Below are 576,716 nucleotides of genomic sequence, written 5' to 3' on the forward strand. Positions count from 1 at the left end.
GCCACCCGCTGCGGAGCGGCAGGCTGCGGTACTGCAGGCCTTCCTCCCTCTCTTAAGGGGGAGGTGCCTGCAACAGCGAGATTGCCGCTCGCTAGTGCCGGCAAATGAGCCCGGCACCACGGAGAAGTGCCGGGCTCCCGGAAAACAGCCGGCAATGGGGGGGCGGAGGAGGCCGGGGAAGGAGGTGCGGGCAGGCGGCCGCCGAAAAAGCGGCCGACCACACCTCCGCCTTAACTCGCCCCACTAACGCTACAGGACGGCCCCGTTTTCTGATCGCTGTTTGCGGCCGCTGCGGAAGAGGCGGCCGCAACTAAATATGGCGGTTGGGCCGGTAGCGGGGCACTGCGCACACCGATGACGTCATCGGTGGCGGCGCAGCGCTACTGGCTAACGCCGCCATTACCGCAGCGCTGAATATCGGCGAAAGCTCAGCAAGTGGCGCAAAAGCCCTCTTTGGGCGAAAACTGGGCGCAAAGCCTACTGAATTTCTAGCCCCTGGTCTCTACAGAGTATATCATTCTAATTTGTGCCTGAGTAATGTGTATACTAATGTTCTTGCTCATTTTTGCCTGTTTTATTTGCTCTCTATATGGTCACCCAAGGAGAATAGAATGAATTGTTCACTTTTTATGCAGGGATGGTCGATGGGTATACTGGCAATTTGTAAAGGGACATGAAGCTTTCCATTTAACTCTTTCAGTCACACACTCACATAGTCACATACTGAGCATGACAACATAGAAACATAGAAACTAAGAGCAGGAGTAGGCCATTTGGCCCTTCGAGCCTGCTCCGCCATTCAACGAGATCATGGCTGATCATCCAAACCCTAGCACCCGGTCCCTACACCGACAGCCATCCCACCCAAGCCCTATCCCCGTAACCCCGTAACCCCACGTATTTAATCCCCCCTAACACTAAGGGCCAATTTTTATCACGGCCAATCAACCTAACCCGCACATCTTTGGACTGTGGGAGGAAACTGGAGCACCCGGAGGAAACCCACGCAAACACAGGGAGAATGTGCAAACTCCACACAGACAGTCACCTGAGGCCGGATTTGAACCCGGGTCCCTGGCGCTGTGAGGCAACAGTGCTAACCACTATGCCACCGTGCTGCCTGATGATGCATTGCACTGCCACTGATCCACTAGTGCTTACCTTCGCAACTACATCTTAATCCTTGTCCCTCTCTCCTTTTTCCAGGTCAATCAGTCTACTCGGTCACTACAGTCAGACTGATGAGGATAACCCTGAAGACAATACATCCTCCTTCACTCTTACACTACCAAGCACCAGCGCAGAAATCAGCATGACTTTGTGTGACTTAGTGAGGTTGAGGTGACTGCGTTGAGGGATTCACAGTGTGCAGGAGCAAGGAAGGCTCAGGGAGGGCCAGCTCATGTCCTAGCTCTACTGAAGAGGACAGAAAGACAGACTTTAGGGGGCCAGTTTTTAAAATAATTTTTTTTTCCTGTGAACCAGCAATTGTGAAATGCATTAGATTGCCTGTCAGGGAGCTTCTAGAACATGTCAGATAACATAATGGTGTCCACTAACAGCATATGTGAGGTTCTCACACATGACGGCAGCACTCTGCAGTCAACCGTAGAGCGCGTGGTCACCTCAATATCCATGCAGCTGAGCCACCACTGACCTCCCACCCATGTTGCTGATAACCCCTATGGCACCCTGGAAGGAACATAGAAACATAGAAGATAGGAGCAGGAGTAGGCCATTCGGCCCCTCGAGCCTGCTCCACCATTCAATGAGATCATGGCTGATCATCCAATTTCAGTACCCTGTCCCTGCCTTCTCCCCATATCCCTTGATCCCTTTAGCCTTAAGAAATATATCCAACTCCTTCTTGAATATATTTAATGAATTGGCCTCCACTGCCTTCTGTGGTAGAGAATTCCACAGGTTCACCACTCTCTGGGTGAAGAAATTCCTCCTCATCTCTGTCCTAAATGGCTTACCCCTTATCATTAGACTGTGACCCCTGGTTCTGGACTCTCCAGCCATCGGGAACATCCTTCCTGCATCCAGTCTGTCTAGTCCTGTTAGAATTTTATAAGTTTCAATGCGATCCCCTCTCATTCTTCTAAACTCCAGCAAGTATAAGCCCAATCGACCCAATCTCTCCTCATACATAATTCCTGCCATCCCAGGTATCAGTCTGGTGAATCTTCGCTGCACTCCCTCCATGGCAAGAACATCCTTCCTCAGATAAGGCAACCAAAACTGCACACAATACTCAAGGTGTGGTCTCACCAAGGCCCTGTACAACTGCAGCAAGACATCCTTGCTCCTGTACTCGAATCCTCTCGCTATGAAGGCCAACATACCATTTGACTTCTTAACCGCCTGCTGCACCTGCATGCTTACCTTCAGCGACTGGTGCACAAGGACACCCAGGTCTCATTGCACTTCCCCTTCTCCCAATCTATTGCCGTTCAGATAATAATCTGCCTTCCTGTTTTTGCCAGCAAAGTGAATAACCTCGCATTTATCCACATTATACTGCATCTGCCATGCTTCTGCCCAATCACCCAACCTGTCCAAATCAAACTGGAGTTTCTCGGCATCCTCCTCACAGCACACATGCCCACCCAGCTTTGTGTCGTCTGCAAACTTGGAGATATTACATCTAGTTCCCTCATCTAGATCATTTATATATATTGTGAATAGCTGGGGTACTAGGACCGATCCCTGCGGTACCCCTCTAGTCACTGCCTGCCACTCGGAAAATGAGCTGTTTATTCCAACTCTTTGCTTCCTGTCTGCCAACCAGTTCTTTATCCAAGTCAGTACCTTGCCCCCAATCCCATGTGCCTTAACTTTACACGCTAATCTTTTATGCGGGACCTTATCAAAAGCCTTCTGAAAGTCCAAATACACCACATCCAGGAGCCAGAGGCAAAGCTCAGGGCTGCAGTGGCTTTGACTACAATAGACAATGCTGTGCTAGGTGCAGCGTTTGGTTGCAGGTTCTCTTGCAGGATGTGACACAACTCTGTCAAAGCTTCCCTAAAGAGTCAAAGCCTCAGGGAACTGCAGGTGTGTTGTTCTCAGACTATAAACTCTGTTGGGGGGGGTTAATGAGTCCTCTGAGCACATCTCCTTCTGTTTGCTCGCCCTCCAGCTGCAGCTTTGTTTGTTACTTCCTCCTGCTCCCCCTCCACCTTCTCCCAGAGTGGGATTCCTAGAAAGACCCCAAGAAAAAAACTGCAATTCCAGAAGCCCCTTAACAGTTCAGAACCTACAGCAAGCGCTTTCAAGTTCTTTAAGTTCAAAAACACAGAAGCTACCGCAAGAAAAATGTTTCCAAAAGCTCTATACAGCTTTACTTGACAGCATCCGAGGATCCCTTTAAAAAGCATTTAAAATGGCTGCCTCAGGACTTGTACTGCCTGTGGTTGGTGGGCGGGAGCAGGAAGTGGTGTTAGTCACAATGATGTCACTTGACCCCAATTTTAATTTATTCATTTGGCTTCTGCCTATTTCAGACAGGAGTTCTGGCCATCAGGATTAATGCCCAGAGAATCTGGCTAGCTGTAAAAGCAGCAGTAAATGGGCAGGACAAACAGCCATTTTATTCTCCACCTGCTACCGCCCCATGTCTGAGTGTAAACGGGGAAGTAAAGAGTCGAAAATCGTCCCCATTTTGTCAAACTCTAAAATATCAAATATTTTGCCACAGATACTATTAAAGCTTCCAAAACATGCAGTTGAAATGAAAATGTAGAGGTACTAATTGGTTTGCAGAATCCTGGCTCTTTGCCAGAGAAGCTTTCATTACATCTGCATCTTCAAAGTAGTACAGTTTTAGATTCGCTATACAAAGGCCATGAAAGGATAGGGAAGACAGAAAACAATTAACCAGGGTTCCTGCCTGGAACACGTTGCAGGAAGTGCCTAGATTGATGATATAAATGGCAATTGCAAGGCTCATTAGTGGAATCAGTTTAAACAGTCTCAATGTATGTCGAGGCGGGGGGGGGGGGGGGTGGGCGGATTAAACACGAACAACCTTCAGAAGACAAGTACTTTTTATACCACTCCTTGTGGGCCAGGAGAAAGATTTCCCCCCCGGCCCCTCAAGCAAATCTTTGGCCTTCCTTCTGCCAGTTGCGACCTCTCTCTAGCCTCTGCCGTGATGGCGACCCCCCTCCCCAGCCCCCAATCTGAATCCAACCCCACCATTGTGGTCGACCAAACACCCCACCACAAATGAAGCCTGCCCCATGATTGCATTTTTTTTAAAATTCATTGATGGGATGTGGGCGTCGCTGGCTGGCTAGGCCTGCATTTAGTGCCCATCCCTAATTGCCCTTGAGAAGATGGTGGTGAGCCGCCTTCTTGAACCGTTGCAGTCCATATGGTGTAGGTACACCCACAATGCTGTTAGGAAGGGAGTTCCAGGATTTTGGCCCAGCGACAGTGAAGGAACGGCGATACAGGTCCAAATCAGGATGGTGTGTGGCTTGGAGGGGAACTTGTAGATGGTGATGTTCCCATGCGTCTGCTGCCCTTGTCCTTCTAAGTGGTAGAGGTCGCGGGTTTGGAAGGTGCTGTTGAAGGAGCTTTGGTGAGTTGCTGCAGTGCATCTTGTAGATGGCACACACTGCAGCCACAGTGCGCCGGTGGTGGAGGGAGTGAATGTTGAAGATGGATGGAGTGCCAATCAAGCGGGCTGCTTTATCCTGAATGGTGTCGAGCTTCTTGAGTGTTGTTGGAGCTGCACTCATCAGGCAAGTGGAGAGTATTCCATCACACTGCTGACTTGTGCCTTGTAGATGGTGGAAAGGCTTTGGGGAGTCAGGAGGTGAGACACTCGCCGCAGAATTCCCAGCCTCTGGCCTGCTCTTGTAGCCACAGTATTTATATGGCTGGTCCAGTTCAGTTTCTGATCAATGGTAACCCCCAGGATGTTGATAGTGGGGGATTCAGCGATGGTAATGCCATTGAATGTCAAGGGGAGATGGTTAGAGTCTCGCTTGTTGGAGATGGTCATTGCCTGGCACTTGTGTGGTGCGAATGTTACTTGCCACTTGTCAGCCCAAGTCTGAATGTTGTCCAGGTCTTGCTGCATATGGACACGGACTGCGTCAGTATCTGACAAGTCTCGAATGGTGCCGAACAGTGTGCAATCATCAGCGAACATCCCCACTTCTGACCTTATGATGGAGGGAAGGTCATTGATGAAACAGCTGAAGATGGTTGGGCCTAGGACACTGCCCTGAGGAACTCCTGCAGTGATGTCATGTGATTGGGATGAATGACCTCCAACAACCACAGCCAACTTCCTTTGTGCTAGGTATGATTCCAACCAATGGAGAGTTTTCCCCTTGATTCCCATTGACTTCAGTTTTGCTAGGGCTCCTTGATGCCACACTCGATCAAATGCTGCCTTGATGTCAAGGGCAGTCACTCTCACCTCACCTCTTGAGTTCAGCTCTTTTGTCCATGTTTGGACCAAGGCTGTAATGAGGTCAGGAGCTGAGTGGCCCTGGTGGAACCCAAACTGGGCGTCAGTTAGCATGTTATTGCTGAGTAAGTGCCGCTTGATAGCACTGTCGACGACACCTTCCATCACTTTGCTGATGATTGAGAGTAGACTGATGGGACGATAATTGGCCGGGTCTGATTTGTCCTGCTTTTTGTAGACAGGACATACTTGGGCAATTTTCCACATTGCCGGGTAGATGCCAGTGTTGTAGCTGTACTGGAACAGCTTGGCTAGGGGCGCAGCTAGTTCTGGAGCACAAGTCTTCAGTGCTATTGCCGGAATGTTGTCAGGGCCCGTAGCCTTTGCAGTATCCAGTGTCTTCAGCCATTTCTTGACATCACGTGGAGTGAATTGAATGGGCTGAAGACTGGCATCTGTGATGCTGGGGACCTCAGGAGGAGGCCGAGATGGATCATCCACTCGGCACTTCTGGCTGAAGATAGTTGCAAATGCTTCAGCCTTGTCTTTTGCACTCACGTGCTGGGCTCCACCATCATTGAGGATAGGGATATTTTTGGAGCTTCCTCCTCCTGTTAACTGTTTAATTGTCCACCACCACTCACGACTGGATGTGGCAGGATTGCAGAGCTTTGATTTGATCCGATGGTTGTGAGTTCGCTTAGCTCTGTCTATTGCATGTTGCTTCCGTTGTTTGGCACGCAAGTAGTCCTGTGTTGTAGCCTCACCAGGTCGACACCTCATTTTTCGGTATGCCTGGTGCTGTTCTCCTGCACTCTTCGTTAAACCAGGGTTGATCTCCCGGCTTGATGGTAATGGTAGAGTGAGGGATATGCCGGGCCATGAGGTTACAGATTGTGGTTGAATACAATTCTGCTGCTGCTGATGGCCCACAGCGCCTCATGGATGCCCAGTTTTGAGTTGCCAGATCTGTTCGAAATCTGTCCCATTTAGCACGGTGGTAGTGCCACACAACACGGTGGAGGGTATCCTCAACATGAAGACGGGACTTCGTCTCCACAAGGACTGTGCGGTGGTCACTTCCACCAATGCTGTCATGGACAGATGCATCTGCAACAGGTAGATTGGTGAGGACGAGATCAAGTAGGTTTTTCCCTCTTGTTGGTTCCCTCACCACCTGTCGCAGACCCAGTCTGGCAGCTATGTCCTTTAGGACTCGGCCAGCTCGGTCAGTTGATGGGGGCGGTCCCCAAAGATCCCTGGCTGCAGCCTTCTGCCGTTGGTTTTCCCGCCTGGCAGCCTTTCAATTTGGATGGCTGCATGAGTGCAGCTCCAACAACATTCAAGAAGCTTGACACCATCCAGGACAAAGCAGCCCACTTGATCGGCACCCCATCCACCACCTTAAACATTCACTCCCTCCCTCCACCACTGGAGCAATGAGGCTGCAGTGTGTTCCATCTACAAGATGCACTGCAGCAACTCGCCAAGGCTTCTTTGACAGTACCTCCCAAGCATGTGACCTCTACAACCTTGAAGCAGGCGCATGGGAACACCAATACCTCTGAGGCACACACCATCTGACTTTGTCGCTGGGTCAAAATCCTGGAACTTCCTCCCTAACACTATGGGAGTACCTTCACCACACAGACTGCAGTGGTTCAAGAAGACGGCTCACCACCTTTGCAAAGGCAATTAGGGATGGGCAATAAATGCTGGCCTTACCAGCGACGCCTACATCCCATGAATGAATTTTAAAAAATGAATTCTTTATGTGACCTGGGAAAACTTGATGGGCATTATGACGAGAGCTTTATTTTCATCCATTCTATACCTACGTAGAAATACATAGAAGTTGCAACATGAAAACAGGCCCTTTCGGTCCACTTAGTCCATGTCGATGTTCACTCTCCATGCGAGCAAATAGTTCTAATCGTGTTTACCTACCCTGTTTCCATATCCCTTCAACCCCTTTTCCTTCATCCACATATCCAGTCTAATGTTAAATGTTGACATAGTTTTTGCCTCAACCATTAATTCTGGAAGTGAATTCTACATCCTCACAAGTCTGTGTAAAGAAATGTCTCCTGCCCTCTGCTCTAAATCTCTTAATTTTAATCTTGTAACTATATCCCCTCACCTATTGGAAACAGGCTGCTTCTATCTAACCTGTTCTATTCCTTCATGATTTTAATCATATTGCTCTATAATCTGTGTTTTTTCTAATCAACATAAACCCAATTTTTCAAGTCTTTCTTCATATATTTGTTCATAGCAGGCAGCATCCTCGTGAATCCATATTGTGTCCTCTCTAAAACCTCAAAAGCTTTCCTGTGTTTATGTTGACATTGGGTACAAGAAATGGGGAAATTGTACATTTGCTGAATAGAGATTTCTCAAGCTGCATGTCAAAGCAAAATACCCCACTGCTTGGAATGATAAAGAACATACGTTTGCAACAGTGCCAACTGCACAGCATCTGGGAAATGTGATTCTGAACTGATCCACACGCTATACAAAATTAATTATGATTGGCTTACACATTAGAACATCTAACTCAACTGATGTTACCTGGCATTAGCGTGATCTGTGGACAAAATAATACAGTAAACTGAAAAATCCTTGGTTTCTGCCCAGTTCAATGTTTTATTCAAGTATCAAGAGACTTAGATAACAAATTTTAAAAGCTCTGTTATTTTGAAGAAGTGAAGATTCACTGACAAATGAGCAAATCTGATTGATTAAAAAGGGACAGAATTGTTGGACATCAGGGTCGGTTCTTGTGCCCTTAAAAATTCCTACAGCTTTAGTAATTGTTCATAGTGAAGCAACATACAAAAGTATGTTAAACTGGAGTATTGCAAGAAGGAAAATATTGTGTATTATATTGTAAGAATAAACAGGAAGCATAATGCTGAACAATTATCTGAATACCAGGGAAGTCATTAAGAAATAGCTAACCATAAATAGTAACTGTGTGTGGGCTGAAAGGTCACTTTCCATTGTACTCAATTGTTTTCACCAGCTCAGTAATGGGGCGGATAGTGCTGATAACTACATGCAGTCCACCCAAGTTTCTGAAAAGTAGGCCATTGTGCCTGTATAGACATTATGAAAAGCACTATATGTCAGACAAGTGCTAGGGCATTAATAAATTCACTCCCTTTACATGCTGAGGATCATCCACTGCTGTTTCCTTCAGTGTAGACTGGTAAGAATTTTCAAAAATTGTTTGGGACATATTTTTGGAAATAATGATTTCTTATTTGTCTTCCCTCACTTAAGGAAATGCTAATGGATGATCCTGAGCCAGCTAAAACATGATGCACTCACAATCAGTATCGATTAAAAAAAAGATTTTTAAGACCTTTGACATAGTAGGAAGTTTCAACAGTAGAGACAATTGTGGAAACGCAATCTTCAGGAAAAGCAAGCTGTCTTTCCAAATGTTAGATCCGTGATTCTGAGAGTATGATGTTTTTCAATAACCACACGGATGCTGTAACTTAACAATCAACAGGTATTTACTGGAGTAGGGTAGTCTCAAGACTGGGGTACAGAGGCATGCTCAAGGCTTATATACAGGTGTGGTCACTGCCGGTACTACAGTATACAGGAGCTGTAAAAGTAGTTCTCTCTTAAAGGTACATACACTACAATTCCTCCCCTTTTAGATTAGCAGTACCCATAATATTCAAATAACAATTAACACTTTAACATGTACATTAAACAACAATAGTCCATTTATAGATTCAGTCTTTGGGGCGGCTTCCTGATCCTTTCGGGATAGCGCCTTTCCTGAGGTTCTTGTTCTTGGTGCGGAGGCGATTCTGGCCCCTTTTCATCGGTTAGTTCATCGGGTTCCACTGCTACTGGTTCAGAGGTAGATGCTACCGGTATGTCGGGTTCATCCCCAGGTACGCAAGACATGGGGTTGACTCGTTCCTGTGACGCTAAGATCTGATCAACGTGGCGTCTCACAATGTTCTCCCCGACATCCACTGTGTACATTAATGGCCCCTGCCTTGTGCATATCGTTCCGGGTTGCCATTTCTCTGTTCGGTAGTCACGGGCCAAGACTGGTTGTCCCAGGTTGAAGCTCCTTGTCGGCCTCTCATTGATGTGCTGGAATTGTTTATCCTCAACATTTCTTCGCACATTTGGTCTGAGCAAGTCCAGACGAGATCTCAACCTTCGGTTAAAGAACATCATGGCCGGGGTCTGGTTGGTAACTGCACGTGTCGCGTTCCGGTAGGCTAATAAGAAATTGTCCACCTTATGCTGTAGTGGAATTTTATCGTCGCACATGGCCTTTATCGCCTTCTTAAAGGTTTGTACGAACCTCTCAGCCAATCCATTTGTGGCTGGATGATACGGGGCGGATGTGTAATGCCTTACCCCATTCCTTCTCATAAATTTTCGAAACTCTTCGGACACAAACTGTGGTCCATTATCAGAGCAAATCTGCTCTGGCAAGCCGTTTCTGGCAAATATGGTCCGTAGGACTGCAATCGTTTTCTCTGTAGTGGTTGAGGACATTTTTTATCACCTCAGGCCACTTCGAATGAGCATCCACTGCTATTAAGAACATTGAGTCCATGAATGGACCAGCGAAATCAATATGCACCCGTTGCCATGGAGAGGAGGGCCACTCCCATGGGTGTAGAGGGGCATGTGATGGTGCATTTTGGACCTTCTGGCATCCTGAGCAGCTCTTGGTTAGGTCTTCGATTTGTTGATCGATTCCCGGCCACCACACATAAGCCCTAGCAAGGCTTTCCATTTTCACTCCCCCCAGATGACCTTCATGTAGCTCATTTAGCACTCTCTCCCTTAACTTGGGTGGAATCACCACTCTGGATCCACACATCACTGTCCCCTGGCATACTGACAGCTGTTCTCTTCTGGATGAGAATGCTGGCAACAGTGAGTCGCCATGTGTTGGCCATCCCCTCACCGTCAAATCATATACCCGAGACAGCGTCGGATCATTGCAGGTCTCCTTCTCTATATCCGCGTTCGTTACTGGCAATCGTTCAATTATTGACGAATAAAATATCTCAATAGGGTCCACTGCTGGTGCTTCCTCCACAGTAGGCAGTGGCAGGCGCGATAGCCCATCAGCATTTCCATGCTGTTTCGTGCCTTTATATTCTATTTCATATTGATTCGCCCCTAGAAACAGGGACCATCTTTGTAACCGTTGTGCAGTCATCACTGGAACGCCCTTCTTAGGATTAAAGATGGAGACAAGTGGTTGGTGGTCAGTCAGCAAGGTGAACTTCTGCCCATGCAGATAGTGGTTGAATTTTTTTACTCCCCATACTAGGCTGAGGGCCTCCCTGTCAATCTGGGCGTAGTTGCGCTCGGCTGAGGTTAGTGACCGAGACGCAAATGTTACTGGCCTCTCCAGCCCGTCTGGGAATTTGTGCGACAGCACCGCTCCAATACCATAGGGTGATGCATCACATGCCAAACGAATTGGTAGTGCTGGGTTGAAATGGGCCAACACCTCTTTTGATGTGATCAATTCTTTACACTTCTGGAAAGCTCGTCTACGTTCGTCATTCCACTTCCATGGTACCCCTGTTTGCAGTAGGGTGTTCAGTGGGTGTAATACCATGGACAAATTTGGTAAGAACTTATGGTAGTAGTTTACCAGCCCGAGGAACGACCTCAGTTGTGACACATTTTCCGGTGCTGGAGCCTTGGCTACTGCCTCAATCTTTTCAGGGGACTTATGTAACCCCACTTCATCGATGACATGGCCACAATACGAGATCTGCTTCTGGAAAAACTCGCACTTGTGGCGATTAGCTCGTAGCCCATATTCCTTTAGTCTGGTGAGCACCTTCTCCAAGTTGGCGAGGTAATCACTGTCATTTTCGCCCGTGACCAGGATGTCGTCCAAATAACACTGGGTCCCTGGAATCCCTTGCAGGACTTGATCCATCGCCCTTTGCCAAATAGCCGGACCCGATGCTACCCCGAACACCAGCCGATTGTATTGGTAGAGACCTTTATGAGTGTTAATCGTAAGGTATTGTTTCGTGGCTTCTTCTACCTCCATTTGCAAGTACACCTGGGCTAGATCAATTTTGGTAAAGCGTTTACCTCCAGATAGCGAGGCAAAAATATCCTCAATTCGTGGAAGCGGATATTGTACCGTGTGAAGGACTGGGTTCACTGTCACCTTAAAATCCCCACAGATGTGGACCTTCTTTGGTTCCCCAGGCGTATTACTCAACGACCTCTTCATTACAGGAACGATGGGTGTAGCCCACTCGCTCCAGTCTACTTTGGACAGTACTCCTGAACATTCCAACGCTTCCAGCTCTGCTTCAACAGCTGGTCTGATCGCATAAGGCACTGGTCTGGCCTTAAGAAACTTTGGGCTTGCATTTTCCTTTATTTTAATCGTTGCTGTTATGCCTTTTAATGTTCGAGTCCCTCCTGGAACACTTGTTTTGCGTCAGTTAGCATTGTTGACAGTCGTCCAGGTGTGACGTCGTCATCCTTTTTGGCCTCAACCTTCAGTGCCTGTATGGAATGCCAATCTAATTGTATCTTCCGGGTCCATTCACGTCCTAGCAGTGGTGGTCCTCCATCTGGCAATACATATATATCCATTTTAGGTATTTCCTGGCCTTTATATATCACTTTCACCCTTATTTTTCCTTTGGGGTAGACTTTTTGCCCCGTGTACGTCTTCAAGACAATCTCTGTAGCTTTCAAGGGTATATGTGAAAATAGCCGCTTGTAGTCCCTTTGGTTTATGACTGTTAGGGCTGATCCTGTGTCCAATTCCATTTTCACTTGGACTCCGTCTATCTTGAGTGTAACCCAGATAGTCTGGTGATCCTCCATTTTGGTTACCTTATGTAGTTTCAGACAACCCAGCTCCTTGCTTCCGGAGTCTGTGTCACTTTTCTGTTCGTCTGAACTACTGTCTATCACCTGGTGTACCTTTTTGTACTTCTCCTGTGGAGATTTCTTACTGTTGGTTTTCTTCCCAGACCTGCAGACTCTTGCTATGTGTCCTGCTTTTCCACACTGTCTGCACACTTGGTCCTTGAACCAACAATCCTTCTGGTCATGTGTTGTTCTGTCGCAGCGATAGCACTTCCCTGTTCCATAGGACATTTCATTGGTGCCATATTCTTGCGGTCTCCGTTGTATCTCTGCAGCGCCCCTTGCGGCTGCTTCGTGTGATACTGCCATACTGAAAGCTTTGTCCAGCGTAAGATCCTTTTCTGATAGAAGCCGTTTCTGGGTTCCTTCACTTTGCAGCCCACACACAAACTTGTCCCTTAACGTATCTGCTAGTCCCGCTCCAAACTGGCAGTGTTTCGATAGCTTGCGCAGTTCCGTTAGGTACTCAGCATTGCTTTCGTCTTTGTGTTGGTTCCTTTTATGAAACTTAAATCGTTCTGCTATCAGCAGCGGTGTGGGGTTTAAGTGGTCCTGTAGGATTTCTACTATGCTTTCGAAATTCTTGTTCACAGGCTTCTCTGGGGTTATTAGGTTTCACAGTAACCCATAAGTTTTTGCACCCATGGAATTTAACAAAACCAGTGCTTTCCTAGCATCTGGCACTTCATTCACCCTGCAGTACACCTCAATACGTTCCACATATGTCGCCCAATCTTCGACTTCACTGTCGAACGTAGAGATACTGCCACTCTTCTGCATCCCTGGGTGTGATTTAACTGTCAAAAATGGCGTCTCCCGCGCTTCCCCTTCTTCTCCGCTGGCACAAAATGGCGTCTCCCGCGCTTTCCTTCCTTCCTGCGCTCGCCCTTCTCCGCTGCAGCTTCTAAAAATGGCGTCTCCTGCGCTCTTCCTTCTTCTCCGCGGCTCAATGGCGTCTCCCGCTCTCTCCCTTCTTCTCCCCACGGACACTGTTCAGCCCTTCAGCCCTGGCTGTGCTCTACGCGTTCTTTTTTTTTGTGCGCCTTTCCCGTTTCCGCCGCTCGGTCCTGAACCCGGCTGCTGCTTTACCCTCTCTCTCTCCGTTTTGTTTTTCCTCGACGCCGCTCGGTTTTCAACCCCCGGCTGCGCCCTGTGTGCTTCACCCTCTGTCTTACCCCGTCGACGCTGCTCGGCTTTCTCTCCGCCGTCGGTCGGCTCCAGCCGCCGCTGTCCGGAAAGGGTCTGCGCTGTACCTGTCGTCAGTCTATTGCTGATTGTCGTGGCTGGGGAACCAAGCCCGGCTCTCCACAGCCTCCCCTGCGATGTTCACTCTCTGCCGGACGACTGGGCCGTTGCTCGTGGTCGACGCCCGTGCTTCTGGCCTCGACTTTCTTCCACCGCTCTCCGGAGCGAATCCTCGAAGGGAAATGCAGAGTTGCAGGTAGATTCGAATCGACACTCGTCGCCACTGTTAGATCCGTGATTCTGAGAGTATGATGTTTTTCAATAACCACACGGATACTGTAACTTAACAATCAACAGGTATTTACTGGAGTAGGGTAGTCTCAAGACTGGGGTACAGAGGCATGCTCAAGGCTTATATACAGGTGTGGTCACTGCCGGTACTACAGTATACAGGAGCTGTAAAAGTAGTTCTCTCTTAAAGGTACATACACTACACCAAAGAGTTAGCTAGTAGTTTGGTTAGCTCCATTTACAAATAAGGAAATAACTAAAAAAAGTTTTTCCACCCATTTTTTCTCTCACCAATTTTCTACTCTCCCTGCATCTTATAATCATAAGAGATTAGCATGTAAAGTTAAGGCACATGGGATTGGGGGCAAGGTACTGACTTGGATAGAGAACTGGTTGGCAGACAGAAAGCAAAGAGTTGGAATAAACGGGTCTTTTTCCGAGTGGCAGGCAGTGACTAGTGGGGTACCGCAGGGATCGGTCCTGGGACCCCAGCTATTCACAATGTATATTAATGATCTAGACAAGGGAACTAGATGTAATATCTCCAAATTTGCAGACGACACAAAGCTGGGTGGGCGTGTGTGCTGTGAGGAGGATGCCGAGAAACTACAGGATGATTTGGACAGGTTGGGTGATTGGGCAAAAGCATGGCAGATGCAATATAACGTGGATAAATGTGAGGTTATCCACTTTGGTGACAAAAACAGGAAGGCAGATTATTGTCTGAATGGCAATAGATTGGGAGAAGGAGAAGTGCAACGAGACCTGGGTGTCCTTGTGCACCAGTCGCTGAAGGTAAGCATGCAGGCGCAGCAGACGGTTAAGAAGGCAAATGGTATGTTGGCCTTCGTAGCGAGAGGGTTTGAGTACAGGAACAAGGATGTCTTGCTGCAGTTGTACAGGGCCTTGGTGAGACCACATCTTGAGTATTGTGTGCAGTTTTGGTCGCCTTATCTGAGGAAGGATGTTCTTGCCATGGAAGGAGTTCAGCGAAGATTCACCAGGCTGATACCTGGGATGGCAGGAATGACGTATGAGGAGAGATTGGGACGATTGGGCTTGTACTCGCTAGAGTTTAGAAGAATGAGAGGGGATCTCATTGAAACTTATAAAATTCTGACAGGACTGGACAGACTAGATGCAGGAAGGATGTTCCCGATGGTCGGTGAGTCCAGAACCAGGGGTCACAGTCTAAGGATAAGGGGTGGGCCATTTAGGACAGAAATGAGGAGGAATTTCTTCACCCAGAGAGTGGTGAACCTGTGGAATTCTCTAACACAGAAGACAGTAGAAGCCAATTCATTAAATATATTCAAGAAGGAGTTGGATATATTTCTTAAGGCTAAAGGGATCAAGGGGTATGGGGAGAAAGCAGGGACCGGGTACTGAATTTGGGTGATCAGCCATGATCGCATTGAATGGCAGAGCAGGCTCGAAGGGCCGAATGGCCTACTCCTGCTCCTACCTTCTATGTTTCTATGTTTTTAATCTTGCTCCAGATGCAATGGCAAAGAGGACCTAACAATGCCTACAGTATTCACATATGAGCTTTGAAAGTGAAAGTTGCTCAACTATTCAACTGTGTTGGCATCACAGCCAACCCCAACATTTACACATATGGGGCGAGAAAGTCATGTACTTACCGCCACTCCATAGTGCCATGGAATGGCGAAAACATGGCGGCCGCCGGTCTTTCGCCAGCTGGTGGCGGGTCCAATGGTGGCTGCCATTTTCCTCCTTCTCTTTGTGCTGCCGGTAACTGGCAGTGCCCTGGGGGGGGAAAATGGCGGTGTGGTGGTGTCAATCGGTGTGCAACGCCGACTTAACGTCACCACTCCAAACTTCGACCCTAGCGCTGAATTCAGCGACACTGGCAACTTTCGTAGCGAATACAAATTTCTAGGCCATGGACTTTCAGCTGGATAATGTTTGAGACCAGGAACCCTAAGCGATTATCTTCTCCCTAACTCAAGGCACTTACGCCAACTATAGCATTGCTGCCACTTCCCCCACCTGACACTAGCTAACTCAGTATTGACCAGGGATTGAACTTGGGACTTCTCTGCTCTATATGGCTCAGTGACTTGGTGAGCTATTACAGGAACTGAGCATGGAGTATTAAATGAGCCATGAGATAAGTTACATAGAGGCCGAGCTTCCTCCAGTTGGGGCTAAGAAGCCACCTTGGTACTTACTGACCCTGCAACATCTAAAAGTAAATTTATATTAAAGGTGGGAGACTGGAAAGTGACACTGAAATGGAGAATGATAACCTATTTGCACCATTCTCTCCTGTTTACATCTCATTCTGCTGTCACGTTCTGCTTTTCCTTTGGTGGTTAGTTTATCAATGGAATCTTACATGTTTTCACTGCTGCATAAATACAAACAGGGGCCTCTTACAGTTACTAGCACAACAGCCACTTCAGACTATCACATTTCTGGATTTTTTTTCACAGAGAAGATCTAGACACAAATTATTTTAAAATGCGTTTTGAGCTAAGGCTTGCTTTAAAGGAGTTAATTTCTCAGGACTGTCCTATCATGTGTTGTGAATCCAAAGTCAGGTGAAAGGTGGAATTAGCTCATTGAAGTTGTTTTTCTAAGAGGCCAAACAATGAGCAATTCGGTGGCTTGTTTCTGAAATAGATAAACACCTGGCACCTAATGTTGAGGAGGGCTTTGCAATAAAGCAGAATCTTAAATAACTAATAAGGTAGACTGACTTTCAGAAAAAGGGACTGCAAAGCCAATCAAGCAATGATGTGTGGTGAGAAGGTTAAAAAGGACAGGAGACTGCAAGGAGAAATATTTAGTTCTGGACCATGTGACAGAATGCAGAAAGATGACCCACTAAAGTGGGATGGCATGACATGCTCTTTATTCTGCATCAATAACAAAAATAAGCTGTACGAATTGAACTAAGTAACTCTAATGACATCTGTTACTCTGTATGCTTTACCTTACTTTAGAGTCAAACAGTTTATGAATTAAACAAAACCTTACCTCATCTTGTGTTCATTTGATCCAACTTTGAAGAGATCAAAGAAGTACATATGCAAAAGACATTGTGATTCAGTCCGGAACGCAAGAGAATTTCATTATTACACTCCCAGGTCCTGCCACTGTACAAGTAGGTATCGGGCAGTGTGGGTTAACTCCCATAAAAGTAAAGTATTCGGATCGGTTACGGGAGCAACTGATGCCACTGAACCCAAGAATGTATCTAAGAAAGACCTGAATTCAAAATAATTGGTGGCAGCTACCTGGGATACTGAGTTACACTGGTAACAAAGGCAGTTGAAATGGTTAAAATTTAAAGAATGGAACAGAAACAGTGATATCAAAAAATGTTCAAATCAAAAGTGGTAGAGCTTGAATTGGCGAGGTTGGTGGCTGATGAGAAAGTGAAGGAGAGATAGTTTCAGCTAACAGAATGTGAGCTTTAATTAGAGATTGAGTAAAGTAGACAGGAAGCGAGGGAATTACATAAAAGGGAGGCTAGCATGAGAAGAAACAGCATCAGAACAAATCTGCTGTACCAAGAAGGAGAAGGAGCACTGCCATGCTCTTGAACTGGCAAATAAACACGCATCAGCAGTTTGTCTGATAAATGGCATACCAGAAATTGGGGCCCAACTTTTTATCAAATCTTATTCCAAATTTTAAAGAGCGGTTAATATCAATAATTTTAACCAAACATTTGAATTGTTAACTGGTCACCACAAGTGCTATAAAAAATTGGTACAACCAAGTCACAAAGTCAGTAAGCAGAAAAGTGTTCAAAGCATTTTCTCATGCCAATCCTGCTGATAGTATGTACTGTGATGTAAAGCATGTTGTTTTCAGGGCTTTTGATTTAATACCTGAAGGCATACAGGCAGAAATTTAAGAAACTAAGAAAGATTCCAGAAAGTACTTATCGGGAAATGTATACAGCTCAAAGACATCACAGAACAAAGGCCTTTGCCATTTAATGTTAAAGGACAGATTTCTGGAAATAGTTCCAAATGATTTAAGAATCTAGTTACTTGAGGAAGGTAAAACTCATGGTAAAGTAGATGGGCACACTGATCATTTTATGCCATTGTGAGCACAGGTAAGCCATTGAATGGTTGCAAGACTAGATGCCTCATGCCATCCCATGGACAAGCTGCACAGCAAGCCAACTACTCAACCCACCCCAGGCAATGCCAGAGGGGGGCAGCCGACCAGAAGTCAGAGTGTTTTAAATGTGGTGAGATGGGCCACAAGGCAAACCAGGGGTGGTCTCTTAGAAATCCCACGATGCAAACTGGGAAGCTTATAGATAAGCAGTTCAGGGAAGAAATGAGCAGAGTGATTCAGCACAGTGCATTAGTCTAGAACAGGTAGCTGCAGAAGTCACTGACTAAGCTGCACAAGGTCTAGGGCTCCACACACCTGAAGTAAGTCAGAGGGCTGTGGCGATTTCAGATGGAGGCCTTGATGGGTCGGCTCCATGCACCACAGAATGGGGAAAGGGGTAGCAAAGAACATGCCACAATTCCAGGGTGTCAGAGTCCAGGGAAGCATACATAGTACAAACCAAGAAGGCGGCGGGGGGGGGGAACTGGAGGAAGTGCAGCTTGTCAATCACATCCAAGGCCTCAGAAAAGGCAGACAGAAAACTCACTGTCCACCTTGCAAACTGAATTTAAAAGGGCCATTATAAGCTGTTAAGAAAATGTAACTTTTTCAGGCCAAAGTATGTGTATTGATAACAAGCTCAGTAATATGTAGCATCTGTAACATATAGTATGCCTTCTAGTAACTTAAGACGTTACTGTGTTTGAAACAGAACTATTTACTTTACTCAAATCGCCTATTTGGAAAGTGAAACCTAATGAAACAGACCTAATTATGTGTATTGTCAAGTTTGTTTTCTGTGTACCATATGATCTGACTGTTCTGATTGTCATTTGCCTCTCTGTCTTAATAAACCGTATGAAGATTATTGAACTGTTGCTGATCTGAACTTGGTAATCAAAAGAGCAGGACTATGCCAAAGATACTGGCAGCATAGTTTCCCTAGATAGTCACCTGTTTATTGTCCAGTCCTTTTAAGATCTTTACGACAACACCTTAGCGACTGAAATTTCTGCTGCCAGTACTTTTTATGATTCAAGGAAAACTGCAACTCCAAGAAAAAAACCAAGCTATTTAAATAAGTGATCTGGATGAAGCGACAACTGTTGCAATGGGACAACAACATAACTATTAATTATAGGCTGGCAGTATACGAGTTATTCAAGTTCACAACATGATGCAGCATTATGTCAGGATGCTCTGTGTTGTTAGGTGACTGTAAAACCTATTGCTTCACAAAATAAATAGATCACAGATGAATATCTGTTCAACTGCTGCAAATGTTTGAAGTTGACATACTTTTCAAATGGATGTGGTAATCCAGCGGTCAGCTTGCAATAAAAAATAAATTAAAGACATAGCCAATTTCACTACTGATAACGAGATTAACGCAAAATAGTTCCTCTGTGTATACTAGCCCATTAATTTTTGCTATTGCAGAAACTGAAAAGTCACCCGGTACCTATAGTATTGGTTCCACAAAGAGCACATTCAACGAATGCTGACAGACAAGTTGGGGAGCTTCCATTCCCCCAAAGAGGGGAAGGAAAATAAGAGGGTAAGTTAACCCTTGTGTGGGCCTAAACATCATCTGGCTCTGAGCTTTAGAGCATTGATGGTGGAGACCTGGGAAGATTTCACTTACTCACCCTTTCAGTCACCAAGGAGTAGGTAACTTTTTTGGGAATGGAGATATTGTTAAAGTAGCTTTTTCTCTACATAAGTTCCTTGTGCCATGCATCCAACTTTAATGCTACACATCCCAGGTTTGATCACTTTTGCTCTGCAGCTACTACAGGTAGTAGGCAGTGCATGTGAACAAATGAGTCAACTCTACGCCCAATTTCTTTCCCTCACTAGACAGTTCTGGCTGAAATTGGGAACACACAATGTTGAAAAGCTCAAGAATGAGCCTACCACTCCACGTACAAAATATAAGCAGCCTAACATCCTACATGACAGAGCCAACTGCATGTTTTTCTCATTAATACTTCTAATGAACTGCTGTAACTATAGACAGCTGTCTGTCTATAAACAGAACTACTGTAATTACAGAAGATACAAATGGGTATGCATAAGTTATCTGATTAGACGTCTGGAGAGAAGGTGCATGATACTAAAAGAAAAATGAAGGGGAAAAAAAGAAAAAATGTTTGAATGTTCCTCCATTTTTTTGCTTCTGAAAGCACTGGCTTGCAGTTTTCCAGGTATTGGTCACCTTTCAGTGCTTCACCTGAGAGGACGTTCTCAAAATTAAAGCATAGACGGTGTTGGTAGGCTCCTCAGCTATAGAATGCATCACAGCTAAGCCCAATGCTGTCCTCACCTGACATTCACACACATGCACTGTAAAGCAGGAGTGACTGAATAGCAATCAGGATTAGGAACCGTGGCTGATTCCCCCTTCTCTCCCTAGCCGTAAGTGAAGCTAAATTGTAGCTCTCCATATAGCATGCCACTAAAATCAGCTAACTCACAATAGGACATCATAATTCCAATGTGCGACATGTTAACCTGTAGGCTTGTTTTCAGATTTTACTTCTAACAATGATTCATTATGGACAGTTTTTGTTAATAAATGTTTTTTTTATTATCATTATCCCCTCCCACTTATGGGATCCTCATACCATATGCCAACCCCTGTCAAGGGGGCAGACAGGTGATTGGCTCTTAGCCCTCTGTCTATGCCAATGTATGAATGGGCATAGGAGGTGTCCAGGAGTAGTTTTAAGGTGTATCTTCCTCTAACTTTCTTGCCCTATCAAGGGGAGAACTGCTAACCTCTGGCCAGTGTTTTTTTACAGTGACAATAGCTGAGATTTGGAACTCACTGTAGGGTATTGTGGGCATGAACCTGCATACGACCACTAAATGGTGCGACACAGTGGAACTCCAAAATGCTATGGCAACATGCCACTGATGTAGGCATATCATGCCACAACGGCAAGCTATTAAATTATTTGACATTTTGAAATTATTTAGTTACCAAAGCCCTGATGTAGAAAGGAAGTCTTGCTGCAACCATTTCCTTATCAATAAACTTTATTTACAGCATGCATTCATACTATATGTTATAAAAACAAGAGAAGAAAGGTTTCCAGCAATATCACTAACCATAGAAGTATTTTAAGAGGACTCTGTCTCCCATTGGATCAACGAGATGCTAGCCACTGTACTATTGAGTTTCAAGATTTTTTGCTATGTGCAAGTGGAAATTTGACACCAGGACAATTTGGCAAAAGATTACACCAAACTGTAATAATTATTATTTGCACTTTTTCAAAACTCACTAACTTTTTTGTTATCAAGTTCCCACTCCTTCCCACTCACAAGAACAAGTAATAGAACTCATTTATTACAGTCTTACAGCATAACCTGTAAGTCAGAATTGTGTGCATAGTGTGTATAGTGAGTCACAATTGAAAAATTAATTGAAAATGCCCAGTGGAAGAAAATAAATTATTAAAGCAACCAGACAAAAGGGTAAATTGGTTTTCCAAGGAAGACACACATCTGTCTGACTGACCTGCCAGTTTTAAGATGGAAAAATGTTGGGGTTAAAAAGGTTGTTCTGGATAATGGTTTTACTTACCATAATAATGGTCTATTTTAGCAAGGTCTGTACTTTCCACATCACAGTAACAAAATCTTTCTGTCTTGCTGAGGCAGCAAAGAATTTCCTATCCACACAGTTCTCAGTTAGATGCTAACATGTCCACGAGAGACAGGGATTTTATACCTGGCCAACAACTGTTGGTCAAATCACCATACCACCCACGTACATTAAATAAGGTGCTACATATTTGGTGGAAAGGACAAATAAGCTACCTGCATGCTATAACTGATTGACAATGCTCAGTGCTAAATCGCACTCTTTCATTCCTCGTGTATATTCCTGAATAGATATTGACACTCAGAGAAGGTGGGGTGACCAGTCATTATCTATCCTGATTCCCAGTTGTTCATTGTCATAGAGCATTATCAGAAAACATTTCTGAGAACGGAACTGGAACAGATGTTTATCTTATTTGTCTTTTGATATAAAATGTATCATTGCACCCAATATAACTTACTGTTACAAAACTAGTTTATACAAGATATTTATTAAAATAGTTATGCCTGTACTGTGTGCTGCAATGTGCTTCAATTCTGTCCTTTCATTTCTGGGATCTGGGTATAAGTCCAGCTCAGACTGCTGGGATGAAAGCATCCGACTGTCAGCCTTGCTTTAGTGGCCACACTCTCACCTTTAAGTCAGAAGGTTGTGGATTCTAGCTGATAACTTCAGAGCAGTACTCATGGTAAATTCATTTCAGAGGCCGGGATGGAGACAGCAGCGGGGCCAGGACCCGCCACCGACGTCGCCCTCCATGGACCCGCCGAGGTTCATAAAATCCAACCCTTTTATTACTGCTTTGTTAACCTGTCCTTGAAAGATTTGTGCATAAATACCCCCAGGTCTCTCTGTTCTTGCACCTTGTTTAAAATTGTACCATTTAGCTTGTATTGTCTTTCCTTATTCTTCCTACCTCACACTTTTCTGCGTCGAATTTCATCTGCCATGTGTCCACCCATTTCATGAGCCTGTCTATGTCCTTTTGAAGTCTATTATTATCTTCCCCACTGTTTTCTACACTTGCAAATTTTGTGCCTTCTGCAAATTTTGAATTGTGCCCTGTACCCCCAAGTCCAAGGATGTGGAAAATCTGAAATAAAAATAGAAAATGTTGGAAATACTCAGCAGATCAGGCAGCATCTGTGGAGAGAGAAACAGAGTTAACGTTTCAGGTCGATGACCGTTCATCAGAAGTGGAAGAAGTTAGAGATGTAACAGATTTTAAGCATGTGCAGAGCCAGGGCAAAAGTGGGTGGGTGGGAGCAAAGAACAAAGGGAAAGGTCTGTGATAGGGTGGAGGGCAGGAGTGATTACATGACAAAAGGAATGATGGTGCCAGGCAAAAGTGGGTGGTAATTGGACAAATGAAGAAACAAAAGATGGATCCAGAGGAGGTGTAATTGGTTACAGCAGAACCATTACCAGCAACCGCTGTCCAAGAAAGTGGGAGTGGTGGTTATGATCTAAAATTGAACTCAATGTTGAGTCCGAAAGGCTGTAAAATAGCTAATCATAAAATGAGGTGCTGTTTCTCAAGCTTGCGTTGAGCGAGCTTCATTGGGACAGTGTAGGAAGCTGAGAACAGAGAGGTCAGATTGGGACTGGGATGTTTCCAGCATTTTCTGTTTTTATATACACATTAAATGTGGGTCTATGAATCTGCTGTCAGATTAAAGTCTCCTGTTCCAGCAAAATAAACACAGGGAACAAGTCCCTCGCATTTGAACTACAGTATAGAGTAATTGGATCACTGTATTCACATTGTAGCCCAATAGCATGACAAAGACTACACCTAATGGAAATGTTAAAAATAGGACAACAATGCTCTTGAGACAGTAGATTTTAAAAAAAAGTTAAGTGTAATAGCTTCTAATTATTGTCATTTGTTCAGTGGCATCTTTGTATCTCTTTGTGCTATCTCTCCAAGTTCTTTAAAATTAAAATAAAGTGCCAAGGCCTCAACCTGGTCAAAGAAACAGAGACCAGATCAAAGCAAACTTGTCTAATTTCACTATATGTTAAGATGAAGATGAAGCCAGGCTCCTCTGTTTCACGGATGCTGCCTGGCCTGCTGAGTATTTCCAGCATTTTCTGTTGTTATTTCCCTCTGTTTCAAAATAGCCATCTATATTCTGTGAGCAGCATCTCTTACAAGATCAGCAGTCAGTACATGCACCCTCTCTCATGTCCAGAAGGCAGTTGAAGGTCCAAAAATGGTGCCCTGTATAGCTTGACAAACTCTAGCAACTACTGCAAAACAAACTGATATCCCACCTCATTTCCACAAGTGCTATGGTCCGTATGTGAAAGAGAACTGTGCGTACTCTTGTGAAAAAGATAACAATTATGGGTGACTCCTCATTTTTAATGTGTTTTGATATCTTGTATGTTTTAAAATAGCATCCAGCAAGGTCAGAGAACTGGAAATCATGTTGCAGACAGCAGTAGTTGTGCACTTTTTATATGTAGCAATTGGTAGCACATTTTCCGGGGGTTGGATGGCTCCAGTTTGGGGTTTGAAGCCTATTCAAAATAAATTGAGCTGTTCTGGGACTCAGGCAGCTCCTCCTGTTTGTGGCTCTCGAGAGAAAGAGACCCAAAATTGTAAGGCCTCCATGGGCAGCAAATTTTGAAATTTTATTTTGAAGTAAAAAATATTTTTGGAATTTCCCTCTACGGCTTGTGTGAGTCATACAGAACAGTTCCAGGTTCAATGTCTTGTGTGTGTTGACTTAGCTGAACTTAGCTGCGGCTACAGTAGGAATGCTGCAATTGCCCTTAGCAGTCCTAGACTATTGATGAGTACAATTCGGAGAGAGTTCCTGCTGCTGATTAGTCCTCAGTGATCTGTACTGGAAAATATCTATGTGTGGCTGTCAGGTTAGGACGGGATCCAGCTCGGTACTGCTGCCACCCCATGGTTGACAGCTGGCATTCAGTATCTGCGTTTACAGATGAAGGGTGGCCACTTGAAGTATTGGAGAGCTCCAAGTACTCAAGAAACTGGAGTTCAGTGGTGGAGAAGAATGGAGAAGGAGAAAATTAGAAAGGAAAAAATCCAATCATTTGTGTGATTGTTTTGGGGAGAGTATTTTGAACATTTCCCCAAGATTTTATTTCCCCTTTAGAAGTATATTTCACTTAATTAATCAAATGTTATACTGTTAATTAAGGAAATCTCTAATAAAACAATCTAAAAGCATATTACTAAACCTTACATACAATATGCTCATAATGAATGTAAAATAATAGTTCATGAATGTTACACAAAATTCATTTTTTTTTCCATTTCCCCAAGCAATCTATTATACCCATGCTGAAAGCACCATCTTGTGAGTAATGACAATAGGCAGACAGTTGTGTGAGATGAAAGTACAATGATGAGGTGTTATGATGTCTAAGGCCAGCCTTGATGACTAGTTGAATTGTGCTTTGCAGGACTGAAATGTATGTACCCACAGATGGCATTGTAACTGAAAGCCATATCTGGAAATGTTGGTTAGCGAATGACACGAATAGGGATCAAGCCTAACCCAGGTTGGTGAGGCGAACAGCAATGCTTTTTAAAAAATTCGTTTGTGGGATGTGGGCGTTGCTGGAAAGGCCAGCATTTATTGCCCATCCCTAATCGCCCTTGAGAAGGTGATGGTGAGCCGCCTTCTTGAAGTGCTGCAGTCCGTGTGGTGAAAGTACTCCCACAGTGCTGTTAGGGAGGGAGTTCCAGGATTTTGACCCAGCGACAATGAAGGATCGGCGATATACTTCTAAGTCAGGATGGTGTGTGACTAGGAGGGGAACTTGGAGGTGGTGGTGTTCCCATGCGCCTGCTGCCCTTGTCCTTCTAGGTGGAAGTGGCCACGGGTTTGGGAGGTGCTGCCAAAGAAGCCTTGGCGAGTTGCTGCAGTGCATCTTATAGATGGTACACACTGCAGCCACGGTACGTCGTTGGTGGAGGGAGTGAATGGTGAATGTGGTGGTTGGGGTGCCAATCAAGCGGGCTGCTTTGTCCTGGATGGTGTTGAGCTTCTTGAGTGTTGTTGGAGCTGCACTCATCCAGGCAAGTGGAGAGTATTCCATCACAAATCCTGACTTGTGCCTTGTAGATGGTGGAAAGGCTTTAGGGAGTCAGGAGGTGAGACACTCGCCGCAGAATACCCAGCCTCTGGCCTGCTCTTGTTGCCACAGTATTTGTGTGGCTGGTCCAGTTAAGTTTCTGGTCAATGGTGACCCCCAGGATGTTGATGGTGGGGGATTCGACGATGGTAACCCCATTGCTGCCCTTGCTGAGATCAGCTAAATCAGCACAGAACAGGAACTGAAGTGGAACCTTCCTGGAGTATAAGGCTAAGCTGCTCTCTGGATAAACTTACTGAGCCACTAGGAGAGTATTAGGCTAACTAAATGGAGATGAACATTGTCAATAATGACCAGTAGTCTGGAAAAATTATAATTTTGTAATGTCTGTGGGAAACAGCAGTTTGAAAATTATAGTGTGGCGGGATCAGCACGTGGGGGTGCCAGGGCGAGCAGCAAACTCACAGACTGGTACAGCCCGAGGCCCGCAAAGATTTTAGCTCCCGAGCCTCATTTCTATAACATAGAGTTCCACCTGAACCCATTTGGGGTTTGGGGGGGTAGCATTTGCGGTTGGGGAGGAGCTGGAAGAGACCTGAGGCAGTGGAGGCCCAAGGTTTCCTTGTGGGGCCCAGAAGACCAATCCTGCTCCTCCTGACCCAGAAGGAAACCTCAAAAAAAAAATTAAAATTTAAACTTACGTGGGCCTCGATCCAGCTCCCGGCAGGTTTAACTTGGCCAGGAAACCGCTACTGCTCCTCGTCCAGGCCTCAAGGTAATATTTGCAATTAGGCCCAATTACATCATCAGATCCCGATCTAAAAATTGCAGTCGACCAGATTCCCCCCTTGTTTCTCATCATTTATGTTAACCAAAATAGGGTTAAATTTCTCTTTAAACCTTACATTACCTTCAAGGAAATCTGCAGGCTCTGAAAAGCTTCAATTTAATATATAAAATACTCATTCAATCCTCCATTAATCTGATTACTAACCTACTTTCTGAATCAGATAGTAAACAAATATTTCACATTAAATGTTTTCCTGGTAGATCATTAGCAGATTTTGTCACCAGATAATTCTGTCATGCTGCTTGGTGATAAGACTGTAAATAGCAAACAATAAACCTTGTCTATTTTTACATTTAAATTTCAAAAATATAATTTATTCCTAATAAACAAAACAGGCATTTTCTTTGCATTAATGGCCACTGCACTCTGCTGGAAGACAAAATTAATTTAAAATATATGAGGAGTAATTTTGACTTTGTGTGATGGTGATAGTGAATTAGCTGCCCTTTTTATATCTCCCCCAATTTTTACTTCCGTTGAAGTCAGTGGAAATAAAAATCAGGTGAGATGTAAAACGGGCTGCCGATTTGCTATCACCCCTTTTACACTACTGCACCCTCATATTTACCTCGAGGGTGTTTCTTATTTTCCATATGTTCCAGCCAACAGTGAGCTTCTGAGAGTTTAAAAAAAAATTAAAACAACAATTCTCAATTCTTTAAAAGCTATTTATACAATAGAGCAGGGTACTCTTAATCCTCCCTGGGTTGGGTAGAATGATGGCAAAATAATGAGGCCATTGTGTGTGACCCTTTTAACATGCTTCCCAGGAAATCCAAACATGGGAACACCAGTTCTGAATAGGTGGTAACATGTAGGGCTGAATTTTTCCAACTTCGGCGGGTCCGGGGTGGGCGATGTCCGTGGCGTGTGGGAACCTTGCATCTGTCTCGATCCCAGCCTCCAACAAGATATTCCGATGATGGGCCTTGTTAAGCCCGCCCTGTGAGGTTCCTGGCCAATTAATAGGAAGCGGGTCTGATGACGTCATTTGGTGACGTGTCTTCTGCGGTTTTCTTAAAGGGACCATGTCCAAATTGATTTAGACAATTCTGCTGTCAGTGTTCTGCAGCAGTGAAGTGTCATAGAGTCATAACAGCTCAGAAGGAGGCCATTCGGTCCATCAAGTCCGTGCCGGCTCTCTGCAGAGCAATCCAGTCAGTCCCATTCCCCCGCTCTATCGCCGTAGCCCTACAAGTTTATTTCCCTCATGTGCCTATCCAGTCTCCCCTTGAAAACATTGAGTGTGTCCGTTTCCATCACTTCCGTCGGCAGCGAGTTCCAGGTCCTCACCACTCGCTGCATAAAAAAGTTGTATCTCTTGCCCAGAACCTTAAATCTGTGTCCTCTAGTCCTTGTACTATCAACTAGTGGGAACAGCCTTTCCCCGTCTAGCCTATCCAAACCCATCATAATCTTGTACACCTCTATCAAATCACCCCTCAACCTTCTTTGCTCTAATGAAAACAAATCCAGCTTCTCCAACCTGTCCTTGTAGCTAAGATCCTCCATCCCCGGAACCATTCTGGTAAATCTCCTCTGCACCCTCTCAAGGCCCTTCACATCCTTCCTGAAGTGTGGTGACCAGAATTTGACGCAATACTCCAGTTGTGGCCTAACCAGCGCTTTATAAAGATTCAGCATAACTTCTCTACTTTTGTACTCAATACCTCTATTTATGAAACCCAAGATCCCATATGCTTTGGTAACCATTCTCTCAATATGTCCTGCCACCTTTAGGGACCTATGCACATTAATTCCCAGGTCCCTCTGTCCCTGCACACTCTTTAAAACTGTGCCACTAAGTGTATTTTGCCTCTCGCTGCTCCTTCTGCCAAAATGCATTATCTCACACTTCTCTGTATTAAATTCCATCTGCCACTTGTCTGCCCATTCTGATAGCCTTTCTATGTCCTGTTGCAGTCGATTGGTATCATCCTCACTGTTTGCCAAACCCCCAAGTTTGGTGTCATCAGCAAATTTAGAAATTCTACTCTGTAGACGTAGTGTATTTAGACTTCCAAAAGGCATTTGACAAGGTGCCACTCAAAAGATTATTGCTTAAGATAAAAAATCACAGGATTGGGGGTAATATTCTGGCATGGATAGAGGATTGGCTATCTAACAGAAGGCAGAGAGTTGGGATAAATGGTTCATTCTCAGACTGGCAATCAGTAACTAGTGGTGTTCCGCAGGGGTCAGTGCTGGGTCCCCAACTCTTTACAATCTATATTAACGATTTGGAGGAGGGGACCGAGTGTAACATATCAAAGTTTGCAGATGATACTAAGATGGGAGGGAAAGTAGTGAGTGAGGAGGACATAAAAAACCTGCAAGGGGACATCGACAGGCTAAGTAAGTGGGCAGAGATTTGGCAGATGGAATACAATACTGGAAAGTGTGAGGTTATGCACTTTGGCAGGAAAAATCGTAGAGCAAGTTATTATCTTAATGGCAAGAAACTGGAAAGTACTGAAGTGCAAAGGGATCTGGGGGTCCTGGTGCACGAAACTCAAAAGGTTAGTATGCAGGTGCAGCAAGTGATTAAGAAGGCCAATGGAATGTTGGCTTTCATTGCTAGGGGGATAGAATATAAAAATAGGGAGGTATTGCTTCAGTTGTACAAGGTATTGGTGAGACCGCACCTGGAATACTGCATACAGTTTTGGTGTCCATACTTAAGAAAGGACATACTTGCTCTCGAGTCAGTACAAAGAAGATTCACTCGGTTAATCCCGGGGATGAGGGGATGGACATATGAGGAGAGGTTGAGTAGATTGGGACTCTACTCATTGGAGTTCAGAAGAATGAGAGGCGATCTTATTGAAACATATAAGATTGTGAAGGGGTTGGATCGGGTGGATGTGGGGAAGATGTTCCCGATGATGGGTGAAACTAGAACTAGGGGGCTGCTCTTTCAAAACTGAGATGAGGAGGAACTACTTCACTCAGAGGGTGGTAGGTCCATGGAATATGCTGCCCCAAAAAGCTGTAGAAGCTACATCATTACATAAATTTAAAACAGAAATAGACAGTTTCCTAGAAGTAAAGGGAATTAAGGGTTACGGGGAGCGGGCAGGAATTTGGACATGAGTCTAGGTTCGGATCGGTCATGGCCCTGTGGGTAGCGGAGCGGGCCCAGGGGCCATGTAGCCTGATCCTGCTCCTATTTCATGTGTCTAATTCTGTTAGATTCAGGAGATGGTTCTGTGATAGTGGATTGGCGGTTAGGATCAGATCAGCCATGATCTTATTGAATGGCAGAGCAGGCTCGAGGGGCCGATTGGCCTACTCCTGCTCCTATTTCTTATGTTCTTATGTATTCCAATATCCAGGTCATTTATATATATCAAAAAAAGCAGTGGCCCCAGCACTGACCCTTGGGGAACATCACTGTCTACCATCCTCCAGTCTGAAAAACAGCCATTTACCACAACTCCCTGTTTTCTGTCCTTAAGCCTTATTCCTTGTCCAATTCCTTATCCAAGCTGCCACTGACCTACCTATTCCATGAGCCTCAATTTTGTTAACCAGCCTTCTATGTGGTACTTTGTCAAACACCTTCCTAAAATCCATGTAGACAACATTCATTGCATTCCCTTCATCGGTCCTCCCTGTTACTTCATCAAAAAATTCAATTAGATTAGTCAAACATGATCTGCCTTTTACAAATCCGTGTTGGCTCTCCTTAATTAGCTTAAACCTCTCCAAGTGCCCGTTAATTTTTTCCTTGATTATTGTTTCTAAAACTTTACCCACCACTGATGTTAAACTGACTGGCTTGTAGATACTAGGATTGTCCTTACACCCTTTCTTGAACAATGGTGTCATATTTGCCACTTTCCAATCCTCAGGCACCTCCCCCGCATCTAGGAAAGATTGGAAAATTATGGCAAGCCCTTCCACTATCTCTTCCCCCAATTCCCTTAGCAATCTGGGATGCAAGTCATCTGGACCAGGCGACTTATCCACTCTAAGCATACCCAGCCTTTCTAGTAGATCCTGTCCATCAATTTTCACCTCTTCCATTGCTTCTACCTTTTCCACTGCTACTGATATTTTGTCAGCAGCCACCTCCTTAGTAAACACCGATATAAAGTACTCATTGAGTATTCTAACCTTGCCCTGCGCCTCTAAACATATAACACCTTCTTTGTCGCTAATAGGCCCCACCCCGTCTCCTACTACCCACTTACTGTTAACATGTAAGATTTTTGGGTTCCCTTTTATGTTAACCGCCATTCTACTCTCATATTCACTCTTTGCCAATCTTATTTTCACCTTCACTTCCCCTCTCAACTTATTGTATTTGGTCTGGTTCGCCCTTGAAGAATTCACCTGACTTGCATCATACACCCTCTTTTTTTGTTTCATCATCTTCTCTATCTCCCACGTCATTCAAGGAGCCCTTGCTTTGGTTCCCTTACCCTTCCCTCTTGTTGGAATGTACCTAGTTGTACTTACTGACAGTTTTTCCTGTCAGTCTTTGGTTCCGTTTTACCCTGGCTAGATCCTTTCTCATCCCATTGAAGTTAGCCCTATTCCAGTTTAGGAGTTTCACTCTAGATTGTTCCTTGCTCCTCTCCATTGCTAATCTAAATCTTATATGATGATGATCACTCGTACCCAAGTGTTCTCCCACAGACACTTGGTCGACCTGGCCCACCTCATTCCCCAGCACCAGATCCAGCAATGCCTCCTTCCTAGTTGGGCCAAGAACATACTGGTCAAGGAAATTCTCCTGAACACATTTCAGAAATTCCTCCACCTCCCTTCCCTTGACCCTAGCATTATCGCAATCAATATTTGGGTAATTAAAGTCCCCCAATATCACCACTCTATAGCTCTTGCATATCTCTGTGATTTCCCTGCAGATTTGCTCCTCTGCCTCCCTCTCACTATTTGGAGGCCTATAGAATACCCCTATTAGTGTGATCATTCCCTTTTTGCTCCTCAACACTAACCAAATTGATTCTGTCCTTGTCCCCTGAAGAACATCCTCCCTTTCCAACACTACAATGTCTTCCTTAATCAGCACTGCCACCCCACCTCCCTTTTTTCCTTCCCTATCTTTTCTGAACACCTTGTACCTTTGAATATTAAGTGCCCAGTCCTCACCGTTTTTAAGCCACGTTTCCGTTATTGCCACGACATCATATTGGCTAATTGTGCTTGTAGCTCACCAACCTTATTCACCACACTTTGTGCGTTTATGTACATGCATTCTAAACCCATTTTTGAATCTTTCATAGTCTTTCTTAGTCGGCCCTTATCTAATATGGTACTACTTCCGTCTCAAGTACTACTTTCTTCTCTAGAAATATCCAACACACTCCCTCTTTCATGCACCTTATTCCTCTTTTCTACCCCTATATGCTGGTCCCCATCCCCCTGCCAAGTTAGTTTAAACCCTCCCCAATAGCACTAGCAAAGCTCCCCACGAGAATATTGGTCCCAGCTCTGTTGAGGTGTAACCCGTCCGGCTTGTACAGGTCCTACCTTCCTCAGAAATGGTCCCAATGCCTCAGGAATCTAAAGCCCTCCCTCCTGCACCATCTCTCCAGCCACGCATTCATCTGTTCTATCCTCCTATTCCTGCACTCACTAGCACATGGCACTGGGAGTAATCTGGAGATTGATACCTTTGAGGTCCTGCTTTTTAATCTCTCTCCTAGCTCCCTAAACTCTGCCTGCAGGACCTCATCCCTCTTTCTGCCTATGTCGTTGGTACCGATATGGACAACGACCTCTGGCTGTTCACCCTCCCCCCTCAGAGTGTTCTGCAGCCACTCAGTGACATCCTTGACCCTGGCACCAGGGAGGCAACATACCATCCTGGAGTCACGTCTGCAGCCGCAGAAACACCTGTCTGCTCCACTAACTATAGAATCCCCTACCACTATTGGTCTTCCACTCTTTTCCCTCCCCCCGTGCAGCTGAGCCACCAGTGGTGCCTTGGACTTCTCTCTGGCTGCACTCCCCAGCGAAACCATCGCCCCCACAAGTACTCAGAAAAGAATGCTGGTTGGCGAGCGAGATGCACTCCGGGGACTCCTGCACTACCTGCCTGGCCCTCCTCTTCTGTCTGGCAGTCACCCATTCCCTCTCTGCCTGCATACTCTTAAGCTCCAGAAACGTGCTATCCACATAACTCTCAGTCTCGCGGATGCATCGCAGTGACTCCAGCTGCCACTCAAGCTCTGAAACACGGATCTCGAGCTGCCATAGCTGGTGACACTTCCTGCAGATGTGGTCGTCCAGGCTACGCGAAGCATCCAGGACATCCCACATGGCACAGGATATGCACTCCACGGGACTGAGCTGCCCTGCCATGCCTCTATTTAATAGACTAAGATCTAACTTAGCAGAAATAAATTTAAAACTTAAAAAAAAACACTCACCAGCTACTCACCAATTAGCTCCTTCCCTTGTGCCGATGTCACTTTTTCTACTCTGACGTCACTCCTTTGAATTCTGCCTCGGTTGAGTTGCTGCCTCTCTCGCTCTGCTCCAGCTCTGGCCTCGCCCAAGTCCGCTGCCTCCTCTTCCTCTCGCACTCTTTACAGTGCCACTGCTCCCGCTCCTCTCGCTGCTCCACTCGCGCTCTTTACAGTGCCACTGCTCCCGCTCCTCTCGCCGCTCCACTCGTGCTCTTTACAGCGCCACTGCTCCCGCTCCTCTAGCCGCTCCACTCGCGCTCTTTACTGCGCCACTGCTCCCGCTCCTCTCGCCGCTCCACTCGCGCTCTTTACAGCGCCACTGCTCCCGCTCCTCTCGCCGCTCCACTCGCGCTCTTTAAAGCGCCACTGCTCCCGCTCCTCTCGCCGCTCCACTCGCGCTCTTTACAGCGCCACTGCTCCCGCTCCTCTCGCCGCTCCACTCGCGCTCTTTACAGCGCCACTGCTCCCGCTCCTCTTGCCGCTCTACTCGTGCTCTTTACAGCGCCACTGCTCCCGCTCCTCTCGCCGCTCCACTCGCGCTCTTTACAGCGCCACTGCTCCCGCTCCTCTCGCCGCTCCACTCGCGCTCTTTAAAGCGCCACTGCTCCCGCTCCTCTCGCCGCTCCACTCGCGCTCTTTACAGCACCACTGCTCCCGCTCCTCTCGCCGCTCCACTCGCGCTCTTTACAGCGCCACTGCTCCCGCTCCTCTTGCCGCTCTACTCGTGCTCTTTACAGCGCCACTGCTCCCGCTCCTCTCGCCGCTCCACTCGCGCTCTTTAAAGCGCCACTGCTCCCGCTCCTCTCGCCGCTCCACTCGCGCTCCTTACAGCGCCACTGCTCCCGCTCCTCTCGCCGCTCCACTCGTGCTCTTTACAGCGCCACTGCTCCCGCTCCTCTCTCTGCTGCAAACACTGACAAACTCTGCACAGAGGTGCACGGCTGCACCCAGGCTCTCCCATGACTCCCTCCATATGCTTATGAAGGGCGTCACAGCACGCAGGGAGGTTCTCTTCCCTTCCAATGGGTGGAAGAGACTTCCCCAGAAGATCAACGCAGCCTGGTTGCACATTGCACAGGAGGACACAAGCAGGGATGTTGTCAGGAAGACTAGGCTGCAGTGGTGCAAACCTTTCCATGATCTCAGTAGATCACAAAACGTTACTGCCATGCCACACTCAACCTAATTCTGCTGTGCCACTCATCACATCCCCATCACTCTGCCTTCCCTACCCTACTCCTGCACATCTTTACTCACACCAACTTGCCTTGCACCTCCACCCATCCCTCTCTATCTACATTATCAGTTCCCCATCTCACTAGCCACCCCTCACACTCACCCTCATCCTAGTCCAATCATACCAACTAACAACACACAAGGGTAGGTGCTTGGATGGTTTAGCCAATGTTCATGTGAAGTTTCTGGTAATGTGCTGTCAAACATTGAAATCTTTATTTTCAAAACTTTGCGTTCTTGGACAGATTTGTGTACACCTTTGAAAGTGTCTTAGTGAGTTGCAGTGAATGGTGAGGCATAATGGGCTCGATTTTCATTGGGCCGTTGAGGCGGGATTGGAGGCGTGTGGGGGGTTAAAATCGCAAAATCGGGGGGCGCGAACCCATCCCGCCCCAACCCACCTCCATGCCAGTTTCAAAGGAGGCGGATACCCGACCTGTGCTGGGACCCGCCTCCCCGAGGCGGGAAGGGGATTAGTGCCAATTAACTGCCTGTTAACAGGTAGTTAACAGGCAGTTTTTAGACTAATCCCTATTTTTATCCCTGAAGTGTGGGATTCCCGATGGCTCCAAACCACGCCAAATTAGCGAGGCGGACCGTCGGGCTGAAGGGCTTGGAGGGTTCGAGATGTCAGGTGTTCAGGTGAGTGATGGGTGCATGAGTGCAGAGGTAAGTGTGTTTGGTGTGTGTAAAGTGTTTAAAGAAGTTTTACTTTTACTTTTACCTTTACAGCCTTCCTTCCTTCAGGTCTCGGGAGTCCCTCATCTCACCGGCACAGAAAGCAGAATGGCCGCGAGCTGTCAAAAGTTGCAGCATTCAGCTTTCTGTTCTGGAGAGATCTCTAAATCAGCCTGAGAGGAAGGAATTAACTTAGTGTACAGATTGTCAGTGTTTGACAGCTTCAAACAGCTGTCAAACGCTGATATTTCATCTGTCAAAAGCTCTTGACAGATGAAATGTCAATCTGTGACATCACCTGTTGCCGGGTGGCCCTTAATTGGCCTGCTGAGCCCGCTAGGCGGGCTCAACAAGGTCAATCTTGTGAAAATCGTGTGGGTTGGCCACAACTCGATGGAGGCGGGACTACAATCCCAAAAGTTGTAGCCCCGCCTCCTACACGCCTCCAGTATCAAAATCCAGCCCAACGTCTTCCCCCTCCCCCCTCCCCCCCACACAATGGTGATGAGTGTGAAAGGAATGGCTTGGACATTGTAGGGATGCATTACGGTGCTGGTGTAGGGCGGTGCCAACCTAATGCCTCATGTGGCAGCCAGGGTGTTCAGTGTTAAGTGAAGCTAATCTGGACATGGTGAGTCCATCGTTGGCGTCCCGGGCAGCAATGTGCGCTGGTGATAATGCCGTGTCCAATACAGCATCAGTTGATTGTGGAGAAGGTTGGTGTTGATGTTGGTGCTGCTGGTGTGCCCAGTGATGCTGGTGTTGGGGCTGATTGTGATGGGATTCTGAGGACCAAGGTGAGATGTTTTCAAGGGCACTGATGCCGATGGAATAGATGGCAGGTGAGGTTGAGATGACATTAATAATCTGTCAATGTTGAGATAGGTTGATCCAAGGAAGTGACAGTGGATAGAGAGATTACTCCAACCACTTCAAAAGTGCATAAAGCTCAAAAGTGGGTTATAAATACTGAAGGGTGAAGCTTCTGAGATTGGAAACTCTCCAGCTGTAAAATGGCAGGTTTTAAACCACTTTTGCAGCTGTCACCTATTGAAAGAAATGGAGAGTTGTTCAGAACCTAACATACTTACCTGGCGTGATCCCGAGCAACTGGAACCTCATGGAAAACTTGGCAAAATGTTATGGAACTGGGAAAATGGGGATTTAATTACTTTAAACACCCTCCTAACAAGCACAATCGAATGACCTGCCGCTTAGTGCCGTGTCTGCAAAGCGCAGGCAGAAACGGCACTTGGGAAACTGAAAAGGAGGTGGGTTCAGAGCGGGATATCGGCCCGCTGTCAATCCTTTTGATTTTGATAGCAGACCCGCCTCCAAACCCAACCTCTGAGCACTGGCAAAATTCAGCCTGTAGATACAGTTCCAACACACCACCCGCACATTCCTGCTTTAAGGTGAAGGAATGCAGTATAATCACTGTTGAAACATTGTGATAACGGAAAATACTTCACCCCAGTGTCTGCACTCCATCGGCCTGTGCAAACGAAAGGAGCTCTTGCAAAGAAAACTTTGTTTGGGGAAAAGTTGACATGTCATAATGACATATTTAATAGCCCAAATTAAATCATCATAGATTTAATGATTTAGTTCCCATATCTGGTATTTTAACAAAAACTATCATTTCAGACATATAAAACAGAACGTTTTGTTTGGTGGTAAAAGTTTGGTACATGTGACAAATCCATTAATTTGAAATGAAATGATGCATTTTACTGCTTAATAACTGTAATCTCCTGTAAAAATTTAACCCAATGTCTACAACAAAATAGGTACCATATTACTTTTGTGTTCTTTTGCAGTGTCAGCTGTGGCTCAGTGGGTAGCACTCTTGCCTCTGAGTCAGAAGGTTGTGGGTTCAAGTCCCACTCCAGAGACTTGAGCACATAAAGCTAGGCTGACGCTCCAGTGCAGTGCTGAGGGAGGTGCTGGTCTTTTGAATGAGACATTAAACCCCGTTGCCCTGTCTGTTCTCTCAGGTGGATGTAAAAGATCCCATGGCATTATTTCGAAGAAGAGCAAGGGAGTTATCCCTGGTGTCATGGCCAATATTTATCCCTCAATCAACAACAACTTGTATTTATATAGCGCCTTTAACGTAGTAAAACGTCCCAAGGCGCTGCACAGGAATATTTTAAGACAAAAAATTTGACACCGGCCCACATAAGGATAAATTAGGGCAGATGACCAAATGCTTGGTCAAAGAGGTAGGTTTTAAGGAGCGTCTTAAAGTTGGAAAGAGGTAGCGAGGTGACAGGTTTAGGCAGGGAATTCCAGCGCTTACATAACAATAACAGATTATCTGGTCATTATCACATTGCTCTTTGTGGGAGTTGCGCTATGCAAATTGGCTGCAGTGTTTCTTACAAAAGTACTTCATTGGCTGTAAAGCACTTTGGGATGTCTGGTGGTTGTGAAAGGCGTTACATAAATGCAAGTCTTTCTTTCTGAAAATTCCAAATGTCCTACCTCAGAAATTATATTGCGTGTGCTAAGCGTATTATGAACTTAATCCAGGAATATCCACAATGGTAATCTTCAAGTAAGTTAATTGAATCAAAAGAAAGACTAGCTTAATTTCGGAGTAAAGCTAAACAGAGATAAAATATTCTGATTTGGTGCTTGGTGAATAGTTTCAAAGTGCATATTTTCAGAACTTCGCACAATTATTTTGACAATGTGGGACCTGGATCAATCTCACAATGTGCACTGAGCAATGTAATTATGCCGTGGTTGGGATAAGTCATACGATATTGGAATGAAATTTCTGGATTTACTGTAAATGATTCTTGTACCACCAGTTTTGGAAATGATAAACCAGACATGATTTTGGGCTCCAATTCTCAATCAGAGATGTAACATAACAAACAGTGGTGAAGTGGGTTCGGCTTTTTACCCCTGGAATTTGGGTTCAAATCTAGCCTAGCCTGATAGGTGAAAGTCCCTTCCATCTGCTGCCAGTAAGGGAAAATGTCTATAGTCACACTCAATACAATCATAAACTGTCCCTAATATGGCACTACAGTAATTGCCAGTTTTTCTCAGTGAGGTCACAGGATGGCTAGTGTGGGAAATAGAAGTAATGTCACACTAATACAGTAGGGGGTTTTATTGAGGCTGGAGCTGAGCATACTCTGCATCCTGCAGTGCTATGCCTGATCTGCAAGGGCTTCACAATTCTTGCCTGACATGGGAAGAGTTCCATTCCCTTAGCAATCACATCCCTCACCTTGGTGAGTGAGAAATAAATGTAACAAATTCTTATTAAGACTAGTGAGTACAGAGTCTATGAAGTGTTGTAAGGAGAAACAACTGATTGGTATTCCAATGTTCTATGCCAACATCCCAATGTGATGTGGGGCGTGACTTTGAATCCACAATTCCTCATATGCTGGAGTCATCAATCTCAGCAATGCAACTGTAGTACTGTGCATTTTTATTCAGATCAATTTGTAAAAATTTCTCTCAACTTGAACTAAGTCTAATCTGTTGAAATAAAAGCAAATTTTACAGTTCAGTCTTGGTTTATTGAGCACTGCAGATGTCCAATAATTTTTTTGGACTATCTTGTCTTTGACATGTCAAAAACAGTAATATATCATTATTTTTTTTAAATTACCATTTCATAATACACAATTACTAAGTGTTAAATTCTATCAGTTTCCGTTTGAGTCACTTGGGTGGTTGCATCTGAAATTGTTCGCTTCATTTCTTTATTTCCCCAAATGTCTCACGATAATCCTTGCAACCACATCTCAAGCAAACAAAGACAATTAAATTGCAACTCTTGAGGAATGATAATGACTTCTCACAAATGTTTGGCTCTTCTTGTTACCATATACTATATGATGATGATAATTACTTCTACATAGCTGCCATGTGGAATTGTCATTCAGTGCAATAACCCACCTTATGGTGGAAAAACATGTTTAAAAATGTAAAGCAGGGTTTTATAGGTGTTGTTACATAGCAACTAAAAGAAATTGATTGCAAATTGGATTTGCTGTATTTTACAGCTCTGCCAGTATGGCTGTTGCTGCCTTAAGATTAAGTTTAAATGATGAAGGGACTAGGTAGCACAGTGGGTTAAGCAATGTGCCATTTAATTTCCAATAGCTGTGGTGCTTTATTCCTCATTGTCTTTCTTAATTTCTCTGCAGTATTTAGTACAAATGACTATGCCATCCTCCTCCAACATCTATCCTCCATTATTTAGTTTTATGGGACCCTTGCATAATTCCATTCATGCCCATCTGAATATAGCCAGCACATCACTAGCAATGGTTTCTCTGTACTTTCTTGCACTGTCAGCTGCAAAGTCCTCCAGAGATCTATCGCCCCTTCTCTTCCTCATCTGCATGCTGTCCCTTAGTAACAATATCTGTAGGCAGGAGATCAGCTTCCACATGTCAACTGAGGACACCTACCTATACCACCTCCCTTGACTAACATTCAGTCTTGGATGAGATGCAGTTTCCTCCAGCTCAGTATCAGGAATACCAAAGCCATCAGCTTCAGCCCATGCCACAAACTCCACTCCCTAGTCTGTATGGTTCAGCTAGTCACTAGATAAAGTTGTTGATGTTTCAGGGAGGTCCCTTATGATAATTTGCTTGCTAATATAGTTTTAATTGGACAACTTTTAAAGGGACTAAAACATCAGCTGTGACTGCCTATTTCTATATTTATCTGAATAGTGGATGTGTCCCTCCTCACTTGGTAAGTGTGTAAAGCACAATTTGCTATAGTTTACATAACAATCACGGTCCAAGACAATACTCCCACATTACCACATTATCAAATATAAAACAAACTGTGGTTCAGTAACAGAGCATCCATCTTTGATGAAAATGGTATCACCTGAGTGCAACAACCAGTATCTGGAAAACCCATTCATTGGTAATAAGGACATGCAAGGTCTGTAGTAGGTTTGATGGAGAAAGTGCTATAAACAGCAATCCTTATTTACAGTATAACATAGATAATGTTATAAATTAGAGCCTTGGTTAAAATGAGAATCAGCTGCACTGAAAGATCAAGTACCTGTCTTGAAAAACACCCAATGGGTCTGTTACGAATTACAGAACTTAATTACAGTACTCGCAGAACATATTGGAATTACTGTGACATAATTACCATGACAGAAAAGAATATAGGTTTAAAGTAATTCCTTCCTCCTCCTCATGCTCCTGAAGTCTGCTCATACTATGTATCATTACCTAACAGTGTAGAAAGGCCTCTGTTCACAAGGTTCTGTTATAACTTGTCTCTGGGGAATGAAAGACAATGGCAAGGGTACACCCATTCCTCTGCATTTTTTCCTTTAAATTGCTAGTATTTACTAAAATAAGTCACTCCAACAAAAATACAATTTAAATTCCTTCAGTATTTCAGATACAGAAGAGTTTCAAGAATTTAATTTAGTAACTGCTTTTTATTTCTGTACTGTTCACAACAACAACTTGTATTTATATAGCGCCTTTAACGTAGTAAAACGTCCCAAGGCGCTGCACAGGGGTATTTTAAGACAACAAATTTGACACCGATCCACATAAGGATAAATTAGGGCAGGTGACCAAAAGCTTGGTCAAAGAGGTAGGTTTTAAGGAGCGTCTTAAAATTTGAAAGAGAGGTGGAGAGGCGGAGAGGTTTAGGGACGGAATTCCAGAGCTTAGGGCCTAGGTAACAGAAGGCACGGCCACCAAAGGTTGAGCGATTATAATCAGGGATCCTCAAGAGGACAGAATTAGAGGAGTGGAGATATCTCGGGGGGGTTGTGGGGTTGAAGGAGATTACAGAGATAGGATGGAAAGATTTGAAAACAAGGATGAGAATTTTGAAATCGACATGCCAGATTGTTTATTATTGCTTTACCAAACAGTCCAACAACAATAACAACTTGCATTTATATCGAGCCTTTAACGTGGTAAAACATCCCAAAGCACTTCACAGGAGCGTTATCAATCAGAATTTGACACCGAGCTCCATGAGATTTAAGGACATTGACCAAAAGCTTGGTCAAAGTGGTAGGTTTTAAGGAATGTCTTAAAGGAGGATAGAGAGGTGGGGAGGTTTAGGGAGGGAATTCCAGAGCATAGAGCCTAGGCAGCTGAAGGCACGGCGCTAATGGTGCAGCGAAGAAAATCGGGGATTTTCTTCAGGGTACAGGATATCAAAACCATGGCAGCTGCAGCAAACCAGTCAGTGACCTTAAAATATGTCCACAAACTTTAAGGAAAATATAAGTATTTTGAGAAATGCCTGTGGTTTGTTTACAAAATTATTAATCTTTTTTCCTTAGTCATATGAATCATATAAATGACAGACAGAAGAAAAGCAGCTGATCCACTGAGTCTGTCCCATTCACCCTAGCTTAGCTAAACAACACAACCCCCAATACTACCCACCCACCATGCAGACACGTCATCTCCTGGGAGAGGCAAAACAAAAGATTTTAAAACGTAGGCTAATTTGCAGAACCAATAATCCTGGGAAATTCCTCTCCAACCCCCGAAGGCAATCAAAAACAAATGTTCTTTTTGTTCATTCTTGGGATGTGTGCGTCGCTGGGAAGGCCGGCATTTATTGCCCCCTAGTTGCCCTGAGAAGATGGTGTGCTGCCTTCTTGAACTGCATTGTAGTGATTTGTTACAACTGAGTGGCACATATAGGTCAGACCAGGTAAGGATGGCAGGTTTCCTTCCCCAAGGACATTCGTGAACCAGTTGGGATTTTACAACAATCTAATTACTTCAAAGTCACTTATTTACTCATACCAGCTTTTTATTTCCAGATTTTTTTTAACTGAATACAAATTCTCAAGCTGCCATGGTGGGATTATGAACTCATGTTCTCTGGATTACTAGTCAAGTAACATAGCCACTACACTACTGTTCCATGAGATAACAACGACCACGAGGTACATTACCCAACATCCCATCTACCTTTTGAGTGCAGCGCTATCAGCCTCCTCCAGGAACTGATCCAGCTCCCTTTTGAATTTTAGCAGCAAATCTGCATCCATCTGGAAACCTATTACAAAGGTAGTTCTATACTTGCATGCATGTCCCCTTGTTTTCCCCAACTTAACTAATTTAAATAATCTGTCCACATGTACACAGACTAGTCTCCTCATCAGATTGTAATCTTTTCTCCTCAAGGGTTCTGACACCAGCACAGATCTTCACGTCATCTGCAAACTTGCTGACAGTACCCCCAATTCCTTCATCCAGATCACTGACGTATCAGATCATACACAAAGAGTAATGGCTCCAACACCGATTCCTGCAGAACTCCACGAGTAACTGGTTTCTACACAGAGCCACTACTATTAATGGAAATTGTGATAATCAACTAAATCCTCTGGAGCTATTAAGAAAATTCCATCATCCTTACGATAAAGAACATGAGCAAGAACTAAAATAACAACAGAAAATGCTGGAAAAACTCAGCAGGCCAGGCAACATCCGTGGAGAGAGAAACAGAGTCAATGTTTCAGGTCGAAACCCTTTGACCCGAAACGTTAACTCTGTTTCTCGCTCCACGGATGTTGCCTGGTCTGCTAAGTTTTTCCAGCGTTTTCTGTTGTTATTTTGGATTTCCAGCATCCGCAGTATTTTGCTATCGTATGAGCAAGAACCACTCTTATTAAGAGAAAAAGGATAGCTAGGATCAAGGGATAGAGAGAAGGGATCAAAGATTGAAAAATAGGCATGATAATGGTCAACAATTCAGACACTGTATTTAAAACAATTTTATTTGTGGCAGCACACAATTTGTTCATGAGGTTCAGATGCTGGCAGCCAAATGGCCAATATCTAGCAAGTTGATTTCTGTTGTCCTGTTTGTACACATTGCACATTCCAGGTTTATTCTCTGATTTCTGTGAATGAGACTAAGCAGCAACAACAGAAACTTCTGCTTCTCAGAAAGCAAGACAATATTGGAAATCACTTTCTCTGACTTCTTTTTAGACTATCCATATTGTAATGTAGGTGAAGAACAGCAGAGGGCAGACAGGCAGGCAAGCTGCATTCCTGCTTCCACCACTGCTGCTCTGGAACCATCCTTTAGGGAGGTGTATGACAAATGCCCCTTGGTCACTCACTGTGAAAAGCACCTGACCTCTGTTTGGTGTATCCTCATGATAGCATGGCCACAGTAATTGTGGGGTTTATGCAGCATTTACAAAATATTCTTCAAACACATTCTTCAATATTCCGTTATTTTCATTGCTAATAATGGTGCTATGTGTCAGAAACTATTTACAAGGTAGTTTTGTGACAGTGCTTCTTTAACTCCTCCCATTACAGAAAGATCTTCAGAGTGTTGCTGATTTATGAAGAAAAGCCAAAACGTTATTTATCACAGTTGAACTTGATTCTTGGTTTTACATTTATTTTATTGATTGAGATAAAAGCTTATTGAGAAGTAGCTAGTAAATTACTCTCTTTACAAATGCCATAATAGCAGCAGGCAGAATCTGGCTCTCATTGCTAACAGCGAGAGAGATCCAAAACTGTCACACAACTCCAAATGGTAAAACTTTCTGATCTAGTCACTACCATTTTGTTAAGAGTGAAATAAAATCAGAATTTATTGAAAATTAGAAAATTATTTGAGTGGGTTTTGATAATTTAATTTACTAGTACATTCAAAGAAATACATTATAGGCAGCATGTTTAGATTATACTGTTTAATATTATGGCCAAATGGTTCATGTTCCTACTTGCTTAAGTGCGGAGTGAGAGTCGGCAGTAATCGCGGAGCAGAGCGGCGGCTGTATAAAAGGCTCCAGAGACCCAGGTAGGCCTCAGTGCGGAGCGAGAGTCAGCGGGAATCGCGGAGCAGAGCGGCGGCTGTATAAAAGGCTCCAGAGACCCAGGTAGGCCTCAGTGCGGAGCGAGAGTCGGTGGGAATCGCGGAGCAGAGCGGCGGCTGTATAAAAGGCTCCAGAGACCCAGGTAGGCCTCAGTGCGGAGCGAGAGTCGGCGGGAATCGCGGAGCAGAGCGGCGGCTGTATAAAAGGCTCCAGAGACCCAGGTAGGTGTACTAATCTCCGAACTCAGAGGGAGGGAGAAAAGTAAAAAGTAATTGAAGTTTTACATCACCAGAAAGCAGGTAAGTGATTGGTTGGTGAGTATTTCTCACTTTTTAAACTTTAACTCTGTGGTTTATAGTTTCTAAAGTCTCTGTGGTGTAGCGGGGACTGTTGGTAATCCAAGGCCCTTAAATATACCATTTAACTGCAGTGTAATTGGTGGGATAGATTTAATTTAATTTAATTTCAATTAATTAAAGGGTAAGTCATGGCAGGACAGCCCGGCCACGTGGTATGCTCCTCCTGCGATATGTGGGAACTCAGGGACACTTCCTGTGTCCCTGACAACTATGTGTGCAGGAAGTGTATCCAGCTGCAGCTACTGGCAGACCGCATTGCAGCGCTGGAGCTGCGATTGGATGCACACTGGACCATTCGCAATGCTGAGGACATTGGGAATAGCACATTTAATCAGTTGGTCACACCGCAGGTAAAGGTTGGACAGGCAGAAAGGGAAGGGGTGACCAACAGACAAAGTACTAGACGCAGGCAGGTAGTGCAGGGGTCCCCTGTGGCCATTCCCCTCTCAAACAGATATACCACTTTGGATACTGATGGGGGGGATGGCTTATCAGAGGAAGGCAGCAGCAGCCAACTTCCTGGCACCAGGGGTGGCTCTGCTGCACAGGACGGGAGGAAAAAGAGGGGGAGAGCGATAGTAATAGGGGATTCTATCACAAGTGGAATAGATAGGCGTTTCTGCAGCCGCAAATGAGACTCCAGGATGGTGTGTTGCCTCCCTGGTGCAAGGGTCAAGGATGTCTCAGAGCGGCTGCAGAACATCTTGGAAGGGAAGGGTGAACAGCCAGTTGTCGTGGTGCATATAGGTACCAACGATATAGGTAAAAAACGGGATGAGGTCCTAAAAGCTGAATATAGGGAGTTAGGAGGTAAATTATAAAATAGGACCTCAAAGGTAGTAATCTCAGGATTGCTACCAGTGCCACGTGCTAGTCAGAGTAGAAATAGAAGGATATTTCAGATGAATACGTGGCTAGAGGAATGGTGCGAGGGGGAGGGATTCAAATTCCTGGGACATTGGAACCCGTTCTGGGGGAGATGGGACCAGTTCAAACCGGATGGTTTGCACCTGGGCAGGGCCGGGACCGATGTCCTAGAGGGAGTGTTTGCTAGTGCTCTGGGGAAGGGTTTAAACTAAAATGGCAGGGGGTTGGGAACCTGAGCAGGGGGACAGAGGAAAGGGAAACAAGGATAAAAGCAAAAGATAGGAGGGAGAAAAACAAAAGTGGCAGTCAGAGAAATCAAGGGTTTAAATCAAGCATGGCCACAGTAAATAATAATTCTAATAGGTCTAAGAGCGTTAAAAAACAAGCCTGAAGGCTTTGTGTCTTAATGCGAGGAGCATTCGTAATAAGGTGGATGAATTAACTGCGCAAATAGAGGTAAACGAATATGATTTGATTGGGATTATGGAAACATGGCTCCAGGGTGGCCAAGGCTGGGAACTCAACATCCAGGGGTATTCAATATTCAGGAAAGATAGGCAAAAAGGAAAGGGAGGTGGGGTAGCATTGCTGGTTAAAGAAGGGATTAACACAATTGTAAGGAAGGATATTAGCTCTGATGATGTGGAATCTGTATGGGTAGAACTGAGAAATACCAAGGGGCAGAAAACGTTAGTGGGAGTGGTATATAGACCTCCAAACAGTAATGCTGGGGATGGCATTAAAAGGGAAATTAGAGAAGCGTGCAATAAGGGCATAGCAGTCATCATGGGTGACTTTAATCTACATATAGATTGGGCTAACCAAATAGTAACAATACTGTGGAGGAGGAATTCCTGGACTGTTTACGGGATGGTTTCCTGGACCAATATGTTGAGGAACCAACCAGAGATCAGGCCATCTTAGACTGGGTATTATGTAACGAGAAAGGATTAATTAGCAATCTTGTTGTACGAGGCCCCTTGGGTCGGAGCGATCATACTATGATCGAATTCTTCATTAAGATGGAGAATGAAGTTGTTGACTCAGAGACTAGGGTCCTAAATTTAAATAAAGGAAACTACGATGGTCTGAGGCGCGAGTTGGGTAGGATGGATTGGGGAATGTCACTCAAAGGGTTGATGGTGGATAGGCAATGGCAAACATTCAAAGACCGCATGGATGAACTACAGAATTTGTTCATCCCAGTTTGGTATAAAAATAAAACAAAAACGGTGACTCAACCGTGGCTAACAAGGGAAATTAGAGATAGCATAAGATCTAAGAAGAGGACATATAAATTGGCCAGAAAAAGCAGTAAACCTGAGGATTGGGAGCAGTTTAGGATTCAACAAAGGAGGACAAAGGGATTAATTAAGAAGGGGAAAATAGAATATGAGAGTAAGCTTGCAGGGAACATAAAAACTGACTGTAAAAGCTTTTATAGATATGTGAAGAGAAAAAGATTGGTGAAGTCAAGCGTAGGTCCATTGCAGTCAGAATCAGGGGAATTTATAATGGGGAACAAAGAAATGGCAGACCAATTGAATACATATTTTGGTTCTGTCTTCAGAAAGGAGGACACAATAACCTCCCAGAGACGTCGGGGAACATAGGGCCTGATGAAAGGGAGGAACTGAAAAAAATCAGTATTTGTAGGGAAATGGTGTTAGGGAAATTGATGGGACTGAAGGCCGATAAATCCCCAGGGCCTGATAATCTCCATCCTAGGATACTTAAGTAAGTGACCCTAGAAATAGTAGATGCATTGCTGATCATCTTCCAACATTCGATGGAATCTGGAACAGTACCCATGGATTGGAGGTTAGCTAATGTTACCCCACTATTCAAAAAAGGTGGTAGAGAGAAAACGGGGAATTACAGACCGGTAAGCCTGACATCGGTAGTGGGGAAAATGCTAGAGTCCATTATAAAAGATGTAATAGCAGAGCACTTGGAAAAAAGTGACTGGATCGGACAAAGTCAACATGGATTTACAAAAGGTAAATCGTGCTTGACTAATCTACTGGAATTTTTTGAGGATGTAACTAGTAAAATAGATAAGGGAGAACCAGTGGATGTGGTGTATTTGGACTTTCAGAAGGCTTTCGATAAGGTCCCGCATAAGAGACTAGCGTGTAAAGTTAAGGCGCATGGGATTGGGGGCAAGGTATTGACTTGGATAGAGAACTGGTTGGCAGACAGAAAGCAAAGAGTTGGAATAAACGGGTCTTTTTCCGAGTGGCAGGCAGTAACTAGTGGGGTACCGCAGGGATCGGTCCTTGGACCGCAGCTATTCACAATATATATTAATGATCTAGACAAGGGAACTAGATGTAATATCTCCAAATATGCAGACGACACAAAGCTGGGTGGGCGTGTGTGCTGTGAGGAGGATGCCGAGAAACTCCAGGATCACTTGGACAGGTTGGGTGATTGGGCAGAAGCATGGCAGATGCAATATAACGTGGATAAATGTGAGGTTATCCACTTTGGTGGCAAAAACAGGAAGGCAGATTATTATCTGAATGGCAATAGATTGGGAGAAGGGGAAGTGCAACGAGACCTGGGCATCCTTGTGCACCAGTCCTTGAAGGTAAGCATACAGGTGCAGCAGGCGGTTAAGAAGGCAAATGGTATGTTGGCCTTCGTAGCGAGAGGGTTTGAGTACAGGAACAAGGATGTCTTGCTGCAGTTGTACAGGGCCTTGGTGAGACCATATCTTGAGTATTGTGTGCAGTTTTGGTCGCCTTATCTGAGGAAGGATGTTCTTGCCCTGGAAGGAGTTCAGCGAAGATTCACCAGGCTGATACCTGGGAAGGCAGAAATGACGTATGAGGAGAGATTGGGTCGATTGGGCTTGTACTCACTGGAGTTTAGAAGAATGAGAGGGGATCTCATTGAAACTTATAAAATTCTGACAGGACTGGACAGTCTAGATGCAGGAAGGATGTTCCCGATGGTTGGGGAGTCCAGAACCAGGGGTCACAGTCTAAGGATAAGGGGTAGGCCATTTAGGACAGAAATGAGGAGGAATTTCTTCACCTGTGGAATTCACTACCACAGAAGGCAGTAGAGGCCAATTCATTAAATATATTCAAGAAGGAGTTGGATATATTTCTTAAGGCTAAAGGGATCAAGGGGTATGGGGAGAAAGCAGGGACCGGGTACTGAATTTGGATGATCAGCCATGATCGCATTGAATGGCGGAGCAGGCTCGAGGGGCCGAATGGCCTACTCCTGCTCCTATCTTCTATGTTAATCTAAAATTTACATGTGAAAAATGATCAATTAGACAAGACTTGGAGGGCTGTTAGCACCAGTGGCCCAGGTGAGAATTATCCTTTTTGGGAGAGGATGGGGTGGGGGATGTGGCGGGGGATGTGGTGGGCGTGGGCGTGGGCCGGAAATTGGCAAAAGATAATTCATGCAAAGTTAAAGTTAAAAAGTTAAAATTAAATGGAAACATAAAAGCTACATGACAATCCGTGGTGACAAATGAGAAATATCTTCACAATTTCTAGAACTTTTTGATTTACCTTTCCCACAACTTTTCAAAACAATTAAAAAAATGTGCCACATGTTTTTTTTTAAATGACAGCAATTGTATAATGCTGCTACTATCCCTTCTAATATGGAAATTGAACCGATTAAAGGATTTGGCTTGGGAGAGATCTGGAATTTGACAATCATGACTGACTTAATTAATCTTTGAGAATAGGTTATAAAAACATAATTTTGAAACAATGATAAAGTTCTAACCAGGAATAAAGAAGATTCAAGAATCCTGTCCTTGTCCTGCCTTATAAAAGTAAAGTAGACCTGTGCTGTAATATGTACCAGACTCAGAGACCTGCACTTGAATCATGGACACTCAAGATTGCCACAGATGCAGAATTGCTGATCTCAACTGGGTGTCAGACGCAGCACTGACTGAAGTTGAGCTGTGTAATTGATGCTTTATATTTCAGCACCTTTTGCTGATTTATAGCAAAGAGGCTTTGCCAGATGTTCTGGAGATGTAGTAGTTTCTCACTTGCCTTGTCAGCTGGAATCTAGGGTGAGCAGTCTTCACAGCTCTGAAGCAAAGAGAAAAAGGATAAAAGTATATATCTGGCAAAAAGAAGTAAAAATGTAATTTTAAAAACTTAAGTTAAAGAGGGAATCACAAAATCCAGCACAAAGATTTATGAATGATTTTAACATTAAAAAAAAAATATTATTAAATAGATTCTTGAGAGCGATCTGGATTGGAATTAATGGCTTTGTGGATTTATCCATTTTATTGCTGTCAAAAATTCTCTCTACCACCTATTTAAAAAAGGTGGTAGAGAGAAAATGGGGAATTATAGACCGGTAAGCCTGACGTCGGTAATGGGGAAAATGCTAGAGTCCATTATAAAAGATGTAATAGCAGAGCACTTGGAAAACAGTGACAGGATCGGACAAAGTCAACATGGATTTAGAAAAGGTAAATTGTGCTTGACTAATTACTGGAATTTTTGGAGGATGTAACTGGTAGAATAGATAAGGAAGAACCAGTGGATATGGTGTATTTGGACTTTCAGAAGGCTTTCGATAAGATCCCGCATAAGAGATTAGCGTGCAAAGTTAAAGCACATGGGATTGGGGGTAAGGTACTGACTTGGATAGAGAACTGGTTGGCAGACAGGAAGCAAAGAGTTGGAATAAACGGGTCTTTTTCCGAGTGGCAGGCAGTGACTAGTGGGGTACCGCAGGGATCGGTGCTAGGACCACAGTTATTCACAATATATATTAATGATCTAGACGAGGGAACTAGATGTAACATCTCCACGTTTGCAGACGACACAAAGCTGGGTGGGCGTGTGTGCTGTGAGGAGGATGCCGAGAAACTCCAGTATGATTTGGACAGGTTGGGTGATTGGGCAGATGCATGGCAGATGCAGTATAATGTGAATAAATGCGAGCTTATCCACTTTGGTGGCAAAAACAGAAAGGCAGATTATTATCTGAACGGCAATAGATTGGGAAAAGGGGAAGTGCAACGAGACCTGGGTGTCCTTGTGCACCAGTCGCTGAAGGTAAGCATGCAGATGCAGCAGGCGGTTAAGAAGGCAAATGGTATGTTGGCCTTCATAGCGAGAGGATTCGAGTACAGGAGCAAGGATGTCTTGCTGCAGTTGTACAGGGCCTTGGTGTGACCACACCTTGAGTATTGTGTGCAGTTTTGGTCACCTTATCTGAGGAAGGATGTTCTTGCCATGGTGGGAGTGCAGCGAAGATTCACCAGACTGATATCTGGGATGGCAGGAATGACGTATGAAGAGAGATTGGGTCGATTGGGCTTGTATTCGCTAGAGTTTAGAAGAATGAGAGGGGATCTCATTGAAACTTATAAAATTCTAACAGGACTAGACAGACTAGATGTAGGAAGGATGTTCCCGATGGAGGGGGAGTCCAGAACCAGGGGTCACAGTCTGATAAGGGGTAAGCCATTTAGGACTGAGATAAGGAGGAATTTCTTCACCCAGAGAGTGGTGAACCTGTGGAATTCTCTACCACAGAAGGCAGTTGAGGCCAATTCATTAAATATATTCAAGAAGGAGTTAGATATATTTCTTAAGGCTAAAGGGATGAAGGGATATGGGGAGAAAGCAGGGACAGGGTACTGAATTTGGATGATCAGCCATGATATTAAATGGCGGAACAGGTTCGAGGGGCCGAATGGCCTAATCTTGCTCCTATCTTCTATGTTTCTGTGTCAGGGAGCTGAATTAATATTAGTAAATACTGTGGACTTTGGTCATAATGAATGAATTGGGCTGATCTGTATTTTTAATCATTATAATTAACTGATCGCATCATGACTGATACAAGCTGCTAAGTCCTCTGATCTATTTCTATACTGCAATTAGCGTGGCAATGAGTGGAATTTGTTGTTGAATGTACGTTCAACAACACATGATCCGTGCAGCAGCACTTTAAACATTTAGGCCTAGAAATTCAGTTGGTAGCGCCAGTCGCTAGCGCCTTAAGAGGGTGATAAGTGGGGCGCGAAGCGGCTAGCGCCCTGGCGCGGCGCGATCTGCACCTCTTGTGAACTTGAGTGATGACTTAGCGGCGGCGCAAAACCGCAATGCCCGCTCAGCTGCGTGCGCAGATCCTGATGTCATTTCATGGTGCAACGCCCTTGGTGCGCCCCGAACCGGAACTTCAGTGGCGCCCCCCTTCTTTCCGCCTGGCGTTCCCAGCGACTGGTTGAGTGGAATGGTTCCCAGTCGATGTGGGGCTGGGGGGGCGCTATTTAAAGGGGGCTCTTCCTGCATTCTTTGGACCATTTTGGACCATTCATTCTGTGTGAGAGAGAAAGAGATTTGCAGAGAGACAAAGGGAGAGAGCTTTCTGCATTGACTCAGCGCTCGCACAGGTACTTCTGGCTTCAGCCCAGAGCTTTGCAGTTGGATTTATTTTTCAGTGCCATAGCCTTGAGTGGCCACATATAATGGGGGCTGCAATGGGTGGAAACGTTGGGTTTCTCCATTGCATTGAGAGGGCTCAGAGACACCAAGAGAGAGTGCCAATCATGGCCAGATGGAGAAGGGCCAACAGGCGTCGGCACAGGAGGCCTTACCCTCCCAGGGTATACCGCCAGCACTTCTCCTACCTCAACATGTCTGAGGAGCAGTGCATTCGGAGGTTTCGATTCAGAAGGGAGGTGGTCACTGAGATCTGCCACCTGCTTCAGAGAGATCTGCAGCCTCAGCTGAGGAGCAGGACGTCTCTGTCGGTGGCAGTGAAGGTGACAGTGGCTCTCAACTTCTATGCCACCGGCTCCTTCCAATCCGCTACTGGGGACATTGCCAATGTCTCCCAGTTCGCGGTGCATTGCTGCCTGCATCCGCCAGGTCACGAATGCCCTCTTCAAAAGGAGACGTCAGTACATTTCCTTCCCCATGACCCTGGACAAGCAGCAAGAGCGTGCAATGGGATTTGCAAGAATAGCGGGCTTCCCCATGGTCGAGGGCACCATTGACTGCACGCATGTGGCTTTGTGGGTGCCTCTAGAGAATGCCGAGGATTACCGCAACCGGAAGGGGTTCCATTCGTTGAACATGCAGTTGGTGTGTGACCACAGGCAGCTGATACTAGCTGTCAATGCCCGCTTTCCAGGCAGCAGCCACGACGCCTTCATCCTGCGCCAGACTTCTGTGGCAGACCATTTCGAAGCCCCAGCTCACCCAGGAGGCTGGCTTCTCGGGGACAAGGGCTATCCTTTGTGCACCTGGCTGATGACCCCGCTCCGTGCGCCCACCACCCCTGCTGAAGAGCGATATAATGACAGCCATCAAGCGACCAGGAACATCATTGAGCACACAATCGGCGTGCTAAAGCAACGGTTCCGCTGTCTGGACCATTCCAGGGGAGCCCTATAGTACTCGCCTGAGCGAGTCTCCCATTCCGTTGTAGTGTGCTGCATGCTGCACAACCTGGCTATCCTCAGGACTCAGCCACTGCCAGCAGACATTGGAGGACCACCAGAGGAGGAGACGGAGGAGCAGGAGGAGGAGGAGGAGCACCAAGATGGGAGGGAAGCAGAAAGTGCAAGGGCCGTCCGTCAGCGGCTTATTGCAAGTCGGTTCTAGGCCCCCTCTCAGGGAATGGCTTGTGCCATTGAAAGAACATGAATGGACCTGCTCCGCAAACCCTGAGCCAGTCAAGGCAACAAATAGTTCAAAGTGCAAACATGCACAATCCGAATAAAGACAATTATTTATTTAACAAACTCTGTGCCCTTCCCGCATGACAAACAAATACAGAGAAATCCCCCAAAAAACAGTCAGACACATAACTGGCTCTCACAACCTGGAGACAATGAACAAAAGAGTTAAACAAAAATGACCATGATCCTTGGCCATCACAAAAAAAAAACACAACATTTTGCCAGACCTCCTACTTTTTGGCCTGCGAGGGTGATCTGCCTCGCTTGCGGGATTGGCCCCTTCCCGTCCTGCAGCTTCTCCGCAATGGGACTCCAGTGGCTGCAGCAAGGCTGGGTGAAGGCTGCTGAGGGTCAGATGGTGAGTTGGCAGATGCCCTTGGGGGATGGCCTGGACCAGCTCTGGGCCTGGAGGGCCCGGCTGCTGACTGCTCCAACTCTGCTTGGGCGGCAGCAGTCTGTCCTACTGGTGGTGGCAGCTGCAGTGGAGGAGTGACAGTGTTGGCAACAGGAATGCTGCCAACCTGACAGAGCACAGGCACTCCCTGGTCAGACGAGGCACTGGCACTCGCACGGGGTAGCACTAAAGCATGCGCAGCAATCTGCTGAAGCACAGACTGCTGGCCTGCTGCGGCGCGGCAAGGGCCCCGGCGAATCCTGGCCGATCCAGCGAGGGTGGCAGCAGTTAGTGCTCGTGTGGCCCTGATCTGTGTCTGCATCAGACCAGCCAGTGACTGCATGGCACGACTAAGCACTTGGCTGGAAGCCGCGTGTGCTGCACCAAAGCCCTGCAGACTCCTTGTCTGTGCTGCACCAACGTCCTGCTGACTCCTTGCCTGTGCTGCCCTGAATTCCTGTACACTCCTTGCCAGTGACTCTATGGAGTCAGGCATCCTTGCCACTGCAGCCATGAGCTCAGTGTGCCTGCGCTCCGCCTGGGCGCCCATTTCACGAAGGAGCCGCACCTCCTCTGCGCTCACTGTAGCAGGACTGGAGGCCACACTCTCCCTCCTGGGAGAAGGCCGCCGAGCTTCCCTACCCCACCGCGTTGCTGCAGCCCGCTGGGCCCCGGAGCTTCACCCTCCTCAGACCCTTCCCCCCTGCTCCCCTCCAGGGAAAAAGTGTCCCCATCATGGCCATGGGCTGCCTCGGCTGAGGGTGGCACTGATGTTCCGGCTTCCTCTTCCTCCTCCTCGCCTTCCGATTCACTCACAGTGCCAGCTTGAGGGCCCGCCTCCTCACCTGGCGAATCAGCATCTGAAAGCAGGGAGGGACAAGAGTTACTTTAGTGTGAGGACAGGGTGGCAGCGAGGGAGGCATGAGTGCTGCAATGCACTGCATTGGTTCAATAGTGGCAAAGGATGCTGGTGTGAGGCACAAGTGGAAAGAGAGAGGTCAAAAAGGTGATGACCTTACCATTGCTGTCCAGAACGGGGTCGGCATCTCCAGTGGCGATGGGGCCAATCAGCCGGCCTGCCATAATCCGTTCCACTCGCTGCTCCAGATCGCTGAGGTCTTTAAGTTTAGGACGGCCTCCCCCGGTCCGTTGCTGCTGCCTTCTATTGTGGGCTAGCTTGCCCTGCAAGAGAAAGGACGGGCTCTTAGTACAGTGTCAAGCCCTGATCTTGGCTGCACTGCCTCCCATGGTCGAATAGCCCTGACAGTGTGTAAAGTGGTGAATGTGCATGTGATTTTCATGAGAGTCCCATAGGTGTTGGATGAGGGCTGGGCATTGGGGCTTTCAGGACCCTTTGGCCATAAAGTGAGGTGCACATGCAGGGATGAAGAGGATACTGGAAAGGGTACTCACCCTGACAACCCGAGTGAGGTCGTTGAACTTCTTCTTCCTGCATTGCGTTGGGGTCCTAGGGACCATGCTGCTGGAGGTCACTCTGTGTGCCACCTCCCTCCAAGCTTTTCTATATTCGTTGGGCAGCGGCCTCCTGCCACTGTCAAGAAAGAGGATAGGTCGCCTGCGCTCCACTGCGCCAACCAGAACCTTCAGAGCCCCCTCACTGAAGCGCTGCGCTCGCTCCCTGGCCTTCTCCATGGTCGTAGGCGTAACGATGTCGCAGCAGGTCTGTCCAGGCCTAGAATCAGGGCTCCAATCTGCAGGGCGTGGCTGCAAGCCAAATCGACCCTCCCCCTTTAAGAGGTGACCGGCGCCAGCATGTCTGCCTGAAATCGCTAACTGGCCGCACCTGCGCTGCGCCCGCCCTCGGTGGTAGAGCCTCGGCTCGCCGGCTTAGCACCTTAGGATAGTCGTGCACCGCCTGCTTTAGCGCAGCAACAACCTCTTGGGGCGATGCAACTCAATTTCGGTGAAGGTGGCGTTAAGTTGCGCCGGGCGCTAAATTTAGCGCACGCTCGACTGTAGCGCCCCAAACATGGCGATACTGAATTTCTAGGCCTTAGAGCCTAAACTTGAACAGGAGTATGTTTAAAATGCTAAGTGGCAGAGTGCTTGTTGAATATATCATCTGCTGGCGATTACACATTCAACAATGTGCATTCTGCTCACCGGACAGCACATTTTTTTTTAATGAACTTCCTCCACAGTAAGGTGGGTGAGGAAAGCCAGAACACTGGGACATAGGCAGGTGGGTGGGGAGAGTCAGATCATCGGGACTCAAGTGGGTGAATACTTGAGCTGCTGAGGAGTAGCAGAGCATGAGAATTCAAGTGACAGGCCCGGAGAGGCGGAGGTTTAGGACTCAGATGGGTGGGAATAGGCAGCGCATAAGGACTCAAGTGGACAAGGTAGAGCATCGGGACTTGGGGGCGAGGGGGAAAGTGAAGAGTGTATGCACTGAGACTTGAGGACTGGTAAAGAGTGGCAGAGCATCCAGGATTTAGGCTGTAAGCAACTCTGAGCTTCAGTTAGAAGATGTTAATCTTTGTGTTTACAACCATCGCCAGCAAGAAGTGGCAGGTTGACAATCCTACTCAGTCTCCTCATGAGGTCACCACCAATGTTCCTGTTAATTTTTTTTGGGTGCACGGCCCCTTTAAGGTGCTGTGTGGCCCATTCAAAATACCGCACATGCGCGGTTTTTCCTATTTAAAAGCCAGTGAGCCGGTTGCGTGGCTTAAAGGGAACGTTGGTCACCACCATCACAGATGTCAATCTTCAGCCAATTTGTTTCACTCCACATGATGTAAAGAATAGACTAGTGCACTGGACACATCAAAGGCTACGGGCCTCGATAGCATCCTGGCTGTAGTGCTGAAGACCTGTACTCCAGAATTAACTGTGCCCCCAGCCAAGCTGTTCCAGTACAGCTACAAGACTGGCATCTACCCGGCAATATGGAAAATTGCCCAGGTCTGTCCTGTCCACAAAACGCAGGAAAAATTTAACCCAGCCAATTAATGCCCTAATCAGCCTACTCGCAATTAACAACAAAGTGATAGAAGGAGTCATCAACCGTGCTATCAAGCAGCACTTAATTACCAATAAACTGCTCACTGATGCTCAGTTTTGGTTCCACTTGGAACACACAGCTCTAGACCTCATTACAGCCTTGATCCAAACATGGACACAAGAACTGGAATTCCAGAAGTGAGGCGAGAGTTACTGCCCTTGACATGAAGGCAGCTTTTGATGGAGTGTGGCACCAAGGTGTCCCACTAAAACTGAAGTTAATGGGGATCCAGGGGAAATCTCTCCATTGGCTGGCGTCATATCTGGCACAAAGGAAGATAGCTGTGGTTGTTGGAGGCTAATCATCTCAGCCCCAGGACATCATAGCAGCCTCCTAGGCCCAACTACCTCAGCTGTTTCATCCATGAACTTCCCTCCATAAGGTCAGAAGTGTGGCTGTTTGCTAAAGATTGCTTAGTCTTCAGCTCCATTCACAATTCCTTCAATAATGAAGCAGTGTACTATCTACAGGATGTACTGCAGCAACTTGCCAAGGCTTCTTTGGCAGCATCTCCCAAACCCGCAATCTCCACCACCTAGAAGGTCAAGGGCAGCAGGTGCTTAGGAACACTGTTACCATTAAATTCCCCTCCAAGTCACACACCATCCTGATTTGGACATATATCTTTCATCGTTGCTGGATAAAAAACATGGAAATCCCTACCTAACAGCATTGCAGGAGCATCTTTACCACATGGACAGTAGAGGTTCAAGAAGAAGGCCCACCACCACCTTTTCAGGGCAACTAGGGATGGGCAATATATGCTGGTCTTGCCAGTGACACCCACACCCTGAGAATGAATTTTAAAAATGCAAGCAGATTAACTGTGCTGTACCTTTCAGCATGATAAAAAAAATTGCAGTTTGTTGAAAGAATGACCAAAGAACTAAATTCCACTGATCATTACAAATGAAAGGAACCACACAGGCACATATGGGGTGTAGATCAATGCAACCAAATGATCGCTGTAAGCAGTTATCCCTAAAATTGAATTCCATGGTACTATCACTAACCCAGCTGTGTATAACCCCTGGAAACCTGCTAGTGAGTGACTTTAATTGAGCACAATCTTGATAGGCATCCATCATGCAAAAGATGCAAATTGCAAGAAATACAGCAGAGAACTTAGTTCCCCAACTTTCATATGGTCCACCGCTGGGCCTGGCCACCAGGAAATTACAAAGAAAAAATACTTGCATTTATATAGCACCTTTCACAACCTCAGGACCTCCCAAAGCGCTTTACTGCCAATGAAGAACTTTCGAAGTGTAGTCACTGTTGTAATGTAGGAAATGTTAAATCCGTGAATCTTGATGTATGGTGTCCTTCAATAAATAGACAGAGACTGCAGAGAAACAATCAACGGTGTTTACTGGATGAGGGTTACTGATTGGCGGTTAGGATCAGATCAGCCATGATCTTATTGAATGGCGGAGCAGGCTCGAGGGGCCGATTGGCCTACTGCTGCTCCTATTTCTTATGTTCTTATGTTCTTATGTAACAGTACAAATCCCTACTCAGGGTTTATATACAGGTGTGGTCACTGCCGGTACTACAGTATACAGGAGCTGTAAAAAGTAGTTCTCCCCTTAAAAGGTACATACACCACAATTCCTCCCCTTTTAGATTAACAGTACCATAACATTCATTTAACAATTAAATATCAACTAATTACAATTAACCCTTTTAACATGCAACATTAACTGAAAATAGTCTATTTTTAAATTCAGTCTTTGGGGAGCCTTCCTGATCCTTTCTGGATAGCGCCTTTCCTGAGTGTCTTGCTCTTGGTGCTGAGGCGATTCTGGCCCCCTGTCGTCGGTTGGTTAATCAGCTTCCGATGCTACTGTTTCTGGGGTACATGCTACCGGTATGTCGGGTTCATCACCAGGTACGTATGGGTGAGACATGGGGTTGACTCGTTCCTGTGACTCTAGGATCTGGTCAACATGGCGTCTCACAATGTTCTCCCCACCATCCACTGTGTACATTAGTGGCCCCTGCTGTGTGCATATCGTTCCTGGTTGCCATTTCTCTGTTCGGTAGTTGCGGGCCAAGACTGGTTGCCCTACATTGAAGCTCCTTGTCTCATTGATGTGCTGGAATTGCTTATTCTCAACATCTCTTCGTACATTTGGTCTGAGCAAATCCATACGAGATCTCAACCTTCGGTTAAAGAACATCATGGCCGGGGTCTGGTTGGTGACTGCATGTGTCGCATTTCTGTAGGCTAACAGAAAATTGTCCACCTTGTGCTGCAGTGGAATGTCGTCATCGCACATGGCCCTTACTGTTTTCTTAAAGGTTTGTACGAACCTCTCAGCCAATCCATTTGTGGCTGGATGATACGGGGCGGATGTGTAATGCTTTACCCCATTCCTCTTCATAAATCTTCGAAACTCCTCGGACACAAACTGTGGTCCGTTATCAGAGCAAATCTGCTCTGGCAAGCCGTTCCTGGCAAATATGGTCTGTAGGACTGCAATCGTTTTCTCCGTGGTGGTGGAGGACATTTTGATCACCTCAGGCCATTTCGAGTGCGCATCCACGGCTATTAAAAACATTGAGTCCATGAATGGACCAGCAAAATCAATATGCACCCGTTGCCGTGGAGATGAGGGCCACTCCCATGGGTGTAGAGGGGCATTTTGGACCTTCTGGCATTTTGGACCTTCTGGCATCCTGAGCAGCTCTTTGTCAGGTCCTCGATTTGCTGATCGATCCCCGGCCACCACACATAAGCCCTAGCAAGGCTTTTCATTTTCACCCCTCCCAGATGGCCTTCGTGAAGCTCATTGAGCACTCTCTCCCTTAACTTGGGTGGAATTACCACTCGGGATCCACACATCAAGGTCCCCTGGCATACTGACAGCTGTTCTCTTCTGGATGAGAATGCTGGCAACAGTGAGTCGCCATGTGTTGGCCATCCCTTCACCGTCAAGTCATATACCCGAGACAGTGTCGGGTCATTTCAGGTCTCCTTCTCTATATCAGCGTTAGTTACAGGCAAGCGTTCAATTATAGTCGAATGAAATATTTCGACAGGGTCCACTGCTGGTGCTTCCTCCGCATTAGGCAGTGGCAAGCGTGATAGCCCATCAGCGTTTCCATGCTGTTTCGTGCCCTTATACTCGATTTCATATTGGTTCGCCCCTAGAAAAAGGGACCATCTTTGTAGCCGTTGCGCAGTCATCACCGGAACGCCCTTCTTTGGATTAAAGATGGAGACAAGTGGTTGGTGGTCAGTCAGCAAGGTGAACTTCTGCCCGTGCAGATAGTGGTTGAACTTTTTCACTCCCCACACTAGGCTGAGGGCCTCCCTGTCAATCTGGGCGTAGTTATGCTCGGCTGAGGTTAGTGATCGTGACGCAAAGGCTATTGGCCTCTCTGAGCCGTCCGAGAATTTGTGCGACAGCACCGCTCCAATGCCATAGGGTGATGCATCACACGCCAACCTAATTGGTAGTGCTGGGTTGAAATGAGCCAACACCTCTTTTGATGTGATCAATTCTTTGCTTTTCTGGAAAGCTCGTTACATTCGTCATTCCACTTCCATGGTACCCCCGTTTGCAGTAGGGTGTTCAGTGGGTGTAGTACGGTAGACAAATTTGGCAAGAACTTATGGTAGTAGTTCACCAACCCGAGGAACGACCTCAGTTGTGACACATTTTCTGGTGCTGGAGCCTTGACTACTGCCTCAAACTTTTCAGGGGACTTATGTAACCCCTCTTCATCAATAACGTGGCCACAATACGAGATCTGCTTCTGGAAAAACTCGCATTTGTGGCAATTAGCTCGGAGCCCATATTCCTTCAATCTAGTGAGCACCTGCTCTAGGTTGGCGAGGTGATCACTGTCATTTTCGCCCGTGACCAGGATGTCATCCAAATAACACTGGGTCCCTGGAATCCCTTGCAGGACTTGATCCATTACCCTTTGCCAAATAGCCGGAGCTGATGCTACCCCGAACACCAGCCGGTTGTATTGGTAGAGACCTTTATGAGTGTTGATCGTGAGGTACTGTTTCGAGGCTTCTTCTACCTCCATTTGCAGGTACGCCTGGGCCAGATCAATCTTAGTGAAGCGTTTCCCTCCAGATAGTGAGGCGAAAATATCTTCAATCCGCAGAAGCGGATATTGTACCGTGTGAAGGACTGGGTTCACTGTCACCTTAAAGTCCCCACAGATGCGAACCTTCTTTGGTTCCCCAGGCGTATTACTCAATGACCTCTTCATTACAGGAACGATGGGTGTAGCCCACTCGCTCCAGTCCACTTTGGACAGTACTCCTGAACGTTCCAAACCTTCCAGCTCTGCTTCGACGGCTGAGCGGATCGCATAAGGCACCGGTCTGGCCTTAAAATACTTTGGGCTTGCATTTTCCTCTATTTTGATCATCGCTGTTATGCCTTTTAGTGTTCCGAGTTCCTCCTGGAACACTTCTTGTGCGTCAGTTAGCATTTTTGACAGTCGTCCAGGTGTGACGTCGTCATCCTTTTTGGCATCTACAGTCAGTGCTTGTATGGAATGCCAATCTAGCTGTATCTTCCGGATCCATTCATGTCATAGTAGTGGTGGTCCTCCCTCTGGCAATACATATAGGTCCATTTTTGGTGTTTCCTTGCCGTTATATATAACGTTCACCCTTATTTTTCCTTTGGGGTAGACTTTTTGCCCCGTGTACGTCTTCAAGACGATCTCTGTATCTCTCAAGGGTATATGTGAGAATAGCCGCTTGTAGTCCCTTCGGTTTATGACTGTTAGGGCTGATCCTGTGTCCAATTCCATTTTCACTTGGACTCCGGCTATCTTGAGCGTGACCCAGATAGTTTGGTGATCCTCCATTTTGATCACATTATGTAGTTTCAGACAACCCAGCTCCTTGCTTCCGGAGTCTGTATCCCTTTTCTGTTCGTCTGAACTACTCTCCGTCACCTTATGTACCTTCTTGTACTTCTCCTGTGGAGGTTTCTTGCTGCTGGTTTTCTTTTCCGACCTGCAGACTCTTGCTATGTGTCCTACTTTTCCACACTGTCTGCACACTTGGTCCTTGAACCAGCAATCCTTATGGTCGTGTGTTGTTCTGCCGCAGCGATAGCACTTCACTGTTCCGTATGCCATTTCATTTGTGCCATATTCTTGCGGTCTCCGTTGTATCTCAGCCGTGCCCTGTGCTGCTGCTTCATGTGATACTGCCATGCTGAAAGCCTTGTCCAGCGTAAGATCCTTTTCTGATAGAAGCCGTTTCTGGGTTCCTTCACTTTGAAGCCCACACATGAACTTGTCCTTTAAAGTATCTGCTAGTCCCGTTCCAAACTGGCAGCGTTTCGATAGCTTGCGCAGTTCCGTTAAATACTCAGCATTACTTTCATCTTTATGCTGGTTCCTTTTGTGAAACTTAAATCTTTCTGCTATCAGCAGCGGTGTGGGGTTTAAGTGGTCCCGTAGGATTGACACTATGTTTTCAAAATTCTTTTCCGCTGGTTTCTCTGGGGTTACTAGGTTTTGCAGTAAGCCATACGTTTTTGCACCCATTGAATTCAACAATACCAGCGCTTTCTTGTCATCTGGCACTTCATTCGCCTTGCAGTATACTTCAATGCGTTCGACATATGTCATCCAATCTTCGACTTCATTGTCGAACGCTGTGATACAGCCACGCTTCGGCATTTTTTTTTTCCATCGACGCCACTCGGTCTTCAACCCTGGCTGCGCCCTGTGCACTTTACCCTCTCTCTTACACCATCGACGCTGCTCGGCCTTCCCCTGTGCCGTCAGTCGGCTCCAGCCGCCGCCATTCAGGAAGGGTCTGCACCGTACCTGCTGCCAGCCCGTCTCGCTGGAGTCTCCGCCGGATGGTCGACGCCCGTGCCCCTGGAATCGGCCTTCTTCTGCAGAGTTGCAGGTAGGTTCGAATCGACTCGTCGCCAATGTTAAATCCGTGAATCTTGATGTATGGTGTCCTTCAATAAATAGACAGAGACTGCAGAGGAACAATCAACGGTGTTTACTGGATGAGGGTTACTCTAAAACTAACAGTACAAATCCCTACTCAGGGTTTATATACAGGTGTGGTCACTGCCGGTACTGCAGTATACAGGAGCTGTAAAAAGTAGTTCTCCCCTTAAAGGTACATACACTACAGGAAACGCATCTGCCAATTTGTGCACAGCAAGCTCCCACTGACAGCAATGTGGTAATGACCAGATAATCTGTTTTAGTGCTGTTGATTGAGGGATAAATATTGGCCAGGGCACCGGGGATAACTCTCCTGCTCTTCTTCAAAATAGTGCCATAGGATCTTTTACGTTCACCTGAGAGAGAAGATGGGGCCTCAGTTTAACATCTCATCGAAAGACAGCACCTCTGACAGTGCAGCACTCCCTTACTACTGCCCTGGACTGTCAGCCTAGATTTTTGTGCTCAAATCTCTGGAGTGGGACTTGAACACATAACCTTCTGACAGGGGAGTGTACCAACTGAGCCATGGCTGACACTATGAGGGGAGGCCTTCCTTACCCGTAGTAATTTCACAATCCCAGCTGTCCAAGATTCACTGAAAATCTGCAGTAGGGGGCCAAGAAATCTAGGCTGAGGTGTCCAAACTATAACTCATATGCAACCAGCTACAAAGTCTGAACAGCTCTGTTGTATTTGCACGTCTATTTCTTGTGTGCTGATAGCATTTCATAGCCTGGGGTTTGGAAGAAGTTGTTCTTAGTGGAGTTCCGTCATTGGTGATTAAATCGTAAATTAGACACCTAGGTCTGTTATTCAAATCAATAGCAGTATTGATTTGAATGTTATATGTGGCCCGCAAGGCTCCGTGACATGTGCCTTTGTGGCTTCAAAGACAAACTATTGGACAATCTTAGGTCTGTGCCAATGGCACATGAAGCAACAGGTTGCGGTAATTCACCCAATTTTCCCTCCCTATTGGGGATACTCGAGGCCTCCACTTGCCACTTTGACAGCTCAGTCAAGACTGGGGAAGTCTGTGAATGGAGATGTCTCTGGCATGTTCCCATGTCAAACTATTCTGCGCTGCAGTATGTTTGTATACCAAGTAATGTTTCACTAGTAGGCTACTTACACTACAACATTCATTTATACAGCAGATTTAAATGTACAAACCATCCCAAAGAGAACTACTCAACAAACTGAAAAAGTCAGCACTGGCTCATGATCAATTTGAATGAGATCTTAAACACCAAGCCCAATGTTTTAAAGCAGACATGCTGCCACGTAATCCTGTTCTCTCTACATCACGCCAGTGCATCTGTTTTACTTGGCACAAAGCCGGTTGGATTAATACAGTAAAAGGCTTCCAAACATAAAAGTTTATTTTTGTTGAAAAGAAACTAGTGATCTCTGGATAAGTCATTAACTTATACTTACAGATTGAGTTACTTCTCTTTTTAAGTGCCCAGTATGTGTTCAGTACAGCATCTACTGGCAATAAAGAAAGCTAAGTCTTCAGAACAGGTCAGAGTGCCCCAGATTTCTTTGGTATCACAAGTAGAAAATCACTTCTTACAAATTGGGAGGTTACATGTCTCAACAGTAATAAAACAGTTACTTCTTTGAACACATCTGCAGGAATATACAGATGAATCTTCACACTTTCATAATGTAGAATCGTTTTGCAATACTGTTGCTGTTAGCAAGTAAAGGGATATAGTTTAGGAGTCTCTGTTAATGGCACTAGCCAAGTGCAAGTCGGTTCAAAAAACTTCCAAAAATGAGTGGATTAACTTTTGAGTGAAATGTAAATTTATTTAATGTTAGTTAATTTTATTTGAAAAGGGAGTCTCAAATTGAACAAAATAAAATAGCTACAAATAGAAAAAGTTATTGCCACAATCTCATTGTTTTATATTGTTCGCTCAGTACGATATACCTACTAAATGGACAGCCACATCACCAGTGAGAGACTCACAAGGCAACACCTTTCCTGGTAACGACTTGACAGTTGACGCTTCACCTGACAGTCTGCCGAGAAGCCATTTGCACATGCGCAGAACAACGAACCGCCCCGCCCCGCCCCTGCGTGTCTGATTGGTTGACCTACGTCGGCCAGCGAAAGAAACCGGCCATTCTGAGTGGCTAGGCGGGCCGTCGATCAGAGAACAATCAACGGGGCCTCCCCCCTCTCAAAAAGGCCGTTAGGCTGAGGCGGTCTCACACTAGGATTGGTCGGCGAGGCTGTCAATCAAAGTGCGTGGGCGTCGAGAATGGGTCGGCGAAGCTGTCAGCCGAGCGCCGTGTAGTTGGGCAACGGGGACGTGGTTTCGCTAACGTCAAGGAGCTGAGAGAGTTTTTTTTTGTGTGTGTTTTATTTTTGTTTACGTTTCAGTTTGGCGAGGGGGAAAAAAAAGTAGTTTAGATCGTCAGCCATCATGGGCCTGAGGAAGAAAAGCAAAAATCCTGCCGTCTTCAGTCATGAGTTCGTGATCCAGAACCATGCGGATATCGTGTCTTGCGTCGCAATGGTGATCCTGCTGGGGCTGATGTTCGAGGTAAAGGCAGGCTGAAAGTGCACACGGGCAAAGGGCAGAGGCCCAGGCTCGAAATGGTAACCGCTCCCAACCACCACCACCGCCCCCCGCGGGAATAGAGGGGAGAATAGACAAGGGGGCAATGGTGACCTCAAATGGAATAGGCCAGGTGTACACACAACTAATCAGCGTTACTCCAAGGCGTGCAGCCTGCTTGTATATTAGGGGGAGGGGGGTTTACAGCGGGAATTGTACACATTCATCAGGTTAACGTCTTGTAAGTAACCTGCTGTTAGATGGTATCAATGCTGGCTGCTCTCATTAAACTTCCTGTTCGGATTTTGAAAATGAAAACTGGCGAGTTACAGGTGGTCAGTTTTATTGTAAATATTCTGAGTCGGACTCTTGCTGGCATTTCAACTTTTACACAATTCACTTTTTAATGCAATTCAGATTTTTTTCAAAAATGAGGTGTTCTGTGAGTGCTGAAGAATTTATAATCTTGTGCAGTTTTGCTTCTAAAAGAAAATGCTGTTATAGTGAAGAATCTTTGTTGCCTGTTGGTTGTCTTTGTAGTTATATTGCAATCTGATGGTTTGTTCATCGTTGTTGATAATAACAGCTTATGATTCCTCCAAGAAATACATGTTGCGAGTTCTTCTATGACAGAAGTCTGATATTAGTGAACAATGTTTTCCAGTACACATGACAACATATGTTGAATTAACCTAAGGGCTGATCTTTCCTTCATTTCCTTTGTGCTCTCTTCGGTTAGCTGGATACGACTTGCTTCGTGTTTTGTCGTGCCATGGTGAATTGTCTTTTGTCACTTTTTCTGTCACCAGTGTCATGCGTGTGTTAGTTGAGATGCCGCATTTTTTTAAAGATTGGCCTTTAGGCAATTCTTAGATCTTCTGAACTTTTTTTATTCATTCACGGGATGTGGACGTCACCGCCAAGGCCAGCATTTATTGCCCATCCCTAATTTGCTAAGCCATTTCAGAGGTAGTTAAGAGTCAACCTCATTGCTGTGGGTCTGGAGTCACATATAGGCCAGACCGGGTAAGGGCAGCAGATTTCCTTCCCTAAAGGACATTAGTGAACCAGATGGGTTTTTACGACAACCTGGTAGTTTCATGGTCACGATTACGGATAATATTTTATTCCAGATTTATTTAATTAATTGAATTTAAATTCCCCAGCTGCTGTGGTGGGATTTGAACTCCTGTCTCTGGATCATTAGCCCAGGCCTCTGGATTACTAGCCCAGTAACATGACCATCACAAGAGCATTTGCCAAGCTTCAGCTTACTGTAGAATACCTTCTTGGGAAGTCTAGCATCAGGCATTCGGACTGAGTGGCCAGCCCACCTTAGCTGTGCCTTTAGAAACATAGAAAAATAGGAGCAGGAGTATGCCATTCGACCCTTCGAGCCTGCTCCGCCATTCAATATGATCATGGCTGATCCTCTATCTCAATTTATTCCCTCTACGCCTGGCATATTTGCTCTTCTGAGGACCTCCGTGTCTCTTGTGTCACCATTGAATTTTCACTGTTTCTAAAGCAACCTAGATGGAAGTGATTTGAGTTTTCTGATGTTGCAACTGTAAGTGGTCCAGCTATTGCACACAAACAGTAAGGATGTTATAAATATTGCCTTGTAGACTTTAAGTTTTGTTGCCAGTTTAATGCCACATTTTATCCAATAACCTCTACATTAAAACCATTAAAATCTACAGCATTAATGGTCAACATTGGTTGATGTTTTTTATGGAATTTATCTAAAGCTTTGGACCTAATAATAAAAGTTTGTTTGTTAGAAACTGTATTATGATTTGAATAGACAGGATACCCTGGGTTACATCATAATTGGGGAATTCAGAATGCAGTGCAAATCCTAATTTACAAATTTACAGCTAGTTTCTCTTGAGAAGTCACTAACTTTTGCTTTTGCTAAATAATACTTATTTTTTGGGAGGTGGGGGAATAAGATGGGCAATGTGTATTAGGAATCGCTTATATGGTAAATATAAAAACCACAGACTTTGTAATTAAAAAAAAAAAAAAAAAAAATACATGAATGTGTTGGGTGCTTGCTCTTCTCACTTCTCATCTGCCATTTGTTTATGGGATTGCAACAGTCGAGAACACTAAGTGTCAACGTGGCTCAGTGGTAGACTCACCTCTGAATCAGAAGATTGTGATCCTGAAGCCCTTTTCAGAACTTTAACATATAACTAGGCTGATAATTCAGTGCAATAGTCAGGGGTGCTGCGTAGTCGGGTGCTGTACGTCTTTTGGATGAGATGTTAAACTGAGGTCTTGCGTGCATGATGAGGTGGATGTGAAAGAACGCGTGACACATTTTTTCTAAGAAGAGCAGGGCGTTTCCCCAATATTCTGGAATCATTCAACATCCGTCAGTCAACACTACCAAAACAAATTAGTTCATTTGATTGCTGTTTCTGGAACCTTGCTGTGTGCACATTAGTTGCTGCGTTTGCCTACCAAACAATAGTTGCTGCGTTTGCCTACCAAACAACAGTGATTACACATAAGAACGTAAGAAGTAGGAGTAGGCCATGTGGCCCTTCGAGCCTGCTCCGCCATTCAGTAAGGTCATGGCTGATCTTCTGCTTCAACTCCACCTTCCCGCACTATCCCCGTATCCTGCGCTATCACTTCAAAAGTAATTCACTAGTTGTAAAGTGCTTTGTGACACCCTGAGTTTGTGAAAGGTTTATGCAAGTTTCTTTTTCTTTAACTGGATAGAGGCTTTTTGAGTTCCAGACCTTTTGAGATACTGACTGTCAGGTGCTCATCTCTAATAAACACATCTTGGTTGTGTTTAGACCTGTAGTAATTTTAATTTCAATAGCAAGTGAAATAATGGAATCTATTCTAAGGGGCAGGATGAAGGAGGTACTTTCTATAGCAATGTAGCAGAGGAAGTTCCTAGCTCACAAACTTCTTTGAGGATGTTATAAGATAGAATATCTTCCATTCCAATGCTATTTGGACTATTGAAAATCTTTTGACAGATCCTATATGGAAACTTCCAATTAACTTGAAAGCTGTGGGAACCTGGAGCAGAGTATGGGACTGGATAAGAAGCTGGATTAAACCCAGTATGCCTGAGACTGTACAACTTACTGGGGGATACTTGTTGAGTGAAGTCCTGCTTGGACCCATGTTGTTCATAAATTGCCTGGATATTGCGATAATCAAATTTGTTTTTGACATAAAAGTAGGGAGAGTAGTAAAGTCAGCGATTTAACCAAAGGATTTAGATTGACTACACAATGGGGGAGACAAGTGGCATATGAAATTTAACACTGATATGTCAAGTATTGCATATACATTGACTAAAAAGACAGGACACAAGCAGTTGTATGCTGATTGGAAAAGTCAAATTCCATTTTTGTTATGTGGAAGTTGGTCCATTTTTTTAATTAGTTGAACTGGCTTATGCTTAAATTCTGTTTTATTATGTTAGATGTTCTTCAATTTTTACTGTTGTGTCCATTTTTCATGATAACTGCAAACTGGTGACCTTGGTTGTAAGTACGCAATGAGTAGAATTAGCATTGGGAGACTTACGGTATCATAGCAGACATGACCCTTCCAATATTTTTTAATTCATTCCCGGGACGTAGGCAAGGCTGGTATTTATTGCCCGGCCTTAGTTGCCCTTTGGAAAGTTTTGATGGGCCTCCTTTTTGAACAGCTGCAGTCTGTGTGGTGAAGGTGCTCTTGCAATGTTGTTAGACTTCGAGGGGAACCTGGAGGTGATGGTGTTCCCATGTACCAGCTGTATTTGCCCTAGGTGGTGGTGTTTGGTAGGTGCTGCTGAAGCTGCCGTGGCGGGTTGTTGCAGTGCACGTTGTAGGTAGTACACACTGCAGCCACACAATGCCAGTAGTGAAGGGGGTGGACATTTTAAGTTAGTGGATGACATGCCGAGCAAGCAACCACTTTGTCCTGGATGGTGTTGAGCTTCTTGAGTGTTGGTCAGCTTCAAGTGGAAAGTATTCCATCACGCCCCTGGTTTGTGCCTTGTAGATGGTGGAGAGGCTTTGGGGAATCAGGAAATGGGCTGTTCACCGCAGAATACCTAGCCTCTGACATACTGTAATAGCTACGGCATTTATGTGGCTGGTCCAGTTGAGTTTCTGGTCAATGGTGACCCCAGGATGTTGATTGCGGGGGGGGGGATGCATCGATGGTAGTACCACTGAATGTTAAGGGGAGATGGTTAGACTCTCTTGTTGGAGATGATAATTGCTTTGCACTTGTGTGGCATGCCTGGTGAATCAATTTATAAAAAGAACCCACAATAGAATGCTAGAATCCATATTTAGTGTGTTCAGTTTTGGTCACTGTACAAAAAGATATGCTGACAAGAAAAGAGATACACTGGTGATAAATATTGTAAGAGTATGAATTATGAAATTATATTAGAAGCTTAGGCTTTCAAGTCTAGAATGGAGGCACTAAGAGACCTCATTGAAGTATATTAAATCCATTGGCAGGATAGGCACACCAACGTCCGTGTTCTTGCTCAGGCCAACATCTCCAGCATCGAAGCTCTGACCACGCTCAATCAGCTCCGATAGATGGGTCACATTGTCCGCATGCCTGATACGAGACTCCCAAAACAAGCGCTCTACTCGGACGGAGCTCCAGCATGGCAAGAGAGCCCCAGGTGGGCAGAGGAAATGCTTCAAAGCCTCCTTGGAAAAAGTGTAACATCCCCACCGACACCTAGGAATCCCTGGCCCAAGACCGCACAAAGTGGAGGAGAAGCATCCGGGAAGGCGCCGAACACCTCAAGTCTATTCGCCTGGAACAAGCGGAAGCCAAGCGCAAGCAGTGCACGTCAACCCAAGCACCCCACCCACCCGCCCCTTCAACCACCGTCTGCCCACCTGTGACGGAGACTGTAGGTCCTGCATTGGACTCATCAGTCACCTGCGAACTCCTTTTTTAATGTGGAAGCATGTCATCCTCGGTTCCAAGGGACTGCCTGAGAAGGAGAAGGAGATATGAAATATTAAGTGAAGTGGGAACCTGGCAAATAAGTAGAAATGAGTGAAAAGTACATTTGAAATAACTGATTATATCAAGGCGACTTTCTTTACTCAATGCCAATAAAGCTGGTATCTTTTATTAAATTCAGGCTATTGTTCCCTCCCAAGTCTGTCAATAATTCTTCTCTCTCTGAGTTCACCCGTTTCACTTTCACACGTTATTTGCTAAGTTTCTTCCAGTTTACTCTATACTGTTTGATTCCTTTCATGTTTCTACTTCCTTCTGACCCATTTGCTATTTTTTTGTGCTTGTTGTTTCATGTGTGATTTGTCATTGACTTGTTTGCCACAGCATAAAACACTTTTTTTTTACAATTAAAAATACTTATTCATGTCACCAAAAAATAGAGCATTGCAAAACTAGAATAGTCTGGGGTGTTGCCATGGTTATCGAACTCCGGAACCTGCCCTGACATCAACCACTTTTTATTGGGTGTGTGTTTGGTGCTGCACATTAGGCCTATCTCACGAAGACCATATGGAATTCACTGTTACATTTGCAGTGTTCAAACTTTTATAATTAAAAAATTTATAACATGGAAAAGGAAAACATACTGATGCACATGGTTGCTGAACCATTGTGATGTAGTAACTGGAAATGCTGAGAATATTCTATCATCACTGACCCCAATATATATATACAGGGGGAAAAATTTGGTTGGTTAGCGCCTCTGGGGGGCGATTTTAGCACCGCTTGCAAAATTGACCAGTCATTTTGTGCTGGCGCTAAACACTACCGCCACAATCTCCTGCACCCGACCGGAAATTGAGTCGCGCCCCCTGCCTTAGCGCCTGCTGCTAGGAACGACAGGTAGAGAACGTTTTCAAGTCGGGAAGGGGCTGGGTGAGCGCTATTTAAAGGCGGGCGCTTCCTGCCTTTTCTTGTCGGCAAAACTTTTGGTACACGCGGGTTGAGAGGGAGAGAAACGTCTGCAAAGATTGAACGCTGTCTTAAGGAGTTTTGGCCCTCGGCACCACTTTTGAGGTTCCTAGGCCCAGGGAAAGAGCTCGGCGCTTATCGATTAGTGCTTCCAACACGATTTCTTTAAAGGTCTTTCCAGGCCGAGATTCAAGGCTGCAATGATCAGGGTGTGGCTGGCCAGCAAGATGGCCCCTCCCCTTTAAGAACTGTCTGGCGCCAGTTTGTCTGGCTTCCATGGTAACTGACATAGCCTGAGCTTTGGTTGCGTTCTGAGGTAGCGCCTCGCTCCCTGACGTTTGCGCCTTAAGAGAGGTGTGTAGCGCCTGATTTAGTGCTCAAATAACCTCCAGGGGCGATAGAGGCGAATTTTGCAGTCGGAGATGATACTTTGCGCCCGGCCGATATTAGCGCCGCAAAATGAACGATACCCAATTTTTCCCCCATAATGTATAAACATTTGGAAATGGTTGGGTTGGATATGTGAAGTTAGTGCTGGTATTTTTAGACATTTTGGAAATATTTATAGCAGATGTAGATACCAAAATCTACTTTTTGCATGTGGATATTGACTTGCAGATTTTGGTTAAAAACAGTAGCAGCTGAAGTAGAGACTGACATAATCACATTTATTCTAGTAATATAAGCATAATTAAGCTAACCTCTGATTATCCATTCTTTTTCTGATTAATCTACTTTACAGTTTTTAAACTATAAAATGGTTCCATGGATCAAATTTAAAACACCTATTTAGCTCTCTATATACTTAGGTAGCAATGATGTTTTTCAAATTAATTTCAAGGAGAGGCAATACCTGTTTCATGGAATTTTCAGTGTGCAATTTGCATACCAGTAACTCTAGATAAAAGACTTGTGAACCTGTTCTTTGTATAGAAAGATTTAGAATATTGCAAATTGAATCCACTTTTAAGAAGGGCGAAAAATGTAGGTTATAGCAGATTACCGTATTTATTCAACTATTTTGCATTTTCTTTTGAGCTTCTTGCGTAATTATAATGATAGGAGTATGAAATATCCTCCAGTGAACTCTTTATACTGTTGTCTTTAGTGACCATATAAAAAGCATATTAGAAGATGTAGGAGTTTTGTTGTGGAGGGAGAAGTCAGCCAAGGTTTCCATCCTGGATGACTATCAATGATACCTGCTGGATATTGTGTGTGTGGCTGTTGGGTGCGAACAGGTGCTCTATATGGTTAAATAGGCTGCTGGAGTTTATTGTTTGGACTCGCACATGAAAAGTGGCACTAGGGTGAGATGCTAGAGAGAGTTTGATGCTTGTAGAATTGTACCCCAGCAAGAATCAGAGGAGTTTGTTTTGGGCAGTAGTGTTCATATTGTGTAGTGGTTCTGCAGGCTTCATTTTTAGGCATTGCTCACAGTATAATTAATGTTACTGCAATTTCAACACTAGCCCGTATGTTTTAAAATTATTTTTGAACATTGAGGTGGGAACTTTGGTTCTCGAACTCACTTTTCACTTGTTAATGAATAGGCCATTATCCAGACTAGCGCAAAAGCACTGGGACATTTTTCCTTTTGAGACTTTGATATCATCTTCCCTGAACAAGAGGGCCTCATTCTGGGATTGTATCTTTTTTTCTCCAGTTGTTCAGAAAATCAGGAAAAGGTTGCTTTGTCACTGTGTGTTACTTTAGTGTTTCCATGCTGGGTTCACGTACAAATATTATGAACACATTTCTTGAGGTATTTCTCACACAATAGGGATTAAAGTATTGCAAGGTTGCCGTTTGCAATAAAGGATGCAATAACTGGGCACTTAGAAACTGAGAGTAAGATTGGGCAGAGTCAACATGGATTTATGAAAGGGAAATCCTGTTTGACAAACCTATTGGAGTTCTTTTGAGGATGTAACTAGTGGAGTAGACAAAGGGGAACCGGTAGATGTGGTATATCTGGATTTTCAGAAGGCCTTTGATAAGGCCCCACACAAGAGATTGGTGAACAAAATTAGGGCACCTGGAATTGGGGGTAATATACTAGCATGGATTGAGAATTGGTTAACAGACAGAAAACAAAGAGTAGGGATAAACGGGTCTTTTTCAGGATGGCAGGCTGTGACTAGTGGGGTACCGCAAGGATCGGTGCTTGGGCCCCAGCTATTCGCAATCTATATGAATGATTTGGATGAGGGGACTAAGTGTAACATTTCCAAATTTGCTGTTGATACAAAGCTAGGTGGCAGTGTCAGTTGCAAAGAGGATGTGAAGAGGCTTTAAGGGGATCTCGACAGGCTCAGTGAGTGGGTGAGAACATGGCAGCTGGAATATAATGTGGATAAATGTGAAGTTAGCCACTTTGGTAGAAAAAACAGAAAGGCAGAGTATTTCCTAAATAGTGCAAGATTGGGGAATGCAGATGCTCAAAGGGACCTGGGTGTCCTTGTACATGAGTCACTGAAAGTGAATGTGCAGGTGCAGCAAGCCATTAGGAAGGCAAATAGTATGCTGGCCTTCATTACAAGAGGATTTGAGTACAGGATTAAAGAAGTCTTATCCAATTATATATGGCCTTGGTGAGACCACACCTGGAGTACTGTGTACAATTTTGGTCTCCTTACCTAAGGAAGGATATACTTGCTATAGAGGGTGTGCAACAAAGGTTCACAAGATTGATTCCTGGGATGGTGGGACTGTCTTTGAGAAGAGATTGAGTAAACTAGGCCTGTATTCTCCTGAATTCAGAAGAATGAGAGGGGATCTCATTGAAGCATGCAAAATTATTACAGGGCTTGATAGGGTGGATGCTGGGAGAATGTTTCCCTTGGCTGGGGAGTCTAGAACCAGGGGCCACAGCCTCAAGATAAAGGGTAGGCCATTCAGGACTGAGATGAGAAGAAATTTCTTTACACAGAGGGTGGTGAATCTTTGGAATTCTCTACCCCAGAGGGCTGTGGAGGCTCAGTCATTGGGTATATGCAAAACAGAAGTCGATAGATTTCTGACTAGTAAAGGCATCAAGGGATATGGCGATAGGGCCGGGAGTGGAGTTGAGGCAGAAGATCAGCCATGATCTCATTGAATGGCGGAGCAGGCTCGAAGGGCCGAATGGCCTGCTCCTATTTCTTATGTTTTTTTATGCACATCGCCACTGAAAGAAGTTTGTGAGAAACCGTGAAGTAGATATTTTCAATTGGTTTGTGCAAAATAAGTGTTTTCTCTTAACCATTGTAGGTAGCTAAAATTTGTTGCCATCATATATTAGTTAATAAATAAATCTGTGCATATGATGGTTATAATTATATAAATAAACTGTCTTGAATAGAGTTACCTGAAAGACTTAAAAAAAAAAAAAAAAAAAAAAAAAAAATTGTTGATGTTTTATACAAAAAATTTCAGTTACTACTGGAGTATTCACGTCTGGCTTTTCATTGTTGTCATTCCTCAGCCACAGTCTGCCATTGCTTGGTCTTCCTGTCAATTATTTAAAAAAAAAAAAACCTCCTCACTTTGAAATCTGATTGTTTTATAGATTCATATGGGAGGCAGCCTTTGTGCATGCTGTTTCCACATGTGACTTACACAGACATACTGACTCGTGCAGGGAGCTGTAGGCAGCTATCTGACTAGAGCTGGAACTGAGAGACTGATAGCTCAAGGAAGCCTTATGAACTCAAGTCTCCAGACTCTCTGAGAATGACGAGCTACTGACAGAAAATGGTATTCAAGGCATTTGAAACACAGAAAATGGCATTGTACAAGTAAATTTAATCATTTTCCAGTAAAGTTTCTAATTCTTAATGTCTTTATGATAACCTTATTTCCAGTTGTAAGTGCTCAACCTACTGGAGAAACCAGGACGGCCGCCAAAAGGGTTTTCAAACTATATTTGGAGTATTTTGATTAGTTATTTTTCTTTTTACTGGTAGATTTGCAGACTGCCTCATCCTTGATTAGTTATTCTCGTATTTGCTCAGTCAGTCCCTATTAGAAGTATTGCCTCTCCCATTACTTGTGAATGGCTCAAATTTCCTATTTATTAAATGGCTACAAATCAGGTGCAAATGGCGACTCATACTTTGCCCATCAAGTGACAAAGCGCACATTAGGTGCAATGTTTTTACACTTTTAAGCGCCCAACGTTCACATTAGATGTTTCCAAGTTACATGCAAAGCCAGTTCCACATTCTGCCCCACCTACTGTATTAGCATAACATTTTAATATGTTCTATACCAGCCACCTATGTCGTGTCGCTGAGTGAGATTGCCAGTTTGTGCCGTACTGTGAGCAGTTTTGCTCAATAGCAGTTTTACCCATTTCCTTTATCTTTCACTGCAAGAGTTTTAATACAGGCATCCTGAGTTGGATTCTGACCCATGTGTCAGAGGTGAAAAGATAGTGGCCCAGAAATTCGGGTCGGGTTCCCGCGGGCGTAAGCCCCCGATCTGCACTTACCTTGTGCGCCGGCCGTTGAGCTGTGGGCCCGCGTGGAATTCCGATCCGGGGCCTGGTCCAGCTGCTGGCGCGCAGTGCTTGCATATCCCAGGGGCGCAGTTAGTTCGATGCGTCCCCTGGGATCATGTGGGCCATGGGGAGCCAATCGGACCAGGGAATGCTCCATTCATAAGTTTGACAGGAAGAGCTGTCAAAACTTATAAATACTATGGGCCCCAAAACATCACTAAATCTTCAAATAAATTTTTTTTTAAATCACATTTTTTAAATAAACTATAAATTACATAACTATTTTAAACAATTTAAATTTTTGAACAAAATAATTTTATTTTCTAACGGGGCTAAAAACAAACTTACCTTGCTTTAAAGTATTTAAAAATAATAAACCTGTGGAAAAAATGTTTTAATTTGAATTAATTCACCACTTCCCTTGTAAAAGGCAGGCCTTGCGACTGCTTTTTACATGTCTAACTTCTGGGAAAACCTGCAAAAAAAAACCCTAAGTTCGATGCGCACGCGCAGCCTCTCCTGCGCACGCGTTCGAACTCTGAACCCCTTCTTTCAGGGGAACGGAAGTGCCGGTTTCCCGCGCAGTGCATGCAGGAAACCGGCACTTCCATTGGGCCTACGGGTGAGTACCCCGTGTGTACTCACCCGTGGAGACCCGAATTTCTGGGCCAGTGTGTAAAACCGTGGCACTCAGCCAGTGATAAAAATATTGTTTGCTGATCTTCACAAGAACAACTGGAATGTTCATGAAAGTACTTTTAAATGTATCTGTTGAAATTTTGACTTCTGCATCGAAACTTATAGTCTTCCCAATTCTTTGAAACTGTGTCTACAATATGTAGCCAACTGTTCTGGGTGGAGTGAATAGATTGCAGCTGTTCACTTGTGCCTGTGTGCAGTATGATGCTTCCCTAGACAGTGTATAGGACAGTGACAGATGCAATAGAAGGCTGCCTATTGTGTCCTTCGCTCCAGCTGTCGAGAATGATGAGGTCATTTGGGTTTGAGGTCTGCTACAGTTACTGATTATTTTTTTTTAAATGTAGTGCTTCCAGTGATTTAATTGCATATAAGCACTTGATGTGGCATTGAGCTATACAGAGTTGAAGAGTACCTGGTTGAATCATAGGTCTTTCAGATGATCACTTTGGGCAGAAGGTGCTGTATTTGATTTCGTGTCTTCTGCTTGGGCAGAGGAAAAACCGTCTAGGGTTCCACTTCTGGTCACTATTCAGGAACCTTGTGCTGAAAATGTACATGGTTGTCCCACAGTTCTGTTGCATGCCGAAACTCCGACACATGAAAGTCGGATTAAGTAAGAAAATTGAAGTGGGGGAGTGAGGGTATAGTAGGCTTGCAATACAGCTCTTAATTGTGTGAAAATAAATTCTAATTTGCCATTTTTACATGACATTCCAGTTTGCACTTTGTTCCCAGAAAGAGTAATTTTATAGACTGGAAGTAGATGGACAGCAGAAATAACATAGCCATAGTCTTATCTTTGTTCTGCCTGAGTCATAGTCTTACCTTTGTTGAATTTTGTTTTGCAGTTTATGTCTGGAGCATTCTGTCCTTTTTGTTGATAAAACCAACCTTTTCAAAAAATAGTTTTGTTCTCTTGCTGTAGCTGATATTTTTGTATAAATTGCAAACATTCCATTTTCAATCATAGTTCTTTGTGTGCAAGAGTGCACTCCAGCTTTGCAGCAAAGAGCCTTTTTCTTTTGTTTTTTTATAATTTTTGAATATCTTTAAAGTTTAGACAGCTGTTTGTACAGGAGGGCTGCAGGAGCACTGTATTAGAACTCTGTCCTTTCACCTCGGTTGTTTGGATTAATATCCAGCCAAGTCCGTAAAGGTTAAGGTCTCCTATGTCACTGGGTTGTGAAGATCCTAAGAAAATTGAGCAGTCACTATTTAGCTTCTAGTGGGCCAGATCCACTGCATAAAACTTCCCATAAAATAGCCGTATAACAGTCTCATGCAAATGTATAAGGATTGCTGGTGAGAGATGGGGAAGTTCACACTGCTGCAGCCAGAGGCGCCCTTCTGAGGCTGTACTATGATCACAACGTAATTACAGATGAGAAAGACCATTCGGCGCACCTCAGTTTATCCATTCAGAATGGCCCTAAAGTCCCCCATTGCAGCACCTAAATGATTCCACTACTCTATCATGGAGTTCTATCTGTTACCACGGTTTTTGCATACAAAACCCTTCTTGATAGCAGTCCTTTTACTAGTTTGGACCTGTGACTTCTTTTCCTACTCTCTCTCTCTCTCTCTCTCTCAATTTAATTAAATTTTATAGATTTCTCTTTTTTCAATCCATTAACTATCTTGTACATCTCTTAAGATCACCTCTTCGATTCCTTGTCAAGGCTGAAAAGCCCAAGTTTCTCCAATCTTCCATCAAAACTCTCCATTCTATTGGCTTTGTTTATAGCTGCTGTGCTTTGGTTGGACAGTCCACTAAGATTCCTGTCTTTTTTTTAACTTCATCCACAGCTATTTCAACACCATTCACGGAGAGTACTTGTGTTGGCTATTTTTCCTTCCTATTACTCCCTCGATGAGAACCTCACGCACTAACTGCATAGGGGGTCTGCCATGATGCATTACTACCCTGATACCCTCCCATGAAAAAGGAATAAACTGCCCTTCTCCTATTCCATAATCTCTTTTTTTTTTAAATGAAAGCAATCGCTTCCGTGTTTGTGATAAACCACTTCACCTTTGCCCTTGTGCTTCATGCTGAGGAGGTCACTTGTTTCTCTTTGTTCCCAGGTAACAATTCTCTACATAACTGAAAAGGGTTCACGTGTAACTTGTAAGTAGACTAAAAGAACCTGGCAGTGAATTACAAGGTCGTGGTCTATATTTGGGATTCCAAAACCGGCCTGTGCAGCTTAAAAATGTTCAAAAGAGTCTTGTGATTCAATTGCAGTCTTGGCCTCACTCCTTGGTACCTGTAATGTATACTGTCAGAGGAACCGAATGCTGTAGGAGTCTCCACTAGTGTGAAATTATAGTTTTGATACTTTGTCACCAGAATGTTAGTTTATGAGGGTGCAATCAGAAAATAATATTTTTGATCTCAGAGATTATTAATGAATTCAAGTTCCATAAATAAATTGGATACAAGATACAGGCTGTATTCTAATCTCGGGCTCAGGTGATGGTTAGAAATCGCCCGAGTCTTGATTTGGTAGTTTGACATAGTCTGAATCTCCCTTTTTAAATTATAGTCTTGTGACTCTCTCCCAGGTACTGTATCCAATTTTCCTCAGCGCAGAGTACCAAATATTGTATGTGATAAAACCAAAAAATATGTTTTTTTTAGCTCTGTGATTTCACCAACACTTCTTTTTTTCCAAGTACGTCTTCAGTCACGCTTGAAATAACCGCAAAATGGAGTCAGTGTGTAACTGAATACGAGTGGCAGGATGCAGCAGCTGTCCTACTCAATTTTATGAATATATGACCACCATTTAAATGGAGGTGGAAAATCAGTGATATCTGGTCTAGTTCTTGTGTAGATATTGACATTTCCATACCCTTTTTTTGGCTCCACAATGTCCTGTCCCTGAGGATATCCAGTTCACTGCTTTTCTCTTCTGTTACCTTCCAGCCAGTAATATCTCCCTCCCCAATATGCGTTCCGAGGATGACTTCATGTATTTTAAAGTAAGACATTCCACAGATAAACAGTACTGTTAGTTTGGCTCTGTTGGTAGAACTCTAACCTTTATTTTAAAAGATTGTGGGTTCAAGCCGTGATGCATTGTGAGAGGTACTGTTCTTTGGAGGAGATGTTAAAGCAAGTCCATTTCTGCCGTGAAAGATCCCATGGCACAGTTAAGAGTGGGAGTTTTTCTGATGCTCTAGACAACATTCCACCTGAAAACCACCAGTGCTCTGTGTGAGCTCTTGTGTCACTTTTGCCTACATAACACTGTACTTCAATAGTTTATTGTATGTGAAGTAGTTTGAAACGCTGATGAGGGATTAGTTTTGGATTGCTCTATCAATTAGCTGGCACAGACCTGATGGGCCGAATAGCTGCCTCCTGTGCTGTTGATTTCTATGATTCGGCACTATGTAATGCAAATCTTTCTGCTCATGCAGTTGACCATACATGAAACTTGAGTTATCCAGCAAGTCTCAGTTGTGGAAATAATTATATTTAGTGGCAAGTCAACACCTGTCCTGTTTACTATACATTTCAAATCAAATGAAAACTACATTTCATATGTAGGAACGAACGTTGAGAGTCAAATGATGGTTACACAGGCATTGTAGTACGGGCCATTGCGGCCTGGAGTAGTTCATGTTCCATGTATGCATTGAGTGCGAGATGTTGCAGCCCCTTTTCCAATTTTTGAAGGGGCTGCTCCTCAATTTTTGGTTGCACTTCAGTCCCGTGCTCTTGATCCTTGGGCACCCGGTGCGGAGGGGAGCAGGCAGATTGGAGGACCTCCTTGTTGGACTGCTCCTGGGCTGGGCCAAAGTGGCCATTAACCAGTCCAGGCAGCGTGCAGTCAAGGGGATCGTTCAGCCCAACTACCTGCCTCTCTTCCGTGATTATGTTCGTGCCCGGGTGTCCCTGGAGATGGAGCACGCGGTGTCCGCCGGTGTGCTTGAGGCCTTCCGTAACCAGTGGGCACCGGAGGGACTGGCGTGCTTCATCACCCCTAGAAAGAAAATTTTGATTTGTTAAGTTTCATTTAAATTTGCTTTAATTTGCGGTTTATTGGTTTAGAGAAAACCCAAAGTAAACAACAAAAACCGCTTAATTTGGGGAAAATTCTGGTTACAAATATACCATTCTTTGTTCAGTAAGTGTACTACTGGGAAAAATAAAAACGAAAATGGCCTTCTAACCAGATTACAGATAGAATAACGAATCGCAAGGGAGCATTTTATATGGAGTACTGTCAAAGAACAGCTGACTCATTGGTCCAGTCACCTGTATCGTTTTCATAGACTTAAATGAATGTCTGTGTCTTGTTCTGCCACAGTACAGAAAGGTTTCTGAAAGATTCTAGATAAGGGGACATATAAGCATTGGTGATAATGCAAACAGCACTACAAATAATTTCAAGAGTAAACGGGATGAGCTATGAGGAAAGCTTTTTTAAAAAAAAAACTCAATCTCTTGTAGTCTGGACAGAAGATAGTTAAGTGAGAAATTTTGTTGAACTGTATAAAATATTAAGTATCCAGAATACTTTTTAAAATAAGGCAGGATACTAGCACCAGAGATTACAAGTGTAAAGTGGTAAAAGTAAATTTAATTCTGATATCATAGAATTTCAATGCAAAGGGTGATGAATGTCTGGAATAATCTGCCAGGCAAGGGATTGTAAAACACAAGTTATCAGCTGCTCCACTCTGAGGCCAATATTAGTTCTCCTTTTATTGTTTCTGGCTAAAATCAGAGAACTCCGCATAGATCAGGAATTGAAGCTGGGACCTTCTTGTCTGTACAGCTTAGTACTGCGCAGGGTGGTGACTTTTCCACTAAGCCACTAGAGACTCAACTGCACTTCTTGACAAGAGGGAAAATAATCTTTAACATGAAACTAAGTGGACCTCCATTGAGTATAAATTGGGATTAAGGCCTGAATGATTGAATTTGTTGCACTGAGCAATCCTGTATATGGGTCAGAATCTGATCAAGTTTCAGGTAATATGGCTTCCCAAGCTCATTGTGCTGACGAAGGAACAATGTCACATGACTGGTGTAGGCCTGAAGCTCTGTAATGGTAACTATTTGAGGTCGGAAGGAGGTACAAGTTAATTCAAGCAGAACTTTTTAGTGACAAGTGCTGCTGCAGCAATTTTTTTTAAATAAAGAAGCAAATTAATTTTAATCTTTTCTCAAGTTTTATATTTCTCGATCCTCACGATCTAAACCTCCACCTCAGCGCCTTTACGTAATTGTTATATGTGAGGGGGAACAAATTATTTATTTACCCACATGCAGTGAGTACGGAAAACATTATTCCAGGAACTGATCGAAAAACAATGACTTCACTGTCTTTTGGCAGATGTCTTACAAACTTCTTTCCAAATGCTTTTAGGGGATATGTCATCCCCACCCCCTCCTCCCGCAACAGCATTTTACAACTCTGAGTAATGCCATGTGAGACTTTCTAGTATATGTCAAAGTTCTGAGACCTGTTTGTTACACTTTGTCACATGTAAATTTCAATGTCATATTCTTAGAGCAAGAAAGCCACTCATTTCCTGGTTTCTTCTGACCTTAGGTTGGAACTGCAGATTTGTAAACAACTACTAATATATAGAGAAGTAGTTGACCTGCGACCTTCTGTGTCTGTGTGTGTCTCTCTGCACCTCACTGGACATCGCTATCCTTTTAGCTGGGGATGATGTGTGATGCAGGGTGACCCAAGAAAATGGGGGAAGAAAAGCCCTAAAAAGAGGAATTCTCCTCCCTTTTTGAGCATGGAACTGTCTCTGATAGCTTAATAAGGTTGTCTTGTGAGAAGTCGAGACATTAAAAACCAGGAAGTTAGCTCCTCACAGCCAGGATGATGCTCCGTGTTGCCCACCACCCTTGGGTTAGGGAGGGAAAAATGAGTCTGTCTTCCCACTGTACAATGAATTTACAGCATGGATATGCTCTATAGCCAATGTGCAATGCATATGTGTGTAGCGTGAGGAGAGGTTAGTTAGCTTGCTGACACTCCCTGCCAAGACTCTCACATGTGAGATACCAGAGTGCGCCTGTGCAATTTACCCCAGCATCAAGTAATGCCTTCAAGGGAGAAGCTGATGGGAGGAAAATCTGGTGGAAGAATTAAAAAAAAAAAAAAAAAGTATAAGTTTCAATAAATAGGCTGAGACAGAATACTTTAAAAGGCTACTCACAGACGTGGTGGTGTGCAAATATTCAACAAATGAAGGGATAATAGTGTGGTATAAGGAAATTTATTAAAAACCGGTATTGTTCTAATCTTTGGTCAGAGGCATGTTCCTCAATTATAGGCCTGTTGCCCTTTAAAGTAGAATAAATATTGAAGTCCATTTAACAGCATCTAATAAATAAATGCAAGTCAGTAAGAGTTTATAAAAAATGTGTAGTACCTTAGAATTTGCAGGAATAGATTTATTGAGGTGGCAGCCAGTTAATGTTTTTAAAAGTTTCCATGACCCTTCCCTCCTCAACAAAAAAAAAACATTGGCACATTGGAGTGCTCTGGTACCACTTGCATGGGTGGAAGAAATGGACTGTTTAGCCTGTCTCCGTGCACTCAAGGTCATCTGTTAAGCTCAACTCACTGCTCAGAGGAGCTGGGTTGTGCTGTTTAGCATTCTGGTCTTTGACCTGAGAAAATCCATTTCTGCATTCACAGGGCAAAAAAAAAAAAATGGCATTTATTAGCAAGGAACTGAATGCTTTGCTTTGAGAAGTGGCCTTTAAACTGGGGATTGAACTTGGAACTTCTCTGGTTTCTATTCCTCGGCAACTCACTGGACAAACTTTTTAAGTCATTAAGAAAGCACCATGTTCTTTAAAAAGGGAGCTGAGACGTCCTCTTTTTCAGGTCTCTTATGTAGATTCTATTAACACTGAAAATACCACAACTGTCTGTGTGGAGTTTGCACATTCTCCCCGTGTTTGCGTGGGTTTCCTCCGGGTGCCCCGGTTTCCTCCCACAGTCCAAAGATGTGCGGGTTAGGTTGATTGGCCATGATAAAAAAAAAAAAATTGGCCCTTAGTGTTAGGGGGGATTAAATATGCGGGGATAGGGCTTGGGTGGGATGGCTGTCGGTGTAGGGACCGGGTGCTAGGGTTTGGATGATCAGCCATGATCTCGTTGAATGGCGGAGCAGGCTCGAAGGGCCGAATGGCCTACTCCTGCTCCTATCTTCTATGTTTCTATGTAACTAATTACACAATTAACGCTTCACGCAAATAAAATGAAGCAGGAAAAATACTATTCAAACATTGAAAGTATTGTCACAAGCTTTCTCGCTGGCTTTGTAGGTAAATGTATTTCTCGTGCTGATTCATACAGATCAGGAAGATCCCATGTGCAGTCTCTGGTCTTTGCTGGATTCAACTGTTCATGTGGTAGGATGTTGCAGCGGGTCCAGTGCCCCTGAGCTAGAGAAGAAAAGATGATCAGAGTTCCCACGCCTCCTCACTATCCATTAATTTCTGCCGTGAAGTGTGCACGTGTGAACATGATCAGGTTTGACTGTGTTGTTTTCCCACTTCCCAGTCAAACAGTCTATCTGCATTTACACATGCAGAATAGGTATTTGCGTGATGTACTTGTGTCCATAGAACCTAGTTTGAGCTGGGTCCTTCAAGGGGAGGAGTGGAAAGTGAAAGTATTGCATTGTATGCCGGCAATTACCAAGAACAAGTAGAATGTTCACGTGTGATTATTTCCAGAGTATGAATCCGGAATTAGTTTTACAATAAGCTGATGGAAAGTATAGTTCAATTTACCACTGCGGCCATTAACTACCGCTGCTGGTAAGATGCCTATTTGTACGTGTGAATTTTCCATTGCCAGAAAGTTGCTTGAGGGATGTCGAATCCAATGGAAAAGAAATGCCACATGTAATAATGTTAATTTTAAAATGTCTTTAATCTACCTCTTCTCTCCACGCTTTGTAAACACACAGCTATAATGAGGAGAGGCTCTTCTGTGTGGGGATAAGCACTGCTTTTGTATACCCTGAATGGCAGTAATTGTAAATCGGATATAGCTGATAATTATAAGTACAGGAAACTTTCGATTTACCGGCACCTAAATAACCGGAAATCTCGGTTAACCGGCAAAATTCAGGAGTAGGTTTTACTTCATATTTATTTGCCGCCTTCCATCTGTGCTGTGCAAGGGTGTGGCTGCAGCTGTTGCTAAGCTACAGAGATGCTTGAAACTTGTGTTCGTTGTTCTACAGTTAACAGGGTTTGTTGCTTTATACGGAGCTGTCAGCTCTCCCTATCTTTTACTATAGCGTTCGGTTATCTGGAATTTTTGATGAACCGGCACCACGTTGGTCCCGTCAGTGCCGGATAAAAGAAAGTTTCCTGTATTTGATTTCGCTGGTGAAGCCATTGCAAAAGGGAGCAGGGTGACTTTGTAGGGTTGTAAATGTGATCTGACATAGAGGCGAGCTTGCAGCAACCACATTTGAAGGAGGGTTGTAACATTCCACTCGCAAATGTTTCCCAAAAATCTCGCTAAACTGGAAGTTATGGCCACAACTTTCAACCTCGGCAACAGTGTAAAACGTGTGGTGTTGGATTGGCTACCTGTTGTACACTCTGCTCGATTTCCAAACCAAGCGGGGTGTATAATGGGCGGCCGATCCAACCCCGCTCTTTTTACACCCCTGCCAAAGTTGAAAGTTACATTGAGTGTCAGATCCTTGCCCTTTGACTCTTAACTTTCTGTGTATTCCCAATTCTGATAATTACATAGTTTCTTTGCTTGCCTACTTTATTTGGTTCTTTTTTGTCAACGTTTGCCTTTGGTTAACTGCACTAATTACAAAGGTGTATTTTAATTTGTTTTTAGGAAAAATAGTTTTAATTTTAAAAAGTCCTTTTTGGCAATTGAAAGTAATGTTGGTACTTGCAATATTTGTATTTCAATACAGAATTTGCTTTCAGTAAACAGTTGTAAATTTCTGATTTTGTCTAAAGGAAAAAACTTGTGACCAACTATACAGTGTCATTTCTGACGAAAGGTCTTCAACCTGAAACGTTAACTCCGTTTCTCTCTCCATGGATGCTGCCTGGCCTGCTGAGTTTTTCCAGCGTTTTCTGTTGTTATTTCGGATTTCTAGCATCCGCAGTATTTTGCTATTGTATACAGTGTCATATTTGGGGCTGCAACAATTTGATTAGTTGTACTGTACCTACATTCATCTTAAGGATTCCAAACACTAATGCGAGGTAGACTTAATTTCTCATGATTGTGGGGAGTATTAAAGCATCCTCCAGACGATAGCAAAATACTGCAGATGTTGGAAATCCGAAATAACAACAGAAAATGCTCCCCATGCACTAAAATTACATTCAATTAATGTTTTCTTTGGAGGTACACTAGCACTGTAGATGTTATGTTTCCCCCCCCCCAAAGAGCCTTATTTTGTTGAGTTGGGCAGGAATTTACAGCTTTCTCAGGTAATGGTAGAAAACTGGAATTTCACTGGGCCCTGGTATGGTGCCTGGCACCTGAGGAGAGTAAGTAGTTTGTAGGAAGATGGGCGAAGGATGTGTCAATTCAGAGGGCAGCCGAGCTGCAGTTTTGTTTAATGGTTGGTAAATTTTGGTATCTGTGTCATAGAGGATGTTGAGTGACCGATGGGCATGCCAAAGTCTTGAAGAAGCAATGCCTAATCACTACATGACAAGCAGAGTTGATGTTCAAAGCACTTTTGATCACTTTAAAGTGGTAGTTTTTCAGTAGGTGGTAAAAAGGAAGTTTACGGATAATCTTGAGAGATTTTTCTGAAAGAATTATCACTTAGTGCTGTGATCCAGGAGCAAATCAGCAGAGCTACAATTATGAGAATATGTGATTCTAGTTAATCTGTAAAGGATTTTGAACTCTCGCAACATTCCGTTTTTGTCTTTGTCAAGAGGATTTTGGCCAGGTCTCCTGCTTTTATTTTCACTGCCATGACCTTACAACATACCAGAAGAATTAAAAGTCTAGATCTGTTTCTGCATGTTGAGGTAATACTGCAGATCTGATGTGAGTAACCTTTTGATGAAAGATAATCGATTATCTGTTTAGCTGGATCAACGAGAAAGTTGAAGTACAAACTGTGACCAAGGATGATTAACTATACAGGCCACTGTATCATGATGTCAGATTCCAACTGAACTAATCAGGTCGGTTTTAGATCCCCAGCAGTGCCAGTTAATCACCCTGAAGAATGGATAGAACCGGCCGTACAGAGATCGAATTGGCCTAATGGGAAGATTAAACTATCGCCCTTATGGAAAAAATCTATATATAATGGCCATAATTTGCTGTCGGAGTGAATCTAACAATATCTGCCATTAGTTAGACGTGCCCTTGCCTGTTTAATCTCGATGATACTTTGTGCCAGAAGTTGCTGGGAGTGTGAGCTGAAAAACACGCAGCAAGTAAAACTGGTTATCTGGGACCTGAGTGAACAGGACAAGCAACTGTGTATCTCCTTAACCAATCAGATTGAATGATTGTGAAATAAACAACCCAAGGACTGAGCTGGATGTGTAAATTAGAGTGGGTGAATTCAGTGCCGTACAGAAAGAGAAAGAAAGGAGAGAGAGGGGGTGGGGGTGGGGGGGAAAGAGACAGAAAGGAAAAGTAAACCATTAAAAAACATTTTTAATTTCACATTTTAAAAATATCCAACAATTATGACCTGAAGGAATGAGATTCCACACTTGTAATAGTTAATTTTCGGTGTCAGAGAGATGCATTGGCAGTAATTAACAATTAGCACATTGTGGAAAGAATCTCTAACCACCAATCCAGGCTTCATGAAATGTGTGCGGTCCTTCACTGGCTCCAAACCAGGCACCTTGCGTCACTTCAGACCCGCTCTAACTTTCTGTGACGCGTTTAGTTCGTATTTACCATGCAAGTACAGCAACTTCACAGTGCTCAATGCATTTCAATGGGGAGCCAGACAGCGAGATGCCGTTTTCGCAAAGCTAACTGAGTGGCACAACTCGTCCAGCAACTTTTGGATTTCTGCGTTTAATCAGGCATCTGCCCTCTTCTGTAGCTGCAGTTTAAATCGTGCTTTAGCCTCGCCATTATTTTGGAAGCAAATTATGGCCCAATATATGAAAATGTCTGCAGGCACTGCCTGTCAATTTTTTCCAATATAAATTCCTGTGTCAACATTTATAATAGAAACGGCTAAATTTGTTTCCTTGTAATTGTACTCCCCTGCCAGTGAAGATGCTGTATTATAAACGTGCACAGGAATTTATAATGGTAATATAAAAATAAGAACAAAGTATCACTTTAAAATGGGGACTGAATTACATCTGTGCACACTCTGGTCCAATTATCTCTCGCCTGGTTTCACCCAAAGACAATACGACCTTGAGTCCCCATGTATAACACCATGGGAGATAGACTAGTGTTCGAAGAAACTGTCTGGCCAGTTTTCTGCCCTCTCCTCTTATGGAGACGTTGACATCTTAATGGGGTATAGTTCCATGGATGCAGGGCGCACTTCCGTACTTTGCCCAGTTGACCATTATTTACGTGTTCATTTTAATTGCAAACTGTTGAACACAGGAGGCATCACAGCTGAGCTGGATTCGATCCTCACCTGACTGGCACATATGCAATTCCAACAAGAGTCGTTGGATGAAGTTCAGGAGTGTTTTCCTTTTCTTCCCCCTCCTCAAGCCAGGAGCTCTGATGATCATTCTACAACATTTGTATAACTTTGCATTTATAAAAACACATTCAATGTAGAAAAAATGTCCCAAGACGCTTCACCGAAGTGCTCTCATACAAAATCTGATGCCAAGCGAAAGAAGGAGATATTTGGAGAGGTGGCTATAAGCTTGGTCATAGGTAGATCTTGCAGTACGTTGAAAGGTGGAAAGATTTAGGAAAGGAATTAAAAAGTTTAGCGCCTAGATTTCTGAAGGCATTGCTGCCAATGGTTGGGCAAAAGGAGTGGGGGTGCACAAGAGCAATGAGTTAATGTCCTACTACTGCCTGGTTGAGGACAGTGAATTCAGCAGACTGTGGATGGAACCTAATAACTTTCTGGTCTGTATGTCTCAGCTATTCACAGGTTCAACTTGTTAAGTCATCAGAGCAGCATTCTAAGAAATCGTGTAAACATTTTAAGTTCCTCCCCGGACCCCCCCCCCCCTGCCCCAGCCAGCTTTTTTTTTTGAAGTATGAGAGTTAATATTTATCTCCCAGAAAATGGATTGGCCCCTGGGAACTTCAAATAAGTTTTTTAGACTTCTGTATAATATCAAAGTTTACAGATGACACACAATTTGGAAATGTAATAAACAATGAGGAGGATAGTAACAGACTTCAGGAGGACATACAGACTGGTGAAATGGGCACATGGTGAAGGATTGTTACTAGTCCTAGCCCCTGTAGGGCTACCCCGGATCAGGCGTATTCCCCAGATGTTCACCTTCAACTAAAGTTAGAGGTAGCTGAATCCTAAAGACGCTTAATTGGGTCGAAAGGTCCAGACTATCTCTTCCCTAAAGGAAAGGAATGACCTGAAGATGTTGCCGTCCTCCAGATAGCACTTTTATAAGTTTAACTAGACTGTAACCTTCCAGATATTATGAGGGTCCAGAAAATTCCTCCAGAATTCTGTAACTCCTCACCAAAGAGTGTACAAAGATTGAGTTTGTGAGTTTGATACAGAAGTACTATGTGAGACAATTCTTAAAAAAATATAGATTTATTAAAGAACTGACATGTAACTTACAGCTGGTGATTCAATCGCAACATTAACAGTTCCAAATACAAATAGCTTACAATTCTTATTATCAGAGATCCTTATTCTCAAATCTTAACTTTGTTACATTTTTACATTTCTTAGTCTTATCCCAGAATATCCACCAAAATCAAATAACTTTGATCCCTGAGACTCAACGTTAAAACTTAGAGCTGCCTCTGAAGCATGAGAATCGCTTTGCCCCTTTCAATGAATTCTATCTTCCCATTTGAAAGTTCTACATTTATACCCTTTCTGCAGTGGTATATCCTTTGAAGTTTTCTGCTGATGTAAGCTAATTATCTCGTCATTTTTCTGTTGACTTCTATTCTTAGTCAGTTCAGCTGTTCGCTTGCAGAATTATGTCTGCTCCTTTTAGGTGTTCAAAACTTATCATGGAACCACTGCTGTCACATTGTTTTTATTTGATGTCATATTTATCAAAGTCTCCTGTTTGTATCTTTTGCATTTAGAACACCTCAACTGGTTACACCACAGACTGTGTCTCCTAGGTGTTCCAAGCTCAACACAAAAACAATGTGATGGCTGTTGCCTCCTGTGTTTCATTTGATATTTTTACAAAGGCATTCTGTGCAATTCTTTTTACAACATGTAAATTAAAAACACCTCCACTAGGGTGATCTATGCAATTCTTATTACCTCAGTTGGTTGTACCATATAATCATGTCTCCTGTTTCATTTGATGTCAGGTGTTTCTTTTACTTGATGTCATTTTTACAAAGGTACATGATTCTTTAATGTTCTGTGTTTCTTTCCGAAGTGTTGGTTTAAGACAATTTAACTGGGTATAGTTATTGTGTTCTTTCCAAACTGCAGACTTCCTGGAACCTCCAACCTGCTGCTTCAATAGGGCTATTGTTTCAGTGTCAACAACTCATCTTATCTCAAAAGCCTGTATACTGTTTACATCTTTTGATTGTTAAGGCTTTTGGACTTCAGACCCAGTATTTCATGTTTCAATAAGTCAAAATTCTGTTCATAGGATGGTGTATTTTTCTGAATATGGCTATTCCTTCACAATGGCAGATTAAATTTAATGCAGAGAAATGTGAAGTGATATATTTTGGTAGAAACAATGAGAAGAGGCAATATAAACTAAATTATACAATTTTAAAGGGGGTGCAGAAACAGAGACCTGGGAGTCTATGTACACAAATCTTTGAAGGACAAGTTGAGAAGACTGTTTAAAAGCATATGGGACCCTTTGCTGTATAAATGGAGGCATAGAGTACAAAAACAAGGAGGTTTAAACCTTTCTAAAACACTGATTAGGCCTCAACTGGAGTATTGTGTTCAATTCTGGGCACCATACTTTAGGAAGGATGTTAAGGCCTTTCAGAGAGTGCAGAAGAGATTTAGAAACAGAAACATAGAAGATAGGAGCAGGAGTAGGCCGTTTGGCCCCTCGAGCCTGCTCCGCCATTCAATGCAATCATGGCTGATCATCCAAATTCAGTACCCGGTCCCTGCTTTCTCCCCATACCCCTTGATCCCTTTAGCCTTAAGAAATATATCCAACTCCTTCTTGAATATATTTAATGTATTGACCTCTACTGCCTTCTGTGGTGGAGAATTCCACAGGTTCACCACTCTCTGGGTGAAGAAATTCCTCCTCATCTCAGTCCTAAATGGCCTACTCCTTAGACTGTAACCCATGGTTCTGGACTCCCTGACCATCGAGAACATCCTTCCTGCATCTAGTCTGTCCAGTCCTGTCAGAATTTTATAAGTTTCAATGAGATCCCCTCTCATTCTTCTAAACTCCAGCGAGTACAAACCCAGTCGACCCAATCTCTCCTCATACGTCATTCCTGCCATCCCAGGTATCAGCCTGGTGAATCTTCGCTGAACTCCTTGTGGTAAACCACTGTTATACCTGTCTGTATGTGTATGTGTATTCCACTAGGTACAGGTCTGGACATGCCTTGGCTGACTCCTCCCACTATTCCAGGTATATAAGTGACTACCTCCCAGTCCCTTAGTATTCTGGACGGGTCGACCACTCGAGACTAGACCTTCATTCTTTAGTTAATAAAAGCCTGGTTGTTACTCGCTTAACCTCAGTCTTTTGAGTAATTGATGGCGCATCACTCCTTCCATGGCAAGAACATCCTTCCTCAGATAAGGCGACCAAAACTGCACACAATACTCAAGATGTGGTCTCACCAAGGCCCTGTAAAACTGCAGCAAGACATCCTTGTTCCTGTACTCAAACCCTCTCGCTACGAAGGCTAACATACCATTTGCCTTCTTAACCGCCTGCTGCACCTGCATGCTTACCATCAGCGACTGGTGCACAAGGACACCCAGGTCTCGTTGCACTTCCCCCTTCTCCCAATCTTTTGCCATTCAGATAATAATCTGCCTTCCTGTTTTTGCCACCAAAGTGGATAACCTCACATTTATCCACGTTATATTGCATCTGCCATGCTTTTGCCCAATCACCCAACCTGTCCAAATCATCATCCTGGAGTTTCTCGGCATCCTTCTCACAGCACACGCGCCCACCCAGCTTTGTGTCGTCTGCAAATTTGGAGATATTACATCTAGGAAGCCTACTGTCAACAAGGGCAGACGTCGACGACTAAGTCCAAAAGTCCAACACCGCCTTCAGTGTCAGTGCAGCCTTCGGTTGCCTGAGGAAGAAACTGTTTGAAGACCAGGACCTCAAACCCGGCACTAAGCTCATGGTCTACAGGGCAGTAGTGATGCCTGCCCTGCTGTATGCCTCAGAGACATGGACGATGTGCAGCAGGCACCTCAAAGCACTGGAGAGGTACCACCAACGCTGCCTCCGCAAGATCCTGCAAATGCATTGGCAGGATAGAGGCACCAACGTCAGTGTTCTTGCTCAGGCCAACATCCCTAGCATCGAAGCTCTGACCACGCTCAATCAGCTCCAATGGACGGGTCGTATTGTCTGCATGCCCGATACGAGACTCCCAAAACAAGCGCTCTACTTGGAGCTCCGGCACGGCAAGAGAGCCCCAGGTGGGCAGAGGAAACGCTTCAAGAACACCCTCAAAGCCTCCTTGGAAAAAGTGGAACATCCCCACCGACACCTGGGAATCCCTGCCCCAAGACCGCACAAAGTGGAGGAGAAGCATCCGGGAAGGTGCCGAACACCTCGAGTCTCTTCGCCAGGAGCAAGCGCAGGCAGCGCAAGGAACACGCGTCAACCCAAGCACCCCACCCAGCTGCCCCTTCAACCACCGTCTGCCCCACCTGTGACAGAGACTGTAGGTCCCGCATTGGACTCATCAGTCACCTGCAAGCTCATTTTTAATGTGGAAGCAAGTCATCCTCGGTTCTGAGGGACTGCCGAAGAAGAAGATTACATCTAGTTCCCTTGTCTAGATCATTAATATATATTGTGAATAGCTGGGGTCCAAGGACCGATCCCTGCGGTACCCCACTAGTCACTGCCTGCCACTCGGAAAAAGACCCGTTTATTCCAACTCTTTGCTTTTTATCTGCCAACCAGTTCTCTAACCAAGTCAATACCTTGCCCCCCATCCCATGTGCCTTAACTTTACACGCTAATCTCTTATGCGGGAACTTATCAAAAGCCTTCTGAAAGTCCAAATACACCACATCCACTGGTTCTCCCTTATCTATTTTACCAGTTACATCCTCAAAAAATTCCAGTAGATTAGTCAAGCACGATTTACCTTCTGTAAATCCATGTTGACTTTGTCCGATCCTGTCACTGTTTTCCAAGTGCTCTGCCATTACACCTTTTATAATGGGCTCTAGCATTTTCCCCACTACCGATGTTAGGCTTACCGGTCTATAATTCCCCGTTTTCTCTCTACCACCTTTTTTGAATAGTGGGGTAACATTAGCTACCCTCCAATCCAGGGGTACTGTTCCAGATTCCATCGAATGTTAGTAGATGCATTGCTGATCATCTTCCATTTCTAGGGCCACTTCCTTAAGTACCCTAGGATGTAGATTATCAGGCCCTGGGGATTTATCGTCCTTCAGTCCCATCAATTTCCCTAACACCATTTCCCTACAAATACTGATTTCTTTCAGTTCCTCCCTTTCATCAGACCCTATGTTCCCCGACATCTCTGGGAGGTTATTTGTGTCCTCCTTTGTGAAGACAGAACCAAAATATGTATTTAATTGGTCTGCCATTTCTTTGTTCCCCATTATAAATTCCCCTGATTCTGACTGCAAGGGACCTACGCTTGACTTCACCAATCTTTTTCTCGTCACATATCTATAAAAGCTTTTACAGTCAGTTTTTATGTTCTCTTCAAGCTTACTCTCGTATTCTATTTTCCTTTCTTAATTAATCCCTTTGTCCTCCTTTGTTGAATCCTAAACTGCTTCCAATTCTCCGGTTTACTGCTTTTTCTGGCCAATTTATATGTCCTCTCCTTAGATCTTATGCTATCTCTAATTTCCCTTGTTAGCTACGGTTGAGTCACCTTTTTTGTTTTATTTTTATGCCAAACTGGGATGAACAAATTCTGTAGTTCATCCATGCGGTCTTTGAATGTTTGCCATTGCCTATCCACCGTCCAGCCTTTGAGTGACATTCCCCAATCAATCCTACCCAACTCGCACCTCAGACCATCGTAGTTTCCTTTTTAAATTTAGGACCCTCGTCTGAGTCAACTACTTCATTCTCCATCTTAATGAAGAATTCGATCATATTATGATCGCTCCGACCCAAGGGGCCTCGTACAACAAGATTGCTAATTAATCCTTTCTCGTTACATAATACCCAGTCTAAGATGGCCTGATCTCTGGTTGGTTCCTCGACATATTGGTCCAGGAAACCATCCCGTAAACACTCCAGGAATTCCTCCTCCACAGTATTGTTACTAATTTGGTTAGCCCAATCTATATGTAGATTAAAGTCACCCATGATGACTGCTGTGCCCTTATTGCACGCTTCTCTAATTTCCCTTTTAATGCCATCCCCAACCTCCGCATTACTGTTTGGAGGTCTATATACCACTCCCACTAACGTTTTCTGCCCCTTGGTATTTCTCAGTTCTACCCATACAGATTCCACATCATCAGAGCTAATATCCTTCCTTACAATTGTGTTAATCCCTTCTTTAACCAGCAATGCTACCCCACCTCCCTTTCCTTTTTGCCTATCTTTCCTGAATATTGAATACCCCTGGATGTTGAGTTCCCAGCCTTGGCCACCCTGGAGCCATGTTTCCATAATCCCAATCAAATCATATTCGTTTACCTCTATTTGCACAGCTAATTCATCCACCTTATTACGAATGCTCCTCGCATTAAGACACAAAGCCTTCAGGTTTTTTTTTAACGCTCTTCGACCTTTTAGAATTATTATTTACTGTGGCCATGTTTGATTTAAACCGTTGATTTCTCTGACTGGAACTAGATGTAATATCTCCAAATTTACAGACGACACAAAGCTGGGTGGGCGTGTGTGCTGTGAGGAGGATGCCGAGAAACTCCAGGATGATTTGGACAGATTGGGCGATTGGGCAGAAGCATGGCAGATGCAATATAACGTGGATAAATGTGAGGTTATCCACTTTGGCAGCAAAAACAGAAGGCAATAGATTGGGAGAAGGGGAAGTGCAACGAGACCTGGGTGTCCTTGTGCACCAGTCGCTGAAGGTAAGCATGCAGGTGCAGCAGGCGGTTAAGAAGGCAAATGGTATGTTGGCCTTCGTAGCGAGAGGGTTTGAGTACAGGAACAAGGATGTCTTGCTGCAGTTGTACAGGGTCTTGGTGAGACCACACCTTGAGTATTGTGTGCAGTTTTGGTCGCCTTATCTGAGGAAGGATTTTCTTGCCATGTAAGAAGTTCAGCGAAGATTCACCAGGCTGATACCTGGGATGGCAGGAATGACGTATGAGGAGGGATTGGATCGATGGGCTTGTACTCGCTGGAATTTAGAAGAATGAGAGGGGATCTCATCGAAACTTATAAAATTCTAACAGGACTAGACAGACTAGGTGCTGGAAGGATGTTCCCGATTGGCGGGGAGTCCAGAACCAGGGGTCACAGTCTAAGGATAAGTGGTAAGCCATTTAGGACAGAGATGAGGAGGAATTTCTTCACCCAGAGAGTGGTGAACCTGTGGAATTCTCTACCACAGAAGGCAGTAGAGGCCAATACATTAAATATATTCAAGTAGGAGTTGGATATATTTCTCAAGGCTAAAAGGATCAAGGGGTATGGGGAGAAAGCAGGGACCGGGTACTGAATTTGGATGATCAGCCATGATTGCATTGAATGGCGGAGCAGGCTTGAGGGGCTGAATGGCCTACTCCTGCTCCTAGTTTCTATGACTGCCACTTTTGTTTTTCTCCCTATCTTTTGCTTTAATCGGGGATGATGGTTTTCAGTTAAGTGGAGAAGTTTAGAGCAGAGAAGAGGAGATTTGATAGAGGTGTTCAAAATCATGAATAGTTTTGGTAGATTAAATAAGGAGAAACTATTCCAGTGGCAGAAGGGTCAGTAACCAGAGGACACCGATTTAAGGTGATTGGCAAAAGAACCAGAGGCAAACAAGGAAACCCTTTTTTATGCAGTGAGTTATGAACTGGAATGTACTGCCTGAAAAGGTAGTGGAAGTTGATTCAATAGTAACTTCCAAAAGGGAACTGGATAAATACTTGAAAGGGGAGGAAAAATTATCGGGCTATGGTGAAAGAGCAAGGGAGTGGGACTAATTGGATAGCTCTACCTAAGAGCCGGCACAGGCACGATAGGCCAAATAGTCTCCTTCTGTGCTGCATCATTCTGTGATTCTATAAGTTCTTGTTACCTCAAGAATCAGTCTGTAAGTTGTTAAACCTGTTTTGAGCCTCCTTGCCTGATGTGGATCTATATTTCAGTGATTGCATGATCAAGTGGTGAATGCAGCAGCTTGGGATAAACTTCTGAAGTAAGACTTCAGGCACGTAATACACTTGGGATTAAAACTGCTACGTTTATTTTGCTACGTTTATTCTGCAATCGAGCACTGTTCATTGTGTGTTTTATTTGGTGTCAGTGGCAGGATAGGCACAGCATATTCATGTTTGCACTTTCATCACAAATTAAATCAGTAAAGATCACTGACGTTATAAAACTCACTACGCACTTGGTTTGAGCATAAAGCAAGGCTTTAATCAACTTGTTTCAGAACATGGAGGTCTAGTTATACTTCACTGGTTCCTTGTCTTACAAAATGTCCCTGACAAGCTGGGGCTGACGCCCGAGTATTTATACTCCTTGGACGGCGCCACCAGCTGGCTGTCCAGCGTTATTTCACAAGTAGTTTCTTGATGAATGATGAGATTTATAACATCCTTCCTGCCTACTTCCGATGACTTCCTCTTAGTGGATCAGGCGGACCACGAATAGCCGTAATCTTTGAGATTTTTATTTATGGATAGAAGGCACGTCTCCCCGGCCCGTGTCTTGGTCCCTGGGCCGCTTGATCCGTACCGGTGGATCGACGGGGCCCGTGTTGCTCTGATTGACCCGAGGGAGGCTGGGGAGATCGTGACTCCGGGTGCGGGTCCCCACAGGCGCAGAACTGGCTTCATCCTGTTGGATAGCCGGGGATTGACCAGCGTCCTGGCCTCGGGTGGCCATCCCACGGGGAGCGCTCTGCTCCCCGAGTGGAACTGGTGGGGCAGCTGGCAGATCTCTCGATTGCCCCAGGTAGGGCGTCATCTTTAGGGGAGCGCAGAGTGTCTGCATCATCCCCGTGGGTCCCTCTATCGGTTGGGTCTGTGGAACCGGCCGGACAGGGAGCCAGGTCCCGGAGAGAAACGGTGGACTCCCGGCCATCCAGGTACCGCACGTGCGCGTATGTGGGGTTGACGTCCGTGAGTTCTACCTCGTCAACGAGAGGATCGGTTTTAGATGATCGGACGAACCTTCGGAGCAGCACGGGGCCGGGAGCTGCCAACCATGACAGTAGAGACGTCCCATGGGTGGAGTGACGCTGGAAGCTGAAGAATCGCTCGTGAGGTGTGACATTGGTAGACGTAGAAAGGAGAGACCTGATGGAATGCAACACGTCAGGGAGCATAGTTTCCCACTGCTGGATTGGTAAGTTGCGTGACCTCAGCGCAAGTCGAACAGCGTTCCAAATAATGGCGTTGTATCTCTCAACCTGTCCGTTACCGATGGGATGGTATGGTGTCGTTTTACTTGTGGTGATTCCCCGTTGGGAGCGAGAACTTTTGAGTTCGCTTGACATGAAGGAGGGACCCCGCTCAGAGTGGATGAAATTGGCCGTACCGCAAAGGGAAAAGACTTGATCAAGGCATTTGATCACTGGAAGTAAGCATATTGGGACAGGGGAAAGCAAAGGGAAAGCGTGAATATTCGTCCACCATAGTCAGTAAGTAGGTGTTTCGCGTTGAGGAAGGCAATGGCCCTTTAAAGTCAATGCTGAGCCGCTGCATAGCATGTCTGAGCGAGCCATCCGATGGACGGAAGAATTGCGGTTTTAATTCCGCACAATTTCTACAGGAGGAGCACGTTCTTTTCACATTTTCCGTAGAAAATGGGAGATTTTTAAATCGCACAAAGTGCAACATATGGGTAACGCCAGGATGGCATAAGTCAGTATGAAGATCCGCCGGAGTCGAAGTTGACAGAAGAGCAGAATGCCTGTGTGAGGGTATCCGGGGCCACATTCTCTTTGCCGGGTCGATAATGTATGGTGTATCCAAAGGCGGCCAATTCCATCCTCCAGAGTTGTATTTTGTTATTCTTGATCATAGTGTGTTTCCGGTTATCCAGCATAAAGGCCACGGAGCGCTGATCGGTTATAAGTGTGAAATGGTGACTAGCGAGAAAATGATTCCATTTACGTACCGCTTCGATGTTGGCCGTAGCCTCCTTCTCTACAGGAGGATAATGGAGCTCGCTACCCTGCAAAGTTCTGGACAGAAATGCAACTGGTCGACCACCTTGATTCAAAGTAGCAGAGATCACCACATCCGATGCATCGCACTCAACCACGAAAGGAAGATTTTCATCGATGGAACGAAGCATGGCTTTTTCCAGTTGTCGCTTGAGGTTGAAAGCTGAAATAGCCGTTGCCTCTAATGGAAATGACTGCGTGAAGCAGGGGCTGGATCTTGTCGGAGAAGTGGGGTATCCACTTCGCATAATAGGCGAACATGCCGAGTGCCCGACGAAGAGAGACGAGATTCGTAGGGGGAGGGAGCTCCTGAAGCGGACAAAGTCGCTCTGGATCGGGTTTGATGACACCGTTGCCCACCCAGTAGCCAAGGATGTTGACTGATGGTATTGATTTCACAGATTTGGACTCACTTAAGGTTAAGTTGCGACGAAGGAGAACGTCAAAACATTTCTGGAGGTTGGCATCATGCTCCTTTCTGGTCATGACCAGCAATGGTGATATTATCCAGATATGGAAAAGTGTCCATTAAGTTCTCCTGTTTGACTAGGCTATCCATTGCCCGTTGAAAGACGGCCACCCCATTGGTGACCCCCAAATGGAAGGCGACAAAACTGGTAAAGCCGACCATTGGCCTCAAAGGCCGTATACTTCTTGTCAAAGTCCTTTAACGGCACTTGATGATATGCGCTCTTTAAATCAAAAGTTGAAAATACCTTGTAGTTGGCAAGGTTATTGACCATGTCATCGATGCGTGGTAGTGGGTAGGCATCCAGGTCAATATACTGGTTAATAGTTTGCGAGTAATAGATGCAAAGACGTTTTTTGTGTTGCTTCAGAGGATTTTTAACGACGACGACTTGAGCCCGCCAGGAAGATGAACATGGCTCAATGATGCCGTCAGCTAGAAGGCGAGAGATTTCTGTCTCGATAAAGGATCGATCATCTTGGCTGAAACGTCGTGATTTAGTGACTATGGGCTTACATCGGGGGGAAAGATTGGCAAACAAGGAGGGCTTGTCGAGCGAAGCCGCCGAAAGCGCACAAAACGGTACTTTGGAATTAGTAAGCTCCGGCTTTGACCCTGCAAACTTGAAAGTGAGTCTTTTGTGTTGTTTCTGGAAATCCTGTCCCAGGAGCACATCACTGCATAGGTTCTTGAGCACCCCGAGCCGGGTGGAGAAATAAGTGCGGCCATTGAGAATAAAGTCGACAAGACAAAAGCCGGCAGAATTGGTGGTCAGTGTCGTCAGAGCCATTGCAATTTCCCCGTCCGAGGGGTAAATACGCAGTTTTAACTTACGGACAGCCCGCTCACTAATGAAGCTGTCAGAGCTGCATGAGTCGATTAGTGCACTCAAAATGTGTCCATTTACCGAAACCTTCATGGCTGCATGGGACAGACTTTGGGGAAAAACAGCTGTGATGGGAGGAGGGGCAGTTTTACCCTTGACAGCTGTAACCTTAGTCGTGGTTCTTGGGGGAGGAGCAGTTTTATAGATTGCAGCTGTAACCTTAGTAGTGGCTCTTGGGGGAGGAGCAGTTTTATAGATAGTAGCTGCAAAACTAACAGGAGCTCTCGACCGGTATACCTTAGAAAAGTGACCTTTCTTACTAACAGCGGCTCTTGACTGGCATACCTTAGAAAAGTGACCTTTCTTGCTACAATGATTGCAGGTCACGTTACGAGCAGGACAAAATTTCCTATAATGGAACGCACCTCCACAGAAGAAACACTTCCTTCCAGATTGCCAAGATGCTGCTAGGGCAGGGTCGTCATTAGGGTAGGGTTGTCATCAGCCGGGTTGGAATCGCCATCCGTGAGGGCTTCTGCCCGAGACCTATCGAAAGAATCACTAAAAGTGATAGCAGCAGCCCGTGCACGTGGTGAAAGATAGGTGTCTGCATTCCTCTTTGCTAAGTCCAGAGAACATGCCTGGTCATAGGCAACCTGTAACTTGAGGGTTTTATTCTCCAACAGATGCTGACGTATGAAGGGAGACGCAATCCCATTAATAAAGGAATCACGAATTAACTCCTCCTGGTACTGCTCAGCTGTGACAGCTTTAAGATTACAATCCTTGCTGAGCCTGCAAAGTTTCTGAAGGAATTCGTCAAGTGATTCCCCGGGTTGTTGTCTAGTTGTGGCCAGTAGATGCCGAGCAAAAATTTCATTTGAGCACTTGACATATAGCTGCTGTAGTATTTAGATAGCGGCGTCATGGTCTACACAGTCTTCGATATAATCAAACACATGAGGGGATACATAATTAGCAAGCATTCGTAACTTGTTAGGAACATTCTCACCACACTCCTCGGAAGTTGCTAAAGGTATGATACCGGTGTTTCCATACCTTAGCGGCTGTAAGTGAATTCTGGTCCAGGTCGAGATGGGCGGGTCTGAGTAGTTTCTCCATGATGGATCGATTACTTGTCTGAGTTCCCTTCTACGGTTCAAGTCGTAGCTGGCTGTTCCCGAATCACCCAAAGCGTGGAGTCAATATCAAGTTGATTAAATTGACGTAATAAAACTCACTACACACTTGGTTTGAGCATAAAGCAAGGCTTTAATCAACTTGTTTCAGAACATGGAGGTCTAGTTGTACTTCACTAGTTCCTTGTCTTACAAAATGTCCCTGGAAAGCTGGGCCCACGCCTGAGTATTTATACTCCTTGGACGGCGCCACCAGCTGGATGTCCAGTGTTATTTCATGAGTAGTTTCTTGATGAATGATGAGATTTATAACAATCACCATGAGTACTTATTTCCCCCCTTTCCTATCAGAAAAGTTGTGAGAATTGACTCTTTGTAGCTATGATTTGGACATGACTATGTTGTTTTATGATGCATTATGTTGTGTTACTGAAAAAAATTTGGGAGAATACTAGCTGTTGCAGTTTAAGTGTTCCCTGATGGTAATTTATGCAGTACTCAAGTTCTTCTTCCAGTGTCTATCAGAAATTCCCTACTATATGTTCCTTAAAGCTTAGTGTAATCTACTTGTGAAGTTCTAGTGCAGTACCAAGGAGGATAGCTGGTGGATGTAAACAAATAAATACAGGAAATGCTGGAAAAATTAAGCAGTTCAGGCGGTATCTATGGAGAGAGAAACGGGTCACATTTCAGGTTGATAACCTTCCATCAGAACTGTATTTCTGCCACTGTGGCTTTTAAGTCTTGCACTAAGTTCCTTGTAATGACTACTGATTCTGTGCCTGCAAGGTCAACTTTCCATCCTTGGGCTCCTTCCTATTCCTCATCCATAAGTTACCCCCAGGTAATGGTTTCTATTAGCATGGGATCTGTTTTCATGTATGTGCCAATGGTACCCAGTTTTATACTCCCTTTTAATTTTTTTGTTGTACTGTCCAGTGGCCTGTCCAACGTCAAGTTTTGGATCAGCCAGCACCTGAAGCTCAACATTGGTATGACCAAAGCCATCCTGTTCAACCAATGCCAGAGACTCCATACCTTAGCCCTTGATCCCAACTCCATTCCTGGATGCCTGCTGATATTCAACCCAATGGCGCATAATCTTGGTGTCCTACTCCACCCTAAGCCATGCTTCAAAAGTCACATCACCAAGGATACCTACTTCCACCTCGGATATAACGCCCACCTCAAAAATTATGTTGTCCTTGTGTCTTCCCACTGCCATGGAAACTCATTCATGTCTTTGTCACCTCCCAGATCTAACTTCTCCAAGGACCTCCCAAACTCCACCTTCCATAAACTCCAACTCGCCCATAATTCTGCCGTCCACCTCCTGTCCCATGTGAACCTGTCTTGCCAACATCCATTGGCTCCCCATCCCTCATCAACTTCAAAATCTTCATCCTTATCTAGAAAGCTCTCCATGTTCTTGCTGCTCCTAATCTTTACAACATCTTCCAGTGCTCTCTCTTTTATATCCTCTGCTTTTCCAACACTAGTCTAACATGCATTGTCCTCATCTCCCTCCACTCTGCTGTTGTTAGCAGAGCCTTCAGCTGTCTTGTATCCACACTCTGGAAGTTTCTCCTTTACTCCTTCTTCCCCATTGCTACATCCTTCCCCACCTTCAAATGCCTCTGGAAAACATACCTCTTTCATTACATTTTGGACATCGCCCCAAATTTTCCTTCTATTCCTGCTCTGGCTTGATCCCCACCTGAGAAGCACTAGGGGACATTTTGCTAAGGGTATTGTTTGTTTAAATGTAAGTTGTAGTTGTTCCAAGTCTGTGTTTATTTTGGGGACCTCCTGAATGAAATCCCCATACAATTTATAACTATACATGGGAAGGGAAGGAAGTTGCGCTTTTGATACCTCCTGTCCCTGCTGGTTTCACATCCTTCTGAAATGTTCCATTTTGGACTTTTTAAACTTTTTTTGGTTTGACAATTCTTGCCACTTCCATAAGTGGACAACATCACTTATTATCAAATCTCTGCCTTTGCTTTCTAGCCACAGATAATTAGCTCTACAGTTAGAATCATGGAATGGAATGGTTACAGCATGGAAGAAGACCATTCGGCCCATCGAGCCCATGCCGGCTCTCTGCAAGAGCACTTCAGCTAGTACCACTCCCCTGCCCTTTCCCCGTAGCCCTACAAATATTTTTCCTTGAGGTACTTATCCAACTCCTTTTTGAAAGTCGTGATTGAGTCTGCCTCCACCACCCTTTCAGGCAGTGTATTCCAGATCCTAACCACTCGCTGCGTAAAAAGGTTTTTCCTCATATCGCCTTTGGTTCTTCTGCCAATCACCTTAAATCTGTGTCCTCTGGTTCTCAACCCTCCTGCCAATGGGAACAGTTTCTCTCTATCTACCCTGTCTAGACCCCTCATGATTTTGAACACCTCTATCAAATCTCCTCTCGATCTTCTCTGCTCTAAGGAGAACAACCCCAGCTTCTCCAGTGTATCCACGTAACTGAAGTCCTCATCCCTGGAATCATTCTCGTAAATCTTTTTGTACCATAAGACATAAGAACATAAGACGTAGGAGCAGGAGTCGGTCATATGGCCCCTCGAGTCTGCTCTGCCATTCAATAAGATCATGGCTAATCTGATCTTGGCCTCAACGCCACTTCCTTGCCCGCTCCCCATAACCCTTGACTCCCTTACCCTCTCTAAGGCCTTCACGTCCTTCCTAAAGTGCGGTGCCCAGAATTGGACACAATACTCCAATTGAGGCCGAATCAGTGTTTTGTACAGGTTCATCATAATTTCCATGCTTTTGTACTCTATACCTCTATTCACGAAGCCCAGGATCCCGTAAGCTTTTTTAACTGCTTTCTCAACCTGCCCTGCCACCTTCAAAGATTTGTGCACATATACCTCTAGGGCTCTCTGTTCATGCACCCCTTTTTGATCGTACCCTTTAGTTTATATTGCCTCGCTCCACTCTTTCTACCGAAATGTATCACTTCGCACTCTTCTGCATTAAATTTCATCTGCCATGTGTCTGCCCATTCCACCAGCCTGTCCATGTCATCTTGAAGCCTAGCACTAGCCCCCTCACTGTTTACTATACTTCCAAGTTTTGTCATTTGCAAATTTTGAAATTGTGCCCTGTACACCCACATCCAAGTCATTAATATATATAAAGAAAAGCAGTGGTCCTAGAACCGACCCCTGGGGAACACCACTGTATACTTTCCTCCAGTCCAAAAAATAGCCGTTCACCACTACTCTCTGTCTCCTGTCACTTGGCCATTTTCGTATCCGTGCTGCCACTGTTTATTTTATTCCATGGGCTTCAACTTTGCTGGCAAGCCTATTAAGTGACACTTTGTCGAACGCCTTTTAGAAATCCACGTACACCACATCAACCGCATTACTCTCATCAATCCTCTCTGTTACCTCATCAAAAAACTCTGATCAAGTTGGTTAAACATGATTTATCTTTAACAATTTCGTGCTGGCTTTCCTTAATTAATCCACACTTGTCCAAGTGACTGTTAATTTTGTCCCTGATTATTGTTTCTAAAAGCTTCCCCACTACCGAGGTTAAACTGGGTTTATCTTTACACCCTTTTTTGAACAATGGTGTAACATTTGCAATTATCCAGTCCTCTGGCACCACCCCCATATCTAAGGAGGATTGGAAGATTATGGCCAATACCTCCGCAATTTCTTCCTTCACTTCCCTCAGTGTCCTAGGATGCATCCCATCTGGTCCTGGTGACTTATCTACTTTAAGTACAGTCAGCCTTTCTTGTACTTACTCTTTATCAATTCTTATCCCATCCAGTATCTCCTCTACCTCCTTTTTATTATGTCTATGGCAGCATCTTCTTCCTTTGGTGAAAATGGATACAAAGTACTCATTTAGCGCCTCTGCCTCCAGGATTTTGACCCAGTGACTATGAAGGAACAGTGATATATTTCCAAGCCAGGATGGTGTGTGACTTGGAAGGGAACTTGCAGGTGATGGTATTCCCATGCACTTGCTGCCCTTGTCCTTCTAGGTGGTAGAGGTCGCAGGTTTGGGAGGTGCTACCGAAGAAGCCTTGGCGAGTTGCTGCAGTGCATCTTATAGATGGTACACACTGCAACCTCGGTGCGCTAGTGATGGAGGGAATGAATGTTGAAGGTGGTGGATGGGGTGCCAATCAAGTGGACTGCTTTGTCCTGGATGGGAGCTTGAGTGTTGCTGGAGCTGCACTCATCCAGGCAAGTGGAGAGTATTCTATCACTCCTGAATTGTGCCTTGTAGATGGTGGAAAGGCTTTGGGGAGTCGGGAGGTGAGACACTTGCCGCAGAATGCCCAGCCTCTGACCCGCTCTTGTTGCCACCGTATTTATGTGGCTGGTCCAATTAAGTTTCTGGTCAATGGTAACCCCTAAGATGTGGATGGTTCGGTGATGGTAATGCCGTTGAATGTCAAGGGCAGGTGGTTAGATTCTTGCTTGTTGGAGATAGTTATTGCCTGGCACTTGTGTGGCGTGAATGTTACTTGCCACTTATCAGCCCAAGCTTGAATGCTGTCCAGGTCTTGTTGCATGTAGGCATGAACTACTTCATTATCTGAGGAGTTGCGAATGGAACGGAACACTCTGCAATCATCAACTAACATCCCCACTTCTGACCTTGTGATGGAGGGAAGGTCAGCTGAAGATGGTTGTGCCTAGGACACTGCCCTGAGGAACTCCTGCAGCGATGTCCTGGGGCTGAGGTGATTGGGCTCCAACAACCACCTTCCTTTGTGCTAGGTTTGACTCCAGCCAGTGGAGAATTTTCCCCCTGATTTCCATTGACTTCAATTTTACTAGGGCTCCTTGATGCCACATTCGGTCAAATGCTGCCTTGATGTCGAGGGCAGTCACTCTCACCTCGCCTCTGGAATTCAGCTCTTTTGTCCATGTTTGGACCAAGGCTGTAAGGAGGTCTGGAGCCGAATTTGTATAGGATTCCTACTATGTTGCGAGTTATTTAGATGGCACGAAATATTGTAGGCTAAGCCAGCTTTGTATAGACTAAAACAACTAATCAAATTCATTGGAAATACTCAGCAGGCCAGGCAGCATCTGTGGAGAGAGAAACAGAGTTAACATTTCAGGTCTGGGACCCTTCATCCCTGGAGAAAGCTGGAGATGTAACGGATATTAAGCAGGTGCAGAGACGGGGGTGGGGGGGTGGTGGTTTAGGATCATCCTCCGCCATTTCCGCTACCTCCAACGTGATCCTACCACCAAACGCATCTTCTCCCCTCCCCTTTCAGCATTCCGAAGGGACCGCTCCCTCCGCGACACCCTGATCCACTCCTCAATCACCCCTAACAGCCCTGCACCTTCCTGTGCAAGCGCAGGAGATGCAACACATGCCCTTTTACCTCCTCCCTTCCCACTGTCCAGGGCCCCAAACACCCCTTCCAGGTGAAACCGATTTACTTGTACAGGAAACTTTCTGGTAGCCGGCACGGACGGGACCGATGTGCTGCTGGTTCATCAACAATTCCGGATAACCGAACGCTATAGTAAAAGATACGGAGCTCAGAGCTCCGTATAAAGCAACAAACCCTGTCAACAGCTTCAAAACAATCGGCAGAAGTTGCAAGTGTCTCTGTAGCTTAGCAACAGCTTCAGCTATACCCTTGCACAGCAACAAATCAATTAAAAAAAAAAAAAAAAAAAGTAAGTAAAAGTAAAAAAAGTTACCTGAACCGACTCCTGAATTTTGCCAGTGGATAGAGCGTGCCGGTTATTTAGGGGCCGGTTAATCGAAAGTTGCCTGTACTTCTTGCAATTTAACATACTGTATTCGCTGCTCACGATGCAGTCTCCTCTATATTGGGGAGACCAAACGCAGATTGGGCGACCGCTTTGTGGAACACCTCCGTTCAGTCCCTAAGGGTGACCCCGAGCTTCCGGTTGTCTGTCACTCTAATTCACTGCTTCACTCCCACTCTGATCTCTCTGTCCTCGGCCTATTAGATTGTTCCAATGAAGCGCAATGTAAGCTCGAGGAACAACACCTCATCTTTCGATTTGGCACTTTACAGCCTTCCGGACTCAACATCGAGTTCAACAATTTCAGATAATAACCCCTGCCCCCATTTTTCATGCTGTATGATTTTTGCCATTCCCATTTGCAACATTTTATCTTTCCTGCCTCTTACATAAGCACAGTATGTTCTTTCAATTCCTTCCTCCCCTCCTAACCCCCCCTGTCTCTGCACCTGCTTAATATCTGTTACATCTCCAGCTTTTTCCAGTTCTGATGAAGGGTCCCAGACCTGAAACGTTAACCCTGTTTCTCTCTCCACGGATGCTGCCTGGCCTGCTGAGTATTTCCAGCATCTGCAGTATTTTGCTATTGTAATCAAATTCATTGACCCATCAATTATTTTCCAGCAGCAAAGATATTAACAACAACAACAACTTGCATTTATATAGCGCCTTTAACGTAGCAAAATGTCCCAAGGCACTTAACAAGGGCGTTATCTATATTTTAAAAAAATTGACGCTGAGCTACAGAAGGAGATATCTGGACAGATGACCAAAAAGCACGAAATGTATATAACAACCATGAAGCAGTTCATTACCATCTTCAAATTTTAATTTTGCTCTCGTTAAAACAAACAGCCCAGGAAATAATTATTCCAGTAGAATTTTTTTTCTATATTTAATGCTGCCTATGGATTAGTTACTTTGTCTGAACAAGTTTTCAAAATTCAACATGGAACTGAAGAACATAGAAAGATTCACTTATTTTAAAGCCTTAATTCCTTTGAAGATAAGGCAGCCAATCAATTGTGGTTGAATAAAACTACGACTTTGACAGGTAACAACAGCATAGATTCTTTTATTATTTCTCTGTCCTAAAATAGGTCCGATGGAATGCTAATGAGAAGCTAATAACACTTTGTGTGGAATCTTGGCCTGTTTCAGCGTCTGCAGCCAAACAATTACGATACCTGCTGAGATTCCTGGTTTTAAAGTTCACAATCCCAATCACTCCTGAATCATAAGGTTCTGTATATGCAAAGTGGATAAAGTATCTCCTTGAGCAGTCATTTTAGATTTAAGAACATGCATGGAATTCATACATGCTTAAAAGTTGCAGCAACACATCTACCAGGCCAAATTTCTGTATTTATCACCAGTGGATCGAGCTGAGCTTCCTGAAGAATGGTAATTTTGTCACCTAGCTCTCGCCACACACTCCTTTTTTTTAAAAACAAAAAGGTCTTGACACATTGCAGCACCCGTTAAATCCAAGGTTCTGGCAAAGCTGCTGCTTCACAAACTTACGCAGCCTTACTTTCTAAAGCTATTGCCATGGAAGACTTTCCTTGATTACCCTGGTATTGGGAAAGCCCAAGTTAACCCACAAGGCTAGGGAGATCCTAATCTCTACTCTTAAATGTCTACCAAAGTTGGTCCTTTTGTAGATTCTCTTGTAGTCTGAAGGTCACACACATGCTATCCAGCTTCTGATCAGTTTTAAAAAGCTCCAGTGTATAAATGGAAGAGTAGTAATCTGAGTACTAATCCCTTTTGTTTTCTTTGGTGGGCTTTACTTTTGATAGGATAGAGGATCTTATTTAAAGCGCTGTGCTATTTTTGTCCTGTGGAGCTAAGACTCTTGGCTCCTGGTAACCATGCTGTGTATAGGTTGACATGAGCCTTGTGGTTCTGCTAATCATTAGTGCTGTAGTCGAATGATTCCAACTGGGCTAGCTTCATACAGAAATCGCCACAGGATATTGTAGGTCAGCTTTTGAAGGAACCTGCACATTTTCATCTGCATTAGTGTTTGTTTTGATCTGTTGTCTATAAAGGACATGCAGGTTGCCACAGCTGTGATGCACTCCGTCTTGGGCTCAAATTAGTTTCTTTACCATTGTGAATTACTAAAAAGAAGTACCTGTGGTTTGGGGTACAGTCAATAACAAAAATTGTACTTTTCTTTGACATAGAGTGGTTGTCTTAAGTTTTTGAAGTAAAGTATAGTTTAACTTTCTGGATCTGTATTTGGGATCTTTGTAGTGCATTTCTTTAGTGGGCAAATGTCTGATGTAAACTGTTATGTCTGTCCTATCCTGTGAGACCATTGCCTAATTTTTTTGATTGGTGCTCTTTTAACACTGCCATTAACCCATTTATTTCAAAATGAAAACCTAGGCTGCTGTGTCCTGTCCAAAGTACTGAGCAGGAATGCCAGTTTTTCAGAAGGAAATGATCCCTTCATTTCAAGATGACACAAATAGGAGCCTCTTACTGTTGCAGTCATTACTTTTTTGAATTTATTCAGGTGGATGGCTTGTTAAGTGCAACATATGGAATAAGCCTTGCAGCCCAGGAGGATCTAGCAGCTCAAAACTGGGCATCCATGAGGCGCTGTGGGCCATCAGCAGTAGCAGAATCGTATTCCACCACAATCTGTAACCTCATGGCCCGGCATATCCCTCACTCTACCATTACCATCAACATAGAAACTAGGAGCAGGAGTAGGCCCTTCGAGCCTGCTCCGCCATTCAACGAGATCATGGCTGATCATCCAAACCCTAGCACCCGGTCCCTACACCGATAGCCATCCCACCCAAGCCCTATCCCCGTAACCCCACATATTTAATCCCCCCCCCAACGCTAAGGGCCAATTTTTATCATGGCCAATCAACCTAACCCGCACATCTTTGGACTGTGGGAGGAAACCGGAGCACCCGGAGAAAACCCATGCAAACACGGGGAGAATGTGCAAACTCCGCACAGACAGTCACCTGAGGCCGGATTTGAGCCAGGGGACCAACCCTGGTTCAATGAGGAGTGTAGAAGAGCATACCAGGAGCAGCACCAGGCGTATCTAAAAATGAGGTGCCAACCTGGTGAAGCTACAACACAGGACTACATGTATGCTGAACAGCAGAAGCAGCATGCTATAGACAGAGCTAAGCAATCCCACAACCAACGGATCAGATCAAAGCTCTGCAGTCTTCCACAACCAGTCGTGAATGGTGGTGGATAATTGAACAACTAACTGGAGGGGGAGGCTCCGTGAACATCCCCATCCTCAGTGATAGCGGAGCCCAGCATGTGAGTATAAAAGACTGAAGTATTTGCAACCATCTTCAGCCAGAAGTGCCGAGTGGGTGATCCATCTCGGCCTCCTCCTGAGGTCCCCACCATCACAGAAGCCAGTCTGAGCCAATTCAATTCACTCCACGTGATACCAAGAAACGGCTGAGCGCACTGGATACAGCAAAATCTATCGGCCCCAACAACATCCCGGCTATAGTGCTGAAGACTTGTGCGCCAGAACTAGCCACGCCTCTAGCCAGCTGTTCCAGTACAGCTACAGCACTGGCATCTACCTGACAATGTGGAAAACTGCCCAGGTATGTCCTGTCCACAAAAGCAAGACAAATCCAACCTGGCCAATTACTGCCCCATCAGTCTAATCTCAAACATCAGCACAGTGATGAAAGGTGTCGTCAACAGTGCTATCAAGCGGCACTTACTCATCGATAACCTGCACACCAGTGCACAGTTTGGGTTCCGTAGGACCATTCGGCTCCAGACCTCCTTACAGCCTTGGTCCAAACATGGACAAAAGATCTGAATTCCAGAGGTGAGGTGAGAGTGACTGCCCCTGACATCAAGACAGTAATTGACCGAGTGTGGCATCAAGGAGCCCTAGTAAAATTGAAGTCAATGGGAATTAGGGGGAAAACGCTCCACTGGCTGGAGTCATACCTAGCACAAAGGAAGATGGTTGTGGTTGTTGGAGCCCAATCATCTCAGCCCCAGGATATCACTGCAGGAGTTTCTCGAGGCAGTGTCCTAGGCCCAACCATATTCAGCTGCTTCATCAATGACCTTCTCTCCATCATAAGGTCAGAATGGGGATGTTCGCTGATGATTGCACATTGTTGAGTTCCATTCGCAACTCCTTCGATAACAAAGCAGTCCGTGCCTGCATGCAGCAAGACCTGGACAACATTGAGGCTTGGGCTGATGAGTGGCACACAAGTGCCAGGCAATGACCATCTCCAACAAGAGAAAGTCTAAACACCTCCCCTTGATATTCAATGGCATTACCATCATCGAAGCCCCCACCAACAACATCCTGGGGGGCCACCATTGACCAGAATCTTAACTGGACCAGGCCCATAAATACTTTGGCTACAAAAGCAGGTCAGAGGCTGGGTATTCTGCAGCGAGTGACCCACCTCCTGACTTCCCAAAGCCTTTCCATTATATACAAGGCACAATTCAGGCGTGTGATGGAATACACTCCACTTGCCTGGGTGAGTGCAGCTCCAGTCACACTCAAGAAGCTCGACACCATCCAGGACAAAGCCCTCTTGATTGGCACCCAGTCCACCACATTCATTCCCTCCACCACCAGCGCACTGTCTGCAGTGTGTACCATCTACAAGGTGCACTGCAGCAACTCACCAAGGCTTCTTTGGCAGCACCTCCCAAACCCGCGACCTCTACCACCTAGAAGGACAAGGGCAGCAGCCGCATGGGAACACCACCACCTCCACGTTCCCCTCCAAGTCACACATCATCCTGACTTGGACATATATTGTCATTCCTTCATCATCGCTGGGCCAAAATCCTGGAACTCTTTCCCTAACAGCACTGTGGGAGTACCTTCACCTCACTGACTGCAGCGGTTCAAGAAGGCGGCTCACCACCACCTTCTCCAGGGCAACTAGGGATGGGCAATAAATGCTGGCCTTGCCAGCAGCGCCCACATCCCATGAACGAATATTAAAAAAGGGATGTCTGTTCTGTACTCAGTTAGTGAAACAATGCCTCATTTTTTTGACTGTTCTGATTTTCCACACTTAGCCACTGGAAGCCACATGGGGTCTCCATCCTATTACTGTAGTATCCAATAACTCAATATATTTATAAAATCATTGATTCCCTTGATAGCTTAGTGCAGGGATGTCCAACCTGCTGCCGATGGGCCACATGCAGTCTTCAACTCTGGAAATCCAGCTCTCAAAGCCCAGGCAACTTGGTACTATTTGTACGGTAGCAAAATACTGCAGATGCTGGAAATCCGAAATAACAAAGGGTTTCGACCTGAAACATTGACTCTAATTTCTCTCCACGGATGTTGCCTGGCCTGCTGAGTTTTTCCAGCATTTTCTGTTGTTATTTTGGTACAGGAAACTTTGGTTTATCCGGAGGTTAACTGTCCGGAATGCTCGAGCCACCGGCAAAATTCAGGAGTCGGTTCAGTAAGATTTTTTTCTTTTCGTTGCTTTTTTTTTCACCAGTCAGGCTCTGCAAGGTCTAGCTAAAGCTGTTGCTTAGCAACAGAGACGCTTGCAAGCTACGGCCGACTGTTTAGAAGCTGTGGGTTTGTTGCTAGATACGGAGCTCAAAAGCTTCCGTATGTTTTAACATTAGCGCTGGTTTGTCCGGCAGTTTTGATGGGACGGCAACAGCTCGGTCCCGTCGGTGCCGGATATCACACAGTTTCCTGTACTATTTGTGTTTGTATTTGTCCTGTTTGAGTTGTGTGGGCTTAAAAGTTTGGAAAGGGTTGTTCTTAGCACTGTTGTCTCATTGGTGGATAAAATCTAAATCATAGAAACATAGAATAGTACAGCACAGAAGGAGGCCATTCGGCCCATTGAGACTGCGCTGCCTCTTTCGAAAAGCAATCCAGTTAGTCCTACTCCCCTGCTCTTTCCCCATATCCCTGCAAGTTTTTCCTCCTTCAAGTATTTATGCAATTCCCTTTTGAAGGCTACTATTGAATCTGTATCCACCACCTTATCGGGCAGTGACTTCAAAATGCTAACCATTAGTTGAGTGAAAAAGTTTTCCTCATGTCGCCTCTGGTTCTTTTGCCAGTCACCTTAAATCTGTGTCCTCTCATTATCGACCCTTCAGCCATTGGAAACGGTTTTTCTTTATTTACTTTATCTAAATCCTTCATGATTTTAAACGCTTCTATCAAATCTCCCTGTAGCACCCGCTCTCCCCCCCCCCACTCCAAGGGTAACAAATCAGAACATGAAGATCTGTTCGTTTAAACAGTTTGAGATATTCATTGTACTCTTAATTTGAAGTTACAGTACTAGAGTTAATCTGAATTAAGATTATTTGAAAGAAAACCCTCCTGTGCCTTTTAAAAATTAAAGACTTGCATTTACATACAGGAAACTTTCGATTAACCGGCACCTAAATAATCGGAAATGTCGGTTAACTGGCAAAATTCAGGAGTAGGTTTTACTTCATATTTATTTGCCGCTTTCCATCTGTGCTGTGCAAGGGTGTGGCTGCAGCTGTTGCTAAGCTACAGAGACGCTTGAAACTTGTGTTCATTGTTCTACAGTTGTTGCTAAGCAACAGGGTTTGTTGCTTTATACGGAGCTGTCAGCTCTCCCTATCTTTTACTATAGCGCTCGGTTATCCAGAATTTTTGATGAACCGGCACCACGGCGGTCCCGTCCGTGTCGGATTTAAAATAAGTTTCCTGTAGCGCCTTTCTTGACCTCAGGCAGTCCCAAAATAATACAGCCAATGAAGTACTTTTGAATGTTGTAATGCAGGAAATTATTTAACTTGCTTAATTTGAATTCAGGATAATTCATTTTTTTTTTTTTTTCAAGCAAAAAAGACTTTGAATTAACCGCAGGATGTATACCAAATAAACATTGTGTAGTTTCTGAGGCTCCACGTATGAGGCAGCCAATGAAGATAAAAGCTCTGGTTTAGTGAATACATGCGTCATGTGGAAAGAGCCATTTAGGCCAAGGTAGTCTTGGTATGTGTGGAGTTGAGCAGGATGGCAGTGTCTGTGTTATAGTTGTCCTTTGTGACCCCAGGCTATGGAGTGGAAAATGGCTTGGGCTTCTCTCTGCTGATTACCATTCAGTGGACCCTGCTGGAGATGTGAACATGCGGATATCTGTTGATGAAAAGAATGGGACCAGATTTCCCCATTTGACCGGTTCAAAAAGGCTAATGGAACGTTGGCCTTTATCTCAAAGGGGCTGGAATACAATGGGGAGGAAGTTATGCTTCAGTTGTACAGAACCCCACCTGGAGCACTGCATTCAGTTCTGGGCACAGCACCTGGGGAAAGATGTATTGCTTTGGAGGGGGTACAGCGCAGATCCACCAGAATGATACTGGGGTTTAAAGGGTTAAATTATGAGGCCAGGTTGCATAAACTTGGCTTTTATTCCCTTGAGTTTAGATGGTTGAGGGGTGGTCTAATCGAGGTGTTTAAAATATAAAAGGATTTGATCGGGTAGATACAGAGAAACTATTTCCTCTGGTGGGGGAATCCAGAACAAGTGGTCATAATCTTACAATTGGAGCTAAGCAATTCGGGAGTGAAATCGAGAAGCACTTTTTCACAAAATGTTTAGTGGAAATATAGAACCCCTGCCCCCCCCCCCCCCCCCAAAAAAAAAGGGCTGTGGCCTGGGACTCAGTGAAGTAACTACTAACAATACTAACAATAACCAGCCCCAGGACAGTGACAGGGTAACACAAAGAATTCGACCCAACACAATCGTCGCTAAGCAAAAGGAAAAATATCTGACATATTGGGCAGAAACAACAAAAACCCAAAGCAAACTCAATTGCTACTTGGCCCTAAACAGACAATACAACATAGCTGATTACCTGACCATGGTAAAGGATAACAAACTGAGAAGAACCTTGACAAGGTACAGACTTAGCGAACATAGCCTAGCGATCGAAAAAGGCAGACACAGGCAGACCAGGCTGCCAAGAGAGGACAGGATATGCTCTCACTGCAGTCAGGGAGTGGTGGAGACAGAGATGCACTTCCTCACAGCTTGTGGAAAATATCAGGGCATCAGGGAGAATTTCTACCAAAAATTCTCACAAATATGCCCTGATTTCAGAAATCTGAATGACAACCAAAAACTCCCATTCCTACTGGGAGAGGAGAGAAGCTGTATAACACTGGCGGCGCACTATGTTACAGCTTGCCATGAACAGAGGGACAACCAGTAAACTAAGAAAAAAATATATATAGATAATGCGAATGTATGTTTATACACTCAGGGATATACCTGTTTATACACTGTATGAATAGAACTGCGTTTATGTGCTAAACCATAAATGTATTTTGATGCTTTGGCAACATAAGATGTGACTTATCATGCCAATAAAGCGATTTAAATTGTAAAAAAAAAAAATTGTAAAAATTGGATGCTGGGTCAGTTGAAATGTTCAACACGGAGATTGATTTTTTTTTTGTTAGGTAAGGGTGTCAAAGGATGTGGATCAAACGTGAGTAAATGGAGTAGAGGTGCAGGTCAGCCATAATCTGATTGAATGGCAGAACAGACTTCTGTTCCTGTGTTGTAACATGTCTCACCAGCTCTGATGGGCTCTGTGGATGAACACATTAATACTTGCCCATGAGATGAACCTCTCCCCATAGAACTGCACCCCATCTTGAGTTGCTGGCTTCAAGAGAGATGGCATAAGAAGGGAAAAGCTGACTGGGGAGGGAGCATGAAACCTTTGGGATTTTCCTGTCCCATAACCTTTTATTTCTAGATATATAAATATTTTTTCCACATGTCACATTTAATATGTGCTGATCATTCGGCCTTTACACCTGAAAATTGGAGCCAATGGTTCTTCTGTAAAGATGTTGTAAACTGCTCAAGCTCAAGTCCTTGCTATTTCAGTATCTTGCTTACTCAACCTTCCTTTTATCTCTTCAGCCCCATTGCTATGCTTTAAGTGCAACTTCTGGTACTTGCTGAAGTAAACAGCCAGGTTGCTGAAGTAAACATTTGACAGTTCAAAATCTGAATAGGAGAGAATGGATAGAGCCAGCAATATTTGAAGCTATACGCAGGACTCTCCCATTAATGTTCAATTGTTGCGAGAACCATGCATAGGTTTGATGCTCCATTAATGATGAAAGTGATGAAAGTATTAATATGTGTATCAAGTTAAGAGTCAGGGATGGGTGTGCAAACAGATTTGAATGTTTCTTCATTGAAGATACTTCACCTAATTATTGAAGTAATTTTGTGACGGTTGGATTTAATTATTTTAAAAATTAGCATGAGGTGGCTCAGTGTAGGATGTAGCTTCATACCTGCAATTCCCAAGTAGCAAATTCTGCAGCTAGCAGAAGATGAGAATTGGCTGGTGATGTGTGATGCATTCCAGCAAGCCAAAGTACAGTGCCACAGGTTCTCTCTGAGTATCTGGTGTAAAACACAAAAATGTAGAACCCTTTATCAGAACTGAAACTTTAGCCTGTCTTTTCTCTTTACGGTTGTTGACTGACTTGTAGTGTATTGTCAGCATTTTCTGTGTTTTTAATTTCAGATTTGCAACATTTGCAGTTGTATTTTATTTTTTATTTGTACGATAGGCTGTAAACTTTTTTCCTGCTGTTTCTCTGTACTAGTACTTTTCCAATGTACTAGTATGACCCCTCCCCCCACAATTCTCTCAGACTAGTTTAACACTGCTTTGGTAGATTTTTTTTTTCCCCAATGAACTATTTATAAAATGAATTCAAACCTTTATTGTAGTTCCCCATGTGACTTAATAGATAATTGGTTGTTACAAATTGAGAGTGTCCCATGTTTGATTCCCACTGTATCGTGAGTTAACCCGGACAGCAGTTGTGGTGTTACAATTTGCTACATTGGGAAAAGTCAGCCATGGTTCCTGCTTCTCATTGTTGGTCTGTGCTGGAAAGCGGATGTGTATTGGATCTCTGTTTAGGAAAGGATTGGGCTCAGCTGATGGCCTCCAAGCACTGTCTAGGCTCACCTATCGAGTACTGACACTTTTGTATCATCCGGCACTTTCAGAAAAGAAGGGGAGATTAAAAAAAAAGTAACTTTTATTTTCTGTTGCTTTCCCCTCCTTTTTTTCCCCCAGCACTTTTCTCCACTCCCCTTTTTAAAGGCTTTGGTTTCTTGCTGGGGGTCACCCTTCAGTACTTCACCTAAGTAATGACTATTGTCAGGCTATTCCACCACTACGGCATCACAACTGAGCCCAATGCTGTCTTCATCTAATATTTGAGTGTATACTTCCAGCAGATGACACTTGATAGAGCACGGAACCTGTAATGCAGTTCCCTTTCTTAACTCGGTGCCGAGACCAATTGTCCAACTGAAATCCGCTAATTCAGTAGAGATCTGGTATGAAAACTTGGACCATTATGGTCTGTATGGCTCCGCTATCTCAGTGACGTAACCTGCTGAGCCACTGGAGGAGCAATGTTCCCTTGAATTTTTTTTTTGGGTGCGCGGCCCCTTTAACGGGCTGCGCGGTCCATTCAAATTCCCACGCATGTGTGGTTTTTCCTAGTGTGAAGCTGGCAAGCAGCCTGCGCGGGAGCTCCAGACAGCTGCGCAGCTTAAAGGGAACATTGTGGAAGAGCTACCTTTTTTCTTTTTATTGTGTTAAGCATTTTATTAAAATGTCAAGCTGTACTCAACTATATAACAGCAAAAAACAAACAATTGCTCTAAATTGCACCTAATTCAACTTGTGACTTTAATTTAAGAGAACACTTTCATTATGCATTCAATTTCTTTATAATATCTGCAGACTGTTATTTCTCAATAACTAACTGGTTACATTTGCAGTAATAATGTTGAATTGTCAATCCTTTTGTGCAGCAGGCATTAAAAAAAAAATAGAATTCTCAGAATACCACAACGTGTAAAATTTTTGGGAATAGTTTGCATGAGAGTGATTCTCGGGTTCAAAGGAGATTCACCCTAGCTGTTTATGATGTCATCTGAACCATTTATAAGATTGCTTTTTAATCAACCCCACATTAAAACTCCAAACAATTTTTGAAGTAAAGTGTAACCTTGTTCCTGTACCAAATAATTTCCCCATCGTAGTGAACTGATTTCTGTTTAGTCTGCAGCAGCCTTTCATCCAAGGGCTGCTAACAGCTGAAATACTGTCAGCAAAACTATAAAGTTTTTTTGTCGTAAAAAAAAAAAAATTGCTCTTGTTAAATAGAGTAGATATTTTGTACATACTCCCTGTAGTGTGTCTACAGCAGGTTTTTAAGCTAGTGCTGTTAGCAAATCCCTTACCTGTGGGAGTTTGTGGCCAAGGAAGAAAGGAAGACAGATACTCTTGCCCCGAAACAAAGAAAAAATGCCGAACATTCAGAATCTGAATTTGACTTAAAAGATAAAAAGATTTAGTCAATTTGTGGAAGGAAACAATTTCTGGAGAAGCATATATTCAGTAAAAGCTGTTTGGGACATCCTTTAATGTGTTGTTTGTCTTTGGCTCAGTTGAACATTAGAAGAATTCGTTCTTGGGATGCAAGCGTCACAGGCAAGGCGGGCATTTATTGCCCATCCCTAGTTGCTTTTGAGAAGGTGTTAGTGGATCGCTGCCAATATCGCTCAACCTTTGGTGGCTGTGCCTTCTGTTGCCTAGGCCCTAAGCTCTGGAATTCCCTGCCTAAACCTCTCCGCCTCACTACATCTCGTTCCTCCTTTAAGACGCTCCTTAAAACCTACCTCTTTGATCAAGCTTTTGGTCATCTGCCCTAATTTCTCCTTATGTGGATCGGTGTCATTTTTTTGTCTTAAAATACTCCTGTGCAGCGCCTTGGGACGTTTTACTACATTAAAGGCGCTATATAAATACTGTACTAGTTGTTGTATTAGCCCATCCCTCACGTCACTGTAGCAATGGCTGCAGGAGCAGCGGCTTTTCTATGGCGCTAACGTGCTATATGTCCACACAAGTGATTAGAATATTAATCACATTGCAACCAGACAACCAACAAATATAAAGTGCTGTAGTTCTTTAGTTCACTTTAGTATTAAAAAGAATTGAACAAAAACGGGTATCTTTATTTCCAACTTCAATCACTTCCATTAATAAACATGGTCTTCTTGAACCAGCACACCCCCCATGTAACATGTCAGAAATGCAGCACTTCTTCACAAGTGCAGAAAAACACCCACACAATTTGCGTCACCGAATTAAAAACCAAAAGCAGGAAAAGCTATGATTTAACTGAAATAAACATTCACCTTTCTTCCTGGACAGGAGAACCAATCAGACTGACTTGGAAATATTTACTAATATGTTGACGTAGATATTAATTTACGAATTTTGCTTCTAATGTTTTTCTCTCAAACATTCTCCACAATATTAAACCCTGCTCTTATCACAAAGTATTGAATTATTTTAGGTATTTTGCAATTAAATAGCGGAAAACAAACTTCATTGCACTTTCAATTTTTAATCTCCTATTTCAAACATTTATACCAAATCGAAATTGTACAAAATCAGTTTAATCGAAGTATTTTCTGTGTTTTTCTCAATAAACAAATACTAGTTTCTTCTAAAGTAGCTTCCTGCAATTTTTATACATCATTACATAAGTCGTGTTTCTATTAACACTCCACTAAATGTTTGAGGAAATCTATATTTACATTATTCCTGGGACTTGTTAGGGCTATAGAACGACAGACAAAATAAAAAGGTTTGTGTTTTTCCCCTTTTTTTTTTGGTTCTCTTCCTAAACGTCTTGATGCTACTTTTTTTTAAATATGTAACTCCTACACATCCTTCCCCCTCCTCAACAGCATGGTTGCAGACTCTCACTCTCTCTCTCTCTCTCTCTCTCCCTCCCAGTCTCCCTCTCCCTCCCAGTCTCTCTCTCTCTCTCTCTCCCTCCCAGTCTCCCTCTCCCTCTCCCCCTCCCTCTCCCTCCCAGTATCTCTCTCTCTCTCTCTCTCTCTCTCTCTTTCTCTCCCCCAGTCTTTCTCTCTCCCCAGTGTGTCTCTTTTTCTCTCTCTCTCTCTCTCTCTTCCCCCCCCGCCCCCCCCCCCCCCCCCCGGTGTCTCTCTCTCTCTCTCTCTCTCTCCCCCCTCTGATTCCTTCTCTCTCCCCTTTTGATCCTCGATCACCGCTCTGAGGTCGCAAGACTCGCAAATGATTCTCTCTGGATTCCCGGGGCCACTGTGTATTGGATCCCTCCCCCGCTCCAGCTACTGTCCAGTTCTTTGCGCGGCATTTCAACTGAACTGCGTGGGAGCTTGGGGATGAGTGCGCGCGTGCTGTCATGCAGCTTAGAGGGAACAGTGGTCGCTGCCTTCTTGAACCACTACAATCCGTGAGGTGAAGGTGCTCCCACAATGCTGTCAGGTCGGGAGTTCCAGGATTTTAACCCAACAACGATGAAGGAACCATGATATATGTCCAAGTCGGGATGGTTTGTATCTCTCCATACCCACCCCATCTTGAGTTTATGATTTTAGATTGCATTGCATCGTCACTATACTTATTCTTAACCATTTTAAGATCAGTGGCTCCATCCAAACCCCTTTGTCATACGATACTCTTTCTCCCCCCCCCCCCCCCCCCCCCCCACCCCCCACCCCCCAAGCTTACTAGTTTAAAATCACACCCTATCTCACACTATCCTTGGTGCAGGATGTCGCTGCCAATTGGTTGCGATGGAGTCTATCTCTACTTCACAGCCACCACTTGTTTCAAAACTGGTTCCAATACTCCCAGATTTGAAATCCTGCCTCCTACTCCACTCTTCTAACCACATGTTCAGCTTTCCAATCTTCCTCTGCATGTCTGGCTTAGTGTCTAGCACATAGTATTCTTGAGAATGCTGACTTTGATCCTTGCTTTTTATCTTTCTTCCTAGCTCCTTGTATTTCCTGTGTAAGACTCCTTCCTGTCCTACCAATGTTGTTAGTTCTAACATTGACCATGACCACTGACTGCTCACCTAACACTCCCAAGTGTCTACCTACACATTCCTTAGTGTCATAGAATGAATGATACAGCACAGAAGGAGGCCATTTGGCCCGTTTGTGCCTGTGCCGGCTCTTTGAAAGAGTGACCTCTATCCTGGCACCAGAGAGGCAACATGCTCTGCACTGTAAGTCATGACACAGCTAACAGTCTCACCCCCTCTGATTATTGAGTCTTGCACTATTAAAACTTTCTCCCAAATAGTACCATGTTCCATGTGGTCACATAGTGTCTACCCGCTTTCTTTCCAGAGACTGATTCCCCTCCCGTTCTAGACTGAAGAGTTGGCTAGGCTGAGCTCTGGTAGGCTCCCACCATGACTGTCTACCTCCTGACCACACCTTCTAGCTCCCTTTCTTCTTCCTGTCATTTTCACCCAGGCCTTCCCTTCCACACTTTCCTATCCAGATGCATCCATGAAGCAAAAAGTATGTTCTACAAATTTCTTCCCAGCCAGTCTAATGTGTACTGTGTATTGCATCGAGATGCTCTCAAGTTTATCAATCTACTGCTCAACTATTCGTGCAAGTGTGTACATTATGCTTGAAAATGTATACATATTGCACTTACTGCAATTCATTGGTCTCGTCATGGTACAAGCCCTTTCTAAATAACTTGCACCTTTTTAGTTTAAAAATAATACTCTTAAATACCTGGAATTTACTGTCTCTCGGCCTTTGCCTTTTGCAAAAATAAATGCAAACAGGTTTTTTTTGAGTGGTACCAGTAAACTGAAAGCAATTTCAATATGTAATTTGAGCATTGGAGGTAAATATACAGCTTGTGTTCATTCCTCAATTCCTGATCAGGCTGGAACATTATGATACAATACAATACTAATAATGTAACAAAGAAGAAAATGGGAAAATTCTGCTGTAAACAAAGGAATGTGTTGTGGTGAAAAATAAATTCACATCTAAACCGTGTAAAAGTAAAAAGATGCAGTTTATTATCAGAGCTCTGGGAGAAGAGTCTCAGACCCCGCGGTCTGTGCGAGCACCTTCTCGTTCTCTCTTGGTTGGTACAGCTTTTTATTCTATTTTCATCCAATCACATTGTATTACAATAATCACCTGATCACATGGATTCTTTTCAGTATTAGTAAAGGTTAGTTACACCTTACTATGCCTTTGGTCACAGGTCAAATTCCCATGACCCCTATATTCTGCTGTGTCTACAATTTTTAGCTAAAGCAGCATATTCCTTATCGCTTAGCAAAACGCACATATTCTGTCTGGTCCCACAACTGTGTCTTATCTTGGTTTTTTGAAGCTTCTCGCACTGTTCTTTGTTTAGTTTTGCCTTTTTACGTAAGTCAATTTTTATTGTGATATTTCTTATCTCAACCTGGTTTCTTTTAGTCACTTTCACATGACCCCACTCCTTTGTTCTGATTTTAATTTTGCTGGCATCACTTAAGTAGTGGTCACCTCGGCTGTCTGAATTCTGAGAGGGTTCAATTTAACCCCTTCAATACAATAGCTAATTAATCCTCCCCTGCAATGATTCTGGCGGTTAGGCCCTCGTGACCCTTCTTGGTCTGCAATACTGGGCTGCAGGTCATAGGTTACAGTATCAACAACTCGTTTGTAACTGAGCCCATTCTTTCTGTTCTGTTTCTTATCTCTGCCACCTGGATTATGACGTCTGGTTCTACAGGCTGCCAGACCATATTTGCTAGGCTGAGGCTTCTTTAATAATCTACGCAAGCCATTTTGTTTCTTTATGTTACTACTTTAAGTTTAGCTGACAGCTTTATTAAATCTTTCTCACACTTCAGCATTAGCTGTGTGTAGCTTGGTGGCTGTGTCTTATCCTGTTCTTGTAAGGCTCCATTGTATAATGTCCTTGGGCTGGGCTGGTTTATTGCCACCTGGTTTCTTCTCGGCTCTTAGTGATCTTGCACATGACCCCTCTCTTTTTCCTTTGTCTGAAGTAATTTGTTTGCCCTTCATTTTAAACACTGAAAGGATTTGCTTTTAACCCTTTCAAATGTAAGATTTGAAAAAATCTCAACCACTAATCCTAAAACAGTACAGTAAAATCAAATGTGGAGAAACCGAATCAAATAACTTTGCAACTACAAGGGGAAATCTGCTAAATATAGAAAAATTCTTTATACTTTTCTTAAATCACTGTTCTTCACCAACACCCCTCCCGAGTCTGGAGCCTGTGTGTTGTAGACATTTGTACGGGATTACAGTTACTGCCACCTTCTTGCAGTTCATAACCATCTCCAGAGACAGCCATAACCAAATGTTCCTTGAATTTACCTCATTTTTGGTGTCCTAATTGTAGTGTATGTACCTTTTTAAGAGGAACTATGTTTTTGAAGCCCCTGTATACTGTAGTACCAGTAGTGACCACTCGGGTATATAAGCCTGTGTAGCGTCTTGTGTAGTTAGTTCACCTCCAGACTTTGTTCAGTAAACACTTGTTAAATCAACTCCTGCATTCCGTGTCTCCATTAACACATAGATCTAACAGTGGCGACGAGTTAGAAACGAACTTACCTGCAATTCGGCAGCACCTCAAGGGGATCAATTCCTCAGACGAAGGTCGAAGCCAGAAGCAAGAAAAAAAAACTGTGGTTTCACCAGCTAAACGGGCTGGTGGCAGGTAGTACACTGATCCTTCCTGGGCTGCGGCGGGCTAGAGCTCGATCGGGTGGCTCTGCAACGGGGCCGGGCAGCGAGTCGGGAAGCAGAAGCAAAGAGAGAGAGAGAGGGTGGAGCACTCGGTGCGGCCGGTACTGCAAAGCAGGTCGGCGTTCGGACCGAGCAGAGGGAGGGGAAAGTCCCAGAGGGTCCGCTCCACGACGGGAACGGTTCTCCAAGTAACGGAGAAACTATTGAAGCAATATATATATTTAAAAAAAAATAGAAATACCGCGAAAAGCTGCAGGTCGCAACGGGAACCGTGGAGAACAGCGTTGGCAGCAGCGGCGGGAAAGCGCGGGAGGCGCCATCTTAACTCGGCGGGGAAGAAAGAACAGCGCGGGAAGCGCCATTTTAGATTTTCAAGATGCCGAAGACTGGTAATATTACTGCTTTTGATAGTGATATAGAAGATTGGACCACATATGTGGAAAGAGTGGAGGTATATTGCAAGGTGAATGAAGTAGCGGATGATAAAAAAGGCATCGGTACTTCTAAATCTGATGGGCGCAAGGACATACGGGCTGTTACGAAACTTGTCCATCGGTTTGGCTGGAGTGATCAAGAATTTTAATGAGATTGTTGATACCTTACAGAAGCACTTAAACCCAACACCGCTGCTGATAGCGGAACGATTCAAATTCTTCAGGAGGAATCAGCACAAGAATGAAAGTAACGCTGATTACCTCACCGAATTACGAAAGCTGTCAAAGCACTGCCAATTCGGGGCAGGACTGGCAGATTCTCTACGAGACAAATTCGTCTGCGGTCTCCTAAGCGAAGGAACACAGAAAAACTACTTTGAGAAGATTTGACACTGGACAAGGCTTTCAGTGTGGCTGTATCATATGAAGCAGCAGCAAGAGGAGCTGCAGAGATACAGCAAAAGCCACAGGACTTCGGCACCCATGAAATGACACGGGGTTTCGAGAGATGTTATCGCTGCGGCAGATCCACCCATGACCAGAAGGACTGCTGGTTCAAGGACAAAGCATGCAGGCAATGCGGAAAGATGGGACACATTGCACGTGTATGCAGATCTGGAAAGAAATCCGCTGACAGTAAAAAGGTCAATAAGGAAAAGTACAGAAAGGTACAAATGATGACGGACAATAGCTCCGAAGACCAGAAGAGCGATAGTGACTCCGGAAACAAGAGACTAAGCTGTCTCAAATTACATAATGTAATTGCCAAAGAAGATTACCAGACCATTTGGGTTACCCTCACGATAGCGGGGTCCCCAGTCAAAATGGAGCTAGATACAGGATCAGCTCTGACCGTCATGAGTCGACGGAATTACGAGCGGCTATTTCCGCATATACCTTTGAAAGACGCATCCATTATCTTGAAGACATATACGGGGCAGAAAGTATACCCCAGAGGGAAAATAAGGGTGCCTGTTGTATACAACGGCAAGGAAATACAGAAGTTGTATTTATACGTTCTGCAAGATGGTGGTCCACCGCTGTTGGGACGTGAATGGATCAGAAAGATACGTTTAGACTGGCACTCTATTCAGGCACTGACGGTGACCAGTAAGAAAAAAAACGATGATGACGTCATACCTGGACGATTAAAAGAAATCTTGGCTAACGCCAAAGAAGTGTTTCAACAGGAACTAGGAACCCTGAAAGGCGCCACCGCCTCAATAAAAGTGGAAGATGCGGCAATTCCCAAGTTTTTTAAGGCAAGGCTGGTGCCATACGCAATTCGTCCAGCCGTCTAGGCAGAGCTGGAGAATTTGGAAAAAGCAGGCGTGTTATCCAAGGTAGGTTGGAGCGAGTGGGCAACACCCATCGTCCCGGTCATGAAGAAAACGTTGAATAATGATAAATCTGAAGAACAGAGAAAAGTTCGCATCTGTGGGGACTTCAAGGTGATTGTAAACCCGGTTCTTCACACGGTACGGTATCCATAGAAGATATTTTCGCCTCACTATCCGGAGGGAAATGTTTCACCAAAATTGACTTAGCACAGGCATATCTACAGATGGAGGTTGAGGAGGCCTCTAAAAAGTATCTCATGATAAACACACACAAAGGCCTGTACCAGTACAATCGACTGGTTTTCGGAGTGGCATCAGCTCCGGCTATCTGGCAAAGAGCTATGGAGCAAGTCCTGCAAGGGATTCCGGGGACTCAATGCTACCTAGACGACATCCTTGTAACAGGAGAAAACGACAACGAGCACCTTGCCAACTTGGAGCAGGTGCTCACTAGGCTGAGAGAACGGGGCCTACGAGCAAATCGCCCCAAGTGCGAATTTTTCCAGAAACAAATATCATGTTGTGACCATGTCATTAATGAAGAAGGGTTGCATAAGTCACCTGAAAAAATTGAAGCGGTCGTAAAGGCCCCAGCGCCTGAAAATGTCTCTCAATTAAGGTCGTTCCTGGGATTAGTAAATTACTATCATAAATTTTTACCAAACTTGTCGACGGTTCTGCACCCGCTTAACGCACTGCTACAAACGGGAGTAGTTTGGAAATGGAGCAAAGACTGTAAACGTGCCTTCCATAAATGCAAAGGCTTGATCACGTCCAGGGACGTGTTGGCTCATTACAACCCATCACTGCCAATCAGACTGGCGTGCGATGCATCCCCTTACGGCGTGGGAGCGGTATTATCGCATAGATTCCCTGATGGCTCGGAGCGGCCGATAGCTTTTGCGTCACGCTCATTGAACTCAGCTGAGCGTAACTATGCCCAGATCGACAGGGAGGCACTCAGCCTGGTGTGGGGGGTGAAGAAATTCAACCATTACCTACACAGACAAAAATTTACCTTGTTGACTGACCATCAACCCCTCGTCTCCATATTCAACCCTAAAAAGGACGTTCCCATTATGACAGTGCAAAGGCTACAGAGGTGGTCCCTTTTCCTAGGGGCACACCAATATGACATAGAATACAAAGGAACAAAACAGCATGGGAATGCTGACGGGTTATCGCACCTACCGTTGCCAACGGTGGAAGAGGCACCTACAGTGGACCCAGTGGAGATGTTCCACTCGACCATAGTGGAATGTCTACCGGTGACAAATTCTACCATTTGAAAAGGAAACGCGAAATGACCCGACTCTCTCACGAGTCTATGATTTAACGGTGAAGGGATGGCCAGCACCTGGTGAACCACTGTTGCCAGCATTCTCGCAAAGAGAACAGCTGTCAGTATGCCGAGGAACCTTGATGTGTGGATCCAGAGTGGTGATTCCACCCAAACTCCAGGATAAAGTGCTAAAGGAGCTTCACGAGGGGCATCTGGGTGGAGTGAAAATGAAGAACTTAGCCAGAGCGTTTGTGTGGTGGCCAGGTATCGATGGAGACATCGAAGAAATGACCAAGAGCTGTCTAGGATGCCAGAAGGTCCAAAACGCCCCACCACAAGCCCCTCTACATCCATGGGAGTGGCCCTCATCTCCATGGCAAAGGGTACATATCGACTTTGCTGGTCCATTTATGGACTCAATGTTCTTAATCGCGGTGGATGCACACTCCAAGTGGCCGGAGGTAATAAAGATGTCCTCCACCACCACGGAAAAAACCATCACAGTATTAAGGACCATATTTGCCAGGAATGGGCTGCCTGAACAGATCTGTTCTGATAATGGACCGCAATTTGTATCCGAAGAATTCAGGAAGTTCTTAAAAAAACAATGGGGTTAAGCACTACACGTCCGCCCCATACCATCCCGCCACCAATGGATTGGCTGAAAGGTTTGTCCAGACCTTCAAGAAGGTCATAAAGGCCATGGGTAATGAAGACATAAATCTGCAACATAAGGTAGATAACTTCTTGTTTGCGTACAGGAATGCAACACGTGGTTACAAACCAAACCCCCGCCATGATGTTTTTCAATAGAAGACTAAGATGCCGGCTGGATTTGGTCAAGCCAAACGTCAGAAGGGACGTAGAGAACCGGCAATTTCAAGGCATGAATGAAAGGCCAACTAGAACCTTCCAGATAGGTCAACAAGTTTTGGCCCGGGACTACCGTACCGAGAAATGGCAGCCTGGAACTATTTGCACACGACTAGGACCGCTGATGTATACCGTGGACATTGGAGAAAGCATAATAAGGCGCCATGCTGACCAGATCATAGAATCATCCGAAAAAGGACAACCTACACCACAACTCTATATACGCCTAGTGATGAAGCAGAGATACCCATAGTATCTCCCTCCGATCCGGTGATACTGGAACCAGATGAACCCGACACTGGCATTGAAGCCGAATCGACCTTGCCAAAAGAACCTACTACACCACCGAGGCGTTATCCGGACTGAGTCAGGAAGCCTCCAGAGAGACTGAATTTGTAATTGATTAACTTCAGCAAATGTGTATATTATTGTTCTTGTAAAAATGTTATTTAATGATTACTTAAAATGTTATGTACTATTTATCTAAAAGGGGAGGAATTGTAGTGTATGTACCTTTTTAAGAGGAACTATGTTTTTGAAGCCCCTGTATACTGTAGTACCAGTAGTGACCACTCGGGTATATAAGCCTGTGTAGCGTCTTGTGTTGTTAGTTCACCTCCAGACTTTGTTCAGTAAACACTTGTTAAATCAACTCCTGCATTCCGTGTCTCCATTAACACACGGATCTAACACTCTTTATTCTCTGCTCCTTTCCCCAACATTTTTTGACTTTGTTGCTCACTGAGTCATTTGTAGTGGCCCTTTCCAGTGCACACTTATGAAGAGGAAAATGTCGGCAAATATGATGTGGAGGACACCCACATGATGGAGCATAAATCTGTGTGGGGAAATTTCATTGTGCCTGCTGAAAAATAGAGCCAGCGATCGGTAACTTCAGTTTTAGCACCCCAAGAGGGAGGTGGAGCGCTAATTCAAGCGCGCCACTTCCTCCTTTTAGAGCGCTAACCCTGAATATCTGGGCGGTGTGTCCTACAGCACTACGCACTGGGCCACGTAGCGCTACTGTGTGGAAGGGCTCTTCCCCTCATTTAAAGGGAAGGGCCCAAGCCCACAACTCTGCGGGGCCCTACCTGGACCAGCGGGGTGCCGTGCCGGGCTGCCAGATCGCGGCACGGACCTGTGTTCAAAGAGTCAACGGGCCGCAACAAGTAAGTCGGCCGATTTATATTAGAGAAAAAAAAATTTTTTTTTTTTTAAATTCCCCACCTGCCACCTCCCCTTTACTTACCGCCCCGCGATCCTCCCGACGCTCCATTCCCGGCCCGGAATCGGTTGCGGTCATCGCCCAGTGCAGATTCAGGGGGCGCGGGCCAATTTTGCAGGCGGGGCGCTGCGCACAGTGATGGCGTCGTCATCACCAGAGCAGGGCACTACCAGTTACCGCTGAATTTAGTGGGAGTCGTTAGCGGCTTTGCGCCCCGGGCGCTAACGAGTTGCGCAGATGCACCGGATTTCTAGCCCTATAGATTTCTTTACTACAGTAAAAAAAAACATGTTTTGGGACACAAAATGGAAATTGACACAAGAAAAATATTTTGTTATACAGTCCTTAAGTTGCATTTCCAATTATATGTTTCTGTTTGATTCAAATGCATGTAAAATGGGTGGAGTCTAAACTTTTTTCTTTTGTCTGCAGGTCACAGCCAAGTTTGCCATCATGTTCATCACCGTACAGAACAATGTTACATACACCAATATAGGTAAGAGAAAGTTGTTGGATATTTATCCTGATTGGCTTAACGTGAGTGTGGAAAAACAAAATATGTCGGAGCTCTCTGAGGAGTCAGTAAATCTTAGAAACAAATCCACATGCATATTGAATTTTGCCTTCATAGTGTGCTGCATCTCAAAACTAGTCAAAGGCTCAAATATCCCAATAAAAGACCAAGTAATCAGCAGCAACTATAAAATTAATTATGTTGATTGGAAGGAATCCTCTAACCAATCAACGTGAAACTGCAACCATTAAGCACTAGAAAAGCAGCTAATCAAATCATTCAAAGATTTTCATTTTGAGCCCTCATCTTGATTTGTGAGCTTAACACAGTTCATGCTTGTACTCATTATGACATTATAATCATACATTAAAACGTCAAATAATTCACACTAAAATTATAAATCTTATTCATACAGTTGTCTCCACTGTGCTGCCATGCCTGCAACAATTATTTTCCCCAGAGGCAGATCTCTGTGTCGGGCTTGGGACTTGACCTTCAGTTGCTAGGCTGGAATGGTTAACTGCGGTTTTCCTTTATTTTCTAGGATTTTTGGATGATCAGCCATGATCTCATTAAATGGCGGAGCAGGCTCGAGGGGCCGAATGGCCTACTCCTGCTCCTATCTTCTATGTTTTAATTGAATACCTCTTGCCAGTTATTTTTGGTCCTTTTTTAGTTATTGATGTGACTTTGTGTGTTTTGGAATTGTTTCTCCTGAGAATCAGCCTGTGCTGATGCGCGGGTTAGGTTGATTGGCCATGATAAAAATTGACCCTTAGTGTTAGGGGGGGATTAAATACGTGGGGTTACGGGGATAGTGTTTGGGTGGGATGGCTGTCGGTGTAGGGATCGGGTGCTAGGGTTTGGATGATCAGCCATGATCTTGTTGAATGGCGGAGCAGGCTCGAAGGGCCGAATGGCCTACTCCTGCTCCTATCTTCTATGTTTCTTATGTGTATCCTTTGATCTCACTCTGGGTTGCCCCTCCCTCAAGGGGTATTTATGTGCAGTTTGCCCAACAAAAATTATTTTTACTGTGTGGTTTTGCAAAGTGTGGTGTAATTATTGAAAAGTTTGGAGCAAGTTTTGGGATTTCACAACTTATGTTTAACCGTTTAGGTTTTACTGAGCATTTTATTATATGACTCTCCCATGGCTATGCTCACAGTAAGAATGTACAGGACAGGAACACTATAACTATAACTATGTAAATAGAATGTAGATTTGTATTCCTTTTTAAAGCTAGAAGGTGTAATTGCTCTGTGTTCATGAAATGAATGTTGCATTCACTCCCAGGCCAGGTTGCAGCAGAGAACTGCGTTTATTTGATTGACTGACTGACTGACAGGTCAGTTAATAAGCTTGCGAAAGTTTGGAAACCACTGTTCTTTGAGGGTGTGAGCCAAAATAAACAGCACGTTTTGCATCTGTAAGAAAGAGAGCCAAGTGTAGGACTTGCAAAGTATAAATTACTCTAATTGTACATTTAAAAAAAAGTCAACTTTCTGACATTTGCACCTAGACTGTTCAATTCTTTTAAGCTGCTTTAACTTATTTCTATGTGGCCTGCTGCAGCTGTTGGGGAAGTGGAAATCAAAGCTGGCATGACCTGGGCTGGGAGTCGATCGTGGAAAGAATGACCTAATTAGATGTGGTAGAATAAATTGGTCCAAGTGTCACTGAGAAATGTTACAACAGAGAAATGTTACTTCTAGCATCGCTGTCATATACTTTCTGCAAGACTTTTAATATTTTCAACAAGATTTTCAAGATGGATGCTGCTAGGCTGGCAGTTCCATAAGGAGCTCTTTATTGCTACAGCTCTATCCATGGGAATCTGCTGCCATCCTTTGCCCTTTCTCTCCCAAATCTCCTCTCTTCCATTGTTCAAGTTCCCCAGGCTCCATTAGTTGGTGCATTTTAGCCCTAAGTAAAAGTTAACTACAAGTTAACCGCTATTTTAAACCGCCATTACCCATCCCCCACCTCTCTGCTTCTCTCACTGAGCTGCTGAATTCTCTTAAATTTTGTTTCTGAATTCCTGCACTTCTCTGGACATCAAGACAACGCTTCTGCACTGGATTACACTAAGACATCTGCTGTGTCTCTGATTTTGTTAATAAAAAATTTTGAAGTAGTCATTTGGTCATCATCCCCCACTGTTCTCCGCTGAACTGGGCGACTCGTTCAACTGGTTTTTCAGCTTTGTTGGCTGCTGGCTTGTGGTTTTACATTTCTCCGCCAGTTCTGATCTAGGGTGACCTCCAACTTCGCCATCATCTTTCTGCACCGCAACCGATTCTCATTTTCTACGGCAATAACCTCCATCCTCCAATTCTCTACCCTTCAAATAGCTTCTGTATTTCACTCGCCCGGTACACCTGTCTCCAAACTTGGACAACTGTTAGTTGATGCTCCATGCCGACTCCATCTTACCTACATCCACTTTTTCCCTCCATGAGACCTCTGACTTTAACTCTGGACTCCCTACTATTGTCTCCAACCTATCCCCTGTTACTATCAAGAAATATGTATCCCAAAAATTGGTACATAACCAGGCCTATGTAACTTGAGTTTTTCCCTCAGTCCATTCGCGTACGCATTTTCGCTGCCGCTCTGGACCCAAGCCGATCACTTCTATTTCCACTTTTTCCTCCCCTTTTTTCTTTTCTCTCTCTCTTCCTCCCTGACCCCCCTTTCCTGTTGTCATGCCTCCTTTCATCTCTCCTTTCTCGGGTACTCTGCCCTCCCAAATCCCTACCCCAACCCTTCATTCATTACTCTTCGACCTTCTTACTCTCCTGCTGCCATCCCAGGCTTGACTCCCTCTTGGATAAGCCTACAGCTTCTCTCTGTGCCTCTCTTGGTATCCTCCGAAGGGCCCATCGAGGTACTCGTTGCTGCATCCTCGCGAGCAAGGGCCCATCGAGGCACTTGTTGCTGCATCCTCGCGAGCAGCAACCCCAGATGTCCCATCCTACTCTCTCGTCGACCTTCCTGCCTAGTGCGCCTGCTGGGGGCTAATCTTGACTATTTCCTCCCTATCCAACTTTCCCCCCCCCCCCCCCCCCCCTCCCTCCCAGTGCTGACCCTGTGGACGCTGGCAGTGGATCAGCCATCACCGACCCTCTGCATCTCCCTCCAGACAAGGCCCTTGCCACCCATGAACTTATCGTGGATGACATCATGGCCCTGACGGAAATTTGGCTGAGGGGTGATGACACTTTACCCCTAAATGAAGCCACCCCACCTGACTATACCTTCCACCACTTGCCCCGCCCAGACCGCCATGGTGGCGGTGTGGCTCTCATCACCAAATCACACTTTGGTCTGTCCCTCTATTCCGGCACGTTCTCCTCTTTTGAACATCTCGCCTTGTTCCACCTCTCGCTTCTCATTTAAAATTCTCATTTTCTACCGCCCACCCAAGTACCATAAAAATGTTATCACTGAATTATCTTCACAGCTTTCCTCCCTCAGCCTCTGCACCGAGTGACTGCTCATCCTCTGATTTCAACCTCCATCTCAATTCATCATGCTCTTTCTCCTCTGAGTTCACTGCCCTCCTATCCTCCCTTAATGTAAGCTCCCAACCCATATTCACGGCCACTCCCTCGATCTCGCCATCTCTCGTGGCCTCGCTACCCCCATCGTGGCAATCGCAGATAAGGCCATCTCTCTCCACTTCCTTGTATCGCTCTCCGCCGCCGCCCCCCAACGCCCCAACTCTACTTCTTTGTGTCCGCTGCTGGAAAAAAAACTCTCCATACTCTCTCACAACTGCACTTGTGAAATTCCAACTATCGATCCTTTGGCCCTCCATTCACCGGGACATTTCTGCAGCTACCGATCTGCTAACCACACCCTCACCACCACCTTTGATGCCCTAGTCCCTATTGAAACCATTACTCTCTCCCTCACCCTGGTCATACTCCCTGGTACAGCTCTCCACTTCACTCCCTTAAGTCCAAGGGACACAGAGTTGAATGGATATGGCGGACAACTGGTTTAGCCATTCATCGCCAGATCTGGCTGGACCACATAAAGCATTATCGGGTCCTGCTCTCGTCTGCCAAAACTGCCCATTATTTCAGGATCATTCTGGAATGCAAAGATAAACCCCGGCTTCAATTCTCTACTGCTAACCGTCGTCTTAAACTCCTCCACCCTCGCCTCCAAAAACAAGTGTGAGGAGCTCATGGATTTCTTTGTCTCTAAGATTGAGAGCTGCCTCTGCCACTTCCTTTCCTTCCCCTAGCCCACCAGGTCATATTTCCTCCAAGGTTCCCCCCTGCCCTAGCCCTAAATTCACATCTTTCTCCAGTGTCTCTCCGATCTCCCCTCATGACCTCCTTGTCCAGGAGACTCACTTCCTGTTCCCGCAACCCTATTCCCACTAAACTGCTGAACACCCAACTTCCTTTTCTGGCTCCCATGTTAGCTGACATTGTTAACGATTCTTTCTCCTTAGGTACTGTCACCCTCTCCTTCAAATCTGCCGTCATCACCCCATCCTCAAAAAAAAAAAAAAAAAAAAAAGCCTTTGACCCCCTCCGTCCTTGCAAACTACCGCCCCTGTCCAACCCCCCTTTCCTCAAGTCCTTGAACGTGTTGTCGCCTCCCAAATCTGTGCCCATCTTTCCCAGAACTCCATGTTTGAATCCCTCCAATCAGGTTTCTGCCCCTGCCACAGTACCGAAACAGCACTCCTCAAAGTCACAAATGACATCCTTTGTGACTGTGACAAAGGTGAACTATCCCTCCTCATCCTTCTCGACCTGTCTGCCGCCTTTGACACCGTTGACCACTCCATCCTCCTCCAACGCCTTTCCACCGTCATCCAGCTGGGTGGGACTGCACTCGCCTGGTTCCATTCTTATCTATCCAGTTGTAGCCAGAGAATCACCTGCAATGGCTTCTTCCCCACTCCTGCATAGTTACCTCTGGGGTCCCCAAAAATCTATCCTTGGCCCCCTCCTATTTCTCATCTACATGTTGCCCCTCGGCGACATCATCCGAAAACACTGCGTCAGTTTCCACATGTACACTGACGCCCAGCTCTACCTCACCACCACTTCTCTCGACCCCTTCACGGTCTCTCAATTGTCAGACTTCTTGTCCAACATCTAGTAGTGGATTTACAGAAATTTTCTCCAATTAAACATTGGTAAGACCAAAGCCATTGTCTTCGGTCCCCAACTCAAACTTCGGTCCCTAGCCACCGACTCATCCCTCTCCCTAGCAACTGTCTGAGGCTGAACCACACTGTTCGCAACCTTGATCCCACATTTGACCCCGAGATGAGCTTCCTACCACATCCGCGCCACCACCAAGATCGCCTATTTACACCTCCGTAACATTGGCCGTCTCTGCCCCTGCCTCAGCTCATCTGCTGCTGAAACCTGCATGCCTTTGTTACCTCTAGACTTGACTATTCCAACACACTCCTCGGTGGCCTCCCACACTCTACCCTGCGTAAACTTGAGGTCATCCAAACTCGGCTGCCCGTGTCCTAACTCTCACCAAGTCCCGTTCACCCATCACCCCTGTGCTCGCTGACCTACATTGGCTCCCGGTTAAGCAGCGCCTTGATTTTAAAATGATCATCCTTTATTGTTAAATCCCTCCATGGCCTCGCCCCTCCCTATCTCTAATCTCCTTCACAACCGCCCCCCCCCCCCCCCCGAGATAATCTGCGCTCCTCTAACTCTGGCCTCTTGAGCATCCCCGATTCTTAATCGTTCTACCATTGGTGGCCGTGCCTTCAGCTGCTTAGGCGCTAAACTCAGGAATTCCCTTCCTGAACCTCTCCGTCTTTCTTTCTTTTAAGATGCTCCTTAAAACCTACCTCTTTGACCAAGCTTTTGGTCATCTGCCCTAATTTCTCCTGAAGTGGCTCGGTGTCAGATTTCTTTGTCTTCTAACACTCCGTGAAGCGCTGTTTGACATTTTACTACGTTAAGGGTGCTATGTAAATAAGTTGTTGTGTATATTAATAGCTTTATTAATCTATTCAATGTAGTTAGCATCTTGGCTGCATCTTATATTGGTTTATTTTAACACTTGTTAAGAATAAAGTTTCTTTTAACAATAAAAGTGTATGTAGATTTCACCATTTGTACCCTGGAAATTTTCCTATCATTATTACTAGTAAACCATCAAGATATTCCGAGACATTAGTCAGGGGCTACGATTTCGCCATCAGTGGCGGGAGAGGTCGTTGGCGGGTCCCGCTCCCGGCTCCAGCCGCTCTGTGAAAAGGATTTTCCACTGATTGGGCTTGTTAATTAAAAGGAAGCGGGTCTGATGACATCATTTGATGACATGTCATAAATCGTTTTCCTTAAAGGGACCATGGCCACTTTCATTTTGACAGTTGTGCTGTTAGTGTTCTGCAGCATTGAGGTGCTGCAAACACTGACAGGCACTGCACAAAGGTGCACGGCTGCACCCAGGCCCCCGCATGGCTCCCTCCATATGCTTATGGAGAGAGTCACAGCACGCAGGGAGGTTCTCTTCCCTTCCAAGGGCGGAAGAGACTTCCCCAGGACACCAACGCAGCCTGGTTGCACATTGCACAGGAGGGCACAAGCAGGGAATGTCATCATCAGGAGGACCAGGCTGCAGTGGCGCAAACCTTTCATTAATCTCAGTAGATCACGAAACGTTACTGCAAATCCACACCCAACCTCATCCTGCTGTGTCACTCATCACATCCCCATCACTCTGCCTCCCCTACCCTACTCCTGCACATCCTTACTCACACTGACTTACCTTGCACCTTCACCCATCCCACTCTATCTATATTATCACTTCCCCATCTCAGTAGCCACCCCTCACACTCGCCCTCATCCTATTGCCAATTGTACCAACTAATAACACACAAGGGTAGGCACTTGTGTGTATTATGCAATGTTCATGTAAATTTTCTGTTAATGTGTTGTCAAACATTGAAATCTATAATTTCAACACTTTACCTTATTGGACAGATCTGGGCTCACCTTTGGAAGTGTCTTAGTGAGTTCCAGTGAATGTTCAGACATAACTTCCCCCCAGCCCCCCAATTGTGATGAGTGTGAAAGGAATGGTTTGGACATTGTAGGGATGCTTTATGGTCTTGGTGTGGGGTGGTGTCAACCTGGCGCATCATGTGGCAGCCAGGGTGTACAGCGTCAAGTGAAGTAAATCTGGCCATGCTGAGGCCATCCTGGCCTCCCGGGCAGCAATGTTGTCAGGTACTGATGCCCTGTGTCCTGTGCAGCATCAGGTGATTGCGGAGAAGGATGTTGGTGTGCCTGGTGATGTTGGTGCTGGGGCTGATTGTGGAGGGATTCAGAGGACTACGGAGATTTTTTTCAAGGATACTGATATTGCTGGAATAGATGACAGCTGAAGTTGAAATAACAGAAGTGATCTGTCAGTGATGAGAGAGCTTGTTCCAAGGAGGTGACAGTGGTTAGAGCGTTTACTCCAAACATTTCCAAACTGCATACAGCTCAAAAGTGCCTTCCAAATCCTGAAGGCTCAAACTTCTGACATTGGAAAGTGAACAGGTGTGAAATGGTAGCTTTCATACCACTTTTGCAACTGTCACCTATTCACAGCAATGGGGAGACATAGAGAACCTGAACTACTTCCCTGACATGAACCTTGTTAAAGTGGTAAAATAGAAATAGGCTGGCAAAATAGCAGTTAACAAGCATTTAACTATCTTAAATGCCTCCCCCGCCGCTTGGTGTCGGGTCTGTTCTGAAATCGCAGACCTGACACTTTGGAATCTTACATGGAGGCGGGTTTGGAGCGGGCTCCCAACCCGCTGTCAATCATTTTGATTTTGACAGCGGACCTACCTCCAAACCCGCACTCTGAGAGCCGGCAAAATTCAGCCTAGGGAGTGGGTCAGTCAAGTGGGGAATGGAACAAGGGAGAGGGGAATTTGACTGGGGAATGCAAGGCCAGGGAGCGGAGCAGTTGGGTGGGAGCTGGAGTAGGTGAGAGCTGAAGTGGAATGGAACAAAACGCATAGCCCAAGTTGAAGCAGAAATGGAGCAAAGTTGGTGTCTTGTTACCTGGGAACTGAGTGTGGCAAAGGCTAGGCCCTTGTGCTGTGATTGGTGAGAGTAACAGAATCATTATGTATAATGTAAAGCATATTTTTACTATTACTGCTCATTATGTGTATGCCTTTGTGTACACTAAGTTGCATTGCTTTTCCTGTCGCTTATCTTCGAAAGAGTTTGAGGGTTCATACTTAAAGAAATTCCTAGCTACCCTCACATTATCGCTACTGGTCATAATAGTGTTTGGATTGCTCTAGCAAAGAGCCGACGTGGATATGATGGACTGAATGTCCTCTTTGTGTGTTGTAAGCTTCAATGATTGTATAGCGACCCTGAGGTACTGCTTCAATATGTAACCAAAACTTGTCGGAGAATGTCGCTGCCATGCAATTTTCTGACAGAGAAAAAGAATGATTTGTATATGGTGTGGTTTAATCGCTGTTTTTACATGTTATTTGTGTGAAGCAGTCGAAAAACTCCAGATGTCGAGGGGTAGGTCATTGATGGGAAATGTTGTTGGAGACATTGTAAATACAGAAAAAGCAACTCTGTGGTTCAGTTTTATGATATTTATTGTGAATGATCTAATTTTTAAAGATGTGTTATTAAAAATCTTATTTTTGGTACTACACCCTCGGGTTACTTACAAAAGAACATATGGTGGACAAAGACATTTAAAATAAAATATTTTGAGTGATTCCTTTGGTTTCCTTCTGGTCGGTTGCTTTGTTGCTGGTCATATTCTGACTGCTGATCCTTGGTTAGTAGTTAGCTTACCTGTTTGCCACTTGTTTTTTGGTAGGTTCTCTATCTGTTGAGTTTTAATTTGTTGCTATTTGGTTAAGATTTTATTAACAAATTAGGCATACTTGATGTGACTCCTCAGGTGAGATGCCCGAGAGGCTCAAGACTTATTAGATATAGATTATATTATTGGATACTTTGCTTTTTGCTTATGCTTGCAGTGGTTGTTAAAGATTATATATTTCATTTTTTTCTTAGTGTTTGGAATCAATTCTGCTCATTATCAGAAACTTTATTATTCCAAACTTTGAAACACAGTTTGAAATTTAAAGAAACATTTCTGATGATTTCCAGAATTGATGCTAAGAACATGGGTTCTCTGATTGTACAAGATGTTTTTGATGATCTATGTTGTTTGTTAACATAAAAGTGTATTCTCCGATGTGCCACAGTCCATGGTTTAATGATTAAATAATTGATTCGAAGATCAGGTTTTTTTGCCATAATTAATTGAGTCATTTTGTACATTTACCCATCAAGCTCACCCATGCTGCATTTCCATTTCCTAATTCAGCCATCCTTGTGGTTCTCTTAGTGAGAATGTTATTTAGTGCTTAATGGCCCAGAAATTCAAGTCGGGGGCTTGCCGCGCGTGTAAGCCCCCGATCTGCACTTACCCGACGCGCCGGCCGTTGAGCTTCAGGGACGCCTGGAATTGCTGTTTTAAAATGTTGACTCCCGGGCAGCGTCTGACGTCACGCCGCCCAGGAGTGCAGCCAGCGCGAAGCCTGTAGCGCGCTGTGCAACTGAGACACGCCCCTTGAGGTCTCAGTTTCACAGGACACGCCCCCAATGTTTCTGCCAAGCTGCTAAGCATTTTTACATGCAAAGCAGCAGTTTAAATAGGTTTTTGGAAGTTTTTTGAAGCTTTTGGTAACTTTTATAAACTTTTAAAAACGTTTACATTATTTTGAAGAATCTGAAGTAGTTTTAAACAGAATTAAAGCAATTTAAAGACTTTTAAAAGCCCTAAAAGAATTTTTTAAATTCCATTTATTTATTTAGCAATGTCGTCGTCATACGTGTCTTCACACTGTTCCCTTTGGGGAACTGTATGAAGTGGTGGAAGGATTTATGGCCATGATTAACGCTCATTCCGTGACCGTAACCATCTTTGAACCAGCCATTAGGGCGGTTAGTCCTATGGCGGGAGGGTTTTACGGGCTCCCACAAGCTATACAAGGAGGGGGGCACCCACACCCACGGACGCAAATATCCCACTGGATGTCAACCCAGAATTTAGAGCCGGAGCTCCGACTCCACTTGCCGGGACTGTCTGGAGCGGGGTTCGAAACCCTACCCTGATCTGGCCCAGCGGCGGGGATCCTACCGCTATGCCAAAGGCCCAATCCGATTAGCAACGTGAAATGGCTGGAATGAGCACAATTCACGGCATTAAAAGAACTCACAATTGAACTGATGATGACCTCAGCAATCTCCTCAAGGAGGTGGAGGCGCAGCGCCTGCTCATCATTGGTAATGAGAAGTCAAAGGCGCCGCAAAAAGGGCAGATGATAGCTTGGTCTTTCAAGTGGCAGCATAGGGCTCCAGTCACGGGGAGGGAAAAGGCGCAGGAAACGTATGGGTGTCACCTTTTGTGCGGAGTGGGCCTTTTGCGTAGCAGTAAGCATCCCCGCCGCTGGGCCAGAAGGAGTAGGGTTTCGAACCCCACTCCAGACAGTCCCGGCAAGTGGAGTCGGAGCTCCAACTATAAATTCTGGGTGGACATCCAGCGGGATACTTGCGTCCGTGGGTGTGGGTGGCCCCCCCCCCCCCCCCCCTCAGATGGGTTGTGGGAGCCCGTAAAACCCTCACGCCATAGGACTAACCACCCTAATGGCTGGTTCAAAGATGGTTACGATCACGGAATGAGCGTTAATCACGGCCATAAATCCTTCCACCACTTCATACAGTTCCCGAAAGGGAACAGTGTGAGGATACGTACGACGATGACCTCTTGCGCAATGCACCTCCTTGGACCCTCAGTCGCAGATGCGAGGGGGCAAATCGTGCAATTGTTAAATTTTTCATTTTATTGATATGTAAAATGTTGGCCCAGTAATTCCCTTCCAAATGCGCGAGTACGGTCGGGGTACTTGCGCGTCTGGCCGGAGGAAATGCCGGTTTTCAGCATGCACAGCGCATGCGGGGAAAACCGGCATTTCCTGTCCTCTGAACGAAGGGGTTCAGAGGCAGAACGCGTGCGCAGTAAAATTCGCCGCTTTCATTCATGCTTTCAGTGAGGTCAAGTCCTTACAACTTACACATGAAAAAAGCATGGGTACAGTTGCTCCAGAGGCTGCGGAGGAAGATATTTCTTATCGTGGAGCTTCTGAAAGTATGTATGTCTGTATATATTCCTTTGCGTGTTATGTATATATTCCTTTACTTATGTGTATGAATGTATTATTTAATTATGACTTTCAGAGAAAGTAACTTATTGGAAAATCATAATTAAAAACATACATTCATACACATAAGTAAAGGAATATAAAACATACATACATATACGTAAAGGAATATATGCGGACATACATACATAATTACTTATTACTGATGAAAAGTTTCTTTCTTAAAAGTGCTGGAAATGTTACATTACTCATTTTAGAACACTCATTTTCACATTGAATTCACACAGCCACAATTGCTCCTTCTACCTACCGTTCTGAAAACCCGTTTAAAAAAAAAAAAAAAAAAAAAAATTTAAAGTTTAAAACTTACTTAAAATTTCTTAAAATAACTTCCCTCCCTTTCCCAAACAAAAATATTGCCTTTCAGAAGCTCAACGATAAAATATATCTTCCTCCGCAGCCTTGGAACAACTTTACACATGCTTTTTTCCAAGTGTAACTTGTAAGGACTTACCCTCACTGAATCCATGAATGAAATCGACGAAGTTCACTGCGCAAGCGCTGCCTGTGCAGTCGCACGCGCTGTGCCTATGAACCCCTTCGTTCCGAGGACTGAAAATGCCGGCGTTCCCCGCATGCGCTGTGCATGCTGAACGCCGGCATTTCCAACGGCCAGATGCGTGAGTACCCAGACCGTACTCACGCATTTGGTCACGAATTTCTGGCCCAATATGCGCAGTTTAGTGACATGCACTTAAGTCCACTAAGGTCTATAAGTCTTAAAGTGGGGGAGGTGGGGTGGGGAGAAGGAGTGGGCTTTTATTTGATCATAATGTGCTAGTTTCTAACCCAAATCTCAATCTTGAACTACATTAACCAGGGCAGAGGTAGTTGGGTTGGGGTTTTCAATGCTTTATCTGGGAGAGGGTGGATAGTCTAGTCCTGGGTTATGGGCCTGATTCAGCTTGGAAGGAATCAACCGGATCTTGGATCAGTTCAGCATTGGGTGGGTATTTAAATCTAAATTTGTTCTGCTCTTAGAATGTGTCGGAGCTGACACTTGACAGCAGAAGACTCTCATAGAATGGATTTTTCTTCCTGACTATTTCATTTCTTCCTTCTCCATCTTCTCTTGAACATCTCATTGAATATTGTGTCAGCAACTTGTTGGCTGTAGTGATGTCAAGTATGTTGTTGCCTCTGCAGTACTCTGCTCTAAACAGGTGACCTTGATGTACAGTGAGGAAGACTTTTTTTAATTGTTTAAGTTAAACAAGTGTCGGCCTTGGCTCAGTGGTAGCACTCTCGCCAGAGTGTGCTAGTCAGAAGGTAGTGGGTTCAAGTCCCACTCTAGAAACTTGAGCACATAATCTAGTGCTGCACTGTCCGAGGTACCGTCTTTCAGATGAGACATTAACTTGGGGCCCGTCTGCCCTCTCGGGTGAATGTGAACGATCCCGTGGCACTATTTGAAGTAGAACTGGGGAGTTCTCCCTGATCAATATTTATTCCTCAACCAACATGGTCACATTGCTGTTTGTAGGATCTTGCTATGTGCAATTTGGCTGCTGCATTTCCTACAGTACAACAGTGACTACAATTAAAAAATACTTAATTGGCTGTAAAGCTTTGAGACTTCCTTAGGTTGTGAAAGGAGCTATATAAATGCAAGTTCTTTCTTTAGTTACAGCTTGCTACTAATGTAGCCATAACCACAGTCTCGGGTTCTCTTATTTAGGAGTCCTGTTATGAGCTTAATTAGATATTACTGCACTATACAACGTACTAATATATACTACAACTACAACTTGTATTTATATAGCGCCTTTACTGTAGCAAAACGTCCCAAGGCGCTGCACAGGAGTATTTTAACACACAAAATTTGACACCGAGCTACATAAGGATAAATTGGGGCAGGTGACCAAAAGCTTGGTCAAAGAGGTAGGTTTTAGGGAGCGTCTTAAAGGAGGAACGAGAGGTAGCGAGGCGGAGAGGTTTAGGCAGGGAATTCCAGAGCTTAGGGCCGAGGCAACAGAAGGCACGGCCACCAAAGGTTGAGCGATTATAATCAGGGATGCTCGAGGGCAGAATTAGAGGAGCGCAGATATCTCGGAGGGTGGGGGGTGAAGAAGATTACAGAGATAGGAAGGGGCGATTGCTTGCTAATAACAAATTCAATATAAATTTTGAAATGACGAGACTGTTCTCCCATCACACAGATTAGAGAATTGGGTATGGGGTGAGTGCATCTAATTCACAGTACTTCTGATTTTCTGGTCATTAAAATTGATCATGTCCTGAATCGACCTGAACTCCGTGCTCGACTCACTAACCTGTGCTCCTACCAAATGTGACTGTGCCAGGAGCAGGGTCCAGCAGTTTTGGATTTATAATGTCAGTTTATTGCAAAATGTATTTATATTTGCTTAACCTTTTATTTTCTTCTTTACAGATGAGGGAATCGATCCTATCAGCTTCTATGAGTATGGCTTTAAAGACTTGGCCACCATATTCTTTTATATGTTGATAGCTATCATTCTACATGCTGTGATACAAGAGTATATTCTGGATGTAAGTACAAAGCTCAGATACTGCCTCTCTACATATTTGATTATAGCTCCTAGGGATAATTTAATGCAGGTGACTTGGATAAATGTTGTCTGTGTGTTAGTCACACATACTGTATTTGTAAAGGAGGAAGTACTATAGAGCCTCAAAGGTCTAAGAATTGTATACATCTGTGTCTGTTCAGCCTTCTGATACAGTAGCTATTATTGTTTTCTTAATTTACAACAGTGAGTAATATGGCAACCATCAGTCTCAAAAGACGATGGTGTAAGCACCAAAGCAGTTCAGTTACTTTGCCATGCTGCAACATCATGAATGGCTGAAGAGTCCAATTATTGAACGACAGACATTTATCACAGAAGGTGCAGGTGTACATCACCGGGCCAGATAATGAAGCCTGCGCAGTATTAACTCTTGAAGCTTGATATGCTTTGCTCTTCTTGCTCTGCTCTCCTCTTACCTTTTTCTTAGCCACCTCTCTTCAGCTCTGGCTCCCCACACCTTTGTATCTTATGATATTGACGTTAAAAGTTTTCAAGTCCCTCTTGCAAACCTCTTTAAACCTGAGCCTATGTTGGCCCAGCGGCCTTGAAGTATCTGCAAGTCCTCCATGCAAAAGCTCCCTTGGACTATGCCTATCGTCCATCCAACATGGATGACCAAGCCACTGGAAGTGTCTATGTTTGAGAAGAGTTATTAGACATGGCAACTTAGCTTCCTCAAGTACTTTGGTGACATGCACTCTGTGTTCCTACTTGATATTTAGAATACGGTACAAGCAGAGGGTGTGGAAAGTCTTTTCTCCTACCTGCTGTAGGTGGTCCAGGTCTCGCTAGCATACAGCAGCATGCTCAGAATGCACATTTAATAGACACTTATTTTGCATATTCTTGCATGTTCTAGTCACCATATTATAAAAACGATGTAGAGGCACTAGAGAGGGTGCAGAGAAGATTTACAAGGATGATCCCAGAAATGCAAGGATATACCTATCGGGAAAGGATGAACAGGCTGGGTCTCTTTTCTCTTGAAAAGAGGATGAGGAGTGAACTAATAGAGGTCTTTAAAATTATGAAAGGTTTTGATAAGAGTAGATAGAGAGAGAATGTTTCCACTTGTGGGGAAGAGCAAAACTAGAGGCCATCAATATAAAAGTCACCAAGAAATCAAATAGAAAATTCATAAGAAACCTCTTTACCCAGAGAGTGGTGAGAATGTGAAACTCGCTACCACAGGGAGTGGTTGAAGCGAACAGTATAGATACATTTAAGGGGCGGTTAGATAAGCACATGAGGGAGAAGGGAATAGAGGGTTATGCTGATAGTTAGAAGAGGAAAGATGGGAGGAGGCTCGAGTGGAGCATAAACACCGGCATGGACTGGTTGGGCCGAATGGCCTGTTTCTATGTAATGTTCAATGTTAATTTCCTATTTTTCCCCCCACACATGCTTAGTCAATTGACCAAATATGGTTGTTGCCTTTGCGATGCGAGAGTTTAGCTCGTTGTCTAGAGTTGATCTTGGCTGGCAGAACTTGTGTACAACTTCTAGCATGTTAAATTCTGGTGCAGTCAACACACCCTGTGCCATAATCACTTGACTTATTTAGATTGGTGGTTAGTCCAAATTCATCACAAAAGGAAGTGAAAAGCTATTGCAGAGGGTCTTCTCCAATTGTTGGAGAGTGTTGGATGAACTCTGTCCTCTTCGGTCTGATTTTGATCCTTCCATTGTGGTGCGAAGGCTACAACCCAGTATGATGGTAATCAATCTGACAGTTTTGAAATATGTAGTGGTGTCAAACAGGGATGTGTTTTGACACCAACAGTCTTTAGTATGTTCTTTGCGCTGCTCTTTCTTTATGCTTTCTCACCTAATGCCGAAGGTTTATTGCTCCATACAAGATCAGATGGAAAAATTTTCAATATTGTACACTTAAGATGTAAAAGTAAAATCAAACATCTGTTGCTGAGAGAACTCCTTTTTGCTGACTGTGCAGCGCTCATTGCACACAGTGAAATTACAACAGTGATTACACTTCAAAAGTACGTCATTAGCTGAGAAGCATTTTACGATGTTCTGAGGCCATGATAGGCAATATGTAAATGCAGATTCTTTCTTTACTGAAATATCATTGACTTCTGGTTAACAAGTTTTGAAGTAGTGAAATAGAAAATTATATCAGGACATCCGAATTGTACACTGGAGCTATTTTCAGATCATGGCAGCTTTTATAATCTGACAGTTGAACTGACTGAACTGCAACTGGATTTTAAACGATCAAATCCAAGTTCTAGAGTACCTGTTGTGGATAGCATCAGAGGACAACTTAAAAAAATATAGATTATTATTGATTTAAAGAAGTTGCACACTTCTCAAGCCATGGTAGAATACAGAATAACAGATTATATCCTGCTTTGTATGTTATACAACACTTGCTTATCTATACATCAAGGATCTAATAGAGCTATACAGTTCTTCACATTTGACTGGGGTTAGCAGTCGGCAGGGTTAGGTTTTCTTGCGAGGAGGCTCAGTGTGAGAAAGAGAGGGGTCTCTGGTTTGCTACCTATGGGAGAGAGGGAAAGTCCATTCATTCAGATGTCGGCAGTGTGGGCAGTGGCACTGCAGCACCTGAGGAAAGGCACCTTTACAAATGTGGAGTTGGGAAGCTGGGGAGCCAGGTATCAGGAGAGGCATTCTGTTAAGTGAAGAAAAGTAATGCAAGTATTGTTGGCATGCAAACTGTCAATTCCGTCCAGAGAAATTGATGACCCTTTTATTGTGCTGGATTTAGGCACATGCAGATTGTCTGAAGAAACCTCATCTGCTACAACTGGACCTCACTATAGTTTGTTTGCTTTCTTCATTTTCCCTGCCTCCTTGCCATCTTTCTGTCTTCCCCCCACTCCCCAACCATCTCCCCCCCCCCCCCCCCCCCCCCCTGCCCAAGTGTGTTTTTTTTCTCCCTGAAACCAATACCTTTTTCATGATGGGATTTATTACCAGGAGAGCTAGCTGCCTCCTCAGGGAATGGTCTACTCTTGCATACATCCTAGTAAACAGTTTTTGAGCAGCATTGGTGAAGGCTTGAGAGCACAGTGGCCACCAACCTGTGCCTCATCCAGAGTTGGTGTATGATGCAGAGAGATCCAAGACGGGAGAGGGGCCAAAAATACTCAAAGGAAGTCTTCAGAATTACCTTCTGTTTTCTACTATCTAACTAATAATCTAATTTACAGCTTTATCATTGCTTATTGCCATGTTTCTGGAGCTTTAGGTGCCAGTCTTGGCTTAGTGGTAACACTCTTATCTCTGAGTCAGATGGTCATGGGTTCAGGCCCCACGCCAGAGACTTGAGCACATAATCCAGGCTGGCACGTCAGTGCAGTACTGAGAGGGTGCTGCACTGTTGGAAGTGTCGTCTTTTGGATGAGATGTTAAACCAAGGACCCATCTGCCCTCTCTAGTGGACGTAAAAGGTCCCACGGCACTAATCGAAGAAGAGCAAGGGAGTTCTCTTGATGTCCTGGCCAATATTTATTCCTCAGCTAACATCATTTAAAAAAAACAGATTATGTGGTCATTTATCTCATTGTTGTTTGTGGGACCTTGCTATGAATACTTCATTGGCTGTGAAGTGCTTTGGGAAGTCCTGAGGTAATGAAGTGTGTTGTATAAATGCAAATTTGTTCATTCTTGTAAAGTACCCAGCACATTTTCTTCAGCTACTAATACTGTTACATCCTCAAAGAATGCCACTAAATCTCTTAAGCATAACCTGCCCTTTATAAATCGATTTTATTTCTTTTTGTGCTGTTGCTCATGTTACATGCTCTTCAATTGCTTCATTTTATTATGGACTGTATTCTTCCTATTAATGTTGAACTAATAGGCCTATAATTCAGGACTATGGTCTGACTTTTTGGACACGGCACAACATTACTGTAATGTTCTGATACTGCTTGTATGTTCTGTGAGCTTTGGAAATTTTTCACGACTACACATTCTACTTCTACACTCATTTCATTTAATCCTAGGATGCACCTATTTAACGTTGAAGCAGTATAGTTGCATTGGTGACCCTTGTTTTTTTCAGAGGCATTCCCTAGGACCTTGGGTAAAACAATTGAATGGGAATATTCTTGCATCTGATATTCAGATTAACTGAAGGTTATATAAAAAAAGCGTTGCACAGTGCGTACCCAACACACTTGGAAAATGTCACATTCACAGTGTATGTCACACTTCCATCTGCTTGGCTCATATATAATTTTTTTTTAAATAGCAATTGAACAGCTAAGGAACATAATAAGCTAGTACAATAATTAAAAACTAGCAAACGACAATAAAAAAAAAAAAAATTGTAACCATGAAATGGGAAATATTGGCCCAAAATTTGCGATCCAAGGCTTCCCGCAGGCGGATGCCTCCGACCTGTAAAAAATCTACGCATTTACCTGGTGGTCTGGGAGGTACGGAGATTCGCGCTCCTGGGTCTCTCCGGGTACCCGCAGGTAGAGGCCCACGTATCCCAGGTGCGCAGGCGGTTCACAAGCGCCCATGAGATCAAGTGGGCCGGCCCAACCAATAAAAGAAGGGAATCCCCATTCATACTTATGGGGGTTCCGAACCCCTTTAAGTATGAATGGGGATCACTTTATAAAAAAATAAAAAAAAATACACGAACAAATGAAATAAATACAATTTTAAAAATTGCATATTTAAAATTAATTAAAATGCAATTTAATTAAATATTTTAAACAAAAATTTTCTTTTTTGGAAAACAAAATTATGTTTTAACGGGGCTAAAAATAAACTTATTGGACAGGGTTTTTAAAGTATAAATGAGTGATCAAATTTTATTTTTCTATTTTTTAAAGCTCTCTTATGCTGGTAAAAATAGGCCTTATGCCTGCTTTTACCAGGCGTAAGAATTTCAAGGGCTTTCGCTGGACAGAAGTTGGGCAAATAGCGCAACTCTCTGCCCGCGGAGGCCCTTTTCCCGGGGATGCGGATGATCTGTCAAGAGAATTCTTGACAGATTGCAAGTTCCGTGTTTTCACGCATGCGCTTCGCATGCCCTAACCCGGAACTTGCACGGCCCCTATGGGCGCGTATGCATCTGTGGTGGTCGCAAATTACAGCCCATTGAAAATGCTCTCAGCCACCACCTTATTCTATCATTAACCCCATAACTGAAAATAAGGTTTCCAATATCAAATACAGTTACCTAATTCACAAAAGTCATAACATTTACCCATATAGTCTTTTCTGCATTTGAAATCTACCTATTTCCCATGGAGATCTTTCAGGCACCTTAGTGCTGAGTTCAGTTGTAAGCTAACATGAAAGAAAAGAGTTAAGTAGGTAGCAGACTGAAATTCCCAGAATGTACAAGTGTCACTCTATGCACTACATGCAGATAAAGGCTGCCTCACTAATGAGTCTGATGGACACCACCACAAAGGAGGTTGGGTGTATAACATACCAAAATCTTATTTTATGATTGCCAGCATGACTGGTCATCCATAGAGTACGTCAGGACCTGATGATGTAAGCCCTAACCTTCCCTCATTCAGAGGGGAGAATAAAGGACTAATTATACCCAAGCCGATGTAAACCAGCATTAGATCAGGTGAATACTTTGATGGCTATGGAATGTTCCTGTGTAAAAGGAAGAAAACCGAGTAAAAAGGATCCAACTGAAGAAAAAGATGTAACTGTGTAATAGGGCCTGTAATATATATGTTATGTAGAACTGATGCTTCTGCTCTCCTCAGTCCCTGCTCTGGGACTTAGTTGGAGGAGCACCGTTGCCTGGTGCAGGATCCAGCCGTTGCAACTCCCAGTTACTAAATAATAGAAAAAACTAACACTGCTGCAGCACTGCTTCAACATGAATCTCAATTCCTACTCCAGGTCTCGCTTTGTCCAGCCACCCTGCTCCCTGCCCTCTTGTGGCATTCCGTGTCCAAATGCTTGGTTCCACTCATTGTGCTCTTGCTTAACTGCTGCACTGCCAGTCCATATTTGAGACTACCTATCAGAAAATCACTTTTTAAAAAAAAAAAGAAAAGTTAGAATCTTGAATGAAAGAATAATCTATTAGAAGTCTTGTGCACTTGATGCACTTTTGTTGTCATGCTATTTCCACCATGCCTGCCAATCATGCTAAAATAGATTTTCCATGCATACCTCTTATGTTTCTGGCAGATTCTTCAATTCACTCCCAGCATGGTCCTCCGAACTGCATCTCCCATGTCTGTACGTCAGAAGCACTTGCCCTGCTCAATAACTTAGCACATTGGCAGGTTTCTTTGCTACTATAATAAGAATTTTATTGCTTCTCTTTTTTTGTCTTGCTTTTTTTTATGTGCTACAATAAAAATATTAACTAAAAGTTCAGAAGTACATAACTGTATTTGATTTCACCGGAAAAAAATAATGAATTTTCCTGAACCTAATTTTAAAGCAATAATATCCGAGAGATTCATGTGCTGCAAGAACAATTTGAACTATAATGTGCAGCTCTGTATAAATGTATGTAATTCCAGTGCTGTCATTCCTAACGGCCATTTCAACATATAAATAAATAATGTGTTGGACCATGGCCATTAAAGGCCAACCTGGAATAAAAGTGAATTCTCCTGAACCCAACCTGTAAATAATTAATAATCCTGTAACATTGCTTTGCTCAAAAAAAGAAATTAAAATGTGCAGGACTCTACAGTTTGCTGATAATTCAGTCATTTTTGGTGCAAAAGGATTGAATTATCCCATTATTTAAATTCAGCACTGTGGTAATATAGGATAGTAGGAAATTAGCACAAAAATTAATTTGAATTAAACAATTTTAAATTAAGCGTAGACTATAAATATATATCATTCCAGCGCTGCTGTTCCCAGTGACCATTTCAATATATAAATAGTGTGCAAGATGCCAACATCTTAATTACATAGAAACATAGAAGATAGGAGCAGGAGTAGGCCAGTCGGCCCCTCGAGCCTGCTCCGCCATTCAATGCGATCATGGCTGATCCTCCAAATTCAGTACCCTGTCCCTGCTTTCTCCCCATATCCCTGGATCCCCTTAGCCTTAAGAAATATATCTAACTCCTTCTTGAATATATTTAATGAATTGACCTCAATTGTCTTCTGTGGTAGAGAATTCCACAGGTTCACTACTCTCTGGGTGAAGAAATTCCTCCTCATCTCAGTCCTAAATGGGTTACCCCTTATCCTTAGACTGTGACCCCTGGTTCTGGACTCCCCGACCATTGGGAACAGCCTTCCTGCGTCTAGTCCTGTTAGAATTTTGTAAGTTTCAATGAGATCCCCTCTCATCTAAACTCCAGCGAGTATAAACCCAATCTATGCCCAACCCCAACCTGTAAGTAAATAAGAATGATTTCTCCTGATCCATAAATAATTAATATATTTCCCCAACCTATAAGTAATTAATGAATTGTGTATCACAACAAAAATATCAAATACAAGGTGTATAGGTCTATAAATCTGTTTCATTCTCATGTTGGTGTTCCCGATGCCAATTATGGTGTATAGATAAACAGTGCATGGGATGCTGGCCTGCAAATAATTAATAAATCGTTCCCAACCCTGGCATGTCAGTAATCGATAAATAGTAAGCCTGATGCGCTGTGAGAAAAGTATTAAATGCCACCTGTAGGGCTCTGTAAATACATTTATTTCCAGTGCTGCTGCTCCAGCAGCCATCTCTATCTCTCATTCAGCCCCTTGTGTCTTTTCTGCCTCTTTGAAAGAGCTACCCAATTAGTCCCACTCCCCTGCTCTTTCCCCGTAGCCCTGCAAATTTTTCCTTATCCAGAATATATCCAATTTCCCTTTGAAAGACACTATTGAATCTGCTTCCACCGCCCTTTCAGGCAGTGCACTCCAGATCATAAGAGAAAAAATTTCCCCATCTCTCCCCTGGCTTTTTTGCTAATTATCTTAAATCTGTGTCCTCTTGTTACCGAGCCTCTTGCCAGTTGAAACAGTTTCTCCTTATCTACTCTATCAAAACCCCACACAAATAGTGTGCAGGAATGCTGTCATTGCCATCGTAGGCCCACTTATAAAACATTTACGATAGCTCTCCGGCCCAACCTTTAATTCATTAAATAATTATTTAATTAGGTCATATCTTCCGCGGACATGTGGTGAGATTTCACTTGTACGCTGAAGACACCCACTTGCCCCTCTCCCCAATCTCTCTCTACCGTTCCACTGCCTCTGTTGTCAGAGCTGCAATTTCCTCCAGTTAAACATTAGGAAAACTGAAGTCATTGTCTTTGACTTCGCCACAGACTCCATACCCTTGCCACCAATTCCATCTCCCTCCTTGGCCAGTGCCTCAGGCTGAATCAGACTATTCAATGTCAGCATATTATTTGCTCCCAAACTGAGCTACTGACTCCAAATCCTGTCCATCCCAAAGGCCGCATACTTCCCCCTCCGTAACATCACATGGCTCCACTTCTATCTCCACCCATCTGCTGCTGAAATCCACATCCATGCCATTGTCCCCTCCAGACTCAATTTATTCCAAAGCTTTCTTGGCCGGCCTGCCATTCTCCACCCTACATAAACTTCAGCTCATCCCAAAGTTTGTGTGTATTTTATCCTGCACCAGGTCCCACTCACTCATCACCCCCTGTTTTCATTGCCCTACAGTCACCCTCCCCCAATTCTCTGAGTCAAATTTAAAATCTTCATTCATGTATTTTAATCCCTCCATGGCCTTGCCCCACCCTATTTCTGTAACCTCTACAACTCTTCAATCCTCTGAATCCCCATCCCCTTTCAGTTCACCATTGACGATTGTATCTTCAGCTGCCTAGGACCCATGCTTCAGAAATCCCTCCCTTAACTCCTATGCCTCCACCTCCCTCTCCTCCTTAAAACTCCTCTTTCTCAACCCTCGTAATATCTCCTTCTTTGGCTCACCATCCTTTTTATGGTTATGCTTCTGTGAAGCGCGTTGGAACATTTTTCTATGTTACAGGCGCTATATAAACCCGTCGCTGTCATCTTCCTCCTCCCACCGTTCCCTGCTTCAGCATCATCTGAACTTTCTCCTTCACGTTCATATCTCATCCCACCAACTTCTCGTACTCACCATCAAACTTTGCAACTCCTAAATGCTCACTGCTCCCCTTCACTATGCCCAAACCCCCACTTTACCAGCAGCGTATTTCCACTGTCGACCTTTTCCCACTCGCTGCTTTGGCACCTGCTTTCCTCCTCCTTGCTCCATTAATGTTTTAAACCTCTTCACCACTGTCTCAATTAGATTACATTTCTTCTGAGAACTGAGAAACACCATTATTCGGTCTCGGTAATTGTAAACTTTGCTATTCTTCTCTATATAAAAACATTTCCCCATAGCTATATGATTACATACTTTAACCCTTGAAAACATGTTTACTTTTTGCATGGTAAACCACTTCCATGGAGTCAAACTAGCACAGATCTTCTGTAGGTTGCAGACTTGTGAGCCAAACACAGGCAGCCCAATATATGTTTGTACTTGGCACCCCAGCCATAGAATTGTCTGTCAAAAGGGCTATAAAGAAAAAATACACCTGGCCCTAATCCCTACCCCAGACTCCGCTGTCAATCAAAACACCGCTATCCCAAACTAATTCCTTGTTCCATGCCAGAAGGCTTGGAACTACCCATGAAGACATCAAAACGAACGACTTTAAACAGACTTATTTTGCTTGGCTACCATTCATAATCAGTTACATAGTATGCTCGGAAATTGATGGGATAACTTGGCCCATTTACACAATACATTAAACTCCATGATCGGTCAGGAATCTGCTAACGGATTACTAATTTACATGGTTCATACAGACAACTTTATTGAGCTTTAGCCATTGTATATCACATTTCTATGTGATATACAACCCCTCCGGTGCTGCCACTAATAACAAAGGATCCAAACAAAGGTGGACATTTCGGTTTTGCTGGAGTGTTTCCAAAATGGGGAAACCACAATTTTTGTTAGCCGCTCATGGACAGATATAGAAGGGAACTGTGAAGAAGACGGCTCTGTAAACTGGGCTCAATGCATAAACCTAAGTTACATCAGCTTTGATGCAGTAGCGTTATCTGGTCATGTCATCAGAAGTATAAGACTTGCAAATACTCAGAATGTATCTTTCTATTTTTAGCACCTGGGTGGGGTATCGCATTGGTTTGAACCTGCATCTTGACATTCAATGGGTAGCCAGGTTTACATTTTTTAACTTGGGGTTGCAGGATAAATCTCTTACATTTTTTCCTTATTATTTTGAACTCTTTCAGAAAATAAACAGACGGCTGCACTTGTCCAAAACGAAGCACAGTAAATTCAATGAATCTGGCCAGCTGGCATTCTTCTATTTGTTTTCCTTTATCTGGGGAGGAAGCATCCTGACTGGAGTAAGAATATATCTTTCAAATATTTCATTCGAGAATTTGTACCAAATCATTAAAAGTTCAAATTTACTGATGCTTTTCATTTTTTCTCCCCAGGAAAAATTTACAACAGATCCTACTCTCTTATGGGAAAGATATCCACACTCCCACATGTTGTAAGCACAGGTTTTGAATTTTTAAATGGAAAGAAAATATAGCTATCTTCCTTTTAAAATAAAAATTACTTGGTATTGTGTAATTCTGAAAGCCGAATAATCATGTAGAAGTAATCAGTAGGAATTCTAAGTACTTTTATTCCATGTTTAACTTTGAAGCTCTGTGTTCAGCCAATCCAGTAGAGTGAATATCCTAGGGTGACGTTGGTTTATGCTGGGGACCCCTTGTAGCATATCCACATGATAACATTGGTGTGACCAACTGTGGATTTGTCTATCTCCACTTTGTTTGCCAAAATGCAGCAAATACACCTTCCCTGATGGCCTAGTAGATGACTTGGTGCAACACTTAAGCCATTCTATTCAGATTTAGAGGATACCAGGTTTGATTTGTGGTTGGTTAGCTGATCTAAACTGGAGCATTGCCAGGTTACCCTATGTTGGGGAAAATCAGCCAGGGTTCCCACTCCTGGGTGTGAAATTCCTCTTAAACAGGTATTCACCCATTTCTCATTCTTTTCTGCCACTGACGGCCTGCTGATGAAATCACAAGGAAGTGTAGATTTGAAACGTGTACTATCTGAAAACACAAATTTGTCAGCATGTCCTGAATTAACGGATTAAAAATAAGCATTGGGGCTGAATTTGCGGTCGGAAGCTTCCGATGCCTCTGACCAGCAAAAAATCTATGAACTTACCTGATGGTCCCGGAGGTTTGGACACTTGCGCTCCTGGGCCTCTGTGTAGGCCTGCGTAGAGTATCCCAGGGGTGCAGGCGGTTCACAAGCGCCCCTGGGACCACGTGGGCTGGCACAACCAGTCAAAGATGGGGAAATCCCCATTCATACTTGACGGGATGACATTAAAATAGATTTAATATAACAAATATTTTTTTTTTTAATTACATATTTAAAATTAATTAAAATACAATATAATTAAACATTTAAAACAAAACCAAAATTGTGAAAAATAAATTGACATATATTTAATGTTCCAGGCATAAGAATTTCACGGGCATTCGCTGGGCAGAAGTTGGGCAAATAACGCAACTCTCCGCCCGTGGAGGCCCTTCTCCTGGGGATGCGGATCATCTGTCAAGAAGATTCTTGACAGATCGCAAGTTCCGGGTTTTAGCGCATGCGTTTCGCATGCCGAAACCCGGAACTTGCGCGGCCCCTACGGGTGCGTGCGCACCTCGTACGCACCTGTAGGGGTCGCAAGTTATGGCCCTGATGCGCCATCAATTACTCAAAAGACTGAGGTTAAGCGAGTAACAACCAGGCTTTTATTAACTAAAGAATGAAGGTCTAGTCTCGAGTGGTCGACCCGTCCAGAATACTAAGGGACTGGGAGGGAGTCACTTATATACCTGGAATAGTGGGAGGAGTCAGCCGAGGCATGTCCAGACCTGTACCTAGTGGAATACACATACACATACAGACAGGTATAACAGTGGTTTACCACATTCACCCCTTGTTTAAAAATGAGTCCGGCGGGGTGAAGTGTATTTAAAAGTTCGTGTATTGGCGTCTCTCCGGAGGTCTTGTCTGCCACTGTGATCGACGTGGCGACGGCAGGGGTGGTGGAGCTTCTGGCGTCGCGTCCAGTGTAGGCTGGGGCACTGGAGTGTAGTCCTCGTGGGTGACGGTCCAAGGCGAGCCGGCTGCTGGGGTTGGATATCGGGTCGGGGGGGGGGGGGGTGGTAATGGGTAGTGGGTTACAGCGGTCCCCGAGGGTGTCGTGGGGGGGGGTGGTAATGGGTAGTGGGTTACAGCGGTCCCCGAGGGTGCGAGGTCTCGTATGGAGACTGTGTCCTCCCGCCCGTCCGGGTACACAATGTAAGCGTACTGGGGGTTGGCGTGGAGGAGGTCGACCCTCTCGACCTGGGGGTCCGTTTTATTGGTCCTCACGTGTCTTCTCAGTAGTACCGGCCCTGGGGACGTCGGCCATGGCGGTAACGCTGTCCCCGATGTGGACTTCCTTGGGAAGACAAACATTTTCTCGTGAGGGGTGGCATTGGTGGCAGTGCAGAGCAGTGACCGAATCGAGTGGAGCGCATCGGGGAGCACCTCCTGCCAGCGGGAGGTCGGAAGGCCCCTAGACTTTAAGGCTAGTAGGGCGGCCTTCCAAACTGTTGCATTCTCTCTTTCCACCTGTCCGTTCCCCCGGGGGTTGTAACTGGTGGTCCTGCTTGTGGCTATACCCCTAGCGAGCAGGTACTGGCGGAGTTCATCGCTCATAAACGATGAGCCCCGGTCGCTATGGATATAGCTGGGGAAACCGAACAGGGTGAAGAGGCTGTTCAGACATTTAATGACCGTGGCACTGGTCATGTCCGGGCAGGGGATAGCGAACGGGAAACGGGAGTACTCGTCAATGATGTTGAGGAAGTACACATTGCGGTCGGAGGAGGGGAGAGGCCCTTTAAAATCGACCAGCATGCCTGGACCTGGACAGTCGGGAAGCGGACGCTTCCACCAAGTTTGCTCACTGGCTCATGTGCTTCGAGGCATTCCTGACTGCCTCCACTGCGGTCGTAACGGATGCGAACAAACTGTCTGTCCTGATCTCCAAGGTGAACCACCGAGTGTATTCAGTCATCCGGGACGCGACCTCGTACACAGCCGCCCTCTAGCTCCTCAAGACCCAGTACACGCGCCCTGTGAACGAAGTTTACGCCAGGCACCTCCTGGGGAGTCGCAAGCAACAACCTGGGGAATCGACTGAGGAATACCTCCAAGCACTGTCCGTGCTTGGCCGGGCCTGTGGGTGTAAGGCGGTAACGCCCACTAAGTACACGGAGGAACTGATCCAGGATGCCTTCGTAGCGGGCCACAGGTCCAACTACACCCGACAGCGACTGCTGGAGCAGAGTGACCTCACCCTCGACACAGCCTCCGAAATCGCACTAACGCTGGACGCAGCCTACCGGGGCATGGATGCCTACTCCTCTGCACCGTGGACGCCGCGGGGAACGACAACCTGGGACACGGTAGGACAGCCCCATAGCACCGTGCCACCCCAGCCACAGCCCAACAACGGCCCAACCACCGCAGCAGTGCCCCAAAGCCAGACAGCAGTATCCCAAGGCCAGAAATGCTACTTCTGTGGCCAGGCCAAACACCCCAGAGCGCGCTGCCCGGCGAAGAATGCGACCTGCTTGGGCTGCGGGAAAAAGGGACACTATGCTAGCGTCTGCAAGGCCAAAGCCACCCCGAACGCCAGCAGCGCCGCGTGTGGGCCGTGCGAGCCGCCATCTTGGGCCTCCCCAGCCATGTGCGAACCACCGCAGCAGCAGCCATCTTGGACGACTCCAGCCACATGGGAATCATGGGCGCCGCCATCTTGGACACCAGCCGGGACGCAGCAGGCCGCCAACCCCCCCCCCCCCCCATCTGATACCCGCAGCGACACACCGACCCCTACGCTGGCCTCTGTTACGCTGGACCAAACGAGACCACACCAACTAGCTCGGTCCAAAATGGACGTTAAGGTAAACGGCCATGCAATAAACTGCCTTTTTGACTCCGGGAGCACAGAGAGCTTCATCCACCCCGACACGGTGCGGCGTTGCTCTCTCCCAGTCCTGCCTGCGCACCAGCGGATTTCTATGGCTGCCGAGTCCCAGTCAGCGGACATTGGCGGCTACTGCGTGGTGACACTAGTAGTAGACGGGACTGTGTTCAATAATTTTAAACTCCTGGTCCTGCCCCAACTTTGCGCTGCCGTTCTACTGGGGTTGGATTTCCAGTGCCACCTCAAAAGCGTTACGATGGCGTACGGTGGCCCCCTCCCCCCACTCACAGTCCGCAGCCAGCAGCCTCCAAATTGCCCGCCGCGCACCAGATGCAACCTCTCCACACTGAGTCCCACCCCCCCCCACTGTTTGCTAACCTCACCCCCGACTGTAAGCCCATCGCCACAAAGAGCAGGCGATACAGTGCCGGGGACAGGGTTTTCTTCAAAACCGAAGTGGAGCGGCTCCTGAAGGAGGGGATTATTGAGGGCAGCTCCAGCCCCTGGCGAGCCCAGGTTGTGGTCGTTAAGACCGGCGAGAAACAACGCCTGGTCATCGACTACAGCCAAACAATAAACCGCTACACCCTGCTGGACGCCTACCCACTCCCCCGCATAGCTGACATGGTCAACCAGATCGCGCAGTACCGCGTCTTTTCGACCATTGACCTGAAATCAGCGTACCACCAGCTCCCCATCCGCCCCGAAGACCGCCAGTATACTGCTTTTGAGGCAAACGGCCGCCTCTATCACTTCCTTAGGGTTCCCTTTGGCGTTACCAACGGGGTCTCTGTCTTCCAAAGGGAGATGGACCGGATGGTCGATCAAAACGCGCTGCAGGCCACTTTCCCTTAACTAGACAATGTGACCATCTGTGGCCATGACTTGCAGGACCATGACGCAAACCTCGAGAAATTCCTCCGCACCGCCCAACTCCTGAACCTGACATATAACAAGGAGAAGTGCATATTCCGCACAGACCGCCTCGCCATCCTTGGCTGTGTTGTGGAACACGGGGTCATCGGTCCCGACCCGGACCGGATGCGTCCCCTTAGGGAACTCCCACTGCCTAAAAGCTCTGAAGAGGTGCCTAGGGTTTTTTTCCTATGCCCAGTGGGTCCCCTACTATGCAGACAAAGCCCGTCCGCTGATCAAATCCACCTCTTTTCCCCTGATGGCAGAGGCCCGCTCGGCCTTCCACCGTATCAAGGAGGACATTGCCAAAGCCACCATGCACACAGTGGACAAATCCATCCCCTTCCAGGTGGAAAGCGATGCGTCCGACTTCGCTCTGGCCGCCACCCTTAATCAGGCGGGGAGACCTGTGGCATTCTTCTCACGAACCCTCCAGGGCCCGGAGACCAGACACTCCGTGGTCGAGAAGGAGGCCCAGGCTATTGTGGAGGCTGTGCGTCATTGGAGGCACTACCTGGCCGGAAAACGATTTACCCTGCTCACTGACCAGCGTTCAGTTGCTTTTATGTTCAACAACAAGCAGAGGGGCAAAATCAAAAATGACAAGATCTTGAGGTGGAGAATCGAACTTTCCACCTACAATTACGAGATCTTGTACCGGCCTGGGAAGCTCAATGAACCCCCAGATGCCCTATCGCGTGGCACCTGCGCCAGCGCGCAGATCGATAGGCTGAGGGCCCTCCACAATGACCTCTGCCACCCGGGGGTCACCAGGTTCTTCCACTTCATCAAGGCCCGCAACCTGCCTTACTCCATTGAGGAGGTCAGGACCATGACCAAGAACTGCCAAGTCTGCGCTGAGTGCAAACCGCACTTTTATAGACCAGACAGAGCCCACCTGATAAAAGCCACTCGCCCTTTCGAACGCCTGAGCGTAAACTTCGTTCACAGGGCGCGTGTACTGGGTCTTGAGGAGCTGGAGGGCGGCTGTGTACGAGGTCGCGTCCCGGATGACTGAATACACTCGGTGGTTCACCTTGGAGATCAGGACAGACAGTTTGTTCGCATCCGTTACGACCGCAGTGGAGGCAGTCAGGAATGCCTCGAAGCACATGAGCCAGTGAGCAAACTTGGTGGAAGCGTCCGCTTCCCGACTGTCCAGGTCCAAGCATGCTGGTGTGAGGATCTTCTCCATTAAAAAATTTAGTTAATAAAATTGATGCGCCATCAATTACTCAAAAGACTGAGGTTAAGCGAGTAACAACCAGGCTTTTATTAACTAAAGAATGAAGGTCTAGTCTCGAGTGGTCGACCCGTCCAGAATACTAAGGGACTGGGAGGGAGTCACTTATATACCTGGAATAGTGGGAGGAGTCAGCCGAGGCATGTCCAGACCTGTACCTAGTGGAATACACATACACATACAGACAGGTATAACAGTGGTTTACCACAGGCCCATTGTCTTTTTTTTATTTGTTGAGTGGTCCTGGTTGTTTATCCGGTGATTCCTGCTCAAAAGCGCATGTGTGGACGTTAAGTGAAAACAGGATCTACCTCAGCAGTGATACTCTCCACAGCTAAATTGGCTGTTGATTCTCATGGTCTAGGTTCACAAATGTACGTCACTTGGGTGAGATACTGGAGGGCTGTGCATGCCCATGGAATTATACTCCAGCAAGAGCTAGCAACTTTAGGAGAGGAGGAGAAAAATAAGGAAAGGAATAAATACAGCTTTGGCAGAAGCTAATAAAAGCAAACAAGAAAATAGTGTGCATTTGCTGCATTTAATATCAGTATACGTATCTGCAATTCCCTGTCCTCAATCCCTACAGTAGAGTTCTTTAAAGAGCAACATACTTTAATGTTAAAATATTCACTTCTTTGTGTATTCCAGATCCTTTATTTTCTCCTTTTCAACAGACCACTTTTTTTTCAACAAGCCTTGGTTGAAGGGCTCATTCATCGATACTATAAAGCAGATGTTTCAATTAAGAAGAAATTAATCTTTTAAAAATGTTGCTTTAATATAATTATAGCTTAGCTTTACTTTGGTCAAGATTTTTTAAATTATTTTAATGGTGGAGTCAATTTGGTTTGCTGTTGTAGACTTCCTAGTAGTTTATTACTGATTGAGGCCTTTCCTCTTGGACAAGGGAAGTGGCTTGGTGTGGGGGCGGGGCGGGGGGGGGGGGGACCAAAAAGAGGAGTGGGGGGGAAAGATCTGGCGGGTGGAAGAAATAAAAAGAATGGACAGAACAAGGCGATTGAACTCGCAAAAAACTCAAAAAAAGCCATCAAACTCAATTAACAGCCCTGAATTTAGGTCTATGACAATTATAAAGTGTCATAACTTAAGTTGCAGGTATTCCCAACAATGTATCACTTGTATAGTGGAAGATTGTGGGGAAATTTCAGACTACTTGTTGATCTGTACGGGTATTCTCGCTAAATCCGATAAATTGTGTGTATAGTTGTCAGAATTACACTGAGGTACTTTTCGCTCTCTCCTCTCCTTCCTCTCCCTCAGTTCATGTTGGCACATGCACTAATTTTTTGCTCCTGTTGTTTGCCACGGAAATGTTTAGTTAAAAAAAATTGAAATTTAATGGTTGTCTAGAACTTCTACTTTTATAAATCCCCTTTTAATCCCTTTACTGAGCAGTGGGAAAATATGCTAATTAGTTGATCTGTCATGGCTTAGAAACATAGAAGGATAGGAGCAGGAATAGGCCATTCGGCCCCTCGAGCCTGCTCCGCCATTCAATGAGATCATAGCTGATCATCCAAATTCAGTACCCTGTCCCTGCCTTCTCCCCCATATCCCTTGATCCCTTTAGCCTTGAGAAATATATCCAACTCTTTCTTAATGAATTGGCCTCCACTGCCTTCTGTGGTAGAGAATTCCACAGGTTCACCACTCTCTGGGTGAAGAAATTCCTTCTCATCTCTGTCCTAAATGGCTTACCCCTTATCCTTAGACTGTGACCCCCCTGGTTTTGGACTCCCCGGCCATCGGGAACATCCTTCCTGCATCCAGTCTGTCCAGTCCTGTTAGAATTTTATAAGTTTCAATGAGATCCCCTCTCATTCTTCTAAACTCTAGCGAGTATAAGCCCAATCGACCCAACCTCTCCTCATACGTCATTCCTGCCATCCCAGGTATCAGTCTGGTGAATCTTCACTGCACTCCCTCCATGGCAAGAACATCCTTCCTCAGATAAGGCGACCAAAACTGCACACAATACTCAAGGTGTGGTCTCATCAAGGCCCTGTACAACTGTAGCAAGACATCCTTGTTCCTGTACTCGAACCCTCTTGCTACGAAGGCCAACATACCATTTGCCGCCTTAACCACCTGCTGCACTTGCATGCTTACCTTCAGCGACTGGTGCACAAGGACACCCAGGTCTCGTTGCAGTTCCCCTTCTCCCAATCTATTTGCACATGGTTACACTTACCTGCCTCTGATGTCTTTGTTGATTCTCTCTTTTCTCTCTCTCTCTCTCTCTCTCTCTCTCTCTCTCTCTTTTCTGCTATTGCTCTCCTTAACTCTTTTTGCATCTCCCTGTCTTCTTCCATTTCTCTTTTTTTTTCTTTTGAGCGAGTGTTGATGTGACAGGGAAAGCAGGTGCAGGCTGCATTTAGAGTGGGGGTTGCAGGGAACATGTGACCTTCAGAGGCATCCTTCCTATTCCCTCTCCCAGTTACTTGTGCTTCTCCACCCCTTCATTCCTATTCTCTTCACCATCCCATTACCCCTTCACCTTACCACTATCCATTTCCCTTCTTAGCAAACCATCACTACCCAACCTCTTCCTCTTTGATACAAAAGCAAAATACTGCAGATGCTGGAAATCTGGAATAAAAAAAGAAAATGCTGGAAATACTCAGCAGGTCAGGCAGCTTCTGTGGAGAGAGAAAGAGTTAACATTTCAGGTCGGTGACCCTTTGTCAGAACTGGGAAAAGCTGGAGATCAAACAGGTTTTTAAGCAAGGGCAGGGAAAAGGGGGAGGGGAGAGGAAAGAACAAAAGGGAAGGTCTGTGATAGGGCGGAAGGCAGGAGAGATTAAGAGACAAACGGATTGATGGTGCAAGGCAAAAGGAGATGGTATTGGGACAAGTTAAGAAACAAAAGATGGCCCTAGATGAAGTGTGAATGGCACTGGCAGAATGAAAGACAGCTGCCATGTGGGAGAGAGAGGAAAAAAATAAAAATAAATGAATAATAAAATAAATGGAAACAAAAAAATGGATAGGGGCAGAGGTATGGTCTGAAATTGTTGAACTCGCTGTTGAGTCCAGAAGGCTGTAAAGTGCCTAATCGAAAGATGAGGTGCTGTTCCTCGAGCTTACGTTGAGCTTCATTGGAACAGTGCAAGAGGCCGAGGATGGTAAGGTGTGAGTGGGAGTGAAGCGGAGAATTAAAATGACAGATGACCGGAAGCTTGGGGTCACCCTTACGGACTGAACAGAGGTGTTCCACAAAGCGGTCACCCAATCTGCGTTTGGTCTCCCCAATGTAGAGGAGACCACATCGTGAGCAGCGAGACAGTATACTAAATTGCAAGAAGTACAAGTAAATCACTGTTTCACCTGGAAGGAGTGTTTGGGGCCCTGGACAGTGGGAAGGGTGGAGGTAAAAGGGTATGTGTTGCATCTCCTGCGCTTGCACGGGAAGGTGCCGGGGGAAGGGGTGTTGGTGGTGATAGAGGGGACCAGGATGTTGCGGAAGGAGTGGTCCCTTCGGAATGTTGAAAGGGGAGGTGAGAGGAAGATGTGTTTGGTGGTGGGATCATGCTGGAGATGGCGGAGGATGATCCGTTGAATGTGGAGGCTGGTGGGGTGAAAGGTGAGGACAAGGGGAACCCTATCGTGGTTTCGGGAGGGAGGGGAAGAGGTGAGAGCAGAAGTGCAGGAAATAGAATGGACACGGTCAAGGGCCGTGTCAACCACAGTAGAGGGGAATCCTCGGTTGAGGAAAAAGGAAGACATGTCGGAAACGCTGGTATGGAAGGTGGAATTGTCAGAGCAGATGCAGCGGAGACGGAGAAACTGGGAGAATGGAATAGAGTCCTTACTGGAAGCGGGGTGGGAGGAAGTGTAGTCCAGGTAGCTGTGGGAGTCGGTGGGCTTGTAGTGACTGTTTGTCAATAGCCTATCCCCAGAGATGGATCAGAGAAGTCGAGGAAGGGAAGAATCGGAGATGTACCATGTGAAGGTGAGGGAAGGGTGGAAATTGGAAGGAAAGTGAATGAAATTGTCTAGTTCAGGGCGAGAGCAGGAAACGGCACTGATACAGTCATCAATGTACTGGAAAAAGAGGTGAGGGAGGGGACCCGAGTAGGTCTGGAACAAAATGTTCCACATATCCCACGAAAAGACAGGCATAGCTGGGACCCATGTGGGTTCCCATAGAAACATAGAAGATAGGAGCAGGAGTAGGCCATTCGGCCCTTCGAGCCTGCTCCGCCATTCAATGAGATCATGGCTGATCATCCAAATTCAGTACCCTGTCCCTGCCTTCTCCCCATTTCCCTTGATCCCTTTAGCCTTAAGAAATATATCCAACTCTTTCTTGAATATATTTAATGAATTGGCCTCCACCGCCCTCTGTGGCAGAGAATTCCACAGGTTCATCACTCCTCTGGGTGAAGAAATTCCTCCTCATTTCGGTCCTAAATGGCTTACCCCTTATCCTTAGACTATGACCCCTGGTTCTGGACTCCCCGGCCATCAGAAACATCCTTCCTGCATCTAGTCTGTCCAGGCCTGACAGAATTTTATAGGTTTCGATGAGATCCCCTCTCAACCTTCTAAACTCCAGTGAGTATAAGCCCAATCGACACAATCTCTCCTCATACATCATTCCTGCCATCCCAGGTATCAGCCTGGTGAATCTTCGCTGCACTCCTTCCATGGCAAGAACGTCCTTCCTCAGGTAAGGCGACCAAAACTGCACACACTACTCAAGGTGCGGTCTCACCAAGGCCCTGTACAACTGTAGCAAGACATCCTTGTTCCTGTACTCGAACCCTCTTGCTACGAAGGCCAACATACCATTTGCCTTCTTAACCGCCTGCTGCACCTGCATGCTTACCTTCAGCGACTGGTGTACAAGAACACCCAGGTCTCTTTGCACTTCCCCTTCTCCCAAACTGCTACCATTCAAATAATAATCTGCCTTCCTGTTTTTGCCACCAAAGTGGATAATTTCACATTTATCCACATTATAGTGCATTTGCCATGTTTCTGCCCAATCACCCAACCTGTCCAAATCGTACTGGAGTTTTACGACATCCTCCTCACAGCATACCCTCCCACCCAGCTTTGTCATCTGCAAATTTGGAGATATTACATCCGATTCCCTCGTCCAGATCATTAATATATATTGTGAACAGCTGGGGTCCTAGGACCAATCCCTGCGGTACCCCACTAGTCACTGCCTGCCACTCGGAAAACGACCTGTTTATTCCAACGCTTTGCTTTCTGTCCGCCAACCAGTTCTCTATCCAAGTCAATACCTTGCCCCCAATCCCATGTGCCTTAATTTTGCACGCTAATCTCTTATGTGGGACCTTATCGAAAGCCTTCTGAAAGTCCAAATACACTACATCCACTGGTTCTCCTTTACCTATTTTACCAGTTACATCCTCAAAAAATTCCAGTAGATTAGTCAAGCATGATTTACCTTTTGTAAATCCATGTTGACTTTGTCCGATCCTGTCACTGCTTTCCAAGTGCTCTGCTATTACATCTTTTATAATGGACTCTAGCATTTTCCCCACTACCGATGTCCGGCTTACCGGTCTATAATTCCCTGCATTATCTCTGCCACCTTTTTTGAATAGTGGGGTAACATTAGCTACCCTCCAATCCATGGGTACTGTTCCAGAGTCTATCGAGTTCTGGAAGATGACCAGCAATGCATCTACTATTTCTAGGGCCACTTCCTTAAGTACCCTGGGATGTAGATTATCAGGCCCTGGGGATTTATCGGCCTTCAGTCCCATCAATTTTCATAACACCATTTCCCTACAAATACTGATTTCTTTCAGTTCCACCCTTTCATCAGACCCTATGTTCCCCGGCATCTCTGGGAGGTTATTTGTGTCCTCCTTTGTGAAGACAGAACCAAAGTATGAATTTAGTTGGTCTGCCATTTCTTTGTTTCCCATTATAAATTCCCCTGATTCTGACTGCAAGGGACCTATGCTTGACTTCACCAATCTTTTTCTCTTCACATATCTATAAAAGCTTTAATATGTAAGAAGTGACTGGAGTCAAAGGAGAAGTTGTTCAATGTGAGAACAAGTTCAGCCAGGCAGAGGAGGGTGGTGGTGGAAGGGGACTGGATGGGCCTCTGTTCAAGGAAGAAGCAGAGTGCCCTCAGGCCACCCTGGTGGGGATGGAGGTGTAGAGGGATTGTATGTCCGTAGTGAAAAGGAGACGGTTGGGGCCAAGAAACTGTTAAAGTGATGGAGGGCGTCAGAAGAGTCGCGGGTGTAGGTGGGAAGAGACTGGACAAGAAGAAAAAATAATCAAAATAGGAAGAGAAGTTCCGTGGGGCAAGAACAAGCTGAAACGATGCGTCTACTGGGGCAGTCCTGTTTGTGGATCTTGGGAAGGAGGTAGAAGCGGGCTGTGCGGGGTTGGGGAATTATGAGGTTGGCGGCCGTGGAGGGAAGATCTCCAGAGGAGATGAGGTCAGTGACGGTCTTGGAAACGGTGGCTTGATGTTCAGTAGTGGGGTCATGGTCCAGGCGGAGGTAGGTGGAGGTGTCGGAGAGTTGGCGTTCAGTAGAGGTAGAGGCCGGTTCGCCAAACAACAACAGCACCACCCTTGTCATCAGGTTTAATGACAATGTTGGGGTTGGATCTGAGAGAATGGAATGCTGCAAGTTCAGAGGGAGGTAGGTTGGAGTGAGTGAGGGGAGCAGAGAAATTGAGACGGCTGATGTCACACCAACAATTTGCAATGAAAAGATCTAAAGAGGTTAAGAGGCCAGAGGGAGGGACCCAGGTAGAACGAGAATTCTGAAAACTGGAGACAGGGTCAGCTGTGCCTCTTCCTCTTTGAGCTGCCTGCTCAATCCCTATATCCACTCCACCACCTTGCTCCACTGCCACTCACCTGACCCTTCACCTTCCATCCACTCTTTCCTCCACCCACACTTGCTTTCTCTAAGGGTGGGTGACGAGAAGCCTCCAATCCCCCCCACCCTTCCTCTTCTAAAGGCATTGACTGTGGTCTGGTTCCATGGGCACTCAATTGTGTCACCCCAACTGCCACCTAACTGAGATCAGACAATTCAGTACAGAGAGGGTTAAAGATTTTGATAGAAAACATAAACCAGGACCAGTAATCCAACATAAGAATGACACACAAACCTCAATAAGAGAACAGTACTGCCAGACACTTATACTTTGCTTCCTGGTGTTAATGTTTAGGTGGTGTGGTGCAGCACGTCTGTGCTTTAGTACTTCCGTATCCCTGATTTCACTGTATGTTTAACTTAGAATCTCAGTTGTGTTTTTGGGGAGGTGCTAAGCACTTGGCCTTAGGATCAGAGCCAGATTATTTGGGGTCATTTACAGGGTGGCATTGGATCAAATCCTGCCTGCTCTTGACTGGAGTATGATGCATTGTGCAGTGAATCTTGAAGGGGAGAAAATATTTCAAAGCTTTTATTTAGTATATCTAAGGAATCACTCATATCCATTGAAGTGGTTTTGTTAAAGTACTGCAAGAACATGGTCCATTTTTGTTTTGCAGCAGTAATTGAGAATTTATTTTGAGTTTCTATTTCTGCAATAAGGTCTCTGTTGCTGATATAGCAGCAAGTTTAATTACAGCAGGAACCTATTGGTCTAATACTGTGTTTACAATATGCTCAGCTGGAAAGAGTAAGAAAGAAGGAACTTGAGCTTAAGAACATAACATAAGAACATAAGAATTAGGAGCAGGAGTAGGCCATACAGCCCTTCAAGCCTGCTCCTTCATTCAATAAGATCATAGCTGATCTTCGCCCTCGACTCCACTTTCCCGCCCGATCCCCATATCCCTTGATTCCCCTAGTGCCCAAAAATCTACATATCTCAGCCTTGAATATACTCAATAATTCAGCATCCGCAGCCCTTTGGGGCAGAGAATTTCAAAGATTCACAACCCTTTGAGTGAAGGAATCCCTCCTCACCTCAGTCTTAAATGGCCGACCCCTTATCTTGAGACTATGCCCCCTAGTTCTAGACTCTGCAGCCAGGGGAAACAACCTCTCAGCATCTACCCTGTCAATCCCCCTCAGAATCTTATGTTTTCAATTAGATCACCTCTCAGAGAGTATAGGCCCAATCTACTCAATCCCTCCTCATAGGACAATCCTCTCATCGCAGGGATCAATCTAGTGAACCTTCGTTGCACTGCCTCTAAGGCATGTATGTCCTTCCTCAGATAAGGAAACCAAAACTGTGCCTTATCACATTCTCAGGACATCCTAAAACTCTTCACAAATGAGGAATTACTTTTTGAAGTGCAGTTACTGTTATGTACTGTCCCGTGTGGAACTGAGCCATGCAAACCAGTTGTCGTATTCGATCCCCAGTCAAGAACGGAGTTAGCTGATCTTAGCCGGGAAGGCAGTAGTGGTGCCAACATTGCCATCAGCATCACTGGGCTAAGGAAGGAAATAAAGCACCCAACATTCCCACTTAAGAACACTAGCAAATCATTCCTGGTAGAAAGTATGCCCATATGCAACTTTGGTGAGGACAGGTTGCGGTTAACGGAGATAGTCCCAAATGACTGAATAATCGCTTGGGCTTACTTGGAGAGTAGCTACTTGGCTAAGATACTAGAGTGATACCAAAAACCTGTGGATGGTGGGACAATTGGAGCTTTCAAGACTGAGATAGATAGATTTTTGTTAGGTAAAGGGTATCGAGGGATGTTGTGCAAAGATAGATAAATGGAGTTGAGATGGAGATCAGCCCTGATCCAATTGAATGGTGGAGCAGGCTCAAGGGGCTGAATGATCTACTCCTGTTCCTATTACTGCAGGAATTGAGGCTTTCAAGGGAGGGTATAAGGAAGCAAATTTGGGATGGGGAACCATCTGCTTTTTTAAAAATTCATTTGCAGGATGCAGGCATCGCTGGCAAGGCCAGCATTTATTGCCCATCCCTAATAGCAGCCAGATTGTATATACTGTAAATGCTGTTTAAATAAATATATGGTTCCCGCAAAATAGCATTTTCATTTAAACTGCTTCTGACCTGTCATTCGTTTTGAGTCACAGTAACTGTTTTTGTGAAAAAGTAATCTTTGTCTCCAGATGTATTCATTTTATTGAATGTGCAATAAAACTCACCATTTCTAATTGTCTTACCTTGACAGTACTGCTGCCATTATCAACTAACCTTTTCAACCTGTTTAAAATACCTCAGTACATCCACTATTAATATAATGTAACTATGTTTTTATTGTAGGGTATAAGCCTCCTTTTTTTAATAAAAAGAATCTCCTCTTCCCCTTTTTTGCTCTTTTGCCACTCCCCCCCCCCCCCCCCCCCCCCCCCGGTTGAGAAAGATGCCACTTTGAAACAGCATCATTTCTGCTCTATTTTCACCCCCTACCTGTAGGAAAGAGCCTGAGTTTCCACTTGATTTCTGTCTGTGACTGCTCAAGTCCCATGATCAGGAACTCAGTCTGTGGAGGATCCTGGGCACAGAGTTCTTTGTTTTAAAATCTGATCTATGTTTTGCAAAAACTGAAACATGTTTATGTATAATTGTTGGTTATATAGCTGCTGTACTTTCAACAATATATTATTTGGTTCAGCTTTCAGGTGAAATTTTTCTACATTTGCCAGATCGCCTATTGGCTCCACGCGTTACCAGAACTGTATTTTCAGAAAGTTAGAAAGGTGATTATATACACATTTTTTGTTATTTACACCACCAAAAATCATCTTAACATTTAAAACCAAATGTATCAACAGAATTTGCATAATTGGAAACTAAATGTTCGAGTGGTTCAGTAAGCTTTAAGATCAAGCATCCTCTGGTCAGGCACTGCTTGGATGTCTGGTTCAAACCCTCTGAGGAACTGATACTCCCTTTAGTGTTCAAAAAGGATGTTGAATTGTATGCAAATTCTACTGAATCCACTGTCCACTTCCTTGTTGGTTTGTAAGTTCTTCCTCCCCACAAGTATATATATTTTTTTAAATGACTATCAATGGGGTGTGACTGCTTCTGAAGTCCTGTACCCATTTTGCTGCTCATGCAGAGCTCTTTACACTACTTGCTTCCTTGCCAAGACTACCTTCCTCATTCTGTGCACCAAGTGATTATTCATTCTTGGTAATTTCAACTTCCACCGTTTAATTTTACTTCCTGCCTCTCGCTCCCCTTGATTGCTCTGCCCTTTAACCTCACCCGTCACATCAACTCCTACACTCAAGTTCATGACCAGCCCTTAGACCTCAGCATCTCACATAGCCTCAGTCACTGATGTGAATATTTCTGACTACTTTTTCTCCTTTACCATCCATATCTCCCTGCCTGCTTCCAACTCCACTATTGTTAACCACCCTAAAAAAAATGTATTCTCCCTGAACCGTCAGTAATTTGCTCTCTAACTCTCCTAATCCCCTCCCCTGGCCTTCAACCATCAATGCTGTCGTTGATCTGCAAAGCAATCTCTCACTTCTGCCTTCAATGCCCTCATCCTGACCAACACACTTACCATCTCCCAACCCCATTGGTACACCTGCCAACTCACACCAGTAAGTCTGGGGGTTGCAGACTTCAGCGCATTTGGCGCACAGCTGGTCTTGCCTTCCACTGCCAAATCTGGCTGCACCATATCAAGCGTCGCCACAAATCCCCCTTCAGTGGTCAAACTCTCCTACTACGACAGGATTATACTGACGGTCTAAGAACAATTCGCAGCTTATCTCTATAACAACCTGCCTTCTCAAACCTGTTTCCCATGCCACTTCAAACTCACCAACTACAAGGAGCTTGTGGATTACTTCATCTCAAAGATTAAGAGGATTCATGCAGATGCCTCAGGTGCCACCTCCCACTTCCTCCCCACTCCAACTAATCATCTCTCAGCCCCTCGCTTATTTTAACCCCATCCCCCTTCCATTTCTTAGCTTCTTTCCCATCTTCTCCCTGCCCCCTCTAAGCTCACCTCTTCTATCAGATCCACTTGATCCCCTCCCCACCATATTACTGACTGCTGAACTAACTGATGGCCCCAATGCTTGCCAACATTGTTAATGGCTACCTCTAATCAGCTTGCTTTCAAAGCTGGTCATCATCCCCTCCTCAAAAAAGCTCACCCTTGGTCTATCTATTCTCCAACAATCCAGTTTTTAACCTCCCTGTCTTGCCCAAAGTCCTTGAACGAGCCATTGCTTTCCATTACTCATGTTTGAATATTTTTAATGCTGTTTCCACCCTGCCCATAGCATTTGAGACTAGGTAATCCATTACCTGAGCCAGGCAAGTTTGCAGTACTCCAAGGGCACTGTTAATAATTGACTATATAGCCTGGCTTAGTAATTGGAGCTAGAGGGGTAGACCTGTCTCTTGGGGCTGTGAATCTTCCCAGTTGCCTTCAAATAACCTTGCAGACCAATACTATTGTGGGTAGAGTGCTCCTAGCTGGACAAGCAGCTTACCAGAGCTTTGTGCTGAGAAGCTATGTGGATTTAGCTAGTTAGACTCTAGTAGTAACTCCTCTGCACAATTGGGGATCCCTAATCCTTTGCACCTAAACACTCAATTTGGGTAAGTGGGATGTGTCCCTGTGTTGAGAGTGCACTCCACGTCAAGCAAACTGAAGCTGCCTATTTTGATTTTTCAGTAGTTTGGTTTGGAGACTCTTAAGCATGATGGTTATTTTCCACATCTACCAAATGCCCAACTGGTCAAGAAAAACAATAGATACTGGATTCAAATGAATTTGCTTATAAATTTGCCCTTTTTTTGTACATAAGTAAGCTACAACCCACCAATACATGCTGTGAATGTATGGTAAATGAAACATGTCACATGTTTTTATTCATTGAACAGCAATATTCTGCTGACTGAGTGCACCCACTACGAAAAGGTGGAAGTAATGTTTTGTGAACTTTTTCTCTACTTCACTTCAGAGGAGTTGTCCATGACTTGATCTGAAGACCTTTGTGAATGCTTCTAGAATATGGAGGGCAATAAATAGATCTTAAATAATGACTGAAATTGTGGTTTAAAGTTCATCAGTTTTAAGGAAGAGTATATATATATATATATGGTTTTGAATGCAAGGAAATGATGTGTGTGCGCCCATTGTTGTATCATTTATTTTGCTGCTAAATTATGTTTATTTTTGCGTTCCTTTCTTGAAGTCCTCCCACGCCATTCCTCCAGTAAGAGAGCGAGCGGGCAGAGAGCTGAGCAATCTGCTCCCAAGCCTCTGATAATCCAGTTCTTCATCTTTACTACAAGATGTACAAGAGTGGTTGAAGTGATACTCCTGACTTCTCCCTCCCTGTAGAGAAGCACCTGGTTTCCTCTCCGCATCATCTTCAGACGACATGACTGGTATTGGGAACAAACCCTCTGGGGAGTTGTGGGGCAGATCTGCATCCCTGCTTCATGGCACACATGGTGTCTTTTGGACTTCTTAATTTCTGTTCCTCATGTGTTTCAAATTGTTAAATCTTACAGGAGGATATCGCTCGTCAGCTGTACTACATTTGCCTTTACATATTCCATATCACTGGTGCCTATATATTAAAGTAAGTTTTTAGCATGTGTCTGCTGCAATTATTTTTAAATTAGATCACATTTTGGCTTTATTTTTGTACAGTGGAACTTTGATTATCTCCCAAAAAGGATCTCTTCTCTCTTCCCTCACCCCATTGTATTATGGAAAATGGCAGGTCATCGAGATTCCCTTGAACAAGGAGCACATTTAATCCACTGTTCAGGGGCGCAAGAAGCCCCTTGTGTATGGCCCTCCTTGCATTCTGTATCTTTTCGGATATTTATTGAGTGAGTTATTCTCAAGCTCACAAGTTTTTTTTGAAAAGAAACAATGTAAGGAGAGCCAGCTGTTGATCAGTGCACTCCTCTTGCATCCCTTTCCTCTAGTGATCTCTCCTATCTGCTGCCACTGACCCTCTGCTCCCTTTTGCACATTGTTCTCCTTGCATTCTATTTCTTTTCAAATCTTTTGACTGCTAGAGAATATAACTAACTAAAAGATTTCAAAAGAAGTGGTACACCGTAAAAGTGGCTAGTCAGCCTATTCTGAACAGCTATTCTGTCTGATCCTCTCGTTGCTCCCTGCTACAGGGCCTGCTAATATTGACTTCTGAAAACTCTTGTGGATAATACGAGCATGAAGAATCGAAATTCCGTTGTACTATATTGGAGTGTACAGGAGTTAGATTATATTGCAACCTAAAGGGCGGATCTTCATATTTTAGCTTTCCCCTGGCCATAATGATGTTGCTTAGGTAACTCATTTTGTCCAACTTAGACTACTGAAATATTTTCTCCAATTTTTTTTGCTTCTCAGAGTCTGTTTGAAAATACAAGAAATTTGACTTGTTGCTCTGATGCAATCCATCCATTGGTTGTATATTACAGATCTTTTAATCGACTTGGATTAAGGAAATTAATTTTTTTCCCATTAACTTTTTCAAGCATTTTGTTCAGTTGCGAGAATACAGTACAAATCAAATCAAAATCAAATCAACTTTTATTGTCATTGTTAGTGCACAAGTGCAGTGCAACGAAATGTAGGCTTGCGGCTCCCGAGAGTGTACATTTAGATTAAGACATTTAAACATTCAACATACATTTGGCTTGTAATACATTAACATAAACATAACCATAATAAAGTGCATTGGCAGATGTGCAGGCTTTAGAGTTTATTTGTGGAGTTCAGTAGGATGACAACCCTGGGAAAGAAGCTGTTCCTAAATCTGGTCGTACGGGTGCGAATGCATCTGTAGCGTCTCCCAGATGGCCGGAGGGCGAACAGACTGTGGCTGGGGTGGGTAGGGTCTTTGATGATGGACCGTGACCTCCGTAGACAGCGTTTCTGGTATATGTGCTCTATGGTCGGTAGCCGGGTGCCGGTAATGCGTTGGGCAGTTTTGACTACCCGCTGCAGGGCTTTCCGGTCATAGTAGCTACAGCTGCCATACCATACTGTGATAACAGTTTGTCAGGATGCTCTCTATAGTGCAGCGGTAAAAGTTAGAGAGGATCAGGGGTGACAGGTTACATCCCTTCAGCCTCCTTCGGAAATATAGGCGCTGCTGGGCCTTCTTCACCAGAGAGGAGGTATTGAGGGACCAGGAGAGGTCTTCCGTGATGTGGACTCCGAGGAACTTAAAGCTGTCCACCCTTTCCACCACAGCCCCATTGATGTGGATGGGGGTGTGACTTCCGCCTTTGGACTTCCTGAAGTCCACAATGATTTCTTTGGTTTTCTTGATGTTAAGGGCCAGGTTGTTATCGGCGCACCACTTCACGAGATGCTGGACCTCCTCCCTGTAGGCTGACTCATCGTTGTTGGTGATCTGGCCGCCTACCGTGGTATCATCCGCAAACTTGATGATGGTGTTGGAACCATGAACAGCCACACAGTCGTGGGTGAAGAGGGAGTAGAGGAGGGGGCTCAGCACACATCCTTGTGGGGCCCCAGTGTTCAGGGTCGGGGGGGGGGGGGGGGGGAAGGTGTGGTTACCCATGTTTTTGCATGATATAATATCTTTTGCTTTGGATGTATTAAGTGCAATGCCAAATCAGCTAGCAGGGATGTAGTAAAGGAAGTTCTCTTAACTAGTTTCTGGGACGATGTGACCAAAATTTGACTTTATTTGGTCAGACGCAGTGAATTTGCTTAGGAGCCTCACATGGTAAGAAATTCTATTTTTGACGTTTTGCCATAGACCAAGTTAGGAACCGACAATCCACTCACCAGGAGTGCTTGTTGACAGACACATGAGCTTTTGTGTTTTTTATGTAATGTTCTTGATGATTTTGAGCAAATGAATAGTGAGGTTTTTTTCCCCAAATACTTTTAACTACTTTCTTTTTGTCATGCATATTCTCCCCCTCCCCCTTTTTTCTCGCTACATGCGTCCCATTATGAGCATTTGTGTTTGCAGTGGAGATGATAGGCACCCATTGACCTGTTCCTGGGTTCTGCTGATATCACTAGTAGGGAGAATTGAGGTGCAACTTAAGGTAGAACCCATGCTGATTTTCCTATCTATCCTATTGATTGAATAGCTAGTTGAGATTGACAACTCAAAGTCTCTAACCGTGAATTCAAGCCTAAAATGGGATTTAATGCTTGGATTTTCCTTGCATATTGCAGAACACTGATGTATAGCACTATGGAAGTCCCCCTGTGGAAATTCAGTTTTTTTGCACTTCGAAGTTCTGAAATTGATCTTCAGTAGTTACATTTGATTTAATTAATACTCGTGATTTGTGTATGCTGTAACCAATAAAACAATTCACAATGGCCTCAGTGCCCCTGGGTTACACAGGGAAAAATCAGCCAAGGTTCTTTCTCCTGTTTACTATCTAGTGACATCTGCTGGAAAGTGTCCATGTGTTGATGTCGGGTAAGGACAACATTAGGCTTGTATGTCCTCCACAGTTGAATAGTCTGCCAACACTTGTCCAAGCTTACACATGAAGGGTCGCCATTTTGGTAAGGTATCAGAGGGAGCCTGTGGACCCTTACTCAGCAGAATTCAATGCCCTCGGGAAAGTGGGGTGAAAATTGGTGGGGCGGAGAGCAATGACAGTATTGAACCCATTGACTTGGTGTTGCTTCACAGTATTCAGAGGAGCTACTTTATTGCTTCAGGAAAGTAGCCAGCAGTTAATGCACTGCCTTGACCCCCTCTTTCACTGTATTTCTTTAATACAGTAATGCCAAAGTTTACCATGTCCAATCTGAAAATAAATTGTGCCACATGTAATATGCTTGTGATAACTTCAAGTTTAAGTGGACTCATGATGCCTGTGATAGCTGGTTTAATGAAAAACACTATGTGGATGTGGCTGCTTCAAGGTGGGTATTCTCTTGAGAATAAAAGTAACAGTCCAGTATGACATTTAGAAGTGTACAGAATTCTTGTACCTTATTTAAGCTTGATTTTGTTCGTGATTTTGTTTTTCTTACAGCCTTCACAGACTGGGCTTGATTCTCTCAGTGCCGCATTACCTGGTAGAGCTCTTGTTTCATGCATCACGATTATTCTACTTCAGTGATGAAAACAAACAAAAGGGGTAAGAGTAATTTTGTGGACATTTTTTAGGAGTATGAATTGTCAAACTGTATTGGAGTACAACCAGGTGTTTTTCTTTTTTTCACCATTAAAATAATACGTATAGGGGCTCACTCCAGGACTCAGCAAATTTACCCAGTAAGTGGAAAAGCCAGTGGGACCCACCTTCAATCCAAGTTCGCTGATCTCAGCAAGGGCAACACTACTGGCATAATTAGCCACAGCACCCCTGGGTTGGGGAGTGGAATACTTGCTTGAGTTTTGTTCCTGTTTGCTGTCCAACAAACAATGCTGGATGTAAGTGCGGACTTCTGATGAGGACAAGATTAAGTTCAATTAATGTCACCAGTAATCAAAAATCCTGTCAAGCCTCCCCACATAAACAGTGGCTACTGTGAGTGAGACTGCCCTAACTTATTACATGTAGGTGGTGGGGAAAGTCTGTGCTTGGCACTAGAGAAGGAGTAATAAAACAGTTGGAGTAGAAGTATAAAGTGTCGTTGAAATAAATAGTGAGGAAATATTAACAGAGGAGACAAGGGGAAGAAAGAGGCTTTGAGGTACGAGGAGATAAAAACGCTGTAAAAGGGGCAAGAGATAAAGTTAAATGAGAAAACTGAGGAAAAGATTGAGCCACCCTGCCAAAAGTCAGGAATTGGAGTTGTGATCAAGTATTATGCAGCTGAATGCACAAAGCATTGAAAACAAAATTGGAGAATTATGGGATATTGTTGGTATAACAGATATGGCTTAGGTTTGGGCAGGACTAGGAACTTAATATTCCAGTTTATGCCATTTTCAGGAGAGATGGTGGAGGGAAAAGGGAGTTGGTTGACAGTCTTATTAAAGGATTTTATTACAGTGCTAGAATGCAAGGATCTTCTAAGGGATTGTGATATGCCAGGATCTACATGGATAGAATTACGGAATAGGAGAGGAAATGAGAGTTCTCGGTGTACATTACACGCCACTAAAATCAATGGAGATGATTTAGAGGGGAAGATTTGCAAACAGTTCAGAGAGATATCTAAAAACAGCAAGGCAATATGTTGGGTGATTTAAACTATCCCAAGTGAGACTGAAGTAAAGTATGTGGTCATGGTGGGAAATGCTTTTTAGAATGCATCTAAGACTGCTTCCTAGTATGTTGCTTGTCCAACAAGAAAATAAGCATTGCTTGATTTAGTTCTGGGAAATGAAGTTGGACAGGTAACTGATTTGAGTGGAAGAGAACAATTGCAAAATAGTAGCCATGACAGTTATGTTCAATGTGAAAACTGAAAAGGATAATGAAGAGTTAAAGATAAGCGTGCTGAACTGGAAAAAGGCATAGTTCACGGAGATAAGGAGCAAACTGGCTCAAATTAATTGGGCAGAAATGTTAGCAAACAAGTAGTGGGAGATCTTCAAATATGAGATGGGCTGAGTGCAGAATAGATACATTTCTACAAGGCAAAAAGGGAGTACATGACAGGATAGAATTATACGGACAGCAGCGGTTCAAGAAGGTGGCTCACTACCACCTTCTCAAGGGCAATTAGGGATGGGTAATAAATACAGCCTTGCCAGTGACGCCCACATCACGTGAATGAATAAAAAAAAGGATTTAAATTAAATTGAAACCTAAGAGGAAAGCACATGATAAAACTAGGACTAACAATACTTTTTAAAAAAAACATGATGGATGTAAAAAATCATGACGGATGTAGAAAGTGTAGTGGTGAGATAAAAATGGAGATTTAAAGGAAATACGAAAAAAGGCTAGCAGTTAATATAAAATGAAATAATATGGACTTTTCTAAACATATTGAAAGTCAAAGAATAGTTAGAGAGGGTGGAAATGCTCAGAGGTAATGGGGAAAATCTAATTGTGGAAGAAGAATGACAGATATTAAATATTTTGTCAGTTTTTACAAATAATAGTGGAAGTGAGAATGTAGGAGTACTAGAGGAGGATGTGGAACAATTGTTCAAGATAACTAATAAAAGGAATTGGTTCAGGAAAAATTGGCAGAACTCGAGGTGGATAAACCACTGGATCCTGATGGCATGAACCCTCTGCTGTTGAAGGAAGTTGGAGAGAAGATTGCAGAAGTCTCCTTAGATATACAAATTGTGCACTGGCAGATAGCCAATGTAACACCTCTGTTCAAGAAGAGAGAGAACGATAAGCTGGGTCACTATGGACCAGTTTGTCTAACATCACTAATGTCATAACCTGCCTTTTGATTTACAGATGTTGATGGGTCTGCTGTGTATTTCCAGCACTTTCTGTTTTAATTTTGGCTTAATTAGTTATGAGCTGGTTGACTGACGGGAAACAAAGGGTTAGGGTCAATGGGTATTATTCGGTTTGGAGAATTGTTGGATGCGGGGGTCAGTACTTGATCTACTTTTATTCCTGGTATATAATTTGGACTTGGACTATAGGGAACACTATCAGAATTTGTTGATCACACAAAAGTAGGGGGCTTAAAAACTGTGAGGAAGACTGTAGCTTCAGAAGCATAGGTTAGTGGAATAGACAGCCTCATGGCACATAAAATTTAATGTGGAGAGGTGTGAGGGAATACATTTTGGGGAGGAAAAACAAAGAATAGAAATATACACTAAATGAAGCATGTGGATGAACAGAGAGATCTAGGGGGTGCAAATATAAATTCCCTGAAAGTATGAGTGTAGTTGGATAAAGCCATAAAAAGCCAATAACATTTTGGATTTTATAATTAGAGGCATAAAGTACAAGAGCAAAGAGATAAATTTGTTCAAAACATTGGTTAGGTAACAGTACTTTGCAGTTTTGGATGCCCCATTATCGAAAGGACACAAAGCCAGAAAGAGCATACAGCATGGATTCACCAGGATGATACCAAGGATGAAGAACTATAGTTATGAGGAGAGACATGAGATACTGAAGCTATTACCACTGGAGCAGAGAAGACTAAAAGCAATTTTAATACATATTTTAAAAGTTATGATGGGTTTTAATAGGATTAATATGAAAAGACTATTTCCACTGGTTATGGGGAGTTGGTGAAAAGCTGTCATCAGTTTAAAATTGTCGCTAAGAGAGTTAGGAACAAAATTAGGAAAAAAGTTATTTACCATTGTTGGAACATGGGATGCTTTGCTACACAATACAGGAAACTTTTTTTTATCCGGGACCGACGTGGTGCCGGTTCATCAAAAATTCCGGATAACCGAAAGCTATAGTGAAAGATACGGAGAGCTGAGAGCGCCGTATAAAGCAACAAACCCTGTTGCAAAGCAACAAACCCTGTTGCTTAGCAACAGGTTCAGAACAATGGCCACAAGTTTCAAGCGTCTCTGTAGCTTAGCAACAGCTGCAGCCACACCCTTGCACAGCAACAGATCGAGGAAGGCAAGTACAATATGAAGTAAAACTTACCTGAACCTACTCCTGAATTTTGCCGGTTAACTGAGATTTCCAGTTATTTAGGTGCCGGTAAATCGAAAGTTTCCTGTAGTTGAGGCAAGATTACCGTATTAGTACGCTAATACATTGTGCCACTCGATTAGAATGCTACAAATAACTGGTGATCACTGGAACTGTAGAATTATTTAATATAACAATGTGTTGAATGAGTACTAGAAAAAGATGATATAAACATCTTCACCATTTTCATCAATAAGGTTTTACAACTGGTCTAAAAAGATGTGTGTTTTTTTTCTCCCTAGCTTCACTCTCTGGGCTCTACTTTTTGTAATGGCTCGCCTCCTCACACTGACTCTGTCTGTCCTCACTTTTGGCTTTGGCCTTGCGAGAGCAGAGAATCAAGACTTTTCAGTAGCAAATGGAAATTTCAACACATTGACTGTCAGGTGGGTCATTGAAGTGACGCTTGTAGTCTGACATTTGAAAAACAGTCCTACCTATTGTTGCCGGAGTGAGGATATGTTTGCAATGTTATTTTAACATTAAAGGTATGGGTTACTGTTATTTTGGTTCCCAGGTTATGAATTGCTGACATTTTAGTGTTGAGTATATGGCTTAGTTACATTTTTGGTAATTTTTTTCAAGAAGTATTTTTCTCCTCATTTCACTTTTGTTCATGCCCCAGTGTCTTGCATCACCCCTGGCCAAGGTGACTGCTGGACCTTCACCAGCACCACTTAGTAACTAACTGGTAACTGTTGTGCAAGGGCAGCCCAGGTGACCTTTCATTTAGAATTTCCTCCTTTTCTGTGGGGAAGTATCTGGTCTGACCTCAAGAGCTTTCCAAAATAACATCGCTGAGATTGGTAATGCAGCCTACTGGACATTGCACACATGGATTGCCATTGGCAATCTGCTAGCATATATCAATTGTGCAGAAAGGTTGCAAATTTAGCCTGAATGATGTTTTCTTGATTCCAAGAAATCCAATTTTCCCAACCTTCTGACCAGGGACATTTCATCCCTTGAACTCTCCTTTCCCCACCCCCACACTAGGAATTGCTTCTGGTCTCATATTCCCCTTTGCTAGAGTATACCCTGTTGTAGTAAGTGGCAGGTTATTGCACAGGTTGCCCGCCTCTTAAATGCAAATAAGTTCATTTTAAACTAAGTTTGTCACCACCCCATATCTTCATTTATCTAGTGCGAATAGGTTTAGCTTCCATAGCATCCTTCAATGATCTCAAGTCTTCTTTGAATCCTTTCCATTCCTGTACTATCTTTTTGTAAATATAGTAGTGGACACAGTACACTGTGTGATCTCATTAAAGTTTGATAGTGTCAGTATCAATTCCTTACGCTTCTAGTGTACGGATCTATGTTTAAACCACAACAGTTTGTGTCTTTACAGCTGTTGCCATGTCTTGTCAATACTTTTAGATCTTTGCAAGTTTAGCTTTTAACTTCAAAAATCCTGATTTCCCACACAGTTTGGTACCATCCATAAGCTTAAAACAACATATTGCCTAATGCATTCACCTAGATCGTATATAAAAATAAAGTAGAAGACCTTTCCCAGGAATAATATGCTGGTCATAATTACCCAATTAGAACTTCAACTGTTTGTTACACTTTGTTAACACCTTATTCACCAATTTTCTACATTTTTAAAATCCTTTGTTATGTCCCAAATCTGCTGAGGTATTTTTTCTTAATGTAGAGAAAACTAACTACTGTACCATATTACTACCATCCACCAAGATTTGAACATGTAAAGATTTGTTATTCATCTTTGATTCCGGCCTGAGCTTTATGTAACCTACTTGTTCTTGGTTTTTTTTATGCCTTGGCAGTAGATTTATCAAAATGGTTGGCATTTGATAGAACTGTTTTAGACCCCCATCTGAAACTTTTCCCAGGATTTCTTGTTTAAAAAATCTGGAGGAAATCATGCTGTTACACTTTTAACTGGTAGCTGTTGTGAGTGCAGCCTAAGTGACCTTCCACTAGAATGTTTCCTCCTTTTCCATGAGGAACAGAAGAAAACCCAGGGAGTAGTTAGAATGTGGAACTTGCTACCACATGAAGCAGTTGAGGCGAATAGCATATATGCATTTACGGGGAATGTAGATAAGTACATGAGGGAGAAAGGAATAGAAGGATTTGTTGATCGCGTTAGATGAAGTAGGGTGGGTGGAGGCTCGTGTGGAGCATAAATACCAGCATAGACCCCTTGGGCCAAATGGCCTGTTTCTGTACTGTTATTTCTATGAAGTATCTGGTCTCTGAAATCTTGGATAAATTCAAGACATTAATTTTTTTTTTTTTTAAGGTCATACAGTTAGAATTACACAAATATGCCCAGTCTAGCTAATTCATTATTGCTTTTGAAATAAAACTTTTGGTAATCCCATTTCTAAAAAGGATGAATCCTGGAGTTTATTTCTGTGTGTTAAAGCATAACTTGTCATGAATTGCCAAGTTGATTAAAAGCTTATTTTGTTTGTGCAGGACCACCTCATGAGTGAACATTATGTTGTGGGATAGGTAATGGAAAGAATTTCTTTGTATGTTAGTTTAGCTGGTCATGAATTATGAGTCAGAATAAAAGCTAATTCATTTCATGCAGCTACCCCTAACATGGGCCAAAATTAAATGTGTTTTTCTGGACTCTCCACGTAATCTACTAAAAGCAGCCCTCATAGCTTTTTTGCCAGGAATTATTATTTGAATCTCTCGGTTTACAAAGATTTGCATTTTCTCAATTCCATGGTCCAAGTTAGTACAGGAAACTTTTGTGATATCCGGCACCGACGGAACCGAGCTGTTGCCGTCCCATCAAAACTGTCGGACAAACCAGCGCTAATGTTAAAACATACGGAGCTTTTGAGCTCCGTATCTAGCAACAAACCCTGTTAGCTTCTAAACAGTCGGCCGTAGCTTGCAAGCGTCTCTGTAGCTAAGCAACAGCTTTAGCTAGACCTTGCAGAGCCTGACTGGTGAAAAAAAGCAACGAAAAGAAAAAAAACTTACTGAACCGACTCCTGAATTTTGCCGGTGGATCGAGCATTCCGGACAGTTAACCTCCAGATAAACCAAAGTTTTCTGTATTAACATTAAATCTGAAGAATTGCAAACCTCTTTTCCCCTACTTTGATGTTCTATTGTTTGAAGAGGGTGAGCAAAGGAGGAAGGAGCTTTTCCTCTTTCTTTAAAATGAAATTCATCCTTCAGACGGATCTTGAGGTTTCACTTTGCAGCAACTCTTTTTTCTCATGTATTAGTTAAAAGTCAATGCCTAGAGAGAGAGAGAAAGAAATGAGCAAGAATTGGGGGGGGTGGTTTACAGAATGCACTTTTTCTGCATAGTATTTTAAAACTCCTTGCAGTGGAAGTGGGATGATCACGCCAATGGTTTGCATAACAAAAGCCCATGTAAAACATTTCTGTGTGAATCATCAAATTTCCCTGACGTTATGGAGCTTCAGGGATTCTACAGACAAATGCAATCTGTTTTTAAAAACTTACAGCCCTGCTTATGAGGTCATCTAGTATCAGTTTGGCTCATTTGGAAGCTTCTCACATCTGAGTCACACAGTTGTGGACTCAAACCCCACTCCAGGAAATAGCCACATAATCTAGGCCGACACTCCATTGCAGTACCGAGGGAGTGCTGCACTGTTGGAGGTGTCATCAATGGAAATATTCAGAGAACAAGTTTTCCCAGTGTCCTGGCTAACATTCCTCATTCAACTAACTAGCCATTTGTCTCATTACTGTTTGTGGGATCTTGCTATGTGCACAAATAACTGCTGTTGTCTACATAATGGTAATAACGACATCTCAGAATAATTCATTGTATGCAAAGCATTTCTGGACTGATTCTGAGAAATGTAATGAGGTACCGTATAAATGCAAGTCATTTTTTAGTGAAACAGATGGTACAGAGCGCAGCAGTAATTTTGTCAGTACAGGAAACTTTGTGCTATCCGGCACCGACGGGACCGAGCTGTTGCCGTTCCCTCAAAACTGCCGGACATACCAGCGCTAATGTTGAAAGATACGGAAGCTTTTGAGCTCCGTATCTGTTAACAAACCCTGTGCTTCTAAACAGTCCAAGCGTCTGTAGCTTAGCAACAGCTTCAGCAGACCTTGCAGAGCTTGACTGTTGGAAAAAAAAGCAACGAGAAAAAAAAACTAACGAAAACGGCTCCTGATTTTTGCCGGTGGCTCGAGCATTCCGGACAGTTAGCCTCCGGATAACACAAAGTTTCCTGTACCACTTTCCCTGGGATGAGAAGGTTGTCCTAATGAGGAGAGATTGAATAGATTGGGCTTATACTCTCTGGAGTTTAGAAGAATGAGAGGTGATCTCATTGAAACATATAAGATTCTGAGGGGGATTGAAATGGTTGATGCTGAGAGATTGTTTCCCCTGGCTGGAGAGCCTAGAACTTGGGGGCATAGTCTTAAGATAAGGGGTCGGCCTTTTAAAACTGAGATGAGGAGGAAATTCTTCACTCAGGGTTGTGAATCTTTCAAATTCTCTACCCCAAAGGGCTGTGGATGCTGAGTCGGAGTATATTCAGGACTGATGGTGATCGATCTTTGGACTCTAGGGGAATCGAAGGATATGAGGATCAGGTGGGAAAGTGGAGTTGAGGTTGAAGATCAGCCATGATCTTATTGAATGGCGGAGCAGGCTCGAGGGGCTGTATGGCCCACTCCAGCTCTTAATTCTTATGTTCTTTTTTTGATGAAGGTTCGGGGGTGTTGATTTAAGCCTTGGTTTTTAATATGGGATCTATTCCCTGAAACAAATGTAAAATGAATGGCATTAGATCTGAGTTTTTTTTAAAGAAGAAAAAACTTTCATGGTTTTCCTCCTTCTCTTTAGATTTCACTGTCGCACACCATCCCCTAATCAAGACAGTGGGCAGTTGGCTGACTCCTAAGCCTCAGTAAATGCTGGTCTGTAACTGGCCACCAAGAGGGCTATGATGGCTGTCTGAATTTTACTTCTTCCCTGCAGAGAAACATTACATTGCATTTCTGTTCTCAATTGCCTTGGCAATTAGGAAGTCACTATGTGGGGAATTGTGACTGGCCTCCACTCCATCGCACAATACGTTTCACAACCAACGCAGCACACAGGGATTTCGTTTTAAATTAAAAGGTGCTCTGCTGAAATTGTATTTCCAGATGACTCCGTGCTGAAGCAGTACAAAGATACTTAATATAATTTGTGATATAACAAGCCTATGGCACTGCCGTCTAGATTACATTTGTTTTTGTGCAAGTTTTTAGTTTGAATAATCATGTAGTTCACTGACCTGTGGTTGCCTTTGTTTGAACAGGATCAGTTGCTTAGCAGCTATTTGTCTAACACAAGCATGGATGATGTGGAAGTTTATTAACTTCCAGCTGAAGAAGTGGAGGGAGCACACTCAGAATCAGATCCCCAGAAAGAAAATAGCTAATACCAAGAACAAACCTTCAAAAAAGGAATACAACAAGGGTTAGTATCAAAACCTGGAGATCTCATTACTTTTTCTCCTTTCCTGAATCCTCCATTTCATGATTTAATCTTCTAAACCAAAAACACACTCAACATTTTGTTAAATTTACAGGCATGATTCATTGAATGATAGCTTTTTTAAAAAAAAGTTAAATAAACTGACCCTGAAATTCGGTGAAGGTTATCCCAATCTCATGCTGTAACTTCAGTGGGAGATAGCGGTAACCTGAGGAAAAAAACAGCATAAATGGCTGTTTCTCTGAGGATCCTGTGGAAATTCAGGGCCCCTATATCTAAAATACTTTTATAAACCATATATTGTGTGCCAGATGTCGCTCACCAGGTTTTGTTACAGCTGTCCTTAGAGCTGCAGTACTTTTGGGGCCAAAAAATGATCTGAGGAACAACAACTTATTTCAAGAGCTAGTCTTTGGAGAACAAGCAAAAACTAAATGGAACACCAAAAGGTGGTCTATTGAGAAAGAACCAAGCAGGAGTAAGAAGGCTCCACTTTCTTGGATTAATCCCCCGAAGTGTCTGTAATGCTGCCCAGGTGTTTCAGCCACATTATGGGAAGGACTTTTATTTAAGCTAAAAAAAAAAGCACCTTAATGAGCCTTTTGCATTGTCTGTGTGCAAGCCCCTAGCATGCTATGTGCTGCCTGATCATGTGGACATGCACAGTATGCATCAGTAATGGAGTCAGTCTGAGGCCACAGTGTCCTATATATGCTCTGGTGCTTTGCATCACATTGCATTGATCTCTGAGTAACATGAACTTGTGTTCAGTTCCCAATAGTTTGACTTTGTTGCCTTAAAAGAATGTAGCTACACCTTTTCAGAATAATTTATTGTGTGTTAAATCTCCTATATCCTTATGAAACAGCATATCACCTGCTTTACCATGAGTAATACCATGGAAGATCTACAGTTTTACTTAAAATTGCCAAGCTTGTTAATTGATTTTAACAGACAGCTACTCCCTAACAAGTGTATGGTTTAAACCATTCTCTAATTATTTTATTTCCATTTGTTGCATTTTTGGGGGGAAAAGACACACCTGGTCACAAACATCTTCCAGTAATATTCATCCCTTCATTGTTCTAACTACTTGCCCTTTCACAACTGTTCAGCATAGCATTACAGATATAATGGCTTATGAAAAAGGTGCTATGCATATCTGACTTATATTCTTTATTCAGAAAGGTAATTAGAATGTGTCATGAAATCTGTGATATCTAAAGATTTATGCTAGTTAGAAAGTAGATATGCAAAAGAGAAACAATTAGTTGACTCTTCATGAAGCAACAACAACTTGTATTTATATAGCGTTTTTAATGCAGGAAAATGTCCCAAGGTGCATCACAGGAGTATTATAGGACACAAATTTTGACACCGAGTCACACAAGGAAAAATTAGGGCAGGGGCAGATCAAAGAGGTAGGCTTTAAAGAGCGTCTTAAAGGAGGAAAGAGAGGTAGCGAGGCGGACAGGTTTAGGGAGGGAATTCCAGAGCTTAGGGCCTAGACAACAGAAGGCATGGCCACCAATGGGTGGTTGGTGGAGGGGGTGAGAATTTTGAAATTGAGGCGTTGCCAATGTAGGTCAACGAGCACAGGGGTGATGGGTGAACGGGACTTGGTGCGAGTTAGGGGACGAGCAGCTGAGTTTTGGATGACCTCAAGTTTACGTATGATAGAATGTGGGAGGCCATGCAGGAGTGCGTTGGAATAGTGAAGTCTAGAGGTAATAAAGGCATAGATGAGGGTTTCAGCAGCGGATGAGCTGCGTCGGGGCGTAGACCGGCGATATTACGGAGGTGGAAATAGGTGGTCTTAGTTATGGCACGGATATGTGGTCGGAGCTCATTTCAGGGTTAAATATGACACCAAGGTTGCGAACAGTGTGGTTCAGCCTCAGACAGATGTTAAGAGGGATGGAGTCAATGGCTAGGGAATGGAGTTTGTGGCAGGAACCGAAAACAATGGCTTCAGTCTTCCCAATATTAAATTGGAGAAAATTTCTGCTGATCAGAACTGGATGTCGGACAAGCAGTCTGACAATTTAGAGACCGTGGAGGGGTCGAGATAAGTGTTGGTGAGGTAGAGCTGGTATCAGTTAGTGGGGGAAAAATTAATTTCAATCTGCACCAGTTGATTCCAGCTCTCTTTGCCTGTGTGTGATATTATTGTGGATTTATGATCCCTGATTAATCACCTCTAAATTCAGAGGGTTTTTATTACATGCTGTCTCTAAATTCACAGCCCTTCTGTAGTAATGTTCTGCTTCTAAATGCTATTCCTATACTAGATGGTATTTGTGCACGTCCCTAGTTGCATTTCTCTGATGAGAAACAAAGCTTTCATACCATTCCTGCAATTTAATACTTTACAGTTATCCTTATTCTGTTTTTTGGCAGCCTACATGAAGCAAAATGACCACCTCCAGGTTCTGAGGTTCATTCATGTAGGGGTGTAGCATGACTTCCAGTTTTTCCATGGAGGAAAGTGCCTCTAAGTACAGAGTCACATCAACTAAATGATCAAATAGAGGAGAAACTCTAATAAGCTCTTGGTCTCTAGGATAAGATTAGGGTGGCAGGTCTGTAGCCAATCCCTACTCTAAACAGAAGTATGGATCTAATCTCAAAAAATGTGGATTGATGGGAATTATCAGTAAGAGCCACACCCCTATTTTTGGTGTTTATTATTTGCACAAAGTTTTTGTCATCTTACTGTATTTTTTTAATGTTTTTGCAGCTAATGCATCTAATGGAACAGTGAAGACAGAAAGTGGAACATCACCACGTGCAAGGAAAACAAAAGCTTCATGAAGCTGGATTTTAAAAATTGAGAAATTTCTATGAGGGGGAAAAAAACTGTGATAATCACAAATCTATTCTATCCCGTCTCACCCCTAAACCACTCTACTTTCGTCACTATCTGCTGATCAGAGTTGAGCAAAGAAAATGATGGCTGACCCTGTTGAGAGGCTCCTCTTCTTGCAGCCTTATGAATGGCCGTGAGGTATGAAACACTGTCGTCTTACTGTCCCAAACAGATCAGCTATTGGAAAAGGCCTCGCGAGTGGTACATGCTCAGCTCTGATGGGGTGCATGCCTGCAGTTTATTTGCTCGTCAGTTTTGGATGGAGGCTGGAGGACACCTAAATGATGGGAAGGTGGCTGTGGTAATTGGGGTGAGATAGAAATCAGCCAATCAGATGCCTTTACCAAAGGCTGTTGTGGGCCACGTTACCAGTGCAACAGACATGAATTTTGGACTTTGTCCTAACAATGTATTCAGAATTAAATATGAAGATTGTCTTATTACCTGGAGACTGGGCCTATCACAGCTTCACTGATTTATTCTTGCATTGTCTCCCCTCCCCTCCCCCGCCCCCAAACAATGAGTCTGTTGTGCTGTTTACATTTAAAGAAGTACAAGAACACCCCAGACCCTAACTGACTGTGAACACAAGTTCAAGTATAAAATGTAACCGAGTTCTTTATACTACTGTATTTCCCATAGCACCAGAAAGAGAACTCAACCTCACCCTAGCTGGTTACTGTGTCGCAGTCTCCAGTGTTGCACTAAAGATGTGTTGACCTGAATTAATCAATATGTCCCTGCAGATACAATGGCACATCATTGAGTGCTGTCCACACCATAAATACAGGCTTTGGCTCCAATTTGTTTTTTATTAGGTTGGTTAAACATGTAATTAATCTCTCGCTGCAGAATTCCTCCAGCTTGTTCAAACCACAGGGTGAGGATTTTTTTTATTTATTTGATTTTTTTTTAAAGGATTGATAAATGCTGCCAATTATACCCCAAACTTTTAAGTGGGGTTTTGTTTTACTTTTGTGACTTTTCAAGAGAAACTGTGTGTATGTGTTTGGCCGCCATCCCTCTACCCCTCCCCCTCCCCCCCCCCCCCCCCCCAAAAAGTTCTTTATTCAAGTGTCCTTGATGTGAAATGTAAAAAATGACCAGCCAAAAACAACCATGTTACAATAATACTGTAACTCAGCAAAATGGTTCTTCAAGGGGGAGTTTTTTTTAAAGTTTATGTTAAGTGAGCAAATTGGTCTTTTCCTGTCTGTGTGTTTGTGTGTTCTCAATCATTTTAGTTGCTTCAAGCCTAAGCCAGCATAGTGCTTTGCCCATAGATGCATGATGGAGACTGTGCCTTAACTTTGACAAATGTTGTCTACTTCTGTAGTCTTAACATGAAAAGGCATCAAAGTTTAACCACTATGTCTAGTCCATTTCACTGTCTATTCTTTCATCTCAAACAAAAGCAAATCTTTAATTTCTGGTGTTTTTATAGCATTTTTAATGATTGTTTATTTTAATCAAAGAAAAATCGTTTTGCTGTTTTTAAGATGTGGGTTCTGGATCCAGCCTGCCCTAACTGACAATTGTCACCAATAATATTTTACATGACAGAGTTAAAAATTATTTTAAAACAGATTATCTTCTAAACACACTTATTGTGGAACCTGCTTTGCCCCACAATATTTCCTTATAAGAGGCAATTAAATGTTTTAACAGGCTGATTCTCTTTGGAAATTTTCTTTTGTTAGACTCCTTGTTCAGGGCAATCTCGTTTAGCAAATCCTTATTGTGGGTTATCTTTATGGAGCATCTTAACTAAGGTGGTTGGGTGATTGGCTGACAGCTCCTGTTCAAGTTATATGCATCTTCAAATATTACTTTATAACGATCCCCACTCTGTGACAAAGTTGTGTAATGGGAAGGTACCTCTTATTAATTTAGGCTTGGTTTCTACCATGCGCTCCAATAAACCTGGTCGAGCTAATGCCCAATGTTGAAGTTTCATGGTTTTGACAAAACCCCTGCTAAATGGAGCCTTGTACATGTACCCATTCGTCTTTCAGAATCCCTTGTACACAAAAATACTAAAATCATAGGCCTAGAAATTCGGTGGCGCCAGTCTCGCCAAGGCGCCGGAAGTACCGCCCTGGAAGGAGTCGCGAACGCACGCCAGAAATTCAGTTTCAGCGCCCCAGACGGAAGTGCAGCGCTACTCAAGGCGCCCCGCATCCCTCTTGGGGCGCTGCAACTGAAAATCGCAGCACAGCGTGCCGCAGCGCCACACGCTGTGGCACGGCGCGCTGCGGTACTGCAGGCCTTCCTCCCCTTAAAGGGGAGGGGCCTGCTGCAGTGCGATCGGCAATCGCGAGTGCCGGCAAACGAGCCTGGCACTGAGGAGAAGTGCCGGGCTCTTGGGAGACAGCCGGCACAACGCCGGGGGGGTGGGGGGGGGGGGGAGCTCAGGAGGTCGGGGACGGCAGCGTGGAGAGGTGCTGGCAGGCTGCCAGCAAAAAAAATGGCCGCTCCGTGCCTCTACCGCCGCAGGTAGGCCCCCCTGAACCGGTCGCAAATTGCGACCGGCGTTACAGCGGGGGGCGCTACCAAATTTGGCGATCAGGGCGCTGCGCACACCGATGACGTCATCGGTGGCGGCGCAGCGCTACCAGCTAACGCCGCCATTAGCGCCCCGCTAAATTTCGCGGGAGGCGTGGCCAGTGGCGCTAAACCCACTAAGTGCCCTCTTTGGGCGCTAACTGGTGGCGCAGCCCACCAAATTTCTGGGCCATAGTGTATTTGTGTGCATCAAATTTACTAAATGAGCATGTATGTATACATGCTCACTTGCCCAATTATCTGTGCCAAATCACCACGTGTACACATACTCACGTACTGAATCGCCTTATATACAAGCCTACAACTGATTCATTTGTACTGAATCACTGCATATACGCATCATATTTTATCAAAACATTGTGTGTACAGACATGTTGACCATGTGCCATATTACTGTGTATGTAAACAAAACACATACACATGCCAAGTAAACTTCTACACACACCCATCTACCTATATTGAATCACCAAGCACACAACCATCCATTTGTACAAAATTAACTGTACACACACTTGTATAATGAACCACTGAGTTGAATAAACTTACCTGTTTTGTCTTTCTATACAAATAGGAAGCTGCATTGTGCTTGTAAACTTCTATGAACAATTCCATGAATTGTTTCCTAAAACAGAGTTTGAGGTAAATCCCACTATTGCATACTGATTAACACAATGTGTTGGTGCCTAAATTGGAGCACAGTCCAAGTTTCTTTCATCCTTGCCCACTGCTGTGAATGTTGCATGTAGAATCAGCGTACAGGGAGGTAAAATACTGTTAGACTATCTCCTGCTCGTGTGTTTGGAGTTGAGGACATTTCACATTCTGACAGTGATACCACTGTTTCCAGCCTAATTTTAGTACCCCAGCTCTGTGACAATGGACAATGCATGCAGATTTTATTGCATTTTCTCTGTAGACTGGAAAAAAATGATTGCTTCTGTACTTAATCAGTACTTTAGGGATACAGGACATCCTGTGTGACTGACAGGATGGGCAGAGCTGACCAGAATATTGATCTTATCCATGAGGAAATACTGAAACTCCAAAGGGATATCTCAAAGAGCAGAGATTTCCCAGCCTATTTTCTTACAAGTATATATAAATAAATTTAATTGTCCTTTTTTTAAAAAAGGGGGGCACTGTGGGTAAACAGCAGCGTAAACTTTATTATGTTATGACATGAAACATAACCACTTAGCTGGTTATAGTTAAAATGAGGATAGTCCTGAATGTCAGAAGCCTTTCTAAACTCAGTCATGTAAATGTAGTTGATTTGTTTTTCTAATCCATTTTGTGAATCAATGTAACTGTAACAGTTTCTTGTTCCCAGTCCATTTGCTTTCGTGTTCAGATGAATATGTGGCCAGGGAAGTGGGAGCCTTTTTTTTTTCCTCTACTGGTACAAGAGAAGATAGTTCAAGGTGATTTTTATTTAACTTTACATTGTCATTTTGTTATATTCAGTTGTGGGTTGTAGAACACAGTACCGTGTCTTTCAGTTGCTAATCCAAACATACCTTCAAATGCCAAGCTCTCTGTGTAAGTGTATGTTTGGCGGCAGGGTCTTGTAAGTTGAACATACATTTTGAATCTGATGTTATAAAACCACTATTTCTGTAATCTGGAAAATAAACTTGTTGCCTCATCTGTAACATTTTAAATTGCTTGTGATCTTTGATAATTTGACATTTTAAATTCTAAAGGTGCTCTGTGTTCTTTGCAGAATGGGACGGTTCAGAGATTTGTTTTGGAGGAAGACTACTTTTTTTTTAAACAAACAAATATTGTCTACCACATATAGACATGTTCAATACCCCGCAAACAAATACCAGTTGTGTGTAGATATACTCAATCTACATGTAATTTGCAGTTAGATGTAGGTGCATCAATCCAACCTGTAGAAATGTTTCAAATTAGAGCAATACTGGAAACAATGCATTAATTCTACATCTTGACTATAAATAGCCAGCCAACCTCTGTGAATGTTACATTAATATGGCTGGACATTCCACCGCTCAAGAACCACAACAGTTAGATTGTGACCCATTACTGTCCGATTCTTTGCCACTGGAAGAAGATACTCTTTCACCAAGCTTTTGATCATCTTCATGTTGCTCAGTGTCAAATTTTGTTTGCTAATGCTCCTGTGAAGGACCTTGGGTTATTTTACTACATTATTAAAGGTGCTATATAAATGCAAGTTGTTGTTGATCCATTGCTGGAGAAGAAATACATTTGGTCGTGATTAGAGGTCGCCTGCAGTGAGAAACTGCCAGTTGCAGCTCTTGGATAATTATTGTAACATTCAGCCGAAAGAGCAACCGCTTCCAGGTCATCTCGGGACCAGACTTAGTAAATTGTGAGCAACCCATCAGTTGTAGAACCAAGAATCTTTCAGTTGAATGTCTGGCCTTGGTTCCTTGCACAGGACAGTGCAACCCTATTTCAGAGCTGATTACACGGATTATAATGTCAATATTTTCATCAGTGATTGTGCTGCAGTACTCTTGATATGGTCCAGATCATTAACGGTAGCCTGCTTCTGGCAACTCCATTTTTTAAATTCATTTATGGGATCAGGGCGTCGCTGGCAATGCCAGCATTTATTGCCCATCCCAGTTTTGATGGAGTTCATTTCATTCTGTGACTGATTTTATAATGTTGCAATCATTTCTGAACTCCCTGGATAATAAACAAACTTTCCTAGATGGCAGTCTATTGCTCTGGAAACCAGGTCCTCTTGTAGAGGCGTTGACTGTTACAGCAGTGGACTGGGATAATTCTGCATATCCAAGAAGCTACTGCTCATGATTAAAAGCAAATATCTAAGAGCCTTTGTCTAAGGTCCACCATTATACAGCGAGAAGCTGTAGATACTTAAAATCGTTGCCATCCAGTTCAAATTTCCTCTTTTATTGAAAGGATTTGAGGGCCCCTGCCTGTTGAAGCTCTCCAGTATCTTGCTTCCTCCTTCTTGCTATAAGTAAATTACTCTGCTTGCCCATTCCTCATATAAGCCTGAAGTGCAGACACTGCATTGCAGTCAATGGACAAACAAAAGGGGGGAATTAGGATTTCCATTCCTGATTTACTATCCAATGAGGATATAATCTGGGCTGACAATTCATTACAGCACCGAGGGAACTACTACACTGGGCGGTGCTGTCTAACCGAGGCTCTGTCTAACCGAGGCTCTGTCTGCCCTCACAGGTGGCTAGAAAAGATCCCATGGCACTACTTGAAGAAGAGGAGGGAATTCTCCCCAGTGTCCTGGCCAATATGTATCCCTCAACCAGCATCGCTGAAACATTATTTAGTCATTTTCTCATTGTTGTTTGTGGGACCTTGCTGTGTGCAAATTGGCTGTCGCATTTCCTACATTACAACAGTGACTACACTTCAAAAGTTCGTAAGTGTCTATGAAGCGTTTTGGGACGTGCTGTGGTTGTGAAAGGCGCAATATAAATACATGTTCTTTACAAGTCGCAGGCTGGTTAGCAGACAGAGTTGAAATTCTCAGAAAGCAAGCTGGGAGTTTCCTTACGGCAGTTCTTGCCTCACTGTAACATTGCTGCAATTCCATCAAAGTTGCAATGACTGGGAGGGACCAGCAAAGAAGAAATTCCAGGCCACCGCTTGAAATGGGAGGCAAGGAATGTCTGAGACGGGCTCTTTGTGCGCCCGGTATGCCGGTGGGAGTGGGAATTGCAAGTACAGACTGCATAGTTACGTGAATTGCGAATACAAAGTACTTTCCTCCCAGGTTATTAGCAGCAGCACCTGGGAGAGCAATCCTCAATTCCGGGAGGCTCCTGGAAATCTGGGAGGGTTGGCAACCCTAGGTCATATGGAGGTCATAGGCCCCTGACTTGCAGGCAGTAATGAGGCTCCTGCCTGATTCAGGTGGGTACCTGGGCTACCCCAGTGGCAGGCTGGATTGGAGGGGGTAACAAGGCGGTGAATGCAGCTCAGCTATTTTAGGACTGCTACAGGCCCGTTAAAATTGGCCCTCCCAGTTTTATTCTGTTGCTGGAGTCGCCAAGAACTGCAACAGGCCACTCAGATTTTACAGAACACCACCCAGTGGCCAGAATCAGGTGCTACATAAACTCATACCAGCAGATCTGCAGCATTGTTCACAAGGAGTCAAAAATTACACTTGCAGAAGTTGGGTGCAGAAGTGAGAAGTGATAATTTTGAAGGAAGTTTGTCAAAGAGAAATTTGAATAAATAGAAAAGAATAAATGAATTCAAAGAAAGTGGAATGCAGAAAAGTAAATTTAAAAAAATCCAAAACTGAAGGAAAGAAGAAAAAATATTGATGAGCCAAATGACTTCATAACTGTCATAACTTTGGCAGGAGATTGGTGGAAAATCCAGGGAAACAGCATAAGAGGAAGTTTTAGGCTGTAATCTACAATAATCATTTTGGGTCTCTGCAATCCTACAGCCTTGGCTCATGCCACATTATATCCCAACCTTTCAACAGATTAACTAGTGATCTGGAACAGAAACCGTGGTTGATTTCCACTCTCTGCTAGCCCAGGGTCACTGAGACGAGTTGCAGTGCCTTTTGCTGCTGCTTTGAATGATAGCAGAGATCAGAGGTCAACCATGGGACCTTTCTGGTCTGTGTATCACAACAGGTAGCAATCTCACACCATTCAGGCTATACACTAGATATAGTGTAACTCTAGTCCACTGCATAGCAATGTTACAAATTTTGAATCCTATTAGCATTAGGAGAGACGTGAAGCTACTGTGACATTCACAACATTGGGCTGGATCTTGCTGGAGTGGGACATTTTGCCATTTGTTAGACCTTTTTCTGTGCCCTTCAGCTCAAAAATGTTTCCCCCTGTAACTTGCTGGAAGTGCAAGCTGATAATGATGTGGCGAGGGCAACGGGGCGCCTGAGATCTCGGTGAACAGCGGGACCAGCAGTTTAGCTCCTTAATGAGATTTAAGAATTGAGAAAGAAACAGGAACGATGGAGCAGGAGGGTGAATTAGAGTCAATTCACATACAGAAAGAGAAATAAAGAGGGAAGGTAGGATTAAGAGAGAGCGAATAGAGACAGGAAAAGTAAAAAAAAAAAAACTTTAAACATTTTAAATTTGACATTTAAAAGATTTCTGACTACATGCAGGAATGAGACTGAACTATTTAAATTGTTCCTTTTTAGGGCCAGAGAGGTTGATTAGCATTGCATTAACAATTATCACTTTGTTAAAAGGGTACTTCCATTCTTAATTAACAGACTTAACTTTCTGTGCTGCTTACATAGAAACATAGAAGATAGGAGTAGGAGTAGGCCATTCGGCCCTTTGAGCCTGCTCCGCCATTCAATGAGATCATGGCTGATCATCCAAATTCAGTACCCTGTCCCTGCCTTCTCCCCATATCCCTTGATCCCTTTAGCCTTAAGAAATATATCCAACTCTTTCTTGAATATACTTAATGAACTGGCCTCCACCGCCCTCTGTGGCAGAGAATTCCACAGGTTCACCACTCTCTGGGTGAAGAAATTCCTCCTCATTTCAGTCCTAAATGGCTTACCCCTTATCCTTAGACTATGACCCCTGGTTCTGGACTCCCCGGCCATCAGAAACATCCTTCCTGCATCTAGTCTGTCCAGGCCTGACAGAATTTTATAGGTTTCGATGAGATTCCCTCTCAATCTTCTAAACTCCAGTGAGTATAAGCCCAATCGACACAATCCTCATACGTCATTCCTGCCATCCCAGGTATCAGCCTGGTGAATCTTTGCTGCACTCCTTCCATGGCAAGAACATCCTTCCTCGGGTAAGGCGACCAAAACTGCACACAATACTCAAGGTGCGGTCTCACCAAGGCCCTGTACAACTGCAGCAAGACATCCTTGTTCTTGTACTCGAACCCTCTTGCTACGAAGGCCTACATACCATTTGCCTTCTTAACCACCTGCTGCACCTGCATGCTTACCTTCAGCGACTGGTGCACAAGAACACCCAGGTCTCTGTGCACTTCCCCTTCTCCCAATCTATTGCAATTAATGTGCAAATCCAGCAAGTTTTTAAAAAATAATGGGGAGTCTGTAAGGGTGAGATGCCGTTTGTGCAAAGCAAATGGCGGAGCAGTGTAAATTGACCAGCAAGTTCTGGCGATTCTGGGGTATCTCTTTATTCCCTGAACTTGTTGACCCATTTGTACATTAACATCGCAGTTATTTTTCCAGCAAGATCTGGCCCATTTAAAATGATTCACCTATGGAGCACAGTTCACTGCCATGTATATTATACTGGTAGCCTTGCAGCCAGCAGAGAGATGGCATTTTTATCCCATCAGTTTGGGCTGGATTCATATTCCAGTGTCAGGGTAAGTCATCAAGGGAGCTTACAATCCCTCTTTAATTACAAGACTAAAAATGATTTGATAAAAAGCCCAGTTGCAAGAGTGGCCAGTACAGTGGGTTAAAACGTGTCCTTTTCTCTCTGGTACTTAAGTTTGAACCCAGCTTAGACTGATGGGATGAAAATTTCTTCTCTCTGCTGGTTGCGAAGGTGTAACCTCCGTAATATTGCCCGTCTCCCCCTGCGCCTCTGCCCATCTGCTACTGAAAGCCTTATCATGCTTTAGTACCTCCAGACTTGACTATTGCAATGATATCCTGGTTGGCCTCCCATCTTCATAGAAACATAGAAGATAGGAGCAGGAGCAGGCCATTCGGCCCCTCGAGCCTGTTCCGCCATTTAATGAGATCATGGCTGATCATCCAAATTCAGTACCCTGTCCCTGCTTTTACCCCATATCCCTTTAACCTCAAGAAATATATCTAACTCCTTCTTGAATATATTTAATGAATTGGCCTCAACTGTCTTCTGTGGTAGAGAATTCCACAGGTTCACCACTCTCTGGGTGAAGAAATTCTTCCTCATCTCAGTCATAAATGGCTTATCCTTAGACTGACCCCTGCTTCTGGACTGCCACGCCATCGGGAACATCCTGCATCTAGTCTGTCTAGTCCTGTTAGAATTTTATAAGTTTCAATGAGATCCCCTCTCATTCTTCTAAACTCCAGCGAGTATAAGTCTAATCGACCCAATCTCTCTTCATACGTCATTCCTGCCATCCCAGGTATCAGTCTGGTGAATCTTCGCTGCACTCCCTCCATGGCAAGAACATCCTTCCTCAGATAAGGTGACCAAAACTGCACACAATACTCAAGGTGTGATCTCACCAAGGCCCTGTACAACTGCAGCAAGACATCCTTGCTCCTGTAATCGAATCCCCTCGCTATGAAGGCTAACATACCATTTGCCTTCTTAACCGCCTGCTGCATCTGCATGCTTACCTTCAGCGACTGGTGCACAAGGACACCCAGGTCTCGTTGCACTTCCCCTTTTCCCAATCTATTGTCGTTCAGATAATAATCTGTCTTCCTGTTTTTGCCACCGAAGTGGATAACCTCACCTTTATCCACATTATACTGCGTTTGCCATGCATCTCCCCAATCACCCAACCTGTCCAAATCATACTGGAGTTTCTCTGCATTCTCCTCACAGCACACACGCCCACCCAGCTTTGTGTCGTCTTCCTCCCTCAATAAACTTAAGCACATCCAAAACTTTGCTGCCAGTATCCTAACTCGCAACATCCCATTCACCCATTACCTCTGCTCGATGACCTACATTGGCTCCCGGTCCCCGAACATCTTGATTTTAAAATTCTCACCCTCATATTCAAATCCCTTCATGGCCTCCCCCCTCCCTGTCTCTGTAACGTCCTCCAGTCCTACAATCCTCTGAGAACTCTGTGTTCCTCCAACTCTAAGCCCTAGAATTCCCTCCCTCTCTGCCTCCACCTATCTCTTCTTAAAACCTTCCTTTTTGACCAAGCTTTTGGTCATCTGTCCTAAAGTTGCCGCTTTTAGCTCAGTGTCAATTTTTGTCTGATTGATTACGCTCCTGTGAAGCACCTTGGGACGTTTGACTATGTTAAAGGCACTATATAAATGTAAGTTGTTGTTGTACTATACATTGCACGGACCTATGCGTCCTCTTTTGAGGTTGAATTTAAGGCCAATTGTCAGGGCAACCTGAAGTACAGAAATGTTATGGTCCTGATATTGTCAGCTTCGCCCTTCGCTTTAATGTGCAGCCAAATGTAACACCTTTCTATATGCACTTTTTAAAAAATACTGTGAATTAAGCATTCCTGGAATTTTCAGTCACCAGAGAAGAACAAAGTATAAAACCCAAATATATGTTAAACCGCGAAACATTCATCATAAATGTGAATGCTTAAAGTGGGCTGGTGCAATTCAGATTAATGTTCCGGCCCCCAATCTCTGTCTCCAATTGTTAAGTCGCTCTGGGTTTACAGGAGAGCGCGTTATTAATGGATGCTTAGCTAGCCCATACTGCTCAGCGACAAGGAAACTGCTCTATAATCGCGCTGTCTTTTTTTTAAAAGCAGTTTCACTTTCACTCGGCAGAACAATTAAGACCAGACTCCATTTGGAAAGGGGGTCTCTTTCAACCTACAGGACAACGAATGGACACTATTATCAAGACAAAGAAAATAGGAAACAAAAAGTATTCCATATGCTGAGTGGTAATACAACCCTCTCCCGCAATCTAAGTGAAGCCTCTCTTGGAGAGTCCTGAATCTCCTGCCAGGCCTGCAGTTCTTCTGCTGAAGCTCTCTCTTCGGCATGAATATATTTATATTACCTTTCTCCAATAAAGTTGCACTAATATTGCATTATTAGGGGAAAGTTGTTTCTTACTGGCAGTACATACGAATCCATATTTTTTTTGGAGGGGGCGGGTTAACTAGCTCCTAATTTATCAGTATAATAATAGGATTTTTAAATCTTAAGTATTTCTTTATTTTACTGCTGGAGGGAGACTGGCACCTGTGGAGACCCAGGTCTTACAGGAAATTCCACAGGTCTGGCAAAAAGCTGGAGGAAAAACTCCTGGGTGAAAGGTCCCGTAAGAAATCTGGGGGTATAAAGACCCACACACAGTGCAGCAGAGGGCGTGTGTGTGCGCTTTAAATCCAGGTCGATGACCGCCCCTCGCCCATTCTCCACCGCCAACCTGCGCACTGTATCAGGAATAAGCATTGGTCCGTGCGATTTTACACACACTTTTAAACGCACCACTGACACGCAAGTGCTCCCACCCCCACCTCCCCTCCCAGTTCCAGACACAGCCGCCCACATTCTTCCACAGACCAGTGCGCATTTTTCGAGGCACTGCACGTACGCCCGAGCATTTTTTTTAAATACAGGCTTTGAAATGCACTATGGGAGATTACCATAACATAAAATACTGGTATTAAATTAACCCTGTTAATGCCTGTACTAAATTGCAAAGAACAGAAATGCACATAACCCGATTAAGAGCAGGTGTAGGTTTATTACCCCATTCTTTAATTTCAGGGCCATTTTTTAAATTAACTGTGGAGGGTTAAGCATAGGACCTCAGATAATCTTCTGACATTCTTAAATCAAAAGTAGGGAGCACAAACAATACTTTATTGAATGCTGCTGCAGATCCGTGACAGAAAAGGACAGAGCATGTTGGAGCACACTTTAGAGTGAAATTCCAGTTGAATAATGTACTTACCAAATCATCTCTTGGAATTTAGACTTACCCTAATAAAATAATAATTATACATTGTTACTCAGTTCTGAACCACACCGTTTGCTTGGAATTAAAATAGTCCCAACCTTTTAGCACTTGAAAATCCATGCATGGCAAGTGGAAACATTCATGTGAAAAGGAGATTAAAGCTAAAAATATCCCTGTTCGCATTCCTGAACCACTATAGAAGAGGAAGGGGGCAATGGGCATGGTGTGGTCAGAGGAGCAATGGTGGTTCAGTATGGGGAGGAGGGAACTGAGAGAGATGTAGTAGATTCCTTAGGAAAATGGAGATGTCTGTCTCTATTCTAAATGCCCAAATTTAATGAGGCCTGTTTCTATAGAATTACACTTACATGCTACGTAGATATTTAGACATATTAAATAAATGGCTTTAAACTAGTCTATACAGAGTCCTATTTTTCCATCTCATATTTAGCCTGGCTATTATGGTCTTGATCTTTCATGCTGTATCTCTCTGTTTTGCTCTGTAATTCCATAGGACTGCCACTCATTGCACTCTCTTCAGCTTACAATTTCAATCATGGTGGTTCACAACCTTCTTGTCACATGTCAGAAGTGAACCATCTGACATTTGTATTATCAGATCACCAACACAGATGCATGCTGCAAATTTAATAATTCAATTTCTATTACTATGGTGACATCATAGGAACAGCTGGTGCTCCCATCAACAGAGTGATCTCTGTCTCGGTTAGAGAGGGTTTCTTTGATTTGAGATTACACTCAAATTTAGGTTGAAGCTTTCTGATATTACAATGGTGAATTTGAAAATTCTTTGGCAATGTTCCAGATAGTTTCTAAGAAGTTGTGAGATCTTGGGACTAATGTCTTCTTTGTATCAACTTGGGAATCAGCTTAATAGAGGTTCTGGTTTATATTTGTAGGATGCTTAATCAGTAGAGGTAGTATATAGGTGGGGAGGGGGAACAAGTAACACTAGACTCCATAAATCAGTGAGTAATAAGGGATGAGTGAATTATGAGGCTAGAATTTCATGTGCATTTCCTCCACACAGTTCCTAAGATGTGTATTTCATTAATATCACATATAGTTATTTCCCTGTAATGATGATTTTAATATTTATAGTTTAATTATTTTATGAGATCTGTGATTCATTGAAGAGAGCAAACAATACTGGGATGATTGTGATATCATGTTATACACAGTACTTCCTGCATTTAAATAGAACACTTCTGTTCAAAAATAGAATCTGAGTATTGCAGGATCAAAATAACAATTGTTAACCTGTCACTTAAATAAAAACACATCTTGAGAGTAATACATGCAAACAAACCAAGCTCAGTTTTGGGAGTAATCTTTTTAACTCTCTTCTCAGCTCCACAATGCCTACTTGAAGTGAAATTTATAAATAATGAATTCTTAATCCAGGTTTGTTGGAATCAGTCCTTTATTGTTGAGTCATTAAAAAGACAATGAATTTTTACACAAACTCAATCTTTATTTGATACAAATTCCTGCTACTCATCTAGGTTATTTCTGGCCCTCCAATTTAGTTCTCCTTATGCCATACACTATTCCATTATATAGCAAGGGCAGCAATCCTGTTTGAAGGTTCTGGTAATTATCTTTTGCAACTGGATGGACTCTCAAGGGTTGACCTGTATACATGATGGCACTACTGCTGTACTGAAAACCCTGTATACACAATGACCTGAATGCCACCTGTATACCTGCACTGAATGATTTGTAGAATTTATGCCACTGTCCAATATATATGAAGGCACTATGCTTATTCCCTGCACTAAATACTGCAGGTAACTGATGGCATTGTCCTGATTATACCATATTTCCAGTATATCCTGTTACTGCACTGTGTATCTGGTTCTATATACTGAATGCTCTCTCTCTATACCCAATTCCCTATACTGAATGCTCTATATACCATCCAGTGGCAATGTCCCGAATGCCACCTGTATACTTTATGTACTGTCACTGCATTGAATGCCTGGTATACCTGATATCATTGTCCCAATTCCCTGCCCACAATTTATTGTATATCCAATGCTTCGCACTGAATATACCTGACTCCTTTAAATAAATGCCGTCCATAAATGCAGGAGAAGGGAATAGAGATATGGGGGCAGAGTGGGAGGAGGATTGTGTGGATTATAAACACCAACATAGAGCTGTTGTAGATTCTATACTCAATTTTCACATTGAATGCAACTAGTTATCTACACTTAAAACTTCCATGTACCCTAATAATTGAATTCTGATGAAGGGTACACAACTAAAATGTCATAACCTGCCTTTTCTCTAATATAGATGCTGGCTGACCTGTTGCACATTTCAAGCATTTTCCTTTTTTATTACAGATTTGCAGTTTTATTTTGCCTTGCACAGGAATGCAACCTTGCAATTAACGCCATGCACATTATATTTTTCCCTCACTACAGTCACCCCACCTCCCTCCCTCCATCACCCAAGTACTGAATGCGAGATCCCCCTTACCCCTCCCTCCATGGGAGTGTCAGCCAGTGGCTCAGTTGGTAGCACCCTCGCCTCTGAGTCAGAAGGTTGTGGGTTCGAGTCCCACTCCAAAGACTCGAACACAAAAATCTAGGCTGACACTCCAGTGCAGTACTGAGGAAGTGCTGCATTGTAGTAGGTGCTGTCTTTCAGATGAGATGTTAAACCGAGGCCCCGTCTGCTCTCTCGGGGTAGGCCCTTGAGCCTGTTGCACCATTCAATTAGATCACAGCTGATCTATATCCTAACTCCATCTACCGCCTTGACTCCTTAACGCTTAGTAGCCTTGCCTAACAAAAATCTATCAATCTCAGTTTTGAAATTTTCAATTGACCCCCAATCTCAACAGCTTTTTGGGAGCGAGAGTTCTAGATTTCTACTATACCTTGTGTGAGGAAACGCTTCCTGACATCACTCCTTAACAACTTAGCTCTAATTTTATGGTATAAAATAAAAAACAGAAAATACTGGAAATACTCAGGTGGTCAGGCAGCATCTGTGGAGAAAGAAACAGAGTTAACGTTTCAGGTTGATGACCTTTCGTCAGAACTAATGTTATGGTTATGCTCCCTTGTTGTAGAGTCCCCTATTATGTAAAAGAACCCATGGCACTATTTCGAAGAAGAGCAGGGGGAGTTATCCGCAGTGACCTGGCCAATATTTATTAACTCAATCAACATCACTAAAAAAAAAATGTATCTGGTCATTATCACATTGCTGTTTGTGAGAGCTTACTGTGCGCAAATTGACTGTCACATTTCCTACATTACAACAGTGACTACACTTCAAAAAAAAAGTACTTAATTGGCTGTAAAGCGCTTTGGGACGTCCGGTGGTTGTTAACACAGGACCAGGAAGCCATTCAGCCCCTCGAGCCTGTTCCGCCATTCAATGAGATCAAGGCTGATCTGCGACCCAACTCCATCTAACCGCCTTTGGCCCATATCCCTTAATACCTTTGGTTAGCAGAAAGCTATCAATCTCCGATTTAAAATTAACCATTGATCTAGCATCAATTGCCGCTTGTGGTAGAGAGTTCCAAACTTCTACCACCCTTTGTGTGTAGAAGTGTTTCCTAATTTCACTCCTGGCTCTAATTTTTTTAGCCTAGGTCCCCCCCTAGTCCTAGAATCCCCAACCAGCGGAAATAGTTTCTCTCTATCTACCCCAATCTGGTCCCCCTTAATATCTTGAAAACTTTGATCAAATTTGTTGTACTCTTTTGGTGTGATCAATAAAGGAATAAACTGTAACTTAACAAGAATACATTAAATGAAACTTAACACATTAAATTAAAATGTGGTTGGCCGGGGTGACGATGCACTCCAGTCCCCTGCGGTGCCCACTGGAATGACGTATGAGGAGAGATTGGGTCGATTGGGCTTATACTCGCTGGAGTTTAGAAGAATGAGAGGGGATCTCATTGAAACTTATAAAATTCTAACAGGACTAGTCAGACTAGATGCAGGAAGGATGTTCCCGATAGTGTGGGAGTCCAGAACCAGGGGTCACAGTCTAAGGATAAGGGGTAAGCCATTTAGGACAGAGATGAGGAGGAATTTCTTCACCGAGATTCTTCACCAAGAGTGGTGAACCTGTAGAATTCTCTACCACAGAAGGCAGTTGAGGCCAATTCATTAAATATATTCAAGAAGGAGTTAGATATATTTCTTAAGGCTAAAGGGATCAAGGGATATGGAGAGAAGGCAGGAACAGGGTACTGAGTTTGGATGATCAGCCATGATCTCATTGAATGGTGGAGCAGGCTCGAGGGGCCGAATGGCCTACTCCTGCTCCTATCTTCTATGTTTCTAATGTTGTTTGGGTCACCTGCACACCTGATGCCCGCCAGCCGGACTACAACTCCCAGCAGGCCAGGCGGGGGCCCCGGGCGAGCATGCGCAGTGAGCACCCCTCCTCCCTCCCTGGGAGTGTTCGAGATTTAAATAAACAAGGAGCAACATGGCGGCGCTTTTACTCGGCTTATTTAGGCAAACGAAGGTCAGGATACTGGAATGTGCCTCCGAGTAACAGCCAGCGCGGTAAGTGGGTGTTGAAAGCGGGGATGGTTGGGTGAGCCGGAGAGAGGAGGGTTTTATTTATTTTAACCCCCCTCCCCGGCTCTCCACCTCTTTGTGGGGAAGCCTTTGCCCCTCCTTCTCCTCCTCCCTCTCCCTCTCGACGCGCCTTCAGCTCCGTCCCGCAGTGAAGTTAACGTGCGAGCGGCCCTCAAAAACTAACCTGTTCATGCCGGGCCTGCACTTTACACACGCCCAGGCCGTCGGGAGGTGTGCCGCCTCCCCGCACCCTGTGTCAGGCCGGCGCCTCCGCGCTTCCCTCTCTCTCTCTTCGTGAAATCTTGGTCCGGGACAACTTAATTACTGAGGCCGAACTTGGCAGCGCTGGTCCCGCCCCCCCTCGCCCATTGGTTCTCTCCTGCCTTCCCATTGGCCGCCGCCCCCGTCAATCAACCAACCTGTCGCCATAGCATTTTGTCCCTTGTCATTAGTTTGTGGGACAGAGAGATTGATTTCATTGTGCTGTCAATTTTAAATGGTATTATTTTATGTTGCATTTTAAAAAAAAAATAGTTGCGTCTTTTCATCCTCCCTCCCTTACCCAGCTCCTTGTGCATGCCTGTAATGTATAGTGAAATGTATGTGTGTGTGTATATATTTTTTTATGTATATGTGTGTGTGTGTGGGGGGGGGAGGGAGGACTTGCCCATTAAATGTTTAAAATTTAAAAACTTATTTCTGACAGTGAAAGGAAATGTGTGTGTGTATGGGGGGGGGGAGGATTTGCCCATTAAATGTTTCACCACGATTTAAAAACTTAGTTCTGAATATGCTTGGAGCTTTTGTTGTTTATGAATATGCTTTTTTCCAAATTAGTATATTCGGGCTTAGCTCTGAGAGGCTGTAACTAGAACAGCTTTATCCTAATGTCTTTACTTTTAGTAGCATGTTCACTGGCAGTTTTCACGTTTCTGTGCAGTCCAGTGCGCATTTAAAGTCTTAACGTTGGTATCATTTGTAGATGTATTTTTTTAAGGCTTTTGTCTGCATTTTTTCCTTTACCCTAGTTGTCATTAAATGACTCATGTTGGGTACGGTACCACGGGTACTGGTGGCTTATCGTCTTTATGTTCAAATGGTTATTTGCCAGGTCAGGACACTCACTCAGACAGTGAGTGTTAAGGAGGAAAGGGGTGGCGTTGGTCTGTGAGGGTAAAAGTGTCCACATCGGCCCCTCTGCTTTTTGAATAAGGTTGCTAGATATCAATTAGGAGTGAGAATCCTCTTTTTATTCACACTATCTTGACCCTGATGCTGCTGAAGCCAGTTCTGCCCTGGCTGAGAACACAGAATAGACCAGGAATTGAACCTGGGGTGCTCCTAATCAACACAGTACGGCCCATTTACCCATTGCTGAATCAGGGAAAGAGATGAGGTGCACACTTTTGAAAATATCCCCAGCAAATGGAGTAAATCATTGTGGAGCATAGGTTTTCAAACTGTGGATTTTAGTCCCCAAGTTGTCCGAGGGGCTCCCAGGGAATCTCCAAGGTCATCGCTGTCCATCGCTTCAGATTTCGGTATTTCTCTACTTGTTGATTTACTAGCGTGATATTTCTATTTTCTGTATGCTACTTTTTCCTTGGGGGTAGCTGACCCTGTCTAAGAGATTAGTACGAGAGTGTGTCAATATTTGTAAGTGGTCTCTCGCACAGAAAAGTTTGAAAATCACTTTTATAGGCAGAATATTTACAGCTATGCCAAGAGTATCCAAAATATTGTCTACAGTAATCATTAAGAATAAGTTTGCTCGAATGTTATATTCTGAACGTTTAGAATTTTACTACGTATGGAGCCCACGTAAAGCCGATGTAGTTATGTGCTTGCTGACAGAAAAAAAAACATTTTGCACTGTGATGCATATGTGCCTAAAACACATACATTACTTGCATGTTATTTTTGGAAGATTTGCTCAGAAGGTCGCGAGTATGATTTGTTGCAATATATGTTTTTTGTAATTTAAAAAAAAAACTAATTGGGTTGTGACGATTATTTATTGGATTCGGTTGTAATTTCTGGCGGCTGTCGTAGTAGCCGAATGGTTTTAATTTTAAATCGGTGATTATACCTGCACCTTGTGCATTAGAAGAGCACAGCGTTGTTTGTTGAGCAGGATAATTCAACGTGACAGTTCCTTGATGGCTTGCTTCTAATTGTGGCTGTGCAGGCAGCAGTCGGATAGGCTCCTGTGCTGTCGCCGAGTCTGGTGACAGCTTGCTGAGAGACTTCTGCTATTGGCTTGTTTGCTGATCGCACTCTTAAGCCGCTGTCATTGGTGTGTCTGTTGAGACCCTGTTGATGGACAGCTGCTAACGTACTGGTGGGTCTGACATCTACATCTTGTTTGGATGCCATTATTGGCAGGCCTGTTCGAAGAGCCTGGAGCTATTTTTCATAAAAATGCTGAGCTAACTGTTTGGTATTCTGGAGTGTGCAGTATTTCCGTGCACAATGTCTCTTTAAAACCCTCATCTGACATTAAGCCTCTTTTCTGGTTTGGCCAGTTTAAAAAAATAAGGTACTGAACTATTCTACACTTGGGGTCAAAAACCTATTTAGATGACGATAAATGTTCGTGATGGCGTTGATTTGAACCGAACACAATGTCTCTTGCTGTGTCCTTTATACCAAGAAGTGAGGGGACAAAATGGGAGGTAGGCAGGAACATTCCAATTTAGACATCAGATTAGACTTACTAGACTTGATGTGAATGCTTGTGAAATATGCGTGCCGAGGAGTGCCAAAATTTGGAATGCAATACTTACCTGTCCTTGATTGGAACAACTTGCCTTCCTTTCCACAGGACACTTGCTGTGGCATTTTTTTAAATACTTGCAGGAGGAAAAAATGATTTCGTTTCCATGTTTCAGGTGTCAGTAGTGCATCTATTAAAATGTCTGCACAAAACTATAAAACAGTTTTATTACAATTTTTGATAACCGCTTCCATGACTGGCACTGTAGATAGTCTGAGACGGAGTGTGCGTTTATTTTTAAATGGTGGCTGCTAAAACACTTTGCAGAAGGAGTTCTTCCTCTAGCCCGACTGTTTTTGTTTGGGAACGTCTGTACATTTTTGTGTGCAGGTTAAGGAGGCGGTGGTCAGTTTTTCCCCTATCCCCCCCCCCAGATGTTGTTAAAGACTCTGGGTCAAGCCACCGGCTGACTGCAACTTCGACACAATTCTTGCGTCAGTCTGGAACAGCCAAGGATGTTGTTATAGCAACAGCACCAGATGACCTCGCGTAGTGTTTAGTTTGACTGCAGTTACTATCAGAGGCAGTTAGAAGAGCTAGCTGGGCTACAGTATCTGCAGCCACGTGGGTGCTGGAAACATATTTTTGATAGGCTCTGACCTTTTTTTTTACAAATTTGTACAAGTGTGTTCTATTTATAAGATAGGATGATTCACATCGATGAATATTGACGTCTTGTGGGATGGGTTCTAGGCACAATTTTACAGTGCAAAACAAGAGACTTTTAAATAACAATACAGCATTGACGGGCATGTTTTTTTTCTAGAATATTTTGTGTTGCTCCATTATATCTGTATAAAAGTTTTTATTATGGCAACTAGGTCTGTCTGAGTTATTAAAACTTAATGTTTAGCATCTGACTGACGAATATTGCATTTATTTTTCATGTACAGTTGGCAGTGGCCATGCCAAAACATTTAATTTAACCCTTTAAGAAATGCAATAGTATTTCACCACCAAAATAGAAACAGATTTTAGTTTGGCAGAATATTGTGAAATAAGCAGTATTTAGTACATTTTAATATCATTGTAGCCATTTTAACATTAAAAAATTACAATTTTTGTGGCTATTAAAGCTAAATGAGCAGTTGGTGAACATTAATTCTGCACCTTTCTCATCTCAGCCCCCATTTTGTAAACTATTTTCTCCTGTTTCCTTCAATGGGTTGCTTCACACTTATGTACTGTTCTCTGGCATTTAAAAATAAGTGCGAGCCTGTGAAATGGTTGACTTAATATGTCCTCCATAACAGATTATGCACAAGTGTATCTGAATTTCTGCAGTGTGCTACAGCAGGTACAGTAAGAGGGATTTGTTTTACTGAACAATGAATCTGTCATATAATGTACATACATGAAAAATAATCTGTTTGCAGTATACGCTGTGTATGTGTGCTGCATTGTATTCGACATATTAGTTTTCCACGATTACTTGTAATGCTATTTATAACAATTTTGTAGCTTTGAAGAGAAGGAGCACAGTATACCTGCTCCCTGCACATGCACAAATCTGTTTACAAGTCGCTGCACAATTTGAACATTATGTAACGTATACACAGTAGGGTTTAAAAATGTACAACAGAAGTGTGTTTTGTTTCAGTGAAGCAGTGTTGTGTGACTTGTGGGGCTACTATGCTTTGTTGGTTATGTGAATATGATAAGATAGCATTAAGGATATTTGTCTTTTTAACCTAAAAATTAGTTGCTCAGTTTTCTGAAATGACCAGGTTTATTGCTTCCAAAATATCTAGAATCATAGAATTGTACAGTGCAGAATGAGGCCATTCGGCCCATTGTGCCTGTGCTGCTCTTTGAACGAGCCATCCAATTAGCCCCACTCCCCTGCTCTTCCCCATAGCCCTGCAAATGTTTCCTTTCAAGTGTATATCCAGTTCCCTTTTGAAAATTACTATTGAATCTGCTTTCACCACCCTTTCAGGCAGTGCACGCCAGATCTTAACATCTAGTTTGCAATCGTTTGCTTTGTCTGAGCTGCTTTTCCTCTTCTATCCAAATTGGCAGTTGCTGTTGAAGAGCTTTTAGTAGATGGGACAACTTACCATAAACTAAGGTCAATCTATATTTTTGGAGGGAAGGGCATAGTTTCTTAAATTTAGGATATTTTTATATCAAGTTTAAATTGAAGTCTCTGGTTCAGAATCCATGCAGTTTAACAGGTTCTATTTCAGTTAAACTGATTATGGTTTACTTCTGACTAAAGTTGTAGGCACCCAGGATATAGTCCTCACATCCTGTGTCCACGGACATTATGCATTTTCCCCCCTCCATTCACAGTTTCTTGGGAGAAGGGGTGGGGAGGTGCCCTTAGGTTGCAGTTAATGTTGCTTCATGGCTGACTGTTAAGTAGCAAGAACTTGGATCACTTGCCCACCTTATTTTTATTATTTTTCCCCAACCAAAATATACAATGCTAATTAATTTGGTAGATTTGTATGTATTATATATTGAACTTAAACTATTAAGATGCAAACTTATATAATGAGAGATTCATTTGAAATATGCAGACAACATTTTTGGAATAAAGATTTGAACATTCTTTTTACTATACAGCACATCTCACTCCACTGGTGCAGATAAAATACAATTTCAATTAGTTAATTTTTTATAGGTGGGCAGAACTTTTGTAAAAGATGAAGGCATCTAACGAGGCCGAGTGCTGCGCCGTACATGGGAATTGAATTTCACTTTGCAGTCAAAGATCCTGAAAACAGATCATGGAACCCGTTACCTAGTTTTAGATCAGGTAATGAGATGCACGCTGATGTTGGATATGTGTAGTTATTTTGTTAGTGTTTGAGCTTTGCATAGGGCCATTGTAGGTCTTGTTGAGCAAATATTTAATCTGCTTAGCTGTGTAAATAGGCTGACGGTGTAAAGAAAACTGCATGGAGAATTGCTGCTTCAGCGAAATTGGGGTTGAACATGTGGGATAGGGCTGATATGCATTAAAAAATCCAGGAGTTGTCCTCAGCTGCAAAAACTACTAAATGATTTAAGCTACCATTAGCCAAATGGCTAAAAGCAATTTATTTAATTTCTCTCTGTTGATTATCACTTCTTCCCCCCCCCCCCCCCCCCCCCCCCATGTAAGGTTGATAAACTTTGGTCTTTATTATTTAAATGAGTCTGAGGTCGTATTTGTCCAAGGAATAGGATTTTTCTAATTGGAGTAAAACAAGAGGGTTTTTAAGGCTGGATTGGGGTCCATTTTGGGAAGCTGCCAATTTATTATGATATTTTACTTTACAAAGAAAATTTGTGAAGGAGATAATTGGTTGGTAACAGACATTTGGAACTCACCAGCTCCGTATAACAGAGGGTCGATGTGTGGTAAAAGTCCCCAACACCATCCCATCATCAAACTACTACCCCCCTTCCCACCCCCAAAAAAAGAAATGTTACTGGATCATTGTAACATTTCAATTTCCCTTGAATGAGACGTTCTGACTGGTACTTACTTATGAACGCTTCTTTCTGTCCTGTGCACCTGAGATTGGGGTTGAGGCTTCAAAAACCTTTTGGGAAAGGGGGAAAGTTTTTTTAAATACAGCCCTAGTACAGTAATCTACTATTGTCAAAGCATCACTTTAACTTTCAAGTTTCTGTATAGAAGGTGCTTTGTGTAAGGTGCTTGATTAACCTAATGTGATGCCATTTTATTTTTATTGGGTATCTATTTTTCCCATAAAGTATTCAAATAACTCCATTATGCCTCAAGTTATTTTGGGTCAGAACAAGGCTGTATCTCAAAAACAAAAGACTGCATTAATTAATAGTATTGCTACTATAGCCCTTAAAACAGTTAATGGAGTGACCCAGGCAGTGGCCATTCAGTCTATTTTATGTCTTGGACTTCATCTTTAATTAGCATACGGTGAGCTTTGTATTCCTAGGCTCACACCATTCTGTGGTCCCATATGAAGGAGGAAGAGAAGCAAATATCCCATTAATACTGTGAAACTTAATTTCTGTATTCTAAATCTGCCCCATTTGTACTGCTGGGCAAATTTAGAGACTGGAAGGAAACACTGGAGCAACTGCCCCTACAACATTAGATCATCATGGGGTCATATAAATGGGATATGGACACTTCGAACTCTTAGTGTACAAGCAAGTGCATCGTGCGCTTACATCTACACAGGAGCACAACATCCTTTATTGTAATGGTTACAATAAGTTCTTGATCTTCAGATGTTGCTTACAAAAAACAAGATTTTGTTTCACATGTCTGTTAAGTTAATAGTCCAAATTTCATGAATTTAACAGACTGACGAGCAGAAAAGGTGCCATAACAATGGTCAATGCACTTCAAGAAAAATAATGATTTGTGGGAAGCACTTTACGATGTTTCAATATGATAAGGTGCTATATAAATGCAAGTGACATTATCAGAGAGAGGAAAAAACCCTGCTATTGATACATAATTGCAACCGTGTGTTAAATTCTAAACTATGAAACCCTACCAGGATACAGCACTTGGTTTATGACAATGCTCCTGACTTGTCCTAGAGAAGTACATTTACAACTATTGTCTACCCTAATGATACAATTAAGTTTCTGTTGGCTCGTACAATTTAATAATGGCTTGGAATCCATCTACAATTTGGAGTAAAGCGTTATGGATGGTGCCCAGTGTTGATGAACACTTGCAATCCAGAACTCCCAAATATTTTTGCGACAGACTGGAAGCGTTGTTTATAGGAATTCAACTGGTTGTAAGTGCCAACAATAAAATTGTGTATTTGGGGGGGGGGGGGGGGAAATGAGCAGATATAAAAATAATAAAGTGCTCTTTCACTGAAATATTTTGAGGAAAAAGAACAAAAAGTAATCTATTCTAGTTTTTAATGTTTATTCTGTGGTTTGTAATACTTCTTGAATATCACTAAGATTTTATAAAGCGACCTCACGAGATGAGAAGTCCCATACCTCCGATTTTAAAGACACTTTTTGAATGATCATCCATGTGTTTTTACTGAGTTCTGTTTGCCTGTATATCACTAACCAAGATCAATAGTGCAATACAGGATAGAACTAATATTCTGACATCCTGGTAAAGTGATGCTACCCCATATCTTTGATCATTTTGTCTCCTGCTTTACCCTATTGCATGAGTGGGGAAAATCATGTTTTGCTCACCTGTTTCTTGGGACTGTGAACTGTGCTGTACTCTTCTATTTGTTTCTTACATTACAACAGTGACTACACTTCAGGAGTACTTCATTGGCTGTAAAGTGTTTTGGGATGTCCTGAGGTTGTGAAAGGAGCTATGTAAATTCAAGTATTTCTTTTACATGTAATCATAGTTGTTCCTAACCCTCCAATTAATTTGTAGTAACAACAGAAAATGCTGGAAAAACTCAGCAGGTCAGGCAACATCCGTGGAGAGAAATTTGGGTTGACATTTTGGGTCAAACCCTTCTTCAAAACTGGAAAGAAAAGAAAATAGATCGAAGGCAGGGCTGCGATCGGACAAAAGAAGTGAAAGAGACAATAAAAGGTATACGAAGCTAGACGAGATGGTAATAGGCTGAGATTAGGTGAGAAGTGTACTGGCAGGGCAAGAGATAGCTGCCAGGTGTGAGAGAGAAACAAAGGGAAAGGAGTGGAAAAATACCAGAGTTGGAAAGGACTGTCCATTGGGAATATGTAAGAAATCACACAACACCAGGTTATAGTCCAACAGCTTTATTTGAAATCACAAGCTTTCGGAGCGCTGCTCCTTCGTCAGGTGAAGTGGAGAGATGCATAAAAACACAGCTTATATAGTCAGAGAATAATGTCAGATGTTTACAGGTAGTCTTTCTAACTGCCATTTATCACACCTCGGCAGAGAGATAATCACAGCAATCAAAGGTGTGAATGGTGTCCAAACAGGTCAGTCAGGAAAACATTACATCAAAGAACAATGAGGTGGGGTCACAAGGGGTCAAATGTTGCAGATGCTGGGGTCTGTATGAAAAACAAAAAAACAGACAAAAAACATTTTTTTTGCTGGAAATCACAGCAGGTCCGGCCGCATCTGTGTGGAGAACAAGTCAACGACGACTCGAGTCTGGATGACCCTACGTCGGGTGGGGTTACATGTAGCGTGACGTGAACCCAAGATCTTGGTTGAGGCCGTCCTCATGGGTGCGGAACTTGGCTATCAGTTTCTGCTCGACGATTTTGCGTTGTCGTGTGTCTCGAAGGCCGCCTTGGAGAATGCTTACCCGAAGATCGGAGGCTGAATGTCCTTGACTGCTGAAGTGTTCCCCGACTGGGAGGGAACACTCCTGCCTGGCGATTGTTGCGCGGTGTCCGTTCATCCGTTGTCGCAGTGTCTGCATGGTCTCGCCGATGTACCATGCTCCGGGGCATCCTTTCCTGCAACGTATGAGGTAGACAACGTTGGCCGAGTCACATGAGTATGTACCATGTACCTGGTGGGTGGTGTCCTCACGTGTGATGATGGTATCTGTGTTGATGATCTGGCATGTCTTGCAGAGGTTGCTGTGGCAGGGTTGTGTGGTGTCGTGGTCGCTGTTCTCCTGAAAGCTGGGTAATTTGCTGCGGACGTTGGTCTGTTTGAGGTTAGGCGGCTGTTTGAAGGCGAGTAGTGGAGGCGTGGGGATGGCCTTAGCGAGGTGTTCGTCGTCATCGATGACATGTTGAAGGCTGCGAAGAACATGGCGTAATTTCTCCGCTCCGGGGAAGTACTGGACGACGAAGGGTACTCTGTTGGTAGTGTCCCGTGTTTGTCTTCTGAGGAGGCCTATGCGATTTTTCGCTGTGGCCCGTCGGAACTGTCGATCGACGAGTCGAGCGTCATATCCCGTTCTTACGAGGGCATCTTTCAGCGTCTGTAGGTGTCCATCGCATTCCGAGGAACGCAATGGACACCTACAGACGCTGAAAGACGCCCTCAAAAGAACGGGATATGACGCTCGACTCGTCGATCGACAGTTCCGACGGGCCACAGCGAAAAATTGCATAGACCTCCTCAGAAGACAAACACAGGACACAACCAACAGAGTACCCTTCGTCGTCCAGTACTTCCCCGGAGCGGAGAAACTACGCCATGTTCTTCGCAGCCTTCAACATGTCATCGATGATGACGAACACCTCGCTAAGGCCATCCCCACGCCTCCACTACTCGCCTTCAAACAGCCGCCTAACCTCAAACAGACCATCGTCCGCAGCAAATTACCCAGCTTTCAGGAGAACAGCGACCACGACACCACACAACCCTGCCACAGCAACCTCTGCAAGACATGCCAGATCATCAACACAGATACCATCATCACACGTGAGGACACCACCCACCAGGTACATGGTACATACTCATGTGACTCGGCCAATGTTGTCTACCTCATACGTTGCAGGAAAGGATGCCCCGGAGCATGGTACATCGGCGAGACCATGCAGACACTGCGACAATGGATGAACGGACACCGCGCAACAATCGCCAGGCAGGTGTGTTCCCTCCCAGTCGGGGAACACTTCAGCAGTCAAGGACATTCAGCCTCCGATCTTCGGGTAAGCATTCTCCAAGGCGGCCTTCGAGACACACGACAACGCAAAATCGTCGAGCAGAAACTGATAGCCAAGTTCCGCACCCATGAGGACGGCCTCAACCAAGATCTTGGGTTCATGTCACGCTACATGTAGCCCCACCTGACGTAGGGTCATCCAGACTCGAGTCGTCGTCGGCTTGTTCTCTCCACACAGATGCGGCTGGACCTGCTGTGATTTCCAGCAAAAAAAATGTTTTTTGTTTTTCATACAGACCCCAGCATCTGCAACATTTGACCCCTTGTGACCCCACCTCATTGTTCTTTGATGTAATGTTTTCCTGACTGACCTGTTTGGACACCATTCACACCTTTGATTGCTGTGATTATCTCTCTGCCGAGGTGTGATAAATGGCAGTTAGAAAGACTACCTGTAAACATCTGACATTATTCTCTGACTATATAAGCTGTGTTTTTATGCATCTCTCCACTTCACCTGACGAAGGAGCAGCGCTCCGAAAGCTTGTGATTTCAAATAAAGCTGTTGGACTATAACCTGGTGTTGTGTGATTTCTTACATTTGTCCAACACCGGCATCTCCACACCATTGGGAATATGGTAGTGGTCATCTTGCCTGTAACTGCCCGCCCCCCACCATCTTCTCACATATTGAGTACTTAACAAATGCATCTTAAAATTGCTTCTTGAAAATTAAATTACATTTTTTAAATAGATTCAACTTCATTACAAGTTCTGCTATTCATTCATTTTTTTCTTGTCTTGTTGGAAACAGAAAGCAGACTTGAGTGGTAATAGCTGTCGGCTATGGCCCTCTGGTTGTTGTCCCAAATGGGATAGAGGCTTCAGGTCCTGGGGCAACATTTCCTTTTTTTTGCACTTGGGAACTGAGTGCTCCCCAGGTGCTTTGGAGCCAAAGTTTAACATCAGTGTGGAACTGTTTCAACTTCACAGTAACATTAAACTTGTGAATGGTAATTGGGTGTTGATGCCCCAGCTGATTTCCCAAAGTGGATCGAGACGACCTCCTCTAGGGATTGTAATTGTTCCTTGTTGTGGAGTCAGGCTGCATTTACATTATAACTGTACCAGCGATGCAACAGTTGTAGTGGAAAAGCACCATTAGACACTGGCTTTTGACTCTTAGACGGGGTTGAAATCTAGCCCAGATTGGTGGTGTGGAATCCTTTTCATTTGCTGGTTGTGAGGGCCCTGTGTTTGGTCAGTGTATTTTTTAAGCTGGTCTCTGGATGTATGTGATGCTGGCAAAGGCTACATTAATTGCCCATCTCCAGCTGCCCTGAGAAGATGGTGGTGGGCCGCCGCCTTGAATCGCTGCAGTCTTTAGAGTGATGGTTAAGTAGGGAATTCCAGGATATTGACCCAGCAATGATGGAGAGGCAATATTTATCCAAGTCAGGGTGATTGTGTGACTTGGAGGGGAGTTTGAAGGTGATGGTGTTTCTACCCTAATCTTTCTCAGTGATAGAGGTTGCAGGGGGGGTGGGGGAAGAGGTGCTATTGAAATAAGCTTGGTGAGTTGCTGCTGCGTATTCTGTAGGTTGCCTATGATGGAAGAAGTGGATATTGAGTCCAATAATAGACTGATCAAACGAACTGCTCTGTCGTGTTGCTGCGGTTACACTCATCCGGGCGAACAGTGAGTATGGCATCGTATCCTGACATGAGTCGAGTAGATGGAGGAGAGATTTTGAGGAGTCAGGGCGTGAGATGAAAATGTCACTCTAATGCATTAGTGAGTGCTCTTCTGAGGTTAGGGCTACGCCACTTTATTGGAACAGGAAAATTATGGAGGTGTGGCGGAACCACCAGAGGATTACGGACAATTGTATATAATTACTTTTACAGCAATGTAGTACAGCTGGGAGCTGCACCTTCAATGTATCTGTTAACTGTACTAGGGCTTCTTTCCTGTACTCCGCGTGATGACGTCATGCCGTCCGTCACGTGATCTCTCAACGGCGGGAAGAACGTGATGACGTCATGACGTCAGAGCTCGGAAACTTCTGGCAGTTGAGCTCGGAACCTTCTGGCAGTTGAGCTCGGAACCTGCTGGCAGTTGAGCTCGGAACCTGCTAGCAGTTGAGCTCGGAACCTTCTAGCAGTTTCCAGAGAGGCTTTCAAGCAGACCAGGCCTATTTGCATTGTATCCTACAGTTTCCTGTACAGCTTCGTTTGTTCATTAAATTTTATTGTTTTTGATTTTCTGAGTCGATCTCAATTCTTCGGCTAGGAACCCCAGTTCCTACAGAGGTATCTAACAGTGTTGTATCTGATTTGGGAGTACTGCACTTGATGCTGAAGTGCAGAGTGTTCCACTCCCTTGCACTAAAATCTGATAAGTGCAAAACAAAATGGGGAACAAAAAAGCGAGGGGGAAAAAGATTAATCCAACTTTTTACATGAGTTTCAGTTCAGAAAATATATGTGTTCATGTGGCAGTTTTTGTAGCTTTGCTAATATTTTTGTTGAATGGCTTCTTGCAGTCCTGAATGCTGTAGTCTCAATAAAGGGCATTAGCCAAAAAGTGATTTTAATATACAATGTTGCTAGATTCTGGGATGGTCCATACCATAACCATTGTGGACAAAATGCTTCTTAATTCTGAAACCATAATGACTATGAGTAGCTAAAGTACTGTAGAGATGTATTTTATTCTGGCCAGACTAGGACTATCCTGTTTGACTGCAGAGTTCAGTTCACTTTTAAAGACAATCTAAGGCAATTGAGCCTCTACCATTCTGGTCAACTAGCGTGATGACTCACGCCATGTAGTGGGAGTGAACAGTTCAGAGTATGTTATTAAAATAAACTTTTTGTGCAGGAGCCAATAATAAATTATGGTGCTCAACTCTTGCATACAGCAGTGAAGGCTTGTTTATAACGCACCCACCCCCCTTCATGTAACATTCCTGTGACTGAGTGTGGATGGGCTATATGTAGCGAGGTCTTTTACAATGCAGATCAAGAGCCTGCTGCTGTGGTGCACAAAAGCGATCACAGATGGACTTTCCCTTCAGCTTTTCCCTCTTCTTCTAGAAAACTAGTTTGCCTCCAATCAATGTGACTTTTTTTTCCCCATTCCCTACTGGACTAAAATTGAAAACTAATTTATACCCAACTGCTCGTGGTACAAGGTGTTAATAGACAACATGGTGTCACTGGCCCTGTACAAGTGAACCGCAACCGTAGCATGTTGACCATGTTTTGAACCAACTTTTGGCCCTCCATAGTAGGTGATCATCTACTGCGAGAAATGCGAATTGTTCATTTTTAGAGTTGACATTTGGAGGTTCCTGCAGACAGTTTTTGTTGTATTCTTTGCAGATTCCTTGCAACACTTTTAACTTGGGTTCATAGTAGAAAAGTAGCTTCAATAAGTAGACACAACTGAAAGCTCTGCCCTTTTTCATGCTATAAATGGCAAAGCATGCCACAGTACTAACAATTACGCTTTAATTATGATTTGATATTTATGCTTTAATTAATTACAGACTGATACCTGGGATGGCAGGAATGATGTATGAGGAGAGATTGGGTCGATTGGGCTTATACTCACTGGAGTTTAGAAGAATGAGAGGGGATCTCATTGAAACTTATAAAATTCTAACAGGACTAAATGCAGGAAGGATGTTCCTGATGGCAAGGGAGTCCAGAACCAGGGGTCACAGTCTAAAGATAAGGGGTAAGCCATTTAGGACAGAGATGAGGAGGAATTTCTTCACCCAGAGAGTGGTGAACCTGTGGAATTCTCTACCACAGAAGGCAGTTGAGGCCAATTCATTAAATATATTCAAGAAGGAGTTAGATATATTTCTTAAGGCTAAAGGGATCAGGGGATATGGGGAGAAAGCAGGGACAGGGTACTGAGTTTGGATGATCAGCCATGATCTCATTGAATGGCGGAGCAGGCTTGAGGGGCCGAATGGCCTACTGCTCCTATCTTCTATGTTTCTATGTAATTATGATTTGATACAACAGAGACCACATGGGATGTCCACCATACTCTCCTATCTACTCCAAAAAAAGGTAAATACCACACTTCACATTGGCCCGCATTTTGTGGTCAGTGGTGAAGGAACGTCGCTCGCTGATCACTACGCTTACAGCTGCTCACTGACTTTTTGTGGGCTTTTGAGCGGCAACTTGCGGTTACTCTGGATCCTTTTCAGTGTGGCGCCCATTACTGGGGATCTGTGGGGTGTGTGGACAGGGCAAGCAACAGCGTGTATCTTCAACCAATCAGAGTGAAGAATTCTCTGAGTTGGTTTGAAATTTGAATATTTAAATCAATGTAAAATCATGTATGAAAGCAAAATAAAGTGAGGGAAAGAAAGATGGGATTGAGAGAGATAAAGAAACAGTGGAAAAAAAATTCAAATAAAAAAAAAAATCCAACAATTATTAAAATTTGAAGTCATGAGACTCCACACCTGTAAAATTAAATCTTCAGGGCCAGAGAGATTGTTTGTCAATAATTAAGATTTATCATGCCGTTTAAAAATTTAGCACAAGCCCTCACCTTTTTCTGGCGTGTTTAGGGGGTAACTAGTGGGCAAGTACAGTAACTTCACGACCTTCATGTATGTGGAGTCTATCGGCCATCAGGTCCTGTCTATTCTAATCCCATTTTCCAGAACTTGGTCCATAGCCTTGTATGCTATGGCGTTTCAAGTGCTCATCTAAATGCTTCTTGAATGTTGTGAGGGTTCCTGCCTCTACCACCCTTTCAGGCAGTGAGTTCCAGATTCCAACCACCCTCTGGGTGAAAACGTTTTTCCTCAAATCCCCTCTAAACCTCCTGCCCCTTGCCTTGAAACTATGCCCCCTGGTTATTGACCCCTCTACTAAGGGGAAAAGTTCCTTTCTATCTACCCTATCTATGCCCCTCAACCTTCTCTGCTCTAAGGAAAACAACCCCAGCCTGTCCAGTCTCTCTTCATAGCTGAAGCGCTCCAGCCCAGGTAACATCCTAGTGAATCTCCTCTGCACCCTCTCCAATGCAATCACATCCTTCATATAGTGTGGCGACCAAACCTGCACACAGTATTCCAACTGTGGCCTAACTAGCGTTTTGTACAGCTCCATCATAACCTCCCTGCTCTTGCCTTCATTAGCCGAGGCATAGAACATAAGTATCCCATATGCCTTTTTAACCACCTTATCTACCTGTCCTGCTGCCTTCAGGGATCTATGTACATGCACACCAAGGTTCCTCTGTCCTTCCTAGGGTCCTACCATTCATTGTGTATTCCCTTGCCTTGTTAGTCCTCCCAAAATGCATTACCTCACACTTTTCAGGGTTAAATTCCATTTGCCACTGTTCTGCCCATCTGACCAACCCGTCTATATCGTCCTGTAGCCTGAAGCTTTCCTCCTCGCTATTTACCACTCTACCAATTTTCGTGTCATCTGTGAACTTGCTGATCATACCTCCTACATTCATATCTAAATCATTAATGTACACTACAAACAGCAAGGGACCCAGCACCGATCCCTGCGGTACACCACTGGACACGGGCTTCCAGTCACAAAAACAACCTTCGACCATCACCACCTGCCTCCTGCCGCTAAGCCAATTTTGGATCCAATGTGCCAAATTGCCCTGGATCCCATGGGCTCTTACCTTCTTGACCAGTCTCCCATGCGGGACTTTGTCAGAAGCCTTACTGAAGTCCATGTAGACTACATCAACTGCACTACCCTCATCCACACACCTAGTCACCCCCTCAAAATTCAATCAAATTGGTTAGACATGATCTCCCCCTGACGAAGCCATGCTGACTATCCTTGATTAATCCTTGCATCTCCAAGTGGAGACTAATTTTGTCCCTCAGAATTTTTTCCAATAATTTCCCTACCACTGATGTTAGGCTCACTGGCCTGTAATTCCCTGGTTTATCCCCAATACACTTTTTGAATAATGGTACTATGTTAGCTGTCCTCCAGTCCTCTGGCACCCCCCCCCCCGGTGGCCAGAGAGGTTCTGAAAATTTGTGTCCGAGCCCCTGCAATCTCCTCCCTTGCCTCTCACAGCAGCCTGGGATACATCTCGTCTGGGCCTGGGGATTTATCCACTTTTAAGCCCGCTAAAACCGCTAGTACCTCCTCCCTCTCGATACTAATTTGTTCAAGTATATCACAATCCCCCTGCCCTGACTTCTATGCCTACATTGTTGTACGAGGCCCCTTGTGTCGGAGCGATCATAATATGATCGAATTCGTCATTAAGATGGAGAATGAAGTAGTTGACTCAGAGACAAGGGTCCTCAATTTAAATAAAGGAAACTACGATGGTCTGAGGAGCGAGTTGGGTAGGATTGATTGGGGAATGGCACTCAAAAGGGTTGACGGTGGATAGGCAATGGCAAACATTCAAAGACCGAATGGATGAGCTACAGAAATTGTTCATCCCAGTTTGGCATAAAAATAAAACAAAAAAGGTGACTCAACCGTGGCTAACAAGGGAAATTAGGGATAGCATAAGATTCAAGGAGAAGACATATAAATTGGCCAGAAAAAGCAATAATCCTGAGGATTGGGAGCAGTTTAGGAGTCAACAAAGGAGGACAAAGGGATTAATTAAGAAAGGGAAAATAGAATATGAGAGTAAGCTTGCAGGGAACATAAAAGCTGACTGTAAAAGCTTTTATAGATATGTGAAGAGAAAAAGATTGGTGAAGTCAAGCGTAGGTCCCTTACAGTCAGAATCAGAGGAATTTATAATGGGAAACAAGGAAATGGCAGACCAACTAAATACATACTTTGGTTCTGTCTTCACAAAGGAGGACACAAATAACCTCCCCAGAGATGCCGGGGAACATAGGGTCTGATGAAAGGGAGGAACTGAAAGAAAACAGTATTTGTAGGGAAATGGTGTTAGGAAAATTGATGGGACTGAAGGCCGATAAATCCCCAGGGCCTGATGGTCTACATCCCAGGGCACTTAAGTAAGTGGCCCTAGAGATAGTAGATGCATTGCTGGTCATCTTCCAGAACTCGATAGACTCTGGAACGGTACCCATGGATTGGAGGGTAGCTAATGTTACTCCACTATTCAAAAAAGGTGGTAGAGGAAAAAGCGGGGAATTACAGACTGGTAAGCCTGACATCGGTAGTGGGGAAAATGCTAGAGTCCATTATAAAAGATGTAATAGCAGAGCACTTGGAAAGCAGTGACAGGATCGGACAAAGTCAACATGGATTTACAAAAGGTAAATCATGCTTGACTAATCTACTGGAATTTTTTGAGGATGTAACTGGTAAAATAGATAAGGGAGAACTAGTGGATGTGGTGTATTTGGACTTTCAGAAGACTTTCGATAAGGTCCCACATAAGAGATTAGCGTGCAAAATTAAGGCACATGGGATTGGGGGCAAGGTATTGACTTGGATAAAGAACTGGTTGGCGGACAGAAAGCAAAGAGTTAGAATAAACGGGTCGTTTTCTGAGTGGCAGGCAGTGACTAGTGGGGTACCGCAAGGATCGGTCCTAGGACCCCAGCTGTTCACAATATATAATGATCTGGACGAGAGAATTGGATGTAATATCTCCAAATTTGCAGACGACACAAAGCTGGGTGGGAGGGTAAGCTGTGAGGAGGATGTTGTGAAACTCCAGTGCGATTTGGACAGGTTGGGTGATTGGGCAGAAACCTGGCAAATGCACTATAATGTGGATAAATGTGAGGTTATCCACTTTGGTGGCAAAAGCAGGAAGGCAGATTATTATTTGAATGGCAATAGATTGGGAGAAGGGGAAGTGCAAAGAGACCTGGGTGTTATTGTGCACCAGTCGCTGAAGGTAAGCATGCAGGTGCAGCAGGTGGTTAAGAAGGCAAATGGTATGTTGGCCTTCGTAGCAAGAGGGTTCGAGTACAGGAACAAGGATGTCTTGCTGCAGTTGTACAGGGCCTTGGTGAGACTGCACCTTGAGTATTGTGTGCAGTTTTGGTCACCTTACCTGAGGAAGGACGTTCTTGCCATGGAGGGACTAGATGCAGGAAGGATGTTTCGGATGGCCGGGGAGTCCAGAACCAGGGGTCATAGTCTAAGGATAAGGGGTAAGCCATTTAGGACTGAAATGAGGAGGAATTTCTTCACCCAGAGAGTGGTGAACCTGTGGAATTCTCTGCCACAGAGGGCGGTGGAGGCCAGTTCATTAAATATATTCAAGAAAGAGTTGGATATATTTCTTGAGGCTAAAGGGATATGGGGAGAAGGCAGGGACAGGGTACTGAATTTGGATGATCAGCCATGATCTCATTGAATAGTGGAGCAGGCTCGAAGGGCCGAATGGCCTACTCCTGCTCCTATCTTCTATGTTTCTATGTTTCTCCATAGTGAACACAGATGCAAAATATTAATTTTTATGAAAGGCTGGTATAACTACTTGGAAAACAAATATTGAATCAGTACTCAAACCCTTTAAAATATCATCTTCAGAATGTACAAAAGCAAAATACTACGGATGCTGGAAATCTGAAATAAAAATAAACTGCTAGAAATACTCAGCAGGTTGGGCAGCATCTGTGGAGAGAGAAACAGGTCATCGACCTGAAACGTTAACTCTGTTTCCCTCTGCACAGATGCAGCCTGACCACCTGAGTATTTCCAGCATTTTTTATTTATATCTTCAGAATGTATTTCAGTCTGATAATCTGTAAGACTTTGGGAGAAAAGCAGACTTCACAATGATATGTGTACATGATGAGGCAATAGGGTGCCTACTGTCCAGAGTCCCAAGTGGCAATTCAACAAAATGAACTGAACTCCCAAAATATTGAAATAACAACAGAAAATGCTGGAACAACTCAGCAGGTCAGGCAACATCCGTGGAGAGAAATTTGAGTAACCCATTGAATGGAGGATGGCATTAACTGCGTTCCTTTCAAGGTAACCACTGAGGGTTTAAGAGTAGAAATCATGAATTTCAGTTTCCCTCAATCTGCAAATTTGTAGACATTAACACCTGAAATGGGAATTACCAAGACATTCGGTAATCTTCTGACACTACTCATTTCTGTATACAGACAACAATACTGAGGAAAAGCACCAAGGGCATGCAAATATTATTGAAATGCACCTGAATCAGGAAAGATTTGTAGGTTGGCTGCTTTTGTGATCCGAGAAATAGAATTTTTTTAAGAATCATTTTTATTTGTCTTTAAAGCGCATTGCTGCCTCTATCTAGAGTCATAGGAAATAGATATCATTTAGAATCTTTCCTTGTTTCTGATGCATGGCAAAATCCTACTTCCACCACCGTATCCTATGGCACGGCCTGTGTTGAGGTTACTCGAGTGTTACCAGGATCACTTCCAACCTAAACTGTAAGAAGTATTCTTCTGTGTACAAGTTAAGTGTTCTTTGTAACTTTTCCACTTTTTTAAATGTTTGGCGGCACTGCCTTTCTTACAATTTTACGGCTAGTTCCTCAATAATGCTGATTTTCAGTATTTATACTGTACTTTAAGCACTCATTAAACTCTTTCACTGCGTGGAAAATGATTTGTGTGCATTTTGCTTGTGGGGGGAGGGGGGGATGTTGGGAGAGACCCGGGGAGGGCATTAGAAATTGATTGATATTTCTGTGCCAAATTCATGTAGCTATCGAAAGTCTATCGTCTAATGCTTTTTATATTGCTAATTTTATGTACAGTATTTGGAAAGTTTGCAAGGAATGCAAATTTTAGAATTTTATAAATAGGCGATTATAGAAAATCCCAGAACTCTTGTCTGTCTGGAATCTGCGAATTGTCTCTTTGTGTGGGTTGGAGGCAGTACTCCTGGAGATTCTGTATAGGGTAAAGATTGAACCTCTTTGAGGATTGTGGTGATCTAATAACACGTATTTTTATAGTGCCTTACCACATAGACATGCCTCAAAGCACTTCATACAATGAATTACTTTGCAGTGCAGTGACTTTTGTTGTGCAGTTGAACCTGGCAGCCATTGCGTTAGCAGCATCCCACATACTGTATTGAAATGAATGACTAGTTAATTTTTTTGTGTTAATACTATTGGTTAAGGACAGTATGTTGTCCCGGAATAGTGCTATGGAACCTGTAACCTGTATAGGTAGACAGATTCTCTGTTTAATTTAAAAACGATTAATTCTCGGAATGTGGGAAATGCTGGTAAGGCCGGCATTTATTGCACATCCCTAGTTGAGCTGAGTTTGATACAACTGAGTGGCTTGTTAGGCTACCTTGGAGGACAACCACATTGGTGTGGGACTGGAGTCACATACAGGCTAGACCAGGTAAGGATGGCAGGTTTCTTTCCTTAAAGGACATTGTGAACTAGTTGGGTTTATATGACAATCGGATAACTTTATGGTCTCACTTTTTTTTAAAACTGATACCAGGTTTTTATTTCCTGATTATTTTTTTTTTAACTGCCCTGGTGGAATTTGAACTCACGTTCTCTGGATTATTAATCCAGGCCTTTGGATTACTAGTCAAGTAAAAGAAACACTACACCACCGTACCGATTATCTTATCTGAAAATGCAGTATTCTTGTGCAGTAATATCTGTGATGAACAGATTGTTTGCAATCAATAGCTTCCAGTGCAAAGAAAATATATTATGGTCATTATAAAAGGCAGAATAGCCCAGTTATGAATTTATGCTTTCTTTACTCTGCAAGCATTCTCCAACACATTACGATTATGATAGTTAAAATCTGTTAGTTATCTAGAGTAGGCATTCTACCTACTTTGCTTCCCCCCCCCCCTCCCCTCCCAATTTTTATCACCCAATGGGGTTAGCTTTCACAAGTATGCTGATGAAGTGTAGCTCTCTCTCTTTCCACCATTTGTCTGGACACTGGCTCTTTGCTATCAGAGTGCTTGTTCAACATCATCTTGAATGAATCCAACTTGATATTTGGAAAACTGAAGGCACCATCTTTGGCGTGTGCTACAAACTCACCTGCCTGGCCATTCCTTTGGGCTGAACCAGACTGTTCGTAATCTTGCTGTCCTATTTGACCTTGAACTGAGCTTTAAAACCCACATCTTATTTATCATCGACTGCTTAGTTCCACCTGTGCAACATTGCCTGCCTGCACCCCGCGTTGGCCCTTTCTCTGCTGAAACCCTTGTACACGTCTTTGTCACCTTCCGATTTGACTTCCAGTATTCTTCTTGCTGTTCTCCCGTCCTGCTCCCTCAATAAACTGCAACATTCAAAATTCCGCCGCATGAACCCTGTACTGCACTAAGTCCAGCTCGCGCATCACTCCTGTCTTCAGTTACCTACACTGACCCACAACCCTGACACATTAAATTTAAAATCCTCTTTCTCATTATAAAGTTCTCTGTGGCCCAGCCTCATCATACCTCTGCGATCTCCTCCAACCCTATAACCTTGCTTAATGCTTTGCTTCTCTGACTCCAGCCGTCTAAAAGTCTTTCCTCCCCCTGCTCCCCCACTGCCCTTTTTTTTGCTTCATTTGTGGCAGAGTCTTCAGCCACCTTGGTGCTACCTCTTCGGAACACTCGTCCTAAACCTCTGCTTTTTCTCTCCACCTTTTAAAGACCATCTCAAAATCCTGCTCTTCAACCAGTCTTACGATCGCTCCTAATTCTTTCTCGTTCTGGTTCACCATCCATTTCTTAACATCCACTTGTTAAGACATTCTTTCCATTAAAGATTCCTTATAAATGCAAGTTGTTGTGTGTCTCTGTTAAAGATAATAGTAATTCCTAGGTTTTGTGTATATTAACTGTACTAGGCCCCATAAGCACATGCTTTGTGAATTCTTGGGTATAACCCTGGTCTTGAGGGACTTCTAAAACTATGCTGAAGTGCTGACTTAAGTTTGATTTAAAAAACCCACAAATTGGTGCTTTGATACTACTGGAGTACATATAGGAATGGCTTAGCAATCTACTATTGCACACATATTAACATTGTTTTGTCCTGTCCATGATTTATAAAAGGTTAAGTCAGCTTGTAATGAAAGCTGAATAGCTCTTACTAATCTGTTACCAGCAGGAATTCTCAATGATCATTGTATTGTCTCATTAACAGATGGAGCAAAAAGTATTAGCAGGAGTCCTAGAGACTATCGTGGTTAAAAGACCTGAAGATTTGGCGGTTTGTCAGGACTGGACTGTAATTCAACTAATGAATTCAATATGTGTGCCATTTTCTTCTGGGCCACACACTGTCTTGTGCATGCTTAATTATAGTGAAGCCCAGTGATAAATAACTAGCCCTATTAATGACAATGAGATGTACAGGATAATTTGGAATATTAGTCCATGGAATCAAAAATGTAGTTTTGTTAGGAATTTGAAGCTTTTTGTAGGATTTTGCAGGAAATGTGAATGGCAGACCAAATGAAGGTTTGAGAATGCCTGTACTAGAAGGGTCATTGGCAGTGTTATCAGTACTGTATATTCTTTTAGACTGTTAGAATGTGTGATGTATTTCTGTCATGTTCTAATTGCTTTGCTCAGCGTCGAGCAGAGAGGGTGAGGTTCCTTGAAGACATAGAATTGAAATTATATTTTTGTTTAAAATTCAGTTTTAAGAGTCAGTTTGGCTTCTTATCCCTTTTTCATGGATATGCATTTACATTTTAAAACCTGGATTTGTTCCTGAAAATCTGTTACTGTGTAAGGTGAAACAGCAGTATCCTTCCTCAGATCTATTTATATAAACTCTACTGTAATAATCTTTATAAAATGGCTCCTGTTCTGCTTTGTACTTTGGATCTGGTGTTCACTAACTCCACCCTACTTTCCAAATGCATTTTTGTTAATTAACAATTACATAGTCAACATTATTTAATGTACTAAAAACATTAAAAGGCCAAGCTAATGTACTAACATTAATGTACTAGTCTTGCTCCTAGATTGGCCTTTAAACTAAGAGCTGAATGGTTGGTTGGCATATTTTTAGTTAATCTGAATTTCCAAATTGGGTTACTAACCCAAGGGAAACCCAATAAATATTTGTTATTTGGTGTTTGAGAGTGAGTCAGTGTAGTTGGATAAATCATTTTTTAAATAGTTGTTTGAAATTTAGAGAATTCTAGTGATTTTTTTCCATTCCTTCTCCATCAAAACGGAAGCTTTCTTTTGCTACAACTAACCGAAAGTATTAGAAGTAAATGTAGCTATGGTTCCATACTTGAATTGTACGGCGCTGTTTAATTTGCACTTGGCTGGTGCTGTAATGGCATAAACATGTGCTTCTTAGAGCAAAGCCGAATCTTCACCTGTCAGTTGCAGGGTAACGTCTCAAAAATTGTGTCTTTCTCTAATGGCCAATTCCTTCTGTTGGCCAATTCCTTCTGTTTCAAGTTAGCATCAAACAGTCTGCTGACATTCTACTCGCACGAAACAAATGGCCACTTGCACTGGGGAGCACCCAGTAGTACCTTGCCCGAGCAGATGTCAGTACCTTCAGAAGTGGAGGGTAGAAAATTGGAAGGGGGTGGGGAGAAAGGAGGAGAATAGATTTTGTGACCCCCCATCTGCCATGGGTCTTGCTGGTTTTGAGCAAGACAGCCTTAATAACAACTGACTCTTGATATAATGCAAAATTGCCACTTGTCGACAGTACTTTGTTTAGGATTTAAAAAAAACGATAACTAAATTTGTTGTGATTGTATTGTTCTCTGGTTACCTACTACACGGGTCCTTTACAGGCAGACTGTAGCCGATGAAATGTGGTGTTGCTATAGTAACAGACTGCTAAGTGCAGCCTCAAGGTCGGTCAGTTATGACAGTGATCAGTCTCTGCTCAATGTGCAGGATTGTACTAGCTGCATTTGAAAGGTTATTGGAATGACTGTGCTAAAGTCTCCTTGTGCACTTATACTTGTAAAATTCAGATTGTTGATGAAAATATTAAATGGTGTCTGCCTTGCAGTTTACTTGGGCCCCAGTTTCCAGATATTTGTTTTAATAGAGGTGGGAAGGGGAGAAAATTGTACAGAATTGGGTACAGTACCTAATACTTCCTATAATGGGTACTGTTTAAAAAAAAATAAAAAATAAAAATCTAGTTTTCAAAGTTTGATTTCTTAAAGGCACAAAAAAAAACCTGAATTTGAGGTGTTTTAAAGTCACATTTAAATATCCATGGTCCATTATTTGTTCGAAAGTAACTAATCATGCAGATGAAGCCAAATATTGTTTCTGTCACTTGGGATGGGGGAGGTGGGGAAGGAGGATGTATGTGTGAATTTAGACAGCAGTCGTTGAATATTTGACAGAATCGCATTCTGAGATGACGTTGCAGGTTTCAGCTGGTCTTTTTAATGAATCTTCAGTGCTTCGTTTAGTTTAGTTTTAATGGTTGTTTTGTGAGGGTTTGAAACCTTGTTGCTGGCCTCACATCTCTGGTCTGGGTTGTGCTTTACCAGCTTTGAACATATACGCAGCTAAGTCATGAAGTTATATTCAAAGTATCAAAGCCTTTAAAGAGTGGATTGTGAGAAGCTTGCTTTTATTAATTGAACAATTCCTGCTCCAGGTATGCAGTGCTCTTTGCAAAACTTATGTTGGACAGAATGGGTGCTTGTGCTAGCAAAAGGGGGTGAAAAGGAGAACAGCTGTCGAAGGCAAGGTGGCAGTCAGGAGGCGGGGTACATAATGTTTGAACTTTGTAATTTGCATGGTCAGTCATTTCACATGCTTTGGAAGCTCCATTATCTGCACTCTAAAGAGGAGGTTTTTTTTGTTCATGTATTGGGAATTTGCACGTCTCCAGCCTGTGATTATCCTCAATTATAATTAATGGACAAAAAATTACGGACTGGGCCACGCAATTTCCTGCTACGTGGTCCTGACATGCCCTAGGAGCGCTGAAGTGGAAAATCTCCCTTTAACAGATTTTCTGATTATTTGTTAGAATTTTTACAGGACAAAGCCTGGAGTGAAATGTTGCAACTACATAAAAGTTCCTTTCATTTATATTCCTGTGCCGAGGGTATTACTGTACCATTTATATGCAAGAACAACATTTGAGAACACTCGAGTATCTGGCAATTTCCTTTTTATCTATTGGTGGGGGGGCCCTTCATTGTGCGGATAATGCTAGTTCCACCATACCCTAGATTTCTGATGATCTGTTGGCATTGAAAAACTGAACCAAATGTTTAAAAATTGGCATTCAAATTATAATTTAGCTTTGACCTTGAGCACCAAACGTCTGAGGCTGTTGTTACTTATGGTAGCATCTAATAACACTGCAGACAATTGAGGAACTGTTCTGTGTTTTTGTGGGAGATCGGAACTGAAGGATATGAAGTAAATTTTCTGTTCCTTTTGTGACAAAAATAAAATATTGTAATGACTTCTTTCTTTCTGTCGTGGTACATGTGAGGTTTATAAACAAGTTTAACTCACAGAAAATAGTCCAACTTATGTTGATATGCAATAGGTGTATTTTTTTGTTATTTTCTATCTTCTGTGGAGACTGAAACTCCTGCAAATATATAGACCCGGAATTTGTTGTAAATTTGCGATCTATGGCACTAAAATGTCCCAACGAGAAGCCAGTCAGCTCCATGAATAAATAGAAAGGGTTTCCAATCACTGTCTGTCTGTGATGCCTGGCAGCACATTTTGCCCGTGAATTCCCAGCACACGGGGGGGGGGGGGGGTCTGCTGTCATTGTACACAACATGCGGGCAGCAGCGGCGAGGTGAAGGACGGATCTTGATGCCTTGGCTGCTAATGCCAGTTTGGGAACCCCAGAATGCAGCAGAGAAGAGACAACCATGTCCATGTAGCCAACCACGTAGGTGGTTGAAAGGACCCTCGAGCTTCTCAACAGCTGCTTCAGGTGCCTGGACAGATCTAGGAGTGTCCTGCAATATTCCTCGGAAAAGTTATAGGAGGATTGCCATGAGGGGAAAGCCCGAGCCTTGACGGGGAGAGGAGCCGGAAGATCCTGAGCTGCTCAGGGTGTTGGAGCCAAGTGATGTTGCATGATGGCATCAGGTATTGCATCGAGAGGGCAGGTTTGGCAGAGGTTTTTACCGACTGCATGCCACAAGGGTCGAATGTGAAAAAGGGTCACATAGAATGTTTCCTTTTTTTTGCGCGCGGTCCCTTTAAGTGGCTGCGCGGCCCATTCAAATTTTCGCGCATGCGCCGTTTCTTCTATTTAAAAACCGGTGAGTGGCCTGCGCGGGACCTCCAGACTGCTGCGTGGCCACTTAGCTTAGCGGGAACGTTGGTCACACGCCGCCATACATGAGTTCAAAAACGGCTTTATTGCAACTGTAAACTTCAAAGCAGGACAGTTAACTTGCCTTTTTTTCTCATTCTTGTCATAGAGTCATAACGGCACTGAAGGAGGCCATTTGGCCCATTGAGTCCGTGCCGGCTCTCTCTAGAGCAATCCAGTCAGTCCCATTCCCCTGCTTTATCCTCGATAGACTGTATTTGGTTATTTTGTAAGAAGAATTTTTGTTGAGCTCATTTTGAATTATTCACAATTATTTACAACTGTACTTTTTAATTTTACACTAATGAACTTCAATAAACTTTATTAACTTTTATGGAAAAATAACAGTTCCAAGTAGCAAAAATGACAACAATTCAAATTATAGTAACCATAACGGTGACAATTTTCCCCACCCCAGACAAATTAGGAGTAAGAGGAGGTTGTAGAGCAGCAGTCAAAGCCACTTACTCCTTCCAGGCACCCCACATTACCTTGGTGCCCAGACAAACTTTTCGGCCAGCTACTCTCCTGTTCCATGTACCAGTTTCTGGACCAAATATTGAACTCCAGATGCCAGGACGAGGGGTCATGGGGTTGTGGTCGGTCTCTGCTAACAGCATTTGGCACCTGGCACGGAGCTGCTGCTGGCTACATCCTAGCCTGGGCTGCTGTCATGGAGCATGGAGAGAGAACGGGTGCAGGTACTCGCCAAACTATGGACTGTCGATGCTGACCTCAGCCTCCACTGCCACAGTGCTGCGGTAGCACGGGAATCCCACCACGTGATTTTGATCACTCCCTAACATCATGCCCTGCAAAGACAAATGGGAAGAAATACTGTATTAGGATTGCAGTCTATCGCAACATGTATTGTCATTGCATGGGTAGTGCGCAACAGGTGACAGTCCAATGGAGCCAATATAACGTGGATAAATGCGAGGTTATCCACTTTGGTGTCAAAAACAGGAAGGCAGATTATTATCTGAATGGCAATAGATTGGGAGAAGGGGAAGTGCAACGAGACCTGGGTGTCCTTGTGCACCAGTCGCTGAAGGTAAGCATGCAGGTGCAGCAGGCAGTTAAGAAGGCAAATGGTATGTTGGCCTTCGTAGCAAGAGGGTTTGAGTACAGGAACAAGGATGTCTTGCTGCAGTTGTACAGGGCCTTGGTGAGACCACATCTGGAGTATTGTGTGCAGTTTTGGTCGCCTTATCTGAGGAAGGATGTTCTTGCCATGGAGGGAGTGCAGCAAAGATTCACCAGGCTGATACCTGGGATGGCAGGAATGGCGTATGAGGAGAGATTGGGTCGATTGGGCTTGTACTCGCTGGAGTTTAGAAGAATGAGAGGGGATCTCATCGAAACTTATAAAATTCTAACAGGACTAGACAGACTAGATGCTGGAACGATGTTCCCGATGGTCGGGGAGTCCAGAACCAGGGGTCACAGTCTAAGGATAAGGGGTAAGCCATTTAGGACAGAGATGAGGAGGAATTTCTTCACCCAGAGAGTGGTGAACCTGTGGAATTCTCTACCACAGAAGGCAGTAGAGGCCAATTCATTAAATATATTCAAGAAGGAGTTGGATATATTTCTTAAGGCTAGGGGGATCAAAGGATATGGGGAGAAGGCAGGAGCAGGGTACTGAATTTGGACGATCAGCCATGATCTCATTGAATGGCGGAGCAGGCTAGAGGGGCCGAATGGCCTACTCCTGCTCCTATCTTCTATGTTTCTATAATTGGTACTAAATTTTGAGGGGCGGTGGGGAGAGGAGTTTGCAACTACCTCACTGATCAGGGAGTGCTAGTTCCACTTGAGTGTGATGATACCCAGGGTGGACGAGGAAGAAAGGGAAAGCATGTGGAGTGTCTTGCCTTTCCAACTCTAGTCAGGTCACTAAACTTTTTACGGCATTGCCCCGCTGCCATGGGGGTAATGGAGGTGGCACTCTCCATGCCCGTCTTCTGACCCTACGTGCTGACTGCTCTGCCGGGGAGCTCGGGTCAGTCCCACCTTCCCTTGATCTCGTTGGAGGGCCTGAAGGATGTCCACTGCAGAATTGCAGGCCCCCTTCCTGCCAGCCTGAACATTGTTCTGAGTGGTCATCTATGCGAAGGGAAATTTTTTAAGATGATGGAAACTCTCTGGACTCAGAAATTTAAATATATTTTCTTTTAAAAAAAATTTGAGAGAGAGCGCTGTCTGCCACTTACCTTGAACTCCCCGGTCTCGCTGTGAAGAATTATATTTTTTCCTCACCTTTTTATAGGACTCTTGCCTTAGTTCCCTGGGGCCTCAGTAGTTACGTTTAAACCATGCTGGTCCTTTACGCTGCTTCTTGCATTCTGTGCGCAGGAAATTTCAGTGTGAAATGGCCGTGGCAATGGGAGTAAATTTCATCGTAATTTGCTGATTATGCCACCACAGGAAATTCCGAGCCACAGTGTATAACTGCTGTCTGCTTATCCATTTACTGGAGCTGCTTTTGATTGCTTCACTAGCTCGAAGGGATTACTTGATCTGTGTAAAGAAACTGCTTGAATTTCAAAGGAAAGAAATCCTTAGAATTTGGTGATCTTCTAGTTCTTTTTATTCTGCTGTTCATCTTTCTGTTAGTCATAATAATGGTTATATATGCATTGAGCTCTGAAATTAGTACTTGAGACTGTAGTCGGGATGTTCCTCCTGCCATGATTTCCACTGCCCCCTCCCCCCATTTGAATGCTGGGGTGGTTTTTCTGCTTGCTTGACCCTGACAATTTCTATATTTTACACCTCACTTTTTAGGAATTAGAATTTTTTTTCCTTCATGCCCAAGATTTTGCAATTGAATTATGTTCTTTTTTTAAAAAAAGCAAAATGAATTTACACAGATTTAAAAAAAAAAGAAGCTGCCAGCGTTGAAGATATGCCTAAGAAGAAGTATGCATGAAAATGAGATGAGGCAGTTTGTGGAATGTCACAGTTTACAATTTATTTCAGACACAATTGAGGGTCTATTGTCTCATCCCAGGCTCATTAGCCAGGATCACCAGGGACGTTAAGCAATTCAGTATTTCATCTTGGCTGGTCAACAAATATTCTCACCCTTTGAGGTGAGGGCAATTCTATTCATGTGGAGACCACCCGTCTACTGCTTGTGGGGCAGTCAGATTTTGAACAAAGGACATTGAGGTGCAATCCTTGGCCTGGAGCTGGAAGCTAAAATGCAGGAGATCAGTTTATGCAGTTTGAAGTTGTCTAGAAGGAAAGATGTGCCAGAAACAATCAAGTCAGGTGAGGGAAGGGATGTGTGGTTTATTTCACCCTGCCCAATTTTTCAAGGAGAGAAGTGAGATTGAGTTAAACAAGTGAAGTTTTCTTAACAACTAAGGATTTGTATTTGGCCTCGTCTAAGTGTTTCAGTCTGCCTTCATAAAGATTGGCAATTGCACATGAGGGGGCATGCAAAAGACACCATATCCAGTGGTAATCACATTTGGGTCCTCTGGATTACCACATTGTACAATTAAATATTGGGCATTACGGGCACACTCCTGAACATAAGATGCTCCGACCACTCACTGAATTGACCAGCACCGCTATATCCGAGAGAATATATAAAGCAGATCCTAAACTTAGAACAGTCTTGTATGACGTCACACTGTCATTATCCCCTCATTTAACTGTGCCCAATGTTCCCTTTAAGCTGCGTAGCGCTCTGCAGGTCCCGTGCAGCCGGCTCACCAGCTTTTAAATGGAAAAACCTCGCGTGCACGGACTTTTGAATGGGCGGTGAGGCCCAAAAGATAATTACAGGGAACATTGACTGTACCTGCCCATATTTGAGTGGGTGGTCTTGGTGTCCAGTGGAAATGTTGCTGGAAAACCAGAATGAATACAAAAATGTTTTTTTTTTGTAGTCTTAACGAATTAAACAATCCTAGAAGCTCTACATCAACCTTGTCTTTTGGTTCATCCTTCATGGGAATGTAAGGAACATGGGTGTGCTTTCATTATGGAACTTTTTATGACATGCTTGATGTAAAAAAACCTCCAGGGCTCTAGTCTAGTCCATATTTAAAGGTACTGTACTTCTTACTTTGGACAATAGGATAGTCCATGAAGAATAGTAAAACAACAATACTAATGTTGCTGTGTCAAGAAGTTACACTCTATTTCCCTGTGGTTAAAATACAATATTGAAGGGATTAACTGCTTGAGATGGTTGAAGTGAACATTATTTTTTGAGAAGTCCAATTTACAGCAGAGGTGTCAATGTGTTTGCTCAGCTGCTGATACCTTGCAGTTTTCGTTTCCATTTTAAGTACGCTGCCCCCAACCTGGATTAAATAGAGCTTTTATATTAACTCATTCTTGATCAAAAGAATTTTCCTTTCCCCTTGGCCTAACCCTCTGTTGTGTACCATATTGAGAAAGAAATAAACTGCCATTATAACCTTTGCAAAATGCCTACCAAGACAAAATTCCATTTTTTGTCACCACCAAGGCAATCTTAATGAATCGTCAGTACCTTTTAGTTTATACAATAGTTTGGTTTTGACAGTGGGTTAACCGAGCAACACCAGCAAATTAATCTACAACTGCAAGCCAGGGAAGCTGATGCTCCAGTGAGCTTTTGACATTACTGTGTATGAATTAAGTAACTGGATTCAAAACTTCTCCATGGAAAAGAAATAGAGGTTTCCTAATTAATTCAACTAGCAACTTAATTTTCTTTTGCTGTAAAATTTTCCTGTGCCCAATTTGAGCAATTGTGAATGGATCAAGAAAGGTAAACTTACCAGAAGACTGAAAACCCATTAAAAATCAGTGGTTGTGCTAGAACTGCCCACCCTCCTTTGGGGTTAGGTAGGGGGAAACCGGGTAAGGCTCCTGCTGCTGATCTGCAATTCCAGCAGGGGCTCACTGGATAGCAAATGTCTAGATGTTGGATAAAGACGTAATTGGGCTTGGCTATGATGGCCCCTTTTGTTGAATAACAACAGAAAATGCTGGAAAAACTCAGCATGCCAGGCAACATCCGTGGAGAGAGAAATAGAGTCAACGTTTCGGGTCGAAACCCTGAAAGGGTTTCCCTTTTGTTGAATAGCTTGCCAACAATTGCTGTCTAGGGTCACGCATAAGGAATGGTCACTTAGGTGAGGCACCATTGGCTGATTGGCACTTGTGGAACCTTGTACCTCAGCAACGTGTTGATGGTTTCAGGCACAGGGGAGAAAACACTCCCAACAGTTTTGCCCTGTTTTAGTTGGGGTGAAGAGGGGGAAGAGAAATGGAATCCAAGGAACAGCTTATTGAACTTTTGTGGCTTTGGTATATGTTTCTACCAATTCTGAATCCAAAACAAAATTACAAGCTGGTTTCTTTATCAAATATAATGCAATACATTGTTGTCAGCTGTGGCTCAGTTGGGAGCACTCTCGCCTCCGAGTCAGAAGGTTGTGGGTTCAAGTCCCACTCCAGAGACTTCAGCACAAAAATCTAGGCTTACACTCCAGTGCAGTACGGAGGGAGTGCTGCACTGTCAGAGGTGCTGTCTTTTGGATGAAACATTTAACCACTCTGCTCTCTCGGGTGGACATAAAAGATCCCATGGCACTCTTTTGAACAAGACATGGGGAGTTATCCCCAGTGTCCTGGCCAATATTTATCCCTCAATCAGCATCACTAAAACAGATTATCTGGTCATTATCTCATTGCTGTGCGCAAACTGGCTGCTGCATTCCCTATGTTACAACAGTGAGTACACGCCTCTTCCCCATTCCATGTTCAGTGTCCCCTGTATCCTTATCCTCCTAATGAGAACTCTGAGAAGTTTTCCTGCATATCTGGTCTCCCTATTATAAAAAAGGAGATAGAGGCACTGGAGAAACAAATTTGCTAGTATGATACCAGATCTGAGAGGTTATACCTTTCGGGAAAGATTGAACAGGCTGGGGCTTGTTTCTCCAGAAAAGAGAAGACTGAGGGGAGACCTGATAGAGGTCTTCAAGATTATGAAAGGGTTTGATAGGGTAGACGTAGAGAAGATATTTGCACTTGTGCCAGAGACCAGAACCAGGGGCCATAAATATAAGAGTCACTCATAAATCCAGTAGGGAATTCAAGAGGAACTTCTTTACCCAGAGAGTGGTTAGAATGTGGAACTCGCTACCACAGGGAGTAGTTGAGGCGACTAGCATAGATGCATTTAAGGGGAAGCTAGATACACACATGAGGGAGAAAGGAATAGAAGGATATGTTGATGGGGTTCGATGAAGTTGGGTGGGAGGAGGCTCATGTGGTGTATAAACACCGGCATGGATCTGTTTGGCTGAATGGCCTATTCCTGTGCTGTACTATGAGGAGTGCTATATAAAGGCATATTGTTTTTACTGCCGCTGCTTACAAAGCCCTGTAGGATGATAGGAGTGCTGTTCTGCTTGAAGTTGAACAAGTTTTGGGCGCAGAGTGTAGCACAGTGGTACTGTTGGCTGTTCTTCTAGCAACAATGCTAACCTTTGCGTCCAGCATTTTCACCCCTTTTTCTCCTTTAGATCTGAACCACAAAGGATACAGTAGTCACCAAAGGCTGATCCTTGAAGATACATTAGATTTTCTTTGTTTAAAAAAAATACCTATTGCAATTATTTATTGTAGGGAAAAGAATCTGCTTTCAGGACGAGGGAGATGGATACTTAATGTTTAACCCCATAAGGAGATCCGCCTCAACCTTCCATATTAGAAGTGTACACAATTGAGATTGTAGTTCAATAATAAAGTATTTTAGGCCAGTCTTCATCGAGGGAAACGGTTGAGTGCTGTCGGAACAATGAAAACCAAGGAACAAAATGGGGAGTGCATTAGACTTCCTCCAACTTATTTTATGCTTCAAAATAAAAGTCAAATTCTTGCAGCTAAGGGTTACGCTAAGTGGGGACTTGGGGTGGTGCAGGGGGAGTGAGAAATGCATTGTTGGAGGAGTGGAGGGTGTGTGCAGGATCATAAGGCAGAAGGAGATCATTAATGACTCGTATTCAACTTTCCACACACTCACCGCCTTCATTTAAAAGCATTTTCACCCCTTCATCAGTTTGTTGCATTAATTATAACCCTCTCCATATGGCACTGAGTCATGAGCGCTTTGCAGCCTGACTTTTGAAGCCCTGCTTTTGTTTGTTGCGGAACTGTGTTCTATTTTAGTTGAAAGTCTTTTGAAGCGCCCGTTTCATATGTTTTTCATTCCCAGAATTCCACATGGATGAGACATTATTATAATTACACAAAAGGGGAGGAGTTATCCCGACCTAAATATCGTTTGATGCTGACCGCGAATCATCTGACTGAAATCTGTGCTATAGGTTCTGACAGCAAAAGAGTTAAAGGTTTGAGAGCTGTAGCAGTAGTTTGTGTTGAGCTAAAAGTACGTGCCAGTGTTCGACTTCACTGTTTCAGAGTTACCAGGGGAATCGTCTTGAGAACAAAATGTTCCTGGTATCATGTTCGTAAACTGTTTAATTATTTTTTTTTTACAGAATGTCTCATCAGTTTGAAAGATGAAAGTGTTTATGCTGAAAGGTGTAATGAAAATTCCAAGATTTAGGCGTATTGTAGACCCCTGGTTTGAGTGCATGTAAATTGCTGGCAGGATTGTGGTGATTCATGCCATATGAAGTTTCTCTGATGGTCTACCTCACAGCTGCATTAAATCACCAGAGTCCCTGATGAAGATAATTCACTACAGCTTTTAAAATTAAAACCATATTCGCTTTTGTGCAGTGGTTGGAAAAAATGAAAAATTTGAGTTTAATCAAATAAATGGATATGTTTGTGTAATAATTGTTTAAAAACCTAATGAAAACAGATTTTTTTTTATTTTTAAAAGCAGCATACATTGCCAGGTAAAAATGCCAGCTTTGAGAAGCCTTGCATGTACAATCATCATATTATAGTAATGCTAATCTAAAATTACCAGATTAGTTTCTGTTATTTTTACAAATGCAGCTTAGTTACAAGGTGCCAGCAGTACTGGAAAAAGGATAAATTTCTATTTCTAAGTCTTCCAGCGAATTGATGTAAGCTGTTGAGATTTACAGTAACTAGCTCAAATCTCAAGAGGTATAGAATATAAAAGCCAAGAGGCAACGATGAAGCTATATAAAAGAAACACTTGCATTTATATAGCGCCTTTCATGACCTCGGGGTGTCCCAAAGTGCTTTACATCCAATTAAGTACTTTTGAAATGTAGTCACTGTTGTAATGTAGGAAACCATAATAAGATCTCTGTTCAGACTTGGACTCTACACCTTAGGAAGGATAGTGAGGCTTTAGAGAAAGCACAACAACAAGAACTTGTATTTATATAGCACCTTTAACATAGTAAAACATCCCAAGGCGCTTCACAGGAGCGTTATCAAACAAAATTTGACACCAAGCCACATAAGGAGATATTAGGACAGATGACCAAAAGCTTGGCCAAAGAGGTAAGTTTTAATGAGCGTCTTAAAGGAGGAACGAGAGGTTTAGGGAGGAAATTCCAGAGCCTTGGCAGCTGATGGCACGGCCGCCAGTGATGGAGCAATTAAAATCGGGAATGCTCAAGAGGCCAGAATTGGAGGAGGGCAGATATCTTGGAGGGTTGTAGTGCTGGAGGAGGTCACAGAGATGGGGATGGGTGAAGCCATGGAGGGATTTGAAAACACAGGGTTACATAGGGATTACATAGGGTATACAGCACAGAAACAGGTCCAACCAGTCCATGCTGGTGTTTATTCTCCACTTGAGCCTCCTCCCATCTTTCCTCATCTACTCTATCAGCAGAACCCTCTATTCCCTTTTCCCTCAAAACAAGGATGAGAATTTTTAAATCGAGGCATTGCTTAACGGGAGTCAACATAGGTCAGTGAGCACAGGGGTGATGGGTGAACGGGACTTGGTGCGAGTTAGGACACGGGCAGCAAAGTTTTGGATGACTTAAATTTACAGAGGGTAGAAACTATCCAGCAGCTGAGGAATTTAAATTCAGTTAATTAAATAAATCTGGAATAAAAAGCTAGTATCCGTAATGGTGACCATGAAACTACCAGACTGTCGTAAAAACTCATCTGGTTCACTAATGTCCTTTAGGGAAGGAAATCTACCGTCCTTACCTGGTCTGGCCTATATGTGATACCAGACCCACAGCAATGTGGTTGACCCTTAACTGCCCTCTGAAATAGCCCAGCAAGCCAATTTGTAAGTTGTAACAAACCGCTACAAGAAACAATAATAAGAATAAAACCGGATGGACACCTGCCATCGACCTCGGCACCGGCTTCGGACACGACAAAGGCACAACCAGCCCAGGCGACCCTGCAAAGTCCTTCTCACTAACATCTGGTGATGTGCCAAAATTGGGAGAGCTGTCCCATAGACTAGTCAAGCAACAGCCTGACCTAGTCATACTCACAGAATCATACCTTTCAGCCAATGTCCCAGATTCCACCATCACCATCCCTGGGTATGTCCTGTCCCACTGGCAGGACAGACCCACCAGAGGTGGTGGCACAGTGGTACACAGTCAGGAGGGAGTGGCCTGGGAGTCCTCAACATTGACTCCGGACCCCATGAAGTCTCAAGGCTTCAGGTCAAGCATGGGCAAGGAAACCTCCTGCTGATTACCACCTACCGCCCTCCCTCAGCTGATGAATCAGTACTCCTCCATGTTGAACACCACGTGGAAGAAGCACTGAGGGTAGCAAGGGCACAGAATGTACTCTGGGTTGGGGGACTTCAATGTCCATCACCAAGAGTGGCTCGGTAGCACCACTACTGACCGAGCTGGCCGAGTCCTGAAGGACACAGCTGCCAGACTGGGCCTGCGGCAGGTGGTGAGAGAACCAACACGAGGGGAAAAATCTACTTGACCTCGTCCTCGCCAGTCTACTTGTCGCAAATGCATCTGTCCATGACCGCAATGGTAGCATTTACCACCGCACAGTCCTTGTGGAGACGAAGTCCCATCTTCACACTGAAGACACCCTCGATCGTGTTGTGTAGCAGTACCAATGTGCTAAATGGGATAGATTCAGAACCGATCTAGCTGCTCAAAACTGGGCATCCATGAGACGCTGTGGGCCATCAGCAGCAGCCAGAGGTGAGGTGAGAGTGACGACCCTTGACATCAAGGCAGCATTTGACCGAATGTGGCATCAAGGAGCCCTAGTAAAACTGAAGTCAATGGGCATCACAGGGAAAACTCTCCACTGGATGGAGTCATACCTAGCACAAAGGAAGATGGTTGTGGTAGTTGGAGGTCAATCATCTCGGCCCCAGGACATCGCTGCAGGAGTTCCCTGGGGCAGTGTCCTAGACCCAACATCTTCAGCTGTTTCGTTTCAATTCCCTTCCCTCCATCATAAGGTCAGAAGTGGGGATGTTAGCTGATGATTGCACAGTGTTCCGTTCCATTAGCAACTCCTCAGAAAATGAAGCAGTCCATACCCGCATGCAGCAAGACCTGGACGGCATTCAGGCTTGGGCTGATAAGTGGCAAGTAACATTCACTCCACATAAGTGCTAGGTAATGACTATCTCCAACAAGCAATGGCCTAATCGCCTCCCCTTGACATTCATTAGCATTACCATCGACGAATCCCCCACCATCAACATCCTGGGGGTCACCATTGAGCAGAAACTGAACTGGACCAGCCACATAAATACTGTGACAACAAGAGCAGGTCAGAGGCTGGGTATTCTGCAGCGAGTGTCTCACCTCCTGACTCCCCAAAGCCTTTCCACAATCTACAAGGCACAAGTAAGGAGTGTGATGAATACTCTCCACTTGCCTGGATGAGTGCAGCTCCAACAACACTCGAGAAGCTCGACACCATCCAGGACAAAGCAGCCTGCTTAATAGGCACCCCATCCACCACCTTAAACATTCACTCCCTCCACCACTGGCGCGTGGTTGCAGTGTGTACCATCTATAAGATGTACGGCAGCAACTCGCCAAGGCTTCTTCAGCAGCACCTCCTAAACCCGTGACCTCTTCCACCTTAGAAGGACAAGGGCAGCAGGCGCATGGGTACACCACCACCTGCAAGTTCCCCTCCAAGTCACACACCATCCTGACTTGGAAATGTATCGCTGTTCCTTCGTCTTTGCTGGGTCAAAATCCTGGAACTCCCTCACTAACAGCACTGTTTGCAGTACCTTCAACACAAGGACTGCAGCGGTTCAAAAAGGTGGCTCACGACCCCTCAAGGGCAATTGGGGATGGGCAATAAATGCTGGCCTTGCTGGCAATGCCCACATCCTGGAACGAATAAAAAAAAATGGGAGGCCGGCCAGGGGCATGTTAGCGTAGTCAAATATAGAGGTATTAAAGGCATGGATGAGGGTTTCAGCGGCAGATGAGCTGAGGCAGAGACGGAGTCGTGTGATGTTACGGAGATAGAAATAGGCGGTCTTCGTGGTGGCGTGGATATGTGGTAGGAAGCTCATCTCGGGGTCAAATATGACACCAAGTTTTGAACAGTCTGGTTCAGCCTCTAAGACAGACTCGATACTCCCGAAAACCCAGGAATTAAAATTGCAGCAGGCATGGGCAAGTTTGGAATGCAGTGTGTTGAATCCAGGAATCCAGAGAATCACCTGCAATTCCCGCTCCCGCATCGTTACCTCTGGGATCCCCCAAGGATCTACCCTTGGCCCCCTCCTATTTCTCATCTGCATGCTGCCCCTCGGCGGCATCATCCGCCAGTTTCCACATGTATGCTGATGACACAGGATTTTGACTTCACCACCACCACCACCACCTCTGTCGGACTGCTTGTCCGACATCCAGTTCTGGGTGAGCAGAAATTTTCTCTACCTAAGTATTGGGAAGACCGAAGCAATTGTTTTCAGTCCCTGCCACAAACTCCATTCTGTAGCCACTGACTCCATCCCTCTACCTTACGTCTGTCTGAGTCTGAACCACACTGTTCGCAACCTTGGTGTCATATTTGACCCTGAAATGAGCTTCCTATTCCTATTTAACCCTGAAATGACTGCCTATTTCCACCACCGTAACATTTCCCGTCTCCGTCCTTGCCTCAGCTCATCCGCTGCTGAAACCCTCATCCATGCCTTTGTTACCTCTAGACTTGACTATTCCAACGCACTCCTGGCTGGCCTCCCACGTTTTACCCTACGTAAACTTGGGGTCATCCAAAACTCTGCTGCCCGTGTTCTAACTTGCACCAATTCCCATTCACCCATCACCCCTGTGCTCGCTGATCTACATAGGCTCCCGGTTAAGCAACGCCTCGATTTCAAAATGCTCAGCCTTGTTTTCAAATCCCTCCATGGCATTGCCCCTCCCTATCTCTGTATTTCCTCCAGCCTCACAACCCCCCCCCCCGAGATATCTGCGCTCCTCAAATCTGCCCTCTTGAGCATCCCTGATTATAATCGCTCAACCATTGGTGGTCGTGCCTTCTGTTGCCTAGGGCCTGAGCTCTAGAATTCCCTCCCTAAAGCTCTGCCTCACCACCTCACCTCTTTTTCCTCCTTTTAAGACGCTCCTTAAAACCTACCTCTTTGACCACTGCCCATATTTTTCCTTATGTGGCTTGGTGTCAAATTTTTTGTCTTGTAATACTCCTGTGAAGCACCTTGGGATGTTTTACTACGTTAAAGGTGCTATATAAATACAAGTTGTTGTATGCTAAATGGCCGTCCTCCTCACTGACTGAACAGTAAGCAATTTGTTAGCTTGTCTAGGTAATCAGAAAACATCTCGCACCCATTGTCTTGGGAATTATTTTTGTAGACATGGGAGTTGGAGAGACAGATAATCTTTTTAGTGCAAGAATGCTGCCAGGGCAATGAGACTTTTAAACGGAGCTGTGAAAGCTTTAAACAGGCTCTAAGTCAGAAATGCTGGAACTGTTTAAGCCAAGTAAGTCAACCTACTAATGTGGGGAAGTGTGGTGTTGTTCTTTGCTTTGTATAATTATCCAAAGATAAGGTGTACTGATTGAAATAAGTGAATGTAATCATAACTCGTGCTCTGTATGTTCACTCACTGAAATATTGCCGCTTAACAATTTATACCAAGCCCCCTGCAGTGGGGCCCTTGATTTCATCTGAGTTATGGGCTATTTTATGCAGTCGGGAGTTTGCAGTACACCCTGTTTGAGCAGTTGGAAGTCTTTAGGCAAGTTATATCCAGACCGCAGTTTTTAACCAGGTTTTTTAAAAAAAAAGTGAAAGTTCAGTGAGAAATTACTGAAAATAAACTTTACAAAAGTAAAGTGCCGAGTGTGGGGCTACACGAATTTCAAAACCATTGCACTTTTAAGTTTGTGAACTGCAGCAGCAATTAGGTTAATGATTTATTAGGATTTGTTTTTTTAATTTTAAATTGATAAGACTCCTGAGGGGAACGTGTATGTATTTGAGAATGTTATGCCGTTCAGCCTGCTTTTCTGGAGACTGCAACAGCAAGTGACCTTGGTTGGCTGCACTGAATATCTATATTTAAAAGTTTGTGTGTACACTACACACATTCGTTAAAAGTCCATTACCATTGAACAACATTGCTGAGTAATGCTGCTGGAAGTTGCTCACCAATTAGCAGGTAGAATTTATTTTTAAAATTCACTTAAGCTACATTATTGGCATGGAAACCAGAAGTTTTAGTTGGTGAAGTTGAAACCTAAATAATGACTAATGCCGTATTTAATGTCAGACATGTATTGATCCAAAGAGTAGAGATTATAAATAGTTTTACAGAGATGTTTATATGTATATGGTTGTGTCTGTTTCCCACATAATTGGAAGTTAAATAGGGAAAACCTGCTGCAAAGGGTCTGACAGGCTACGGTTGGGTAGAAATGTGGTTGGGGGAAGGTAGCCATTTTTCTTTGCATGTGGGATTTGAGTGAAACCCCATGTATATTTGGTGATTTGGATTCTGATTGGTTTGGATCTAGATATTTAGTGAATCTTGGCCAACTTGGAGCCTTGGTGTAGCAGCAGAGCTCTAATCATTTAATGTTCCAAGCAGATATTTTGGCTTAGCTGAATTAGAATCTAAACAAGGCACATGATTGCCATGCTGCACAGATTTATTACTGAAGTTACAAGGGCAAAGGTACAATGGGCAGCAAGGAGTTGAAGACTCTGACCTTTTTTTGATGCCACCATATACCTGTTCCGGTTTGTCTGACTTCACTGACGAAGCATTGGAAATGGAGGGAGAAGTAAATTGATTGTTTGGAAGAACTGCAAATGGCTTTTTTTCCAAGGTTGAGTTGGAAAATTACCCACTTCTGGTGGGTAGCAAGTGGAATTTTCCAGTCCTGTTCAACTATAGTGCCTTTCCTTTTTGAATAAAGGTTTTGCTGAAATGAAGTTTCAGTTTTGTGAAAAGAATTCAGTTTCTACAATGGTCTGAGTGGTGAATGGTTTGAATTGATTCAGACTGGATTGGGGATTCATCAGCATAACTTGCCTCCTTCTATGGCTGCAATAGGAATAAAAGTTTTCAAAATGTATACATTGCCCAGCATAAATTGTATAGATTTGCAAGGAATTTTTAGGGTTTCATATCAGGCTTGAGCTTCTTTATGCACTGCAGTCGAGATTCTGTTGTGACTAAAGTTAGGATTATACTGCACTTGATGTAACTTCAAACCAGTGTGAGGTGACTTTACACTTAACGGTTTTAGTGCATTTGGTAGTTTCCGGAGTTCTGTCACTGAATGCACCCAAAGCTGCTTTATGTTAACGTGTGTGTGTGTGTGTGTGTGTGTGTGTGTGCGTGTGCGTGTGTCCCTTTAGTGAACTGCAGATTGGCCTGAATCCACTTCTGGCATTGATCACAATCCTAATCATTAAGCACGGGTGTCAAGCTCAATTTACACGGTGGGCTTGATTCGACATTCTGGCACTTGGCGTGGCCCACATTTCAGCAGAAGTTGTTTGGGCATACTAGGGTAGAAATTGGTCTGTGTTTTCCCTGTTTCTTGCGCACAAAACGGGCGCAATGTATACCAATTTCTGGCCATGATGTCCTGCATCCAATCTGGTGCTCACTGTCTGAAAGCGGCATTGGATCAATTTAAATATGCAAAGAAGGATACTGCAACTGTTTCAGGACCCTTCTGCAAAATGCATGGAAAACTAGGTGGCGCATGCACGCTGCGACTAGTTTTTAATAGTTCCGCACTGACGCAAACAGCGGTCCTTAAATGGAGCGTGGTTGAGCAGCAGTGCTCCTCCCGATTCCACAGCACTGCTGTGGGCCACTGCCAGCCTGTACTTGGCCCTCCTGCATTTCACTCCTCCGTGTATTGGAGCTTGTGATGTAAACTGAGGACGTGCAGCTCCCTGTGCGCAGCGAGAATGCTCTTGTTCCCCATTCATCCCCTTGTTCCCCATTCGCTCGCCAGTGGAAAAATCTTTCACTATTTAGCCACAGTAAGGTCCCCAGGTTTCACTCCTCTGCTGACTGCCTACTCCTCTCTCAGCACCCCTCCTGCTCACCATGTTGCTGCTGCTGCTCCCGGCTCTGTGGGAAATGCTGGTGCCACACCTTCCTCAGTCCCCTCTCTCTCTCGCCTCTCCGGCCAAGTCCCATTCTCCCTCCCCCCCACCCCCCCCAGTCTCTGACCTTCAGAGCAATCTCCTGGCTCTTAGTCACCTGTCCCAGTCTGCTTTTTTTTTCTATATTCTCCGCGCCCCCCCTCCTCCCTGAGTCCCAATCTCCTGCTTCCTTGTCTCTGGTCACCCTCTTACAGCCCCGTTCCATCTCTCTCTTGCCCCTCCACCAGCTTGTTCCATTTCTTGGCACCCACACATGTGTGCTGGCTCTCTGGGGGCAGGAGGGGCGGGGGCAGGGGCAGGGTGTGTGCGACGTCACTGAGTTGAGAGGGCCGCTTATCCGGCACAACATTTTTAAAGTGCAATGCCCGGGAGATTTATGTCTCAGTCCAGCATGCATGGTACAGCACACTGCAGGCCTGCGCAAACTCCTCTGTTCACAAAGGTGGACACAAATAACCTCCCAGAGATGTCGGGGAACATAGGGTCTGATGAAAGGAAGGAACTGAAAGAAATCAGTATTTTTAGGGAAATGGTGTTAGGGAAATTGATGGGATTGAAGGCAGATAAATCCCCAGGGCCTGATAATCTACATCCTAGGGTACTTAAGGAAGTGGCCCTAGAAATAGTTGATGCATTGCTGATCATCTTCCAACATTCGATGGAATCTGGAACAGTACCCATGGATTGGAGGGTAGCTAATGTTACCCCACTATTCAAAAAAGGTGGTAGAGAGAAAACGGGGAATTACAGACCGGTAAGCCTGGCATCGGTAGTGGGGAAAATGCTAGAGTCCATTATAAAAGATGTAATAGCAGAGCACTTGGAAAACAGTGACAGGATCGGACAAAGTCAGCATGGATTTACAAAAGGTAAATCGTGCTTGACTAATCTACTGGAATTTTTTGAGGATGTAACTGGTAGAATAGATAAGGGAGAACCAGTGGATGTGGTGTATTTGGACTTTCAGAAGGCTTTTGATAAGGTCCTGCATAAGAGATTAGCATGTAAAGTTAAGGCACATGGGATTGGGGGCAAGGTATTGACTTGGATAGAGAACTGGTTGTCAGACAGAAAGCAAAGAGTTGGAATAAATGGGTCTTTTTCCGAGTGGCAGGCAGTGACTAGTGGGGTACCGCAGGGATCGGTCCTTGGACCCCAGCTATTCACAATATATATTAATGATTTGGACAAGGGAACTAGATGTAATATCTCCAAATTTGCAGACGACACAAAGCTGGGTGGGAGTGTGTGCTGTGAGGCGGATGCCGAGAAACTCCAGGATGATTTGGATAGGTTGGGTGATTGGGCAAAAACATGGCAGATGCAATATAACGTGGATAAATGTTAGGTTATCCACTTTGGTGTCAAAAACAGGAAGGCAGATTATTATGTGAATGGCAATAGATTGGGAGAAGGGGAAGTGCAACGAGACCTGGGTGTCCTTGTGCACCAGTCGCTGAAGGTAAGCATGCAGGTGCAGCAGGCGGTTAAGAAGGCAAATGGTATGTTGGCCTTCGTAACGAGAGGGTTTGAGTACAGGAACAAGGATGTCTTGCTGCAGTTGTACAGGGCCTTGGTGAGACCGCACCTTGAGTATTGTGTGCAGTTTTGGTCGCCTTATCTGAGGAAGGATGTTCTTGCCATGGAGGGAGTGCAGCGAAGATTCACTAGGCTGATACCTGGGATGGCAGGAATGACGTATGAGGAGAGATTGGGACGATTGGACTTGTACTCGCTGGAGTTTAGAAGAATGAGAGGGGATCTTATTGAAACTTATAAAATTCTGACAGGACTGGGCAGACTAGATGCAGGGAGGGTGTTCCTGATGGTCAGGGAGTCCAGAACCAGGGGTCACAGTCTAAGGATAAGGGGTAGGCCATTTAGGACAGAAATGAGGAGGAATTTCTTCACCCAGAGAGTGGTGAACCTGTGGAATTCTCTACCACAGAAGGCAGTAGAGGCCAATTCATTAAATATATTCAAGAAGGAGTTGGATATATTTCTTAAGGCTAAAGGGATCAAGGGGTATGGGGAGAAAGCAGGGACCGGGTACTGAAATTGGATGATCAGCCATGATCGCATTGAATGGCGGAGCAGGCTCGAGGGGCCGAATGGCCTACTCCTGCTCCTATCTTCTATGTTTCTATGTATGTTTGACACCCCTGATTAGGATACTTATGGAACAGCAATATATAGCCAGGTCAGGATGGTCTGTGACTTGGAGGTGACGGTGTTCTTGAGATATTTCGGCTTTTTTCCTTCTTGGAGGTAAAAGTAATGGGGCTGGGAGGTGCTGTCATAGTAAGTTTGGTGAGTTGCTGTAGTAAACCCTGTTAATACAGGGTAGTACATACTGCTGTCACAGTGCACTAATGGTGGAGGGAGTGGATACAGTCCAGTGGCAGCGGTGCAGATCAAGCTTTGTCCCGATGTGCCAAGATTCTTAAATGTTGTTTCACCCATCCAGGCAAATTGAAAGTATTCCATCATATTCTTGAGTTGAGCCTTGTAGATGGTGAAAGGGCACTGAACGGTAGGAGGTGAGCCGCTCATCAGGGTACCTGGCTTTTGCCCTGCTATTGCTGCCATGGTGTTGATATGGCTGCTCCAGTTAAGCTTCTGGTCCATGTGTGTCTTTTTGCATGCAACTGTAAATGTTATATCCCAGTTAGGGTTCAACACACACTTATGAACAAATTTGTTTGTAACGGGCACAGAATGTAATTCATACCTTGTGATGGCTCTTCACTCACACAGTGGTGTCCATACAACATGACTACTCTGTTAGGGGGAAAAAACTGCAGTGAAACACATGTTGATGGACTTTAAAGGGGTGCAGACTGGAAGTGGCATTCTGTACTCTATCGGTTAGCTTCGCTCAGTTTTGTGGTATATGCAGGCTCTTGATTGAAGCTGGAACTTTTAATTATGCTTTTAGGAAGCTGGTATGGTTCAGAGTTCCAGAGAACTGTGATGTACTTGCTTGATAGACATGGATTCTTTTTGTTAAACTATGCATTAAGCATACACCACAGAGAAAACATTCTGCAGATTTCAAAATAAAATAGTTTGTGTGGAGTTAGCAATTTTACCTGCCTGGGCAGTTGTAAGATCTAATTTCAACTTACTTACTGGAAATGTGCCACTGGCACTATAATGTAATTAAAATAGTTTAAAAGAGACTGAAATGCTAGTTTAATCTAGTTCTCAAAATTCTTAGTGAGCTAGTTTTGCAAAAAAAAACATAGCAGCTTTTAAGTCTTCTGTTTGAGTATGCCTAAAGTTCAACTAGTGAATTAAGGGTGTTGCCGCAGTTAAGTTTCCTACAACTTCAGCTTGCATTTACTGCTTTTTACATCCTCAATCCATATGGTACTTGAGGGGTTAATTACTTGGCATAAGTTGAAGTTCAGTTAGCATAACCTCTCTTTCTGATTGGATGTTGAAAGGTGAAAATAAAAACACTGTAAACTTTTGACCCTTCATTGGTACATGTTCTGCACAACGCCCACCGCTGGTGAATTGTAGAATGCTGTTTCCCTGTAAGTTAACTGACAGTACGTGTCACACTGCTCATGTCGTATTTGTCAATCCCTTCTTCGAATTTTGAAGGGAGGGGAAAAAAATCACTTCTAAGTACACATACAGTAGTATGTTTACAGCTCAAAGCTAAGCGGATTCCCGATATGATTTTTTTTTTAATTAACAAAACTTCATAGTTTACCAAAGCACGATTTAGCCTTCCGTCTTCATAAGCAGCTCATACTGGCACGCGCACTGCATGGCTTAAGAATTGCCTCTACTAGCTCCTGTTTGCAGATGTCAAATGCTTAGAAGCAACAAACTGGGCATGGCACCAATTTTTTTTTTTCTGTAGCTGTTGCATTAACGTGCTTTTTCTCTGGTTGGCAAACAGTTTTAGAACTTCGTTTAACAGGAGATAAAAGTTTACATCGGGTCATTCACAGACTTAGAGAGAGGTTTTTTTACAATTAAAGTTTTCAGATCAGGAGTGCAAAAAATGAACAATTTTTTTTAATGCATAATTTATGGCTAAAGCTGGACTGTACAATACATTTTCCATCTGAAATAGAAGTGGTGGTAGCACATTTGAAATCCCAATCTTTCCAATTGCACTAATACATGTATCTTTGCCAAAGCCTTAAGTACATTGGTTGTAATTAGTCTGAATCTGTACCACCAGTGTTTTAAGAACTTTTTAAAGTTGGAAAGTGATTTTTTTCCCCCCTTATTTCCCCCCACTGTTACAGATTTCTTTATGCCTTTCACCTCTTGTGGCTGAACGGGCACGCCACCCTCTGTCAACGCTGCCTTTCAGCCAGCCTCTACAAAATGCACAACCTGGGAAATTGGTAGGAAGTAATGTCGTGCTGCTCCATTGCAATTCTCGTATCCAAATTAAATTGAGACATTGGTAAAATCCTGAAATTGGGTCACTTGCCACCCTTTTCAGCTGGGGAACGGTGTGTCATGTGGACATCAGAATGGAAGAAATTAAGTAGCTTAAACATGGTGCTATTCAAAGAGCAATGGCAAATGTCACAATAGCCTAAAGGGTGAATTTGTTTCCTGTCGAGGGGTTGGATTGTTTGTGTCTCAACAATCTCGGTTGTACTGTGCCTTATGCACATAGCAAAGTAAAGTATTTTTAAAAAACTAATACTTCTGGTGGGTCACCATTATTTCTTCTGTAATTTCTAACCCACAAACCTGTGTTTTAAAAGAACGTACTGTTGTAAGCAATTACACTGATATAAGGTTTCAAACAAGAACAGTATCATCTAACATGCCTTGGTTTTTAATTTAAAGAAGAAACATTCAGTTTGGTTGCAACTTCAGGAAGTGAAAAGGATTGCAATACAGATTTTGCTATATCAAAGAACCATTTGTTCAACAATTTTTGTTTTATGTGTTTCAGTAGGGCTAGAACAAAGCTTCAGAACTTAAAACGCTTTGTAAGTTTAATGAGCCTCTGACGGTTATATTCCGGGTTTTGAGCTGTTACTGACCCTACTTCCCTCACTCTGGCTGGAATTGTACTTTCCACTCCCTATCTTTACATGCACATTTACCCAAAAGGATTAAACTTGGATAGTCAGAACTTAAAATCCCAGAAGACTTTTTGTGTCAGCTTCAATTAATAGAACATAATAGGTTTCAAAATTTTGTGGGGAGGGGTAGATTTGGAGGTTTCTGTGACCCTTTTCACAGGAAATGGTGTCAAGAATTTTAAGGCTTCTAAAAAAATATATAAAAGTTTAGTCATTTACTCTCAAACTAAATTCTGCAGTAAATGTAATGTGTTACGGGGATGTTGGAATTTTGTGTCCTTTGTCTCATTACTTCATTTCAAAGTGGAAGTGATTCCAGATGGGACATGTTATCCAACTATCCAAGGTATTGACCTACACAGTGGAATTTTTAAATAAATTAGATGGCACAGTAAAATACTTTGAATAACGAGATATTTTATTGCCCAAGTTATGGTGCTCCCCTGTTGTCATACAAGCTGTGCGGATGCACAACATTTGTGCACGCAGACTATGTTCAATCCAGGGCATCACCAGAGTAGCCCATACAGTGTGGCGCAGAAGAAGATTGTGATACAGTGTGTGTGTGTGTGTGTGTGTGCGTGTGCGTGCGCGTGTGCGTGCGCGTGCGTGTGCGTGTGCGTAGCTGGCACAGGCATGATCGGCTGAATGGCGGCCTCCTGTGCTGTATCATTCTATGTGATGTGTATATTTTGAGGGTGGTGAATTGCCGAATCATTCTACAGTCAGTAAAAGTGCTGTGATGTTTGTCCACTTGGGATGGAGGGGGTTGCAAGTTTCTAACAACTGTTTCCAATGTTTGAAATGAGTTGCAGAAGCTGCAGACCAAAATATCATTAAGCTGCTCCAATTAAAACAGGTTATATTGCAATTTTCCCCATATTTCAGAAACATGTAGACTTGTTGGCATAAGGCCAGGTGTAAGCTGGCACGAACAGGACAATCTATTTGCCAATCATAGGAAGAGTACAACAGTACGAAGTTTCCCCCCATCACCGCCATCGCCCTTTCAGATGTGGAGCAGGAGGGTCATTTAACTTAAAGGAATCTCCCAAGGTGAAAACATCATAACTGGTCTGACGTGATATTAGGGCTTTACATACTTGCCTATTAGTGGTAGATTATTATGCTGAGTATCATTATACAGACTAGCACATTATGAATGCTGCAGAAACCCTGTTTCAACAAATGATGATTAACTTTACACTTGACCTTCTGCAACAGCATCTCTCAAAGTTCCACAGGTGGAAGAAGCAGTATGAAAATATTCCCCTCTTGATTTTTTGGATTGCTAGGAGAATGTTAGGGTCTTCTGCAGAAGCTCTTGTGTCCATGGATTAAATGGCAGCAGCTTTTGTGCTGCTACAGACATAACTATGTGGAAGATTGACAGCTCAGCTCATCCCTTTTAAAAAAAAAGAGGATGGACTTTGGCATGGAGTGGATCATTCTTCAAACCACTAGTCTGCTTGGCTTTGAGATGTACTGAGTCCTGCAGCAGAGCTAAGTTAAAGTCTATCAAACATGGCTACAATATTCCCTGTGATGGTGAGGCAAATAATTGGTCCTGATCTTGTTTGTCCGAGTATTACCAAGTATTTACAGCACAGAAACAGGCCATTCGGCCCAACGGGTCCAATCTGGTGCTTATGCTCCACATGAGCCTCCCCGCGCCCCCTACCCCCTTCATCTAACCCCATCAACATATTCTTCTATTCCTTTCTCCCTCATGTGTTTATCTAGCTTCCCCTTAAATGCATCTCTGCTAGTCGCCTCAACCACTCCCTGTGGTAGCGAGTTCCACATTCTCACCACTCTCTGGGTAAAGAAGTTTCTCCTGAATTCCCTGTTGAATTTATTAGTGACTGTCTTGTATTTATGGCCCCCAGCTCTGGTCTTCGTCCACAAGTGGAAACCTCTTCTCTACGTCTACCCTATCAAACCCTTTCATAATCTATCGGCTCATCCCTCAGTCTTCCCTTTTCTAGAGAAAAGAGCACAAGCCTGGTCAATCTTTCCTGATAGGTATAACCTCTCAGTTCTGCTATCAGTCTAGTAAATCTTTTTTGCACCATTTTCAGTGCCTCTAAATCATTTTTATAATATGGAGTCCAGAACTGTTCACAGTACTCCAAGTGTGGTCTAACCAAGGTTCTATACAAGTTTAACATAACTTTTCTGCTTTTCAATTCTATCCCTCTAGAAATTCACCCCAGTGCTTTGTTTGCTTTTTTTTAATGGCTTTATTAACCTGTGTCACTACTTTTAGTGATCTGTGTATCTGTACCCTCAGATCTCTCTGTTCCTTTACTCTATTTAGACACCTATTTTCCAAGGAGTATGTGGCCTCCTTATTCTTCCTACCAAAATGTACTACCTCATACTTATCAATATTGAAGTCCATTTGCCAATTAAACACCCATTCTGCAAGTTTCTTAATGTCTCCCTGTACTTTATCGCAGTCCTCCTCCTGCATTAACTACAACCCCCCAATTTGGTGTCCTCCACAAATTTTGAAATTGTGCTTCTGATTCCAGAGTCCAAATTGCTTGTGTAAATGGTGAACAACAGTGGTCCTAGCACCGATCCTTGTGGAATACCACGTCCCACCATTTGCCAAGTAACTCACCCCTATGCTCTGTTTTCTGTTTGGTAGTCAGCTTACTATCCATTCTGCTGCTTGTCCCCTGACAATACATGTTCTGACCTTAGTCCTGAGTCTAATATGTGGTACCTTGTTGAAGGCTTTTTGGAAATCCAAATAGATTATGTCTACTGTATTACCCTTGCCCTTTGTATAAATCAGTTGAGGAGCTGACTGTAACTGAGAGAGTTTGCAACACCTACATCTAGACAGGTGGGCAACTTGTTTGTACAGCTTGACAGTAACTTGATCTTCTGAGCAATGAAGATAATGCATTAATTATCCAAATCTGTCAGTACCTGCCTGCAGTGATTTCAGTTACTGCTTGTCTTTCAAATGGGGATGATACTTGGCCGCTGTTTTATGATGACCGAATAAACCAAATTCTGTTTCCATTTCATGGGATTCTGGGATTTTTCTGTTATTTCTGGGATTACATTCCACAATTTCATCCATTTACAATTAAGCAGACCGATTTATAATAAGTAAATCAGTCAATTTCTGTTTTTATTATGTGGGTTTTGGGGGATCATTTTCTGGGCTTCCATGACAACAGCCATTTTGTAGAGAGTGGTGCCATCAACAAAAAAAGCATCTTTTTTTAATGACACCCACCAGTTCACTGGTGAAGACAAGGATCATAATGGTGCCAAACACAAATGTTAACTCTACCTTCCCCTCTCCATGGCTGCTGCCTGTACTGCTGCGTGTTTCCAGCATTTTCTGTTTTTATTTCACACCTCCCTAAGGGACTTGTGATAAGATGATGGACAAGTATTCATTTGTAACCTGATGTTTGTGTCCTCCTGAGCAGGTTGCTTATCCAGTGCATTAGCTCATCACTTGCAGTAAAAATTACATTGGTGGTATAACTTAAGGATTTTTAACATTCCAAAGACAATTTTGTGTAATACTTAATTGTACCTTTTCACAGCATCAAGTTAAACGTGCTGATTACATCTGGGCTGATATTTTCTTTTATTCCGGCACAATCCCAATTCTTCAATGTTTTATCTTGCACAGCCTTTCCATTTCAGTGCTCAGTAACTTTTGTATGGCATTTTCTTTGAATGTCTCCAGAAGAAATCTAACTCTTTTTTTTAAATTTTGTGTCTCGTTGGCAAACAACAGTTTAAGCACAGCAAACCACTTTTAGTGTTGTGTGATAATTTTGACTGCTTTACCCAGGTGTTTGACTGGAGCAGTGTGGACCGGGATGAGGGGCGGTGGGTGTTCTTGTAGATCCATAAAAAATAAATGTTACTGAAGGACTTGAGAAAGAGGTAATAAAGTAAAATAAATAAGTTATAAAATGAGATTTTTTAAATTGTGGAGGAAAATTTTCCTCAAAAAAGTTGTGAAATTTTATTATTGTGGAGTTTTACATATCGTGATCCTTGAAGATAACTTGTATGTTATATTTTTTACACATGCAAATTTAGTTCAGTAGATCCAACCTAACAGCAGTACAGTCCCAAGTAAACTCAGCCCAAGTTAGAATTTGCAACACTGCTAGCTTTGTTGCGTATTTAAAGTCAATCATTTAGTAGCAGCTTACTCAGTCCTGTCTGGAGACAGGATTCTTTCTGGCCATTCAAAAGTGATTGGTACAAAAGCACAACATTATATTAAATTGGGTCAGCAGAACCTATAATTTTTGTTGAAATAGAAGCCTGTAATTTCATGTTGTTAAGACTCCCTTGTTCTCTTGAGCTTAAAATAAGACACTGCGTTGGAGAGCTACTATGGAAGAACACGTCTGTGCATGCATATGAGAGCAACTGTGCCATGAATGTCTACAACCTTTTGGGAAAAAAAACAGTGGAGGAGTAGTGCGTCTTTACTTAAGCTGTGGAATTGCTGATTATTAAATAGGGTAAGGGTTAACTTTGAGAGCATTTTTTGAGACTTGCAGAATTTGTAGTACCATGTGATCATACTGAGTAGAGGAAACGACATTCTCCTTAAGGTGGCCAGTTTACAGTAATGTCTCCATTTTGAGGGATTGCAGCTCCATAGAACTAAAGTTACATACTGTAGTAATGTTAATATCAATTTTCTTCCTATTTATCTCCTGCCTTTTCCCTTCAGCCTTGAAGCCAGTCATAAAAGTTTGAGACACATCAGCTCTTGCAGTTGCTGCACCAGTGTGAATTTTCCATTTCCCACAACAGTGGATTGCTTTTTAAGATCTATTTGTTCTGTCGGTGAGTGTGATAACTGTAGTCTCTCTTTTCTGTTTTGAGGTGAATTGCCAACTGGCAGAGAACTGACATTTCTCCAAATAAGTTGAGGAAATAGGCACCACTGGAACTCTCGCACAAGAGCGGAACATATATGAACAACTGTTCTTCTGTACTGTTCTAATTGGTACGAGTCAGTCACATAACTGGTTGAGGACCTCCGTTTTCCTTTACCTTTATTTTTCTGGACCATTTGTTGTTCTATTCTATTTGCAGTGCTGTACAGGTTAATCACTTTATATGTGTAGGGTGAATCATACATCAGTGAGTTTATTATCTCTGATTCTTTGGGATACTATTTTAAAATATTTGTTTTATTTTTGGAAAGGAAACTTTCCTCGGTGATCACCAGAATCGAGGTCTAGATGCCTAGAACTCAAACTCCTTTTTAAAGAACAATACTTTTATCTTTGGATCACTGGAGCTGGCATTAAAGTCTTTTAAATACATTAAAATCATACATAACAAGAGGGCGGTACGGTGGCATAGTGGTTAGCACTGTTTGCCTCACAGCGCCAGGGACCCGGGTTCAAATCCGGCCTCGGGCGACTGTGTGGAGTTTGCACATTCTCCCCGTGTTTGCGTGGGTTTCCTCCGGGTGCTCTGGTTTCCTCCCACAGTCCAAAGATGTGCGGGTTAGGTTGATTTGGCTATGATAAATTGACCCTTAGTGTTGGGGGATTAAATACGTGGGGTTACGGGGATAGGGTGGGATATGTGTCGGTGCAGGCTCGATGGGCCGAAATGGCCTCTATCTGCACTGTGGGGATTCTGTAAAGGAAAGATATTTGAACAGATAAATCCTGAAAGAAGGCATTTTATGTCGAATTTCCACTCTAGTGGCATCATGAGTGGGTTAAGGAAAATATTCAATTGATACCACTTCATGATATCAGCGAAGAGGGAATTTTGCAGAAAATATTTGCTTAGCAGTTTAAACACATAAAACAAAGGCACAAGAGGACTGGGAGTAGCCGTGAGTGTTCTATCTCCTTTTATAACATTTAAGATTATATGCAACAAATCTGTAGAATACTCATTGCTTCTAAACGTGCAATGGTAAAGGCGATTAATTTGTAAATGGTGCTCTGGGTTGGAATTGAGCACCCAACCCTTTCTGTTGGCTGCAAGAGTCCTGCGTGAAATGAGGTTAGGCTGTCTCAAACTAGTTTCTGCTGAGCATGGGCCCATGATTTGCCAATAGGCATTAGAGGCCACACTGATGGCTGGTGAAGGACATTGAAAACGTCATATTGGTCCAGTAGTGTACCGTCCAAAGGTTGGGATTGAGGCATTGTTTTGGGTGTGTTTTACTTTGCACTTAACACTGTTACTCGGTGGCCAAATTTACCGCTGACTAGAACTTGAATCAACTTCCTACTTTCCATCCTTTCTCCAGAAATTACTCACCTTGATGAGCATAAAATGTCATTTAATAAAAAAACTTACAATGGTGACTGGATTCCACAGCTCAAAATTTTGTTCGAATATTTGAAAATCTGTTACAAACGACAGTATTTTTGCCTGTGATTAGCTCTTAATTTTGGGCAAATTATCTGTGCTCCATGTTTGATGCAAGTCTTTGAAATATGGGGTAAGGTTGGGTGGTTCTGCAGCTCTTTTTTTCTGACCAGATGTTTTTGGTTTGCTAATAGTTGAATGTCTGATTAATAGAGAATATTTTTTAAAATTGAGAATCCTAGAAGTAGGATCAAGCTTCATATTTACTCTGTTGCATATGGTATGTAGATCTATGTACTGTTTCTGTAAACTCCATATATTAAACAACCTTGAAAAACGCAGCAGAGTCCCATTGGCTCGGTAGAACTTTAGATTAAACATAGTCCTTGAATGTGTTGTCGCCTTCCAAATCCGTGCCCATTTTTCCCGTAGCTCCATGTTTGAACCTCTCTGATCAGGTTTCCGTCCCTCCCGTAGCACAGAAACAGCCCTAATCAAAATCACAAATGACATCTTCTGTGACTGTGACCATGGTGCACTATCCCTTCTCATCCTTCTCGACCTCGGTAGCTTTTGACACAATTGACCGCAGCATCCTTCTCCAATGCCTCTCCTCCGTTGTCCAGCTGAGTTGGACTGCTCTCGCCTGGTTCCGCTCTTGCCTATTCAGGCGCAGCCAGAGAATCTCCTGCAGTGGCTTCTCTTCCCAGCCCGGCACCGATACCTTTGGAGTTCCCCAAGGATCTATCTTTGTTGGGACCCTCCTATTTACACATTCCACATGTACGCTGACTATATCCGGCTTTACCTCACCGCTTTCTCTCTTGACCTCTCCACGGTCAATGTGCTGTCTGACTTCTTGTCTGACATCTGTTCCTGAATGAGACGAAATTTCATCCAGTTAAACATTGGGAAGACCAAAGCCATTGTCTCCGGACCCTGCCACAAACTCCATTCCCTAGCCCTCCACCCCCTCCCTGGCCACTATCTCGGGCTGAACCAGACTGTTCGCAACCTCAACATCCTATTTGACCCTAAGCTGAGCTTCTGACCCCATATCCTCTCCATCATAAAGACCGCCTACTTCCACCTCTAATCACCTGTCTCAGACCAACTGCTGCTGAAACTGTCATCCATGCTTTTGTTACCTCCAGAGTTGACTATTCCAATGCCCCCTTGCTGGCATCCTATCTTGCACCCTGTATAAACTTGAGATCATCCAAAACTCTGTTGCCTGTATCCTAACTTGCACCAAGTCCCGTTCACCCATCACCCCTGTGCTCGCTGACCTACGTTAGCTCCTAGTCCACCAACGCTTCGATGTTAACATTTTCATCCTCATGTTCATATCCCTCCATTACCTTGTGTGGAGGATCAACACCAACATGGACTAGTTGAGCCAGATGGGCTTTTTCCATGTCGTAATTCTATGAATATCCTGCTGTATTCGCTGTCGAAGCTCACAAATGAAGAACGGCAATTTGATTGAGGTACTGATGAGTGATCAGCTCTGTGGACTTGTATCTAGCAAGTAACTGATACCTTTTGATGGAGGAAAAGGGGAGAAAATAACTAAGGGAAAAAATGGAGCACTTTTTTGTCAGACAGTGGTTATAACAGGCACCCCTGTTCCAGTTTAAAATGTGGTAGAATGAGTGTTGTTACCATTTAATAGGCATGTCATTTAAGGAATGTGCGCTCTTATCAAGAGTTGCTGCCCATAGTCTCCCCTCATAATTGGCATCTCCTTGGGGTTGAGATGGCTCCAAGATGACATGCCTGGTGATGGAAATTTGGAACTAAGTCAACCCTCTTTGGCTGATTCAGTAATTAAATACAAGAACCAAGTATGACCTCAATATTGGGCACTGTTGCTTTTTGACCAGCTAATCTGGATTATGAATGGTTGACCAAAAGAAGTCTCTTCTGATATTACTCAGTTTTGTTAATCTGCTCACTGTACTTGTGATAATACTGGGATTAAAATCCCAGGTAGCCCAGTGAGGACTCTTCCCCATCCTGAGATGCTTTTTTTTTTTTTTATTCGTTTATGGGATGTGGGCATCGCTGGCAAGGCCAGCATTTATTACCCATCCCTAGTTGCCCTTGAGAAGGTGGTGCTGTACCACCTTCTTGAACCATTGCAGTCTGTGTGGTGAAGGTACTCCCACAGTGCTGTTAGGGAGAGAGTTCCAGGATTTTGACCCAGCGACAATGAAGGATCGGCGATATACTTCTAAGTCAGGATGGTGTGTGACCTGGAAGGGAGCTTGGAGGTGGTGGTGTTCCCATGCGCCTGCTGCCCATGTCCTTTTAGGTGGAAGAGGTCGCGGGTTTGGGAGGTGCTGCCGAAGAAGGTCGTCCAGGTCTTGTTGCATGCGGGCATGGACTGTTTCATTATCTGACGAGTTGTGAATGGCACTGAACACTGTGCAGTCATCAGCGAACATCCCCATTTCTGACCTTATGTTGGAGGGAAGGTCATTGATGAAGCAGCTGAAGATGGTTGGGCCTAGGACGCTGCCCTGAGGAACTCCTGCAGCGATGTCCTGGGGCTGTGCTGATTGACCTTCAACCACCACAACCATCTTCCTTTGTGCTACGTATGACTCCAGCCAGTGGAGCGTTTTCCCCCCGATTCCCATTGATTTCAGTTTTACTAGGGCTCCTTGATGCCACACTTGGTCAAATGTTGCCTTGATGTTAAGGGCAGTCACTCTCACCTCACCTCTGGAATTCAGCTCCTTTGTCCATGTTTGGACCAAGGCTGTAATGAGGTCTGGAGCCGAGTGGTCTTGGCGGAACCTAAACTGGGCATGAGTGAGCAGGTTATTGGTGAGTAAGTGCCGCTTGATAGCACTGTCGATGACACCTTCCATCATTTTGCTGATGATTGAGAGTAGACTGATGGGGCGGTAACTGGCCAGATTGGATTTGTCCTGATTTTCGTGGACAGGACATACCTGGGCAGTTTAACACATATGCTGATACCATAACCTCTAGTTCAGTTTCACCCCCCCCCCCCCACCATTCTATGGCCTTTAATGGAATGTACACTAGAGCGGAAGGATACAAGGTACTAATCTACAGGAAACTTTGGTTTATCCGGAGGTTGTATGTCCGGAATACTCGATCCAACGGCAAAAATCAGGAGCCGTTTTCTGTAAGTTTTTTAGATCTCGTTCTTTTTTTTTCCCAGTCAGCCACTGCAAGGTCTGTAGCTATAGCAACAGCTTCAGCTACAGATGCTTGCAGCTGCAGCCGACTCTTTAGAAGCTGTTGCTAAGCAACAGTGTTTGTTGTCAGATACGGAGATGAAAACCTCCGTATGCTTCAACATTAGCTTTGTATGTCCAGCAGTTTTGATAGATCGGCAACACGCCGGTCCCGTCAGTGCCGGATATCACAAAGTTTCCTGTAATACATGAAACTGAAATATCTACATATACGAATTAGGAGCAGGAGTAGGCCATTCGGCCCTTCGAGCCTGCTCCACCATTCAGTAAGATCATGGCTGATCCGATTACTCCACATTCCCGCCTACCCCCAATAACTTTTCACCCCCTTGCTTACCAAGAATCTTATCTACCTCTGCCTTAAAAATATTCAAAGACTTTGCTTCCACCGCCCTCTGAGGAAGAGAGTTCCAAAGACTCATGACTCTCTGAGAAAAAAATTCTCCTCATCTCTGTCTTAAATGGGTGACTCCTTATTTTTAAACAGTGACCCCTAGTTCTAGATTCTCCCACAAGAGGAAACGTCCTCTCCACATCCACCCTGTCCAGACCCCTCAGGATTTTATATGTTTCAATCAAGTCACCTCTTACTCTTCTAAACTCCAGCGGATACAAGCCTAGCCTGTCCAACCTTTCCTCATAAGACAACCCGCCCATTCCAGGTATTAGTCTAGTAAACCTTCTCCGAACTGCTTCCAACGCATTTATATCTTTTCTTAAATAAGGAGACCAATACTGTACACAGTACTCCAGATGTGGTCTCACCAATGCCCTGTATAACTGAACCATAACCTCCCTACTTTTGTATTCAATTCCGCTCGCAATAAACGATAACATTCTATTAGCTTTCCTAATTACTTGCTGTACCTGCATAGTAACCTTTTGTGATTCTTGCACTAGGACACCCAGATCCCTCTGCATCTCAGAGCTCTGCAATCTCTCACCATTTGGATAATATGCTTTTTTATTCTTCCTGCCAAAATGGACAACTTCACATTTCCCCACATTATATACCATTTGCCAGATCTTTGCCCACCCACTTAATCTATCGATACCCCTTTGTAGCCTCCTTATGTCCTCTTCACAATTTACTTTCCTACCTATCTTTGCATCATCAGCAAATGTAGCAACCATACCTTCGGTCCCTTCATCCAAGTCATTTATATAAATTGTAAAAAGTTGAGGCCCCAGCACTGATCCCTGTGGCACACCACTTGTTACATCTTGCCAATCAGAAAATGACCCATTTATGCCTACTCTCTGTTTCCTGTTAGCTAGCCAATCTTCTATTCATGCCAATATGTTACCCCCTACACCATGAGCTTTTATTTTCTGCATTAACCTTTGATGTGGCACCTTATCAAATGCCTTCTGGAAATCTAAGTACAGTACATCCACCGGTTCCCCTTTATCCACAGCACATGTTACTTCCTCAAAGAACTCCAATAAATTGGTTAAACATGATTTCCCTTTCACAAAACCATGTTGACTCTGCCTGATTACCATGAACTTTTCTAAGTGCCCTGCTATAACGTCTTCAATAATAGCTTCTAACATCTTCCCTATGACAGATGTTAAGCTATCTGGCCTGCAGTTTCCTGCTTTCTGTCTCCCCTTTTTGAATAAAGGAGTTACATTCGCTATTTTCCAATCTAATGGAACCTTCCCCAAGTCTAGGGAATTTCGGAAAATTAAAACCAACGCATCAACTATTTCACTAGCTACTTCTTTTAAGAACCTAGGATGAAGTCCATCAGGACCCGGGGACTTGTCAGCCCACAGCTCCAACAATTTGCTCAGTACCACTTCCCTGGTGATTATAATTTTCTTGAGTTCCTCCCTCCCTTCCATTTCCTGATTTACAACTATTTCTGGGATGTTACTTGTATCCTCTATAGTGAAGACCGATGCAAAATTTCAATTCAACTGCCATCTCCTTATTTTCCATTATTAATTCCCCAGACTCACTTTTTTTTAAGTGGTGAATATTGCAAAATCCTAGCATTGTTTCAGTTCACTCAATGTGAAAAGCTATATAAGGATCAATCCATAATTGTAATTTAAAATGTTTTGTTTGCTCACACACCTCCAAAAAATGTACTTTAAAGATAATTGTCTTAAGTTATTTATATGTAACGAATAACCCTTCTGAGCTCTCTGTAGTTTTGTGAAAACAAATAACCATTATAGACGTTCCCTAATACAGGGTACTATAAATCTGATTTTGTATGGTTCCCAAAGCCAGTATTAGCTTTGTAATATGATCTACATATTTCCATAGTAAACATGTTGATGTACAAGTTATCTAACATGTACTGATTTTATTTTGGGCAACGTTTTTGTATCTTTTTCAACTGAAAGGTCAATACGAAACCAGAACTGAGTGTTTGCGAAGGGAAAAGGTCTCTAATTTAGGCTCAACTCAGTTGTTTGGCTTTTGCACACTTGAATGTGAATAACCGGTCAACAATCAAAATTAAGTTCCAGGCAACATGCAAGATAATTTATGTCAGTCGTGGCTCAGTGGGTAGCACTCTCCCCTCTGAGTCAGAAGGTTGTGGGTTCAAGTCCCACCCTAGAGACTTGAACACAAAAATCTAGACTGACACTCCAGTGGAGTGCTTTGGTTGAGACGTTAAAACAAGGCCCCGTCTACTCCCAAGGTAGAATTAAAAGATTCGCTATTGCAAAGAAGAGCAGGGGAGTTATCTCCGGTGCCCTGGCTAATATTTATCCCTCAATCAACATCACTAAAAACAAATTATCTGGTCATTATCACAGTGCTGTTTGTGGGAGCTTGCTGTGTGCTGATTGGCTGCCACGATTCCTACATTACAACAGTGACTACACTTCAAAAAGTACTTCATTGGCTGTAAAGCGCTTTTGGGATATCCTGAGGTCATGAAAGTCCTTTTCTTTGTCTTTTCTTTCTTTCAAACTGAAGTAATTTGTTGGTGGGGTAGGGGGTGAATTTTTGTTCATCAAAGCAAGGCAGGTCAGCGACAGAGGGGAATGCCACCCCCAACTGGCCTCGAGCACACACAGGTGAGTGGTCGTACAGCCAGCTGCTGAATGAAGTTCCCTATACTCTTCCTGAACTGTGCCTTAACCCTACTCACAAAAATACCCCTTACTGCGCTAATGTGCATTTTTTCCCTCTCCACATCCACCCTTGCCATCGTTCTGGCAGTGTGCCTTTCTTCAGGGTAGGAGCAGACAAACCGGTTATGTGGGAGAGAGGCAGTAACAAGACTCAGAGGCTGTGATTGAAACCAGTTTGTGAGAAATAGTTAGTGCAATCTTTGCCTCCTTTCTCTCCTCGCCCTCATTTCTTTAATGTGTTTGTAATATGTAAGAGCTGCTTTTTGCTAAATTGCTGCTTTTTAATATTTTAAGTGACTTTTATCATTGTGCACAATTTGGGGTCCCATAGCTTTAAAAGGATTACTAATATCTCTGCAGCAATTTTGTTAGATAGCAATCAATCAAATTGGGTGTGCATGCTAATATTTTTTCTGTGTCAGCTATCTTTTTAAATGGAACTGCCTTTCAAGTGTGAGCTAATTCCAAATTAATGACCGTTGTCTGCCTCTACTGATAATTCAATTCCTTGCATTGTCTCTCTTTTATACCTTGTTGATGGTTGCAAAAAGAATCTTGAGTTCCAAAATTATTTTATTTTTTTAATTGGTACTGTATTATTTAAGCATTGTGGTAGGTGAGAGAGAAAAACCACCAAAAGTATGAATGCATGTGAAGTTTGACAAATATACTTAAAAAAAAATCAAAAAAAAAATCTGGTTTTCATTTATGTACTGTAATTGAAGGCACCTAAGTAAAGAGGTGGGAGTTGCTGAAGCTAGCCAAAAACTTTCCTATACTGTATTAGCACTGAGCCATGAAACTGCAGTGGAAAAGGCCAGCCATTGTGTTGCAAAATTTTCTAAAACCAGTTATTAAAGTTAGCAATTCTATAGGGCCTCATTCTGGCATGTTCCTTTCAAAATCCATACTTCACCCGAGACCAGTAGCATAGAGAGAGCACTACTATGTTCACGCAGATGGTACTGTACTGAAGGGTACTCCTAGACCGTAAGGCTAGAATGGTTTCTGTAGCAGTCCGTATTGTTGATGGGTTGTGGAATGATTTTTAGAAACCATTTCAAAATGATGGCTCCCACACAAATGGGTTCACGTGGACCACCCTCATAGAACGAGCCACCAGCGTGGCTCTGGGTGCACGCGAAGATGCCAAATGGCGAGTCTTGATGCGAACAGAGACAAGTGAGTAAATTGACGATACCTACTACAACATGCAGTGAGATACTTTATGCGGCGAGTACTTTCTGTATCCTTTCTTTCCACTTTGAGCTCCTTCGCATGCAAAGACATTTACTGTAATACACATATAAATTATATAAGTGACTGCTATTTAATTAAATAGCTTATGTTCGTACAAGCATCAAGTTTAAATTGAGGCTGTATCTGTATTAGTGATAAGCTGGGCGGGAGTTTCTTAGCGATGCTGAAGAATGATTTGGGGCAGGGAGTGCACTGATGTAAAAAATTTTTAAGCAAGTAATCAAAAAGTCAAATGGAATGTTGGCCTTTATTGCAAGGGGGTTGGAGTATAAAAGCAGGGAAGTCCTGCTACAACTGTACAGGGTGTTAGTGAGACCACACCTTGAGTACTGAGTACAGTTTTGGTCTCCTTATTTAAGGAAGGATATACTTGCATTGGTGGAAGTTCAGAGACGATTCACTAGGTTAATTCCAGAGATGAGGGGGTTGACTTATGAAGAAAGGTTGAGCAGGCTGGGCCTATACTCATTGGAATTTAGAAGAATGAAAGGTGATCTTATTGAAACATATAAGATACCGAGGGGGCACGACAAGGTAGATGCAGAGAGGATGTTTCCCCTCGTGGGGAAATCTAGAACTCGGGAATAAAGGATCGCTCTTTTAGAACTGAGATGAGGAGGAATTTCTTCTCTTAGGGGGTCGTAAATCTGTGGAATTCTCTGCCCCAGAGAGCCGTGGAGGCTGGGTCATTAAATACATTTAAGGTGGAGATAGACAGATTTTTGCAAGATAAGGGAGTGAAGGGTTATGGGGAGCGGGCAGGGAAGTGGCTTTGAGCCCAAGATCAGCCATGATCTTATTGAATGGCGGAGCAGGCTAGAGGGGCCAAGTGGCCTATTCCTGCTCCTATTTCTTATGTTCTTATGTTAAGAAGTAATTTTTTCCCAGGTGTAGTGTAGAGGGTCCTTTTTAGCCTTTCTAGATGAAGAGCTTTTCCTCCCTTCCTCCCATTCAAGTAACATGCAGTTCCCTTTAAGTGAACAGCAAACAAAAAAACATATATTCATATTCTACTGAAATAATTGAGATTATTGCAACAATAATAGAAAGAGATCATTGCTGAAATAGCCTTGATAAAAGCAACGACATTGTCTTTGGAAGAAGGAAAATCTACAAATGTAAGCAAATCATAAAAGTAAGGATCAGGTTACTAATGCATTGGTCTCGGTGCTGTTTGCTCTGGGTCGCACACGTAATGGCAATAGTACTGCTTGCTAATGCATTCTGACATTCCTCAGTCCCAGACCTCTGCAATGGCACCACTTGTTGGTTCCAACTGTATTAACAACACATGTCTGGACAGTAGGTGAAGCAAACTGGTTTTCAGTATTCGGATATGCAAATCTAAACTGACTAGCTGGATGGCTAGCTTTATTTTATTTACTTTCTTTTTTTAAAGTCATCCATTACTAGGTTAAGTTGTGGCAGGACATAATTGTCCCAGTATGTTACAATGCAAACTTTGATGTAATTCTTTTGGAACCAAATATAAATTCTTCCAGCTGTGATGAGAATGTTATTAGACGAAAGCTGTTGAAGTCCGGATTTAATACGAGGTTTAGTTTCCCAGAGAAAATCGCCCTGTTAAATAACCTGTGTCTTTCATATGACTGCTTAGTATGGTCTTTAGGTTTCAAGTGTAAGCTATCCTGATTTGCAGTAGTCACTGAATTGATGAGAACCTATATGGGGAATAAACGTTTTATAATTGTCGTGGATTTTATGTTCCAGAATGCCATAGCCTTCAGGACTGCTCAGCACTCAAGAAGTTCATGCATTTAATGGAACCCAAGTTTTACAGAAGAAAGATCTAAACTGACCTGATTTCTGGGGACATTCAGTGGGTATGGTATTTCATTAACTTGATTATTACACTAGCTGTTGTCAATTACTTAGCCATTAAAAAATCCTTGCTCCTGTCTTGTGTACATGTTTGAATACAATAACATTCAACATCCTCCAAAGACAAATTGCTTTCTTCTGTAGATTTTTTGATTTTAAAACATTTTTTTTTTAAGTAAAAGAGGGCTCATCTGTGAGGTGGGCTGAATTTAATGATAGACCAGTCTTTGCCATCGCCACGTTGAAGTTTATATCTTTCCAACAGATTTTATTTAAATTGTCTTAATTGGAGGAGACTGCAAGTTCAACATGCTCCCTCCCACCTTACCCCAAACAGAAGCTAACAGGGGGTAGGACAAATGGTTTTTAACTCTTAATAGCTTGGAAGTGACATGTTTAAAAAAAAAAGTTAAGACCAAAGTTTGTAGTGATCAGTTATGATTTCTCGGCCGTGTTAATTCCTTGGCCAAGGAGCGGTCTTTGAGGAATTGTAGGGTGCATCAACCGTGCATCAACCTTCCACCAAGATCTCCACACATCTCCTGTTGCACTGGCTGATAGGCCTGCTATCTGTGGGTTCATATGCTGACGAATATAAAGATCAGTTGAAGATAAATGTACTGATTCTTGATCCTTTCACAATTCTGCTTTAGAGCTGCAGAATAATTCCCATTGCATCTTCCTGCGAATCATGTGAGCACATTCTGAAGTCATTATATCAGTAATAGACTGTCTTAAGTCATTTCAGCCAACATTTTTAACTATCATTTAAATTGTTCTCGTTATTGCAACTACAGTATGTTATAAACAATCCTAGCTGGTGGATGAGGCTAAAGTTTAATCTCCACATTCATATAACATACTTAAGCTACTCGGACCGTACTTCTGTACTTTTGTCTAGGTCCAAAGGATAAACAACCGCCTTATTGCCCACTTCTTGCCATCTGTAATTGTGTATATTCTTCATCTCAGCTGGCATTTTTAATATAGAAAAATGACCAGCCCATCAAGATTATCTGTTTAAATATAAACTTTTTCATTGCATTGTCTGTTTGGATACATGGTTGTGCTAGTTTAACTACATCATGCACAATGCTGGTTTTGTGTAGTCCTCATTCTCCTCTTCAGTCATCCCCCCCCCCACCCGCCCCTCAAAAAGTCCTCCATGCATGACTGAAAACAAATGGAATCCTGTCACAATCAATCATCATTCTATATATCCTACTTGTCACCTTAGTCTCATGCATTGTGTTGATCAGATGTTTTCAAAAAAGAAAATGACCAGTAATAGTCTTTAAACATATAGTAAGTGGAAATGAGTTGGACTGGTATCTGGGGCTCAGATGATGTTCTGAAGGCAGTTAAGTGAAACTCCAGGTTTATGATGTTCTCTAAGCTACTTGATTGAACTCCAGCCTTGCACACATTGACAGGTATTTGTTCTATATTTAAAAATCTGTGTTCATGCTTGGATGAGTAACTTAAATTCAAGACGTGACATTTAAAATTGCTGGTACTTGTCCCTTTTGGTTTACCATGTAATGCGAGTATAATAGCTCAAAGTGCTAGCACTGTACCAGTGGTGCTGATATTTAGTGTGAACAAACGTTGATATTAGTGCATGTATAAAAATCAAAACTGAATGCTGGACATCTGAAATATGAACAGAAAACGTTGGAAATATGCAGCAGATCAGTACTGAATGGGAAAGATTTGATGACTTGGGTATATGCCTTGAAGGCCCATGCTTGAAATGTTCACCTCGCCTGATTGACCTGCTTTCATACCAGCATTTTTGTTTTGATTATCAATAAAAAGTGCAGTTTAAATTACTTTCTAAAATAATTAAGCATGTAGAATTTTTTTAAAGATTCTTTAGATCTCTTTTATGTGTGGTTATTATTGAAGTAATGTTGCACAACGCCTATGGAAGATTTGTAATAGCAAAGTGCTGTAACGTGCTGGCACTTTTTAAACGAGATTGTGTGCTTTTAAATCCTCGCCCAATCATTGCAAGTACTCATTTCAGTTGTGAAATGAAGATTGGATGTTCTGCATGATTGTGTTTTATCTTTTCCTCTATAAAAACTTGAAACAGTTGGCCTTATTTATACAAAAGCAAAATACTGCAGATGCTGCAAATCTGAAATAGAAACAGAAAATGCTGGCAATACTCAGCAGGTCAGACATCATCTGTGGAGAGAGAAACAGTTAACGTTTCAGGTCGATGACCCTTCGTCGGAACTGATGAAAGACCATTTACCTGAAACGTTATCTCTCTCTTTCTCGCTCCACAGATGCTGCCTGACCTGCTGAGTATTTCCAGCAAGTTCTGGCCTTTTTTATCACACAGCAGTCTAAATGAGTGGGGAAAAAATCATTTTTAACACTTCTGTCGATTTTGTATTGATTTGATAATCACAGGTAAACATTCTTGCTGGCCAATAGCCTGAAATAAGGATATTGGAAAGAAAGAACTTGAATTTATATAGTGCCTTGCATGTCTTTGGGAGTTGCCAAAGTGCTTCCTAGCCAATTAATTAATTTTAAATTTTAGTTACTGTTGCTATGTAGGCAAATCAATACTTGTACGATCTATAGATATTCTCTAGAAATATCAAAGGAATGCAGGATGAAGGCACCCCATTGACCTATACATGGGCAGCTATCCAAACCTTCCTCCTTCCCTTCTGCATGCAATGGCTGGCTTCCCAATCAGCACTGCCATCTTCATGAAGAATGATATAGCATTCACCCTTGGGTCCCAACACCCATTCTACTTTATTGAAAATAACGAGCAGAAGGAATGTTGGGCAACTCCTACCTGTGTTGTTTCAGCATCCAGGATTGGAATACGTTCTGAGGTTGGTGTTCTAAAATACAAGGCTGGCCGCTCTATGGTATCGTTTCTCAATGAGAAATTAGTTAAAAAATATTGATGGAAAGAGAATTTACATTTTAAAGGCAATTATTCTTGTACTAGAAACATAGAAGATAGGAGCAGGCGTAGGCCATTCGGCCCCTCGAGCCTGTTCCGCCATTTAATGAGATCATGGCTGATCATCCACATTCAGTACCCTGTCCCTGCTTTCTCCCCATATCCCTTGATCCCTTTAGCCTTAAGAAATATATCTAACTCCTTCTTGAATATATTTAATAAGTTGGCCTCAACTGCCTTCTGTGGTAGAGAATTCCACAGGTTCACCTCTCTCTGGGTGAAGAAATTCCTCCTCATCTCAGTCCTAAATGGCTTGCCCCTTACCCTTAGACTGTGACCCCTGGTTCTGGACTCCCCCCGCCATCGGGAACATCCTTCCTGCACCTAGTCTGTCTAGTCCTGTTAGAATTTTATAAGTTTCAATGAGATCCCCTCTCATTCATCTAACCTCTAGCGAATATAAGCCTAATCGACTCAATCTCTCTTCATACGTCATTCCTGCCATCCCAGGTATCAGTCTGGTGAATCTTCGCTGCACTCCCTCCATGGCAAGAACATCCTTCCTCAGATAAGGCGACCAAAACTGCACACAATACTCAAGGTGTGGTCTCACCAAGGCCCTGTACAACTGCAGCAAGACATCCTTGCTCCTGTACTCGAATCCTCTCGCTATGAAGGCCAACATACCATTTGCCTTCTTAACCGCCTGCTGCACCTGCATGCTTACCTTCAGTGACTGGTGCACAAGGACACCCAGGTCTCGTTGCACTTCCCCTTCTCCCAATCTATTGCCGTTCAGATAATAATCTGTCTTCCTGTTTTTGCCACCAAAGTGGATAACCTCGCATTTATCCACATTATACTGCATCTGCCTAATCACCCAACCTGTCCAAATCATACTGGAGTTTCTCGGCATCCTCCTCACAGCACACACGGCCACCCAGCTTTGTGTCATCTGCAAACTTGGAGATATTACATCTAGTTCCCTCGTCTAGATCATTAATATATATTGTGAATAGCTGGGGTCCTAGCACCAATCCCTGCGGTACCCCACTAGTCACTGCCTGCCACTCTGAAAAAGACCCGTTTATTCCAACTCTTTGCTTCCTGTTTGTCAACCAGTTCTCTATCCAAGTCAGTACCTTACCCCCAATCCCATGTGCTTTAACTTTGCACGCCAATCTCCTATGCGGGACCTTATCGAAAGCCTTCTGAAAGTCCAAATACACCACATCCACTGGTTCTCCCTTATCTATTCTACCAGTTACATCCTCAAAAAATTCCAGTAGATTAGTCAAGCATGATTTACCTTTTGTAAACCCATGTTGACTTTGTCCGATCCTGTCACTGTTTTCCAAGTGCTCTACTATTACATCTTTTATAATGGACTCTAGCATTTTCCCCACTACTGATGTCAGGCTTACCAGTCTATAATTCCCCGTTTTCTCTCTACCACCTTTTTTAAATAGTGGGGTTACATTAGCTACCCTCCAATCCATGGGAACTATTCCGGAGTCTAGAATTTTGGAAGATGACCAGCAATGCATCTACTATTTCTAGGGCCACTTCCTTAAGTACCCTGGGATGTAGATTATCAGGCCCTGGGGATTTATCGGCCTTCAGTCCCATCAATTTCCCTAACACCATTTCCCTACAAATACTGATTTCATTCAATTCCTCCCTCTCATTAGACCCTATGTTCCCCGAAATCTCTGGAAGGTGATTTGTGTCCTCCTTTAGTCTAATAGTGCTGGTGACTTTGTATATATTGGGGTGAATGTTAGATCTGTATTCTTATATTTTAGAAAAGTCTTTTAGATCAGACTGAGGAACATGTGAACTGTTGGCTCAGTACTTTTCTTTCTTGAGGGGTTTAATCTGCAGTTTTAGATGTTTTATATATTCCAAATGTTGCAAGGTTTTGGGTTCTTTTATTACATCTACACTTGAAATTATTACCAATAATAATTACATTAGTGCACTCATTTTTCCCTCTGATGACGTGCCCTGGCAGCGATGGATGTTCAGTTTGTGAAATGAATTGTTAAATCTCAGTGCAGTTGTTGTTTCTTGGGATTATTGCGGAACGATATGCAGTCTGTTCAGGTGCTGGGGCGATAATATTAAACTGTTCACCTGATGCGTCTGTTTAGGCCAGCACGATATAACTAATCTGTGTTGGATCTTCGGACGTGCATGTGAATGCTAGATAAGATTTTATTTTGTTATTGATGGCCAGAATCACTTCAGTTTTTGCTGTAGTAATCGGAATTGGTGATGTAGAGTCGCAGCAGCAGTAAATGTTCATCTTTTAATATAACAAGTGAGGTAGAAAACATTCCTGAAATCCACGCACATTGAACTTTCGATTGGCGCAAAGATTGGGAAGAGATATAACTGTGCTGAAATGTTTGTACAATGTCGAAGCCAGAGTATTTAACTTAATCTGTAGTTGCAGAACTAGTCTGCTGCTTTTTCTTTCATTTTCCCTCACCACTTTTCTCCAACCCCCGTCCCCCCGCCACCCAGCAAAGTTGCCTGCGTTTCAGGGCTGTGGATGACCATAGACGTAAGTACCTGTGGCCAGAGTTTGTCTGGTTATATAGGGGCCCTGGAAGTGGGTGATTTTTCATCCATGCCGTTTGATGTTTTAATAAGGAATGATGTTAATACAGAGGGCGTTATAGAAAAGCAGCTCAGGAAAGAGATTATCAGTGTGTTGCAACACACAGCCAGCCTCATTACTCCAGCACAGGTAGCTGCAGAAGCTGATGACTGTGTTGTATGAGGTCTGGGGCTCCTCACACTGGAAGAAACTGAGGGCTGAAGTGATGTCAGGTGCCAGGTCGAATGGCAGCATTGGCACGCTAGTGTTTCTAGGGGTTTTATCGTCCATGAAGCTCTGGGCAGTTCAAGGAGGGTCTTCAAATTGGGCTTGTTTTCTTAGGCGTACTGGCAATAGTAGGCACGTTTTAAAAGTTTTTACATATTGAAAAATATTTAATTTACCAAGAAACTGACTTGTGTACACCAATGAAACTAGTAAATGGTTCAGTATATATTTTAAGTCATTTTCAGTGATTTAACATCAGATTACTCACAGTTGGAGGACAAGACACTCTTACTAAAAATGCTTATTTTTTGTGATAAACCCATTTTCATCTGTTATTTAAAAAAACTGCACCGGGTTACCACTTCATCAATAAATCTATTTTAATGCAAAGAAAATAATATAAACTATGTTCTATTACGCTGACTGCGCTGGTTCATGGAAGATTTTACATTTGTGATTATGCTAATGCATTTTAGCGGAAACTTGAACTGTAACCTAACCAGTGTAATTTCAAACGCAATTTGTGTCAAATTTCCCGCTTGCGCCCAAAGTGGAAACTTATTGAATTGTAGAATAGTACAGCGCAGAAGGAGGCCATTCGGCCCATCGAGTCTGTGTTGGTTCTTTCGAAGAGCAATCCAGTAGTCTCACTACCCCCGCTCTGTCAAAGTTTTCTTCAAGTATTTATCTAATTCCCTTTTTCAAGGCTACTATTGAATCTGTATCCACCGCCCTATCAGGCAGTGCATTCCAAATCCTAACCACTCGTTGTGTAAAAGTGTTTCCTCATGTCGCCTCTGGTTCTTTTGTCAATTACAGTAAATCTGTGCCTTCTCGTTATTGACCCTAAAAGTCAGCCTGGTTTTTGGAGACAGAGCTGCACAGGCAGGCAGCAAAAGGTTATAAAGGGACAGTGCTTCTGCCCTAGGATTGTAGGACAGAATGCAGAGAGGTTATTCTGTTAAATTTAAGTAAGACGACCAACCAAAGTGAGTTAGCTTGTGGATTTTTTAAATTTTGTATCATTATGTGAACATAAGTTATATCGAGTGAACTAAGTGACTGACCGTATCTGTAATGACATATACATTTCACTTTGCTACGGAATAAAGAAGTTTATGAATCAAATCAAATTTTGCCTCATCTAGTGTTAACTTGGTCTGCTGTCGGAGATTTTGAAGAAAAACATGTGTAAAGTACACAAATACACGTTCCAGATTGCAGAGGGGCTTTATTGTTGCTCCTCGGGTCTCGCTATTGTACAGATAGATATAGAGCAGTGTGAATCAACTCCCATAAAAGTAAGAAGCTTGGGCGGTTTATGGGAGTGACTAATGCCAATGAACCAGATAGCTATGGCAGACCCAAATTTGTAAAAATAGCTAGCTTATTTCTCAAGTTACTTACTTTCTCCATCCTTTGCTTCGTGCTTTTTTTCTTTATTCTGTTCTTCTCTGCTCTGATTATCTTGTATTCAGTTTTCTATCTATTTTTCCATTTTTGTTTCTTCTGCTTGTTTTGCTCCGCAGGTCCTCATTAATTAAATCTGAGACTTTATTCTACTTCTCGACGTGGATTTTTTTCTTCCCTTACTCCAAGCCGCCTTATTTCATACTTGCTTGATCTGTCAGTAAAACTGTCTGGTGTTGGTGTCAGGAATTGCTGTTGAGATGCAGGGCTCCCTTAAGAACATGAAAAATTCTCATGGCTCCTAGAAAATGAAACCTGTTATTATAGAAAATCTGGTTTTAATTCTCATTAAACATTGGGACAGCCTTGCCTCCCCATTGTAGAACTGTAAGTTTGCAGCACAGAAGGAGCTCATTGTGTCTGTGGCAACTCTTGCAGAGTATTCCAAAATGAATCCCACTGCCCTGCTCTTCCCCATGTGTCTCCCTTCTACTCTTCATTGAAAAGATAGTGGTCTCTGCCTCAATGTCGGTGATGGGGAAACTTCTAGTGATCATATTATGGGCAAAATGATTTTCACTTGGAAAAACATGATTTGATTGATGACCGGCAACGCAGATTTGTTGATAAGTCGTGTTTGCCAACTTGGTTGAGTTCTTCGGTGAAGTAATGGAGAGGGTTGATGAAGGTAGTGCAGTTGATTTTATATGGACTTTCAAAAGCCACATCATAATAGGCTCATTAGCAAAACAGAAAGCCGAGAGTAGGAGTAAAGGGTAGCTATTCACAGTGGCAGAAGGTGGGTAATGGTGTTCCACAATGATTAGTGCTGGGACCACTGCTGTTCACAATTTACATTAACGATTTAGACTTTGGAATCAAAAACACAATTTCTAAATTTGCGGATGGCACCAAATTGGGGGGGGGGGGATAATCAATACTGAGGAGGACTGCAACAAATTACAGGAGGACATTAATAAATTTGCATAATAGGCATATAATTGGCAAATGAAGTTCAACATAAATAAATGTGATGTACAGGAAACTTTTGTTTAACCAGAGGTTAAATGTCCGGAAAGCTCTATCTACCAGCAAAATTCAGGAGCCGTTTCCTATAAGTTTTTTTACTTCTCGTTGCTTTTTTTTTCCAGTCAGGCTCTGCAAGGTCTAGCTGAAGCTGTTGCTTAGCTACAGAGACGCTTTTAAGCTGCGGCCGACTGTTTTGAAGCTGTTGCTAAGCAACAGGGTTTGTTGATTCACACGGAGCTCAAAAGCTCCGTATGTTTTAACATTAGCGCTGGTTTCTACGGCAGTTTTGATGGTACGGCACCAGCTCGGTCCCGTCAGTGCCGGATACCAGAAAGTTTCCTGTATTACATTTTGGTAGGAAGGATAGGGAGGTTACTTGTAGGGTGCGAGTCTAGGTGGGGTAGAAGAACAAATACACAAATCACTAAAAGTTACGATGTGGGTTAGCAATGCCATTTAAAAATAAAAGCAAACCAAGCACTAGGGTTTATTTCTGGAGGGACAGAATTGAAAAGTAGGGAGGTAATGCTAAACCTGTATCGAACCTTGGTTAGACCACACTTACGAGTACTGCATAGAGTTCTGGTCGCCATATTCTAAAAAGGATATAGAGGCACTGGAGAGGGTGCAGTGAAGATTTACAAGGATGATACCAGAAATGCGAGGGTATACATATCCGGAAAGGATGAACAGTGTGGTTCCTCTTGGGGAAAAAAGGCTGCGGGGTGACATAATAGAGGTCTTCAAAATTATGGAAGGTTTTGATAGAGTAGACACAGAGAGAATGTTTCCACTTGTGGGGAAGAGCATAACTAGAGGCCATCAATATAAGATAGTCACCAAGAAATCCAATAAGGAATTCAGAAGAAACTTCTTTACCCAAAGAATGGTGAGAATGTGGAACTCGCTACCACAGGGAGTGGTTGAAGCGAATAGTATAGATGCATTCAAGAGGAGGCTAGACACGCATATGAGGAAGAAGAGAATAGAGGGTTATGCTGATAGATTTCGATGAGGAAAAATGGGAGGAGGCTTGTGTGGAGCATAAACGCCGGCACAGACTAGTTGGGCTGAATGGCCTGTTTCTGTGCCGTATATCCTATGTAAAATTGGTGCCCATGGAATTAAAAGGGCATTGGCAGCATGGATACAAAATTGACTAAGACACAAAGCAGAGAGTAGTGGTGAACAGTTGTTTTTCAGACTGGAGGGAAGGAAAGAAACTGTGACGTCCTCCAGGGTATTGGGACCATCGCTATTTTTGATGTTTATTAATAACCTGGACTTGGGTATAGTGGGCATCATTTCAAAGTTTGTAGATGATACACAACTTGGAAATGTAGTAAACAGTGAGAAGGATAGTAGCACACTTCAGGAGGACATAGGCAGACTGGTGAAATGATCAGACACATGGTTAAAAAAAAAAGTGGGGTGGTTTGGCATAGTGGGTTAGACATTGGCCTCTCGCCTGTGAGGCCTGGTTTCAAATCCATCCTTGACTGACTGAGCCCTAAATTTAGATCCTGTTGGGCACAGGCTCACAGCACAAAATGTGGAACTTGCTACCACAGAGTAGCTGAGGCGAATAGCATAGATGCATTTAAGGTGAAGCTAGGTAAGTACACAAGGGAGAAAGGAATAGAAGGATATACTGCATGGGGCATAAATATTGGCATGGACCTGTTGGGCCGAATTACTTGTTTCGGTGCCGTTTTTAAAAAAAAATTTTTTAAAAAATAAAAATAAATAATAATAATTCTATGGCAGATGAAATTTAACACAGAAAGTATGAAGTGATAGATTTTGGTGGGAAGAATGAGGAGAGGCAATATAAACTAAATGTTACAATTTTAAAGTAGGTGCAGCAACAGAGACCTAGGGGTGTATGTACACAAATCTTTGAAGATGGCAGGGCAAGTTGAGAAGGTTGTTTTAAAAAAAAACATGGGATCCTTGGCTTTATAAATATAGGCCTAGAGTACAAAAGCAAGAAAGTATGGTAAACCTTTCTAAAACACTGGTTAGGCCTCAGCTGGAATATTGTATTCAATTCTGGGCACCACACTTTAGAACATAAGAAACAGGAGCAGGAATCGGCCCCTCGAGCCTGCTCCGCCATTCAATAAAATCATGGCTGATCCAATCTTGGCCTCAACACCACTTTCCCGTTCTCTCCCCATACCCCTTGACTCCCTTGTAGTTCAAATGTCTGTCAATCTCCGCCTTGAATATATTCAATAACTCCGCCTCCACAGCTCTCCGGGGTAGAGAATTCCAAAGATTCACAACCCTCTGAGAGAAGAAATTCCTCTTCATCTCCATCTTAAAAGGGTGACCCCTTATTCTGAAACTATGCCCTCTAGTTCTAGATACCCCCACCAGGGGAAACATCCTCTCAGCATCCACCCTGTCAATCCCCCTTAGAATCTTATATGTTTCAATAAGATCACCTCTCATTCTTCTAAACTCCTTTAGGAAGGATGTCAAGACCTTTTAGAGAGGGTGCAGAAGACATTTACTAGAATGGTGCCAGGGATAGAGACTTCAGATATGTGGAGAAGCTGGGCTTGTTCTCCTTAGACAGAGAAGATTAAGAGGAAATTTGATAGGTGTTCAAAATCATGAAGGGTTTTGATAGAGTAAATAAGGAGAAACTTTTTCCAGTGGCAGGAGGGTTGATAACCAGAGGACACAGGTTTAAGATGATTGTCAAAAGAACAAGAGGCAAAATTAGGAAACTTTTTCTTACACAGAGCTGTTGTGATCTGGAATGCATTACCTGAAAGTGGATTCAGTAGCAATTTTTGAAAGCGAATTGGACATCGACTTGTAAAGGAGAAATTTGCAGGGCTACGGCGAAAGAGCAGGGGAGGAGGACTAATTGGGTTGCTCTTTCAAAGAGGCATGAAAGGCTGAATGGCCTCCTTCTGTGTTGTAAGATTCTATGGCCATGATTTTAACTTCCCTACCTGGCGGAAACCCAGCAGGGGGTAGTCCAAAATGAGGGGAATGACTTACCAACCCCCTCCCCCACGAGCCCGCTGCCGTACCGCCATGTCCCGATGTTAACCTCTTTTGAGCAGGACATCCTCCCTAAGTCTTTAAATATGCAGCTAAGTGCCCAATGACATCATCAGGATCCAATGTATTTTAGTCCCAGGCCTGAGTGGGCGAATCAGTGGTAGGTTCCCTGTCAGGCCAAACCTGCTGTGAGGGTGATCGTGGGTCAGAGAGGCCCAGGCAGGAAAGTTTTTTGAATTTTTATATCCGGTTTCCTTGTGGGCTAGGAAGGGCAGGAGTGCACCTCCGGGCCTCATAAGGAAGCCTTGGGCTTCTCTTACCCGACCCCGCGGGTCCCTGGCTACGGCCTCCTGCTGGAGATCTTCAGCTCCCGTCCACCGGCCAGGTAGTGCCTTTGCGCGGGGCCCCAATTTAATTTCTGGAAATGAGGCCGCGCCATTGAGATCAGCTGGGCCTCCACGTCCCCAAGTGCACCGCTCCTTTCGGGGTTTGTGTGCACCGTAACCGCGCCCCCTTTAAAATCATGGGCCTATGATTCTATGAACAACTTTCCGCATAGAGGGATTTCTTTTAACCACTTTCATCATTTATTAACCCCTTTAAATGGATGACCCTTGTCATTGACTTCCTAGCCAGTAGTAATACTCTTTCCCTATTCACAATCAAAATCCTTCATAACTTTAAAAAGCTTTATTAAATCTCTTGTGAATTAATAGAATGGTTGTGGTATCTCAATTTCTCAGTAGTAATTCATGCTATAAAAGCTGAAGTGAGCAGACATTTACAGAGGTAGAATGGACAGTAAAAGGACAAGGAAGAGCATTGGACTGGGATTCCTGAAAATTCATTTTTTTTGGTTGCTCTCCCAATATTTGGATCAGATGTATATTTTTTTTTTAAAGTGTGCTTATTGGATTGGAAGTGCTGAAATTGTCAGTGACTTTTTTAGGGTTCTTTTGGCAGTAGTGTAGAATTGCCACATGAAAAACACACTGTCATACAGGACAAGCAGTCTTTTGTCGATGCACACTATTCTTTGTGGTAAATGTAACTTGTGGAACATGTTATTGAATAATGAGCAATAGCCCCAGAAGCAGATGGTGCAAACTAGGCGTTCTGCAACGAAATCACCGTATCTTTAACTTATGTTTGAAATTCCTATGGTTTTCGTTCAGCCTTAATAATTATTATGCAGATGTTTTACCTAAATCATTTTCCACTAAACTGCGAAACTTGTGAATTATCTATGCACCAAAGTTAGTTACAACCCTGTTGCCTTGACGATTTATACGTTTTTAGTTCTTAAAACTGCAATCAGCATGTTGAATCAATCTTAGATCGTGCCCACAGCCGCACACACAAAGAAAAATTCCATTTGGATAGGGTCAAAGTGTGTGCAGCATTGCGCGATTCTCTTGATTGGCTGTTTTACTTTCTGCAAAACTCTGTAAACTTTTGACCTTCATCAGATGGAGCTATGTAGAATGCAGAGTAGTTGGCAAGAGCTAAAAATGCTGTTTTCCTGTGCTAGGTTATGTGGAGTTCTGGAAGCAACTGTGTTGCATATTCACTAACTTTTATCAAGGAGAAGGGAGGAAAATAGAAAAAAAATGCAGGTTTTGCTCAACTTCTGAATTTTTAGCAGCTTTATACGAAGCTGATGTAGGCACATGGAACCCAACGTGTGCCTCTGGGCAAAAGTGCTTTATCCTCCAGTGCATGGTTTCTCATCAGTGCAGTACTCTTAACATAATTAGTTTAAATTACCAAAGCTTCACATAACCATGAATGCACTATATTTGGATATCTTTCAAAATCCCATTCCAGGGGCTCGTCTGAGGTATTGTCTGCAGCTCAGCTACTGCCCGAAATGTTCTAGAAGAGCTATATGAAGGACTTTCTGCTGAGGTTGGCCTAAATTGGGGATACAGATCATTTCCCCCCCCCCCCCCCCCACGTGAGTTTTGGATTTTATACCCGGGACAGCTTCATTTGGATCCAAAACCGTATCAAGCTGGGCTGTAGAGCAATTCAGGAAAAGTGAATCAGCTAGGAGGTGTGTGTGAAAGCAGCCTTTGATGACTGCTCCATTTTATTTGCCATTTATCCCCCCCCCCCCCCCCCATATGGTGCCCCCACAGTAATACTGCTGAGAATGAGGAATTGTCATCCTCTCCTGTTGACTCCGTTCTGGCCACTGATGCCTCGCTCAAGTGGTTACTATTTATGGGTAGACCTAAACAGTGAGTGGCAGGCCTGAGATGGGAGTCATCACAGTTGTGTTCAATCCTGTCCTCACCTAATGTTCATATGTGAGCACTTTCAGCAAACTTAGTTGGATACCAGTTGGGAGTAGGGACCGTAGAATTGTTTTTTTTTCTCTCTAACCTGGGACATTGTGGCAAATTGTAGCACCCCTACTACTATCCAGCTGAGATTAACAAATTGAGCATAGATTGGTGATTGAACCTAGGATCTTACTGATCCGAATGGCTCAGCTGTTTATGCCTTAACTAGATTACCATTAGGGAGCCCATACCTGCTTGTTTTATGTTTAGGTCTACTGCATGTTGAATCTAATCTGAACCACAAACTAGCTCAATCCTCTGCCAGGTTCTTCTTTATGATTCCCCATAAGCGGTATGCGAGAGTCATTTAAGGTAGTAACTTGCTGTATGTTCCAAACTTTTTCTCTTTTTTCTTCCTTTCCTTTTTTGGAAAATGCCTCATATCTCATGTTCTGTGTCTTAATCAGCATTCCTGCTGATTGAGAATCTGCATTTATGGATGTAAACCCATGTTGATAATTCCGTTTTTAGAGCAAATTGGTTAAGAACATAAGAAATAGGAGTAGGCCAATCGGCCCCTCGAGCCTGCTCCACCATTCAATAAGATCATGGCTGATCTGATCCTAACCTCAAATCTTCTCACTCTCCATCCCACCCGAACCCATGTGATCTCCCGGGAGAGGCGAAAAACCAGATAAAAAACCCAATGGCCAATTTGGGAGAAAAAATCTGGGAAATTCCTCTCCGATCCATCTAGGCGATCGAAACTCTTCCAGGAGATCACTCTGTCCCTATATTTTCTACAGTACTTACCTTCTGTAAAGGCGATCTCCACCGCAGCCAGGAACAGGAATAAAACCATCTCCTGAAATCTAACACAGAATTAGAACACAAGAAGTAGGAGCAGAACCAGGCTACACGGCCCCTGGGCCCGCTCCACTACCCACAGGGCCATGACCATTCCGAACCTAGACTCGTGTCCAATTTCCTGCCCGCTCCCCGTAACCCTTAATTCCCTTTACTTCTAGGAAACTATCTATTTCTGTTTTAAATTTATTTAATGATGTAGCTTCCACAGCTTTCTGGGGCAGCAAATTCCACAAACCTACCACCCTCTGAGTGAAGAAGTTTCTCCTCATCTCAGTTTTGAAAGAGCAGCCCCTTATTTTAAGATTATGCCCCCTAGTCATTGGGAACATCCTCACCGCATCCACCCGATCAAGCCCCTTCACAATCTTATATGTTTCAATAAGATCGCCTCTCATTCTTCTGAACTCCAATGAGTAGAGTCCCAATCTACTCAACCTCTCCTCATATGACCACCCCCTCATCCCCGGGATTAACCGAGTGAACCTTCTTTGTACTGACTCGAGAGCAAGTATGTCTTTTCTTAAGTATGGACACCAAAACTGTATGCAGTATTCCAGGTGCGGTCTCACCAATACCTTGTATAACTGCAGCAATACCTCCCTATTTTTATATTCTATCCCCCTAGCAATAAAAGCCAACATTCCATTGGCCTTCTTGATCACTTGCTGCACCTGCATACTAACCTTTTGAGTTTCGTGCACCAGGACCCCCAGATCCCTTTGTACTACAGTACTTTCCAGTTTCTTGCCATTAAGATGATAACTTGCCCTGTAAGAGTGAGGTGATATGCAATTGGGGGAAATTTGAGACCTTTAAAATTGGCCTCTCCTTTCCTGGAGTTTTCTGTTAACTCAGACAGTAACTTGCAATCTGCAGAAATTTTATAAGTGCTTGTTTGAGCTAAATTCTCCAAATGCCTTATGGCATCTCAACCCAGGAATGAGCAGTTGTAATAGTAGAGAATTGCCAGTCCACCCTCCTGCAGGGCTTATTTTTCTTAAGAACTTGGGCATGTGTTAAATTACACTGGGGAGAAATTTTCTCCGCTATTTGTAGTGAAATCAAAGAGGTGAGCATAAAGAACAGATTTACAATTTTGCAACAAATAACAAACTGAGGAATTCCCCATTGTCGCTTTAAAAAAAAAGCATTGTAAAGTGATGATTAATTAGGATAGAATATTCCTTTTATTGTGTTATTTAAGTCGAGCAGTAAGTTCCAACTTTGTCATATTTTTGGCATGGTAGTCAGTAAATATATTGTCTTACTTCAGTAGCTACAGCAGAAATGTGGCTTTAGAATGTTGACTGGTGCCGCCTTATGGTTAAGATTAGATATTTGAAATGTTGGACTAGTTTGTGTCTGAAAATATCATTGACTTAACCAAGACTCCAAACGACTCCTGGATGGCAGAGCGGTATTTCTCACCATACCTGTGGAAGATGGCAGATTCTAAATTATTTTGAATAAACTTGTTTATTATAAATTCTCCAAAGACGAAAGTTCATTTATTGAATTCAAAAATATACCATATGTTTTGTAACTCATTGTATTGGACTATTGGACTAATCTTAACCATCTGTGTAGTTGTTGTTTCCTTACTTTCCTGCTTCAATTTATTTAATAGTTGGAATGTATTTTGTTTTAATAACTAAAATATTCCCGTAGGTTTGGTGATCTCCTGCAATGTAAATGCAAAATATTTTAGACGTCTCCCCACACTTTGCAGTATTGCATCGTTGTAACTATGACATTCTACTGTAGTCCATACAGGGTTAACCTCAATATTACAGTACTTAAATGTGATAGTAGACATCAAATTTAGGCTTGAATCCTTGGGTTCCTCCTTTGGGAGCATAGATTAGAGCTTTGTACCTTTCAGATCTTGTGGGATTACTACCATGATGCACTATTATTAGGTAACCATGCATTTGATTCCCCCCCACCCATGCTAAATATTGTACTTCCATCTTTAAAAAAAAAGGGCCGAAGGATGAATCTGAGTTTGAAGCCTTAGTTCCACTATTGGGAAAGTGTTTGAAAATATTATGAGGGATAATACAAGGGAGCATCTTGAGACGCATTGGCTAATCTGAGTTAGACATGGCTTTAGAAGAGGGAGATCATGCTCGACGATTTTGAGGAGACGACAGATGGGGGAGAGATGGTGGATGTTATCTACCTGGATTTCAGGAATGCATTTGACACTGTCCTATGTAATAGGGCACTACATAAGGTCAAAGCCCATGGGATTGATGAGAATGTATTTAAAATCGATTAGCAAATGTTTGGTTGGTAGACAATAATGAGTAGTAGTGCGTAGGCAAGTATCTAGTTGTCAGCCAGTTACCAATATAGTGCCACAAATCTGGAGTACTGCATACAGTTTTGTTCTCCCTATTTCAAAAAGGATGGTCAGTGCTTGGAGGGCTTCAGAGAAGGGCTCTACAGTTGATCCTACATTATGACTTATGAGAAAAGAATGACAACCTAGGTCTTTTTTAGGAACGTAGAAACAGGAGTAGGTCATTCAGCCCCTCAAGTCTGTTCCGTCATTCAGTTAGCATATGGCTGATCTGTATCTTGACTCCATCTACCTGCTTTGGTTCCACATCCCTTAATACCATTGACTAAATTGACCTAGCCTTAACAGCTTTTTGGGGGAAGAGAGTTCCAGATTTCCACTACCCTTTGTGTGAAGAAGTGCTTCCTGACATCACCCTGAACAGCTGAGGTCTAAACTTAAGGTTCTGGGCTTCCCCCCCCACCAGAGGAAATAGTTTCTCTCCGTCTACCCTATTCAATCCTTCAATCATCTTAAACACCTCAATTAGATCACCCCTTAATCTTCTATACTCAAGGGAATACAAGCCTAGTCTATGCAACTTGTCTCTCTCAAAAAGAGAAGACTGTGATGGGTATTTAAAATTATGAAAGGTTTCGACAAGTTTGATACAAGTAAGCTTTATTGCTGTGTACAGAATTTAAGCACAACAGGTCCTATTTACAAATGAAGGACGACAAAAGAAAATAGGAAATGCAGGAGGAGCTTTTATTTTACTAAGTATGTGGAGCAGATTACTAGCACGGGTGGTGGACCAAGAAACCACAATGGGTTTCAAGAAGGAACTAGAGCGGTTCTTGTCAACAAGTGAAATTTAGGGTTATTAGAAATGCACCAAGGGAATACTGTGGATAAGTGGGCTAGATGGACTGAAGTTCTTCTCCTGTCTGAATCTGTTACAATGTTTTATGTTAATGAACTTTTGGGGAGAGAAAGGGCAAAGGATGGCAACAGATTCCCATGGATAGAGGTGAAGCAATGAGGAGCTCCCTATGGAGCCATCTTGTCCATCTAACTTCTATAGAAGTAACTATACATTTATAATATAACTAAAGCAAAACACTGCAGATGCTGGAAATCTGAAATAAAAACAAAGTGCTGGAAATACTCAGCAGTTCAGGCAGCATCTGTGGAGAGAGAAACAGAGTTAATGTTTCAGGGCGATGACCCTTCGTCAGAACTGAAGTTTCAACCTGTTAACTGCTGCTGGGCTAAGTGGCTGAAGCATTCACACCCACCCATACAGGCCAGCCAGCAAAGTACTCTTACTGTTGCTGGCTCGTGTGAACCTTCTCCAACAATTGGGAAGATTCCTGGGCCCTGGGAAATGCTTGCTGCTTACAGCATAAATGGGTATTAAAGTGGATCAAGCTACTGCAGAAAGTGTCTTGTAATATAAACCGGTGTTTTTTTTAGGAATGGGAGTGGCAACTGGTATTCATGGAACTGTTTACAAGCTGAATGCAGTGTTAGGGATTGGACCAAAGGCGCTCAAAGGATTTGTGTTTCAACATGTAGTGTTCAGGTGTGAGCAAATGACTAAACCCATGCATATGTCTATCATGAACATGTATTTAGATTGTGGCTGGTACAGTCTATAAAGAAAGTTGGAGGCGAGAGAGCAGGATAGGGTAGAGGATAGAAACTCGTATATAAAGTTGGATCATAATACAGGAAACTTTGTGCTATCCGGAGGTGAGCTATCCGGCAATCTGGAGCCACCGGCAAAAATCAGCAGCCGTTTTTTATTCTTTTTGTGTGTTTTTTTTTGCTTTGTTTGAACAGTCAAGCTGTGCAAGGTCTGTAGCTATAGCAACAGCTTCAGCTACAGAGCTTTAGGGCCACACCCGAGTGTTTAGAAGCTGTTGCTAAGCAACAGTGTTTGTTGTCAAATACGGAGATAAGAATCTCCGTATCTCTCAACATTAACTCTGGAGAGTACGGAAGTTTTGAGGCAACGGCAGCAGCTCGGTCCCGTGGCTGCCGGATAGCACAAAGTAAGTAGTTTTTCTACAGACATTGTGCAAGAAGTGGAAAAAAAACCTTCAGACAACATTGAAATTGTCTGACATTTACAAATGTAAATAAAAGAATTACTTGCATTTACATAGCGCCTTTCACAACCTCGGGACATCCCAAAGCACTTTACAGCCACCTTTTTGAAGTGTAGTCACTGTTATAATGTAGGAAACACGGCAACCAATTTGCACACAGCAAGCTCCCACAAACAGCAATGTGATAATGATCAGATAATCTGGTTTTTAGTATTGTTGATTGAGGGATAACTATTGGCCAGGGCACCGGGGATAGCTCCCCTGCTCTTCTACGAAATAATGGCATGGGATCTTTTTATGTCCACCTGAGAGGGCAGACGGGACCTCAGTTTAAAGTCCTATCCCGAAAGACGGCACCTCCGACAGTGCAGCACTCCCTCAGTTCTGCACTGAAGTGTCGGCCTAGATTTTTGTGCTCAAGTCTCTGGAGTTGGACTTGAACCCACAACCTTCTGACTCTGAGACGAGAGTGCTACCCACTGAGCCACGGCTGACACCTATATGTTGCCGGTCACCACCTGAATAGTTTAGAAAGTTACTTTGATTTTGATAGCTATAATCTTTATTTTCACCGTTGTGCTTAAAATTTATTTGCAGTGGGACCTTGTCTGTTTCACTCATTTTAAACTTGCTTAGCAAGAATAGTACAGTTGGAAGCCACTAAATGGTTGCTTTAGTCTTGCCACTTTTTCATAAATGCAAAACAATTTAACACATGGTGCTGTTTGGGTGACACCAGCACAGACTGACTGTAATTAATTGTGTTAGTTGGCTATATCATTTGCCCAGCAAATATGTACTGTACATATGATTGGACTTTAAATCTCTACTTGTGGTTTTTAATACAATATAGCAATACACTACAGACTTATAAAAATGCATTAATATAGTTTTAATTGATCCTTGGTGACCCTGCATAATTGAAATGATGAGCTTAAGTTTGTATTTTGAAGAAAAGATTTGAAGAGCGAATGTGTTAATTGTGCAGTGTGCATTTATCCAACCCCTCCTGTAGAAAAATGGTGAATGTTTCCAAATATTTTAGTGTATTGGCCAGGATCTGCAGACACAAAGTAAAACTTCATACGGCCTCCTGCCCACCAAAATAATATATTTGCATTTTAACAGTAAACTAGTCTGGTTCGGTTTTTCCCTTTACGCTGAATCACATGTTTAGCCAACAAAATAACTGCTAATATGCAAATTAAAAATATTCCACCAGTAGAATAGTCCATTTTTTAAAAGTTGACATAAATTAGGATTGTATAATTTTATACTGATGAAAACAAATTTAGTTTCTGTTAATAATTAAGTTCAATTTCTACTGAAAGATGACAACCTAGCATGAAATTTCATAAAACCTTGTGTTCAATTCTGTAATTGTTTCTGTTGTAGAACAATGTAAAATGCACAGAAATATTTGGAGGATTAGTGTCCCTTTTAGAAGACTTGTGAATCTTGCCCAGTGGCTCAGGGGAATATGTAGCTATCGTACTAAGCTATACAGAGCAATTTTTGGTAGTCTCAGTTAAACATAGAAACAGAGAAGATAGGAGCAGGAGTAGGCCATTCGGCCCTTCGAGCCTGCTCCACCATTCAATGAGATCATGGCTGATCATCCAAATTCAGTACCCTGTCCCTGCCTTCTCCCCATATCCCTTGATCCCTTTAGCCTTAAGAAATATATCCAACTCTTTCTTGAATATACTTAATGAACTGGCCTCCACCGCCCTCTGTGGCAGAGAATTCCACAGGTTCACCACTCTCTGGGTGAAGAAATTCCTCCTCATTTCAGTCCTAAATGGCTTACCCCTTATCCTTAGACTATGACCCCTGGTTCTGGACTCCCCGGCCATCAGAAACATCCTTCCTGCATCTAGTCTGTCCAGGCCTGACAGAATTTTATAGGTTTCGATGCGATCCCCTCTCAACCTTCTAAACTCCAGTGAGTATAAGCCCAATCGACACAATCTCTCCTCATACGTCATTCCTGCCATCCCAGGTATCAGCCTAGTGAATCTTTGCTGCACTCCTTCCATGGCAAGAACGTCCTTCCTCAGGTAAGGCGACCAAAACTGCACACAATACTCAAGGTGTGGTCTCACCAAGGCCCTGTACAACTGCAGCAAGACATTCTTGTACTGGAACCCTATTGCTACGAAGGCCAATACACCATTTGCCTTCTTAACCGCCTGCTGCACCTGCATGCTTACCTTCAGCGACTGGTGCACAAGAACACCCAGGTCTCTTTGCACTTCCCCTTCTCCCAATCTATTGCCATTCAAATAATAATCTGCCTTCCTGTTTTTGCCACCAAAGTGGATAACCTCACATTTATCCACATTATAGTGCATTTGCCAAGCTGCAGTCGAGACCCTACAATAACCTTGTCTGAAAATGTTATATCTTTTGAAGCGTGAAGTGATGACATGATAAGCTATTGTCCCTCCCTAAATGTGGGAAAAGATCAACAGTTGGACAAAAGCCATTAATATGATGGCTCTCTTCCGCATCTAATAAACCAAGATTCCGAATCCATAGTTTCATTGTGTGCCTTTTAAACTTTCCCAATCTAGTGACCATTGGTGAAGATGTGATGAAGTTCTGAACCTCTGGAAGACCTAATGACCTGATTAAGTTTACTAGTCAGTGGTATAAGATCACTATAGACACTTGAGTCAGATAACTAGAAGATAGGCAGTATATTATTGAAGACTGAAGGGTATCCTCTGAACTACATCATGCTGCATTCCCCCAACCCAAATGATGTGTTCTTACTAAATACTGTAAGATGGCAAATTTGGTGCATTCTGAGGCCACAGAAGAAAACTCCCACAACTGATCGGAGAAAGTAAATACAGGTAGACTATCCTTTATCCGAAAACCTCGGGACCAGCCGTGTTTCGGTTTTCGGAAAATTTCGGATTTCAGAAGGTATTTTATAAGACTGGGAAATTTGTCGGGGGTGGGGGTCGGCGGGGGGGTTGTCGGGGTTCGGCGGGGGTCGGGGTCGGCGCGGGGGTCGGGGTTGGCGCGGGGGTCGGGGTCGGCGGGGGGTCGGGGGTGGGGGTCGGCGGGGGGCCGGGGTCGTGCGCATGACTTACGCTGAACGAAAAAACCTTCGGTTTTTAGAGGGTTTCGGTTTTCGGAAGTGCGGATAAAGGATACACTATCCCTTATCCGAAAGGGCGGGGGGTCGGCGGTGGGGGTCGGCGGGGGTCGGGGTCGTGCGCACGACTTACGCTGAACGAAAAAACCTTCGGTTTTTAGAGGGTTTCGGTTTTCGGAAGTTCGGATAAAGGGTAGTCTACCTGTACACTATTATGCAAATACAGGTAGACTACCCTTTTATCCGAACTTCCGAAAACCGAAACCCTCTTTAAAAAAAACCAAAAAACTAAGGTTTTTTCGTTCAGCGTAAGTCGTGCGCACGACCCCGACCCCCACCGCCGACCCCCCACCCTTTCGGATAAGGGATAGTGTATCCTTTATCCGCACTTCCGAAAACCGAAATCCTCTGAAAACCGAAAGGTTTCGTTCAGCGTAAGTCGTGCGCACGACCCCGACCCCCGCCGACCCCCCGCTGACCGCCGACCCCCACCCCCGACAAATTTCCCAGTCTTATAAAATACCTTCTGAAATCCGAAATTTTCCGAAAACCGAAACACGGCTGGTCCCGAGGTTTTCGGATAAAGGATAGTCTACCTGTACTATTGTCACAGATTGTGAAAATTGAGTTTTTATATTTAAAATGTGTCAACGACTTTCTTCAAGCAGGCGAAACTATAAGAGAAAGTGCTCAAAGCATTCAGCAGCAGGTCTTTCAATATCTGTGGAGAGAACAGACCAGTTGAGGTATCTGGTGTGACCCCTGTCTCCTGTTGTTGATGGCCCTGTTCAGTATTTCCAGCATTTTCTGTTTTTTGTTTCAGATTTCTGGCATTTGCAGTTGTTTTGCTTTTTATTTTTATTGTTAGAAAGTGACTGTTTCCTTGCGCTTGTTTTTTTGGGACAGCAGTTTAGTTAATTAGCTTAGTTCGTTAAGGGTAAATGCTAACAGATAAGTCACTTCAAATTGATCCCAGTCATATAGTTCAGAGCCACAAATCATTTCTATGAATTTCATGTGTATAACTCCAGACTCCAATGTTGCATGTTAAAACGGGCTAACTGGTATGCGTGCAAGTGGCAGTGGACGGCTTTAAAATATTCTTCTTCTATTTGGTAATGCCTTTAACATTCCACTTTAAAGAAATTACAGGAATAAATGCAGGCACAACTGTAGAAGGCTCCTCCGACTGAAGAGCTTTGAGTGTTTGGCTTATGTATTCTTGTGACACTCTACCTGAGGAATATGGCTCAAGTCAGCAGTTTGTTACCAAGAGACACAAGCAGTCTGCAATGTTATTCACAATGTCCACACAAAAGACTGTTTAAGTCCAAGAGCCTATCTTAACTACTGGAGAAGAGCTGCTGTAAACTCTATTCAACTGCATGTTAGAAATGGCAGTTATCTTGTAGGTACTCTTGTATTGTTTAATTTGTATATTTTATAACTTTACCTGATTATGTAAATGAATTTAGTGGCTTTAGCCTGTCAAATCCCTGGCTGGTATACTATATTTTTAATTCTATCCAAAGTGAGTTTGAGAGCATAGTACAACCTGTACCTATTCTAGTAGCATTATGGTAATCATGATAATTGCAATCTTCAGGGCAAATAGTGAAAAGATGTAGTCTTCAGGGTATAAGGGGAACAGTCTGCTTAAGGAAGCTGTCATAGAGTATTGAACATTACAAATAAATCCAACAGCGACAAATTATATTTTATGTTGCGTCTTTAATGTAGGCACTTCAGAGGCATAAGCAAAAATATGAACACTGAGCTAAAGAAAAAGTTATTAGGACGGGTGATCAAGAACATGGTCAAAAAGTTATTTGTTCGAGGAGGAAAGGGAGGTGCAGAGGGGCTTCGGGAGGAATTCCAGATGGTGGGACCTAGGCAGCTGAAGGCACGGCTGCCAGTGGTGAGAGAAAGTGGGGGTGGAAATGCACAAGTGGCTGGGGTCGAAGGAACAGAGTTTGGGGGAGGTTGTTGTAGTGGTGGAAGAGATTAGAGGTAGGGAGGGATGAGGGCATGGGTGGGTTAAACGAGGATGAGAATTTTAAATTTGAGGCATAGAGCAACCAGGAGCCAACGTAAGTCAGCGAGGACAGAGGTGATAGGCGACTGGGATTTGGTGTGGGTGAAGTGCGAGTGGGAGGCTGGCAGGAGAGCTTTGACATACAAGTCTGGAGGTGACAAAGGCACAGGCGAGGGTTTCAATGGCCAATAGGCTGAGGCATGGCAGAGGAGGGCGATGTTACAGGTGGAAATGGGCAGCCTTTGTGGTGGAGAGGATACAGGATCGGAAGCTCAGCTCAGGATGGAATCCGATTTATAATATTGCAAACAGTCTGATGCTGCTCGAGATGGGCACTGTGCAGGGGATGGAGTTGGTGGCAAGGATATGGAATTTGTGGTGGGGACGACAGTGGCATCCGTCTTCCCAGTGTTTAGCTGGAAAAAATTGCAGTTCATCCAAGACTGGATGTTGGACAAGCAGTTTGGTGTCTGAGGCAGTGGAGGGGTCAACAGATGGAGAGGAGAGGCAGAGCTGGGTGTCATAGTCATAGAGTCATAGAGTTTTACAGCACAGAAAGAGGCCCTTCGGCCCATCGTGTCTGCGCCGCCCATCCCTCCCTGTCCAGTCTAATCCCATTTTCCAGCATTTGGTCCATAGCCTTGTATGCAATGGCATTTCAAGTGCTCATCCAAACGCTTCTTGAATGTTGTGAGGGTTCCTGCCTCTACCACCCTTTCAGGCAGTGAGTTCCAGCTTCCAACCACCCTCTGGGTGAAAAAGTTCCTCCTCAAATCCCCCCTAAATCTCCTGCCCCTTACCCTGAATCTGTGCCCCCTTGTTATTGACCCCCCTACTAAGGGGAAAAGTTCCTCTTTATCTACCCTATCTATGCCCCTCATCATTTTGTACACCTCAATCAGGTCCCCCCTCAGCCTTCTTTGCTCCAAGGAAAACAGCCCCAGCCTGTCCAGTCTCTCTTCATAGCTGAGGCGCTCCATCCCAGGTAACATCCTGGTGAATCTTCTCTGCACCCTCTCCAAAGCAATCACATCCTTCCTATAGTGAGGCGACCAGAACTGCACACAGTACTCCAGCTGTGGCCTCACCAGCGTTTTGTACAGCTCCATCATAACCTCCCTGCTCTTATATTCTATGCCTCTGCTAATGAAGGCAAGTATCCCATAAGCCTTTTTAACCACCTTATCTACCTGTTCCGCTGCCTTCAGGGAATTATGTACATGTACACCAAGGTCCCTCTGACCCTCTGTACTTCCTAGGGTCCTACCACTCATTGTGTATTCCCTTGCCTTATTTGTCCGTCCAAAATGCATCACCTCGCACTTTTCCGGGTTAAATTCCATTTGCCACTTTTCCGCCCATCTGACCAACCCGTTAATATTGTCCTGTAGCCTGAGGCTTTCCTCCTCGCAATTTACCACCCCACCAATTTTCGTGTCATCCGCGAACTTACTGATCATACCCTTTACATTCTCATCCAAATCATTAATGTAGATCACAAACAGCAAGGGACCCAGCACCGATCCCTGAGGTACCCCACTGGACACAGGCTTCCAGTCACAAAAGCAACCTTCGACCATCACCCTCTGCCTCCTGCCACTCAGCCAGTTTAGGATCCAACGCGCCAAGGCCCCCTGGATCCCATGGGCTCTTACCTTCTTGACCAATCTCCTATGCGGGACCTTGTCAAAAGCTTTACTGAAGTCCATGTAAACCACATCCACAGCATTTCCCTCATCCACACACCTAGTCACCCCCTCGAAAAATTCAATCAGATTGGTCAGACATGATTTACCCTTGACAAAGCCATGCTGACTATCCCCGATTAATCCTTGCCTCTCCAAGTGGAGACTAATTTTGTCCCTCAGAATTTTTTCCAATAATTTCCCTACCACAGATGTTAGGCTCACTGGCCTGTAATTCCCTGGTTTATCCCTGCTACCCTTCTTGAATAATGGTACTACATTAGCTGTTCTCCAGTCCTCTGGTACATCCCCTGTGGCCAGAGAGGTTCTGAAAATTTGTGTCAGAGCCCCTGCAATCTCCTCCTTTGCCTCACACAACAGCCTGGGATACATCTCGTCCGGGCCTGGGGATTTATCCACTTTTTGGCCTGCTAAAACCGCTAGTACCTCCTCCCTCTCGATGCTAATATGTTCAAGTATGTCACAGTCCCCTTGCCCGACTTCTATATCTACATCATCTTTCTCCATAGTGAACACTGAGGCAAAAAATTCATTTAAAACCCCACCTACTTCATCTGGCTCTACACACAGCTTGCCACTTTGGTCCCTAACGGGCCCTACCCTTTCCCTGGTTATCCTCTTGCCCTTAATATACTTATAAAACATCTTAGGATTTTCCTTTATTTTGCTCGCCAGTGTTATTTCATGGCCCCTCCTCGCCCTCCTAATTTCCTTTTTAAGTATGCCCCTACACCTCCTATACTCCTCTAGGGCTTCCACCGTCTTTTGTCTTTTGTAACTGCCAAAAGCCCCCCTTTTTTTCCTAATGCATTTTTGTATATCCTTTGTCATCCAAGGTTCCCTTTGCTTGTTGGTCCCACCCTTGACCTTTACAGGAACATGTTGGTGTTGTACTCTCTCTATTTCCCTTCTGAAAGCCTCCCACTGTTTTGATGTGGATTTTCCTATAAGTAGCTGCTCCCAGTCCACTTTTGCCAGATCCTGTCTTATCTTATTAAAATCGGCCTTCCCCCAATTTAGAACCCTGATTTCTGGGCCGTCTTTGTCTTTTTCCATGACCACCTTAAATCTCACCGAATTGTGGTCACTATCGCCAAAATGCTCTCCTACAGACACTTCCACCACCTGCCCGGCTACATTCCCTAGAATTAGGTCCAGTACCGCCCCCTCTCTTGTAGGACTTTCTACATGTTGGCTCAAAAAGCTTTCCTGGATGCACTTTAAGAATTCTGCTCCCTCCAAGCCTTTCACACTCTGACTATCCCAATTTATATTGGGGAAGTTGAAATCCCCCACTATTACTACCCTATTATTTTCACACTTTTCTGATATCTGCCTGCATATCTGTTCCTCTATCTCCCCCTGACTGTTTGGGGGCCTATAGTACACTCCCAGCAAGGTGCTTGACCCCTTTTTGTTTTTAAGTTCTACCCATATGGCCTCATTAGAGGAACCCGCTAATATATCATCCCTCCTTACAGCAGTAATAGACTCCTTAATTAATATTGCAACACCCCCTCCCCTTTTACACCCCCCTCTGTCTCGCCTGAAGATTCTATACACCGGAATATTTAGCTGCCAGTCCTGACCCTCCCTCAACCATGTCTCCGTGATAGCAACAATATCGTACTCCCATGTGTTCAACAACAACTTCAGTTCATCCACCTTATTTGCAAGACTCCTTGCATTAAAATAAATGCCTTCCAGCCCTGCCATATTCCCTTTTGCCTTCACATCTTTGCTCTGCCTTCCCTGCTGACTTGTTCTTTCCTCCTTATTTGGCTGTACATCACCCCCTGCATACATGCAGAAGTTGATCCAATGTCTGAGAATGATATTGCCGAAGGGAGCATTTAGATGAGGAGCCAAGGCTGGATCTTTGGGGATACAGTACTGAGGTGGGAAGAGAAGCCATTGATGGAGATAGTTTTGTTATGATTAGATAGGCAAGAGTGTAACCAAGCAAGGGCAGTCCCACCAAGCTGAACAATGGAGGAGAGCTGCTCTGGAGGATCATGTGATCAACCATGCCAAAGGCTGCAGAGACGCCAAGGAGGATGAGAAGGGATAAGGCAGTGCAGTCAAAACTCTTATCAATGTTCTTGCATCAAGAAATATTTTCACATTTGCAAGCCTGTGAGAAGCGGTTACATAATTTGAATATCTGAAAAATGCCAAACTTAATGAGTTTTTAAAAGTTTTTTTTAATATATTAAGTGCCCTGGAAGCTACTCTAATTTCTGTGTCTGTTGACACTAGAGTTGCAGACTAAGCATGTTAGATTTAAATTTTAACCAAACCTATAAGAACCGTCCTCTCGCCATCGCAGGAATATTTTATTTTAAAAATAGTTCCAGTATTTGATATCTTTCTCAGACCCCTACGACTAGTGCTCAACATGTTTAAAAACAGCAGCAAAAAGTAAATGTATGGTGCTGTATTTTGAACATTGGGCCCTTTTAGCTCACAGTACCATCTTGACTAAATATTGCTGCAATCTTTCTTCTTGCTCACTAAAATCCTCTGTGAAAAGCAATATTCAGATTTCAAATCAAGTGTTGCCTATGTTATTCAGTAACTGAGAACAAGAACGTACAAAGCTGAGTTCTGTTGTAGCGTTTGTGCTTTTTAGAGTGGGTGGTATTAAAAGTGCAAATGTGAAAACATCAAGAAAAACAGGAAATGTTTTAAGTTTTGTTCCCTGCCCTCAAACCACCATGGGTGACACTGAATTCAGATCATCTGCCGTAACTTCATTCCCTTTGTGGCAGTACTAGCAATGTGATCCAGTAAAGCAGGGCAAAGGCATTACTGTAGGGAACCATTTTTGGAATGATTAAACCATGATTGTGACTTTCCTGTATCTACTACTCTGCTAGATGTATAATCAAGTATTTAAAAATATAGTAAATCTGAGCAGGATTTTCCGTGAGTAATAAAGAAAGAATTTAAGAAAGAAAGGATATACATTTATATGGTGCCTTTCACGACCTCAGGATGTCCCAATGCACTTCGCAGCCAATGAAATACTTTTGAAGTGTAGTCACTGTTGTAATATAGGAAAACGTGGCAGCCAATTTGCGCACAGTAAGGTCCCATAAACAGCAATGAGATAAATGACCACAATCTGTGTTTTTTTTTGTATCCGTGTTGGTTGATGGATACATATTAGTCAGGACACTGGAGGATTCCCCTGCTCTCTTGATAAGTGCTATGGGGTCTTTTACGTCTACCTGAGAGCAGATGGCGCCTCGGTTTAACGTCCCCTCTAAAAGACAGTACCTCTGACCGCGTAGCGCTCCCTCAGTACTGCACTGAAGTGTCAGCCTAGATTGCGTGCTCAAGTCCTGGAGTGGGGTTGGAACCCACTACCTTTAGAATCCGATGAGAGTGCTAATGTTGAGCTATGGCTGACACTTTCTTACCGGCAAAAGAAAGTACACACCACTGAAAGAATGGGTTTGAAACTGTTGGCTACTGCTGGGCTAAGTGGCTGAAGCATTCACGATTCACGCCCACCCATACAGGCCAGCAAAGTACTTTTACTGTTGCTAGCCCGTGTGAACCTTCTCTGACTACCGCTGATCTAAGGCTGCCACTTAATGTAGTGCCTTTCAGGACCTCAAGATATCCTAAAACACTTCCCAGCCAACTAAGTACTTTTGAAACAATAGCAAAATACTGTGGATGCTGGAAATCTGAAATAACAACAGAAAATGCTGGAAACACTCAGCAGGTCAGGCAGCACCGAGGAGAGAGAAACCGAGTTAACGTTTTGAGTCGAACCCTTCGTCAGAACTGGAAAAGGTTAAGGAGGAGAGATTTTCAAGCAGGGGCAGGGAGGGGGGGAGGGGAGGGAAGAACCAAGGGAAGGTCTGTGATTGGATGGCAGGCAGGAGAGATTGACTGACAAAAGGGATGATGGTGCAAGACAAAAAGAGAGGTAATGGGACAAGTTAAGAAACAAAAGATGACTCTAGATGAGGTGTGAATGATGATGGCAGCAACATTAACAGCTACCATGTGAGGAAACAAGAGGAAAAAAAGAAAGAAATACAGGGGCCAAATTATAGTCTGAAATTGTTGAACTCGATGTTAAGTCCAGAAGGCTGTAAAGTGCCTAATAGAAAGATGAGGTGCTGTTCTTCGAGTTTACGTTGAGCTTCATTGGAACAGTGCAAGAGGCCGAGGACGGAGAGGTCAGGGTGGGAGTGGAGGGGAGAATTAAAGTGACAGGCGACTGGAAGCTCGGGGTCACGCTTGCGGACTGAACGGATGTGATCCGCAAAGCGGTCACCCAATCTGCGTTTGGTCTCCCCAGTGTAGAGGTGAGCAGTGAATACAGTGTACTAAATTGTAAGGAGTACAAGTAAATCGCTGTTTCACCTGGAAGGAGTGTTTGGGGCCCTGGACGGTGGGAAGGGAGGAGGTAAAAGGGCAGGTGTTTCATCTCCTGCGCTTGCACGGGAAGGTGCCGGGCGAAGGATCAGCGTGATCCCACCACCAAACACATCTTCCCCTCCCCCCCGACTTTCAGCATTCCGAAGGGACCGCTCCCTCCGCGACATCCTGGTCCACTCCTCCATCACCCCCAACACTCCTTCCCCATCTTTTGTTTCTTACCGTCCCATTGCCTCTCCTTTTGTCTTGCACTATCAGCCCTTTTGTCTGTTAATCTCTCCTGCCTTCCATCCAGTCACAGACCTTCCCTTTGATCTTCCCTCCCCTCCTCCCTGCCCCTGCTTAAAAATCTCTCTTCCCTAACCTTTTCCAGTTCTGACGAAGGGTTTGACCCACAACGTTGACTCTGTTTCTCTCTCCTCGATGCTGCCTGACCTGCTGAGTGTTTCCAGCATTTTCTGTTGTTATTTCAAGAACTTTTGAAAGGTAGCCACAGGAAAGTCCCACAAACAGCAATGCGTTAAATAACCAGATTATGTGTTTTTGATGGTTGAGGAATAAATGTTGACTAGAAGACCAGGAGAGCTCCTCGCTCTTCTTTGAATAGTACCATGGAATCTTTTACGTCCACTTTAGATGATAGATGGGGGCTAGGTTTAATGTCTCACCCAAAAGACAGCATCTCTGACAGTGGAGCACTCCCTCAGCACTGCACTGAAGTGTCTGCCTAGATTATGTGCTCAAGTTTCTGGAGTGGGGCTTGAACCCATAACCTTCTATCCACTTACAATATAGGTTTGAATAAAAACAGAAAATGCTGGAAATACTCAGTATCTGTGCGGAGAAAAACAAAGTTAACGTTTCAGGTTGATGACTTTTCATCAGAACTTGGCTAGAGGAGGTGTAAATGGCAGTAACAGAATCATTACCAGGAGCTGTTGTCCAAAAAAACGGGAGCGGTGGTTATTATCTGAAATTGTTGAACTCTGAGTCCGGAAGGCTGTAAAGTGCCGAATCGAAAGATGAGGTGCTGTTCTTCGTGCTTCTGTTGAGCTTCGTTGGAACAGTGTAGGAGGCCATGGTGGGAGTGGGGCGAAGAATTAACATGACAGGCAACCGGAAGCTCAGGTCCCGCTTGCGGACTGAATGGAGGTGCCAGTTCTGATGAAAGGCCATCGATCTAAAACGTTAACTTTGTTTCTTTCTCCACAGGTGCTGCCTGAGTATTTCCAGCATTTTATGTTTATATTTCAGATTTCCACCATCCGCGGTAGTTTGCTTTTGTACATTATAGGCTTGCCTGCAGCAGTTGGAGACGTGCAAAGTGAACAAACTTAGCTTGGTGTTCAGACATCTGGGTACTGCTGGCAGTAAATAAACATATATGACACATCCACGACTGGCTGAGAGTATTTTCAACACTGCTGGTCTAGCCGGACCGTCGTCCACTTTTGGGAAAGGCTCTGGTCCAAGTAGCAAATCTCACAAATCAGTTGTCTGTGGTCTAAACAGAGCAGATTTTACATCATCACTTCCAACAGATTTTTTTATTAGTTATGCGGCCATAAAACAGCTTTGTTAGTACACAGCCATGTTAGTCATTGGACCTTTATGGGGAATAGTACAGAGCAAAGTTGTAGGAATAAATTGAGCTGAAAGTTTAAAACATCAAATTATTATGGTTATTAGATTGTGTAAACAGCCATTTGCTGGAAGTATTACACTGGGTAAATCATGTTGTCACCCTGGGGGGTCACCATTGACCAGAAACTTAGCTGGACCTACCACATAAATACTGTGGCTACACGAGCAGGTCAGAGACTGGGTATTCTGTGGTGAGTGACTCACCTCCTGGCTCCCCAAAGCCTTTCTACCATCTACAAGGCACAAGTCAGGAGTGTGATGGAATACTCTCCACTTGCCTGGATGAGTGCAGCTCCAACAACACTCGAGAAGCTCAACACCATCCTGGACAAAGCAGTCCGCTTGACTGGTACCCCAGCCACCACCTTAAACATTCACTCCCTCCACCACCGGCACACCGTGGCTGCAGTGCGTACCATCTACAAGATGCACTGCAACGACTCACCAAAGCTTCTGCGACAGCAACTCCCAAATCTGCAACCTCTTCCACCTAGAAGGACAAGGGCAGCAGGCGCATGGGAACACCACCACCTCCAAGTTCCCCTCCAAGCAGCACACCATCCTTCATCGTCGCTGGGTCAAAATCCTGGAACTCCCTACCTAACAGCACTGTGGGAGTACCTTCACCACACGGACTGCAGCAGTTCAAGAAGGCAGCTTACCACCACCACCTCCACGACAATTGGGCATAAGAACATAAGAACTAGGAGCAGGAGTAGGCCAATCAGCCCCTCGAGCCTGCTCCGCCATTCAATAAGATCATGGCTGATCTGATCCTAACCGCCAATCCATTATCACAGAACCATCTCCTGAATCTAACAGAATTAGACACACGAAATAGGAGCAGGATCAGGCTACACGGCCCCTGGGCCCGCTCCGCTACCCACAGGGCCATGACCGATCCGAACCTAGACTCATGCCCAAATTCCTGCCCGCTCCCCGTAACCCTTAATTCCCTTTACTTCTAGGAAACTGTCTATTTCTGTTTTAAATTTATGTAATGATGTAGCTTCTATAGTTTTTTGGGGCAGCATATTCCATGGACCTACCACCCTGAGTGAAGTAGTTCCTCCTCATCTCAGTTTTGAAAGAGCAGCCCCTTTATTCTAAGACTATGCCCCCTAGTTCTAGTTTCACCCATCATCGGAAACATCCTCCCCGCATCCACCCGATCCGACCCCTTCACAAGAGAATTATTTTTTTTTTAATGTTGTTGAAACATTTCAGGAGTGAAATTAGGAAGCACTTTTTCACACAAAAGATGGCAGAAATCTGGAGCCGTCTTCCCCCGAAAGATTTAATGCTGGGTCAATTGATATTTTCAAGACTGAGATTGGTAGATTTTTGTTAGGTAAGGATGGTGAGTGATCTAGAGCAAAGGTAATCTCGCTTGTGTGGAACCTTAGAAGTGTCTTCTGAAAGTCTGCTAAAAGAACATCCACAGACACCCCTTTCCACCATGCTAATGACCTCCTCAAAAATTTCAACTTAATTATTGAGACATGACCTACCCTTCAGAAATCCATGCTGATTCTTTTTGGTCAGTTCATATTTCTCCAAGTGCTCAGTAACTCTTGTCCGCCCCCCCCCCCCCCCAACCCTGCCTGACGGAAACCTGGCGATGAGGCAGTTCAAATTAGGCCAGTCACTTACCCCCTCTGATCCCGCCGTGTCCCGATGTTAACCTGCTCTTTTGAGCAGGCGAGCGGAACACCCGCGGGAAGGAAGTGGGGTTGTTCTTTAAATGCTGCAATTTTGCCGGAGGCCTGAGCGGGGGGAGCAGTGATGGCTCCCTGTCAGACCAGACTCACCAGGAGTTGGATTGTGTGCCAGAAGAGGCCCAGGCAGGTAAGTTTTAAAAACTTAATTTCCTTGCCACAGGGAATACGAGGCATGGACTTCCAGGTATAGTGGAGGGGAAAACCGAAGAATCATTTCAGAACCAATTAGATGCTGAATGGGGGTGATTTATGCATCTTTCAGGATAGATGAATTAAGATGGGGCTGAATGGCTTTCCTCATCCATAATTATCCTGCGGTCTTTCACTCCTTCTATAGTAGCTGGGCCAGCTTCCTAAAAGCATTATTTTTAAACTGGAAAACAGGATAAGGAGAACCTGCACTCTATCCCAGCTCTGTCAACATCACATAGCTGGACATGCCATGAAGCGGAGGCTGAGAGCAGTAAATCTACCAAAAAAGTATAGGTGAAGGGGAGGTGAGTAGTAATAGTGCACAACTTAGGGCCCAATGTACCATTGTCATAAACCCTCTCGTAGTTTGTTGCTTCCTTTTAATCTCTCATTGTGGTTCATCTTTCCAGCAATCCATTTATACATGTCATTAGGCAAATAATGTGAATAGACATGCTGGAATTCTTTTGGACAAGATTTTGTTCAGCCAGAAGAGTTCATTTAGCTATATTTACCACTTCTTTCATTAACTGTACATGTTCATCAAGTATCTTTCTGGAGTGAAAAGTTGAAGTTTGAGATCTGATTCTTTCAGCTTGCTGATAGAAATATAAAAATGGAAGCGATGCCATAGTTCTTAGTCTGTGTTGAGTCACCGAATTGAATAAATCTCATGTTATTATGTGGGAACTTGTGTGATGGTAAAACACCGAAATTCTATTTTTGTAGTTTATTTCATGAAACTTCCCCTCTAAAATGTGGGGAATGACGAGATATGTATGCACTGAATCACAGAGGCATAGCCAGAGTATCAGTCTGTGCAGTCCATTTATGCTGTACCTACCGACTATTGTAGAATTTTTTTTTTTCTTTATTCATTTACAGGCATCGCTGGCAAGGCCAGCATTTATTGCTCTTAACTGATTGGCTTGTTAAGCCATTTCAGAGGGTAGTTAAGAGTTAACAACATTGTTGTGGGTCTGGAGTCGCATAGGCCAGACCGGGTAAAGCAGCAGATTTCCTTCCCTAAAGGACATTAGTGAACCAGATGGATTTTTATGACAATCCGGTAGTTATATGGTCACTATTACTGATGCTAGCTTTTTATTCCAGATTTATTTATTAACTGAATTTAAATTCCCTATCTGCCATGGTGAGATTTGAACTCGCGTCACTGGAGCAATAGTCCAGGCCTCTGGATTACTAGAATCATAGAAATTTACAGCACGGAAAGAGGCCATTTCGGCCCATTGTGTCTGCGCCGGCTGACAAAGAGCTATCCAGACTAATCCCACTTTCCAGCTCTTGGTCCGTAGCCCTGTAGGCTGCAGCACTTCAGGTGCACATCCAAGTACTTTTTAAATGCGGTGAGGGTTTCTGCCTCTACCACCCTTTCAGGCAGTGAGTTCCAGACGCCCACCACCTTCCGGGTGAAGAAATTTCCCCTCAAATCTCCTCTAAATCTCCGACCAATTACTTTAAATCTATGCCCCCTGGTTGTTGACCCCTCTGCTAAGGGAAATAGGTCCCTCCTATCCACTCTATCTAGGCCCCTCATAATTTTATACACCTCAATGAGGTCTCCCCTCGGCCTCCTCTGTTCCAAAGAAAACAGACCCAGCCTATCCAGTCTTTTCTCGTAGCTAAAATTCCCCAGTCCAGGCAACATCCTCGTAAATCTCCTCTGTACCCTCTCTAGTGCAATCACATCCTTCCTGTAATGTGGTGACCAGAACTGCACGCAGTATTCTAGCTGTGGCTTAACTAGTGTTTTATACAGTTCAAGCATAACCTACTGGTCCAGTAACATAACCACTACCATTCCCTTTTATTCTCTAGAATCCAATTCAAGAGCATGGAACTGTAGTTTAGTTGTTACTTTTCTTCTGTCATTGATATTTGTAGAGTGAAATGGTAAAATAAATCTTATATTTAATCATATCTAATAAAAATGGGCTATTTGTTTTGCTTTAGAATATGGTGTATATATTTCTGCATCCTCCACATACAGGAGGTGATTTTGAGTCTGTGTAGTTGGTAGAGAGCCTCACCCAGTGGAAGCACAAATTGCCCACTATTTTCCAACCATTTAAAATGAATGCGCAGTGCATGCAAGAATTTCTGATTGCATTGCTGGTAGGTAGGGCTCACTTTTAGCAGCATGGGCTCATAAAATTACCCCCTCGCATACACCATTATGGGATGACTGTTTTAATGAAATTGCAATCTTAAAATAGGGGAGCAATTTATACATGGGTCAAACTCATACATGAAATTTCAGACTAATTTGGGGTGTTTTTTTATGGGAAGGGAGGAGACAAATTTCAGTGATTTGTTGCATTGCGAATTTGATAGTGTAGCGCAGTAGTCAAAAGTAGTTTGTGAAGACAACTTGCATTTATATAGTGCTCCTCACATCAGAAAGAAATGTCTTGGAGTGTTTTATAGCGAGGAGGATAAGTGGACAGAGTGGGGGTGGAGGATAGAAGAACAGGTAGAATGGATTTAAGGAGCAGGGCTAAAAGAAGTGAAGAGAAATGTCTCTAATAGTCTTTTGAAGACAGGAAGGGAGGGTATTGGGCCGAGTGATTGTGGCAGAGATTTTCAAAGGGTCGAGTCAAGGTGGCTGAAAGAATGATCGAGTGAGAAGGACGGGGAACAAGGAACTAGACCAGTGTCAGAGGAGTGACAGCGGGAATGGGACTCTGATGCTGAAGGAGGTCACTAACTTGGACTGGGACATTTGAAGGTGATGGGAAGGCTCTTGAAGTTGATTTGTGAAGATGGTATCCCTTTTTCACATCCATAGTATGTGTATTATTCTGCACTTTATTTCTATAATTGTTCAAGTGCAAATGCTTGGACTATTTTTTTTCCTTACTTAGTACCTCAATCTTGGCAGCCACTGCACTAACAAGCCCCAAATACATTTTATTGTAGTAATTAATCAAGGAACTAGTGAAGTGTATCTTCCTGTAAAAGCACCAAGTAATAAAGTGCACTTTGTCCTCAACATGGGCATTGCAATTGATATTCAATCTTCTCTTCTCAGGGAAAAAAATATGATACTAGTTAAAAATATTTCATAATATAGCTTGTGATAAGAACTAAATAAGTGTTTCGATATTGAATACAGAATTCTTCCACAATGGGATTAAAGCAGGCAGCTCCAGTTGAAGAACTAGAATCGACACAGGCACAATGGGTTGAAAGGCCTCTTTCTATGCTGTAAATTCTTTGTGAACGAGACGTACACACACCTGTGATGCCTGGGTCTCGTTTTTTACCCTTACCTAAGACATTTAAGTTGCAGAGTGAGTCTTTTCTATTTCAGAGATTAATTTCACGTAATGGTGCATGTTCCCTCTGTGCAGAATAAATGCTGCAGATGGAGAGAAGGGTATGTTAACAGGGTGTTGTAGTCCTCTCTCCTGCGGTTCATGAGAAACTGCAGCATGCCTTATTTTTATTTATATACACAATGAAATTACAGGAAACTCTTTTTTTATCCGGGACCGGCGTGGTGCCGGTTTATCAAAAAGTCCAGATTACAGAGAGGTATAGTAAAAGGTACGAGAGCCCCGTACACGGCCACAGAGCCAGGCGTCCCTGTTGCATGGCAACAGGTGCAGGAACCCCGGCCACAGGTCCAGGCGTCCCTGTTGCATAGCAACAGGTGCAGGAACCCCGGTTACACGGCCACAGATCCAGGAACGGCCACTAATATGAAGTAAAACTTACCTGAACCTACTCCTGAATTTTGCCGGTTAACAGAGATTTCCGGTTATTTAGGTGCCGGTAAATCGAGAGTTTCCTGTAGAGGTAGCTCTTGAGTATATGAAGAAAATCCCATGTGCTACAGTCTATCCAAAGTTTTTTAGTCTTCAATGTTTTAGGTGTAATTACTTCAGGGTATTTGTACAAATTTTTTCTCTTTTGTACTAAAATTAATAATACATTTTCAGCAGATGTTGCATTATAGCATGTTTGAGAGTTCTGAGTTAATCCTACAATTGGCTTTGGATGGACACCTCCTGGTGTGGCATTGCCTAAATAAATGCCACTTTCCTGGGTGCGTTCTTTCCCCCTTATCTGGCCTTACTGCTGCACTGTACTGTGCTGGCTGCTGTGCTCGTAGCCTGTGACGTGGTAGAGCAGTCAAACTCTTGGACTGAAAATCTGCAAGCTAAGTCGCTTTCTTTATGGGGGGAAAAAAACTTTCTCTCGCTAATCCCCATTGAATCTGCTTGAACAAGTCCCTGCGTATTTTTATGTTTCTCAACTAAACTGGAGTTTGTGTGTGACTTTCTGTTTCAGTGTCACATTGGGTAGTATAACCTCGACAATTGGGTGGCACAGTAACAGGAACATTAATAATACATTTTGATTGAGTAGGAAAGATCAGGTTGTTTTGATTTCCGTTTTCTGCCGCCTTTCCATGTCCCTCCTTTCACTCGCTTCCTGTGATATTGGTGAGAGACTTGCCCAAGAAGACGAGTCGTTTTTTTTTGCTCTGCCCACTCTACCTCTGCTGGAGTTGCAACTGGCGCACGTTTTTTGTTTCGTCGCATTTGCAGATTTTTGTCACACTTTCACTTGATGACTCCGATTTCACATTCTTAAAACAGTAGCTAATCACAAATAAGCTGGTAAGGTTTTTGGGGGAATAAATTTTATTTATTCATAATAATATGGCGATTACCAGCACACACACAGCATATTATTGTTTGTGAAGTCACCGAAAAGACGACTGAGGGAAGCATTTGCAGGACTTCAGCAGAAAAGGCTCAGATGACAAATAAGAGCATATGAAAAGGAGCTCCTTGGGAGTTCAGGGAGCCACAAGATATTCAAGTGCAAGCCACAGAGTCCCATGGTAGCTGGCAAGTGGAATGATTGGGCTGGGAGGTTGGTTTTGATGTATATAAACATAGTATTTCATGGTTCAAGTTGCACAAGTTTTTTTTTAAAAAAAGCACATGCTAAGGAGATTAATGGGCACCTGAGCTGAACTGGCAGCCCCTGCTGTTATGCTGCTGACCATATCTACAGACCTTGGCACATCTACCTGCCAGTGACTGGACAACTGCCTGTGTCAGAAGGAGGCCTGATGAAAAGCTTTGGAAATATTGGCAAAACACGGTCACTGGCAGGCAAGGTCCACTTTGTCTGCAGCTTACTCTGGGCAAGTCCTGCTGCATCAGGTAACGTTGTGGCGACACCGGTATCAAGCAGATGACTGATACAGCGGTCAGCATTGCCAACTCTTTCATCTCCTTACCCATTGAAGAGCAACAGGAAGCTGACTGACCTTCCAATTTCACCACGCTAGTACATTTCATAAAATACAGTGAGGTCATTGATGGTGGCCAGCAGTTCCTTGTGCATTTTGCCTCACTCTTTGCTACTTCTTAACTTCACTAATTGCATCCTCTGGGATGTGTATAGCTGTGCTGTTGCTGGCAGGTTGCTTTTCCAGTGACAGTAAAGGAACAAATGTTAGAATACTGGCTCTAAGACCTACCTTCAAACAAAGTGTGCATTGCAAGATATTATGTGTGATGTTTGTGTGGTTTTGTGTAAATCTGTGTGGGTCTGAGAGCGGGAACAAGAAATAAGAGCAGAATTGTACCGGTCCTGAACTTGGGTGAGGTCTGCACCTTCCCCTTTCCCTACTCCCTCATTGTGTTATATACTAGGAATCAGACCTGTAGTTACCGAGCTCTTTCGCAGTTCAGGTCTGATGTGCAAGCAAAGAAATAATCTTCAAATGCCGTAAGTTGAAGGAATAAATACACAGTGATTCACCTTTGGTGTCCTGGATGTCAGTAAGTGACTGCATCAAGCAGCTAGGTTGTGTTACAGTGAAATTACGCATGAAACCCTTAGCACGTGTAGCAAGACTTTCAGTTGTAAGTTGCAGCTTGACTGCGTGTCCTGCTGATGTATAAGATACTAGCTGGGGGGGCCCGGCGTTGCCAGGGCAGTTTAGAGGGCCGCGTGGTTGACGGCCGGCCGGCCGCTGCCGCTCCCCCGCTCTGTGTCTCGGGCCGCGCAGTTGACGGCCGCCCGCTGCCGCTCCCCCGCTCTGTGTCTCGGGCCGCGCGGTTGACGGCCGCCCGCTGCCGCTCCCCCACTCTGTCTCGGGCTGAGCGGTTGTGAGGCCCGGCCCGAGTGACCCCAACTCGCCTCCCGCTCTGGTGGGCCGACGCAGCTGCCCCGCTCGCTGTTGAGGAAAAGCAGGGGGAAAAATAGCGGCGAAGTTTCGGGAGGCTGCAGGATTAGGTCCCGCCCGTGACGCACCGATTGGTCAACCATCAGGTCACTGAACTGTAGGATTAGTCAACCATCACGTCACTCAACGCTAATGAGCGGTAGGATTGGTCAACCGCTAATGAGTGGATTTTTGAACGTTTTTTGTACTGTCTGAACAATTTTTGTCTGACCAAAAAGTAAATACGCCTATGACACTCCCCTGATCATCAGCTTTCTTTTGATATAATATATGTGTAGGTACGCTCTATAACTTTTGAGTGTATAACAGACAGACATACAGACAGACGGACAGACATACTGCTTTATATATAGACTAGCTGAAGTGCCCGGCGGTGCCGAGGCTTTTTCGAGGGCATGTTGTTGTTGGAAGAGAGAGAGAGAGCGCGACTGGGGGGGAAGAGAGAGAGCGCGACTGGGGGGGAAGAGAGAGAGCGACTGGGGGGTAGAGAGAGAGCGACTGGGGGGAAGAGAGGGAGCGACTGGGGGGAAGAGAGCGGGGGGGGAAGGGAGGGCGGGGGGGGAAGGGGCGGGGGGGAAGGGGGGGAAGGAAGGGGGGGCGGGAAGGGGAAGGGGGGGCGGGGGGGGCCCAGGCCGAGAGCCCCGCTCTCCGAGCTCCCCCCACCCCCCCCCCCCCCCCGGCCGAGCCCGATTGCGGCTCTGAGAGACGGCCGGCAGCCGAGCCCCGCCCCCCCCCCCCCCGCCGAGCGCGGAACAGAGACGCCGCGTCTCACCTGCTCCTGCTGCGCGCGCACCCTGACCCTCGTGGCTGACGCTGTTGCCCTGGGTAACGTGACACGGCAGGGGGGAGGTGAGGAGCTTAGCAGCAGCCCAGTTACCTAGCTCGGGCCTGGCTGGGCAAGAAAGGCCCAGGCTTTCAGGCCTAAGAAAAAAACGGGCAAAGGTAGGAAAAAGAATGTTCAGGTTAGATAAAATATTTACAAATGAGTGATTTATTTTAAAAGAATTTAATAAATTGAATTTTATTTTGCTGGAAATGTATATTTGAAAAGAAAGACGCAGAAAGCAGGAAAAAGAATGGAAGCAAGATGGCGGCTAATCACCTCGGTTCAGAACGATAAGGCCCGCCCACACACGCACCGATTGGTCGACCGTCAGGTCACCAAAGCGTAGGATTGGTCAATCGTCCCGTCACTCGACCGTAGGAGGGCCCGGCCGCACGCGGCAGCAAGCCGCCATACGATTGGTCGACCTCGAGGTCACTCTGTCGCTAATGAGCGGATAATGAGATGCTAATGAGCGGAATGTTGAAGGTTTTTGGGATACCGCGGGCGCGATTTTAGCCCGGCCGAAACGTAAATACGCTTAAAACCGTCTCGGAAGCATCAGTATCAGAATATCTATCCTGTAGTACCTACATAAATATACAGCAGCATATATCAAAGCAATTCACACAGTGAGATACTTTTTGAAGTGCAATGACTAGACACCGGTTTGTATAAGCCAATTTGACAGCTGTTCTGCACCAGCAATGTCTTGTAAACAGCAGCAAGATGTATGATCAGTCTATTTTAAGGTGGTATTGGTTGAGCGAGAAACTGGAAGAGGCAGTTGGGTTCTCGACTTTAATGTTGGCACCGCCAACAAGCAGCACTTCCTCAATACTGCTTCGGAGTCAGTCCAGAATATGCTCAAGCCCTGGTGTGTGAGGCTTGAAATCGCAAACTTCTGACCAAAAGATAAACAATCTTACCAATTGAGCCAAACTAACTGTTGGACATTGGCTATTCCACACTCAAGCATGCACTATTCTACTGACTGATTCGTTTCAGAGCTTACGGGGCTTTGAGATAATCCTACTTCTCCGTAGCATTCCTGATCCTTTCTCACTCCAGGAACAGCTGTGAAAAGTTCTATTTTATGGAAGAAGATGGAACAGGAAGACTCAAAAGCACATGGATAGGCTTCAGGGGAAGTGCTCCCATGCATTATTACTGTGTGTGTGTGTATGAATAGTACTTTGTATGTGGCATTGTTAGAAATCAATTATTGTGCGAATTATGTTCCTTTATAAATACACCCCACTTCAATTACAATTGTAGGTTGCTAAAACATAAGAATGCATCAGTATATAATGGGATAACTTTGGGAATACTGAGAAATGCATTCAAGAGTAGATTGGAGCACTTGTGGGCCATGCAACAGTGTAATATGATTGTATACCAGTAATGAAGGCAACTTCCCAGATGCACAAAGGAAGTCGTGGTTCTAGTAACAGTAAGTGTCTGTCATTTTCTGTCCTTTTGCTTCCTTTTGGTGCTTTTTTCATTTTAGTAATTTTTCTCAACTGATCAGAGTACCTGATAACACTTTCATAGAAATAATGCCCTGAGCTTTTAAGGGAAGTATAAAGACATACAATCGAGCTTTGTGATCTCCCTATTAATATAAATAATGCAGATAGGTAGAAATATCTTAAATGTTTCAATTTAAAAAAAATATTTATCCAAACTGTTAATTTTTGGTCAGACCTGAGGTTCCACTCGTGCTTATTCATGAGGTCTTGGCTGAGATGTGGGAGGGCTGCTAAAACAATTAAATGCACTTTATCTGTCAGTTCTTTAATTTTAGTGAGCAATTGCTTCTTTAACTTTTCAATTAGGGATTATTCACTTTAAATAAGCAGTATCTTAACAATATCAGGATCAATTTGAAAAGATCCCACATATAATATAGTGATGATTTTCCTCAAGATTTTCAATGTATGTGAAACCTTTTTTTCCCCCAAACTCTCTGCCATTTCTTACAGCAGTTGGGAAAGATCCTTAAACTAAATGGTGCACATGAGTTCGGGTCTGTTTCTATGTATTTTTTAATGACTGCCAGTGCCGAAATGCAGTTGTGGCTAGGGCTGTTTAAAATCAGTTTTGACTGAATTCCACTGATAAATCCCTGATTAATTTTTGGTTGGTGAATCCATAAAAACTGATTTCAATTTAAAATTGAGGAAAAAAACTCCCAAAATTTCCCACTTAAAAAAACCGTAATGTCAGGACATAGATTGAAGAGCCTTGTTAACGACTGCAGTTATGTTCTTAACAAAACAGATACACTGCACAGAATGATTGCAATGTATCATTCATCGCACATACTGCAACATTACATTTTAGCATCAACTATTTCATATTTCTGTCTGACTTGAAAAATATTTTGTGCTTTGCCATATAATGTTGACGATGTACAACTTTTAAGTATCGATTTTAGCAGTCAACATTTTGCAGTGTGTAGCCTATCCACAAATACTAAAACTGTGTTTTACTGCTTAAATAGCTCGATAGCATTTTGTGATCATCGAACTTTACATTACTTTTGGAATTGCCATTGATGACATAAAAGTGGTGTATGAACTGTGTATAAAATTGTGGTATGCCATTTTGCTTTACTGTGCCTTGTTGGTCTCTCGCTTGCTTGTTTTCTGGAAGTTTACTGATATTCAGAGTCAAATCTGAATTTGCTCTGGAGTTTGGGCTATAATTTTTTCCTCTGATTTTTCTTTGTGAGCATCCCCATCCTCAAACAGGGCACAAAGCTGAAATCTTTGCAACATCTTGAGTGGAGAATCCTATTCTGCCTCCTCCTGAGGTCCCAACCACACTCGAAAATACAAGTGTCAAGCCAATTTAGTTCACTCCACATGACGATAAGAAGCAGCTGAATGCATTGGACCCAGTAAAGGTGAGGGCCTTGGCAACATCCCAGCTATAATGCTAAAGACCTGTGCGCCAGAACTAGCAGAGTAGCTAGCCAAGCTACTTCAGTACAGCTATAACACTGACAGCTACCTGACAATTTGGAACATTGTCCAGATATATCTTGGCCACAAAAACAGGACAAATCTAACCCAAATCTATCAGCCTCCTCCAATCATCAATGATTTAATGCAAGGAGTATCATGGAGCGACACTAACTCACCAATAACTTGCTCAGTTCAGCTTCCACCGGAACCACTCGGTACCAGACCTCATCACAACCTTGATCCAGACATGGATGCAAGAGCTGAATGCCAGAGGAGAGGTGAGAGTAGCTGTCCTCGACAATAAAGCAGCACTCTGGCGCCAAGGAGCCGTAGCAAACCTGAGGTCAGAGAGAGTTGAAGGGAAACTCGGGTGGATGGAGTTAAAATCAACAGAAAGGAAGGTAGTTGTGATTGTCAGGGTAAATTATTGCAGCCCCATGACAACGCTTAAGAAGTTTCTCCCGGATAACATTCTTGCCTATCTTCAATTGCTTTATCTCTCCATCATAAGTTTGAGTGGGGGTTTTCATTGATAATTCCACATTGTTCAGTTCCATTCATAACTTGTCTGAAAATGAAGCTTGGGTTGATGTGTGGCAGGTAACATTCACGTCACACAAGTGCCAGGAAATAACCCACCCCCCTCCCCAAACAAGAGAAGGCCCATTCATCGCTCCTGACCTTCACCATTAATACCCTTGAGGTTACCATTGACCAAAAACTTAAGCGGACTTGCTATATCAATACCATGGTTACAATACCAGGGCTGAGGCTGTATGCACTTCGAGTGTCTCACCTCCTGACCCATCAAAGCCTCTCCAACATCTACAAGGCTCAAGTGAGGGGCGTGATGGAATACTCACGATCAATGTTCCCCCTAATTTTTTTGGGTGCATGGCCCTTTCACAGTTTCACGCATGCGCAAAACTACATTGATAAAACCGGTCCCAGACTGTGCAGGACCGGCAGACGGCTGCGCAGCTTAGAGGGAACTTTGCTCACGACTTGCCTGGATGGGTACAGCCACATTAACTCTCAAGAAGCTAGACATCATCCAAGACACAGCACTTTGGATGATTGCCAGAGCAATTCGAATGATTGCCAGTTTTTCCATTAGACTCGTTATCCACCAATTCCATCATTGGTACACTGTGGTTGCAGTCTGTACAATCTACCGGGTGCACTGCAACAACTCACTAAGGTTACTTCGACAGCATCTCCCTCTCCTGTGATCTCTACCACCGAGACGAACAAGTGCAGCTATGTCATGGGAACACCATCACCTCTATGTTTCCCTCCAAGTCACGTGCCACCCTGACTTGGGCAATATCGCTGTTCCTTCTTCATCATTGGGTCAGTATCTTCGCACCATCAACGATTTGGAGGAGGGGACCGAGTGTAACATATCAAAGTTTGCAGATGATACTAAGATGGGAGGGAAAGTAGTGAGTGAGGAGGACATAAAAAACCTGCAAGGGTGTGGTAAACCACTGGTTGTTGTTGTTGTTGTGGTAAACCACTGTTGTTGTTGTTGTTGTTACACACTGTTGTACCTATGCATGCCTCAACATGTCTCGGCTGGCTCCACCCACAGGCCCAGGTATAAAGGTGATTGACCTGCAGCCCCCTGCCTTCTTGGAACCCAGTCAACCACGAGAGGCATGCTCTGTTCTTTGCTAATAAAAGCCTTTAGTTACTCTCCTAACTCTCCGTCTTTTATGAGTAATTGATAGCGCATCAATTTTATTAGCAAAAGCAAAATGTCGACAAACGCTGAACAGCAGGCTGCTGCACCAAACGCTGAGCAGCAGGAGCTGCTGTGAGCCCTCAGACCAACATGCCTGGAGCTAGACCCCCAAGAATCGGGTTCGGCTACCAAATTCGCGCATTGGCTGCGTTGCTTCGAGGCCTACCTGCAAGCCTCAACCGTGACCCTGGACGAAAACAAGCTGGAAATCCTGGCCTCAAAGGTGAGCCACCAAGTTTATACAATATTCCAGGACGCGACGACCTACGCGGCGGCTATCGGTCCGCTAAAAGGGCAATACGCACGCCCGGTAAATACGGTCTATGCCAGGCACCTCTTAAGATCCCGCAGACAGCAGCCCGGGGAATCGGTGGAGGCCTTCCTACGGGCACTACGGATACTCGGCCGAGGCTGCGATTGCAAAGAAGTATCAGCCGCAGCACACACGGAGGGACTGATCCGAGATGCTTTCGTTGCGGGCCTAAGGTCCGACTACTCCCGGCAGAGACTGTTGGAAAAGGGAGAAATGGACCTGAGAAAGGCAGTGTCCCTCGCGCTCTCGCTCGACGCGGCCCACAGGAATATGGACGCCTTCTCCCCTAACCGCTCCGCAATGTGGACGCCACAACCTTGGGCCATGGGACCGCCACCTTCAACTGCAGCTGCGATGTCCAAGGCACAGAAATGTTATTTTTGTGGCCAGGCAAAACACCCCAGAGCACGCTGCCCGGCGAGAAACGCTACCTGCTCCGGCTGCGGGAAGAAAGGACACTATGTCAGCGCCTGCAAAGGTAAAACCGCTAACGCCAGCAGCGCCGCGTGTGAACCGCGGGGGCAGCCATCTTGTCCGCCATCTTGGGCTCCCCCAGCCGCATGGGGATCGGGATCATGGGCGCCGCCATCTTGTCCGCCATCTTGGACGTCCCCAACTTCAACCACAGGGGACCCGGACTCAACCACCGCCTCATCTGACGACCACATCGACTCGCTCGACCATACGCTGGCCTCCGTGACGCTGGACCAGTCTCTCCCTCATCAACTGTCCAGGTCCATGATGGACATTACGGTAAACGGCCGCGCCACTACCTGCCTTTTTGACAGCGGGAGCACGGAGAGCTTTATCCACCCCGACACGGTGCGCAGTTACTCTCCTGGTCCTGCCAACGCGCCATCGGATCTCTTTGGCTTCCAAAGCCCAGTCAGCGGACGTCGGTGGCTACTGTGTAGTGACCCTTTCAGTAAGGGGCACAGAATACAAAAATTTTAAACTCCTGGTCCTGCCCCATCTCTGCGCTGCCGTTCTACTGGGGTTGGATTTTCAGTGCAACCTTAAGAGTGTCACATTAGCGTACAACGGACCCCTCCCCCCACTCACAGTCTGCAGCCAGCAGCTTTTAAATCGCCCGCCGCGCACCATTTGCAGCCTCTCCACCCTTAAAGTCCCCCCCCCTCCTTGTTCGCTAACCTCACCCGCGACTGTAAGCCCATCGCTACCAAAAGCAGGCGTTACAGTGCCGGGGATAGGAGCTTCATTAAATCCGAGGTAGCGAGACTCCTGAAGGAAGGGATTATTGAAAGTAGCACCAGCCCGTGGCGAGCACAAGTGGTGGTAGTGAAGACTGGCGAAAAACAGCGCCTAGTTATTGACTACAGCCAGACGATCAATCGCTACACCCAGCTAGATGCATACCCACTCCCCCGCATATCTGACATGGTCAATCAGATAGCACAATACCGGGTGTTCTCGACGATTGATCTGAAGTCGGCATACCACCAGCTCCCCATCAGGGCTGAGGACTGCCAGTACACAGCTTTTGAAGCTGACGGTCGTCTCTACCACTTCCTCAGAGTTCCCTTCGGCGTCACCAACGGGGTTTCAGTCTTCCAACGGGAGATGGACCGGATGGTTGACCAGATCGCGCTCCAGGCCACTTTCCCCTATCTAGACAACGTCACCATCTGCGGCCGCGACCAGCAGGACCATGATGTTAATCTAGAGAAATTCCTCCGTACGGCCCAGCGGCTGAACCTAACATACAACAAGGACAAATGTATGTTTCGTACCAAGCGCCTTGCCATTCTTGGCTGCGTAGTGGAGAACGGCGTCATCGGCCCCGACCCCGACAGGATGCGCCCCCTTATGGAGCTTCCCCTCCCCCATTGCCAAAAAGCACTGAAGAGATGCCTAGGGTTTTTCTCGTACTATGCTCAGTGGGTGCCCAACTATGCGGACAAAGCCAGACCCCTCATCAAGTCCACCTCCTTCCCCCTGACAGCAGAGGCCTGTGCAGCCTTCACTCTCATAAAAGGAGATATTGCGAAGGCCACAATGCACGCAGTGGATGAGTCCATCTCTTTCCAAGTGGAGAGCGACGCATCCGACTTTGCCCTAGCTGCAACCCTTAACCAGGCGGGGAGACCCGTGGCCTTTTTCTCCAGGGCCCCGAGATTCGACACTCCTCTGTCGAAAAGGAGGCCCAGGCCATTGTGGAAGCTGTGCGACATTGGAGGCATTACCTGGCCGGAAAACGATTTACCCTGCTCACTGACCAGCGTTCAGTAGCTTTTATGTTTAATAATAAGCAGAGGGGCAAAATCAAGAACGACAAAATCTTGAGGTGGAGAATCGAACTCTCCACCTACAATTACGATATCTTGTACCGGCCCGGGAAACTCAATGAGCCCCCAGATGCGCTATCACGTGGGACATGCGCCAACGCGCAGGTCGATAGACTGAAGACCCTCCACAATGACCTCTGCCACCCGGGGGTCACCAGGTTTTTTCACTTCATCAAATCCCGTAACCTGCCCCACTCCATCGAGGAGGTCAGGACCATGACCAGGAACTGCCAAATCTATGCCGAGTGCAAACCGCATTTTTATAGGCCAGACAGAGCAAGCCTGATCAAAGCCACGCGCCCCTTTGAACGGCTGAGCGTCGATTTTAAAGGGCCCCTCCCCTCCTCCGACCGCAATGTGTACTTCCTCAGCATAATTGATGAGTACTCCCGTTTCCCGTTTGCCATCCCTTGCTCAGACATGACCAGTACCACGGTCATTAAATGTCTGAATGACCTCCTTCGCCTTGTTCGGTTTCCCTAGCTATATTCATAGCGACAGGGGCTCATCCTTTATGAGCGACGAACTCCGGCAGTACCTGCTCTCGAGAGGTATCGCTACAGGCAGGACCACCAGCTACAACCCCCGGGGGAATGGCCAGGTGGAAAGGGAGAATGCGACGGTCTGGAAGGCAGTCCTTTTAAACTTGAAATCTAAGGGCCTTCCGACCTCTCGCTGGCAGGAAGTCCTCCCTGCGGCGCTCCATTCCATTCGGTCACTGCTCTGTACAGCCACCAATGCTACCCCTCACGAGAGAATGTTCTCCTTCCCCAGGAAGTCCACATCGGGGATCTCGTTACCGACATGGCTGACTTCTCCAGGACCCGTCCTACTGCGGAAGCACGTGAGGTCCCATAAGACGGACCCCCTGGTCGAGAGGGTGAGCCTTCTCCATGCCAACCCTCAGTATGCTTAAGTGGTGTACCCGGACGGGCGGGAGGACACTGTCTCCATACGAGACCTCGCACCTTCGGGTGCTCCCGAAACACCTCCCTCGCCACCCACCACTACCCACGCCGACCCCCAGTACGCTTACGTAGCGTACCCAGACGGGCGGGAGGACACAGCCCCCACACGAGATCTCGCACCTTTGAGTGCCCCTGAAACACTACCATTGCCATCCACCACTACCCACAACCCAACCCCGCTAGACGGCATGCCGCAGCCCCAGGACCCGTCATTGACCACCCAACCACTCGAGGAGACGCCAGATTCAACGTTGGATGCTGCACCATCACCGCCGCCACCACGACGATCAGGACGGCATACAAGGCCACCTGATAGACTTACTTACACGAACCTTTAGTACACTACACCCCGCCGGACTCAATTTTAAACAAGGGGTGAATGTGGTAAACCACTGTTGTTGTTGTGGTAAACCACTGTTGTTGTTACACACTGTTGTACCTATGCATGCCTCAACATGTATCGGCTGGCTCCACCCACAGGCCCAGGTATAAAGGTGATTGACCTGCAGCCCCCTGCCTTCTTGGAACCCAGTCAACCACGAGAGGCATGCTCTGTTCTTTGCTAATAAAAGCCTTTAGTACTCTCCGAACTCTCCGTCTTTCATGAGTAATTGATAGCGCATCAAAGGGGACATAGACAGGCTAAGTAAGTGGGCAGAGAGTTGGTTGATGGAATACAATACTGGAAAGTGTGAGGTTAAGCACTTTGGCAGGAAAAATCGTAGAGCAAGTTATTATCTTAATGGCAAGAAACTGGAAAGTACTGAAGTACAAAGGGATCTGGGGGTCCTGGTGCACGAAACTCAAAAGGTTAGTATGCAGGTGCAGCAAGTGATTAAGAAGGCCAATGGAATGTTCACAGAATCACAGAATCCCTACAGTGCAGATAGAGGCCATTTCGGCCCATCGAGCCTGCACCGACACATATCCCACCCTATCCCCGTAACCCCACGTATTTAATCCCCTAACACTAAGGGTCAATTTATCATAGCCAAATCAACCTAACCCGCACATCTTTGGACTGTGGGAGGAAACCGGAGCACCCCCACGCAGACACAGGGAGAATGTGCAAACTCCACACAGACAGTCGCCCGAGGCCGGATTTGAACCCGGGTCCCTGGCGCTGTGAGGCAACAGTGCTAACCACTATGCCACTGTGCCCCGTGTTGGCTTTCATTGCTAGGGGGATAGAATATAAAAATAGGGAGGTATTGCTTCAGTTGTACAAGGTATTGGTGAGACCGCACCTGGAATACTGCATACAGTTTTGGTGTCCATACTTAAGAAAAGACATACTTGCTCTCGAGTCAGTACAAAGAAGGTTCACTCGGTTAATCCCGGGGATGAGGGGATGGACATATGAGGAGAGGTTGAGTAGATTGGGACTCTACTCATTGGAGTTCAGAAGAATGAGAGGCGATCTTATTGAAACATATAAGATTGTGAAGGGGTTGGATCGGGTGGATGCAGGGAAGATGTTACCGATGATGGGTGAAACTAGAACTAGGGGGCATAGTCTTAGAATAAAGGGCTGCTCTTTCAAAACTGAGATGAGGAGGAACTACTTCACTCAGAGGGTGGTAGGTCCATGGAATATGCTGCCCCAAAAAGCTGTAGAAGCTACATCATTACATAAATTTAAAACAGAAATAGACAGTTTCCTAGAAGTAAAGGGAATTAAGGGTTATGGGGAGCGGGCAGGAATTTGGACATGAGTCTAGGTTCGGATCGGACATGGCCCTGTGGGTAGTGGAGCGGGCCCAGGGGCCGTGTAGCCTGATCCTGCTCCTATTTTGTGTGTCTAATTCTGTTAGATTCAGGAGATGGTTCTGTGATAGTAGATTGGTGGTTAGGATCAGATCAGCCATGATCTTATTGAATGGCGGAGCAGGCTCGAGGGGCCGATTGGCCTACTCCTGCTCCTATTTCTTATGTTCTTATAAGGACTGCAGCAGTTCAAGGAGAAGACCTGCCATCTTCTCAAAGTAACGAGGGATGAGGTCATAATTGTGGCCTTGCTAGCATTGCCGACACCCTGAGCATAAATGAAAAAGGAATTTCCAGATGACCTCATGATGTGTCGGGAACAAACATTGATAAATAGAATTAGACAATGGCCAAATGGACAGCAGTGGTGGGGGGTGGGGGGACGAGGTTGTAATACAATCACAAACAGGACAATCTCGGGAGATCCTCCTGTAGAGAAAATGCCTAGTTTTGCTTGGCATCATTGTTGACCGGGAATCAATCTATCAACTCCGCTCTAACTCTCGCTGCTGCTGAAGTCTGAATTCTTCTCAATACAGTTTTTCCTTGGGGGAAAAAAACTTGATGCTGAAAATCGAATTCCTAGGTACACATTTTGTGACATCATATACATTGTATGACGCCATGTAAAGCGTGTTTCTTACTCGGTTTACATGATGTCATGAATGCAACGTGTGCGCACTTTGCACCCAATTTTTAGTGTGAAGACCATGGTGAACTTTGGCTTTTTAGTTCTGAAGTTTGGAATCAGTTTTTACTGATCACCCAACCAAAAAAAAAAAATCCAAGAAGTTATGATGGAAACCAGTGAAAACTACTTTAATGATCCCTGAGGACACAGAATACTATATTCATCTAGCCTGGCTAAGGGACAGGAAACAGTAGTGGTGAACGGTTGTTTTTCGGACTGGAGGAAGGTACACAGTGGTGTTCCTCGGGTCAGTACTAGAACCACTGCTCTTCTTGATATATATTAATGACTTGGGAGTACAGGGCATAATTTCAAAATTTGTAGATGACACAAAACTTGGAAGTATAGTGAATAATGAGGAGGATAGTGATAGACTTCAAGAGGACATCGATAGGCTGGTGGAAAGGGCAGACACGTGGCAGATGAAATTTAACGCAGAAAAGTGCAAAGCGATACATTTTGGTAGGAAGAATGAGCGTCAATATAAACTAAAGGGTACAATTCTAAAGTGGGTGCATGAACAGAGACCTGGGGAGTGTATGTGCACAAATCGTTGAAGGTGGCAGGGCAGGTTGAGATAGCAGTTTAAAAAAGCATACAGGATTCCTGGGCTTCATAAATAGAGACATAGAATACAAAAGCAAGGAAGTTAAGATGAGCCTTTATAAAACACTGGTCCGACCTCAACTGGAGTATTGTGTCCAATTCTGGGCACCGCACTTTAGGAAGGATGTGAAGGCCTTAGAGAGGGTGCAGAAAAGATTTACAAGAATGATTGCAGGGATGAGGGACTTCAGTTACGTGGATACACTGGAGAGTGGGGTTGTTCTCCTTAGAGCAGTGAAGGTTGAGGGGAGATTTGATAGAGGTGTTCAAAATCAGGAGGGGCCTAGACAGAGTAGATCGAGCGAATCTGTTCCTGTTGGCGGAAGGGTCGAGAACCAGAGGACACAGATTTAAGGTGTTTGGCAGAAGAACCAAAGGTGACGTGAGGAAAAACTTTTTTTACTCAGCGAGTGGTTAGGATCTGGAATGCACTGCCTGAGAGGGTGGTGGAGGCAGATTCAATCGTGGCTTTCAAAAGGGAATTGGATAAGTATCTGAAGGAAAAAAAATTGTAGGGGTAGGGGGAAAGGGCGGGGGAGTGGGACTAATTGAAGTGCTCTTGCAGAGAGCCGGAACGGGCTCGACAGGCCAAATGGCCTCATGTGCTGTAATCATTCTGTGATTCTAAGAAGTCTGATTTACAAAGTCAAATATTTGCATGAGCGACGAGACCTTTGTCCAGTAGCACAGTGAAAATGGAGAGATCCTGGCAGCAGCATTGTATAGATCTTTCAGAAGGCCAGTCAATTAATGTTTCATAAAAAAACACAGATGTATCTTCTTATAGTGTTGCTAAATTAAATGTTGCATCGGTGCGGGGGAGGGAGGAGCATGGGTTTTAGATGGTTTGATATCGGTGCATTGTTATTCACAACAAGCCCTACAGGATCCATTTGAATATGCTGGACTGCAACTGCCATTTGCATTTAGAGATATTGCTGTTTGCAGGCAAGCAATTGTAAAGTGAGAATGGCACATTAAGCTATTTTTTAACTTGTGTTTTAAAGACGTAGCATCTGTTTAATTTACATGCCTATATTTTAAACCAAAAGCTCCAAGCTGCTGCACTGCTCTTTCACAGATAGCAGTAGTTGTGACATAGTCCTCCAAAAATAGTAGATACAGAGTAATCGAAGTGGAAAATTTGTCTGGATTTTTTTTTACAATATATGTGGAAGGGGGAAAAAGGTGTGATTTTTGATAATTCTGCATGCAAGCAGAGATTGATATAAATAGTAAGAGATGGCTCAGTCTGTTGCAGAGTTATTCCAAATACTGGGTTTCTTGACTTGTGTTCAGGCTACGCCCCATCATTGTAAAAAGCTAATTTAAAACAGGCACAGAGTGACGCTTGCAGCTTTCAGTTAGAGTAATTAAATAGAAATATCAAAAATAATCCAATCAGAGCAACATTCTTTGGGAGCACTGTGCACGCCGGAGAGCAGCTTGGTACGTTCTTGTGGAGAAGGAGGTTGGGAATTTTTCAGCATTCATTACGATCATCAGTGTAATAATTCTGCCAATACAGGAAGGGAAATGCATTGGCTGCTGACTGGGCAAAGATCACGTGAGCTAAGTGAAACAAGCTGATAGAGTTTTGTTGATTTGTTTCCTGTTTTCTGTTTTCACCAAGAACAAGCTGAGGGCTCTGAATTTTGAAAGGTCTTCAGCTCATGTAGTACTTTTGCTAATGTTTGGGAGGAGTGGGGTGGAAAAGAGGAAAAAAAAAGATAATTACTTCAGCCAACTAGTCAGTAGTTAGCTTTTTATCGGACTGCTAGAACGATCTTGGCAACTTGCCCTATTTCAGCAATCTCATTGGCTAAAGGTAAGCATCAGTTTTTTTTGTAATATCAGTTCACTGTTTGCGCTGACTTCCTCTACATAAAAGGCTTATTACTGGAAGTGCCGTGACAGTAACTCTGCTTCTCGGGTGTGTGGGTGTAGTTATTTCAGTTTTACTTGCCGAAGATTATTTTTAGAAATTATTCTAAGAATAAAAGTTTTTATTTTGTTAGAAGCAGTTTTGGTGCCAGTGTTTATGGTGAAATAAATGTGTGTAAATTTGTTATAATGATGCATGGGACCCTGGAAGGATAAACCTGTCATTTTCAGCAGTGGAACTGTGATGCATGTTTGAGAAATGTTTCTCTATATGACTAGTAACACAGATCCATCTGTTAACATTTTATTATACATACAGATGTCTTGTAAGCCAGTTTTATCTGTTGATGCGATATCCAGCATGGTTTTGTATTTTGATAATTGTATCTGTTAATTCAATTCCTTCACTTGATTGATCAGCAATGAAATTTGACAGGACTAAAAAATACTGACAGGAAAAAAACTCCCGAGATATGTAAACTGAGATGAATGAGTCTGAATAGATACTGTATGTAAATTTAAATGATGAGGAAAGTTAGATGGACTGAAAGACCCTTTCTCATCCCTATCTCCTTATCAACATATACGTACAGCATTTTAGCATGAGTATTTTATAAGTGGTTTGAGGGTATATTACTTCTCTCTGATTTTGTACAATTCTGCCTTTTCATCAGAATTCTGAGGGAGGGGGAAGCATTATTTGTTCAGGTGACTGCTAAATGGAGTGGGGAGGGCTCACCATTGTGAACTGTCACCCCTAAAAGAGGGTAGACCGCTCCAAGTCTCACCTATGTAAAAGACACACAAGCTCTTTAAAAAACAAAACCACATGTATAGAATGACAAAGAACTGGTATGATATTTTAATGCTGCAATTTTACTGATCCTAAATCGCACCTCAAGTTTTCAGATTGCTAGAATTGGGTGGAATTGCAGCTTGCTCTTGATTATCTGTTCTAGGGTGGTAGTGGCTGTGGATTGTCATAGTGTCACAGCAACAAAAATATTTCCCCTCTCGCTAGCCCTTCCTGCCATATGACACGATATACCTGAAATCGTTCTGAATCAAAGCTGCTGCACTTCCTCCTCCTTTTAACTAGCAAACTGCCACTACCTTTGGAAGGCTGACATGGTGGCAAACTTTGTAGCACTGTAAACATTTCTAAGTATCAAAAAACTAATCTATAATAAATTCAGGACTCTCCACAATTCCATGCTATGCAATTCATCTGAATGCCTGAATTGCATTATTCTTGTACCCCCCTACTATATTGATTTATATGCATTACAAGAAGTACTTCTTGCTTTTCTATTGGTAATTCCCAACCCATGCACCACCGTTGGCCGTGAGGGCTGTCTGGTGACCAGTATCACTGTCATTCTGAAATGGGCCTGTAGGAGGTGCAGAAGAGTGACTTCTCTTCATTTGAAATACTTGACTTAACTGGAAAGGAAAATCAGGCGGGATGTATGACTGGCGGCCGATCCAATATCGCCTGTTTCATTTTTTTTATTCGTTCATGGAAGGTGGGTGCCGTTGGCAAGGCCAGCATTTATTGCCCATCCCTAATTGCCCTTGAGAAGGTGGTGGTGAGCTGCCTTCTTGAACCGCTGCAATCTATGTGGTGAAGGTGCTCCCACAGTGCCGTTAAGGACGGCGTTCCAGGATTTTGACCCAGCGACGATGAAGGAACGGCGATATACTTCCAAGTCGAGATGGTGTGTGACTTGGAGGGGAACTTGGAGGTGGTGTTGTTCCCATGCGCCTGTTGCCCTTGTCCTTCTAGGTGGTAGAGGTCGTGGATTTGGGAGGTGCTGCTGAAGAACCATTGCCATAAGTTAAAATTACCCGCACTGTGTGGAGGATTGGGGGTATAGACCTGAATCCCTCTGTTCTGTGGTGTACAGTCCCAAAATACTGCACTGCTGAATCTCTGCAGTTTTAAAATTGAACACCGAGTACTGTACCATGGTTTATAATTTTTAAAAAATGTTTTAAATAGCACCATCTCCATGTGATATCAACACCTCCCACAAGGTCTAACAAATGTGCAGCCTGTCAGTGACGGCCACTGTGCTTTATGGGTTATTAGCTTTGTCTAAAAATTTATGCTATGGGATCATGTGGGCCTTTCATAATTTATATCTCCCCATGGCAATTAGTCTTTCTAATTGGGCTGAACATCCACAGCTTTTCTTAATCCTGCAAGGCTTTTGCAGTGGATCAGTTCTAAAGCACAGCAGCATGACAAAACTTTTGAGTTTTTTTAAATCTCTGAAGGTAATTTTGAAATGCTGAATATTTGCATCATCTTTTTGAGAAGTGCCTCAGGTTACTTCATTGCCCTTTCCACTTGATAGGTCAAAACCTGGTGCTGTAATGGGGGAGAAAAGTAACTACACCACGACTTCACTTTTTACTGTCCTATCAGTCAGACCACTCTCCACAGTTCATTTTTATCTGTTCAAGCAGATGCTTCCTCAAATTGGTGTAGAATGTACACATTCTGCACCTGCATGTGCATTTGTGCGTAAGGGCGGCGTGGGGGGAAGGGTGTATATATCTATATGTTACATAGAAACATAGAAGATAGGAGCAGGAGTAGGCCATTCGGCCCCTCGAGCCCACTCCGCCATTCAATGTGATCATGGCTGATCATCCAAATTCAGTACCCTGTTCCTGCTTTCTCCCCATATCCCTTGATCCCTTTAGCCTTAAGAAATATATCCAACTCCTTCTTGAATATATTTAATGAATTGGCCTCTACTGCCTTCTGTGGTAGAGAATTCCACAGGTTCACCACTCTCTGGGTGAAGAAATTCCTCCTCATTTCTGTCCTAAATGGCCTACCCTTTATCCTTAGACTGTAACCCCTGGTTCTGGACTCCCCCGCCATCGGGAACATCCTTCCTGCATCTAGTCTGTCCGGTCCTGTCAGAATTTTATAAGTTTCAAAGAGATCCCCTCTCATTCTTCTAAACTACAGCGAGTATAAGTTCCAACACGTGTTGCTGTTCTAAATAAGAGTAATTAGTTGTCTGAAAATGCCTTCTGCGAGTACCCTGCTGGATGTCAGCCTAGTATTTGGGGACAGTATTCTAATCTTCACTCGGCGGGGCTATCTAGAGTGGGGTTCGAACCCTTCAACTTCTGACTCTGGGGTGAAAACGCTACCACTAAGCCAAATTGACCAAATCCCAGGAGCCTTTCACACCCTCCGCTGCCAACCACTTCGCAGACTCCAGCCACGGAGTTCCACCAAGAAGCAGTGCTGGGCTAGGTAGTGGAGCATGGTGCACACAGATTGTTAGAAAGGGGAAAGCACGGTGGTGGCATTTCAGAGACATTTTAAGAAATTCTAGTTTGGCATGCGAATTGTAGTCCGTACCCAAAATTTCATTTGTGTTTCTGGAGAAAGGTAGGTGTAGTAAAGTGGTGTGGTCTCCCTGGCAAATCTGTAAAAATCTTGTCGGAACCTATATTTTCAACCTTGCTTTGAGTCATCTCTCCTAAAGCTCTTACTAATGTTTATCATCTAACCTTGAGACATTGGCTGGGCCGTCGGCTATTCCCGCTGATGTCATCAAGCGGGAGGCCAGAACCATTATCATGGTCAGGTCTCGTTCAAATATTTATGGTGAGCTGTTGGTGCCATTCACGCTACCGATAGGCAGTTCGCCCATTTGGCTGGTGGGAATTCCAGCGGCGCTGCTGCTATTTAAAGGCAGCCTATGCCTCTTAAAGGGGAGCAGCACTTTTTGGCAGGCAAACTTTGGTGCTGATTTTTCATGAGAACAGAAGCTAACTGCAGTTAGGGCCCCCCCCCCCCCCCCCCGCATTTCCAGTCGATGCTGTGGAGGTGCTGCTGGAGGAGGTCAGCAGCAAGAAGAGGTGCTCTTTCCTAGTGATGGGCGCCCAGACAAATAGCGTCGCAGCAATGGAGAGTGGTGGCTGCCAGTACCAGAGCTGCTAAGGTAAGACTCCCATTCACATCTCTGTGGTACATACACAAACAGCCCTGGTAATTGTCAGTTTTTACTCTTTTTATTCTCAAGTCCAATTTTCCTATCTTGTACGTGCACAAGTAGCAGAAGATAATGATGTGGGTAGTGGGACCTGCTGGCAGTCTTTATCATTGTGCCTTTATTGATGGTTTTCCTGATTTCTGCCAGTTAATGAAACTACAATATATTCCATGCTGTGCCTATTGGGTTGATTGGCAGCTCTCCGTGAAAGCCATCGTTTAGGTCATGTTGCAGCAGGCATGATGGTCATATTTATTGGGAAGCACAATCCTTTCCTTTGGTGGAATTATTAGATTATCCTGTCATGGTGTATAGTCGGTAATTCTGTCGATGGTATGCTTTCAGTAACTTTAACGTGAATTAGATTTTGCCTTTGGTGCAGGAGCAATCCCAATGTTAATACTATACTGGATATTCACTGCATCAGCCATCCAAGAGTGGTAGCCCAATCTAAACTTTTTTTTTGCTTTTCTTAAATTTCACATGGAAATTAAGTATTTCACTAATTGTATAATAGATTTGTCTGTTTCATTGATTATTGCGGATCTGTATTTTGAATTCCTTTTTGTCATCCAAACGTAACGATGAATGATTTCTGTATGTTGAAAAGTATGTACTCTCACTGTTTTATTTAGAGGAGTTGTATACCGACTCCTATAATCTTATAATTGATGGTTGTCATTTGGATTAATGTCACAGGTCTGTCAGTATCAACTGTAAAAGTGTAATTCACTCCCCATTCTGTATTATCCGAACACGCTCTAATTTTTGATCAGAGAACACAATCCGAAACAGTGATTTATTTCAGGGCTGCTGGTTGTTAATCACCACCTGGTTTTGCATGGAAATCTTTTTCAAAAATGGGGGGCATTTAAAATATTTTACAGTCTCTTTTCAAAAAAGAACAAACATTTCCCCACTCCCTCCCCCAGGTGCGTAATACACTTTGTTTACAAAAGATTGGCTGATTTTAACACACGTGTACAAATTAAAAATAAATTACACGAGACTGAGGCGGAAAGGTGCAGTTGTCGGAGAAACAGTTTTACTAATACTATTTGCCTGCCACTTTACAAAACTTTACTTAAGATGCACGTAATTTTGTTCCCCCCCACCCCCACCTCTTACCCAGAGTTATTTACAGGAAACTCTTTTTTATCCAGCATCGACGGGACTGGCGTGGTGCCGGTTGATCAAAAAGTCCGGATTACAGAGAGGTATCCTTACCAAGGTACGAGAGCCCCATACACGGCCACAGATCCAGGAGTCCCAGTTACACGGCCACAGATCCAGGAGCCCCGTACACGGCCACAGATCCAGGAGCCCTGGTTACACGGCCACAGATCCAGGAGTCCCTGTTGCACGGCCACAGATCCAGGAACCCCGGTTACACGGCCACTAATATATAGTAAAACTTACCTGAACCTATGCCTGAATTTTGCCGGTTAAGAGAGATTTAGGTGCCAGTTAAAAGAGAGGTTCCTGTATTACATTCTAAAATTACTTGTTTGCTCGTCCTGTGACTGTGGATTTATAGTATTTGCTTAATATTTGCGCTCTCCCCCAAAATCCTCCTCCTTCTCGCGTATATACATAATCAACCACAACATTATGCACTTTTATAGCACATGGAAAGAAATCCCAACATTTCACAAAATGTTGAAACGGACACATAGCTAGGAAATGAGAAATTAGGATGGGTGACTGAAAGCTTGGTTGCAAAGATGGGTTTTGAGAGAGTTTTTAGAAGCTTACTTTAGGGTCACATAGGACAGTGAGCTTGTACGCAGCCTGGTTCAACTTGAATAATTGGATGGGGAGGGAGATGGAATTAACAGCAAAGGGGCAAGTTTGTTCCGGGAGCCAAGAGTGATGGCTTCAGTCTTCCAAGTGTTGAGCTGGTGAAAGTTGTGGCTTATCCATGACATGAATTTGGATAAGCAGCCTGACAGCACAAAGGTTGTTGAGGGGTTCATGAAAGTGGTCAACAGGTAGAGTTGTGTGTCATCAACATATTTATGGAAATTGACTCCGTAGTGATGAATAATGCCACCGAGGAGCAGCATGTATATATAAATAAAGGAGGCCAAGGATAGATTCTTTGAGGCTCCCAAGATGATGGTGCCTGGGAGGGAAGAGAAGCCAATACTGGAGAATTGCTGGCTGGTTTCAGATGGGTAGGAATGGAAACATGCAAAGGCAGCCTCACCGAGCTGGACAACACAGATGGTGGCAGAGTATGGCATTTGTCAACCATGTCACAGTCTGTGGAGAGGTCAAGGAGGACAAGGCAGGATAAGACGTCGCAGTCACAGAGGATATCATTTGTGACTAGGGGCGTTGTGGGGTTATTGGGAGGGCAGAAGCTGGATTGAAGGGTTCAGATGAGAATGGCATGGACCTGGGAGCTGACGACACGGTCAAAGATCCCGGAGAGGAATGGGAGTCTAGAGATGGAGCAGTAGCTAGAGGGGACAGTTGGGATGAGGATTTTTTTTTAAGGGGGTGGGTGTGATGATGGAGATTTTGAAAAGGAGAGAGCCAGTCCCTGAGGATGATAACAGCTAGCATGGGAGCCCGTGGGGAATTTAAGTGATTGGGAATTGAGTGGGAAGGTTCTTAAACGGGAAGGAGATGGGTCTCATGGAAGAGACGAGCTTGGCGTTGGTAAGAGTGGAGATGGTGGGGCGGAATAGATTTTTTTCTTACTTCCCATAGTGGATTTGTAGTTCAGCATATTCCTTTCATCACCGTGTGAACATCAGCTTAATGCAGTGAAAACCTCATCCCAAACCACACGGTTATTTCAATCCTTATTCAATGATTTAAATTATATAAAATGTTGAGGGGATAAAATATTTTACATTTTTTCTTTTATTCGCCATGGCTTACACCTCGGTTTGTAAATTTTCTGCCTGGTTGTGACACAGGTTGTCAGGGTACACTCTGAATACACACGCAGGGTGAAAGCCAGGTCCCATGGTGCATCTGTCACTTACTGCCACAATCTCACACAGGATTTGTCAGAGATCTGGAAATCCTCAGTACCCACTGCCCAAGTGAAATTTCTAGCTCAAGCTCCAGGCTCAAGACAGCATGACAGGCCTGTGTAGGAGAAAACTTCATTGCTAACATTAAATAACCAAGAATTGTATAATCTACGTGCATTATGTTAGAAATGTTAGTATTAGCTGTATACATTAACTAGTGAAGAAGGAAAATGGCAGCCAAAAAATGTGTAGAAATTATTTGAGCAATTTGGCAGGTTTTATGGTACTTGTTGATTTGTGAATGGTATCTTCTGAGGAAACAAATATCCTGATTGCTCTGTTTTCTGCTGGTTCCTCATTTCTCCTTGGTACTTTTTAAAACTGTGACCGACTGAAAATTAACAAAATTAGTTTACCCAGTGAGACTGTCATTTTTCTAGACTTGCTGTCTGAGGTAATAAAAATAATTCAAGTTCTTTTTCAAATATAAAATAACAGGTTTATTGTAGTAAATTAAGTGAGTAAGCAGTCTTGTTGGAACATGCCTTGTCTTTCAATGTTTGAGGAAAATAATTGCATTTACTGGTAGATTTTGACACTAAACTGGTACTGGACACGTGAGTTCTAAAATGAGAAGAATACGGAAAAATGTTGAATAGCATTTAAGTGCAGTATTGCTAGCTTAAAGTAAATTATAGAAACAGGAGTAGGCCATTCAGCCCCTCATGCTTGTTCCGCCATTCAATTAGATCATGGCTGATCTGTACCTCGACTCCATTTACCCACCGTTGTTCCATATCCCTTGATACCCTTACCTAACAAAAATCTCAGTTGCGAAAATGTTAATTGACCCAGCATCTACAGCCTTTAGGGGAAGCGTTCCAATTTTTGCTCCACCCTTTGAAGAAGTGCTTCCTGATTTTCACTCTTAAATAGCTCTGCTATAATTTTAAGATTATGCCCTCTTGTTCTGGACTCCTCCACCCAAGGAAATAGTTTCTCTGTATCTACCTTGTTGAATCATAGAAACATAGAAACATAGAAGATAGGAGCAGGAGTAGGCCATTCGGCCCTTCGAGCCTGCTCCGCCATTCAACGAGATTATGGCTGATCATCCAAACCCTAGCACCCGGTCCCTACACCGACAGCCATCCCACCCAAGCCCTATCCCCGTAACCCCATGTATTTAATCCCCCCTAACACTAAGGGCCAATTTTTATCATGGCCAATCAACCTAACCCGCACATCTTTGGACTGTGGGACCTTTAATCATTTTAAATGCCGAGATTTAGATCACCCCTCAAACCTTCTAAACTCACAGGAACACAAGCTAAGTTTGTGCAACCTGTCCTCATAATTTAACCCTTTAAGGCCTGGTATCATTCTGGTGAATCGGCGCTGTACCCTTTCCAATGCCAATATATCTTTGCTGAGGTTTGGTGCCCAAAACTGAACGCAGTACTCCAGGTGGGGTCTGACCATAGCTTTGTACAATGGAATATCCCTTCCTCACTTTTGAACTCCAACCCCCTTGAGATAAAGGCCAACATTCCGTTGGCCTTTTTTGATTACTTTTTGTACCTGTGTACATGAAACTTTCGATTTACCGGCGCCTAAATAACCGGAAATCTCGGTTAACCGGCAAAATTCAGGAGTAGGTTCAGGTAAGTTTTACTTCATATTACTTGCTTTCCTCGATTTGTTGCTGTGCAATTGTGTGTGGCTGCAGCTGTTGCTAAGCTACAGAGACGCTTGGAACTTGTGGCCATTGTTCTGCACCTGTTGCTAAGCAACAGGGTTTGTTGCTTTATACGGAGCTCTCGGCTCTCCGTATCTTTTACTATAGCTCTCAGTTATCCGGAATTTTTGATGAACCGGCACCACGTCAGTCCCGTCGGTGCCGGATAAAAAAAAGTTTCCTGTAGTAGCTTTAATGATTTGTGTACATAGGCACCGAATTCCCTTTAATCCTCTACATCTCCTAGTCTCTCAACGCTAAGAAAATATTCCGATTTGTCTTTCTCCGATCCAAAGTGGATGGCCTTGCACTTCCACTCACTGAACTCCATCTGCCATAGTTTTACCCATTCATCTAGCTGCTGAATGACAAACTGTTTTGTACATATAATGACTTTGAATGAAGGATGAAGAAAGAATTGTTTGTTCTCCTCTGATGCTAAAAGGATTCTGATGGAGTTTTATGTATTGACCTATTTAAATCAAAAAGCAGAATACATCGGCCTCCCATCACTATTTTAACGATGGCATTAACCAGTTTAAAATGAATGCATTAAGCATCAGTGACTATTATCTCATAGCCTAATTTCAGGGCCTTAGTTACGAGAAATGCGATTACTAGCTTAATACTAATGGGAATAAGAAGTTTAAAGAAAGAACATTAGGCCGTTGATCGTTTTGAGGTAAAATGTCTGACTAAAAAACACAGGTTGATATTTTGATGTATCAGCTGGCAATTCAGGGTAAAGGAAGGCATCTGTGGTGGAAGAGGAGAGCTGAGAAGACTATTAAGATAGAATGCCGTGTTTATTGGCAATGTAAATTTGTAATGGGTATTGACACTGAATTTTCTCAGATCAAGCAGAGTACCTAGGGTGGATATCTTGCAGTTGAAGCATGGCGTTTGGGGGCGGGTATGGTGGGACAGAAAATGGGGTGGGAGCCAGTAACCTTGGGTCTCCCCTCTGAAGACCAGGTCATGCCAGTTTCCTGTGGGAACAAGGGTGGGTCCTGTTCACCCTTAGAAGCCTGGTGTTCAAAAAGGAGATGGAGGAAGTGGCATTTGCCGTCATTTTTTTTATTCGTTTGTGGGATCTGGGCGTCGCTGGCAAGGCCAGCATTTATTGCCCATCCCTAATTGCCCTTGAGAAGGCGGTGGTGAGCCGCCGCCTTGAACTACTGCAGTCCGTGTGGTGAAGATACACCCACAGTGCTGTTAGGGAGGGAGTTCCAGGATTTTGACCCAGCAACGATGAAGGAACGGCGATATACTTCCAAGTCAGGATGATGTGTGACTTGACGGGGAACTTGGAGGTGGTGGTGTTCCCATGCGCCTGCTGCCCTTGTCCTTCTAGGTGGGGAAGGTCGCAGGTTTGGGAGGTGCTGCCGAAGAAGCCTTGGCAAGTTGCTGCAGTGCATCTTGTAGATGGTACACACTGCAGCCACGGTACGCCGGTGGTGGAGGGAGTGAATGTTTAAGGTGGTGGATGGGGTGCCAATCAAGCGGGCTGCTTTGTCCTGGATGGCGTTGAGCTTCTTGAGTGCTGTTGGAGCTGCACTCATCCATGCAAGTGGAGACTATTCCATCACACTCCTTACTTGTGCCTTGTAGATGGTGGAAAGGTTTTTTGGGGAATCGGGAGGCGAGACGCTCGCCGCAGAATACCTAACCTCTGACCTGCATTGACGCATTCTGCTGTTCCCACCTCATCTACCCCAATTGCACTGGATGCTGGCAAAATACAGGTGTAACAGAGAAGTTCCTGGCCAGATCCACTTGATGGAACACGCAACAAGATTACTGTTTGTGCAATGTAAATTGGCCCTCTCATAAAGGGGTCTGATTTTACAGATTCCAGCAACTCCACATGTCCTCCTTCAAGTGCCGTATTTTGCTCTCTTCCCGCTTTCCTCCAAGTTTAGCAGGTGCCCAAGGTGTTCTATACCGACACAGTATTCAAATATCTGACGCACCACAATTTCCACTCTGCCAGTTAGATATTTGGTCCCATAGTGCATTGGGACTCAAAACCGATCTTTCTTTTTTGGAATGACCTTGGCCTGTTGCAATTTGTTTTCAAAAATATGGAACGATGTTTTGTCTATCGGATGAGATAGCAGTAGAGAGATTTCAACTTGAATTTTCTTTTGCTGTTTGAAAATAGGTCAATGGTGAGTCTATATATGATGAAACTCATGTTGCTTGCGGCAAAATACAGTAATCTTACTCCCTCATGTTCCCATGTTTTGCACACAGTGATGGAGCTGCTGGAATATATAACTATACAGCTATCCCATTTTAACTTCCAACTGAATTACTGTAATAACCGTTAATAAATGTTGCATTGAGTGTCTTTGTCCTTGGAACTGTTTTTCATCACATTAAATTGAAGATGTCTACCCCCAGCCCTGCCAAAAAAAAAGGTGCAAAAGTTCACAACAATTTTTATTATCACTTGGCAGAAAAATTGCTTTTGAACATGAATCTCTCTCGCCTTTAACTAGTGTCTTGCACTGATAGAGAAACAGTCGCTGCAAAGCTATGATTGAAATTCTTTCAGGTAACTTTTTAACACGGTTGTGGATGAGTAAATTTGATCATTTTACCTTAAAATAACTATGAGAAAGTATACATCAATGGCCCAGTTGAGATCAGGAAGCTATCAAATGTGAAACTCTGGTTACTGCATCACTCCATGTGCATATTAGGCAGCCACTTAACATAGATTTAAAAAAGAACTCGTTTCAGGAGATTCTTTTGTACAGGATTAAATGAGTAGAATTCAAAGTGAAACCTTCCACTCCTGAATCTCAAACTGAAAAGAAATTTCTACCTCAGTCTTTGGTTAGCGCTTCAGTAGTTGCAGGGTTTGACAGTGATTGGTGAGGATAACATCCAGTGTTGTGATGTAGTTGCCCAACAGAAATGTTAATTGGAAGCACCCCACCTCTTTGTGCCAAAAGTAAATTATTCAACGAGGAAGAGCAAGTTGAAACATGGAAAGGCACTGCACCATGCTATGATGCACAAGAAGTTACTGCTAATATAGGGAGTGAACGTGTTGGATTGAAGTCTTGTTTCATTTATTCCCTCAAATGCTTCTGTTGAAATAGATAGGGCCAGCTGTTTCTTTCAGTGTTTGGAAGAAGATGTGATCCAACAACGTATATACATATGTACAGATAGCAGAGGTTCATGAATAAGGTAACATTGGCTCCATGTTTAGTGAAGAGTTTAATGTCTCTCATTGCTTTTCAGATATGACGCATGATGACTGAAGGCACTATTGCGAGAAGTTGCAGGGTCATCCAGATGTTTACAGATTGAAGCTGAGGTATATGGTGACGAATACTAGTAACATTTGAGGCCATTTTCCTTGCAGATGAACAAGTAAAAATAATAAGCTATTCTTCAATCATTTTGCGGAGGGGCTTGGTGTATCCTTGGAGCAGTTTATCCAACTGTAATATGGGTATTAAGCTAAATGCTAGTTTTCACATTTATATGAAGTTTGACGTATTCAGCCTGAATATTAAGAAATAATAATAATTAGGTTTGTTTGGAGTAGCTACCCACTCCTTCTTTAGTTGCTGTTTGGATTTAACTGATGTACAATTTTGGTTGGAAAAACAATAGCTCAGATTAGGAGCTTTGTTGATCCAAAACAGGTGAATTAGATATCAAGACCGAAGCCATTGTTTTCAGCCCCTACCACAAACTCTGTTCCCTCTCCATCTCCCTCCCTGGTCACTATCTCAGGCTGAACTAAACTGCTAGCAAACTCACCATCCTATTTAACCCTGAGCTGAGCTTCTGTCCCCATATCCTCTCCATCACAAAGATCGCCTACTTCCATCTGCATAACATCGCCCGCCTCAGCTTATATGCTGTTGAAACCCTCATTCATGCTTTTGTGACCTCCAGACTAGACTATTCCAATGATCTCCTTGCCAGCCTCCTCCAGCCCTCCAGAAACTGTTTCTCCAGCTCTGTCCTCTTCGGCATCACCAATTCCCTTGTTCCATCAGTGGCATCCCATAAGCTCTGGAATTTACTCCCTAAACCTCTCCGCCTCGCCACCTCTCTCTTCTACTTTAAGACCCTCCTTAAAACCTCTCTCATTAACCAAGCTTTTAGTCACCCAACCGAATATCTCCGTTTTTAGCTTGGTGTCTGTTCTTGTCTGATTATGCCTGTGAAGTGCCATGGTATGTTTTCCTGTGCTAAAGGCATTATATAAATGCAAGTTGTTGTAAAGAAAATAATGTACGGTTGATTAATGGTATTTTGTATTGCCACCATATAGTCTAATAACAGAATACTCGTGGAGCAGTAGAATAGACAAAATTATTCAGGGTTGGCTCCTGTCATCCAATTTCATTAATATTGTTCCTTGCACTTTATTTTTTTTTTGGTTTTATGCTACTAGTGGCATAAAAAGAGCTATGAATTGGCAAAATATATTTTTAATTGTCTGTACCTACTCTGCATGTGCCTAAAATAACACCGATAAAGTGTAAAACTGCAACTCCCAAGGATCTTTATAGATATGCATATTTGCTGGCATAATTGCTATTCAGCAGCTTTATTACATAAATTAATTCCCTGCGTCCCTTGACTGTTTCTATGTATGTACTGACCAGGGAAATAAACTTTAAGTTACTGCGTAGATTATAGATAAAACATTCAATGATGAAGCCTGCAACCACTTTATATGTGCTGCTGTAGAAAGTGTTACTGAGGACCTGTCATGCTTCCAAGATTACAGGAAGGTGAATTTCCAATGGCTTAAGAGGCTGAATTGTAGGCTGTATGTGCAGTTTGCAGTTTGTTTCCATTTATAATACTAAAAAAAGCAAAGGCTGCATTGAACTTTTATTTGAGCGTAAACTCCCCTCCTTGGAGGAATAGCGGTTTTTCTCATAATCTAAAGAGTGCTTGTATAGATGTTTGAGGATTGTACACATCGGAGAAAGCGACTCATTCATTCTATTCCCTGAAGAAAATGAAGCAGCATAATACAGAAGCCCTGAAGTTTCTTTAATGGAATATTACGTAGCAATTTAATGAGCCCTCAATTCTGTGGTTGAAATCTTATACAGTGGCCACTCATCTCCACAGCAGAATGTTCCTACCCACTCCCTTCTCGCCCACATTTTCTCCCCTTCTGGAGGTGGTGCCCCATGCTTGAGTAAGGTTGTTTAAATAGTAAAGAATAAATTAAATTCTCTGTTTATTGCATAGTATTATGGACATTTTGCTAATTTTTAGGACATTGAATTCTGAGAGTCTGTATTTGCACAAAAACTAACTGAGTGCACTTGATTTGTTTAAGTTCTTTTACTTGTGAATTTATACTTACCTTTTAGCTTGCTTAAGCATAGGGTATAAAGTGAGATGGTAAGCAACATGTAGCAGATTGAAAGTAAATATGTGGTGTTCAATAATAGTGATTAGGGAAGCGGTTATGGGGGAGTTGCTGATTATATGGACATCCTGGCTTTGAAATAAATTTGGCTCACTGGTATTGACACCCTTGCCCCTTGCCCCTTACCGAAGGCCCCCTGCCTGGTTGTACTTTGCACCACCTGCCCTACCCAAACCGCCACAGTGGCAATGAGGCCTTATCACCAAGTCACCTTGGCCTCTTTCCCCTGCTCCTTATGCATCTACTCCTGAGCACCTTGCCCACTTCCCCCTCCCTTGACTCTCTCAAATCTTCATTGTGTGCTGACCCCCAAGCCCCACCAAAAATTTCTCCGAAATATCCTCCCTTCTGCACCGAGCAATTACTCGATAATTTCAGTCTCCATCTCAGATTCCCCTGCCCTCCCTCTTCTCAGAGTTCACTACCTTCTTGTGCTCCCTAAACCTCTCTTCCATATAGATTCTCCTACCCATAGCCAGCTTCTCGACCTTGCCATGTCTTGTGGCCTGTCTACTCCCCTGGTCTTAATCACTGACAAAACTATCTGACCACTTCTTTGTATCGGTCACCAACACATCTCTACCCTCTTTCAGCTCCACTTCCTTTGGCAATTATCCCTCGCAAAAAACTTCACGTCGTTTACTACTGCAATCTTGATGCCCCCAGCTGTCTATCCACCATAATACCCCTGCAGTTACTGATTTGCTCAGCACCTTCAATGCCCTCATCTCCAGCAAAATCTTCTCCCATTCCTGTTGTTACCCTGGTATGGCCTCCATCTTTGCTTCCTCAAGTCGAGACGAGCACGGTGGCATAGTGGTTAGCACTGTTGCCTCACAGCGCCAGGGACCCGGGTTCGAATCCGGCCTCGGGCGACTGTCTGTGTGGAGTTTGCACATTCTCCCCGTGTTTGCGTGGGTTTCCTCCGGGTGCTCTGGCTTCCTCCCACTGTCCAAAGATGTGCGAGTTAGGTTGACTGGCTATGATAAATTGACCCTTAGTGTTAGGGGGATTAAATACGTGGGGTTACGGGGATAGGGTGGGATATGTGTTGGTGTAGGGGTTACGGGGATCGGGTGGGATATGTGTCGGTGCAGGCTCGATGGGCCGAAATGGCCTCTATCTGCACTGTGGGGTTTCTGTGATTCTGTGATACGTGGTGCACAATTGGTTTAGCTAACCAATACTCTATCGGCCCTCGCTCTCCTCTGCCAAAGCTGTCTACTGCTCTAGGACCACCCTGGAAAGCCAAAGGCTAGGCTCCTTTTTTCTACAACCATTCGCCTCCTCTGACCCCTTTCCCATGCCTCCTTTGTCTTTTAACAAGTGGAAGGAACATGGGGATTTCTTTGTCACCCAAATAGAGACGATCCATTCAGCTGCCTCTGCTGCTTTCCCTTACCCACCAAGCCAACTTCCCCCAGTTGCCCTGGTCCGCTTTCTCTCCCAGATCCCTCCTCCCGTCGTTTCCAAGCTCCTTTCATCCATGAAACCTACCCTCCTGCTCCTTTTAACACTATTCTCACTAAACTCCTAAATATTCATCTACCCTTGCTGGCTCACGTTCTGGCTGATAGTGTAAGTGGTTCCCTCGCCTCGGGCACTTTTCCTCCTCCCTTTCACAGCATCATCAACCACCTTCACCCCTTTCAAAATTACTCACCTTTGACACCTCTGTCATCGCTAACTGCCATCCCATTTCCAATCTCCTGTTTCTTTCAAAACTCCTTGAACATGCTGTTGTTTTCCAGTTCATGCCCATTTCACCTACAACTCCCTGTTTGAATCGCAAATCAGATTTCGGAAACTGCCCTAACGAGAGCCAACAAAAATATCCTCTGTGATTGTGATCATGATGCACTACCTCTCCTTCACCTCTCCAGTTTTTGACACAGTCAGAGCATCTCTCTACCAATGGATTTCGTCCCATCCCTATACTGCCACCTCCTTTGTCAGCTGTGGCTCAGTTGGTAGCACCCTCGCCTCCGAGTCAGAAGGTTACGAGTTCAAGTCCCACTCCAGGGACTTGAGCACATAAAGCTAGGCTGACACTCCAGTGCAGTGCTGAGGGAGTGCTGCACTGTCGAAGGGGCCGTCTTTCGGATGAGACGTTAAACTGAGGCCCTGTCCGCTCTCTCAGGTGGACGTAAAAGATCCCATGGCACTATTTCGAAGAAGAGTACGGGAGTTATCCCCGGTGTCCTGGCCAATATTTTTCTCCTTCAACCAACATGACAAAAAAACAGTGCTGTTTGTGGGAGCTTGCTGTGCGCAAATTGGCTACTACGTTTCCCACATTACAACAGTGACTCCACTTCAAAAGTACTTCATTGGCTGTGAAGCGCTTTGAGACATCCAGTGGTCATGAAAGGCGCTATATAAATGCACGTTTTTCTTTTTTCCCCAAAGAACTATGGTTGGCCCCTTCCTCTTCCTCATCTACACGTCGCCCTTGGCAGTGACATCTGTAAATATGGAGTCCGCTTTCACATGTACAATGATCACACCCAGCTCTACCTCTCCATCACCCCTCTCGACCGCTGCACTGCCTCTGTGCTGTCAGACTACTTATCTGACATCCAGTCCTAGATGAGCAGTCATTTCCTCCTGCTAAACATTGGGATGACAGATGCCATCATCTTCAGTCCCTGCCCCAAAATTCATACTCTTACCACTGACTCCAACCCCTCCCTGGCCACTTGCAACCTCGGTGCCCTGTTCAATTCCCAACCTCATAGGCTTTCCATCACAAAGACTGCTTATTTGGATCTCTGCAACATCACCCACTTCCACCTCACCTCAGCCCAGTTGCTGCCAAAGCCGCCTTATACGCCTTGGTCACCAGACTCCCAAACTCAAATCTCCATAAACTTCCAAATCTTTGCTGCCTGTATCCTATCCTGCATTATCTCCCAAGCGTTTATTACTCCACCACTCGCCAAATTACATTGGCTTCCGGTCCCCCAGTGCCTCTCATTTATATTTCTCTTCTTTGTGTATAAATCCCTCCTGCACCCGCTTGTCCATTATCCCTGACTTTGCTGACCTTTGTTGCTCCACAGTCCCGGCCTCAAATGTAAAATTCTAATCCTCCTGTTTAGACCACATCTGTGCTCATTGTGGAGTGGGGGGAGGTGAAAGGGAAGGTAGCACAATATCGCTCCTCAGTTGGGGGTGGTGGAATTAGTGCCTTGTTGGGGTATGTTCATGATATTTCTGCTCCACTAGGGGCAGGGGTAGTTCAGTGCTGGGGGAGGATCATAATATCTCTTCTCATTAGGGGCTGAAATCCTCTGGAGGTTGGGGAAGTTTGGGGTTTGGTCCATTCAATTTCTGTTCATGGCAGGGAATGGAAGGTTGAAGTTAGGACTAGGTTTCCTGTCCTTAACCACTTTCTGCTCACCTGAGGGGAGATTGGAGCTTGAGGTTTAATTGTTGCTGTTGCTTCTGTCTTTACTTCGTGGGGGTGCAATATTTCTTGTATGGTCCTATGTTTTTGCTTGGTGGGCGGGAGGAGCACTAATAACGTTATAGATTAGGGCTGCTTGCATGGCACCCTGTCTTTTGCCTGGGAATATCATCAGAGTACTTCTGCCAGTTTAATGCTGCTTACAGTTTCCCTTTGATATCTGGTAGAGACATTTAGGCCGTCTATTTCTGATCATTGTGCAGGCGCATTTTCCGCTCAAAGGGCGGGGAGAGTCCACCTAGATGCTTGGGCGAGGTACTTTAAGTGGCTGTGTTGGATTTTGCAAGCTCAGTCTGTTAAGTTCTAAATGCTTTGTCTCCTAGACCACCACGATGGCTGTTCGGCATGTGCAGCAACATTCTTCCACTTCCGCTTATTAATTGGGCTGTTCAATACTCGTTCAGGATTGGACAGCGGTTTGCCGATGCTCCGTACTGGCCCCATCCTGCTCACGTCGGCTTGTCCTTCCATGGGACCTCTGACTTTGACCCTGGCCTTCCTACTATTGTCCCCAATCTATTCCCTGCTACCAGGAAATATGTATTCCATTAATTATTACATTTAAACAGGCCTATGTAATCTGAGCTTTTCCTGTGTCCATTCGCGTGCGCACTTTGGCTGCCGCTCCGGACCCGAGCCAGCCCACTTTTTCCCCCTATTTTCATTTTCTCTCTCTCCCTCCTGTCGTCATGCCTCCTTTCATCTCTCCTCTCTCGGATACACTGCCCTCCCAAATCCCTACCCCAATCCTTCATTACTCTTCGACCTTCCTACTCTCCTGCCGCCATCCCAGGTTTGACTCCCTCTTAGATAAGCCTACAGCTTCCCTCTGTGCCTCTCTTGGCATCCTACGAAGGCCCATCGAGGCACTCATTGCTGCCGCCTTACGAGCAGCAACCCCAACTGTCTCATTCTACTCTCTTGCCGACCTTCCCGCCCAGCACGCCCACTGGGGGCAAATATTGCCAATCTCCTCCCCATCCAACTCATTCCCCCTAGCGCTGACCTTGTGGATGCTGGCAGTGGGGCAGCCATCACAGACCCTCTCGGCGTCTCCCTCCAGAATGTCCGTTCACTTGCGAACAAGGCCCTTGCCATCCATGAGCATATCGTGAATGATTGCATCGATATCATGGCCCTGACATAAACTTGGTTGAGGGGTGATGACACCTTACCCTTAAATGAAGCCTCCCCACCTGACTATACCTTCCACCACTTGCCCCGTTCAGACTGCCGTGGTGGCGGTGTGGCTCTCATCACCAAATCACATCTTGGTCTGTCCCCCATTCCTCCAGCAGTTTCTCCTCTTTTGAGCATCTCACCTTATTCCACCCCTCTCACCTCTCATTTAAAATTCTTGTTCTCTACCGCCCACCCAAGTACCATTAAAATTTTTATTACTGAGATATCTTCACTGTTCTCCTCCCTCAGCCTCTGCACCGAACGACTTCTCATCCTCCATCTCAATTCATCATGCTCTCTCTCCTCTGGGAGTTCACTCGCCTCCTATCTTCCCTTAATCTCACCCTCCAGGTAAACTCCCCAACCCATATTCACGGCCACCCCCTCGACCTTGCCATCTTTCATGGCCTCGCTACTCCCGTCGTGTCAGTTGCAGATAAGGCCATCTCTGACCGTTTCCTCGTATCGCTCTCCACCCACATCTCCCACCCCCGGCCCCCAAACCTACTTCCTTCTGTGTCTGCCCCTGGAACAAACTCTCTCCCAACTCTCTTACAACTGCACTTATGAAATCTCAACTGTGCAGCCTTTGGCCCTCCATTCACCATGACATTTCTGCAGGTACCGATCTGCTCAACCACACCCTCACCACTATCTTTGATGCCCTAGTCCCCACTAAAACAATTACTCTCTCTCACCCTGACCGTTCCCCCTGGTACGGCTCTCATCTTCGCTCCCTTAAGTCCAAGGGACGCAGACTCGAACGGATATGGCAGACAACTGGTTTAGCCATTCACCGCCAGATCTGGCTGGACCACATAAAGCACTATCGGGTCTGTCAAAATTGCTCACTATTCCAGAATCATTCTGGAATGCAAAGATAAACCCCGGCTCCTATTCTCTACTGCTAACCGTCTTCTTAAACCCCTCTCCCCTGTCTCCTCCACCCTCGCCTCTGATAACAAATGTGAGGAGCTCATGGACTTCTTTGTCTCTAAGATTGAGACCATCCGTTCAGCTGCCTCTGCCACTTCCCTTCCTTTCCCTAGCCCACTGGGCCAAACTTCCTCTAAGGTTCCCCCCTGCTCTAGCCCTGAACTCACATCTTTCTCCAGTTTCTCTCCGATCTCCCTTCATGACCTCTCTGTGCTCATCTTGTCCATGAGACCCACCTCCTGCTCCCTCGACCCTATTCCCACCAAACTGCTGACCACCCAAATTCCTTTTCTGGCTCCCATGTTAGCTGATATTGTTGACGGTTCTCTCTCCTCAGATACTGTCCCCCTCTCCCTCAAATCTGCCGTCATCATCCCTCTCCTCAAAAAAACAAACCTTGATCCCTCCGCCCTTGCAAACTACCGCCCCATCTCCAACCTCCCTTTCCTCTCAAGTCCTTAAACGTGTTGTTGCCTCCCAAATCCGTGCCCATCTTTCCCACAATTCCATGTTTGAATCCCTCCAATCAGGTTTCTGCCCTTGCTACAATACCGAAACGGCTCTCATCAAAGTCACAAATGACATCTTTTGTGACTGTGACAATGGTAAAATATCCCTCCTCATCCTTCTTGACTTGTCTGCAGCCTTTGACACGGTTGACCACTCCATCCTTCTCCAACGCCTCTCCACCGTCGTCCAGCTGGGTGGGACTGCACTCGCCTGGTTCGATTCTTATCTATCTAATCGTAACCAGAGAATCACCTGCAACGGCTTCTCTTCCTGCTCCCGCATCGTTACCTCTGGTGTCCCCAAGGATCTATCCTTGTCCCCCTCCTATTTCTCATCTACATGTTGCCCCTTGGTGACATCATCAGAAAACACAGCGTCAGTTTCCACATGTACGCTGACGACACCCAGCTCTACCTCACTACTTCTCTCGACCCCTCCACGGTGTCAAAATTGTCAGACTGCTTGTCCGACATACAGTTCTGAATGAGCAAAAATTTTCTCCAATTAAATATTGGGAAAACCAAAGCCATTGTTTTCAGTCCCCTCAACAAACTCTGTTCCCTAGCCACTGACTCCATCCCTCTCCCTAACATCTGTCTGAGGCTGAACCACACCGTTCGCAACCTTGGTGTCACATTTGACCCTGAAATGAGCTTCCGACCACACATCCGCAGCATGACAAAGACCGCCTACTTCCACCTCCTTAACATCACCCGTCTTCCCCCCTTGCTCATCCGCTGCTGAAACCCTCATCCATGCCTTTGTTACCTCTAGACTTGACTATTCCAACGCACTCCTGGCTGGCCTCCCACATTCCACCCTACGTAAACTTGAGGTGATCCAAAACTCGGCTGCCCGTGTCCTAACTCGCACCAAGTCCCGTTCGCCCATCACCCCTGTACTCGCTGACCTACATTGGCTCCCGATTAAACAGCGCCTCGATTTCAAAATTCTCATCCTTGTTTTCCAATCCCTCCGTGGCCTCGCCCCTTCCTATCTCTCTAATTTCCTTCAGCCCCACAACCCCCCCCCCACCGCCAAGATATCTGCGCTCTTCTAATTCTGCCTTCTTGAGGATCCCTGATTATAATCGCTCAACCTTTGGTGGCTGTGCCTTCTGTTGCCTAGGCCCTAAGCTCTGGAATTCCCTGCCTAAACCTCTCCGCCTCGCTACCTCTCTTTCCTCCTTTAAGACGCTCCTTAAAACCTATCTCTTTGACCAAGCTTTTGGTCATCTGCCGTAATTTCTCCTTATGTGGATCGGTGTCAAATTTTTTGTCTTAAAAGACTCCTGTGCAGCGCCTTGGGATGTTTTACTACGTTAAAGGCGCCATATACAAGTTGTTGTTGTAATAGGTCCAAAGTTGTGTTTTTGGTCATGCATTTTCCCAGTTTTGAATGTTTCTCACTTGCAGGGCTCCCTTTATAAAATTTGTAGACTGCTTCTTAACAGATGTGCCTTTTGCTTTTGCAAAATTCCTTTTGTTCAGATGATGTGTGTATCGCATTCAGATAGCACCGGTTGTTTTACAGTACTGTCGTTCAGTTTGCTGGTTTTTGCAATCATGATTTTATTTAAGAGAAAGTAGCATTGGTTGATCATTAAGGGATCAATTAGTGCCTGCATGTAATGTTAGGTGCTGCCCATTGTTCTCAATCACTTGCCCCCCCCCCCCCCCCCCCAAATGACCCTTCTCACCCCCCCCCCCCACCCGCTTGCCCCCAGTGGTCTAAACAGGAGTGTCAGCCGTGACTCAGTTGGTAGAACCCTCACCTGAGTCAGAAGGTTGTGGGTTCAAATTCCACTCCAGAGACTTGAGCACAACAATCTGGGCTGTACTGAGGGAGTCCTGCACTGTCAGAGGTGCCATCTTTCAGATGAGACGTTAAACCGAGGCCCTGTCTGCCCTCTCAGGTGAATGTAAAAGATTTCATGGCACTATTTCAAAGAAGAGCAGGGGAGTTATCCCCAGTGTCGTGGCCAATATTTATCCCTCAATCAACATCACTAAAACAGATTTTCTGGTCATTATCACGTTGCTGTTTGTGGGAGCTTGCTGTGCACAAATTGGCTGCCACGTTTCCTACATTGCAACAGTGACTACACTTCAATATGCACTTCATTTGCTGTAAAGGGCTTTGGTATGTCCGGTGGTAGTGAAAGGTGCTATATAAATGCAAGTCTTTCTTTCTCAAAGAACGTTACATTCACATTGCCACCTACAGGTGCAATACTTTTGCAATCCTGAGACCACTCACTGGTTTTAGTATTTTACTAGTCAATCTCCTGTGGTGCACATGGGTAATCCAGTCCATTGCAAATTTTTCATCACAAGCAGATTTAGAGGGTGCTGGATAATGGAACAAATGTGAGGGAGGTAAAAGGAGATGGCAAATAGGAAGTGGAGGCAAGGGAGAGAGAGAGGGAAAGGAGAAGAGAAGCCGGGAGGGGGAAAACTGGGAAAGGTGGAGATACTGAGAGCGGAGGGGGAGGATGGGTGTGCTGACAAAGAGGAATTCAGATCAGCAGGGGTGGGTGGATTGAGGCATGAGAGAAGAAATACAGCCATTGGGGGAGTGGGTGGGAAACTGGATTGGAAACACTGTTGGGGAGCTTACTGTGAAAGGGAGAGTGAAAGGCGATAGGAGTATCCTGTGAGAGGGTACTTCAGCAGCAGGGGTTTGGCGGGAAAAGGATCGTCAGCTTGCTGGTGGATTGGAACAGGAAATGCAGCCAGCGGGGAGGAGAGGGTGTTGGAAGGGAAATGCAGCTAATTGTGAATGAATGGGAATTTGAGCATGTAGTGGTGGAATGATGTAATCCACAACTTGGTGCTCATTGGGAGGGGGCTGGGTGGGAATCCATTAATCCTTTGCGAGGGGGGAAATACTTATTTATTGGTGAGGGGTGAGAAGCTTTTGGTTTTGTCGATCATTTGGCTCAGCCTCAGGGTCTTGCACTAGGGTTTCAGACTTCTTGGACTCTGTCTTTCAGCCATTTTCCTCAGGAATTTTTGAGTTCTTCGTTTCTGTTCATTTTGTGGGGTATGAGGGGTCTTGATATATGCTGTGTTGTGGGGAGGTGGTGGATATTGGGCCTGTGTTTACATGGCAGGGGAGTATCAAATATTTACTTAATGTGTGGCTCTACCACTCATCAACTTGGTACCACTTTCCGTTCAGCTGCTTGTATGACTGGCATATAGAAACATAGAAGATAGGAGCAGGAGTAGGCCATTCGGCCTCTCGAGCCTGCTCCGCCATTCAATGCGATCATGGCTGATCATCCAAATTCAGTGCCCTGTCCCTGCTTTCTCCCCATACCCCTTGATCCCTTTAGCCTTAAGAAATATATCCAACTCCTTCTTGAATATATTTAATGAATTGGCCTCAACTGCCTTCTGTGGTGGAGAATTCCACAGGTTCACCACTCTCTGGGTGAAGAAATTCCTCCTTATCTCAGTCCTAAATGGCCTACCCCTTATCCTTAGACTGTGACCCCTGGTTCTGGACTCCCCGACCATCGGGAACATCCTTCCTGCATCTAGTCTGTCCAGTCCTGTCAGAATTGTATAAGTTTCAATGAGATCCCCTCTCATTCTTATAAACTCCAGCGAGTACAAGCCCAATCGACCCAATCTCTCCTCATACGTCATTCCTGCCATCCCAGATATCAGCCTGGTGAATCTTCGCTGAACTCCTTCCATGGCAAGAACATCCTTCCTCAGATAAGGCGACCAAAACTGCACACAATACTCAAGATGTGGTCTCACCAAGGCCCTGTACAACTGGAGCAAAGACATCCTTGTTCCTGTACTCAAACCCCCTCGCTACGAAGGCCAACATACCATTTGCCTTCTTAACCGCCTGCTGCACCTGCATGCTCACCTTCAGCGACTGGTGCACAAGGACACCCAGGTCTCGTTGCACTTCCCCTTCTTCCAATCTATTGCCATTCAGATAATAATCTGCCTTCCTGTTTTTGCCACCAAAGTGGATAACCTCACATTTATCCACGTAATATTGCATCTGCCATGCTTCTGCCCAATCACCCAACCTGTCCAAATCATCCTGGAGTTTCTCGGCATCCTCCTCACATCACACATGCCCACCCAGCTTTGTGTCGTCTGCAAATTTGGAGATATTACATCTAGTTCCCTTGTCTAGATCATTAATATATATTGTGAATAGCTGGGGTCCAAGGACCGATCCCTGCGGTACCCCACTAGTCACTGCCTGCCACTCGGAAAAAGACCCGTTTATTCCAACTCTTTGCTTTCTGTCTGCCAACCAGTTCTCTATCCAAGTCAATACCTTGCCCCCAATCCCATGTGCCTTAATTTTGCACGCTAATCTCTTATGCGGGACCTTATCGATGCTTTCGACCTTAATGATTTCTTTTCATTTGCGCATCTTTACTTGCCATCTACCTCTGTTACGCTCCTGACAATCGGCTTTTTGCCTAGTTGGAAATGTATTACTTTTCACCTTTTTTTGCTGGTTTTCCAGGTCCCGTTTACATCTACTTCATTTAGTTTCCTGCTTGGTTCCACCTTTCAGCATCCAATGAATTGAATTCCTTTAGTCATTCGCGAATGCACTTCTCACAAAATGTTTTTATATTTCATTTCAATTTAAAAGATTAATGTATTGCGCTTGGTCATGTGTTTTATCATTACTGTCGTTTTTGACGGTCTTTTATTCCACAGCCACTGATTCTTTTCTGGGATGAATGCATATAACTTACTTAGAGAGTGATTTGGGCTGTCACGTAACGTTAAGTGGTACCCCATTGTTTTTAATTTGTTACTAAGCTGTACGTTGACCATAACGCCTGCTGGTGCAGTACTTGTAGAATCCTGAGACCACTCACCTTTTTAAATATGTAATAGATAAATACAAAAATGGCATGTATCTGTCATATTCCAGACATCACACTTTGAAGTGGGTACAAAACAATCTTACAAAGAAAGACATTCAATGTCCTAGAGCCTGAAATTTATTAGTGATTTACTGATCTCTAATTGATCTCGGCTACAATTACCTGGATTTCTATAGGGTGTACTTGGTGAGTGATGTTAAAATGCAGCCCGCCTATTGTCCACACTGCAGACTACCTGGGAGCAACACCATGAACATCTGCTAGTGTAACGCATCTTTATATATTGTAACCAAGGAACAATTACAATTTTAAAAAGCAAAATATCTACTACACCTTACAGTATCTGAATTGAGAGCAGCATTGGAGAGGCTCAGGAGCAGGTTGCTTGCTCATCCATTTAGCTGATGAATAGCAGGTGGCTTTGGAGTAGAGAGCATTGAAGATTAAAAACATGTTGGAAAATAAGATGAAAAATCATTCTTGCTAAAGTGTATCGGAGAGTAAAGATTCTGGTGCTGTGGCCATAATCCGTTCCCTAGCCACCCATTCCATTACCCTCCCTGGCCACTGTCTCCGGCTGAACCAGACTGTTTGCAGCCTCGGACTTCTATTTGTCCCTGAGCTGAGGTTCCGACCACATATCCTCTCCATCACAAAAAACTCCATCTCTATAATAACTCCATCTCGCATCTGTGCAATTGTTACCTCCAGACTCGATGCTTTCCTGGCCAGCCTCCCATCTTCCACCCCCCATGAAATGAAGCTCATCTAAAACTCTGCTACACACATCCTAACTTACACCAAATCCTGTTCACCCATCACTCCTGTGTTCGCTGATGATCTACATTAGCTCCGGGCCCACCAATGGCTCGGTTTTAAAATTCTCATCCTTGTGTTCAAATCCTTCCATAGCCTAATCCCTCCCTATCTCTGTAACCTCCTCCAGCCCTACAAAGCCACCAAGAACTCTGAGTTTCTCTAACTCTGGCCTCTTGTGCATTCCCCACTTCTTTTGGCCTGCCTTCAGCCCCAAGTTCTGGAATTCCCTCCCTAATCCCTTCCACCTCACCACCTCCCTCTCCTTTTAAGATGCTTCTTAAAACCTAACTCTTTCACCTGTCCTAATGTCTCCTTCTTTTGCCTTGGTGTCAATTTTTGTTTTATAATACTCCTGTGAAGCATCTTGGGATGTTTTACTACGTTAAAGGTGCTATATAAATGCAAGTTATTGTTGGTGTTTAAACAAATGCTGTCGGTGTTTATGACCTGATCAACAGTTTAAATGTTTAAACGGGAAAACTACTTTAAGTTTGGAATGATGCTTTGTGGTCCCTCGCAGTTTATTTGAATACAAAGCACAAGTAATCTCCATTTGCAACATATTAGTATCTACATAATTCTTCATAGATTCTTACCAAAGAGTTGGGGACAATATTAGCACTGTAGTAATTATGATTTTGAGTTTGATTGATACAGGTCGTTACTGCAGCATTTTTAATTAGTGGTTTGCATGAAGAACCCGTGGTTATTTTTTTGAGCCATGCTGTTCTTTTATACTGTGCTGTAAAAGCCATGCTGCTAACCCACATCTGCTGTGTTTAGTGTTAGTGTTTCTAATGCAAGGAGCAGTAATTAAAGTTTCATGACCTTATTTTATATAAATGGCTTTGGAATTAAAACATTAAATCTGAATTATAGTTATTAATGTTAAGCTAATTAGGTGTCTAATAAGCAGAAAATAACATCTTACTGGTCAAATTAAAATATGAAGTTTTTTTACATAGATGTTCTAATTAGAAATTATATTGAGGATTGAAGGTCTCTACGGAGTCTTTCTTTCACTTTTCGAGACTGGTTTAGATCCAACCTAAAAGAGGGAGATTGAAGGATTCTCATTGATAATTAATAGTCAAAAGTTTTTTTTTTAAGTTGCATTGTATAGCTAGGTGGTGCAGTGTGTTAGTACCAAGCATGCGGAGACTGATGTTCGGATCCTGCTCTTCACTGCTGCACTTGGGAGTTCTTCCTCAGACTAAAGGATGCCCAGCACCATCAGGGCATTCATTGACACTGGTGTGTTTCTGCTGTTGGCATATCACTAACATTGCACTAAACATGAGAAAGACTGATGTGGAATCATTCTGAAATAGGGATGAATAATTCACTAAATCAGTCAGTGTACTTCACTTGTGCAGTTACATAAATTGCCAAAATTACTTTCTTCAGATTTAAACCATTAAATGTAAACAATTTTTCATTTATCTTTAAATCTTCTGCCATCATGGGGCACCATTCCTCAAACCTCTGACCATGCCTGTTTTGAGCTAGCCACCAGAAATTGAATGAGGGAGGTACATGGTACCTTGCTGTCCTATTCCCTCCTGGGGAAAGCTGCTTGGTTTTCTCTCGGTATCTCCCTCGTGGGTACACGGGAGGTAGGAACTTGCCACATGGGGAATTATCAACACAAAACTGGTATCCTAGTATTGCATCGCACAGTGATTTAGAGTACCAAAGCACTGCCTTGGCACATCTTAAAAATTACACTGCCAGGTTCACTGGGGAGTTGAGCTCATGACAGCATAAATGGAGTAGGCAGCATGATCAACAGAATAATAAAAAATGAACTGAGTCTGGAAAATAACAGCTGCATTTCCTAGACTGCTTGCTAAACCAGAGGGGGAGGGAGGCATCTTGAGAAGAAAGGCTGTGATTTAAACACTGTTAACTCTTTGCCTACTGAATAGGCAGCAACTGCATGTAGTTTGCACCATGTTATAACTATTACTTTTAACTATTTCCTTGCTGAATGAATATCATTCTGTACAATTAGTATTACTACTGATAAGTGCTTCAAGCATTAAGACTGACTATTTTGAGTGTCTTAGGGTCTAGAGGTGACAAAGGCATGTATAAGGGTTACAGTGGTGGAGGGCCTCAAGCAGAGGACCTGGTAGGTAGTATTCCAGAGGTAGAAATAGGTGATCTTAGTGATGGATAGGATGTGGGGTAGCTCAGGGTTGAATAGGACACTTAGGCCTAGAAATTCACTATAGCCCCGTTTGGGGCGCCAGCCTCGCCAGGGCGCTAAAAGTAGCGCCCCGGAAGCATTCACGGCCGCCCGCCGGAAATTCAGTTTGGCGCCCCAGAGGGAAGCACGGCGCTACTGGAGGTGCCCCGCATCCCTCTTGGGGCGCTGCAGCTGATTATCGTTGCGCAACGTGCCACAGCGCCACACGCTGCGGCACGGTGCGCTGCGGTACTGCAGGCCTTCCTCCCCTTCTTAAAGGGGAGGGGCCTTGTGCAGCGCGATCGAGGATCGCGAGTACCGGCAAAAGAGCCCGGCACCGAGGAGAAGTGCCAGGCTCTTGGAACGCAGTCAGCACTCCGCAGGGGGTGGATGGCTCAGGAGGCCGGGGACGGCAGCGCGGAGCGGTGCTGGCAGGCGGCCAGCAAAAAAAATGGCCGCCCCGCACCCCTCCTTTTAATTAGCACCTCTACCGCCACAGGTAGGCCCCCCTGAACCAGTCGCAAATTGCGCCCAGCGTTAAAGCAGGGGGCGCATCTAAATATCGCGATCAGGGCGTTAGCGGGGCACTGCGCACACCAATGACGTCATCGGTAGCGGCGCAGCGCTAATGGCTAGCGCCGCCAATAGCGTCCCGCTGAATTTAGCGGGAGGCATGGCCAGTGGCTTCCGACCCCCTTAACGCCCTCTTAAGGCGCTAACGGGTGGCACAGCCCACTGAATTTCTAGGCCTTAATTCTTACAGGGCTTGACGGGGTAGATGCAGGGAGGATGTTTCTCCTGGCTGGGGAGTCTAGAACCAGGGGTCACAGTCTCAGAATAAGGGGTCGGCCATTTAGGATTGAGATGAGAAGAAATTTCTTCACACAGAGGGTGGTGAATCTTTGGAATTCTCTACCCCAGAGGGCTGTGGATGCTCAGTCGTTGAGTATATTCAAGACAGAGCTCTATAGATTTTTGAATATTAAGGGAATCAAGGGATATGGGGATAGTGCAGGAAAATGGAGATGAGGTAGAAGATCAGCCATGATCTTAGTGAATGGCGGAGCAGGCTTGAAGGGCCAAATGGCCTACTCCTGTTCCTATTTCTTACATTCTTATGTTCTTAGTTTTCATAAAGAAAAAGCAAAAATCTGCTGATGCTGGAAATCTGAAACAAAAACAGAAAATACTGGAAATGCTAAGCAGGTCAGGCAGAATTTGTGGAGAGAACAGACAAATTGACGTTTGGGGTTTGGACCTTTCATCGGAATGGTCTGATTCAGCCTCACAATATGGTCGGGCAGGGAGATGGAATCCCTGATAAGGAAGCAGAGTTTGTCTTGGGGGCCGAACTGGAGGAAGTTGTGACTCATCCAGGACTTGCTGTTAGGCAAGCAGTCTTGACAGTATGGCGGTAGTCAAAAGATAGAACTGGGTATTATCAGCTTGTGTGTGGAAGCTGACCATATGAAGTATTTCTGTTCTGCAAGTTTTTGTGACTGAAAAAGTTTTATGGTTATTTGTCAATTCTCTTGTATAAATGTGGTTTTAGAAGCCTACCGTCTCTACGTATGGAGACTCGATCTGAAGGGCAAAGCATAATTACTTGCATAGGAATCTGAAAATGGGATGGAGGAGGCAGGTCTTTACGTGACCTTGACGTCTCTATTCTGGAATCTGCTGGTTTGAAGGAGAACTTCCAGTCGCTGCCTACTGTCTATATATTGGGGATGATCATAACTGATCAGTATGATTTTGAGACTTACATGGGGTATTTTAAGAACATAAGAAAGAGTCAGGGTCCTTCAACCCATCCAGCTTGTTCCTCTTGTATTTCATAGAATCACAGAAACCCCACAGTGCAGATAGAGGCCATTTTGGCCCATCGAGCCTGCACCGACACATGTCCCACCCAATCCCCATAACCCCTACACCAACACATATCCCACCCTATCCCCGTAACCCCACGTATTAAATCCCCCCTAACACTTAAGGATCAATTTATCACAGCCAATCAACCTAACCCGCACATCTTTGGACTGTGGGAGGAAACCGGAGCACCCGGAGGAAACCCACGCAAACACGGGGAGAATGTGTGCAAACTCCACACAGACAGTCGCCCGAGGCCGGATTTGAACCCGGGTCCCTGGCGCTGTGAGGCAACAGTGCTAACCACTATGCCACCGTGGTCATGCTTTAATGACCTGACTGGCAAAACATTATTTCAACTTATCCAACCCAGCATGCAACCACCTCTCGAACTCCTCCAATACCGTCGATTCCCCTACTTAGCTGGCAGATTGTGCCAAATATTTATCACCCTCTTGAGTAATATTATTTTAAGATTTGCTTCTAATTTATTTTTCAATAATTAAAATTTGTGGTCATGCTTTAATGACCTGACTGGCAAAACATTATTTTGGGTTCACCTTATCTATGCTTTTTGAAACTGTATATATGCCTCCCTAATGTCCTCCCTTAACCTTCCTTCTAGGTGGTAGAGCTTAACCTTTTATAATCTTCCCTCGTTGTCCATTCCTTCTATACTTGTGATCAATGTTATTGCTCTTCTTTGCACCCTTTCGAATGCATTTATGCCCGTATTGAAGTGTGGCAACTAGAATAACACACAGGTATGCTAAGTGCGGTCTGATTGAGATGCAATATGAAGTTTCAGCATAACTTCTGTACTCTTCTACTCCACTGCTCTGGCTATGCGTCCAAGCATTCTGTTTTCTTATGTCATTGCTTCTCCACTCCGCAGTAGATCGTAACTTTCGGGTGGTCAACCAGTGGGAGTCCTAAGCCATTTCGAGGCCCGGGCCTGCTGCATGCCCCAATAGGAGTGTGGTGGTGGGGGGCGGGCGGTTGCGGAGGGGGGGGGGGAAGTGCAGGGCAGCAGTGCCCCACTTGATTCTTGTGGAACCTGGAGGAGCACTCCATTACATAGAAACATAGAAGACAGGAGCAGGAGTAGGCCATTCGGCCCTTCGAGCCTGCTCCGCCATTCAATGCGATCATGGCTGATCATCCAATTTCAGTACCCGGTCCCTGCCTTCTCCCCATACCCCTGGATCCCTTTAGCCTTAAGAAATATATCCAACTCCTTCTTGAATATAGAAACATAGAAGATTGTCGTTACATTGTAAGTGAGAAATCTACTATCCCTCCCAGGTCTCTTTCAAAGTTTACTTTTATTAATACTACTCCCTTCATTGTATACCGTTGTTGCCTATTCTTTCTTCCACTATGTAATAGTTCACGTTTGTCAATATTAAATTTAAATTTCCCATTTATTGGTATAGTTGCAAAAATGTCTAAATCCTTCTACAAAATCAGAACTGCATTCATGGTTCTTACTGCACTCCCCATTTTAGTACTGTTTGCAAAAGTCACGCGCTTACAATCGGTTGCTTCACCCAGGACATTTATGTAAATAAGAAATATCAAAGGTCCAAGCACTGACCTCTAATACTCCACATTATCACATCTCCCCTGGCCTGACAGTATGCCTCTAACTATACATTTCCTATTTTATTGATCAGAGTTCTTATCCAGTCGCATAATTTTACTCTGAATTCCCATGTAGTCTTTGATGCAAGACTTTATTAAAAGTTTTCTAGAAGCTGAAATAAACTACATCATAGCCCCTTCCGATATCTATGTTAACATTCGCAAAGAAGCTGAGGAGGTCTGTCGCGCAAGAACTTTTCCTGCTAACTCCATGCTGTTACTTATTAAGCTATTATTATACAAACACCCTAGTTACTTATTAAGCTGTTGCAACACCGGTATGCCTCCAACCTACACTGTCGTGTAGTTTCCATTATTTTACCCAGTTTTTATATAAAGCTAATGGATCTATGTTTGGTTGGGTCTAATTTTTCAATATTCCATTGTCACACATGCACAGGATTGTGTGCAAGACAATGAAAATTACTGCACTAACCATTTTCCTTTGCTGTTACCATTTTTTTTTAAGAAGGGTTTTTATATTTATGAACCAGAAAATCAAATTTGGTAATGAATCTAAACGTGCTTGACAAATTATTTAAAGCTGGCTGGATGTGAGATTTGAACGTTCTTTTGTTTTGGTTTCAATTGGTTTAGTTGAGCGAATCTGCCAGTGCTGCAGGGAGAAAAAAACTTCAACTTCCGTCCCTTGTTTACAGGAAATTCTGCTTTACCATCACAGGGTTCCCTCCCAGACAACTAAGCAGCAAAATGGGGGAAAAGCAACTGTTTCCAGCACATAAGAAAAATTACTCTTTAACTAACCAACAGTAGTTAAAATTTTAAGAAAATCTGGTTAATGCAGTACTTGCTACCTATGAAAAGGGCAATGAATGCTCTTGCAGTTTTTTTTTTACTTCATATATGTATTTATTTTAAATATATTTATATATCTTGTGACTGCATCAAGAGAGCTGACGCTGACTCGTTAAACTGATCTTGGTGTTTGCTGGAAATAAAGATAGACTGTGCCACAGCACAAACACTGTTTTCTTAAAGTCAAATGCTACTCCAACAATCCTGTTTCGGCACCAGATGAGGTTATTATCGTGAACTTCTGTGTATAAGAAACAGGTGTCAAGATGATGACACAGTCAGGAAGATGGCTTCAGAAGGAGAAGTGTTTGTAAAGCTGTGCTGGCTGTATTTGATGCAGACTTTTTGGATTGATGCAGAATATTGATGAGGAACTTCAGCTACTTGCAGGACCAGAAGTCTGGCTTCAGTGTTGACTGCTTTGGTTATCTTCAGAGGCTCCTTATTGAGTATTTTCTAAGGGTGCAATCAGCACTATGTTTAGTATTGGTGTGAAGTGATTTTGGCATTACACCAGTGCCAAACTTGTATAGTTTTAATTGGCTGTTAATGCCAGAATTGACTCCTGAAGGAACGCAGAATGAAATCTTTTCCCATAGGGAGTCTCACTGCAGCCCTGACCATGAATTCAGGCCACATTTAACTGTAGCCGGAATCCCAATGCAACCAGCACAGGCTGAGATCTGTATGGATTTTTATGTTCTTTGTACATATGCATTCACACACATTCCTCAGTGAGGTGTAATTAGTTCCAGTATTAAATCAGATAGCCTGAAATGCACACTTCTTATATCATCTGTCAGAGTTGTTTATGCAAATTGTGTAAGAACTGGAACAAAGCAACTGTGTCATCTTTAATGTCAACCAACCATTTCTTTCAAAATTAAAAGGAAATGAGAGTCACGTGCAGGACAAATGGAAAATGACGCACTGAATGCCTCTGCAGAGGTGGCACAATGTGAAAGCCATTATTACGCTTAGTTTTTGATTTAAAATTAATCCTATTGGTACATTAGATATCCCACTGTTCTAGTACTTGCATGATCCAACGTATAAAGCTATTGGTGTGTGTTTCCAGAATGATTTTTTTTTAAACTTGTTAATTTGTTACTGGATAAGAAAGATTCTTCTAATCAGTGACCTCTTCTAAAGAGGGATAGTATTTGAGTTGAGTCCTTACCTCTTCAGTTTTGTTTCACAGTCGCTGATATGTGTTTAAGATGAGTGGACCTGGAGAAATCGCATTGGATCCGGTGAATTCTGATGCAAGGAAACGAAAGCTTTCTTCCTTTGATGCGCAGGGATCGAGGTATGTAAAGAACTACAGTTATGGTATCTTTTGAGGTTGATCTGATTAAAAGGCAGTGATAGTATTGTAATTAAGGTATGCAAAAAGTCAATTTTCCACCCCCCCCCCCCAACCAACCCTCCACAGCGCACCCCTCCCCCCACAACACCAAAACCAATTTTTCCTAAATAATGGTTTCACTATTTGTGGCCTTCTGCAGTGAATCTCAGAAGAAATGTGGTACAGGCACCAGGCGTCCCATTTGAGGGTTTCCTGCAGTGATGTGAATGGGTCAGTTTGGAGCAGGAATTTTATTTTTCTCTCCTTCCTTTTAGAATTTCCCGTTTGGGAAAGTAGTTCTTGGGTCACCCTAGGTCTTCGATTAGGAATGCACCTTATGAGGAATTTATTAAAGATATATATTCTAGCCCGGTAGTACAAGCATGTGAGAACTTCACTATTCCCCAGAAGCTCAGTAGGCCCTGAATTTACACTTCAAGGCATAACGATATACTTTGGTAAACCTGCTTCTTAGTTCAATTCATGGGGTAACTAGTTTGAATACATTGGATAGAGGTGGAAGAATGTTTTTACTATAGAAATGGCTGTTCACGTCAGGCATTTCACAGGCAGTAGTTGTCTGTTTTTCATTGTCATGGATGCAATTGGTTGCCAACTTGTGTTTGTACATCTTTTTATTCTGAGCATTTTTATATCAGATGATGCTGAATGCCACCTGTAACTGGCTGAATTCACCTTGGCTTGTTTGGTCTACTTGAACAATATACAGAACAAGAGTTTCCACTTTGGGCACAATCGGCGATCCAGGCGCAAATTGTGAGCAAAATTGCACCAGTTTTACAATGGGTTTTTTTTTGCTCAAGTTTCCGCTCAAACTTATTTGCATATCGCTGAATGTAAAATCTTCCATGAACCAGTGCAATCAGGCAGCGTTTTAGAATGTAATTTTTTTTTTAAATTGCAGAATTTTTTTTTTGATATATTTAAGTTTTATTAATACAGCTGAAAATTAGTTTAGCACCAAATAAGCATTTTTAATCAGTGTCTCGTCCACCACCTGATTTTAAATAACAGAGAATGACTTTAAAAAACTATACAGAACCATTTACTAGTTACATTGGTGTACAGTCAGTTTCTTAGTAAATTAAAAATTGTTTTTCAACCTTTTAAAACATGCCTATTATTAGTGTCCTTGCTCCAAAAAAACCCCACCCAGCTTAATTTTAAGCGCCTCCTCGATGGCCCGCAAGCGGGTGCAATTAGCGGAAACTCCAAGTGGTGATTAATTCAACCTGGGGGTGTGGCCAGATTTGTGGGCGGGGCCAGATATCACACAAAAGATTGTGGAAACTCGATTTGGGCTGGACGTAATTTGTGCTTGAAATTACTCGCTCTTTAGCTGTTTTCAGGCAAATTGCACTGCAAAAACCAGCACAACCTAGCGGAAACCCCAGGCCACTATTTTTAGTTGGCATGGACTTGGAAGTGGAGTTGAAAACTGCTTTTTGCATTCATGAGAGACTAGGCATTTCTGGGTTTTCTGGCAAAATGCTGCATCTCCGATTTGATACAGTAAAATAATTCTAGGAAATAAAAGGAACATATTGCAGTTCTGCAGACTTTTCTAAAGAAAACGTGTTGTAAAAGACTTTATTTGATTTGTCCTGCAAAAATATGAATGGGTTTCTCTACATCTACCCATTAGCAATGTTTATGAAATGGAAGTATTGTGTTTAAGCGCCATGCAGTAAACATTTCCATTTTACTCATCTGTCCCAGGAACACTCACTTTTTTTAACATCTGAAACATTGCTATTTAGACACATTCCCCAGGGCCAAATCTTTGTCACTAGTGATTCTTACTGCATTCACATTCAGAGTGAGAGTTTGTACCCTGTTCATAGTGGTAAGTAGCTCAATTTGTTCTGAAACTAGTAAAAACATATTTTTAGCTTGGCACAATCAATTGCCACTTGATTTCTTGGGAATCATCACTGGTTTAAACCATACCTCTCCAGGCTAGGTCCCATGGCAATGCTGGGTTGGCAGGTTGTGGACTCTTGATCTGAATTTCTCCACTCCCTAAAATACTAATTGACTCAGCTGCCATGTGAATTTTCATACAAGTAATGCAGGTGCAGGATCTAAAAAAAAATACAACTGCCTTATTATGCATGTATTTGGTGGAACTTGCCCAGCAGTATAAGTGGAATCTGCCCTAACCTACACTAATCTGCCCAGCACCAAGTCTTGGCACAAACAACGTATTGTTTTGAGTTGCACCAAACATGTCTGAGGAGCTAGAGATTTTCTGGCTGAAGAAGCAGGATACTATCTACAAAAACACTCTTTTTGCAGGCCAACTATCAGCATACATTTTAAGTATAAGGTTCTCCCTTCTCTTTGTGAATCTGCTTAAAATCATATGCAGTTGAAGTCATTAATGCGATGCCACCTGTGGGAAGATCTGCAGTACTGCAACCTTTAAAAAATATTTATATCTCTAATAATAAAAACATTGGCCAGAATTTCCTGGAAGGTGTGATTGGTGACGTAGACTGTAAATTACGGCAATTCACACATCAGTCTTTCCGTCGCGAACTTCCTGGAAAAATCATTTGAATGCGCCCCAGCGAACATAACGTGGAATCGGGACCTCGGAAGCGGTTAGTCAATATCTCTTGCAAAAGCAGAATACTGCGGATGCTGGAAATCTGAAACAAAAACAGAAAATGCTGGAAATACTCAGCAGGTCAGGCAGCATCTGCGGAGAGAGAAACAGAGTTAACGTTCCAGGTCGATGACACTTCGTCAGAACTGGAAAAAGTTGGAGATGTAACAGATTTTTAAGCAAGTGTAGGGGCAGGGAGAGGCGGGAGGGGAGGAGAGGAAAGAACAAAAGGGAAGGTCTGTGATAGGGTGGAAGGCAGGAGAGATTAAGAGACAAAAGGGATGATGGTGCGAGGCAAAAGGAGCTGGTAAAGGAACAAGTTAAGAAACAAAAGATGACTCTAGATGAAGTGTAAATGGCACTGGCAGGATGATCAACGGCTGCCATGTGAAAGAGAGAGAAAAAAATTATAGGGGCAGAGGTCAATACCTCTTCTTCATCATCAGTGAGCTAATTAAGCAGATCAATATTGCCATGATCTGAGTAGTCGAAATCTTGAAGTTCAAATCCTTTTGCTGCGCTGCACTTGATCACTTGCAGAAAATGGTTTGAGTTCTGAACACACTCAGCTGCTATGTTCAGTTTTCAGGAACATTGTAAGTCCTGTTCTGAAAAACATTGTCTTTGTATCCCAAATTGACTGTCCTTGATTATGCTCGTTGATGGCTAACTTAGAGGCTACACAGCTTGCAGCACTTTGCTTTGATCGACATTCTGTTCAGTCTTGTTACTATTAAGTGGAAGTCACTGATTTCTGTGGCAAAAATGGATTGCAGAATATGCAGATCGTGGTGACAGAAAATTGATATTGTATTCTGGCAGGAACTAGACTGTTATGAGGTTATTTGTTGGTCGTGATTATTAGAGTATTCACCATCCTGTATACCTTGTGTTTGACAGTGTGAACTGCAGCATTGAAAAGCGTCGTCGTGAGCAAGAGAGCAAATATATTGAGGAGCTGGCTGAACTAATCTCTGCCAACCTAAGTGACATTGACAACTTCAATGTCAAACCTGATAAATGTGCAATCTTGAAAGAAACTGTGAGGCAGATTCGCCAGATAAAGGAGCAAGGTAACGTGGTGCATTCTAATCCTTCCACAAATTTTTGCTGTGGAAAATATCCAATGGACTGAGCCACTGGCAAATTTTGTGTGCGTTAGGACATTTTACTAAGTTAAAGGCACTATATACATGCAAGTTGTTGTTGTAAACTTTACATGAATTATCTTTGAAGTACAGTGTCTTCGAAGTTAGCAATTAATAGTGAAGCCCAGAAAAATATCGGAGCCTTATGTCAGGCACTAAAATGCTTTAATAAATCCCCCACCATTCCTATAAATTTGCCTATATTAGCCTCAGAATTCCCACTGCAATTGTCTTCATGGTCCCTGTGCCCTCTCGGGTGGAAGTAAAAGATCCCATGGCACTATTTCGAAGAAGAACAGGGGAGTTATTCCCGGTGTCACAGCCAATATTTATCCCTCAATCAACTTCACTAAAACAGAGTATCAGGTCATTATCACATTGCTGTTTGTGGGAGTTTGCTGTGCGCAAATTGGCTGTCACGTTTCCTACATTACAACAGTGACTGCACTTCAAAAAGTGCTTCATTGGCTGTAAAGTGCATTGGGACGTCCAGTGGTCGGGAAAGGCACTATATAAATGCAGGTTCTTTTTTTTCTTTCTAAACCGATTGTTCATTTGTGTCCAGTAATGGGCACTTTTACATTGAGTGAGCGCCATTGTTGACAGGTAATTGGTAATTTTATCAACGTTATAAAGCAGGTGACCTCAGCTGCTGCAGTGATGTTGGAAACACAGATTTCTATGAGTCCTACAAGCTACTGTTGGGTTTGCACTTGCAACTAACTGTACAAAATCGGATTCCTTCCTTTTTAAGCCATCAATTGCAGGTCAGCAACAGGCTTTGATTTGGACATGGCTGGGACAAAGCTAAATAGAGGTCCTAGAGCCACTGTTTAACTACACCCCTCTGGGCCTTTTAGCAACATATGAAAATGACTTGCTACTCTTCAGCCTATTGGATTTTTCCCCGTTCCCTTTCAAGATTTGTATTGTAATTGCCTCATTTTAATTTGCCAAAAACTATCAGTGTGATTCCAGGGCAAAGAGATTGAAGTATTGTTCTAATATGGTGTGCTGTAATTTGGACAGTCGTACAAAGTTCCACAAATTAATTTCAGTGGTCCACCTTGCTCCAATAATTCCATACGTGTTAGCCCTGCAGAGAAATGTTCAAATTTTAGGTGCTAAACTCTTGGGATTATTTCTTTTTGTCCATTCATAACCAGTGGGTGGAATATTTAGCCCTGTGTTCTTTACTTTCTTTTGTGACTTCTGTGATATCATACTGAATTTTATTTACTTTTTACTAAAAAAAATTCTAACAGTTTTTACTAATTTTCTCCAAGGGGTTCAATCTTGTCCCTGATTTTTCTCCCACTATTTTATACTAAAAATAGAACCTGTAAAACACCAGAAGACCTAGATTTTTTTGAATAATTTATTTTATCATAATGTTTAATGATCCTTACTCATCCTCTGCTTTCCAAAAGTGTATTGTAAGCAATGACCAAAGTTGATTGCTTGCACGGAACATTACCACTCCTCCATACTCTGCAAATCTGATAAGATTGAGAATGATAGAACACTGTCAGTGTGATCTTTGGCTTTGTCTTTAAATCCTCATCCTAGTCTTCAAATGCCCCACCCTATCTCTGCAATTTCCTCCAACCCTATATTGTCTCCTAAACTCTCCATTACTCTGACTCCAGCTATTTGTGCATGTTTCCCCTTCACCCACTCACTCCAGCACTGGTGACAGAGCCTTCAGTTGCCTGGTCCTACTTTCTGGAATTCCCTCCCTAAACATCTCCACCTCTCTCCTTTTATAAACTTTCTGAAATCGTTTTTGGTCACCCCTCGTAATCTTTCCCACCTTGGCTCGGTGTCCCTCTTTTCCTTATGCCTGTCTGTGAAGCACATTGGGATTTTCTTCTGTGTTAGAAGGTGCTATATTAATGCAATTTGTTGTTGAACTTAGTAAAGTTGTTAAGCTTGTTAAGCTCAGAAGCTGGTGTAGTGCACTTGTGATCTAAGATCCTAGTGTGATGCTTTTACTGCTTTCTTTTGGCCTATATTCAGGAGCTCTGTTTACAACTCTTAATTTAAAAATATATCCCCTAAAAGTACTTCTAGGAAACAGTGGACTTTGGTGCGACAGCGAAACTTGAGCGCAGCCTTTCTTTCTATTTTGTTTTTTTTTGTTGCTGTTCCGTTAGAGATGATTGTTTTTCTTCACAGGAAAAGCATCTTCAAATGAAGATGATGTGCAGAAAGCAGATGTATCTTCGACAGGACAAGGCGTCATCGATAAGGATTCATTGGGGCCTCTCTTGCTTAAGGTAAGCCTCAGATGCACAATAGATTATTATTTTCATGTTTATGCATATAAGCACTTCTCCTTTTAAAGTGGAAGAGCCTTTCAGTGCTGGACAGTTTAATTGTTCAAGTAGACTTCAGGAAGGAAAGTTTTTTTAAATTCTATGAATGCTACTGGACATATGTCTTTTAAAATACACATCTTCACTTACTGCTCTGAAATGAGCCCTGCGGTGAATTCTGATAAATATTCCTACAGACATTTTACACAGCGAGACATGGTTTTCTTTGTGGTTTGTAGGCCTTGGATGGCTTTCTGTTTGTGGTCAATCGAGATGGAAACATTGTGTTTGTGTCTGAAAACGTTACCCAGTACCTTCAGTACAAACAGGAGGAGCTCATGAACACCAGTGTGTATAACATCCTTCACCAGGAGGACCGTGATGAATTTCTTCGAAATTTGCCAAAATCTACAGGTAGGAAAAGTATTTTAAAATGACCAAGTTCTGGTGCAGTGTGTGTGTGGGCAAGGAAATTTTAAGATGACTGAGTAATACTTCACAGTGTCCCCTCCTCAAGGATCAGGGGACTGACTTCCTAGGGCAGTGTTCGAAATAGGTACATAGTTCCAGATGAGTCTCACTATTACGAGAATATTTGATGATCCTACAGCTCAACATTCCCATCTCTTTGGAGGAGTCACTGTTCCAACTCACTGTTAATTATGCATCCTATAGGTGATGGCAGCATGACAGAGTCTTTAATGAGACTGTTGCAATTGCACTTTCTCTCTGTGATTGTTGAGGCACAGGATATCAGTAAGTGTCAGCTGATGCCTTAAAATTGTGGTCTTGGAAGTTAAAGTGTGTAGATCAGGCTGTGACTCCCTACCCCTGTCTACCACCCGATGCCTCGGTTTGGTAACACAATCTTTGCTACCAGGTGGGGCACCCATCTTCGTGACGCATGAATGGAAAGGTTATTAGTCCAACCAAGCCGTTTGGCAGATAAACGAACCCAAGCTGTGACTGCTTATTTTCTTCAGAAAAACGGTCCACAACAAACCAGTGAGAGTCAGACAGCCAACACCACCAAACATGAACCAACTCGGATCTTCGACAAAGCAAGTTATCTGGAGATAGAAACAGCAGTATTCCAGAGGAAGAAGTGGCTGGAATTTTATTAGAGATGTTGAGACAGTTAAGCTAGAGCATTAGGTGGTCCCTCCTCAATCTTCCTTTTTTTTCCTACAATATTCAAGCTCATTCACAAGATCCAAGTAAAAGCTGACTGTTGTCATAGTGACCATTACTGGGAATAATGAAATGTTGATTCTTGAGTTAGCATCATTTGCCCCTTTGCATTATTTGCAGACAAGGTCTGAGGCAGGAGAACACAGTGGTTCTGAGTGCTTGAACTTTTGAGGGAACTAACCTAAGTAAAGGCAAGATTTCTTTCCTTCAGCGATGGATACCTTACTAGCATCTTAGCTTTCACCTTAATAGTCTATAATGGTAGCTGTCAGTGAGAGGTACATTTGCGTCAAGGGGATGACTACAACCCATTGGGGCATGGTATTCGGCAATTTTAATTCACAGTTGCTGCTTCCTGAGGCTTTCAAGCATGTTCACGGAGACACTCTGTATGCTTTCCTTTGGCAGAAAGCTTTTTTTGATAAACAACTAATGGTCTCCAGGTTCATAAAAGGCACATAACACATTTTAAGTGTCAATTAATGCCTACCTGGGATTAAAATTTTCAGTTGAAATAAGGTTGTATCCGACCCATTTCAGGCATGATTTCTTGTGACTGCCTACTTTAAAAAAAAAATACTGTGACCTGGCAATCGGGAGGGAGAGGGAGAGGGGGAATGGGGTCAGAGCCCGGCAGGATGCTTGAAATCGGAGCTTGGTGACCAGGGGGGGTGGTGGGGCAGTTTGGGGGTTGCCAATCGCGGCAACGAGGAAAGGCTGCGATCAGCAGAAGGGAGGCCAAAGGCTTCCTTGAAGGGCCATGGGATCACTCCTGCTCCTCCTGGCCCACAAGCAGTGCTCTAAAAAGCACTTGCCTGCTGGAGCTGGCAGCTCTTGCTTCCATTTCGCTGCCGGGTTTCCCGAACCCTGGGAAACCCGTCCAGCAGCTGTTAAATTTAAATCAGGCTCCCAACTGCACTGTGGGAACCTGATTTAAATCTGATAATCTAGTCTCCCGCCTCGCCAAGATGGGATACACGTATGCCATGAAACCCATGCGGTAAAAATGGCAGAAGGTGGGTTGGGGGCACGTTGCCTGATTTAAAAAAAAAAAAAGTTTTTTTTTTAACCTCAGCCCTTTTCTGTCCGTCATGGGGGTGGAGGGTTAATATCAAAGCTTACATTTCCCTTGATACTTTCTGCACAGCAGCTGCTTGTAATAGCTTGCATGCATTTAGCTAGCAATATTGTCTGATTGGATGGTCAAGATGATGAGTGCCTAGGCTCCAATTAACCTCAACATTGAGATTTAAGTCCGACAGTTGCTAGCCTCTAATATTTTGTACTGCTATGGTAAAGTTAATTTATATACACAAGTTCATGGGCTTGGGGGTGGGGGGGTGGAAGGAGAATGTTAGATTACCAATTGTACGGTAGTTTAGCCTCCACGTACAAAGCTGCTGCTCTATATGGACATTCCAATTTCAAACTTGCCTATTCTCCGCAGTAATGAATTATTCCCCCTCATGTTCCCTTGGTACTGCAGTGAAACAGGTGAGTACTGAATGCTAATACTTTTAGTGGGAAAGACTGGCACCTGAGGAAATAAGAATGGATAAAAAATGTTTGTTTTTTAAAAAGTTAAAGCAGTAAGGATATCCCAACAGTAAAAGACGCCAAAGCAGAGAGTTAAAAACATTGAATATACAACTTATGTTTGCATACTACACACTTTTTTTTCTTTTTATTTGAGTGAATTTTCTTTATATTCACACACATTGGAGAAAAACATTTTACGATTAATTGTTTCTATACTTGGATTCTCAGTTACACACATTTCAGGAAAACCTCCAAAGAAACGTAGGGACAACATTTTTAGTGTGAGAAATGACTGCTCATGATCTGGGATCCCTGAAAAGTGTGCAGTGCTGCTGTGTAAATGTATTGGCGTGACTCGGTGCAGCCAGGTTTTGGAGCTGGAGGCTCCTGGAGCAGCCCAGAGACATCCCAGTGAGATGATAACCCCCTTTTAATCTTTAGCCTATTAACAGGTTTGCAAATGTATCTTAATGCTGCCAATGCATGCATGTCCAGATTTTACAGATTGTGTCTCTGATTAGTTCACCATAAAGATTACCGTATTATTGTTTATGATCTGTGTTCGTGTTTTCTCAGTGAATGGGGTTTCTTGGGCAAACGAAACGCAGAGACAGAAGAGCTATACGTTCAACTGTCGCATGTTAGTTCAGATGCCGTACGATTCTTTGGAGGAGTCGAATGGAAACCACGAGCCACGTCAGAAATATGAAACCATGCAGTGCTTTGCACTTTCTCAGCCAAAAGCTATGACTGACGAGGGTGAAGGTAAGCCTCTAATCTATTAAACCAATAAGACTTCTATTTAAAAGCTGAAGTGATTTGTTTATATTAAAGTGGGTCACTTAGTGAAGTGGCTGCAATGTTCTTTGTATCGAGTGTTCTAAGGTGTTGCAGCATGAAAGGGAGATGGGTTAAAGTTACCGAGTAGCGCTCTTGTTTTTAAAAGTTACATTTCCTATGGCCAGAAACTGGAAAATGTTCTTAAGCTACCCAGTAAACAATTTAAATGGATCTGTAAACACAGCACTGAGGTTCATTTCTAGAGGGATAGAATTTAAAAGCAGAGAAGTTATGTTAAACTAATATAGAACCTTGGTTAGACCACACTTGGAGTACTGTGAACATTTCTGGTCTCTATATTATAAAAAGGATATAGAGGCATTGGAGAAGGAGCAAACAAGATTTACTAGAATGGTATCAGAGCTGAGAGGTTATACCAATTGGGAAAGATTGAACCGGCTGGGCTCTTTTCTCAAGAAGAGAAGACTGAGGGGTGACCTGATAGAGGTCTTCAAGGTTATAAAAGGGTTTGATAGGATAGACCAAGAGAAAATGTTTCCACTTGTGGGCAAGACCAGAACCAGGGGCCATAAATATTAGTCATTAATAAATCCAGTGGGGAATTCAGGAGAAACTTCTTTACCCAGAGAGTGGTTAGAATGTGGAACTCACTATCACAGGGAATAGCATAGATGCATTCATTGGAAAACTAGCTAAGTACATGAGGGAGAAAAGAATAGAAGGATATGTTGTTGGGGTTAGATGAAAAGGGGCGGGAAGAGGCTCTTGTGGAGCATCAACACCGGCATGGACCTGTTGGGCAGAATGGCCTTTTTCTGTGCTGTAAATACTTTGTGATGCTTCAATCTTCATAATATTAAAAATTTTAATTAGGTCATCTCGGTTTTGTTTCTTTTCCATGAGGACAAGCCCAATTTCCTTAACCTTTCCTCATAACTTAGAGTCCTGAAACCCAGAATCATCTTGGTTGCTTGCTTTTGTGCACTCTGAAGAGCAATAACCTTGTCCCTGTGATTAGGTAACATGCAGTACTTGAGATGAGGACTAAACAATGCTTCATCAACAATATCAACTTTTGATTTGTGCTGTCATGCACTGCAAATGCATCCAAGTAACTTTTGTACACTACTTTTTTTTCCCCACAGCCAAGCACTTGGCTGATGGTTTCATAGATTTATCTACCCAATTTTACCCCTAGATCCATTTCCGAATCAGGATGCTTTATAACTGTTTTATTTAATACAAAAGCGAAATACTGTGGATGCTGGAAATCTGAAATAAAGACAAAAAAATGCTGGAAATATTCAGCCGGTCAGGCAGCATCTGAGGAGAGAGAAACAAAGTTAACGTTTCAGGTCGATGACCTTTCATCAGAACTCGAAAAAGTTAGAGATTTAACAGGTTTTATGCAAATACAGAGGCAAGGAAAGGATGGGGGGAGGAGAGGAAAGAACTAAAGGGAAGGCCTGTGATAGGGTGGGCGGCAGGAGAGATTAAATGACAAAAGGGATGATGGTGCGATGCAATACACACCTTTATGGTTCCTTGCTTCCCATAATTTTATCTTGCATTCTTTGAAACATCACGTGCAGCATAATGGCCAGGAATTTCCTTGTAATTTTTAGTGTAACAGTAGTATAGTGCCGATTTTTAGCTAGGAAACTCACATCTAACTGATTTATGCTGATTTTACACTGAAACATTACTACACAAGTTCCCTTCGATCTTTCAGGCATTGTTTGCTAATTGTTTACTGTGGCTGAACTTGAACTAGCTGCTATCTTTAATCAAATTGGCCGTCATTGGAGCTTCACCATCCATCTAGACGGACGGTTCTAATTACCGCATTTTATTCTAGATTAAATGGAATGTCTTAAAGTGATACTTAAAAATCTGCAAAGATCAATAAATTGACCAAATTAACATTTTCACCACTAAACTTTAAAAATAGAGAGGTAAATAGGGAAAAACTGGAAACCTAAGAATAAAACAGAAAATGCTGGAAATGCACACTAGGTTAGTCAGTGTTTGAAAGAAAGCAGTCTGTAATGAGGAATGGAACAATTTCTGCCGGTAGCGACTGATGCGAAGATATGGTTCCGCAGGTATCGGCAGTCTCCAGCACCACCTCATAGTGACCATTTTTATGTGTGATCGCAGACAGTGAGCTGTGGGCTAGCTCATCATGGAGCACATCCCAGCTAAACCTGGTGCTGTTCTCCTCATACACACGCAATATCCCAAATTTCTGCACCTCCTCCCACCCGATTTCTTTCCCCCTTTCCCCAAGTCTGGCAACGCTGAGACCAACTGCAGCACTACCACGGCTGCCCTGACTGGCATGAGATCAGATAACTTAGCACAGACCAAGGGTGAAACCTGGCAGTTTCCTTAACTCTTTGTGATGTCAAACACGTTTGAATGTGGATGGGGTTGGCCTAGTTTTTCATCTAGATTCATGCTCATTCCAATTAGTCAATTTGTCCACTAATTAGTTTTATTATACCAGCCGTAATGGTCTGCTGTCTCAGTGGGGTGATTGGGTGAGCTGCCATTTTCCATTGTGTTGAAAGCTGTAGCTGTCAGGCAAATAAATAGTGTGAAATATTGTCTATTGTAAAGAATAATTTTGTTTGGTTCTATAAAATGAGTTAAGCATTCTAACTTGGAAATTGTAACTAAAAAGTCTGGTTTTGCTGTTTCAGATCTGCAGTCCTGTATGATTTGTGTAGCAAGACGGATAACACCAGTGGAGAGATCGCAGTTTCCCTCCAGTCCTGAAAGCTTCGTCACAAGACATGATATGACAGGTGAGCACTCGGAGAAACCACCCTGATTAATATAAAAGATCTACTCAAGCTGTAAAACTTCTAATTTAATTCATGTACCATTAAATTAGTTTTGTAAAAACGCTTTATTTATTTTAAAGCCATTATTTTAAAGCTTTGACGGCTGGAAGCTCGGGGAATTCCATGTTCCCTTTTCTGGCCATTTAAAAATATCACCTTGTGTACTGTATCATTGAAACAAGGTTTTTTGTCATAGTTTTGCGACTATGATTAATTCTGTGCGCATAAAATAACAGCATTAAAACAATTTATAAATATGTTCTGAATACTTGGCTCACATTTTTCCCTTTTCCCCCATTTACTCTCTTATATTTTCACATTTTTACTTTATTTCTACTTGTTTTCGGAGTCTCTGGAATCCAAGCATTCGCTTTGGAGGTGGGACTCACATCTTCCAAAACTGACCATTGATTAAATGAAAACAAGTACGAAGGGTATTTTTTTTTCCAGCCAACTGAGGCTCAGAATTTAAGATTGAGCATTTCAGGCATCAATTTCATCCCCTTTCCCAGCTAATTATTCAAGCCGAACGTGCAGTGTCGGTGTTCTGTTCTACCATGAGCTGAATTTCAAACCCCACCTGCGGTTCATCGCCAAGACCACCTGCTTTCACCTTCGCAACCTCTTCCCCACCACCCTCATCGGTGCTTTTGGCAGCTTTAGGCTTGATATTGGTGCAGTGCTCTCCTCGGTGCAGTGGGCAGCCGACTGAGCTCTTCAACTCCTGCAGAATCCTGTCACAAGTGTCCTGTCCCTCACTCCTGTCACCCCATTTTCACCAAGCTCCTTTGGCTTCTTGTCCCCCAGTGCATCGACTTTCAAATTCTTGTCCTAGTTTTCAAATCCCTCCAAGGTCTGCCTCTGCAAGCTCCAACCTCATGTTCCTGCACACAACACTTCTTTTCCAACTCTGTTCTACTGTGCGTTTGCCCTCACCCTCTTCCACTTTAATATTGATTTCAGAGTTTTCAGCTACCTCACCCACACTCAATTTCTGTCTCTAAACCCATCTACCTCGTTACCTTTCTCTCCACCTTTAAAAGCATCCTCTTTGACAGTGCCTTCAGTCATTCTTTCCTAATTTCACTCCTTTCTGCTCAGGACACACGACTCTCTCTTTTTCCCCCCCCCCCCCACCCAAACCAATATACAACTTTGGGACAGACGCAGAAGTCCAAGTTGATGATGTCGATGCCATTGTTGATCTGGCCGCATAATTCAAACGACTAGGTCAATCTTTGAATATGAAATAAAATTGTCTGACCACTTAACAAGCCAACTTATCGATGGTTGAAAGGTGTTATGTAATTTCTAGAATTTTGGTTAGCTCTGTATTAGACCCGTTTCCGAGGCTAACCGCGCTACACAAATGCGAGTTTTTCTTGTTTGTCACAATCCCTGATTTACTTTTATTCTTTTCTGTTCTAACAGTTGAGCTGATTTTACGTAAAGTTCCTTTCCTCTCTCTCTCCCATTTTCAGGCAAGATTACTTCAATAGATCCGAGTTCCCTGCGTGCTTCGATGAAGCCAGGCTGGGAAGATCTTGTAAGAAGATGCATTCAGAGGTTCTTTCACCATAATGATGGACAGCCGTGGTCACTGAAGAGACATTACCATGAAGGTGAAGTGCTTCAGAATGGCATTGGCCTAGAAATAAGCAGTAATTGATGAATTATGAGGAATAGTTACACACATACTGATATTCCTAAGTAGAATTGAGATTTGTAAGTGATGTGGGGGGAGTGAACGAACAGGACAAGTCCTCACAACAGTTTTATTAAAATCAAATACATCAGTATAGCTCAAAGACGCTATAGTTTTACAAACTCGTTCACTAATCAATTTTTAGATAAGTAGATCGGAAATGTTAAATGGTGCACAGGAGCAACATGCTCTCTGACCACGTCTTTCCTGCTTTCGCTGGCATGTAGCAAAATCTTTCTGGTTTTCGGGGCTTGCCCATTCAACTATTTATTATCGTTACTTAATTAATCAGTGCCAATTCCCTTCCTCTCCCTCACCTCAAGCCATACTTTTTTGACTGAGCCAACATGACTGGAGTGCATGGGGTTGCTGTTGTGTGTCCTGACCCTTCCTATGTCTGAGTTGGTTGCCTAGATTTGTACATAGTATGTAGTGACTGGCACAATGAGCTCACCTAATTCTTCCCCTGTCCCTAGAGTACATCAAAGGCCACCAGGTCCAGCCATTTCAGAGTACGTTACTCGCTGGGTAATTTTTTTTTAAACAAAAGTAATTTCTTTAAGCTATCTGTAAATAATAGACAGACCAGGCAGATGCCTGTAGCTCCCCAATTTTAAGGCAGTTTATCCTCTTCCTGTAGCCCAGGTATATCGGGTTGTATTTTATCTACTCCCTTAGTCTTATTCTTTGTTTTCTCAATACAATGCAAAATGTGTAATAGCAAACAGTGTGTAAGGATTTTGAAAAATCCTATTGTTGCATTACTGGCTCTGTTGCTACTTAATGTAATTGGCATATTGACTCAGTAGGTTATGTTCTATAAACTTTAATTGATGGTGTCTGCTTGTTTGCATAGTAACATACTTTTTTTCCCCTCCTATTTAGCCTTGATGCAAGGCCAAGCCGAGAGTCCCCTTTACCGATTCTCCCTGTCGGATGGCACTATAGTCACTGCACAAACCAAGACCAAGCTTTTACGCAACCCAGTGTCCAATGAGTCCCTCGGCTTTGGCTCTACACACCTGCTGCAAAGGTACAGGAATGTGCTGAGATCTGTTAATTATTCGATAGAAAACAAATCTTTGTTTCATTGCAATATCTTGGCAGTTCAGCTTTTATATGATGCTTGTAATGTAGCTGCCCATCAGCTGCTCTGTTTATTCGAACAAGAGGTAGATTCACAGACACGTCGTGTAATCTATTGTCTTTCTACTTTTTTGTCTCCCCTATGATACACCATTTAACAACTGAGCAGGTGCAAGAACTGCCATGTCTGTGCGAATTCCACTCTTTAGCAGATCGCCAGATGGCTTTTGAGATTTGCACAGATTGACTTTGCTTTCTGCGATCCCTCACTTCTTGTCTTACGCCATTTTGGTTTTTGCTTGCATCCAATATCAGTTTGTCAGTTGCTAATTCTATTTAGGATCAAAATCCAGCCCTATTTTTGTGATCCTGCAATAAGGAATCTGTTCCATCACTGCCACTGCAGAGTTTGTGCAGGTGTGGACCAGTTAGATCTGCAAAGTTGTTGCAGATTTTGTCATTCAAGGAGCAAAGCAGTACAGCGAGACCAGTTCTGCAATACTGCAGCTCATGCTTTCACAGAATCACAGAAACCCCACAGTGCAGATAGAGGCCATTTCGGCCCATCGAGCCTGCACCGACACATATCCCACCCTATCCCCGTAACCCCACGTATTTAATCCCCCTAACACTAAGGGTCAATTTATCATAGCCAATCAACCTAACCTGCACATCTTTGGACTGTGGGAGGAAACCGGAGCACCCGGAGTAAACCCACGCAAACACGGGGAGAATGTGCAAACTCCACACAGACAGTCACCCGAGGCCGGATTCGAACCCGGGTCCCTGGCGCTGTGAGGCAACAGTGCTAACCACTATGCCACCGTGCTGCCCTTTTGGGTCAGTTTATTTTTAAAACTCTTTAGTAAATATTGGGCTTCTGCCTTTGTCTTCCACTTGAAGGACATTTTGAGGTTTCTGGAAATTTGAGGTTCCAAAAGAGCTGAGTAAAGTTTTGTATTTGTGCTAATCCAAATTACGCTAGTGTACATTATGTTTTTCTTTTGCCCATTCTGAGTTGTACGACATTTTACTTTGAGGGAGGGCCAACACCATAAGGTCCATAGTGATTTGTGTTTTTCAGCTGTTAAACATTCTACTATGAAAGCTTCAAATAAGTTGATAGTTGCTACACTAGATTGCAGTCTGTTCACTAAGTCAGCAACTGTAAGCGTCATATTTCTTAATTTTGGTTTGTGGCAGCTTTGAGGAGATTGAAAGTCCTAGATATTAATACAGCTGAAGAGAGTATGGAGACCTTGGGTGGGGGAATGGGGTAAGCGTGTCCAGAGTTTTAATAACTACGATGTCCAAAATGTGGAGTTATGATGTGTTTTATATTGAGTAAAATACTTTAATTGTGAAAGATGCAATTCTGTCCTTGAACTTTTTCCTTCACAGTGAAGCAAAGTCTAATTGCTAATGCTGACTCTAACCCCCAATATCTTGTTCTACTTACAGGGAACAGAATGGTTGCAGATTGAACCAAACCAACATGGGGCAAGAAATGATGAAGACACTTGCCACAGCAAGCACAAACTCTTCGGGCAATATGAGCATGCCATCAGGGGCAGCAGGACAGGGAATGCCAGTGCAAAACAATATGACCTATGGTGGCAATAGCATGAATGACCCCAGTTCTATGGGGCAAATGGGAAGGTTTGGTGCAGGGAGTGGGCCTGCTGGTGCAATGAACCACGGGCCTGGTATGCAGGCACCTAGCTTACAGGGGAACAGCTATGCACTCACCATGAACAGTCCCCCACACAGTAGCCCTGGGGTGAACACAACCCAGCAGAATCTGATGCTTTCACCGAGGCACCGGGTAAGTCCGCGGATGGGACCCAGCCAGTATTCTTCAACGGGTGGCATGCAGTCGCCGGTGGGACATATAAACAGCACAGGAAGTAGCACCTTCTCTAGTAGTTCCCTTAATGCACTTCAAGCCATTAGTGAAGGATTAGGAGTTTCACTCCTGTCATCACTATCATCGCCTGGTCAAAAAATGGAAACTTCCCCAAATGTGAGCTTGATCCAGCAATCAAAGATGGGTAGCATGGATCTCAAAGATTCTCCTGGCCTTTTTGGGGAGCACAACCAAGTTGAGAGCACAGTGGGTCGATCAGAAAGCAGAGATGCTCATAGTGAGCAGAAGAACATTAAGGAAGGAAATCTGAACCTTTTTGGTAGCAGTGACAACATAGAGGGCCAGAGAAGATTCCATGAGAACAAAAACCACACCAAACTTTTGCAGTTGCTGACCTCTCCCTCGGATGACATGGGGCTAACATCTTTAACAAACTCCAACTTGGATTCTAGTATTAAGGACTCCTCTGCAGGCATCACCAGTCCAACGGGGGTCTCCTCAACCTCGGCTACAGCTGGTGGCAACTCTGCTGCAACTGCATTGCATGGCTCTTCTTTACAAGAGAAACACAAAATTTTGCACAAGCTGCTGAAGAATGGCAACTCTCCTGCTGAAGTAGCCAAGCTTACCGCAGAGGCTACGGGCAAAGAGTCTTGTCAGGATTCAGGCAGCATGACACCAGTGGGAGACGCTGTGATCAAACAAGAACAGATGAGCCCGAAGAAGAAGGAAAATAATGCACTACTGCGATACCTGTTGGATAAAGATGATCAAAAAGAACTCACTTTAAAGGATATTAAGCCTAAAATTGAAGGAATGGACAAAATGGATCCTTGTAATGCAGCAAAGATTTCAGGTTCAGTACAGGTGAAAGATGAAGTGCGCATCAAGACTGAACCAACTGACCAGGTAAGAGAAAAACATTAAATTTTACTGCTTGAAAGAATGTGAGAGATGTTTTATAGCCTACTAGCTGGGGGGGCCCGGCGTTGCCAAGGCTTTTTTGTAAAACGGCAGTTTACAGGGCCGTGCGGTTGACGGCTGGCCGCTGCCGCTTCCCCGCTCTGTGTCTTGGGCCAAGCGGTTGTCAGGCCCGGCCCGAGTGACCCCAACTCACCTCCCGCTCCGGCGGGCCGCCGCAGCTGCCCCGCTCGCTGTTGAGTAAAAGCAGTGAAAAAAATGGCGGCTACGTTTCAGGAGGCTGCAGGATTAGGTCCCGCCCACACACGGAATGAAACGCCCCCCGTGACGCACCGATTGGGCAACCATCAGGTCACTGAACTGTAGAATTGGTCAACCATCACGTCACTCGACGCTAATGAGCGGTAGGATTGGTCAACCGCTAATGAGCGGATTTTTGAACATTTTTTGTATACTGTCCGAACAATTTTTGTCTGATCAAAAAGTAAATACGCCTATGAGACTCCCCTAATCATAAGCTTTCTTTTGATATAACATATGTGTAGGTACGCTCTATAACTTTGAGTGTATAGCGGACAGACAGACATACATACAGACAGACAGACATACAGATGGACGGATCCTTTTATTTATATAGAAATAGATTTACTCATTGGGTTATAAGTAGGGCTTGGCATTGGATGTACAAATGCCCTAAGAATCCAGGTGTTCCTCTTTTGGTAAAGAATCCAGGTGTTAAGAGGTGTGCACGTAAGAGTTCTGACAAATAGGCTGCATTGTCTCCCCTCCTCCCATCACACTTCCCTTTCAGCGTGCCTGCATGTTGCTGATCTCTGTTACAGCAAAATAGATTCAAGAATCAGCCTTGGGAAGTAGGGTTAATTCAGCATTCCTTGTGCTCTGAAACAGGCCTATTCTTACTATAGGGAAACAGGCCTTTTTTTCAGAGGATGGTAGAGGTATCCCTACCTCCCAATAGTGTTTCTTGATTATGTCTCATTGTGTGAGATGACACAACCTGATAAATTATTCTTTTAAAATGCCTGAGAATAGGGTGCATCATGTATTCTAGGTTCAGATTGCTGTATTCAGTATGTTTGTGACCAGTGCAGCAATGTCATTAATTGATCACTACTGCTCACTACACAAGTGTCACTTGATAAAGTCACACGTTAGCAGTTAAAGAATTTTTAGAGTTTCTTTCTTCACGTTTTATTTCTTTTCCCCAATTCTCTGCCTTGATCACCTGAAGGTGATGACTCTTGCTGAGGAATGTTTTTTGGGTGTGGCTGCTACCTAAGCACTTCTGGTCAAGTAGCGCTTAGAGAATGACTGTTGGCAGACTGTTCAATGTTGGGAGAACATCGCCGCCTAATCCAGTCCTGTTCGTCTCTAAAGTCACACATGCAGACTTTTCAGCAGGATTATTGGATATTGCGCAGGAGCAGAACCTGGCTGATTTTCTGCCGTTCAAAGGTATTGAGGCCATTTGTAGATCCTGAACTGCTGCCCTCATTGAGATCAGCTTCATTCTGCGCATACTAGCATTAGAACCTCACTGGCTGTATGATTTAGTGCTACACTGGGCAGTACCTTTACACACATGGCCCTGAACTTCTTGCGAGTGCAAAGAGTAGTTCTTGGGCGCCCGCACGCACTGGCAGTGGGTGGGGTGAGTGCGTGAACTCGGACCTGCCAGGGTTCGGCACTTTTCGGCCCCATCATTGTGCTGCATTTGGAGGCGGGCCATTAAAACATCTGCCCACAAATAGGCGGCCATATTATAAAACAATGTAAATGAGGGAAATGCATCATACGACTTTCCTCCTTTATGTCCTTAGCAGCGCTGAATGACGGGGACGCTTGTGAATCGGATGCATCCAACATTGCTAGGGCCATGAGGGTGGGGGAGAGTTTAAACATACAAAGGTGGTTTTGCTGTTCAATCAATTGCAGAAACCATCAAAATGAAAAAACTGGATCATTTTTAAGATTTCAGCCCTCCCTCCTGAGGGCGCACTCAGGTGGGCACCTCCCTTTCACTGGAAACCGCTCAGGCTCATGCATAAAACACTGAAATGATGCTGACCCTGGGATTTCAGATAGGGTGAGGGAAATCGGCAGTGGGCGGGTGGAAGTTCCATTCGGCCCCTCCATTGCGGGGCCATACTGTTCCTTTGACTTCAACTTGGGTTTGGATGCCATATTCATTCTCTAAGCACGACATTACCCCTTACTTTGGATACACTTTTCGCTATTTTCTTTTTGTCCTATTTGTAATAATTTATTGTACATTCCCTTGGTAATTGGATTTAATTATGCAGTCATGCCCACTGTACTTCTGGTGATTTGGCCTCCTTGTAAATGACCTATTTCCAGTTAAATAAAGCTAATCATGCGCACAGATTTTAGATAAAATAAACAGTGTATGAAAGGTTTCTTCTGTTGAGCTCTATTTCTAAACAAAGCAAAAATTATATTTAGTTGCCCATTGGGTTGAGCAAACAAGCAGTTACTGTGTTTATTTACCATAAATTTGTAGTCAGTCAGGATGGGCCTTAAACTCCTAATATTGATTTTTCTTCTATGTTATATTTCAGACGAGCAATGAATTGGACACTTTAGATGATATTCTGGGTGATTTGCCCCAGTATTACACCGAGTCTGGGAACAGCACTATGATAAACAAACAAGCGATGTTTCAGGATGTCATGGCATTTGAAAGAGGTCACTCACCTTCCCCAGGAACACCGAAGCAAATCCGTGGCAGTAAGTTGGTTCTGTAACTGACAGTAGAATCGTTCTTCTGTTTTATGGGAAGGAAAGCTGCACCACCTGCTGTCTGAGTCTGCCAATGCATCTAGCTTTTAACATGCAGGAGGCTTTAGGCTTTGGGAGTTGTGGTAAATCATAAACACAATGCATCGTAGCAGACGATTGGGCTACAGAGAGCTGTACCATATGAGAGAACTTGAGGGTTGGAGTAATCGATACTTTGGTGGTTAAGAGTGGGCACATTGTTGTACACAGTTAGTTACAGAGAAGTCATGGTGCATCATGTCAGAAGATTTAATTACAGAAGGAGCATGGCCCCAACATGTCGCTGGGATTTGGTTATGTTTTGTCATGCTTTGATTAGAGGAGGAGTCTCCTCTCTGAGAGGGGCGGGGGTGGGGGGGCGAGATGGGAGTGGAATATGTTAGAAGGTTGGTTAGGGAGAAGCGCCGCATGGGCAGTGTGTGTGGAAGTGCCAGTTACTGGGGAACTAGCGCATTACATTGTAAGATTTTGTCCAGGAATTGCACTGTAGAATATTACAATAGTCCATAATCTCCTTCTGTTCCCATTCATTATATAGATCTTAATCCTAAAACAAGGCGCAAAATATTTCTGATTTGATGTGTGGTTAAGAGGAATTTGGTGGTAGTATAACAATATCATTGCCTAAATGACAAGACACACACAAATATGCTTAACTTTCTTAGGCCAACAACTTGTGACATCTAATAGACTGTGATTCAGGTCCCTGTCCCCAGTATGTTGCCCTGGAATTTCTGGGGCATGCCTTAAAGGGAGGGGTCAGGGTAGGCCAAGGGTTGCCTTGGTAATGACACGGGAGGGAGCTTTCCTGTCTTTCCCACTTCATTTTCCTCCCCCATTGCTGGAAGGAAGCCCATTTTGAGAGATGGCCATTGGTCCTGCACCCAGCCCTTCTCCAAACACAAGAGGGTCAAGCAGCAAAAACCGGAGGACCTTTTTTCTTCCCGGGACAGGGATTGGCACTGGAGACCTTTTGATTGCTGTTTTTGTAGAGTAGCCAAAAGGCCCCAAAGCTGGCGGTCATTCCCACTGCTGCTGGAAGCCCCCATTTCCAGGTCCCGGGCGCTGCCAAGAGGCATTCTTACAGCAGGGACACGTCGGGTTAGGCTAATATCCTGAACCTGGAGTACAGGCAAGTCTAGGTCATTGCACACAATGCACTTCAGATGGATTTTGTCTGCCTAGCACCCAGGCAAAGGTGGACAGGGAGGAAACTGAAAATCAGCCCAATATATCTCAACAATGCATTTTGTTTCTAATTTTAATTCTGAATAAGTTGAATGCTTGGACTGAGAATTTTATGCAGTCTGTAGAATTTCTTGGAAAGCAGTTGGCTTCATCGGGATAAAACAACGTACAAATTTCCAATATTAATAAATGGAATTATGAAGTTAAACTGTATCATTAGTTCCTTTTTATATAAAAAAAACAATGAAACCTTGTAATTGAGTTTATTTTCATGACTATAACAGTCAGTTGGGCCTGCTTCTGTTTTTGTCTTTTGTGGGGTTGAATTCATAGAATCATAGAAATTTGCAACACAGAAGGAGGCCATTTGGCCCATCGTGTCCGTGCTGACTGAATTGTTTTGATACTGTGTATCCTTTGTTGTATCAAATGTTGATTAATTCATACCCTGCTGAATATGTATTCAGCCAATATTGTGACAACTAGTTTTTTGCAAAGAGGATATCATCACATCGAGACTCATTAAAAAATATATATATATATCGCATTATAAAACAAAACAAGCATTTGCATTTAAGTAGTGCCTTTTATGTCCTCGGGACATCCCAAAGCACATCACACCCAATGAATTACTTACTTTCAAGTGTAATTGCTGTTTTATAGGCAAATGCAGCAGCCAATTTGTGCACAAACAGCAATGAGATAAATGACCAGTTACTTTATTTTGGCAATGGTGATTGAGGGTTGAAAGGCCAGGAAATTAATTTATCATCAAATGCGGTGCTCAAGTTGCATCCGGATACAGGATTTTTACAACCCATTGGGGGAATGCAATTTATGCACCAATATACTTAATATTTTCTCATAGTTTAGAAGTTGTTCCATGTACCTTCTTACACAAGTGAGACCAGCCATCAAACTTAATCGTAGAATTCACTTTAAAATCTCTTTTTTGTTTGTTTTTATGTTTTGCTTCTTTCTGTTGACTTAAATATATAGTTTTCGTTTAAAAAGACAGTACTGATGACTTTGTTTGGGAAATGGTTTGGAGACCATTACTGAATTACTACACAGTTAAAGCAAACAGCCTGGATTAATTGCCATCACTAAAATGCAATTCTCACTAGCTTCTCGAAGTAATTTTCCACAATGATGCCACTACTTTTTGCTTAAGGAAACATATTTAAAATTATTTTGGGTTTTCTCTATTTCTGTAATATTCAGCAGAATATTTTTCATAAATCTTCCGCAATGGGTCGTCTTGGTTTTTTATACCCCTTACTCTGCATAATGGGCAGAAATTCCATTTAGTTACTGTGAGTTGGATGTTCAGTTCCCTGCTTCCATTCACTTTAAACACTAATGCGCAAGCTGAAACCATTTTAATAAAGGTAATGATTTTTTTTTAAGAGCTCTTTACTCTATAGATGTGGACAAACATATGAAAAAGAAAATTTGGTGGAAGGGAATGGGACTAAGTGACTCTTTCAGAGAGCCGGTACAGACACGATGGGTAGAATGGCCTCCTTCCGTGCTGTAAAATTCTACATGACTGGAAGCAGAAAGGCAGAGATTTGTTTTGTATGTATTCTTCACATTTTGCTTCATGTTCTTCCTGGGATAGATTCTAACACCCCTAACAAGGTAACTCTTTGTCAATCCTACTAGCTTTGAGCAGTCCACCACCTATGCAACCCTCCAGACCTCGATTTAGCCGAGCCATGTCATTGGATATTAACACTCAGGGCCAGGTCAGTGTGGGACTTGGCCCTCTGAGAAACAGCACCCCATATGCAATGATGGCAAAGCGAATGGGAGGCAGTCAAGAGAGTTTTGTGGGGAGTGCAGGTATGTTTCCAATGTCTTAAGTGTATTGAACACTTGATCACTTTTGTGAAAAACTTTTAAATACACAGGGAAGAACTGTTTTAAAAGCTTGATGCCACTGCCATCTTTCACTTTTTGTCCACACAAGACTTGAAGCTTCTCGTCAATCTTCTCCCATCAGAAAGGAGAAATTTCATATTGTGTAGCAAAATCATAAATTTGTTGTTAAATGACATGTTTACAATCTGAGTAGTACAGACAGGAAACCTTCTTCTCGTAGCGTTTATATGGAATAGACTATAGTGAAAATCAGTTATTCCTACGTGTATTAACTCATTTAAAAGTGAGACACTGAATAACTGGATAAGAATGGAATTAGAGGTTCTAAAGATAACATAGAATATCAAATTCTTAAAGGAGCACAGTGGTTCCAGTCAATGTTTCCCTAATTTTTGGGGGATTCGCAGCCCCTTTAACGGGCTGCACGGCCTATTCAAAAAGTTTTGCGCATGCGCAGAATTTCACATTGGAAAAGCCAGTCCCGGGCTGTGCGGGACCGGCGGACAGCCGCGCATCTTAGAGAGAACGTTGTGATTATGGTTGAGTCATTGAATCATCTATTCAATGCCAGTGGCCCACCTTCGAAAAGAAAGCAAGAAAGAACTTGCACTTACATGGCACCTTTCATGTCCTCAGGACATCCAATAGTGCTTTACAGGTTCAATGTCTCATCGGAAAGACTGATCAATATTCCTCGATTCTTGTTTGAATAATTTGAGAGCTCAGAGAGAAAGTTACATGAGCTTTATGATCAAGGTTGTACCCTTTAAGGAAGAGGGTATGTTAGGTGGAATGCACTTTAGGACAAATTGCACATGGCCTGTGGAGAGAGTGGGCTTGATGGAATGAGTGGCTTTTGCTCATTCCATACGTTGTTCTTACCAAATAAAAATAAAAATATTTTTTGCACTGCCCACTTCACAACAATTTTGTTAAGAACTTTGATGTACAAAATGATAGAAACATTTAAATACATTTATGGTCCTGAGTGGGTTATTTTATATCTATATTCTAGTAATTTATACCTATGCTCCTTTTGAATAATTAAAACAGCTCTTCAAAGCTTGTCGTGACAACAGGGAATCTGTACTTATTCACCAGCTGAACAATTAAAGTAGTGTTCTCAAAAGCATAGAAAGTTTCCTCAGGGGCCTGCCTCGAGTTACAACGCCAAGGATTGCTTTTTTTGTAGCCTTATGTATGCCTACTGCCACCTTAAATGACCTGTGTACCAGCACAACAAGGTCCCTCTGCTCTATTGTCCATTTAAAATTGTATCATTTTAAAATTCTCATCCTTGTTTTCAAATCCCTCCATGGCCTCGCCCCTCCCTATCTCTGTAACCTCCCCAGCCCTTCAACCCTCCGAGATATCTGCTCTCCTCCAATTCTGGGCTCTTGAACATCCCCGATTTTAATCACTCCACCATTGGTGCCGTGCTTTCAGCTGCCAAGACTCTAAGCTCTGGAATTCCCTCCCTCAACCTCTCTACCTCTCCCTCCTCTTTTTAAGATGCTCCTTAAAACCTACCTCTTCATCTGCCCTAATATCTCCTTATGTGGCTCAGTGTCAAATTTTGTTTGATAACACTCCTGTGAAACTCCTTGGAACGTTTTACTATGTTAAAGGTGTTATATAATTGCAAGTTGTTGTTGTATATATTTCCTTTTCCTATTCTTCTAAAAGGTATTACATTATACATTGAACTTGCCTATCTTCCCAACCTGCTAGCCTATCAATGTCCTCCTGCAGCCTTTTACGATCCTTGTTATAATTTGCAATACCTGGCCCTGTCAGCAACAAATTTTAATAGTCCCTCAATTCCGAACTTCAGATTATTTATAAATATAGCAAATATGAGCCTCCCCAACACAGACTCTTGTGGCACACCACTCACCACATCTTTCAAGAAGTGTCCTTTTACCCCTAACCTTTGCCTCCTGACCTTCAACCATCTCTCTATCAATGTGGCCATATTCCCCTTAATTCCACATGCTGTTGCAATAAGACTTTGCTGCATTGTCAGAGGTGTTGTCTTTTGGATCGGACATTGAATCGGGGCCCCTTCTGTCTGTTTAGGTGGATGTAAAAGAAGAGAAACCGTTCTCCCAGTGCCCTGGCCAGCGTTTCCCCCTTCAGCTGGTACCATGAGAAACAGATTATCTAGTCATTCATTTATTTGCTGTTTGTCGGACTTTTTATTTCAGTGAGATGCAGTAGTGTAACACCAGCTATATGTAGGTGATCTATACAATGGACAAAATATTCATATAGATATGCAGCGTGAACTGAAGTGAACATTCTGTAGTGGACTTCTCTCAACTTTGCAAATGTAATTACAGAAGGAACATTAGTGCATTCAAATCTTGTTGCTGTCCCAGTCTGAATATATGACGTGACTCAGGATTTTTTGTTGTTCTTAGTCATCATCATATATATGTAGCACATTGTATTTCAGCAGGTGCACATGGAGGTATGAGCATTGCTCAGCAAACAGCCATGGCAACAGGAGAGTGGGGATTGCCAAACTCTACTGGAAACGCAGGTCCCACTTCTATGATCAGACCAGGCTCAGACTATAGCTCAACTATGCAAAGAGCTATGGTGGGTAACTCCTCACTTGGAATGCAGATGCGGCCTAATGGACAGTCCAGTGCCAGAACATTACTTCAGCAGCAGATGATGGGAATGAGTAAGTTTTTTTTTCTTCTTTTTCTTTTCTCCCCCTGCCTCTCTTCCTGAAACCATCTGACAGAAATGAATGCATCCTGATTTTTGAATTCTGCATTTTGATTGAAGGGTAAGCTAACGCTTATTTAAGTATAGTCTGACCTCTAAAGTCAGTCCTTTCATTACATTACTCACTTTTCTATCCTTTAATTATTGTGCTTGTTTATATTTTTGTTTCTCTGGTCGGAGCAGTCATCCTCACTTGTCAAGAATTACGGGTCAACACTTGTTACAATAAGATCTTTCTATCTAAAGCAAACCTATAAAATATTTTTGCACAGATAATTAAGCAGGATCAGGACCAGGTTGGGTTCAGCCATGGCCCATTAGCCTGCCAGTGCTCGCTGTTTAGGCTCAGACGCAAAGAATGGCTACTCGGGTGCGGTTCTGGAGGGTGCTTGTGGAATCATATCCCAGCATTAATCAAATGAACAGAGGAGAACATTGGTGAGGAAATTTTAAAATGGACACCAGTGGTAGAACAGTGTGCTTCTCTACATGGTGAGCTCAGGAGAGGACACTGAGAAAGCAAGGCACTCATGAGAGGGAGCAAGAAAAATTGGAGCAGTATCGAGCTGTTCTTAAGCACCTGATTTCAGCAGGCTTGAGTTGTATTGGTGGAGGCAGAGGAGCAGACCACAAACCCGCCCTCTTGGCTGGAAGTTGATGTGTAGTCGGCGGGGGGGCTCGATAAAGATCAGTTGATTTATTTAATTTTACTTTACAGCATCCAGATTTTTAAAAAAGTCTGCAATTTTTTTTCCACAATTATCTTATTACCTAGGACCTTCAGAAATGGATATGGGTCTTGGAAGTCCCCAGTTTGGGCAACAGCAAGGTCCAGCTAATCCAACTACATCATGGTCAGACGGTGTCCTTCAGATGGAACAAGGACCTTCAGTCAATCAGAACAGGTTAGTTTGTCAGTTGTGCTGGAAACAAAATTGGTTGGGCTGCTTTTTTTAAGATTCCACTGACCAAGGTGTCAATGTTTGCTCCAAATGTGAACTGGAATCAGCCGGTCTTTAACCTTTGATGGCTTTTTTGTGTCCGCTTCAAGCATTCCCAGGTCAGATGTTTCAAGCATTCCCAGGTCAGATGTAACACTAGTTAAGAGCAGAGTAAAATTCCATCTACAATGCTTTGCGAGCAGCCCCATCGCTGACATTTCCATTTCCTGTATTGAGCATCTTTGTGGCCTCTCTGAATGATTATGTTAATTAGTGGCAAATCTACAAGTCATTTGTTGCTGTGTTGTGCCCTCTGGGGACTGTTTTGAGACTGCCCAAACTTACTTCATGACTCAGAGACTTTCATGCCACCATTTGGCTGGGTTCCAACACACTGCACCAACCATCCCACCAATATACATTTTCTGTGAGGTGAGCTTGTGTAAGATTTGGATCACAGGTCACACACACATTACCCAAAGGATCTTAGGCGTTGTAAGGCTTTTTATTAAATGACATGACTGGAATCTTTCTGTGTCATCAACTTAAACAAACTGCTGATCTAGGGAAACCGTAACAGACTATTATTTCTTTCAATCCACGATTTCTTACACTTGTCAAACTGAAGTTGAGCTGGGTAATAGGCTGTCCCAGGGCCAGTGATTAGCAGTTTCTTTGACACCAAGGATATGTTTCATTGTATTCAAGTGTTGAGTAAGAGCAACAAGGAGTCACCCCCCTATCAGTTTTCTCTCCTTCACTCCTTGGCCAGCCTCTAGCATCCATTCAATGCCTCCTTCTGATGGGATGGCAAAGATTGGGAACTTGCAATACAAGGAAGGAGGGAACTGAGCCGGTGTCTTAGCACCCTGTAGAACCTAGTGTGTGAACAACAGCATGCATCTCTGCCTCCCAGCAGATTTTCTTTGGTTCCATTTTCAAAGTGCTTCTGCTTTACTAAAGGGAGATAATTCCAGCAAATGGAACTATACTTGTGGGCCTCACTCCAATGGGGGAGAGAGCACAGCAGTGGAATTAGTTTTGGATTACTCTTGCAAAGAGCCGATATAGACACAATGGGCTTGATTTTCCAAGCCCCTTGGAGGCGGGAGTGGTGGGAAAATTGCAGAATCGGGGGGCAGGAACCCATCCCGCCTCCGTGCCAATGTCCCAGGAAGCGGGTACCCGACCTGTGCTGGGAGCCGCCTCCCCGAAGCGGGAAGGGGCTTAGTGCCAATTAACTGCCCGTTAACGGGCAGTTTTTTGCCTAATCCCTATTTTTAGCCCTGAAGTGTGGACTGTCCGACGGCTCCAAACCACACCAAGTTAGCAAGGCGGACCGTCGGTCTGCAGGGGTTGGAGGGGTCGAGATGTCCGTTGTGCAGGTGAGTGATGGGTGCATGTGTGCAGAGGTAAGTGTAAAGTGTTTTAATAAGTTTTACTTACCTTTATTTTCTCCTGCAGGCTCCCTTCAGTTCTCGGGAGTCGCTCAGCTCACCGGCACAGAAAGCAAAATGGCCGCTGAATGTCAACAGCTGCAGCCTCTGCTTTCTGGTCTGGAGAGCTCTCTAACTGAGTTTGAGTAGAAGGACTCAAGTTAGAAGACAGATTGTCCGTGTTTGACAGCTTCACAGAGCTGTCAAACGCTGATTTTTCATCTGTCAAAAGCCCTTGACAGATGAAATGTCAATCGCTGACGTCACCAGTAACCAGGTGTCCCTTAATTGGCCTGCTGAGCCCGCTGGGCGGGCTTAACAAGGTCAATCCAGGGAAAGTAGCGTGGGTTGGCCACAAGTCGATGGAGGCGGGACTACAACCCAAAAAGTGGGAGTCCCGCCTCCAAAAGCTCCCCATTGACAAAAATCGAGCCCAATGGGTCGAATGGGCTCCTGTGCCGTAAGCTTCTCTGATCTAAGTACTGGAGCTATTAATGTGATAAAAATGGGAAAGCTAATCTCAGTGATTCACATAAAGTATAAGGTGAAAGGGAATGCAGATGGTGGTCAGAACCTCTGGATTGATATGTATTAAAGCAGTCATGTACCCTGTTATCCTCCTTTCTCTCGCCCAAGTTACCGTTTGTTTGTAGTAAATCTATTTATACCCGCAATGATGCATTTGGTTGTAAATACGGTCTGTTGCAGGCAGCCATTTGGAAGCTCCCTGGATGATCTTCTTTGCCCTCCCACTACTCCAGAGGCTCAGAATGATGAAAAGGCTCTACTGGATCAGTTAGACACACTGCTGAGCAATGCAGATGAAATGGGTCTAGAAGAAATTGACAGGGCATTAGGAATTCCAGATCTTATCAGTCAGGTACAACAATCAACACTTTTCTGTTTTGTATTTTTCTTTTATTGATTTGTGGCCATAATGGTAAGGGATGTCGGTACTGGGGAATGGTAAATAAAAGTTTGTACATTGTGCTGCCATCGAGCAGCCTTAATGTTGGTACTTCATCCCATCAATGTAACCCAGACACACACACACACACACACACACACACACACCCAGTATGGCGTTGCCAATTTCCAGAGAAAGCTTCCTGGGTAATCTGAAAGCAAATCAGCAAGTAGTTGGAGCTATCCTGTGTGACTACCGTTCTCCCATGTGCAAATTCTGCATGTCTGGCAACATAGGTCATAAAATACTCAACACAGATATTACTAGCTTCAGCTGTATTTTGCATTCAGCATTTCCTACATCTCTTCCCCCACACTGCATGCCCAACATTGTCTTGGTATTAATTTCACTTTGGGTGCTAATCTGTTCTTCACTGAGTTGGTTTGCCAGCCCAGTCCCTGCATCGCTGGTTAAACATACAGATGTTGGCAGCAAAGTACGGCTGATGGTGGTGTGTTCATGGAGAGCAATGAGAATACCCCATTTCACCAGTGTAACCGTTCATTTCTACATAACATTTCACAATGGACTGATTTGTGGGTTGGCAGGGAGTGAAGTAAATTGACGTGGGAGGAACAAAGGAATCCGTGTCTCACTTATATGTTCTTAAGTTTTTAAATATTAAAGCTTAAATCTATATCCCAAAGGTATCCATAGAAAGCCTACAATCTGAGTGCCTGGGTTCTGCATCTGCCTTCTCAATTAGGGTTGGCTGGGATATGCATCTAGCTCCTCAATTAAGATGTATGAACAATTTGAGTTGACAAACCTTATGAATAATGTTCACAAAGTATACTACCCCCCAATTTGTTGTGATAGTCACTCATGCCGCTTTGAAGAGGAATGTCTTGAAGGTGTTTTTTTGAAATTCCCTATTTCTACTGAGTGATTAATGGAGCAGATTACCACCATAATAAATCTCCTTCAATTACTTCGGGGACACTGCTTTGGCGGGTGGTGGAAGAGCAAGAAAGAGAATTTCTGTGCACTTAAAATGGCCTAATTTTATCAGATTTAGTGCCCTAGCAAAATTATAGTTAAATATCTGACTCCTCAAACCTGCAATCGGATGCAAGACAGTGCACTGTCTGTAAATGGAAAAAGTGCCCTGTATCTTGTATGTTTATTGTATCAGAGTGCAGTAAACATTTTCTCAACCACATTTACTCCACTTAAATGCCCCAAAGGAAATTCAGTTCAAAGTGGAGAAATGGATGAATGTGCTACTCCTTTAAATTGGAGATTGTGGGGCAGAAATTGGACTTCATTTTGCCAGTTCGGGTGTAAAATAGGAGCAAAAAATGACCAATTTGCGGAACTACGCCCACGCCTCAGGGGAACCAGAAATACATCCGACGCCACATTGGCTCGAGCAATATTCAGACATCTCTGGTGGCTGCCTTAAACGAGCATTAGCTGCCTTGCATATGCTAATGAAGAAAGAAGCACCTAAGCCTGCCTAATGCCCCCACTCTGAAATTGGTCAGAAACTAGAGGGACCTTGCGCTGCGCATGATCCGACCAGTTTTTCAGGCTCTACGACGGCCGAACCAGCTGTCCTTAAAGGCAAGGTAAATAAACTTGTTTTCACTTAGCTGAATGTGGAGCTAGGAGGAGCAGGTGTGCCCCTGGCTTCACAGAAATACTGCTGCTGCTGCCGGCCCACCCTTTCCTGTTTGCCTTCTTCCCCCTCAGGGCCTATTTGAAGGCCACTGCCGGTGGTCGAGCCGTCCGATTTTGTTTTGGGCCTGCAAAGGGACACCCGATTGGCATCCACAGATTGCCGGCATCATGGTAATGAAGCTGGAGGACTAATTTCAGGTTCTGACGAAGGGTCATCGACCTGAAACGTTAACTCTATTTCTCTCTCCCCAGATGCTGCCTGACCTGCTGAGTATTTCCAGCATTTTCTGTTTTTATTTTATGACTAATTTCAGGGCATCCTCTTCAGGCGGGTGTTGCAGTTGCGCCTTCCGTTTCGCGCCCGTAGTCGGATACGAACCAATTTCTCCCCCATGGTTATTTGTATTTTGATGAAAATGGCAGACTAAACCAACTCAATGAAATCCTTTTCTTTTATTTGTCCTGTAAAGTTTTGCGTGCTTTTAGCAAACTGTCAAAGAACAAACATTGATGTGAAGCGCATTTTTAGTCAAATAAGAGCTTTTTGTGTAGTAGTCCAATTCTGTATGTGACTTGTTCGCCATTTTACATGTAAAAGTTCTTTGAAGAGAGGTGTTATGGTGTTGTATCAGACAAACTGGGTTGACAGATCTGGGAGAGTGGTGGCATTGTACTAAGAACTAGACTGCAGTCTATATATAGAACTTAAGAATTTGAATTTGTTAAAGATAATACAGAGATGAATATTTTGAATACTTTCACCTTTTATTGAGATTTTGCAGAATTAATTAACCCTTATTATTTTTACTGCCTAGGCTCAACCTCTTGAGGCACACTCGGAACTGTTCTCAGGGCAGGACACAGCCATGATGTTAGAACAGAAAACTATGTACGGTCAGCCATTTCCTTCCCAGGCTGGTCCAGTGCAGGGATGTTATCCTTCCATGCAGGGCCAGCAACCAGGCTTTAACCCCATGATGAATCAAATGGGTCAACAAGGCAGCTTCCCCCTTCCCAACATCCATGCCCGAGCAAGCTTCATCCGGCACCGCATGATGAATGCTTCTGCTCCCAAGCAACTTAGATTCCAACTTCAACAGAGGTTACAAGGCCAGCAGCAGGTAAGAGCAGCTTGCGCTTTGAGTCAGATTGTCCATGTTGAAGATGTACTATCTCTCTCGCACCTTTTCAAAGTTTGATCTTGGATCTTGTAAATGAAAAGAAATGGGCCTAGAAATTGGTTTGTGCCGGCAGTCCGATCCCTGCGAGTAAGCCCGAGGCACAATGTCATGTATATCAGATTGGCGAGCTGCGGACACTTGCAAGGCATCCCCAGCCAGCTTGCCGGCGAAGAACATTTGAATTTGGGGCCGCTGGGCACCGACAACAGCCCTCGGGTGTGTTTTGGGAGAGCGACCAGAAAGGGGGGTGATCGGGACGAGGTCAAAGTGGTGATCGGGAGGGGCCTCAAGCAGTGGCCCATGGTTTTAATGTGGCGCCTCCCCGATCCACATTAAGGTAATGATTTTACCTTTTTGGTGGCGGCCTGCAGCGGTCCCTTTAAGGATCGCTGGTTAGGCCACATGCTGACCTGTTTTTTTTTTTAACGCAGTCAGCCCAGCACCAGCTGTGATCAGGGCAAACCAATTTGTCAAGGAGGTATCAAAGGGGTGTTTGGTCTCTTATTTGCATATGCAAAGGGCCTAGCACATGCTTCAGATGTGGGCTCTTGATGCCTATACCAATATGGGAGCAGGCAAACTTCCTGCTCAAAATGTTTGGCACCCATTTTGCACCTGTACACGGTGCGGCATCAACGAATTTCTAGGCCATTCCTCCTTGTCCTGGTCAATAATTGTTATTTTTCATCCTAATTAAGGGGCTACTCTTTCAAAACTGAGATGAGGAGGAACTGCTTCACTCAGAGGGTGGTAGGTCCATGGAATATGCTGCCCCAAAAAGCTGTAGAAGCTACATCATTACATAAATTTAAAACAGAAATAGACAGTTTCCTAGAAGTAAAGGGAATTAAGGGTTATGGGGAGCGGGCAGGAATTTGGACATGAGTCTAGGTTCGGATCGGTCATGGCCCTGTGGGTAGCGGAGCGGGCCCAGGGGCCGTGTAGCCTGATCCTGCTCCTATTTCGTGTTTCTAATTCTGTTAGATTCAGGAGATGGTTCTGTGATAGTAGATTGGCGGTTAGGATCAGATCAGCCATGATCTTATTGAATGGCGGAGCAGGCTCGAGGGGCCGATTGGCCTACTCCTGCTCCTATTTCTTATGTTCTAATTTCACCATGGTTATCTTTCTGACAGTATCAGTTCACAGTCAGCCTAAGTATTCAGATGGTTTGAAGTAAAGAACTGAACATTTAGGGCTGGATTTTGCCAGCCCTGGGGAGGTGGGTTTGGAGGCGGGACTGCCGGGAAAATGGCAGAATCTGGGGGCGGGTACCCATCCCGCCCCTAACCCGCATTCGTGCCATCTTCCCAGGGGGCGGGTAGCCGACCCACGCTGGGCCCCGTCTCCTGGAAGCGAGAAGGGGATTAGAGCCACTCAACTGCCTGTTAACAGGTAGTTAACAGACAGTTAAGAGGATTATCCCCATTTTTCCAACAGAGGCGCGGGCTTCCCGACTTCGGGAAACACTGCCAGGGTCACCGAGGTGAGCAGGGGGTCTGTGGGGTGCAAAAGTGCGCTGTGAAGGTAAGTGATGGGTGCAAGTGTGGAGAGGTAAGTATGTGAGGTGAGTGGAAAGTGATAGAAAATGTTTACTTACCTTTGTTTCTTCCTGCAGGCTTCAACAGTTGGGGATGCGGAGAGTCTCGCATCTCACCGGCAGAGATGACGGATGGCTGCTGCATTCTCCGATGCAACATCCATCTAATTTCTGCTCGCAAGAGGTTTGATGAGTCTTTAATACAAGGACTCATCAAACAACATAGAATGTCAGTGTTTGACAGCTTCACAGAGCTGTCAAACGATGACAATTCATCTGTCAAACATTTTTGACAGATGAAACATCATACGCTGACGTTCTCTGTAACCGGCTTTCCCTTAATTGGCCTGCTAAGCCCGCTGGGCGGGCTTAACAAGGTCAATCAAGGGAAAATAGCGTGGGTTGGCCAGAAGTCGATGGAGGCGGGACTAAAACCCGACAAGTGGGAGTCCCACCTCCAACACACCCCCATTGGCAAAACGCCCCCCCCCTAATTTCTGGAAACTTAAGTGGTGAAGCTTTTAATATTTTGGCTTGAAATTGGAATCCCTATTTCTACAGTGCCCCATTTGGTCATTGAAGATGCTTAGAATCTTGTCTGTGGAAAAATTCACATTCTTAATACGATTTGTTATGAAGATATTTAAATAGTTAGTCGCCAAGGTCAAGAAGAGGAAGTGAAAGGTTTGTGTACCCACACTGCTGAATTCCTCATGCCTGGTTCCTGCCAATCACAGAGCCAGAAATCTGACGCAAATTGCAGCTATTGCCAGCGTAAATATACAGAGCACCACAATCTTCACAGCCAATTACAGTAGTGTGATTTTTCTTTTTGCTGTATTCCACTACTGGTGAGGTTCTCCTATATAAGCCCTGGGTGTGATTGTGGGGCCCTATTGCTTACTGGCACTGATGGATTTCAATAGCTTTGTTAAATCTACTGTTTTAGGACATTGATTTTACGGTGTGCTCTGCAGCTGAATAGCACGACACAGTTCTATGCTCATAATTCCTCAAGCGCCCCATTTCCTTGTAGCTGCTGTAATTTTGGCGATTGGAGAGCGATAGGGAGTCAAAGCTTGTTACTTCCCCATAGCGAAGAAAAATCTACCATTTGCTTACTTGATCTCTGGATACCTGGTCACCTTTGAGTAGCTTTGTTAACCTTTTATACAGTTGAGCAATGGATGGCAATTCTTGTTCTTGATCATTGAGTTGGTGCTAGAGGTCAGCTGATTATGTCACTCTTCAATCTTGTTATAAATTCTGGCTTCTCTCCATGCACGGGATATAAAAGCATTTGGCTGCATTGATGTGGAGTGCTGTATTTGAATCAGAATTAGGAAGACATTCTTGAAATTTGTGTTTTTTAAAGCTTATGAATCCAAATCGTCAGACCCTTGGAGTCAAACTGGAAGGTCCCAGTGCAGTCAATCCAGCTCTCCGGCCAGGAATACAGCAGCAAATGGTGGCGCAGGTAAGTGGCCAGCGTTCATCCTTTACTAATAATATTTTTTTATCTGTGATTACTGCATAAAATAACAAAGTGGTTTTCCCCAGCAGGCCGATTTTGTTAAGATGCACGATGTGTGTTTGTCACTGAGGGTCCGAGTGAAGTGTTGTTTTGTTTTTCTATAGTTCAGATGGTGCATAATGTGTATTCTCCATCCGAGCTTGTGGTACAATGAGTCCCCTGAATACATTTATAATGACTTCTAATCTATCTTAAGTAGTTACTGCACCCCTACCATACACTTCTATTTTCTGACTTGTCATGAAGACCAAGAATAGTTTGGGACCCAAAAAAAAGTGTAATTCCCAGTAACCGCATATCATTGTTAAACAGGGTTTGAGAGTCAAGGGGGGAGCTGGGGACGATTACTCCAGTTACTGAAGTATAATGGCACCAGTGTATGCAGGAAATGAAGCAGCTATTTCTATCAGTCCAGAACTGTGCAGAGACTTTTTTTACATGGATATTTCTGGACAAGTGCATTACTCCACGTTATTCAAATTATCATTCTACTGTACTCGGCAGAAACTGATCAGGACTGTCCTAGAGACCATCGGAACTGTCTTTGAGAAAGCCAACTTTGGACCAGTTGTCTTGTTTCCTAGAGCTGGGCTCTGGTACCGTCGGTTATGCTGTTGAAATTATTCCATGCTCAACGCCATATAAATTCTAAACAGAAATAATTGATCACATTCCAATCCTAATAAATTGGTCTGTGGATCATTTGTGGGCTGCTTATGTCTTCTTTTGTACTCATTTGTAAGGTTTTCTCCATGCACAGATGATGGCCCAGCGGCATCGAGAGCTCTTGAGTCAACAACTTCGCCAGAGGCAGATGATGCATCGAGCCATGATTATGCGGCAGCAACAACAGCAGGGCTTCAGCCCTCCACCCAATGTAACGGCTCCCACTGGCATGGAAGGTCCTATGGGAGGTCCTCCGATAACCCCGACATCACCACAGCAATTCTCGTACCCTCCAAATTATGGTATATATTTCTTCTTTTTTTTGCCTTTACTTTATCCCAGCACCTCTTATCAGTTGTCAGCATCCTCCTCCTTATCACCTCACCCCCCAAATATGTCTGACAGCTCACTGCTGGGCATTCCAGTATCAGACTACCTTTTGTCTGCTAATGCGGCTGTGAAGCACCTTGGGACGTTTTACTGCATTAAAGGCGCTATACAAACACAAGTTGTTGTTGGAGTCGGTCCGCATATCTCATTCACGAGCAGCTGGAATTTCATTGGTGTGATCTCTTTGCTGAATTTAAATGCAAATGTTTTGAATCTGAATCTAAATATTCATCATCTTATTGGCAATTGGCAAATTTACCAGTCTAAAACATTCTATGTGCTTATTTTTAAACCTTCCACCAGCCTACTGTTACCTCAGGTATAATTTTATTTTCTCAAGCAGTTTTACATTTTTTTGGCATATTGTATTTATTTGAACAATGTTTTCCCTTCTCCTTCCCCAACATCTCTTCCCATACTTTGCTTCAATTGCTTGGTTAATTTAACTGCTTTTCCCCCAATACATTTCCCCCCATTACTGTCCTTGTATCTCTGTCTTTTGTTGACCATGTTTATAGTAAATAAGAGCGAGAACTTTGTAGACTTTATTATCTGATTAAGATCTTAAGAGATGCCCAGAATGGGATATTTTAAATAGCTACTTGGTAAATTATGGGCATCATAGTCTTGATTTTCACATGACCTCACAGAGATCTTGGGCTCGAATTTCCCAGGGCCGTGGAGGCGGGAACGGAGGCGTGTGGGGTGTTAAAATTGCAGAATTGGGGGGCACGAACCCTTCCCGCCCCCAACCCGCCTCCATGCCCGTTTCCCAGGAGGCGGGTACCCGACCTGTGCTGGGACCCGCCTCCCCGAGGTGGGAAGGGGATTAGTGCCAATTAACTGCCTGTTAACAGGTAGTTAACGGGCAGTTTTTGGCCTAATCCCTATTTTTAGCCCTGAAGTGTGGGCTTCCCGACGGCTCCAAACCACGCCAAGTTAGCGAGGTGGACCGTCGGCTTGAAGGGTTCGAGATGTCCGGTGTTCAGGTGAGTGATGGGTGCATGAATGCAGAGGTAAGTGTGTTTGGTGTGTGTAAAGTGTTTAAATAAGTTTTACTTACCTTTTACTTACTAATGCAGGCTTCCTTCCTTCAGGTCTCGGGAGTCCCTCATCTCACCGGCACAGAAAGCAGAATGGCCACGAGCTGTCAAAAGTTGCAGCCTCTGCTTTCTGTTCTGGAGAGATTTCTAACTGAGTCTGTGGAGAAGGACTCAAGTTAGAAGTCAGATTGTCAGTGTTTGACAGCTTCACAGAGCTGTCAAATGCTGATATTTCATCTGTCAAAAGCTCTTGACAGATGAAATGTCAATCCCTGACGTCACATGTAACCGGGTGTCCCTTAATTGGCCTGCTGAGCCCGCTGGGCGGGCTCAACAAGGTCAATCAAGGGAAAATCGCGTGGGTTAGCCACAAATCGATGGAGGCGGGACTACAACCCAAAAAGTGGGAGTCCCGCCTCCATCACGTCCCCATTGACAAAATTCAGCCCCTTGTGTTGACCCTTCAGCCATACAGGCCAGCATGAGATGGGATACTACAACTAGCTTCAGTGTCTCTATACTCACGAGGGGAAGAATCCACCTGGCCTATTGTTATTGATCATTATCCAGAGATCTTCCACTGGAAAATGTGCTCGTGTGGACATGAGGGGAAGCCTGAATCCAGCTCGGTGATCTCTGCCACCACCACCACCCCCGCCCCCCCCCCCCCCCCCCAAACACAGTCAACTAATCTGTTGACGTTCATTGTCTAGGCAGACGCGAGAAGAATTACCATATGGGCAAGATACCCAGTAAGAGTCAGAATGGGAAAGACTCCAGAAAAAAGGAAATCTATCGATTTTATGCTAGAATTACAATGATACATCCTTGTCACTGACCGGAAAGGGGTGTTTTAAATAGGGAGTTGGTAAATGACTGTGTAGTTATTTAAAATTTGACAGGTTGATCTTAATGTTGATTGTAGAGAGAGACTGGATTAACTGTAGCTTTCTTTGCGCAGGGATGAATCAACAACCTGATCCAACTTTTGGCAGGGCTCCCAGCCCCCATAATGCACTCATGTCAAGAATGGGGCCTTCCCAGAATGCCATGATGCAGCACCCTCAGGCTGCTTCTGTCTACCAAACAACCACTGACATGAAGGGCTGGTCCACAGGAAACATTGGCGGAAATAGGTACGGTATCTGGAGCTATTAGTTAATGCACATGAGCAATGAGGAGCAATTAGATCTTCTCAGCCTTAAGAGTTATCAGAGGGGACCTGACAGCTGCAGTGTTGGTTCCAGCCAGACTCTATGTTATTTGCACTGCCTGACTGGAACATCCGTGCATCTGCTCAGGAGACAGCTCTGTGTGAATATGTGGTTGCAGCTGCTAAATTTTAAATGTTTCGATGTTTTATGTGCGAGGGTGGCAGCATTTGCATTCCATAACATTTAAATTAATGCCAGTTAGGTTTAAAAAACAATCCAGGTAGCCTAAGGGACTCCCTAGCCGCTCTTTAAACCTGGTTTGACTCCACAGTGGACTAACACTTCATGCATCGTCAAGTCGAAGCGATACGAGACCACCCCTTCTTGTGAGTCTCACACCACTTCTCTTCGAAGTCAGATTAAGCCCCGACTCCAAATTTATACGACAACTTTAGAGTGGGGTGTGAAGTAGAAACCACTTTACACCGATGCTAAAGCTGTAATGTAAACGCATCCTGATAGGGTATAGGGTAGAGATAGTAAAGTTAGAATGATACTTTTCAGATATGCCAAGGCTACAGACTATGAAGTGTCTGTATTTATTTCTTTACTTAGAAGGTGATCAAAAGCTGGAACAGTGGCTGATGCGAGCATATTCACCTAAGAAACTGCTAGTTGTTGTAATGGGAGGAGGTAGGGCTGGTATTTTGGAAGGATGAAATCAAAAGGGCCGAAAGGCCATCTTCATCTGAACCTACTTTGTGTCGTGTGCATTTCACCGTCTTTAATGGACTACCATGCCCAGACTGAGGTTGCAGAGGTATGCATCAGTTCATTTTATTGATTACATGTTTGTCTTTTTGCAGCTCATTTCCACAGCAGTCTCCACAGCAATTTGGGCAACAGACAAATGCCAGCACGTACAACAGCCTGATGAATATGAACACCAACATGCCAGTAAATGCCAGTGGCAACAGTATGGGTCAGATGCCAGGGCAAATGGGCATGGCTCCAATGTCTGTGTCAGGGATGTCAACCATGGGTCCAGAACAGGTGGGGATATTACTAGTCCAGCCCCAGCTGGAGTCTTGTGTCCAATTCTGGGCACCGCACTTTAGGAAGGACATGAAGGCTTTGAAGAGGGTACAGAAGAGATTTACTAGCGTGGTTCCAGGGATGAGGGATTACAGTTATGTGGATAGACTGGAGAAGCTGGGGTTGCTCTCCTTAGAGCAGAGAAAGCGAAGAGGAGATTTGATAGAGCTGTTTAAAATCATGAAGGGTTTAGATAGAGTAAATAAAGAGAAACTGTTTCCAATGGCTGAAGGGTTGATTACCAGAGGGCACAGATTTAAGCTGATTGGCAAAAGAACCAGAGGCGACATGAGGAGAAACCTTCTTTTGCAACAAGTGATTAGGATTTGGAAAGCACTGCCTGATAGGGTGGTGAATACAGATTCAACAGTAGCCTTCAAAAGGGAATTGGATAAATACTGGAAGGAGAAAGAATTACAGGGATATGGGGAAAGAGTGGGGGAGTGGGACTAACTGGTTTGCTCTTCGAAAGAGCCGGTGCAGACTCGATGGGCCGAATGGCCTCTTTCTCTGCTGTTTCTTTCTGTACTATTCTATGGTTCTATGATTCTATTCATGAAAGAAAGAACTTGCATTTATATAGCGTCTTTCACGACCTTGGGACGCCCCAAAGCACTTTACAGCCAATTAAGTACTTTTAAAGTGTAGTTACTATTGTAATGTAGGGAAGTGCTGCAGCCAATTTCCCACAGCAAAGTTCTACAAACAGCAGTGAGATAATGACCAGATAATCACCACACAGACTGCAGCAGTTCAAGAAGGCGACTCACCGCCACCTTCTCCAGGGCAATTAGGGATGGGCAATAAATGCCGGCCTTGCCAGCGATGCCCACATCCCAGGAATGAATTTTTTTTTAAATCAGTTAGATGGGCGGTCAGTGATGAGAGGCATGATAGATGAGTGGGATTTCATATGGAATAGGATGCAAGGCCCACTGTATTGAGTGAGTTGGATCTTATTTTAGCATGGAGCTCAGGAGGCCAGTGGGCAGATCTTTGGAGAAAAGGAGTCTGGTGCTTGGTTCTGTTCCTCCTACCAAATATTGAGAGTATTCCAATACTCTGTGATTCACTCCAACCTGCTAATTGTTTGTGAAATTCTGATTCTTCAAAACTGACCAATTGTGACTCTATTTACAATGTTTGTGGTACCCCCCCATAAAAAATTCTGTATATACTTTGAAAACCCCGCATGTGAAACATTGATGGGAGCTCGTGGAGTAGTTTGGAACTTAAAATGAATTTGAAATTAGAATTCTGTAGGCGCAGAAACATGTTGGGGCAAAGTGGAGGAAGCAGTGCTCTGCGTCTGGTCTATCTCTGGCTTGGTAGGGCTTGATGCTGTCATGGGAGCAAAAGTACATTCCCAGCACTGACTTCTCTCTCCTGGAGCACCAAAATGGAATTGTGTGAATCACTTTACTCAGTTGTGTAGGTTTTATATTGAAGTAGACTCGGGTAACTACCTGACTCTTAAAATGTTCTCAATTACTTTCCTTTTCTCACCTTTCTCTGAAACAGAAGTATTGCTGACAACTCAGGACGGCTGATCATCAATCCAAAAAGGTTAATTTGGGTCCACGTGGCTTTTGAGAGCAATGCACTGTGAGAATCTACAGCAAAGACACTTACACCGAGAAGGAAATGGCGCCACCTTGTGTGCTGCTGGGGATTGGTGCAGCCCAACCAGAACCACTGTGCCAGCCTGCTAAGGTGTTCATTTCTTAAGAAAAGAGAACTGTTTCTCTGTTTTTATTAGACGTGTTTGTTTTATCAAAAAGAAGACTCTTGGCAGCAGTACACCGCTGGGTCGAAAACTCGAATCGTTTAGGATTTGCTTTGGTTTTTAATTGTCCTTTAATGTCATCTGGTTGCTACCTTTTCGCTTGCCAAATCTTGCATCTACTTTAATGCAGTACCTAGCCTTGTTTTTTTTTTCTGGCAGTATTGTGAAATGTCACTCATAATGTGGTCATTACATTTACAAACATTTGGGGAAAAAAATGACTGCCGAGTGTCAGCATAGAACCGTGTGCTTATTGATGCACTTTAAAGAAGGCTGAAGTAGTCGAGGATCACTGCAGTGTTTCCTGATCTGTGTAGCCATATCTGCACATTGGCAAATCCTTGTTTATGTTTTCCAAATCATCTTTGCGTTAAGTATCCCATTGGTATTTCGAAGATCACAGTGGAACACAAGTGTATGTATACCAACATCCAACTTTTTAAATCTGCATATGCAATGCCAAGCAATAATCTTCTTCATTTTAAAATATTGCAGATAAAATTTCAAATGGGGTAAATACAAGGTGCGTGCTGTTGACTCAAAGCAAGGTACTGCAGCATAAAACACCTAGAAGCTGGCTCCTGTGAATATATCTTGTAAATAATGAATACAATATTATATTATATATACACTTTTATAGGTCACATTTACTGATTTTTTTTTTTTGCACAGCATTGGTGAGGCTAAATAATTGACAGACTCCTATTTCTGTACACTTGCCTTTTAGCACCAGTTCAAGTTGTCAGTCCTGTTTGCACCTGGCCTTGACAATTGAGCCAATCTGTAAGAATGTGCAAAAAGTTCAGATTTTCCCATGTTGATCACCCAGATTTTATCTTGTGCCGCCAATCTAGCTTTTAACTTTTTAAAAGGCTGCATTTCTCTTTCTTCTCCTCCCTCCCCATAATTGCATTTATAAAAAGAGGTGCTTCTGAAAAGTGCAACTGCATCAATCTTATCTGAAAAATCAAGGCTTAAAACAGCCAAACAGTAACTGACCAAAAGTTTGAAAGATGATTTATTTCTCACTAGTACTCGTTTTAATTTATATTGAGACAGACTTGCCCATCAAGTGCCACTTGGCCACCCTCACCTCTGTGAGAGGAAGAGTGAGGTTACCTGTAAATTGCTGAGCAGTAAATAAGTACTGAACCCATAGTGTCTGCTATGGTGATGGATGATGTGAGGATCATTGTGAAGAGGGGACTTTGGCATTCCACTACTTCTACAAATGCAGGGAGATGGAATGAGATTTGCATCATTAAAATGCGATTCAATTCTGGTGACAGGTTTCAAGTGACATTCCCTCAAACAGCAGCTTATTTTACATAGTAGTACTCCAAAGGAATAATATTCTACCTAATTTCCTTATTTTGAGTGTAAATTATTGATTCTGTGTGATTCTGAATGAGCAAGCTCCATGATGATTTGATGAATGACTGAGCAACATGCAGTTCATAGTGATGATGTTTAATTCAATGCACAACATATTTATGTTTAACTGTAAAACTAAATTTTGATTGCTTCTTGATTTTCGCAGGTAATGATATTCTGGGGGTGTGTATCTTCCTTTGTTTTGAAGAAGGAAGAAAATTCTGTTCAGATTGATCTGGAAGTAACTGTGTTAGCAGTTAATGCCACTGATTTCAGGGTGTGTTCAGATTTGTTTAAACAAAAGCTAACTTTCTTGATTGCAGTGTCTTTTCCAAAGTTTGTTAGAAATATCAAAGTAATACTGTAGTTGAAAGAAACAGATTGAACTATAGATGTTACACTGACAAATCAGCATAAAGGTAACATGCTCAATACAGGGACGTGGAATCATTTTGCACATCCAAGTCAGCTTGTAGTTCTTCTCCCTAAATGTTCATTGTCCTAGTTAATGAGTTTCTTTTTTTTACTTCTATCTTGCCTGTTTCTTCCATAATTTCTTTCTACTTTGCATTGTTTGGTTTGCTGCAGCTTCTAGTGTTTCACAAGATTGGGTATGTCTGCGAGTGCATTTGTTTTTTTCTGTTTTTTAAAGAAAAAAATGTACTTCAAGGCTATTTACACAAAATCATGACTAGCATTTTAATGCCACTGTCGCAATGAGAACAACTTCTTTCCCCAAAAAGAGAGCAATTTAAATGGAGACTTTTTCTTCCTAATGACTGAGGTTAAATGTTCAGATGGTACAGAAATCTATGCAACAATTCAACTGAAGTCTAAGGTTTCTGTGCTACTAATGCGGTTTGAGTCGGGCCACAACTGCAGTTCTGCCTCTGTAGGTCTGTTATTTTTTTTAAATCAATATATACAATGTTACTGGAACTACTGTAGATAAAGACCATATCAAACCTGGTTTACCTTTGTTATTGTAACTTACATTTGTAGATGAGCAACTGTTAGATGAATGGGATAGGATAAATACAAAAGCAAAATACTGCGGATGCTGGAAATCTGAAATAAAAACCGAAAGTGCTGAAAATACTCAGCAGGTCAGACAGCATCTGTGGAGAGAGAAACTGAGTTAACGTTTCAGGTCGATGACCTTTCGTTATCCGCAGTGTTTTGCTTTTATATTAGGGATAAGAAAAATGCTGTCTTTGGCAACTTTTATGAATATTATCTCAAATTTAACCTACCTTAGTTGAAGCAATGGGTATGTTTTGTGCAGCTAATGGCCTGAGGCCTCCTCTGATCATATTGATCACTTAACAGAGTTTAAAAAAACCAACTAGTTGCTTTCAACAGCAGCAGATACATTCCACATCTACTGAATTGAGGTATTTTACTTAGTGACTTCCCCCGACCCCCAGGAGAAACAAAGCAAATATTAATGTAATTTTTGTTTCCTTTTGGATGAATTAATGACCGAGTCGCAACTGTTTTTAAACTGATAGAAGCTTTGCTTTATTGGGAGAGGTTTGATCAGCAGCATCTGATTTTTTTAAATTTAGAAGAATCCCTCTGTGATTCTGCTTAATGTGGTTAGGGTTTTTTTTAATTTTTTTATAAACGATCTGAAAGCTGTCTATAAGCATTGGTGTAGGCTTCTTTCAGCAGTTAATTGCTGCAATTTGCACACAGGGCCGACATTTGGCAGCCATTGACTGGTGCTCCCTGGTGTGCAAATGAGCCAAAATAAAATTTGGCTGTCTGAAGCCAGCCATGCAGAGATGGAGCTGAGCAATACATGAAACAGAGGCATTACAGTTCAACTGTTGCCTGGCCAACTTGTCTAGCAGAAAAATGGCTGAGTGACCGTTGTTTCCACTGAGTTGGAAATTGAGTCTCAGTCCTGAACTAATGAAAAAGATGATTTTTTTGTTGTTGTAGTGGGACAAAAAATAGAAATGTGCCTCATTTATACATGGGCAGTTCAGAGTGAAAGTTTTCAAAATCGAAATATTAATTTCAGTGTACATTGACGGGCTTTTACTGTTGGGGGTGGGGTGGGTGAAAATCAGTTACTTTCATTGCTAAGTGATGAAAATACTCAGGTTTGCTGTACATCTAGACGGAGGTCGAAACTAACCAAAAAAAAAACGAACAACTAAACTAGCTTGACATTGTGAGGGGTCTGGTTACAATACAGTAACCTGACGTTGTGAGGGGTCTGGGGATAACCCAGTAACCTGACGACGTGAGGGGTCTGGGGATAATTCATCTGGGGATAACCCAGTAACCTGACATTGTGAGGGGTCTGGGGATAACCCAGTAACCTGACATTGTGAGGGGTCTGGGGATAACTCAGTAACCTGACGACGTGAGGGGTCTTGGGATAACCCAGTAACCTGACGATGTGAGGGGTCTGGGGATAACCCAGTAACCCGACGACGTGAGGGGTCTGGGGATAACCCAGTAACCTGACGATGTGAGGGGTCTGGGGATAACCCAGTAACCTGACAATGCGAGGGGTCTGGGGATAACCCAGTAACCTGACAATGTGAGGGGTCTGGGGATAACCCAGTAACGTGACGATGTGAGGGGTCTGGGGATAATCCAGTAACCTGACTATGTGAGGGGTCTGGCTACAATGCAGTAGCAGATTCATAGTGTGAAGAACCATATGGAAAACTAAATGTTTGATTATATCCAGTTGCACTTTTCTGTGTCCTGAGGAGGAAGTAGATATTAAAAATACTATGATTATATTCAGTGAAGAGTTCCCTTAAGAATATAACGAATTAAAGTGCATATTTTATTCACTGATTATTATTTTATAACTCTTTTGCTTTATGGAGAAACTACTTGCTTTCCCTATTAAATGTAGGCATGACAATATAGCTGATCTCCACAATCCTGGACTGAAACCCTGCATACTGTGGCTATTAAGCAGGATTCCATGTATAAAAGTGTTCAGATCTCAAACCACAGCCCAGTGTATGAACATTCCTCAGTGGCAAAAAATGCCCAGATACAGCTGGTGACCTGGTACCTTGTGCATTCAGGGCATTTCATTCTCAACACAAAGGTGAATTGTAGAGCTACTTGTCTGATTCAAGGATTTGTTCTTTTTGTACTGGTTCATGGTGCATGGCATGGGATAAATCACTTGCATCTCGCAAGAGAAGGGTGTTACTCATATTGTATAGCATTTCCAAGTTACAAAATGAGTTCATTTTTACATGACTTAAAGGAAATTCCTGGCTTTTTAGAAGCAGTACGAGATTCTTGCATTTTATTTTTTTAAGTTTCTACAGCGACTTACTACAAGCATACGTTTAAAAAAAAAAAATTGTTATGGCAAACTCTGATAAAGGGTTTTTGTACAGAAAGAGATTTATAAAGGATACAAACTTAAATTAACTGCTGATCGTCTCAACTCAATCCCTTTTTTTTCTTAATGTAAGCAATATTTACAAAAGATCACTGCGCCAACTCCTGTTAGGACATGTGTTTGTTGCTTCAAAGAATGGAAAATGCCCGTGTTCCCAAAGGGTGAAAGGCCATCAATATTCTGACTCACTCATGAGATGTACAATCAACCTCACTACAGAGGTTAGAGGTATTTTTGATTCCCTGATACCGCAACAGGTTCACCTAGGGACGAGCTGAGCCATACAGACCAGAATGGCTCCAGACTTGATCCCTATTTTGTGCTGAGTTAGCTGATGTCAGCTGGTGGAGGGAGGGGAGAAAGGCACACTACAATTATCCTCATGACTCTGGGCTGGGGAGGAGAAAACTGGCTCAGATTCTCGCTCCTGGTCCTGCTGGAATTCAAGCATAAATGGATATCAGGGGAGCACAGGGGCAAGGTTGGCTAGAAGCCTACTGAGGTCAAATAGCCTGATGATGCACACTCTCCAGGTTTGCGGATGAGTAATGGCCACTTGGATCAGGTACCTGCGGAACAATACTCCAGCATGGATTCAATGCCTTCAGGAAGGAAGGAAGGGGAGAAAAGCATATTTCATGGGAATAGTATCACTTATTTTAATCAAAATTTTAAACAGCTTAGATTTTATTCCAGGTGAAATATGAGTAAGACTGTCTACGAATTGGCATCATTCTTTGAGCCTGAACCTTGACTGATAGCCACAACTCATTTGGAAATTGAAAGGGCTGGGTTGCAGGTCTGTTTCCAATCGCCAGACCTCCTCATTAGTTTCCACCCCTTCCTGACAGTAAGTGACCATTTTACCCAATAATGCTTCACATCACAGAATGAGTTCAGAGCACTGTGAATAAAATGGAGTTATATTTTTAATGCAGAAAATGACTGTCTTGAATTCCTATACAATAATTATTATGTGCGATCTGAACTGGGTGCTCTTGGAGGTTTGGGATTTCTAGGTAAAATGTGTGCGATTAGAGTATAGATTTTTGATTTTTTTTTTCCATTTTTAGATTGCATACTGCTATAGAAATCTGATCATGTATATTCAAACCCTTTTCTTACTGATAACACCAAATTGTACATTAATATAGTTAATGTATAGGTTTACCCAGTGGAGCAAACTATTTATTATTTAAATAAGAAATAATTAAATGCAGGTATTATAATGAGTCACTTTTTTCCTTTTTATTTCTCCCTTTAGCCTCAGCCTAATTTTTATGTTTTTAATTTTCTGTATCAAATTTTGTTGGTGGCAGACACCCGTTAAAAAAATAAAATACTGAAATTGATAAATTTATCATGCTGTAAAAGCAATATTTGAAAGGCCAACTGGAGGCGACCTACAGTATTGAAGAGTAGTGAGGATTTAATTTAGCTCCGTCTAAAGATTTCTAATATTGCTATTTGTATCCCAATGTTACATTTCATGCAAAGCAAGGTATGATAGAAAATTTGTTTAAAAAAACCCACAAAATAATTAAAAAAAACATAAAGTTGTTAGCAGATATTGCTTTTACTGATTTATTTGCCTCTTTGATGTTAATGTTGTAAATAAAGATTTCTATTTAAAATGTCTTTGGCGATTTGTTACTGTATCTTGCTATTCAGCTGTTTGGAAACAGATGTTGTAAGAAAGCATTCTGTAAAAGATGTACATTAAATACACACAAGCCATGTCTGAATAAATTTTCATGATATTAAAGTGTGTGAATGTGAATGTTAAAAGAAACATACAGTTGTACCACGCTGTGTATCATTTTATTTACTATTAATGGTTAAAAGATTGTCCTACACACTCTTTTTAGTCAGGGGAAAAAGGTGGTCTCAATTGTTAGGAGTCTTACTGAGTGTTTTTGTCCCAGATATCCCTCATACATCATTGTAATACTCAATGATGTAGGTTTACAGTTTTAACATAAGATTAACAGAGTATTTGGTTAAATGCAATATCCTTTTGCTTTTGTGCAAATCCATATTTTTAATATCACCTCGCTGAAAAAGCACCGAACACCGAGTCTCTTCGCCGGGAGCAAGCGGAAGCCAAGCGCAAGGAGCACACGTCAACCCAAGCACCCCACCCACCCGCCCCTTCAACCACCGTCTGCCCCACCTGTGACAGAGGCTGTAGGTCCCGCATTGGACTCTTCAGTCACTTGCTTCCACATTAAAAATGAGTTCGCAAGTCATCCTCGGTTCCGAGGGACTGCCTAAGAAGAAGATTTTTAAAATCCACTAGTAGATCTTCCATGTTATTGCTCATTGTGAGTTGAAAGTTTAACAACAACAGCGATGTCATGCCAAGTAGAATTACCAATGATATGCACTTATCAGCATTGGAAAAAGAAAGAAATACTTGCATTTATATAGCGCCTTTCACGACCACCAGATGTCTCAGCGCTTTACAGCCAATGAAGTACTTTTGAAGTGGCGTCACTGTTGTAATGTGGGAAATGCAGCAGCCAATTTGCGCACAGCAAGCTCCCACAAACAGCAATGTGATAACGACCAGATAATCTGTTTTTGTTATGTTGGTTGAGGGATAAATATTGGCCAGGACACCAGGGATAACTCCCCTGCTCCTCTTCGAAGTAGTGCCATGGGATCTTTTACGTCCACCTGAGAGAGCAGATGGGGCCTTGGTTTAACATCTCATCCACACTCCTTCAGCGCTGCACTGGAGTGTCAGCCTAGCTTTATGTGCTCAAGTCCCTGGAGTGAGACTTGAACCCACAACCTTCTGACTCAGAGGTGAGTATGCTACCCACTGAGCAACAGCTGACACAGCCCTAGGAGCATTGGGAAGGGAGTCTGGGATATGAGACTACTAGGTTGGGTCTTGGTCTAGCAGTATATTGAAGCAGGAGGGATCCAAGAGTTTGGGTGCCCTGTTGGGGAGCTTCCAGGGTTCTGGGAACATTAGGGCAGGAATTGGGAACATTGGGAAGGGAAGTTTCAGGTCTTGGAAGCATTAGGGCAGCTCTGGGATTAAGCACTGAGAATGCAATCTAGGGGTTTATGAGCAGTGAGATGGGGGGTACTTGATACTAGTAGGATTGAGGAAACAATCTGACAGTATTAGGGAGCAGAATCAAACTGCCTTGTAGGAAAGGAGGCCTAGGAGTATGAGTCCCAAAAACTGGCTTTGGCCCCTTTCTAACAATCAAATCAACCCCACCCTCTCCAGGGTCCCACCCATTAGCCTCCTGTGTCTCCACCGTAATGATGCCCAAAATTTTCTGATAAAATTAATGGAAGGAAAATCACAGACTGCGAAGTGCAATTTCCTATATACACTTCTGGCATCTTCTAGAAGTGAAAAATTTAGTGCAATATTAATGAGTTGGCCAACATAGAGTCTTTATTAAACAACTTTCCATATAAATCAAAACCTCATAAAATGCTTAAAGGTTCATTTACATTGTTCAGAAGAGAGATTTTTTAACTGAATTTTCAACAATTCATTCTGAATAATTGCTTTCCTTTCCAATCATCAACAAAGACATTTTGACCTTTGTGGCCATTCACATGCTTCTTACAGCTGTTAGTCTGTGAAAAGTTCAGAACAGTCAAGTTAATGTAAAAATAAAAGCTTTGAGAAAATCTGTCTTCAGTGGCTTTCCACATCTTTTGATAGCGGGGGGGGGGAAGCAAATAACTTCTTAAATCCTCACTGGATGAGGGGCACACCCTTCAATTCAGATTTCAGCAGGGGAAATTTTGCAAACTGCATAGGCTCAAAAAGCACAGATGTGATTGAAAGCTCTGGCAACTATTATAAGATTAAAAAATACTGAGTCAAAGGTCAGGCTTTTGAGAGAAGCTGACCCCTTGAAGTAAAAATGTCAAGGTACTAATAACGCAAAAGATAATTCAGTGAGAAAATGTAATTATTGTGAAATATGTATTTTTTGATTTTGCTTAAAGCCTTGTTTTAGACATCAGAAATTTTAGTTAGGAAATAATGGCATGTCGAATGATTGATGTGCTTCACCAGATTTACAGGCAACGTTATATAGGGAATTTCAATGTTACATGTTGACATAAAAGTGTGCAAAATTGTGACAGCAGGAAGTGTAGTTTAGATGGCCATTTTAACAAACATCTCCATTCTGTCCGCAAGTGTGAACCTGAGTTCACAGTCGCTCATCACTTGGAACTCTCCTCCCACCGCCCCAGTAATGGAAGAACCCTTTACTCTCTCCTATATTTTAGTGCATCTATCATCCTATTGAAGATAAACAGGTCAACTCCTGGGTTAACATAACACATAGAAGAATGTTGTGAACACATTGTCACTTCGCCTTTAGCAGGGAGACTAACAAGGTGGGCATGACATTAGAAGAAGAGATCAAAAAAGGTACAAACACATTTAAGATAGGAGGGAGATAATCGATAAACTAATGAAACGTAAAGCATAACACCCCTGGATTGCATCCACACATATTAAAAGAAGTTAGGAAAGAGATAGCCGAGGCACTATTACACATATAAACATTCATCATTAGTAAAGGGAATAGTGCCAGAAGACTGGCGGACAGCTAATGTTATTCCTAAATTTAAAAAGAAATAGAACAAGTCCAGGGAACTATAGACCAGTTAGCTTAACGTCGGTGGTTGGATAATGGACTCTACTCAAAGATGTAATAGAAAAATACCTGCCACTGGAAATCCTCCCAGTTCAGCTCATCTTCGGCCAACGTAAAGCACACCTGCACGATGCAGATGTTTTATGTTGTACAACCGTAGTAAGTGGAACTGACAATTATTAGGAAAGTGGCAACTCAACTGAGGTGCAACTCAGAATTTAAATTGTTGTCGTTAGCTACTTGTTAAAAATTCATTCTCGGGATGTAGACGTCACTGGCGAGGCTGGCCTTTATTGCCCATCCCTAGTTGCCCCGAGAAGGTGCTGGTAGTCCGCCTTTTTGAACCATTTCAGTTTGATACAATTAAGTGGCTTACTACGCCACTTCAGCGGGCAGGTAAGAGTTAACCACGTGGGACTGGTGTCACCTATAGGCCAGACCGGGTGAGGACAGCAGGCTTCCTTCCCTAAAGGACATTAGTGAACCAGTTGGGTTCCAATAGCTTCATGGTTTTTTTTTACTGATAGCAGCTTTTTATTTCCAGATTTTTTCAAATGAATTCAAATTCTCAAACTGCCCTGGTGGGATTTGAACTTGCGTTCTCTGGATTATTGATCCAGTAACATAACCGCTACCATACCGTACCCCTTAAAGACCAATAAGGTTCTGTGTCAAAATTCCAATTTCCCTGTAATGTGGATAGATAGTTATTAGTTGATTGCCCATGCATCTAATTTTGTATCTTAGAAAAAAGGCAACTGTTGATTAAGTGTCTTCTTAACGCATAACAGACAGAGCCTTTAATTGAAGCAGTTCTTTATTACCTTTCTCATCAATTTCAATTTGTGACCGTAATGAATTTCTATTTACTTATTGGACTAAGGATTAGTCTCCGCTGCCTGAGTGCAGCTTAGCGGCGAATTCCTCCTGCACCTCAGTTGACGAGCCAAATGTGGCTGTGGAGAGCAGTGGGACTGCAAGTGAAGTTTCACACTCCCAAGATGATGAGGAGCTTTTTGGCCTTAGTGGGCTTGCTGGTAAGGTTGGTCGGGATTGAGAAATAAATGTCACCAGTCTGTGAGAAACTTTGTTTTGCAGAACCATTGACGGAGAATAGTGTTGGGGAGATCCTTGAAATAGACCTGGGACAGTGGCAGGAGAGTAGGAAGACAGAGGACTAGGAATAGGTTACGGTAGGGGTTTGGGATGAGGTGGGGAGCAAAGCGGTTGATTGGATCACAGGAGAGAAAAGCCTTAGCAAGACCAAGAGAAAGAAGAAAGGGAGGTAGAATGAATGGGTTTGCGTCTGGAGCAGCAGCCGAAATGTGTAGACAAATGGACATGGAGAGTATTGGGCTTGCATAGCAACGACAGATTAGGAGAGACATGTTCTGATCATAAACAGGACAGATCGGAGACAATAGATGAAGAATGACTAAGGGGGCATCATTCGAAGGTAGAAGATGGTTTCTATTGGTTAGATTTGTGAGGGACGTGAAACTTTGACAAATTGGGAAAAAAAACTCCAAAGATTTTGATAGCCTTCTTCATGTGTTTTAATTGGGCAATGATCAATTAATTGAGCTGTTGGACTGTGAAAGGCTTGAAGAAGTATGACTGAGGGGATACAGTCTGAAGGAAGTTGAAAATGTAGCGTGGAATCAACAATAGAGTGGATAGGGTTGGATGATTGGAGTCTTTGGTTCAGACTGACCACCAGCAAGACCTAGTAAAAAGTGGCGGTGTTAGCAAATCCTGCTAAATGTACCTTTGGTTTACATCTGGCTACATGAGACACACAAGTCCGGAACCAGCGGTATATTATCCATCTCAAAAGCAACTTTAGTGACGGACGGAAGGACAGATGCAGAGAGCTACAGGAAGTAACAGAGGCAGAGATGTGAACTGATAGTAAAGAGAGAGAGAGAGAGTAAAGGGGCGGTATAACCATGTAGGAGCTTGGATAAAATCTAGTCGCACTACATAAAGCAGTGGAGAGAGGTGGGAACACTGACTAGTACCAATAAAGAAGTTAAACACAAAGGGCTACATTAAGAACAAAGTGATAGGGGTGGGGTGTAGGAGGGAAGTAGGAAGCTACATGAAATAATAATGAAATCCAATTATGCAAACTAGAGGGGCAGGGATGGAAGACAGATTAATGGGAAATGATATAAACTTTTAAAATCATAGTTTAAAACTAAATCACATCTGTGGAACACGTCAAACAGAAAACAAATGACTGCAATGCATTTATTTATTTGTCAGAAAATGTCTTTAAATGTACAAAAGCTTCAGGAAAATAGATAATTAAAAAAAGCAACTGAGTCTCTTGACTGGGAAGGGAAGACCGTCATCCCAGCATCAGTCATAATTTCTGGCATGAATCTAAAGTCAGTCATACAAATGAAGTGATCACAAAGCGGTCTATATTCAAAAAAATCTACATGAGCAAAGATCGGCGTGCTTAACACAAAACGTTTACATGGTGATGGAGTGGCTAAAGCTGGCACAATAGAGGGTTATAATCTGTGTGACAATTCAATATATACAATAAAAGCACTGATACAAAATACAAATAGCATATGCATAATAATGTAAATTGAGAGATACACAACTTATAAAATTCAACTTTTTTGATACAGAATAAAACCTTTTTCAAATAATTGTCACATAGAAGGATTCTTTTGGGGATGTTACTTGTATCCTCTATAGTGAAGACCAATGCAAAATAGCTGTTCAATTCAACTGCCATCTCCTTATTTTCCGTTATTAATTCCCCAGACTCACTTTTTATAGGACCAATGCTTACTTTGTTAACTCTTTTTTAAAATATCTATAGAAACTCTTACTATCTGTTTTTATATTTCTAGCTAGCTTTCCCTCGTACTCTAATTTTTCTCTCATTAATCTTTTGGTCATTCTTTGCTGTTTTTTATATTCTGTCCAATCTTCTGACCTGCCACCCATCTTTGCGCAATTATGGGGGTCACACCAATGGCGGAGTTCAGGAGACTGACGTGGGCTTTGGCCTCCAGCAGTGCTGCTCTGCAGCCAGATGTTGCGAGACACACAATAGTGGCTCAGTGATTTATTTCCCAACATCTCTCACTTGCATAGGGTGGTACCTGGCCTCTGCTTCAGTGCCTCCCCACAGCAATATAACTACGATTAGGAATTTTGTGTGAGGAGTTGAATTTGTGTTCTTTTATTCATGGTGACTCCACCATATAAGCATTGTTTACTAATATCACAGCTAGGATTTATAATACTACACATATGTTAATAAACAACATAGTTTCTTTAGCAAATAACTTTATAAGCCCATTAGGCAATAATTGCTGGCACTGTAACTACAAAAAGCCTAATGCTAAACGGTTACTACTTTGCGTTAAGGCAAAAGGATGACTGCAAGGTCTGGAATGGTAGTGAATGAACAAAGGTACACACCTTCAGCACCTTTCCCAACTCATGCCGAGTCACTAAAATGCTTCCCACCTCCTTTGTTATGCCGTGCATTCAGTCACGGAGTCCCTCCCCATATCCCAAAGTTTAAACAGGAAAATAATTGCTCGCTATGTCACTAATATGCTTATAAATCTATTTTCTACTAGCCCTCCCCTCAGTAATTTAATAAAACCTGGTTTGGTTTGATTCTGCAGAATTGACAATAACTGGGAAATTTTACATTGCAGTTTGTTCACTGCAGTGGAATTTAATGAATCAGAGTTGCTCTGAAAGGTATTGTGTCATTAAAGGGGAAAGAAACTCAACATTTTTACTCAAAGTACTGCTCTACTAACAATTCCAAAAAAATCTGTTAATTAATATCACATAATTTCACACAAACAAAAAATGGCTATTTCTTTGCTTATTCCTGCTCTCTTTTTTACATGTCCCTCCTTCTTTGTTTTTCTTCTCTTATTTTTGCCTTCTGTGTGCCTCACACAAGTTTTTCTCATTGCAATGTCCGTATCTTTCTGCTTGTGCCTAACTCTCTCACTCTTGTCAGTCTTTCTGGATGTTCCCTTTAAGCTGTCTCAATGCATGCTGCGGTCATGCACAATCTAATTTTGCATAGGGTCCTACGCCTGTTTCAGGCATGTGCCGTGGGTGCCTACAGTGGAGGCTTTACCAATATGGCGGGCGGCACAGAATGTGCGTGTGCACGCCGCCCGCCATATTGGATCCTTAGACATCCGTTTTACACCTGTAAAATGGGTGCAGGGCAATCCAATTTCTAGGCCATTAAGCGGTAGCTTCTACAACAAACAGCTAATCATCACGCACAATTTTCATAAATGTTAAACCTGATGTGCAGCAATTCATCGGGTAGATGGACCAGAAACACTGCTGGACACCCATAATGCTGGTCTCGGCCCCTTTTACACATTTCTGGTGAGTTTGGGGTTGAAGAAAGCCAAATTCAAGTAACATGGGAGTGATGGAATAACACCTACTGATTCTGATTACTGATTGTGCTCATGTGAAAGAGTGTAAATATTTCGCATGAAATGGGAAATGGAAAACTGGGTCAAAATCCTGGAACTCCCTCGCTAACAGCACTGTGGGAGCACCTTCACCACACGGACTGCAGTGGTTCAAGAAGGTGGCTCACCACCTCCTTCTCAAGGGCAATTAGGGATGGGTAATAAATGCCGGCCTTGCCAGCGACGCCCACATCCCATAAACTAATTTTTAAAAATCAGAAAACTGTTGTTAGCATCTAGACTGGTAGATGCCCTTGAAAGGTGATAAGGGAGTCTAGATTGAGAGGTACCCCTGATAGGGGAGATGCCAGTGGTCCTAATGGACATTTTATTCAGTGAAACATTGAACTTCAGTTCATGCCTCAGTATATTTCCATAAGCAAGAAAAAAAGGAAAATATGCATTTTCTTAATATCTTAGTTGATGGCAAAGTCTCTGCCATGACTGATATTCAGCAATGAGATCAGGTGAAGTAAAATTTGTGGGTGTTTGTATATTAGCCAAAAAAACATTCTTTGTAGCAACACTCATGACCTTCGCCGTAACAACTGTAACCAGATCACAGCAAGGTCAAATAGATTGAATTAAAGAGGAACATCCGCTTATTTTTCTTATTGAGGGAAAGACGAGGAAAGAATGAGAAAAGAACTGAAGTCAAACAAAGGTACAGATGCAAGGGAAAGTGTGTGAGGCATAGAGAGGGAGAGAAAGTATTTGAGAGGAAGAAGAGCAGAGAGACGTTTACAGAAAGACTCTTTTTGTAGGAGAGCAACACCACGGCAGACTAACCAGTATGTCTTCATAAAAATGCTCTTTGATTTATTTTTTGATATTAGAACAAAGCACACTCAGCGCATAGCTTATTTTTCTGAGTTGGTGCCATTCTGAATCCTATGGGCCCATTACAATCAATAAAGCTGGTCTGGGACATCTCCATGTCAGTGACATCTCAGGAGCGGCCTGGTGGTAATGATAGCAGATCTTCGTCAGAAGTAAAGCTTTCACTTTTGAAGAAAGAGTAGACGTGTTTTAGTGAAAGTTTGTGGTATGCACCTGCGATGGGCGAGTGGTGAAGGCGTTGGACTTGAAATGGGGTTTTCCCGCGCAGTTTCGAACCTGCTCGCAGCAGATCTGCTCAGTGTTGCACGCAATGCTCCAAATAGTTTCTTTCCGGACACAGGCTCGAATGGCCTCCTGTGCTGTAACGATTCTATGAATATACAGGAGAGGGAATGGTGTGGTTTGAATGGAAAGCACTTTCCCGATTGTCCTTCCCCTTTAACAATACGTCGTTCAGTAGAATATTATCTTCTTACTTTTTAAAATTGTTCTCTTCCTCACCACCTCCTTCCATCTCCGAACTCGGGTCCACCCACATCACCCTCTTCTGAGGTTGCGATTCTGTAACTGGTTGTTTGGAGATGTGCCGTTTCAGCCCAGATTCAAAATAACAACAGAAAATGCTGGAAAAACTCAGCAAGTCAGGCAACATCCGTGGAGAGAAATTTGAGTTGACGTTTCGGGTTTGACCCTTCTTCAAAACTGGAGAGAAAAGGAACTAGATCGAAGGCAGGGCTGCGATCGGACAAAAGAATAAAAGAACCAAAAGAAGTAAAAGAGATTAGAAGCTAGACGAGATGGTAATAGGCTGTGATTAGGTGTAAAGTGTACTGGCAGGGCAAAAGATAGCTGCCAGGTGTGAGAGAGAAACAAAAGGAAAGGGGGGGGGGAAAGGAAAGGAGTGGAAAAATATAAGTGAAAATGAAATAGGGGCCGAGGTTATGATCTGAAATTGTTGAACTCGATATTGAGACCGGAAGGCTGCAGAGTGCCTAATCGGAAGATGAGGTGCTGTTCCTCGAGTTTACGTTGAGCTTCCGTGGAACAGTACAAGAGGCCAAGGACGGTGAGGTCCGAGTGGGAATGGAGCGGTGAATTGAAATGACAGGCGACCGGAAGCTCGGGGTCACCCTTACGGACTGAACGGAGGTGTTCCGCAAAGCGGTCACCCAATCTGCGTTTGGTCTCCCCAATGTAGAGGAGACCGCATCGTGAGCAGCGAATACAGTATACTAGATTGCGAGAAGTACAAGTAAATCGCTGTTTCACCTGGAAGGGGTGTTTGGGGCCCTGGACAGTGGGGAGGGGGGAGGTATAGGGGCAGGTGTTACATCTCCTCCGCTTGCACGGGAAGGTGCCAGGCGAAGGGGAAGGGCTGTTTGGGGTGATAGAGGAGTGGACTAGGGTGTCTCGGAGAGAGCGGTCCCTGCGGAATGCTGAAAGGGGAGGGGAGGGGAAGATACGTTTGGTGGTGGGATCACTTTGGAGGTAGCGGAAATGCCGGAGGATGATCCGTTGAATGTGGAGGCTGGTGGGGTGAAAGGTGAGGACAAGGGGAACCCTATCGTGGTTCCGGGAGGGAGGGGCAGGGGTGAGGGCAGAGGTGCGGGAGATAGAACTGACACGGTCGAGGGCAGTGTCAACCACGGTAGAGGGGAATCCTCGGTTGCGGAAAAAGGAAGACATGTCTGAAGCACTGGTGTGGAAGGTGGCATCGTCGGAGCAGATACGGCGGAGGCGGAGAAACTGGGAGAATGGAATAGAGTCCTTACAGGAAGCGGGGTGGGAGGAAGTGTAGTCCAGGTAGCTGTGGGAGTCAGTGGGCTTGTAGTAAATATTGGTCGATAACCTATCCCCAGAGATGGAGACGGAGAAGTCGAGGAAGGGAAGGGAAGAGTCAGAGATGGACCATGTGAAGGTGAGGGAAGGGTGGAAATTGGAGGCAAAGTGAATGAAATTGTCAAGTTCGGGGCGAGAGCAGGAAACGGCCCCGATACAGTCATCAATGTATCGGAAAAAGAGGTGAGGGAGGGGACCCGAGTAGGACTGGAACAAAGATTGTTCCACATAGCCCACAAAAAGGCAGGCATAGCTAGGACCCATGCGGGTACCCATGGCAACACCTTTGATTTGGAGGAAATGAGTGGAGTTAAAGGAGAAGTTGTTCAATGTGAGAACAAGTTCAGCCAGGCGGAGGAGGGTCGTGGTGGATGGGGACTGGTCGGGCCTCTGTTCGAGGAAGAAGCGGAGCGCCCTCAGGCCATCCGGGTGGGGGATGGAGGTGTAGAGGGATTGTACGTCCATGGTGAAAAGGAAGCGGTTGGGGCCAGGAAACTGGAAACTGTTAAAGTGGCGGAGGGCGTCCGAAGAGTCGCGGATGTAGGTGGGAAGAGACTGGACAAGGGGAGAAAAGATAGAGTCAAGATAGGAAGAGATAAGTTCCGTAGGGCAAGAACAGGCTGAAACGATGGGTCTACCAGGACAGTCCTGTTTGTGGATCTTGGGAAGGAGGTAGAAGCGGGTTGTGCGGAGATTCAGTTGCTCTCCCACGTCCCCTCCCTTCTTGTGGGGAGGTACTTGCTCCTTGCTCAGCACTTCCTCGCTCCCTGGTACCTCCCCCTGAGGGCCCATCTGAGACAAGGGTCTCTGCATTACCTCCTTTCACGTATTTCTCTAAAATCTTCTGGTACAAATAACAAATTCTTTCTTCTTCCTGCTTCTGAAAATAAGATGCTGCAATCTTTCTGCGTATGCGGATCGCATAAGCATCCAACACTGCCATGAGATAAGCAATAATGTACATGCCACTGATAAAAAAAATTACCTGGGTGTCTGGAGGAACTGGCTTCTTCACACAGTCAGCGGGTACCAGCTTATAATTCCAGGGGAGTTTTTCGTTAACGTTCACGAATTTATCGAATTTGGCATGCTCTGGATTAATGTCGGCAACTCCAATTTTCTTTGCAAAATTAATAATTTCAGCTGTAGCTTCCTTCATTTTTTCCATAACCAAGTTATTTGATTGTATCTGAAAGAGAAAAATTGAAATTCTTTTATAAGCTGCATCTAAATGTGAGTCACTCTATATACATGCAGATTTAAACTTTAGGAGGACCTGGTGGTGGGTGGGAGGTAAGTGCGCTCCAGCCATACCTGTGTAAAGGCAAATAAATGAGGGTCTTTGTCTCTGCCATATATACAGAGACAGAAAAATAGATGGGGGGGGGGGTCTTTTGAAATCTGTGCTTTGACAACTACATTTGGGTGTCCCTAGAGGAAGGTGCTGGTGCATTTGCCATGTAATAGAACCATCAAGGTGGGGGAATCTCAGCACTGGGAGGCAAAGCGTTTGTTCATAGAATTATAGAATAGTACAACACAGAAGGAGGCCATTCAGCCCATCGCGTCTGCGCCGTTTCTTTCGAAGAGCAATCCAATTCATCCCACTCCCCCGCTCTTTCCCCAGATCCCTGCAATTTTTTCTCCTTCAAGTATTTATCCAATTCCCTTTTGAAGACTACTATTGAATCTGTATCCACCACCCTATCAGGCCGTGCATTCCCAATCCTAACCGCTCATTGCATAAAGAAATTTTTTCTCATGTCACACCTGGTTCTTTTGCCAATCACCTTAAATCTGTGCCCTCTGGTTATCGACCCTTCAGCCAGTGGTAACAGTTTCTATCAAAACCCTTCATGATTTTAAACACCTCAATCAAATCTCCTCTTAGCCTTCTCTGATTGTACCAGCGTCAGTGTCAAGCATTTTCAGGTAAGGTGCAGCACAGGCAGGTGCAGGATAGCTAAGGGATCCAAGGAAACTTTTAGCTGTGTAACATATAGATGGAGTGCTAAAGACAAAACAGGTGAGACTGATTCTCACACTCTTAAATCATCAGCCCCGACAAGGGCATCGCTGGGATCCAGATGCAGGATCTCCTGTTCACTTGGCAGGTGTTTTAACCAGCTACTCCAGGACCTGAGCATATAGATTAGGCTGACTCTCCAGTGCGAAGCTGAAGGAGGGCTGCATTGTTGGAGGTGGCACCCCTTGGTTGAGACGTTATGCTGAGGTCCCATTTACCAGTTTCAGTGGTCCAGAATGATGTTAAAGATAGCAGTGTTCGAAGAAGACCCACGGTGTCCAATAGTCTTTCTTCAGCCAAATGCTACCAAAAACAGATGAACTAATCATTAATCTTAATACTGCTTGTGTGCATCAAGCATTTGTGGGTTAGGTACTGCAGTCAGGCGCAGAATAACAAGAAGGATCCAAGTAAAACATAGATGGAGCTGTCACGTTCGCCTACATAACCATCAGTTTTCATTGTAAAGTGCTTTGAAATGTTTCTGGGTGTTAAGATGCTATACCAAGGCAAAGCTTTCTTTCTCATTAGCAAAGGTGATAGGGAGCAACATTTGGCTGATATTACTGACCATTTACTGAAGGTTAATTCAAACCTGCTATCGCCAAGGCTAGTCAAGAATTAGGAGGCATTTGGAAGATATTTTATTATAAGCTGAAAGTGGTTACTTTAGTACATAAGAACATAAGAAATAGGAGCATTAGCAGGCCATTCGATCCCTCGAGCCTGCTCCGCCATTCAACATGATCATGGCTGATCTGATCTTGGCCTCAACTCCACTTTCCTGCCTGTTCCCCATAACCCTTGACTCCCCTGTAGTTCAAATATCTGTCTCTCTCCGCCTTGAATATATTCAGTGACTCCGCCTCCACAGCTCTCTGGGGTAGAGAATTTCAAAGATTCACGATCCTCTGAGAGAAGAAATTCCTTCTCATCTCTGTCTTAAATGGGCGACCCCTTATCCTGAAACTATGCCCCCTAGTTCTAGATACCCCCACAAGGGGAAACATCCTCTCAGCATCTACCCTGTCAAGTCCCCTCAGAATCTTATGTTTCAATAACATCACCTCTCATTCTTCTAAACTCCAATGAGTATAGGCCCAACCTGCTCAACCTTTCCTTATAAGACAACCCCTTCATCTCAGGAATCAATCTAGTGAACCTTCTCTGAACTGCCTCCAATGCAAGTATATCCCTCCTTAAATAAGGAGACCAAAACTGTACGCTGTACTCCAAGTGTGGTCTCACCAACGCCCTGTACAGTTGTAGCAAGACTTCCCTACTTATATACTCCACCCCCCTTACAATAAAGGCCTCTTGTAATTCTGTTGGTGCAGTTTCAACTTACCAGATATTTGACTTTAAGGGTCACAGATACACCTGGAGTATTCTCTGTCCATTCTGTTAAGCTGCTAGTGAGGTGGAAGATGCCGTAATCTGCTACTATAACAATTGCAGACAGTACTAAGTATACAGTGATCATTGCCATACGTATCAGACACTTCTTCTTTTCTTTTTGAGACAGTTTTAGTCCTGTCGTTTTTGTTAACTTTCCAGCGGCAGCCAGAAACTCGGAACAATCGGTGGGACTGCGCTTGGCCAGTTTGTCCAGCTTCCTCGTAAGGTATCTATTGTCAAAATCTAGATCTGTCAGGTAACGTGTGAGGTACCAGAGTGATGCCGCAATCAGATACATTAAGAGAATGCCAGCAAGACCTCTGTTAAGCAACAATGTGGTTCGATCCAGCCACACTTGTACACCGTGAAAGTCTTCGTTTATCCGCTGCCTGACACTTGTCAAAATAATTCTAATATGTTCGTAGTTTATTTCTGGATCAAAGTCTGGCATTTTTAAACCTGCAAGTTTAAAGATATTCTCAAGGCTGCTTTTTTCCCAGTAAGACATTGCTTGAGACACTAATTGGGTAGAGTTTAAGATATCTTCTGTTGCACTCCACATAATGCACTGGGAAATTTCCAGCATCATCTTGATATTTCGGACAATGTTTGGGATGACATTTGCTGCAATGAGTAAGCAGCAACCAGATATAAGCATCTTTCGACCCTGTTTGGTGCCCAATGTTGGTATTACCAGGGTAAATACACACCGGACAGGATGCACCAGAAACACAAGCAGTAGCACAATGGAGGTAAGGGTGCCTGCGGTTATACCAGACATGTCCTCTTTGTATTGGAGTGTGTGTGTCATCCAATGATACAAAAGACCCCCAGCAGCACCAGCAATACTCAAACAGAACAGAAACAGGATGAAAAGCTCTTTAACATTGCTTGGGGTGGGCTTGGAATAGATGGACCAAGCACAACTCAACTGGTGTTGTACACCGACCGACCATGTGCGCAAAGTTTTGGCGAGGTTTGAACAGGCAGACATCTTGAAGACTCTGCAAGGAGAAGGAGAAAAACAAAAATTATTTCTGGTTATATTTGGGTGTTATTATATACTAGGTATTGGCCTTACAGTACTGTAACAAATATTTGGGTTTGAATGGAATCAGAACTGTCAGCTGTGGCCCCAGTGGGTAGCACTCTCGCCTCTGAATCAGATGGTTGTGGGTTCCAGTCCCACTCCAGAAACTTGAGCACAAAATCTAGGCTAACACTTCAGTGCAGTACTGGGGATTGCTGCACTGTCGGAGGTGCCGTCTTTTGGATGAGACGTTAAACCAAGGACCCCCCTCCCTTCTCAGGTGGATGTAAAAGATCCTACAACACTATTTCGAAGACAACCAGGGGTGTTCTCTCTCCTGGCCAATAGTTATCCCTCAACCAAAATCATTAAAAGAGATTATCTGCTCATTATCTCTTTGCTGTTTGTGGGATCTTACAGTGCATAAATTGGCTGTCACGTTTCCTACATTACAACAGGGACACTCTAAAAGTACTTAATTGGCTGTAAAGTGCTTTGCGGTGTCCTGAGGTTGTGAAAGGCACATTATAAATGCAAGTCTTTCTTTTCTTTCACATATATTGTAGCTTGAAAACAACACTGATTTGTTTTAAATCAAAATCATATACAAGATTTAGTGTAGTGTGACGTAATAAAACTCACTACGCACTTGGTTTGAGTATAAAGCAAGGCTTTAATCAACTTGTTTCAGAACATGGAGGTCTAGTTGTACTTCACTAGTTCCTTGTCTTACAAAATGTCCCTGGCAAGCTGGGGTCCACGCCCGAGTATTTATACTCCTTGGACGGCGCCACCAGCTGGCCGTCCAGCGTTATTTCATAAGTAGTTTCTTGATGATGAGATTTATAACATGGTGTACTTTTGTTGAAGGTTTTAGTATTTGGAAATCCAGGTGAGGAATCTAATGGTGTGCAGGAACTGAGTTTGAAAGAATATGCATGATTGTCTGGGAGCAAATTGGATATTCTGCATATCTGTTTATATTGGACTCACTGAATGCCTGCAAGCTGCATTGCATATTTGCCCACATATGTGTCAATGTTAGCCTTCTAACAGCAGTCACTTCATTTCAAAGAAATTCATTGTATGTGAAGTACTTTGAGATGTTTTTGAAAGATGTGTTAAGGAGCTATATAAATGCAAGGTGTCAGCCTTGGCTCAATGATGGCACTCTTGCCTTTGAGCTCAAAGGTTGTGGATTCAAGTCCCTCACCAGAGATTTGAGCACATAATCTAGGCTGACACTTCAGTGCAGTACTGAGGGAGCGCAACACCGTTGGACATGCCGTCTTTCAGATGAGACATTAGGTGGACGTAAAAGATCCCATGGCACTATTTGAAGAAGAGCAGGGGGAGTTCTCCCCAGAGTCCTGGCCAATATTTATCCCTCAACCAACATCACTAAAACAGACTACCTGATCTGTGCAACCTTGCAGTGCACAAATTGGCTGCTGCGCTTCCTAGATTACAACAGTGGCTATACTTCAAAAAAGTACTTCATTGGTTGTAAAGTGCTTTGGGATGTCCAGAGGTCGTGAAAGGTGCTACAGAAATGCAACTTCTTTTATATGTGTGTCTGAATTGTATAGGTTAGAAAGTATGAACGTTTAATTCAATCATATGACACTCCTATATTTGCTATTTCAGTAGAGCTATTAACCTTCCATTAAATTAACAGATAGAAGACTTTTCTATGATCTATGCTCAGCGTTCATTGACTAATATCACACACAATAATTCCTCGGCTTATTTTTAAAGTGCACTGTGTGCTTATCTATGCAATCTATATAGGTACAATTGCCTAAGCCTGCACTTGTCTATGTTATATGTATATCTGTACTGTTTGTATTATAAATATTTCTGAGCGAAACGTGCTTCTGCAGTGCATCCCTCCTCCTAAGCCATTAATAAATATCTGCCAATTAACCCATTTTTAATCCTTAAGGTGCAACATGAAATAAAAATGATTATTCAACAGAGTCTAAAAAGCATTTCCTACATACCGGTCTCTCTCCAAATGGTAAGGGCAGGCAATGGCTTGCCTCTTGTGAGCAGGAGCAGTATATGCTTGATGGGTATCATCTTATCAGATGTAAAATGTATTTATTTCTCCAAGTGGAAGTAAAACTGAATTATTTTTAGCAGAAAAATTTCCCTTTGCTATCTTCAGCTTCTCAGTCTCGAGCAGTGATCACAGATAATGGATTGATCAAACCACATAATTTAAATCAAATGCAAATGTTGTCATATCGTATGCTTGTATCCCTACTCCTTGAAGCGTTGTTCCAAAGGTGGAAATTCGAGCTGGTGTATAGTCTCACGGGTGGCAGCCCTTCCCTGGTTCCTCACTCATCATTGAGGCTCAGTGATGAGTGTTGGCAGGCTATTTGACTGTGGGGGCTATGACGGCCGAGCTCGATTCTGACCTCACCCCATGCACGTATATGTACTCTTTCTGGCAGGGGCCACTGGATAGTGATGAGGAGCAGGTACATTGGCTGATTTCCCCCTCCCCTTTTCCCTAATGTAGGGGATCTGAGATCAATTGCATTGTGCTAATTCTACCTCGACTGAGATCAGCCAATCAACACAGACTAAAGATTGAAACCTGGTGTGCATGGCTCAGTTCTGCAGTCAGTAGAGTTTTCATCAGCTGACTTATTTCTGCTAAGGTGGAGCCAAGACCAAAATGTCCAATTGCTGTTAAGTAAACACATTGGTTTAAGTGAATCAGAGGTTGGGCAGGGAGTTTTGCAAATTAGAATATATTTGTCAGTTTCAGGCTGCTACTCAGATGCATCCAACCATTTAAGATTGTTTTTGCATCTATAACGGTGTGTCATTTCTGTGCATGCGAGATGTTGTGCATTTGTGAGGCTCCACTGCGCAGAGTGTTGCTAGACACAGTTGGGGGGCAGAACTGGGGCGGCAATGTGATAGCCTGATCTCCAAACTCCACTTGTGTCTAACAAGGTTTCCCGATTCCCACCCCCTCCTATAATCTCTATCTATCTATAATACATTAAAAACCATACAACAATACGTTATGCATTAAGCGCCACATGTCACCTGTGGTCTAATGCAACTTTCTGTATCACACTTCATGCTGGAGCCAGAATATTTGCATCTTCTTAATTGACCAACCCACAAACAAAGCCAGGGCTCTCAACTGTGGCCTGAACTGTAACTGATCCAATAAATCTTTGAATGCAGTGCAATTACACCTTGTAGCCTATGTGTCAACAACAGCATAATGATGTTTTCCATTATATAATGGGGCTGATTTTTCACTGATTTATGCCCTAGGAATTCTTATATCCTGGATAAAAATCAGAGGAAAAGAAAGACCTGTAGCAACAGATGACTTTCCGCTCCTGCTTTTGGGTGCAGACCTCTGCCAGAGGATGGGCCTGTGCTTGGCCTTGCCCTAAACCTGAACCTTTCTCTAGTTTCTCCCCCAACTGCTCTCATGTCCTCTCTGGGCTTATCTTGTCCACGTTAGCCACTTTCTGCTCCCTTGGCCCCAATCCCACTAAACTGCTGACCACCCAATTTTCCTTCCTGGCTCCCATGCTAGCTGACATTGTAAATAGTTCCCTCACCTCAGGGACTGGCCAACCTCCCTTTCAAAACCAGTCTCATCAAATTTCTCCCCTCTGTCCTTGTCCCCATGTCCAATCTCCTTTTCCTCTCCATAGCCCTTGAACGTGTTGTCACCTCCCAAATCCATGCCCAGCTTTCCTGCAACTTCACGTTTGAATCTCTCCAATTAGGTTTCTGAAACCGTCTAACCAAAGTCACAAATGGCATTCTGTGTGATTATGACCATGGTGCATTATCCATCTTTGTTCTCCTCAACATCTCTGAAGCCGTTGACACGGTCGAGCACACTATCCTCCTCTGTTGTCCAGCTTAATGGGACTGCCCTTCCTTGATTCCATTCCTACCTATCCACTCGTAGCCAGAACATCTCCAACATTAGCTTCCTTCCCACCCATGCACGATTACCTCTGGAGTCCCCCAAGGATCTGTTCTTGGTCTGGTCCTCGTCCTCATCTACATTATGCCTCTTGGTGACATCATTAGCAAACATGGGGTCAGCTTCTACATGTACACTGATGAGACCCAGGTGTAACCCTCTTGACCCTGACTCTGAGTTGTTCGACTGCTCGTCTGACTTGTAGTCTCAGATAAGCTGCAATTTTCTCCAAGTAAACATTGGGGAGACCGAAGCCATTGCCTCTGTACCCTTGCTACCAATTCCACCCCCCTCCCTGGCCATTATTCCCAACCTCGACATCTTATTCAACCCTGAGCTGAATGCCGACCCTATATCCTCTCCATCACAAGACTGTCTACATTTACCTCCATAATATTGCCTGCCACCGCTCCTACCTCAGTCCATCTGCAGCTGAAACTCTCAACCATGACTTTGTCATCTCCAAACTCGACTATTCCAATGCTCTTCTGGCTGGCATCCAATCCTCCACCCTACGTAAACTTTGGCTCATCCAAAACTCAGCTGCACCCATCCTGTCCTGCACCAGGTCCCGCTCACTCATCACCTCTGCGGGCACTGACCTACATCAGCTCCCAGTCCCTCAACACCTGAAGTTTAAAATTCTCATCTTCATGTTTGAATCCATTCATGGCCTCACCCCTCCCTATCTCTAACCTCCTACAACCTCTCACCCCAAACTCTCTCTTCCTCCGATTCTGGCCTCTTGTGCATCCTCCCTTCCCCATGTCCCATCATTGGAGGTTGTGCCTTCAGCCGCCTGGACCTCACACTCTGGAATTACTTCTCTAACCCCCTCCACCTCTCCATAGCCGTTTCCTTTAAGACCCTCTTGAAAACTCACCTCTGACTAAGATTTCGGACTCATGTCTGAATATCTCTCCATTTTGTTTGATTATACCTCTCCAAAGCACCTTGGGATGTTTTTCATATTAAAGGCACTATATAAATGCATGTTGTTATGGGGAAACTTCTAACTTACGCAGATGACCGGACCCTGGAAATATAGGCAGGAGTACACTATGGCCGGGATCTTACCTGAAGAGATGCGTTGGGGGCGGGACTGCTGCCTTTCGGGTTCTAGTCCCGCCCCCAGCGACATCTGATGCACAGACGCTATTTTGCGTCAATTGGCCTTGTTAAGCCCACCCTGCTGAGAAAGCCAGTGTCAGATGACGTCAGTTGATGACATGTCATCTGCCGGTTTTCTTAAAGGGGCCACCACCATTTCTTTTTGACAAATTATTTTTTTCAGTGTTTGACAGCATTGAGGCGCTGCAAACACTGACAATCACTGTACAAAGGTGAGCCCTTGCACCCAGGCTCCCCACTGACTCTCTCCTTGGGCTAAAACAGATGGCAGCTGCAGGTGAGGTTACAGAAACGATCTGTCACTGGTGAGAGAGGTTCTCCCAATGAGGTGGGACTACACAAACACTTCAAAGCTTGTCACGTACAGAAAATTCTAAACACATTAAAAATGACTTTCCCACCATTTTCTTACCTCTGCAACTCACCAGTGTCCCATTGGATCCTTCACACCACTTCTGCAACTGTCATCTATACACAATCATTACAGTAGACCCACAGCACACCACACTTACCCTGGCAGGGTTTCCCGACTTCGGAAAGCCCGCAGTAGAAGTGTCAAAATTGGAAAAAGCCTCTTAACTGCCTGTTAACTACCTGTTAACAAGCAGTTAAGTGGCTATAATCCTCTTCCTGCCGCTAGGAGTCAGGTCCCTGTGCAAATCGGGGTCCTGAATCCCGGGAAGATTGATTGGAGGTGGGTTGGAAGCAGGTTCGAGACCCGCTGCCAATCTTTTTGATTTTACCAGCAGTCCCGCCTCCTGAGCGCCGGCAAAATCGCCCCCTCTATGTACAAGGAGAAGGGGGGAAAACATAGGAACAGGAGTAGGCCATTCATCCCATCGAGCCTGATCCACCATTCAATCAGATCATGGCTGATCTGTACCTCAAATCCATTTACCTGCCTTTGATCCATAGTCCTTGATACCCTTAACTAAGAAAAATCTATCAATGTCAGTCTTGAAAATTTCAATTGACCCAGCATCCACAGCCTTTAGGGAAGAGTCCTATATTTCCACTACCCGTTGTGTGGATAAAGTGCTTCCTGATTTCACTCCTGAATGGCCCATTTGTATAATGTTCCCATCCTTATAAAGCCACAGCACCAGAGGAGTTTGCCAGTATAGTATAGCGTGCATCCATCACACACCAGCTGCCACACTTTTTGTTACAGATCAAAACTATCTTTAATGAAGAGTAAGAAAGCCAATCATTGACCAGAAGTCTGAAATTCACAAGCAATTACAATTGTCCTCTGATTGCCCTCATGGGGTTACAAGCAACTACAATTATCTGGATTTGTCTATTTAGACCACTTCCCCGCAGGGAGTATCACAGTAGTGGTCTTAAAAAAAACAAATCAGGTTGGCAACTATCCATCACAATCATACTCCAGAACCCAGACTAACCGTGAGCAATGCCACAGGAGATCAACTAGTAGTTTTTAGAAAAACTTTTTTATTTCAAAGGACATGATGTGTGCTTGTTGTTTGCTGAGTTTAGTAAATGTCATCATTTGGATTGGATATCAGAAGCTGTTCACCTCTGCCTCTGCCTCTTACCACCCCACCATTATTACCAGATGCAGGTACAGTTCTAATCCTTACTAGTCCTAGTGTACACAGATCCAATCCTGATCCAGTTAACACACTAAGGGGGGAAAAAAAAGCACCTAGCGCCCGGGCGCGGCGCCGCTAACACCTCTAGTGAAATTCAGTGGGAGGTTAGCGGCGGCGGTAACCGGTAGCACCCCGCGGCACTGTGCCTCCGACGATGACGTCATTGCCGTGCGCAGCGCCCCACTCATGCCCCGGCCACAAACTTCGGTCGTGCCCCCGACCTACCACTGGACGATATGTCCGACAGGGTTAGGGTGGCGTTTATGTGGCCGCGGCGGCACTAATTAAAGAGCAGGTGCCGGGCGGCCCCCTCCCCCTTCTTCATGCGGGGTGTCGGCCGTGATTGGCCAGCCCAGCACACCTCTTGAATGCCGGGCTCTTTTGCCAGCACCCCACTCCCCGGTGGTCCAGCAGGGTCCCGGTGCACGCTGCGCTAGGCCCCTCCCCTTTAATCAGGGGAGGGAGGTCTGCATTATCATGGCATTACGTGCCGACGTGTGTGGCGCCACTGCACGTAGCACCGCGATATTGTATGGGAGCGCCCCAAGAGGGAGGGGGAGCGCTTCCAGTAGTGCCCCGCCTCCTGCTTGGGGTGCTACCACTCAATATTATGGTGCAGGGGCGCTAACTTTTTCGGAGCGCTACTTTTAGCGCCCCAGTGAAGTTAGTGCCCCAAAGGGGGCGTGACTGAATTTTTCTCTCTAAGTGTTAATAAGAAACTGGAATAGACTCTATCAAATAGCACAGGCAATCAACAGAAGCATTAAATAGATGAAACCACAGCTTGATAAACTATTAATCATTAAATAGCAGGATTATACCAGAGCAAATGCTCTGGACTTACAATTATATTTATAGACATAAAAAAGAAAACTTATACAAATGATTAGCACAAAATTGTGATACCAAAACAAACCTTGATAGTTTCATATGTAAATGATAGCAGTCATTATGGCAAATGTGGTAATAGGCCTGGGCAATACTTTACCGAATTCTTCTTTATTGAGAAACCAACAGAAGGGTCAAGGCTCATAGAGCAGTATGGTATCGAGGTTACAAAGAGTAACAATGAAGGTAAGTCAGGAAAAATACTTATTAGCTGATGCCAAGCCTGGGTTTTAGAAGGCTGAAGCTTGCAGGAGGGAGCAGTGGCAGGAAAAGGCAGGGAGTTTCCTAGTTTAATGACCTGGAAAGTGTTGGTGAGATTAGGAGACTGTGTTATAGTAAATATCACCAGGTCCACACTGCTGCTGGGACCTTCCGTGCAGCCATTTTCTGCTATGAGTTTGGCTTGCGCGTGAGGTTATGTGTATAATTTCTATTAATAATTAAATTACCCTTTTCTTTATTCTGATATAATTTTATATGAAGTAAATGACTGTTTCCTTCAACCGTGACCTGTAGCAATCGGAGCTGATGCTAGAGTAATCTGTAACACTGGAGGGCGCTGTCACCTTAGAAATCTGAATAAACACCAGTATTGTTGCACCCACCACTCTGACAGCGCACAAATCATGAAGATCGGAGACCAGTGTTTAAAAAAAAAAGTTAGTACAGAAATACTCAAGGCTCAGTCCCACATTCCCATCACCCTGCCCTCTCCAAGCTCCACTGGCTCCCCTGTGCTCCACTGTGTTGATTTAGAAATTCTTGTTTCTTGTTTTCAAATCCCTCCATGGCCTCACCTTAGAAAGAAAGACTTGCATTTATATAGCACCTTTCACGACCTCCAGATGTCCCAAAGTGCTTTACAGCCAATGAAGTACTTTTTGAAGTGTAGTCACTGTTGTAATGTAGGAAACGCGACAGCCAATTTGTGCACAGCAAGCTCCCACGAACAGCACTGTGATAATGACCAGATAATCTGTTTTTAGTGATGTTGGTTGAGAGATAAATATTGGCCAGGACACCGGGGATAACTCCCCCGCTCTTCTTTGGATCTTTTACATCCATCTGAGAGAGCGGACGGGGCCTCGGTTTAACGTCTCATTCGAAAGACGGCACCTCCGACAGTGCAGCACTCCCTCAGCACTGCACTGGAGCGTCAGCCTAGATTTTTGTGCTCAGGTCTCTGGAGTTAGACTTGAACCCACAGCCTGAGACTGAGGTGAGGGTGCTACCCACTGACCTGCTCCTGCCTTACATCTCTGCATGCGCCCTCCACTCCTCCAAGTTCTCCTTCCCCCATGCTCCTTGTGCTCCTCTAACTCCAGACTTCTGCTCCCCCCCTTTGCTCCCTATTCTTCGATGCCTGGTCACTTTAGCAACTCCTGCCCTCGGGAATTCTCTACCTCTGCCTTGTCGTCTCCTTCCGTCAGACACTGCTTACAAAACCCTCCTCTCTCCAGTCCCCATCCTTTCTTCCTCATGCTTGATTTCCAAGGGTATCCCTTTCCTCCTCATTGTAAAATGTTCAGAGAAGTCTTTCTGCATGTAAGCAGCGCAATATAAATGCAAGTTGGAGAGAATGGGAGGGAAAAAGGCTAGAGAAGTAAAGTTTGTAAAAATTACATTTTTAGCATGTGAATTTCCACTTGTCCGGTTCCACCAGCAGAAATAATGTGGAGCCAGCTGTAAGCACGTCCAGATGGGAAGGGCCAGACCCCATCTCAAATTATGGAAACAGTGTCAGTTACATACACAGGGCAGATACATCAGAGACTCCTCAAAAAGTAGTAATTGTATCCTAGAATTGGGAGACAACATTTTTATGTGTTTATATGACATTCCTCTGTCCAAAGTAGAAGTGTGAACTCTCCCTGAAAAACTGTGGATAGAGAAATGTTATATGAACACATTAAGCATTCGTCTGCTAAAATGGTCAACAATGATTTCTAAGCTTTAATGGTTAAATTTTCAAATACTTAGTCTAGGTGTTTTCCATATTGAAGCACATCTCTGAGTTCAAAATTTATTTAAGAGATCTGCTAGATCTTGCACTGTATCAGCTGCGTATAAGTCAACACTAACACCTAACAATCCACCAACCTATAGCAGAACCATACAGAGCACGGCCGTTTGTGTGCTGCTGCCACGGACTTTGAGTCTGGGATAGGCAGGAACCCAGGGGGTGTATTTGAAATGATTCTCAGGCAGAAAACTTGCTGCATGATTGGGAAATTGCTGTGCTATTTTAAAGGACTGTAAAATGGAAATGGTACTTTCCAAAATCTTTTATATTGCAAGTGAATTTGACAAGTCCTCAGTTTTGTAAAACCTCTTTTAAGTGAGTTGTGGATCAGGTTTCTCACTACCCCCCAATCTCCTGAGGGCACAGGAGTGTCAATCCTGAAGGAATCACACTTGGCACTAAACCTGTCAAACAAGAGATCCAGGAAATAGCATATTCTAATACTCGGTCTGTGTCTTCAAATATCAACAGACACCTCAATTCATTTGCAAAGAATCTGCTAAAGAAGAAAGAAAGACTTGCATTTATATAGCGCCTTTCATGACTTCAGGATGTAGGATGTCCTAAAGCACTTTACAGCTTTTTGAAATAAAAACAGAAATGCTGGAAATACTCAGCAGGTCAGCCAGCATCTGTAGAGAGAGAAACAGAGTTAACGTTTCAGGTCGATGACCCTTCACTTTTTGAAGTGTAGTCACTGTTGTAATGTAGGAAAAGTGGCAGCTAATTTGTACACAGCAAGCTCCCACAAACAGCACTGTGATAATGTCCAGATAATCTGTTGGTCGAGGGATTAATATTGGCCAGGACACCAGGGAGCGCTCCCTGCTCTTCTTCGGAATAGCGCCATGGGATCTTTTCCATCCACCCGAGAGGGCAGACGGGTTAATGGCTCATCTGAAAGATGGTACTATCCGACAGTGCAGCACTCCCTCAGAGCGGGACTGAAGTGTCATAATGGATTATGTGCTGAAGTCTTTGGAGGGGAACCTGAACCCACAGCCTTCTGACTCAGAAGTGAGAGTGCTACCCACTGAGCCACTGGCTGACACTTTCAGACAAGGGTAAAGGGACAGGGAACTTAGAAGGGACAGACAAAATGAAACCACAAGAAACCCAGGATATTAATATGAGTAACAACAGAAAATGCTGGAAAAACTCAACAGGTCAGGCAACATCCGTGGAGAGAAATTTGAGTTGACGTTTCGGGTCGAAACCCTTCTTCAAAACTGGAAAGAAAAGAAACTAGATCGAAGGCAGGGCTGCGATCGGACAAAAGAATAAAAGAAACAAAAGAAGTAAAAGAGATTAGAAGCTAGACGAGATGGTAATAGGCTGAGATTAGGTGTAAAGTGTACTGGCAGGGCAAGAGATAGCTGCCAGGTGTGAGAGAGAAACAAAAGGAAGGGGGGGGGGCGGGGAAAGGAGTGGAAAAATTACAAGAAAAAATGAAATAGGGGCCGAGGTTATGATCTGAAATTGTTGAACTTGATATTGAGTCCGGAAGGCTGCAGGGTGCCTAATCGGAAGATGAGGTGCTGTTCCTCGAGTTTACGTTGAGCTTCCATGGAACAATACAAGAGGCCAAGGACGGTGAGGTCCGAGTGGGAATGGAGCGGTGAATTAAAATGACAGGCGACCGGAAGCTCGGGGTCACCCTTACGGACTGAACAGAGGTGTTCCGCAAAGCGGTCACCCAATCTGCATTTGGTCTCCCCAATGTAGAGGAGACCGCATCGTGAGCAGCGAATACAGTATACTAGATTGCAAGAAGTACAAGTAAATCGCTGTTTCACCTGGAAGGGGTGTTTGGGGCCCTGGACAGTGGGAAGGGGGGAGGTATAGGGGCAGGTGTTACATCTCCTCTGCTTGCACGGGAAGGTGCCAGGCGAAGGGGAAGGGCTGTTTGGGGTGATAGAGGAGTGGACTAGGGTGTCTCGGAGGGAGTGGTCCCTGCGGAATGCTGAAAGGGGAGGGGAGGGGAAGATACGTTTGGTGGTGGGATCACTTTGGAGGTAGCGGAAATGCCGGAGGATGATCCGTTGAATGTGGAGGCTGGTGGGGTGAAAGGTGAGGACAAGGGGAACCCTATCGTGGTTCCGGGAGGGAGGGGCAGGGGTGAGGGCAGAAGTGCGGGAGATAGAACTGACACGGCCCTCATCATATTAATATGAGTCTTCAGGCAAGGAGTAGCCCAGCGTTTCAGTCCCTGTCTGATGGCTGTCGAAATGGAGGTGGTGCTGCATGACTTGTTCGAGCTACCAAGCCACAATTTCCGAAGGGGAGAAAAAGTAGTTTTTTTTGTTCAGACGTCAGATAAGTTGAAGGCTGATGTGCAACTCGTACCGTGATTGAAGTGCTTCTGCTGAAGATCAGTCAGGCATTCGTATCTCTTAGTGATGCCATTGGGTCCACTGTCCCAACGTCCTCTGGGAAAAGGAGCCTCCATCAGCACTAATGATCTGTCAAAGTGAAGTATTTTCTGCTGTTTGGGTGTGTGGACACTTGCAGATGGGCACAGCGCAGCTCTCGTGCAGCTTGCCCTCCTTGGTATAAGTCGGTAGGCCCTTTTCTTCCAGTTACCACTGGGAAACCGATTTGTGCCAGTAATATGGCCGAGAGGTTAAATTAAATCACTTGTAGCAATAGGCACTAAAAGAGAAATAAAAAATGAATAAAACTTAAGAAATGGCAAAAATGCAGTTACGTTAAATTATGTTATTGTATCTGTTCCATGACTACCAGGACACCTAGCAACACTGGATGCCCATTTCAAATAAGCATTCTTTACATTGGATGTCCTGCACTCCAGAACACGGCGACAGATTCACAAATTAACGTTTAAATGTAAGAAAGACTTGCATTTCTACAGCACCTTCCATGACCTCAGGACGTCCCAAAGCGCTTTACAGCCAATGAAGTACTTTTGAAGAGTGGTCACTGTTGTAATGTAGGAAACGCAGCAGCCAATTTGCGCACAGCAAGCTCCCACAAACAGCAATGTGGTAAATTACCAGTTTTTGGCGTTGTTTGAGGGATTGGCCAAGATACTGGGAAGCACTCCCCTGCTTATCTTCGAATGGTGCCATGAGATCTTTTACATCCACCTGAGAGGGGAGACGAGCCCTCGGTTTAACATCGCATCTGACGGACGGCACCTCCGACAGCGCAGCACTCCCTCAGCAGTGCACTGAGAGTGTCAGCATGCAATATGTGTTCAGGTCTCTGGAGTGAGACTTGAACCGACAACCTTCTGACTCAGCCAGGTGAGAGTGTTACCAACTGAGCCATGGCTGACATGGGTGTTTCTACTGTCACTGGTACCAACCCTCGGTCAATGTATTGGGAGGAAAGCTCAGTACATATCCGGTGGGTGGAACTTCTGCCCATTTTCTGTTACCAGCCATTCGATTAATTGGGCAGCAGCGAGTTTAAGTGCTGACTGGAGAGCAGTACGATACTAAAGCACCCGCTGTAATGGTTTTGGGGAATAAAAAGCTAAATTGTAATAAATTAAGTTTTTAAGAAAGGTGGCAAGTGCTCAAACTACTGTCTGAAACAGGGGAATTAATGAGCCAAATGACAAGAGAATAAGTGTGTTAAATGGCCCTTTCTGCAGGGTAAATAGACAAACAAGACCTGTGGCCTGTAATGGTGCACAGAAGGCAGTTCAAGTCCTGTTGCTATCAACAGTGGGGTATCTCAATCTCCGTCCTAGCCCCTCAATTGTCATGGCAATGGACTTTGAAAGAAATAGCTGTGGAGAAGGAAACTGGTCTTTCAGGAATAAAAACAGAAAATGCTGGGGATACTCAGCGGGTTAGGCAACATCTGTGAAGAGAGAAACAGAGTTAACGTTTCAGGTCGATGACCTTTCGTCAGAACTTTCGTCTCTTCACAGATGCTGCCTGACCTGCTGAGTATCTCCAGCATTTTCTGTTTTTATTTCAGATTTCCAGCATCTGCAGTATTTTCTTTTTGTATTGGTCTTTCAGGATCTGTCCTGATGACATTTGGCAATCTGCAGAATAGCCAAATGAATATAATTAGACTGGAGTTTGAAAGGCTCTTTCAACCTTACTCCATGTTTTGCTCTCTCATTCTTTCTCCGGCTCTCTAGCTGTTACCAGGTATTAAGACTGCATTGTTACCAAATTCTGCTTCTTTAGCAAATGGTTTCTGTTCCAGTAATTTAGAACATCATTGTCTATGAGGGAGCAGCATTGACCTGACTTAACTTGCCTTGCTCAGTGCACAGAGTGGAGCCTGTTGAAACAGGTTGAATTGTGTGTGTTTGATTCAGGCATGGCATGTGGCATGCTGTACTAATTGATAACCTGGCTTCTGAGCCTCAAAAATCTGCTCTTGTTTTATCTCTTTGTATTCCATCTGAACTTTGTTATGCGAGGAAGGTCCAATATAAATACTCTGGTTATCGGAAGTAATAATAAAATGCCTGTTAAAAATGAAGCTGGAGTGATGAAAAAGAAATACCTATTAAATTGCCTGTATAACAATGTACAGAGCATTAGCGTCAAAAGTGTGAGAGATACACCATCAATGTAAATGATGCTGCTGTTAAGATGGGCGATGTGATTGTCCATGAAGTAACAGTGTCATCAAAACCATCTTGGGAGGGAGAATCTTTGAAGAACTGCATGCTAAAGGGGATGCTAGATAAGTACATGAGAGAGAAAGGAACAGAGAGATATGTTGATAGGGTTAGATGAGGTAAGGTGGAAGGGGACTTGTGTGGAGCATAAACACTGGCATAGACCAGTTGGGCTGAATGGCCTTTTTCTGTGCTGTAAATTCTATGTAAGTTGGCCTGTGAGCCGATAAGGCCCCGTTCTACAAGACCAAATGGCCATAGTGGCTGAGTGCTGCTTGTGTGCAGTATAGAGTGATCAGTAGAGGTGGTACATCCCATCTGATTTGGGGAAGAGGAAGTGGAACAGCAAGTAACTATGCCAACCTTACCCGGACTGTCCTGGAGTCTCCAGGAATGAAATATTGGTCTGGCGGGCAGTCCTGTGGCAACCTGGGAGAAAAGTCATGGGGAATTGGCAGTAGAGTTGGCAACCCTTGCTCTCACTTACTTGCCCGCTCGGCCACCTTCTCCCACTAATGCTCCTTGAGTGGAAATGATGGCATAGCAACCGAGAGCGGGCCATGTGAGGAACACACTGACTGTGGACTAGTCAGAGTACATGACATCAGTTTGGCAGGGGCTTGATTGTGGAGTGAGGTGGGCAGGAGCCATGTGTAGGTTGTCACAATGTTTCCAGGGACTCTCTGTCGAAAGGTATTGTACTCCACATCAAGGTCTGCAAAGAGGGGTGAGAGACTGCTCTTGAATTCTTCATTCAAGGGGTGTTGTAGCAGTCTTTTAAAGTTGGAAATTGTAATTTTCCCTGCAGTAGTCCGTGTTTATATTTTGTTTTCGTAAGTGCCCCGGATCGTTTGGGTACATGAAAGGCAAGTTTAATTTTACAAGCAGTGTATTTCAGTTATTAATTCTAAAGGCACAAACATTCTGAAGTGTAGCTGCTTGAAGTCACGTGATGTAACCTCCAACCAGACTTGGCAACTCTGAAGGCATGTCTCATGTGTCAGCAAGTCTTCATCCCGCTGTGTGGGTACGGCAATGGACTAAGCTAGAAGCAAGATTTGAACAAACCAAACAGAGTACACGAGTAGAAATTTAGTAATGACACTGAGAAAGCTGAGATGAATAATGCCAGATCTGACTGAACTACTCCCATTTACTAGACATGTACTACATTTGCAGTTCACGTTAAGACGTGCACAAGCCATACCAGAAGTGAGTGAGTTGTTCCCTCTTAGGCAGCAGGTATTATGTGTGGTCATGTTTGATCTGTCCTAGTTTTTAACTGTCACCTTTTTAAGGTGTTGGAATGAGAGGCCACTCTGACTTTAATGCAGCTGTTGGTGTTATGTCTTCAGTTGAATAAAAGTTTTGAGTCGCAATGGGAGACTGTGTAGAGAGTTAATAGGACTACAACCCCATTTAAGAGAATAAAAGTTTGTGACCTGGAATAGCTTGAAAGGGCACCTTGTGATCTGTATTAGGTCAGTGTGAAGTATTGAGGCTGTGCAATACGACAGCCAGCACTTGTAGATAAATGGCCTATTCATTTCATATCGAGAAACAATCCCTAAACATAGTTTACTGCATGGTGAAAGAAAGAAGCATTTGCTGATGCGGATTGCTCCTGTCCTGACCCTGAGTGAGAATGGAATTAAACTGAGAGGCTCTGTGATTGTAAAACTGTGTAAAAGACACTCCATTTGTTACAGAATCTGATGAAGTGAAGAGCAGTTCACATGTACAAGGCCATCCTTCACTTCCTTTTGAAATGTATGGAAAGATACAGTTGCATTTTTTTTCCATACCTCTCTTATGATTAATGTGCAGCATCGGGACATGAGGTGGTGCTAGAGGGCCATGGGTGGAAGGTGCTGACTCACATCCAGCCACCTCTCTGCCTTGGCTCGGCTTTCCCTGGATTCTGGTTACATTCTTCTGCTTTAATACCAACGTGAAATACTAGAAAAGGTGTGGGAGTGGATTGCTGTAAGTTTTTACGAACGAGACTTCTCCTAATACTTAGTCCTGGGATAAATTGCACAATTATGCAATTCCATTCATGAAGAATTAAGCACAAGCATTCAGAGATGAGAAGATGGAAATCAAGAAATGTTAACCAGTGACTAGAAAGAGATTGAGAAAACTTAACTGTACTTTGATCACAGAGCTCCGATTGGAAGCTGTTTGCTTAGATATAGGCGAACATGGGTATGGTTTGCGACGCTCATCACAAATGCATTAATATGATTTAGAATCCGTGACAATGGAAAGTTTATCAATCCAACTTCTTTGATAGTTTGAAAAAGAAACACTGAAGAGTAAATTCACTGGTGCCTTGGTCCCAGCAGCAGTTGATAGGGCTACAACACTGTAACACTAACAACGTGCCTTTATATAGCACCTTTTAAATGAGCAAACATGGGGGGGGGGACGGGTGGGGGAGGGGGTGAGTTGATGAAGAAAAAAAATAGAAATAGATCTAGGACAGGATGTTGAGTCATAGCTGGAGAGATTAGGAGAGGTAAGAAAAAGATGGATTTTGAGAAAGTTTCAAAAGGTTTAGAGAGGGTGTTCCAGACTCTGTTATGTCTTTGGCTGCCTTGCCTCTACTGTCTGGAACTCCCAGTAGAGGCAAAGAGAGGAGGAGAGGCATAAATTGGAGGAGAAAGAGTGTTGGAGGCAATATAGGATGGGTGGAGGGTGGGGGGTTGTAGAGGGTGGCATGAGGTCATTGAGCGATTTGATGATAAAAATAAAGATTTAAATTTAATGCATTGGCCAATGTAGGTTAGAAAGAGGGAGGGGGCAATACGTAAGCAGGACTTAGTGCATGACAGAATATGGGCAGCTGAGCTTTAGATTAGTTGAAGTTTGTGGAGTATGTGAGGCAAGTGAGGAGAATGTTAGAGAAATTGAATCCAGAGGTGATAAAGGCATGGATAATGCTTTCAACGAAGAAGGTAAGGGCACAAGCGGGCAAGGTTGTGGAGATAAGCTGTCTCGGAGATGGTTAAGATGTTTGAAACTCAGGTCTGGGTTGAACAGGTCACCAAGGTTTTGCATAGTCTCGCTCAGCCTGAGTGAGTAGTCAGGGAGGAGGATGGAGGCAAGGGAGTGAACTCTGACGGCGGGAGTTGAAAACAATAGCGTCAGTTTTCCTGATGTTCAGTCAGTGGAAGTTATCACTCATCTATGACTTAATGTTGCAGCTTGACAGCACGGGAATGGTCATGGGCTCAAAAGAAATGGTGAAGTAGAGCTCAGTATCATCATCAGCATATATATGGAAGCTGACCCTGTATCTATAGGTGATCTCCCTGAGACAATTCTGTAACCCAACGCTCCATTTGAACCCAGCTCCCCTCTAGAGATTTGTGAATTTACCCTTAAATTTCTGGATTTATCAGAAAATGTTGGGCTATTAAATTAAAGTGGCATCATCCAATGGCTCAATGAATTTATTTAGAGAGTCGCTGGGCTGGATTTTCATTAAGAAGTCGGGTAGGAGGCGGGACTACAACTTTCGGGGTTGTAGTCCCGCCTCCATCGAGTTGTGGCCAACCCACGTGATTTAGACTTGATTGACCTTGTTGAGCCTGCCCAGCGGGCTCAGCAGGCCCATTAAGGGCCACCCGGCAACAGGTGACGTCACAGACTGTTATTTCATCTGTCAAGACCTTTTGACAGATGAAATATCAACGTTCGACAGCTGTTTGAAGCTGTCAAACACTGACAATCTGTACTCCAAGTTAATTCCTTCCTCTCAGGATGAATTAGAGATCTCCCCGGAACAGAAAGCTGAATGCTGCAATTTTTGACAGCTCGCAGCCATTCTGCTTTCTGTGCCGGTGAGATGAGGGACTCCTGAGACCTGAAGGAAGGAAAGCTGTAAAGGTATGTAAAACTTATTTTAACACTTTATACATACCAAACACACTTACCTTTGCACCCATCACTCACCTGAACACCGGACATCTCGACCTCTCCAAGCCCTTCATCCTGACGGTCCGCCTCCTCTAACTTGGCGTGGTTTGGAGCCGTCGGGAATCCCACACTTCAGCATTAAAAATAGGGATTAGGCTAAAAACTGCCTGTTAACTACCTGTTAACAGGCAGTTAATTGGCACTAATCCCTTCCCGCCTCGGGTAGGCGGGTCCCAGTGCGAGGCGGGCACCCGCCTCCTTTGAAACTGGCATGGAGGCGGGTTGGGTGCGGGATGGGGTCGGGACCCCCGATTTTGGGATTTTAACCCCCCGCACGCCTCCAATCCCCCCTCCACAGCCCAATGAAAACCCTGCCCGCTATGTCTGACAGACCGGAAAAGTCCCAGGTTTGATCCCTGGTCTATGGCAAGTCAGTTGACTTCAACTAGCATTAGGGGTGCTCCAACAGTGACAATTCCCGTGTTTTAAAAATTCATTCATGGGATGTGGGTGTCGCTGGCAAGGCCAGCATTTATTGCCCATTCCTAATTGCCCTTGAGAATGTGGTGGTGAGCCACCTTCTTGAACCGCTGCAGTCCGTGTGGTGAAGGCACTCCCACAGTGCTGTTCGGTAGGGAGTTGCTATCCAGTGACTTTGAGAATAGTTCACACATATAGGCACCAGGCGAGGACAGGATTGGGCTCAGCAGTGATGCCTTTTGTGGAAGAAAAGCCTGCCTACACTCGCTGTCAAAGCTCACATATGAACAATGGCTATTTTGGCAAGGTACAGAAGGGCATCTAGCACTTGTGAAAGATATCCTAGCAAGGAGTTAACACCTTCAGGCGTGCAAGGGGAAATAGGTTCTAAGTAAATACATTGGCAAATAGGGTGGAATGAACTGCTAATAGATTCCACCTGTACTTTACGGGGAAGCTGAGGATAGTGGGCTGAATGAAGTACTTGATCCTACAGACTATTTGTATGGTCACAGTTTATCAATACAGGACAAGAGATCATCCATTGTTAATTAACTAATATGTTTCTGGTTTCATTAGTGCTATTGCCAGATGTGTTAATAGCTGAAGGCTATGTAATATCTAAAAGGGAGGTTATAAAGGCTGAGAAGCTATTATATTCATTTGCTGAAAGGACCCTTTGCCAACAGTACATCTGATGCAGGAAATGCAACCGATGTGACCTCTTAAATGTGTTCAAAAGATACACAGCAGTCAATAGACAATTGGGATCACTGACATCTGTCTGATTAAATGAAATTAATCCTATTCGCACAACCTTCCCAACTTCATTCCACACTGTCATTGTTGGAAGTCCCCTGATATTAGGAGTGGTTCCTGTTGATTTGAGTTCTCCAGTCTTTGTTTTCCGTGTGACGCTTGTGAAGGTTGTGGGTTCAAGTCCCACTCCAGAGATTTGAGCATAAAAATCCAGGCTGACACACCAGTGCAGTGCTGAGGGAGTGCTGCACTGTTGGAGGTGCCGTCTTTCGGATGAGACGTTGGTTCGAGGCCTCGTCCACTCTCTCATGTAAAAGATCCCATGGCATTATTTTGAAGAAGAGCAGGGGAGTTATCCCCGGTGTCCCGGGGCCAATATTTATCCCTCAATCAACATCACTAAAACAGATTATCTGGTCATTATCACATTGCTGTTTGTGGGAGCTTACTGTGTGCAATTGGCTGCCGCGTTTCCCACATTACAACAGTGACTACACTTCAAAAAGCATTTCATTGGCTGTAAAGTGCTTTCGGACGTCCTGAGATTGTGAAAGGCGCTATAGAAATGCAAGCCTTTCTTTCTTTCAACGTTGTGAGCTATCTCTTTTACATGAAAAATGTTTCTGGGTGGCTCTCTCAGCCGTCTGTTTTCAACACATGGTGAACCACCTCATGACTGCGTTTTACGTGAAGACATGTTCTGTCAACCCACCGCTGAGGTCAATATCAGCCTGTTGTGGCTATTTCAGGCTTGATTGATGGGTCAGATAAAGCTGACATGGTTTCAAAGAATCATTCATAGGCAGATAGCACTTGACACCACAACGGCCAATTGAAGGTAGCTTTAGTTAATACCTGTTCATTAATACATTGGGTGGGGAATACCACTTACAATATTAATAGCACTTTTATGCTGGCATTAGTAATTCTAGGGTGTGGATGGGGTGGTTACACTATGTGGTGTAAATACTGGGGGGCGTATACAGATCTAGATATTTGCACAGTGACGTTATAACTCCAGGGGAGTGGGTGTCAAACACTCTCGGTGACTATGGCCGTGATTTTCCCTACTTCGGCGGGTCTGTGGCGGGCAACGTCAGTGGTGGGCCCCAGTCCCGGCCCTGCTCCTGTCTCCATATCGGCCCCCGACATGACTATCCCCTGATTGGGCTTGTTAAGCCCGCCCAGTGAGTTTCCCGGCCAATTGAAGGAAGCGGGTCTGATGACGTCATTTGATTACGCATCATCAGCTGGTTTCCTTAAAGGGACCATGCCCAGATTTAGTTTGACATTTGTGCTGTCAGTGTTCTACAGCATTGAAGTGCTGCAGACACTGACAAGCACTGCACAGAGGTGCATGGCTGCACCCAGGCTCTCCCATGACTCCCTCTATATGCTTATGGAGGGAGTCACAGCACACAGTGAGGTTCTCTTCCCTTCCAATGGGTGGAAGAGACCTCCCCAGGAGATCAACACAGCCTGGTTGTACATTGCACAGGAGGACACAAGCAGGGATGTCATCAGGAGGACCAGGCTGCAGTGGCACAAACTTTTCAATGATCTCAGAAGATTACAAAATGTTACTACAAAGCCACACTCAACCTCATCCTGCTGTGCCACTCATCACATCCACATCACTCTGCCTTCCCTACCCTACTCGGGCACATCCTTACTCACACCAACTTAGCTTGCTCCTCCACCCAACTCTCTCTATCTACATTATCACATCCCCATCTCACTAGCCACCCCTCACACTCACCCTCATCCTAGTCCAATCATACCAACTAACAGCACACAAGGGTAGGCACTTGTGTGTTTTAGCCAACGTTCATGTGAAGTTTCTGTTTATGTGCTGTCAAACATTGAGATCTTTATTTTCAACACTTTGCGTTCTTGGACAGATTTATGTGCATCTTTGGAAGTGGCTTAATGGGTTGCAGTGAATGGTGAGACATAACGGTACCCCCTGCAATGCTGATGAGTGTGAAAGGAATGGCTTGGGCATTGTAGGGATGCTTTATGGTGTTGGTGTGGGGTGATCGCATCCTGTGGCAGCCAGGATGTACAGCGCCAAGTGAAGTAAATGTGACCATGGTGAGGTCATCCCTGGTCTCCTGGGCAGCAATGTGGTCAGGTGCTGATGCCCTCTGTCCTGTGCAGCATCAGGTGATTGTGGAGAAGGTTGGTGTGGTTGTTGGTGCTGCTGGTTTGCCTGGTGATGCTGGTGTTGGGGCTGATCGTGTTGGGATTCTGAGGGCCAAGGTGAAAGAGTATAAAGTGTGCCCATGCTGATGGAATAGATGGCAGGTGAAGAAGTTGAGATGACAGAAGTGATCTGTCAATGGTGGAGAGGCAATGAGGTCAGATTGCATGGAGACTTGTGCAAAGACTTGCAGCATCCTGAACCTGTAGTGAAAATGCAGTTTAGAGAAGCTAGTGGTTAAGGGAACATTTCTCAATCAGCTGGGAGCTTTGACGTGACATTAGAAGCTGTCACCTCATCAGCTGATTCAATGGCCAGTAACCTCCAGCCTTAGCTTCACGAGGTCTAGGCACAGCGGGAAACAGGGGGCGAACTGTCAAATCCAAAAAGCTGGGAAAAAAATCATTAAGTGGCTGTAAACAAACTATGAATGATTTGAATTGGGTCCCCCACCACTGCCTGTCGGGTCTGCTCAGTGCTGGCGGACCTGATATCAGGGAATGCAGGTGTGTGAGTTTTGACAGTGGGTTCCCGACCTGCTGTCAATCATTTAAAATTTTACAGCTGATCCGCTGAGCGCTGGCAAAATCGCAGCCAATGTTTATGTCGAAGGAGCAAAGACTGATACTAATCAATAATTGAGTAATTCTTTATTATTGAAACAAATCCAGTAAGTTACTGATCTTACAACCAAAGAGGATACAATGGCCACAGCCATTCTTAAGGTAGAATTACTAATGCTGGACATTAGATAGTACTCCATATGTATTGCAGTACATTCACTTATCCTGAATTTTAGTGATAGTTCAGGCTCACCTGTGTTGCTCTAAAACATGCTCACTGCCCATAACATTTACTCCAGATTTACTCTTTTTTTATTAGAAAGGCTGAAAACATTTCCTCATTCTGATTCGTGGGACGACAGGATTTGATTTACAAGTGGACAGACAGTGACTTCTACAGTGAAGGGAGGACAGACAGTGTCTTCTACAGTGAAGGGAGGACAGACAGTGTCTTCTACAGTGAAGAGTGGACGGACAGTGTCTTCTACAGTGACAGGAGCACAAATAGTGTCTTCTACAGTGAAGGGCGGACAGACAGTGTCTTCTACAGTGAAGGGCGGACAGACAGTGTCTTCTACAGTGAAGGGCGGACAGACAGTGTCTTCTACAGTGAAGAGTGGATGGACAGTGTCTTCTACAGTGACAGGAGGATGGACAGTGTCTTCTACAGCGAAGAGTGGACGGACAATGTCTTCTACAGTGAAGGGAGGACAGATAGTGTCTTCTACAGCGAAGAGTGGACGGACAGTGTCTTCTACAGTGAAGGGAGGACGGACAGTGTCTTCTACAGTGAAGGGCGGACAGACAGTGTCTTCTACAGTGAAGTGCAGACAGACGGTGTCTTCTACAGTGAAGGGAGGACGGACAGTGTCTTCTACAGTGAAGAGCGGACAGACAGTGTCTTCTACAGTGAAGTGCAGACAGACGGTGTCTTCTACAGTGAAGGGAGGACGGACAGTGTCTTCTACAGTGAAGAGCAGACAGACAGTGTCTTCTACAGTGAAGGGCGGACAGACAGTGTCTTCTACAATGAAGGGAGGATGGACAGTGTCTTCTACAGTGAAGAGCGGACAGACAGTGTCTTCTACAGTGAAGGGAGGACAGACAGTGTCTTCTACAGTGAAGGGAGGATGGACAGTGTCTTCTACAGTGAAGGGAGGACAGGCAGTGTCTTCTACAGTGAAGGGAGGACAGGCAGTGTCTTCTACAGTGAAGGGCGGACGGACAGTGTCTTCTACAGTGAAGAGCAGACAGACAGTGTCTTCTACAGTGAAGGGCGGGCAGACAGTGTCTTCTACAGTGAAGGGCGGACAGACAGTGTCTTCTACAGTGAAGGGAGGTCAGGCAGTGTCTTCTACAGTGAAGAGCGGACAGACAGTGTCTTCTACAGTGAAGTGCAGACTGACGGTGTCTTCTACAGTGAAGAACGGACAGACAGTGTCTTCTACAGTGAAGAGCAGACAGACAGTGTCTTCTACAGTGAAGGGAGGTCAGGCAGTGTCTTCTACAGTGAAGAGCAGACAGACAGTGTCTTCTACAGTGAAGGACGGACAGACAGTGTCTTCTACAGTGAAGAACGGACAGACAGTGTCTTCTACAGTGAAGAGCAGACAGACAGTGTCTTCTACAGTGAAGGGAGGATGGACAGTGTCTTCTACAGTGAAGAACGGACAGACAGTGTCTTCTACAGTGAAGAGCGGACAGACAGTGTCTTCTACAGTGAAGGGAGGTCAGGCAGTGTCTTCTACAACGAAGAGCGGACAGACAGTGTCTTCTACAGTGAAGGGCAGAAAGACAGTGTCTTCTACAGTGAAGAACGGACAGACAGTGTCTTCTACAGTGAAGTGCAGACAGACAGTGTCTTCTACAGTGAAGTGCAGACAGACGGTGTCTTCTACAGTGAAGGGAGGATGGACAGTGTCTTCTACAGTGAAGAGCGGACAGACAGTGTCTTCTACAGTGAAGAGCGGACAGACAGTGTCTTCTACAGTGAAGGGAGGTCAGGCAGTGTCTTCTACAACGAAGAGCGGACAGACAGTGTCTTCTACAGTGAAGAACGGACAGACAGTGTCTTCTACAGTGAAGAGCGGACAGACAGTGTCTTCTACAGTGAAGTGCAGACTGACGGTGTCTTCTACAGTGAAGAACGGACAGACAGTGTCTTCTACAGTGAAGAGCAGACAGACAGTGTCTTCTACAGTGAAGGGAGGTCAGACAGTGTCTTCTACAGTGAAGAACGGACAGACAGTGTCTTCTACAGTGAAGTGCAGACAGACAGTGTCTTCTACAGTGAAGTGCAGACAGACGGTGTCTTCTACAGTGAAGGGCAGATGGACAGTGTCTTCTACAGTGAAGAGCGGACAGACAGTGCCTTCCACAGTGAAGGGAGGACAGGCAGTGCCTTCTACAGTGAAAGCGGACAGACAGTGTCTTCTACAGGGAAAGCGGACAGACAGTGTCTTCTACAGTGAAGAGCGGACAGACAGTGTCTTCTACAGGGAAAGCGGACAGACAGTGTCTTCTAAAGTGAAGAACGTACAGACAGTGTCTTCTACAGTGAAGGGCAGATGGACAGCATCTTCTACAGTGAATGGCGGACAGACAGTGCCTTCCACAGTGAAGGACGGACAGACAGTGCCTTCCACAGTGAAGGGAGGACAGGCAGTGTTTTCTACAGTGAAGGGTGGACAGACAGTGTCTTCTACAGTGAAGGGAGGATGGACAGTGTCTTCTACAGTGAAGAGCAGATGGTCAGTGTCTTCTACAGTGAAGAGCGGACAGACAGTGTCTTCTACAGTGAAAGCGGACAGACAGTGTCTTCTAAAGTGAAGAACGTACAGACAGTGTCTTCTACAGTGAAGAGCGGACAGGCAGTGTCTTCTACAGTGAAGGGAGGACAGACACTGTCTTCTACAGTGAAGAGTAGACAGACAGTGTCTTCTGCAGTGAAGAGTGGACAGACAGTGTCTTCTACATTGAAGAGCCGACAGACAGTGTCTTCTACAGTGAAGGGAGGACAGACAGTGTCTTCTACAGTGGTGGGAGGATGGACAGTGTCTTCTACAGTGAAGAGCAGATGGACAGTGTCTTCCACAGTGAAGGGAAGACAGACAGTGGGGGAGAAATTGGGTTGAGCCGCAAATGGGGCGCCAAGCTCGCCTGGGCGCCGGAATTAGCGCAGCGATCGGAGCAGTTGCGACCGCCGGAAATTCAGCTTGAGCGCCCCAAGAGGGACACGGGGCAAGGCTCGAGGCGCTCCACGTCCCTCTTAGGGCGCTGAAACTGAATATTGCAGCGCAACGTGCCACAGCACCACACGCTGCGGCACGGTGCGCTGCGGTACTGCAGGCCTTCCTCCCATTCTTAAGGGGGAGGGGCCTGCACCAGCGCGATGAGCGATCGCGAGTGCCGGCAAAAGAGCCCGGCACCGAGGAGAAGTGCCGGGCTCTCAGCAAACAGCCGGCAATGCCGCGGGGGGAGAACAGGAGGCCGGGGACGGAGGTGCTGGCAGGCGGCCGCCGGAAAAAACGGCCGCCCCGCACCCCCACCTTAATTTGCGCCAGTGCCGCCACAGGTAGGCCCCGTGAACCAGGCGCGATTAGCGAGCGGCGCTACAGAGGCGGTCGCTGCCAAATATCACGATCGGGGCAGTAGCGGAGCACTGCGCACACCGATGACGCCATCGGTGGTGGCGTAGCGCAACAGGCTAACGCCGCCATTAACGCCCCAGCTAAATATCGCGGGAGGCATGGCCAGTGGTGCTAAAGCCACTGAGTGCCCTCTTTAGGCGCTAACTGGTGGCGCAGCCCACCGAATTTCTCCCACCGTGTCTTCTACAGTGAAGAGCGGACGGACAGTGTCTTCTACAGTGAAGGGCGGACAGACAGTGCCTTCTACAGTGAAGGGCGGACAGACAGTGTCTTCTACAGTAAAGAGCAGACGGACAGTGTCTTTTATAGTGAAGGGCGGACAGACAGTGTCTTCTACAGTAAAGAGCAGACGGACAGTGTCTTTTATAGTGAAGGGCAGACAGTGTCTCTACAATGAAGTGCGGACAGACAGTGTCTTCTACAGTGAAGGGAGGACAGACAGTGTCTTCTACAGTGAAGGGCGGACAGACAGTGTCTTCTACAGTGAAGGGCGGACAGACAGTGTCTTCTACAGTGAAGAGAGGACAGACAGTGTCTGCTACAGTGAAGAGTGGACAGACAGTGTCTTCTACAGTGAAGGGAGGACAGACAGTGTCTTCTACAGTGAAGGGCGGACAGACAGTGTCTTCTACAGTGAAGGGCGGACAGACAGTGTCTTCTACAGTGAAGAGAGGACAGACAGTGTCTGCTACAGTGAAGAGTGGACAGACAGTGTCTTCTACAGTGAAGGGAAGACAGACAGTGTCTGTTACAGTGAAGAGCGGACAGACAGTGTCTTCTACAGTGAAGAGTGGACAGACAGTGTCTTCTACAGTGAAGGGCGGACAGACAGTGTCTGCTACAGTGAAGAGTGGACAGACAGTGTCTTCTACAGTGAAGGGCGGACAGACAGTGTCTGCTACAGTGAAGAGTGGACAGGCAGTGTCTGTTACAGTGAAGGGAGGACAGAATAAGTGATCCCACAATCAATGGATCAGATCAAATCTCTGCAGTCCTGCCACATCCAGTTGTGAATGGTGGTGGACCATTTAACAGCTAACATGAGGCTCCATGAATATCCCCATCCTCAATGATGGTGGAGCCCAGCACATGAGTGCAAAAGACAAGGCTGAAGCATTTGCAACCATCTTCAGTCAGAAGTGCTGAGTTGATGATCCATATCAGCCTACACCTGACGTCCCCACCATCGCAGTAGCCAGTCTTCAGCCAATTCGATTCACTCCATGTGATATCAAGAAACGGCTGAGCGCACTGGGTACAGCAAAAGCTTTGGTCCCCGACAACATCCCGGCTCTCCTGCTGAAGACTTGTGCTCCGGAACTAGCCACGCCTCTAGCCAAGCTGTTCCAGTACAGCTACAACACTGGCACCTATCCTGTCCACAAAAAGCAGGACAAATCCAACCCAGCCAATTACCGCCCCATCAGTCTACTCTCAATCATCAGCAAAGTGTTGGAAGGTGTCATTGTTCTGGACCGATGGACATTTTTACATGCAATAGCACCCTCTGGTGGCGGTTATTGTATTAACAGTTTGTAAGCTGGAAAGGTCATCTGACCTTTCTTCCTGTGTGAGGTCATTTGACTTTTGTTCCTTTCTTCCTGTGTGAGGTCATTTGACCTTTGTTCCTTTCTTCCTGTGTGAGGTCATTTGACCTTTGTTCCTTTCTTCCTGTGAGAGGTCATTTGACCTTCCTACCTTTCTTCCTGTTGACCCCAGGAAGCAGTTTTACCAGGAAGAACCTGACTTGAGTAATGGAGAATTCCATGAGGGATTTTCAATCCAGTGTAATCTGACTTCATATGTTAGGCCAAACGCAATATCTGTGAGTATCTTTAGTTCTCAGCATAATAGCAATGTTATCAGAGTAATATTTTGATAATACTATGTTTATAAAAGGTTAATATTTAATAGTTACAGAAGTTAGTTCAAATGTTAGTTAGTTATACAATTAGTCTATTCTACTGTTGTAAATATGTTTATATCTTATGTAATATCGAATGTATAGTACTCAGTTATGTACAAAACATACTTTGTCTTTGTTTACAGTTTCACAAATTTGTTCAAGTAAAAGCTTCAAAACAGCAAACGGCTTCAGAAGAATTATTTTGAATAGCATGTTTAACTTGCTGGATAACTAGATAGGAGCACGTCTAGCGTGGCCAGTACAGTCATCGACAGTGCTATCAAGCGACATTTACTCACGATGCCCAGTTTGGGTTCCACCAAGACCACTCGGCTCCCAACCTCATTACAGCTTTGTTCCAAACATGGACAAAGGAACTGAATTCCAGAGGTGAGGTGAGAGTGACTGCCCTTGACATCAAGGCAGCATTTGACTGAGTGTGGCATCAAGGAGCCCTAGTAAAACTGAAGTCAATGGGATTCGGGGGGAAAACGCTCCACTGGCTGGAGTCATACCCAGCACAAAGGAAGATGGTTGTGGTGGTTGAAGGTCAATCATCACAGCCCAGGACATTGCTGCAGGAGTTCCTCAGGGCAGTGTCCTAGGCCCAGCCATCTTCAGCTGCTTCATCAATGACCTTTCCTCCAAAATAAGGTCAGAAATGGGATGTTCACTGATGATTGCACAGTGTTCAGCACCATTCACAACTCCTCAGATAATGAAGCAGTCCATGCCCACATGCAACAAAACCGGGATGACGTTCAGGCTTGGGGTGATAAGTGGCAGTTAATATTCGCGCCACAGAAGTGCCTGGCAATGACTATCTCCAACAAGTGAGAGTCTAACCACTTCCCCTTGACATTCAACGGCTTTACCATCGCCGAATCCCCCACCATCAACATCTTGGGGGGTTACCATTGACCAGAAACTTAACTGGACCAACTGTAGTGTATGTACTTTGCAGAAGGAAGTATATTCTGCAGCCCCTGTATACTGCAGTACCAGTAGTGACCACCCCTGTATATAAGCCTGTGTAGTAACTTTTGCATAGTAGTTCCAGTTTGTCTCCACTCAGTAAAGACCTGTTATAACCAACTCCTGCAGTCCGTGTCTCAATTACACACGGACATAATACTGGCGACGAGCAGATCCGAACTTACCTACAGTCTGCACCACCTCATGGGGATCCATCCCTGAAGCGAAGTTGTCAGAGGTTGAGGCCAGAAGGAGGAAAGAAAAAAAAATAAAGCAAACAGAAGAAATGGGCGTCGACCGTGAGCAACCGCCTCTGATTCATCAGAGTTGAAGATTTGCAGGAGAGGGTGTCGAGAGCGGGGCTTGGTTATCCTGTCGATGGTGTTCCAGCTAATCGGGCTGGTGGCAGGTAGTACACTGATCCTTCCTGGGCTGCGGCGGGCTAGAGCTCGATCGGGTGGCTTTTCAACGGGGCCGAGCAGCGTTGTCGGGAAGAGGAGAGAGAGAGAGGGTGGAGCACACAGGGCACGGCCGGTGCTACGAAGCCGGGCAGCGTACAGACCCGAGAAGAGGGAGGAAAGTGTCCCGCAGGGTTGCTCCAACGACGGGGAAATAAAAGAAATTAGAAGCGCAGAAAGCCGCGAGGAGCTGCAGTTTGCCACGGGAACCGCGGAGAGCGGCGTTAGCAGCAGCGCAGGGGGAAGTGCACGAAGGCCATAGGGTGTCGCCATCAAGGCATAAAACGGCAGCAACAGCGCTAGCAGCAGCGGGGAAGACGGAAAGCGCGGGAGGCGCCATTTTGTTAAATCGGGGAAGAAGGCAAAGCGCGGGAGGCGCCATCTTAGATTTCCAAGATGCCGAAAACTGGCAATATCACTGCCTTCGATAATGCAATAGAAGACTGGACCACGTATGTGGAAAGAGTCGAAGTATATTGCGAGGCAAACGAAGTAGCCGATGAGAAAAAGGCATCGGTACTACTAAACTTAATGGGCGCAAGAACGTACGGCCTATTGCGGAACCTGATTACTCCAGCCAAACCGATGGCGAAGAGTTTTAACGAAATTGTTGATATCCTACAGGAACACCTAAATCCTACACCGCTGCTGATAGCAGAAAGATTTAAATTCCACAGGAGAAATCAGCATAATGATGAGAGCAATGCTGATTACATTAATGAACTACGCAAGCTATCAAAGCACTGCCAGTTCGGAGCAGGACTGGCAGATACCCTACGGGACAAATTTGTCTGTGGACTCCTGAGTGAAGGAACCCAGAAGAGGTTACTCTCAGAGAAAGAGCTGACGCTAGGTAAGGCTTTCAGCATGGCAGTATCGTACGAAGCAGCAGCAAGGGGAGCTGCGGAAATATAGCAAAAGCCACAGGAATACGGCACCCACGAAATGACATGGGGATTTGCAAAATGTTATCGCTGCGGCGGAACAACCCATGACCAGAAGGACTGCTGGTCCAAGGACAAAATATGCAGGCAATGCGGAAAGATGGGACACATTGCACGAGTTTGCAGGTCTGGGAAGAAGACTAACGACAACAAAAAGGCTACTAAGGAACAGTACAGGAAAGTACAAAAGATGACGGACAGTAGTTCCGAAGACCAGATGAGCGATAGTGAATCTGGGAACAAGAGACTAAGCTGTCTCAAACTTCACAACATAATCGCAAAAGAGGATCACCGAACCATTTGGGTCACCCTCATGATAGCAGGGTCCCAAGTCAAAATGGAATTGGATACAGGATCAGCCCTGACCGTCATGAATCGACGAGACTACGAGCGGCTATTCTCACACATACCCTTGAAAGAGACATCCATTGTCTTGAAGACATATACGGGGCAAAAAGTATACCCCAGAGGGAAAATAAGGGTGCCTGTCGAATACAACGGCAAGGAAATACAGAAATTGTATCTGTACATACTGCAAGATGGTGGACCACTGTTATTGGGATGTGAATGGATCAGAAAGATAAGTTTAGACTGGCACTCCATTCAGGCACTGACGGTGGCTGGTAAAAAGGATGACGACGTCACACCTGGACGATTGTCAAAAATCTTAGCTAACGCCAAAGAGGTATTTCAACAAGAACTGGGAACTCTTAAAGGCGTAACCGCCTCGATAAAAATAGAAGAGAATGCAATTCCCAAGTTTTTCAAAGCAAGACCGGTACCATATGCAATTCGCCCAGCCGTCAAGGCAGAGCTGGAGAATCTGGAGAATGCAGGCGTGTTATCTGAGGTAGACTGGAGCGAGTGGGCGACACCCATCATTCCTGTCATGAAGAAAATGTTAAACAATAAGTCTGAGGAGCCAAGGAAGGTTTGCATCTGTGGGGACTTCAAGGTGATGGTGAACCCAGTCCTTCACACAATACAATATCCTCTCCTGAGGATAGAAGATATTTTCGCCTCACTATCTGGAGGGAAGCATTTAAAAAAAATTGACCTAGCACAAGCATATTTGCAGATGGAGGTTGAAGAATCCTCTAGGAAGTATCTCACGATAAACACTCACAAAGGTCTTTACCAGTATAATCAACTGGTATTCGGAGTAGCATCAGCTCCGGCGATATGGCAAAGAGCGATGGAACAAGTCCTGCAAGGGATTCCGGGGACTCAGTGTTACTTGGACGACATCCTAGTGACAGGTGAAGATGACAGTGAACACCTTGCCAACCTAGAGCAGGTGCTCACTAGACTAAGAGAACATGGGCTACGAGCCAATCGCCCCAAGTGCGAGTTGTTTAAGAAACAGATATCGTATTGTGGCCACGTGATTGATGAAAAGGGGTTACATAAGTCCCCTGACAAAATTGAAGCGGTAGTTAAGGCTCCAGCGCCTGAAAATGTGTCGCAACTGAGGTCATTCCTCGGATTGGTGAATTACTACCATAAGTTTTTGCCGAATTTGTCCACAATTCTGCACCCACTGAACGCCCTACTACAACTGGAGTAGCATGGAAATGGAGCGATGAATGTAAGTGGGCCTTTCAGAAGAGTAAAGACCTAATCACTTCAAGAGAAGTATTGGCTCACTACAACCCATCACTACCGATAAGACTGGCGTGTGATGCGTCTCCCTACGGCATTGGAGCGGTACTGTCACATAAACTCCTTGATGGTTCAGAGAGGCCGATAGCTTTTGCGTCACGCTCGTTAACTTCAGCCGAGCGTAACTACGCCCAGATTGACAGAGAGGCCCTCAGCCTGGTGTGGGGGGCGAAGAAGTTCAATCACTACCTGCACGGACAGAAATTTACTCTACTAACTGATCATCAACCTCTTGTCTCCATTTTCAACCCTCAGAAGGGCGTCCCGATAATGACAGCACAATGGCTACAGAGGTGATCCCTTTTCCTAGGGGCACACCAATATGACATCGAGTACAAAGGAACTAAACAGTATGGGAATGCTGATGGATTGTCGCGCCTACCGTTGCCGACGGTGGAAGAAGCACCTGCAGTGGATCCAGTGGAGATATTCCACTCGACCATAGTCGAATGTCTCCCTGTGACGAATGCAAACATAGAAAAGGAAGCACGAAATGACCCGACACTCTCCTGGGTCTATGATTTAACGGTGAAGGGATGGCCAGCACATGGCGAACCACTGTTGCCAGCATTCTCGCCGAGAAGAGAACAGCTGTCAGTGTGCAGAGGAACCTTGATGTGTAGATCCAGAGTAGTAATATCACCCAAATTGAAGGATAGAGTGCTCAATGAGCTTCATGAGGGTCATCTGGGAGGGGTAAAAATGAAGAACTTAGCCAGAGCGTTTGTGTGGTGGCCGGGAATCGATAGAGAAATCGAAGAGATGACCAAGAGCTGTACAGGATTCCAGAAGGTCCAAAACGCCCCACCACAAGCCCCTCTACATCCATGGGAGTGGCCCTCATCTCCATGGCAAAGGGTGCACATTGATTTTGCTGGTCCATTTATGGACTCGATGTTTTTAATTGCGGTGGATGCACATTCAAAGTGGCCAGAGGTAATAAAAATGTCCTCAACTGTTAAGTCTGTGTGTTATATTGAGAATTACTACACAGACCACAAGAGTAAACTTTAACAGGTCTTTACTAGTTGAAGGTCAGGGCGGAACTGGCCAATAAATCATTACACAGCACTTATATACCGGTGTGGTCACCACCGGTATTACAGTATACAGCAGCCAAGATAAAGTAGTGCAACTCTTAAAATAGTTCTCTTAAAGGTGGAACGGTTCTCTTAAAGGTGGAACGGTTACATACACTACAATCCTCCCTTTTTAGCTTAACCGTATATATTCCCCATTAAACATAACATCATAACATATATACACAACTTCATGTAAAAACAGTTCACAGATTCAGTCTCTGAGGCGGCGCCTCCTGCGCCTCCTGACTCGGTCTGGATAACGCCTCGGTGGTGTAGTAGTTTTCGGTGGTGTAGTAGGTTCTTGTTGCTGGGGTGACTTATCTAATAGTCCTTCACTGGACTTAACAGCTTGAATTTTCGTAACTTCAGAACCAGCATTGTTGACTTCTAAAGGCTCGAGTACCTTGGGAAGTTTTTCTGCTTCCAGACTGATTTGGCTCAGTTCGGAGGGACCACGTGCGTGACCTGGTAGGGGTGATAATGGTTCAGATGAGTCATCATCTTCATCATCATGGAACAACTCACATGAATATACTAGATTGCTGTCCTCCTCAGTATCTACGTCCTCCAAATGTTTTATTATTACTATTTTTGGAGCTTCAACTGTGAGTGTGGCTGTGGTCTGTGCATTACTTGATTTGCAGCTATATTCACCAGAGTCTTTGGGTGTGAGATTTGTAATGGTAAGTTCTATCACATTCTTATTTTGTTTAAATTTGTATCGGTCAGAAGATTCGATTAAGCTCTGGTCTTTGTACCATCTGACCATCTTGGAAGTAGGTGTAAACTCACAGCTCAAAGTAGCAGAATGCTTCTCTTCCACTGTAATGTTCTGTAGTTCTTTGACTACCTTTGACGGAGGCTCTTTAATAGTCAGCCTCGCCTCAGATTTTGATTTCCCTGCGATAAACTGCAGCAAGCCGGTCGTCTTACAAGTTGTTTTTTTCAGAGTGAGACGATGAATAGTGCCACGATGCTCAATGTCCACATCTTCAGAAGCATGAAGAATTTCCCCATTTAGTATCCATTTTGGAGGCTTCACGTCAGCAACTGAAAGCTCACACTCAAGAATGGCGTCACTTGGCTCTGTCACTTCCACATCACATATGGGTTTAATGATGGCAATTGATTGCTCTTCTATGTATAACTTTGCTGTGCTTTGGTCATCTATGGCATCGCACATGTAGTTGCCTTCATCTTCAAAAGCGACATTATTAATTCTAGTGTATGTATCCGTCTACCTTTAAGAAAATCATTGTATGTAACCGTTCACCTTTAAGAGAACTATTTTAGGTGTGGCACTACTTTGTTGGCTTCTGTATACTGTAATACCGACGGTGACCACACCGGTATATAAGTGCTGTGTCAGGATTTATTTGGGAGATTCGCCCTGACCTTCGAATAGTAAAGTCCTGTTTTAAGTTACTCTGGTAGTCTGTGTATTAATTAACTAAACAACCCACTGACTTTACAGTGGCGACGAGTCCGATCGTACCCTGCGGCAACAATACTTCCGAAGCAGTTAACGAGCGTCGAGAAGAGGCAACCGCCCTCGTCATTCTGCTGGGAGAAAACTCGAGTCTGCAGAGCTGGAAAGGAGGAAGAATTCAGAGACAAAGACTTCCATCAGCAACAGGCACTGACTGTCCCTTCTGCCACGGTGAGGAGTGAGCCGATCAGCACGAGAAGCAAGCCGGCCACGGTGACTGTGAGTAAGGGAAAAGTAAAAAGAATAACCGGAGGATAAGGGCGGTGCACTCGACCACGGTCGAGGGGGAAAGGAGCCGGACAGATGTCGGGCCCAGAGGCGCTGAGACTGGGGCAGCGTGGAGCAAGGAAGCCACGGTACAGACAGGCTGGGGACGCAACGGCATCGTGAGACAGCTAGACCGCGACCGGCGAAAAAGGCCGGGCAGCGACCGAAGCCACGAAGCGCTGCGACCAGGAGCGTAGGCGCGGGAAGATATAAAAACTCAGCCACAGCCGGGGGGGGAAGCACCGGACTGCGAGAGGGCTGGGAGGCGCGATTGGGAGCCGAGCGAGCGGGAGAGGCAGAGCCGACCAAGGGAGACTGAGCGAGAGCCAGTCCAGCGGCTGAAACTGTTCGCCGTCAACGGGGTGTACCCAGCGCCGGTAGAGCCGAGCGAGCGGGAGAGAGACAGAGCCCGAGCAAGGGGAACTGAGCGAGAGCCAGCCCAGCGGCTGAAACTGTTCGCCGTCAACGGGGTGTACCCAGCGCCGGTTGCCCTGCCGAGAAAAGGGAAAGCCCTGAAGCCGACGCGCAGGCTGTGAACCTGAAAGCCAGCGGCCGTCGCCCGTGGGGAAAGTGTACCCCTCCCGCTAGGGAAGAAACGTGGGAAGCCGCCATTAGGCGGGGAAGAAGACAGAAGCGGGAAACCGCCATTGAAGTGGGCGGGGAGAGAAGATAAGCGCGGGAAACCGCCATTTTCGCGGGAACTGCCATCTTGGAAAAAAAAAATAAAAGAAAATTTAAAGAAATAATTCGTGGTGTTATCAGGAAGAGAGGAAGATGCCTAAGCATGGTAACATCAACGATTTTAATTCCGAGGTAGAAGACTGGGCCACGTATGTGGAACGCATTGAGATCTATTGTGAGGCCAATAAAATAGAAGAAGATGACAAAGCTATAACCTTGCTAAACTCGATGGGCGCGAAGACATACGGGCTCTTGAAGCATCTACTAGCACCAGCTAAACCGGCGGATCAGACTTTCGATGATATTGTGACTGTTCTGAAGGATCACTTGAACCCCACACCGTTGATGTTGGCGGAACGATTCAAATTCTATGCGAGAACGCAAAGGAAAGACGAAAGCAACGCAGAATACTTGGTCGAACTGCGTAGACTAGCGAAACACTGCCAGTTTGGAGGGAATCTGACAGAGGCATTGCGAGACAAGTTCGTGTGCGGGTTGTCAAAGGAAGGAATGCAAAAGCGACTACTCGAAGAGAACGACCTTACACTTGACAGGGCTGTCCTTATTGCAGCATCGCACGAAGCCGCAGCGAAGGGAACTGCGGAAATGCAGCTAAAGGCAGCGACACTCAGTGTGGATCAAATTACCTCGAGTACAACAAAATGCTATCGTTGTGGGAAGACAACACACGACCAGAACCAATGCTGGTTTAAGAACCAGGAATGTAGGAAATGTGGCAAACTGGGTCACATAGCTAAGGTATGCCGGTCAGGGAAGAAGACCAACACCCAAAGGAAGCCATCACAGGAAAAGTACAACAAGGTACACAAGGTGGCTGAGAAGAGTTCAGACGAACAGAATTCGGACTCAGATCCAAACGGCCAGGAGCTGGGCAGTCTGAGAATTCACAATGTGAGTAAGAAAGCTGACCTACAAACTATCTGGGTCATGCTAAAAATAGCTGGAGTCCAAGTGAAAATGGAGTTGGACACTGGATCAGCTCTATCAGTCATAAATTGAAGGGATTACCACCGGCTATTCTCACATATACCCTTAAGAGATACCAAGTTCGTATTGCAGACAGACACGGGGCATAAAGTATACCCCATGGGGAAGATAAGAGTCAAGGTGAGAGATGGGGGTAAAGAACACCCAAGAATGAACTTATACGTACTACCTGAGGGAGGACCACCACTTCTGGGACGGGAGTGGATCAAGAAAATAGACATGGAATGGCACTATCTAAAAGCCATAACGAGTGAGGACTCGGTGCAGACAATCAGCTCAGATTCTGAAACGGATGACGATAAGACCAACCCAAATATGAAAGACAAGGCTAAAATGGACTTGCCGACTAAGGTTGGAAGAACGAAGGCATGCATAAAGGCTTATGCTCCAGAGAAGAACAAAGTTTCAGAACAGAACTCCACCGAACAACGACAACATAGTTTGACAGAGAATTCTGAGTCTGTTCAGTTTACGGACATATCCATGACTGACGAACACCGAGCTTGGACTCAACTTTATTTCAAATTACGACAGCAAGTAGAACAAGTGAGTTACCGTCTCGAACAAGAGATGAAAACAATGAAAAAGTTCTATGACACCGAATGGGAGAATCTGGAAAGACAACAGAAGCAGCTAGCTCAAGCAGAGAGCGACCATAGAGCCATTGTGACCAATTACCGATCACATCTCCCTTATGCTGTTCAGGAGTTAGAATATTTGCAGGAAGGAGCAAATGAAGAGGAATCTTCAGGAAGCCAGGATTTTATTCCCGTTCTTCTCTACGACTCCTTACAAGCAGAGTTTGAGAAGTTGAAGGAACAGTATGAACAGGCCCAGGCTACAATCCTGGAGGGGATTAACTCGGCAACCTCCGAAAAGCTAGTTTCAGTAGAAGCATATGAGCAACTAAAGGTTGAACATGAGCAAGAAGTCCAAAGGCTGCAGGAAATTCTTGATGAGCTCAAGGCCAAGACAGACTCATCGGTAGAAGTTCCATCCATAGATGAGAAATTAGAGGTGAAAGACATGGCAGAACATGAAAGACAAGATGTCCAAGAACTCATAAAAATATTGAAGGAAACCCAAGACAAATATGAGGCGGCAATGACCGAGGTTCAACAACTTGAGGAACAGATTCAACTGGGAATCCTTTCAGTGGAAGAAAAGGAAACTGTAAGAAACACAGAGACTGTAAGAATGGCCCCTGAACATGAGCTAGAGAGCATCAAGGTGCAACTTCTCCGAGCGCTGAAAGCCAAAGTACAAGAGGAAAAGAAGGTGAAAGCATTGGAGGAAAAGGTGGATGAAATGGAGAAGACTCTGATCCACAGTGTTCCCGTGGAAGAGTTAACGGTCAGCCAACTCCTTCATATGCTGAGGGACAAGACTCTGCAATGGGAACAATCTGAACACGAGCTTCAATCTTCACAGGGAAGGAGTTCGGAGCTCTCAAAAGTTATGGAAATAGCTGAGGTTGCAACACAGATTTTACTGGGATGCCAAAAGTACGCTGAATCACGTCTATGTGAACAACAGAATGTTGAAACAGCTGCTCCAGTAGAAGGATTGAATAGCCCGATCAATCAATCCCCGATGGAAGGGGAAGTGTTGAAATCACAAATGAGGTCATTAGTGAAGGATTTGCAGGAAACCCAGGAAGAGCGGGATGAATATGAGCGCATGAAGAAGTCTCTTCAGGAAAGATGTCTAGGGAGGGAACAACAGTCGGCTAACGTCCAGTTGGGTAAGGAAGAAGCAGCAGGCCCTCTCGCTAGACTAGTTCAGGATGACACCGAATATTACCATGACCTGTTGAGTGACACGGAATATTACGAGGACTTGGTCTGCCCAGCTTGTGATGAAAACTCCCAAAGTGCAGAAATCAGGATGAAGCACTTAAAGTCTAAGGAACATAGGGAGATGGTGGCGCTACAGCTGGCAGCTGATAAGGGAGCCCCGAGAGTCTCCAAGAAGCAGAAAAGAAAAAGACGAAGCAGAAGGTGATAACCATCTAAATCATTATCACTTCTACCAGATCATCTACGTGGGCCCTACGAAGGGAGCCAAATCAGTTGGCAAGTAGGAAAAATTACCAAGGCAGTCCAGCTGTTTGTAAAAGTCAGCACTGCTGGTTCAGCAGGACGGAAGTTCAAGCTGTTAAGTCAAGGGAAAGACTATTGGATGAGTCACGCTAGCAATGTGAACCGGCTACACCACAGAGATGTTGTTCGGACCGAGTCAAGACCAGAGACTGAATCTGTGAACTGTTCCTGCAGAGACTGAATCTGTAAACTGTTTCCCGCATTGATTATACCTGTGAATTGTTTTACATGAAGTTGAATATATGTTATGTTTAATGGGGGACTAAGTATGTTGTAAGCTAAAAAGGGAGGATTGTAGTGTATGTATCCGTCTACCTTTAAGAAAATCATTGTATGTAACCGTTCACCTTTAAGAGAACTATTTTAGGTGTGGCACTACTTTGTTGGCTTCTGTATACTGTAATACCGACGGTGACCACACCGGTATATAAGTGCTGTGTCAGGATTTATTTGGGAGATTCGCCCTGACCTTCGAATAGTAAAGTCCTGTTTTAAGTTACTCTGGTAGCCTGTGTATTAATTAACTAAACAACCCACTGACTTTACATTAATAACGAGCTTCCTGTACACATCTTCACTCACAATCTCATATTTATTACTGGGATGAATCTCTTTGTCTTTGTAATACCACTTGACAGCAGCATTTGGCCTGGAAACCTTGCATTCGAAAATGACACGATGTTTCTCCATGCCAATCTTCTCTCTTAAGGGTTTCACAATTTTAACTGGCAATTCTTTAATTCGAAGCAAAGCTCTGGAAGTAGCGCTTTCAGCAACAAACTTGATCTCTGCAGCATCTTCAGTTTTTGCCTCTGCCACCAATTCCCTGAGTGGCTTATTACTGCTGACACTGCTCACAAAAGGGTGCTCTTTCTTCTTAGCTTTCAACTGATCGATAAATTTGACATATTCCCTTTCTTGCTCAGCTTTGATTCGTTTGGCCTCATCGTGCAGACGGTTTGTGTGTTCCTGTTCCATTTTCTCAATCAGCTGCTTCTGCTGTCTTTCCAGATTCTCCCACTCTGTGTCAAAGAACTTTTTCTTTGCATTCATCTCTTGCTCAAAACGGCGAATCATTTGTTCTAATTGCTGTTGTAGTTTGAAATTGAGTTGAGTTCGAGCCCGGTGTTCCTCAGAAATGTGCATGTCTGTAGACTGGACAGACTCAGAATTCTCTGTCAAACTATGTTGTTGTTGTTCAGTGGAATTCTGTTCTGATACTTTGTTCTCTTCTGAAGCACTTATACACTCCTTCGTTTTTCCATCATTAGTCTGCAAGTCCATTTTAGACTTGTCTTTTGCACATGGGCTGGTCTTACCATCATCAGTTCCAGAGTCTGAGCTGATTGTCTTCACCGAGTTCTCACTCTCGGCTTTGTCACTGTCACTGCTGCATATGCCCTTATCCAATATTCTGGACAGTCGTTCAGGTTTGACATCTTTTCTTTTTCCGGAATCTACCATTATTGCTTTTAGGGAGTGCCAGTCCATATTTATTTTCCTGATCCACTCCCGTCCCAGAAGTGGTGGACCTCCCTCAGGTAGTACATATATGTCCATTCCTTGGTGTTCTTTGCCCTTGTGTCTCACCTTGACTTTTATCTTTCCGATGGGGTATACTCTTTGCCCCGTGTATGTCTGCAATACTATCTCCGTATCCCGTAGGGGAATATGTGTGAATAACTTTTTGTAATCTTGCTTATTCATGACCGTCAACGCCAATCCGGTGTCCAATTCCATCTTCACGTGGACTCCTGCTATCTGCAGTGTGACCCAGATAGTTTGTCGGTCAGCTTCCTTACTCACATTGTGAATTCTCAGACTACCCAGTTCCTTGCTGTTGGAGTCTGAATCCGAATTCTGTTCATCCGAACTCTTCTCAGCCACCTTATGTACCTTTCTGCACTTTTCCTGCGGTGACTTTTTGTTGCTGGTCTTCTTTCCTGACCGGCATACTTTAGCTATGTGACCAAGCTTGCCACATTTTCTACATTCCTGGTTTTTAAACCAGCATTGGTTCTGATCGTGTGTTGTCTTTCCACAACGATAACATTTCGTTGTACCCAAAGCCATTTGATCTACGCTGAGTACCGCTGCCTTCAGCTGCATTTCCACAGTGCCTCTCGCTGCGGCTTCGTGTGATGCTGCAATAGTGACAGCCTTATCAAGTGTAAGATCATTCTCTTCAAGCAACCGCTTTTGTGTTCCTTCTTTCGACAATCCACACACGAATTTGTCTCTCAGTGCCTCTGTCAGGTTTTCCCCAAACTGACAGTATTTCGCAGTTCAATTAAGTACTCCGCGTTGCTTTCCTCTTTCAGTTGCGTTCTCGCATAAAATTTAAATCGTTCCGCTAACATCAGCGGTGTGGGGTTCAAATGATTCTTCAGGACAGCAACAATATTAGCGAAAGTCTGATCCGCCGGTTTAGCTGGTGATAGAAGATGCTTCAATAGCCCGTATGTCTTCGCACCCATTGAGTTTAGTAAGGTTAGTGCTTTATCTTCATTTGATATTTTATTTGCCTTACAATATATCTCTATGCGTTCAACATACGTGGCCCAATCTTCAACATCGGGATCGAAATCGTTGATGTTACCACGCTTAGGCATCCCCGCAATCTTTTTGAGAAACAAAAGGAAATTTCTCTTTTATTTTTTTTTTTTAAAATGGCGGTTTCCCGCGCTCGTCTTCTTCCCCCGCCTACGAAAATGGCGGCTTCCCGCACTCGTCTTCTTCCCCCGCCTACGAAAATGGCGGCTTCCCGCGCTCGTCTTCTTCCCCCGCCTACGAAAATGGCGGCTTCCCGCGTTTGCCTTTCTCCCCCGCTGGCTGTAATGGCGATTGCCGTATTGCTGCGTTCGCCCTCCCCAGCGGTTTTCAAATCGTGCCTCCCAGCCCCTCTTGCAGTCCGATCCTTTCCCCCCCCGGCTGCGGCTGAGTTCTCCGCAGTTTTTTTAAATTTTCTCCCGCGCTTACGCTGTCCCGGTCGCTGCGCCTCGTGGCCTCGGTAGCTGCCCGGCCTTTTTCACCGGTCGCGGTCGAGCTCTCTCTCGACGCTGTTGCGTCTCCCAGCCCGCTTGTAGCCCGGTCTCTCACACCGGCTGCGTTTGCATTCACTGCGGCTTCCGTGCCTTACGCTGCCCCAGTCTCAGCACCTCTGGCCCCGACTTCTGTCCGGCTCTTTTCCCCGGCCGTGGTCGAGTTCTCTGCCCTTATATCCTCCGTTTTTTTTATTTTCTCCCCTACTCACAGTCAACGTGGCCGCCTTGCTGCTCGTCGCTGCTCGGCTTACCCACCACCGTGATAGAAGGGATGATCACTGCCTGTTGCTGATGGAAGGCTTCATGTCAGAATTCTTCCTTTGCTCTGCAGGCCCGAGTCTTTTCTCAGCAGAATGATGAGGGCGGATGCCTCTTCTCGACGCCCGTTAAACTGCCTTGGATGTATCTCTGCCGCAGGGTAAGATCGTACTCGTCGCCACTGTTAAGTCTGTGTGTTATATTGAGAATTACTACACAGACCACAAGAGTAAACTTTAACAGGTCTTTACTAGTTGAAGGTCAGGGCGGAACTGCTCAATAAATCATTACACAGCACTTATATACCGGTGTGGTCACCACCGGTATTACAGTATACAGCAGCCAAGATAAAGTAGTGCAACTCTTAAAATAGTTCTCTTAAAGGTGGAACGGTTCTCTTAAAGGTGGATCAGTTACATACACTACATCAACCACCACAGAAAAAACTATCACAGTCTTACGAACCATATTCGCCAGAAATGGGCTGCCTGAACAGATTTGCTCCGACAACGGACCACAGTTTGTGTCTGAAGAGTTCCGGAGGTTCTTAAAGAACAATGGTGTTAAGCATTACATATCCGCCCCATATCATCCAGCCACCAATGGATTGGCTGAGAGGTTCATTCAAACATTCAAGAAGGCTATCAAGGCAATGTGTAATGAAGACATACCCCTACAACACAAGGTGGATAACTTCTTGTTTGCCTACCGGAATGCGACACATGCGGTTACCAACCAAACTCCAGCCATGATGTTCTTCAATCGAAGGCTACAATGCCGCTTGGATTTGGTTAAGCCAAACATCAGAAGAGATGTGGAGAACAGGCAGTTTCAGAATATGAATGAAAGGCCGACCAGGAGTTTTAAGATAGGTCAACCAGTTTTGGCCCGGGACTACCGCACTGAGAAATGGCAGCCAGGAACGATTTGTACACGACAAGGACCTCTCATGTATACCGTGGACGTTGGAGAGAGCATTGTAAGACGCCATGCTGACCAGATTCTAGAGTCACTGGAAAACGTCAATTCCACACTACGATCCGATACACCTGGTGATGAAACCGAAGTACCAATTGCATCTACCTCAGAATTGGTGATATTGGAAGCAGACGAACCAAACAACGACGTTGATCCCGAATCAACTTTGCCAGAAGAACCTGATACCCCAAAGAGGCGTTATCCAGACAGAATCAGGAAGCCTCCTCAAAGACTGAACTTATAATTGCTTAACTTCAGCTAATGTATCTAGTAACTGTAATTGTAAATATGTTATTTAATTATTAATCGAATGTTATGTACTGTTTAGCTAAAAGGGGAGGAATTGTAGTGTATGTACTTTGCAGAAGGAAGTATATTCTGCAGCCCCTGTATACTGCAGTACCAGTAGTGACCACCCCTGTATATAAGCCTGTGTAGTAACTTTTGCATAGTAGTTCCAGTTTGTCTCCACTCAGTAAAGACCTGTTATAACCAACTCCTGCAGTCCGTGTCTCATTTACACACGGACATAATACCAACCACATAAATACTGTGGCAACAAGAGCAGGTCAGAGGCTGGGTATTCTGTGGCGAGTGACTCACCTCCTGACTCCCCAAAGCCTTTCCACCATCTACAAGGCACAAGTAAGGAGTGTGATGGAATACTCTCCACTTGCCTGGATGAGTGCAGCTCCAACAACACTCAAGAAGCTCAACACCATCCAGGACAAAGCAGCCTGCTTGATTGGCACCCCATCCACCACCTTAAACATTCACTCCGTCCACCACCGGCACACCATGGCTGCAGGGTGTACCATTTACAAGATGCACTGCAGCAACTTGCCAAGGCTTCTTCGGCAGCACCTCCCAAACCTGTGACCTTTTCCACCTAGAAGGACAAGGGCACCACCTCCAAGTCTCCAAGTTCCCCTCCTTCTCATCTCATTCCTAAATGGCCAACCCCTTATTCTGAGACATCCTCCCTGCATAGCTGAGGCCCAAGCACTAGTTACCCCACTAGTTACAGCCTGCCAACCCAAAAATGACCCGTTTATTCCTACTCTCTGTTTGTTTTATATCCATTAACCAATCCTCAATCCATGCTAGTATATTACCCCCACTCCCATGAGCCCTAATTTTGTTTAATAACCTCTTGTGTGGCACCTTCTGAAAATCCAAATACACCACATCCACTGGTTCCCCCTTATCTAATCTGCTAGTTATAGCCTCAAAAAACTCTAACAGATTCGTCAAACACAATTTCCCTTTCATAAATCCGTGTTGACTCTGCCCAATCCTATTATTATTTTCTAGGTGCCCTGTTATCATGTTCTTAATAATAGCTTCTAGCATTTTCCCTACTACTGATGTCAGGCTAACTGGTCTGCAGTTCCCCGTTTTCTCTCTCCCTCCTTTCTTAAATAATGGGGTTATATTTGCTACCTTTCAATCTGCGGGAACTGTTCTCGAATCTATGGAATTTTGTAAAATGACAACCAATGCATCCACTATCTCTATAACCACCTCTTTCACTACGCGGACTGCAGCGGTTCAAGAAGGCAGCTCACCACCACCTTCTGAAGGGCAATTAGGGATGGGCAATAAATGCGGGCCTTGCCAGCGACGCCCACATCCCATGAACGAATTTAAAATAAAGCACATACAATAGTAACGTTAATTCACAAGATGTAAAGATTTATTTCTTGGCGCAATAAGATGTAAAAGGATAGTCAAGGAAGGAGTGTGAACACTTAAAGACAAAGGTGGCACCTTGTACTTGAGCGTGACGGTAAGGGTGAAAATGCTTAATATGTATTTTGCATGAGTTTTTGCAGAGGAAGGTAAAAGTAGGACTTCATGAGCACAGAAGGTGTATGTGCAAGAAAGAAAGAGGCATTCATATAGTGTCTTTCACCAGCTCAGGATGTTCCAAAGTGCTTTACAGCCAATGAAGTACTTTATGAAGTGTAGTCACTGTTGTAATGTAGGAAACGCTAATTTGCACACAGCAAGGTCCCACAAACAGCTTTGAGATAATTTGAAATAACAAATTTGAGATAATTTGATTTAGTAATGGTGGTTGAGGGATAAATATTGGCCAGGACACCGAGGAGTCATTGAAATAGTGCCATGGGCTCTTTTACATCCACCTGAGAAGGGAGATGGGGCCTCGGTTTAACGTCTCATCCAAAAGACGGCACCTCCGACAGCGCAGCAGTCCCTCAGTACTGCACTGGAGTGTCAGCCTAGATTAGGTTCTCAAGTCCCTGGAGTGGGGTTTGAACCCACAACCTTCTGACTCAGAGAATGCTACCACTGAGCCACGCCTGTCCACTGGGGGTAAGCATTCGAAAGGACACTATATTACTTAAGTTCATGGGAGTAAAATTAGAAAGTCAGAAAGCCCAGATGGTTTGTATCCCATAATACTGAAGAGGACTGGGGAACAAGCCATGGAAGCACTAACTGTAATTTTCTAAATATATATGGAAATTGGAATTGTACCAAAGGACTGAAGGGTAGCAAATGTTACACCTAAGGAAGGATATACTTGCAATAGAGGGAGTGCAATGAAGGTTCATGAGATTGATTCCTGGGATGGCGGGACTGTCGTATGAGAAGAGATTGAGTAAACTAGGCCTGTATTCTCTTGAATTCAGAAGAATGAGAGGGGATTATTGAAGCATACAAAATGATTACAGGGCTTGATAGGGTGGATGCTGGGAGAATGTTTCCCTTGGCTGGGGAGTCTAGAACCAGGGGCCACAGCCTCAGGATAAAGGGTAGGCCATTCAGGACTGAGATGAGAAGACATTTCTTCACACAGAGGGTGGTGAATCTTTGGAATTCTCTACCCCAGAGGGCTGTGGAGGCTCAGTCATTGGGTATATTCAAAACAGAAGTCGATAGATTTCTGACTAGTAAGGGCATCAAGGGATATGGCGATAGGGCCGGTGAATGGAGTTGAGGCAGAAGATCAGCCATGATCTCATTGAATGGCGGAGCAGGCTCGAAGGGCCGAATGGCCTACTCCTGCTCCTATTTCTGATGTTCTTATCACAAAAATGAGGAGCAGACCCTTGAGTATACAGTTGGATGGCAGGAAGGAGATAATCTCCACCGGCCCGATACAGTTAAGAGGTCCATATCATCTTGAGGGTATAGGTGCTGTACCCTGCCACCCCCACCTGCAGCAAAAGAGGGCCCCATATGTCGGAGACTGGATATATTTGTCAATATATATATGTGTAGCTGCAAACACATTGCTAGAAACTTTGCAATATCATAAAACTGGTTGTCACAGAATGTTGCTTATTTTTGCGATGCTCACACTGGTGAGACTCTACTGATCCTTTTCCTGTCACACAGTTATGTTGCCACTCAATTCTCCGTAGAATTAGTTGAAGCCCATCTTGGGGAAAATGCTGAGCCATCATCCAGTGGCAGACGTGCCTTTAGCCCTGCAGAGGGTAACCCCATTGAGTATTCCTCCCAAACTACCTTGGATAATGATATATGAAGTCTATAAATATACAACAAATGTACATAGCATTGTTGCAATCTAACTTTAAAAGTCATTTATCCGTGTCAAATTTGTTTTACCAATACATTTAAAATTGCACGGTTTCAATTGGATGGTGCACTAATTTATAAAATAACAATTTAGCACTTAAAATTATTACTGGATTCGGATATTTCTTAATATTCCCACATGGTTTGCAGGATATTGTTTACATAGGGAATACAATGTAATGTACAAAGATACTTTTTCTGTTACTACACAGGTGTATGGAATAATCATTTTTGGAATAACTTGATTTGTTTAGTCACTTCTTTGCTCTGTCTCTTTTTCTCAGATATGGCAATTTCTCCTTCGCATTTCATACGAAAGTTACATGTGAGCCCCAACTTGGCAATTCAATTCTAGGTGTGGTTCAAGAAGAGCTTGTGAAATTATTTGTTTTGTGTAACCATTTTTTATCCTTCATTAATATAATATGGTTTAGATTCTATGCCATTTCAAAAATCCATGCACATCATTTGTACTAACTATACATTTACACATGTTTAGTTTCAAAGTATTTATTTCTGTCATTGCAGCATCCTAACACAGATTATGTTACAAAATATTATCACTCACCCATATATACTGCAGTCATTGGTTTATCACTGTAAATATCTGTAATGGGGGAAAAAGTTGCACAATACAATAACTATCATGAATTGTATCTTGTGAGCAAGTACTTTTCTGTTCTGTCTTGCAGGCGCAGTTCTTAAACCTACTCAGATCTAAATTGGGCAGATGGCAGTAGGCTTGTGGTGGATGGTCTGATGTATTCCTACTTTGTTTGGATCTGCCCTCTAATAATTCGCTGATTTGCCAGATTTTGAGACTCTGCAGAAAAGGTTTTCCGCTCAGGGTAACATGGGGCAGATGATTTGGTCTGGCGAAAATTTGACCGAAGCCCGGATTTCCCCACACAAACTACAATTACCTGCCTAGTGATAAAAAGGCAAAGAGTTTACTAGTAATTGGCCCCGTTATACTTGAATGTGATTCAGGGTTAGTGAAGTGACAGAATGTTACAGTTACAGTTATATCATTACTGGTCCCACAGCGCACAGAATACTGAAGAGCTGTTGCAAGGGAGAAAGGCATTTTTCACTATTAGTGTGAATTAGCACATGCATTAATACACCCCAGACCATTTGCTTCTGGATGTCATTTACTGTATTACAGAAATGAAAAAGATTCCTTTTCATAAAATCAATCTACTTTCAAAGGTTTGTTCAGCAAATACCGACCCTGGTTCACCTGCTATAAAGTTAGCAATAGCCGTTGAGTTACAGGAGTGACTTTGACTGTATAATAATGATTACCACCTTTAATTTTGTGCATTATGGCATTCCCTGTAAATCAGTGAGCTGCAAAGAAAAGCCAAAGGAGTTCAATCTCATTGGAAAAAAGTGTAAGTGGTCTTGTGGGAGGACACAACATAATACTATTTTTAAAGTTGTAGGAATTTATGCTTTGACTGTGCTTTTCAAAGGAATCATATGATTAGTGCAGGATTCTGATTCTTTTTTTTAAACTTTCTCAAATCAGATTGGATTGGATTGATTCAGATCAGACTAGATTGGAATGAGGCAGATGAATTTAGATTGGATTCGTATGGATCACATTGACGAGATTTGATTGAATTAATTCCAGTTGAATCAGGTTAATTCTAACTGGATTACGCTGGATTATTTTAGATTACAACAACAACAACAATGACTTGTATTTATATAGCGTCTTTAATGTAGTAAAACGTCCCAAGGCGCTGCACAGGAGTATTTTAAGACAAAAATTTTGACACCAAGCCGCATAAGGGTAAATTAGGGCAGGTGACCAAAAGCTTGGTCAAAGAGGTAGGTTTTAGATTCATTTTGTTTGGATTAGAATGGAATTGATTCTGATTGGATGCATTGACTGATTCAAATGGGATATGAGTAGATTGGTTCACATTAATGTGACTCGGTGCTAATCCTTTGCTATTTTCATCCTGTCAGCTATAATGATGATGAGACTACCATGTTTGAAAATTGAAGCCACCTCATCTTTTCCTCAGGGGGAAAATGGATTTCTCCTCCAAATAATAATGTTTAGAGCTGTCATCCTTTTAGATCTGAAAATAACTGATAGCGGTTTGACCCCAGGTCCATGTAAAGTCTGGCTACTCATTGTGCCTGAGGCAACCTACCGTTTCAAGATATGTGAAGAGAAAAAGATTGGTGAAGTCAAGCGTAGGTCCCTTACAGTCAGAATCAGGGGAATTTATAATGGGAAACAAGGAAATGGCAGACCAACTAAATACATACTTTGGTTCTGTCTTCACAAAGGAGGACACAAATAACCTCCCAGAGATGCCGGGGAACATGAGAGGGAGGAACTGAAAGAAATCAGTATCTGTAGGGAAATGGTGTTAGGAAAATTGATGGGACTGAAGGCCGATAAATCCCCAGGGCCTGATGGTCTACATCCCAGGGCACTTAAGGAAGTGGCCCTAGAGATAGTAGATGCATTGCTGGTCATCTTCCAGAACTCGATAGACTCTGGAACAGTACCCATGGATTGGAGGGTAGCTAATGTTACCCCACTATTCAAAAAAGGTGGTAGAGAAAAAGCGGGGAATTATAGACCGGTAAGCCTGACATCGGTAGTGGGGAAAATGCTAGAGTCTATTATAAAAGATGTAATAACAGAGCACTTGGAAAGCAGTGACAGGATCGGACAAAGTCAACATGGATTTACAAAAGGTAAATCATGCTTGACTAATCCACTGGAATTTTTTGAGGATGTAACTGGTAAAATAGATAAGGGAGAACCAGTGGATGTGGTGTATTTGGACTTTCAGAAGGCTTTCGATAAGGTCCCACATAAGAGATTAGCGTGCAAAATTAAGGCACAAGGGATTGGGGGCAAGGTATTGACTTGGATAGAGAACTGGTTGACGGACAGAAAGCAAAGAGTTGGAATAAACGGGTCATTTTCCGAGTGGCAGGCAGTGACTAGTGGGGTACCACAAGGATCGTTCCTAGGACCCCAGCTGTTCACAATATATATTAATGATCTGGACGAGGGAATTGGATGTAATATCTCCAAATTTGCAGACGACACAAAGCTGGGTGGGAGGGTAAGCTGTGAGGAGGATGTCGTGAAACTCCAGTACGATTTGGACAGGTTGGGTGATTGGGCAGAAACATGGCAAATGCACTATAATGTGGATAAATGTGAGGTTATCCACTTTGGTGGCAAAAACAGGAAGGCAGATTATTATTTGAATGGCAATAGATTGGGAGAAGGGGAAGTGCAAAAAGACCTGGGTGTTATTGTGCACCAGTCGCTGAAGGTAAGCATGCAGGTGCGGCAGGCGGTTAAGAAGGCAAATGGTATGTTGGCCTTCGTAGCAAGAGGGTTCGAGTACAAGAACAAGGATGTCTTGCTGCAGTTGTACAGGGCCTTGGTGAGACCACACCTTGAGTATTGTGTGCAGTTTTGGTCACCTTACCTGAGGAAGGACGTTCTTGCCATGGAGGGAGTGCAGCGAAGATTCACCAGGCTGATACCTGGGATGGCAGGAATGACGTACGAGGAGAGATTGTGTCGATTGGGCTTATACTCACTGGAGTTTAGAAGATTGAGAGGGGGTCTCATCGAAACCTATAAAATTCTGTCAGGTCTGGGCAGACTAGATGCAGAAAGGATGTTTCTGATGGCCGGGGAGTCCAGAACCAGGGGTCATAGTCAAAGGATAAGGGGTAAGCCATTTAGGACAGAAATGAGGAGGAATTTCTTCACCCAGAGAGTGGTGAACCTGTGGAATTCTCTGCCACAGAGGGCAGTGGAGGCCAGTTCATTAAATATATTCAAGAAAGAGTTGGATATGTTTCTTGAGGCTAAAGGGATCAAGGGATATGGGGAGAAGGCAGGGACAGGGTACTGAATTTGGATGATCAGCCATGATCTCATTGAATGGCGGAGCAGGCTCGAAGGGCCGAATGGCCTACTCCTGCTCCTATCTTCTATGTTTCTATGTTTTCCCATCCTGGCACCAGGCATTATTCCTTGACCAAGAGGACAGGCAAGCCATTTGTTTCCTAGCCTCTGCCATGCTGTTCTTAACTTGGATGCTAGAAGGTCATCAAAAGCCATTTGGAACGACTCATCCTTGATTTCTCTCCCCCTGCTCTGGGAAGCTATCATCCTCTGCTTTCCACCTCAACACAGCCGCACCATATAGGTGATTGTAGGTCTGAAGCTTTGTCCTACCATTCATTGGGTACTGGACGACCAAGGTGCAGCCAAATTAGACCACCTCAGTGTAGAAGAGAGCTCCATTTCTGGTCTAACCAATAATTACAGGCACCAAGGTTTAATCTAATCCTTCATTTGACTGTAATCTTTCTAGGGGCAAGGGAATTTAAAAGAGGAAAAAAATGGGCGGAGAAATTAAAATAAAATCCTTGCTGCAGGCAAAATATATGGAATATGATTAGAGCTGTTGCAAGTTTCAAAGCTCTCATAAATCTGCTTGGAACCAGCTTCTAATCTTTGGCATGTTCTTCAAGTTACTGCTAATCGGCATGACAGATAACATGGGAGTAGATCTCCAATCTGTCCTCTTGGGTGGTTAAGGTGTGTCACACAGAAAGGAGAATAACTCAATTTAAAAAAAAAGGCTGCTGCCTATACTACATTCTGTTATGTGTGTGTTTGCGTAATCAGTCATACACGGATCCACTGTGTCATCAAACCAGTTTACCAAGAGTCCTTTCCTCATAGTGAGCACAAAGTGTGCAATTTAAACCTTTTGATTGTGAATCTTCTTTCTAGTTTTCCATAGGAAGATGCTAACATCGACAAGAATGAGACTGTGTGGCTGTTTTAATGCTTAATATACCCTAAATGGAATCTGAGAAGACTCCGCACCTAATTGCTCTTTCCATTGTTGTATTTTCGCAATAAACTGATTAAAATGTAAATAGTTATCATTTTCTAGGGAATAAATCTCAGTCCCAGAATGATAACACATGCTGCTTTTCATCATTAGAAACTGGTCTGTTTTTGACTATTGTGCATTACCCTTTACCCAATGTCTGAGAGCTGAGGCAATGTGGGTTCAGATGGTAACAGGCGATGTGGTGTATTTTGTAGAAAACTGGCTGGGGTTAAATGGTTGAACACCATGTTGTGAGACAAAAGAATAAGTTACAACAAAAATCTCTGTGATCTGTCACAAGGGAAATGGTCGACACATAGAATTGTGACAGAATGGGAAAAAAATCAATAAGGAATCAGTGTTCACTAAAGCAGCTGTTTATCAGGTGAGATAGTTAAGAGCAGTTAGACACTAGACTAAAAAACATCAGAGATCAAGAACAGCATTGATCAAAAACGGAGACATAGAAGGCCAAACTCACTAATAAAGGAAGACATATCAGAATAGATCATAGATAATCCATGATCAGGGGTTCAAGGCCTTAACACTCATTCAATGTGGATTTTCCTCATTTATAACTTTCCAATTTTATATTATTGGTGACCTGCTTTTAAAGGATGCCTGTTCAGATTTACACAGTCCAGTCAACAAATCCTTTGAGAATTGTGATTAAGTTTTAGAAGTAAGACAATGCCGAAAGTTCCACTTTTTAAATAAGAATTCTATTCTCTGTTAGCTTCTCTCAGTAAATTCTTAACATTTTAGTTTCTATTGAATTGTATCGGATAAATAAGAATGATTTTGTTCTTCTCCTTTTCACTTGCTTTTATCTTCCCCCTATTTCTACCTCTATTGTTTTAGCTATTGGGCTACCTCATAGTGAGGTTATACCTCTAGTGTTGTAATTAAGCTGCGCTACTCTGGCCATGCAATTATTTAGCCATACTTCTCTACTGCTGTTGATATGAGGCTGTTCCAAGGAGAACTCATCACAATTCATTTCATTTGTCCAGGATTGGAGAACTATCCCTTTCGATTCAGCCAGGAGCAAGATCAAAGAGCCACCCCCTTTCATGCCGTCAAGAGTGGGGATTTTCATTCAGCTGCAGTTGGACAGCCTTTCCTTTTCATTCAACCAGGAGCAGGATCAAATGGGTGAGTCCTAGAGTTCTTGTCAGTCCATATTGATTGCTTCACTGGGGTGTAACCTAGATCTGCCTGTTACTTCCAAATTACTTGCTTCACTTGGGTGAATCTAAGACTACCTGTTACTCCAACCTGCAGACTTTATTTGAATGAGCCTCCAGTTGCCTGTCACGATAATCCATTTGCCTCAGTTGAATGAATTCCAGGGCTGTTACTCCAACTCATGAGTGAGTTTTATCACTTATCAACTGGCTCCTTAGACAGAGCCCATGGGAAGTAAAGTGTTCCTCTTCTCGGAGGGATGGGTGCTGACATTTTCTAGTTTGGAGTTTGAATTTATACCATCTCCCATCTATGAACAGAGGGTAGCTGGGAAGAAGACCACTGTTCAGATGACTTGTCCTCCTGGCTCGATGAGATTAGGTGGTGATGAGAGTTGTGCAAAGGGGTTACACATTTTATCATAAAAAATTGGGCAGATATTGCAATACCCTGTATTACTATCAGCGGAAACTCTTCCAGTACTCTCCTGCATTAACAACTGCAGCATTAGTTTGTTTAAAAAATGTCAGATTCTGCAAAAGCACACACTCAATGATGATTAAGGTTGAATATATATACTAAAGCAAGTGTATGAGCATGACATGGTCTCTCTTGGTTACTATTCCACTCTCAGAACTGCTAAAAGATTTTTGTGATGAATTATTACACAGCAGACTTCAGTCCTTGGGTTTGAGGGGGTTCTGGAACCTTGGCCTAGAAATTCAGTTTGGGCCCGCCAGCTCGCTTGCGCCCAGAAGTTACCGCTGCGCGCGGAGCCACTTGCGCCCGCCGGAAATTCAGTTTCAGCGCCCCAAGTCGAAGCCGGCCGCTATTCAAGGGTGTGGCCGCCCCCGCTTGGGGCGCTGAAACTGAATTTCGGCGCGCTAGCTGCCGCATCGCCACCCGCTGCGGAGCGGCAGGCTGCGGTACTGCAGGCCTTCCTCCCTCTCTTAAGGGGGAGGTGCCTGCAACAGCGAGATCGCTGCTCGCTAGTGCCGGCAAATGAGCCCGGCACCACGGAGAAGTGCCGGGCTCCCGGAAAACAGCCGGCAATGCCGCGGGGGGGGGGGGGTGGAGGAGGCCGGGGAAGGAGGTGCGGGCAGGCGGCCGCTGAAAAAGCGGCCGGCCGCACCTCCGCCTTAACTCGCCCCACTAAGGCTGCAGGACGGCCCCGTTTTCAGATCGCTGTTTGCGGCCGCTGCGGAAGAGGTGGCCGCAACTAAATATGGCGGTCGGGCCGGTAGCGGGGCGGTAGCGGGGCACTGCGCACACCGATGACGTCATCGGTGGCGGCGCAGCGCTACTGGCTAACGCCGCCATTACCGCAGCGCTGAATATCGGCGCAATCTCAGCAAGTGGCGCAAAAGCCCTCTTTGGGCAAAAACTGGGCGCAAAGCCTACTGAATTTCTAGGCCCTTATTTCTAAAACATTTAACATGCTTTTCACATTCAAAGTATGTGCCAAAATGGTCTATCATCCAGCATGAACACATAGGGCCATATTTTGCGACCCTCACGGGTGTGTATGAGGTGTGTACTCGCCCGTAGGGGCCGTGCAAGTTCCGGGTTTAGGCATGCGAAGCTGAAACCCGGCACTTGCGATCGGTCAAGAATTCTCTTGACGGATCCTCCGCATCCGCGGGAGATGGGCCTCTGCGGGGAACTTCCGCCCGCTGAATGCCTCTCAAATTCTTACGCCTGGTAAAAGCAGGTGTAAGGCCTCCTCTTACCAGCATAAGAGTTTAAAAAAATAGAAAAATAAAATGTTATCACTCATTTATAAATTAAAAATACTCCTCAAAAAGGTAAGTTTATTTTTAGCCCCGTAAAAACATTTAGTTTTTCCCCCCCAAAATTAAATTTTTGTTTATAAAACATTTAATTAAATGACATTTTAATTAATTTTAAATATGTACTTAAAAAAATGTATTTCATGTGTTGGTGTATTTTTTAAGTGATCCCCATTCATATTATGACAGTTCTGTACGTACGGAACTGTCAAAAGTAGGAATGGGGATTCTCTTTCTTTATTGGTTGAGCTGTCCCACGTGATCCCAGGAGCGCCTACGAACCACTTGCGCCCCTGGGATACGCGGAGCTCTGCCCGCGCGGACCCGGAGAGGCCCAGGAGCGCAAGCCGCCATTCCACCCGGGCCACCAGGTATTTTGTAGACAATGGGCCAGTAATTCTGGTCCCAACGCGTGAGTACGGACGGTGTACACACGCGTGGGCCCGTTGGAAGTGCCGGATTTCAGCATGCACAGCGCATGCGCGGGAAACCGGCATTTCCTCCAAGGGGTTCAGAGGTCCAACGCATGCGCGCACGCGTTGAACTTCCTTCTTTTTGACAGGTTTGCCCGTGTGCAAGGACCTGAACTTTTCAGACATATAAAAAGGAGGCGTAAGGACTTGATTCTTGAAGGTAAGTGGTCTATTATTTAAAATTATAACATTTTTTCCACAGCTTTATTGTTTTTAAGGACTTTACAGTAAGGTAAGTTTATTTTTAGACCCGATTTCTTAAAAAATTATTTTTTGCAAAAATTTGATTAATTGTTTAAAATAGTTTTTTAAAGTTATTTATAGTTTATTTAATTATTGGGATGTTTTTTTTAATTTTATTTAAAGTTAAACTAGTCTTTTGGGCGCCCGTATTTTTCATGAGTTTGACAGTTCTTACTATCAAACTCATGAATGAAGTTTCCCCTCCCCTGATTGGCTGCACAGTGTTCACCTGATCCCAGCCGGCATATCGCACTAACTATGCCGCTGGATCAGGTAAGCACACCGCGCCGACATCTGAACCGGGCCAGTGACAGGAATTCCAAGCAGGCCCAGGCTTCAGATGTCGGCGCGCCGGGTGAGTGCACATCGGGGGCTTGCACGCGCAGCAAGCCCCCGATCCTAATTTCTGGCCCATTGTGCAGGTCGGAGGTGTCCGGCCGCGGGAAGCCTCCGATCATAAATGCCGGCCCATACTTTCTAGCCCGGAATTTGCGGTCAGCAGCAAAGCGGAGGCGTTCTCCGCTGGCCCCTGAAGTACGCTTCACAAAAGGACCTCGCGATCCCTGTGTCGAGAACTTTGGGTTTTCCGACCTTCAATTCAATTTGACGGACTGTAGTGGGCAACCCCTTGTTCAAACTGCTGTGACGTCAACAGGCTGTCGGAGCAGCCAATCAAAAGGCAGAATTCTCACAGACCGCGAACATGGAAGTGAGTGAGCTCTTAAAATTCTAATTTTTTTAAATAGTCAGAGAGAGTAAAAGAAAGATTGGTGCTTGCACATGGGGAAAAGGCAAACCTGAAATAAATATGGACAAACTTTAACTTTAAATTAAAAAAAAAAATTAAAATGGACAAATTTCACACTGCACAAAATTAAAATGAGTTTTCCAGGCCCTTAACATTCATTTGGCAGTAATAACACTGTCCAAACCCCAGTTACACCTAATGCCTTAGTGGGGAATTTAACAGCGTACTTACTGCGGAAGAGCGAAGTTTTCGTCAGTTTCAATGATTTGGGTGATTTCACTGATTGCTGGCTCTGTGTCGGAGCTGTCAATGACTGATCGCAACTTCGGGATTTGTCTGTGCCTGCGCCTGCGCCAAATCCTGAATTCCCGATCAGTTGTAAAGGCGGAATGAGGGCGAGCGCGGCCAGTTCGCCGTCATCCCAACCGCAAATTCCGGGCCCACATGTATTAGAATTTCCCTACGAAGATTTGAACAAAAGCCCTTGGTGAGAGAATTCTGTAGTGTATGTAACTGTTCTACCTTTAAGAGAACTATTGTATGTAACCGTCCACCTTTAAGAGAACTATTTTAGGTGTGGCACTACTTTATCTTGGCTGCTGTATACTGTAATACCGACGGTGACCACACCGGTATATAAGTGCTGTGTCAGGATTTATTGGGCAGATTCGCCCTGACCTTCGAATAGTAAAGTCCTGTTAAAGTTACTCTTGTAGTCTGTGTATTAATTCGCCATAATACCTACAGACTTTACAGTGGCGACGAGTTCGATCTTACCCTGCGGCAACAATACTTCCGAAGCAGTTAACGAGCGTCGAGAAGAGGCACCCGCCCTCGTCGTTCTGCTGAGAGAAAACTCGAGTCTGCAGAGCAAGGAAGAAGGAAGAATTCAGACACGAAGCCTTCCATCAGCAACAGGCACTGATTGTCCCTTCTGCCACGGTGGTGAGTGAGCCGATCAGCACGAGAAGCAAGTCGGCCACGGTGACTGTGAGTAAAGGGAAAATAAAAAAACATAAACGGAGGATAAGGGCGGTGAACTCGACCACGGTCGGGGGAAAGGAGCCAGACAGAAGTCGGGCCCAGAGGCGCTGAGATTGGGGCAGCGTGGAGCACGGAAGCCGCGGTACAAGCGGGCTGGGAGACGCAACGGCGTCGTGAGACAGCTAGACCGCGACCGGCGAAAAAGGCCGGGCAGCTACCGAGGCCACGAGGCGCTGCGACCGGGATCGTAAGGCGCGGGAAGATATAAAAAATAAATAAACCGCGGTGAACTCAGCCGCAGCCGGGGAGGAAAGCACCGGACTGCGAGAGGGCTGGGAGGCGCGATTGGAGTGAAAAAGGCCGGGCAGCGACCGAGGCCACGAAGCGCTGCGACCGGGATCGTAAGGCGCGGGAAGATATAAAAATAAATAAATCGCGGAGAACTCAGCCGCAGCCGGGGAGGAAAGCACCGGACTGCGAGAGGGCTGGGAGGCGCGATTGGAAGCCGCTGAGGGAGAGACAGAGCCCGAGCGAGCGGGAGAGACAGAGCCCGAGCGAGGGAGACTGAGCGAGATCCAGCCCAGCGGCTGAAACTGTTCGCCGTCAACGGGTTGTACCCAGCGCCGGTTGCCCTGCCGAGAAAAGGGAACAAGGAACGCACTGAAGCCGACGCGCAGGCTGCGAACCCCGAAAGCCAGCGGTCGGCGCCCGAGGGAAAAGCTTACCCCTCCCGCCAGGGGAAGAAACGCGGGAAGCCGCCAGTAGGCGGGGAAGAAGACAGAAGTGGGAAACCGCCATTTTGAAAGTGGGCGGGGAAAGAAGACATGCGCGGGAAACCGCCATTTTGAAAAAAAAAAAGTTAAAGAAATATTTCGTTGTTGTTTCTCAGGAAGAGTGTGAAGATGCCTAAGCGTAGTAACATCAACGGTTTCGATTCCGATGTGGAAGATTGGGCCACGTATGTAGAACGCATCGAGATATATTGTAAGGTCAATAAGATAGCAAATTATGATAAAGCTCTAACCTTACTAAACTCAATGGGTGCGAAGACATACGGGTTATTGAAGCATCTTCTATCACCAGCTAAACCGGCGGATCAGTCTTTCGCTAATATTGTTGCTGTCCTGAAGGATCATTTTAACCCCGCACCGCTGATGTTAGCGGAACGATCAAAATTTTACGTGAGAACGCAACGAAAAGAGGAAAGCAACGCGGAGTACCTGGTTGAACTGCGTAGTCTAGCAAAATACTGTCAGTTTGGGGTAAATCTGACAGAGGCACTGAGAGACAAGTTCGTGTGCGGGATGTCGAAGGAAGGAACACAAAAACGACTGCTCGAAGAGAACGATCTTACACTTGATAAGGCTGTCCTTATTGCAGCATCGCACGAAGCCGCAGCGAGAGGCACGGCGGAAATGCAGCGGAAGACAGCGGTACTCAGTGTGGATCAAATGACTTCGGGTACAACGAAATGTTATCGTTGTGGGAAGACAACACACGACCAGAACCAATGCTGGTTTAAAAACCAGGAATGTAGAAAATGTGACAAGCTTGGTCACATAGCTAAGGTATGCCGGTCAGGAAAGAAGACCAGCAATAATAAGTCACCGCAGAAGAAGTACAGAAAGGTACATAAGGTGACTGGGAAGAGTCCAGATGAACAGAATTCGGACTCAGACTCCAACAGCAAGGAACTGGGTAGTCTGAGGATTCACAATGTGAGTAAAGAAGCTGACCGACAAACTATCTGGGTCACACTACAGATTGCAAAAGTCCAAGTGAAGATGGAAGTGGACACTGGATCGGCGTTGACGGTCATGAATAAGCAAGATTACAAAAAGTTATTCAAACATATTCCCCTACGGGATACGGAGATAGTATTGCAGACATACACGGGGCACAAAGTATACCCCATCGGAAAGATAAAAGTCAAGGTGAGATACAAGGACAAAGATCACCAAGGGATGGACATGTATGTGCTGCCCAAGGGAGGTCCACCACTTCTGGGATGGGAGTGGATCAGGAAAATAAAGATAGACTGGCATTCACTAAACACAATGATGGTAGATTCCGGAAAGGAAGATGTCAAACCTGAACGGTTGTCCAGAATATTGGACGAAGCTAAAGAGGTATTCCAGCAAGGACTGGGAACACTGAGAGGAATTAAAGCAAAAATCAAGATTGCAGAACATGCAAGCCCAAAATTTTTCAAAGCCAGATCGGTACCTTACACGATACGACCTGCTATGGAGGCAGAACTGGAAGAGCTTGAACGTTCAGGGGTGCTGTCTAAAGTGGACTGGAGTGAGTGGGCCACGCCCATTGTTCCCGTCATGAAGTCTTCATCAAGTAACAAGCCAGGGGGACCGGGAAAGGTCCGCATCTGCGGAGACTTCAAGATCACAGTTAATCCGGTGCTTCACACGGTACAATACCCGCTCCCGCGGATTGAGGATATCTTTGCTTCATTGTCTGGCGGGAAACACTTCACCAAGATAGACCTGGCACAAGCATACTTACAAATGGAAGTCGAGGAAGAGTCGCGCCAGTATCTCACAATCAACACGCACAGAGGCTTGTATCGTTATAATAGACTGGTTTTTGGAGTAGCTTCGGCTCCAGCAATTTGGCAGAGGGCCATGGAGCAGGTCTTACAGGGTATTCCAAGCACGCAGTGTTACTTGGACGATATCCTGATTACGGGAGAAGACGAGGAGGAACACCTTACAAATTTGTAACTGGTGCTCACCAGGTTGAAGGAATATGGCCTTCGAGTTAATCGCCAGAAATGTGAGTTCTTCCAGAAACGGATCTCGTACTGCGGTCATGTCATTGACCAAGAGGGGCTGCACAAGTCACCTGACAAGATAGAAGCTGTCGTGAAGGCCCCCGCTCCGGAAAATGTATCACAGTTGAGATCGTTTCTGGGGTTGATTAATTATTACCACAAGTTTCTGCCAAATCTATCCACGGTGCTGCATCCGCTGAATGCTCTGTTGCGGAAAGAAGTACCATGGAAGTGGAGCGAGGACTGTAAGAAGGCCTTTCGCAGAAGCAAGGCGTTGATTACCTCTGAGGAAGTGTTGGCTCATTTCAACCCAATGTTACCTCTTCGTCTAGCTTGTGATGCTTCCCCTTATGGAATTGGAGCAGTACTTTCACACAAGTTACCAAGTGGCTCGGAAAGGCCAGTCGCATTTGCGTCCCGATCATTGACCTCCGCTGAGCGAAATTATGCTCAGATAGATAGGGAGGCCCTCAGCCTTGTGTGGGGAGTAAAGAAATTCAATCATTACCTGCAGGGCAAGAAGTTCACATTACTGACAGACCACCAGCCGTTGGTGTCCATATTCAACCCTAACAAGGCCGTTTCCACTATGACAGCGCAAAGGCTACAGAGGTGGTCCGTGTTACTTGGGGCACACCAATATGACATCGAATACAAAAGGTCCAAACAGCATGGAAATGCTGATGGGTTATCGCGCCTACCGTTGCCAGTAGTAGAAGAGGCGGCTACAGTGGACCCGGTAGAGATGTTCCACTCATCCATAGTGGAATGTCTACCAGTAACAAATTTGATGATCGAAAATGAAACAAGAAATGACCCGACTCTCTCACGAGTCTACGATTTAACAGTGGAGGGATGGCCAGCACATGGCGAACCAACGCTGCCCGCATTTTCGCAAAGAAAAGAACAGCTGTCAGTGTGCCGAGGAACCTTGATGTGTAGATCTAGAGTGGTGATTCCACCCAAACTTCAGCATAAAGTGCTAAAGGAGCTTCACGAGGGGCATCTGGGTGGAGTGAAAATGAAGAACCTAGCAAGAGCGTTTGTGTGGTGGCCAGGTATTGATGGAGACATCGAAGAAATAACCAAGAGCTGTCTAGGATGCCAGAAGGTCCAAAACGCGCCACCACAAGCTCCTCTGCATCCATGGGAGTGGCCCTCATCTCCTTGGCAAAGGGTACACGTCGACTTTGCTGGTCCATTTATGGACTCAATGTTTCTAATCGCGGTGGATGCACACTCCAAGTGGCCGGAGGTAATAAAGATGTCCTCCACCACCACGGAAAAAACCATCACAGTATTAAGGAACATATTTGCCAGGAATGGGCTGCCGGAACAGATCTGTTCTGATAATGGACCGCAATTTGTGTCTGAAGAATTCAGGAAATCCTTAAAAAGGAATGGGGTCAAGCACTACACATCAGCCCCATACCATCCCGCCACCAATGGATTAGCTGAAAGGTTTGTCCAGACCTTCAAGAAGGCCATAAAGGCCATGGGTAATGAAGACATCAACCTACAACATAAGGTAGATAACTTCTTGTTGGCGTACAGGAATGCAACACATGCGGTCACAAACCAAACTCCCGCCATGATGTTTTTCAATAGAAGACTAAGATGCCGGCTGGATTTGATTAAGCCAAACATCAGAAGGGACGTAGAGAACCGGCAATTTCAGGGCATGAATGAAAGGCCAACTAGATCCTTTCAGATAGGTCAACAAGTTTTGGCCCGGGACTACCGTACCGAGAAATGGCAGCCTGGAACTATTGGGAAAAGGCTAGGGCCGCTGATGTATACCGTGGACATTGGTGACAGCATAATAAGGCGCCATGTTGACCAGATCATAGGGTCATCCACAAAGGACCAACCTACTCCACAACCTTACACGGCTAATGTTGAAGCAGAGATATCCAGAGCACCTACCTCCGATCTGGTAATACTGGAATCAGATGAACCTGACACTGTCCTTCAAGCCGAATCGACCTTGCCAGAAGAACCTACTACCCCGCCGAAAACTACTACACCACCGAGGCGTTATCCGGACAGAGTCAGGAAGCCTCCAGAGAGACTGAATCTGTGAACTGTTTTGCATAAGTTGTATATATGTTATGATGTTATGTTAATGGGGAATAAGTATGTTGTAAGCTAAAAAGGGAGGATTGTAGTGTATGTAACTGTTCTACCTTTAAGAGAACTATTGTATGTAACCGTCCACCTTTAAGAGAACTATTTTAGGTGTGGCACTACTTTATCTTGGCTGCTGTATACTGTAATACCGACGGTGACCACACCGGTATATAAGTGCTGTGTCAGGATTTATTGGGCAGATTCGCCCTGACCTTCGAATAGTAAAGTCCTGTTAAAGTTACTCTTGTAGTCTGTGTATTAATTCGCCATAATACCTACAGACTTTACAAATTCGATGTAGATTTAGGGCCAAATCCCTTTTTGTTTTAAACTGCTGCGTAGAGTTTCAGGTATTTGGCACCTTTGTGTGAGTATGTTTTATATTCTCTACATTCAGGAAAACTTTGGTTTTTAAAATATTTAATGTTATTCACGTCACTCCTGCTAAGGTTATAATAATTTGTATTAATAAATGATTACTGAAGAATAGTTTTTCAAAATCAGCTTTTAGAAGATTAGCCAAGCCTGATGTTTGAGTACCCACAAATGCTTGCTTTGGACTAGCTGTCTAATTCATTATGCATGTTTTAAATCTTTCTTGATTTTACATTAACACGCAGAAAAAGGTCTCTTCTATTACCTTAACATGCTCAATGCTGAATCACTGGCAGAACTACTCAACGCTTTTCTTTATGGAGCTGCTGTGGTTGAGAGCCACCAGCACATGATTAACATATGGCAAGTACACATTCTGCATCATTAGTTATTTATGAAGTGCCTTTTACTGTTTGTAGTCAAACTTGATAAGAGATTGTTTTGCAAGATGACTGCTATAACAATGATTAGGCAGCAAAGCAGAACCTTGTTCCAATTAAGATGAGATGTGGGAATTATTAAAATGAAATAATCTATGCGTCCTCATTCGTTACCTTGCCCTAAGGGGCAATAGTTGGTGAGGTGAACATAAGGTTTACAGTGAAAATAAATCTCCAAATGTTTATCAGCTATATATTTGATTAGGCAACCTTTTTGTTAATTAATCAAGATTAAAATGACCTATGGAATAGTTTCCACACTGTACCCTGTGGGAGTTTACAAGACTTGGGTACAGCAGTGCAGTGGTTATGTTACTGGACTAATAATCCAGTAGACCGTGAGTTCAAATCCCACCATGGCAGTTTGAAAATTTGAATTTGGTTTAAATAATCTGGAAATAAAAAGCTGCTAAAAGTGACCACAAAGCTGTTGGACTGTTGTTAAAAACCCAACTGGTGCACTAATGTCCTTCAGGGAAGGAAACCTACTGCCCTTCAGTCCCACACCAGTGAGGTTGACCTGCCCTGTGAAGTAGCTTCACAAGCCACTCCGTTGCTTCACTTGGGGATGGGCAATAAATGCTGGCCTTGCCAATGACGCCCACATCCTACGGATGAATTTTAAAAAAACGTGAAAGTCAGATATGGCATTGGTTTCAATAAAATTGCTCCTTTTCCAATGCCTTGACCTTTTCACAGAAGAGCCATGGACTTGAGACAAATATATAGGGTGGTTCAGTGAGTTAGATGCTCTGGAAAATAGCTTCACAATCCAGATGGAATAAAAATCTCTTCGGCTGCACAAGTTCTATATGAAATAAGTTTGGGCATTCTCGATCACGTACCTAGTGGGCATGAGCCCCACTCGCAGCACAAAATTACCCCTTATCTTGGCATCAAATTGACAATATTACTCACAGAAGTCACACATCTGTGTGGAAAATGGAAAATGCCACACTGGTTGCAAAGAGCGAGCCGTTGAGTTTGCAGCTGCGGTAAATTGTTGGGGCAGAGCCCCATTCCTCAGCACCGACATCTTTCACCTTTGACGAGTAAAAAATCACAAAACAAAAAAATCTAATGTAGGAGGAAAGGCTGGCAGATTTGAACTTGCTTTCAAGAAGGAAAAAGACGATTGTGAGGGAAGGTGATCGAGGGCTTAAGCTGCTGGAAGGCACAGGCATGCAGGTTATTTAAAGTGCCATTGCATAACTGGAACACATAAGTAGAAACTGAATTTTTTTTCCCTCATAGAGTAACAGATATACGGAAAGGCTCCCATAAATGCCATCAATCCCTTGGTGGTTAACTCCTTTAAAAAGAGCTAGGCAGGAATAGAATAAAAAGTTGTAAAGATACAAATTGTCAAATTCTCTGTGGAGCACTCCTCTTCCAATGTTGGGATACTGGAAGTGTCACCCTTATAGTACAACAGGACAGAGTTGATCAATGTAGATTATAATGTCAAATTGATATCCTGGAGTTTTTGGTGGGTTATCTTCAGATCTAAGTGGGAAACATTTCACGAAGTTCTATTATAGCTTGGAACTTTTGCCTGTGATTGTCAAATTACTATGTATCTTAAAAAGACAGAAACAAACAACACAGAAACACAACCCAGTAAACTGTACAACACCAAAAAATCGTACAGATGGGCCAAAAACAACATGGAAAAATACCAGAAAGCAATTAGCAATGAATCAACTCAAGCTCTCTTGGACACCTTTCTGGATAACATATACACTCACAATAAAGAAGGCGTAAACCGGGCAGTGAATAACCTAAACAATATTTTTGATAATTTGGCAACAAGGTCAAACTTGAAAGCTCGCAAGAACAAACTGTGGTAAACCACTGCTAACTCTGTTAATGTCTGTGTGGTAAACCACTGTTAACTCTGTACAGGTCTGGGCATGTCTCCGCCCCTGGCTCCACCCCTAAGCCCGGGTATAAAGGTGACTCACCACCCTTCCCCCGGGAGCTCTTAGGATGGATCCACTAGCAGAGGCATGCTCCAGTTCTTAGTCAATAAAAGCCTACTTCGTATAAGTTCAACTCGTAGTCTTTGGTGTTGTTGATAGTGCATCAATTTTATTGACGAACTTTTCGACATGGAGCAAATCTTGAAGCCGGAACGTTTAGACCTGGATCCTCAAGCAGCAGATGCAGCCAATAACTTTGAACACTGGCTGAGCTGTTTCGAAGCCTTACTGGAGGCCTCCAGCACTACTGTCACTACAGATGACGCAAAACGGCTTGTCTTGAACTCACGGGTGAGCCACCGAGTCTACTCGATCATCCGAGACGCCACAACTTACGCGGCCGCCATCGCGACGCTAAAGGAACAATACGTGAGGCCTGTTAACGAGGTCTACGCCAGACACCTCCTGGCTACCCGAAAACAGCGCCCTGGGGAATCGGGCGCCGAATATTTACTGGCACAGAGAGTCCTCGGCCGGACCTGTAATTGCAAAGCGGTGACGGCCAAGGAATGCACGGAAGACCTGATCCGAGACGCCTACGTAGCCGGCATCAGGTCCAACTATACACGGCAGAGGCTGCTGGAACAGAGGGGGCTCGACCTGCAGAAGACGGTGGCCCTCGCTAACTCGTTAGACGTGGCCCTCCAAAACATGGACGCCTACCCCCCTGACCGGATGGCCACGTGGATGTCACGGGAGCAGCCATCTTGGGACCCGGTAAGGCCACAAGCCGCCAGCAGCCCAACTACAGCTGCAATGACCAGCGGCCAGAAATGCTACTTCTGCGGCCAGGCCAAGCACCCCAGACAGCAATGCCCAGCAAAGGACACGACCTGCTCCAAATGCGGCAAGAAAGGCCACTATGCGAGAGTGTGCAAGGCGAAATCGACCCCCAATTCCAGCAGCGCCGCGTGTGAACCGTGCAGGCCGCCATTTTGGACCCCACCAACCACGTGTGAGCCGTGCGGGCCGCCATTTTGGGCACCACCAGCCGCGGGGGAGCCGCCATCTTGGACACCATTTCGGGACCAGGCCCCCGGCGCGGGCGAATACTACAGCGACCCACCGACCTCGACGATGGCCTCCATCACCCTGGACCAATCTAGGCCCCATCAACTAGCCAGGTCCATGATGAACGTAAAGGTAAATGGCCATGCCACAAATTGCCTTTTCGACTGCGGAAGCACGGAGAGCTTCATCCACCCCGACACGGTGCGACGCTACTCCCTATCGGTTATGCCCACACGCCACCAGGTCTTTATGGCCTCAAAGTCCCATACGGCGGACGTCGGCGGCTACTGTGTAGCGACTCTGACAGTGAACGGCGTGGAGTACAGAGATTTTAAATTCCTCGTCCTGCCACAGCTCTGCGCTCCCGTACTGCTAGGATTAGACTTCCAGTGCCATCTGGAGAGCGTCACGATGGCATATGGCGGGCCCCTGCCCCCACTTACAGTCTGCAGCCGGCAGAATTTAAACACGGCGCCGCGCAAAGTATGCAGCCTGTCCACCCTGAAGGTCAAACCCCCCCCGTTGTTCGCTAACCTCGCCAAAGGCTGCAAGCCAATTGCTACTAAAAGCAGGCGGTACAGTGCCGGTGATAGAAGCTTTATTAAATCAGAAGTAGAAAGACTCCTGAGGGAAGGGATTATCGAGGGCAGCACCAGCCCATGGCGAGCCCAAGTGGTGGTAGTGAAGACCGGCGAAAAACAGCGCCTGGTTATTGATTACAGCCAGACGATCAATCGATACACGCAATTAGACGCATACCCACTTCCCCGTATATCTGACATGGTCAACCAGATAGCACAATACCGGGTATTCTCGACGATTGATCTGAAGTCGGCATACCACCAGCTCCCCATCAGGCCTGAGGACCGCCAGTACACGGCCTTCGAGGCTGACGGTCGCCTCTACCACTTCCTCCGAGTCCCCTTCGGCGTCACCAATGGGGTCTCGGTCTTCCAAAGGGAGATGGACCGGATGGTTGACCAGAACGCGCTGCAGGCCACCTTCCCCTATCTAGACAACGTCACCATCTGCGGCCATGACCGGCATGACCACGACGCCAACCTAGACAAATTCCTCCATACGGCCCAATGGCTGAATCTAACATACAACAGAGAAAAATGTATGTTCCGCACCACGTGCCTCGCTATTCTTGGCTGCATGGTGGAAAACCGAGTCATCGGCCCCGACCCCGCCCGAATGCGCCCCCTCCTGGAACTACCCCTCCCCCACTGCCTAAAAGCCCTGAAGAGATGCCTAGGGTTCTTCTCTTACTACGCCCAGTGGGTGCCCAACTATGCGGACAAAGCCCGGCCCCTCATCAAGTCAACCTCCTTCCCCCTGACGGCAGAGGCCCGTGCGGCCTTCACCCTCATAAAAGAGGACATTGCGAAGGCCACAATGCACGCAGTGGATGAGTCCATCCCTTTCCAAGTGGAGAGCGATGCATCCGACTTCGCCCTAGCCGCAACCCTTAACCAGGCGGGGAGACCCGTGGCCTTCTTTTCACGGACCCTCCAGGGCCCCGAAATTCGACACTCCTCAGTCGAGAAGGAGGCCCAGGCGATAGTGGAGGCTGTACGGCACTGGAGGCATTACCTGGCCGGTAAACGTTTCACCCTGCTCACTGACCAACGGTCAGTAGCATTTATGTTTAACAACAGACAAAGGGGGAAAATCAAAAATGATAAGATATTGCGGTGGAGGATCGAGTTATCCACCTACAACTACGATATCTTATACCGGCCCGGGAAACTTAATGAGCCCCCAGACGCCCTATCCCGTGGGACATGTGCCAACGCACAAGTCGATAGGCTATGGACCCTCCACAATGATCTCTGCCACCCGGGGGTCACCAGGTTCTTCCATTTTATTAAAGCTCGCAACCTGCCTTGCTCCATCGAGGAGGTCAGGACCATGACCAGGAACTGCCAGGTCTGCGCCGAATGCAAACCGCATTTTTATAGGCCAGACAGGGCACACCTGATTAAAGCCACCCGCCCCTTTGAACGTCTCAGCATCGATTTCAAGGGGCCCCTTCCCTCCTCTGACCGCAACACGTACTTCCTCAATATTATTGACGAGTACTCCCGTTTCCCCTTCGCCATCCCCTGCCCGGACATGACCAGCGCCACAGTCATCAGGTGCCTCAACGACCTGTTCGCCATATTTGGCTTCCCCAATTACATCCACAGCGACAGGGGCTCGTCGTTCATGAGCGACGAGCTGCGCCAGTACCTGCTCGAGAAGGGCATAGCCATGAGCAGGACTACCAGCTACAACCCCCGGGGTAATGGACAGGTAGAGAGGGAGAACGCAATGGTGTGGAAGACCGCCATGCTCGCCCTAAAATCCAAGGGCCTCCCAATCTCCCGCTGGCAAGATGTCCTCCCCGATGCGCTCCACTCCATACGATCACTGCTCTGTACTGCCACAAATGCCACCCCTCACGGGAAGATGTTCGTCTTCCCCAGGAAATCCACCTCGGGGACATCACTACCGCCATGGCTGACGTCTCCGGGACCAGTCCTGCTCAGGAAACACGTGAGGAGCCATAAGACGGACCCCCTGGTCGAAAAGGTTCACCTCCTCCATGCCAACCCACAGTACGCCTACGTGGCGTATCCTGATGGGCGGGAGGACACAATCTCAATTCAAGACCTCGCACCCTCAGGTACCACCCGAAACACCATCGATCACCATCCACTACCTCCACCCACCACCACTACCCCACGACGCACCACCGGGGTGTCTACCACGAACTGACGACATGCTGGTGCCATCCCTACCCCGAGAGGATGACACGCCAGTGCTCCGTCCCACGCGAGAAGCGGCCGCGGGCAAAGAACCGCCACAACCGGCACCACGAAGATCATTACGGCAGACAAGACCCCCGGAGAGACTTTCGTATACGAACTTTTGAAACACTTCACCCCGCCGGACTCTTTTTTAAACGAGGGGTGAATGTGGTAAACCACTGCTAACTCTGTACATGTCTGTGTGGTAAACCACTGTTAACTCTGTACAGGTCTGGGCATGTCCCCACCCCTGGCTCCACCCCTAAGCCCGGGTATAAAGGTGACTCACCACCCTTCCCCCGGGAGCTCTTAGGATGGATCCACTAGCAGAGGCATGCTCCAGTTCTTAGTCAATAAAAGCCTACTTCGTATAAGTTCAACTCGTAGTCTTTGGTGTTGTTGATAGTTTTTTGTTTTGGGTTTGTGATGCACTATGAAAAATGGTTTGACCCAGATTGCCATAACATGAGGAAAAAACTTAGAAAAATATCAAACCAAAAACACAGACATCCAGAAAATGAGAAATTATGCCTTACTTATTGTCAGACACTAACACAATACAGAAACACACTCAGAACCAAAAAAGAGCAATATATTAAGAATACACTCAGCTCCATTGAGGAATCCATTGATTCCAATTGTTTCTGGGACAACTGGAATACATTACACAAAAAACAACACGACGAATTGGCCATTCAAAATGGAGACACATGGGAAAACCACTTTGAAAAATTATACCAGAAAAACACACTAAGGCCAGAGCAACACCAAATATGCAAAAAACTGGAAAAGCTCGAAATGGCCATAAAAGATAACCAAAACCCGCTAGACTCCATAATAACAGAAAAAGAACTTTTTGAAAAACTCAAGGACCTGCGACCAGGAAAAGCTTGCGGGGCAGACGGCATACTAAGCGAGATGATTAAACACACAGACGATAAAATGAAACTGGCTATCCTAAAACTCTTCAACTTGGTTCTGAGTGTCGGTTACTTCCCTGATATCTGGAACAAAGGACTCATAACGCCCATATACAAAAGTGGGGACAAAGTCGACCCAAATAACTATCGAGGCATCTGTGTAAACAGTAACCTGGGGAAGGTATTCTGTAGTATCATAAACAAAAGACTTATAAACTTCCTTGAGGAGCACAATGTCTTGAGTAAAAGCCAAATTGGATTCCTGCCAAACTATAGAACATCAGATCATATCTTCACCCTACAGACCCTAATTGACAAACACGTTCATCAAAACAAAAGCAAAATCTACGCATGCTTTATAGATTTCCAGAAGGCTTTCGATTCCATCTGGCATGACGGTTTATTCCTGCAACTTATCGAAAGCGGGGTAGGGGGAAAAACATATGATGTAATTAAATCAATGTATACAAACAACAAATGTGCAGTTAAAATTGGAGACAAACAAACAAAATACTTCCCACAGGGGCGGGGGGTGACGCAGGGCTCGCCAATCTCACCGACACTCTTTAATATTTACATAAATGAATTGGCAAAACTACTTGAACAATCTACAGCACCCGGCCTCACCCTATATGAATCCAAGGTTAAATTCCTCCTCTATGCAGACGACCTGGTTCTGCTGTCACCAACTAAGGAGGGTCTACAGCAGAACCTGGATCTGCTGGAGTCGTACTGCCAGACTTGGGCCCTGACAATAAATCCCCAAAAAACCAAAGTCCTTGTGTTCCAGCAAAGATCCAGACATCAGGGACCCAAAATAAATTTCACACTAGGAACAACCAAAATTGAACAAACCACTAACTACACATACTTGGGCTTAAAAATCAGTTCTACGGGAAATTTCAAACTGGCTGTGAATGAACTGAAAGAGAAAGCAAGAAGGGCTTTCTATGCCATTAAAAAATCAATCCAAATAGAAATCCCAATTAGCATTTGGCTCAAAATTTTCAAATCAGTAATTGAACCAATTGCACTCTATGGCAGAGAAGTGTGGGGACCGCTAACACAACAAGAATTTGCAAAATGGGACAAACACCCAATTGAGATCCTACATGCAGAATTCTGTAAAAGTATCCTCCGGACTCAAAGGAAAACCATAAACAATGCATGCAGGGCAGAACTAGGCCAATATCCATTAATAATCACTATCCAAAAAAGAGCCACCAAATTTTGGAAACACCTAGAAATGAGCAACCCCCAATGCTATCATTACGAAGCCCTGAAATGCCAAGAGAGGACCATAAAGAAGAATACCCTCAGTCAACTAGTCCTGGGACTCAGTGAATTAACTACTAACACTACTAACAATAACCAGCCCCAGGACAGTGACAGCGTAACACAAAGAATTCGACCCAACACAATCGTCGCTAAGCAAAAGGAAAAATATCTGTCATATTGGGCAGAAACAACAAAAACCCAAAGCAAACTCAATTGCTACTTGGCCCTAAACAGACAATACAACATGGCTGATTACCTGACCATGGTAAAGGATAGCAAACTGAGAAAAACCTTGACAATGTACAGACTTAGTGAACATAGCCTGGCGATCGAAAAAGGTAGACACAGGCAGACCCGGCTACCAAGAGAGGACAGGATATGCTCTCACTGCAGTCAGGGAGTGGTGGAGACAGAGATGCACTTCCTCACAGCTTGTAGAAAATATCAGGGCATAAGGGAGAATTTCTACCCAAAATTCACAAAAATATGCCCGGAATTCAGAAATTTGAATGACGACCAAAAACTCCCATACCTACTAGGGGAAGAGAGAAATTGTGTAACACTAGCGGCACACTATGTTACAGCTTGCCATAAACAGAGGGACAACCACTAAATATAAGAAAAGAGTATATATAAATTACATGAAAGTATATTTATACACTCAGGGATATATCTGTTTATACACTGTATGGATAGATCTGTATTTTTGTGTACAAACATGAATGTTTTTCGATGCTTTGGCAACATAAGATGTAACTTGTCATGCCAATAAAGCGATTTGAATTGAATTGAATTGAATTGATTGTTCACCTCCCTCAGAAAGCTGAACAGGTTGAGAAGAGCTCAGAACAGAGCAAATCATGTGGAGGTACTGCTGGAGAAAACAGACTAATGACTTCTTCGTGATCCGTACTTTCTAATGCTAACCTCAGACTTAGAAGCACATTCTCTATTACAGCAGTGTAAGCAATTGTATCCTCTCTCTCTCTCCCTCCTTATAAGTTCTCACACTGTGAATACCATTTATTGAATTTCAAACGGATGCGTTGTGCGGATTCTGGTGAGCAAATAATTTGACTGACTATTGGAAGTAATTTTTCTTATGGAGTGGAATGGATATGTGAGGGAGGACTTCCTGATCCAGAGCCTCATTCCAACTGGAATGGATAGAAAAGTACACCAGACAGAGGTAGTCCCATCTGACAGGACAGCACTTAAGAGCTGCATGAAAGCAAGAGGTTTCTCTCCCACCATTCCCCACACAATGAGGCCCTGGTCGTAGTCGGGTGGTCTGAGGAGATACCTCAAACTTGTGTTATTTAGGGACACTTCCTGAGAGAGTGAAAAATGAACGGGAAAGTAGTTAATTTTTATTCATCTTGTTTAAAAAGGATGTGTTATCCTTACAAGATTTATTTTAAATTGGCGCTAGTTTTGTCCTAAAGTTTGTTACAGTTATTTATCAAATAAAGCATCAAAGTATTTTTTTTTTCTAAAGCGTACCAAAATTGTTTTAAAAAAAAATGAATGACTGAACATTTGAGTATTTTAGATGTTCTGTCATTTCCAGGGTTGAAAATGTCAACAGAATTGCTTGGGTCATTGAAAAGAGGCTGAGTTGTATTCAGGGCCGGTCTATATAACATTTATGATGGCTTTGAGATTGGATTATGTTGGACAATGAAAAAATAGGAAGCAGTTTTTCTTTTTATTGCCAATCCCTTAAGGGTCAGGTAACGAGTATTTTTTTGAACTATATATTTTTAAATAATTTATATATTTTTGGTGAGTCTTTTTTTTTCTTTCTCCTCATCAAGGTGAAGGATGTCTTGTGCTGGGGTCTGGAACACGTCTCCATTTTTGGCAACCAGAGTCAGCATCAATCATTCCCAGGTTAGGTTTAGCACAGCCCGATGCTAAGCAAGAGCTTCCTTTACTCTGTCCAACAATGCAGCTCAACTCTAACCTTGGAAGAACATCTTCCAACTCATAATGCGAATTTTTATGTTTCTTACACCAGCCATTCTTAAGGCCTCTACAATTGATATTGTCAACATACTCGCGATTTGCACAGAGCTATGGGTAACTTGTGCAGTATATTAGTGCTCCATATCTGGGATAAGATTAACCAAAATTACTTTCCTTATTTTAAGATCTTAATTTCATTTGCTAGGGCAAGTATCGGAAACTGAATCTGTGAGGTGAAGGGTCAGTGTTGTAATCCACCACATCACTCACATCCAACTTGAACTATTTATAAGTAGATCTTATTTTTTGGGAGGGTGGCTGGCAAAGGGCACCAGCTGCCCATCAGGCGGGCGTGAAGAGGCCAGAGTCATTTGGAGGCCTGGGCCTCGTTTACATCGACCCAGTGAGCTGCCTGCCCCAAACATGCATCCTCGAAGGAGTCAGGTCAGTGCAATATCGGGTGGTCCAGAGGCTGCCTGGCGGCAGCAAGGCAAATGCTGGGGGAGGGGGAGCAGCAACAGCCCAGATTATTTTTGTGGGGCCAGGAGGAGCATTCCAGCTTTTTGGGGGGCCTCTTCTGCTGTACTGCCATTAAAACTGGTTGGAGCGTTTATAGCACACACTCTGCTTGGTTGCCTCCTGAAATAGATCCCGGAGTTCTATGAACACCATGGGACCGTGATTTGCATATGAAAAGGGCCTAATGCCTGAAACGGGCAGGTGCTTCGGCCACCTAGTGCTAGGCCCCGGTAGAAAATGGCAGCGGTTGGAATATTGGCATTAACCGGGTGGTATGTCTGAGATGAGGAGAAATTTCTTCACTCAGAGGGTGGTGAACCTGTGGAATTATCTACCACAGAAGGCTGTAGAGGCCAAATCACTTAATATTAAAATGGCCCAGAAATTCGGGTCTCCACGGGTGAGTACGCACGGGGTACTCACCCGTAGGCCCAATGGAAGTGCCGGTTTCCTGCATGCACTGCGCATGCGCAGGAAACCGGCACTTCCGTACCCCTGAAAGCAGGGGTTCAGAGGTCGAATGCGTGCGCGGGGGAGGCTGCGCGTGCGCATCGAACTTCATTTTTTTTTACAGGTTTTCCCGGGAAGGTAAGTCTGCAGAAGTTAGAAATGTAAAAAGCAGGCGTAAGGTCTGCTTTTTACAAGGTAAGTGGTGAATTAATTAAAATTAAAACATTTTTTCCACAGGTTTATTATTTTAAAATACTTTAAAGCAAGGTAAGTTTATTTTTAGCCCCGTTAGAAAATAAAATTATTTTTTTCAAAAATTTAAATTATTGTTTAAAATAGTTATTTCATTTAATTTATAGTTTATTTAAAAAATGTGATTTAAAAAAAAAAATTATTTGAAGATTTAGTGATGTTTTGTAAGAAGAATGGTCACATAGTATTTCTAAGTTTGACAGCACTTCCTGTCAGACGTATGAATGGAGCATTCCCTGCTCCGATTGGCTGCCCATGGCCCACGTGATCCCAGGGGATGCATCGAACTAACTGTGCCCCTGGGCTACGCAAGCACTGCGCGCCGGCAGCTGGAGCAGGCCCCGGATTGGAATCCCACGGGGGCCCACAGCTCAACAGCCGGCGTGCAAGGTAAGTGCAGGTCAGGGCTTGCACCCGCGGGAAGCCCCTGACCCGAATTTCTGGGCCATTATATTTAAGAAGGAGATAGATAGATTTCTAGACACAAAAGGCATCAAGGAGTATGGGGAGAGAGCGGGAATATGGTATTGAGATAGAGGATCAGACCGTTAACGTCTCGCTAATGCAGATTTGGCCAAGTTAAAATTGGCCCCAGTGACTCTCGCTGCAAATGTTTATTTCACTGGAAAACAAAATGCAAGGCCGCTGCATGAATTGCTACAGTGACCTCAAATACAGATGGCGCTGAGAGGATTATAGTGTTTGTGCTTGGAAATAAAAGCAATATTTCACCCTTTAACCAAAGATAAAGGGTGTCTGCATTCCTTGTGTCCAGTGTCACTAAGGGTGTCAGTGGGAAAGTTTAAACTTGAAAGGATAGCTTCCTTTTGGTCTCCTTACCTAAGAAAGGATATGCTTGCCATAGAGGGAGTGCGGCGAAGGTTCACCAGACTGATTCCTGGGATGGCCGGGCTGTCATATGAGGAGAGATTGGGTTGACTAGGCCTGCATTCACTAGAGTTTAAAGAATGAGAGGGGATCTCATTGAAACCTATAAAATTCTGACTGGGCTAGACAGACTGGATGCAGGGAGGATGTTTCCCCTGGCTGGGGGGTCTAGAATGAGGGGTCACAGTCTCAGGATACAGGGTAGAGCATTTAGGACTGAGATGAGATGAAATTTCTTCACTCAGAGGGTGGTGAACCTGTGGAATTCTCTACCACAGAAGGCTGTGGAGGCCAAGTCACTTAATATATTTAAGAAGGAGATAGATAGATTTCTAGGCACAAAAGGCATCAAGGGGTATGGGGAGAGAGCGGGAATATGGTATTGAGATAGAGGATCAGCCATGATCATATTGAATGGCGGAGCAGACTCGAAGGGCCGAATGGCCTACTCCTGCTCCTATTTTTCTATGTTTCTATGTTTTTCTATGTTTTTGGTGCAGACTCCCGATTGCAGGAGGGAAACTGGCCTATTGCAAAATGGGCCAATTTGTAGGCACAGCTGGTCCACTTATGCTGTGGCAAGGGGCCATGGGATGGTTCGCAGTCCTTCACCTGAGGCGGGTATCCTATCTGTTCCTCAAATGGCGTGGGCGCCAACCAGCCCAATATATAAAAATGCCTCTGACCCAGAAAGTGGAAAGGGTCAAGATGCAACTAATGAGCAGGTGGGAACCTGACCCCATCCCACAATACTTAGGGTGGCAGGGCCGGACCAGAGGAAATTCTTGGCTTTAATATCACAACCATAGTAACGCATGGTGGAGGATCTGTACTCACTATTTGCATTGATAATTTTGCTACAAGTAACAAATTGAGGACATTTTGCCTCTGAGAGTTTGGCCATGTTAAGATACAAAGGTCTTCCTTTCCTGAAGGAGGTTGTTTCCATCCAGTTTCCCCTTTCTATGTTTCAAATTTTTGGATCAAGAACTGCTCTGATGAAAGGTCAGCGACCTGAAACATTGACTCTGTTTCTCTCTCCACAGATGCTGCCTGACTGGCTGAGTGTTACCAGCATTTTCTGTTTTTATTTCAGATTTCCAGCATCCAAAGTATTTTGCTTTTGTGATCCCTATGTATGTTGCTCTGCTGTGTAATAAACGGACCTGCAAGGCTTCAGTCCTTGTTAACAGACTGTGGTAACCTACCGAGTAACGTACTGACCCTTCTTATGCGATACTAAGTAATGCATTCAACCTTGCATTGGGCACTATCCTGAGTAATGCACTAACCCAGTGATAATATACTGAGCAAAGTATTGACCTGTTGTACTGTGGTGTGCATTGTATTGACCTCTCGCTGTGGTAGAGTACTGCCCAGTCCTGACACTTGCCTGTGCTACAGTATTGCGTTCCAGTCTAAGACTTGCCTGCACCCTGTACTGGTGCAACACTCTCTGCCTGATGCACTGCGCTGTGTAGCGCACTGACCGAGCACTATCAGGAGCCTGTTCTTGGCTCTGTAAGCATGCTTTTTCACGTTGTCCTAGTTGTCTGAATCCGTAAATGGACCATGGATTTTCCTGATGCACTGAGCTGCTGCCTAATTTGCTCCAACCAAATCGTGCGGCTCCGTGTAATGAAAAAAATAGCTTCTCTTGACTTTAACTGATGGAGCATGAGGCCCTGGGCACTGTCTCGTGTTCAGTGAGCAGTGCCCGAGCCGCGCTATAACGGATGATGTGCCATTGTGTTAGCGGCTCAGCGCTCTGTCAGATCAGCACTCTGCCGGCTAGTTGGCATGGTAACAGGCCGTTATTTAGTGGAACAAGCCATCCATATCCATGTCCAGCCATTTGTCCTTGTCTAATTATTATTACTTTTTCACATTTTCTTATCTGCTATGAGTAATGGAGGCAAGTAACATGAAAGGGAAGGTGCAGGGAGAAAAAAAGTGGTGATCCATGGTAAAGGTATTCTATCATATCGAGCAGTGCATCTGTCTTGCTGTACTTTGCTATGGTCAGACAATTTTTTTTTGTGTGTTGGCAGCAACAGTTTCTTCTATGAATAATTTTTTTTTTCATTTTAGGAAAATGACAAGCCCCAAGATACAGCCCACGTCTGTGTGTGTTTTTTTTTGTGTGCGAGGTGACAGTTTCTTTCGTAGCATGATTGAGGGCTGCTAGTCTGGCGAGCTTGGTGCTTTTAGCTGTCACCAACTGTGTTCACAAATTGTCATGGCTTATCAGTGTCACACGTAACGCTAAGTGTTGCTGACATAATCCGTGTCGGCTGAGCTGCACATTTACCACGAGCAAAAAAACATAATTTACAACTTTCTTGTTTAACACGATAAACCCATTACTCTTCATATTTTTTTTCCGCACTTACAATATTTGCAGGTAAATGGTGCAACACACTTTGTTTATGTAACAGTCTATCATCCAGCCTGCCCCCTTTGCTACTGCTGCACATTAGCAGAAATAGTGCTAAACAAAATACAAAATCAAATACATGAAGTTTCTCTTAATGGCAGCAAGCAATGGACTTTATATTACATTTTATATTTGTATCCACACATAAAAATGCCACCATTTCAATTCATTGATTCAATATTTGTAGAACTAGTACCAGTAAAATATTATGGTGTTGATTAAATCCTATTACAAAACTGTTGAAGATTATTTTTCTATCGACTGCCTGCAATAGTGAATTGTTTTTTGAGGGATGATGCTATTTTTTTTGCAGTACTGGTTAACTCTCAACGCTGTCACAAGAGTAGCCAGTAATTATTATCCACTTGTACCCTAGTTAATGTAAAAAGCACTCCACTCTTTTCAACGAGGTAAATGGGTCGAGAGGGGAAGGCACAATAATTGGGTTATAGGTCAAACGTGCTTTCCGAATTCATGGCATGTTCTTCTTTGTTATTGAAACCCACTTTGAGAAATGTAATTAAATGTAATGTTCCCCGTATTGAAGGGGCTGAATCTCCTTACCCATCATTTGGTCCCAGTTGTTGCTAAATCTCTATTTTATTGAATAGCATACTCTGAACCCCCAAACATTTTTAACCTTGTGAGGACCTCAATAGTAGTCCAGCAGTAAAATCAAAATATATTGCGATTCCCCCCCACTCCCAACCAGTTTAATCTCAGATGCATGCTGTAAATTAATGACATTGAGAGTAACTTTTTGTACAGGGTCAGAGGTGTGAGGAAGTGGAGCTGATTGCAAGAGCAGCATAAGATTTAACAGAGGCTTTCAAATAAATGGAACATGATTGTCGGATTAATTAATAGAAATAAAATGAATTTCTGATTTATCGCAGCTTTTGATTTTGAGTGTATTTCGTTGGGTAAGTTTGGGTGAATGTAAGTGTCAGTTTTTATTGAATGCAGGCGTTTGAGGTTTAAAATCCCAAATGTTCGCCAGTTCTAAAGGACAGACACATTCCTATATGACAGAGTTTGTTCATGAACTAGTTTCGTTCTCTGTTCACCCTTGGGTGGCACCTCCTGCCAGTCTGTTCCAAGTGCTTTATGCTCTGTAAGATTTGATTTTATATTTAGGAGTGAGTACCATTCTCAATCTTCTTCATGTTCTGTTTAATGTTATAATGCCATGTCCCCCTGCACGTCACCCAGAGTTCATGGCTTCTTGTGATTGGTAGGATCAGTATAGTTAGTTCCTAAAGAAACAATGTGAAAATGAAACCAGGAAAATGACACCAAAAATAACCGAAACAACAATTTTCTGAGTTTTTAGTCTATCAAGATAATAGTTCAGGTCAAGATGTATATTCGCTGCTGCGCTTGTAACACTACTTAGCCACGGCTCAATCGGTAGCAACATTGTCTTCTGGGTCAGAAGGTTGTGGGTTCATAGTCCCACTCCAGAATCTAGGTACTGAGGGAGTGCTGCACTGTCGGAGGTGCCATCGTTCAGATGAGACGTTAAACCGAGGCCCCGTCTGCCCTCTCAGGTGGACGTAAAAGATCGCGTGGCACTATTTCGAAGAAGAGCAGGGGAGTTATCCCCGGTTTCCTGGCCAATATTTATCCCTCAACCAACATCACTAAAACAGTTTGGTCATCATCACATTGCTGTTTGTGGGAGCTTGCTGTGTATAAATTGACTGCTGCGGTTCATAGACTCACATTACAACAGTGACAACACTTCAAAAGTACTTCATTGGCTGTAAAACGCTTTGGGACGTCTTGAAGTAATGAAAGGCGCAAGGTGTTAAAGAAAAAAGTTTAAAAAAAAATTCCCCACATTTTAAGTCATGCTAATATTTTCATCTTTTTACTCTTTAGGTTTCTTAAGGTTACAATTCTCTGTCAAGATGATTACCCTGCCACCTGGCCTCTACAAGCGCAGTTCCCGATCAGATGTGCAGCGAGTTTTCAGTACCTGTGAAAGTAAATGAGAATCCTTCACTTCTATAGAAAATAATGCACGTGAGCTCCACCAAGAATGATGGGCACCTGGGAATCAATGACACAGAGAATAATAGATACCTAGGTGTGAATTATAAGGCTGTAATATAATTGATGGGTTCTGGTGGTCTATATATACAATAATATAAAAGGCTATCAGAGTAGAATGATACAGCACAGAAGGAGGCCATTTGACCCATCGTACCTATGCCAGCTGTTTGGTAGAGCTATCCAATTAGTCCCACTCCCCTGCTCTTTCCCCATAGCTCTGCAAAAAAATTCCCTTCAAGTATTTATCCAATTACCTTTTGAAAGTTACTATTGAATCTGCTTCCACCACTGTTTCAGGTAGTGCATTCCAGATCAGAACAACTCGCTGTGTAAAGGGTATAAAAGGATATGGAGCCAAGGCAGGTGGAAGGAGTTAAGATACAGATCAACCATGATCTCATTGAATTGCGGAACAGGCTTGAGGGGCTGAATGACCTACCCCTGTTCCCCATGTTCCTATAATGGATACTTGGGTGCGATTAGAAGGTCTGATTGAGGAAGCCACATTAAATCAGAAAAGTGAGTGCATGTTATCTAAATCCAGAAATTGAGTTACAGCAATTGACTAATCTCCTACTATCTGTAACGATAAATATTAAGAATATTCTCTCTCAGCATTTAAAAGTTGAAAAAAGTGCATCTTAATGTTTATACGAAAAAAACTGCAAATGGCGAATGTTTAAAATAAAAACGGAAACACAGTTAGGACCTGGAAAGAGAAAAGGTAGGTTAATATCTCAGTTACAAACCCTTCATCGGAACTGCAGTGGACAGTCAGTGGCATCTTGAACTGGAATTCTGAGGAAGGACCGTTGCCTATCATTCTTCTTTTCAGATGCTGGTGAACTTGTTTTTCTGTTTTATTGCAGCTTTAAGTGTTTTTGGAAGAGCTGGGGTCTGCCCGTGCTGGGGGGAAGTGTTGTTTACGACAGGGTATTACAGTCCTGGGGGGGGGGCATCATTAGAATAGTATTAACAGGCTAGATTCCAGAGATAGTTCGTTAGGTACAAGAACAATCTGGGCTGAATGAGTCTAACACAGCACAGTTTTTTTTTTATCACTGACGCAATTGAACAAAAAATTGTAACTGTGCAATTGCTATCACTGCTTCAAAAAAAACCTTATTTTACAAACTTATCCATTCTTCTTTTCTTGCTGGGGCCTTGTTGTTGATCGCTGGGTCACGAACTGCGTATTGTATTCCTAAGCACTACATCATTTTCACCATCTGGCGGCAAGACAATGGTAAGCAAACAATCACGGGAATCTCCCACCTTGTTAAAGCAATTATTTCTCTTGTTCAGAGGCTGACTCCTCGGGGAAAGGTACATGAGAGGAGTCTTTAGTTATTGTCTGACAGGTTATTTACACTTTATCATACAAATGGCCATAACATGGTGTCAGGAGCAAGTTCTAACCTGTCTCGGTAATGCATACTTATTCACTCATTCCTCTGTGGAGAATTGAGAACTGTTGTCACGCTCACTCTTCTTCTCAAGGCCCAGTTGCTGGAACATTATAATCAAATAGGCAGTCATATCCTCATAATACCACTGACTGTCCACAATGGATTGATCTACTTTGCTGCGCCTTTTTCTATCACACACTGTAACATTGCGGTATTGCTTCTGATGTGGTATCGCTGTGTCATGTGCATTTATCGTTTCTTTTTTGAAATATATACCACACACACGTGAAGTAGTTTGAATCTGGAGACACATTTGTTACTTCTCTAAAATTGGTGTTAAGATTAGTGGAGTATCATATTTGTTTACGCTTGAAGGGTCTGGAGTGTGAGCGTCGTTCTGTTTTTAGTCTTTGGAAGTTAACTGGTCTGTAGAACAGCTGGTTCTGATCCCAGCAAGCTAAAATTGCTAGGAAGCAAAAGCTGAATGTCGACTGGTTTGCTGTCCCCTCTCAGCCAGGGATCTGTAGTATTGCTGAATATCCCGCAATGTCTGAGCTAAACTAGCAGAAGGGTTTTCCAACAAAACTTATCACTCTGGCCAATCTCTGAACAGGTCGTCAAATTTCATGAATGGCATGAGTACAAACAGTAGATATTCTAAAATTGAAATGAATTCCCTCGGAGTTTCCACTGCAGTGCCTGTGGTGACGATCCCACTCCTGAACTCTACCCCTTGAATCCTAGAGGGCTCCAAAAGGGGATCCCAGGGGGCTCTGCATTGTCAACAGATGTCTGTCTGACCTGCATTCTTCTGTATTTGTTAACTTACTGGCCCATTATTTCTTTTGCCGTATACTAATAAAAACATGTTTTCTGCAGTGACAGCACTTGTTTCCTTTGGGAATTTGACACCGACTTTTTGTGAGGAAGGGGTCTCCAGGGGTGTGTCAGTATTTGTAGGCGGTCCCCAGGAATGTGTCACTACTCAGAGAAATGTGAAAACTACCGCCCTCAAGGAATTGGATTTTATCTCGGGTTGCCAACTCTGGTCGGACGTATTCCTGCAGGATTCATCACATGACCTCCTGCCTCCAACTGCCCCACCCGGTCAAACAGCCTTTTTCTCGCAGCAGCGTCCAGGAGATTAATCTTTAATTCCTGGAGACTCCAGGCCAATCCTGGAGGGGTTGGCAACTCTATCGCTATCTCATTGGCTAACACATACGCATGCATACATGAGGGATACAGGGGGGGGTCAGGGTTGGAAGAGGTAATTAGAGTGAGAGGAGGCTCATGCGGAGTATCAACATTGGCACAGAGTAGTTGGGCTGAATGGCCTGTTTCCGTGCTGTAGATGCTATGTAATTCGATGTAACACACTCTGGTGGACTGTAAGTCTGCACCTGGTCCTCTGGGTCTGTTTTTTTCTCAATTATGCAAATACCCTTTAACAAATGAGAATTCCCACCTTCCCTCATAATAAAGCAGCTGTGACTAAACTTACAAAGTTCAAGAGCTAGAAAAGGAAATTGTACAGGAAGGTAGAGCCACGAGTTTTGAATATTGTTACAACCAGTGGTATTCTCACTAACTACATAGTACAAATGCACTACGTAAAAAGAATTGAAGCCTAGACCATCAATGTGACTCTCGATTTTATTTCCAACCATTTTCTTGCAATCTGAATTGCATTTTCATTCTTACTCTTTCTCCCCCAAATTCTGCCTCTTTCTCCTAATTCTCTTTTCCTATTTCCCTCCCTCTCCTTCCTTAATTTAGAGACAGCCTCTAAATACCTCTCCCCCCCAATTCTCTTTTCTACCTGTCTCATGTTTTGTGTCTGTCTCGTTCTGATTTTTTCCACCTACATTCACCATTCTCCTCTCTGCCAATTACTCTCTACCTATATTGCTCATTCCCTTTCCTTGTTTCTCTTTCTCAGATTTCCACTCTCCTCGACTCATTCCCCCTCTCTTTCTCTTTCCTTTATTCCTTCTCTCTCATTCCCAATCACATTAAGTCTGGTGTGGAGATGCCGGTGTTGGACTGGGGTGGACAAATGTAAGAAGTCACACAACACCAGGTTATAGTCCAACAGCTTTATTTGAAATCACAAGCTTTCGGAGCGCTGCTCCTTCGTCAGGTGAAGTGGAGAGATGCATAAAAACACAGCTTATATAGTCAGAGAATAATGTCAGATGTTTACGGGTAATCTTTCTAACTGCCATTTATCACACCTCGGCAGAGAGATAATCACAGCAATCAAAGGTGTAAATGGTGTCCAAACAGGTTAGTCAGGAAAACATTACATCAAAGAACAATGAGGTGGGGTCACAAGGGGTCAAATGTTGCAGATGCTGGGGTCTGTATGAAAAACAAAAAAAGACAAAAAACATTTTTTTTGCTGGAAATCACAGCAGGTCCGGCCGCATCTGTGTGGAGAGAACAAGCCAACGACGACTCGAGTCTGGATGACCCTACGTCAGGTGGGGTTACATGTAGCATGACATGAACCCAAGATCCCGGTTCAGGCCGTCCTCATGGGTGCGGAACTTGGCTATCAGTTTCTGCTCGATGATTTTGCGTTGTCGTGTGTCTCGAAGGCCGCCTTGGAGAATGCTTACCCGAAGATCGGAGGCTGAATGTCCTTGACTGCTGAAGTGTTCCCCGACTGGGAGGGAACACTCCTGCCTGGCGATCGTTGCGCGGTGTCCGTTCATCCGTTGTCGCAGCGTCTGCATGGTCTCGCCGATGTACCATGCTCCGGGGCATCCTTTCCTGCAACGTATGAGGTAGACAACGTTGGCCGAGTCACATGAGTATGTACCATGTACCTGGTGGGTGGTGTCCTCACGTGTGATGATGGTATCTGTGTTGATGATCTGGCATGTCTTGCAGAGGTTGCTGTGGCAGGGTTGTGTGGTGTCGTGGTCGCTGTTCTCCTGAAAGCTGGGTAATTTGCTGCGAAGGAGCAGCGCTCCGAAAGCTTGTGATTTCAAATAAAGCTGTTGGACTATAACCTGGTGTTGTGTGATTTCTTACATTAAGTCTGCCAATTGCTGTCTGTTTCTCTCACTCCCACTCTCCAGTCCTCCTCTATTGGTGTTCTACTTCATCTGCAGTTCCATTAATTAACCATCTTTTGGTCATCTCTTCTTTCATCCCTCTCCCCTTGTCTCTCTAATTTCCTCCTTTTTTCATTTTAATTTCCTCTTTTTTCTGACTCTCATTTCCTCTCTTCTACACATTTTATGATGATAGCTCTTTGTCTAACAAAGTGGCACCTCCATTCAACCATCTGGCTTATTTTCTGCTACAGAGATTGGTAGCATGCCTTAAGTTTGTCCGTGTGACTGTGACAACAGTGTCACTCCTTTGCCAGACATCAGGCCAGTTTGTTGTTTGAGTTGAATTTGTGTGGCTCCTCTCCGCTGGATATGGTGGCACATTTAGGCTAAAATTAACTAGTTTATTTTGCTACCACTGCAATTCAAAATATATTTGCCACCCAAAAGTCAGAATGGGAGGAAGGCTAGGTGCTAAACAGAGAATTCAATGAGCTTCATTCCAACAATAGAAATGTCATATGTGAGAAATGTCATATGTGAGAAAGGATCAAAATTCCCAAATCATTCTGTGTACAGTTTTGGCCTCCTTATTTAAGGAAGGATATACTTGCATTGGAGGCAGTTCAGAGACGATTCACACGGTTGATTCCTGAGATGAAGGGGTTGACTTATGAGGAAAGGTTGAGCAGGTTGGGTCTATACTCATTGGAATTTAGAAGAATGAGAGGTGATCTTATTGAAACTGAGGGGGCTCGACAAGGTAGATGCAGAGAGGATGTTTCCCCTCGTGGGGAAATCTAGAACTCGGGGGCATAGTTTCAGAATAAAGGGTCGCCCTTTTAGAACTGAGATGAGGAGGAATTTCTTCTCTCAGAGGGTCGTAAATTTGTGGAATTCTCTGCCCCAGAGAACCATGGAGGCTATGTCATTAAATACATTTAAGATGGAGATAGACAGATTTTTGCAAGATAAGGGAATGAAGGGTTATGGGGAGCGGGCAGGGAAGTGGCTTTGAGCCCAAGATCAGCCATGATCTTATTGAATGGCGGAGCAGGTTCGAGGGGCCAAGTGGCCTATTCCCACTCCTATTTCTTATGTTCTTGTGTTCTTATTCACTTGCACAAAATCTGAATACTTGCATTAAACAGTATCTATTAAAAAGCTTTGCCGACTGAGGTTAACTTCATTACTGAGGCGGATTGAGGATTGACCTTATGTGGTCCTTATACTTGTGACCCACCTTTAATCACCAAACTACATTTGGGTCAATAATCTATTAATCTTGTATTTGTTTTTGAATTAATAATGCAGTGCGGAAAAGAATTAACTGTGCTAACCAAAGGTTAACTGGTGAGCTAGTGAGTATTTACAAATATGAACATGCTTGCAATCTTTTTTCAGAATCTATTGTATAATTAATTACTACCACAATATGGCTAATGGAGATTGAATCCTTTTATATTTGCAATTAAGCAGCAGGCGTATGACTGGAAGTTTCACCTTTCTTGGGCTACACATTGACTAAGGGCCGATTCAGAATTCGGTCAGGCTGATGAGGAGCACTGTTTGAACCTAAAATCAGCTGGGTTGCAAAGCCTATCATTGTAATAGATTAAAAAGATGTTTCTGATGGGTTGGGTGTCTCTGGCCATGTGAATGTACAGATTTAACACTTCTTGGCAAGGCTACTTACTAAGTGATTCAGGAGAGGCTGACTTAAGAATATCTCACATTGATGTATTTTAAAGGTCACCAGTGAGAATGTGCTTTCTATCACAGGGCACATGCAATAAATGTCCAGTAAAAGGTTGTTTTACTCTTAGCTCTGGCTCTGGGGGCCGGCTGGTTCAAAATATCAAACAAGGCAGGAAATATTTTTGAGTTACATGGAGGCTGAGGAAGTGTCATTTGAATGTTGCTGGCTTGTACAGTAACCAGTTTGCCTTATAGTTATAATACGAGACTCCCAAAACAAGCGCTCTACTCGGAGCTCCGACACGGCAAGAGAGCCCCAGGTGGGCAGAGGAAACGCTTCAAGGACACGCTCAAAGTCTCCTTGAAAAAGTGCACCATCCCCACCGACACCTGGGAATCCCTGGCCCAAGACCGCACAAAGTGGAGGAGAAGCATCCGGGAAGGCGCCGAACACCTCGAGTCTCTTCGCTGGGAGCAAGCGGAAGCCAAGTGCAAACAGTGGAAGAAGCGCACGTCAACCCAAGCACCCCACCCACCCGCCCCTTCAACCACCGTCTGCCCCACCTGTGACAGAGACTGTAGGTCCCGCATTGGACTCATCAGTCACCTGAGAACTCATTTTTAATGTGGAAGCATGTCATCCTCGGTTCCGAGGGACTGCCTAAGAAGAAGAAGATAGTTAATCATCATTGTTAGCATTTAATGATGCAATGATTTACATCACTCCATGTCAGTCTGGCTGTCCAGTGAGTTTTACAAGCTTGGTTTTTTGTCCATTGTGTGAATCATTCACAATAGAGCAGAGAGCCATGTGTGGATTGGTGAATAATGGGCTATTACAGGAGAACCTTGCCTGTTGTGTTTGGATTTCGATGGCTCAGCTTGTCATAAACCATGTTGCCAGAGGACAGAGGGTAGTGCACCTGGTTAGAACCTGGTTAGAACATTTACTTTGAGTCTTTGGTGCCTGGGCTTAAATCTCACCACGACTGATGAAATAAATTTCCGTTTTGTAAGGCAGAGTCCAAAGTGGAATGTTCCTGGGCAGTTTTCCTGGGAAGCAGGACCCCACAGTGTAAAACTGTCTCTAATTCACAGTAAACTGGCACACTGAATTAGGATGGCCACAGAAATGGCTAATATAAGAAGTGGAAATGGTATTCTCTCGAACCCTTTCATAGAGCTCAGTGCTGTAGATAGGAATCTGCTCCTACGCAAGGTGAATCACTTTGAGATGTTAGGATCTGATCTAGTGGTGTACAGAAAATACTTTGTATGTGCCATTTTCTCCTTAGTCTTCTTGTAGACATAAATAATTTTATACAGTCTTCACCATCTGTCTTGACCTAGGAGATTGCACTAACCTTTTCTATGATTTACCATTTTCTTGTTTCCTTAAGGATGTAACAATTTGCCACAAGAAGTTGCTTCTTGAGATATGCTTGTTACATTTTCAGATGCTCTTTGTAGTGTCTAGCAGCCTCTAATGATCCGAAATGAGATGTGTACTTGTGTATGAGCAATGCTGACACCATAATATATGAGACACAATAAACTACATAGAGTATCAGGTATTTGCAGTTGGCCATTCCATCATGTCTCCTCTTTATATTGTCATTTGCATCATTTGCATATGATTCATTTTTCCTTGTGCCTTTGACTTACATGTTCCTTTTAATTCACCATGCAAAATATTACTACCACATTACAACCCGACTGGGAATGACAGTTCGAACTTTTCATCCATCACGACAGAAAATTGATAATAAAAGAAAAAACTTGCATTTATATAGCACCTTTTTATATCCTAAGAATGTCCCAAAGCACTTCACAGCTAATTAAGTACTTTTGAAGTATGGTCACTGTTGCAATGCAGAGAAACACAGCAGCCAATTTGCGCACGACGATGTCCCACAGACAGCAATGTGATAACTGACCAGATGATCTATTTTAGTCATGTTGGTTGAGGGATAGGTAATGACCAGGAGAACTCCACTACGCTTCTTTGAATAGTTCCTTGGGATCTTTTACATCCACCTGAGAGGGACAGACAGAGCCGTACTGTAACACCTCATCCAAAAGATGGTACCTCTGACAGTGCAGCAGTCCTTCAATACTGCATTGAAGCATCAGCCTAGATTATGTGCTCAAGCTTTGGAGTGGGGCTTGAACCTACAACCTTTATGGCTCAGAGTGCTACCACTCAGCCAAGATTGGCATCAAGTAATAGTGATACCAGAAACCGAGCTCAGCACTTATTGGAATATGTAGTTCAGTGGTGTTCTTCACAAAGCTGTAATGGTTTGTTATAGTGCCTCTGCATACATGACATATTATGGTGTCTGCATTGCTGGTACAAAATATACAATTCACTTCTGTTGATCTTGATTGGCACCCCATCCACCACCTTAAACATTCACTCCCTCCACTACCGGCGTACCATGGCTGCAGTGTGTACCATCTACAAGATGCACTGCAGCAACTCGCCAAGGCTTCTTCGACAGCAACTCCCAAACCCGTGACCTCTACCACCTAGAAGGACAAGGGTAGCAGGTGCATGGGAACACCATAATAGAGCCACCTGGTGGACTACTGATGTATATAATAATAAAGCCATGTGCCATACAGCCAAGTTGTGCTGTGTCTCAAGATACCACAGAATTGGCGATGAGGATGCGATTGTGGATTCCCTAGCTGAAATTTTTGTTGGAGGATAATCCTGCCAACCGACGGAGGGACTGTTAGAGGTTCTTTGTTTTGCAGAAAAACTTAATAATCCAAGGTAAATTTCGAGCACACATGGCTGAACTGTCGACGTTGCCAGAGTCCCTATGGGAATAATAGGGCGCTTGGGTGAGTTCCATCGCGACCGAGAGACTTTCGGAGCATATGTGGAGCGGCTAGAAATGTTTTTCACCGCGAAGAGTATCGTCGAAGTCTCCGATGATGTAAACCATAACCGGGCGGTTTTAGAAATGAAACGGGCTATTTTTTGGACTGAAGCAGGCCCCGAGGTGTGTGAAAGCCTGAGAAATGTGCTTGTTCCCGCCGAGCCGAAGGACACGCCACTGAAGGAGATCCTAACCAAGTTAGAACAGCACTACCGTCCTGAGCCCCTGAAAATTGCTGAAAGTTATCGTTTTGGAACGTGTGATCAATTAAATGATGAGGGTATCAATGAGTACATTGTAGCTTTAAAAAAGCTATCCATTCACTGTCATTTCATGACCGCTTTGATTGTGGGTTGAAAAATGAACGTATCAGAAGTAAATTGTTGACCACCCCAACTTGACTTTTGACTTAGCTTGTCAGACAGCTACGTCGATGGATAAGGCTGACTGATACTCCCGAGAGTTCCGTGCCATTTCCAGTCGTCAGACAACCGAGGTAATCGGCTGCAGGCTAAAAGTAAAAGGCAGCTGGGCCTCAAGCCCTCAGCAACTGGCCAAGGTAACTTCATTGAAGTTGTGCTATCAGCACCTGGGACAACACATCGCTCAAAGGCAGAGGGGGTGATTATCATTTAGAAGTCAGGAAGGAGGCGGGACTACAACTTTTGGGGTTGTAGCCCCGCCTCCATTGAGATGCGGCCAATCCACGTGATTTTAACTTGATTGACCTTGTTGAGCCTGCCCAGCGGGCTCAGCAGGCCAATTAAGGGCCACCCGGCAACAGGTGACGTCACAGACTGAAATTTCATCTGTTAAGACGTTTTGACAGATGAAATATCAGTGTTTCACAGCTGTTTGAAGCTGTCAAACATTGACAGTTTTACTTCTAACCTGAGTCCTTCTACACAGACTCAGTTAGAAATCTCACCGGCACAGAAAGCTGCAGGCTGTCACTTTTGACAGATCGCAGCCATTCTGCTTTCTGTGCCGGTTAGATGATGGACTCCCGAAACCTAGAGGAAGGAAGGCTGTAAAGTAAGTACAGGTAATTTAAACTTCATTACACACACCAAACACACTTATCTTTGCACTCATGCACCCATCACTCACCTGAACACCGACATCTCGAACCCTCCAAGTCCTTCAACCCGACGGCCCGACTCCTCTAACTTGACGTGGTTTGGAGCCGTCGGGAATCCCACACTTCAAGCTTTAAAATAGGGATTAGGCTAAAAACTGCCTGTTAACTACCTGTTAACAGGCAGTTAATTGGCACTAATCCCTTCCCACCTCAGGGGGACGGGTACCTGCCTCCTTTGAAACTTACATGGAGGTGGGATGGTGTCGGGACCCCCGAATTCGGAACTTTAACCCTCCGCGCGCCTCCAATCCCGACTCCACGGGTCAATGAAAATCGACCCCAGAGTGTTTTAGCTTCAAGAAAACTGGGCTTCTTGCAAAGGTGTGCCAACAGAAGAGTAAACTGACTGGCAATGCTAAAAGTAGAAATTGCCAGACACTACATACCGTTGAAGAGAAGCAGCAGGACGAGGAGTTTCTGGAGATTCACGTCATCAGGAGCACAAAGGTATTTAACAGCAATTCGCGAGGTATCGTCATCCAAGTAGATGTCGCAGGAACCAGGATACCCATGGAAATCGACACTGGTGCATCCGTGAGCGTAGTACTGGAATTACTATATTGCGACAAGTTGCGTGATTATCGACTAGAGAAATCAAAGGTAGAGCTGTGAGGCTACTCAGGAGAGCAAATCCCTGCAGTAGGAAGTGTCACCATAGCAGTGAAATACAAGGATCAGTGTCAGAGCTTGTCTCTCATAGTAGTGGCAGGAGACAAGTTAGGTAGAAATTGGTTGGGATCACTGAAGCTGGATTGGAATGAAATTTTTCGTGTGGAAGCGAAATTTGCAATGAAAGATGATGTCATCAAGCAGTATCCGAAGGTGTTCAGCAAAACGGGCAGTCCGATCCAAGACTTCAGGCGAGTGTCAGAGTGCAGAAGGACGCAAGACCAGTTTACTGCAAACCACGTCCCGTACCATACGCACCCAAAGAGAAAATTGAGCAAGAACTCAAAAGAACTCTTTCTGTGCTGTATAACTCTATGACTCTATGACTAGAAACAGAACATTATCTCTAAGGTAGATCTGAGTAATTGGGCTACACCCATTGTTGTTGTACCTAAGTCAGATGGTAAGGTGATTATAAGGTAACCGTAAACCAGGTTCTAGAGTGTAATCTACCCAATACATTGCCAAACGTGGAAGATTTGTTCACAAAGCTGACAGGTGGCCAGATCTTTTTGAAGTTAGATCTAACAAACACCTACCTACAACTTGAGTTAGATGAAGAGTCCAAGTCATGCTTGACTATAAATACTCACCGAGGCCTATATCAGTTCAATAGGCTACCATTTGGAGTGTCTTCTGACCCTGACTTATTCCAGGGGGTGATGAGCCAGATTTTGCAAGGGATTGAAGGGGTAGTGTGTTATTTGGATGACATACTCATTTCAGCACCAAGCAGGCAAATCCATGATGAGGTGTTGAATGAAGTGCTCAAACGGCTAGAGAAGCACAGAGTATGATTGACAGCTCACAAATGTGAGTTGTTTCAAAAGTCAGTGGGATACTTAGGGCACAGAGTATACTAAGATGGTTTACATCCAACCAAGGGAAAGCTGGATGCAATCAGAAATGCACCCACTCCCAAGAATGTCTCTAAACTTCGATCATTTTTGGGTCTTCTGAATTATTACGGAAAGTTCCTCCCAAACTTGTTACATCCACTGAATGAGCTGTTGAGAAACCAGGTCCCTTGGAAGTGGTCAAAAGAATGCGGCACAGCATTCAAAGAGTATAAAAGCCAGTTAGTAGAGAATACCATGTTAGTTCACTATGATGTATCTAAGGACATCAAGCTAGCGTGTGATGCCTCTCCGTACGGAGTTGGGGCAGTGATCACTCATGTACTTGATCGTGGGGAGGAGAGACCAATTGCTTTTGCTTCACGCACTCTCAGCGCCAGTGAGCGGAATTATGCGCAAATCGAAAGGGAAGCTTTGTCATTAATTTTTGGGGTCAAGAAATTTCACAAATACTTGTTTAGTCATATGTTTACCATAGTTACTGACCATAAGCCCCTGACAGCAATCCTCCATCCAAAGTCCCCAGTTCCAACCTTAGCTGCAGCCCGAATGCAGAGATGGGCTTTGATTTTGTCAGCGTATACGTATGACATTGAGTACAGATGATCAGCTGATCACAGTAATGCTGATGCTATGTCCAGGTTGCCATCCCCATCACAAGTTATACCCAATAAGAAAGAAGTGTTCTATTTCTCATACATTGATGAGCTGCCAGTCACAGCTGAAGAGATTGGTAGGGCAACCAAACGTGACCCAATTCTGTCAAAGGTGTATGATTACATAGCAAATGGATGGCTAAACCAGGTATCAGAGGAAGATATCCATCCATACTTCGTTCATAGGAATGAATTGTCAGTGGATAAAGATTGTATCATGTGGGGAGCAAGAGTGGTTATCCCAAATAGGTTCAGGTCTAAATTGTTAGGAGATCTTCATGACCAGCACCTGGGAATGTGCTTGACAAAGAGTTTTGCATGCAGTTACATATGGTTGCCAGGTTTAGATAAAGAGATAGAGTACATAGTCAGTCTGTGTACAACATGTCAATCTATAAGCAAGAAACCACCATCAGTACCATTACAGCCATGGAAATGGCCTCCCAGAGTGTGGCAAAGGTTACATGTAGATTTTGCTGAGCTAGAAGGACAGCAATTGTTCATAGTGATAGATAGTCACTCGAAGTGAGTAGAGGTGTTTCCGATGCGGATAATAACAACAAGCAAAACACTAGACAATTTGCGAAGATTGTTTTCTTCATACGGCCTCCCAGTAGAAATTGTGTTTGCTAATGGGCCGCAATTTTGTTCAGAAGAGTTCACACAGTTCATGAGCAGAAATGGCGTGAAACATACCAAAGTTCCACCATACCACCCTGCTTCAAATGGTGCAGCAGAGCGCACAGTCCAAATTGTCAAACGTGCCCTCATCAAGCAAATGTTGGATCCAAATCCAAAGAAACGTCAGTTGTCGTTGGACCACAAACTGGCAAATTTTCTGATTACCTATCGGAATACTCCTCAGACCACTACTGGTAGAAAACCAGTTGTTAACCAGGTTCTCGTTGTTAAAGCCAAACTTGGCACAGCCTGTAGAAGAGAAACAATCAAGGCAGAAAGAGAGTCATGATAAAGGTAGAGTTAGAGAGAGAAGTGTGAAGTTGAACCAGAGGGTTAGAGTGAAGAACCAATGCCATAAATGGTTAAAATGGTTAGCAGGAAGAGTAGAGAAGATATGTGGCCCTCGCACATATTTGGTCAAGATGTTTGATCATGGAAAGGTTAGGTTTGTTCACATTGATCATATCTTACCCACAGATGTGGAAGGGGTTGAAAGCTGGGATGATTCAATTTATTCTGATGAGTCAGATAGTCTTGTTACAAGTAAAGTAGCAAATCCTACATCAGATGTACCAGAAACAAGTCCAAGACAAAGTCAGAATTTAAGTCTGAGCCCCAGTTAGGCAGACAAACAGTCTGAAAGTGTAAAGAGTCCAAATGTAGATCAAGATCAGCCCTTGGAGAAAAATTCTCCGCAGGCTCAGCCTAGAATGAGTCAAAGTCCTACAACAAGATCTGAAAGTTCTGTTCAAGAAAGAAGGTATCCTCTTTGAAACAGAAAACCAGTGGTTAAGTTTAATCTGTAAATATGGAAAATAAGTTCATATCTTTTGTTTGTGTTACAGAATTCTATAGTAGAATTTGGAAACATAAAATGAGTTCCATTTGAGAAATGTATACCAAGAGTTGTGTATACCATGCAAGTCGTGTACAATGATTATTTGCTATGATTAATTTCTTTAATAAGGAGGGAGAAGTATAAAAGAGCCGCCTGGTGAACTACTGATGTATATAATAATGCCATATGCAGTACAGTTCTTACTCAGAAGCCATGTTATGCTGCAATGTTTACAGGAAACTTTCTGGTATCCGGCACTGACGGGACTGAGCTGGTGCCATACCATCAAAACTGCCGTAGAAACCAGCGCTAATGTTAAAACATACGGAGCTTTTGAGTTCCGTGTGAATCAACAAACCCTGTTGCTTAGCAACAGCTTCAAAACAGTCGGCCGCAGCTTAAAAGTGTCTCTGTGGCTAAGCAACAGCTTCAGCTAGACCTTGCAGAGCCTGACTGGAAAAAAAAAGCATCGAGAAGTAAAAAAACTTATAGGAAACGGCTCCTGAATTTTGCCGGTAGATAGAGCTTTCCGGACATTTAACCTCTGGCTAAACGAAAGTTCCCTGTATATATATAAGCCCCGCATTGCGAGGGCTTTTTTGGGCCTGGTCAATGTGTGGGCCGGGAGCCTGGGACTGGATTTGGGTTGTCGGCAGTTTCCAGGGCTTTTTTGGGCCTGGTGGCTGTGTGGGCCGGAAGCCTGGGACTGGATTTGGGCTGTCGGCAGTTGGAGAAGCCTAGGCCAGTTTTGCACTGTTTTTTAACCTAAACATTTCTAGCTTTTAATACCTTCAAAGATGAAAGTTAAAGTACTTATAAAACATTTTTGGTAAATCTTTTTCAAAAAAAATAAGATACTAACCTCGATTAGCATATTTTTAGGTTGAGGCAATGGGGTTTTTAGCTTGAGGCAATGGCTGCCAGATCCCTGAGCTGAGAATGGTTAGTCCCGCCCACACACACACCGATTGGTCAACCATCAGGTGACTGAACTGTAGGATTGGTCAATCATCACGGCACAGGATTGGTCGACCTTGACGTCAGTCAATGCTAATGAGTGGATAATGAGTGGAATTTTGAAGGTTTTTTGTATAATGTGCGAACAATTTTTGTCCGAGCAAAAAGTAAATACACTTACAAGAGTCCCCTAATGATGAGCTTTCTTTTGATATAACATATGTGTAGGTACGCTCTATAATTTTTGATTGTATAGCCGGACAGAGAGACAGACAGAGAGACAGACAGAGACATACCGGTTTATATATATAGAAGATATATGCTGTGTCTCAAGATACCACAAAGCTCCAAGTTCCCCTCCAAGTCACACACCATCCTGACTTGGAAGTATATTGCCGTTCCTTCATTGTTGCTGGGCCAAAATCCTGGAACTCCCTCCATAACACCACTGTGGGAGTACCTTCACCTCACAGACTGCAGCGGTTCAAGAAGGTGGCTCACCACCACCTTCTTAAGGGCAATTAGGGATGGGCAATAAATGCTGGCCTGGCCAGCGACGCCCACATCCCTGCTACATTTTGGAACTTCATAAAGTTGCACAGTAAGTAACCCTTGTCCAACTGGATAAACAAAAATCCGTACAGTCCACAGTGAATAATCTCTTTGCTGAATAAATAAGAACTCTGGCAAATTTAACTATCCTGGGCTTGTTTTTTCTATTGAGAAGTCTTGATTACGGGCCAAGGCCATCAAGCACCATCGAGATGGAAGAGAGCGGGGCAGAAGATGAGATAAACCATAGAATCATAGAGTGATACTGCACAGAAGGAGGCCATTCGGCCCATTGTGTCTGTGCCGGCTCTTTGGAAGAGCTATCCAATTAATCCAACTCCCCTGCTCTTTCCCCATAGCCCTGTAATTTTTTTCCCATCAAGTATTTATCCAATTCTCTTTTGAAAGTTACTATTGAATCTGCTTCCACCACCCTTTCAGGCAAAACCTTCCAGATCACAACAACTCGCTGTAAAAAAAAAGTTTCCTCATGTCGCCTCTGGTTCTTTTGCCAATCACCTTCAGTCTGTGTCCTCTGGTTACCGACCCTTCTGCCACTGAAAACAGTTTCTCCTTATTTACTCTACCAAAACCATTGATGATTTTGAACGCCTTTATTGCCTCTCCTCTCAAGCTTCTCCACTCTAAGGAGAACAGAGCAGAGCTAGAGGCTAAGTGACACCAAGCTAAAGTTTTAAAAGCCTCGTAGGTGGAATGAGGAATGGAAGACGAGGGGGTTAAAGTTTTGAAAATGAGTTTGAATAGGCACAAGCATGATGTCAAAACAGCGAGAATGCAGAGAGCAGCATAATTGGAGCTTAGAAGGGACAAGAGGAAAGGTCAGAGGAGCAATGACCATGGTAGTTTCAATAAAATAAAAAGACAGAAAGACTGTGACAAAGAAAAAGGTTGTGGAAAAAGGTCAAGTAAATGAAGAATCTGTAGATATTATAAGCTTGTGGGACTGTTCCCCCAGCTTCTACATAATATGCTTTTCATGTTTCGTGGCTTGCTGCATTTTAATAGTGAGAACAAGAGTTGTTTACAAAGTGGATGAGCTTGATTGACATTAACTAGTTTAGACGTGTAGTTTTGTAAACTTGTTACAGTAAATATAAGGATCTACTTCAGTATAAATCCATAGTAACGGTGACTTTGTTCATGAAAAAAATAGCATCGGTAAGTCTTTGCAGTGAGAAGGTAACTGCATTCGAATATCGCCTCCATCCCACCATCAAAGGAAACAGAATAAAGATAAAAGCTCCCATGTAGGGTATTCATTGCTTTTTTAGTTTATTGATAAATTGGATGTAACACTTGCAAAAACCTTATAAAATGATCCATCAGGGCTCTCAGCCTCAGGCAATCAATATGGGCAAAGGCCAAGTAGAACAGGCAGTCAAATATTATGATATTATGATACTAGAAGTGATGGTGTATCAGATTTTGAGAAGCGGATCGAAGTCTAGCTATCATAAAAGCTGAAGAGCAAAATGAATCAATGTCCTCTGTTTACTTCTTAATACGCTGTTATCTCCCCGCACTTCCCCAGTGTTACCGCAACCCTTTCCTGAAAAATAATTCCCCCAAACAGTTTAACGGCAGTACTCCATTATGTGAGTTGTCCATTTTTACTTGGAGATAAATGGTATGAATTGTTTACTCCCAAGATACAAATGTATGAAGTGAAAGTGCTATGCTTGACAGCACCTAATGCAGTTAGAATGTACAATTAATTTGATTCCGATTCTTTATACAGTTCCTCTGTCACAAGTATCTACTAGTTAGTATGAAAAATACAACAGGAAATGGGCCATGGCGTGCAAGAAGAGGCGATTGTATTATTTAACTTTACAGGAAGCAATTTTCTTTAATAAAAAATTTCTAATGTAATTTAGTGGTGATTGTGTTTCTTGATGCTGAAAGTGATGGTCTTTTTTGCTGATGTTTTTACTTCTTACTTGTACTGACAAGCATTGCCTGCTCATTGCCTCCCGTTTATTTTTCATTTCATCGCCAAGTACAATTTTTTGAAGCAGGAGATTGAAATTAAAGAAATAGTTGTGTGAAATGACCCTCGGAATAACTAAATGTAGATTGTGTGGGACTGGATAATACTGCGTTGAGGGAGTCACAGTATTTTTTTGATGCGATGTTCATTTAACGATGTACCTCCCTCCCACCTCATGTCTAAACGACTCTTTATATCTTAATGATGCGTCTGTTTTAATTCAGTACCCTGTACTAATGATGCATCTGTTTTAAGTTACTCAATTACACTATTGATTTGCCCGCTACAAGATGTTTTGGCAATCTACGAACAACGGCCTGTAATTTCCGATAGGAGGCTTCCTGCGTGCGGATGTCTCCTATCGGGAAAAAAATCTACGCCCTCTCCTGAGGGCTCCCGAGGTCCAGACATTTTCGATCCTGGGCCTCTCCACGGCAAAATGCGCAGGGCCCACGTATCCCAGGGGCGCATGTGGTTCGCAAGCGTCCCTGGGATCACGTGGGCCATGGGGAGCCAATGGGAGAAGGGACTACCCCTTCATACGTTTGACAGATAGACCTGTCAAAAGTATGAATGGGGATCACTGAAAAAAGACATCAAAACATTAAATAAAAAAAAACAATTACGTTTTTAAAATGAGTTGAAATTTGAAAAAAATCATTAATGTTTTTTACGGGGCTAAAAATAAATTTACCTTTTTAAAAGTATTTTTAAATTATCAATTAGTGTTTACTTTTTTTAAACTCTTATGCTATGCTAGGCGTAAGATTTCTAAGGGTTTTCAGTGGGCGGAGGTTCTGCAGAAAGCGGAACTCTCCCCCTGTAGAGGCCCTTCTCCAGGGCAGGCGCCCGATCTGTCAAGAGGATTCTTGACAGATCGGAAATGCCAGTTTTCAGCGCATGCGCTTGGCATGCCGGAAACCGGCATTTGCGACGTCCCTGCGGGTGTGTACACAGCCCGTACACACCCGTAGGGATCGGAAAATACGGGCCATTAATAAGTTTGCTGTAGGTTACTCTGTACCATACTAAGCTTGAATCCGTTGTAGAGGTATTGTTATGCCCCTGCTTCAGATCTGTAGCTTCGGCAGCACATTCAATTGGAATGACACAGTGAAGATTAGCATGGCTCCAGCGCAAGGATGACACACAAATTCGGGTTTGGTGAACGTCAGCTACACTGTTGGCTACACTTATGCTCTGTCCAGTGACAAGACCTCTGAGCATGCATGCCTTGGTAGCAGACTGGAGTTCTATTGTGCCTGGTGTGAAGCCCAGGTGTGAGATTACCTCCCAGAGGAGGTCACTCACACATCTTGGGTGTTTTTTTAATTCATTTTTTATGGGATGTGGGCATGGCTGGCAAGGCCAGCATTTATTGCCCATCCCTAATTGCCCTGGAGAAGGTGGTGGTGAGCCGCCTTCTTGAACCGCTGCAGTCTGTGTGGTGAAGGTACTCCCACAGTGCTGTTAGGTAGGGAGTTCCAGGATTTTGACCCTGCGACGATGAAGGATCAACGATATACTTCTAAGTCAGGATGGTGTGTGACTTGGATATAGGGGACGATGCAAAATAGGAGGTATCGCCCGTTATACATCCCGCCTGATATTCAGTTCCATTGACTTCAATTGAACTGAGTGTCAGGCCTGTCATATAATGGTTGGCAGAAGCAATTCCGCTTGTTTTGCGTCCCTGGCCAAGTCCCCCCTTGTGCTTGATACGTTGAAATGAAACGAGGGTGGGAGGAGGCTTGTGTGGAGCATAAACACCAGCATAGACCAGTTGGGCCGAATGGCCTGTTTCTGTGCTGTAAATTCCATGTAGTCTGACTCCAAAATTGCACAACTGCCTTTGTGTCGGGTCTCCTTGGAAAACGCTTCACATTTATGCTGAGCAGTTGTGCTTTTGTTACCTCCAGCCTCGACTATTCCAATACTGTCCTGGCCGGCCTCCCATCTTCCACCCTACATAACATAAGAAACAAGAGCAGGAGTAAGCCATTTGGCCCTTTGAGCCTGTTCCGCTATTCAATAAGGTCGTGGCTGATCTTCTACCTCATCTCCACTCTCCCGCCCGATCTCCATATCTCTTGATTCCCTTAATATTCAAAAATCTATCAATCTCTATCTTGAATATTCTCAATGACTGAGCCTTCACAACCCTCTGGGGTAGAGAAGTCTAAAGATTCACCAACCTCTAAGTGAAGAAATTTCTCCTCATCTCTGTCCTAAATGGCCGACCCCTTATCCTGAGACTGTGACCCCTGGTTCTAGACTCCCCAGCCAGGGGAAAATTAATCTCATCCAAAACTCAGCTGCCTGTATCCTAACTCTCCCCAAGCCCCGTTCACTCTTCACCCCTGTGCTCTACTGACCTATATTGGCTACCAATCCCTGATGGTCATACTCGTGTTCCAATCCCTCCACGGCCTCACCCCTCCCGATCTCCGTAACCTCCTCCACCTCTCTTTGCCCCACCATTGGCAGCCGTGCCTTCAGCTGTCTAGGCCCTAATCTCTGGAATCTCTACACTCTCTGTCTATCCACCTCTCTCTCCTCCTTTAACATAGAAACATAGAAGATGGGAGCAGGAGTAGGCCATTCGGTCCCTCGAGCCTGCTCCGCCATTCAATGAGATCATGGCTGATCATCCAAATTCAGTACCCTGTTCCTGCCTTCTCTCCATATCCCTTGATCCCTTTAGCCTTAAGAAATATATCCAACTCCTTCTTGAATATATTTAATGAATTGGCCTCTACTGCCTTCTTTGGCAGAGAATTCCACAGGTTCACCACTCTCTGGGTGAAGAAATTCCTCCTCATCTCTGTCCTAAATGGCTTACCCCTTATCCTTAGACTGTGAGCCCTGGTTCTGGACTCCCTGACCATCAGAAACATCCTTCCAGCATCTAGTCTGTCTAGTCCTGTTAGAATTTTCTAAGTTTCGATGAGATCCCCTCTCATTCTTCTAAACTCCAGCAAGTACAAGCCCAATTGACCCAATCTCTCCTCATACGTCATTCCTGCCATCCCAGGTATTAGCCTGGTGAATCTTCGCTGCACTCCTTCCATGGCAAGAACATCCTTCCTCAGAGAAGGTGACCAAAACTGCACACAATACTCAAGGTGTGGTCTCACCAAGGCCCTGTACAACTGCAGCAAGACATCCTTGTTCCTGTACTCAAACCCTCTTGCTACAAAGGCCAACATACCATTTGCCTTCTTAACCGCCTGCTGCACCTGCATGCTTACTTTCAGCAACTGGTGCACAAGGACGCCTAGGTCTCATTGCAATTCCCCTTCTCCCAATCTATTGCCATTCAGATAATAATCTGCCGTCTTGTTTTTGACACCAAAGTGGATAACCTCGCATTTATCCACGTTATATTGCATCTGCCATGCTTCTGCCCAATCACCCAACCTGTCCAAATCATACTGGAGTTTCTCGGCATCCTCCTCACAGCACACACGCCCACCCAGCTTTGTGTCGTCTGCAAACTTGGAGATATTACATCTAGTTCCCTCGTCCAGATCATTAATATATATTGTGAATAGCTGGGGTCCAAGGACCGATCCCTGTGGTACCCCACTAGTCACTGCCTGCCACTCGGAAAAAGAGCCATTTATTCCAACTCTTTGCTTTCTGTCTGCCAACCAGTTCTCTATCCAAGTCAATACCTTGCCCCCAATTCCATGTGCCTTAGTTTTACACACTAATCTCTTATGTGGGACCTTATCGAAAGCCTTTTGAAAATCCAAATACACCACATCCACTGGTTCTCCCTTATCTATTTTACCAGTTACATTCTCAAAAAATTCCAGTAGATTAGTCAAGCACGATTTACCTTTTGTAAATCCATGTTGACTTTGTCCGATCCGGTCACTTTTTTCCAAGTGCTCTGCTATTACATCCTTTACAATGGACTCTAGCATTTTCCCCACTACCGATGTCAGGCTTACCGGTCTATAATTCCCCGTTTTCTCTTTACCACCCTTTTTGAATGTTTCCATTGCCCATCCACCGTCAACCCTTTGAGTGACATTCCCCAATCAATCCTACCCAAGTCGCGCCTCATACCATCATAGTCTCCTTTATTTAAATTCAGGACCCTAGTCTCTGAGTCAACTATTTCACTCTCCATCTTAATGAAGAATTCTATCATATTATGATCATTCTGACCCAAGGGGCCTCGCACAACAAGATTGCTAATTAATCCTTTCTCATTACATACTACCCAATCTAAGATGGCCTGATCTCTAGTTGGTTCCTCGACATATTGGTCCAGGAAACCATCCCGTATACACTCCAGGAATTCCTCCTCCACAGTATTGTTACTAATTTGGTTAGCCCAATCTATATGTAGATTAAAGTCACCCATGATAACTGCTGTGCCCTTATTGCACGCTTCTCTAATTTCCCGTTTAGTGCCATCCCCGACCTCCGCATTACTGTTTGGAGGTCTATATACCACTCCCACTAACGTTTTCTGCCCCTTGGTATTTCTGAGTTCTACCCATACAGATTCCACATCATCAGAGCTAATATCCTTCCTTTCAAGTGTGTTAATCCCCTCTTTAATCCCCTCTTTAACCAGCAATGCTACCCCACCTCCTTTTCCTTTTTGCCTATCTTTCCTGAATATTGAATACCCCTGGATGTTGAGTTCCCAGCCTTGGCCACCCTGGAGCCGTGTTTCCGTAATCCCAATCATATCATATTCGTTTACCTCTATTTGCGCAGCTAATTCATCCACCTTATTACGAATGCTCCTCGCATTAAGACACAAAGCCTTCAGGCTTGTTTTTTTAACACTTAGATCTTTTAGAATGATTATTTACTGTGGCCATGTTTGATTTAAACCCTTGGGCCTAGAAATTGGGTTGGGGTGCCAAAGTGGCGCCAAAGTCACCTGAGCGCAGGATTTAGCGCAGCGTTCGAGGCTTTAGCGATCGTCAGATATTCAGTTTCATTGCCCCTAGAGGGAGACGGGGTGAGGCTCCAGGCGCTCCACGTCCCTCTTAGGGCGCTGAAACTGAATATCGCAGCACAACGTGCCACAGCGCCACACGCTGCGGCACGGCACGCTGCGGTATTGCAGGCCTTCCTCCCATTGTTAAGGGGGAGTGGCCTGCAACAGCGCGATCCCCGCTCGCGAGTGTCGGCAAACGAGCCCGGCACCAAGGAGAAGTGCCGGGCTCTCGGGAAACAGCCGGCAATGCCGCGGGGGGAGTCAGGAGGCCGGAGACGGAGGTGCTGGCAGGCGGCCCCGCACCTCCACCTTAACTTGCGCCGCTGCCGGCACAGCAAGGCCCCGTGAACCGGGCGCGGGTAGCGAATGGCGCAATTGCGCCGTTCGCTACCAAATATCGCGAACGGGGCGCTAATGGGGCGCTGCGCACACCGATGACGTCATCGGTGGCGGCGCAACGCAACAGGCTAACGCCACCATTATCGCCCCAACTCAATATCGTGGGTGGCGCAGCCAGTGGCGCTACAGCCACTGACTGCCTCTTTCGGCGCTAACAGGTGGCGCTACTCACCCAATTTCTCCCCCTTGATTTCTCTGCCTGCCACTTTTGTTTTTCTCCTTCCTGTCTTTTGCTTTTATCCTTGTTTCCCTTTCCTCTGTCTCCCCGCTCAGGTTCCCAACCCCCTGCCATTTTAGTTTAAACCCTCCCCCAGAGCATTAGCAAACACTCCCCCTAGGACATTGTTCCCGGCCCGGCCCTGCCCAGGTGCAAACCATCCGTTTTGTACAACACACCTTAGAACCTACTTCGATGACCAAGCTTCTGGTCACCTGTCCTAATGTCTCCTTCTTTGGCTCGGTGTCAATTTGTTTGTCTGATTACGCTCCTGTGAAGCACCTTGGGATGTTTTACTTCGATAAAGGCACTATATAAATGCAGGTTGTTGTTATAGTGTGATGACATGGTAGGTTCTTGTGTACAGCCCCAATAATATATCTGCTGTAAGTTATGTGGAGCATGACACTAATAATGGATCTTCTGTGCCCACACACCTTGCTATATATTCCTAAAAATAAATTTGTCTAACATTATCTAACACAAAAGATTTGCCATTTCTGGAAAAGAAAAGTTACAGAATGTACCCATAAACTTACCTACTTCATTTTCTATAACTCCAACAGCTTTCGGCCACACTTGCTCTCCCTATCTTGGGCCTTTTGGCTTGTCTTCTGCTTCATTCCCACAGCTGGCACTCTCCAGGGTTAGGATTTGCGGTGTGTTATTTCTCATGCCTCTGTGCATATGTGACTTGATAGCTCAGTGTGCTCAGTTTTGCCTCTTCGTGGTCTCCATGTTTCCCTCCCCCCTTCTGAATTTCTGTCCATGTATTTGCAACATCACAGGTCACTAATGCTTTTTTCACTTCCTCAGTGGCATCTGCATACACGGTTACAATCTTTAGCAGTCTCCCTGCATGCTCGTTGCTACTAAGTGAAATCTCCACCTATGCTGACAGATCACAACAATGCAGCTTGCCCGCTAAGTGAAAAAAAGACATTAAACTCAAAAGGTAAAAACCACATATAACAAGGTATAAGGTCAGAAATAAAAAGAGGCACAGCAAATCTAAAGGGGAAGATAAAGACGAAAAATGGGATGGAAAAAGTATGTGAGTGGCATAGAGGTTACTTGCTTTACTTGTCCTGTTACCATCTCCTTTTGCCTTGCAACATCATCCCTCTTGTCATTTAATCTCTCCTGCCTTCCACCCTATCACAGACCTTCCCTTTTGGTCTTTCCTCCCCTCCCCCCTTTCCCTGCCCCTGCACTTGCTTAAAACCTGTTACATCTCTAACTTTTTCCAGTTCTAATGAAAGGTCATCGACCTGAAACGTTAACTCTGTTTCTCTCTCCACAGATGCTGCCTGGCCTGCTGAGTATTTCCAGCATTTTCTGTTTTTATTTCAGATTTCCAGCATCCGCAGTATTTTGCTTTTATACGGAAAGAAAGCCATGGACCAACAAAGAACAAGACATGAACATAGAAACAGATACAGACAGACTTAAAGAAAAAGGCAGAGAGAAAGAATGAGAAAGTCACAAAGGAGGACAAATTTAGGGATAAGTAAAGAAGCAAAAATAGAGACAGAATGGGTGAAAGAGGGAAAGACACAGATGTAAACACAAAGAATTAAGGAGTGGGAGTTGAGCAGAAAGACATTTACATGACGAGAAAGAGACATCATTTAACTTTTCATTTTCACCATGAGGAAAGCTATGGGAAAGCAACTATTTTATAATATTAAAAGAAACCATCCCAGGTCCCTGGAATTGGGCCAAAGAAGCTCTAAGAGGCATATAAGTCTGTGACTGAGTCCTTAGGAGTGTGAGTGTGATCTGAAATCTGGAACTCCCTCCCCCCCAAAAAGCTGTTGAGGCGAGGTCAATTGAAAATTCCAAAACTGAGATTGATGGGTTTTTGTTAGGTAAGGGTCTGAAGGGTTACAGAACCAAAGTGGGTAGATGGAGTTAATATACAGACCAGCCATGATCTGTATATTAACTCCATCTACCCCATTCATTGGCACCCCATCTACCACCTTAAACATTCATTCCCTCCACCACTGGCGTACCGTGGCTGCAGTGTGTACCATCTACAAGATGCACTGCAGCAACTCGCCAAGGCTTCTTCGGCAGCACCTCCCAAACCCACGACCTCTTCCACCTAGAAGGACAAGGGCACCAGGGGCATGGGAACCCCACCACCTCCAAGTTCCCCTCCAAGTCACACACCATCCTGACTTAGAAATATATCGCCGATCCTTCATCATTGCTGGGTCAAAATCCTGGAACTCCCTCCCTAACAGCACTGTGGGAGTACCTTCACCACACGGACTGCGGCGGTTCAAGGCGGCGGCTCACCACCATCTTCTCGAGGGCAATTAGGGATGGGCAATAAATGCTGGCTTTGCCAGCAACGCCCACATCCCATAAACAAATTTTAAAAAATCTAATTGAATGGTGGAACAGGCCCGAGGGGCTGAATGGCCTACTCCTGTTCCTAGGTTCCTATGGTGAATCATTGTACTGATCAGGGTACATTTGAGCACTTGTTCACTTTGAGAACCCAACATTGAGAACTCCCTATTGGATGCATCGTAGGGCAGATGCAGAGTTCATGTTCCTCAATTTTTTTCCGACAGCATGCCTTAAATCCTAATGTGACAATTCTCTCTCCAACAATGACATCCTAGTGGTCTATCTAAATATGGGCTGTTTTGTGGCGTAAACGCATGCCCATTTGGAACTGCTACAAATGATTTCAAGCAGGACTCTTGCAGCTAGTTGCGAAACGAGATGTTCATGTCTTCAGGCTGGTACATATTCAAGATGGGCCCTGAGGTGAAAGAACAATGTGCCTATTTTCTGCAATGTACAATGTGGAATGCAGCGTGTAATGTTTGTGCAGAATGCAGTGTATTGTGAGATTCTTAGAATGACAAAGAATGGACAGCACAGAAACAGGCCATTCGATGTTTATGCTCCACATGAGTCTCTTGCCAACCCTCTTCATCTAACCCTTTCAGCATAACCTTCTATTCCTTTCTCCCTCATTTGTTTATGTTGCTTCCCCATAAAGGGGTGATTTGATAGAGGTGTACAAGATTATGATGGGTTTGGATAGGCTAGACGGGGAAAGGCTGTTCCCACTAGTTGATGGTACAAGGACTAGGGGACACAGATTTCAGATTTTGGGCAAGAGATACAGGGGGGATGTGAGGAAAAACTTTTCTACGCAGCGAGTGGTGATGACTTGGAACTCGCTGCCGGAGACACTCAATGTTGTCAAGGGGAGACTGGATAGGCACTTGAGGGAAATAAACTTGCAGGGCTACGGGGATAGAGCGGGGGAATGGGACTGACTGGATTGCTCTACAGAGAGCTGGCACGGACTCGATGGGCCCAATGGCCTCCTTCTGTGCCGTTATGACTCTATGGGAGAAAAATTTGGTATCGCCCCATTTGGGGCGCTGTTATTGGCCGTGCGCAAAGTTCAGCGCCTGGCGCTAATTATCGCCTCCAACAGCAAACTTGGCTTTTATCGCTCCTGGAGGTGATTGGAGCGCTAAATCAGGCGCTTCACACCTGTCTTAAGGCGCAAAGGCCGAGGAGCGAGGCGCTACCTCAGAGTGCTGGCAAAGCAAGGAAGGGCAAATCAAAATAAACCTGCAAAATGCTGCTCAGTACTCAAAACTCCTTCACACAGCGTTGAATCTCTCCAGAAGTCTCTCTCTCTCAGACTGCGTGGTGCAAAAATGTCACCGACAAAAAAAGGCAGGAAGCGGTCGCCTTTAAATAGCGCTCCCCCAGTCCCTTTCTGACAGCAAAACGCTCTCCTCAACCTGTCGTTGCTAGCAGCAGGCGGTAAGGCAGGGGGCACCACTCAATATCCGGTCCGGGGCGCTAATGGGGCATTGCGCACTTGACTGACGTCACGATCTGCCGGCGCAGGAGATCATGGTGGTAGTGTTTAGCACCACCGCAAAATGTCTAGTTAATTTCGTGAGCAGCACAAACATCGCCGCGCCCGGGCACTAGTTACTTTGCGCCCCAATTGGCGCCCTCTTAAGGCGCTAACGGGAGGCGCAAACAACTGAATTTTTCCCCCTATGACTCTATGACTAAATACATCTATGCCTTGTGGCCGTGAGTTCCACATTCTAACCATTCTCTGAGTAAAGAAATTTCTCCTAAATTCCCTATCGGATTTATTAGTGACCATCTTATATTTATAGCCCCTGGTTTTGGTCTCCTCCTCCATAAGTGGAAATATCTTCTCTACGTTTATTATTATTACTGGGCAGTGTGTAATAGGTCGTAATGAGCTGGCTTTCTGGAGGTGCAGAACAGTGTTGGGTTCTGTGAAACTGAATGTTGGAGGCTGAAAGGCAGTGACAAAGGCTCTTTGGAGGTGGAGGGAGCTGTTGAGCAGTATTGGAGGTTCTTTGAAGTTTTAGGGGGAGTGGTGGATGCTCTCTGGAGGTGGAGGGCAGCGTTGAAGGCTCTCGAGAATTGAAGAACTGTGCAGGAGGCTCGCAGGATGTCGGGCAGCATCAGAGGTTCTCTGCCGGCGCACATGTCAGAGGCTCTCTGGACATGATGGGCAAAGCTTCCTACTGTGTTTCCACACCTTCCCTGAAGGGGTTACTCTTGGAGAAACTTCAGACCTCATTACTTGATGACTTTATCACTGTTGGCAGTGTTGGATGTAACAACCTAGCACTTGCCATTAACAGAGTGGAATTAAGTTAATTTGCAATTGACCTGCTGAGTTTTTATCATTGAAAATTTAATTTGAACTGCAAAAAAACTACAAATTGATCGAACAACGGCAGTTGGCAGGTTGTTTAACCACTCCTGAACTTGCATATTTCAGGCTAATTAGTGTAAAGGATTCCTGCTCGATGGCTTTTATTGAAATTACTGTTAATCCTGAGTGTAAATTACTGTTGGGGGGGGGGGTTAGGTGGAGTAGTTGAATCAATTTCTTTTGACTCTTAAATGCACACACACAAGGGCCGATTTTCCTGGCTGGGCATTGTTTAGGGCAACGCGTCTGCAGCGCACCAGAGGAGTGGTGTGCCCGGGGAACCAATGGCGCGTCTGGCTTTCTTGCTGGCCCTCATCAGCATAACGACGGTGGATCTCGGGATCACGTGGAGGCGCACAATTGGTGCAGAGATTCCAGCTGACTGGAAAGCCCTGGTGTCAACCTACCTCGGCCGGTGGGAACGGGCCGGGTTCGGGTCAGACACCCGCCTGATTTCTAACGCTCCATTGAAGCGGACGGGCTGTAAAACAGGCGTCTGACCCAAATCCGCCCCATTCCCCTTGAGTACGTTAGGTTAAAATCGGGCCGGAGGCTGATTTAAAGGGGCTTGCAGCAATAGCAGGCAAGTTGGAAGAATTGCTGAAGAATGATTATTTACTCGCCCCTGAGGTTGTTCGAAGAAGTTAAGTGAGTATTTTGGCTGCTCTTGATCATTTTAAACTGTTTAAAATGAAAGCTGCCTGAGGGCTTAGATTAAAATGCTTCACACGTATTCTTGACAGAAGACTGAAGGGTAGTGAAGTTTGCTGGGAAGTGCAGATTGTGGAGAGGAGGAGGACAGTGTTGAACCTCGTATTGCATTGGAATGTCTCAATCACAACTGCACACAATGCGAGGCAACGGATAGCGGAGGAATTAACCCCTGGCTGTACCGTCCAAAGCCAGAAGAAGTCCACCAACCTTGTCAGACGGGGCAAGAAACAGGACTGTGCAGCCATGCCTCTCACCGAGGAGAAGGTTATGTGGACTTCGACATACTCCCTCCATCCACCATCCGTGACTGTCTAAGACCCAATAGGTAGGCTGGGCCAAACTGTCCCCACATCTGGCAAGAGTTCACAGTGGTAACAGGACCATCCTGGGTCTGCATTCCAGAAGATCGAGGGCCATGTTGTTCTCAGCACCATGTTCTGAAGACACAGCTAAGCCCCCTTTTCCCAATCCGTAGGAACTGACTTAGAAGGAGCATTAGGATAGGTAGCCGTACACCCACAGCACTACCATGGAAAAAAATATGGGTAAAGGGGAGCACCGTCGTTATAAAGAGCAAAAACTCATCGTTTATTAATAAATCACAGTTAGACTTTGATCACTGCAGATGAACAGGGAATACGGGTGTTAGTGTGTGCCCTGAAGATTTGGAAATAGGAAGAGAGTGAAAGAATGAACAGGCTGGGTCTCTTTTCTCTTGAAAAGGGAAGGCTGAGGGGTGACCTAATAGAGGTCTTTAAAATGATGAAAGGTTTTGATGGAGTAGACACAGAGAGAATGTTTCCACTTGTGGGGAAGAGCAAAACTAGAGGCCATCAATATAAGATAGTCACCAAGAAATCCAATAGGGGATTCAGAAGAAACTTCTTTACCCAGAGAGTGGTAAGGATGTGGCACTCGCTACCACAGGGAGTGGTTGAAGCGAATAGTATAGATGCATTTAAGGGGAGGCTAGATAAGCATATGAGGGAGAAGGGAATAGAAGGTTATGCTGATAGATTTAGATGAGGAATGACGGGAGGAGGCTCGAGTGGAGCATAAACACTGGCATGGACTGGTTGGGCCGAATGGCCTGTTTCTGTGCCGTATATCCGATGTAATCCTATGCAGAGTGCAGGCTTGACTGGAAGGGTTCTCAGTTTATTGATTGTGGGATTGTATGGAAATGCTGGAAGGCAGATTCCTGCCCTTTGCTAGGGAAGCAGGTTGATGATGGCTCTGGAAAGGCCCAGCTGAATATCTTCAGCAGCTGTGAAGGGGGATTGTGGTTGTTGCTCCTCCTCTGCCTCCAAATAGGTCATCTCGCAAAAGAGAGGCGCCAGTGCATCAAACATGGCTTGCGTCAGTGAATGAAAGAGCTACAATTTGAAAAGCAGAAAATCCCATTTTTACTCAAAAGGCCAAAAATAAAGACTTTTCTCGACAGGCGCAGCCTATCCCTTTAAGAAAGTTTGAACTATTGCACCAGTTTTTTTCAAAACAGCCATTAAAATCTTCCTTCAAACACGATGTTGGTGGCTCGCTGAAATCCTAGACGCTGCTTGCAAATCATATCTAAGACCCGTATGTTCCGATCCCTACGGGTGGGTACGCGCTGTGTACACGCCCGTAGGGACATCGGAAATTCCGGTTTCAGGCATGCCAAGCGCATGCGCTGAAAACCGGCATTTCCGATCTGTCAAGAATCCACTTGACAGATTGGACGCCTGCCCTGGAGAAGGGCCTCTGCGGGGGTTGAGTTCCGCTTTCTGCACAACCTCCGCCCGCTGAAAACCCTTAGAAATCTTACGGCGTAAGGCCTGCTTTCACCAGCATAAGAGTTTAAAAAAGTTAAAAAAAAAAAAATTTTTCACTCATTTATAATTTCAAAATACTTTCAAAAAAGGTAAGTTTATTTTTAGCCCTGTAAAAAACATCAATTATTTTTTTCCAAAAATTTAATTTTTGTTTAAAATATTTAATTTAATGTAATTTTAACTCATTTTCAAAACGTGATGGTATTTTAAAAATTTATTTCATGTTTTGATATCTTTTTTCAGTGATCCCCATTCATAGTTTTGACAGGTCTATCTGGTCTTGAAACCCGAAACGTTGACTCTATTTTCTCTCCACGGATGTTGCCTGGCCTGCTGAGTTTTTCCAGCATTTTCTGTTGTTAGTTCGGATTTCCAGCATCTGCAGTATTTTGCTATCGTATGAAGGGGGATTCCCTTCTCCCATTGGCTCCCCATGGCCCACGTGATCCCAGGGATGCTTGCGAACTGCCTGCGCCCCTGGGACACCTGGGCCCTGCGCATTACGACTGTGGAGAGGCTCGGGATCGGGAATGGCCGCACCTCGAGAGCCCTCGGGTTATCACAGAATCACAGAAACCCCACAGTGCAGATAGAGGCCATTTCGGCCCATCGAGCCTGCACCGACAAATATCCCACCCGATCCCCGTAACCCCTACACCAACACATATCCCACCCTATCCCCGTAACCCCACATATTTAATCCCCCTAACACTAAGGGTCAATTTATCATAGCCAATCATCCTAACCCGCACATCTTTGGACTGTGGGAGGAAATCGGAGCACCCGGAGGAAACCCACGCAAACACGGGGAGAATGTGCAAACTCCACACAGACAGTCGCCCGAGGCCGGATTCGAACCCGGGTCCCTGGCGCTGTGAGGCAACAGTGCTAACCACTATGCCACCGTGTTATGGTGTAGATGGTTTCCCGATAGGAGGCCTCCGCACGCAGGAAGCCTCCCATCGGAAATTACGGGCCAATGTGTTCCTTTTATGCCCATGTTGTAGATCTCTCCCTTGCTATGTGTATTTTGCCCCACAAAATGAACTCCAGTATAAAAGAAGCATGCAGGGTTGTTTGGTGACTGCTGATAGGCAGAAGTGGATATAAAGGCCACCTTCTGAGGATTCTGTATTGGTTCCGAGTTTGCTGCTGAATACTTATACTTTGCTTTTTTGCGCTTTGGATGAGACGTTGTGCTGAGGCCCTCTCTGGCCTCTCAGGTGGACATAAAAGATCCAGTGGCACTATTCGTTGTCCTGGCCAATACTTACCCCTCAACCAACATCACTAACCAGATTATCTGGCCATTTATTCCATTGCTGTTTGTGGGAGCTTGCTGTGCGCAAATTACAACAGTGACTACACTTCGAAAGTACTTCATTGGTTGTAAAGCGCTTTGGGACATTCTGAGGTCGTGAAAGGCGCTATATAACTAAGTTCTTCTTCCATTTTAGCCTTACCAATCGGTGAGTATTGCTCCTGCTGTCATGGTACCTCATGCTACTAAGCACAAGTCACAATGCTGTTTCCCATAGGATTTCCCTTTTATCTATGTGAAGGAGAGAGTGAGAAGGAGCAACGTAACAAAGCTACACTTAACAGGCATCGTAGGAGTCATCTGGCACCCAACCACAGGTACCCATGCCTCCGTATTTATAGACCTAAAGAACCTGATCTCAATCTCACAGATCAACAACCTGTAAGGAATCTGTGCTTCTCTCAGGAGGCAACAGAGGGGTTGTGCTACCTGTTTGTCCCAGGGTTAGTGCCACTTGCTTGTCCCAGTCTTAGTACCCACTATTACCAAAGGCACCCACCTTGCCTCAATGTCAGTCAAAGTCACAACAGCACTCAACTTCGCTGCCATTGGCTCCTTTCAGGCTGCACCGGGGGAAACATAAGCAACATCAGTCAATCATCTGTCCTCTGATGCATTAAGCAAGTGATGGATGTGTTGTTTATGTGGGTTGCCCAGTTCATTACCTTTCCTATGGACCTATGTTCCTATACCTAGTGCAGCAGCGCGAAAAGGCTGTTAACTTTGGAAAAGTGGCAGGATTTCCCCAGGTGCCGGGTGCAATCGACTGCATCTTCGCCATACCCCTTTTTTTGAGCATCTGGTCAACTTTCTCAACAGGAAAGAGTTTCACTCCATCAATGCACAGCTGATGTGCAATCATAACCACCCCGTAATGCCTGTGAATGTTTGCTATCTAGGGAGCTGCCATGATGCATTTATTTTAAGACAGTCCGCTATATTACCACTCTACCGCTGTTTACTGGTGAAAGGTAGAGTTCTGGATCAACGTTCCCTCAAAGGTGCGCGGGTGTGTGGCCGCGCATCAATCCCGAAGTCCCACGCAACAAATTTAAAGGGACTGCGCATGGAAAAAAAAATCAGAGGGAACATTGGTCTGGATGGCTGATTGGCGATCAGGGTTACCCTCTGCAGCAGTGGTTAATGACCCCAGTTCATTTCCCTACTACCCATACTGAGCACTGACACAATGAAAATCATGGTCCCACCTGGGTTGTAATTGAGCGGGCCATCGACAATCGGAAGGAACGCTTCAGTGCCTCGATAGATCTGGGGGAGCTCTCCAGTGTAGTCCAGACAGGATCTCTTGAATCATGGTAATTTTACGCATCCCCTACACAATTTTGCCATTTACAAAGAATCCATGTCCCAGAGGAGGAAAAGGAAGGTGAGCAGGAAGCTGAGGCCTGCTCTGGAAAAGGTCACAGAGGAGAACCCGTTGTCAACTGCAAGGCATCTATGGGTGGAGCTCATAAGGGATGCCTTCACGTAACTACCGCTTGTGGTCACAAGAGAACTTGTACTGCCATCATGGTTACCCTTATGCAAATAGATGAAATCATTTATATACTGACATTTAACTCTGCAACTCAGTCTTCCAGACATCCCCCCACCTCGTCCTAAAACAGCCTGCATATGTCAGTACTAACCATTCTTTAATCAACAGAAATATTTGGTAGTCTTTTCCTCGGTACTCCCTCAGTGGTAGAAGGTTCTGAAATGGCTGGCTGGTGTTTTCCAGCGAAGGCCACAGAGGGATCTGCTGCAGGCCTTGTCTCATCTACTGCTGCAAGGGCAGCCTGATCCAAGCTATATTACTGTCACATGTGCAGGCATCTGAGGGTGCCGCTGGGCAGGCACATATGTGGCACTATTCTGAGATACACATCACCATGCATACACGCATCAGCTAGGCCACTACTCTGGCTCTGCGTGGGAAACCGATCCGTGGGAAGGCAGACTGAATGATGCCAATCAACTCGTTGAAGAGAGGGATATTTCAGGTGAGTAGTAAATCGTGCACCATGCAAGGAGGGCAGAGCAGGTGGAATAAACCTGTTTATTTCATTGCGTTCTCATATGTTATGGCAGCCTCCTCTTACCTTGACTAAATTGGTGAAGCCATTGAAGTTCTTCTGGCACTGAGTAGCCATGTGCAGGTTAGCAGAGGTGGCAGTCACAGCGAGGCCACCTGCTTTTACTGGGCCATTGGTTGACCTCCTTCTCACTGCCAAATATCTGCTGCTTCCTTTGCCTTATCTCAGGCAATGAAGCCTCTCAGGATGAGTTGGGAAACTTGGGCACTCTGCATCACGCTGCAGAAACACTTACAGAACTTACCAAACTATCACTCAAGAGATTAAACAAAGAGGGTGATGGTACATGATCTGTGAGGGAAGTGGGCCGTTTCCCACTGTGGGGGGGAAAATTGGAACCCTTCGAATTGTTTCCCAGGCCTTCTCCGCTCAGGATGCGACCACCAATAAAGAAGTAAGTAAATTTTTCTTTTGAAGTTTGCTGTGGAGCTAAGAGGAGCAGGAGTGCGTGTCCCGGCTCCAAAGCACTCCTGAGGGCTGCTGCTGGCCTGCAATCGCTCCCTTTTTCGCTGTCCTCCTCTGCCCCCCTGCCACCCCTGGTCTTACCTGAGAGGCACCGCCAGCAAGATAAGAGGCCCGAAATTGATCCCCCTGAAATGGGCGAGCTGCTTCTGGAGGCGTGACAGGCACCGGCAGCTCACCCAAACGATGGAACTGAGGCCCAAGGTCCAATTTAGGACGAGTCTCGGGCCTCCCCCTATTTCTTAGAGGGTCGTAAATGTGTGGAATTCTCTGCCCCAGAGAGCTGTGGAGGCTGGGTCATTGAGGATATTTAAGGTGGAGATAGACCGATTTTTGAACAATAAGGGAGTGAAGGGTTATGGGGAGCGGGCAGGGAAGTGGAGCTGAGCCCAAGATCAGATCAGCCATGATCTCATTAAATGGCGGAGCAGGCTCGAGGGGCTAAATGGCCTACTCCTGCTCCTATTTCTTATGTTCTTATGATAGCAGCAGTGTTGAGAAGGGCTGTGGCCGTGGTGTTGTGGAGAGAGGTCGTGCAGCCCCTATTTTTTATTTCACTCTATCTTTACTCCATTTTCAGCCCTTCTCTCTGGAAGGCATTGATACTTTCACATGAGACTTTAGACCCATCTGCCCTCTGGGCTGTATGTATAGGATCCAACAACACTATTTCGAAGAAGAGCAGGGGAGCGCCCCCAGTGTCCTGTCCAACATTTATCACTCAACCAACATCACTAGAACAGATTTTCTGGTCTTTTATCTCACTGCTGTGTGCGTGATCTTGCTGTGTGCAAATTGGCTGCCGTGTTTCCCAAATGTTAACAGTGCCTACACTTCAAAAGTATTTTTGTTGGATGTAAAGCACCTTGAAGCATCCCGAGGTCATGAAAGTTGCCATATAAATGCAAATTCTTTCTTTTTTCTTGCTGGAACAACATTCCATGACGCTGTCCACCCTACGATACCTTGCCCAAATAACCAATCTTCAAGTGTTACCCAGGACAGTCAATGTTGGCAGGCTGATAAAATCATGAGGAGCATCAAAGCCGAGCTTGATCCTGTTCCCGCGTGATATCTACTTATGCTCTTTCCAACAGGACGTGCTGGAGAGTGATCGGGAAATCCAGCTGATATCTTTTTCTCCCCCTCCGCAGCCAGGAGTACTGTGGGTTGGTGTGGGGTTCCTTACTGCTGCTATGGCTGAGATCAGAGGCTACAACGTCACTATTAACCTCTGGGAGGTTAATGGCAATGTTGCAGCCTCTGGAACTGAGGCAGTATGCGGGATTGTATTCCTGTTCCTCTGTGGGATTGTGTACCTCTCACCTATGGGACTGTGTTCCCATTCCTGTCTGGGACTGCCTTCCTATTTCCCTGTGGGATTGTGCTCAAATTCCCTAGGGGAATCTCTTCCTGTTCTTCAGTAGAATTGTGTTCCTGATACTTGTTGGAATTATGCTCTTGTTTCCCTCTGGGATTTTAAAATTAATTCATGGGATGTGGGCATCGTTGGCTAAGCCAGCATTTATTGCCCATCCCTAGTTGCCCTTGAGAAGGTGGTGGTGAGCCGCCTTCTTGAACCACTGCGGTCTGTGTGGTGAAGGTACTCCCATAATGCTGTTAGGGAGGGAGTTCCAGGATTTTGACCCAGCGATGATGAAGGAACGGCGATATATTTCCAAGTCAGGATGGTGTGTGACTTGGAGCGGAACTTGGAGTTGATGGTGTTCCCATGCGTCTGCTGCCCTTGACCTTCTAGGTGGTAGAAGTCAAGGGTTTGTGTTCAAGTTTGCCTATGGGAATGTGTTGGCTTGTGTTCTTCTTTCCCTGTGGGATTATGTTCCTTTTATGGAATTGTGTTCCTGTTTCTCTCTGCCATGTTTACAAATGGCACAGAATTTCAGTTCATGATAACCATAACAGATATTGAGGCACGTCCTAATATTGATTGGACAGCTCAGAGATTGACTAAAGTTACTATGCGCGTAGAACAAGTGGTCCAAATAAAATGCTAATATTCGTATTCATTTGCACAGAGGCAGCTCTTGCAGTGTGTATTCACGCAGTCAAATATATAAAACACCGCTCTTCTAACAAGCCTGACCCAATCCTTCTGGACAATCAAATCTACTGTCTAAGCGACGTTTTTCACATGCTGCTGCATATAAATAGTGTCTCTTTTCATTTTATTCACTGAAACTCAGTTGTACAGCAGCTGTGCTCGAATCACACAGCCGTATAACCAAAGATCATCTTTTTTTTTTGCTTCAAAGGTTGTTCTTCATGTAACATTCATCTTAGTGACTCCGCACAGAATTACTGAACCTGCTTATGGCAAGTCCAATGAAAGCATCAATATATCTGTGTTTTGTACTTTAAATGTCATGGTTCTTGTTAATGTGATGAACGAACTTTAAAAAGAAATATTAGACATGTGTAGATCTTTAACTGGAGTCTGCTGCCTTTGATTAAGTATTCCATTTGTTAGAATAACTTCAAAGAAATATTTAAGCACACCTGCTCCACAGTCAGCCAAATATGTATCCTGAATTTTTTTTTAAGGTATATATTCTATCACTTACTTTTATTTCTTTAGCACTGTGAAAAATGCTGAGATAGCTGAGGGCTATGATATTGAGATGTTATGTGACAGATTTGCAGGTGTGTTCTGGAGTGTTATAGCAATGGGTGTGTGGTATATGGAGAAGTACTAGCAAGTGATGTATGGTAAGGTGGTAGTAAAGGGTAGCATGGTATGTCATAGGGTGCTATAGCGATGAGTACAATATTTCAATATCATGGCTACGGGCAACATTTTTGCTAAGCTGCGTGGCCGCGCAGACCGCTCACTGGCTTTTGCATGGAAGAAACCGCGCATGCGCGAAAATTTAAATGGGTTGCGCAAGCCAGTTAAAGGGACCGCGTACAACAAAAAAAATTAGAGGGAACATTGGAGTATATCAGAAGTGGCCCTAAACCGAGGAACATGGCATGCATTGGGAATCAGAAAGTACAGTCAGGAGGATGAGTCTATGAGAGATGGAAGTCTAGAACAGTGTGTGGAGTTTATCTGAGATGATGATACAGCAAGGGGTGCAGGGTGTGCCTGAAATGGTGATGTAGTGCAGAGTGTATCCGTGCTGAAGGGTAAGGGTTTTCCATGTCTGGTTTCATTGCACCATTAAAAAGTTGCCGAGACATTCAGCGTTTATGTCTTATCACAGACTCGCACTGGAACTGAAAATTCATTATCTTCCCCCTTGCTAATTATTCACTGTGCATAATTTGCGTAAGTTCATTGCACTAGCCCTCATTAACAATGCATGACTTAATTAGTGATTTGATCAAAGTTGAAGATTGACGTTCAGATGTCGAGGCTGTGGCTGCGTGATAATAGAAATACGTTCTATTAGTCTTTGTTTAAGCACGGTGCTCATACAACTCCTGCTGCTCACCAAATAGCTGCTTGATGAGATGGAGTTTGTTGTAAATACATTAAGACATAGATTCCAATCAGTGGCCAAACTACGAGAAAACATTTCACTTTAACTGCTTTCTTTAATTGTACTGCGTTGCCAGGCAGTGGCTGTAGTTACAGTGAAATAATAAGGCCTACTCAGTTTAATCACTTCACTGCCTGTGATGTTTAGCTTTATGCTCTCACTACAACAGTTACATGTACAGTAGTTTTAAAATGGCACATTTTGGATTTGTTGTTTATGTTCTATTTTTGAAGTGGATTGTTCCCACAGGTCATATTCGGGATTATCTACTGGTGGTGAATTTAGAAAAATAACATAAGTTACTTGTTAAGCCAATGGTAGAATATCTGTCCAGTCTCGGTCCTCTGATATGTTGGTGAGCTTTAAAAAGAATGTGGCACTGTGTTCGCACCGAGGTAAAAGTGACACCTGATAGGTGAGGAGTGACATTGATTTATAATGCATGTTTGAATTAGTAGATAATGCTCACTGTTCAAGACTGCATTTTTGAACCTTCTCCTCATATAAAACTATGTTCTTGATGATGTTCTCCATATAAAACTATGTTCTTGATGATGTTCTCTATATAAAACTATGTTCTTGATGATGTTCTCCATATAAAACTATGTTCTTGATGATGTTCTCCATATAAAACTATGTTCTTGATGATGTTCTCTATATAAAACTGTGTTCTTGATGATGTTCTCCATATAAAACTATGTTCTTGATGATGTTCTCTATATAAAACTGTGTTCTTGATGATGTTCTCCATATAAAACTGTGATCTTGATCATTCTCTTTCTTTTGAGACTGTATTGCTAATCGTCTCTTTCTGAATCCTTTTAATTTTATCACTGCCTGGTAATAATTCCTTTGTGGGTAGCCTTCTAAATATTTTATTATATTTTGGTGAATTATTGCGTTCGTCAAGATGGGGGATGCTGTCGTTTGGGTATGGAATATTTTTCTATCTTTTAAACCCACTAGTCCTCCCAGGTCAGGTATATTACCACCTAAGACCCAGAAAAAAGCAACCCTCTACCCTGCCTTATCAGTGTGTCTTAACTGCACATTCAAAACAGTACCCTGTATTGTGGCACTGTGACATTCCCACATCAGCCTGTGGCCTTTCTGAGCGAGATTGGCAATTTTACTGGAGTTAGTGTGGAAATAGGGGTAATATTATACTGCAGGCTTATGCTCACTGGGGCTGCTTCAAACCATTTAACTGCAGATCCTTGTTGACGCAGAGAGATTTTCACCCAGTTAGTCTGAGTGGATTTAAGGGCAGGTGTCCTGCTTTGGTGCTCTTGGCTGCTTATTGGGAAATTGTGCATGGCCCGACCTGTGACATTGTTCATTAGACAGAAAACCATTGGGCTGGTGCCGCTCAATTTCTCGGTACGCATTCCCAGCATCCGCTCAAAGCGGCAAAAGTTGAAAAGCACCCCTTCAAACCCAGGTGGCGGAGGTCAAAGGAGTCTTTAAATCCACTGAGTCTTCCAGATGTCCATTCAAATCCATGTCTATAAAATCCAGATAGAAGCAAATTATTGCCAGGAACCAATTTTGCATGTTGTGCAGTAAGTACTGAGACAGCCAGTCTTGTTGTATGTATTGTCAGTAATGATAGAATCACTCAGTAATAGAAACAGTCAGTCCTATTATATAAACAGTCAGTGCTTTTGTATAATAAATGGGCAGTAAGCCCTGTTATACATATTCAGTCTCTCCTGTTATGTTTACAGACAGTAATATGTAAATGCAATACAATGTATCCTGTTACAGATACAGCCTGGAAGTGCATAGTTAGTTATATTATGGACACATTCAGTAAGGACACAGTCAATCCTGTTGTAGATGAATCAATAAAGTTACGGTTGATCTGCTTATCGGCAGTAAGAATCTCCACAGAGGTAATCCTAGAAGCTGACCAGGAGGTGTGAACAACTTTAAAATTAATCCAGAATAATGGGTCTCAGTGGAACGGAAAGACTTAAAAAAAAATGTTTTTGTGCTAGGTATGGGTAGGTGCGGAGCAGGCTCAAAGGGCTGAATGGCCTACTCCTGCTCCTATTTCTTATGTTCTTATGAAAGGCGAATACTTCACACTGAAATACTTCTCTCTACCATTTACCTGGTCCGTTAGGTTCTTTTACCTATACGCATATCAATGGGAATTGGGTGCAAGTGCTCCGGGTACGCTGAAACCCAGCATTGCACTGACACTTCAAAAAGCATAAAGTGATGAGAGGTGGCTGAGAAGCTCCCTCGTGTGTCTGTGATATTAGCAATTGTACTTGTGAGAGCCTATACTGATTCAGCTGTGCCTCTATGGAACGAGTTCAGTGAGGGCATTAGTTTCAGTGGAACTGAAATTGGAATCACGGTTTAAAATAAACGGGTTAATCCTCCATTGAAATAGCAGACAAAAGAAGTTCAGAAACACATGCTAAACCTTTGCACGCTAATATTGCACGAGGCCCATATTCCCTCTTCCTGTCTCAGTGTCATTGTATTGTTAGTGTGTGATCTTCGTGTGTGTAACACAGCCGGGATGGTTTGTGTAATTTATCTCTGGACAGGTTGAGGTTAGAGTTTGGTGTGCGCTCTTTTGCCAAGGTTTTGATCTTGTCTGCACTCCAGCAGAGGAGATAAGGTGGTTAAGAAGGCATACGGAATACTTGCCTTTATTAGACGAGGCATGGAATACAAGAGCAGGGAGGTTATGCTCGAACTGTATAAAACACTAGTTAGGCCACAGCTTGAGTACTGCGTGCAGTTCTGGTCACCACATTACAGGAAGGATGTGATTGCACTAGAGAGGGTACAAAGGAGATTTACGAGAATGTTGCCTGGACTGGGGAATTTTAGCTACAAGGAAAGATTGGATAGGCTGGGGTTGTTTTCTTTGGAACAGAGGAGGCTGAGGGGAGATTTAATTGAGGTGTATAAAATTATGAGGGGCCTAGATAGAGTGGACAGGACGGACCTATTTCCCTTAGCAGAGGAGTCAACAACCAGGGGGTATAGATTTAAAGTAATTGGTCGGAGATTTAGAGGGGATTTGAGGGGAAATTTTTTCACCCAGAGGGCGGTGGGGGTCTGGAATGCACTGCCTGAAAGGGTGGTAGAGGCAGAAACCCTCACCACATTTAAAAAGTGCTTGGATGTGTACCTGAAGTGCCGTAACCTGCAGGGCTACGGACCAAGAGCTGGAAAGCGGGATTAGGCTGGTTAGCTCTTTGTCGGCCGGCGCGGACATGATGGGCCGAATGGCCTCCTTCCATGCTGTATGATTCTATGATTCTAGGAGTTGCCTCCGGTGTGTCTAATCTAGCAATACGTTCGATTAGTTTGGGTGTTTTAGGAGTGGAATTGTCTGGATTGTGTGTTATCCACATTGGGAGAGGAACACCTATCCCAGTAAATCTTTACAGTTAGCCCCGATAAAGTGCAACCTTGCTTAAAAGAACCTCTCGTTGCAACAGTCTAAAACTGTTGGCTGTGACCAATTATTATTACAAATTATTTATCATTCTCTGTCCCATCGCAGTAAATTAGTGAACTCGGTATGATTTCCCCCTCTTCTCCAGCCTCCACCAGTAAGAAGAACGACTGCTCTGGTCCCCGTGTGAGTCTGTAATGATGAGGTTTGATCACACTGAGGTTTCCCATTTGAAGTCACTGTGTGGCACACACAGCAGTGGCCCAAGGCTGTGAGACAGCTTCAGCTCTTACACAGTTAATACATAATTTTAATATATCACAGTTAGGAGAAAAATGACAATTTCAGCAATTTTGGCACCAGCTTTTCCGTGCTACATAAACAGCCTTTCCCTAGTTCTCTTACAGGTTTGCTTAACAGAAAGAAAATTCATCATAGTCACTCCACGTTATCTGTGAGTATTAATTGTTCAATTTTTTCTCCTTTTTCTCCCCGGGTGCTGCTTTTTTTTTTGGTACAATTTAATCTCTTGCTGTGAACAGAAAGTGCTGTACTGTTACAACAGTTTTGTCATTTTCGCTGTCATCAGGCTGACGCTTGGGTGACAGGTAGCAGATGTGTGGAAGATGGATGCTGTTCTGAGCAAGGATACAGATTAACTGCAAACAAACTGGGTAATAAATGGGAGATGTAGTGTGGGTTTGATGAGGACTCGTCTGCATGCCGTGATGTATGTGAAGGCAAGCTGCTAGCAATTTGTATCTGAGAAACGAGTCATCTGTCAAAAAAAGGAACCGGAGAACACGTCGCATCTGAGTGCTGCAGATTGCGCTGGGATAGCAAGATGAATTGTGCCAACAGAATGGTCATGTGATTGCCATGTGCTGGGTATCTGCAAATCAGATTAAACATGATAGTTAGGACTTCATAGAACAGCCTGAGTTACTTGATTACTGCACAAACAGAATCCTTTTTTTTTTATTAACTCCTTCAGAGTGCTAAAGGGATTTTGTATCGACTGTGTGCTGCTGGGAGAACTGGAGTCAGGTGATGTCTGAATACAGGAAACTCTTTTTTTTATCCGGCACCGACGGGACCGGCGTGGTGCCGGTTGATCAATAAGTCCGGATTACAGAGAAGTATACTTACCAAGGTACGAGAGCCCCGTACACGGCCACAGGTGCAGGAGCCCCGGTTACACGGCACTTGTGCAGGAGTCCCGGTTACACGGATCAGATCCAGGAGTCCCTGTTGCGCGGCCACAGGTGCAGGAACCCTGGTTACACGGCCACACATCCAGGAACCCCGGTTACACAGCCACTAATATATAGTAAAACTTACCTGAACCTACTCCTGAATTTTGCCGGTTAAGAGAGATTTCCGGATATTTAGGTGCCGGTTAAAAGAGAGTATCCTGTACCATTCTCCCCCCCCCACCCCACCCCCCCTCCTTCTTTTCCCCCCAGTGTGGCGGGCCACTAGGATGGGAATCCAGGGATATGGGGCAAAGGCGGGTAAATGGAGTTGTGGTACAGGTCAGCCGCGATATCGTCGCAGAGGCGAGCAGGCTCGAAGGGCTGAATGGCCTACTCCTGCTCCTAATGTTCCTGTGATGGAGGCCAACGTTTTTGTGCTGTTTCTGACGGCACCTATAAAAGATGGATTCTGGATGTTGTTGAGAATCGTTGGGCTTTCCTCCTTTACAATGGAAGTGTCCTGCTGGCAAGAGGAGTCCTGGGTGCCTCCCACCTGACGGCTCAGTAGCAATGTAAAAGTACCATAAGCAGATTTAAAATTGTAAAGCAACAATTATAATATCCTGCAGGATACCTAATTTCTGAATCCCTTTAATGCTTCTGAAGCAGGAGATTACATTTAATGTTGGATTTAATAGTAAAAAAATCTTGTAGAGTGGGGACTTTTGCAAGGATTACAAATGCATTTCTTAATTAAATCTCAACAAATGGGCTCTACTAATGGTTCAGCAGGTTCAAAGGGCAAGTAGCTGAGCCATATAGACTGGGAAGGTACCGACTTTGATCCCAAGTCTGTGCTGAGTTGCTAATTTCATTGGGGTGATTGTAGGGTGCTACAATTGGTCTTAACATCCAGATGGGAGGAGGCTCGTGTGGAGCATAAACAGCAGTACAGACCTGTTGGGCCGAATGGTCTGTTCCTGTGCTGTACATTCTATGTAACATCCATGGATTTAATGAGAAAATTGGCCAGTTTGGGCTCTTTATTCTTAATCAGAACTCCTGTTGGAGTGCATTTGTGTGTGTGAATTTTGGGTAAGGACTGGACCAGGGACTGGCATTGAATCCCCTTATAGGCATGTACTAACTAACTGTCGAGGCTTCCAGCATAGTACAGCATTGTAATGATTTGATAGGATTGCCCTGTATTTATAAATGCGTTGCAACCTTCATCTAGAATTGCTTTGTGACAGGTGAAATGTATTTCTATTAGAACAATAAAACCTAGTAAGTAACATCAGATCAGTAGAACAACCTACCTCCAGCATGCTGGTGTCCCACGCATGGTGTCTTCCTTACTGAAATCATTGGTCAACTAAGGACATGTGATTCCAGCCTGGGGAAGGGATGTCTGAAGAATTTCATTATTCCACCTTAATTATTATGTGAAACAGTGTCAGCTGTGGCTGAGTTGGTAGCACACTCACCTGAGTCAGAAGGTTGTGGGTTCAAGTCCCACTCCAGGGACTTAAGCACAAGAATCTAGGCTGACACTCCAGTGCAGTGCTGAGCGATTGCTGCACTGTCGGAGGTGCCGTCTTTTGGATGAGACGTTAAACTGAGGCCCCTTCTGCCCTTTCAGGTGGACGTAAAAGATCCCACAGCACTATTTTGAAGAAGAGCAGGGGAGTTATCCCTGGTGTCCTGGCCAATATTTATCCCTCAATCAACATCACTGAAACAGATTATCTTGTCATTAACATATTGCTGTTTGCGGGAGCTTGCTGTGCGCAAATTGGCTGCAGAGTTTCCTACATTACAACAGTGACTGCACATCAAAAAGTACTTCATTGGCTGTAAAGTGCTTTGAGATGAAATGCGCTGTATAAATGCAAGACTGTCTTTTTTTTAAATTGTTTTTATATCTCAGTTTCGGCTATCGGAGTCCCAATCAGTATTTTTGGGTTTCAGTGCCAGCCTATGCCCTGGGATCAGAGTTCCAGCCTTTGCTATTTGGGTTGTAACACCTGGAATTCCTATAATGATGTTACTGACTTCAGCCGGCATTATTAGATTGTTACATGAGCTGAGTAATTGGCAACAAATAGATGTTACTTTCCTGCGCTGGGAAGGGATGTAAAGCAACAGATTGGACTCATCGCCACATGTGCACTGTATTGAAGTCTTATTGCATAATCTTTCAAACAGATGTTCACCCCTCGGCAACTGTAACTTGAGCGAGTGCCATGTGATGCCCAGGTGTTGACACGATGTCCGCGTGACAGCCTGCCAACTATAGATGTTAAGCTGTAAACAAAATAAAGAAGTGAGCTGGAGTTGGTGCTCCTGACAGTAGAACACTTCGGAGTATCCACCAAGCGGTTATGCTTGAATCTCTCACTGGGTGAGTCTCACAAGATCTTGATTGAACAGCTTGGTCGAGCAATCTGCTGTAGTGGGACTCTCTCCAGGTGAAGACGGGATGAGACGGAGAGGGGAGAGGGTTTCCATCTGGAGAGGCTCTTCCTTGGTGGTGAGGAGGAGGGGACAGTTCTGCTCCTTTTTTTCCCAAGGAGAGGAAATGTTCCCAGGATTGGTCCTGCACTAATAGTTTTCACTCAATAGGGGAAGAAATACTGGCAGAACCAGGAAGAGTCACAGTAGTAACCAACTCTTTAAGCTTGAGAGTTGGCAGCGGAGGCGTAGCCACAGTAACAAGCTCGTAGGTTTGACTCTGGGATGTTAAGTGATAACTGTATCACTTACCACACTCACTGGCTTTGATTAATAATCCAACCTTCATAACCAAGTATGAGTCAAGATGACGACAGCAGCAGCTCAGCAACAACAACTTGTATTTATATAGCGCCTTTAACATAGTAAAACGTCCCAAGGCGCTGCACAGGAGTATTTTAAGACAAGAAATTTGACACCGGTCCACATTAGGATAAATTAGGGAAGGTGACCAAAAGCATGGTCAAAGAGGTAGGTTTTAAGGAGCGTCTTAAAGGAGGAAAGAGAGGTAGCGAGGCGGAGAGGTTTAGGCAGGGAATTCCAGAGCTTAGGGCCTAGGCAACAGAAGGCACGGCCACCAAAGGTTGAGTGATTATAATCAGGGATCCTCAAGAGGGCAGAATTAGAGGAGCGCAGATATCTCGGGGGTTGTGGGGCCGGAGGAGATTACAGAGCTCAGTGAAGTAAAAGATGGTAACACGACAACAAGTTCTCAAGCACGTTCTTGATAATAAAGATGCCACTGGAGAGCCTCCATTACTCCTGTTCACACCAGAATCACCTGGCGTTTCCACTGATAATCTCAGTTGGCCACTGTGTTTGTAAACAGAAACCTATGACTCGCATGTCAGTTATAACTGATGACCAGGCACCTCTACAATGAAAAATACTTCTCTCAGACGACTGGCTATTTGAAACTCCCAAAAGAAGCTGTGTGTAAGTGTGGCCTGTCTGTTTGACAGAATATTACAAGGGTGTCAACCCCTTTTCACATACTATTTATCAGACTACGTTAGTGTTAGCTGTGGCTCAGTGGGTAGCACTCTTGCCTCTGAGGTTGTGGGTTCAAAGTCCCACTCCAGAGATTTGAGCACAAAAATCTAGGCTGACACTCCAGTGCAGTGCTGAGGGAGTGCTGCACTGTCAGAGGTGCCGTCTTTCGGATAAGACGTTAAACCGAGGCCCCGTCTGTTCTCTCAGGTGGATGTAAAAGATCCTGTGGCACTATTTTGAAGAAGAGCAGGGGAGTTATCCCCGGTGTCCTGGCCAATATTTAGCCCTCAATCAACGTCACTAAAACAGATTATCTGGTCATTATCACATTGCTGTTTGTGGGAGCTTGCTGTGCACAAATTGGCTGCTGCGTTTCCTACATTACAACAGTGACTACACTTCAAAAGTACTCCATTGGCTGTAAAGTGCTTTGGGACGTCCGGTGGTCGTGAAGGCCGCTATAGAAATGCAAGTCTTTTTAATGGAAATAAACCCACTCACTTTTCCAGTTTCCCACACTCCCGGTCTTTTTAATATTATGTGCCCACCCACTGTTTTTTCCGCCTGTCAACAAGCTGGGAAGACAGGTAAATGCATTGGAGTTTACCGTTTAAAAGTTGGTTAAAAAAAATGGACCGTTACATGTTTAAAAAGCATGAATCGAAGTTGATTGAGACACTGAAGCTAGAGACATAACTCATTGTAAAGTCAACGTATGGTAACCGAAGGATTAGGGAAAGAGCAGAAACCAGCGGAGGTTTTGATTCCACAGCCCGGTGCCACTAATTACTCAGATATAAAAGTTGTCATGTTGTTAGAAACTGAAAAACAACCCAATCTCTAACAATCATGGTTCCAAGCCCAGTGGGTGTAATATTTTGGAATGAACAAACTGGAGGACTTCGGTTCCATTTTCATGTATTTCCCATGCACTTTACACCAAGCTGCACCCCTTAAATGAAAGGGCTTGTAGGTGAGCTACTTCCAGGTCTGTGCTAATATCAATCGTTGCCAGCTGCTAAAAGATATGTGAAATCTGCTGGGTTAAAAGCAGATCATTTTTTTGCCCAGCCTCTCTGAATAGTGCATGGCTTTGAGAGATCTGCGGGATGGAAGTGATGGAACCTCATATCAAGAGGAAACAAGCTTTACTCATATTCTAATATTCTACTTATCCGTGTTGGTGTAAATGACATAGGTTCACGTTCCATAATTTTCCACTAACTAAATTGTCTGGTTCCTTGGTGGTGTGTGTGTTTGATTTTATGGTGGGTGTGGTTTCCATTCGGTTGTTCTGTGGCTTACTGGGAGCGCACTTCCATTGACTCGGCCTAGAATCATGTCTTAACATGAACCAACTGAATATCTGGATCCCAGGTTTCATATGGGAACCATTTTCCTCCCAATCTGATGCTTTAAGCTTTTGTCAGCTACAGTATTATTTTGTACCAATAGGTCAGCATGAAACAGAGGCTCTCGTACTAATTCAACCATATGGTCGCACATATTTCCTTCCAATTTCAGACCTGGGTAATTCTAATTGTCGCTGATGATGAGAGAAAACTGATTCCAAATCCCAAATTTATCCTAATGTGATTCCCTAGTAATCATAGAGAGCTGCAGGATCTCCTATCCTTGCCCATCATACTGCCCCTATTTTAAATACGGAGCTCCCTTCACTCTCAGCACAGGCACAAAATATACTGGATATGCTTCTGATGTCCATAAAACTCATTGGCCAAACTTATAGGGCTGGATTTTGATACTGGAGGCGTGTAGGAGGTAGGACTACAACTTTTGGGGTTGTAGTCCCGCCTCCATCGAGTTGTGGCCAACCCACTCGATTTTCACTTGATTGACCTTGTTGAGCCCGCCCAGCGGGCTCAGCAGGCCAATTAAGGGCCACCCGGCAACAGGTGACGTCACAGATTGGCATTTCATCTGTCAAGAGCTTTTGACAGATGAAATATCAGCGTTTGACAGCTCTTTGAAGCTGTCAAACACTGACAATCTGTACACAAAGTTAATTCCTTCCTCTCAGGCTGATTTAGAGATCTCTCCAGAACAGAAAGCTGAATGCTGCAACTTTTGACAGCTCGCGGCCATTCTGCTTTCTGTGTCGGTGAGATGAGGGACTCCTGAGACCTGAAGGAAGGAAGGCTGTAAAGGTAAGTAAAACTTCTTTAAACACTTTACACACACCAAACACACTTACCTCTGCACTCATGCACCCATCACTCACCTGAACACCGGACATCGCGAATCCTTCAGCCCGACGGTCCGCCTCGCTAACTTGGCATGGTTTGGAGCCGTCAGGAATCCCACACTTCAGGAATAAAAATAGGGATTCGGCTAAAAACTGCCTGTTAATTACCTGTTAACAGGCAGTTAATTGACACTAATCCCCTTCCCGCCTCAGGGAGGCAGCTCCCAGCACAGGTCGGGTATCCGCCTCCTTTGAAACTGGCATGGAGGTGGGTTGGGGGCGGGATGGGTTCGTGCCCCCCCGATTTTGAGATTTTATCCCCCCACACGCCTCCAATCCCACCTCCACGGCCCAGTGAATATCCTACCCATAGTATCCAGATTATGGTGAGGTGGTTGTTTTTTAAATTCAGTCGCAGGATGTGGGCATCGCTGGCAAGGCCAACATTTATTGCCCATCCCTTAGTTTCCCTTGAGAAGGCAGTGGTGAGCCTCCTTCTTGAACCGCTGCAGTCCGTGTGGTGAAGGTACTCCCACAGTGCTGTTAGGGAGGGAGTTCCAGTATTTTGACCCAGCGATGATGAAGGAACGGCGATATATTTCCAAGTCAGCATGGTGTGTAACTTGGAGGGGCACTTGGAGGTGGTGGTGTTCCCATGTGCCTGCTGTCCTTGTCATCCTAGGTGATAGAGGGCGTGGGTTTGGAAGGTGTTGTCGAAGATATTCATCAATGCAAACTGAGTAGTGTAATTCAGCTAAAAGTCCCCTGAAGCCACTGAAGCAAGAGATGTGAGACCCCCAGCAGTAGTCTAGTATGAAGGCAGGTTTAAGAGGTTCTATTGGACTATATGGGACCTTGTTAAACCTCATTCTTAACATTAGTAGAGATTTGAGATCCTGTTGTCTCTCTCTTATCTTTTAAATTTAAAGGCATAAAGATGCCAATGAGTGGAGCTCTCTCTGGGTCTAGATTAATGCAGTGCAATGTAACTTGAATTTGCCAACCCCATGCTGCTCTGTATTATAAGGACACTCTTGCATACTATAAAGATGCACCTCTGAAATTATCTTTGCAGAATGCAGGCAAGTGACAAATTGATTTTCCTTTTGTTGTCCAAGGTCCGTGCCTTACTAATTACTGTCCTGGCAAAGCGTGCAAATATACTATCTCCTCATTCCATGTTCTTCTGAGGGACTAGCGTGAGCTGAGCTACACACAATCTTCTGTAAAACAATCCTGACATTTCCCACATTTTCAAAAGAAAAGAACGCTACATTATATATTAAAGTTAATGAGAAAGTTTAGATTTTTTAAAATATTCTCTGATCTTGCTTCAAATGAATTGGAATGAAATGAAGTGATTGTAATGTTTTAATTTAAAACGCAGCTATTTTAAACTTCATTACACAAGCATTTGCATTTCTGCTTTCCATATGGAGAGTGCATCTTATGCATGAGTGAAAAACACACATGGGTACATGGTTTCATTTCCCATTTATTCACTGTCATTGAATTATTTAGGTCCATAATGGTGATAATTTATTACCGTACACTCCCTGCATGGAGTAAATAAGGGCTGTCTTTTGTAAATTCCCAGGGCGATTAAAAGAATGAAAACGGGGTCTATATTAACATTTACTGCACTTGTACACGAGGCAAGCACCTCTGATAAATTATACAGCAGATCTTTTAAAAAGGAAAATCTGTCAGATAAAGAGGGATAACGATGAAATTGCTTGTGCATATTTGTGTAATAATAAAGAAGAATTGTAGCTGCTCTCATTGCCGTGTTTTGGTGGGACCTTTCAGCAGTGCCAGCAGCTTAAGACAGACTGAACTTCACACCTGGTTTGGAGCAATTAAAATTGCTTTTAGATAGGATTCCTAAGTAGACAGGGTTTCATGTTTCCTGTCAACGTGTAAAATGGGCCATTAAAAAAATGTACAGCGTCCCTTCCTTTGGCTTCAACAGTCTGTCTTTCTGTACCTTTTAAGGAAATGAACAAATCCGCATTATGCCCCGTTATGTTTAACAGCATAACATGCAGTATTTGCGGCCTTGCGATAGCCAAGTGTTTGCAAAATGCAGGGTTGTGTAAAGTGGGATCGTGGGGCAGGTAGATTGCTCCGCTAGTGAGGATGACTTTCAGAATGCACAAGCGGCCGTGCTCCAGCCAGAAACATAATGGCATCTTTACACTGGTTTAAGACTGGCACCTGCTCTGCACGCTTTTGTGTGTTCAGACAAAGTGCCTGCAATAAAAACAGAAAATGCTGGAAATACTCAGCAGGTCAGGCAGCATCTGTGGAGAAAGAAACAGAGTTAACGTTTCAGGTCGATGACCTTTCATCAGAAAGTGTCTGCATCTGTGTACTAAATAAAGCTGGATTATCTGGTCATTATCTCATTGCTGTTTCTGGGAGCTTACTGTGCACACATTGGTTTCCTACATTACAACAGTGACTACACTCCGAAAATACTTAATTGGTTGTCAAGTGCTCTGGGGCGTCCCTAGATCGTGAAAGGCATTATATAAATACAAGTTCTTTCTTGCTTTACTTAGAAAAACTTGCGCCGAGTTCTGCTCAGGAGGCTGGTGACATTTGTAATGTCGGTGAAATGTCAGTTGTTCTATGGCTGTTTATTAACATTGAAGAATGTAGAGGCGGTCAAGAAAACTGAACAGGAATTCATTTTAAAGTTTAAAAAAATTGGTTGGAATTATATTGCTTCTGATGAATTGGATCACACTGAGATTTACTAGTTTCAATTTTAACCTCATGGCAATGTTCAGGGTGCAGGGCAGGAGTGAAACCCCTCATGGTGAGTTGAATGCGAGAGCCAGGCCATTTTAACTTGGCAGAACTGTCTTCCACCTAAAACCAGCAGGAGCGGCCTTCAGGGCGAGAGCGAGACCTGGCTGGGGACCCAAGGGAATGGTCAGTGGCATATGCGTTAATGCTGGGTTGGGGGGGGGGGGGGGCGCGGGGGGGTGAGGGCGGTGTCTGAAAGGACCTGCCAGTGGTGCGAGGGGAGTGGGAAGGCCAGGGCTGAGGAGACCCAAAGACTCCTTGCGGGGGCCCCGGGTGGGCACTCCTGCCCCTCCTGGCCCACAAAGATTCCTCACCAAAACTTTTAAATAATTACTTACCTTAGCTTCTTCTGGCCACTCTGCTGCCTCCTGCCAGGTTTCGCTGGTGGGTTTGGTGCCGTGTGGGCTTCTTGGTTCTCTGAGCTAAAATGGAGTCGCGGTGACATCATCAATGGCTGCGACTTTAGCATGTTAAGTAGGCCCTGGTTAAAATGGCGTCGGGTGGAAATGGCATCAGGCCAGAACATGTCGCGAACCCCCCGACCATGATTTTAACTACCTGCCTGCTACGTTCGTGCCAGGCTGGGCGAGTTAAAATCGGGGCTGTTGTCTTGAATTGGAGTTCTGTTGCAGTTTCTGTTTCAGTGCAACATGAAAACTGCGTTGAATCAATGCAAAATCTGCAGCATAATTGGCCCAGGAATCAGTGTTAAGCCGCTGGAAAGATTGGCACAGCTGCATTGATCCACAGAGACTGGATCTGACCAAATAGGCAGCATGCATACACAAGAGCAAACTCGCACAAACGCCTATTGTAGGATGTGAACTCACCAGCTTCGGATTCAGAGGCAAGACCGCTGCCAACTAATGTAACAATTCTCCACTTTGAATGCCCAATGTTAGCATCGAACATTCTCAGATTAACTAAAGCACAGCTAGGATGTAGAATAGAATTCACTTTCTCTGCGCTGACACACAATGTGCCTTCACTCCAGCCTCAGAAAACTAACCACACTGCACCAATTTGACATTTCCTTTGCCAACACCGGACAGCGTTCTGAACGAGATCACAATAACAACTTGCATTTATGCAGTAGCTCTAATGTAGGAAAACATCCCAAGGCGCGTTCACAGATGCGCAATCAAACACAAGTGGATGCCGAGCTGTAGAAAGAGATATTAAGAGGCGTGACCAAAAAGCTTGGTTAAAGAGTTGGGCTTAAGGAGGGTCTAACGGAACAGAGGGAGGGAAAAAGGTTTAGGGAGAGAATTCCAGAGTGTAGATTGTCAAGTTTTGCCAGATTATGGCCATTTTAGTGGTGTGGACCAGCGTGCACTGCACTTGTTCATTTTAGAACTTTTACAGCTGTCAGACGGAGGAGACTTTTATCCCATCAGTGTAGGACCCCAGCTCCCCACTGGCGAAGGGACTGTGTGCTAACTCACTGCACTGACTATTCCTTTCATTTTATGTGTTTGCTGTGTTCAAAAAAAATGTCACTGTGGTTGACAAAGGCTTAAGGCATCTGAATGGACTGAATCCCTTGTTACATGTGGGATCCAGACTTTTATTTAGTTTGTGGCAATTCATGTTTCTTCAGACGCGTGCACACACTCACGCTCACACTTTCTTGTACGCGTTCCTCATTCACTCGCACACACACTCGCACTAATGCGCCTACCTTTCTTTACACAGTCTTTAATGCAAAGCTCCAGACCCCAAGTCATTTCTATTTAATGCATAGGAAACTCCAATATCTGCTTGTTGCTATTAATTCATTTATGCAATTTCATCTATACAACAACAACTTGTATTTATATAGCGCTTTCCATTCCCGGTTAAACAACGCCTCGATTTAAAAATTCTCATCCTTGTTTCCAAATTCCTCCATGGCCTCACCCCTTCCTATCTCTGAAATCTTCTTCAACCCTCCCGAGATATCTGCACTTCTCTAATTCTGGCCTCTTGAGGATCCCTGATTATAATCGCTCAACCACTGGTGGCTGTGGTTTCTGTTGCCTGGGCCCTAAGCTCTGGAATTCCCTCTGTAGTGTCCGCGTATCAACAATACATGGACTGCAGGAGAACAATAATAACAGGTATTTACTGAACAGAGGGTAAGCTTAAACTGAAAGTACAGAAGCCTGCTATGGCTTTATATACAGGGGTGGTCACTGCCGGTACTGCAGTATAAAATCAGTTCTCTCTTAAAGGTACGTACACAACAATTTCTCCCCTTTTAGATAAACAGTACATAACATTCATTTAACAATTAAATAATAACTAATTACAATTACAATTTTCTCTGTACTATATACATCAACTGAAATAATCATTTATAAGTTCAGACTTTGAGGAGGCTTCCTGATCCTGACTGGATAGCGCCTTTCTCGAGTATCCTATTCTTGCGGCGGAGTCGATTCTGGCTCATTGTCATTGGTTGGTTCGTCAGCTTCCAATACCACTGATTCTGAGGTAGACGCAATCTGTACTTCGGGCTCATTACCAGGTGCACATGCTCGTGGTATGGGTTTGGCTTGCTCCTGTGACTCTAGAATCTGGTCAGCATGGCGTCTCACGATGCTCTCTCCAACGTCCACTGTGTACATTAGTGGTCCCTGCTGTGTGCATATCGTTCCTGGCTGCCATTTTTCTGTTCGGTAGTCGTGGGCCAAGACTAGTTGCCCTATCTTGAAGCTCCTGGTTGGCTTCTCATTTATGTGCTGGAATTGCTTATCCTCAACATCTCGTCTTATGTTTGGTTTGAGCAAATCCAGGCGACATCTTAGCCTTCAGTTGAAGAACATTATGGCTGGAGCTTGGTTGGTGACTGCATGTGTCGCATTCCGGTAAGCAAACAAGAAATTATCCACCTTGTGTTGTAGTGGTATGTCATCATTATACATCGCCTTTATTGCCTTTTTAAAGGTCTGAACAAACCTCTCAGCCAATCCTTCTGTGGCTGGATGATATGGGGCAGATGTGTAATGTTTCACCCCATTATTCCTCAGAAACCTCCGGAAATCCTCGGACACAAACTGTGGTCCATTGTCAGAGCAAATCTGTTCTGGCAAGCCATTCCTGGTGAAGATGGTCCGTAGGACTGCAATCGTTTTCTCCGTGGTGGTGGAGGACATTTTGATGACCTCTGGCCATTTCGAATGGGCATCCACGGCGATTAAAAACATTGAGTCCATAAATGGACCAGCAAAATCAATGTGTACCCATTGCCATGGAGATGAGGGCCACTCCCATGGGTGTAGCGGGGCCTGTGGTGGAGCGTTTTGGACCTTCTGGCATCCTGTGCATCTCTTGGTCATATCCTCGATTTCTTTATCGATTCCCGGCCACCACACAAACGCCCTGGCTAGGCTCTTCATTTTTACCCCTCCCAGATGACCCTCATGAAGCTCATTGAGCACTCTATCTCTCAACTTGGGTGGAATTACCACTCGGGATCCACACATCAAGGTCCCCCGGCACACTGACAGCTGTTCTCTCCTTGGCGAGAATGCTGGCAACAGTGAGTCGCCATGTGCTGGCCATCCCTTCACCGTCAAATCATAGACCCGAGAGAGTGTCGGGTCATTTCGGGTTTCCTTCTCTATACTTGAGTTTGTAACAGGTAGACATTCGACTATGGGCGAATGGAATATCTCAACAGGGTCCACTGCAGGTGCTTCCTCCACCATAGGCAACGGTAGGCGCGACAGCCCATCAGTGTTTCCATGCTGTTTCGTACCCTTGTACTCTATGTCGTACTGATGTGCCCCTAGAAAAAGTGACCATCTTTGCAGCCGTTGCGCCGTCATCACCGGAACGCCCTTCTTTGGGTTAAAAATGGAGACCAGAGGCTGATGATCAGTCAGTAGGGTGAATTTCTGCCTGTGCAGATAGTGATTGAACTTCTTCACACCCCACACCAGGCTGAGGGCCTCCCTGTCAATCTGGGCGTAGTTACGCTCGGCTGAGGTTAACGAGCGCGACGCAAAGGCTATTGGCCTCTCTGAACCGTCAAGGAATTTGTGTGACAGCACCGCTCCAATGCCGTAGGGAGATGCATCACATGCCAACCGAATCGGTAGTGTTGGATTGTAGTGGGCCAATACTTCTTTTGAAGTGATTAGGCATTTACATTTCTGAAAGGCACGCTTACACTCATCACTCCATTTCCATGTTACTCCAGTTTGCAGCAGGGCGTTCAGTGGGTGCAGAATTGTAGATAAATTCGGCAAGAACTTATGGTAGTAGTTCACCAACTCGAGGAACGACCTCAGTTGCGACACATTTTCCGGTGCTGGAGCCTTGACTACTGTCTCAATCTTGTCTGGGGACTTATGCAACCCTTCCTCATCAATCATGTGGCCACAATACAAGATTTGTCTCCTGAAGAACTCGCATTTGGGGCGGTTGGCTTGTAGCCCATATTCTTGTAATCTAGTGAGCACCTGCTCCAGGTTGGCAAGGTGTTCGCTGTCATTTTCGCCCGTAACCAGGATGTCGTCCAAATAACACTGGGTCCCCGGGATCCCTTGCAGGACTTGTTCCATCGCCCTCTGCCAAATAGTCGGGGCTGATGCTACCCCGAATACCAGTCGGTTGTACTGGTAAAGACCTTTGTGAGTGTTTATCGTGAGGTATTTCCTAGATGCTTCTTCCACCTCCATTTGTAGATACGCTTGGGCCAGATCAATCTTCGTAAAGCGTTTCCCTACAGATAGTGAGGCGAAAATATCTTCTATCCGTGGCAGTGGATATTGTTCCATGTGCAGGACTGGGTTCACAGTTACCTTGAAGTCCCCACAGATGCGAACCTTCCTCGGCTCCCCAGGCGTGCTGCTCAATGATTTCTTCATTACAGGAACGATGGGTGTGGCCCACTCGCTCCAGTCCACCTTGGACAGCACCCCCGAATGCTCCAGACTCTCCAGCTCTGCTTCAACGGCTGGACGGATCGCGTAAGGTACCGGTCTGGCCTTAAAAATTTTTGGGTTTGCATTATCTTCAATTTTTATCGTTGCCGTTACTCCTTTTAGAGTCCCAAGTCCTTGTTGGAACACCTCTTTTGCGTCAGTTAGAATTTTTGACAGTCGTCCAGGTGTGACGTCGTCATCCTTTTTGTCAGTCACAGTTAGCGCCTGAATGGAATGCCAATCCAATTGTATTTTTCGGATCCATTCACGTCCCAATAATGGTGGTCCTCCATCTGGTAGTATATATAGATACAGTTTCTGTGTTTCCTTGCCGTTGTATTTAACTGGCACCCTTATTTTTCTCTGGGGTAGACTTTTTGCCCCGTGTATGTCTTCAATACAATGGACGTGTCCTTCAAGGGTATGTGTGAGAATAGCCGCTCATAGTCTCGTCGATTCATGACAGTTAGGGCTGATCCTATGTCCAATTCCATCTTTACTTGGGACCCTGCTATCATGAGGGTGACCCAAATGGTTCGGTGATCCTCCTTTGCGATCACGTTGTGTAACTTTAGACAACTTAGTCTCCTGCTCCCGGAGTCATTATCACTCTCCTGATCTTCTGAACTACTGTCTGTCATTTTTTTTACTTTCTTGTACTTTTCCTTAGTAGTTCTTTTAGTGTTGGTTTTCTTTCCCGACCTGCAGACTCTTGCTATGTGTCCCATTTTCCCACATTGCCTGCATACTTTGTCCTTAAACCAGCAGTCCTTCTGATCATGGGTTGTTCTGCCGCAGCGATAGCACTTTCCTGCTCCATATGCCATTTCGTTAGCGCTGTATTCTTGTGGTTTCTGTTGTATTTCCGCAGCTCCCCGTGCTGCTGCTTTGTAGGATACTGCCATGCTGAAAGCCTGTTCTAGCGTCAGGTCCATTTCCGAAAGTAGTCGTTTCTGGGTTCCTTCATTCTGGAGCCCGCAGACAAACTTATCCCTTAAGGCGTCTGCCAGTCCTGCTCCGAACTGGCAGTGCTTCGATAACTTGCGTAGTTCCGTAAGATAGTCAGCATTACTCTCATCTTTGTGCTGGTTTCTTTTATGGAACTTGAATCTTTCTGCTATCAGCAACGGTGTAGGGTTTAGGTGTTCCTGTAAGATATTAACAATCTCTTCAAAACTTTTATCCATTGGTTTAGCTGTGGTAATTAAATTCCGCAATAGGCCGTACGTTCTCGCGCCCATCAAATTTAATAATACCGATGCCTTCTTTCCATCGGCCACCTCATTTGCCTTGCAGTACACTCCTATTCTTTCCACATACGTGGTCCAGTCTTCTACCTCGTTGTCGAAAGCAGTGATACTGCCACTCTTCGGCATCTTGGGTGGTTTAAAATGGCGCCTCCCGCGCTTTTTCTTCTTCCCCAATGGATTAAAATGGCGCCTCCCGTGCTTTTCCTTCTTCCCCAATGGAATAAAATGGCGCCTCCCGCGCTTTTCCTTCTTCCCCTTGCTGCCACGCTGCTCCTAGCATTCTACAGGGTAATGGCGGCGACCCACGGCTTCGGCGCGTCTCACTTTTCCTTCCCCTCGTTTTATTTTCTCTACACTGCCCGGTTCTTGAGCACCGACCGCACCCTGTGCGCTCCACCCTCTCTCTCTCTCTTTTCCTCCCGACGACGCTGCACGGCCCCTTTGCAGAGCCGCTCGATCGAGCTTGAGCCCGCTGCAGTCCGGAAGGGTCAGCGCACTACCTGCTACCAGCACGATTTGCTGGAACACCTTGACTGGGGAGCCAAGCCCAGCTCTCCACAGCCTCCCCTGCAATTCTCCAAACTCCGATGGATCCCTGGGCGGTTGCCCGCGGTCGACGCCCGTTGCTCTGACTTTGACCTCCAAGAAGTTTCTTTTCAGGGAAAGATCCCCGTGAGGTGATGCAGTACTGCAGGTGAGTTCGAACCTGCTCGTCGCCAGTGTAGTGTCCGCGTATCAACAATACACGGACTGCAGGAGAACTATAATAACAGGTATTTACTGAACAGAGGGTAAGCTTAAACTGAAAGTACAGAAGCCTGCTATGGCTTTATATACAGGTGTGGTCACTGCCGGTACTACTGTATAAAATCAGTTCTCTCTTAAAGGTACATACACAACACCCTCCCTAAACCTCTCCGCCTCGCCACATCTCTTTCCTCCTTTAAGACGCTCCTTTAAACCTAACTCTTTGACCAAGCTTTTGGTCACCTGCCCTAATATCTTATGTGGCTCGGTGTCAAATTTTGAATACAGGTACAATGAAAAGATGATTCAAAGTGAATGCATTCCGGTTACTGCGAGCAGTGGAAGAGGGTAAACATTGTGGTAGAGCGAAGCGGATTGAATGTAAAGCACTCCCTCCCACCTCGTAGTAAGTTAACAGTCAATAAAGTTCTCTCTTTTGCTGTAATTTCCTTGTAGTGCCGCAGAAGCCCTGTCTATGGCAGCAGTGCTATAAAGTAAATGAGTCAGTGCTACTGCCTCCAGAGGTGCCAGAGGTTTTTCTTCCTTGGCAGCTGCACAAACAGCATAGTTGACGCAGAATATAAACAGCTGCCTCTGGTCATTTCTTTCGGCAGTAGGTGGTCTGAGAGTTTAGCTAAAGAGCCAGGAGAAATCTGTAATCGTTGTTCTTTTAAAATGAACGGGAAGTAGTTTACATTGAGTGTCCTTCCCCCTATCTACCAGTGCTGCTAGTTGACCTCTTTGGAAAGCTTATTAGCAGAGATATGTGGGAAAGGAAGGAATAATGGGAACGAGAGGAGACAGAGAGGTTAATTTTGTAAAGTAATGCATAGCTTCAAATTTGCAGGTATAGGTTTTTATAACTTGCATTGTGCGGTGAAGATTTTTGGAGAGTTTATATCATTGGTCGGATGTTGCTGACAATAAGTGAGAGCGTCATTTAAATATTAGAAATTTTTTAAATAAACACAGCTACAACTATCTGTGACTCATGCTAGGAATGTGACCTGCATTCATTCTACTCCTTTTAGTTGGGAGTTTAAGGTTGCTAGGGTGTTTGCTGACAGCGAGTGGGTATTTGAAGAGGAACTGACATTTTTTACTTTGATTTTTGGAGCCTGTGGTAGAGGAATGTTGTAGATGTTTTTTTTTGAACTCACACTGGCCTTCATAGCGAGAGGATTCGAGTACAGGAGCAAGGATGTCTTGCTGCAGTTGTACAGGGGCTTGGTGAGACCACACCTTGAGTATTGTGTGCAGTTTTGGTCACCTTATCTGAGGAAGGATGTTCTTGCCATGGAGGGAGTGCAACGAAGATTTACCAGACTAATACCTGGGATGGCAGGAATGACGTATGAGGAGAGATTGGGTTGATTGGGCTTATATTCGCTGGAGTTTAGAAGAATGAGAGGGGATCTCATTGAAACTTATAAAATTCTAACAGGACTAGACAGACTAGATGCAGGAAGGATGTTCCCGATGGCGGGGGAGTCCAGAACCAGGGGTCACAGTCTAAAGATAAGGGGTAAGCCATTTAGGACAGAGATGAGGAGGAAGTTCTTCACCCAGAGAGTGGTGAACCTGTGGAATTCTCTACCACAGAAGGCAGTAGAGGCCAATTCATTAAATATATTCAGGAAGGAGTTAGATATATTTCTTAAGGCTAAAGGGATCAAGGGATATGGGGAGAAAGCAGGGACAGGGTACTGAATTTGGATGATCAGCCATGATCTCATTAAATGGTGGAGTAGGCTCGAGGGGACGAATGGCCTACTCCTGCTCCTATCTTCTATGTTTCTATTCTCTGGATTATTAGTTCAGTGACATAACCACTACACGTTTCCTGGCCCCACATTATTTTACTGCAATTGTCAGATGCGGCACGTGAAATGTGGACCATGGATATTCCAGTGAGAAGCACTGGCTTAAGACACATCTGTGGCAGCTGCAAACATCTGTTGAGCACAGATGTATCGAGGGGCATACAACTACCAGAAGCTTTATCGAACGCACTACAGGCATGTTGAAGCATTTCAGATGCCTTGAAGATTGGGGAGAAGGGGGGAGGGCTGTCCTACAATACAGTCTGGCCAAAGTCTCCAGGATCATAGCCTTGGTCTCTTAGAAACCATTCTTGCACTTTCCTTTGTGGATCAAATAATGCGGCACAATGTTACCATCCAATGAGGCACAACTAGGGAGCAACCAGAGGTGGAGGACAACTAACTGCAGTGAGGAGAAGACCAAGACAGTAGGATAGAGCTGTACGCCAAATTCTTGTAGATGAAACTGTTACCTAAGTACACAAACCATCTAATGCATCAACAGTCCCCTTTACACCATGCCGTGACTAAATACACCTTCACTTACTCAGGTTTAAACTACAAATAAACTACCATGGATCTAATACGATAGCAAAATACTGCGGATGCTGGAAATCTGAAATAACAACAGAAAACGCTGGAAAAACTCAGCAGGCCAGGGCAGCATCCGTGGAGAGAGAAATAGAGTCAACGTTTCAGGTTGATGACCCGTCATCAGAACTGAGAAAAAAGGCAGGAAATGAAACTGATTAGAAGGCCAGTTTGGGGGCTGGGAAATGGGGGAGGGGATGAAGGACAAATATCAAATTCAACAATTTCAGATCATAACCTCGGCCCCTATTACATTTTTATATATTTTTTATCCACACCTTTGGTTTGTGCCTTTTCCCCTTTTTTCTCTCCCACATGGCAGCCGTCTCTTATTCTGCCAGCGCATTTCACACTTCATCTAGAGCCATCTTTTGTCTCTTTACTTGTTCTATTACTATCTCATCTTGTCCTGATTACCTCTTAATGTCTCCTCACTTCCCTGTTGTTCCTTCAGCCCCTCCCCCATTTCCCAGCCCCCAAACTGGCCTTTTTTCTCAGTTCTGATGAAGGGTCATCGACCTGATACGTTGACTCTATTTCTCTCTCCCCGGATGTTGCCTGGCCTGCTGAGTTATTCCAGCATTTTCTGTTGTTACCATGGACTTAATTTCTGTCGCCTGCTACTATATTATCCAAAATGGCACCAAAAACACTCTTTAAAAAAAAAAGTTAAATAATGTGGGGCCAAGAAACGTGTAGTGGCGATGGTGTATGGCTTTTGATGTCGAGAACTTAACACTATGCACCTTCTAGATGCTCACCCATCTGTCTGCTGTGTGTCCATGAGTTGGCCCAGCTAATGGCTCTGGCATTTCCACCGCTGTGGGATACCAGGCCCAGCCCACATCCTGCTACCTCTGCAGCCATTGAAGTGGATTGGCAGGAGGGTCTGGATGTATTATTGCCCTGACAGACAGAACCTTCATCCATCTCATATCTTCTGTGCTGTAAATTTCTATGATTCTATGGGGGAAAGATTGGGTTGGTTTGTGTCTCTCGTTAGCGCCCCCGGGGTGGGTGCATATCCCCTAGTGCCCGGACTTGGTGCCGCTAATGCCTCCTGCGAAATTCAGTGGGAGGTTAGCAATGGTGGTGGCCGGTAGCGCCCCGCGCCGCTGTGCCGCCAGCGATGACATCATCGCCGTGCGCTGTGCCCCGCTTGCGCCCCGGCCGCAAACTTTCCTTGTGCCCCTGACCTATCGCCGGACGATATATACGACAGGATCAGGGGGCAGTTTGGCAGTGGCTGCAGCGCAAGTTAAAGGGCAGGTGTCGGGCGGCCATTTTTATTTTGGCCGACTGCCAGCACCTGCCCCCTTTTGCTTTTGTATGCGGGGCGCCGGCCGCGATTGCTCAGCCCGGCGCTCCTCGAGTGCCGGGCCGTTTTCACGGCATCCTACTCCCCAGTGGTCCGGCAGGGCCCCGGTGCGTGCAGTGCTAGGCCCCTCCCCTTTAAACAGGGGAGGAGGCTTGCAATGATGCGGCGCAGCTGCACATAGTGCCGCGAAATTCAGTGGCAGCACCTCAAACAGGAGGTGGAGTGCACTGCAGTAGCGCCCCGTCTCCTGCTTGGGGCGCTACTACTGAATTTACAGCGGGGGGGGGCGCTAACTTTTTTGGGGCACTAAAATTAGCGCCTCGGCGATGTTAGCGCCCCAAAATGGCCGCCACCCAATTTATCCCCCTATGGCCTAGAAATTCACTAGCCTTAGCGCCGCTTTTGAGGCGCTAGAGGGACTAGCGCCAGAGTTATGGCCAGTTGAGAAATTCCCTGGGGCCCTAAATCGGCGTTGCACCGGTAGCGCTGCGCCGGCACCGATGACGTCATCGGTGTGCGCAGCGTCCTGGTTGCCGTGGTAACCTGCCCGAACTCCGAAATTGAGTTGCGGCCGCCTCGCCCGTGGCAGCCGCAAGCAACGTTCTGGCAGAGGTGCCTTACTCCAGTTTGCGCCGGCGCATTAAAGGCCCCGCGGCGGCCGGCCACTTTCCCGCCGGCCGCCTGCCCGCAGCTCCCTCCCCGGACTTCTCCCCCCCCCCCCCCCCGGAACAGATGCAAGCCCGGCACTTGTCCGAGGTGCCGGGCTCATTTTTAAGCTGATTTGCGCGGGCCGCGGCCGGGTGCAGGCAGCTCCTCCTTAACGGGAGGAGGAGGCCTGCACGTCCCCAGCCTGCCGCACCGCATCGGGTGCCGCAGCGCCGGAATTGCGGCGCGAAACGGCAGTTAGCGCCGATGTACCGCCGCAAAGACCCTTCAGTAGCGCCGGCAGCCGTTTGGGCGCGGCGCCACTGAATTTTTGGCGCGCGCAGGGGACTTAGCGCCGGCACTAACTTCCGGCGCTAAAGCCCTGGCTAAGCCAAAACCCAATTTCTAGGCCTATGTTTCTATCAACCATGCCCCTGCCGCCGGACACTGACATTTATCGGCGTGACAATGAACCTGATGGCGCCAATGAGATTGGCACAGCCCGGCCTCATGGGTTTTTCTATCCAATTCCCAGCCTGTCGACACCAGGCTGATCGGCTCTTATGTAACCTATTTTTAGATTATGTGCACCATTTATAATATGCATTGTATATTGATTGGGATGGATCCTACCTGTCTGATCCTTTGCTTATGACTTTAGAGGAGCTCTGCGGCAGCATAAAATGTATTAACGCCGGTGCTTTGGATTGCGTTTGTGTGGCTTTTTAATGGAAAGAAAACGATCAAAATTCATAATCTTCATCGGATATTAGGTGATGCTGGGATTACCAATTACAATAGGTAAGCCTGCATCTCTAGTTAAATTCAATGGACTGAGGTCGCTGTTTAGAGTAGGTAGACCAGGGTTGTTCCAAACTATAAGATTTTACAACCACTGTATTTTGTAAGCTTAAGAAATTGATTTTTGCATTAGGAATGATGCGTTTAATGTTGTGTGGCAGAGAGCATAGTCAGTGGGATTTTGTAACGCTAAAATAGACCCTGCTCTTCAGACAGAGAGAGGGAGAGAGAAAACAAATGGCTCAGATTGCAACACTGTGGTTTTATTGAGGAAAGTTTAGACTGTCTTCCTGTCATTCCATGTATCCACGGAAGTGCTGTATGTTCACGTGCTGCTTTGCTCATCTGTGGTAAGTTGAATGTCAGAAACCCGCCACTCTATTCAAGCTACAGAGAAGTGTGGTGTTCCAAGTCTCAGAGTTTCCTCACCAGTGATGGGCGTCAGCCTTTCACTAGGCTGGATGGACGTACACAGGACAGCTTGTGTCCTACCACCCACCTTGAGGTTCTCAAAGTCTAACGGCAACGGCTGATAACAGGCTTACTGATTGCCAATCAGGTCCTCCTGTGAGGGGCTTTGGCAAAGAGGCATGCCCACTATGAGGCTTGTTCCCACTCCAGGATATTTGGTGTAAACTGGAGCACTCCCTGCCTATGACTGCTTCCTTTTTCTGCCACAAATTCACCCATATGTTTAATTTTGAACCAGCGCATTGCTCCACCCAGCTTCATTTTTTAGTCAGCCTTCTGCTCCGCTCAGGTTTGTTCAGTCAATGCTCTGTTCCAGTTTGCTTCACTCAGTTTGGCTTTTCAGGGCTCTGCTCCCCTGAGTTGAATTCGAAGTTGTCTTACCAGACAGTACAATTCCACAGACAGACTACTTCATGAAAATCATGGCTGAATAGTCTTTCTCAAGATCGTTCCTTTTTTGAATTGTTTGTGTAACATTGGAGGATGTCTTTGGCAAAGAGCATACTTTGGAAAAAATTAACTTACGGATGGCTAACCTCTTAATTGGAGCTGCCACTATGATACGATGTTTCAGTGCCTAACCTTGGGCTGCCAGCATTCCCTGCCGTTTAGTGTGATCAATGGAGTGTCTCTTGGCCACTGAGGTGTTTGTACATGCACAGCTTTTAAGGCTGACTTTATGGAAAATCTCTAGAAGGGGGAATCCCACAATAACTAACTTTATAAATAACTAATTTCCTTCAATAACTAATTCCTCTACAATAGTTATTCCCAACATAACACTCAACCCTAACCAAGATGGAGATCCAAACTTTGGATTTGGAGATTCAAAAGATTGGAGTTGTGGACTGGATTATGATTGTCGATGGGACTGCAAGCCTATCAGTGTGATTTGAGTAGATGTTTATGGTTATCTCTTGATCTACTCAAAGGGAATTAAATGCTACTATTTTAAACGGCAGACTTGCACATTTATAAAAAAGAATGACAAAAGTTAAAAGTAGTGCTTGGCAGGCAGTGCCAAAGAAGGTAAATGGATGACCTGTGCTTTATGCCCTTTGAAGGATTTACTTTAAAACCACAACAACAACAACTTGCATTTATCTAACACCTTCAATGCAGTAAAACGTACCAAAGCACAAATCAGACAAAAATTGAGACAGAGTCAAAGAAGGAGACATTAGGACAGGTGACCAAAAGCTTGGTAGGTTTTAAGGGGCGCCTTAAAGGAGGAGAGAGAGGTGGAGAGGCGGTGGGGTTTAGGGAGTGAATCCAAGAGCATAGGGCCGAGACGACTGAAGCCACGACCGCCAATGGTGCGGCGAAGGAAGTGGGCGATGCCTAAGAGGCCAGAGTTGGAGTGATTTGAACACGAGGATGAGAATTTTAAAATCGAGGCGTTCGTGGACAGGGAGCCAATGTCGGTCATTGTGAATACTCTTCATATGAGTCACAGACAATTAAAAAGACATTAATTTTCATATTGCAGACACTTTAGCATAGTGACTGCATCATTATAGTTTGTATAATGTGAATCAAATACTTTGCAAAGGTAGCTGCAGGCAAAAAATTTCAATGCAGACCCTACATATGAAATGAGATGTATTTACTGTTGTTTCTGAAATTAATGGTGCATTTTTAGTTGTGTAATTTAATTTAATGATGCAATTCATCCAATAAAGACAACATTATAGAGAATATGTACAGGCACAATGATGTTACCTCTGTTCTGGATAATGCTCCTGATGTTGGAGACTCTTTATTTTATCCCCAAGTGCTTGTGTGTTTGTTAAATGAAGGTTAAAAGAATGAGTTTTGCAAACAAATTATTCATATGTACAGTCACTGGCTGCTGTACAGTCAGACTTGATGTTCTATTTAATCAAGGATTCTAGTTCTTTAGTTTTATTTTTTATATTCCGTGCAATGATATATATACATTTTAGTTTGAATTCTCTTGGTTTGGTCATTTTTCCCTCATTTCCTTCAGATATCCAGGTTTTTCATTTTCTTTTCTGCTATCTTGTCTTGTTTAATCTCTTTCAACCTTTCTCCCTCCTGACTACCTATACACCCGAGACTTTACTTTCCCTTGCCATAGAACCACAGCTATTTAGATGACAACGACTTACATTTATATAGCGCCTTTCACGACCACCGGACGTCTAAAAAGCGCTTTACAGCCAATGAAGCACTTTTTGAAGTGCAGTCACTGTTGTAATGTGGGAAACGCGACAGCCAATTTGCGCACAGCAAGCTCCCACAAACAGCAATGTGAAAATGCCCAGATAATCTGTTTTTGTTCGGCTGATTGAGGGAGAAATATTGGCCAGGACACCGGGGAGAACTCACCCTGCTCTTCTTCGAAATAGTGGCCGCGGGATCTCTTGCGTCCACCTGAGAGAGCAGACGGGGCCTCGGTTTAACATCTCATCCAAAAGACATTTAAATTTTACAATGTAAAAGGAGCAATTCAAAACTAATCGCATTGCTCTTTGTCATCCTCTGCTTCAAATATTTATCCAAGTTGTCTTCTCCACTCTTTTGATTGTCTCCTTCTTTCTGCCATATTAGATTCCTCCTCTTCCTCACTGATGCGCTTTGCCTGAACCAGTGCTGCTTCCTCAAGTTCACAAAGTGCATTCTCCAGGATGTATGTAGCTGTGTTGGAACATGGAATCATAGGCTGGAATTTTGCCGGCGCTGAGAGGACGGAATCGGAGGCGGGTCAGCTGTGAAATTTGAAATGATTGACAGCGGGTCGGGACCCCGCTGTCAACCCGCTTCCACACTAGTCTCCCAGGTGTCGGGTCTGTCAGCGCTGAACAGACCCAACACCAAGAGGCGGGGGAGGCAATTTAGATCATTAGCTGGATTATTAAGAGGCAATTAAGCATTATTTTAAGCTTACCTTTAGATTGTTAGTGGCCGCCAAGGGCCTCCCCGCTGCTCGGGGATCACGTCAGGTAAGGAGGTCGGGTGTTGTGTCAGCGTGCGATGATTTACTAACCTGACAGCTGCAAATGGTCTATAAAAGCTCCCATTTCATAGGTCTTCACTTTCCAAGGTTAGAAGCTGTTGCTTACTGCATTTGGAAGACAGATTGAGCTTTATGCAGCTAGCAAGTATTTGGAGCTCCCACTTTGATCTCTCTGTCCTCGGGCTATTGCATTGTTCCAATGAAGCTCAAGGTAAGCTCGAGGAACAGCACCTCATCTTTTGATTGGGCAATTTGCAGCCTGCCGGACTCAACATTGAGTTCAACAATTTCAGATAATTATCCCTGCCCCCATTTTTCATGCAGTATGATTTTTGCCATTCCCATTTGCAACATTTTATCTTTCCTGCCTCTTACAAAAGTACAGGATGTTCTTTCTATTTCTTCCTCCCCTCCTACCCCCCCCCCCCCCCGTCTCTGCACCTGCTTAATATCTGTTACATCTCCAGCTTTTTCCAGTTCTGATGAAGGGTCCCAGACCTGAAACATTAACTCTGTTTCTCTCTCCACGGATGCTGCCTGGCCTGCTGAGTATTTCCAGCATTTTCTGTTGTTATTTCAGATTTCCAGCATCCGCAGTATTTTGCAATTATATTTGGAGCAAACTCTCTATCCAGTGTCATCTCATTGGAACAACCTCTCTCACCATTAACAGATTGTTTCCGTCATCTCAACCTCACCTGCCATCTATTCCATCAGCATCAGTGCCCTTGAAAAAATCTCACCTTGGTCCTCAGAATCCCACCACGATCAGCCCCAACACCAGCAGCACCAACATCAACACCAACCTTCTCCGCAATCAACTGATGATGCACAGGACACAGGGCATCAGCATCCAACCACATTGCTGCCTGGGAGGCAAGGGATGTCCTCACCATAGCCAGATTTACTTCACTTGATGCTGCACACCCTGGCTGCCACATGTTGTACTAGGTTGGCACCACCCCACACCAACACCATAAGGTGTCCCTACAATGCCCAAGCCATTCCTTTCACACATGTCACCATTGCAGGGTGGGGGGGGGGGGGTACCCTGGTACCCTTATGTCTCACCATTCAACACAACTCACTATGCCACTTCCAAAGGTGCACACAAATCTGTCCAAGAATGCAAAGTGTTGAAAATAAAGGTTTCAATGCTTGACAGCACATTACCAGAAACTTTACATGAACATTGGCTAAAACACCCAAGTGTCTACCCTTGTGTGTTAGTTAGTTGGTATGACTGGACTAGGATGCGGGTGAGTGTGAGGGGTGGCTAGTGAGATGGGGAAGTGATAATGTAGGTAGAGAGGGATGGGTGAAGGTACAAGGTAAGTTGGTGTGAGTAAGGATGTGCAGGAGTAGGGTAGGGAAGGCAGAGTGATGTGGATGTGATGAGTGGCACAGCATGATGAGGTTGAGTGTGGCTTTGCAGTAACGTTTCGTGATCTACTGAGATCATTGAAAGGTTTGCGCCACTGCAGCCTGGTCCTCCTTACGACATCCCTGCTTGTGTCCTCCTGTGCAATGTGCAACCAGGCTGCGTTGATCTTCTGGGGAAGTCTTTTCCATCCATTGGAAGGGAAGAGAACCTCCCTATGTGCTGTGACTCCCTCCATAAACATATGGAGGGAGTCATGGGATAGCCTGGGTGCAGCCATGCACCTCTGTGCAGTGATTGTCAGTGTTTGCAGCACCTCAATGCTGTAGAACACTGACAACAGAACTGTCAAAAACAATGTGGACATGGTCCCTTTAAGGAAACCGGCTGATGACGAGCCAAGTGATGTCTTCAGACCCGCTTCCTTTTAATTGGCCAGGAACCACGCTGGGCAGGCTTAACAAGCCCTATCATCGTAAAATCACTTCAACAGAGCGGGGCTGGAACTGCGCTACTGACCCCGGCCACACAAGACCCACCTCGGTAGGCAAAATCAGAGCCATAGAATCAAACAGCACGGAAGGAGGCTGTTCAGTCCATCGTGCCTCTGGCACTCTCTTTGAAAATTAGTCCCACTCCCCTGCTCTTTCCCCATAGATCTGCATTTTTTTTCTTTTCAAGAGTAACAACAACTTGTATTTATATAGCGCCTTTAATGTCGTAAAACATCCCAAGGCGCTTCACAGGAGCGTTATCAAACAAAATTTGACACCGAGCCACATAAGGAGATATTAGGGCAGATGACAAAAAGCTTGGTCAGAGAGGTGGGTTTTAAGGAGTGGTTTAAAGGAGGAAAGAGAGGTGGAGAGGTTTAAGGAGGGAATTCCAAAGCTTAGGGCCTTGGCAGCTGAAGGCATGGCCACCAATGGTGGAGCGATTAAAATCAGGGATGCTCAAGAGGCCAGAATTAGAGGAGCGCAGATTATCTCAGAGGGTTGTAGGGCTGGAGGTGATTACAGGGATAGGGAGGGGGGAGGCCATGGAGGGATTTGAAATCGAGGCGTTGCTTAACCGGGAGCCAATATAGGTCAGCTAGGTTGATGGGTGAACGGGACTTGGTGCGAGTTTGGACACGGGCAGCCGAGTTTTGGATGACCTCAAGTTTACATCCAATTCCCTTGTAGAAAGTTACAATTTAATTTGCTTCCACTACCCTTTCAGGCAGTACATTCCAGATCATAACATGCAAACTTACATGGACAGGTTCCATTTTGTATGTGAACAGAGGAATTTATAATGGAAAAAAAGATGGTGCAGAAATATGACAAAAACATTGCAACAGGAAGTACAGTTTTGTAGATGGAAATTTGTGTAGACGTAAAAATTTTCAAACGATGTCAAAAAAACTGCTGTTTATGTCAGATGTCACACTTCAGGGATCACGCTTCAAAGAATCAGGAGTGTTTAAAAAAAAGAAAGGTGGTCACTTCCTGCTGGTTCTAGTCTTTTGAAGCAGCCAGGGGTTTAAAAGCAGCTGCAAGCTACAGAGAAACAATTATCCTCTGACCTCAGTATATGCTTAGCCAGTAACCTCAGCATGTGCCTATTTACAGCAATTAGAAAAGGGACAGGCTAGATGCCACACAGCTCCACTTTAGCAGAAAAATACGACTTTGTGCCATATATTGTATCATTACTCCTTGTCTTTATAAAGCAGCGTATTATATGATCTGGTAATAAATACCTATCTATCTGTTACTCCATTTTTTTAAGGTCCAACAGAGATGGAAGTAAGAGTCCCTGCAGAAAGTCGAATTCTTCTGGCATAACATATTCATTTTATTCCATTTCAGAAGCTGTTTTCTTCTAACAGACTGGTTTTCTATTGTAATTTATTGAATGTCTCTTTCAGTTTTTGAAATTAACTCAATTTACTCTCCAATCTGCTCACATTTATCTCGGTAGCAGTTTCTTTGTGGATGCTGGTTCTATAAACAGGAGGAGACAGCCTACTTGATACATTCTTGGAGTTGTTTGGTTTGAACCTCTTGACTGGGATGGATTAGTGAGTACAGATCTGTCCCCTTTACAGCACCATCCCCTTTAAATAAAAGCCCACCAATGCCGATTCAACATGCACGGGAATCCAGCCAATGCCTGAGAAAGACATCCTGCCATTTACCAAGCCCTAGTTCACTGGCCTCTGTAACGCTGTTGTGTTAATTCTGACTAGGCTTCTTCTGCTTTGCTATAAATCTGATAGTTACCTGTGGCCTGGCATTTTATTCTGGTTTTCTCCCTCCCACTCATGAGAGCTCTGATCCATACAGACCAGTTCAATTCTACAGATGCCAGTAGCCCTCTGGTACCTCCGGCACATCTGTACAGCAGGCACCTCAAAGCACTGGAGAGGTACCACCAACGCTACCTCCGCAAGATCCTGCAAATCCATTGGCAGGATAGGCGCACCAACGTCAGTGTTCTTGCTCAGGCCAACATCCCCAGCATCGAAGCTTTGACCACGCTCAATCAGCTCCAATGGACGGGTCACATTGTCCGCATGCCCGATACGAGACTCCCAAAACAAGCGCTCTACTCGGAGCTCCGGCACGGCAAGAGAGCCCCAGGTGGGCAGGGGAAACGCTTCAAGGACACCCTCAAAGCCTCCTTGAAAAAGTGTAACATCCCCACCGACACCTGGGAATCCCTGGCCCAAGACTGCACAAAGTGAAGGAGAAGCATCCGGGAAAGCGCCGAACACCTCGAGTCTCTTTGCCGGGAGCAAGCGGAAGCCAAGCACTGGCAGCGCAAGGAGTGCACGTCAACCCAAGCACCCCACCCACCCGCCCCTTCAACCACCATCTGCCCCACCTGTGAACGAGACTGTAGGTCCCGCATTGGACTCATCGGTCACCTGCGGACTCATTTTTAATGTGGAAGCAAGTCATCCTCGGTTCCGAGGGACTGCCTAAGAAGAAGAAGAAGGGTACCTCCGGCAAGTGACCATGAGTGACTGTCATCGAGCGGCTCGATTATGGGAAGCATCCCATCCTGTCCTTACCCTGTGTCCCCGTCTGCCCTCTCAGGTGGACATAAAAGATCCCACGGCACTATTTCGAAGAAGAGCAGGGGAGTTCTCCCCAGTGTCCTGGCCAATATTTATCCTTCATGCAACTTAACAAAAACAAATTATCTGGTCATTTATCTCATTGTTGTTTGTGGGAGCTTGCTGTGTGCAAATTGGCTGCCGCGTTGCCTACATTACAACAGCGGCTACACTTCAAAAGTATTTCATTGGCTGTAAAGCACTATGGAACATCCTGAGGGCGTGAAAGGTGGGTGATCTGCTACTATATCTCAAGGGTGTATCCAGGATTTTCGTTTTTTCACTTTTTTTTCCTCCTCGCCTGAAAACAAAGTCTTATGCTGGATTATGGTTCAGCTCCTCTGGTACCTCATCCACGAGCCCATTCTCCATCATCACAGCCAAGGCCTCATTCGCCATCCACAAGTTCCAGGGATATGGGGATGGGGGGCGGGACGGGGGGGAAAGTGGAGCTGAGGTCGACGATCAGTTATGATCTTACTGAATGGTGGAGCAGGCTCGAGGGGCCGTATGGCCCCCTCCTACTCCTAGTTCTTACATTCTTAAGTGTGGATCCTTGAATAAGGGTTGGGAGCAGCAACTTTGCCTGTTCACTGAGGCGCATTTAAATGCCCCAATCAGCATAGCCAGTTAACTCAGCACAGATCAGGGATTGATCCGGGGACCTTTATTATCGTGCCATACAATACGGTCACCTCACTGAGCCATCAGATATTTGTAAGCTTGTATGTAGCCTCCTTCCAGATTCCCTGAATTCCTGCCACATACTGCACCCCTGGATCTAAATCATCACTCCCCCAGGACTTATTCTGTGCAGGCACTGCTAAATTATTCTACTTCCTTAACATATTTTAAAATTTTAACTCTCGGTTTCAAAAATTCAAGCTATTAAACCCTAGGAAAGGGGCCGATAAGCGTGGAAACATTAGCTAGAAATTTCTCCAAGCATTCCATGCATCCCACGGGCAAAGTCACATTCCCACTCAGATTTTACCCATGGGATAGATATTAACACACGTTCAAACTTCCAGTCAGTGAATATTTCCACCCAGCCTCGCTATGAAGCCACCTAAAGTTTCCCTTTTAAATTAGTATTTTAATTTGAGCAAAGTTTGGGTGCAAAAAATGTCGGCGAGTAATAACCATTTACAGAGGACATATCTGCGAGTTCTTGTCTTACTCAGCCTGTGACTGTAGTATTGTTTTTCTGTTTGTCAGTACATATCGGCTTCTATTCCGGTTTAGCTTGTGTTGGGTGAATGAAATCTAGAAGGACGGGACAATACGGCCGTGCTTCGCTCTTTGTTTTTACTTTAATGCCGAGCGACTGGAGCCTTCGCACGGTTTTGAAAAATGACCAGGAGGAGTCCTCTTTGAAAATTAAATTGGTGTCTTTTATCGAGGAAGGGATTCAGCAGCCGCTGTGCTTTTGAGACTCGCTTAAGAGTCAGGGATCGATGGTGGATCTATGATTTTATAAATTTGGTGAGCTCAAGTTTCCTCATACACACATTCAGGTCGTTTAAAAAAAAATGAAGGAAGTAGTTAGAGCTTCTAATGTTCTGAATTGAATTCCTGATCGACTCTGAGTGGTTGGCAGGTTGCATGGTCAGCATTATTCCTTGCTGAAATGTGCACTAAATGCTGGCACTCGAGCTATTTTTTGCCTCAAATTAACAAGCGCCTCGAGCTGGTCCTTACATAATTGTTCCCATGTTCAAAATAACATGTTTTTTTTCTCTTCCTCTACTGGCATGTTAATCTGATGATTCTAGTCTTCACCTTGGCATTTAAAAAAAAATGAATTTGTGAGAGAGAGAGAGAAAAACAAATACATTTAAAAAAAAGTTTCAGAAAGGAAACAATGAAAGATCCCGTGGGCTAAGTGTTATTTTTGGACCAAACGAGGGGCCGAATATTCAATCAGAATATGCAGGGCTTTCCTTATTAAATTAAAAATAAACGGAAAATTCTTTAAACTAATGTGATTTAGTTTGGGAATCGAAAAAACCGGCCACATTGTTATTTTTATTTGGGAGACGAGGGTCACATTTCCAATAATGCCTCGCGGCTGTCCCAGTCGGCACAAACTGCTTCCTTCAAATGCAACCCACGCCCATTTTTGGGAGTCAGTTTTGAATGAGTCCAATTTTGAAATGCTTCTGATCTTAATAGAGAATTTTCAAGACGATCTTGAATTGATTTGCAAACATACAAAAAAAGGCCGACAGGAAAAGACTATATTTTTTTAATATTAAAATACAGTATCTAAAATCACTTCAAGAGATCTTTAATTGCATTCAATTTCAATGCAGCCCATTTCAATGTAGATTGAGATCATTTGAAGCATTTTAATGTAAGATCACTTAAAGATGTGCTGAGAATAGAATTACTTAAATTATTTCACCGTCGAGTTAGGACATACTTTATCTCTTGATGATAATTGGCTTGTTCTTATTGCAGCTCATTTTAAAATATGTATTTCTACAGACAGGATATGCATTTACTATAAACTGTGAAAACCAACAACAACAAACACTGACTCTGGGACTGGAGAACAAATTCTTTGGGCTGGATAAGTTCACAGGAATGCCCATGAGTTCATAGAATTCACAGACCCCAGCATCTGCAACATTTGACCCCTTGTGACCCCACCTCATTGTTCTTTGATGTAATGTTTTCCTGACTGACCTGTTTGGACACCATTCACACCTTTGATTGCTGTGATTATCTCTCTGCCGAGGTGTGATAAATGGCAGTTAGAAAGATTACCTGTAAACATCTGACATTATTCTCTGACTATATAAGCTGTGTCTTTATGCATCTCTCCACTTCACCTGACGAAGGAGCAGCGTTCCGAAAGCTTGTGACTTCAAATAAAGCTGTTGGACTATAACCTGGTGTTGTGTGACTTCTTACATTTGTCCACCCCAGTCCAACTCCGGCATCTCCACACCATTCATAGAATCTTACAGCACAGAAGGAGGTCATTTGACCCATTGTGCCTGTGAAAGAGCTATCCAATTAGTCCCACTCACCTTGATTGATCCTTTGGATTTTACAGCTTTCCACAGTATTTTTTCATGCAGCTAAACGTCACAGTAATGCAAAAGGGAATTGGATATATACTTGAAAAGAAAGAATATTGCAGAACTATGGGGAAAGAGCAGGGGCGTGGGACATAGAAACATAGGCGCAGGAGTAGGCCATTCGCCCTTCGAGCCTGCTCTGCCATTCAATATGATCATGGCTGATCCTCTATCTCAATACGTTATTCCCGCTCTCTCCCCATACCCCTTGATGCCTTTTGTCTCTAGAAATCTATCTATCTCCTTCTTAAATATATTTAGTGACTTGGCCTCCACAGCCTTCTGTGGTAGAGAATTCCACAGGTTCACCACCCTCTGAGTGAAGAAATTTCACCTCATCTCAGTCCTAAATGTCCTACCCCATATCCTGAGACTGTGACCTCTCTTGGATAGCTCTTTTAAAGAGGCACGATGGGCCGAATGGGCCATCTTTCTGTGCTGTCAGATTCTATAAAATTACTTGTAAGTTTTCAGTGGCTTCTACTGTAAGGTAGAATGTGGAAACTCTATAAACACACAGAGCATAGGGCAACTGGACAGGTTTGTGAGCCAAGCATGAGTATGAATTGGACAACTGTACAGACAGTGAGGGGGCCCATTTTCACTTTGGGTGGACTTTGGGTGGGTGGTAGGAAGGGTGCTTGTGCCGTCCCCTGTAGTCCTTGTCGAGAGGCTTGAGCCATTTTGGGGGGGTTCAGCCCTCACTTCAATATGAAGAGCGATCTGCGGGCACAGGATCAGTGCTCACAGGAAGCGCACTGTTCACGGAGGGGTTGCGAATTCTGGCGGTTCCAATGCAGATCCGAGTCGCGGGGTGGGGTGGGGAATGTGGAGGCAATGGTAGCCCAGTGGGACTCAGATGGTCCAGGCAGTGAGCCAGAAGTTGTTTGTGGAATCAGGATCTGGTTAGGCCTCTTAACGGCCGGCGCGTGGTGCACGCGCCACACGTTGGTACCTCAGAATTGCATCAGAATCCTACAACCAGCCTCGGACCCCAGTTTGCACATTAAATGTAGGCTCCCACCTGAAACAGAAGAACGTCTGGTCCACCATGGTGAATACCCTGAAGAAAATGGCGGCGGGCAGATCAGGAGTGCAAAAGAGCACCACAATTTTCAGGGAGCTACCGCCCAATCCCACAGGGGTAAGGCCTTTTGGGGGCTTAAGGGTAAATATAGGGTCCAATTGTGCAGGCATACAGGGAGGGGGCAAATGTACAGACATAACGCTACAGGGCAAAGAGCCTTTGTTAGCCTATTGACACAAAATGTTCAATGCTGGAGTGTTGTAAATATTTATTGAATGTATCCACATGCATTGACTGTAACACATCATCATACGTATCTGAAATTACTATAACATATCGCAGTGTATTCTGGCTATAACATAACCATATGCATTCTCCCATTGTGTGCAAGTTTTTCCATACATCCCAAAGGACGATAACACCTCCTGATATACACTCCCATTGGCTACAGTGCCCTGCCCCATTGCTCACTGACAGTAACACATCCTTACACATTCCCAACGACCAACAAGAACAGGGCAGGAACAATGCATCTTACTCCAGGCAGGATAAGATTCTCATGCACACTTACAGTCCCATTGCTTTCAAAGGAAGAGGAAAATACTGATGCCGCAGATTAATGACCCAACAAGTTAATGAGTTCACGGACTAAAAATAAGAAAATACATTACAACTTCTCCAGGAAAAGAGAATTACTTCCAATGTGCTAAAACATCACTGACCCTAATGTGGGTTAATACCTTGGATGAATTACAGAACCTCCCTCTCTACTCAATTTTCAATGCACAATCTGCCCTTGGTCCCACGTCGATGTCTGAGTTATTAATCTCCTATTACAGTTTGCAAAGAATGAAATCTTGAAGCAGACGCAAACTAAAAAATGCAAATTCAGCGCTTTAATTTTTTTTTAAAGTGCAAATAAACTCGTACTGAATAATGTTTTCAACAATTGGAGGAGTGGGAGTTTGGATATACTGCTGTTATTGATTGTCAAGAATGATGTCTGAAACAGTGGTTGTAAAGAAGCAGAGTATATTTTGCATGGTGTATATCTTACAGTTAGGAAAACCGAAGGTGAGATGACCAAATGGAAGAAGATGTGAGATTAAGGTGTTGACAAAATGTTATTGAATAAAGAGTTATATTTAACGTGTCTCAATCTGTTGGTTGTTGAGTGGAATTTGTCAATCTTTTAGAAATATGCATCTATTAGATCCTGCAGAATTACCTTTTGCAATTTACTTACTTATCTGTTCTTTTTGCAAATGCAACTCATTGTAAGGCATGAATATAATTCTGTTAAAACAATTTAACAGACTTAAAATGTTGCCTTTTAATTGGCCCCTTGGTTGAAACTAAAAATTGTGCTTAAATTTTCCAAATCCAAAGTCTATCCACATTTGTATATTTATTACCAAGATCGTTTCCCATCTGCTATCAAATGAATTATTCTATTAGATGATGTCACAGATTTGAGAGACCATGTAAGGAACAAGGCCGAGATCAAACCGGTGACATCAAGCGAACAGTCAATTTGCCAATTAACTTGAAGGTATGGTAAGGAGTTTAAACATTTAAACATTGTCATTCAAAAATAAGGCATAAGTTGCTTGTCAGAATTTTTAAAAGTTTACTGTTAGTAATTTAGGATGGGGATTTACTTCAAAGCACTGAGTAAATACCTCTGAGTATTCAGCGCTTGACCTTAGTCAAGCATAGATCAATATTCTGTGTCAGGGTGAGTACATCATATTCGCATTTTGGAAGGGACTATTAATCATGTTCAAATAAGACTAGAATTATGGCCCTAAGGCTCAGTTTTCAGGGCACCCTCATCATACTTCTGTGGCTGAATGTTCAAACTACGGCACAAATTAACTTTCCAACCTGAATTTCATATGCATGATGACTTTATCGCTTCTTCAGTCAGTAGTTTCTACAATACCCCAAGGGGGCTTTCCAGTGTTTTTTCAAGACCTATTAAATGCAACCATTGGAAGGGGGAGGGGAATGGCTGTCCAAAGTGCATGGCACAATCTTTCTGGGAAATCTGTCTTCTGAAGAGGGTAAAGAGATGTACTAAATGCATCAAAGTGAGTTTGGCTTCCTATTTACCTTGCTCTGCTTGGAGTTTATGATGATCATGGCAATGCATTGCAAGCTGGTTGGTCTCGTTTCTTTAATCCTATATTATTTACACAGTGAGTGCCTGTACTTGAGCACCCTCCAGATATATGCAAGTTACCAACGGAATACAGCGTCTTCTCTTTCTTTTCTGTCTGGGATACAGTGCTGGATTGTGTTTTACCACCAAGTGCCTAGTGGATGATGACAGTCTAATGTGATACCATAAAAAGATCAACCATGTGGATAGTCAATATCATAATAATAAACATTAGAGCAGTATTGATATTGTGCCACTAGATGTCTGCAGCACAGTTAGTAAATGCTAAATTCCATTCTAATTACAAAGCATGCTAAGAACATATGGAGGGAAAATATTATGGTAGCAACTTTCTGTCTATGTTAGGTCCTTGCTTTTGATGTTGGACACTTGGAACTGGAACGTGAATGTCTAATTGGACTTTTGTTTTCACAATATTCAAACAAGCAGTGGTGAGACATAACACAGGAGCTGTCACACCTCTACCAGAATAGAACTAGCGATCTAAGAGGGCTCAGAGACCTCCAACTTTCAACTCTAGTGTTGCATATAATTCTATGAACTGAGTGGCAAGGCGTATTGCAATCTTCATGTGCTGAACATCCTTGGATAAGGTTTTATGGGATGCCCAGGCTGGTCTTTTTCACCCTCAAATCAGAGGTTGAGATCCCTTCTGAGGCTGTATGGATCATTGAAAGACAATATCATAAATCGTACACAAATCTTTGACGGTGGCAGTACAAATTGATAAAGCTGTTAAAACAGCATCCGTGGCTTTATAAATAGAGGCAAATAGAATACTGAAGGAAGTGATGCTAAACCTTTATAAAGCACTGATTTGGCCTCAGCTGGAGAATTGTGTCCAATTGTGGGCACCATACTTTAGGAAGGATGTCAAGGCCTTGGAGAGGGTGCGGAAGAGATTGACTAGGAAGGTATTAGGGATGAGGGACTTTAGTTATGGGGAGAGACCAGAGAAGCTGCAATTGTTCTCCTTAGAGCAGAGAAGGTTAAGGGGAGATTTAATAAAATTATGAAGGTTTTGATAGAGTAAATAAGGAGAAACTGTTTCCATTGGCAGGAGGGTTGGTAATCAGAGGACACAGATTTAAGATAATTGGTAAAAGAACCAGGGGGCGCATGAGGGGGAAAAAACACAGCAAGTTGTTGTGATCTGGAATGCACAGCCTGAATAGGTGGTGGAAGCAGATTCAATAGTAACTTTCAAAAGGGAATTGGATAAATACTTGAAAAGGAAAAAAATGCAGGGCTATGGGGAAAGAGCGGGGGAGTGGGACTAATTGGAGAGCTCTTTCAAAGAGCCAGCACTGGCACGATGGGCCGAATTACTTCCTTCTGTGCTGTATGATTCTATGGAATGGGTTATGGGCCGCCTCATGAGTGTGATAAAGGTCTCCATTCAACAACACTCATGGGCCCTGAAACCAAACTGTAGGACAAACGATCGCATGTATGTCTGAAATTCCTATCTGCACTATTTCAGCCGAGGTGCTAACCCGTTCAAAGTAAATGCGGCAATGCCTCTGTTAATATAGGGGACAGGGGCATTCATCTGCTACTATGCCATGGCGTAATTTCAGGGTCATAGTTCTTAGTTCAAAGCACTCTGAATTTACCGTTCTGTAATTGAAGCTAACACACTTCGAAAAATTGCCATTGCTATCCTCTCCAAAAAAAAATCAAATTAAAGTCATTGCTCTCGCTGTTGCCTTTTCCAGTCTCACCCACATCTAATTTGTGCTGCAGAGATTCCACTCCCTGGAATAGCACTTGCTATTTATAAAATCGCTTACTAGCAGCAGGATTTGAGGCATTAGTTCTATCATAGAAAATGCAACTTCAATGTTGTGACATCCAGAACCATTGATAAGCAGCGTGATGGTAACATCATGTCACACAATTCACAATGATTTTTTTTAATATTGCACTAAAGCAAATCTCTTGCACACTTTTAAAGAACATCATTTTTTTCAAAACTCAAATCCAACCTGCAATAGGGCAGAATATGAAACCATCATGTAATGCCAGTTTGCCTTATGCTGTGTTTCTCGTACAATAATATGGACAACAGGGCACATTTTTGCTAATTCTGCAATGTTAACCCATGTGGAATAATTCCTGGGAATGTCTATGTTTAGTATTGAGTCTGTTGCCTAACTCCTGGGTCTTGGGTTAATACGTTTAAACATACTGTGCAAGTAATAAAATAAAGGAGCAGTAAAATGACTCTAGCATAACCGCCTGATAGTGTAGAATCACCATATAATTACATATTGATCTATCTGTGTATTTGTTTTTAGGCTTCATTCTCATACTTTTAGTTCCTGAGGTTTTTTAAAAATTCATTCACGGGATGTGGGCGTCGCTGGCAAGAAGGTGGTGGTGAGCCGCCTTCTTCAACCGCTGCAGTCCGTGTGGTGAAGATACTCCCACAGTGCTGTTAGGGAGGGAGTTTCAGGATTTTGACCCAGAGACGATGAAGTTCAAAGGGAGCTGGAGAGGAAGGAGATATAAGATGAAAGAGTTTCTGCTTCTCATCCTGCATTTGAGGTGAAAGGTTTTTCCTTTTTTAGTTAGAGTAAAGGAAGAGAAACGGTTCCCATTGGCGGAAGGGTCGATAACGAGAGGACACAGATTTAAGGTGATTGGCAGAAGAACCAAAGGCGACATGAGGAAAAAGTTTTTAACGCAACGAGTGGTTAGAATCTGGAATGCACTGCCCGATAGGGTGGATACAGATTCAATCATGGCTTTCAAAAGGGAATTGGATAAATATTTGAAGGAAAAAAAAATTGCAGGGATATGGGGAAAGAACGGGGGAGTGGGGCTAACTGGATTGCTTTTCGAAAGAGCTGGTGCAGATTAAATGGGCCAAATGGCCTCCTTCTGTGCTGTACTACTCTATGATTCTATGATTCTTGTATACGGGGTTGACTGGTCTATAATTAAATCATTAATGTGTCAATCAAGATTTTCACATCTGACACTGGAACAAGATCCAGTAATGATTATGGACACTGAAAAAAGAGTGAATAGATTCTTCCCTAAGACAATTCTGTGAACCTTGTCTTGATGCCCACAGTATAATCTTATCAATTGACTATTGAGTTTTATCAAATCTTGCCTCCAATGGATGCCATGCAGTGTGTTAATCCTTCCCACTGGTGACAAAGCAAGATTGGGAACTATGGGATCAAATGCCTATCTTCCCAGTCTCTGACACATTGAGCAAGAGTTCCAGTGTGCTAAACTACCCATTTATAAACATCTATTCCTCAGACAATAGTTCCAGGTGTCTTTACTGCAGGCTAATGCAGTATCTTCATTTATATGGTTGAGCACGGTGGCATAGTGGTTAGCACTGTTGCCTCACAGCGCCAGGGACCCGGGTTCAAATCCAGCCTCGGGTGACTGTCTGTGTGGAGTTTGCACATTCTCCCCGTGTTTGCGTGGGTTTCCTCCGGGTGCTCCGGTTTCCTCCCACAGTCCAAAGATGTGCGGGTTAGGTTGATTGGCTATGATAAATTGACCCTTAGTGTTAGGGGGATTAAAATGTGTGGGGTTACGGAGATAGGGTGGGATATGTGTTGGTGAAGGGGTTACGGGGATCGGGTGGGATATGTGTCGGTGCAGGCTCGATGGGCCGAAATGGCCTCTATCTGCACTGTGGGGTTTCTGTGTGATATGGAGCCACTCTTTACGTTGTGCAAGTATCTTGATGAACAGGGTTCATCAAAGTTGACTCAGTTACCTGATCAACTGGGAATTCTTGGCAATACATTTGTGAGGGGTTTGAGGCAACGCCACAACTTGTGTCACTGTCTGTGGGCTTCTTGGGCATAGAATACATATCATAACCCTTTTCGCTATGAGGGAATTTGCCCATTAAGTTAGGTTGAAACCAGGCTTACAGCACTACACAATCTCATGACTAGTTTTCTATCCAACCTAGACTTGTGTGGAGAGAGTAGTTTTAGGTTATAAATGCTCTTAATATTGTGCGTGTTCCATAAGGCCATCATAAATTGCTGTTCTCCTTCTTCACCCATATTAAGAGCTGTATGAACAAAATATGAACCCAGTTAAGTATATATAAATCTGAATTCATAGTTGGAACTCCAAATTTGACTCTATTACCAGTGACCTGGTTTTGATGCTACTACCAGCTGTACTGAAAATGATCCTTAAGTGGAACAAGCATGAATTTCCATCTCAAATTAATTCATACTAAGCAAGTTGTGATAAATGTGAATTCTTGCACTGGGTCAACTGAGGAAGAATTCAGCTT

General features: G+C 44.2%; 3 protein-coding genes and 1 pseudogene across 11 annotated transcripts; 3 read left to right on the forward strand and 1 right to left on the reverse strand.

The window, feature by feature from the left end:
- The first annotated feature begins 64,209 nt into the window (after positions 1–64,209).
- LOC147108818 (translocating chain-associated membrane protein 1-like 1) lies at positions 64,210–190,613 on the forward strand. 3 transcript variants are annotated; one of them, XR_015080671.1, is made up of 12 exons: positions 64,210–64,525; positions 127,819–127,882; positions 141,568–141,686; positions 152,018–152,134; positions 152,228–152,286; positions 167,553–167,637; positions 170,438–170,508; positions 173,930–174,034; positions 177,733–177,876; positions 182,788–182,948; positions 185,707–186,145; positions 190,124–190,613. XR_015080671.1 is itself a non-coding variant. In XM_086005699.1 (11 exons), the coding sequence occupies exons 1-11, from the start codon at positions 64,406–64,408 to the stop codon at positions 185,778–185,780; spliced, it is 1,119 nt and encodes a 372-aa protein (XP_085861825.1). In that variant the 5' UTR covers positions 64,210–64,405; the 3' UTR covers positions 185,781–190,061. The 3 variants fall into 3 exon arrangements, 1 of the variants encoding a protein (XP_085861825.1); XR_015080672.1 differs by lacking the exons at positions 185,707–186,145; positions 190,124–190,613 and adding an exon at positions 182,328–182,606 and having other exon boundaries at positions 182,788–182,873; XM_086005699.1 differs by lacking the exon at positions 190,124–190,613 and having other exon boundaries at positions 185,707–190,061.
- Positions 190,614–202,430: 11,817 nt separating this feature from the next.
- Positions 202,431–401,886, forward strand: LOC147108819 (nuclear receptor coactivator 3-like). 7 transcript variants are annotated; one of them, XM_086005700.1, is made up of 23 exons: positions 202,431–202,591; positions 265,445–265,557; positions 331,474–331,549; positions 353,163–353,270; positions 356,842–357,014; positions 359,268–359,368; positions 359,647–359,821; positions 362,714–362,902; positions 365,644–365,748; positions 367,269–367,409; positions 368,378–368,525; positions 370,040–371,354; positions 373,967–374,135; positions 377,043–377,222; positions 379,720–379,953; positions 380,776–380,905; positions 383,086–383,257; positions 385,783–386,088; positions 389,064–389,165; positions 389,983–390,190; positions 392,283–392,457; positions 393,342–393,528; positions 395,092–401,886. In XM_086005700.1, exons 4-23 carry the CDS (start codon positions 353,182–353,184, stop codon positions 395,101–395,103), a joined length of 4,311 nt encoding a protein of 1,436 aa, XP_085861826.1. In that variant the 5' UTR covers positions 202,431–202,591; positions 265,445–265,557; positions 331,474–331,549; positions 353,163–353,181; the 3' UTR covers positions 395,104–401,886. The 7 variants fall into 7 exon arrangements, with proteins under 7 accessions (XP_085861826.1, XP_085861831.1, XP_085861830.1 ...); XM_086005705.1 differs by having other exon boundaries at positions 379,723–379,953; XM_086005703.1 differs by lacking the exon at positions 202,431–202,591 and adding an exon at positions 203,399–205,281.
- A 10,578-nt stretch (positions 401,887–412,464) lies between these two features.
- ocstamp (osteoclast stimulatory transmembrane protein) lies at positions 412,465–420,123 on the reverse strand. The gene is made up of 3 exons (XM_086004295.1): positions 419,996–420,123; positions 415,314–416,367; positions 412,465–413,128 (listed from the first exon to the last, which is right to left on the reverse strand). Exons 1-3 carry the CDS (start codon positions 420,121–420,123, stop codon positions 412,574–412,576), a joined length of 1,737 nt encoding a protein of 578 aa, XP_085860421.1. The 3' UTR covers positions 412,465–412,573.
- A 93,655-nt stretch (positions 420,124–513,778) lies between these two features.
- On the forward strand, positions 513,779–513,877 carry LOC147108821 (U6 spliceosomal RNA; annotated as a pseudogene).
- Positions 513,878–576,716: the final 62,839 nt, after the last annotated feature.

This window comes from Somniosus microcephalus, chromosome 13 (genome assembly GCF_052327205.1).
Source record: "Somniosus microcephalus isolate GS21.2 chromosome 13, FLI_Smic_1.0, whole genome shotgun sequence".
In the NCBI taxonomy this organism is placed as follows: domain Eukaryota; kingdom Metazoa; phylum Chordata; class Chondrichthyes; order Squaliformes; family Somniosidae; genus Somniosus; species Somniosus microcephalus.

Excerpts from the sequence above, each read along its gene's own strand:
- LOC147108818 (XM_086005699.1), top strand. The coding sequence starts at position 64,406 with ATGGGCCTGAGGAAGAAAAGCAAAAATCCTGCCGTCTTCAGTCATGAG. Across the intron at positions 167,638-170,437 it reads ATTTTCAGAAAGTTAGAAAG|GAGGATATCGCTCGTCAGCT; the intron begins GTGATTATATAC and ends TAAATCTTACAG. Across the intron at positions 177,877-182,787 it reads TTCAACACATTGACTGTCAG|GATCAGTTGCTTAGCAGCTA; the intron begins GTGGGTCATTGA and ends TTGTTTGAACAG.
- LOC147108819 (XM_086005700.1), top strand. The coding sequence starts at position 353,182 with ATGAGTGGACCTGGAGAAATCGCATTGGATCCGGTGAATTCTGATGCA. Across the intron at positions 357,015-359,267 it reads TCGCCAGATAAAGGAGCAAG|GAAAAGCATCTTCAAATGAA; the intron begins GTAACGTGGTGC and ends TTTTCTTCACAG. Across the intron at positions 377,223-379,719 it reads GAGTTTTGTGGGGAGTGCAG|CAGGTGCACATGGAGGTATG; the intron begins GTATGTTTCCAA and ends ATTGTATTTCAG.
- ocstamp (XM_086004295.1), bottom strand. The coding sequence starts at position 420,123 with ATGGATTTGGGAGGTGACAACACGTTCAAGGGCTATGGAGAGGAAAAG. Across the intron at positions 416,368-419,995 it reads GAGGTTGGCCAGTCCCTGAG|AGTCTTCAAGATGTCTGCCT; the intron begins GTGAGGGAACTA and ends TTCTCCTTGCAG. Across the intron at positions 413,129-415,313 it reads CCCTTAAAGTCAAATATCTG|ATACAATCAAATAACTTGGT; the intron begins GTAAGTTGAAAC and ends TTTCTCTTTCAG.